Source organism: Callospermophilus lateralis, chromosome 5, assembly GCF_048772815.1.
Source record: "Callospermophilus lateralis isolate mCalLat2 chromosome 5, mCalLat2.hap1, whole genome shotgun sequence".
Classification (NCBI taxonomy): domain Eukaryota; kingdom Metazoa; phylum Chordata; class Mammalia; order Rodentia; family Sciuridae; genus Callospermophilus; species Callospermophilus lateralis.
The window spans coordinates 153935502-154512217 of NC_135309.1; the positions used below are offsets into that span (position 1 = coordinate 153935502).

The window sequence follows — 576716 nt, forward strand, 5'->3', positions numbered from 1 at the left end:
CTTGATGGTTATTTTGAGAAATTTAAGAGGGGGCTATCTTTACTTGTGATACCAAAGAATAAGAATGGAATAATTTGAAGATATAAAACAGAAAGTTTCTTTGGCCACCCTTCTTGAGATAATACCAAGGAAAGACATGGTCGGGATGAAACTGGGGGGAGCTGACTGTTCGGCACGGGGTGGGCCGGACCCGTTTCTCCTTCTGGCTGCTGAAATGGAGGGCAGGCTCCTGATGATGACTCCTAGGAGGATAGACAGGTCTTGGCTGCTTGAGTTTAACTTTGAACATCAGGTAGGGGCTACCTGGCCTGGCCAGCTGTGAGGGGCGTTCCACCCTCACTCCTGTGGGACTGCTGGGGAGAGAGGCAAGGGCCATTCAGATGAGGAAAACAGAGAGATTTCCGCACAGAACCATGCATCTGCATTTCTCACTATGCAGATGGGTGAACTTCAGCTCGTTAAGAAAAGAGGTACAGTGTTTATTACTTTTAAATGTACAAAGCAATTAGGCCCAGGATAGCAAAGATTTGCCTAGCAGGAGCCCTCAGGGAATGGGATTTGATGAATACACAAGAATGCTTTCCAATTAACTTATCAATGATTTATGAATACATCATTCTCTGGAGTGCTTACAAATATTTGAAAAATGTAATTACTTACAGAAGGATTCAACAGGCTAAATTTTTCCCCTTCAAATAAATTTTGTATACACCATTCATTTACTTAGCAAATCCCTTCTTTACAAATAAGAAAAAGACACACTTGAGCCCAGCTCTTGATTGCATTATCACAAATGTCTAGTTCTGTGGAGTCTGAATTATGGGACACTGTACATCTAGAGTCTTGAGGTGCTGTATCTCTATGTTTACTTAAACAGTGGACTTGTAGGGCCACCTCAGAAGGAAAGGGGTTTCCAGTGTCTTGTTGCATTTTCTCATCCTGGGGAGTTCAACCCAAGCAAACGAGTAATGGTTGCCTCCACAGTAATCATGGCAAGTGGTATGAGATTTATTTAAGTTTTTAAAATGACATGAGGTAAAATATTATTTTTTATTTAAGTTGCCTTTTTTTTTTTGGTAGTATGGATTGAACCCAAGAGATCACTGAGCCACATGCCCAGCCCTCCTTATTTTTTATTTTAAGGCAGAGTATATCACTAAGTTGCTTAGGGCCTTGCCAAGGTGCTGAGGCTGATTTTGAACCTGCAATCCTCCTGCCTCAGCCTTCTGAGTCACTGGGATTGCTGGTGTGCTACACCATACCCAGCTCATTTAAGTCTTTATGTACTGCTTAAGTCTCTCTCTTGACATCTATCCTTATAATTAAGTTACTTAAAAACAATTATTTTTTATCCTGTAGTCTCAGTGACTTGGGAGGGTGAGGCAGGAGGATCACAAGTTCAGCAACTTAGTGAGACCCTATCTCAAAATAAAAAAATAAAAAATAAAAAAGGACTGGGGATGTAGCTCCCAGTGGTAAAGCACACCTGGGTTCAATTCCTAGTACCCCCTCCCCCCATTTTTTTTTTTTTTCTATCCAGAGTGGCCTTTATTCTCTTAACTAAAGAATCCTGGAGATAAATAAGGTGGTGACTGATTGGCTTTCTATCTGGAGCTGATGGATCCAATAAGGAAATGGTCTGAGAGAAATTTGAAGCTTTGAAGCTTTAGTGTCTGTGGTGATAAAGGAGAAGTCATTCATTCCCTGAACTAAAATATTCTTTACTTGCTCATGAAATTCAGTGGAGTTTACAAATTCTCTTTTTTGAGAGTAAAAGGCTTTAAGGAGTATAGCCTCCAAATAGGAAGCATCCCTGTTCTCACAACCCTGGAAAGAGAGATTCCTCAGTTCACACAAAGAAGGGGAATTAAGGATGACAAAAAAGTATTAAGGAGACTAAGCAAATGTTAAGTGGCAAGTAGGCTTTACTTGTTAGGATCTGACCAGGTCTTCCTTGGGTCCCTGGCACGTGGTGGCCTCAAGTTTGGTGCACTCACGAAACATTATATATGCCTCCTCTAAAGGTGGAGCACTGGGCTTCCTTCGCTATCTATATATCATTCCCTTTAGCCAGGGGGATCCTTAAGGGCAGGGATCATGTCTCATCCATCTCTTTCCCCTTGTAGAGTGTCTGGTACTGCTTGGCTGAAGGATGAAGGGATGAATGAATGGAGAAATAAATGAAAAATTATAACACGGGGTGGAGGTTTGAAAGAATGGGGAGAAAGTTCCTCCATCCTTGAAGCAGTCCCTTTTGGCTTACAGTAGACACCTGCTATGTCTTCTTCCCCAAATTCATCTGTTAAAGCTGCACCCCGCAGTGTGACTGTATTTGGACACATGGTTTGTAAGGGGCAGTTAAGAGTAAATGCGGTCACAAGGGCAGAGCCCTCATCCCTAGACTAGGAGTGGTGGTTATGTGGGGAGGGGGAGGGGGAGGGGGAGGGGGAGGGGGAGGGGGAGGGGGAGGGGGAGGGGGAGGGGGAGGGGGAGAGGGAGAGGGAGAGGTCTCTTTCTACATGCACACACTGAGGAAAGGCCATGTGAAGACACAGCGAGGAGGCAGTCACCTGTAAGCCAGAAAAAGTCCTCACCAGACATCAACTGTGCCAGCTTCCTGATTTGGTCTTCCAGTCTCCAGGACTATGAGAAAGTCCACTTAAGTTCCCTGTCTACAGTATGTTTTTTCTGTCAGCCGGAGTGGACCAAGACAACTCCTTATTGGGTTTCTGCCTCTCCCATGTCCTTCCTTCTCTGGTGGCTTCTTCTCCAGCAGGGATGGGTCTCTCAGTCTCACTGGCTTTGAGTCAAGCTGACTGCACCACGTGAAAGCGCCACCCAAGGTTCTCTCTTTGGTAATTGGGGTTAGGACATCTTGTCAGTCCCTCTCTTCTGGTGCTTGGCCTAAGGCTTTGTAAGTTGGGCGTCACAGGGCAACGCCCTTCTGCTGTGTGTGTGTGGGTGAGTGGGGGTCTGCAGAGAGCTATGTACAGAGAAGCAGGAGCTCAAAGCAGGTGCTCCTGTCCCACCTCCAGCTTCTGCTTCCTGCCCTTCTGTGAAACGTCCTGGATCCTCCCGGTAGCTCATCCTCTTTCCTTAAGCCAGTTGGAGAGGGTTTCTGTTTCTTTTCATCAAAGCAGCTTGACAAAGATGAGGCATTTTGAATTCATTTTCCCTTACTGGCTTAAGTGCTCAGAAAGGAGAATACAGACTATCAAGCATATAGAGCATGTGACAAAGTCTCCTCTTTTTTGGCAGGAGAAAAAATTTAAAGTGCCCAATTCTAGCAATTCTCTGGCATATATTCTCCCTGATATTCCTCTCCTAGTATAATCCTGTGATAGAGTATAGTTTTTTGGTTATTTCTGTCAGTTGGTGGTAGATGGTACACACATTTTCCAATTTCAAGATGGCAACTGAGAAAGAAAACTGTCCCAAATAAGGTCTGGTACAGAAAGTTTTTGCAGATATAATTTAAAACTCCTTTTGGGAAGATATTGGCCTTCCTGAGCAGTTTTCTGGTAGTTGAAGGATGTCAAGAAATCCTTCTGGAAAGTTTGTGCCTCACCATCTACCGAACTGACCATCTACCTTTGGGAAGTCTAATGTCACCAGGCGTATTTTACACTGTATCATAACAAAGTACAGTTAAAAATTAAAAGCCAAAGTTCTCATGTAAATAGAAAACAGCATGTTTCAAAGATTTTTAACTTATTAATGAGATTCAACTTGTTTAAGGAATGCAGGAATTTCCAAAGTATTTATCATCAGTGAAAGAATGTAAAGTTAGATATCAAACTGGTTAATGTTCTTCATGACAGTAAAATATTTGTGAAGCTCTTTTGTCTCAGACAGAACTCATTTTCATTTTTACTGGACAGAAATCTGTAAGTTAACAACTGTTACTTCACAGTCTCTGCTGTAACCAATGGTAAATATTATTCCAAACAAATGTGCATTCCCCTGGAGGTGGGTAGTTTTCCTGCTGTACAGGAAGACTGAAAAATCACACAAGATTTCTCATTTACAAGTTTTGGAAAAATTTTCTTTAACAGTCAATTCTTCTTTTTCTATAAATACCTTTAACATAAGGAAATCTTTGAATTGGCTGCCTCTTGTGGAGAATTTGAAATAAAACTTTGACACATGCTTTTCTCAATTTGGCTGAGAAGTCACTTTAACATTTAAATGTTAAGAATTATTAGTAAGGTCATCCAAGTACTAGAAAGCAGCTGTTAATTGGATGGGTTATTCCATTTGTTTTTGATAATCTGAGGCTACATCTTCAAGGTCCAAACTTGTAAAGATAATTTATATTATAAAGAACTTGTACATTTATACCATTTTTACCACTAAATTTTTTCCAACCATTTAAGTAATGAATTGGTTATATTCAGATATAGGTGGAAAATATTATTTTGCTAAATGGTAGAATCATTTTATGAAGCTTTATTGTTTTTATTAGAACATCACACCTTGGCAAAAAATGAAATTTTATTATATATATTTCATGCCAGCACTTAATTCCAATTGTAATTGCATTTTTCAAATGGCTTGTTAAATTTTACTATTAGATATTGAAGTCTGAACACTGTTTTTGCTGGCAATACATTTTCTATATTTAGATAGAAATATTTTTGGTAAACTATGATTTAACTATGATTTATAAACACATAAAGCACAGTGCAAAAGTCTTTTGTGTTGTTTTTTTTACCTATAGGTACCTTTTTAGTTTCATCCTTCTGTGGCAATCTAATTTTTTCTTGGATGAATGAAATCATTCATCCTGTGTGATCAACTTTCTCCATCATTTTGTTTTTGGTGGAAAGTTTAAGTTTTAATTATAAAAATATTTTGATCAGTAAAATTTTGAAAATCATGGCACCTCAAAACCTATCTTTCTTATGTTCATTTTGGATGAGCTGGTTTTGAGAAGGAGTAATTCATAAAACAGGACTTAGGAGCAAAGCTGAGGTTTCCTGGGGGAAGAAGTGATTTTGTGGTGAACAGCAGCATCAGCTTCTGTCCAACTTCCCAGCTTGCTCTACAGATTCTGAACTTGCCTATTCCTTGAAATAGGTCTCTTTATATATATAATGTGTACAGTTTTCATATGTGCATGTGTTTGTATGCAACACATATATTCCTCTGGTAGACCCCTGACTAAAAGGACTATTAGTACACTTTTGCAACAGGTAAACAAGATTAGGAACTAGCAAACCAAGCCCCTCTCCCCAACAAGGAAAATCCCTTAGAATAAGTTAACTTTTAAAATTTAAAAACCTCTAAATCTGAGGTTCGCTGCTTCCTTAATTCCTTCCATTCATTAGTATTCCCAAACTGTAATAAAATACACTACACATATAGCAGTCTTGAGTTTGTGTTGCTAAACTGGCTTTAAAGATAGGGTAGCATCAAATATATGTCTGCCTCAAGCAGATTCTTAATTGCAAACAACAGAATGGACCATCTCTGATTGAAGGACATGTGCATACACACACTCTTACACACACACACACACACACACTTACACACACACACACAGTATTAAAGGAATAAAGCTACTGGGAAGCTCAGAAGAACGGAGAAAGTTGGATAGAGGTGTTTGGAAAATAGCCAGGAGGACACCTGCAGCTAGGAGCACAGCCAGACATCCTGCCACAAAAATGATCTTTTGAGGTCATTTCTACCATTCTGGCTGCTCCTGGACACACAGATTGGCAGGTTTCTGTTGCCACAACTACCCTAGGAAACTAAACATCACTGCTATACTGCCACTCCTGCCAGGATATATTGTCTACTATCCACGTTCTGGGGTCATCTGCTTCTGACTCAGGTCCAAGGTGGGTACATTTGGTTGAGTCTGAGTGATGTGATGAGGCCCTAGGTGTAAAGGTGCCTGGGAAGGTACTGGATACTTGCAGTTTCTATAAGGGATGGAAGGTTCCTCTTGGCAGGAAACTCTCCAAATATAAGAAGGGGTAGTCAGCCAAAGAGGACAAAGGCCCTCTCTAGTGCCTTGGCATCTCTCCTCTTTGGAAGTCAGCATGGGAGCAGCAGTTTAGGTGTGAGGAAGTACAGTCAGGAGTTCTTGGCTATAAGCAGCAGGAAAGCAGAGCTGGGAGAGACCAAGAGGAGCAAGCTGAGCAGCCAAGTGCTGGATGGAGCTGAGTATGGTGCCCATGGGCCTCGAGGACTACAATGACCAGAAGAAAGAGGACATCTGCACGGAGCGAGTGCTGTGCAGTCAGTCCACAGAGCCTACGGGAGCATTCTGAATCAGAGAAGAGGAACTAGCCCTGCTCACTGCTGCCTGACAAAAGCAACCCAAGCATGGCTCACCGTGGACATTTGTTCCTCTTCCAGCAGCGCTGACACCCGCCTCCGCCAGGGGCTTTGCTCAGCTCATCTTACACACTTCCACACTCTGTCCCCTCTGAGCCCTCTTGTCACCTAACTCCAAAAGAGGGAGGGGATTCTGGTGGTGGCAGTCAGGGCATGGAAGAGATGCCACTTGCCCAGCATCTGTACTTGGGTGGATTTGAACAGAACCAATGTGAGACTTTATTCACTGATCAGACGACTTCCTTCTTTGAGGTTGTGAAAGAGATGAAATTTATCTCTAACTGTGCAACCTGCAACTCTTGATTTATATTTGTAAAATAAAATCAACCTACAAAATATCTAAGAATAGTTGACAGTTGCTATGTTACTTAGTTTTGGGTAACAGGAAACACAATGGACAATACTTTAGACAAACAGGGGACTGATTTCCCCTGAGACAGGCAATTGTTATTCTTGGTTCAGAGATTCAAAGATATCAAGGCTATCATTTCTGTAATTCAAATGATTATGCTCTTAGGGTCAGATATGGTTGACCACAAAGGTTCTAGGTATTATGACCACATTTCAGGTGGAAGAAGGTGTGAAAGGGATAGCTGGGTCTCTTTCATTTGGAAAGCAAGAGTATTCCCTGGAGCCCAAGACTGCAATTACGGTTCACCAGCCAGAACTGTCACAAGACCACCATAGGTGCAAGAGGGAACTGGGGACTTATTCTTTCTAGTAGATATGACTGTAGTGATGGACAAGAAAAAAAAAAAATTCATGGAACACCAGGGAACTGACAGAGCGTGCAAAGCCTTGCCAGCTGACAGTCAGACCTTGAGAAGGAAATGGGTGACTGTGAAGTATTGCAATGTACTAAAAGAGCACCGAGAGGTTTGCTTTCTAGACCCATTTCAGTCAACAAATAGCTATGTGACCGCCAGTGAGTCAGACTTTATTTTCTCTTCCATAAAATGCTAATCTTTTCTATAAAATTAAATCATCATCTAGATTGTCAATTCTCGGACCTGAAATTTTACATTTCTATGTAATTAGTCTTGGTGCCCATGATGCTTTGTGAACAGACGAGGCAGAAATCACCCTGTGTGCATTCTGTTAGTCTTCCTAGATTAAAGAGGGACTTTTTTTGAGTACCTTTTGAGTCTTGGGCAATAGAGGCATCAAGTATGAATTTATTTTAGTGCGGACTTTAGATTGAGGTTTACTTTAAAATCTTTTAGGGAAAGACGCGTGTGTGTGCGCGCGTGCATGCATGCACAGTACTAGGAGTTGAACCCAGGGCCTCATAAATGCTAGGCAAGTACTCTATCATGACTCCATCTATGTCCCCAGCTCTTTGTTTATTTATTTTTTTAAAATTTTGAGACAGGGTCTTGCTAAGTTGCCCAGGCTGGACTCAAACTTGCCATCCTCCTGCCTCAGCCTCCTAGTAGCTGGGATAACAAGTGTGTGCCACTGTACTCTGTTGGAATGATTTCCTTGAAGCAGGTTATTGAGAGTCCTCAATGATGGTGAAGTTTCCAGTGAGCTTCCAGGACAGGCAAGGCCTAAGTCCTCAAGCATCTTCCTCACCAGTCTGCCATCTCCCTCAGGCTCAGATCACTGAGTTGACTCCATTTCCAGAAAGGCAAGCTTAAGAGGAAACCTGAGGGAAGTGCAAGAGAGCTTTTGGCCAAGGCACCTGTCTCATTCTGCCCCCAAATTTCTTGCAGTAGGAATTAATCTACAATATTAGTTGGGAAGGCAAAAGAGGATCCTATAGAGGTAGTGTCCATGGGAGAGGGGCATTAAGTATTCATGATGGACTGGCATAGCTGGGGAAGGTCTGGGATCCAGATTATACTTCTGCTATAGCTTGGGGTCCTCAATGACATACACTTCTCTGCCAGCAAAAGACTTACCAGAAAGGGAATATCGAGGACAAAAAAATGTCTAGTTCACAGTTTTGCCTAAGGCAGTGCAGATTAGGGAACTATAAGTTGTATTAGCCAAGCTGTAGCCCTCCACTCCTTCTGAAGTCAGCCAAGCCTGTGCAGTGTCCCAGCACCCTGGAAGGTGGCTTTCCCCCTGCCTACAGATGTTAGGCAGGAGCCACATTGCCAGGGTTCACAGATCATTCTACTCTTCTGTTTATGTGGCTGTGGGCAAGCTGCTTCATCTTTCTCTGTGTTTCTTCTGTAACAGGGGCAATAACGATCATGGCCAAGTTTAGAAGGTGTTTTAAGATAAAATGAGTTAATGCACAAAAATCACCTAGAAAAATGTGAGCTTTCATTCTTCCTTCTCAGATCTACCCTCTGTGGAGAGTCTTTTCCCCTGCAGATGCCTTCTTTTACCAAGCTGAGTTTTCATCTCTTTTAGAATAATAATTCTTTTCTTGGGGGCTGGGTTCTAAAGTCTTTGGGTGATGATTATGGCGATAATAGGATATTAACCCTGGCAAAATTGTAATGAGGGAAGACGGGCCATAACACTTTGCAGTTCCTGACAGAGCAGGGGTAAAGGGAACTCATTTACTTTGAACCCCAGGTCAGCATCTTCTTTAGGTGTACATATAAGGCATTGCATGACAAGGATGCCATTCTAAGGCAAATTTACACAAATTGCCTACAAAGCCAGATAGTTAAGAGGACATATAAAATTTTCTGTTTCTGAGATTGTTTATGTTGCTTTAAAAACATTTTTCTTTTTTTCCTGGTGAGCATCAGAACAGTTGTTTAAGAGTTAATGAGGTATTTGGTAGGCATTACGAATTAACACAGTTCTTTCCTCCTCATGGTGATTTGGGGCTGGTCTTCCTAGAGTTTAAGTCTAGTACACCTGCCCTTTCCAAGATAGTAACAAGCAGTTGCATCTGATTATCCAGCACTTGAAATGTGGCTAACCTGAACTGAGATGTGTGTCAGCATAATTTGGGGGGACCAAGTAAGATTAAAAGAATGTAAAATATTTCATGAATAATTTGTATATTGATAATACATTGAAATAATAATTTTGGATATATTAGGTTAGATGAAAAATATTATTGAAATGAATTTCACCTGAGTTTTACTTTTTGAACTGTGGCTTTTAGCAAATGCGAACCTATACAAATACCATGCATAATATTTCGATTGGACAGCGCTGGCCCAGATAAGATAGGAGAGTTTGCAGATAGAAAATATTTCTACTCAAATTCCTTTTTAAAGCCCTTTAAGGCAGAGTTGCTTGGAATTCATACATGCCACTGCAGGTATTTTTCTGGTGGGGAGACAGTATTGAGGAAATTATCTTTGTCACCTCCAGGTTAAAATTCAAGGTTAAAAATTTCCATTGAAGTCTAAGACGAAGAAGCAATTGTAAAGGTACATGGCAAGGAAACAATGAGAAAAATTCAAGTATGATTCCAGGCTTGGGAAGCTGAGCGAATTAAAACTGAAACCTCCTAAATTCTATTTGAATTATTATCTTTTTCTCCAGCTATCTTTTTCTCATTTAAGCAATTTCCAAATGAGCAGATGTGGCTATATGACACTGGAAATATTCTTCAGCTGAGACCTAACAGAAAATTGATGTGAAGAAATGGTATCTGGGGCCCAAAGCTCTGGATTTCGCCTCTCCTCTGTAGTAGCCCGCTCAGAGCCCGCTGTCCAGCAAGCTGTTGGTCACTGGAGCCGGGAAGAGCCCCGCTGCGCGAGGGGTGGGTGGACCCGGCCTGGTCCAGGCGGAGCATTGCTCGTCGCCAGGGCAACCGCAGGAGCTGCAAACAGCCCGGCAAGCCAGGCGACGCGCGGCCAGAGTGGACTCCGGGGACAGCCGCCGGCCAGGGACAGCGTGGGCAGCGGCTGCGCCGGGGTCTCTGCACTGGGCGGCGGCCACGGTGCGGCGAGTCCCTGCAGAGCGCCGCAGCGCAGCGCCATGGACAAGCTGGTACTGTGCGTGCTGGGTCTGCGTGGTGCTAGCCCAGCCCGGTCCGGCCCGGCCCGCCGCGGCGCATGCGCAGCCGGGAGGCCCAGGGCTTTCGGGCCCCGGGGTGGTGACAGTGGCCGTGGGTGGTGAGGGTGGGAACAGGCTTTTGTTCTGGGGTTAAACTTTAGCGTCTGAGGCCTGAGAGCGCTTTCATGAGCTTTTAGGGTGAGAGTTGCTGTTTCTTGAGTTTTTCAGGGTTTCTTCTTACATGATAGTTGTCAGTCACGCCCACCAGGGGGACCAATAAAATGCAAACGTGATAGGTCCGGGGGTCACCTTTCCCTTTGCGTCTTTACTCTGCCGTTTTCCTTCTTCCCCTTGGTGCTAGCGATGTGGACTCAAGCAACCCATTGTCCCATAGCGAGCATGAAAGATATCTAGGTGGGGCGAACGTAGCTTTTGCGTCAAGTTTGTTGGTTGTTACTAGCTCTCATTAGCCCTTAGGTTTGCACAAAAGCAAATGTTTAGTTCCCTTGGAGAGAGGGAGAGGGAGTGTTTGCAAAAAAGTCCCTCTGGGTGGTTTCCTTCTGTCCTCTACGCTTGCCTCGGTGCACAGCAGGTGAGATGTAGCTGGCGTGCTGTGCATTCAAATCAGCTCTCTCTTCCTTTGGTCTTGCTTTTTCTTACCAAAAAAAAAAAAAAATTTAGTGCCCTCCTTGCCGAAAATGCAGGCAATCGCTCTACCAGTGAGCTACACCCTAGCCCGGCCGCCCTCCCTTCCCCCCCTCTCTTTTTATAATGAATATTATGAAATGAAAGAAATTCGGCAAATTGCATTTGCTTTCTAGGGAGATTATATTTGTATATTTTAATCTAGCTACTCTATTGTGCTAATCAATAAGATGCACCCTGTAATGATTTAATAAATATAAATTTATACCTATTAAATTAAGAACAATGTATATATATATATGTATATATATACATATATATATAAAATATATGGCTTATCTACTTAGTGTTTTTCTCCTCTCTGTGAAATTCTTGAAAGATTTTAATTGACGAATAAAAGTTGTATGTTTACCATATACAACACATAGTTATGAAATTCATGTATAATGTGAAATGGCGAAATCAAGCTAATTATCTTATACATTTCTTCACATACTTATCCTTTTTGTGTGTGTGTGTGTGTTGAAAATACCAAATCTACTCATTGATTTTCAAGAATACAATACATTGTTACTAACTCTAGTCACTCTGCTGGTCAAGAGATCTTTTGAATTTATTACTAGAAACTGAAAATTTGTTTTATTCAATTACTATCTCCCAAACCCATGGTAACCTCCATTCTGTTCTCTGATTCCAGACTTTATTTTTTTTTTTTAATTCGACTTGTGAGATCATGCAGAAATTTCTCTGTAAATAATTACCATGCTCAGAAGTTGCTGTTTTATTCTTTCAAGGTTCTTGTTATGGGAATCACATGTTAATATTATCAATATTCTTGTTTGTATGTAATTTACTTATCATACATACATGGAGTTTCCAATAGATCCATTGTGTGACACTTAGTTCATTTTAGTCTTTATGAAGACTCTTCTTCCCATTGTCAAAGCAAATGGTGACCATAAGATGACAGATGATGGCATTGCTGCTTTGAATACCAGTAAGATCGTGACTTTTTTTGTTTGTCTTACTTTAAATTCCATAATTATATAATAATATATTTACCACACTTTACTATATAAGGATATAAAACACTACTATTAGCTTTTGATGTTCTTATGTTTTATTAATTAAGGTTGCTGTGTTTCACTGCTGTACTCTTTGCCTCCAATTTTCTCTGATCTGTTCAAGTTGAAGTTAAAATTATCAAGTCTCAGTAGTATTTCAAGAAATCAAGTTCAAATACCTCGCTTTATCTATTAAGTTTGTAAAACCCTGTCACCCTGAATGTTATTGAACAATGTTTAATAACATGTTTATAATTAATAAGCAAAAATGATTACTAAATGAATACATTTTCTATTTTATGAAAATATAAATGTTTATAAATGTGTATAAGAAACAGAATAAAAGAATATATACTAAAATATTGATACTGATTGTAATTAGTGGCATTAAAGAGGATTTTACTTTTTCTTTATTTAAAAATTTCTATTATAAATACATGTATAGATGTATTATATGTGTGTGTATATATATATATATATATATATATATATATATACATGTATACATAATAGTGAAAAAATTATAAATTATAATGCTTCTAAAATGTTTGTAACAACTTCTCCTGAGACAAAGTGAGCATCCTTTGGTAAATATTTCCTGTTTTCTGTGCCCATAGGTCACATCATTGTAAATACTTCTTTGCAACTCATGCTTTATCCCCCAGCTGAGCAAACAGCTCCTCTTTTACATAAATTGGAAGTAGGTGGTAAATGAGCATGCCCGGATCAATGTGAGGAACAGCAAAAGAAACAAAAATGTATGGCTGGGTCTTTCTTTCCCACAGAGCATCACTCTCTTGATATTCTTCCATGGCAGCTTCTTCCCCTAATCCAAGGTTGAGAGGGAAAAGATTTCAGCAGCCCTAATCATTTATCATCAGTGCTGCAGATGTGGATTTCTGTAGTTACATTATTTAGGATAAATAGACACTGAAGCCAAATTTAATGCATATAAATTGTCACATCCCTGAAATGTGACCTTCACAGAACTTTGCATTCCTCAGGGGAAGGCAGGCGTTCCTGGTTTCCCCCAGGCCTGGGTAACGCCATTTCTGAAGCTAATATCAGAATTAGAAAAAAGATGCTGTGAATGTGACTATTTCGAGGAATTGGTTCCTGCTAGCGGCATAGAAATGCCAGGAGGAAGTTTTCCTGGTACAGATTCTCCTTTCGTCATGCTTAGCTCTTCCCTGCCACTGAGCACAAAGGCTGTTTATTTATACCTCTCTACTGTTTGCACTTGGCTTTGCTTCTTATGGTCTTTAACAAACAGACCAAAAAAAAAAAAAAAAAAAAAAAGAGTATGCGCTGTTCACTCATTACTTGTCTATGGATAAAAGCAGATAGCTTTAACTACCCCACAGGGCTATTTCCCAGACTGCTGAGTCTCCTCCAAGGAAACCTGCGTGAAGACAGTGTGTGGATTGTCTGTCCTCTCTTGTCAGGAGCAGGCCCAGCCCACTGCCAGGTTCCCGTGTGCCTAGGAGGATGTCAAATTGGCTGAATGGATGCTTTCCTTTTATATTTACCCCTCTGGAGAGAAAATGCATAGAAAGGGAGGCTGGAGTAGGAAAAATGGTATTAAAGATACTTGAGCAGTTCAGTTCAATTCAGCCAAACCTTATTAAGTAACTATATGTTTAAAGTGCTGTGGGAAAGCTCTGGGGAGCAGGACCTTTCCTTCTTTCCTTCCTCCATTTTTCTTTTCCTCCCTTCCATCACCCTCCCTCCCCCTTTTTTCATTCATCTCTTCTTCCCCCTCCTTTCCCCCACTCCTGCCTTCCTCTTTCTTGCACTTTACTCCTCCTTTTCTTCTTCCTCCTTCCCTCTCTCCCCTTCCCAGCCCTCCCTTACCTCCTTTCCTGCTTTCCTAGGTACCATATGTACTCAGTGCTCTCTAACAGACCTTTTCTGAGTTCCCTTTGATGGCTCTGAAGTATCACAATTAATTACATCATTTCACAATTAATGATGTTTCTCCCCTTTTCTTGTGGGGACCAAGTAAGATGTACGATTTGTGCCCACTGCCCACTGATTTTGGGTAACTTAAAGAAAGCCATCTGGCCCAACCCTAGGTGATACACTGAGAAGAGCAGCGCCGTGCTTGACAAAGCCCTGGGAGGAACTGTCCAGCTAATGCTGCGAGTCTGCTTATCTGAGAAAGCAGACATGGTACCCACCCCAGCCGCGGTAATAGAGTCATGCTTGGATTCCCATAAGCCACCATTTCTACCCAGGGACACAGTTAGATGTCAGATGTCTTTTTTTTTTTTTTTTTGAAGCAGCCTCCAGGTGGGGTTGGCAGGGCTTGGCTGAGGGCTGCAGGCTGAGCCCATCGCCACCACCCCAGGGAGTGGTTGCGGATTTCTGTGGACCAACTGGATATTAGAAAAAAATAAAAAATCTTATTTTTGGAAAGCTGCAGGCCATGTGGGTCATTTCTGAGTATTCTTTAGCCTGTTTGGTGTAAAGAATAAAAGGGCTTGTGGTATATTAGCGTCCTTAGCTGCCTTCTTTCATTAAGAGAAGCAAAGCAAGGCCTGGCTCTGAAAGAAGTACCATTGCTGATTGTGGCGATGTGCCCCAAGAGGCTCAACCCAGTGTAAGGATCTGGGCCGGGAAGGGGGCATGTCAAGCTGATACCCTGGTGGGGAAGATGGCTGTGGAGAGGGCACAGAGGGGTCTACTCTACAGCCAGCAAGAGGCTGGGAGGGGAGGAGCCCTCCAGCTAGAAGAGGTGGCTTTGTGAAGAGCTGAGGCTTGGCACAGGCCTGGGGAGGAGCCCAGTGGGATGGAGCCCACTGATCATCCTGTAGCAATGGCCAAGGTCCAGACAGAGCTTTGATGAGCATCAGTGAGAGAGAAGGAAGAGGAGCCGGTCCTCCAGGAAACTCAGAGCTTCAATTTAATAAAAGACACCAACGTGAGCGGGGGATGTGGTGGCTCAGTGATCGAGTGCTCCAGCCCCCAACAACACACACACACCACAAAGGCTTTAATGTCGTAGCTGACAAGGCAGGTAAGCTTTGCTAAGCACAGCAGCCAAGTGCTCACTATGTGTTATGGGCAGAATCGGGGACTCCTCCAACGCATAGGTTGAAGTCCTGAGTCCTCCATCCCTCAGAAGGCAACTTGGAGGTAGGATCTTTAAGGAGGTGAGTAAAGTCCAATGAGGTCATTTGTGTAGGCCCATGACTGGTGTCTTTGTAAGAAAAGAAGATGAGAACACAGACACATACAGAGGGGCAGCCACGGTGGGGCAGAGCAAGAAGGTGGCCGCCTGAAAGCCCAGGAGAGAGGCTCAGGAGGAACCAAGCCTGTGGGCACTTGATCTGGGACTTCCAGCTCCAGAACCCTGAGGAAGCCGGTTTTCACTGTTCAGGTGTCTGCAGTGTTCTGTTACGGCAGCCCAGGCCACCTACATGCTCTGCTGAGCAGCATCCACAGGTGACCTTCACCTCTGGTGGAGCTTGTGAGCAGGTGCTGGTGTGATCTCTGGCTCATGGATGAGAAAACTGGGGCTTACAGAGGGTAGTCTCAAGGTGGCTCAAGGACACACAGCAGAGGCATGTCAGGGACCAACTCAGACTCTAGTCATTCAGAGCTAAGGCCCAGGCTGCTGTCCACTTTGTCTTTTGGGATAGCTGGTGGTAGGGACCGTGGGGGCTGGTGTGAGGAGGAGGGGGAGTGGGTTGGGACAGAGACCTAAAGGAGTCCGGACCTGGGGAATGGATGGGCTCCTTGGAGTGACCCAAGAGTCCGTTCCCTGCCTGGTCCTTGTGGTCATTCTTTCTGGATGTTGCCTGCATCCTGTCAGCACTGTCCAGCTCAGGATATGGCAGTATGCCTCCCACACTCTCTGTCCACTGTCTCCTCCTTTACTGTGCCAGAAAATTCTCCATGAGTCTCTATTCATGGAGTCTCGACTTTTAAGACACAATCGTGATCCTGAATGTGAATTTAAATGCAAACTGCAGACTCCAGGGAAGAGAGACAGAGCACTAAATTTTCATTCTTTTCAAATCAGACATTTGACTTACAAAGAAGCTGGTCATGGGCTGCGTTCTGAGGACTTTCCTCATCAGTAGATGTGACTTTTGAAGAAGTCCAAAGCCCGTTGAATCCTGAGGGACCAAGGTGGTGTGTGGATGAGTGACTAGAGGTCCAGCAATGTTCCCGGTTGCCATTTGGTCATTATTCCATGTCCAACAAACATTATTGTGAGGCAGTGATGCTGGGGTTAGAGAGAGAAGAGGGGTACGTACCTGCCCGCAGGGAGTTTAAAGTTAAAATCGAAGAGACAGAGAGGCCATTTCATTGACAATGGCCAGCTCTGTGTTGGGAGCAGTCGCTGGACTGTTTTTACATGGAGATCTGGGGACAAGACTCCTCCCAGGAGGGTCAAAGAGGGCTTCCTGGAGAGGCAAAGCTTGAGGTGAAGCTGGACAATGAAATGGAAGAGAGCAACGTGGACGAGAGGAGGGCTGGCCGTGAAGGAAGGAAGGGCTGCAGGGATTGGAGCAGCTAGGATTCCGGTCACGGAGGTGTGGCAAGCTGAGCTTGCAGAAGGAGTCCCAAGACCTACCATGAGGGGATCATGCACCAAGTTTGGACTAATCCTTGAAAACAGGAAAGAGAGGGGTCAGGTGAACAGCTGCACTTCCCAGAACAAGAGCCACCTAGGAACCATGGGCAAGATGGTTTGGGATAGATGGGACCAGAAAGGGAGATAAAAGTTGATTGCAGAAATCCAGGAAGAAAGTTATGAACAGGAATTGGGAATCACTCACTTTACCAGCTAAAAACCACTGCCGCAGGTTAATTGCAAGGTCAGAGAGGCCAAATCAGTTTTCTTAGGTCACACAGCTAATTAGCAGCAGAACTAACACTAGAAAAGAAAGATGGGAAGATGGTCATCATTGTCTGAGGGCTTGGCATGTGTGAGGCACACTACACACACATACACACACACACACACACACACACACACACACACACACAATCCCCTTTCATGTTCATGGCTCCACAAAAAAAGTGTGGTAGTTCTGTTTCACTGATGAACATGCAAAGACTCAGAGAAGTTGAGTGATTTGCCTAAGGCCAAACAGCTTATAAGTGCAGTGATGGGACCAGAGCTTCTATTCCAGGTGCTGTCCCCATTGGGTATTGATAACTTCTGCGGTAAAAGATGCATTTTTAGTAGTGTACAAAGGACTAGAAAATGATGCCTTATTGATAAACTTAGGTGAGGCTCAAACTGTTGCTTTCCAGGGCTGAAGAACCCTGGGCTGTACTGACTGCTTGCTCTAGGGTTTGGCACATTCCCTCCCCCTCCCCTGCCCTCTCTAGATTAGGCACCAAAAGCCTTTAATTAGATTGTCCACCTCAGAGGAAGGTGCTGGAACTGATCTCTTGCTTTGCACTCCTAGGTGGCCTGATGACCCACAGTGTTCTTCTCTCCTTTCTTCCACATGAACAACAGTTGGGCCAGGGTGATTCGGCTAGGGTGATTCTTGATCTAGATCTGATGTTCCTCTTTCACAATAAAAGACATTTAAACAGATACAAAGCAGCAATATTAGCAGTATTTCTGGGCTGGGGATGTGGCTTGGTGGTAGAGCCCTGGCCTGGCATGCATGAAACCCTGGATTCCCAGCACTGTAGAAGCATGTTCTTCCAAATCAAAATTGAAACTCTAGAAAGTTGGAGATTGTCCTGGGTGTCATTGCTGTGTATCGGGTCACCCCCAAACATCGCGGCTTAAAATAGCAACGATCGTCTTCCCATTTCTGTGGGCCACTTGGGTGCCTCTGGCTTGGCGTGGGTCTCCCATGTGGCTGTGGGAGGCTGGTGTGCTGTGGTTGCCCAGCATCTTCTCTCCACAGGGTCTTAGACAGCTCTGTGGGGCGTTTCCACGTGGGCTACTCTGGGCTTCCCCACAGCAAGGGGGCATCAGGTCGTGGGCTGCTCTCACCAAGGCTGAAAGCTTCACGGAGGGACTATTCCAGAGGGTGAGGTGGCAGCTACATCACTTTTGTGATATTGGAGTCACTTGGGAGTCAATTCTGCTGAGATCTATTGGTCACAGCAGCGTCAGTCTCACCTGTACAATGACACTGCACACCCAGTTGTCTCTATGCAGTGTAACTGGTGACCCAAGTTCTCTCTTGCTTCAAGTTTTACCTTACTACAGTTATCCCTTTGGGTTGTAAAGTTTCCTTTAAAATATGTTCATCTCAAGGGAAGGTAGTTGCATTAGTTTCCTAAGGCTGCAGTATGAAAAGGCCACCATCTGGGTGGCTTCAAACAACAGAAACTGGTTCTCGCCCATTTCCAGAGGCGGAGAGTCTGAGGTCAAGGTGCCATCCAGGGCCACTGATACCCAAGGCTCTTTCTGTGCCTTCGCCTGCTTCTGGTAGCACAAGGTGGCCCAGGGCTGTAGCTCTATGGCCAGTGTCCCCCTGTGTCTTCATCATCTTCTCCATTGTGCATGTCTGTCCAAATTTCCTCTTTTTTATAAGGATGTTAGTCATATTGGGTTAGAGCCCACCTTAGTGATCTCATCCTAACTTGGTTAAATCTGCAAAGGACCTTTTTCCAAATAAAAGCACATCTTGAAGCAATGAGGGCTTCCATATTCTGTGAAGGGGATACATTTCAACCTACAACAGTTTTATAAGGGCCTGAACTTAGTATCAATAATTTCCCTATTCATGTGAATTCTTCTTCTTTTCTTGAAAATATTCTATAAATTATTTTTTAATTTAAAAGCTGTAACCACAATGAGATATCACCTCACATTGACAGGATGGTTGTTTTATGCATGTGTGGTGGTGGTGGTAGGAGCAGTGATGTGAAAAAGTTGAAATCCTTGCACACTGGAAATGCAAATGGTACAGCCACTATGGAAAACAGTAGGGGGCTTCCTCAAAAACTTAAAAATAGAGCAGCTGTATTCAGCCTTAAAAAAGGAAATCCAGCAATATGGCAATATGGGTGAACCTTGAGTCTGTTATGCTAAGGGAAATAAGTCAGAGACAGACAAATATTGCATGTCTCAGCTTGGAAAATGTTATGGTTTAGATACGAGGTGCCCCCCAAAAGCTCATTTGTGAGACAATGCAAGAAACTCAGAGGGTTATGAGAGCCTTAACCTAATCAGTGAATCAGTCTCCTGATGTTGATTAACTGGGTGGTCACTGTAGGCAGGTAGGGTGTGGCTGGAGGAGGTGGGTCACCAGGGATGGGCCTTTGGGGTTTATATTTTGTCTGTGGTGAGGGGAGGCTCTCTCTCTTTTGCTGCTTCCTGGTGCCAAGTCCCAGGCCACTTTCTCCTGCCACACTCTGCCACCACGATGTTCTTTTTCACCTCGGGCCCAGAGCAATAGAGTTGGCCATCTATGGACTGAAACTTCTAAAACCGTGAGTCCAAATAAACTTTTCCTCCGATACATTGTTCTTGTTAGGTCATTTGATCACAGAGATCAAAAAAACTGACCACAACAGATGAGATATCTAAAATGACCAAACTCATGGAACCAAGGAGTGTCCTGATGGTAGCAGAGGCTGGGGTTACGGTGAAGTGAGGCATTAAATATCAATCAAGGCCATGTGGAAGATTTAAAGGAAATTAAAGACGAGAGTCTTCTTTCTCAACAAGGTTTGACCATCTCATTAGGAAGACCAGCATGCCAACTGCTGAAAATCCTCCGTGAGTTAAAGTGAAAACCAACGCAGCACAAAATACTTATGGGTGTGATTATCATGGTATGAAAAGCTCGGGGGCTGGGGAGGGGATCAGTGTGTGGTGAAGCCTCAAATTGGTCTCCATCAGCAACTCCAGGGCCTGATGCCCAGCCTGCAGCCTGGGAGCTCCTGAACATGGTTCTCCTGCCTGCGTGAGTGCCCGTCTGCTGCAGCTCATGTGAGATGGACGGCTTTGGCTGAAGATGGGTTGTGGCAATGAACCTGAGCAGCTGTCCCTTGTGAACCTAAGCACGCAAACAGCTAGCCACACAGGTGAAATTTCATAGGCAAATCAGTGATGGCAGAAAACGAATCGATCTGCGTGCAGTCACCGAGCCAAGGTAGAGTCGGTGCGGAGTCCTCAGGTGGAGGAGGCCCTTTTCCAACCACGTGCAGGATCCTCCTCAGTTTAAGCACCTGCATGGAGAAGACTGACCCACGGGGTGACGCCTCGGCAGTAACAATGCTGAAGAATTGGGTAACCCTGTTTTCCGTGTCATGGGAGGCTTTCATTATATGTATGTAGTGCTGTGTCAGGGGTTAGCTCCCTTTTCATATCTGAAATGGACAGTGATTGATTGTATCACGGGATTTGATACTTTTGTCTTTGCTCTTCATGATATGACTATTTTGCTGAAGTTTCTGATACTAACAATTTTAAAGTTCTGCATTTCTTTCATGTAGCCTACTTTTTTGTCCACCATAGAGTGATACGAAAACTTCTTGGGAAGGTCAATGCAAATGACCTTCAACCACAGAATTTGTTTTGCGAGGAAACTGTCTTTGGGGCTAGGGGAAGCTCTTGGTTACGTCACTGGAGAGGGGAGACAAGAGTCGGAGGCAGTTAAATAAGTGAAGTGAAATAAGTGAAGAACATGACTGACAGCAGCTTCACCATCTTGGTGGTGGGTGTTTGAGTGACAGGGTTAGAGGAAGGGAAGGGGGAAGCCTGGAGGTGGGGCTGCTACCTGAGAGGTGGGAGAGTCACGGGAAGATCCCCAGGTCTGAGCTGAGCAGAGGACAGCCCAAGGTGAAGGCTCATTGTACTTCTGGGGAGATCTGCTATCTTCGCAGGCTATTTTGTCATTTTGTGAAATCTGTGAAATGAGCTGTGTTGTGTACCTGGTGCCCCTAGAGAAAGAAGTCAGAGATGGAGGTGGTCTTGAGCCCTTAGCTCCGTGGGGGCTGCTGAAGTCTTGAGAAGGTCATGAAATGAGTGTTTGGGCCAGATTAATCCAGCTCATCAGATCTAAGATACCTTTTGTTATAGATTGTTGGGTGGAGCGTGATTGCAAATTAGCCAAGCAGAGCCTGGAAGCACTCACGAAGCAGATCGCTTTTTATAGTCATGCTCTTAAGCTTTTTAAAACAGATGGACTCTAGGATTCACTTTATTTACGTTCTTATGCTATTAGGGGAAACACCTATGTCTATATCCAGCCCAGTGCTGAGCATACTGAACAAACAACAATATTGATTACCCACCAGTCTCGTCATGACTTGAAATGCAACACAGTCTGTATTTGGTCACATTTACAATTGATAGTACCCTGGGTGTGATACTTGATTTTCTTTAGCTGAGAAAATTATGGGTATATAATCTTCCCAGGCTTGTGTAGACCTAGAAATTTTTAAAAGTGAGAAATCCCTCTTCAGTCATTTATCTTTAAAATATGTTCCACCTGCTTAAAGAGAAAATTTAGAGAGTAATAAAACTGCAGTATTTAACTTCTCTCAGAATGTGTGGAAGCATCTGCATCATGATTACATTTGTTCATTAACTTCATAATGACTTTGGAATCTAATTTTATCTGTATTGGAATTCTGCACCCTCCATTTAAAGCAAAGCAGGTTCACTAGGCCTTGTTTGGAAGTGAGTGGGCTTGACTCTGTGTTGGTGACTCCCTGTTTGGAAGTGAGTGGGCTCTGACCCTGTGTTGGTGACTCCCCGTTGTCCTGCCGTTGCTTGTCTCTAATAGCGGCAGAAAGTGCTCTTAGGGTGTTAATGAATAACAGAAATAGATTTACACTGCTCAAAAAAGAGCTTCGGTGTTTCTGGGACTAATTAAGCATCTGAAGAAGTAACTGGGTCACTGCCTAGCAGTCTCTGTAGTTGATTGGTTTAAGAGGGGAGAGGCTGATTAAGTTGTACCTTGGGATTTTTAATTATGTCTTGGTAACTGTATGCAAATATACGCCCAGGGAACCAATATTTTAAATCTTATTATAAAGATTTAAAAGTGGCTAATCATGTATTTTTGCCTTCATGACCTCCTTTTAGTATTGGGAAATAATAATGTTAGACAAGAGTGGAATACCAATCGCTCGGCAGTTCTTCATTTAAAGACATTCTGTAAGTACAGCTCCATTTTAAGGGAATCCTCTTGATATGAAAATGGACTCTTGCAGTGGGGTTTCTTAAAAATATTCTCTTAAAGTCAAGTTTTTAGGCCACCGGCACCAAAGGGAAGTAAAACAGGGCTCAGCACGTCAATCATAAATTAGTTGACTCCAAGGAAATCAGGCTAAAATTTTTATCCAATTTGGTCAAAGTCTAAGAGCAAAAATTAGGTGCCGACTGACCTTTTAAAAAAGTGATATAAAACTTCCGAAAAGAGAGCTAGAACATGGTCTTCCTCCCGCCTCCCTTTATGCCTGTCCTCTGAGTTTCTTAAATGTATCATGTGTGACTTTGTGGGCTACCTGGGGTTAAAGTGGATGCTTTGGTGAGGTCTGGGGAGGAGGTACCTGACGTGCTTGCGGTGAGGTCAGAGGGGCAATCTGCCGATTTAGGCTGAACCCTGGGGTTTTCTGACGCACAGACTCTTTGGCATTTGCAGTGGCATGGATACTCTTGCTTTGAAACACTCTAACCTCTGACTATTTAACAAAACCTGTTAAGTGGAAGCAGGGAGGGAGTGTGAGCTGAATGGACAAATGGGGCCTGGGTCTGGTCCTCTGGGTGTGAAGCTGCTTTGCTCTCTGGGCTTGGGTCTTCCCCTCCATGAGGCACTTTGCTTTGTTTATATGGAGATCACTTTTTAAAAGGCCTGCTCCTTCCTGCTTTGTGTACTGGAATACACTGCAGTGACAATAAAAGATTTTACTTAGTGCTTGTTAACAGATGACATTCAAACTCCCTTACCTAATTGCATCTTTTTTTTTTTTTTTAAACATTTATTTATTGATTTATTTTTTAGGTGTAGATGGACGCAACACAATGCCTTTATTTTTATGTGGTGCTGAGGATTGAACCCAGGTCCTGACTGTGCTAGACCGCTGAGCCACAATCCCAGCCCTAATTGAATCTTGATTGTGTTTTTAACAGGTAAAGACATATTTACCAGTTTTGCACATGGAGATTTTTGCCCTCTGTGCTGAGGTTTCAGGCCTGCTGAGTTTTCAAGATCCCTGTGTGACCCTTCTCGAGGTGTGGACAGCTCCCACCTCCTTTCTCTCTCCAACCCTGGCTGCCTTCCTGTCCTCCCACCAGTGTCTCCTCTAGCCTTCTTCCTCACCTTCCTCATCTTCCTGATCCTGCCGTTTCTCCACCCCCCCCCCACCTTACTCCCTTCCCTCTGGATCTACCTGAGAAGCACAGGTCTCCACAGAAGGGACCAGCCAGGCTGTCCCTGGCTCCCTCTGCCTGTGCAGAGCAGCCAGCTGGGGGCCTGCCTGGGTTTTTTTTTTTTTTTTTTTTTTTTTTTTTTGCTGCAGACTTGACTTAATCGGTTTACTTTCAGCTCTGGTCTTGAAGGAGATAAACTTTCAAAACTGCAGACTAGTATTTAAGGTCTGCCATGCTTTCTGCTTGGGCATTTCCTCTTTTCCTTTTTTTTTTATTTTAAACAATGTGTTTTGCTTTTACTTAAGAAAAAAAAAAAAATTCATAGCCTTGGTGCCAGTGAGGTTGAGTCATGCTCTGGGGAGGCTAAGTCAAGACTTGGAAGGTGTGGAGGTGGAAAGAGCCCCTCCACACCTATTGTGCTCTGAGAGGGGAAGAAGCCAGCAGGAAGTATTAAAAAAAAAAAAATAAACAAATTAACTGCCTCCTATTTCAGAGATTTTATGTGCATGCTTTTGGATCCTTGCAGTCAATTTACTTGGGGTTATATATTTTAATATTTGTTTATTGTTCAGTTTATACTTTCCCTTTAAAAAACCAATTCCTTTTAATAGTAAAATTTTGGAGGCATTAAAGATTAAAGCCTTTTTTTGTTTTTGTTTTTAAAGCAGTTATGTCTGGGTCCCTTGTGGTACACAGTACCTCCCCTCCCTTCCTTCTGTCCCTCTTTATTTTATTAGAAGAGAGCACAGAATTTGAAGCTGGACTTTCTGGGTCTGAGTCCTGGCTCTACCACTCATTAGCTGTGTGACCTTGAGAAGTTAACCTTTACTGCTCTGGGATTCAATGTCTTCATTTATAAAAATGGGGATAGTGATAGTACATCCTTCCTAGGCATCTTGTGAGGATTAAGTGAGTTGATATTTGTAGAACACTTAGAATGGAGCCCGACAGAGAGTGATGCCAGTAATTAAAAGTAAAAATAAAAAAGACAGAAGTCAACCTAGGAAATATGGCTAAGCAAAAAGAGCACTACGATATCTGTCAGCCTGTCCTTGGCCTCAGAAATAATAATCATCAATGATCTTTGTCTCCACAAATATGCACAGGCAATTAATTTATTTGATTTAAAAAACTTTTGGACAAAAATTGGATCATGCTCTTTTGGGGCTTGGATAGTCTTCATTTTACAACACGTCATAAACGGGTCTCCATTTCCTCCAAATGCTTCTTGAACACAGTTCTTAGTGGATGCACACAATTCCATCGTGCAGCTCCGCAGTAGGTGGTTTTGTGAGTCTTTTATGGCGAAGCTGCAAAGTCTTTGTGGCAAAGTATTTCCTCAAGGAGTAATTACAAAGCACTCTGTGTTCCTGTTGATATCACGACATCCCTACACTGCTGTTCCCGTCTGGCAAGCAGCCCCTACCCCACTCTTTCCACCTGCAATGGCCATCAGGGCCCTGCTTAATGCCCTGCTCTGGGTCTGCCCTGGCTTTGCTTGACGGATGCTGTTCTAGGACAGTTTGTGGTTGTCAAAACACCTTGTTTAAACAGCAAACACACAAACTCTCCAAGTTGAAGTACAACAGAACCAAAGACCTCACCAAACACGGCCACACAAATGCCTCCATCTCTAGCCCCGGAGATCCATCCAGCCTTAGCAGTGAAATTCATGTGGCTCATGGACAAGTAGAGCATTCTCTACAGTTTAAATTCATAATACTTTTATCTGTGATAAAACAGTTTTCAACTTTTTTTGAGTTGTAAGATTTATTAAATTCTCAAGAGTATGCATTCTACGTCTCAGTTTGTCAAAATGGCAAATTCATATCAACCAGAATAAGTAGACAACCTGGGAGTGAATCTTCAAATAGGCAGAATCCAAAGCATGTTGAAAGCCCACCACCTAGAGGCCTCTTTGAGTTTGGCCCTCTCTGGTTTTGGTTTCCATGCGATTGTTTTTATGGGCACAGGTTGGCGCTATGTGGGAAGTCCTATTGAAGCATCTTATTAAATTCTCCTGTATTTGGTGGATAGTGAGACATTACACTTAGTTTATTTGCTAAGATTATCTCGCTTTCATTCTCTTGTGTGAGAAAACAATTAGTGATTTAGTTGTTACAGTCACTGTCAGTGTAATTTAGCTGGAGGGGTATCTGTTATTTTAACCCTGTGCTTAGCCAGGACTTTTCCATCTTTACTGTGTTCAACTTCTAAGTTTACCACAGAACTCATTTTAAGCATCTTGGAATGAGTTCCCTAAAAAGCAGAGCTGAAGGTTAGGATTTCTATTAATTTATTAGAAATGCAACCCTAAAGAGCAGGAGAAGAGTGGAGAGAGGCAGAGGAGGGAGATTCATTGTGAGGGTAAGTTATTTTGCTGGCTGCTTCCATCTGTGGTGGGATAATCTTCCAGCAGACCCGGTGAACCTAGGGCAGACTGGGGTTGGGGAGGAAGGGAGAACACAGCCCTCCTGGGGAGGTTACTAGGGAAGGGGAGAGGAATACAGGATTCCAGCTGATACATGATCAGCACACCATTTTCCATCCCTGCCCTGAACACATGCACATACTCCTTCCAGTTCTTCCCCAGTGATTTCCCACAAGCTGCACACATGGTGGGGGTCCCCCAGGAGACTACCTGAAGTTGTGCCAACTTTGGCACTTAGTGGTGATATCTCCAGGACTGGCAGTCACTGGCATGGTTATGATCCAGACCAGGGGGTACTTCTACCCTGGGGACTAAGTGTTAAATTATTTATTTAATCATCTTCGAGACAACTGATATAACATCGTGGGTGGAGGGACCAGGAATGCTGAAATCAAAATACCCATTGGAAAAAAATGGACAGGGCAGCTGCCTCAGCAAAATCACAGGTGACTGGTCCTTTGTGCCCAGGTTTAGGTAGGTGGATGATGTTGGGGTCAAGGGTTCACATGGGCATCCTGGTGAGTTGTTGCCTGCCTGTGTCCACCACACTCTGTCCATGGGAGGGAATTCCCTTGGTAAGGACAGGGGCAGGGTCCACGAGCCATACAGCTTTAACAGTGTGTTAACTTCCTGTGGCTACTGTAACAAACGACTCCAAATTTCTGTGGTTTAAACAACAGAAGTGTTATCTTTCAGTTCTCAAGTTTAGATAGCTGACATGGGTCTCACAGGGCAAGAGTTGGGCCCTGGCAGGGCTGCATTCCTTCTGGGGGTCCTAGGGGAGAATCTGTGGCTCTGCTCTTCCAGCTCCCAGAGGCCACGGCAGTCCTTGGCTCGTGGTCTCTTCCAAGCCGGCACACTGCCACTCTCTCATCATGCTTCTTAGACCCTGGTCTTTCTCTGACCCCCTCTCCTGCCCCTTTCTTGCATTTTAAAGACCTCTGTGATTGCATGGAGCTCACCTAGATAATCCAGGGTAGTCCCTTCATTTTAGGATCAGCTGATTAGCATTTTTTTTTTTTTTTTTGGGCATTGGGGATTGAACACAGGGATGCTTAACCACTGAACCATATCCCCATCCATTTTTAATTTTTTATTTTGAGATAGGATCTCACCAAGTTACTGAGGGCCTTGTTAAGTTGCTGAGGCTGGCTTTTAGCTTGCGATCCTCCTGCTGCAATGAGATTACAGGTGTACACCACCACGCCCTGCTCTGATTGGCAACTTTATAATTCCAGCTGCGACCTTAGTTCCCCTTTGCTGTGGAATGTAACACACCCTCAGGTTCTGGAGGTTATGATGTAGACCTCTTTGTCAACCCACCCACAGGTTCTGGGGGTTATAATATAGACCTCTTTGCCTTTATTCTGCCTATACACCAGGCATTTGGGTGGCAGAATGTGCCTGAGGGATTGAGCATGGAGTAGTCCTGGTGTTCCATATTTCCACAATACCTTAGCTCCTTAAGTATTGCTTAAGGTTGATTGCTCACAGATGTCATTTTTGAGGACTTTCTTTGCTTCCACTTAAATAGGAAATAATGTCAGACAGAGGGAATCTGAATGATGACCTCAGCCTCCAGGTTTGGACAGGAACCAGCAGGTTGGGGTGTCCCCTGGAGGGCTGCACTTGCCTGCCCATAAGCTCAATTGAAGAGGAATAAACTTCACTTTGGGAGGTGTCCTTGGTCTCGCCTTCATTAGGAATTGAGAAGGGCTGAGCCCTCGCATCCACTCTGCTGGTGGTCCTCAAGCCTGGGTCCTAATGTGGGGCTCGTGCTGGGGTTTGCAGGTGCAGCAACTGAGAATCAAGAAAACCCCAGGGTCCCGGGTACTTGAGCCATGGTTCTGATCCGCTGGGATTGTTGTACGCTTCAGACTCAATATTTTTGCCAGGTGTTCCAGATAATCCAAATGCCTGCCAGTTTTAGGAATGGTGCCTAATCCTCTAGAGAGGCCCTTCTTGGGAAACCAGGAGATGAAGGTTGTGGAGGGACTCCAAGTTCACCGAGAAATGTGAGGGTGGAAAACTTCAACTGTAGCCACGGAGTCCAGAGGGCGCAGGGGTCTCCTGGCTCCAGAGGTAAGTCTCCTGCAGCTTCCTCAGGTTGGTGCAAAAGACACAAAATCACCACTCCTCTCTCATATAAAAGCACACGTGTCTGTGTGTTTACACGGATTCCAGAAGCCTGAGAAAAACCAGGTGGGATGAGGTGAATGGAGGAGACGAAGGTAACTGATTTGGGATTGAAGGACTAACAAATACTTCCCTCTGTCAAAAATAAAATCGGATCCAGCTGGAAAAATCCCATGCTTCTTGTCACACAGTGCGATGCTTCAAGCTAAGCAGTGAGAGGCTCAGCTGGCAGCAGCTCCCCACACTGTAGACTGCACACAGGAGGAAGGGTTTTGGACTTTTTCACTATGGATGTTATACGCTTGCTCGTCTTTGGGGCAAGTGGAACCGTTTAGCCGACTTGTCCGTGATGGTTTGATTTCACTAGGCCATGCTGACAAGGACATGAAGTTTGTTTTAGTTACAATCAGAGCTGGCATTTCCAAGTAACCAGAGTGACTTAAGTTAGACTGTGTGGTCATGGCTTTCAACCTCTGGGTATTTCTAAATCATACCCTTCTTTTTAATTTTTCTTTTTCCTTTCCCTTTCCTTCCCTGATTGAGAAGCATTGAGAGATCAGAGGTTGTGGGATTGACGATCAAGACCTTTACAGTTATTACTGATAGCTGATTAGAAAATAAGGCTTGGTGTGTGCAGCTGTTCACACTTCCCCACCAGCTGGACTCTGAGACTTCCTCTCAGGGCTGCTCCTTCTGGCAGGATGGAGAGCAGGCAGCCGCAGCCGCTATAGAGAGAGCCAGCATGCCCACATTTCTCTCATAGGTTCCCAAAGTGGGTTGGAAAATCCACTTAAATCACTGCTTCCAACAGGCAAGGAAAAGTAAGGTGTAGGGAAAAACTCACATTCAGTTCCATCTACTCATTAGAATGATCAGCTCTGAGCCAGGCATGGTGCTGGGTGCCAGAGCAAGTGTGAACAAGACCCAATCCTGGCCTTAGTGAGCTCACAATCAGTGCGGTTTCTTCAGAAGCAGGTTCCCTAATCTGCTGACACCCATCATCTAGCTTTTCACTTGACACAGACTTATTGAGCACCTACTATAAACCAGGTGCCATTCTAGGTATTGGGACAGGAGTAGTGAACATAGCCGACTGTTCCTCCATTCTCATGGTTAGACCAAGTCCCTGCCCTGCTAGTCCTCCCTTGATAGACTATGTCAAGTGCTAACAGGTGCTATGGAAGTAAAAAAGGATGCAAAGAGGTTGGAGAACATTCTGGAGAATTAATGGTGCTTGCTATTTTGTAGAGTGATCAGAAGTTCCCTTACTGATAAGGGGCACTTAAGCAGGGATCCAAAGGACTGGAGGTAATTACGTGGATATCTGGCAGGCAAGGTTCCAGAGCTTGGGGACATCACAAGCAAAGGTCCTAGGGTCTGAGTGTGCGTGGCTTGTTAATGAAACAGCTGAGGGAGGTATCTGTGCCTGCAGAAGAGTGAGCAAAGTGGTGGAGGCTGGAGTAAGAGGTGTGGCGGGCCTAGTAGGAGAACATGATTTGAGCTCCATCTTGAAAGGTCAGTTCTGGCTGGTTTCTGGGTGGGAAAGTGGCAGAGGAAAGGGAGAAGTGTTCAGGAGCTGTTGAAATAGTTTGGGTGAGAAATGGTGGTGGCCCAGCCCAGAGTGGTAGGTTGGGTGAGCTTAAAAGTGGAGCACCTGCAGCAGAGCTGGTGGGATTTGATGGTGGATTGGGAGGGATGGTGAGTGAGAGCAGGGGCAGATGGCTCTCACGTTTTTACCTCAGCACTGGAAGGGTGGGGAAGACTGGGAGAGCAGGTTGGGAAGGGAAGTAGGATGTGACTTGGGAAATGCTGACCTTGGTGCTTGGGTTTGAGACAACCACACAGAGGACTGGGAAATGGAGGCTCCCGTCTGGAATTGGGAGGACGGTCAGGAGACAGGAAGTGGAGGTTCAGTAGGTCATGAGAAGCGGCTGAGGTCCAAGCTTTGAGCTGACTTGACCTTCAGAGGTCTGAGAGGTGGGCAGAGGCCATCAGGTTAGAGCAGGGCCAGGAGAGGGGTGTGTCCTGGTCAGGTGAAGCGGATGTCTCAAGAAGAGGGGGATGAACTTTGCCCAGTGCAGCGGACAGGTGAGACAAAGACAGAACTTCCCATTGGACCTAGCCACGTGTGGTTCCTGATACCTGCTGTGGCTGGGAGTGTGTTCAGGAGAGAATGAGGAACGCAGTGGGAGATGGAGGGAAGGAGTCATCTTCAGAAGCGTTTTGATGGGGGAGTTGCTGGGGGTGGTAGTGGGTGGTGGTGCGGACTCAGAAGGGGTTCATTCATCCCACACACGTTTGTTGGGCACCGACTAGGTCGAGGCCATGGCTTTAGGAGTTTGGGGTATGCTCATGACCCAACCAAACCTCCCTGCCTGGAGAGGTGTGCATTCTAGCTGAGGGAGGTGACGGACAATGACACCACACAAGCACCTTTTATTTATGCCTTGACGTTGGCACATGGTGTGGAAACAAAGAGGGAGAAGGGTCCGGAGCTTCACGCGTGTGTAGTGGGAGACTGAAACTTCAAATAGGCTGGCCGAGTAGCTCTGATGACGAAGGTGACATCTGAAGAGGAGCTGGCTGGAGGCGTGGGAATTGGCCTTGTGCACCCAAGGGAGCAATGGGCACCACAGCCCGGAGCTGAGCGGGACCAGAAGGAGTGAGTGGCACAGCAGCCAGGGAAGCCCAGGAGGGGCAGGGCGGGGCAGTGTGTGAGTGTGTGGGGGGTGTCTGGGCGTCCCACAGACCTTCCTGGAGAGGGCGGATATCACTGAGTGAAACGTGGAGCCGTGGAGGGCAGAGGAGACAGGCCAGGAGCCATGGAGGAGAGGAGACAGGCCAGGTGGGGTGACAGCAGTAGGACCAGGTAGTAGGAGTCATGCTATAGTCAGGGTTCTCCAGAGACACACAGCCCGCAGGGGTGTATGTACAAATGTGTGCACACACACTCACACACACACACACATACACACACACACACACACACAGTAATTGTCCTTGCTTATCTGCAGCGTTGCTTTCTGAGGTTTTAGTTACCCATGTTCAACCTCAGTTTGAAAATCTCAAGTGGAGAATTCCGGAAATACGCCCGCAGTTCATAAGTTTTAAACTGTATGCCTTTCTCAGCAGGGTGATAAAATCTTTCACTGTCCTGCTGTGTCCTCCTGGGACATGAACATGGCGTGTAACCCCCTCCCTCACTCACTCAGTAGCCATCTCTGCTACCAGACCAGCTGCTGCGGTAGCCCAGTGCTGGCATTCAGGTAGCCCTTATTTCCTTATCTTACCAAAGATAAGCACAAGAGTAGTGATGCTGGCAACTTGGAGTTCCAAAGTGAAGCCCTGAAGTGCTTCCTTTAAGTGAAAATAGGCGGGGTTCAGTGTATCTGCAGTTTCAGGCAACTTTTGGGGTGTTGGAATGGATCCCTGGAGTTGGGGGGTGCATTTCAGCTTGAATCCAAAGACGGCCTAGAGGCAGGACTCCCTCCTCTGTGAGGACCTTTCTCTTTTGTTCTCTTAAGACCTTCAGTTGATTGGACAAGGCCCACCCACACTGTGGAGGGTTATCTTCTTACTCAGAGTCTATTGATTCAAATGTTAATCTCATTTAAAAAAATGCCTTCACTAGCATATAATCAAATATCGGAGTGTCACAGCCTGAAAAGTGATGCATATATTAACTACTGACTAGTGGCGACAGGTGTGGCGCCCCCCCCCCCCCCACCGCCCCAGGCATCTCTCTTCGTCTTAGCTGGCTGGATGTCCATGCTACTGCAAGCTGGTGGCCGCGTTGTGTGTGCATGAATGTCTCAGTGTCCTCTCCCGAGGAACCATGCCTGGTCCCATGAGCATCAAAGTTGCAGCTGCCCTTGGGCTCCTCCGTGCACCCTAACTGTGCAGCCTTTCCTCACAGGGGTCAGGCCTGGACCATGGTTTGGGGCCTGAAATGAGGGGAGAGTTGCCTCTGTCCTTCCCTCCCCAGTTCTCCCTTGTCCCCCTGTGCAAGGCTCTTTCTTCTCCAGTGGCCAAAATAAGACAAAGGCGAGAGAACCCCCCAAGCCCTTCTGTAACTCAACTCTTGACAATCTCCCTTCCAGCTTAACTCACACGTCAAGATGTGTTCAGATGGTGCTGAATCCCATCCGGCCTCCCTGGGGCCCGGATATAGTCATGAGAGCTATATGAAGACCCCTCCACTCTCAAAGGGGAACGTGGAGCTCTTGGTCTGGTGCTGAAAGAGAAGGCAAGAGTCAGAGCCAGGAAGGAGGAAGGAGGCTAAACCAAGGAGGCAGACATGTGTGGAGGGTCTCTGTGTGAGAAATCTTGGAGCAGTGCTGGGATGTGAGCAACGTGGGCCAGAAGCCAGGGGCATCTGAGAAATGGTGCCAGAGGTTGTGAATTGAATCCCCTTGAATATTCTTGGAGATAGTGCAAGCAATAGTTAGAATTTTTTAAAAAAGAACACTGGCTACAGGAGTCTGATCCTTTCTTTAAGCCTCCAGGGGTTGGTGATACAGCTCAGTGGTATAAAGTGCCTGCCAAGCACGTGCGAAGTCTGGGTTTAAATTCCAGCATGGGGGCGGGGGAGACTCTCACTGAGACTGAGTCATGTGTACCCAGCTTTTAAAATAGGAATACAGATGTCTCCTTGACCATGGAATGGTAGAGAAGGAAGAAGGGGCTTTGCAGTCAGACCCTCACATTCTGGCTGCTTCTCAAGGCTCCATCTTCTCCTCTATTAGATGGGGTACATAAGCTACTTGGCAGGGTTGTTGTGGGATCCAGTGAGATGAGGCACAGAGGTTTTCCTGGCATTCTTTACTCAAAGTTGTTAGCCTTTCCTTTTCTGCCCTGCCCTTCTTATACTAAAATAGTTCTAGAAATGTTGACTTTTTACCTTAACCTGTGATTCCTAGAATTGCAGTTAATGAGCCACCCTGTCAAGACTGCCAATGTGACACTTTGCAACGAAACGTTTCCAAAATACCTCTGCATCCCTCTTTAGCAACAGAATTGCTTGGAGAGTAGCCCCACCTTGTGGACAAGTCTGAAAATATTTCCGTGGCATAGGAGTCAAGGTTAAGGAATTGAGACACAATACACTTGACTTTTAATAGTATAATTATTTTTGAAAAACACCTCACCTTGAAGTTTCATGCAATCAGACTAGTGACTTTCATGTAAAACTTATAAATCTTTATTTTCAAAGGTGATAAAGTCATTTCATCAGGTGATACTGACTCAGTAATTCCAATTGGGAAGAAAAAGCCCACGTGGCTTACACTTAATTTCTTACACAGAGAATTATTTTCACAATGCTAATGCAATGCCGTAAGTAGTTTTAAGCAAATCTAAAAAAAGTGTGCTCATAATTATTTGGACATGAGTAAGGATTCCTGTAAACTCAGAGGCTTGGAAAGTCAAGTAGGGATAGAACAAAGAAACAGAAATAGACTGATAAGATTTTATGTTACAGAGTCAAAACTTCTTCTATTTTTTTTTTAAAATCAGTTTTCTGTTGTGAAATTCAACAGATCGATGCATCTTCTTTTTCTGTGTATGGTAAATGTTTCGGGAGGGGCTGAAGTAGGAGGTAACATCACTTCTTACCAGAGAATCTTCAGCCATCTCTTCAAATGGCTTCCCCTCGGGGTTCCAGGTACCATCCCACTTTACCAGCCACTCAAGCTGAGTTGGAAGGTCAGGGTGGCTTGCGCCAACTGGAGCTGGTTGCCTCCCTTCAAAGCTGGAAGCCTTGTGCATTGCCATGTGGATGGCAGGAGCCCCCAAGTACCGCACACGTTGCCTCCCAAACCCAAAGAGCTCAACAAGTGAAGGGATCGTGTCTAGAAGCAGGTGTAACTGGAGTCAATCCCTGATTAATTGTAGTTTATGTTACTCTGCGCTTCTCAACCTGGTGTGATTTTGTGTCCAGGGGACTTTGTCTCAATGGAGAGGATGTGGTACTGACCTCTAGTGGCTGGGGGCTAAGAATGCTCCTAAACACTCCACAGTGCAAGAATCATCCAGTCAAAGGATCAGTAGTGCCAAGACTGAGGAATTTGATTCTGAGGTCTCTTGTTTGAGACAGATAATAGTAGAACAAATTAAACAAATTTGTAGTAGAAATCACACCTGGCATCTGTCACATCTATGTCGCCAGCACTGGTTTCTAAGAGGGTCTTCCAGGAGAATACGTATTTGGACAAATTGAGGATTATGCCACTTGCCAAGGATATATATTCTTCTCTCCCCCTCCCCCTTTGTTGCTGGGGATTGAACCAGGCTGAGGTCACTGTGAGGTAGACTTGGGACCAAACACTGCTCATCACTTCTTTGCCTAATAGCCAATAGTGTCACCCTCTTCTAGTGTGGAGCTTGAGTCATTAATTTCCAAAGTCCAGGAATCCCCATAGTCTCCAATTGCTCTTTGATGTTGCTTCATTCACATTAAGTAACTAATTTGCCACTGTGTGCTACCATGGTGAGTCCCAGTGTCTGAAAGCAACAGCAACTGTACTGCCTTCAGGCATAAGCAAGTCAAGGCTAAGCTCAGATTCTACATTCCCCCGTTTCCTGGATTTTGCTTCCAGTGTCCTCTTCTTAATAATTGTTCTCAGTCACAGGTGTTAGTATTACTTTAACTGATTAAAGAAAAAAGGCATTTATCATCAGGGAGTCTGGATATTACACTGAATTATTGGGAGTTCTGCATAAAATAAACAGAAGGCTGGACTTCCAAAACCACGCTGTAGAGCTGGGACACTGAGGGACATGTGGCTTCTCCATTACTGAGCTGCTCTCTTGGGTTCTGGCTCCAGGATCACATTTCCTTTGCCATAAATTGCGCTGCAGACTGGCATATTACCCTCTCCTCCTCTCATCAAAACCTAGTTCTGGTTTAGCATCTCATCCAAGTTCATCAGACTGAATTATATGTGGGACACTAACTATAAGACAGCTTCAAAGGAGTCTGGGAAATGTATGGTTTAGCTACAAGTTACTACATTACAAAAAAAAAAAGGATGTTAGAAATGGAATAGAAGGGATATTGAATAAGCCAATCTAATATACAAAATAGAATCTAATCTAATATACAAAATCTAATCTAATATACAAAACAGAATTTTGTATAAGGCTGTATTCAGCAGGGATGTACCTCTACAGCCAAACCAATTACTGAAAGTTGACTACCGTCATTCCATTTGGTAAGCACTCTCTGCCTCGGAGCCCTCAGAGGCCCCGTTATAGCCCTGGCTGCTCTGTTGTCCCACTTGCGATTCTCCAAATTCTCCCATCTTCCAGTAATTTAAATTAAGCCTGGCTCAGAGCTCTGGGCTGGCATCTGTTGGGTTTCTTGGTCCATCATGCCCCTAAAGTTCTGCCTCCTGGGCGCTTCCTATTTGTCTCCTCCATAGACTCCAAAGCACTGGTCTCTGCTCCACTAAAACTTTCTGGCTCCTGAGAAGCCACAAGGCAGAATGCCATAGAGCTGCTGTGATCCCTACCAGGGTTTGGACCACCTAAACATGCTCTCCCGGCTTCCTGCCACCCATGAGTTTCTTCCTGATCAGATGGGCCTAGAGTTAATGTGGAAATGGTGGTGGTAGCACCGTCACCCCAACAGGCAAATGCCCATCTGGGCCCACAAAGCCATGGTTGCCCACTCTGGAAACTATGGTCTCTGTACAACTTTGAAACAGGGGAATGTAGAATTTGAGCTTAGCCTTTGACTATGGGAAAGAGGTTAAGTAGCAACAGAGGCCACCTGGGCACCAATTCAGTGTTTCACCCTTCCTACGCATCAAGGGTTCCCTGGAGGTAGAAGAGAGACAGAGGAGGAGCATATATGGAACCTATAGGGGTGGTGTGGGGCCCGGGGAATCCTCTTTTCTTATTTTATTTTAAAAGGTTTTTATTAGTATATTTTAGTCATACATAATAGTGGGGCTCATTTTGACATAATCATACATGTGTGGAATATAATTTGTTCCATTTAAGTCCCTCATACTTCCTCTTTCCTTCCTCTCCCCTCTCCTTGCTCCTCTTCCTCTATTCTACTGGTCTTCCTTCTATTTATTTATTTATTGTTTTTTAAATTACACTTTTAAGAGATACAAAGTGGAATTCACTGTGGCATATTCATATATGTACATAACATAATTTTGAAAATTTCGCTTTGTAGTTCCTCCCTTTTGCCGTCCCTCCCCTCAATCCCTTTCCTCTGCTCCCTCTGTTTCATGGGATTCCCCCCACCCTTTTCCCTTATTTTGCTCTAGTTTCTTTATATGAGAGAGAACATTTGATCCTGGATTTTGAGTCTGGCTTATTTCACTTAGCATGATGTTCTCCAGTTCCATCTATTGATCAGCAAATACTGTAATGTCATTCTTCTTTGTGGGAAAAGCCCTTTTCACCACCCCTGTTGAACCTTATTTCCATTTAGTGGGACAAGTTCGCTAAAACCCACTGAATGTTGGCCCATGATAAGTGTTAACAAATACATGTGTATTTCCGTCTCTATCTGGTTTGGTTTATCTAGAGGATAAAAGGGAATGCATTTAGAAAAACCCATGTGTATGTTGACTTCCAGGTGCAAGTGGTGATAGCAACAGTGGAAACAAGGGAGAGGGAGAAGGTTGCTGAGTCACCAAAATGGCAGAAGACTTGGACATGGGGTCCTCCCTGCTCGTGGGTCTTGAGCACCGCCATGACCAATGTACTGCCACTGTGCAGAGTGAAGGATGTATGGCACTTCTCTGCGAAGTGAATGTCAGTTCTGATGATTTTAATGATTTATTCTTAAATTCCCATTCCTGTGACAAGGACTGCTTCCTTGACCAAACTTTAAGCAGCCTCTTTTAGAGTAGGCCTGGTCTTGGCCTGCCAGCCCAGTTTTTTTTTTTTTTTTGTATTTTAAAATATTTTAATTTTTTTTTTACCCAATTTTATTTATTTATTTATTTATTTAAATTAATTTTTATTGAACTCCCATTTTTACCCCGTATACAGATTGCAGAATCACATCAGTTGCACATCCATTGATTTACGTATTGCCATACTAGTGACTGTTGTATTCTGCTGCCTTTCCTATCCTCTGCTATCCCCCCTCCCCTCCCCTCTTCTCTCTCTACCCCCTCTACTGTAATTCATTTCTCCCCCTTATATTTTCCCCCCTTTCCCCTCACTTCCTCTTGTATGTAATTTTGTATACCCCTGAGGGTCTCCTTCCATTTCCATACAATTTCCCTTCTCTCTCTCTTTCCCTCCCACCTCTCATTCCTGTTTAATGTTAATCTTCTTCTCATGCTCTTCGTCCCTACTCTGTTCTTAGTTACTCTCCTTATATCAAAGAAGACATTTGGCATTTGTTTTTAAGGGATTGGCTAGCTTCACTTAGCATAATCTGCTCTAATGCCATCCATTTCCCTGCAAATTCTATGATTTTGTCATTTTTTAATTCTGAGTAATACTCCATTGTGTATAAATGCCACATTTTTTTATCCATTCATCTATTGAAGGGCATCTAGGTTGGTTCCACAGTCTTGCTATTGTGAATTGTTGCCAGCCCAGTTTTGATAAGAATCCTGCTTAAGCAGGAGAGTCTCCCAGCCACTTTATTTCTAATCAAGTTCCTCATTTTCCCCACAACTGACATCCAATTAAATTCTTCTTTGGTATTATACATCTACATTCATATGTCATTGGCTATAAACCCCCAGCTGCCATTGCTGAATTTGGAGTTAAGCTAAATTTTACATTGAAGTCTCTCTTTTTGACTGTGGTAACTTGAATCAAACCATCTTGCCATTTTCCACAAGTGTCTGGTGCAATTTCTCTTTAACACCTGGGTTGATAGAGTGAAGAGTGAGCCTATGAATTGGGAGAAAATCTTTACCACGTGCACCCAGATCAAGTATTAATCTCTAGGATGTATAATAAACTCAAAAAAACTTAACACCAAAAACAAAAACAAAACAAATAACCCAATCAATAAATGGGCTAAGGAACTGGACAGATTCGACAGAAGAAGAAATATAATTGAACAATAAATATATGAAAAATGTTCAACATCTCTAGCAATTAGAGAAATGTAAATAAAAACTACTCTAAGATTTTATTTCACTCCAGTCAGAATGGTAATTATCAAGAATATAGGCAACAATAAATGTTGGTGAGGATGTGGGCAAAATGGTATACTCACACATTGCTGGTGGGAATAAAAATGGAACTACTATTTGACCCAGATATCCCACTACTCTGTTTATACCCACAGGACTTAAAAATCAGTATACTTCAGTGATGCAGCCACATCAATATTTATAGCAGCTTAATTCACAATAACTAAACTATGGAACCAACCTAGGTGCCCTTCAATAGATGAATAGATAAAGAAAATGTGGTATATATATTTGATGGAATATTCCTCAGCTTTAAAGAAGAATGAAATCATGGCATTTTCTGGTAAATGGATGAAGTTGGAGAATATCATGCTAAGTGAAATAAGCCAGTTCCATAAAAACAAAAGCTGAATGTTTTCTCTGATATGCAGATGCTAACGGGGTCAGGTGCTAAGGAAGTTACTTTAGGTAGAGGAAAGTGAAGGAAGGGGAGGGAATATGGGGATAGGAAGGCAAGTAAATGAAACAGACTTTATTACCTTATGTACATATATGACTGCATAACCAATATGATTCTACAACATGTACAATCAGAGAAATGTATATGTTATTATACTCCATTTATTTATAATATATAAAAGTGCATAAATGCATTCTACTGTCATGTATACCTAATACAAACAAATAAAACATATCTTTACATATAGGCACAAACTTTGAATTGAAAGTGAATAACAAACAGATACAAATAAAGTAACATAAATGAATAATAAAAGCTCTAAGGACTGAGCTTTCTGCAGAGCACAGAGACTGTGCAGATAGGGAAGTGAGCCAGTGTGTGGAGTAGCAGGGGGAGGTTGGGCTTGGTGAGAAGATGTTGGGTAGGAGGGAGCTGTGCCTGGCAAGGGATCCCTATAGTGAAGTAGGCCAGGAGGCACAGCCAAGTTGCCTGTGACCTTGCTCCAGGCCATAGTTCAGCAAAACTTTTCAGCAAGGAGTCAGATAATAAATGCTACACATCTTGCTTGGTAGCAACTGGACATCTCTCCCACTGTAGCAGGAAAACGGCCGCTGGCGATGCAGGAAGGAGTGAGTGTGGTCAAAGCCAATGAAATTCCAGAGGACAAGACAGGCATGGGCTGGAGTTTGCCCAGGAGACATAGTTTGCCCACTTGGAAAGTGGGAATTCTGAAAAGTGGTTGTGATTTAGATGGCAGCTCAACAAGATGAGGTGCTCAATTGCACCCCCCAGTGCTGGCTTCCCTCTCTGGGTCTGTCTCCTGGTTCATGGTTTCTTCACAGTAAGGCCCAACTCAGTTCCCCTCATTTCTTGCAATGGCTCATCCAGAGTTTCCTGAATCCAATAAATCTAGTCTACCGGGACAGAGAGCACGTCACAGCCTGCTACTTTACATTGTAAAGGGGGACAGAGGCTCTCCGCTCGCTGCCCAGAAGTCCTTCCTTTCCTACTCTGGTCCCATTTCAGGCTAGCATGGAGTGAGACCAGATTCGGGGACTCCTGTCCCAACTGGGTAATGAGAAACCTTGACAGAATGCCCTCAGAATTCTGACGAGGGGACTTGGGAGCAAGGGCAGGAATGAAAACGAGACTCAGGTGGCCAGGCTCTCGGGCTTGTCCTTCCCTCTGCCCTGGCTCCTTCCTCTCGAGCACCTGGGATGCTCGGCTGGTCGTGAAAGAGACTTACCCTGGGTGTCCGGCTGGTCGTGAAAGAGACCCATGTTCACAGCATCAAGAGCTGTGAATGGGGACTGGGGTGGCCCACCGGCCTGACCAGGGCAGCCCCCCTGACCCTCACCACCCAGCATTCCCTGGTCGCTGGGAATGAATCCACACTGGTCCCTCTCTAGCCTGCCCATCAGTCAGTCCTCTGGAGTCTAGTGGGATTTGTTATAGTGTTCAACGTGGTCTTTATAGTTTCTAGTTTTGCAAGGACCCAGTAGTAATTTAAAAGAAGTCTTTCTAAATGTGAAAGCAGTTGGGAGACATGAAATTCCTTCATGATTAATTTCCAACTTACAGCAGGATCCTGGGAGATGGTGACTTGTAGGATTTCTGTTCTTTAAAGTTTCCTGTGTTTTAATGAAGGACTACTTTTGTTCACTGTGGCCCTATAAAATAATAATACCTGGGGAGAATATAAGGTTTTACATATTTTTGTCCTAACGTTCTATTAGGACATCCTTTTCCTATAGTGTCTGTTAATGTGGCCTGTGTTTTTGAATTGGTTTTGCTTATTTTATTTTAATAACAACTTTCAGCACACAGCCACTATGTGCTCATAGTGGATTATGCATTTTGTAAAAATAAAGTGGCTGCCTTCAAATCTTGGTAGAGGCAGGGATGGTGGTCATGGCCGTACTCCTGTGACAGGAGACAGGTTAACAGAGGAAAAGCAGAGTGAATTTATTTAACAAGAGTTTCACATGACACTGGAGCCTTCAGAAATAGAGAACCAAAGATCCAAGGAGGACTGTCTATTTTTGTGTAGGTTTGATGAAGAATTGACAGCCGTGAAGAAATGTGATTGGGTAAAAAGGTATGAGCTAAGTAACAGACAAGGAGGGGAACCCGTTCTTCAGGGGCTTGTGCGACATTTGTTCCTCCAGGAATGGGGTAGGGCCCACGTGAGATGAGGGTCTGATGTCCCACCACAGGACAAGAATAGGTCAGAGAATTTCTTTATGGTCAGCTCCTAGACAGGAGGACACGAAATGGTTAGAGTAATAACTCAAGATTTTATGGCTGGCTTTGGGAAAAAGGGTTCTAGTTTTTATGACCCCATGGGGAAAGAGGAATTCTGGTTTCTGTGGCTCTCTTCAGGGGAGAATGAGGAGCAAGAGATAGGTGGGCAGAGAAGGGCAGAGAGACCTTGGTTCTGAGGCTGCGTCCAAGTCCTTCCTGTTACCTTAGTTCAAAATTCTCAGCATGCCTAAGTGCCTTACTTTGTTTCCTGAGCCCTAACATCTTTAAAGCTTTTGTCTTTAATTCTATTTTTATATGGTAATAAATGGCTATTCATTTTCTGAATGTATGCTGTGTCTTTACCTAGACTTACAAGTCAATAAGGCGGGGGACACTAAGGAAGAATAGCATTACCTTAGATTAGGTAGAGAGAAGTGATGGGACGTTATTACTGTCTGTATATATGTGACTACAAGACCAATATGATTCTGCAACATGTACACTCAGAAAAATTAGAAATTATGTCCCATCCATGTATGACATATCAAACTGCATAAATGCATTCTACTAATTAAAACAAATATAAAATTAAAAAAATCAAATCAACAGAAAGAAAATTATCAGCAAAAAATAGGAGGGGACATAAATAGGCCATTCACAATAAACAGAAAACAAACCATAAAACATAAATGTCCAATAAGTATTTTTTTAAAGGAGAGAGAGAGAGAGAGAGAGAGAGAGAATGAATATGAATGAATGAATCTTTTGTAGATGGACACAACACAGTGCCTTTATTATTATTTTTTATGTGGTGCTGAGAATTGAACCCAGGTCCCGCCCATGCTAGGCGAGCGCTCTACCGCTGAGCCACAACCCCAGCCCCAATAAGTATTTTAAAAATATTCAGTTTCACTCTTGTCAAAGACTAGCAAATTAAACTTACAGGGAGGACTGGAGATGTAGCTCAGTTTGTAGAGTACTTCCCTTGCATGCATAAGGCCCTGGGTTCAATCCCCAGCACCACAAAAAGAAAAACAAAAAACTTAGAGGGAGATGACGGTGGCTTGTTGCTTCTCACCTACCGTTTGACAAAGATAAATAAAATAACATCAGTTTACTCTTGAGAACCAAAGGGCATATTTTTTACGGGATAATTTTTTCTAGTAATTTATTGAAATAAATACGTGGATATCTATACAAGGATTTGTACAAGGGCATATCATTATAGTATTATTTATAATAGTGAAATATTAGAACCAATCTAAAAGTTAAAAAAAAATTGCCTAGTGTTTTCTTCGGCAGCGCATACACTAAAATTGGAACCATACAGAGAAGATTAGCATGGCCCCTGTGCAAGGTTGACACGCAAATTCGTGAAGCGTTCCATATTTTTCCCATTTGAATCAAATGTATGATATGTCAAGATCATTGTAATGTTTTGAGCAACTAATAAAAAAATTAAAAGAGAAAAAAAATTGCCTAAATAAATTAAGGCTTATATAATCACTACAGTCATTAAATTGTATTTTATAGAATATTCAGTGACATAGGAAAGTTTTATTTTTGGATAAAAATAAAGAGATATATGTATACACACGTGTGTATATAAATACACATATATGTATATGTATATGCAATTATCTTTATTATTCATTTATTTATCTTTGTGCTAAGGACTGAACCCAGAGCCTTGCACATTTATTTATTTTTTTTCTTTTTTCTGGGTGAGAATTTTTTTTATTAGTTGCTCAAGACAATACAATGATTTTGACATATCATACATTTGATTCAAATGGGGTATGAATGCTCATTTTTCCACGTGTACAGATTGCAGGATCACATTGGTTATACATCCAAGGGTATACATACAGCAATCCTAGTGTCAGTTGTATTCTGCTGCCTTCCCTATCCCCCCCTCCTCTCCCCTTCCCTCCCATCACTATTCTCTACCCATTTACTATGACACTTATCTCTCTCTTTTTTTTTCTTTCCTTCCCCCTCACACCATCGTATATGTATTTTGTGAACCCATGAGGGTCTCCTTCCGTCTTCCGTGCAATTCCCCTTCTCCCTCTCTTTCCCTCCCTCCTCTTTTCCTTGTTTCATGGTAATCTTCTTCTCATGCTCTTCCTTCCTACTCTGTTTTGAGTCACCTCCCTTATATCAGAGAAGACATTTGGCATTTGTTTTTCAGGGATTGGCTAACTTCGCTTAGCATAATCTGCTCTAGTGACATCCATTTCCCTGCAAATGCCATGATTTTGTTATTTTTTAAAGCTGAGTAATATTCCATTGTGTATAAATGCCACATTTTTTAATCCATTCATCTGTTAAAGGGCATCTGGGTTGGTTCCACAGTCTAGCTATTGTGAATTGTGCTGCTATGAACATTGATGTAGCTGTGTCCCTGTAGTATGCTCTTTTTAGGGCTTTTAGGTATAGTCCGAGAAGGGGAATAGCTGGGTCAAATGGTGGTTCCATTCCTAGAGCCTTGCACATTTCAAGTACATGCTCCACCATTGAGCTACACCCTAGACTTATTTTTAATCACTTTTTTTTTTTTTTGGGTACTGGGGTGGAACCCCAGAGCACTTTACCAATGAGCCACATTCCCAGACATTTTTATTTTTGATTTTGATACAGAGTTTTGCTGAGTTGCTTAGGCTGGCCTGGAACTTGTGGTCCTCCTGTTTTGGCCTCCAGATTTGCTGGGATCACAGGCATGTGCACCATGCCTGCACCTATTGTTAATTTTGTTAAGGAAGTGATAGGGCGTTTCTCACAGACTGCTTAGGTTATGGTGATATTCATCTTAAAAATGTCTTCCATAATAAATTTGTACCATTTTTATAATGAAAAAACAAATGATCAAATTAACTTGAATTTACCCTGTAATTATACAGTATTGGGATTATTATATGGATAGATTTGGATGCTTTTCTTCTTTAGAGATTGAAATCAAAGTTATTTTCTTCAGTGTACCACCTCCTATAAAGACAGATACATTTTAGTATTTACGATCATTTTATTCTTTAGCCTGCTTTGTATGATATAAGTAGGCAAAGTTTCTAAATGGGGAAATTTTGAGAGGAAAACCATTGGAACACACAGATGAGCTTCTTATGGCTTAGAGTTGTATGAGACCTCTGCTCCTGATCCCTTAAAGCTTTCTGTAACGTCTCCTACCATTCTCTCTTCTCGGTATGAGAGATAGTGTAAATCAAGGAAGACCTCTGAAGCATGGGCGTGGGTCTGTCTGCTTCTGCAATTTCCCTAGCAAGTGGCTCTGTTCTGGGTGTGTTTTCCTTTCAGCCACTGGATGGCAGCTCGCCTCCGCCAGTGGCCAGCTGTTCCAAACCCTTCCTCAGTACAGGCTAAGCTTCCTGCAATGTATTGTGCTTGAAAGGAAAGAAGAAAGAAACCAATGTGTGCTATCTCTGGATTAATCTCAGTTTATTAACCTCCAAACATAAGATTTTATAGGGCATGAGATTGAAATGCTGTAAATCTTGTAACTGGAATTCTGAGGATTTCTTCTTTAAAAGAAAAGAAGGAAGGCTGATAAACCAAGCCAGTCACTGGTAGGTATAGTACTCTTTTCACGTGTTTATAGATCCATTGCTAATGATAGGACTTGACCAATTTGACATTCCGGCACTATGAATGCCATTGCAACAATTCCCTGCAAGGAAAATATTTGTAAACCTAAGCTGATGGCTCCAAGCAATGGTAACTTGATGTTCAGCATATCAAAATTCACTTTTATGAATAATTCACAAATCCAACTCTGCAATTCTATCCTGTTTGATAATCACTCAGTGAAATGATAATAAAAAGAACACCTGCAAGAGAAAATGTAGGAGATGATCATGGAGTAAATCTCATGATTATTAGCCTAGACTAACCGGGAGGGCAGGAGTGCAGAATGAGGAAGGTTACATTCTCTGTAACAAGGATCACAACCCTGTAATTTGCCTTTTTTGGGGACACAGGTACTGGGGATTGAACTCAGGGGCACTTGACCACTGAGCCACACCTGCAGTCCTATTTTGTATTTTACTTAGAGACAGGGTCTCCCTGAGTGGCTTTGCACCTCACTTTTGCAGAGGCTGGCTTTGAACTCCCGATCCTCCCGCCTCCAAACCTCTGGGATTATAGGGTGTGTGCCACTGTACCCATCTGGAATCTGCCTTTGACACTTACCAGTGTTGTCTTCTACTGCTTACCCCCAGCACTGCTGTCACTATCTATATTAACAAATTAAAAAGGAAAACGAAAGTGAGAAGAATGAGAACAACAATGACATGAAAGAAGATACCTTCAGACAGATAAAGGAGGCATTTTTTTTAAACAAAAAGAGATACCACTTTTGATTTATTATACTCAGTATAGGTGATTTAAAGACGATTATTAATTATATATTTAATGAGCATCTAATTTGTCAGATGCATTGCTAATCACAGTATTCAAAGCCTCTGTTGTAAAACTTATCCTAGCACACTTTGTATTTCTAAAATGTAATTGCTATTCACTATGAAAACCATTAGAATTGAGGAAAGGACAATAGGATTTCATAGAGGGAAACATGAGATTCGGGATGAACTCTCCAGAGAGGAAGGGCCATGAAATGATTCTTGTCCCTGAAGCAGGATGGAAGGAGTGAAGGTGTTTCAGACAGATCATGAAAGTATATTTAGGGAACAGGATGTGGATCCCCCATGGGTGAGCAGGTACACTGTGATGTGGGCTGGAATAGCTTTGTAGGGAAGGACAGGAAATTCTCAAAGCCCTTTTAATTTCTTTATTATTGCCCACGGACCTCCCTTCTCTTCAGGTCTTACTTTCCCATATATAGTGAATAAAATTTTAATATTGAAATAAGAACTTTGAATTGGTTTTAATAAGGTTTAGTCTCTAAAAGAGCTGAGTAGAACTAATTAGGAAAAATAAACTCTATATAGAGTGCTTACCATTTTGAACAGTTTCTACAGGGCCAACTTTTTGATTTAAAAATGTTTTCCATTTCATTAATTTTCTTTAAAAAAAAATAAGAGAGAGAAATGTAATTCCCAAGTGGGGTTAGCAGCTTGGAGAAAAATCACCTTCGACTCTAGTTCTTTTAGCCGTAATCGTCTTGCATTTTCTCCCTGGAGACTGCTGTTTTTGGGTTTCTGTATTTTCTGGGTCACAAAAGCGATAGATTTTCTCCTATTGCTCCATGTCCCTTGGTGAATTAACCCCTTCCTTTTTATTTTGGGCACATCTGCTGTCTTCCTTTAGTGGTCTGGTGGACACCCGTTCCTTGAAGCAGTCTCCTCTGGGGCGGCCTCAGCTTGATGTGACTGTGTGATCCCAGTTGTTCCCAAACAGTGCTAAGGATGGCGAGAAAAGGGGTCTGATGTGGAAGGGGACCCGTGAGAGGTGGTGAGAGGTTGTCTTCCTTTTGCGCTTTAGGGTCAGAAAGGAAGGAGGGGGAAGCGGGTGGGAAGATGAAGAGAGGGGAGGAAGAGAAGAGGCAGGCACAGAAGGTGGAGTGGGCCTGGCTCGGGGAGTGGCAGTGAGATGCACACTGGGGTGGTTTAAAGGGGCACCTCCTTCTAGAATTTTCTGTTTGAACAGATCCAAATGTCAACTCTGTTTTGGGAAAGGGGCTGGGGAAAGAAAGTGGAAAAGCAGAGAGAAATTGTTCTTATGGGCTGCTCTAGGTCACATTCAGAACACTTACCTCAGGGACTTATTTTCCTTCATTGTTTGATGAAAGGAAATTCTTACAGGCCTTATTTCACTTTAATATTTTTCCCCATAATAATTTTTAGATGTGCGACTGATTCTACTTCATTTAGGTGATTTAGACTGATTTCCAAGCTGAATTTTGTGAAAAGCTCTTTTCTTTTAAACCTTATTATATTTTATGGTTATATTTACATATTTTGACTCATGCATTTGACAAAGCATCTTGAATTCCAATGTCTTGACAGGGCCGACAATTTAGTACTATATTGTTAACTTATTTAGATTTTTTTTTCCCTTGGTGGTGGCAGTGCTGAGAATTGAATCTAGGGCCTTGCACATGCTAGGCAAGTATTCTACCACTGAACAACACCCCCAGCCTACTTCATTTTATGTCCTTTGCTAAATTATAAGCTCTTTCAGGGAAGGACCTGTCCAATAATTTTTTAAAAATATTTTTTTTAGTTGTACATGGACACAATACCTCTATTTTATTTAGTTTTACATGGTGCTGAGGATTGAAACAGTACCTCCCACATGGGATGCAAGCGCTCTACCACTGAGCTACAACGTCAGCCCTGTCCTATACTTTTGACTAACTTCCTTAGTATAACACAGAAGCTAGATAAATATATATTTGATTGCCTTTGGTGAGATTAAGGAACTATACTAAGTGATTTTTAAAAAATATATAACATTTGTTTTAAAATTATATCTAAAATATGAAATTAATAGAATTATCACCTGAAAAAGGAATTATCCTACCAGGTTTGATCTGAAGTGTCTTTCTGTGCTATTTTTGGTTCCTATTGAAACAGGAATTATCCTACAATTTTGATTATATGGCATTTGAAAGTTAAAACAATCCAAAGAAAGTAATTGTTCAGATTAACTTCACGTCCAACATTGGGTCACCAGGTAAGGACTACAATCCTTGCCTCAACCTGGCTTTCATGTTTTCATATCTAGATACATTTATATCTCAACTTGGAATTCACTTTAATCAATAAAAATTGATTTATGTAGTTAATTGTGAATTTCATTTGGATGTTTCAATCTATGTGGTGGCTACATATATGGATCGCTGTTAACTGTTTTCAGTAGAAGAATTAATAATTGATGAAAAATCAGGGTGCCGGCAATTGTTTCAGAAGCAGGAACTGAATACTGCATTGTAAAGCAGTTGCTAAATGAAAGGAAATACATTCCCTTTAACTGGGTGTCCTTCCACTTCTGCCTGGCAGGAAGCCGACATGTTGGTTTTGGTAGGAAGTAGGCATTGAAAATTCATCCTCAAAGAAGCCCTGGAGGGAGAGTTTCTATAACTTAGCTTTGTGAGCAATAAAATAAATTTATTCCTTAAAAATGTGGTAAATGGTACTTATGTTTGGTTAGTAAAATAATATTCTAACGTTTTTGTTGTTGAGGGAAACTGCAGTGTCTGAGACTTGTCATTTGACATCCAGAGATAGTAATGACCTTTAATACAAAGGCTACTGTGCTTAAGAAAGAAATAATACAGAAAACGTCAACCAGTGAATGGTTATCTTTGTCTTCTTTGGTGATATAAATATTGTTTTGTTGGTAGCAGAGTCACTGTAATATAATTTATAACTGTAGGTAGTTTGGGATTTAGAAACCTAATTAGCTCCTGGATGAGGTTATAAATGGAACTGTTCTTCATCCCTGTAATGAACAGTGTGAAGACCCAGAAATACAGCTGTGGCTTAGTTGGATAGGCCCTTGCACTCTGAGTTTACTGTGGTGTTGGTGAAGGCTGGGGTTGCAGAAAGAACAGATCCTGGGTTGCTTCTTGAACTCTGATCTGCCACCAACTGCTCTGTTTGTGAGATGATCAAATCATTCTTTTTCTGACTGGATATATCTTTTGATGTTACCCCAAATCTATTCTTAAGCTTTTCAAAGAGAGCTAAACCCTGCTTTGCAGAAATTACTGTCTGGCTTCAGATAAATGGATTTGCTGTATCTGATCCCATTCTTGTAACTCAAAGTTTTTCTGCCTTTTGAATCAGCACATCCCGTTTTAGTGCCAAACCCCTTGGCACAAGCGTGGGTGCCAACCCACGGGTGTTTGTAAAATGTCTTAATTATTTTTGTGTATTTTTAGTTATGATAAAAATCATACTACAGGGGGTTTGTGAAGTCAAGCTATCACAAGTTGGGAAATCCCTCTAATAATATGCTTCTGGTTAATTAATGTGCTTCTGAGGGGATGATGTTAGAAGCTGGGGTAATTCTTTGCTGCTTTTAGAAGATGTCTCCTGAGTAAAACTGATATTAGGATTTTATTTTACACTAAATGACATTTGATTCCCTTTTTCTCATTAAGTTTTTCTCTCAGAAGGGAACATGATTTTGAGGTTACTATTTCCTGATCTCTTAGCAAGAAGCAGAGACCTAAATGCAAGGGTAAATGAGAAATTTTTTATTTGTTGGTGAACCTAACTCAATTTTTTTTTCTTTATCTGCTTAACAAAAATAAACAATGATGATAACAACAAAGTCCCCAAAATGTTCCCTCAGTGAAATGTGAGCCTTTGATATTGACTTCTTCAGCTGGGGTTTTGGCTTTCTGCAGGCCCTGTGTGTCTGTGGGTGGGGCTTAGCAAGGGGACGTGGATGCAGCCAGAGGACTGGCATTTCCTACGGCTCCTCAATCTGGGTGGGGGCCTGCTGTGGTGTCAATAAATGAACCCAAGCTCTCTGGGTTAACGGTTGCTCCCCAGCGTGGCACTCCTGGGCGCTGGTAGACCCTTTAGGAGGTGGGGCTTCATGGGCGGTTCATTGAGAGGGTGCCCTGGAAGGGGTTGCCAGACTCAGACCCTTCCTTGGTCCTTTTTACTTCCTGGCTATGCCATGAGCAGTCTGTTCCACCAGATGCTTCTTGCCATTGCCATACAGCTAGAGGCCCAAAGCAATGGGTGCACCTGATCTTGGACTGGAATCTGTAAGTCAAAACTGTAAGCCCAAATAGACCTTTTCTCTTTATATGTTAATTATTTCTGGTATTTCCATTATAGCAACAGAAATCTGACTAATGCAACCAGCAACATATGCAATAAAATATATTTCCTTTCTAAATAAATGCCTGATAAACTAAATGAGAATCCAGAATGAGGAAATATGAGTTGGCATTTTTTTTTTGCCACTTTATATGTGGGGAATGATTGTACTTTGGTACTTAGAATGCCCACACCTGAAGTGGAATAATATAAATTAAAAGGTAGCATAAAGGTAAGATCATTAGATCCTGCTGTTTTCAGAAAGCACATTAATTAGATCCTTTGCCTCTCTCTTTTTCTCTGATTAATACTGGGCATATATTTGTTTCAATCTAGAATTTCTGAAAGTATAAGTCATTAAGGAATGATGAAGTCAATCCCAAACTGTTGACTGACCTTTAGATTATAATTACAAATAGCGTTCTAAATTAAAAAGTGTTGTTTTTCTGAGTTATGTAGAATATAATTTTGTCATTTGGGTTCTAAACAAGGAAAATCTGGTATCACCAAGGTAGGCAATATGATCTGGAAATGTTCAACATGACAATCACAGGTCAACTGGCCCTTATCTGAAATGTTTGGGACAAGAAATGTTTCGGATTTTGGCTTTTGGAATATGTGCATATTGAGATACCTTGGGGATGAGACCCAAGTTTAAATACAAAATTCATTTGTGATTCATGTCCATCTCATACACATAGAAGGTAATTCTATAGAATATTTTTGGTGCACCAGCATTTTGACTTTGACCTGTCACATGACAGCAGGTGTGGAATTTTCTACTTGTCATGTCTCTCACATCCAAAATGCTTTTTTTTTTTTTCTTTAGGATTTTGGAGCATTTTTATTTTCATATTTTTGAATTAGGAATGCTCAACCTGTGAAACCAGGCTAAGCAGCCACAACAAAGGCAGGATGCCAGAGATACGTACTATAGGAAAGGATTTGCACCTAAAATTTGATTTTCATTTGGAGATCCTGAGCCTGTGTGGATGGTCTGGGAGAAGAATTTTATAAAGCATTTTAGCTTCGCATACAAAGAATGGGTATGGTCCAGGGAGCACCGTTTGTTCAAGATGTGGGCATATGGAATGGAAAATGCTTTCTATGGAGAAACTGCTACCATAGATGTTAACAGGCTGCCATGTTCAACTGATCAACCACATTTCAGATGAGTCAAGTGGTACAATTTCCCACATGTTCCATATGCCACATTAAAAAGATGGTGCATGTGGCATCCATGTTAAGATGATATTCAGTTAGTTTATGCATGGGGTATACTTGGGAGCTAGATTTCTTGCTTGGGTTCTTGTTTTTATGGAGCTGTACATTCTCTGCAAGATCATGCACCACCCACCTTATGTTATTCATAGGGAAAATGGGGCCAGTGTGGCTGGGGGTTTGTCACAGACCACACAATCTCCAGTATGTGCAGGAGTCAGGTCAGAAGTGCAGCTTTCTAAGCCAGGACAGCATTATTTCTACAGAGATACATGGAAGTGTCACCAGGGAATACAGGAAGGGGAGGAGGAAGGATGTTTGTTTCTGAGATTGTCTTTCCTTTAGTATCCCTCTCCATCACTAATCCTTACACTTTCTCCGTGGAAGGCTCTGTAACATCCAGAGTGGGCATTTAGCAAGCAACCAGCATCTCTCGTCCTCCAATCTAGAGCTACAGAACTGGGATGCTGTCTTCAGTGTTTGCTTTATTCTAAATGCACCAGCATTCTGTAGCCTCCTCTCGGGTTTCTCCTCCCTTCTCCTATTCCTCTCTTTTGAGTTTTAACAGATAAAGCTTCTAGAAAAACTATGCATCTTTCTTAGCTTGAATGGCACAATTTCAATTTATGAAAATGGTGGCGAACCACAAAATTTTTAGAATCATTGTTTGCATTTCTGAGTGGGCAGCACCTTGCTTTTACTGAGGCTGGCTTTGAATTCTCCATCCTCCTGTCTCAGTCTCCCAAGCTGTTGGGATTACAGGCATGCACCACTGCGCCCAGCTCATTTTCCTTTTATTATGCATTTTTCAAATTATGGTAGAATAAAGAAAAAGATACCGGATGTTTTGGGCCTTGTGGTTAATCATAGTAGGCTTCATGTTTTCAAAAAGGAAAGAGCAAAAGGTCTCTATGTAGGAGTAGCTTAGTCAAATGGCTCACTTGGCTCAGTTTGTTCGCTTGCTCATTTTTGGGGTGGTTTGCGTGGCCACTGCTCTACCCCTCGACTGACTCACTTCTTTCTCATGCCCAGCATAGAGCCTTTCTCTCTTCCCACTCCAATCCTCCTTGCACCCAGCTACCGGTGTAAACTTCTGATCAAAACTTCCATCAATTTATCCTGTGATGATTCCCTAATGCCCACAAATGCTGCTACCTTCAGTTGACACTCACATTCAACCTCCAGGTACCTTTCAGATTAATCAATCATTTCCCCTCACAAGTGCAGTATGAGACAACCTCTCTTGAATTCCAAACTCCAAGCTTGGGGCTGATTTTTCACATGGGTTATTATGCTCTACCTTTTTAAAGCTTGCCTTTCTTCAAGTCTTGCCTGAAATTCTATCTTTTAGAAGTTTTCTTTGATCACAGGGCTCATAAAACTGTATTTCATCTGACCTAAGCCATCATCAGATGAAAGATACACCACGGTGCAATTCACCACTAAGAGAAACTGCTGTTGATTAAACTAGTGTGCACTGCTTTCTTAGAATTTTATTTGACTTCAACTGAAAAAGCTCTTTTAAATTTAAACATAGATTTAAAAAATAATACATCACTCCTGTGCATCCATCCAAAGATAAATGCAATGAATTTGTTTAGAAATTTTGAAAACTTCTTTGCATTTAGGGCCTGACTCTCAGGGATTTCCTTCCAGCTCACTGATGCCATCCTGCCAGTTGCAATGCTGGAGTTTTCTGGATTTTTCTGGAAGGTGTCAGTTCAGACTTTTAGAAAACAACCAGGACACGTATTTCTTCCTCAAATGCACTTGTTGTGCTTGTTGACTGTCTAAACCAGGATGCTACAGTGGCTCTGTTGTGCCACAGGGGGTGACAGCTGGGTCTGACAAGTGCTGGCAATGACACACGTCGTGACTGTTGCCTGACTAACAGTGACGATGCTGAGGAGAAGAGGCACCCTGTTTCAATGTGGCAAAAAAATGGAAAAAAATGTATAGCACAGAATGGATGAAACATGGCAGCTTCTCCCACTTAACTTATTTGCCATTTTTATATGCAGTCTCTTGTGTCCTTGTTTACAAGGCATTAAACTGATGAATGGTTGATTCTGTTGGGCTTTAGTAAGATCTTGTTAGAGATGGAAACTCATGAAAAATGTATAGACAGGAACTGATGAAACCTGGGCCACTCTTTCCTTGGGACATAGTCAGAAATCAAGAGCAAGACTTCTGAACAGCTCTAGACTAGAATTATCATATTGTTAAAGACCGTCCCTTGGGAATTTGTACCCTACTCTGATCTTGTCTCTAATCAGAGCTCTAACTCTTTTGCAAATTAAAAATATGGTTATATCTTTTGTTTGTTAGATGCCTATAAGGATCCAGAGGCGTTAGAAATATTCATTACCAGTCTGTTAGATAGGTAGTTTTATTTCTGACATATAACTTAGGAAACAGAGGCTCTGATGTCACACAGCTAGAAGAGACAGAGCTGGGATTTAATCCAGGTCTGTCTAACCCTAAAGTTGCCCTTTTCTATTATGCCACATGGAATAGGTTGTACACACAGGGTTTCAAGGCCCAAAGCACATGACTCTACAATTTAGAGATGAGTTCACTTTGGAATATAAGCATAAAACGTCAATAATTCCAAAACGGAGGCCTAAGTAAAACTTACATCTTATTTTATTTTATAATGACACTTTCCACAATTTTAAATGATATTTTACTTACAGTCATACATTTACTTAGATGCTATTTGTTTGTTATCTATCCCCAATGAAGGTAGGAATGACCATTTTTCATGGATTCTGAGATGTACTTTTTCCATATTTCCAAACCCATGAAGTCAGAATGCATCTTAAAATTGATGTATTCAAGTAATGCAGCAGCATTTTATTTTTTTTCTGAGAGTTGCATAAAATAATTTTTCATCTTACAATTAATATTTTTAATGCCTGTTTTTATTAGCTTTTCTATCTGTAGTGTAATATACTTGGGTCCCATAAAAGGCACTCACAACCAGATCCAAATGGAGCTTCAAACTTTCCCTAAAGGAACGTGGATTTCTGGATGAAGCCTCCTGCCTGTGCAAGGTCCATTGTCCACTCTGGCTTTGCCAGCATGCCTGGGTTGTTTGTGGATTGTGCACAGCCACATACTCGCCCTGGATGGGCACGTTGATCCATGTGGCTGGGGCTGGAGAGCTCCCCAGCATACGAGCTCCTGTCACAGAGCTATGCCAACTGGAGCTGCTGCCTGGTGGAAACCACCGTGGAAAACCCTTCCTGATTTTCCTACTGAGCAATGCTTGACAATCTCCAAGCAATAGAAATGGGCTGTCTTTCCAGAAATGGAGGGTAGGTGCTCAATTGTAGATTAGAGTCACGCTTTGCTTTGTTCCTGCTGCTTAATGCAGTGAGCTGTCCTTCCTGAGAAGCCCTGTGCACTTAATGAACTTCAAGACCCCCAAGAAGATCCCTGAAGGCATCCACTGCCTCTATCTTGCCTAGAGGGATTCAGCCACAAAGGCTGGAAGATTTGCAGTCTGCTGGGAAAACCTCAAGAGAGTCATGGCTATGCCTGCCAAACATCAAATGAAATGCCATCAGCCATGTGTGGAAATCTTCCCAGAAAGTAACTCTCCCCAAGAGACACCTTGTAAATGAGCTGCTGCAGAAACGAGGATGGTACCCAACATGCTGTGGGGGAAGCAGCAACCTAAATGTAACTAATGCCAGAGAAGCACTGAGGTAATGAATTGAACGTCTGTCGAGGTCCTGGGTGGACCCAGGATTCCTGGGGCTGATCTGACATGCTGAGCAGGGAGAAGTAGATCCTTCTGCCATTCCCTGGGGCCTTTTCAGCCTGCCTAGAGGACAGGCCTAGATACTCCTTTTTACCGTTCATAATTAGAATACAGCTGCTCATCAACCCACAGAAGTTGGTTTTTTTAAAAAAAAATATCTTGGGGCTGGGGTGTATCTCAATGGTACAGCTTGAACTTAGTGTGCACAAGCCCCAGCACCAGAAAAAAATATTTTCATGTTGGGGCTCAGAAGATAATATCCCAAAATATGTACTTCAACCTGAGAGTACGTGGGGAGTGGCTAATGCAGGGGAGGTTTTCTCTAAGTTCCTTTATCTGCCTCCAGAAAATAATCAGTTGTTGTAAATGCCTTCTCTGTATCCCTTCAACCTTGGAGACTGATGCTCAGGGCCCGAAGAAAGTCTATCCCTGGTGCCACACCCAGACTCGAGAGGAATTTTGTCCCAGGCCATCATCTGTTATTTGGGTCCATTCTTCTCCCGTAAAAACCATTTATTCCCCTTCTAAAATTGTCTACATCCTCCCTTCCATCTCCCCTAAGAAGAGGGAATATAAAGTTCTAAATCTCACTGAGGTATCAGGTGCTCTGTCCTCCCTGAGCAGCCCTGTGCATGTAATGAACTTGAACGCCTTCTCTCCCTTTAATCTGTCTACAACTGCCAGTTCATTTCTTTGTTGTGAGGTCGAATAGCAGGATATTAGCAGCACAAGCCCCCAGTTTCCTTGGATGACCTGACAGGCTTTGAGTTGTTGCATCTTGAGAATTCCAAGGACTAGATCCTGGAATCAACAATCCCAGCCTTAAATGTCTTGCCTTTTCTGCATCTTGCTGAGAGAGATCTTAGGTGAGAGATCTCTTTGCAAAGTACTCGGCTATGTTTCCCCATCATATCTTTGCAAGTGAGGGTGATCAAGATGTTTAGCAACAGAGAATAAATTACCTCGGTTTAGGTGGGCGTTCAACCTGTGAGCACAAGTAATTTATGGACATCATTTGCTATTTGCATACGAGATAGGCTGCTTGTTCTTTACAGGGGAGAAAATGGCTCCTCTGGGTCACGATTAGCCTATCTGGCAATTAGTCACAATTAGTCACAATGCTGGCAGTTAATTGTGCACACAAAGTTGTTTAGACAAAGTAAGACTGAATTTCTTGAGCAATATATTGAGAGCTGTGGCTTCTTGGCTTCCTCTTTTGATATGGTTTAAAGTTTCTCACTCACTGATCAAAGAAGTTATTTCAATATCTCTGTTGACTTCCAGCTTATTGTTGGGCAGTGTATAGAATTAAACAAACATCAGGAGTTGCAGTGCAACTGAGCAGTTGCAGTGCATCGATTGGCTGATAAACATGATTAAGAGGCATGGCTAACCGGTATAGTACATAAACGGCACTACCCTGGCGACCCGAGGCTTTGGAACACAGGAGAGACCCAAGGGCAGACTCTAGAAGGAAAATCTGAACAGTATAGGTGGACTTGTAATAGTGTGAGTGTGGTCAATATGACACGTGAATGAGAAGGGCACGAGTGACGACTGACCCTCCAGGGGACTTTTCATCTGAGAGCCTGTTGGGTGATGCGTAGGTTTTCCAGGAGTTAGCAGACCATTCTGGAAGGGCTGGTTCTGGCCAGGCCGTACGCTGTACAGGTTTCTGTGATGTTTAGGATCGGTAGGAGACAGCTCTGGAGGCAGAGTGTCAGCCGTGTTTTAACGGTAAGGAACTCTATTTGTAATTTTGCATTAGCACTTCTCAAAATTGGGGAGAAAAAGACCTAAAAAAATGTCAAAGTTATACACTGATGATTTTTTTGAAAAGCATGTTTTCTTAGTGATTTCTACATGGTACATAAGGGTCCATGTTGCTATTTAAAAATTTAAAAAAAGCTTTGTGTCCATTGGCTTTTCAGCATGTTGCCATAGGGAGGTGTAGAAATTCATGGTCTTTTGGGAAGATGCTTGTCAGGGGTAAAAAGCACACTCAGGGTGGTTTGGGAACTTTACATTTTTTAAACCAGTAAATTTTATTGGTAATTAGGGGTAGTTAAGGAAGATTCTAGGCTGCAAATTTCTACTCCATGTGCCTAGAAATGAGTTCTCAGACCTGAGATGCAAGGGTGTGTGCCTTTGAAGTCACAATGCAGAAAGAGCCGCCCTAGCACAGAGCCCAGCTCCACTGCTTTCTTTCTTTTTCTTTTTCTTTCAAATTTTGTTTTAAAAATGTTTTATTTGTTCTTTTTAGTTATACATGACCATAGAATGTATTTTGATGCATTATATATACATGGAGCATAACTTTCCATTCTTGTGGTTGATGTAGAGTTATACTGGTGGTGTATTCATGTATAAACTTAGGAAAGTTATGTTTGATTCATTCTACTGTCTTTCCTCTTCCCATCCCCCATGCCTTCCCTTCATTCCCATTTTTCTGATCCAATGAGCTTCTATTCTTCCCTAACCCCCGCCCCCTTATTGTGTGTTAGCATCTGCATATCAGAGAGAACATTTGGCCTTTGTTTTTTTGGGGGATTGGCTTATTTCATTAGCATGATATTCTCCAGTTCCATCCATTGACTGGAAAATGCCATAATTTTATTTTTCTTTATAGCTGAGTAATATTCCATTGTGTATATATACCACATTTTTTTTAATCCATTAATCTGTTAAAAGGCACCTAGGTTGGTTCCATAGCTTAGCTATTGTGAGATATTTTGAGCTGCTATAAACATTTATATGGCTGCATCATTGTACTATGTTGATTTTAACTCCTTTGGGTATATACTAAGGAGCAAGATAACTTGATCAAATGATGGTTCCATTTCAAGTTTTCCGAGCAATCTCTGTACTTCTTTCCAGAGTGATTGCATCAATTCACAGTCCCACCAGGAATGTATGAGTGTACCTTTTCCCCTACATCCTTGCCAACATTTATTGTTACTTGTTGTCATCATCATCATCATCATCATCGTCTTCCTCTTCTTCTTGAAAAAAAGAAAAAGAAGATTTATTGCTTTCCTAGCAAAGGAGAAGCACAGGGGACTCCTGTCCCAGAACCTATGATTCTGCCACCAGCACAAAAAGGGGGCTTTTACAGAGGTTATTCAATGGCTACATCCCATGTGTTGTAATTCACTTGTTAATTTGGGAGACAGTCAAGTCTGAGATCTTTCAGTACCATCCCCCAAATCTGGATTACTTCATTCCTATGGTGGGTATGTACTCAAGGACAGTTAAGTCTGCCTAAAATGGAAAATAAAAGTAATCCTGTTTCCCCTGAGATTAGGGAAAGAGAGAGACTGGGGAGGAGTAAGGAGAGAGGAAGAGAAATAAACACGTTCATTTAAAAAATAAATTGTAGTGGTAGAGCAGCAAGGGATATATTCAAAGCTATATTCAAAGTGGACTGCTTTTACATTTTCCCACTGTCAATTTCTACATTCAATTTCTATGGAAAAATGGGTGATGACATCTCCAAGTTGCTTCCTACAGAAAGAGGGTGAAGTTAGGGGAAGTAAGCCAAAGTCCTTGTTCTCTGTCAGGCGGGGCATAGACAGTTAAGGGTATTCAGCATAAACAAATTCAGTATATCAGTGAAAAACAGATTGAGTTTATCAGTGTAGGAAGTTAGGAAGTTTTGTACATCTGTGAGATCAGGCTCAAATTAATTCAGGACACTTGTGAATGTTGAGTCCTTTGTGATCACTATTATTAGACACTCTCACATAAGGACCCTTTCTTTATAGCCTCCAGCTTTACTTACTTTTGGTAGGGCTGACACAAGTGCACATCTTAAGTTACATTAAAAAAACAACAACATTGTTTTCCTTAAATGTCCATGTAGGACTGGGCTCAAGGCTAGGCTCCCCTGCCAGGTACTTAAGACCAAGTTGGTAAAAACTGACCTTGTTCCTTCCTATCTACTCTTAAAAGTCAGCTGAGATTCATCAGAGATCAATCTTCAGGATATTTGTGAAGCCTGTTGGATCCTTTAGCTTTCCTCTACCAGTGGTGCCATCTGCCAGGATGGGTCAGAGTCCTGATGACCATATGTGGCTTCTCTTGGAGGCATCAGGGACATTTCCCTGTCCAATGGTCCTTCTCTGTGTAGAATGTGCACTGGTTGGTTTCTTGTTCTCTAGGGTCCTCTTGATCTCCCTGATCAGCAGACCAGGTGACTTGCCAGAGTTGCAGGGTCCAGAAAGGGGTCCCGTCATTCTCTGGGTACTGGCTGACTTTAGAGGGCAAAGCCAAAATGTTGACTGCTTTTTTCTTGGCCCTTTTACTTCCTTGACTTTGGTCTCCAGTTTTTGGTTTTAAACTCCTAACAAGTCAGTCTTAAAGAGGGAGTAACAGGTTATAACTACACTATTTATAATTTTACAGTTATCCCTGTCAGTTAATCTGGGTCAGTATTAATACTAGAAGTTAGCATTATATACTACTTGTCCTATAGGTGATAGTGATAGTTTATTATCTCAAATTAACCCAGTTTTTTTTTTTTTAAAAGAAGCACTACCTCTACAAAACAGTAACAGACAACAGTTATAAAGTTTACAAGGAAAATACAAAATGAAATTAACAGAACAAAAACATATTGGCTTTTATAATCTTGAACCTTTACTTAGTTATATATTAGATTCCCTGTTTGAGATCATAGTGATCTTTACAACAAAAATCAATATTTTGGACATAACTTTAAATAAGCTGAAGTCTAGCCTATTTTGGAGTCATTCTAACAAGGAGTATGGTGGGAAGCAGAGTCTTATCTAAGGTGAGGTGGGACTCTTCATAAATAACAATACAACATTGCATTTGAATCATGAATCAAAGAAAGGCTGAGAGATTTTAACTTTCTTTTTGTGAAAAAAGTGTCAGAATGCTTCCATATTTTATAATGTCACCTTTAAACAGATCAGGTTCTCCTTAATATCTTCCAAAAATGCACTTAAATTTCAATTTCAGTGTGAGGAATAGCACAAAATTGTATATATAACTTATTGACAACAGATTACTTTATCCAGCTGTTGAAACATCAAATGACATGCATGAATGCCAACCAAATTTGTTTTTTCTATACAAATCTGAGACTTTTTCTATACATAATTTGAGTTTGGAGAATAAGTGCTCTCCTAAGTTTTACATTTAACTAAGTTTAACTTTTAAAGTACAATTTAGAATCCAGGGTATACAGTAACAATAATCACAGGTCTTCATGGGTTAACAAAAATCAAAGGATAGCCTTAAATCTCTCATACATTTAGGAAATGGTGTTAATCATCAGAAATTGACTTAGTCAAAGCAAACAGATACAGATAGGTCTTCAAATGAGAGTGTGGCTCTTCTATTTCAGAAACAATGTATAACAGAGAGCTCTTATTGGTTATTTTACTAGAAAAATTACATATACTTTCATTTTATTAACTTTTATATAACACATAGACAAGGCTTAGACAGATATAGTTCTCATATGTATACATATACCTAGTCATATATATTTTGGGTGTCAACTATATTGTTAAAACCTAAAATAAGTTGTTTAATCAGTTATAAAATAATCTTTTAAAAGACTTTAAAACAGGTACAAGCCCTAATTTCTTTAAGACTTATTTTCCCTAAGTAATAACAACTAATAGATGGAAGAAAATTATCGTGATAGATAAGGGATGATCAATGTTTCAGACCTTGCTTCATATCAGCACTTTAAAGTTCAAATAACTTTGACTGACTGTGCTAATTATAGCCAATTTAATCACAAACTCAAACTTTTTGAGATTTATCTTCCACAAACCTTCTGTGACTTACTTAGACACAACTTGCCTGCATTCTTAGTTTTGTCCCCTTTCATCTTGGACTTTAACACAAGAGTATTGCTTTACCAGGCAACATATTTTCTCATCCGGAAATATTTCTTTTACCTTCTAATTTTCTGTACTAAAATATATTTTCATACCTATAACTTTCTTTTATCTTTTCTAGTTTTGGGCCCTTTCTTAAATTCACATTCTGGAATAGTCCTTACGGATGTTACCTGTGCATTTAATTCACACAACAGTTTCATCTCAGGAGAGGGTTGGACCATCCAGCATATACAAAAACTGTGCCTTAATCCTTTTTCTCCCAGGTTGCATCCAAGAGCTTGGAGCACAGGATACTTTTGAGCCTGACCTATCACAATGCCATCAACTTTAAGTGAGTTCCCACTGTCAGTTGTACCCAGAGGCTCTTTGGGGCCTTTTTCTTATACTAAGTATATTGACATGCCATGGGGGAGGCCCTTTCCGTCCTTTTCTTTAGGCTTCCTTGGAGATCCCTTTGCAGAGGCTGCCTGCAAAACACAGGTGGACCTTAGTTTCAGTCTTTTGCCTCTCAGGGTGCAGTTGTTTGTCCTGTCACTCTCCCCAGGTGTTTAGTTTGATGGGACACTGTTATAGCAAGGATTGCTCTGCCCCAGTGATGAAAATACCTTGGCCAAACGAGGTGTCCTGTCAGACCTTAAAAGGGGAGACGAACCCTGACCCGAACCCCAATCCTGTCCGAGGTCATAACTGACAGTGCTGGAACCTAGTGCCACAGTTTTGTGGCTAGCATCCTCCACCCACTAGGGGCAAAAGGGACGGGAAGGCAGGGCAGAGGCCAGTTTCTCTTTGGCCATTTTTCTGGAGCCCAGGCTGTATTTCTGGCATTTTTCCCTCTAGTTCAGGGTTGGTGTCCTTGACCCACCGTGAGATGATCTGCCGTTTCTTGGGGCCGGGCTGAGAAACAGTGTTGGGAGTGCCAGCACTGGGTTTAAAAGATTTATATCATTTTAATGCTTTCTTCTGGTGTTCTGCTACCCTTGAACACCCGAGGCAGCGCCTTTTGGCACCTTCAAACTAGTTCCTGTTTACCCCTCATCATGCCACTGCATAATGCTTGTATATACAGACTCTCTTTCACATGCTTCACCCTTGATAGACCAACTTCACTGTCAAGATTGTATCATAATCCAGAAAGATTATTCAAAGTCCAGATTGTGTCACAGTAAACCGTCTTTCTCTTAGACAGGCTTGTACCTATAGGTGGCCCATTCAGCCAAGATCTCTCTGCTCAAGAGACTACTGGGTAAGATCAACAAAGCTCAGCTCATGTCTAAAGGGCCAGGAACAGACAAAACAGCAGACAGACGAGAGAGGATCACTGAAACCAGGGCAGACAGATGGGAACCTTTAAAACAGATAGACCTGCACGTACAAATGTGTTCCACTTACTTTACCTTTGACAGACCAACTCCGAATACAAGATTGTATAATAATCCTGAAAGCTATCCAAAAGCCAGATCATTACAGTAAAATATTATCTTAGACAGGCTTGTACCTGTAGGTGGCCTTTCAACTTATTTCACCTCTGACAGACAACCTCCAATTGCAAGACGGTACAGAAAAGAAACAGAGAGAAAGACAACCAGAGAGGAGCCCCCAAACCATGACCATGGGAACCCTGAAACTGATCAGCAAAGATCTTTCCCAAGAGACTACCTATAGGATCAGTGCAGGACTGGCCACGTCTTAAAAGGGGCAGTAACAGATACAAACAAAACAAAAACACAGACGAACAACCAGAGGCAATTCCCAAACCCAAGGCCAGCGCAAACAGATGAGTAACCCAGAAGGGAGTAAATATCCTAGGCTCTTGAGTCCCACTTAACACCACAGATGTCCCCAGAAAGAGACACCAGATGTTCCCACTAAGAGGAACTGGGAGTGTGGAATGAAGGGTCTTGGCATGCACACCAGGGGGCTCAACAGATGTCTAAGGATGTTGTGACTTGACTGAGTTCAGTTTCCTTTTCCTCAAAATGGACCATGATAGAGCAACCTATAGTGTTCCGAGAGAGAGGGGGCGAGAGTTCCCCGAAGCAAAAGGAGGTTCAGCAGCTGCTAGGATGGTCCCTCAGGAATAGCTCCCTTTACTCACAGGAATAGCTCCTCTGGTTCCACCCGAGGCAAACTCTCCTGTCTCCTAACTCTCTTGCAGCTGGCTCGCAACAATTTTGCCAGCCCCATGAATCCGCAGCCTTGGAGAGCCAGGTCTGCCCAAGAAAGCTGGAGTGGTGGCTGCTTTCAGGTCCCATCTGGGTCACCGAATTTCTTGCTGAAAGCTGGGTCCTCATCTTCCATGCCAATCCAATAACAAGGACATGGTTTTGAGAAAAAGGAAAAAGAAGGTTTATTGCTTTGCTAACAAAGGAGAAACACAGGGGACTCCTGTCCCAGAGGCTGTGATTCTACTTGGCGTCTTAATAATTACCATTTTGACTGGAGGGAGATGAAATCTCAGTGTAGTTTTAACTTGCATCTCTCTAATTGCTAGAGATGTTAAACATTTTTTTTTCATATATTTGTTGACTGACTGTATTTCTGTGAAGTGTCTGTTCAGTTCCTTTGCCCACTAAGTGATTGGGTTATTTTTATTTTTATTTTTTTTTGGTGTTAAGTTTTTTGACTGGAGATTAATGCTCTATCTGAGGTGCAGGTGGCAAAGATTTTCTCTCATTCTGCTCTGCCGCTTTCTATTATGCAAATGCATAGAGGGGGATTTGGAACTTCCTCAAAGACACTACCAATTAATGTCAGAAGAAAAAGGAAGCTTTGGTAGGGCTTAATTCTCAACATTGATTCATGCGTCCTCCTGGGCTCGATCACTGATCTTTTTTTTCCCCCAACAGCCTAGATGATTCCATCTTACCTGTTGTTTTTCCTCAAAAGAGTAGGACTTTTGCCTCTGCATTTTCTAAGTCCTCCACTATCTGCTCACTAATGAGTGAGGGCTTATTCCTAAGCCCCAGATTGTGACGTGTCCTTCCCGTGCAAAAGACTAATGGTCACCCTGTACTTTTTTGCCAGGAGCGCTTCTATATCCTTTAAGACCAAGTGCACTCCCCCCTCCTCTGACTTTCATGAGGAGGCCAGAACTTTGTTCCCTGTACTCTCAGCACTTTGCTTCTATGTTTGATAGAGTCCTTATCATACCACTGTAAGGACATTAGTTGACACATTTTTTTTTTTCCTTGAGAGATTGTGAGTTCTAGTAGGGCAGGAATGGCATCTGTCTATTTAAAATTAATTGATATTTAATTTTAATTGAGATACAAAACAATGTTTTGATACAGGTATACACTTCAGAATGAGTAAATCAGGCTAATTAGCATATCTATCACTTCACATACTTATCATTTGTATGTGGTGATTTCCGTTTTTAAGCAGACTTCCCTTAACACAGTACACATTAATATACGCTTGTGGAATCATTGAATGAATTAAACTTTTCATATGTCTGCAGACTTTTCCTGTGTTTCACTATCAAGTTTAGAACATTATAACCAGTTGTAAAATTTTGGGTCTAATTAGTGAAATAGATTCTTTTTTGGCACAAGTTACCTTTTGAGAGCATTTTTGGAGGTTTCATTTATACTTTTAGGATACTTGTTCTTCCACTCCACTGACATATAATGGTAATAAAATTATCACAATGTACTATATCATGTAAATGCATTTTTCTACTTAGTACACTGATAATGACAATTTATTGAATAATAACTTCATGACTTGAAATAACCAATGAGAAAGATTCTAAAGCTATTTATCATGGAAACTATGGCAGTATTTATTTAAACTTGGCCTGAAACTATTATGTAATGATGCTATATTATAATTAGGTTGCAGTAATATAGTAGTGGACTTTATCCACAAACACCTACCAGTAATAACCAAATATATCTAAACTCTGTGAGCTTAGAAAAGTCAGGCTATATATTCTTTCTCTTGGATAGCAAATCCAAATGGTTTTCAATAAAAAAGGTTGAACTAATCCTGCAAATATTCACTCACTTGTTTGCAACGATACAGTTCAGATCTGATGTCTGCCCTTCCCCCCATTTTTTAAACACTTCTCATAGATAAAGGCCTCTTAGTACCAAGTGTACAATGGATATGAATTCCAGACTTGTGGATTCTCTTCCCTAATATGAAATGGAAATACATAATTTTGTTTGGTTGATTTTGTTGGCTTCAAGAAAAAGGGACAACTTGAAAGATATGTGATGATCCTCTTGCGTGTTACATTCACCTATTTGCCAAGCAAGTTTTAAAATGGAGAAAGTAATCTCGAAGCTGCAGGAGTATGGTTTGTCAATGCTGAATGTATTTAGCTAGGGCATGCTGTTGCTCCACAGCCTCTGTGAACAGTGATTCTCTTGTGGGTAGAGGCCATGGGGGAGAGATACAGCACTTCCCTGGGGGGACACACCTCTTCCCCTTGCTAAGACACTCTGCAGGAGGGCAGCCCTTGTCTCCAGGGGGGTGTATGGTGACAGCCAACCCTTTCTCTTTAATATCTTTTGAAAGCTGAAAGGCTGTCAGTTCAGCTATTCTTTGGCAAAATAGCCAAACTAGTTTCAGCATCCTCTTAATCAGGCCCAGACCTGTCTGGCCTGGTGAACACATTTCACACAAAGCTGGTCAAAACAATATTCTTGGCACTGTGGAAGGTGAATGGCTCTGGGGTTTAGTTATCTGGGAGGTGAGGGGAGAACAGGTACTTCTTGGTAATAGGCAGGTGGATACTCTTACCCTGAATGAGTTAATGACCAAAGACACCCACATCCTAATCATGCCAGGGCTACATCCTATAGAATGTGCCTCTAAGTGCAAAACCCCTCTGTCCCACTGCTCTGTTGGATGCTTCCTTGGGACCAGACACTATTCTCCACAGTGGGCAGGGAAGAGCCCTTCTTGGCTCTCTGGAGTTTAGAGCTGAACTGTTCCATCTTTCAGTGTTTGTATAACTCTAGCAAGGAGAAAAAAATAAAGAGGTCTAGAGTTAGAAAGACCCCAAAATTTCTGCCCTTGACTTTCTCTATTAAGTTCTTTCTTCAGATGAGAACCTGGTGGTGCTAATCAATCATGATTATGTCATGAAATGACTTCATTTGGAGCATGATCTCAGGCTGGGCTACACATTAGAGTCCATGGGATGCTTTTGAGAAATATCAGTGCCTGGCCCACCCCCCCCAACTCCGGACAGGTAGGACAGGATTCCTTGTGGGTGGGAGTCCCAGGCATCAGGAGGCTAATGCTTCCAGGTGATTCTCACGAGCAACCACCTTTGGGTATGAATAAGGGAAGTTTGCCCCTCTGCAATATATAATGTGAGTGCTGACATCTTATATACTTAAAGCATTTGGGAAAAAGTCACTTGAATTACAGGGCCCCTGCTGCCAGAGAGAACCCTTGAAATTCTACAAGAGAGGTGTTTCTGATTCTGGGCTAAAACCACTGTGGAGTTGGGGGAGAGTAAGTGGCCATATGGAGGTCCAGTATGTCTCATTTCAGGTGCAGAAATTTGATATGCAGAAAATAGACTCCAAATCTGGTATGTTGGGATGGGATGTTGGGGTAGAAGAGGTTGTGATAATGTGGTTACCCAGATTGTAAATTTGGGGTTGGTTTGGCTCATAGATAGTAAAGAGAAAATGTTTTATTTGCTTGGAACAAATAACAAAGAATGACAGATAAAGGAGTGGGTAACTGAGATTTAGAGGCCCTGAAAAATCCAGCAAAAATAGACAATTCCAAAGCTCAGACTTGGACACGAAGTTGATGGTTCTTTCTCTATTTAAGTGCTGTCTCTTTACAACAGAGCGGGAGTATGGCTTTCCTTAAATAAAACACCTGCTGTGAGTAGGATTAACCAGCCTGGAGTCCCCTTCTCTTCTGGAAACCACTTTGCTCAAGGGCTCTTAATTCTGGAAGGAGGAGCAGCACTTCCTCTGCAGCTACAACCCTTCACCTGGAGAAATGAAAGGAAAGTGGGGGAAGAGAAGGTGAGCTGTGAAAAGCAGTTAGGAGAAGGGAGTTTCTAAATTGTGGCTCTCCCAGCCAATTACAGAGCAGGATAGGCTGGGCTGAGAGTCAGATCACAGAGAAAGATGGAAGCCAGAGGGAGCCTTTTCTCTCTCAGAAGGCGGAGGACTAAGAACAAGGGAACTGTTTCCCTCCGTGTCTGTAATTCAGTCCATTTAAAGGGAACATCAGCTCAGCAAGGTTTGGTCATATTTGCTGTAAATTGGGGGAGAGTTATAATCCCAGTCATGGCTGGATTGCATGGAGTTGTTGATGTTTGGGTCACAACAGCATAGAAGCTGGGAGCACATGGACCAAACTCTAGTTTGCAATCACAGACTCACATGATCTGGAATAATTTGTTCCAGTCTTTTCTCAAGAATGATTTATAAAAATGAATCAAATGGTTCATTGATCCATTGATTCTATACTGTATGGAAAGAAAGGTGTGGCGTCACCTCCTTTCCTTACTCCTTGTAAGGGTCAGGGCTGAGAGTCCTACAGACAAAGAAAGGTTAACAGGAGAAACACATAGCAGATTTATTTAGTTTATGTTTTATATAACAGAGACCCTTCAGAAAAACCCACAGACCCAGGGAATGGCTTTCATGCTTAGCGTCTGATGAAGAATGCACAGTGGGTCAGGCACGTAATCGGACAAAGCTGGCAGGCTGAGTGGGGACCCAGCAGGGCCAGTCTGCTCAGGTGACTCTGCACAGCACTCCTTCCTCCTGGGTAAAGGGCAGGACCCCTCTGGGAGGAGGGTCTTTGAGGGAGAAGGAAGAAGTGGGAGAGTGACCTTTCCAGTTTTTATGGCTTGCTTTGGGGAAGAGGCATTCTGGTGTTTAGGACGCCCCTCAGGGAGAGGGATTTGGTTTTCTGTGGCTCACTTTGAGGGAAAAGAGGGGTGAAAGGCAGGAGGGGAGGAGAAGGTCAGAGAGATGCTGCTTGAAGCCTTCCAGTGTGCCTTAATTCAAATGACTTGGCATGTCAAAGGGCCATACTTAAGGGTATCATATTCTGAGCCTCAAGATTATTACCAGAGGCTTTTCTGTTCAAAATCAACATAGAAAACACCCTAATGTTTTCTGGTGTTCTTGGAAATGATGCGACTCCATTGGTTTTTATTTTTTAATTTTATTTATTTTTTTGTTTTACTGCTTAGATCCTAATCCTTCTTATCTCCTATCTATCTGTCTGTCTATCTATCTATCTATCTATCTATCTACCTGCTTATCTATTTTGCAGAGAGGTGAGCTAAACAAATGGTGGGCCATTTGGGTAGCATTAAAAAAAGAAACGCCGTTGGGCTGGGGATGTGGCTCAAGCGGTAGCGCGCTCGCCTGGCATGCACGCAGCCTGGGTTCGATCCTCAGCAACACATACAAACAAAGATGTTGTATCTGCCGAAAACTAAAAAATAAATATTAAAATTCTCTCTCTCTCTCTCTCTAAAAAAAAAAAAAAAAAAAAAGAAATGCCATGTATATTTCATCAATAAGCAAGTATCTCATTGGACATGCACTTTGAATAATTTTTCCTTTCTGTTTTTGGATTTGTCTAGATTCAGCCAATCGGGGAAAGAGGAATAAGGGGAAGTTAACTGGTCTAAGCTGACCCAGGCCAGTGTAATACTGCTGGTATAACTCAGAATATGGATTCTCATTCTCTCTAGTCTACAACCACAAGTCTTTGTATAACCCATGTAAAATACACAGGGCCTCCTTCAAGACTGCCTGAGATAACCCTGAGTACAAATTTAATTAAAAAAATTATGTAAAATCAAGTTTGAATGAATTCAAAATTCCTAGTTGCCCTTGGACGTCCTGTGTCTTGGGCACTGATATCCTTTTGAGATGAGGGCTCGATTCCCAGCTCTGCCACTCACTTAGCTGTGTGCTCTTGGGAAAGTTGTTATGTGGAGATAATAAACAACAGGGTTTTTTTGTGACAATTAAAGCAAAGCATAGTAAGCAGATAATGAGTAGCAGACCTATACCTAGTGATGCAACCAGGCCAACAGCACAAAATGTGCCTTTCAAGAGGGCTGGGACCTTGGGTGGCCCTGTTCAAGCACAGAGGAGTTCTTGGCTTTAATGGCCCCATCCTTCATCCACTTCTTCTGGCTGCCAGTGAGATCTGTGCAGTGGGTCTGGGTCAGAGGTCAGACGTGCCAAGAAGGTAAGATAAAGGTGGAGGGAGCTAAAACATTAGTAAAAATATCATTATTCAAAAGTTTGTTTCACTAAATTTTGATGTCCAGGGCCAAATCCTTGGTCATGCCATTTTGATCCATATGTTGATTGATTTAGTCTTATCTCCAGTCTATGTGCAATTTAATCTTTATGAACATCTTTCTGGTGAGGGTTTTTATCTCCATTCTTATAAAGTCTCCTGAATAGTTGGGGATTATCAACCTAAAGTGAAGCCTACATGAAAGATTGAGCATATGTGTAGTTCATGCACAGTTTGTGTATAAAAACATGCAAACTTGGACTTTGATTATGTAGGATTAAAAATTAGGATTTTTAAAATATTGAATTGGTAGATTGGTTTTGAGAAAAAGTCACAGAACTTTTGAAAGCAGAGAGCCCTGGGCTCATCTCTGGGATTCATTATTTTAAAATCTCAAGACTGTAATTTGCATTAACTTTTGGACCAATGAGAAGTAGCTCACATGTCAGAGAAGTTCCTTTAGTGGTCACCCAGTGATCTTTTGATCTTGGAGTTGAGGCAACTTCAGCAAGATCAGCTAAATATCAGTTGCAACCTCACAATTAGTGGCTAAGCTAGGACGAGAAACAATGACTCCACTTGATGTTGGCTTCTTGTGTGTGTGTGGAGGGGGTTGCTGCCATAGCTGGGAAGCTATGCTCACTCCTTGTTAACAACTATATCAGCCACTCTTCCAGTCCAAGTCATTAGGGGCACACCTTGTCACAAATTACAGACATGTTTCAATACTGTTCTAGACTTCCCTGGACACTGGATAGATTTCTGACCATCCTCCCTAACCCCTAAGTTTATGTGCTCATGTAGTGCGCAATGACTTCAATAGGTCACTTAAAAAAAGTCATTATACACTTTACCTCCTGCTTTCTTAATCCCCTTCCACCTTCACTCTGCAAGTGTCCTAGACATTCTACAGGCCAGCAGGACAAGCCAGCTTCAGACAGCTGGTCACTGGACTGCATGCAGCTGCAGGGTTAAGTTCATAGATTGACAGTGTGTTGATCTTATTACTAAATATTCGTTTGCTATGATTGACATTTTGTGGTAGTGAAAAACAAAAAAAGTCTTCTTGTGCTAGGATACCTTAGTGTCGGGCATGAAAGTTGAGACTGGTAAATGTTGTGGTCTTTCATTTCTATGGCTCCAGGGTTGACTCCGTGTCACATGTCTTTGGGAGGCAGAACAATCTGTTTAAGTAAGAACACATTCAACCAACATGCTTTTGAAAATAGCTTTTGAAAACATTTACTTTAAAAACATGCTGATCATTTTCTTTGTATACATAAAACTGCTTTGGAATTTTTTCCCACTATGACATTTAGGTAAAAATAGAGCAATCAGTGTTCTGTTTTAGGGACAGGTCTGTCTTTTTCTCCATTCCAATCCTTTTTTCTTCTTCTGGGTTCTTATAAAATCGGGTCCTGGTGTGACATGTTGCCATGGGAGAATCTTGTTTAAGTGTCCATCTTCTTTGGAAATCTTCATTTGCTTTACATCTTGGGTCTTCTGGCTTTGTGCTTTTTAAAAATTTCTCTTTTAGCTATTTAGCATTTGCCATCTCTTTGTGTGGTTGCTGCTTGACCCCTGTGTCCCCATGCTGTTAAAGACAGTTATTACAATCCTAGAGAGATCTCTTTGAGGAAAATTTTATTTCTCCCTGCCAGCAAGGCAGAAAACAGTTCAAAACAACAGGGCATCTTCCTGGTTTTAGTGACATTTTGAAAATACATTTACATTTTCTACTATTTGACATTTATGAAATGTATACTTTGTGTCACAACCTTTGTAGAAAAATACAAGAAAATTGGTAGATTATTATTATTATTATTTTTAACCACAAGCCCCATCCTTTTCCTCAACTAAGTTGTCACTCGGGCAGTCCTTCATGTTCAGAGAAATGAGTGTAAATGGCACAGGTATAGCGATGATCTTTCAATTACTCTGAAGTCCTCGACTTTTCCATAACTCTTTTTTTATCCAAAATTTCCCCCCTAACTCTACATTCCCTTTTAACTATGCCCTTTTCCTTTATAGTCAAGCTTTTGGAAAGAGTTGTCTCTAGTCAGGCATACTTTTCTCAAGTCTAGATCCGTTTGCTTTCTGTCCAACCAGTGAAAATTCTCTATCAAGTTTATCATTACCTGTTGCCGCACAGCAAACCATGCCAAAACTTAAGGGCTGGAAGCAGTGACAGCCACCCATCATCCCTCATGACTCTGTGGGGGACAGGGTGGCTCCGTTGCTCTTGGCATTGGCTGTGTTGCATCATCTGTAGGCTCAATGAGATTGGGACAGCCAGGATGGCTCACTCACCTGGCGGTGAGTTGGTGCATGTTGGTGAGGAGGGCAGTGGGGGCTGTTGACTGGATTGTCTTGGTTCTCATCCACGTAGTCTCCCCAGGTGACTTGGACTTGTTCAACATGGTGTTTGGGGAACGTTCCAAGTGCAAAGGCAAAATCTGAAGATGTCTTAAGGTCAAGCCAAGGGAGTGGTGCTACCTGGCTTTTTCCTGATTCTCTTGGTCAAAACTGGTCACAAGGCCTGCCAAATTCTAGGGAACAGGAGATCGAGTCTATCTCTTGATAGGTTAATGTAGGATTGCATTACAAAATAGCTGTGGGATGCCATAGCCATCGTGTGAGCACAGATGCTACAGATATCCTCAGCAACCCACCAATCCTCTGTAGCATTAGTGCTATTAGCCATGCTCCATCATATTGGCCATGCTCTATGGCTGAGGGGTGCTGCTGTCTCCTGGGCTTTTCTGTCTCTGCACACTCACACTCAGCTTCATCTGTTTTCATTTCTTTCCCTCATGTTCCTTACGGTTCTTCACTTTTTAGCTTTTTCATCTCCATATCTTTTTTAGAAAATCATATCTGTACTCATGGTTTTAGCTTTTATTTATTTATTTATTTGACAATCATTTAGTGAATAATTAGTAACCCTGTAACCACCTGCTGCTCACAGTTTTGCAGGTGCTGTTCTGTACAACTCCCAAAGTAAGTTTCATATTATAGTCTTTAAACCAAGAAATGTCCATAACTATGTGTGTCTATGACTACGTAACATTTTTGTTCCACAGGGGACACTTGGCAATGTCAGGAGATATTTTTTTTTTTGTTCTCACACCTTGATGGTAGAAACCACTGGCACCTCTAAGGTAGAGACTCAGTATGCTGTTGAATAACCAATAGTGCATAGCAAGAATGCTCTGCTCCACACCTTCAATTGAGCTTGATTGAGACTTTGCATTTGTATGTCTGTGATGAATTTCCCCTTGAACTTCAGATCCACATTTCCAGTGGACTTTCTGCCTCTTCTGCCTGTGCATCAGTATACCTCTGAATCCAACACAGCCAAAACTCAACTAGTGGACATGTTGCTATAACCTGCTCCTCCAGATGTGTTCCCAGAAATGGGGAATGCTGTGAGAACCACCTGACGACCTCTGGGCTTGCGTGCCTCCAATCCACTTTCCACGCTGCCGTCAGGATGGTGGAGTTTTCAGTGCTGCTTAGAGAGCTAAATATCAATCTCTACTGATCTCAAACAGAATCAGTGATTCTCTATAGATTTCCAGTAATCTTTTAGCTTTCTAATGTGGCCCACAAAATATCTTATGATTTGACTTCTTTCTGATTTCCCATTATATTTTCCTAATCCTTTTTCATTTGAGTCAGTGAGGCTACCTCCTGGTTTCCAGAATGTACTGTGCTTTCTTGTACCTCTTGCTTCTGAATGTGCAGAAATGCTCTATCCTAGGAGGGGGTTCAGTCTTCCTCCAACTCTAGGCCTCACCCACTCCTCCTGAAAGCTTTCCTGTTCTCCCTACCTCCAACCTCTTCAATCCTGGAGTGGGAGATCATTTTTTTGTTCCTTCTATAAGAATCCATAAATATCTTCTGCATTTGGGGGCCCCCAAATCTGATGCCCCACAATAAAAATTATGCCACCCTGTGGTTATTTACATTTTCTGCTCAAATCCTACCAATCAGGCAGTGAGCTTTTTTGAATTTATGGGGTAACATTTACCTTTACAGTGCTGGCATGTATTGTATTTGGGGCTTAATAAATATGTTTATTGATTGAAAGAAGGACTCAAGAGGGGCCACCTTTCTTCTCCCCAGTAGAACCTATTGTCTAGAATTGATAGTATATCCTTATTCTCAGAAATGGATTAGAAGCCAAATGTCCACCAATACATTCATATTGAAATATTTTGCAGCTGTTATACAGAATGGAATAGTCTGTATTAAACAAGAAAGAAGTCTGATGCATTCTTAAGGGAAATACATGAGAAATACATGAGAAAATATTATGGTACAGGATAAAAATTGGTGCATGCCTATGTTGGCATATATTTGTTTGAGCAAAAAATATGGAAAGAAGGACTTGGAACTGCCAGTGTTGGCTAAAGCAAACATGCTTTCTTATTGTAACTAACAATTAATGGTCATAAAAAGGAAGTGGTGTTCAGAAATTAATTTGAATACCAAATATGAACCTGTGAACAGACAATAAAAAGAAGATAATGCAGAAGCTTATTATTTTAATGGCTAAGAAAAGTGTTTACAAAAATGGGGATCTCTCTTTTGTGTATTTATTAAATGCTCACATGTGCATCGAAATAAGTCTGTAAAGATTTAGAACAAAATGTTAACAGTAATAATTTCTGGATGGCAGATGATTTCTATTTTTTCTTTTTACTTATCTATATTATGCAATTTCAAAACAATGAGCACACCTTATTTTCTGAAGAGAAGTAATGTTATTTCTAAAAACAGAAGCTAGTACATAAAAACTGGTATCATTAAGTTGTCTATTATCTGAATCTCTAAGACTTGAAAAAACAGCAATTGTGTGAAATTGTCACAAAATGAATCCATTTGAGAACAGCAGTTGCAATATAACATTTCTATTTCTTTCTTTCAGCAAAGACTGAAGGAAGAGAAAGAAGCCAAGCGGGCTCGTTTGGATGGGAGACACGACCACTTATTTGCAATCGTAGCTTCCTGCTTGGACCTGAACAAATTCGAAGTGGAAGATGCCGTTCTTGAGGGCAATCAGGTGCAGTGTGTTTGAGTTCTTACTGACTTGGTGGAGGAGGACACAGAGGGTATGTGGCACTGTCCTATGGTGGGATGCCATGGCGTACCTTGGAGGGCAGGGCCCGTTTCAACGTGGCAGGGCTCCACTCTGACTCTCTCCTGGTAGTGGCAGCAGGAGGAGGGGGCTCTGGCTCTCCACTGTGTAGGGGTACTCATGTGATCATCTGAGTTCCATGATCTGACAGCAATGCCTGTGTCTCTCTACAGCCAGTGAAGTTGGGCTCTGGTGCCATTTTGGAACCCAAGGTTAGGGAGCCAAGTCTCCCCACTGCTCCAGGTTGGGATTTTTTTTTGGTTATTTATTTTGCATTTGTAGTGGCACAACTGAATTGTGCCATGGTTTCCTGATTTGGGCTTTGGTTTGGCAGCTAAAGTTTGTGTTTTTTTATTTTTGATTCTTAACCTTGGCTTCCATTTTCTGCTACAAGTTTCCTTCAAAACCTGGGATGGGATTTGCTCAGTGACTGACCTTGATGGGGAAGCCCAGAAGTATGGCAAGACAGAGTCTCCTAGGAAGTAAGGGAGGCACACAATCATCCTATGATTCCTGAACTATAAAACAAAACTAATCAGATATAGAAAGAGATAGGAAGACGGACAGACAGAGAGAAGGGAGGGAAGGAGGACAGGAAAAAGGAAGGTTAAGTGCAGGAGTGCTGACCTGGCTATGTTGGAAGCATTGCCTTCACTATGTTCCCAGCTTGGAATGGATCCCAGGGAGTCCGTGCTGCTCATTCCTACAATATCCTCAGTCTAGGAAATGTTACAGTAGCAATGACAAAACAAGGCAACTTACTTTTCCTCATTGCTACCATTTTATCTGTAGCATGATGGAAACTGAAGGGAACTTATTTCCATACTTAAAATCCAGGCTATATTTTATTCTTTAAAAATATTACTTTATGGTAAAATACACATGCAATTTACCGTCTTGCCTATCTTAAGTGGGCACCGTGAAGTACAGTCACAGTGTTGTGCAACCAATCTTCAGAACATTTATCTTACAAAGCAGAAAACTCTATGCCCAGTAAACAATCGCTTTCCATTCTTCCTTATCTCCAGTCCCTGGCAATCACCATTTTACCCCCATCTACACATGTCACTACTCTAGGTGTCTCATATGGTGGAATTGCACAGTGCTTGACCTTTTGTGATTCTTTGTTTCACTTAGCGTGATGTTTCACCATTCAGCCATGTCCTGGCAGGGGCCAGCATTTCCCTACTTGTTAGGGCTGAGGAATATTCCCTTGTAAACACATGCCACCTTTGGTTTCCCCTTTCATCTGCGGCTTTGACCTTTTGTGGAAGCTATTGTGAGTAAAGTTGCTCTGAACACCCGTGTACAAAGGTCTTTGAGGTCCTGCTTTTGATTCTCTGGATATAAATCCAGAGTTGGAATTGCTGGGTCATGTGGTGATTCCATGTTTACCTTTTTTATTTTTCAAGGTGGGGTGCACTGGGGATTGAACTCAGGAGCACTTGACGACTGAGCCACATCCACCCCCCCCACCACTATTTTGCATTTAACTTAGAGACTTGGTATTACTCAGTTGCTTAGCGCCTTGCTTTTGCTGAGACTGGCTTTAAACTCACAATCCTCCTGTCTCGGCTTCCTGAGCTGCTGGGATTACAGGCGAGTGCCACCTTGTTTTCCACAGTGGTCTCAGCATTTCACATTCCCATCAATAGTGCAAGAGAGTTCTGATTTCTCTACATCCTGGCTAATACTTGGCATTTTTTGATAGTAGCCATCTCAATAGATGTGCAGACTTTGTCCTTTTTCTTCTCATATAAGTTCTAAACTGGGCTGTGGACTCTTTATAAGAAGTGCTTCTATTGGTGGCAGGACAGGTGTCAACCACCAGACACACAGCCAGCCTGGTGGATGGATTAAAGCCAGGCTGCTGCTGCAGGGATGGTTCCTAGTTATTCCTCCCCCTGCAGTCCCAGGTCAACCTTGATTAGCTCTAGTCTGGTAGCTGGCTTTGGAAAGGTGTGTTGTCTCTTTCTTGCAACTGACTGAAAATGAAATACTCGTCTGTATTCAGATCCACCTTCAATGGCTCCACACTTTAGGAAATGAGCAAAAACAGAGGGACAAGCCCTGGTCAGATGTGCATACACAGCAACTATTTCCATGACTAATTAAGTTACTTCTTTGAAGTGACTGTTTTTCTCTGATAAGGGGTGTATTGTTTTGTAGTTTTTTTGTGTTGGAAGGAATATCCCTTCTACATGGGCTGCCCTGGATACAGTTCGATTTGAATAAGGAAGGTGGTACAAATTCTGCTCTTGTATGCCATCAGTTCTGATTTAAATGCACTTTCTTATTTGGAACAAAGTTGTTACCTTGCCTTTTCTTTCCCCCAGATTGAAAGAGTTGATCAACTTTTTGCTGTTGGAGGTCTCCGTCACCTCATGTTTTACTATCAGGACGTGGAGGTAGCAGAAACAGGTATTAAAATTTGATGTGACATAACCCAGAAATGTCATTGTATTTATCTGAAGGTGACAGGAAGACAAAAAGTCTGGGGGAACGAGTCAGGCATCCTGGGGTGGGGGTGGTGTGGGAACCACATTGTGCAAGGGGTGGGTGGCCCTGCCAAGGAGATGTGTTCTCCAGGGCAGGGGATGGAGAAAGCAGTGTTTAGACCAGGGCTCGGACTCCTGCTTTCTCTTCCTTCTCTACTTCTGTGCTGGCCAGAGGGGAATAATAAAATCGATTTTGTTTTGAGACTTCCTGTTCTTACATGTTAGATCATTCTATGTACTTATGTTCTAGAACTTCTAATTGGCATCTGTTTCTCTTATTAACATAGAAATTATTGCCAGTAAGTATAACATGAATTTTTTTAGCTAAATATCACATTGTGTTTATTTTCTGCTGATTCTGATTGAAATGTACACTACTGAAAGACAAATTAAGCATTTTCACTTAAGAAAAATGTGCAGATTCTTGGGTGGCTTCAACTAGTATCCCCCATTATACTTTTAATTCTATTTTAAGGCCAAACTAAGGACATAAATAAATAAATTATGATTATGTTAAAGTATTATATGCATCCTTTTATGCCTCTTTCAAAAAAAGGGAAAATAGTTATTATTCTTGACATAAAACATGAATATGCTTCCTTGTTTAACAATTAAAGAAATTATGCATGCAAATTCTAAGTGATTGGCATTTCTCCAGTTATCAGTTCGATATTTTGTGCTCAGATGGTTCATTATATTTTGAGTGAAAGATAGAAGTTTTGATTGCAAAGCGTGAGTTCAAATGGATAAAGTTCACACATGAACTGTGCACAGGGTAAAGCTGGTCTTCTGGTAAATTATACATGAAAGGAGAAGGGTTTGTAGGATGTAAACATAAATGCCACTTATTTTCACAGCTTCTCAATTTCCCTTTAAACCTTTCTAGTGTTTGTTTCTGAATTTGGGTTAAGATTCAGGCAACCTCATGACTTTTCCCAGACATTTTTAAGTAGGAATATTGCCTATTGATATTTCAACTTGCAAACTCTTAATTCAAAAGTAGAATTGTTCAGAACAGAATTTAAATCATTTCCCTTTTTTGCCCTTGCACATCCGCTGCCCCGCTAGCTCCCAGCAGGACCTCTGAAGTTGATGTTCACAGTGGGAGAGAATCATGTGGTCCTCCTCTGCTTCCTCGGTTGACTCTTCTACCCCTTGCCACATTGGGTTAGCCACTGTGTTTAACTGTGTCAGGCTGAGGCAGGGCAGAGATGAGAGGGAGCTTTTTGCTGGACTAGCACCTTTGTAAGTGGCTGACCTTGTACTCCCTGGATTCTTGTGGCCCCATGGTGGTTTTCCTCTGAGAACACTGACTGCACGTCAGGTGGTGGTGTGTGGTCCTCAGCACGACTCCTGCTGCCTGCCTCTGTATTGTGGTAGCATATGTAACCCCAGCTTGCTCTCTCCAATTGTCCTTCCAACACCCCTCTGAAGCATCATTAAGATGGCTCCAGGCCATCCACGTGGTTCCATCGTCACACTAAGTGCCCCCCCCTTTTTTTGAGTGCATCAATAGTTTATTTGTTTATTTATTTTTAAATTGCGTTTTTTTAAACTACATGACAGCAGAACGCATCACAATTCTTATTATACATATAGAACACAATTTTTCATATCTCTGTATATAAAGTATGTTCACACTAATTCATGTCTTCATACATGGACTTTGGATATTGATATCCATCACATTTCACCATCATTGCTAACCCCCTGTCCACTCTCTTTTTTTCCCACCCCTCTCCCTACCCCACTATGAGTCAGTCACCTTATGTCAGAGAAAACATGCGGCATTTGTGTTTTTGGGATTGGCTAATTCAGCATTATCTTCTCCAACGTCATCCATTTACCTGCAAATGCCATGATTTTTATTCTTTTTTATTGCTGAGTAATATTCCATTATGTATATATGCCGCATTTTTTTAATCCATTCATCTACTGAAGGGCATCTAGGTTGGTTCCACAGTTTAGCTATTGTGAATTGTGTTGTTATAAACATTGATGTGGCTATGTCCCTGTAGTATGCTGTTTTTAAGTCCTTTGGGTATAGACTGAAAAGAGGGATAACTGGGTCAAATGGTGGTTCCATTCCACATTTTCCAAGGAATCTCCATACTGCTTTGCATAATGGCTGCACCAATTTGCAGCCCCACCAGCAGTGTATGAGTGTGCCTTTTCCCCACATCCTTGCCAACACTTATTGTTGTTTGTCTTCATATGGCTGCCATTCTGACTGGAGTGAGATGGTATCATAGAGTAGTTTTGATTTGAATTTCTCTAATTGCTAGAGATGAAGAACATTTTTTCACATATTTGTTGATTGATTGAATATCCTCTTCACACTCAGTGCCCTTTGTTCCTGCCACCTGTGGACACGTTGTCAGTTCTCAGTGCAGCCCCGATTCTCGGGGCCTTGTTGCATGCTGTCTTTAGATTTCCTGGGCAGGCGTCCTAGCCGATCCATCTCATTCTCAAACTCGAGGAGGTATAAACCAGGCTCGTTAGGCGGTTGAGTTGAAGATCCCATGTTTCAAGGGTGGCATCTGTCCTCCCTCACCTTGCTGGCTTCAGTACTGTGAGTTCAGCATCCTAGGAAACCTCTCAATTCTGGGGCAACTGGGATCAGCAGCTCCTTGTTGTTGACCCGGGGAATAGCGTTCCAGACCTCTCCCCTTTGCATAGCACAGTGGTCCTCGGAATCCTCTTCAATCTAGCCCCTCTCGACCATTTTGGATTCTGTTAGGGGGCAGAGGAGTCTAATCGGTACTGAAATTTATGCAGGCTTTTTTTTTTTTCTTCCTTGCGCCACGAGACACTGTTTTCTTTGACCTCTCATGTCTTGGTGCCTTGGTGGAGACTTTCTGTTTAGCATCACATCACCTGTGAGACTCTGGGAGTAGTCATGAGAGGGGGAGATCATTCTGAATGAAGGAGAGTGCTTCTGCTCTCCTTTAGGGAGTTCTTTCTCAAAGTCCTGGTCAGACTTCTCTAGCCTCACACCATGAGGAGGAGGAACCCCCAGACGTACGGCTCCAGCAGGTCTAATCCCGGGGCTCAGGACTCAACCTCCATTGCACCCTCCCCCAATTCCTCCTTTAGCACTGTCCTCCCACCTAGTAGTCTTGGCTGAGTCCTCAGGACATTTGGCATCTAAAACTTTCTTGAGCAGATAAGAACACAGTAGAACAGCTCACAGCACATTCTGTGTACTTAAATGACGCACCCCATGAGCTAAGTGCTTGAACAACCAAAAATAAAATTTCAAATCCTGACAATAGTAACACTTAATGGATATATATCTGTCTTCCTAAAACAGGGTTTACATGGATTAACTTATGTAATTCTCACAATTCCAGATGCTTCCTTCTAGAATTATTATTTCCATTTTTTTCAGATGAGAAAACAGAGGCAAAGAAAGATTGAGTAACTTTTCCAAGATCGCATGTCTTGGAAATGAGCCTGGCAGTGTCCTGGAGGACCAGCTAATTGTGTTGACTATGGCCTGGAAGGGCAGCATGGAGAGGCGACTCCTGGTTTTTGACTTTGGCTCCTTCCACCTGTTGGCTGTGCAGCCTGGGCAGGTCACCTATGCCCACAGGTTGAGAGTTTTAACAATGTAGACAGGAACCTGGTCGAGGTCAGTGACATGTCAGTAGATGCTCTCGGCTCCGTCACCGTTCTTACTGCCCCTGAAGCAATGATTTAGAAATGAATCTAGGATCTGAAATCAAGAGATCTTTAGAGACCTTTTCAGGGTTCAGGCTAGATTCCGGCTAAGTCGTAGCGAACATGTGCAAGTCAGCAAGGGCAATATTTTAACAAGGAACCTCCATCCTTAAGTATCTATGTAGACTGTAAGTGGCATTTGTGACATTACAGCTCTTTTGCATTTGCAGGACAACTTGGCTCTCCAGGAGAAGTAAATCTTGTTTCTGGAAAGATTAAAAAACCTAAGGTGTTCGTGACTGAGGGAAAAGATGTGGCCCTTACAGGAGTGTGTGTGTTCTTCATCAGGCCCGACCCATCCAGAGCCATCACTCCTGAGAACATCCACCGGGTGAGGGGCAACTGTTTACCCCAATCAACAAAAACCCCCTGAACTGTGCAAAAGTGGAGAAAAGCACTGTGTTCACTGCAGTGTTTAAAACTGCTTTCAAGGAAGTACTTTTTAATCATTTAAAGCAAGCATTCAAGAAGACATTTCCTTTAAATGTTTTGACTAAGCAGGCTTTTATTAAGAAAAATTGATATAACATTATGTCTGTGTGTAGAGTGAGGTATTAATAAGTATTTCCCATACATAATTTACTTAATGACAAGTTGCAGACATTGAAAATAAGATTTCTCTAAGTGGAAAAGTAGCAATATTTATGTTTTGTATAAAACAAAGTGCAGCAAAACAGGTGTCCCTTGTCACCAAATGGGTGCATTATCTTCTCGGAGCAAATAAATTGGCAAACATCTGGTGCTCTATTTCATGCTTTTATTGTGATAACTGCAAATTATAATGGGAGATAGCTTATTTATTAACTAGGGTATCAAGATAATAATTTACTGGGTAAATTCACTAGAATTTGATTAATTAGCAACTTTTAGAAGTGACCCAGTGGCTATGTTGCAGCTGAGGATAACTTTTACAATAAAACGTCTCCTGACTGCTTTCCAGGAGGTGAGCTTTAACATGCTGGACACCGCAGATGGGGGGCTGCTGAACAGCGTGAGGCGTTTGCTCTCCGACATCTTCATTCCTGCCCTCAGAGCTTCAAGCCATGGCTGGGGTGAGCTCGAGAGTCTTCAGGACGCAGCCAGCCTTCGCCAGGAGTTCCTGAGCTCTCTGGAAGGCTTTGTCAGTGTCTTGTCTGGTGCACAGGAGAGTTTGAAGGAGAAGGTAAGAACTAGTAAGTTGTTCTTTTAAAAATGATCAGGTGGCCAACTACACAATCTATGTGTGGGTGACGCTTCTCTTCCATGATCCGCATTCTGCCATCTTGAAAATCTTGCAAAAATTAGTAGGCGATTTTATGGTGCCCCCAAGATGCCACGGTGACTAGATTTAAGTATTTATGTGTGCATAATAATAATTAAGGCATCTGGTGCTCCATGAAAAGGCTGGCAGTGATGTAGGTTTTTACTCAGTCATTTTAGATGTTTGACAGTGATGACCAGAGCGTGAAATACTTGTAGCATTGATGTGCATCCTTGAATTAAAGGAATCTGGAGCCAGGTGTGTGTGTGTGTGTGTGTGTGTGTGTTCAGCTGGGACAGTGGTGGAAGGAGGAAAGAGGAATTGTCACGTCTGGAGGGAGTGGGTTGGGTCCTGTTGCTTAGCTAGTGACTAAAACGGTCTCTAAGGACCAGTTTAGCAAACATGGAGGCTCAGCATTGTTCTGTGGGAGATTATTTGGGGGCAGAAGTTAGCAGATGTCTATTTTTGTGTGTCTGAGGCGGGTGTCAGAGGGAGAGAGAAGAGGTGAGGGAACACTGGAAGACAACAGAGCCCAGACCAGGTACCCTCAGGAGGAGAGATGCTGCTGTGGTACTGGTGGCAGTGCAGTGGCACTCCTTCCTCTCCAGGGAACACCAGTCCTATTGGAATATTTCGAGGAGATGTGCTTATTGAGGAATTGTGGGATTGGGGAGTTGAGCAGATTTTATCCAGACGGGGGCGGGTGAATCAGCTAACATCTGAATTGTATTTGCCATGAACTAGGTTATAGGTCGGACTCAAGTGCAGGTTAAATCAAATGAAATCGTTGGCCTTGCACTCCAAAAAGCAATGCTTTCACTTCATACTATAGTAAAGGTATTAAAAGGTGGGATAGATTCCCATATGGGATGAAACATTCTCTCTGGGAAGGAGCGGCAGCTGGGCCTTGGGCTGGTTGCTGAAGGTGTGTGGGACCATGGAGAAGTGCTGGAAGGCCTCCCAGGCTGGGCGGTGCCAGCAGAGGTGCACCAGGGTGGCATGCGTGCGGGCGGGTATAACCTAGGTGAGTTTGCCAGAGCTCTGTCAGACGGTAGCAATGTGAAGAACCTCAAGTGACAAGGCCACTTCTGGGGTGACAAAGTCACTCCTCTGAGTCCAACCCATGAGGACAGGGCAGATGTGGAGCTTGGCTTTGTATGGAAGGCGGCACAAGCATCACATGTGAGCAGAGGTGGGCTTGGGAGGCAGGACTGGGGACCACCAGAAGTCAGGGCTCAGGGCTCATGACAAAGCCTGGTGAAGGGGACCAGAACCCTGAGGAGGATGAGCAGTGGCTGTGTTCCCTGTGGCAGGACCCTGTAGCTGGAACACTACCTTCCCCTGCAGGCACCCTCCCCTTCCGTCTTTCCTAGGGCAGTCTGGCATTCCAGGGGTGGGGCTTGAGCTTCATGGAGTTTGAGGATGACAAATAGTCACAGCCCTTCCTACTGCTTCTGATCCTGTTGTAGGTGAAGCTGGGTCTGAGGGCTGAATTCAGAGGTTTACACAGGTTATCAGGCACACTTTTGCCAGAGGAAAATGCCCTTTCAAGCAGAGAGGCCCATTTGGTGATTTGGTATATTATTTGTGTTTAAAAACACTTCTTTGTGAGTCCAAAATCCACCTCCCAGTCCTCTGAGTTGAATCCAAGTTTGCCCATGAACTTGCTACCTAGAAGGGCCTGGGAATCCTTTTCTCTCATTAGTTCCAAAAAGGAGTAAGTAATAAATTAGGGACTACCATCCTCCACCTCCTCCTGTATTTAATTTCCTTCCATCTGTCCGAATCATTCCCTTTGGTTTTATAACTGGGTGACAATTTTCAAGTTCCTTCTTAATTCCCAACTTTTGTGATGTATGACCTCCCTCTCTTGCCTCCCTCCCTTTTCCCTTCTCTCTGGGCTCATCTTTTAAATTTCAGAGCCAACATTTGACCCCATGCTCGATCATCTTTCATTGTTCTTGATTTGTAGGGAAGACTGGGCATTATATATCGGACACCATGCTTTTAGGGATCTCTCACTGAGGGAGCAGGGGAGTGTATAGAACAGGACTCCCTTGAGATCTAGGCTTGGGGGTGATCAAAAATATCATGTGCATGTTTATGTGTATATTTAAAAGCATCATCTTGTTATTTAACCTTCATTTTAATTAGGTGAGCCTTCAAAAGTGTGACATATTTGAACTGAAGTCCCTGAAGGAGCCTATAGACTACCTGACTGTAGCTAGTAACCCTGAGACTTTGGAAAAAGTAGAAGGTTGTGTGAAAGTATGGATCAAGCAGATGGAACAGGTAATTCCCAGTTTCAGATGTCCCATTGCTGAATTGCCTGCGGAATAGGGTCTTTCATAGCATTCCCCTTTGCTGCTGTATCTTAACCTGTCCTTAAGGAGGTGAGAGGGCCAGTGTGCCTCTCCTTTATGGTAACCAGTTAAGAACAGTGAGACCCCTAAGTGGCAAAACTAGATGACTCTGTACTTAAGTAGCCAGAAAGATGCACTTCACCAATTTCTTTGGAGAGAACCTCTGTAGAAGAACAAATTTTTACTTCATTGTGTCCTTCAAATGTCCTTCAAAAAGCTTTAGGCTTCACTGCAAAAAAAATATTTTGGGAAAAGTCCTAAATGAAGGTGGATATTACATACATAATTAAAATTTACCTGCTCAAGGCATGAGTCTCCCAAGGTTTTATTACTTCAAGATTATATAATAAATGAGCAGGCAGAGAAATTTCCTGAATCCAGGGTCACCTAAAAACTCAATCAGGCCTTGTTAAACAAGTAGTTTTCAGTTAGAACAAATCAGTTTATTTTTTGTTGCTTTTTTTTTTTTGTACCAGGGTGGAACCCAGGGCCACTTTACTACTGAGCCATGTCCTCTGTCATTTTTATTATTATTATTTTTTTTTGAGACAAGGTCTCACTAATTTGCTTAGGGTCTTACTTAGTTGCTGAGGCTGACCTTGAATTTGTGATCTTCCTGCCTCAGCCTCTTGAATCTCTGGGATTGCAGGCTTTGTCACCACACCCTGCTTTGTTGCAGTTTTGATAAAGATACATGTTAAATTAGTAAGAGACCATCATCAGAAGCAGGTAAATGAATGAGAATGTGTCATGATTCAGATCGTGTAACCTCTTTACCTTTCTTTAGCTTGTGCATCATTTCCACCCCTCCAGCCCATTCAGTGGCTCATGAATTTTTTGTGCATTTACAGGTCCTTGCTGAAAACAATCAGCTGCGCAAGGAAGCAGATGACGTGGGGCCCCGAGCAGAGTTGGAGCACTGGAAAAAGAGACTCTCTAAATTTAACTACCTTTTGGATCAACTGAAAGGCCCGGATGTGAGGGCCATGTTGGCGGTGCTTGCTGCAGCCAAGTCCAAACTCCTGAAGGTTGTCAGCCATTCCTTTGTGTCTTATGAAACGAGAATGAAAATCCACTATGCATAATATCAAAGTGATAAGAAACAGAAAAGTGCTATTTTGTATTTATGAAAACCTTTTAAGTTTGAATCATAGTGTTTTTATAGAAGTTGGATGCTATGAAAATAACTGCTGAATTAAAAAAAGATTGATTGGGGGTACTTGCATGTATTGTGCATGTAATTAAGATAGAACAATAATATAATTACACACACACAGATAAAATGAATTTAGACCTTACAGAGGTAGTGATAATAAAACCTCACCTTATCTATGTTTAGTCCTGATATATTAGTTTCATAATGCAAAACATATTACCCTCAAATTTAGCAACCAAAAACAGCAAATATTTTTATCTCACCATCTGTGGGTTGGGGTCTGGGTGCAGTTTAGTGGGTGCCTCTGTCTCCGGATCTCCCACGTGGTTGCAGCTGGGATGTTGGCTTGAAGCACGAGGATCTGCTGCTGAGGTGGCTCCTGTGGTGGCTGATGGCTCCTGTGGTGGCTGAGGATTCGGCACCTTGCTAGCCATTGGCCGCAGGCTTCCTTCAGTTCTTCACCACACAGACCTCCTGCACCCCCGCCCCCATAGGGCAGTGACAATGTGGCTTCTGGCTGCTCTTTCAGGGAGCAAGGGAAGCCCAGTAGAAGCCATAGTCTTTGTAAACCAACCTTGGGGGTGACATACCTTTGCTTTTGTCATTTTCTATTTATTAGAAGCCCATCACTTGGGAGGCTGAGACAGGAGGATCATGAGTTCAAGGCAAGGCGCTAAGTAACTCAGTGAGACCCTGACTGTAAATAAAATGCAAAATAGGGCTGGGTATGTGGCTCAGTGGCCGAGTGCCCCTGAGTTCAATCCCTGGTAGCCCCCCACCCCCCCGCCCATCACTAGATTTAGTCCATGATCAAGGGGAAGGGATGACACAGAGCATGAATATAAGGAGTTGGTGGTTCCTAGGGAAAATGGTGGATGCTTCCTAACTCACTGGGCCTTGGTGCCATAACCCCTATTAGTTGCTAGTTGCATAGATGTTTTAATCCATGTGTATAATTTGAATAATCATTTGTTTCAATAAATGTGCTTTATATTCATCTTGTATCATTAAAGAAATATGAGAGATACGGTTGAGATAAGGTTCAGAAATACTATCAGTAGGAGCTTCGTGAAGTCAACTAAATGTATTGATTCATGCTAAATCATTTCCTCCTACCTCTTTTAGAAACCTTTTCATTTTGAAGTTCATCACCAAGAGCATAGTCCTGGCATAAGGTTGTCAGCTAATAAATAATTGCTACATTAATTGATGGACAAAGGCAGAGGGATATAGGGAAAAGGGGCTCAGGTTAGAATAGAAGACAAGGGGTGAGGTATGAAGTGGGTCCAGTTGCCAGTAGAGGTGGGGGGCTGTGAGTTTAAAGGGAGATCCTGTCCTATTGGGGCTCTATGCTAGCTAGAGAATAGATTTTATAAGAGAGGGCCTGGAAGAGGAGCCTTTTGACATTTAGTCATTTAGTCAGAAATTTTAAGTTGTTCTTCAGCATAGCAATGTCCCTCACCTCCGGGATTCAGTTTCATGCAGGCTGCACAGAACAAATGGCAAGTATTACCCAAGGGATTTGTGGTGACACTTAGTAGCTCTTATATTGGAAGTTGCTCTGTAGTAATTGCATTAAGATTGCTTTCCTGTATTGTGCTTAGGCTTGGCGGGAGACGGATATTCGAATCACTGATGCAGCTAATGAAGCAAAGGACAATGTCAAGTATTTGTATACACTTGAGAAATGCTGTGACCCTTTGTACAACAGTGATCCCGTGAGTTATGGATTTCTACTCCTTTAGTCCACCGATGACCCTGTCTGCACTAGCTGAGCAGAGTGCTGCATGTTGGATTTAGATACTCTAATATGTTGAAAAAGTCCTGCTCTTTTATTCTCAAGAAAATGGTGTATCACTCCCTATCCCTATCCATTTCTATGTCCGTCTCATCTATCATCTGTACCTATCGATATACCTACCTCCTATGCCTACTATGGAAGACAAATTATGAAATGTTGCATTTGGAAAGCATATACTGCACATTTGTTTTTATTGCTACATTATAATCATATGTGATGGTGGGAATCATTATGCTGTATTTGTATACCCACATAACATAATTTGATCAATCTCATTCCCTGGTGTTTATTTTCTATTAAATATTTCAGTTGACTTCTGGATTACACCTTGAGGAACTGTGGGAAAAGTCACTGGCCTGGGTTTTTAAGACAATCTTTTGCTTTAGGAAATGCCTGATTTTATTTATTATAAAATCAACTGGTAATATAACCTCTTTAATGTTGCTTGCATTGAAATAAAATTTGATTAACTATAAATGACTAAAATAATAAAAAAATTATTGTTAAATATTCTATATTTACAGAAAACATTAGGTAGCATTTAAAATTTAAATAAAACTCTCAAATTTTATTCTAATGAAGATGAAATGATTATACAATTAGAATCTGGATGAATTTGACCTTGTTTTCCTGAAAACTTGGGTGCTATCTTCCAGATATCTATGATTGATGCTATTCCTACACTTATAAATGCAATTAAAATGATCTACAGCATCTCTCACTACTATAACACCTCTGAGAAGATCACATCTCTGTTCATAAAGGTAAGTGCATGGTACAGAGTGCCTAGTCACATATTTCTTTGCCAATGGTCATTTTTGAAAATTACAAATCACCAAATTAGTCCAATCTAATGTCTATGTGTCTTACAATTTAAAAAAGGCTTACTCTATTGATAGAAATAGAATTAAATTTGTGAGAGGTAAAGTATAGCAAATAAAGAATTATTTTCCAAAATAATAATTGTGATAGTTTGTTATTTATATAATAAAAACAAAAAAGCTCTTTTTGGAATTTCTTTCCCTGTGTTACCTAGCCCACTTTTTATTCCTATGGGCAAATTATAACTAAGAAAAGCTACAGTTAACTGGCAATCTCCCATTTCCTATTCTTTACACCACATTCATTTTATGCCACAGTTGCTCACTTGGTGTTATTAGAACAGTAATCATGGTAATAAAAGCCACTTTCAATGTTCCAGTAATCTATAAAGCAATTATAATGATTCTGTCAAAAAAACATAATGATGTTTAGACCTTATGTCCTAGCTCATGAGCGTTTATGATAAGCACTGTTGCTATTTCCCTCTTTGAAAGTCTCTAAGAAGTAAATGTCTATTTCAATATCAAGGCAAACATTTCAAATGTTGCATTAAAATAGAAAGATTTTTGACTCTTCAAGGCTGTGTTCCAAATCCCCTAGCAGCACCAGGCATAATTCTTCCTGGGAACAGAAATGGTCAGCCTTTAGAGCTACCGAGGGGATTTTCCCCCTGCTCTGGTGTGGGCAGTCCAGGCGGAGAACAGGGATGTCTGCAGGATCCTCCCCTGCTTCTTCATACTTTAAAACTGTGTGTTGGGGCCAGGGGTGATATTCTGTAGGTAAATGAGACTCAAAATCTGTTTGAATTATTAATCTAGATTTCATACATATTATTTGTAAGACTTGCAAAACTTCTGTTTGTCAAATTATCAAAAATCTTTTGTTATGGAACTTTTGAAGTAGTACAAAAGGGTAGAGGCTTGTATACTGAACCCCCATCCACATCTCACCTCAATTCAGCAATTATCATTACACATCTGATCTTGTTTTGCCTACAATTTCACTCCTACCCTGCAAACCCTGGGTATCATATTATTCTGTGCATACATGACAGTCATTTAATTTTGCTTTTGTTTTATTTGGAAAAAAAATCAAGAAAATTCTGAAGGTTTTTTTTTTGTTGTTGTTGTTGTTTTGAAGTTTGGAGGGATGAATAATATGTTAGTGTTTCATAGGCTAGCTTTCCTGGCCTTTCTGTGATCTCCTTTTGACATTTTTACTATAGGTCATGGTGGCATGAAATATCAAAGTGCTTGTAAACTGCGAGGTAGATGCTACAGCAGGCCACCTAGGGAGATCAGGGAGACTTGTCAGATGGTAAGACAAGGAGGTGAATCCTTTGGTTGGTTAAGACCTTCTCCTGCATGAACAAGATGCTGCAATTGTTGATTTTCTGCTGTGCTTCCAACTCTGTGATTTCACAGATGATTTTGACAGTATTAAAGGTTCAGAGCTTATTATAATTGTGCTGGGAGAAAAGAAATCTAAAGATAGAGTTCACAGACTGTGAGTTCTGAGAAGTAGAAGAGTAGAGGGTCCTCTACTTTGATTTGTAGTCCACAGCTATTTTATTGGAAAATTCCAGGTGACAAACCAGATGATTTCTGCATGTAAAGCCTATATTACCAACAATGGAACCACTTCCATCTGGAACCAGCCACAGGATGTTGTTATGGAAAAAATATTATCAGCAATTAAACTGAAGCAGGTAATGGCTAGCTCAGTAATACCTTTAGGTGTTTTATTATCTTTGTTATTTTTGCTGAGACTATCTTAATTTATTTAGCATTTATATTATTGGTTGCTTAAAATAACAGTAATTTTTTAAAAAATTATTTACTTATTTTAATTGTTATGCATGACAGCAGAATGCATTTCAATTCATAGTACACATATAGAGCACAATTTTTCATGTCTCTGGCTGTACACAAAGTGGTCACACCATTCGTGTCTTCTTACATGTACTTAGGGTAATGATGTCCATCTCATTCTACCATCTTTCCTACCGCTATCTCCTCCCTTCCCCCTCCTTCCCCTTTGCCCTATCTAAAGTTCCTCCATTCCTTCCATGCCCCCCCCCACCCTATCCCCATTATAGATCAGCATCCTCATATCAGAGAAAACATTTGGCATTTGTTTTTTTGGGATTGGCTTACTCCATTTAGCATAATGTTCTCCAACTCCATCCATTTACCTGCAAATGCCATGTTTATTCTCTTTTAATGCTGAGTAATATTCCATTGTGTATATATAATACAGTTTCCAGACAAAGACACATCAAGAAAAGATAACTTAAGACCAATATCTCTAATGAACACAGATACAAAAATTCTCAATAAAAATCTGGTAAATCAAATACAAAAACATATCAAAAAGATAGTGTACCACAATCAAGTGGGGTTCATCCCAGGCATCCAAGGTTGGTTCAATATATGAAAATCAATAAATGTAATTCATCTTATCAATAGACTTAAAGAACAGTAATTTTTTTTACTGTTAAGAAAATTGGTTGCTAATAAACCTTTCCAGAAAGCTGAGCTGTTGGGGTCCTCTATGTCCTGATACTATGCTAGGTTCTGGAGCTACAGGGTGAAGAAGATGATATAGTTTTCCTTCAGCATCATTCTATAGACCTATGGGGAGGTAGGAACATCTATGCTGTTACCAAAATGGTGGGGCCAGGGTAGGAAACTATACCTTTGAGTTGCACCATGAATAATTAAGAGCTTGCTAGATTGGAGGATGGGAAAAGATGATATTCCAGACTGACAGATGGCATGAAACTGTGAAAAGATGGACATTTTCTTCCTAAATTTGCTGGTACCTGCACTTAAGAAAACAAAATAATCATTGTGTGTTCTCTCTCTCTCTCTTTCTTTCTTTCTTATTTATTTGTTTATTTATTTAATGGTCTGGATCTGGAACTCAGGGTCTTGTGCATGTTGGGTGGGTGTTCTACCACTGAGCTACACTTCAGCCCCATCATACTCACTTGCTTATACTTGGCTTTTGATTTTAAGGAGTACCAGCACTGCTTTCACAAGACAAAACAAAAGCTTAAAGAAAAACCAAGTGAAAAACAATTTGAATTTAGTGAAATATATATTTTTGGAAAATTTGAAACTTTCCATCGACGCCTTGCCAAGATAATGGACATCTTTACAACCTTCAAGACATATTCAGTCCTACAAGACTCTAAGATTGAAGGGCTAGAAGACATGGTCACTAAATACCAGGTTTTATACTTTAAGACTGTATTCACTGTCATTGTCCATAACTAAACTTTAGTATTTGATACAAATAATGGTATTTAGATTGATTCAAATCATCAGTCTAAAATGTAAAATATAATCTCATGATCCCTTAATAATGAAGAAATTAGATTTGTGTATTGCATAATTGTGTTAATATGCTCTTTTCAGGTGTGTTATATGAATGACTTTCCAATACTATAAAATAAATTACCATTAGAAAAAACTTTTCCTTTAGTAGAATAAGAAAACTGTTTAAAAATAACATATTATTTCATTTACTAAGTCAAGAAACATTTAATGAAGAACATACTAAGTGTCAGGCACTAGTTGACACCAAGTTCTGAGTACCATTCAATTGTCTGTGCATTTAAGCATTCTATTTGAACACATATTAAAAGTATAAAAAGACAGATTTCGTTAGAGTTCTAATATTCCTAATTATTTTGAATTTTCTCTTTATCCTGTAAAGGGACTTGTATTCTGAATCTTAGTTTTGAAAGTGGGCACAGTGACCTACTAGTGTTTTGAAGATTTTTAAAAGACAATTTACAAACAGAATATGTTTTGAGTTTTTAATGTGGGTCTAGTCAATTTTTCCTTGTTTGGGGATATTGACTCTAGAACTTAAATTATTGTTTTTTCCTATTTGAACTTGAAAAGGATCACAAAATTTACAGCCACACATTAATTTTTGTACTCTAACTGAATTAGGGTAATATAAGGAATCTTTTTCATTTCCTGAGTACATCAGGTTTTAGGAGAGAAAATACTTTTATATAGCAGGGAACATTTAAATTGTGCTGTGTATCATCTGCAAGGTGGATAAGCTACGCTTTGAAACTGTTGTTTTTTTCAAGGCAAAGAGAATAGGCCCATTTATATTTTCAGTTTGGAATCGTATAAATTATTTTTTTTATTTTAATAAAAAAATAACTTTGGGACAAATTTAAAAGCTTATTTTGAAAGAGAAGTTGAACTGTACATCTAAAGGCAGATAAGAAGCTTCTTTTAACCCGATAAAAATACTGCACAATTGCTTTGAAATTTTAAAGTGAAATACTGATTAAAATGGATACACCAGACGGTAGTGAGATAAAACGTAGATGGTTCATGAAAGCACAAAGTGAGAGTTTCATGAATCAGGGCCAACATCAGAAGCTCAAAATGGCATCAGGGGAATGAATCTCATGCTCTCTGCCTGGCTGGTAAGACCCTGCCCAGCCCTTTGCCCCCTTCCCCTGCTTCTCGTCTCATTGCATCATCTTCAGACCCAGGGCAGGCAAGGTCAGTCCACTCAGGGCTTGCAGAGCCTTTTAATTTTTTTGTTTTTTCTGGAAGGTTCTGCCTCTGGATAATCTCATGGTTGTTTCCTCTTTGGCCTTTAGAGCTTGACTTAAATCACCCTTTCAGTGACGTTTAGCTTGACCTCTGTTTCATTACTTTAAGTGACATTACCCATGTTACCTGGTCAGAGCTGATAGTCTTTGTTTAATTGTGATCTCTATATATTCCAACTCCCTGTCTCCACCAAGTATGTGGCTAGATGAGGTCAAGGTTATTTGTGGGTTCTGTTTATTCCTGTATCTTCAGAGTTTACTGGCACAAAATGGGTGTGCAACAACTATCTATTAAGTAAATTATTAAATAGACTGAGTTTGATTAATTTAAAGGTCACATTAATTCACTTATTTAACTTAATATTCTTAAGCAATCATTAGATCTAATCATAGAGCAGGTTTTCCTCTGGTCCAAATTTTTTAAATTACTACACTAAGTAGTAATTTAAATCTTTTAAATTACTACAATAAGATATTATAACATCTTTTCCATTTTTTCATATGCAAAATTTCTAAAAGTAACTGATTTTTTAGTTACACAGGATGAAAAAGTAGGTTGTTTTAACTTGTAAACTTGATTCAAGAAATTATGTAGTTTATACACCTTTGTCTATTGAGAGATTTGAATTGATGATTAAGTAGAAATGACTTTGAAGGTGAGATTATGGAAGGAGGCCCAATATTCTTCATAAAAATTATATGCCTCTGTCAATAGTGTGGGCACCTGGGTTTGAGAATGGCTTAGTACCTGTGAAGAGCGATCACAGAGCACTATAGCTCATTATTCAGTGCAAACAAAACCTCTGATGATAGTATTTTCAAGGAGATGAATTGCTTAATTTGTACTTTCACAGTCACAGACTGTAGCCTTGCAGGGCAGTAGGAAGCAATTAATTTTAGAGAGTTTTTAAGTGGTAGGTTGTGGTTTTTATTTAAGACACTTGAAGCTTGAGTAGTAGTTATCTTATCAGTAGACATTAGAACCTAGTCAATTTATTCCTATATTGTTTGTGTTGTATAAAAACCTTATTTATATTCTGAGATGATTTAAATTATTTAACAAACAGTAATTTTGTCAATTCTACTGCGTTGTTTTTGTTATTTCAGATGTGATTAATAAGTAACTTTTAGAGAAAATATCTCTCCTAATTTTCAAATGTGTTTTTTAATTTATATTTTTTCTTCAAAAATATAAAACCTCATGAAAATGCTTTCCAAATGATTTCTTTAAATGCAGCATGACGAATTATACTGCCTATAAAACAATAAGCACTAAGCAATGTGAGTAATTACAGAAATAGGCTTCTTTTAAAGTTCCCAGGAATGATTGTGTAGATTCTGCATTTAAGGGTCATAGTTAGTTAAATAATGCAAGAATATTAAAATGTTGTCTTATTTCTTTCATAATATTCCAGGACATTGTTGCAACCATAAAGAAAAAGGAATATGATTTCTTAGACCATCGGAAAATGGATTTTGCACAGGATTATGAAGAGTTTCGCAGGCAGACTAATGACCTTCATGTAGGTTGTATAATAATATTCCTGTTGACAGTCGCATGTTTATTTTTCCCTTTCTGTGTAATGCTGCTAATCATTAGCCATTCAGAAGAGAGAGGCGTCTTCATCATAGAGGTGACCGATAGCAACCTCCGTCTGCATTTGGTGATTTCAGATGAATAATTGAGGGCTCTATTTTGTAGATTAAAGGGTCATAAATATGGCTTTGGATAATGATCTATAATCACAGACTTCTGCTTGTCTTCATCCTAGTTCTTAGAAAGTTAACTTTCATCTTCCTTTGAAACACTGTGGCTGTTAGAAAGAAGACATTTGCTTCCATTTGTTTGTTACTTTATAGCAATGATTATGCTCAGAGGAAGCCTAAGTAGACCTCCATGGTGTCTGGCAGGTCCCAAAGGCAGGGCTGCTGCTGGTCTTTGAAACCTTAGACAGGAGGATGCCAGGACCCCACTTGATCTTGAGGGTCTCGTTCCCCTCCCCACTATTCACTGTGAACAGTCATCTTGACCTACAGCCCTTGTGAGCAGCATGGCCATCATCAGCTTCTGAGAACATACCATAAGACTACTCCAGCTCCAGATTCCCGGGGCAGGGTTTGGGCTTGCTAGTTCCAGCAGAGTGCATAGACTGTGGCATCCTGTGGTAAATACAGAAGGGGAAGGACTCAGTAGGGTTCTTGGGAATGTTTGTTATGAGGAAAGGTGATAACTAGTAGGAAATGTGAGATAACCTGTAGCGTCTGCCATAGTTAATATGTAGACCTCTTTTATCTCAGTGAGGTGCAAGGGTACAGAAAGGGTACAGAGGAAAATGACCATTCTATCACTTCCTTTCAAGAATTTTTCGTTTGCACTAAAGTTGTGCATGTCAAGGGGAAAAGAGCTGGGAGGCATTGTTGGAGGAGTGAGTTCAAAGTAGAAGGAATCGTCACAAAGCTAGCTAACTGTGTGCCAGGAGCTGTCCTGAGCACTTCATGTTTGTAAATTGATGATCACAATAACCCTAGGAAGTGGGTGCTCTATAACTATCATTTTGCAGAGGAAGAAATTGGGGGCATGGTGAGGTTAAGTGACCTTCCCAAAGTCACAGATAACAAGTGGCAGGGTTGGGTCAAACCTGGGAAAGCTGGCTGTAGAATTAAAATTCTGAACCATTAGGCTCTATGACATTTCATTTAGTGAGAAGATACAGTGTTTATAATAATTTAAACAATGATATGTTTTGGAGTCTGATTCAAACATAAGGACAGTGGATCCTGATTTCTTTGTGTTGAAAGTTGATGGACAGCGTGGGTCCTGATTTTATGTTGCATAATCAGTGTTCACTTGTCCTGTCCTCATCTGTGTTTCCTCAAAGATTTCCGATCACATGGGAGGTACTTCAGTAGCTAATGGTAAGCACTTTGAGGGCAGGGATCATGTCTTAGCCCCATTGGTTAATAAAATAGATTTACTGCAAAGAAACATGTGTTTACTATATAACAATGATGTATTAGGCATCAATGCTATGGGTAGATTTGCCTCCTAAACTTACAGTCAGACAGGAAGCAGTGATATGATTGAAATGTGAGTGCATATTAAGTTAGAATAGAGGAATGAATACAGCACCCAAAAGAGGGGAGGGGATTGCAATTATAATCTAAAATGACTCATTATAAAATAACAATATTTTGATACTGTGCCAGAAAGCAAGGATTCAAAGCTAAAAAGATATGGACCAAGTCCTAGAGAAACTTGTAAGGAAGACAGGCTTACAAAACATGCATAGAGTCGGATGGTTGCTATACCAAATAAGATAGGGTATGCACCTGAGGGACATCGGTCTCATACTTCTGCTTGGCTAGGGTTAGGAAGGGTCCCAGGAAAATTCTATGCTGGATGCTAAGGAGGTGTTTGTGTTTTCTCAGCAAATGGGATAGATGTTAATTCATAAGTTACTGAAACATGTAATTTAGCTTTTTTATTATACTTTATTAACTCTTATTTTATTAATTTTTTTTTTGCAGTTCTTGGGAAAGAACCTAGAGCTTCCCACATGCTAGGCAAGAGCTCTACCACAGAGCCATACTCCTGGCTGGACTCTCATTTTATTATTACTTAAATTTTTGTAGTTGAATGTGAGAATGTGGAGTATATTGTATTAGTGTTTGGTGTTTCCTGGGATGTCCTCTGAGACATTAGGTCATTGTTAAGTTTTGCAAATGTTCTGTGTGTGCTGAAATGGGTAGTGTTCCTGTTGGGATTTGGGTTCTTTATATCTATATCAAGCTTTTAATTGTATTATTGAAATATTTTCTATTCTTATTAAGTATCTTTAAAAATATTTTTTTAAAGGAGTAATTTTAGGTTCTTAGAAAAATTGAGAGAAGCCCAGAAGTTTACCATATATCCCCTGGTCCTGCCTCTGCCCCATTGTGTGACTTCCCCCATTATTGACGTTCCTCATCAGATGAATACACTCCTTACAACTGATGACCCTGTGTTGACACATCATTGTCATCCAAGAACATCATCCACGTTAGATTCACTGTTTGGTGGTGTACATTCTATTGGTTTGGACAAACGTATACTGACACATATCCACCATTATAGAAAAATGCAAAGTATTGGCACTGCCCTAAAAATTCTCGCATCCACCCATTCATTCCTTCTTCTCTTGACAATCCCTGTCTTTTTAATGTCCTAGCTTCTGGCAAATATTGACCATTTTATTGTCTTCATGGTTTTGCCTTTTCAGGAGTTTAGTTGGAAGCATATAGCCTGTGGCCTTTTCAGATTTTCTTCTTTCACTTAGTTTCATGCATTCATGTCCCCTTCATGTGTTTTCATGGCTAGATAAGAGTCATATTTATTTCTAAGAGTCATATTCCATTACTCAGTTGTGAAGTTTCACATCACCTTTTGGAAGATGTTAGTTGCTTCCAAGTTTTGGCAACTGTGAACAAAACTGCAATAAACATCTGTGTGCAAGTTTTTGTGTGGACATAAGTTTTAAACTCCTTTGGATAAATATCAAAGAGCACAAATGTTGGATTATACAGTAAGAATATTTTTAGTTTTATAGAAATCTACTAAACCATACTTGAATGTGTCTGCACCATTTTGCATTTTCACCAGCTATGAATGATAGTAGCGTTCCTGTCACTCCAAATTCTCCCCAGCATTTTCCATTTTCAGTGTTCTGGACTTAGGCCATTCTGATAGATGCATTGTAATACCAAACAGTTTTTGATCTCCTTGAGCTATTGTGACTGCTATGTCACAGATTATTTTATATATTTTGGTTTGTGGGTTGGATCTTATAGGCTTAGACTTGGTATATCTGCCAGGGGAGTTATTCCCATTAACAGTAATGGTTGTCTCTATTTCTAGTGATGCTTTTTGTCCTATAATCTATTTTGTGTTTTATTTATATTGCTACTCCAACTTTCTTTTAATATTTGTCTAAAATATTTTTCTGTTCTTTAATTTCCTATTATTTTTTACTTACATATTTTGAGCATGTCACCTTAAAATTTCATCTGGTTGGAATATATTTTATAGCTGAGACTCCCTTCCTAGTAGTTGTGAGTTTGTTGGTTAATTCTTATTATTCCTTTTACTCCTTTTTCATTGGTTCAGGTCAATAATGTTCTACATGTATATTTAGTTGTTTCTGCATATTTTTCACAATGTTTAAAATTATTTGATATTCTATCCACCTCTTATTTCTGTGTTATTGTTGTATTGCAGTTTAGTTGTACTTTGCTTTTAAACTTTCCAAATGTCTTGTTGTTATTGTTAATAGCTATGTAGATATCCAACATGTTTGCAAATTTATTTGCTTGCTATTACATCTGGTCTTCTTTCTTCTTCTTTCTGTGGGTTCCTTATAATTGTTAAAGAAATATATCCTTTAGTGGTTACTTCATCAAGAGTTTACCAATGGCAACCTCCTCTGGTATTTGCCCCCAAACCTACAAAGTTGCCTTTGATATTTAATGTCAGTGTGGCTTCACATGTAATTTTACTTTCTAAGTTATTTTTCTTTATACCTAATCATGTTTCATTGACTTTTGGCATCTGTCTTTCTCAATCAGGTATGTCCTATAAAAATTTATTTCTTGATGAATAATTTTCTTTCCCCTAATTGTTTTTAAGTATTATTTTTCTCTTTATATTTGATACCTCTGCATTTTAAGTGTGATTTTAAAAGCCTCGAGTTTGGTGGGCCTTCTCCACTTATAATTTGTTGTTTTTGTTTTTTAATTGTAGAAAATTCTCAGTCATCATTTGAAATATTTTAGGCTCTTCTTCCGGAACTTCCAATAAATATATGTTCTTTTTTATGTTGCAATAGGTAATACCTTCTTTTTCTAACTTCCATTTCTACTGTGCCTCTTTTTTGATATTTTCTTTTTTTTTTTTTTTAAAGAGAGAGAGAGAGAGAGAGAGAGAGAGAGAGAGAGAGAGAGAGAGAGAGAGAATTTTTTAATATTTATTTTTTAGTTTTCGGCGGAAACAACATCTTTGTTTGTATATGGTGCTGAGGATCCAACCCCGGCCACACGCATGCCAGGCGAGTGTGCTACCGCTTGAGCCACATCTGCAGCCTGATATTTTCTATTTTTAATTTCTCTGTAGCATTTTGGGGCATTTATTTTAGAACTCTCTTGCAGTCCATTAATTTTATTTTCAAGTATATATTATTTACATCTGTTGTATATTGAATAGAATACTTTTATCCTTTCTATGTATAACTCTTATTTTTTAAAATTGGAGCGCCCTTATTTTCTATTATCCTAATCATTTTATGGTCTGTTTCTTCTTCTTTTTCTCCTTAATCATTTTAAACACCCTGATTTCAGAGTCCTTTCTGACTGTTCCATCATCTCTAGGTCTTGGCATGAATTCTCTTTGTGCATTCAGCTGCTTGTCTCTTAAAGATCCATTTTTTTTTTTCATGTTGTTTTCACAAAAGCTTTTGAGCTTGTCTTCTTTAGCAGTTATTTGTTTCCTCCTGTGGGAGTCCTAATGCCTCGGGCTTTGGAAGTGTTCCTGTGGAGTGGTTTTGCATTACTTATGCTAAGGTTCTAGTGGCATTACCTAGTTTCTGTGTGAATTTCTTGGGGATCCTTTTTATGCAATGTGGACCATGAATGTGGGCCCTTTATCTTCATGTGCCACAGGTGGGAGGTCAGCTGCCCCTGGCAGTGGTCAGCAAACCACACTCAAGTGCCAAGTCTTGCCCTGCCTGTTTGTTTTTAAGGCATTTCCTGTGGCTACTTTTTGACACCACTGTGGCAGAGGTGAACAGTTGTGAAATAGATTTGTGTTTCACAAAGCTGAAAATATTTACTCTCTAGCACTTGGTGAAGAAAGTTGGGGGATCCCTTTCTAGGATGACTTCTCCCTATTCATGGCTCTGGGTAAATGGCAAGCCTCATGTGCTTTCTCAATTTTTAAACATATACTTCCCTACCAAGCACTGGACAGCAGCACTTTGTGGATCCTGGCTTGCTATAGGATTTGTTGAGGGTAGTAGACCCCCAGAGTTCTCGCCCCATATTGTAAGAAGGTCCCAAGGCCTGTCCCTATGTCCAAGGTGCATGGAGCCTGCCATGTTGCCAACTCTTACCACTCTGCTTCCCAGGTCTCTTTATTTCTGGCTTCTGGGCATTTATTTTTCTTTAAAATTCATCAAATTTTCCATTATATTTTGTCCTTTATTATAGACATTTGTAGGGAATCGAAAATTCTTTTCACTTGTTACTAAACACAATTCCCTATGTTAATTTTTTTGTCCATAATCACATTTTATTCTACTTTAGAATGAATTGCAGAAGTTCATGGATGTTACATTTGAGAAGATTCAAAACACAAATCAAGCTCTAAGTATGTTAAAGAAATTTGAGAGGTAAAAATTTGAAATAATTTTCCAAGTTCCATTTTCTAAAATTGGAGTAACTTGAGCATAGTTTATCTATTATTATTATTATTACTGTTATTACTTCATATTCTAAAGGAAAGAAAAGCCTCTTTTGACAGCCCGAGTCATAAAGTCACAGTTTTAAGTTCTTTAGAGGATTAGGAGGATTAATTCTCTGAAGGATTAAGGCTTTGCTTTATTTCTGCAAATAGAGAATATGCTCAGCTTTGAAGTACCTTGTGACTGCCTGTAGTAATATGTCTAATGTTGGAGTAATTTGAAAAAATTCTTCCCAAGTTAATAGTTTTGCCTACACTGTAAGGATTGATAGTATCTCAATTCTTTTAATATGTTACACAACTGTTTTGTTCTTTCCCATTACCATATGTTTTAAAATAAATGCTAATAAATAAGATTAGTAGATATCTTCCCATTAATTCAAACTTTTACTTTTCTGCATTTTCTTCAGATTGAATATACCTAATCTTGGTATCGATGATAAATACCGACTGATCCTGGAGAGTTACGGGGCTGACATTGGTATGATTTCAGAGCTCTACACAAAGCAGAAGTATGACCCTCCTCTGGCTCGAGACCAGCCCCCCATCGCAGGGAAGATCTTGTGGGCCCGCCAACTCTTCCACAGGATCCAGCAACCCATGCAGCTCTTCCAACAGCACCCGACAGTGCTGAGGACAGCTGAGGCCAAGCCTATAATCCGCAGTTACAATAGGTTGGCCAAGGTCCTCCTGGAGTTCGAGGTCCTCTACCACAGGGCATGGATTCAACAGGTGAGCCCCTAAACTGATGCTCTTTAAGTGGTCTCTACTGGAAAGCTTCTGGAGCTTTTCTGTAGCATTGGCAGGATAGTCCTCCGGGAAGCTGGATTTGTGGGTATTTTAGACATCACTTTGATCGACTCTATTGAAAGAATATAATTGTCTGTTTGGAAAGCATCACAAACCATGCATCAGAAACCCATTTTTATTTAATTCGTAAACTCCTTTGTGAGAAAATCCTCTTTCTGAGTTTCTCTACCCTACAGGTTAGGGTTTCTTTCTTTGTAAAATGTGATAAGACCCGAATGTGTCTTATACAACAGTATGTCTGTTAGACAAAGTCTTAAATATATTTTTTGGCAATCTTAGTGGCTAATCAAATTATCCCCTACAAATATTTACCTGTAGATTGGCAGGAAGTGGTGTGTCTTAGCCATATTGATTGTATTTCTAGGTAACTGAAAACTGAGTTTAGTTGGGTTTTGTGAAACTTTCAATAGAAGGAGTAACTGAGTAGGCACGAGGGTGCCTGGTATCAGGGAGCTGAACGGCTCTTGGGAACTCACCACCATGGCATGGTCCACTTCTCTAGCAAGTGTGAGAGTCATGAAAGAAACATTTTATTGAATTGACCGTGCACCATCACCACCAAGAACCTGGAGATTATTTCTGAGAGAGAATTTAGGTAAGAGCAGGCATTCCCATTGCCTTTAAATCAGGAAGCTCAGGTCCATGCAAGAACACTTAGCAACCTGGATCCCCTGGAGTGGCTGAGTGAGATGCTCTTTGTGTTCACTGAATGTTCTGATGGTAATGATGCTGACTTCTTCCCACAGATCAGAGAAGTTCACAGAGGTCTTGAGGCTTCTTTGTTGGTGAAGGCTCCAGACACTGGGGAGTTGTTTGTGAACTTTGATCCTCAGATATTAGTCTTATTTAGGGAAACAGAGTGCATGTCACAGATGGGTCTGGAAGTGTCGCCATTTGCAGCTGCCCTCTTCCGGAAACGGTATATATACAAAAAGAACTTCAGTAACATGAAGGTATAGTATTTTTAATTTTCCCTCTTCTGGATAGTTCTTAAATACATTTAAAAAAATTGGGTGGTGTGTCATGTTGGAGGACAGAAAATGACCAGAATGGCTAGAGTGCAATGAGTGAGGGACAGTGACAGAGGATGAGCCTGCAAAGTTGGATGGCACCAGAACGTTGCAGGTCTTGTATAAATTTATGTACCAGAAAAATCATTGACAGAAGTTGAGCTGGAGAAGAGGGCATGATCTCATTTAATAAAAGTCATCTTTGCTACTGGATGGAAAGTAGACCTGGCGAGGAAGCAAGAGTGTCAGTGGGAAGACACTTTCTGGACTGTTCCACAGATCTGGCATGGATAAGATGGAGGCTTGAGCTAGAATGGCAGTAGAATTGATCAGCTATCAAGGAGTTGTGCCATCAGGCAGGATAAGAGGGAACTCAAGGATAATTGAAGTAGGGACTACCATGAATTATATAGGTTACATTCTGTCTAACTGCAGTGGCCCTCATTGTGAGTACCATTTATGAAGATGCCAAAGACTTGAGCTACTTTACTTTGGAAGGTAGGTGGGACTCAGTAGCTCCCATCCCAAGGACAAGATTGTTTTTAGACATCAAGAGGAGGTGTCGTCCATTAGATATGGAAGGTTGGAGTCCAGGGAAGCTGTCAAAGTAGAGGCATGGTTTGGAGAGGTGGAGAATATAGTTGCTATTTAATGACGTTCTCCTGGATAGAATTCTTAGGGAGAGAACATAGACAGGGAAGAGTAGAGGGCCACAGGACCAAACAGCGGCTCCAACATTAGCACATCTGGTAGAAGAGGAAAAATTAGCAAATAAGATTAAGGAGTGGACTTTGAGGTGGGATGAAAACAAGGGTCAAGGAACCAGGGGCAAGAAAAACCTCACGAAGGAGGGACAGGTCACCAGTGACAGGTGGTGCTGCCCAAAGACAAGAAAGACCAGGGCAGAGATGCAGCCCTGGTAGTGGAACATTCACATGGAAACTGTCATCAATAGATCATAATGGTTAATATCACATGAGGACCACACATTTGCTTTGCATGTTAAGCCATTTTCATGTTCACTATTTCATTTGATCATTCCCATGATCATGTTAGGTAGGTGAGATAGTATATAATTATTTTATTTTCTAAATGACCAAACTGGGATTAGCGAAGGTTTCACAGGTAAGTGGCAGAACTACTAACAGAACCCAGAACCCACAACTTCATGTTATATTCAAAAATTCAGTATCAGAAATGGGCAGACCTTCTTTGAGTGCGTACTCATGAAGTACTAGTCAGCCCGTTGGGATTTCCTTATAAATTCCTCTTGGTGTCTTGGGAAATCATTTTGCCAATCTACATATTTACAAAGAAACTATTTTTATTAAGAAACCATGTATCTTTTTTTTTCTGGAGGTACTGGGGACTAAACTCGGGGATACTTGACCACTGAGCCACATCCCCAGCCCTATTTTGTATTTTATTTAGAGACAGGGTCTCACTGGGTTGCTTAGTGACTCACTTTTGCTCAGGCTGGCTTTGAACTCATGATCCTCCTGCCCCAGCCTCCCAAGCCACTGGAAGTATAGTAGTGCACCACTGTGCCTGGCTAAGAAACCAAATTTTTATGAGTATAAAAGCACCGATGATGATTTTGTCTATGGAGGAGTTGTTTTGGTAACAGATAACCCCCAAATAGGGTACATTTCAATATCCCTTCATTTTATCTCAAGGGTTTTTGGCTAAAGAGATTGAGCAGGGTTAGGATGATTATGTGTATGACTCCATGGACTTCCAACAGGGAGGATGTGGCTAGTAGGATGTCTTGCACAATAACTTGGGGGCAAGTGCTACAGTGAATGAGGAGGAGGCAGGTGGTCTTCAGGGTGTCCTGATTCTCACAGCATCACTTCTGTTGTGTCCTGTTGGGCTCCAAAATTCCACCCAGATTCCAGGGAGGGCAGAGGCATAGACGACAACACCACCACCACCACTACTACTATTGCTGCTGCTGCTGCTGCTGCTGCTGCTACTACTACTACTACTACTAGTACTACTACTACTACTTCGGAGGAAGAGGAGGAGGAGGAGGAGGGACCAAGAATGTTTTAAAGCCAACACAGTTGTAAATGAAATTTGAATAAGCAAATTATGATCTGGTAGACATTTATTATGAAGGTTGAAAGAATTAAAGGTTCCTGCTAAACAAGAACAGATTTATTGGCATATTTTGGGCACCCTCTAAACACCCCCCACAGTTGCAGAGTTTTGGTGCTGAATACTCAACAGAGTTTTCGGGTGATATGCCAAAGTACTGAGTTTGTTTTTTGCCTCGACTTCTTGGAAGACAGTTGAAGTTAGAAGGAGATGAGCTAGTAGTGGCCGATGGTTCAGAGTAGATTCGGAAGCCAGTTTGATCTGGATCCAAATCATTATCTTTGGGTAAATTACTTTACCTTCTAAACCTCGTTTCTCAGTTGGAAAATGGATGAATAATTCCTCCTGGGTTAAAGGATTAAAGATGAGAAATGGAAGACCTGCCTGAGGCAGATTCCAAGGACTGTTTCCCAGATAGAAGGAGTGACGGACACTGAAACACAGGTAGATAAAAGTGAATAAAAGCTTTAGGAAATGTATGAGTAGCTGATAATTGAATAATCAAATCTAGGATTTCTAAAATGGCTTTCATGGAAATTGAAGGGGAATTATAGAAATTGTGGCAAGGTATTATATGAAGAAAGGCTTAGATAGCCCATTTGGGAAGTGCTGGGCTATATAACAAAATTCTCAAAGCCCCCCAGTACTTCTTATATCCCAATGGCAGGTTTCTACGGACAATTAATATTAATCATGGTTATTCAAGAGGAGGTATTGCATATAGTGTTTTTCAAACTTATTAATGCAGGGATCATTTTTACTATAGAATGTCTTGGACTTAGGACTTCAAGGAAAACATTTTAGGAAAATTGATCTAATATCAAGGTAATGCTAATCTTTACATTGCAAATGTGGGTTTAAAAATAATTCTATTTAAGAAGCACATTAAATTCACTTTCTTATTTTAATGGTTATTAATATTGACATTATCCTGAAAGCTAGGCTGAAAATATTATAAGGCTTATTTAAAAATGGAAACATAGAAAAAACATATGTCAACTAAGTTGATGTAGTTCAACCTAATACAACAGTTATTTTTCAATAAATAAGCCAAATCCACAAGAGTCAGATCACAAATGCACCTTCTAAATAGTTACCAATTGGTTAAAAGAGAAATAATGATCAATCATCTCTTATGTTCCACCTACCATTTTTTGACACATTAACAAACAAAGCAGATAAGATTCTTGTCTTGGTGTAACATACAGATACTCTTGGACTTACCGTGGGGTTATGTCTGAATAAACCCATTGTAAGTTGAAAATATCTGAAGTGGAGAATGATTGAACACACCTATTGAACATCGTAGCTGAGTTACTTTAAATGTGCTCAGCACAATTTTATTAGCTCACAGTCGGGAAAAACCACCTAATACAAAGCCTGTTTTAAACAAAGTCAAGAATGAATCAAATCTCAAGAATGAATCATAATGAACATCCTAGCCCAGGAAAAGATCAAAATTTAAAAGTCCCAAGTATGGTTTGCATTGAACATCTTTTATTTTTACACCTTTGTAAGCTGGGGACTACCTGCATTCTATTTGGCTAATGCAGAAAATCAGCAGTGAACACTATAAATTGGTAAATTATTTAGTGTATTGGTATAAAGTGATAGGTGCTGTGGGAAAAAATAGAGCAGGGCATAGAGTGTATGAGTGGCTTTTGGTGGTGGTTTGCAGTCTTAAGTAGCTTGTCAGGATAGGCCTAACTGATAAAGTGCTCTGAGAAATTATTTGAAGAAGGTGCAAAGATCCTGGGGCTAAGGATCAAGAAGGGAGACAGTAGAGTAGGATCAGGGAAGAGAGAGAGAACAGCTGAAGGCAAGGGGGAACAAGACTCTCTCCAAGACTTTGTATGAGGATGTAGAGCCCTGAATTAGGTGGGAACATCTAATCATGTCAGCAGAGGGGTAATATCATCTGACTTAGTGTTTTAAGGGTTCGCCCTTGTAGGTAAGTAGAGCCTAGATTCTCAGAGTCACGGGTGGCTGCAGGGGGAGAATGGTGGAACTTTCTAATAATTCAGCTGAGCGTCAGGGACAGCAGATATAGTAATCCAATCAGATCTCCTTTGAGTATGGTGTGACAGGAGAACTGGATGGGTTGTAAGTGACAGTGGGCAAAGAGGGGAATTAAGGCTGCCTGAATTTTGGCCCGTGGGCAGAAAGGATGGAGTTTGCTGTCATGTGACTTAGAGAATGCGGTGGGCAGAGAAGGTTTGTGGGCAAGGACTGCCTTTCAGTTTGAACCTGTTAGGTTTGAAGATGATGTTAGATATGAAGGGGGGAGACTGTGTAGGCTCTCTTCCTTCCTTCCTTCCTTCCTTCCTTCCTTCCTTCCTTCCTTCCTTCCTTCCATTCTGGGGATCAGACCCAGGGTGGTGTGCAAGCAAGGCAAGCCCTCTACCAGCTGAGCTATCTCCCCAGCCCTCTGGGTAGGCTCTTGCTGTATATGAGTCTAAACCTCGGAGTGAGATCTGCACTGGAGATGTACCTTTCTCTTTGGCATTCAGATGACATTAAAGCCCTGTATCATTTAGATGTGGTATTTCCAAAAAGCTTACATGTGAGACAATGCAAGAAGGTTTGGAGGAGAAATGATTGGTTATAACATTGACCAAATCAGTGAATTAACCCCTGATGGGGTTAACTGGGTGGTAACTGGAGGCAAGTGGGGTGAGGCTGGAGGAAGTGGTTTACTGGGGCTGTGGCTATGGTGTATATGTTTGTTTCTGGAGAGTGTTTCTGCTTCTCTCTGCCACACTCTTCTGCCATGGGCCCCAAGGAATGGACTCTTCTTTCTGTGATTGAGACCTCTGAAGCTGTGAGCCCCAAATAAATTTTTTCTCCCCTATAGTTGTTCTGCTCAGGTCTTTTAGTCACAGCAGTGAAAAAGCTGACAAAAACAAGCCATAACACTTGTTGAAATAATTCTGGTTCCTGATTCTCCTTCTGTGGTTTAGGTCTTGCATGAAATTTGGCCTATAGTCCCAGGAATGGACCCCATGACCCAGACACTTTTGATGATGAGTGTGGTCCACAGAGGAGGCTCACAGGAGTAGGATGCTCCAGTTTAGAAAAATTACTTGACTTCAAAATTTTTCTTTCCTTATAATCTGGGTAGGGACTGAAAAATTCTGCTTCTTAAATTCTTCATCCTTGGTTGTAATTTATTGAATTAGGAATTTGTGATTTATAGAGAAAGTCCACTGTTTTCTTATTTTGTTTTTACCATTCTCCCTGCCAGGCTATGAGAGCCCCCAGTTTAACCCTAAATAAAAGTAAGCATTTTATATAAAATGATAAAGGTGAGATGTTACTTGATGATTTAAACCCATTTAATTGCAGATGATGCTGTCTGAATACCAGAGAGTGAGGTCAAAAATGCCCCCCGCCATTGAGCAACTGATGGCCCCCCATTTGGCTAAAGTGGACAGAGCTCTCCAGCCAGGCTTGGCTGCGCTGACCTGGACATCGCTGAATATTGAGGCATATTTAGAAAACACATTTACAAAGATCAGTAAGTTTGTCTAAATGGTTACTATCTCTCAGATTTAAAGGCTTAGTTCTTAATATCTGTTGTGAAATTTCTTATTAATGTGGTGATATAAATGAGAATTCCTCGAAAGCTGTTCCATAAGGAATTTATTCAAGATATACACTTTCAGTAATCTACTGAAAACTGCAAATATTCAGTATTAAATTTATTCCCATAGATAACCACGATTTTTCATTTATTTTTACTGTTGAACATTTGAATTTAAAGGATCTTTAGAGTCTTTTAACTTGTGATGCTAATTGGTTAGTGTGTTTTTAGACCCTGATTTGAAAGACGTGAAGGTTTGTATGGAATAGAGAGCTGGACAACAGGGCACTGTAAAAGTTGAAGGAAACATAATTTTTCCTTAGTGAGGATATAATTTTGAAAATGTAGGTGAGGTGGTATATTCCATAGTTACAATTTCCCAGAATGTGTACAGGTTTGTTCAAAGGTGGAATCTGGCCTCAAATACATCTGGGAAGCCCACCTTAGTAGCTGGACATATTTATTCTCTGGAGGACTTTGCAGAGCCTTTAATATGCATGGCCACTGGGTCTCCAAGAAGAGTTCTTGTCTTGGTGGTTTGGGAGGCTGAGACAGGAGGATTCTTAGGTCAATGCCAGCCTCAGCAGAAGTGAGGTACTAAGCAACTCAGTGAGACCTTGTCTTTAAATAAAATAGAAAAGAGGGCTGGGGATGTGGCTCAGTGGTTCAGTGCCCCTGAGTTCAATCTCCCATACCCCCCCCCCCAAAAAAAAATAAAAGAAGAGCCCTTGTGTGGATGTTTTCTAGAGTCTTTGACTCCTAGGAGAACATCTGAACCCCTCTCTCATACTTCTATGGCAGGGAATATAGTCTGGGTCATGGTAATGACAGATTTTTCTCAAAGACTTTCCTGTTCTACCCAATGTCATCTGCCCTTACCTTTTCATGGCCCAATTCTGCCCACTTTTTATAGCCCAGAGTAAGTCTCACTCTAAGAAGCCCACTCCACCCTCCAACCCATGTGACCGCATCCTCTTGTGATCTCTGTTGCGCTGACAGTAGAGACAGGGGCTCTGTATTTCAGCTCTCTTTAGTGGTTTAGTCCAATTTCATCTTTCTCCCCAAACTGATTGCAAAGGGTTTAAAAAGCAAGCGGTCTCTTTAACGTCTGTTGTACGCTCAGTTGGGTGGAATGGACACCCATCCACTCACTCATTCCTCATTGCAGTAGGCTTAGGCAGTCCGTCTGTTTCCTTACCTCACTCACCCTGTTCTAGCTCTTCCATCCTGTCCCCTCATTTTTGGGTCATCTCTTCCTTGGTGGCCCTTCTAGATACCTCTTGTGGTGCTTCTTTTTGTTCTCTCACTCTCTCTTTCTTCCTTAGGTCTTTCTCTAGGTCTGATGCTTGGGACTGATGAGGTAGAACCTGGTTCATTTATAGCTTGTGTTGTCAAGGGCTTGTCTTACCTGTAGGTTTTCACTGTACCATCTGAATGCCTTTGGCTCAATAGTGTCTACTTGTTTAATTTACCAGGTGTGGTATGCCGCAGTCTGGCTGGGCACAATTCAGGAGCCACTTGTCAAAAGAAAAGAACTTTATTTTTAGAACACACACACCACACCACACAGCTCCTCAGGAAAAACCCTCAGAGCCCAACTGCCACCACCAGCTTCTCACAAGCCTCTCCACCTCCCCCACTCCTCTTGCTCTTGAGGCTGATTGGCTGGGTTGCATGGGCAGAGCCAAAAAAAGTCCCCCAATGAGCAGCTCCGTGGTCTGAAAGGGCAGGGAAACAGCCCAATGAGCATCACCGCAGAGGAGCCAATCAGTTGGCAGCTAGAAGTTTGCTGGGGCCGCTGTGAGCCAATCATCAGCTGGCAGCTGGAAGTTTGCTGGCAGCTGGAAGTTTGCTGGGGCCCCTTTTGGCTGTGGCTCTCAGCGTCTCCCCCTCTCTGTTTAAACAACAAGCATGTGGCTTAGGGACTGTGCCTGCCTTAGGTTGTCCAATACTACATATGGTCCATACCTGTCATTGGATGAGCTGACCTCAAGGCGTCAGCCTCCTGTCTTAGGTTGGTACCATTGCAATTGGATCTTACCCGTCATTGACTACTGGTCCAGCATACAGCGACACCCGTGGATAGGTCTTTGTACCAGCGGGGGGGTGAGGTTCTTTGCCTCACCTCTGTTGGCCCCCAAATTTTAGCTGAACGACCATCACAAACAGAAGGGAGGAAGTTACACCAAGCCAGTTGACGGCTCCTTTTGGAAAAATTGTACCACCGATGACACCATCAGCCAAAATACCCCAACACTACCACAAGTCGCTGCACCAACAGATAGTTCACAATGCATACAAGTAATTTCACAATGCATACAAGTGATACATAGTCCAGGCAAGTTCTGCAAGCAGTTCAGTGATGGCTCCTTTTGGAAAAATTGTACCACCGATGACACCATCAGCAAAAATACCCCAACATTACCACAAGTCGCTGCACCAACAGATAGTTCACTATGCATACAAGTGAGTTCACAATGCATACAAGAGATATATAGTCCAGGCAAGTTCTGCAAGCAGTTCAGTGATAGCTATTGCAGAAGCTGTAGATTGGTTTTATCTTTGTCTTCACCAGCACTGGGATGAAGATAGGAATTCTGGCCATAATGGCTAAAGAAAAAATTATGTAACTTTCTAGAAGGCACTAAAAGAAAACAATTTTCTGAACAATTTACATTATCTTGAATAGAATTATTAAATATAATGAAAAGGAAAGGTGAAAGTAAACAAACAGATCTGTTAACCTTCTTTTTTGGTCACATATTAAAACAATCCTCAACAGCAGTTTACCCAATTTAAATTAAGCCATTTAAATCACGTGAATAAAAAAAATTTGGATCCATTTTTTCATGAGCGCTCATCATATATGATGTATGGACATACGTACATATAAACATACAACATAAAACACAAGTGTGCACACATAGTATAATACATACAACACATAACATAATAGTAAAGGCCTTATAACTTTTTACAGGTGAAATCTCCATTGCAATTTTAAAAACTCTATAGTCAAAAAATAGAACTGATCAGCAAAACATTAACCTAGGTCTGTATGAGCTCAAAAAACAAAATAGAACTTCATGATGTGGGAAAGGATAATAATAAAATAGATATTGAAAAAAGCATTCTGGTTCTGTCGCAGATGTAAGGGTAGCCAAACTGGAGTTATGGATATCACCTGTTATGGATTTGAACCAAATCATCTTCTTTTTGGTCTGTAGAAATCGCTTTAGTTAATCTCTCTGGAATCCAAATCAGCTGCTGTTCTCCCTGTGGGAACACACGAACAGACCCACGACTCCAGACAATTACTGGGTCAGGACCTTTCCATTGTCCTGTTAGAATATCCTTCCAAAGTACCTTGGGCTTATGTACATTTTTTGGACATACATACCTTTCCACAGCACTAAGTCCGGATGAATCCAAATTTAAAAAGTTTAGAGTAAAAAGGGTTATTTTAAGTTTATCTTTGGGGAATATATACCCCTTCCCAATTCCCTCTTTTTGCTTTAATAAGTACATTTTAATAGTTTGATGAATTCTTTCAACTATGCCTTGTCCCTGTGGATTGTGTGGGATTCCTGTTATATGAGTAATGCCAAATGATGAACAAAATTGTTTAAAAGAGGTAGAAATATAACCAGGGGCATTATCTGTTTTTAACTGTTTTGGAACGCCCACAGTGGCAAAATTTTGTAAGCAATGAGCTATAATATCTTTAGTTTTTTCTCTGGCATGAAGGGAGCCCATCAAAAATCCTGAAGAAGTATCAACTGTAACATGCAAATATTTTAATTTTCCAAATTCTGGCAAGTGTGTGGCGTCCATCTGCCAAATATGGTTAGGTATCAGTCCTCTAGGATTGACTCCAAGATTAACTTGTGGTAAAAAGGTCACACAATTTTGACATTGTTTTATTATTTGTCTAGCTTGTTCCTTAGTTATTTTGTAAATTATTAGCATTGACATGGAATTTTTTATGAAAATTTGTAGCTTCTTCTAGTGTAGAGAAAATATGTATGTCATGTGTAGTTTTATTTGCTAAATCATTGCCCAAACTAAGGGCTCCAGGCAATCCTGTATGTGCCCTGATATGTCCTATAAAGAATGGATCTTTTCTGTCCCAGATAGACTTTGTATAGTGGAAAGCAAAGAGAAAACAGTAGAGGAAGGGGAAATCCTACCAGCATCTTCAAGTAATACTATAGCATTAACTATATACTGACTATCGGAAAATAAATTAAATACAGAATCTTTAAACATCACAAAAGCTTGTAATACTGCACTAATCTCTACCTTTTGAGCTGATTGTTTGGGTACTAAAAATGTAAAAGTTTGATCAGTTGTAACTATTGCTACTGTACCATTATTTGACCCATCAGTGAATATATTTGGAGCATTCATGATAGGTGCTTTTCTTGTCATTTTTGGAAAAATTACAGAATGCAATGACCAAAAAGACAATAAAGGATTAGATGATAAGTGATTATCAAATGAAACATTAGATTTGCACATGATTATTGCCCAAGTATTTAACTCATTGGCTAACTTGTCAATTTAATTCATAGTATATGGAGTAATTCCAAACACTCCCTTTGCTGCTTTTATTCCTTTGAGTATTAATTATCCTACAGCCTCAGGATACCTAGTAAGAATAGTGTTAGGAGAATAAGATAAATGTATTCATAATAATGAACCTTCTTGCCAAAATACTCCTGTAGGAATATTTTTTTGTTGGTAGTACAATAAATAATAAAGGCAAACTTATATCAATCTATCCAAATGCATATTTTCCATATATGTTTCAATGATTTTTAATGCCTTTCTTGCTTCAGGCGTTAACATTCGGGGTGAATTTGGATCTGAGGGACCTTTTAGGATATCAAATAAAGGTCCCAACTCTCCTGTTGGTATACCTAGATAAGGCCTTATCCAATTTATGTCTCCTAATAATTTTGAAAGTCGTTAAGTGATTTGAGTTGATCTACTCGTATTTGAATTTTTGGTGGACAGACCATGGTTGAGGATAATAGAACTCCTAAATAATTAATTGGAAAATTCAATTGTACTTTATCTTTTGCTATCTCTAGATTATAATTTTTTAATAAGGTTTTAAGTGTGGCATAACATTCTAGCAATGTGTTTTTAGCTTTGTGTGCTAATAATACATCATCCATATAGTGAAATATTTGTAGTTCAGGATTTTGATTTCTAAGTGGCTGGATTGCTTTGTTAACATAAATTTGACACATAGTTGGGCTGTTAGCCATCCCTTGAGGGAGTACTTTCCATTCATATCTCTGATCATGACCTTCATGATTTAGTGCAGGGATAGTAAATGCAAAACGTGGACTATCCTCAGGATGAATTGGAATTGAAAAAAAAAACAATCTTTAATATCTATAACTAAAACATACCAAGTTTTTGGCAAAGCAGACAATTGAGGAATCCCCAATTGAGCAGGTCCCATAATAACCATCTCATTATTAATGGCTCTTAAATCTTGCAATAATCTCCATTTACCAGATTTCTTTTTGATGACAAAAATGGGAGTATTATGGGGAGATACAGAAGGTTGTATATGTCCTTCCGCTAATTGTTGTTTGACCAGATCATGGGCTTCTTGTGTCTTTTCTTTAGTCAGGGGCCACTGAGGAACCCATACTGGTCTTTCTGATTTCCAAGTAATTTTTATTGTCTCAGTGGCCCCTTCTGAAAATCCAACCCATGTCTGTCCGTTCCTTGATCTATTTGTATTGGTGCTGCTATACCTTGTTCTTGTTTTTCTAATCTTTGTCCTTTCCTAAAACCTTGTCTAGTCATAATAGTGGATGCATTTTGATTGATGTTATTTGTTAATGTCAAACCTAATTGATTTAGGACATCTTGTCCCCATAAATTTACGGGAAGATGATCCAATACATATTGCTGTATAGTTCCTTCACATCCTTCAGGATCCTTCCAATCTAATACCATTGCACTTCTATGGGGATTAGTTGCCACTCCTAGGCCTCGAAGCGTCTGAGTGGCTTGTTGTAATGGCCAATGTTTCGGCCATTCTTGATGAGAGATGGTGCTAAGGTCTGCACCTGTATCCAGTAGTCCATTCAATTCATGTCCTTGAATATTTAGTTTTAGCATGGGGCGAGAATATAAATTTAAAGAAAGCATAGCCCAATCTACACCTGTGGAACCTAATCCCCTGGAACCTCTTTCTACAGTACGACTGGAAAATTTATCATGTAGGCTGGGTGGTATTAGTAACTGTGCTATTCTATCTCCTGGTGAAATTACTGATATACCCTTTGGAGAACTCGCTATAATTTTTATTTCACCTTCATAATTAAGATCAACTACCCCAGGACTTATCATAAGTCCTTTTAGAGTAGAAGAGCTGCGTCCCAATAATAAGTTTACTGTTCCTTTGGGAAGAGGTCCTTTTAATCCTGTGGGAATAATTTGAACTCCCATCTCTGGAGTTAGTACTGCTTTGGTGGAGGTGCAGATGTCCAACCCTGCACTCACTCTGGTTTGTCTGATGAGAGATCTAATGGACTATATGTCCTGGGCACTACCCTGATGAGGTTGCTGGGTTCCTCCAGTGCTCCGTATACTTGTGGTCTTCGGCCCCGGAGCATTGGGCCCCCCTATCCATTTTTTGGCAATGGAGCCTGATGCCTTTCTCCACGATATCGTGGATAAACACCTGGTCCTTTTTCGTTTTTTGATAATGGAGTACCCTCTATGGTGGTTTGAGAACGGTATTCATTAGCCCAATGTCTCCCTCTATGGCATCGTGGGCAAATACCCGGTATTCTACTCCTTTGATACCTAGTTTTGTTAAACCCTCCTCCTATGGGGCAATTCCTTTTAAAATGTCCTGTTTGTTCACAATTGTAGCATGTTTTTGGCCTGGCATCTAAAACTTGCTGTACTGCAGCTGCCACGACTTGGCCTTGTTCATTAATGTCTCTACATAATTTAATATATGTGTTTAAATCTTCATGTTTCCATGGTCTAATGACTTCTCTGCACCAACGATTCGCTTGCTCATAAGCCAGTTGTTTTATTAATGGCATTGCTTGTTCTGTATTCCCCAAAACTCTGGTAGCTGTTTGAATAAGCCTATCTACAAATTCAGCGTAAGGTTCATTATTGTATTATCTTAGATAATTGACCTTGTAAACTTCCATTTCTTTGTAAAGTCTTCCATGCCCTAACTGCATCTGCAGTTTGTGAGTATACACCAGGATCACATGCAATTTGTTGCAGCTGATCCTCATAAGGTCCCTTTCCTAACAACATATCTAGATTTCTCTGAGGATAACCAGCTGCTGCATTTCGCCTAGCCGTCTCCTTGCAAAATTCCTCATTGGCAACCTTCCATAACAGGTATTGTCCTCCATTTAGCACAGCTTTACACATATTAGCCCAATCTGCTGGCGTCATGTTCAAGTTGGTAATGGATTCGACCAAGCTTACAGTGAAGGGTGCTTGAGGACCATAGGTTGTTACAGCCTCTTTTAGCTGCTTCACTGTTTTAAAATTTAAAGCATTGTGAATTCGCTGCCCTCCTGCCTGAGAGGCTTGTGGGAAGCCGGTGGTGGCAGTTGGGCTCTGAGGGTTTTCCTGAGGAGCTGTGTGGTGCGGTGTGTGTGTTCTAAAAATAAAGTTCGTTTCTTTTGAAAAAAAAAAAAAGTCCCCCAATGAGCAGCTCTATGGTCTGAAAGGGTGGGGAAACAGCCCAATGAGCATCATTGCAGAGGAGCCAATCAGTTGGCAGCTAGAAGTTTGCTGGGGCTGCTGTGAGCCAATCATCAGCTGGCAGCTGGAAGTTTGCTGGCAGCTGGAAGTTTGCTGGGGCTGCTGTGAGCCAATCATCAGCTGGCAGCTGGAAGTTTGCTGGCAGCTGGAAGTTTGCTGGGGCCCCTTCGGCTGTGGCTCTCAACAGTGGTATACTCAAGAATAGTTGATGAGTACCTGGTTGGGGACAGCGAGTAGAGTGAGGAATTGTTGCTGTATCACACCTCCCTTTTGTTCTGCTTCACAGATTGAGAATTGGATTCAAGGCAAATTTGTTAAAATATTTTTATTTGTTCTTTTTAGAGATGCATGACAGTAAAATGTATTTTGGCATATTACACATACATGGATTATAACTTATTCTAATTAGGATCCTATTCTGATGGTTGTACATGATGCGAAGTTATCCTGGTGTGTTATGATTAATGTTATGTCTGATTAATTCTATTGTCCTTCCTCTTCTGCTTCCTTCTCCCTTCACTTTATTTCCTTTTATCTAATCCAACGAGCTTCTATTCTTCTCCTCCTTCCCCTCCCTTGTTGTGGGTTAGCATCCACATATCAGAGAACATTTGGCCTTTGGGTTTTGGTACTGGCTTATTTCACTTAGCAAGATATTCTCCAGTTCCATTCAGCAAATTCCTTAATTTCATTTTTTTGTATGACTGAGTAATGTCTTATTGTATGTATATTGTATATCTCTGTCTGTCTGCCTATCTATCTAACAATCACATTTCTTTGTCCATTCATCTGTTGAAGGACAACTAGGTTGCTTCCAGAGCTTGACGATTGTGAATTGAGCTTCTATAAACATTGATGTGTTAATGTTAAGTCCTTTGTGTATATGCTGAGGAGTGGGATAAGTGGATCAAATGATGGTTCCATTTCAAGTTTTCTAAGGAATCTCAATACCGCTTTCTGTAGTGGTTGTACCAATTTGCAGTCCCACCAGTAATGTATGAGTGAACCTTTCCCCCCACATCCTCGCTAACATTTTATTTTTTTAGTTTTATTGATTTTTATTTTTTTTAAATACATGACAGTGAAATGCATTATAGTTATTATTACACATATGGAGTACATTTTTTCATATCTTTGTATATAGAGTATGTTCACACCAATTTTGCCTTTATACACATACTTTTTTGCATTACAATTCTTATTACACATATATACCGCAATTTTTCATATCTGTTTATATATAAAGTATATTGACACCCAATTCGAGTCTTCATATATGTACTTTGGATAATGATGTCCATCACATTCCACCACCCTTGCTAATCCCCTGCCCCCTCCCTTTCCCTCCCATTCTTCTTCCCTATCTATAATTCATCTAATTCTCCCATGCTCCTCCTCCCTACCCCACTATGAGTCAGCCTCCTTATATCAGAGAAAACATTTGGCATCATCCTCACCAACATTTATGGTTACTTGTATTCTTCATAATTGCCATTGTGACTGGAGTAAGATGGATTCTCAGTATAGTTTTAGTTTGCATTTCTCTAATTGCTAAGATGGTGAACATTTTTTCATAGATTTGTTGACCAATTGTTTTTGTGAAGTGTGTGTTCAGTTCCTTTGCCTACTAATTGATTTTTTTTTTTGGTATTAAGTTTTTTTTGAATTCTTTGTACATCCTGGAGATTAATGCTCTATCTGAGGTGCAGGTGGTAAAGATTTTTCTCCCATCTGTAGGCTCTTTGTACATGTTCTTGATTGTTTCCTTTGCTGTGAAGAAGAGTTTTAGTTTGATACCATCCTATTTATTGATTCTTGATTTTTGTTTTTGCACTTTAGGTGTATTATTGAGGAAGTTGGTTCCTAAGCTGACATAATGGACAGTTGAATTTAATTTTTCTTCTAGTAGGTGCAGGGTCTCTGATCTAATGCCTATGTCCTTGATCCACTTTGACTTAAGTTTTGTGCAAGGTGATAGATAGGGGTTCATATTCTTCTACTTATGTATTTCCAGTTTTCCCTCTACCATTTGTTGAAGAGGGTATCTTTCCTACAATGTATGTTTATGGTGCTTTGCCTAGTATGAGATAACTGTATTTTTTGGGTACGTCTCTGTGTCTTTTATTCTGTTCCATTGGTGTTCATGACTGGTTTTTGTGCTAATACCATGCTGTTTTTCTTATTAGAGCTCTGGAGTATAATTTAAGGTATTGTGATACCTCCTGCTTCACTTTTCTTATTGAGAATTGCTTTGCCTATTCTGGGGCTCTTATTTTTCCAAATGAAAAATGACTTAAAGAAAAATTCCTGTGAAAGAACATCATTGGAATTTTAAGAGAAAATATATTAAATATGTATAGCGATTTTGGTAGTATGGTCATTTTGACAATATTAATTCTGCCTTACCCAAGAACATGAGAGATATTTCCATTTTGAGGTCTTCTTCAATTTCTTTCTTTAGTGTTCTGTAGTTTTAATTCTAAAGGTCTTTCACTTCTTTTGTTAGATTGATTCTCAAGTATTTATTTTTTTTTCTTTTGAGGCTAATGGGATAGTTTTCCTGATTTCTCTTTCAGCTGATATGTCATTGGTGTACAGAAATGCAATTTACTTATGAGTGTTGATTTTATACCCTGCTACATTGCTGAATTTGTTTATGAGTTCTAGAAGCTTTTCAGTGGCTTTTTTTTTTATCTTCTAGATATAGAATCATGTTGTTGGCAAATAGGGATAGGCCTGGGTTCTTTTCATATTTTTGTCCCTTTAATTTCTTCCTCTTGTCTAATTGTTCTGGCTAGGGTTTAAAGAACTATGTTTAAAAGGAGTGGTTTAAAAGGAGTTTTTAGAGGGAATGCTTTAAATTTTTCTCCAGTTAGAATGATGTTGGCCTTGGGTTTAGCATATATAGCATTTACAATGTTGAGGTATGTTCCTATAATTCCCAGTTTTCCTAGTGTTTTGAGCATGAATGGATGCAGAATTTTATTCAATTCTTTTTCTACATATATTGAGATGATCGTGTGATTCTTGCCCTTAAGTCTATTGATGTGAATTATGTTTATTGATTTCTATATGTTGAACCAACCTTGCGTCACTGGGATAAACCCCACTAGATCATGGTGCATTATTTTAGTCAGCTTTTTGCTGCTGTGACTAAAGGACCCGACCAGCACAATTACAGAGGAGGAAGAGTTTATTTGAGGGCTCATGGCTTCAGAAGTCTTAGTCCATAGAAGACTGGCTCCATTCCCCAGGGCTCAAGGAATCATGGTGGGAGAGAGGGAAGCAACTTACATCATCAGGAAGCAGAAAGAGACTCCACTCCCACATACGAAAATGTACCAAGCCATACCCCAATTCCCACCTTCTCCAGCCACACCCTACCACTTCAAGTACCTCTCAGTTAATACCTACCTGGAGATTAAATCACTGATTGGATCAAGACTCTTACAACCCAATCATTTCTCCTCTGAAACTTCTTGCATTGTCTCACATGTGAGCTTTGGAGAACACCTCACATCTAAAACATAACAATTTTTATTATGCTTTAATATGTTTTTTAATTGAGAATTTTTGTATCTGTGTTCATCAGGGATATTAGTCTGAAGTTTTCTTTCCTTGATGTGTCCTTGTCTGGTTTTAGTATCAGGGTGATATTGGCTTCACAGATTAAATTTAAAAGTATTCCTTCCTTTTCTATTTCATGGAATAATTTGAGGAGCATTGGTGTAAGTTCTTCTTTGAAGGTCTTGTAGATCTTGGCTGAGAATCTATCTGGTCCTGGGCTTTTCATTGTTGGTAAGCTTTTGATGGTGTCTTCAATTTCATTACTTCATTGCTTAAAATTTATCTGTTTACATTTTCTATGTCATTTTGATTAATTTTGGGTAGGTCATATATTGCTAGAAATTCATCGATGTCTGTGAATTTTCTATTTTATTGGAGTATATATTTCCAAAGTACCTTCTGATTATCATCTGTGTTTCAGTGGTACCCATGGTAGTGTTTCCTTTTTCTTCATGAATTTTAGTAATTTGAGTTTTTTTCTCTTTTTCTCTTCATTAGCTTGGATAAGGATTTATCAATTTTATTTATTTTTTTCAAAGAACCAACTTTTTTGTTTTGTCAATTTTTTTGGAATTTTTTGTTTCAATTTTATTAATTTCAGTTCTGATTTTAATTACTTTTTGTCTTCTGCTTTAGGTGTTGATTTGTTCTTCTTTTTCTAGGGCTTTGAGATGTAAAGTTAGGTTTCTTATTTAGTATTTCCTATTATTTTACTGAATTGGCTCAATGCAATGAACTTTCTTCTCAGAACTGCCTTCATAATGTCTGTGAAATTTTTATATGTTGTGTTGCTACTCTAATTTACCTATAAGTATTTTTTTTTATTTCATCTCTTTTTTTTAGCTATCCATTGATCATTCAGTAGTGTATTATTTAGTCCCCAGGTGTTACAATAGCTTATATTTTTATTTTATTGTTGATTTTTATTTTAATTCCATTATGATCTGATAAAGTGCAAGATATTAGCCCTATTTTTTTCTATTTGCTAAGAGTTGCCTTGTAGCCTAAGATATGGCCTGTTTTAGAAAATGATCCATGTGCTGCTGAGAAGAAAGTATCCTAAGTGAATGATGGATGTATTTATTCTACATATGTCTGTTAAATGTAAATTGTTAATTGTATTTTTTAGTCCTATAGCTTCTTGACTTAATTTTTGTTTTGAAGATCTATCAATTGGTGAGAGAGGCGTGTTAAAGTCACCCAGTATTATTGTGTTATGGTATATTCGACTCTCGAGATTTGAGTTTGTTTGACGTATGTAGATGTTCCATTTTGGGGGGCATAAATTTTTAAGATTGTTATGTTTTGTTGGAGCAGTATTAAATGGCCTTCTTTGTCCCTTCTAATTAATTTTAAGTTGAGGTCCACTTTATCAGGTATGAGGATAGAAACCCTTGTGAATGGCAAGTTTTTTTCCCATTCTTTATCTTCGGTCTGGGATTGTCTTTGCCTATAAAGTGAGTCTCTTGGAGACAGCATATTGTTTGGTCTTGTTTTTAAATCCAATATGCTAGTCTATTTTTTGATTGATTAGTTTAGGCCATTTACATTCAATGTTATTATTGAGAAATGATTCTTATTCCTTGTCATTTTAAATTATTTCTGTTTTTTGAGTTAGTTTCTCTTTTGATTGACTATTATTCTAGTGTAGTTCCTCTCTTCGATAATTTCCAGTTTTATTTTTTATTTCTTCTTCATGAAATATTTCATTGAGAATGTTTTGCCATGTGGGCTTTGTAGTTGTAAATTCTTTTAACTTTGTTATTATGGAAGGTTTTTATTTCATTGTCAAATCTGAAGCTTAATTTTGCAGGGTATTATAGTATTCTTGGCTGGCATCTATTTTCTTTCAGAACACAGTATGTATTATTCCAAAGCCTCCTAGCTTTAAGAGTGTGGATTTAAAAATCAGATGAGGTCCAAATTGGTTTCCCTCTAAATGTGACTTGTGGTTTTTCTCTGCAGCCTCAAAGACATATTGTAAAGGGGCCCTTTAATATGAATAAAGTGTATTTCATACTCATTATAGCTTGAAGGTAGGATAATATAAAATGTATTATCAGGCAAGCATTGCATTGTAGAGGTGGAAAAAAACAGTAGAAACAATTTTAAATAAGACCCTCAATTTAAGGGTTGGAAAACTGTGGTTCAAAGTTGTTAATTGTTTTCTAATGGCACACAGATATAAGCAGTCAGGATGAGTTTAGAACCCAGTTTCCTTGCCTCTAACCTAGTATTCTTTCAAAAATATTTCTTATAGGAGATAAAACTATATGAAATTGACTAAAAGTCTCTAAGGACACATTTATAAAATGTATAAATGTTTCCTAGTTAGAATTGTTACAATCAAATTAGAACAGGCTTCCAAGGTAGGCTTGCATGTCCTCTCTAGAGAGTGTGAGGATTAGACGGCTAGCAATTTGGATGTTTTATTAGAATGTTAGCTGGAGACAGAGATATTTTCTAAATAAAGTCTTCTTAGTTCTCATATTTCATTATGTCTTTCTTTTTGTAATTTAAATAGAGAGACTAAAGCAGAACAGGATTAAATTTCTTTAGGAGACAAACTATGTTAGACAAACTATGTTACAGTATCTCAAGAACAGCTGGATTCCTTATTGGGTTAAGTGAGCTAACCCTTCTGTTTACAGATAGTTGCCTGTATCATGTATTTCTTCTAAAAGAGTTTTGGCCATTTTCAAAATAAAAATCAGAACTTCTAAAGAATTAATTTTGTATATTCTATGCATAAATGTTGTTAGTTTTTTTTTTTTTTTGTATTGATGTCCTAACAAGTTGTCACAAACTTAGTGGCATAAAATCATTTAATTATGGAGGTCAGAAATCCAAAGTGAGTCCTATGGGGCTGAATTCAAGTGCCACCAGGGGAGACTATTTTCCTTAGCCTCTTCTAGCAGGTAGAGGCTACCTACACATGCTGTCCCAAAGCTAAGAGCATAGCATCTTCAAATCTCTCTCTCTTTCTCTGCCCCCTGCTTCCATGGTCATATTCTTTGTCTGACTCTGACCTTCCTGCCTTCCTCTTATAAGGACCCTATGACTAGGGTCCTAGACTCTAGACCTTATGACTACTTTGGCACTATCTGGATAATTCAGAACAATCTCCACGTCTCAATATCCTTAACACATCTGCAAAGGCCCTTTTGTCACAGGAGGTAACATTCCCAGGGAATTAGGGTGTGAAGATTCTCGTGGGAACTTTTTTAAACTTCATAAATGTCCTTGAAGATGCTTCAAAGAATCTGTCAGGTAGAAACAGTGAATAATTTCATTGAGTACAGTTGCTGAAATACAAACGTCAGCTCTCCTTTCGTAGTCAAAAAGACTACCAGAAAGAACTGCTTGGTGTCTTGAAGAGCTGTATATGACACTGTGTTTTCTTTGTTCAATTTCAACGTCATTTCCTAGGAGAAAGTAGTGTTGGAACAAGAGAGATTTGATTATACGGTATCTGTTGAAAAATGTATGAGCCCTTAAGTGGATGCCCATTAGCCATCCTTCCTTCTTTTGATGTGGAGTTGTTAGCTTTCCTCAGAGTTGCCCTTTAATCCTTGGAACGTGGTGTTCAATACCACTTCAGCAAAACCAAAAAAAAGTATGCCTTATGATAGTAACGTGAGAAAAATAGAGGACTTTCACTTTAAGAACACCGTTTTGAAAACCTCTCCTGGGACAGGCTCTGGGATACATGTTAAAGCTGTAGGACGAAGACATGGGTTTCAGAGGGAGTCAGCCTATGAGCGGACAATGCCACGCACTCAGATGAAAGGGTGCTCAGGCTGCGGTGTTGGCACAGGAGGAGGCAGGCCCCCCTCCATGCAGGTCCACAGGAAGCCTGCTGTGGACAGGAGCTGGGGCTAGGCAGGCTGGGAGAGCTGAAAAACTGCTCAGGAAGGACCAGGGAGAAGGCCAAGCGTGGAACTATGGAGTGTCCCAGGGACCTATGGAAACTGAAAAGTGTTGCTCCTGCCATTGCTACTGGCATGTAATTGTGTGTGTGTGTGTGTGTGTGTGTGTGTGTGTGTGTGTGTGTAACAAAATGCTTTCCTTCATCTCCTTCATTTGCTTTTGTTTTTCCAAAGAGGACCTGGAGCTGCTGCTTGACCGAATCAATGATTTGATTGAGTTCCGCATCGACGCCATTCTAGAGGAAATGAGTGGCACCCTGCTTTGTCAACTCCCCCAGGAGGAGCCGCTCACCTGTGAAGAGTTTCTCCAGATGACAAAGGTCATTAGAAAATGGATATGTTTTACTCAGAAAAGTTTTCCTGAAATTTGCTTTTCTATAAAGGGCAGTTTTTGAAGCAGACTTTGGATTTTTTAAAAATTTCTACTTGCGATTGCTTCGTGGCAGAGATAATCAAACACGGAACCTTCTGGCAATGATTTGGATGAGGAGAAATGTACCTAAGCAGCCACTTGGACACAAGGGGGAAAGTCACCTCTTTTCACATCACTGAGGGAAAGTACCATGGAGCACATTTCTAATTTTTCCATAGCTTATGAAGAGTAGAGCTATGCTGTAGAAGAGCTTCTCCTAATCTAGGGGTCACCAATAAACCAGTTGCTCTGAGCAGCTTCTGGGCAGGGTCTCTCCCTGTATGTGTCAGTGGAGCAGTATTCCCAAACTGGTGTTCCGTGGCACACAATTCTGGAGCCACTTCTGGGAAACCTGGGAGAGACGGGTTGATCCGTCCTTATCAGCTAGACAACAGAGGGAACCCTCCACAAATCTGAGCTCCCAGATGCCAGCTAGGGGCCAACCTTGAAAGCAGCCTTTCCAAGGACACCGGTCTCAGTCCTTCTGTGTAAACCCCTTTCTGCAAGTATAGAAATCTTCGGTTTAAATGAAATCATTCTTACATAACTGAAATGTAATGTCTGTGGTTCCTCATTGTCATGCTCCTCACTGTGGGTAAAATTTTTAATTTTTTTTTAACTTTGTTATAATTAGTTATAGATGACGGTAGAATGCATTTTGACATGTTGTACGTAAATGGAGCACAGCTCTCCTTCCTATGGCCGACCATGGTGCCGAGTTGCATGGGTTGTGTAATCATATATGTACGTAGGGTAGTAATGTCCATTTCATTCCGCTGTCCTTCCCGTGCCTACAGCCCTTCCCTCCCTCACTCCCCTCTGCACTATCCAAAGTCCCTTCATTCTCCCCCACTCCCATTATGGATCAGCATTCACTTATCAGAAAAAACATTCAGCCTTTGTTTTTTGGGGGGTTTGGCTTATTTTGCTTAGCATAATATTTTCCAGCTCCATCCATTTACCTGTAAATACTATAATCACACTATTCTTTAAGGCTGAGTGATATTCCATTATGCGTATGTACCACATTTTCTTTATCCATTGATCTGTTGAAAGGCATCTAGGTTGGTTCCATAGTTCAGCTATTGTGAATTGAGCTGCTATAAGCATTGATGTGGCTGCATCACTGTGTTTTGCTGACTTTAAGTCCTTTGGGTATAAACCAAGGAGCAGGATAGCCTGGTCAAATGGTTCTGTTCCACATTTTCTGAGGAAGCTCCCTACTGCTTTCCAGAGTAATTGCATCAATTTGCAGTCCCACCAGGAATGCATGAGTGTAGCCTTTTTCCCACATCCTCGCCAACAATTATTGTTTCTTGAATTCTCTTTTTTTTTTTTTTGAGAGAGAGAGAGAGAGAGAGAGAGAATTTTAATATATATATATATATATTTTTTTTAGTTTTCAGCGGACACAACATCTTTGTTTGTATGTGGTGCTGAGGATCGAACCCGGGCTGCACGCACGCCAGGCGAGCGTGCTACCGCTTGAGCCACATCCCCAGCCCTGTTTCTTGAATTCTTGATGATTGCCATTCTGACTGGAGTGGGATGAAATCTTAGAGTAGTTTTGACTTGCATTTCTCTAATTGCTAGAGATGATGAACATTTTTTCATGTTTGTTGATCAATTGTATTTCTTCTAATGTGAAGTGTCTATTCAGTTCCTTTGACCATTTATTGATTGGGTTATTTTATTTATTTATTTTTTTGGTGTTAAGTTTCTTGAGTTTTTTATATATCCTGAAGATTCATGCTGTAACTGAGGTGCCCGTGGTAAAGATTTTCTTCCATTCTGTAGGCTCTCTCTTCACACTATTGTTTCCTTTGCTGAGAAGAAGCTTTTTAGTTTGAGTCCATCCCACTTATTGGTTCTTGGTTTTACTTCTTGTGCTTTAGGAGTCTGGTTAAGGAAGTCAGATCCTAGGCTGACGTGGTGAAGATTTGGGCCTATGTTTTCTTCTATTAGGTGCAGGGTCTCTGTTGTAGTGCCTGAGTCTTTGATCCACTTTGAGTTGATTTGTGTGCAGGGTGAGACACCGAGGCTTAATTTCATTTCGCTACAGGTGGATTTCCAGTTTTCCCAGTACCATCTGTTGAACAGACTAACTGTAGGTAAATGTGACACCTGCCCGACCTTCCGACTCTTTTTTGTTCTCTTTCCATCTGAAAAAAAAAACACTTAGTTGCACTGTTTATAAAAATAAAAAGTTTAAGAAATTTTCAAAGCAAGTTTTAGAATATTTTAAAAATGGGAAGCTTGGGATCCGAATCCTGATGTTATCCATTGTTATGATTGCCGTGTGTTTTATGCCTCTCAAAGCTGTGCTCCCTACTGGATGCACAGCAGAGTTTGCATCATGCTTTGTTCTTCCCCAGTTAACGTTCCTCCAAAACTAGACTTCGTGTTGCTATCTGGCTTTCATAGGCACCATTTTAAAAATGGCTTTGGGATATTTTACTAGGTGGATGTGCTACAATTTATTTGCCAGGTTCTTATTGCTGGACGTTAAATGGCTTCTAAAGTCTTTCTATTTTTACAAGAGCTGCAATAAATATGTTTATATATCATGTTTTACCTTTTCAGAATTATTTCCTCTATCAAAATAAGATTACTGTGTCAAAGAGCACGGCTTTACTTGATAGCTCCTGATATTCACAGCCAATTGTCTTTCAAAAAGGACGTTATCAACTTAGAATGCTGCTGGCATCCAGCAGTACCAGCCTCACCACCCCCAGTGAGCACGGTTTTATTGTGTCTTCCTGATCTTAGTTTAAGTAGCAAAATCATATAACATAAATTGATTTGCATTTCCAATCACCAATGTAAATGAATGCTTTTTGTTGGACTTTTTTAGACTTTTCACAATCTATTTGTTGCATTATTTTTGGAGCACCTATGCCAACCAATGCTGGGACACAGCAGTAAAGAAAATGTGAAATCCCAGTCATGCAGGAGCCCACTTTTCAAGTGGACAATACAGAAAAGCAAACAAAAAGCCTATGAGTAAACATGTCAGCTCGTGATAAATTCAATGGATAACAATTAAAAGGGTAATGGAGAAAAGCAGTGCCTAACCCAGAGTTGTGACTTTACACTGATGGTTTGGGGTGACTTTTGTGATTACATTTGAACCAAGGAAGTGAGGAAGGGAGCCATGTGAATAGCTTGGGGAAGAGCTTTCCAGCAGAGGGGACAGCAAGGGCAAAGGCTTTGAGGTAGAAACATGTGGTTTTGGCAGCTGGAGGGAGGTGTTGAGATGAAGTACATGGAATGTGTTGATATGCTGGGGCAGAAAATCAAGCAGAGAGGGAGAAAGATGGTTGGTAGTCTTGTCCCTGGAGAAGCTGGGGAGGCTGTGACTCAGAACTTAGTGTGTGAGATTATTCTTTCCTTATTTTTTTAAAAAATATTTTTTTTCTTGTCAATGGACCTTTATTTTATTTATTTATTTATATGCAGTGCTGAGAATTGGACCCAGTGCCTCACATATGCTAGGCAAGCTCTACCACTGAGCCACCACCCCAGCCTGAGATTATCTTGAATAGGAGGAGAACCACTGAGTTCACTCCAACAGGAGGAAGTGGTGGAGGCTGGCTTGTCTTCTGGGGAGGACTTGGGCGTGGGGAGTTGGGTGAGTCTCCCTGTCATGGCTCCATCTGCTTTTGGTGGAATGTGAGGGGCAAGGGTGGTTAAAGACAGGAGGACACAGGTGTTGTGGAGCCAGGTAGAGGAAGCGGCGGTGGCCGTGTGGATCGATTCCTGGGTAGCGTTAGGGGATGGTTGAGTCTGGGGGCTGTGAGCTCCCAGCAGCGAGCCTCTGCATGGCCATGATGTGTGTGGGCAAGGAGAGAGGGTGGGTCGCCTGTAGAGGTTGGGCCTCACCTGGGAGGGTGGCCAAGGGCCGAGGGAGTGATGAGCTAAAGGATATCAGCAAAAGATTTGCTGAAGTGAGGCAGGATCTCACTAGAAGGCGTGGCCTTGGGGGGGAGAGTGAATGGAGCTGGGGAGAACTTGGGGGCCGGAGGGCTCCTGGTCTGCCAAAGCCGAAGGGGATGAGGAAATCCTGGAGCTCCACGTGGGTCCACAAGGAGCAGGCGGGTCAGGTTTGGTAAAAGATTTGGTTTCAATGTGCGGATGTCACCACAGAGGTGGGTTGTCAAGTGGGGCGAGTGGAAGCAATGGGTTTGGCTTATTTTGCTTGATACAGGGGCATTTTAATGAACCTTTTGTACTTTATCCTGGTTCTGTTTATATTCTGCTTTATTAATTTCTATGCTGTTTATATAATTTTTATATAAACATCCTCTTAGAGAGAAAGAATTAAGGGATTTACACAAGGCTGTTAGAACTACATTAGTCTTTGAGAGCTTGTTGATTCTGTCTTCCAGAACCCTCAATATCAAGGCATTTTGTGGTTTCAAATGTGTGTTTTATTACTGAGGGGTCTGGAAGGACTGTGGGAAGGTCACTGAGGATTTCCTGGAGAGCTGGCTTTGAGAGCGAGAGATCTCAGCATGGCCCACGTGTGCTTCCCTCCCCCAGGCAGTCAGAGGACTGAAGATGCAGACTTTGAAAATCATTAGCACTCTCTCAGGGAATGAGGAGCTAATTTACACAGAATGACCAGCTTGACAGGCACTTAGTTCCTGTGGATGACATTTACTGACCATTACTAATAACCAAGTCCTCCAGTACTTTGTGGCCAGCCCTGCAGTGGGCACTTAACATGTTATCTTAGGGAATGCTTGCAACCATTTAAGGTAGCTTCTTCCATTATCACCAGTTTACAGATTGGAAAACTGAGGCCAGAGAAGGATCTTCCATATCACCCAGAGCTAGGATTGGAACCCAGGAAATTTAGTACCAGGGTCTATACTTGTTACTAGATGATACTAACTTCATTCCATCCCTTATCTACTCTCAGACCTGCCTCTACTTTTTTTTTTTTTTTCTTAATAACTGCTTCTCTCTTTTTTAGTTGTCTCCAAACTCAGGGTTGAGATTGGTGGTTGGGTATAGTTCTGACTTGAGAGTGAAGTTATTTTATGCTTTGATGATAAAGAAGCTTGGTTGTATGTTTCAGTGTACATTAGAATGTTCCTGTGTTGATGGCATCCAAGTGCTGTGTGTCACAACAGTGGAGTGGAGGTGAAGGTCATGCATGAGCAGGTGACAGAGCCAGAAGGCTGATGTTTGATGTGGAAGATCCAGGAGAATATTAGAATTTCAAGGTGCATAAAAGTGAAACTTGAAATGAAGCTGGAGACTGTGGCCAGTTGACAAAAATCTCTTGCTTCATAGGCTTATTTTCCAACCAGTGGTAAATAGCTGATTTCGTATATAGTGCTACAGAATCCATCACAGCGCTCCCAATCATGTTTTAATTCATATTTATAAAATTTTATTCCTGAGAAATGCATGATTGAGTTGGACAGGAGGGAAATAGACCTGAAATCAAGCAGGAGATAGCTGTGGCTTTTTGGCAAAGATGAGGAGAAAAGAAAGGCTGGCTAGAGCAGATTATGCAATAGGACGGGAATGTCACAGAACTAGGCTACTGGTGGATCTGGGATTGCTGTCCTCCATGCTGGAAAAATAAATGTAATTTTGGCTCGTCAACATTGCTCCAGGGTTTCCCTTGTCTGCAGTGCATTCAGAGGAGGCCTGGTGTGTGTCGGGGGGGTGGTACTGGGAGGATGTGGCCAGAATCACTGCAGCCTAAGCTCTCCCCTGGAGCTGAACCTGTAGGCTCACTGCTGTTCTTCAGGAACTCTCAAGAGCCAGATAAACAATGATGACACGTGATAATCATTTTTATTTGGTAGGACCTTTGTGTAAATGGTGCTCAGATACTCCATTTTAAAAGCTCATTAGTGGAGGAAGCAGTCAATGAGCTCATCAACATGTTGTTGGACCAGCAAGTTCCACCCAAGGAGGAAAAAGTGTTCAATGAGAATCATATTGATTCAAAAAGTGAAACTTCAGGTAAGAGGTGCGGTAAAAAAAGGGTTTTGTTTTTCTAGGACATTTGTTGAAAACTACAATTTAATTTTCTACAGAGTGACTTAATTCCACAATTCTGCAAATGCTGTCTCAATTTTAGAGTGATATTTATGTCTGAAATTCTGGTTCTGAGCAAGTTGTAATGACTCCATGTTGCTAATTCCCATTTTTTTTTTTTTTTTTTTTTTTTTTTTTTTTTGTGTGTGTGTGTGTGTTGAGTTCTGCAAACATGTACTTTTCCTGGGCCCTCTTTGGCACTTAGCTCTCTTTTGATTTAAGCCAGGGGAGGTGTTTTACTTCAGTTTACCTGTAGAGGAGGGTGGATTATGGGTCATGGATTGGAATTCTCCTTGAAGTCATTGCAGACTAGAGCAAAGCTTTTGCTGCACAGTCAAGAAGGCTACAAGTGGAGAAGGAAAGTGGCTCTATAGGGGTTTAGAGCGTTGGTGGGAGAGAGAACCAGCCTGTGGGCCCAGTGGCAGCAGCACCCAGAGCTTCTGCATCTCTCATTGGCTGTCTTCTCAGGCGGAGGAAGACTGTAATGGCCTCACTTTCTAAGAAGCATGACACTTAAGTGACATCAAACTTGCATGTCATTTGTCTTAATTTCTCCATTTAGTTGTGGCCTCTCTCTCTCACCCACCTCTATTTGTGTCATATCATAACAGCAAAAAGAGAGGAAGGAACTTCTGATGCCTTGACATCGTCCCTTAACGCTGGGGCTGTCCCACTGTCTTTGACAGCAATCCCCCAAAAGAAGAAACAGCCTGAGATGGTGGAGGCGGCCTGCGAGTTGCTCTCTCATTTCAACCACCAAAACACAGATGCTCTTCTGAAAGTGACCAGGAACACTCTAGAGGCCATTCGCAAGCGCATCCATTCCTCCCACGTGATGAATTTCCGGGGTAACTATCCCACACGGTTTGCAGGGTGGCTGATCAGGTGTAGTTGTGTGTGTGTGTGTGTGCGCGCGCGCGCGCGCGCGCTTGTGTGCATGCACACCACATTCCTGATAAATTTAAAGAATTAAGAAACTCCACCATTTATTGAGTGCCTCCTTGTAAGTTTCAACATTATAAACGTTGGTCATCCCAACAGTTCTAGAAGCGGATACCCTCACCACTCATGTGGAAGTGGAGAAAACTGGAGCAGGGTGAGGTCAAATTAACTTCCTTAAGGTTACCTATACTTGTTAATGGCATAAAAATCAACATTACTTTCAATCTTTTTGTAATAAAATGAAAATATATAAAATGAATTATTTTAATCTGAGAAAGGAAAGGCACATACTTTGAAAGGAAGGCATATGGAAAAGATTGTTTAATTGTTAAATTGTTAGGTTATTGGCCCATCTTATAATGTGGAAAGAGTTTGCTAAAGTCACACTTATCTTCTTGACCTGCCTGTGCTTTCCAGGGGCTTCCCTGTGCTGAGGGCCTTTGAAATATTGGCATTTAAGAGAGGGCACTTGACATTTAATTAAAAGTGGATACATGAAGTTTGGGGTTTTGAAAGAATGTTTTGTTGGTGGCATGGTTTATAATGTTTTATTTCACTTCAAACACAGGATTATATTAGAAATTTTCAAATGTGGGTTGTGTACTAAATATTAAATCACAATTATTTGTCAACTTCATATATTATAGGTATTTCTACCTAAAGTTATGTGTGCAACATACATATATACCCATCTATATGTATCTATGTCTATAACTTATCTATACCTAACTTTAAGAGCCTGTTTATATGGATGGTGAGTTACATTTTATTTCCTTTTCATTTTTTTTAAGCTGTTCTGAGGGTAGAATATACACTGTGATAGAGAAGGCGTGTTTTATTTGAAATTACAAACTGGCTGTTTGTTTTAATTTTGGCTAGTTTCGGTAGTTATTCTCATTTTTCATTCTTTGCGTATTTATTCTTCATTTAACTAATTTATCGGCATTCAGTTATTTGGGCAATATCATCTTTAATAGTTTAGATAAAAGTTTATCCTTAAGCCTGATCCTACATAGTAGGTTTCCTTTATGGATAGTAGACCAAAAATTATAATCAACAGAAAATGACTTGGGTTCCACTGAACTGCTCTCTATTAAGCAAACCAAAAGCTTTTTAAAATTCATTCATTCAACTAATATTTGCCTGATAATATATCTACTATGTGTTGTTCTAGGTGCTTTAATTGTGGTTAGAAATGAAGTAAGTCCCGTTTTTGAATTAAAAATATCAATCCTCTACTGTTTTTGCTTTTTGTAAACTCAGACAGCAATAGTGCATCTAAAGCAAAGCAGAATAATCTACCTATTTTCCGTGCAAACATCACTCTGGCCATTCCCAACATTGCCATGGCGCCTGCCCTGGAAGACGTACAGCAGACCCTGAACAAAGCTGTGGAGTGCATTGTCAGTGTCCCCAAGGGGGTCAGACAATGGAGCAGGGAGCCCTCGTCCAAGGTGGGCCTGGGATGGGGAAGCTGTTTCATGTGGAAGCTGTTTATTTACAGATAAGACAAAGCTGAAAAATATCCCTTTACATTGTAGAAAAAGGCACATGAAAGAAAAATGGCTGCCCTGCAGAATAATGAAGAGAGTGATTCTGATGTCGAAATGGAAGACAATGAACTTCAAGGTAAATGCTCCTTGTGTTCTTTTAAAGTATTGTAAATCAACATTTATTGAGCTTCAATGTACCTTCCCCCAACCCCTATAGGATTCTCAAACCAAGCCAGAGCAGAGTATCAATCTATGAACCAGTTTTAAGTCTATAAAATGTCAAGATCTGCGTGGTCTGCTTCTAGGGGGTTGACGGCAGCTGGTAACGCAGTGCTGATTTTTGGTCCAGTCTAATAATGAGAACTGGAGGCAAGAAAGGTTTTAATTTGTCAGTTTAAAGAGCCACTCACCATCATCACAATGAACATTTCCTGGCACTAAGAGATGTTTTTAACCCACTCTGTTTCCGTTTTGCTAATATCTTGTGAGTGTCACTGTGTGTCTGGGGGCTTTCATTTGTGTTGTGTAAAATCGGGCAGCCTAAGACACCCAAGTTGCATGTGGTCTTAAATGTTGTCCTTGGTCCTCACACTTCCTTAAGTCAGCCCCACAAACCCCAGCCCCTGTGTAGTCCTGTTGGTGTTTACCTCCTCTGAAGCGATAAATCAACGAGCCAAGGAAGAAACTGAGGAAAGTTCCTTTCTAAAGAGGTGTGAGTGGGCTGGGAGTGACGTGAGAGGCCCTGGGTTCCATCCCCAGCACCACCAAATACCAAACAAAATCAAAAACAAACCAGAAAACAAAAGTGTTGTTGGAGGATAAATACAGCACAGATCAACTTTCCCTATGACTTACAAAATGATTTATTTATTGATCTAAGCTCAAAACCTCTACTATTATTTTACTAATTTCCAATCATTTATTATTTGGAAACATTGCTTTAATTTCCTGGGATAGCTTAAAATTCAGAATTTTCTAGACTAAAAATATATTCAATCATGAATAATATCTAAGTTGAGAAGAAAAATATTGATTGAAAATTATACATATTTTTTGTCATGACCAATGAATTAAGGAACTAATTGATTTTTCCTTCTGCAACTCAAATCTTTTTTTTTTTTTCCTTCCTTCAGTACAGACCTAGGGCCTTGCACCTGCTGGTCAAGCACAATTCCACTGAGCCACACCCAGACCCCAAATCTTCTACTAAGTTCTATTGATTTTCATTTAATTTGTTCTTCTTTTTGATTCTACAATTTGTATTTGGTTCTTTTCTATTTCTGTCTCATTATTGATATTTCCCATTTTCCGAGCTATCACTCTCATAAGTTCCTTTATTTCTTTAAATATGATTTCTGTACTTCTTGGAACATATTTACAAAAGCTATTTAAACTCTTGGCTTAGTAAGTCCAGCGTCTGAGTTTCCTCATGGGTAGCTTCTGTTCCTCATGTGTAGCTTTTGTTTTCCTGTGTGGGCTCCACTTTCCTGTGTCTTTGTATGTCTCACACTTCTTTTTTTCTTGGTTGAAAATTAGATATTTTAAAGAATGGCAATTCTGAAAGTTTATGACCCTTAGGTTTTGCTGCTATTATTATTTTTTTTCTTTATCAAATTTCATGGATTAATTGTGTAAAAAGTATTTTTGGATTATTAGCTACTATACTTTCTGGGCGGTTAGTGGTCAATTAATGATTGTACAACGATTTCCTTGACTATTTTGAAGCAAGAATCTTTGCCCTTTGCTTAGAGACTCTGTACCTGCGCTGGAACCCAGCAAGGCCCAGTCAGTTTAAGCCACTGCACAAGTCTTTACTCACTGATGCTGCAAGGCCTCAAATTCAGACAGAAGTGAAAGGCTGAGGCCTTTTGGGGTCTTCCCTGGGCATGCTGACATCTCTGCTCATGAACGTGGATTCCTAGAGCCCCAGGGCTACTTCAGCTTTGGGGCTTTACAGAGCCCTCTGTGGACATCGCTTTCCCCAGATCTTTTAACTTTTTTGGCTACCATCTTGTTTGCCCCAACTAATATCATCATCTCAGGTTTCCGTGAAGTTAAATAATTGTTGTTGCTAATTTAAAAAAAATATATATTTTGGCAAATGACTTGGGAGTCAGACATTCTTCCCCCCACTTAGTGAAATTGTGCATCATGTCATGTAAAGATAAATTCCTTGAACACAGCTTTTCCAGGGAGCTTCTAGGTATGTTGATTACTGATTAGAGACCCCACCCTCTGAAGAGCTCCAAATCCAGCCCTGCCCCTCAGGGCACTGCTAGGTTGAGGGTTCTCACAGCTGCATGGCACGTGAGTCTGCTGTCTTTCAAAGCTTCCACAGCCAGAGAGGAGAGAGCGGGAAGAAAGCAAGTTAAACACGTAAGACTTGGTCCTCACCTGGATCCCATATTTTTTCTTGAATTAACACTCTTTGGATTGCTGAAAGATGTGGTTAATTTCCAGAGTCCTGAAACTTTGAGAATGTCAAGAATTTTCACGATTTTTATTGCTTTTAGGAAGGAGATACTTTATGGTGTCTTTACCATTTCAGAGATCTCCCATCTGTTAATAGCACACTGCCTATGCTGTTGATTTAAACTTTTCTCTCTTTTCTGCTTTCAGAGACGATTGAGGTGGCATCTGTAACCTTACCAATTCCAGTGCAGCCCAAGAACTATTACAAGAATGTGTCCGACAATAAGGAGATTGTAAAGTTAGTCTCTGTGCTGAGCACAATCATCAGTTCTACCAAAAAGGTACATCCCGAGGCCTGTGGCCCGGCCCTGGGCCTCACAGCCGGCCTGTGTGAAGAGGAAGAGGGCAAGCTCCTACTGTGGGGAACTGGGTCACACCCAGGGGCCTCAGTGCCCGAGGAAAGGCAGCTTGTGTGCACTGAGCAAAAGCTTGTCACCTGAAGATCCCTAACTCTAGGATGACAGTGAAGACAGCTGTTGTTCCCTGTTTCGAGTTGTTTTTCTGGTGAATGCCTCTAACCTCTTCTCTTGATACAAATGAGTTAAAAACATCTAAGATATCCCAAACCACAAATCAGATTGGTGTTACAATTCCCCTTCAAAGAGTCAAACAGAATAAGGTTTACAGTCTATTTTTCACATTTACATAGGCAACCTTATAAAATATCAGGTGAAAATTTAATAATATCATATAAAATTTTATATAAACATAATGAATATACACACATACACATATTTTCTCCACATGGAAACCAGATAAAGCTGAGACTAAAAAAATAATACTGGTCCTATCAACACACACCTGGACTGGATATGGCTGTAGATTCAGGTTAAATTTTTTCCCTTCCAACTTGTTTTTTCTCTCAGCTTTCCCTTTTTTATTAAGTAAATTTACTCTTATAACAAAAAAGACTTAGCACTCTGAAATCATCTCCCGCAACCCCATCAAATTTGTTAAAGAGTTTTTAGCAAGTGATCACGCAACCAATCCTGCAAGGTCCATCCATAGGGTCCCAGATCTGTCTCTCCAGAAACCACCATGCATGTGCACTGGGCGCAGATGCTGAGCACCCTCAGGTAGGATCTAGCTTACCCGGTTAATCAGCCAAGCGGAACCAGTACCTCTTGAAACCCTTAAAACACTTTCTATTCCCATGGCGCTGGAACCTCTTGACTTCAGCAGCATTTCTCAGTGTTGTAGGAACAACTTGGTGCTCAGAGAACACATCTCTTCTGTTACTGGGTCTGGCTAGAAGGAGCTGCAGTTGTTTGAAAGCACTCTGAAAACTTCCCATTGACATAACAATTTGAGGAAATGTTACTTAGTGTTAATATCTTCCCAAGGGACCTGTAAGTCTTTGCATTTATGCAAATTTAATTTTCCTATTTTAATATACTGAAGGTTCTGAATTTAACGTCTCGGGGACAGGGTTCACATAATTCAATAAATATCTAGTGCTTAGTTTATCAGGTTCTGTACCAAATGATACAGGTAAGTAGAATAGCCTATGATAACAATAAATATTCAGATACATTTTCAAATGTCTCAGTAATCACAGAAAACATAATGTCACCATGAAGTCCATCACTTTTGTGAATGTAATTAGCCTTTATTAGCAAATCTAAGGATAAGGTGCAGTAGCTGAAACGATACTGCTGGCAACAAAATACTTACATGTGTCAATTTTGTTGCATTTCCATTTCTTTTATATGGAGGAAAGGAACAGATCTCAGTCATCTTTAAAATAGTAGGAAGAAGTGACAGTTTCCTGAAGAATTTTTTCCCCGGATTTACATAACGGACAAATTATTTCTGGGAGAAGGGATGCACAGGCAGTGACAATACTAGACACGGGCAGCCCTCCACCATGGACCCTTCTGGAGGAGTCTGCTTCTACCATAGGACATCCTGTGACCTCGCCAGGAGCCCTGTCCTCCTGCCATGGCTGATGGCTCAGAATGCAAACCCAGTCTACATTCAACCCATGCCTAAGTTGACCGTCCATTTCTAACACTGCCTGGCTTTAAACAATGAGCTGGACTAAACCACCAAACCACCTTGGTAATAGGGATAACTGAGCAGAACAGCTCTCCTGTGTAGCTCATGTAATTCCCCGTTTAAACTCTAGGATTGGTTTACCCTGAAAATTAGCTCTCTTTTAATAAGCATTGACACTTTCCTCTAACGTAAGGGCAAATCTTATTGAGTTAGGGTGTACTTCATAGTATGAACTCTTGGAGCAGAAAGAGCTTAGGATTCTGGCATTTCTACCCATAAGCAGGAGTCTTTGATATCTATACTTGTTCCTCTGAACCACAGTGCATCTGCGATCATGCTGCCTTCCTGTGTCACACGTTGATGTCTCTACATCATCCCACTCCAGGGGACCAGGTATAGTGGGATGAACCACGGCAGTTTTAGCTTTCTGCATTTCACTGGATAGGGAACTCGGCACCCAATGAAGGTGCCCAGTGAGGCTGTGAGGGATGTTAGCTGTATGTGGGGAGGCAGAGTTACGGACTCCAAGTTGGTGCAGTGTACTTAAAACAGTTGTACAATTTAGAAGGCTGTTGGTAATGCTCTGTTGTTTCAAATGGTTGCAGTTCTTATGCCTCATTTTTCTTAACATTTTTTTCTCACACAGATATGACTTTTAAGTTATGATATAATCTAATGAAAAAAAAACTCTATCCCCCAAAGGCATAAACTTTAGAAATGAAGAGTCATTTAAAAAAAATCTGTATAGATAATATGACATCTACCAAGTAAATCTAAGAGACTAATCTGAAAAAAAAAGTTGTGGGACCCAACAACAGTTAAGTTTGTTAAAAGATAAGTAATAGCATTTCTGATAAAATGCATTAAATATGTTCCTGAAAATTTTTGTTTTGAGAAGTTGTATATTTACTATTAAATAATAAGAATTTTGAGACAAATGGGATAGAGGCAGACACATAAAATCTAGGAAATTTTGTAATGAGTATATCCCAAAATGTTTTTGATCACAGTAAAATGTGAATATGTTTAATAATGCTGTAGAAATTAAAGAATTTTACTAGAAAGAGGTGAAAGAAGCTCAGGAGGTGTTCAAGGAGACGGGAGGTTACGGAGGCACAGAGCATCGATACAGCATGGAGACCAGGCTGAGCTGTGCCAAGAACTAAGACAGGTGGTGGCCCAACTGGTGTGGAGGCAAGAAGTGGTTCAGGGAGCAGGTGCACAGGGCCTGCCTCTGAGGCTTGCTGCTGTGGCATGTGTGGAGCAAAGCGCTGGGAGGAATGACATCTCATAATGGGACCCTCCCAGTACCATCACCCATTTACCAGTGTGTGTGAGCCCTTCACCTTACAGAGGCACATCTGGTAGCAAACTGAACCGATTACTAAACAAGAAAGTACTAAAACTTACATGGCATTCATGGCTAGTTATAACAATAGTGGAAACAGATCTTGTTTACCATGGCAACATCATGGAGAAATACCTAGGAAACATATTTAATAAGAAGTGTGTGGGGTCTTTATGAGGATTAGTCTAAAACTCAAGGAATTTTGGAAAAAAGATTCAAAATATGGATGAGAAGATGTATTATTATACACATGTCAATTTTATTCAGATTTTAAACGTTTATGGGATTCCATGGATCTCCTAATGGGATTTGATGCTGGCTGTTCCCTTTGTGCCACTTCCTCCAGAACTAAATTCCACTTTTCTCCACCTGACTATCTGACCTTGGCAGCACATCAGCAGGGTCCCATGGAAGTTTTCAACTGGGTTCAACCAATGAGGCATCTTGGAGCTCTGAGCAGCAGAGGGCAGTAACTTCATAGTGTTTTCCTTCCTGCCTCATACCTCCCCAGTGGCAGGACTTTGAACTCTGTTTTTTTTCTATTAAATTTTTATTTTTAAAATTTGTTCTAATTAGTTATACATGATGGTAGAATGCATTTAGACAAGTTGTACACAAATGGAGCACAACCTCTCCTTCCTCTGGATGAACATGGTGCAGAGTCACACTGGTAGTGTAATCGTGCATGTATACAGGGTAATAATGTCCATTTCATTCCACTGCCCTTCCCATCCCCACATCCCTTCCCCTTTCTCACTCCCCTCTGCACAGTCCAAAGTCCCTTCATTCTCATCCCCCAATTATAAATCAGCATCTTCTTATAAGAATAATCAGCCTTTGTTTTCTTGGGTTTAGCTTATTTTGCTTAGTATAATATTCTCCAGTTCCATCCATTTACTGACAAATACCATAATTTTATTCTTCTTTAAGGCTGAGTAATATTCCATTATGTATATGAACCACATTTTCTTTATCCATTCATCTGTTGAAGGGCATCTTGGTTGGTTCCATGGTTTAACTATTGTGAACTGAGCTGCTATAAACATTGATGTGGGTGCATCACTGTATTATGCTGATTTTAAGTCCTTTAGGTATAAACTGAGGGGTGGGATAACTGGGTCAAATGGCGGTTCCATTCCAAGTTTTCTAAGGAATCTCCATACTACTTTCCAGAGTGGTTGCACCAATTTGCAGTCCTACCAGCAGTGTATGAGTGTACATTTCTCCCCCACATCCTCACCATCACTTATTGTTATTTGTATTCTTGATAACTGCTATTCTGACTGGAGTGAGATGGAATCTTAGGCTAGTTTTGATTTGCATTTCTCTAATCACTAGAGATGATGAACATTTTTTCATATGTTTGTTGATTGTATTTTTTCTGTGAAGGGTCTGTTAAGTTCCTTAGCCCATTTATTGATTGGGTTATTATTATTATTATTTGGTGTTAAGGTTTTTTGGTTCTTTATGTATCCTGGAGATTTGTTCTCTATCTGAGGTAAAGATTTTCTTCCATTCTGTAGGCTCTCTCTTCACATTATTGTTTCCTTTGCTGATAAGAAGCTTTTTAGTTTGAGTCCATCCCACTTATTGATTTTTGTTTTTGCTTCCTTATGCTTTAGGAGTCTGGTTAAAGAAGTCAGTTCCTAAGTCAACATTGTGTAGATTTGCTCCCATTTTTTCTTCTATTAACGACAGGGTCTCTGCTTTGGTGCCTACATCTTTAATCCACTTTGAGTTGATTTTTGTGCAGGGTGAGACACAGAGGTTTAATTTCATTTTGCTACATAGGAATTTCCAGTTTTCCCAGCATCATCTGCTCAACAGGCTATCTTTTCTCCAGTGAATGTTTATGGCGTCTTTGTCTAGTATGAGATAACCCTATTTATGTGGGTTTGTTTCTGTCTTCCATTCTGTACCATTGGTCTACATGCCTATTTTGGTGCCAGTACCATGCTGTTATTATTTTTTCACTATCACTCTGTAGTATAGTTTAAGGTCTGGTATTGTGGTGCCTCCTGCTTCACTTTTCTTGCTAAGGATTGCTTTGGCTATTCAGGTCTCTTGTTTTTCCAAATGAATTTCATGACTGCCTTTCCTAGTCCCATGAAGAACAGGAGCTCTGCTTAAGAGGGTCCTGTCCACAGAACTTTCAAAGACTTTGTTTTCTTCTACTTTCTGGAAACTGCTCTCCCTTCTGGCCAGGGATGGGAACAGTGAGCCATGACCAGCCCTGCTGTACTGTCCACGCCATTCCCTGCGTCTTGGTTCTGTGGGAGCGGGGCAGTGGGTAAGTCTTCCCGTGTGTCATGATGCCGTTTCAGGTTCTGCCTTCTCCACACAGACCTGTTATTTCTATTCTAGGAAGTCATTACATCCATGGATTGCTTCAAACGCTACAATCACATTTGGCAAAAGGAGAAAGAGGAGACCATTATGACACTTATTACGCAAAACCCTTTGCTTTCTGAATTTGAGTCCCAGATTCTGTATTTCCAAAACCTGGAGCAGGAAATTAATGCTGAGCCAGAATATATCTGTGTGGGTTCCATTGCTCTGTTCACAGGTTGGTTCATTTTCTTTCAGACACTTACATAAAAGGTCTCTTTTTAAAAATCTTTTTACCTAGATTATATTCCAGAGAGTTGTAGCTATCTTAAGGATTGACTTTCCTTTCATGGGCTTCTAGCTTTAAGACCAATTTGTAGAATTGTTTTTAATTCCCTTCTGCATAATTATGTATTCTGGACTATTTGGAATATTTTGATGCCAAACCTTGGAAATAAAGGCTGGTTTAGAGAAAGAGGATACAATCTGTTGTATTTAGAATCAAGATTCATCCTTCCTTCAATAAATAACAGTAACAAACATTTGAGACTTGTCTCAGAGGGTTTTGATAGGTATCTTTTTTTCAAAGCATTTCAAAAATGCATTTTGAATTGTTGCAAAAACAGGCTTTACAAAATGAATGAGCATATAATGATTCGGAAATGTTTTCCCCAGTTTGATTTTCGTGTTTTCGAGAGTTACAGGCTGCAGAGTACTCACTGTGAGTGAACACAGGGCTACTGCACTGTGTCTTTTCACACTGATCCAGTTTTTCAAACTGAACTCTGGATATTTGGGTTGTACAGCTGACTTGAAATTTGCCCTGACCACTGAGACAAAAGCCTGGATGCTTGTCATCGGCCGCCACTGTAACAGAAAATGCAGGAGCGAGATGGAAAGCATCTTCACCCTGGTGGAAGAATTCAGTAAGAAACTGAGTCGTCCAATTAAGGACCTAGATGATATTCGGATCGCGATGGCCACCCTGAGAGAAATCAGGGAGCAGCAAATCCCCATCGACTTTCAAGTAGGACCCGTCGAGGTAACTGATCCCCGTTTGTTTAGTGCAGAAACGTTTTCACATGTAGAAGCGATCGACTGACGTATGGTCCAGGTCTGGGCTGGAGTTACAAACGGGTGCAGACCCAAGAACCACTGCGGTAATGATGATGCTTAACCTTTGTCCAGTTCCTTTCGTGGGCTAGTTCTCATCCACGACATGCCATCCAAGGTCCCCAAGAACAGGGCCTGTGATGACGGTTTCTAAGTTAAATATTTACTGATAAGCACTGACCAGAGGAGGGGAGTGAAGGAAACAGGAAAGGACAGTGGTGTCAAAGCTAAGTGACAATGTGGTTTCAGCTGTCGGCTAAATTCAGCCCGATCCCCGGGGAGCTGCCCCCAGGAACTTCACCACACTTGGTCCCACCTTGAGGCCAGGGAGACTGACCCTTTGCCCCCAGGCCAGTGGTCACTGAGGAGGCTCCCGTGCAGGAGAAGGCAGTCTTCCAGGGAGGGAGGCAGGGTGGTCCTTACAACTCTCAGGAGTTGGGAACAGGCTCAAAGAACTGTGCAGCTTGACCCGTGTTGCGCACCACTGTGGTTTTTATGCCATATCCGGCTATCTTTTCCACAGAGAAATCGTGTATCAGAAGTGGGTCATGTATGTACTTTTTACAAAAAATTCCAGACATAAAACATTGTCATTTTATCACGTTTAATTAAATGTCTGGTCTTACATTCTGATGGTCGCCATCGACTCCAGCCTCGCACTTTCCACGATACTCTTTGTATTTCTAGAGATTTCAGGATCCTGTGAGGATAGTACAGATCACTACACATTTATCCTTTGTCGTGTGGGGCCGTGGGGGTCCTGTCTTCGGTCACGTTCTTCTTGGGAATGGAAACATCAAGGCAAACGGTCTGCTCCTTGTGCAGGACCAGGGAATTCCTGGGGTTTGAAGAGGAGGTGAAGTAGCTGACAGTAGCATTTTCTCCTCCTTGGGAGTTAAGACAGAAGTGGAGTCAAGGTGTCAGGATGACAGTATAACCTTTATGCTGATAGAGCTCACTCAGAAGACGTAGCGGAATGCACCTCTCTGGTTATGGCTTTCCCTATCCCCCAAAGTGTGTGCACACACCCTGGACTTGAGAGCACTAAATCCCAGGATCAGCGCCCTTTCTTACCCATCAGAGGCAACCCTGGGATGCCGCAGGCCTCTCTGTTACCCTGATCCACATTTGTGGTGTGGAGGGACCGGTCACAGGAGTGCTTTCAAGAAGGAAGAGAGAAGAGGGAGAAAGACCCAGGGCCATGCTTGCCCAAATCGACATCCCCTGCCCCCCCAAAATCAGCAGTCAGGTCTAATTTCTCCCCTGTGGGGAGGAGTAATGGTGGGAAAAGAGGCCAGGGATATTTAGGGAAAATCATTTCTTATGGCACCAAACTCTGCTTATTTTAAATTTTCAGCTGAAAGAGTGATCCCAGGTGTTGCAGTCTGGGGGCAATGATTTGGCCCAGGTTCCGACTCAAGAACACCCACTTAGGTCTGACTACTGGAACCGCTTAGCAGCAAAGTGGCATAGGACCAAGTTCAAATTCTGATTTATTTTGTTATTCTAATATTAGAATTTAAATTGTTTTAATGCTTTCAATTTACTGGGTATGATTGTGTAGTCTTCAAGTACAATCTGGAGACCTAAGTAAAGCTATCTTTTATTTGTGTAGCAATTTATAGTTTTAAAAATGCATTTAAAATAATATTTTTAGATACTAGCAAAGATTCTGAAGCATAGCCAGGGAATTTTCTAGTTTCCAGGATGAGAAAACCGGAGCTGAGTAGCTCAGTTGCTCTTTCAAAGTTCTTAAATGTGCAAGTGCAGTAACTAGAATCCTGAGGGTGAGGTCATGATCACCCTGTCACACTGATCTATTCCCCTCTGATGCTTCAGTAAATGACCGTGTGTGGGTTTCTATATCTGTCAGAAATTAAGCCTTTCTTCTTTCACGTAGGAATCTTATGCCCTGCTTAACAAATACGGACTTCTGATAGCCAAGGAAGAGATGGACAAGGTTGACACTCTGCGCTATGCTTGGGAGAAGCTCCTGGCACGTGCCAGTGAAGTTCAGAATGAACTGGTCTCTCTACAGCCCGGTTTCAGGACAGAGCTTATTAGCACTGTGGAGGTCTTCCTCCAAGACTGTCACCAGTTTTATCTGGACTATGACTTGGTATGACTTTGGCTTTCTCTGTGTTTATTTTCAGGGAAGAGTAAAAACAACACACAACATGCTATTGTTTGAAAATGATGTGTTGAATTTCATAAAACTTTTTTAGAAATTGGGATTTTACATACATACATATATATATATATATATATATATATATATATATATGATGTAGGTGGACACAATACCTTTATTTATTTATTTATATGTGGTGCTGGGGATCAAACCCAGTGCCTCACGCATGCTAGGCAAGTGCTATACCCCTGAGCCACAACCCTGGCCCTGGGATTTTATTTTTGCAGAAGAATTTCATAAAGTATTTTCTTTCCATAATTCCTTCCCCTTAAAGTTCATTAGAAAAATTTCAAACGAAATGGGGGATTTAAAAGTGCTATTCATATTGTATGGTTGGTCTGTTACTGAGATTGCTTAATAGCTTTCTGAATTTCTAAATTCAAATATAAATACTGTTCCTCCTTTTCAAAGCATTTCTTAGTTTTACAAATGAATGAAGCATGTGCCAGGCACTGTCCTTTATGCTGAAGATACAGTGGTGGGGAAGACAGATGGAGCCCTTGTCCCATGGAGACCATATTTTAATCATATGTATGGGGTTTAGTGCAGAATCTCCTAGTGGAAATGTGGTGTGTAATGAGATCCATTTCCAGCTAATTATCATGTGCTACCCAAGAGAAATATGTATAGCATGGGGTAAATTTCAAACCTGTTAACTAGTAGCACACCAAACCACAAAGCTAATAAAGTTTGAGGTTGAACCCATGTACTCACTTCATAGATGAAGAAGCACAGAGACCCACACATTTAAGTATCGTAATGTAGGGAAAATTAATTGTAATATTGTGTATACAGTTCACTTTACAAGTAGGTATTAGAGTGTTGAAGTCTGCAAGTTAATAGCATTAGCATTTCTGCTGAAACAGAAGGATGGGCTTCTTCCAGAGGAGCCATTGAGTCTTTTTTGCCTGTCATCTAAGAAGTGAATAATACATATTTAGAATTTTCAAGGCCTCTTAACTTATGGAAATAGATTAACTTTGGTTTTTCAGACTTGAAACACAGTTCCCATTGAATCACTTTCTGAGTCTTTTTTACCCATAAAAACTATTTTCCTATTATGTATGTGACATGTATGAAAACAACTTAGGTACTCAAACACTTTGAGCTTATGAAATTTGTATGCAGACACTTCATTTCATTTTATGTTTAACTGTTTTGCCTCAGAATGGTCCGATGGCCAGTGGCTTGAAGCCTCAGGAAGCCAGTGATAGGCTTATCATGTTTCAGGTAACATTTCAATTTCTACAACTTTTCCAAATAATGAAAACCTTGTTGAGTTTAAAACTTACATATGCTTTTTAAAGACATAAAAGCTTATTGTAGAATATGAGATGCATTTACATTTTAAAAAAATATCTTTATTTTATTTATTTATTTTTACGTGGTGCTGAGGATCGAACTCAGTGCTTCACATGTGCTAGACAAGCATTCTACCACTGAGCCACAACCTCAGTCCGCATTTACCTTTTTATGTGTATATGATTTGTTGTGGTTCCCATTAGAAGGGGTTTCTGTGAATTAATTGCATTAAGTGTTCTTAGTTACGTATGTCAGAGATCATAATTCTTGTTTCTTTGCTAGTATTCTCACTTCCGTGTTTGTTCATGTGTAAATCATTTTGATAAGTTTTCACTTGGGTTGTTTTTAGAATCAGTTTGATAATATCTATCGGAAATACATCACCTACACTGGAGGAGAAGAACTGTTTGGTCTGCCTGTGACACAGTATCCCCAGCTTCTTGAAATAAAGAAACAACTAAATCTGCTACAGAAAATATACACACTGTACAACAGTGTCATAGAAACGGTGAATGGTTATCAAGATATCCTTTGGTCGGAAGTGAATATTGAAAAAATCAACAGTGAGCTCTTAGAATTCCAGAACAGGTGAGAAATGAGATGCCCGGCATGCCAGAGCTATGGCTTCAAAGGCTTGCTTCTGGGATGGACCGTTGCTTTCCACCCCGGATGCTTCAAAAGCACATGGTGCTGCCTCGTTGTCTGTTGACAGCATCCTCATGAATTGCTCTGTTAATTGCCCCTGTGTGTATGTGGTGAGAGGCGCCTCCGCTAAACCTGGATGAATCTTGTCAGACCTTTCCTGCAGTATGGAGGGAACTGGGCTTTATTTGTATTACATGTCTCAAACATTTGAAGTTAACGTTAGCTACTTTCCTGGAATCAAAGCAAGAGGCCCGTGATTTGTCGTTTCAAGTGCTGAACCCAAGGAAGATGGGCCCCCCTTGTCATGCGTGTGAGTTGATGAGCTGTGCTGTGCTTTGAATTTAGTATGTTTTTAGTATTAATATTATTATGTTTTCAGTATTAATATTTTTAGTATTCTCCCCAACTGTTTGTAGAGTTGAAATGGATTCAGAGGCACCTCTAACCTTTGGTGTAATGCTTCTACCTAAGTAATTGTTATGAGGGATGGAAAAAAAAAAACTTTGCTGACTTGGAGAAACGATTTTATGTAATACATGCCAGTGTATTAAACTAAGAGATAATGTCTAAGTCGTGAAATTTCAAAATCAGATAGGTATTTGAAAAGACTTCTTTGTGCTTTTGCAGTGTTGGGACTTGAACCTGGGGCCTTGTGCATGCTAAGCAAGCACTCAATCACTGAACTCCACACTGGTTTCTCTTCATAGGTGTCGGAAGCTGCCCCGGGCACTAAAGGACTGGCAGGCTTTTTTGGACCTGAAGAAGACCATTGATGATTTCAGCGAGTGCTGCCCCCTGCTGGAATACATGGCCAGTAAAGCCATGATGGAGAGGCACTGGGCCAGGATCGCCGCTGTCACTGGGCACAGTCTGGATGTGGGGAATGAAACCTTCAAGTTGAGAAACATCATGGAGGCACCTCTTCTGAAGTACAAAGAGGAAATAGAGGTATAGCTCATGAAGTCTGATGTGGTGGAAGATCTGAAGGTCTGATGGGATTTATTCCATAGCACTCCCATATTGTGGGGAAACCACATTAGGACAATTGGAACTCTTGGCATTCAGCCATTAACTCCTGAGGAAGTGTTTGTCCAGTGCATACCTATATGACCGGTGCTGTGGTGGGGACATAAAGATGTATTCCTGTATTCAGAGATCATTAAATAATCAGTAAAATAATCATGCGAATCGAAGTGTAGTTATAAGCTGTAGTAAATGCCACTGAAGGAAAAGAATGTATCCAATGACAGCCTGTGATAAAGGGGTTGGTCGCTTCTGGGGATGATAAAGGTAGGGCAAGCTGGGCTGGCTGGGTGAGTGAGCATGGCCATGTAGTGGAGATGAGCAGCTGTGTAAGTACAAAGAGGACCATTCTAGGAAGAGAGGAAATCATGTGTGAAGTATCTGAAATGTGTTGGAGCAAGCAAAAGATGGCTTTGGTCTTGGCTGTGGAGGAAGAGGAGAGAAGAGACAGCAGAGGCCCTGGAAGGGGAGTGAACCTAGCACATCTTTTTGGCTTTAGTTGCTAGAACAATGGGACCACCTGGGGGATGTGTCTCCAGAGAGGATGACTTAGGTTTTCATTTCTTAAAGATTATCCTGATGGTCAAGTGCAGGGGAGAATGGTAGCAAAACCAACAGGGAGCTTAGGCAAGAGATGCTGGCTTGTTGGCAAGAGAGGAGGTAGTGAGACTGGAGAGGAGAGGAGAGATCCCAGGAATTTTTAGGAGGTGAAACTGTGTAGAATTTGTTGATGGAGGGAATGTGGTAGGAGAAAGATGGGGAGGGAATCACGATGATCTGTGGCTTTCCTGTGGAGAGGTCTGGGTGGGTGATTAGCTTATGTGGAGATTGGTGATATTGTAAGGGGATTGCACTGGGTGACAAGGGCAGAAATAGCTTGCGTTTGGACAGGAGTTTGATATCTCACAGGTTGTGTTTGGGGTTCTCCTGAACATCCAAGCAGAGAAGCTCAGTAGGCAAATGGATGTGGGTCTCAGCTGGAGATACGAGAGATCACCAGACACATGGGAATGGATCAGCTCATCCAGAAGGGAATGTAGTGTGAGGAGAAATGAGGGCAGAGACGGGCTCAGCTCATGGTCTGGGAGAAGATGAAGCTGCAAGTGAGACTGGGAGAGTGACCAGAAACCAGGATTCTGCTAAATTCCTCCCCTCACTGTGTTTGTTGACTTTGGAGATAAATCAGAAACATGTTTTGAGTCTGTGATTAAGGTTCAAAATATAAAAGGTCAATATATCTTTCTTATTATATTTCTGGAACAGTTTTGTGGGAATTTTTATAATGAAGCTTCTCTTTAGTCATCTTTATCCCTGCTCCTTCCATATTTATATCTATGTGTACACAACACTATTATATGGCATTTGACATCTGGAAATATACGTATTTTAGATATGTATGAAGCAAATAGAGAAGACGACATCTCTGCTGAACCTGAGCTGTTCATGAGATGTGTCACTTTCATGTGATAAAATGAGCACTTACCATTTTGATAGGACATCTGTATCAGTGCAGTGAAGGAGAGAGACATCGAACAGAAGCTGAAGCAAGTGATTAATGAATGGGACAACAAAACATTCACATTTGGCAGTTTTAAAACCCGCGGAGAGCTTCTCCTGCGAGGAGACAGCACCTCAGAAATCATCGCCAACATGGAGGACAGTTTAATGTTGCTGAGTTCTCTCCTGAGCAACAGGTGGGAAAACCATCTACCGTTGCCCTTATATTTGAGAATCACAATAACGGACATTCCAAGGGAAGTTAAGAAAAACGCATTGCAATAATACCCTTCATACAAATAAAATACTTGCATTAAATTTAGCCTTTGGCACAGCACATGTAACAATGATTTTATTTCGTTATCCTCTATTTGTGGGATGTGTCTGAGATAGAGTGGACAAAATAATGTTACATGTAATTAACCACTTGGATCTCGCTGGACATTTCAGCTTTGCTTCACTGCACAGCTGACAGCTCTACAGGCTCTGGGTTCCAGGGGGAACATTATTCTGAATTCCAGAATAATCATTCTACTTGAAAAAAGCTTTTTGCCAACATTTATGGACTAGAATTCTTATGTACATATACTCCAATGAGACGACAGATCAAGATATGGGATGAATTTGATTCATAATGAGGAGTAACATTGCATAGTGAAAGGCCAGGCTAATAGTTCCATTTGACTATTTGATGGTAACAACAAAGCCATCACATTTTGGACATGGAAACTGTAGACTCATGAACTTAAATTTGCTTGGGATGTGTAAGCAATGAGCTTTTTGTTGCTCTTTCCAAAATATTTTTTTTGTTCACCAGGATCTTAATAAATGGTAATTGTATAATATGTGGATACCATAAAGATATGAATTTATTGTGCTATTCTAGCTTTAAAATATCACTCTCCTCCCTGGGCACATGTGTATCAATACTTCAAATATAGGAAGTGCCATCTCTTTAAACCTGTATTGATAAAAAATTCCTCTTCCATTTTCTTGGTACTCCCAAGTAACATGGGATATAAAATTAGGTTTTGGAGATTTAGACTGTTGGTGATGTCAAGTTTGGACTGCTCAGGATTTAGTTTTCTAAAACTTAGTCACTATGCAGACAGCTTAAAGAGTTCAGATTTTTAAAAGGGGTTTTAATTCAAAAAACAACATCAATACAACAGAAATGAAACATTGAGCATGTTTCTTATTTTAGGTACAATATGCCATTCAAAGCCCAGATTCAAAAGTGGGTTCAGTACCTTTCCAATTCAACAGACATCATCGAGAACTGGATGACCGTGCAAAACTTGTGGATTTATCTGGAAGCTGTCTTTGTGGGAGGAGACATTGCCAAGCAATTGCCCAAGGTTTTTGAATTTTTAAATATTTCCTTGAGTTTTTTTTTTCAATTAGAGAAAAATCCAAGAACTAATAACCTCTTAAAGAACACAGTAATATTTTAATCTCTATTGCACGCCTGCCCCCAGAATTTTTGTTTTCTGCTGTGGATGTTGTTCTTCAGAGTCAGTGACGAATTATGGAAAGCAAAAGGGCAATACAGAGAGTAAGGATGCAATGGAACCGTGATGTTTGGCTGGAAACCAAGGGTTAAAAAAACAGACTGTGAATTCCCACATAATTGATGTGCTTCTTCAGATAATGTGGAGGTAGAACTGGAGCAGTGTGGAATTATGGTATAGTTATCTTGACAATGGTTGGATAATTTGTTCTTCTACAGTTGACATTTAAAAATAATGCACAGTATACAATGTACTCAATTATCTCTGTACTGTAAGATTGAGGGGTGGAAATCGTGCAGGGAGGAAGCTCCGAAACTTGAAGGTTTTCTCAAGATGCTGAGTCTATTTTTCCAATCACATTGTCATTATCTAACTATGTATATCTGGGGTATATTTAGAGATTTTTTTAAAAAGACATTTTAACCAAATCTCAAGAACTCATTCAATTACCAAAAGTTGTTTGCAACATTATAGTTTTAACAACATATTTGAGCTTTAACAATATGTTTGAGCATGATAATGTTGACTCTTCTCTTCATGTAGGTTTTATAATCTTTTCTTTGGTTAGTTTTTAGTTATAGAAGGCAGCTGTTATCCCATTGTAAGGCAGAGCATTTGTTTCTTGGTCAACAGTGAAATGTATTCATATGCTAAAATTTTAAATATTTACTTATTATTTTTTGATTTATATTTGTGCATGTTTTTCTTATTGGGTAGGAAAAAATCTAAAATTGGACTTAATGAAAATTTTCAAATGATGTTAAAGAAGTGAGGTAAAGTTTCTTGCTCCCATACTTGATAGTATGCTCTCATTGGTAATATATAGAAAGTTTTAGGGAAAAAGTTATTTATATTCTCTAAAAATGATCTGTTTTCCACTTTTTCCTGAAAAAATGAATTTTTTTTGGTAACATAAGTTATACTAGGATTAATTTTTTATTAATATTAAGTGTTTGTCCCCCACCCCAAACATATAAAAAGTTAAATACTTAGTGTAGAAAACTTGAAAATAGAAAATTTACTCCATTTAGAGATATGCATGAAAATAATTGGGAATGTCCTTCCCTCTTAAATCCTCTTGTACAGTATTATTAATTTTATGTCAGTTTCCTGTTTATACTTAAAATAATGAAGTATCCAGGGTTGAGCTAAAGACACTTACTTAATAAAGGGAGTGATATAATGCAAAAGACCCCAGAAGTCAGAACATGTGTGACAGTCATGTGTAGCGTGGGTGTCTGGCCTCCGCTGGAGATTTGTGAGATGCTCTGCCCTTGAGATGGCAGAAGTGTCCAAATGTGCTTGTTACGTCATTCTTACAGGAAGCCAAGCGCTTTTCCAACATAGATAAATCTTGGGTGAAGATCATGACTCGGGCACATGAAATGCCAAATGTGGTTCAGTGTTGTGTTGGAGATGAGACCTTGGGGCAGCTCCTGCCACACCTGCTGGACCAGTTGGAAATATGCCAGAAATCCCTTACTGGGTAAGTCCACTGGCTCTTTGAAAGCCGCCAGATCTTAGAAAAGGGAACATGGAAAGGAGGTAGAATTAGTGGGTTGTGTTTTCTTCACTAAGACTTAATTCATGTACAAAGTTGTGTGCAGTTAAACCTTATCTTCTCTCCACTTACTCTGTTGGTCCTGATGTTGGACTCAGAACTCAGGTAACTTCCCTCACTGACGTAAGATCATGAAAATATTCTCTTATAGTCCTTGCTTTTTAAATGAATATACCTATTTTGTTTCTGATATTCTTCTGGATAAATGTCTATACAGCTAAAATATTTCATTATACTTATTATATGAAACAGTATGAGTATATAAGCAGTCAGGATTATAGAGAAATAAGACGTTGAGTTGGGATGCTTTTGTGAAAGTTGAAGAGTCCAAGTAAGACGATATCTAACATAATATACCCATGCACACATGTGTAGGCTTGGTGAATTGCAAGAGTGATAAAGTTTCTCTATTTTATGGTTCTTGGTTAATAGAAATAGAACCATTTGAATATAACCATGTTAAATTGTAATCTTCTAGGAGTACTTTGATGCTCATGGCAGACACTCAGTCTAAGCATTTAATAATGAGGTCTTGAATAATGAGGTCTCCTTGGCTAACTCTGGGAGAGAGATGATCTTTTCCCATGTGTGTGTCCTAATGTCCTCATCACCTGTAATGGGATCCTCACAGGCTAACCAGCTTGTTCTATGCACTGGGGAGCCCAGATTACCTAAGGCAGGTGCTCTCATAGACATAGGTGATGGTTAAAATACTGGACTTTGAGTGGCACTATGGAAGGATCTTAGTGAAGTAAATAGAGGAATTTACAAAACTTGAACAAAAAGTGACTAAGCTAAAAATGGAAGAAATACTATATGATAACATGTAAGTAATATGTATTTTTTATTCTTGGCTAACCAGAAGATGTTTTGAGTTGGTTACTAAAAAATAATAAAGTAATAAGATAGTTTAGGTCCAAGAAAAAGAAAGGTTTATAAACTAAGATGATAAAACTGATGCAAAAACCCTGAAAATTGACCTCAGATTCAGAGACCAAAAGTTCTTCCTAAAGATGAAAGCAAAAGGTGACAGATGATTAGGTACAACACCAATAGGTTTCATTACATAAAAGATCCTAGTTGCTCAGGAAAACATTTATTTCTTTTGTCCTTGAATTGATACCTTGGAGGCATTGTGTGTGTGTGTGTGTGTGTGTGTGTGTGTGTGTGTGTTTATGTGTATGTGTGTGTATGTATTAAAAAGGATCCATGAGCAGAATTCTCACCTACATTTTTATCATGGTGTGGGTCAAACATGAGTCATTCTAGTGGAATGACTTGAGTCCAGGAAATAGGATGGGATGACAGCATAGACTACAACAAATCCTTTGTGAATTCAATTTCTTTACTCAGTTGATGGAAGGCATTGGATATTGTAAAATGTGAGAGATTTAAGCCCTGGCAAGAATCCAGAGGATAGTTGAGCCATAGTGCTGGTTAAGGACAAATCCACGTATGACAATGGTTTGCTCAGTTGGTATCCTGCCGCAGTCTGGCTGGGCACAAAATAATCAAGCCACCACAAAAGTCTTGTAGATTCAAACAGCAACTCTTTATTCCCGAACTCTCACCGACACTCTACACGCACGTTCTGGGAAAATACACTCCCTCCCCTGGGCTCTGCGTATCAATTCTCTTAGAACCCTGCGAGAACTCAATGGGAACTCCAGGAGCGGGCACCTGAGGCAGCAGGATATGCCCTAATCCCAGCAGGATCCGCCCTAAACCTGGAGCCACCCTATTCCAGCAGGATCCACCCTAAACCCAGAGCCACCCTAATCCCTGAGCAGGGTCACCTTTCAACCCAATGCCATGCATCATTCCTACTTGGCTATGGCTCTCAACATCTCCCCGCTTCTGTTTAAATAAACAACAAGCAATGTGGCTTAGGGACCATGCCTGTTAGGTTGTCCAATTCAACATATAGTCCTTACCCGTCATCGGATGAGCTGACCTCTAGGCGTCAGCCTCCTGTCTTAGGTTGGTACCACTGCAATTGGATCATACCCGTCACTGACTACTGGTCCAGCATACAGCCATACTTGTGGATAGGCCTATGCACCAGTGTAGGGGGGTGAGGTTCTTTGTCTCACCTCTGTTGGCCCCCAAATTTGGCCTTGGTGCCAGTGGCAGGGTGAGGTTCTTTGCCTCACCTCTGTTGACCCCCAAATTTTAGACCATTACTAGCAGAAGGGAGGAGGATACAGAAATGCCACGACACCAAGCCAATTGACGGCTCCTTTGGAAAAATTGTATCACCGGTGACACCATCAGCAAAGATAGGCCAGCACTACCACAAGTCACTGCACCAACAGATAGTTCACAATGCTTACAAGTGATACATAGTCCAGGCAAGTTCTGCAAGCAGTTCAAAGTGGAGGAATCTATCAATATGTCCATTTCCTCCCAAAGTAAATCAACTCCTTGATTGAGCATTACTTGTTGAGTTATTATTCATTGATGCATCAGTTTATACAGTTTACTGTGATAGCTATCATAGAAGCTGTGGTTTGGTTTTATCTTTGTCTTCACCAGCACTGGGATGAAGATAGGAATTCTGGCAATGAAGCTAAAAAGAAATTATGTAACATTCCAACTAGTACTAAGAAAACAATTTTCTGAACAATTTACATTATCCTGAACAGAATTATTATTAATGAAAAGGAAAGGTGAAAGTAAACAAACAGATCTGTTAACCTCCTTATTTGTGCACATATTAAAACAATCCTCAACAGCTGTTTACCCAATTTAAATTAAACCATTAAAATTACGTGAAATAAAAAAAAATTCGGATCCATTTTTCATGAGCGCTCCTCATATATGATATATGGACATACGCACATACAGACATACAACACAAAACCCAAGTGTACGCACAAACGTACAACACATAAGACAATAGTAAAGGCTTTGTGGCTTTACACAGGTGAAATCTCCATTGCAATGTTTAAAAACTCCACAGTCAAAAAATAAGAACTGATCAGAAAAAACATTAACCTAGGTTTGTATGAGCTCAAAAAATAAAATAGAACTTTATGATGTGGGAAAAGGCAATAATAAAATAGATATTGAAAAAAGCATCCTGGTTAATCACTATCGCAGATGTGAGAATAGCCACGCTGGAGCTCTGGATATCAGCTGTTATGGATTTGAGTCAAATTATCTTCTTTTTGGTCTGTAGAAATCCCCGTATGGGCCACCAAATGCCGCAGTCTGGCTGGGCACAAAATAATTGAGCCACCACAAAAGCCTTGTAGATTCACATAGCAACTCTTTATTCCCGAACTCTCGCCGACACTCTACACGCACGTTCTGGGAAAATACACTCCTTCCCCGGGGCTCTGCGTACCAGTTCTCTCAGAACCCCGCAAGAACTCAACGAGAACTCCAGGAGCGGGCACCTGAGGCAGCAGGATATGCCCTAATCCCAGCAGGATCCACCCTAAACCTGGAGCCACCCTAATCCCTGAGCAGGGTCACCTTTCAACCCAATGCCATGCGTCATTCATACTTGGCTATGGCTCCATCCAATGAAGGTCGAGGGAGACAGCAATGGTCAGTCACACCCCCGCATGGATGGGCTCTCACACCTGGAAAGGGTGGGGATTAGTTCTGACACAGTTTAGCCGGAATGCCTCACACCCAGTCCGGGAGGTGCCCAATCACGTGTGAGAACGCCTTCCCACATATTCTCCCTTTTTTTCCTTAAAAATCAGGCGGTGGTTCACTCTTTCGAGTTTCTGTATTCTTGTTCTGAAGACTGTCCATCCAATTAAAACCACAATCATGTCCGGTGTGGTCGTGTATGCCTTCAGTCCTAGCTGCTAGGGAGATGGAGGCAGGTGGCTCTCATGAGATCTTAAGATCAGAGGCCAGCTGTGGCAAGCATGAAACCCTGTCTCAAAAAACAAAAACAAAACAAAACAAAAAAATCACCCCAGCCAACCCCAAACAAGGCCAAAAGCCATAATAAACAATTGAAAAAGTAAAAATGCCAAACTGTAAAAAAGAAGCCACAATAATCAGAACAAAATAAGCTAGAAAATAAGAGCTATAGATAAGAAAATGGCAGAATGAATAGATCCATAGTATGAGGAGTCACCATATCAGAGCAAATATAGAAACCAAGGTGCAGGGGAAAGGGCGTGGATCTGGGGGCTTCCCCTGCACTCCCACGGCTCCTGGAGGCAGGCACCCCTTCAGAAGTTCACCCACAGCTAGATCTGCTTCTGCTCTGATGGAGGGCTATTGGATTCTCTTTTAAGATACAACTTCTAAGACATGCAGACTTCAGGTGGCGTGGAGTCTTTTTTGCTGTGCTTGGAGACACAACAAAACCAAAAAGCAAAACCCTAAACTCTCTTTTGTGTATTTTATCCTGTTTTCTACAAAGGAAGCACAGGATCTTTCAGACCAAGCAAAATGTATGCCTTAGGTTTGTGAAAGATAAAGAAATTCTGCCACCAACTGTGAAAAAAATGTCTCCTTATCAGAATGTAGGATGCTGTTTGACAAATCCCAAAGGCACAAGCCAGACATCAAGTCACAAGGGGAAATCAGATGGTTGCATGATCTTTCTTCCCTTCCATCCAGGTTAATTTGTTCCTAAGAAAAGGTTAGCTCTGTGTGTTCATAGAAGTCTATCTTTTCGCTCCTTGCTTAGATACTTGGAGAAAAAACGCCTCTGCTTTCCTCGATTCTTCTTCGTGTCGGATCCTGCTCTTCTGGAGATTCTGGGGCAGGCCTCAGATTCCCACACTATCCAAGCCCACTTGCTGAATGTATTTGACAACATCAAATCGGTCAAGTTCCATGAGAAGGTTTGCCTAACTTCAATTGTTGGTCAACAATGACCAAACTTAGCCTATCGACTCTCTGTCTTAAGCAGCTCTCTGATGCTGTGTTTACAAAGGATGGTTCATTTACTCTTGCCTGGTGATTAAAAAGAAACTTTGGGGCCAAATTTACCTTCAGAATAATGTGTGGCTTCTTAATATCCAAGGTGCAGACTAGAAAGAAAAATAATAGTTTAATATGACCAGGAAAGCAGTGTGTGCAGCACTCAGAATTTTACATGGCAAGGTAACTACCTAGAGAGCCAACCAAAGACACTGATGGCTCATAATAAAGTGCTTTGACTAAGCAGAATTCTTGTAGGGATTTGATTATTTTAGTCAGGCTTCAGAAAGTTTTGATATGCTTTCTTAAAATGTTTTTTTTTTTTTTTTTTTTTTTTTTTTTGGTTTTGTTTTACACTCCTAATGTGTTTGTAGAATCATGGAGTTGTATGACCAAAGAGGTCATTCAACTTGAGGGACACTGCTGCCAGAAGTGTCCTAATCTATCCTTCCACCTAAAATTCTCTAGGAAAGGGATCTTCCCTTTTGACATTTAGTTAGTCCTCTGGTGTTTCATATAAATCCTTAGTAGCATTCCTTTATTCATCTTAGCACTTAATTTAATTTATTGCATAACTAACAGATGTCGTCCTTAACTATGGGAATACATCCACCCTGGGAACTGGTGCTCTGGCTGGAGTAGACAGACAGTAACAAATCCAGTCTACAGAGTGCAGTGAGCACCGTGGTGGAGTTACTTCACAGTCAGCAATTAAAAGTCAGTCATTGAGGTCAATCCCTCGCTATACCCCAGATGTGAGGCTGTTCCTGGGATTCTAATAATCAACATTGAAATGGTTTTAATGCAATGCGACACTAAAGAGAAATTTGACAATTAACCTGTTGGTGATTTTGGACTTCCATTATTAGTATCGTGCTTTTATTAAGCACAAGGAGCAGGGGCATACCTGTCAGGGAGCCCTAACTGGGTGCATGGGGTGTCAGGGAAGGTGTCCTGCAGGGGAATATCCACGTGGACTGGTTTTCTGAAGGTGAGTGGAACATAGCCAGGTAGGTGAAGAAGAGAAGCATGGTGGGGTCAGGAGGAAGGGCACCTGGCGAGGACCTGGAGGTGTGTGTAGCCCAGGATGTCAGAGCACTGGGGTGTGGGAGTGGATTAGGCCTCCATGGCTTGGGACAGCAGGAGTGTGCTCTCTGTTCTGGAGGGGAAAGTCAGAGGTAAGATGGCGGCAGTGTTGGGTCCTGCTGGAAGTTCTGAAGGAGAGGTTTTCCACGTCTCTAACGTGATTTCTCCTGGTGGTCAGCAGTCCTTGGAGGTTTTGTTGTTGTTTGTTTATTTTTAATTGTAGACAACACTTTATCACCTCAATGTCTGCTTTTGAGTTCAGATATTCTTTCTGGATATTTTTGTGTCTAAATTGCTCTCTTCTTATAACTTATTACAACACCCTGATCCAGTATGACCTCCTCTTAACTACACGTGCAGAGACTCTCTTTAAACAATGCCCCATTCACAGGTACTGAGACTTACAACTTCAACGTTTTGGGCATACACTTCCACCCAGAAGAGGGAGCGATGGGCACAGGAAGAAAGAGCAACAGGCTAGATTCCAAAGTCCAAGGGCCTGGCACTGTGGAATTTCATTTCATCCCAGTGTGACAGAAAGCCACGGGAAGCTTCTAAGTGGGACAGTGACCTGAGCTGTGTTGCGCTGCAGTGTGGGAGGTGGAATGAGAGCAGCAGGGGTGGAGAGGCAGGGGGCAGGGAAAGCAGGATGGACAGGAATGGTCAAGACCAGTGCTTCCTGTTGGCCACTAGTGTGCATGTTGAAAGGGAGCTAATCAGTCAGAACTGCTTCTTGATGTTTTGCTTAAGTCTTGCTGCTACAGCACTAGAATTTCTCACTGTCTCCAGCTGTAGATTGCAGATGATTTAGGCTTCCTCATTGGTTGATTAAAAGCCCGCAGATCCTTAGCCTCTGTTCATAGCTCTTTGCTTCTTAAGATTGCATTTCTTTTGTTTTTTTTCTTGTTCCTTCCATAAAGGATTCTACAACCAGGGCAGATCCTGGTTTTATGGGTTCTAAATATTATAACATTACAAATACAGAATTACATTCAGAAATCCAGAAAGGGTCCATGTAAATGAGGAACCAGAATCTTACGATTTATTAGATACCTGGAGCATCATTGCTGTCTACAAGTGAAGAGGACTTCATTAGTACATCCCTAAATATGAGTGCAAATGGATGCTCTTTATATTTTTATTTTTTAATTTTTTTAAGTTGTAGATGGACACAATACCCTTATTTATTTATTCATTTATTTTTTATATGGTTCTGAGTGAAGTAGGATTTCCCCCCCCTGTACTAGGCATTGAACCCAGAGGCACTTTATTAGTGAGCCACATCCTCTTTGATTTTTTTTTTTTTTTTTATTTTAAGACAGGGTCTTGCTAAGTTGTTTAGGGCCTTGCTAAGTTGTTGAAGCTAGCTTTGAACTTGTGATCCTCCTGCTTCAGCCTTTGGAGCCCCTGGCACCAAGTGTGATTTTCTTAGTGTCAGTATTGTTCTCCAGCATTGCATGTTCAGTGGATGGAAGAGGACCATTGGAACCTGTGTCTTGGAACTCCAAATGCTCTGTTCTTCTCATTATGCTTCATGGAAAACTGAAGTGCAAGACCTCAGAGGAGCTGGGTTTGATTAGAAACCGTTATGTGACAACAAGTCCCAGTAAAGAACATTGTGTTTGGCCCAGAATTGGAATCACTTTGTAATTACTTTCTGCTATTGATCATGCTGACCGGGTCACTTCTGATGTCAACTTGAGACTCACACAGTGTGGAATTACAGGCTCTTAGGGAGCCCCGTTTCATTTGGGAAACTCAAGAGATCTTTTCACCACCACATTTGTATTAAATATTTCTTTTAGAAAATAAGCTTACTCCCTTAGAGTATTAGCTATTTGGAATCAATTGAGGGTTCCTCTTTAGATTTCATGGCGAACCACTTTTATTGTTTTGAAAAAGACTTCATATCATGTTTTGTCTTATTTTTTATAATCTGTAGCTTAACTTTCTATGGGAAGGAAAACATGACAGGGAATGAAAGAAAAGGAAAAAATTATTTCTCATTTTTTTTTTTTAAGTGAACGTAACAGTAACAGTCTCTTTCCTCTTCTAACATAGGTGTATGATCGGATTCTGTCCATCTCGTCCCGGGAGGGGGAGACCATGGAGTTGCACAGACCCGTCATGGCTGAGGGCAACGTGGAGGTGTGGCTCAATTCTCTCCTGGAGGAATCACAGTCTTCATTACACCTTGTGATTCGTCAGGCAGCTGCAAATATCCAAGAAGCAGGGTTCCAACTGATCGAATTTCTTTCTTCCTTCCCTGCTCAGGTCAGTGTTTTGAAATTGGAAGGCTTTTTTTTTTTTTTTTTCTCTTTTAACAAAATAGTCATCTTAAATCTCGGCTATTGGTTATTGTAAGCCTCACCAATGCATAACACTGAACCAATATTAAATTTTCATGAAGATTTATTAAGTCTATATAAGCTTAAAAATTTTTTACTGCGGACCATTTGGCCACATAGAAGGTATAGACTTAAATATGTTCTTTGGTTGTACAGATACTGGACTTACTTTAACTTAAAAGAGTTTTGTCTTTCCCTGCTGAACCTCCATATGTAACAGTGTATATAAATCATAACAATTTACTGAGTGGACACTCAGCTAGAAAAAAGAAAAATACATTTCAACATTTAAATGCAGGAAACAAGCTAGGTGTGGAGGCACACGCCTATAATTCCAGTGGCTCCAGAGGCTGAGACAGGAGGATCAAGAAAGAGTTCAAAGCCAGCTTCAGCAACGGTGAGGCATTAAGCAACTCAGTGAGACCCTGTCTCTAAATAAAATACAAAATAGGGCTGGGTGTGGCTCAGTGGTTGAGTACCCCTGAGTTCATTCCTCGGTACCTCCCCACCACCAAAAAAAAAAAAAAAAAAAAAAAGAAAATACAGGAAACAATGTTTTCCTAGTCATTGTGATGAATAAAGAGTTCATGAGTATACAAACAACACAGTGAATCCCACCACTACCTATATCTATAAGAATAGTACTCTAATTGAAATAAGATATAGTCCATGCTTATATAATTGTATAAAAATGGAATCTGCTGTTATATATAACTCAAAAGAACCAATAAAATAAAAAAAAAAGATTTTGTGAGCATCTACTATATGTAAACACTGTGATAGTTTGGTAAAGCAAATTTAAGACACATTCTTTACCTGCAAGTAACTTAAAATCTATCTAGGAAGAAATGTGATTTAATCATAAGTGGCTTAAAATTGTAAGAAGAAAATGATAGACATATGATGGTGCTATACATACTTAGTTACCCAGTAAATTATGTAAACAGCATTTCCATGGGTTTCGAAACAAGCTGTCGATTTGATGTAATCAAAGCTTTACGTTTGTATGATAATCATAATTATTCATTATGCTGCAATTAATATTTAAATATGTAAATATGCCATATATGCTCCTAAAGCCTTTTTTATTTCTAAAAGGTTGGATTATTAGGAATTCAAATGATATGGACACGGGATTCAGAAGAGGCCCTTAGAAATGCCAAGTTTGATAAAAAAATCATGCAGAAGACCAATCAGTCCTTCCTGGACCTGCTAAACACACTGATAGACATCACTACGAAGGATCTGAGTTCCATGGAACGAGTGAAATACGAGACTTTGATTACTATTCATGTGCACCAGAGGGACATCTTTGACGACCTGGTAAATTCTTCTTAACTGCTGTGGTATATACAAGAAAGCAAGCAGTAGACACGCCTGTGTTTACTTGCTGGAATTAGATTGAACTGAAGGGAAATGTTTAATTCAGGGAGTCATCTTCTTGATCAGACCTTGTCTATCAGATTTTCTCTTCTGCCTTAAACTGAAATTTCCATCATCTTCTCAAGATCTCTACTGTTATTGAGGCAACTAGACTTTCTTTTCAAATTCTTCATGTGATTATTTTAAATGCATCCTGAAAACCTTTATTAGTTTTGCGTTCCTTTTAGTTATCAATTGAAGATCACTGGTTTCTTGCTGCAGAAATTATGACTAATATTGCTAGTAGAGCTTTTGAGGGATTCTTTTAGGGCTTCTGATAGGTCACATCCTTACTTAACAAGTTTTGGTACCTTTTATGTCATTGATGGCAACGTGATCTTGCCTAACACAGCCTGTGACATTCAGGTGTCATGCAGATTTTTGCCTTTAAAAAGAAAACAGGATGGAGAAGGAGAATTCAGTGGCTATTAAAAATGGGAAATGTGAAAAAAAAAAGAAATTTGTCCTCTACCATAAAATACAACATTAGATAAGAGGCAAGAAGCTCTCTCTTACTTTCATAATCATTTTTTGAATTGTGTCTCAACCCCATTATGTAAAAAAGATTATGAAAGATTGGTCCTGATGGAATGGAAATAAAAGGCAGCACATTCAAGCTATTTTGTACTAATCTCCTCTCCTAATAGTTAAGCGCACTGTTTGCCTCTCTGAGAAATAAAGGGCTCAGGGATAATTTTCGATTTCTTATTTGTCAAAGAAAAATGATTAAAGTGGCTTAAAATTTTGGTTGAAAAATCCAGACAAAAGCTTTGCCGGGCAATAACTTGTCATTTAGATGTTAGAAAATTTTGCCTGCTGCAAATTCCTAGGAAAAGTAATTAACGGATTAAAAAAAAAAAAAAACCCTCAATGTATTTTGACATAATCTTAAGAAATGCCTTTTTTCTAATGAGATTGTTTAGCTCTGCCTTCGTATGCCATTACATGTTTTTCACAGACTATATTTCATGGTTGGACTATGGTCTTGGACAATTAAGGGTGAAATTTAAGAAATGAATCTTATTATTAAACCATGTGTACTGTCATTTAAATCAGAGGGGCATGATTAGGGGTTCTCTTGAGTTTCCTATTCTCATGTCTTCTGAGTTTTTATTTTTTGATGAATAAATGAGTGGGTTGGGTGATGACGTCGTCCATGGCTTAGAGCTACTTGGGTCGTCTGCGAGTCCCATTTCTTTTACTTTATGTTCTATGTAAATGCCGATGTGTATGTTTAATTAGTGATCCTCATCTCGGTTTTGACATACACCTTTTGAATTTCAGTGTCACATGCACATCAAGAGCCCCACGGACTTCGAGTGGCTGAAACAGTGCAGATTTTATTTTAATGAAGATACTGACAAGATGATGATTCATATCACCGATGTGGCTTTCGTCTATCAGAATGAATTTTTAGGCTGCACTGACAGGCTTGTCATAACTCCACTCACGGACAGGTGATGGAAGAATCCTGGGATTCTGCGGCCTCCTCTCCCCGCTCCCAGGTTGCTCCGGGGACACTGGCTTCAATGCCTCTTTAGGGTTTGTGGAATCTTTCCCACCAAAGCCCTGAGGTTCAGCAGGTCTAGCTTTACACCTGTGTCTTCACGTGGGATTTAGATTGTGGCTGATAGAGACCTGATCCCTTGCCTTCAGTCTTATGGAGCCAACGTGTAAATGCTCCTGTGGACGATTGGGCAAGAAAGGGAATTATGGCTGTGTGTCGCCCGTGCAAATCCCAGCAGGCCTTGAAGGCTCAGTGAGTAAGGGTGGGACCTGTTGTCCTCCCAGAGAGGCAATTAAGATGATTGGTTAGCAGGAAAGAAATTGCGAATCAGCACAAACGAAAGCGGTGGGGAGGACACCAGCCGGGTGTGGGATGTTGTCGGAGCTGCCCTGCGTGGGTCCTTGGCTGGTCCTGTTGGCTGGAGCCTCCACAGCAGCCTCCCTGGCTCTGTCTCCTTATCAGGAAGATGAACTAGGCTGGCTCCTGCGGCCTTCTGGCACTAGTATTTAGTCTAGTGTGAAATCCCTGACATCTGCCACGTTGCATATTCTCTGTTAAGCCATGAACTCAATACTTATTGTGGCCATTTGACTGGCTTTAGTCTTCCCATGTTGTATGTGTCTTAGTCAGCTGTTTCACTGCTGTGACCAGAAGACCTGACAAGAACAATCTTAAGGAGGAAACATTTGGGGCTCACGGTTTCAGAAGTCCAGTCCATAGACAGTGCCCCTCCATTTCTCAGGGCTTGAGATGAGGCAGGACACCGTGGCAGAGGGTGGCAGAGGGAAGCAGCTCAGGAATGACACCAGGAAACAGATCTCTCTAAGACTAAGCTCAACTCACCAAATATAAACCCCAAAGGCTCACCCCAATGCCCCACCTCCTCCAGCCTCACCCCACCTGCCCTCAGTTACAACTCAGTGAATCCCATCAGGTGACCAACTGACTGACTGGGTTGAGGCTCTCCTAACCCAACCATTTCACCTCTAAACCTTCTTGCCTTGTCTCTCACATGAACTTTTGGGGGACACTTTACATCTAAACCATAACAACTGGTTCAACCATAACATCTAACAAAGTGTCACATTGTATACCATAAATGTATGCAATTATAATTGGTCTAGTAAAAAAAAATAATTTAAAAATGTGGAGCACTCCCCGGTAGGAACTTACCTCGAACGACTTGGCAGTTAGCCCATACCTCCTCTTTTTCATGTCCCACCTCTTCCTTCCTTTCCTCTCTTTCCTCTGAAGGCTGTGTTTGCCATTTTGTTGAGAAGACAGCTCTGCATGGGAGGAATAGATGACTTCTAGATAGGGAAGAGGGGAGGGAGGGAAAGGGAGGGGGCAGGGGGTTAGCAAGGATGGGGGAATGTGATGGACATCATTATCCAAAGTGCATGTATGAAGACACGAATTGGGTGCCAACCTACTTTATATACAAACAGAGAGATGAAAAATTGTGGTATATATGTGTAATGAGAATTGTAATGCCCCCACCCCCAACCACCACCACCACCAAAAAGGCAGCTCTGCTGGTGTCCCACAGTCTTACCGTGCACACTCCAGCAGGCACCTGTCCTGAGCTGTTGCTTTCTTTCCTGGTTCCTGGATGGGTCCTCTGTGCTGCCCTCCAGAGTCAGCAGCACCTTCACTGACACCAGGGTCTCCTCTCTGGAGTGTCTTCAGGGTCCACTCATCAACACACACATGCTGCAGTTGTTTCTATAAAGAAACCCATTCTGCGTGGCTCCAACTTCCTTACCGTTTCTGTGCGCCAACAAAACCCCTCCAAAGCTCGATTTCCCTCCTCCAAGGTTGCCTGAAGTTACTGCACTCGGGCTCCCAGTGTTGACTTTCTTTTGCTACAGTCCAACCCCTTAAGTTTATCAGCTTGAGCAACACACGTGCATTATGTGTACACATCTGCACACCAGGATTCTCACGTGGGTGTCATGGGTCTGCATTTGGATGTCAGCAGAGCTGTGTTCTTCCTGGAGATTCTGGGAGGAGAGTGTCCTGCTCTTCCAGGTTCTTGGTTGAACTCCTTTTTTGGTGGTTGTAGGACTAGATCCCCATGTTCTTACTGTTAGCAGAGGGTCATCAGGTTCTAAGAGCCACATTCCTTGACGTCCTTCCTCCGTCTTCAAAGCCAGGGTCCTTCATGCTTCCGTTCTCCTCTCCATCCATCCCAGGGCTGTGACCTGCTCTTCTGCATCCGTTTTTAAAGGGCTCATGAGAGTCCACAGAGTAATCCAGGATCATCTCCCCTCCTCAGGGTCCTGACATTGATGACATCTGCAAAGTCCCTTTAGCCACATAAGGGGACGTGTTTACAGGTTCCAGGGATGAGAGCATGGACGTCTTTGGGGACCATTATCCTGTTGTCTTACTTTCCACCACCACTTGGCTAATGCAGCTCTTGCGAGTCACCCACACCTTCAGGTCACCGAACGCGGTGGTCATGTCTGGATCTCGCCTTCTTGGCTCAGCGCTAGTGGCCTCCCAGCTGTCTCTCTCCTTCTGGAAGCACTTTCTTCACCCTCACCTGGCTCCTCCTCCTGGTCTGGTTGTCTCTTCCTACCTGCTCCTTCTGGGTCCTCTTCCTCTCCTGGACCTCTCCCCACCTACGCCCATTCCATAGACGATGTTGCCTGGCTTTAAATGCCATCAAGATGTTGGCCTCCATCTCTGCATCCAGCCAGGGTTCTCCCTGAACTCCAGACACAGGCATCCCCCTGCCTCCGTGACGGGCAGGGCATTTAACTTTAGCATGTTTGGTCGTCCCACCAACACCCACTTTCTTGTCACCTCCTTCTCTTCTGTAAGTGACCATTCTATTTTATCACAGTGGTGGGGAAATGAGATGGTCAGAATAGTGGTCCCCTGAAAGGTGTCCGTGTCCTAATTCCTGAAATCTGTGACTATGGTACCCTCCTGTTGCTGGACCCAAAACTCCTTGGATCTTTGGGTTCTAAATAAGTGTTTTCTGAAAGAATTGATCACTTCTAAATTTGCATCTTTATGGTTAAGCATGTAAGTTATTCAGAAGAATGGAAAGTGGAAACTATGAGAGGAAAATCTGTTTTTTCTCAAAAATACTGAGCTGCTTAGTTTTGAATCCTCCTGAATATTTGGATCTTTCAGGTCTTAAAACTTGAGAATGTAAAAAGCAAAGTAAGTATGTATAATTATATAAGGTAGAGACAGTTCTAAAGTTTATTCCATCCTGATTCCCCCGAAGTACTCGGTGTTGATTCTCCTTAAACTCACTCACTCAGTTATCTGAGAAGAGAGGCGTCATTGTGGCTGGCCACTGGGGTGCGTCTTAAGACCCGCTGCCTGTTTACAGAAAGAGAATCCTCTCTTTCCTCACTAAAGAGAATCCTCACTAAAGCCAAGTGCTGGGGGCACTGATGTTTGCCATTAGCCTGCTGCTGTGTCACCTGGGAAACCCAACCATGGTGGTAGCTCCCTGGACTCCAAGCAGCTTGGTGCCAGTGCACAGACCTGCTGGCCCCTCAGGGATCCAGTGGCCCCACAATGTGGTAACAGCACGCAGCACCTTACTCCAAATACTCACGGAGATGTCAACACGGCCTTCCTTCCACACACGGAGAAGACTCCTGTCGTCACACAGGACCAAGGGCAGAGGGAATCGAGGTGGGGTGAGGCATCTTACCTGCTCACTAAGAAGCACAGTCGGGCTGACGGCACGGGTCTGTCCCTGACGTGATCTCACAGCATCTGTGGCCTCTCCCTGTCTATTCCTGCTGCTGTGCAGGCTCGGGCCAGGCACCCACCCCTCACTTCCTTCTCTTGGAATCTGTGTGCACTAGACGTAAGGCTGGGTAGTCTCCCTCATTCTTGAAGGAATTTGTTCCAAGACCCTCCGTGAAGCCTGAAATCACAGATAACATCAAGCACCGTGTGTACTTTTTCCTATACATAAATACTTATATGATAAAGTTTGACTTACAAATTAGTCACTGTAGGAGATTAATAACGACAAAATGAAGTATATCAATATAGTGTGATAAAAGTCGCGCTCATTTCTCTTTTTCCATATATCTCAAATGTCCACTCAGTATTACTGAACCGCAGCTGACCTCATGTAGCTGAACCTGCCGAAGATCAAACTGTGGATCCGGGGTTTGGGGAGACAGAGTAACCTGTCAGTCATTATTATTTTTGCTGTGACGGCTGCTTAATCCCTGAGCCCACATCCTTTAGTCACCTTTCTTTTTGTTTCTCCTTAAGTGTGTCCTATTTCAAAGAGTCTATAACTAAACCAAGGTTTTCTCAAAGAAGTGCCTTGTTGGTGCGCATGGCCTTGTAGTCCTAGGAAACGGTCCAGCATTCTAGGACCAATAGGCATCAAAATGACTTGCGGTTTACATGTGCTGTGGATGCTCAATACTAATGACGGTGGCAGGTTCGGGTAAACCAAGTGCTAATCAGCTCCAGGTCACGAGGTGGGTTGCTGTCCGTTCCCGTCCTGGCCATATTCCACATCTCTAATTCCAGTAGGCGTTGGGGCAGAAGGAACCAGGTAGGAGTGGATGGCTGGACCAGCATAAGCTATTCTTTGGGAGAAAGTCCAGAGAGTACAAGGAGCCAGGGTGAGTCAAGTGGTCGGGGATACAAGTGTGTATTAGGGCCCCTCCTCAAAGCACAGGGTTCGCTGTAGTCTAACGGGTAGGCGGGAAACTAGACCCGGGCCGTGAACAGGTCACCAAGGGAGACATGGTTGAAAATAGCTAAGAGAAAAAGATCAGAAAGGGAAGCAGAGAACCGAGGGGGCAAAGTTCACGTGCCCATGGCATGTCCTGGGAGGAGACCCATGCTACTCCCACGGGGCTTCCTGACGGGTCCTTGCTGGCCACCGGTGGGTAGTGGGGTGGGTGCCAGGATAGAGTGGGACCGATGCTCACCGACAGCCGGGTCTCCTGGAAGCCATGCCCGTGGGATGACTTCCTCTAACGCAGGACGTGGCTACTTCTCTGGTTTGTTTGTAGGCCCAGTGTTCCCGGGGGTAAAGAGGTTTGTAGGACATGGCAGAGTGCCGGTGTTGAGGAGGTATTTCTAGGCCTGAGGGGGCTTGGCTTGTACCCTGGGCTGTCCCACTCAATCCCAAGTAGGTCACACAGTCTCTGTGGGCCTCTTGCCTCATTTGTGGAGGGGGAAAGAACAGCAGTTTCCTCGCAGGGTTCTCCGGGGATTAAGCGAGTCACTGTGTGTGAAGAACATGGTGTTGCTATTGTCATTACAGTCGCAAAACCCGAGTGAGAGCAGGTGTCCTCTGGATCCCTCAGCCAAGCTCTGGGTATTTTCAGGACTGAGCAGCTTCCTTGACTTTTCAGGGACCCATTTCTAATAAGAGCCCCCAGCGGCCTCCAGGCAGTGTCCCGTGTCTGTCTCCACCCTGAGCTGGATCATCAGTTCCTTTTCTTTGAAGTCATTTTCAAGTTCAAGTGAATCCTTGACAGTTTGACCAAGAGAAAACCCAGCGGCACCGCTGGATGGACTGTGTCCTCCGACAACCCCAGGCGTTGCCAGGGGTCAAATAATCCAACAGCACGTTTTCAGGGTAAAGCTTTTCCTTACAGGTGTTCTCGTAGTGACCCCCCAGATCTCTCCTCTGTTAATCTTGTGGAGAATGACGGGGAGAGCGGTAGATGTAGTGGATGCTCAGAGACGGCGTCCAGGTGTGACTCTCTTCAGCAAAGTGTGATTTGAATCCCATGCACCAGCTCCACGGGGAATTCATCTATTCAGTGGTTCTCAGTCCATTTCATAGAATGCTACTCTATGTTCATTTTTTAAAAAAACAAATTTTATTGTGCATATTTGAAGTTTACAACAAGATATAATAGAAAACAATGTTGTACTTTGTATTGTTGCACAATGTTGTATTCAATGAGAGTACAATCCTCATGTTGTACATTCTGTTCTTTAGAATTCATCTTACATATTATTCATTTTACATAACTGATAACTTTGTATTCTCTGACCTGCATTTCGACATTTCCTAATCCTGCTCTGCCTCTGGTAGACACTGTTTTATTGTTTGTGTATTCTCTTCATCCCCCAGCCCTTGCTAGATTCCACCTAAACGTGAGATCATGTGGTATTTACTAGCCTTTCTGTATCTGGATCACTTCACTTTACATAGTATCCATCAGATCTATCCCTGTTGTGGCAAATGGCAGGATTTTCTACTTTTTCATTTCTGAATAATATTTCATTGTGTAAATATACCACAGTTTTAAAATCCATTTTCCATTGACATAGTTGGGCCATTTATGGCTATTGTGACAAGTACTTACATGCACATGAGACTGTAGATATCTTCATGAGGTGATGATTTCATTTCCTTTGGGTATATACCCTCAGGAGGGATTTCTGGGTCATATAGTGTTTTATTTGTAAATTCTTTAGTAAATCTTGCTGTTTTCCATATGGCTACACTGAGCTGTAGTCTCACCAGTGGTGTGTAAGGATTCCCTTTCTCCACATCCTCACCATCAACTGTTATTTCTTGTCTTTTTGGTGGTAGCCATCTCACAGGATTTGGTGTGATACCATGTAGTGGTTTTAATTTGTCTTCCCCTGATGATTAGTGATGCTAAGTGAATATTGTTCTTTAGATATGAATGGATTTCCAGGAAAAAGGTGCTAAATAACTTTTGGCAATTCTATCTACTTTAGTCTCATACTTGGAGATTCTTTTTAAAAAATTTTTATTGTTTCTCTTTAGTTCTACATAAAAGTAAAAATCATTTCAATATGATCGTACAAGCATGGAATATATCTTATTCTATGATGTGTTCACATAAAATAGGAAAATTATTTAAGATTCATTCCACTATCTTTCCTTATCCTATCTACCCTCCCTTCTCTTTATTCCCCTTGTCTAATCTATTGAATATCTATTTTTCTCCTTTACCCCCTTATTGTGGGTTAGCTTCCACATATCAGTGAAAGCATTCCACCTTCAGCTTGCTGGGATTGGCTTATTTCACTTTGCATAGTAGTCTCTAGTTCCATCCATTTACTGGCAAATGTCATAAAGTCATTATTTATGGCTGTGTGATACTCCATTGTGTATATATAACATATTTCCACTGTCCATTCATCTGTTGAAGGTCATCTAGGTTGGATCCATAGCTTAGCTATTGTGAATTGAGCAGCTATGAACATTGATGTGGCTGCATCACTGTAGTATGCTGATTTTAAATCTTTTGGATATAAAACAAGGAGTGGGATAGTTGGGTCAAATGGTGATTTTATTCCTAGTTTTTTGAGGAATCTACTTGGACACTGCCTTCATAAGCAGTATCCTGGATCCTTAGGAAAAAAAAATCAGCATTCTCGAAACTTCCTTAACCTTTTTAAGGGTTTAAAACCTCTTTGACCAGAGACTCCTCTTCATTTTCCCTGACACATCCGCGAGGACAAGTTCATTTCAGGATATGGTTTTGGGGCTGTCTGTAGGGCCAAAGACCCCACCTCTGTCTTCACTCAGGTGTGTGTTCTCCTCCTCTGAGGGTTCTAGTGGTGTTCCACCCTGCAGGTGCTACATCACCTTGGCCCAAGCTCTGGGAATGAGCATGGGGGGAGCCCCGGCAGGACCCGCAGGGACAGGCAAGACGGAAACCACCAAGGACATGGGACGGTGCCTGGGGAAGTACGTCGTGGTTTTCAATTGCTCAGACCAGATGGACTTCCGAGGACTTGGACGGATATTTAAAGGTAACTTGATTAGAAATGTCAGCGAAGGTAAAATAGCTTAAGATTCATCATTTTTCAAGTCTGGTGACGTTGCTCAGTAGTAGGTAAGCATGTGTGAGGCTGGGAACCAGCCCCCAGATAAACAAACAAACAAACAAACTTAACAACTTTCAACAACTGGCTTTGTACATTTTAGTGTCAATTTTAAGAGTTATTTTCCAACTTTGCAAAATTCTTTTGGAGACTCTTGAATCTCAGCAGTGTTGTGTGGGCCCAGTGTTCCTATCGCCTGCCTATTGGAATGACCCATTATTGGTGCAGGTTGAGTATTTACAGATAATACCCAATTGGGAGCTGCTTTGGGCCTTTTGTGGTATGACCTATTAGTTCATCTTTATTTTCGAGTAAACCTATCTCTGGCTCATTTTGTTAGCTGTGTAATGTCCTTTTCCTTGTTTTCAAAATGATGCACTAACTGGATTTTCTATTTAATTTCCTCTCTAAGGACTGGCCCAGTCTGGATCCTGGGGTTGTTTCGATGAGTTTAACCGCATCGATCTGCCCGTTCTCTCCGTTGCGGCCCAGCAAATTTCCATTATTCTCACGTGTAAAAAGGAGCGTAAAAAATCTTTCATTTTTACCGATGGAGACAATGTGACCATGAACCCTGAATTTGGACTCTTTCTAACCATGGTAAGAGCCGCGGGGAAAGCTGCCGAGCAGCGGCCTGGTCTTTCCTCCTCTCGGTGGTCACGTGCGACCTGCTTGCGGTGAATGGAAGCTGGACCTGTCACTTTCTCTCCTGGTTGAAAGCCTCTGGCATTACGCCAAGCTCCTGAGAATAGCTCATGGCTTGGTCTGTGCAGGTGGAAGGGGGTGAGCTATGGAGATGAGCCTCTGGTTGTGGCTCCAGGATTTTTGTGTGTACAGAATGGATCGTCGGATGTCATGCTGCTTTGTGCTCATGGCCCCGGGAACACAGCAGTCACCCTTGGGTTTTGTTTTTGGTTTAGAATCCTGGCTATGCTGGGCGGCAGGAGCTCCCAGAAAACTTGAAGATTAACTTCCGCTCGGTGGCCATGATGGTCCCCGACCGGCAGATCATCATACGGGTGAAGCTGGCCAGCTGTGGCTTCATCGACAACATCGTTCTGGCCAGGAAGTTCTTCACACTCTACAAGCTTTGTGAGGAGCAGCTTTCGAAGCAGGTGGGTTCCCCTGAAAGGCTCCCTGGATTGTTCTATTCAGTGAAATGTTCCCGTTTTGCAAAATTGTAGTTTGGAGTTGTTGACAGAGTACCTTACTGATACCAAACATGGCGTATCACTAGAAAACGGATATTATCTGCCTAGTTTATTGTGAAGGACATTTAAAGAAATTAGAATTCCTTTAAATAAAAATAGAAATAGAGCAAATACTGTCCAGATAGATTTCAGAGCCAACATAACTTGGATATTAATATTGATGATCTATGTCACCTGTACGGTATCTGTATTGTTAGGTGTTCAGAGCCTCCCAACATTTCTGTTTTTGCCTTCTAAGCTCATCAGGTATCTGACCAAGCGTTGCTAACAATCCTGTTGTGAACTCCTGCTAGTTTCCTCTATTGCTTGGAATAACAGGATCAGGCACCATGAAATTTCAGAGCTAAGAGGCATGAAATGAATCATAGTATAGCTATTGTATTAGTTTTCTGCATTAACTAATTAATTAACTGTTTTAACTAATACTGTTCCCCTGTGTTAGTTGTCTATTGCTGAGTAATAATCATATCACAAAGAGTGGCTGAAAACAATACACATTTATTATTTCCCAGTGTCAGGGGGCCCAAGGTCACTGTGACTGGGTCCTGGGCTCAGTGTCTAACCAACAAACTGGGCAGCAGTTTTGTCTGATGCTTAGCTGGGGAGTGATCTACTCCAAGCTCGCCCAGGTTGTTGGTAGAACACTGCTCCTTGAGGTTGTAACTGAGGGGTTGTTTCTTGCTTGCTGTTGGCCTGAGTCACCTTCAGTTCCTAGAGGTTAGGAGTAAGTAGGTTGTTTCGGATGGGATTCCCCAACATGGCTCTGGCTTTCTCAAGTCAGCAAAGAAGGGGTTCAGCACAGTGAGTGCTCACGTAGTCATGGGTACGCAGTCACATGCAGCCTGTGGTCTCTGCTGTATGTCAGAATTGAATCACAGGTCATGCCCAGACTCAAGGTGATAAGGTCACACAAGGGCATGATGCAGGCAGGCATTAGGTCACATTTCTTTTTTTTTTTTTTGCACATGTAAGTAAAAATTACTAAAAATATTGTGTTGGTCAGTTTTCTGTCACTATGACCAAGATACCTGACAAGGACAACTTAGAGGAGGAAAAGTTTATTAGGGCTCATGGTTTCAGAGCGTTAGTTCATGGTGGGCCAGCTCCGTTGCTCTGGGTCCAGGGTGAGGCAGAGCAGCATAGTGGAAGCGTGTGGCAGTTGCTGTGGTGCCTGGGAAGCAGAAAGGAAGGGAGGGCAGGGCATGGGGGGATGGATCCTTACAGGGCACACTTCCCGTGACTCACTACCTCCAGCCCTGCCCCTCTGTCTGCAGTCACCCTGCAGTGAGTCCATTCAAAAGAGGGTGGACTGATCAGTCACAGCTCTCAAGTCCAATCATTCCACCTCTGAACACTCCTGCGGTACCACAGGAGCTTGGGGAGACACCCCATATCCCAACCATAACAAGCCTTGCTACTGATGCACTGGACAAACACGAGGCTGTTCCACGAACAGCGCCTTCAAACACAGGCAACTTCAGGTTACATAGATAACTTCGTAGGTAACCTCCAAAGGCTTCCGTCTCCAACTTCTTTGAATCCAGAATCTTTTTAGACTCTCAGGATGGACCAATTTACATTCAACAGATCTTTGCTGTGAGTTCTCAGCTGCACACAGAGCCTCTGACCTGGCCCAAGAACCTTCCTGGCCAGCCCGGCCCTAACTCATTGCTTTTTGCCACCGACATTCTTGGCCTCTGCGGATCACTTCCTTCACTCACTCACCCTTATCCTTCCCTCTGTCCAAGAAACACATACTGTGAGTGTTGTTCTTGCCGTGGAAAGCTGCCCACATCTCCGACTCCTGCCTTCCCCTTGCTGACTCTTCACTTCTCCCTTCACTCCTACGGTCCATGTTCACCTGTTGTAAAATGAACTGAGTCAATGTGTACACAACAGTTGGCCCCGTGCAGACATTCTGGGAATCACCCTTGGCAGTCACATATTTAACTCAGAGCCAATCCTTATGGGAAATTTTCCCTGAGGAAGTTCACGCACCAGCCCTTTCAAGTCACTGTTGCTTTTGTGAAAGTTTATTTATTTATTTTTATTGTTATTCTGAGCACACCAATTCCTTGAAGGCAGGAACCCAGGCTGAATGGCTTGATGTGCTCCGTCCTCCACACAACCCCTCCTGAGCGAGGCACAGTCCTCCACTTACCTTGATGATGTAGTTTTTATTTTTTGTTTTTTTCATAGGCAAAAAATATATATATATATATAACATATTGTGGTAAAAATATATAACATTACATCTGCCCTCTTAACCATCTTAAGTGTGCAGTTCAGTGGTTTAAAGTATAGTCCCAATGTTGTGAAAAGAATCTCCAGAACGTTTCATCTTGAAAAATGGAACCTCTATGGCTACCAACCGACAGCTTCCTCTTCCTGCCCACCCACCCCTGGTACCCACCACTGTGCTTTCTGTTTCCATGGATTTGACCAATGCCTTATGCATTGGTTAAATCCTTGTGGACTTTACTTGGCACAATGTCCTCACAGTTCATCACAGTGTGGCTTGGAGTTCTTTCTTATTGTGGCTAAATACCATCTCATCGTGTGTAGATTCCACATTTTGCTTATCCATTCATCTGCTGGTGGGCATTGGGTCGCTTCCACCATGGGGGCATTGTGACTAGTGCTTCTGTGAATACTGGTGTGTGCATATCTCTTTGAGAACATGCTTCCAAAGAGGGATGCTGGTTCATATGGTAGGGATGTTTTCAGCTTTTGGAAGAATCACCATCCTGTTTTCCACAGTGGTTGGGTAACTGGATTTTAATTATTCACTTTACATATGCTGAAATTTGGCAGGATGGAGCTTTCACGAACACATACCCAGGACAAACCTGGGGCTCGGCTTTCTGATTTACCCTCCTGCTTCCTCCTCCAGGTAATCCTGAAGTGCAGCTGCTGCTCCTCCTCCTCAGTTGCCTCATCTTCTTGCTTATTAGTAAAAAGTCATGTGTGTGTTGCGGGGGCGGAGGTGTGACATGGTCACGACTGAGGTCCAGTTTAATGCTGGTTCTGAATTTTAGCTTTAGAGACACAAATACATTTCCCCATGTCTGATTAAGAAGTTGTCAGAGGGGGACATCTGTACTTCACAAGGAAATGTGCACCTTTTTCCTGTCTCCATGTATCTGTTCTCATCTAAGGGTTAAGCTAATGATGATACATGGGAAGAATTTTTGGATTTTTGCTATTTATTTGCTCAAAAAGTATATGAATAAAGAAATTTATTGCTCTATTCTTTATATGGAGTTTTAAAAGGAAAATCAACATTTGTTCATTATTGTAAATTGGTCTTCTGTCATATTCAAGTTTCCATGGATGGTTTCATATTGAAAGTAAGCCCTGTGTCTCTCAAATTCTTCAGGTCCATTATGACTTTGGTCTGCGTAACATCCTGTCAGTTCTGCGGACTTTGGGGGCAGCAAAAAGAGCCAACCCCACAGATACAGAATCTACTATTGTCATGCGTGTGCTACGAGACATGAATCTGTCTAAATTGGTAAGGTTCACAGATGGAAATGTTCTACCTGCTTAAATATCAGTCACACTAATTAAGCACAAATGAGTTTTAGAAATATTTATTGGAAATGCCTAATTATCAGATAAAGTGCTAGAGAACATAGCTTTAAATTATGCTTTTTCAGAGGTTCTTTTTGCAATGACTCTTATCTAGTTTAAAATGTCTATTCCAAAAGATGGTGGAATGAGACGGACATTATTACCCTATGTACGGGTATGATTGCATGAAGAGTGTTACTCTACATCATGTACAACTAGAGAAATGAAAAGTTATGCTCCATTTGTGTAAAAATTAAAATAAATTTAAAAAATGAAAGTGGGTTTTAAAAAAATGCACATGTTAAGTAAGTTTCCAAATACCTTAAATCATTTTTGTCTTGTTCAACTACTTTGCCTTCCTCAGTCTATGGAGACTGGTAGAAAAATTTATTAGATACCACAAATGTGTAATAATTTTATACTCCTTTTTACCATCACACAGGTATGTTGCTTCTGTTTATCTAGAGAACCCTGACTAATATAGTACATACTCTAGTCCACGTTTCCCAATTTAAACTAAAAAAAAAAAAAAAAAAATTAAATGAGAGATAGTAGGAAATTCATGAATTGGTTCATGAATTTATTTTGAAATAAAACTTGATCATGCTGTCATCTTGTATAAAAATCCATTTTTATTGGGCATTAATTATGAGTATAAACTATTGGACTGTGTTGTGCATACTTAGGGTGAATCTCTGCCTCAGTTTGCCAACCACATGCAACTAATTTTTAGAAATCTCTTCACTGAGACACCCAGAAGTCTCTTAACCTTGGGCATCTCTCACTCCAATCAAGGTGACAATTCATGTTAACCATCACATCCACCTAACTAGGTATTTTGTGGAAAGGTTGTCATGCAGGTGGTATTTTCTTTCTACTTTCTTCTTTTCTCAGTTTTAAATTTTTAAGAAAATTATGGTAGAGATGAAAAAAATATTTCTCAACTTTGATGAAGGTGATATTTATTAATGGTAATGATAGTTCATGAATTATTAATACAGAAATAACTTGGACCATGTTGGGCATTTTTATTTATCTATATATTCTTATGTTTGTGCTCAAATAGTCTGATTTTTCTTTCTTTTTTAGATTGATGAGGATGAACCCTTATTTTTGAGTTTAATTGAAGATCTCTTCCCAAATATCCTTCTGGACAAGGCAGGTTACCCTGAACTGGAGATGGCAATCAGCAGACAGGTAATATGGCGATCAGTGGACAGGTGATATGGCGATCAGTGGACAGGTGATATGGCAATCAGTGGTCAGGCAATCAGATGGTTGCCTTGCTCATGTGTGGCGTGGCTCTGTGCTTGGCCTTGGCATTTGCCACCTTGCTATGGTCTCCAGACTCCTGTCTCTGAATGTTACTTGCAGTGGACTTATGTGGCCTCTTGGCTATTGTTCTTGAGATTTGTTCCTTAGGCTCTGGGTGGAGGGATCCACACTATGCCTGCCATTCGGGGTCTGGATTTCCCATGGTACTTGCTACTGTTTAATTTTTACAGTCTTCCCATGAATGGAAATTAAATACAAGACCTTGTGCCTCAATTTGATTTCTCATAAAGAAGGGTTTGGAAATAAAAAGTTGCTTTCTAAAAATAGGTGATTTGTTCATATGTATAAGATGCATTTTAGTTCCTTGAAAACATTTGCAATAAAAATCAAGTGCAGTAGCATTTGATGTATGTTTTGCTTAAAATTAGTATATAAAAGTCTGAGTTTCCTCATCATTTGGCTGAATTTGTAGCACTACAGAAAGAACAAAGTATCAAGTAATTTATAAGATGGCTTATATTAGGGCTGGGGTTGTGGCTCAGTGGTAGAGTGCTCACCTAGCATACATGACACACTGGGCTCAATCCTCAGCACCACATAAAAATAAAATAAAGATATTGCATCCACCTAAAACCAAAAAATAAATTAAAAAGTATGCTTATATTAGTTATTTGAGTACATGAAAAATCTGAAGAGCAAATACATGACATAAATGATACATGATTATTATTCAAAGTTATTTAAATAAAATAAAAGTCATTTATGGTGAATTTAAGCATAGCATGATGGTTAAGCCATGCATAGATATTGGAGCAGAACATTTGGGCTCAAATCTCAACTTGAGAGCTACAAGTTGAACGTCTTGGGAGATAGTTCAGTCACTCTCGGCCTCAGTTTCCTTAGCTGTACCATGAAGATTTCAATAGTAATAATCTCATCATCTTGTATTGAAGGTTAATCCTAGACTAGAGTTTGGTATGACTTTTATACTCTGCAATTTGGTAGATAGAAACTATGTAGATATAGCCACTATAGAAACTAGAAAGACAGCTTGAAATTTATATGGAATTTCACTCAATCTGGTATGTCATCCACTTTTCTATTATAAGTATCATCTTTTAAATTAAACATTCAAAATACATTTTACACTGAGTCTTTATTCTAAAGTTGTTCCTTACTTGTACATTCAAAAAATGTGAATATGTTTTCAATTCTCAAAGAGAATTGCAGATGTGTCTTATTAGTATAGGATATTTTAGTTACACTCAGCCTGATTTTTGTCTATGTCTGTGTATATTTTTTGTACAATATGTTTTTTTTTATTGTGGTGAAATATACACCATCAAATTATTACTTTAAACATTTTGAAGTGTGCAATCAGTGATATTAAGGACGTTCACATTGTTCAGATATCACTTCCATCTGCCTTCAGAAGTTTTTTTTTTTTTAATCTTTGCAGACTCTATATCCACTCAATGCCAATCTCCTGTTCCTTCTCCCTGCTCCCATGTCAATGCATCTCTAAAGCACGGTAGTAAGTCTAATCACTGTGAATGTTGGCCAATGTGGGGTTTCGTTGTTTCAGGTGGAAGAAGCTGGCTTAATCAACCATCCTCCTTGGAAACTGAAAGTCATCCAGCTGTTTGAGACGCAGAGGGTGAGGCATGGAATGATGACCCTGGGGCCTAGTGGAGCAGGGAAGACCACCTGCATCCACACCTTGATGAAGGCCATGTCAGGTACGGCCGCCAATTTCATTACACATTTAAACAGTTGTAACACACTTGAATGCCCACTGGGGACATGCAGGCAAATGCACGAACATATTTTTATAGGACGGAAGGCTGCTTTACTGATTATTAGGTGCAGTTAAGGGATAACGTATTACACTAATGGACCAGAGAGAGGAAGCATTTTTAAAGTGACATTTTCACAGTGCTATTTGTTTTACAAATGCTATGTCATTTAATTTTCATGATGATCTTGAGAGGTGCCCATTATTATCCCTATTTTATACAAATACCAAGACTCAAATTTGGAAATGCTCCAAGTCAGAATGATGGTACGCAGTGGGCCTCAGAGTTAAGGTAAAGACTCACTAACAAAAATGCAGACCTTTCCCAACACACCATGGTACTTCCCAATGAAAACATAATGCAGCATTCTACTTCCCAATAAATAAAATAAAATTTCAGTCTCAGCTCTGCAGTGTACAAATATTGGTGCATTGTTGGTAGCTGCTGGGAGATTGCCAGTATTTACTCTAGGTCCCTGTGTGTGTTGGATGTGGTCTCTGTCCCCTCAGTTGTTGGAGGATGTGAATTCTGTGCATTAGAACTCTGCCAGAATGTTCTAAGATGGAAACAGACTCTGCTCCTAGCCAGTACTTACCTCCACCAAAATAGAACTCACACCTGCCAGGTTTATCATGAGATTTTTCATGTATGCTATTAAGATTCTGTATGGGGATTTTATAGTTTTAAAAATTGTGTTTTCCCTCTGAAAAGTATGCTCAATATCTTCGTTGCAGTTGTGAAGCTGTCTTGTGCTAAGAATAAACTTGTAAATGCACCTGGTGTAATGACTTGAACGAAATTAAGTGCTAAATTTTAAACAGTATGGATACACTGTATATAATATATCTAAATTATATAGTCCCCATGGTATCATTGATTTTGGAGACGATCCTTGCAAAGGTGAATTAATTATTAGATTATTTCTTAACCAACACTTGGTTTTGGGACATAGGGAAAACATTTGTTATCCTCAGTAACACATTGTTTTTGCTGAAAATTTTAATTATCCAAAAGACAGAGGACAATGGGGTAGAATTTCTACTAAACAACCTGGGTGTTTGTTCCCTGACAAAGTTGTGATTTGATCATCACATGATTTTAATGTTCTGGACTTTGAAGTTCTGCCAGGTGTACTAGCAGTAGGAAAACAGGTATGAGAAAGCATGCCTCTGTTTTTAAGGGGAATGCAGTGTGGCTGGGGGAACAAACCTAGGCACAGATAACTATAACTCAAGAAGAAACTGCTATGAGCAAGCTTTGGACAATTATGCTGTGAACAGAGGCCAAGGAGACTGGACACTTTACTAAGGAATTTTAGAAAGTCTTACAGAGCAGGTGCTACTTCATCTGAGGCTTGAGCAGCAGCTGGATAAAGATATTTTTAGCAGAAAGAAGAGCCTACAGGTAGCAAGGACTGAAGAGAGCATGAGATATCTGGAAGTGCTTTGGTGTGGATGAAATGCCCTTTGTTCATGGGGTGGGAGTGTGGGTGATGAAGCTGGTTATGCAGGTATGGAAGGTGCGACTAACATCCAGTGGCACTCTTTGGCCCTCCCCTGCTGTAGATGCAGCTGTGTTGGAGAGCCCTGCAGATCCACACCAGCTTCAGAATGTCTCCCAGCTTTTGAGCCTTAGAACTTTGAAGCAGGGAAGTAGCCCAGCCTAGAAGTCAGGGTTGGTGGGAATTAAAGTTTCTGAGGCAGCCGTTCTGTCAACCAATGGGAGAAGACCCCATGGCAAGTGTCCCACCTCTTGTCTTTCTTTTTTATCTTCAACCAATTCAATGCACCTTTCTATTGCCTTCTCTGATTTATTGTCTTGGTCTGTCTATCCCTTCATCTGAAATTCCCAGCTTCCAAGTCCTTGTTTCAGGTCTGCTTTTAGATGGGTCTCAGGTAGGGCACTGGGTGGCATGAGGGGCTGTGTGAGTCACACTAAGCATGGAGTTTTGTTCTGTAGGTGAAGGGAAGCCACCGAGCAGGGGAGGGGCATGATCACCCTGTGGGTGGAAGGCTATCTGATGGTCATTGAAGAACAGATAAGGGGCAGCAGGGGCAATCTGGAATCCATAAGAAAGTGACAGCAATTAAGAGGTGCCTACACCAAGGTGGAGTCCAGGAAGGTCAAGAGATGCCTAGGAGAAGCAAGAGGAATTAATCTAATCAACATTGTACAAGTCAAGCACTGTTTTCCTTAGAGTGCTCTTATGAGAATGTGGTGGCATCTTAATAAGAATGATAAAAATTCTACCTGTTCCATCATGAAATAAATTTCCATAGTTTCTCTTTTTGTGTGTGTGCAACAGACCAAGTCCAATTTTTCCTTTGTGAAAGTGTCATATGCTGTAAGATTTTTTTAAAAAGAACTTTATGTATTTGTATTTTTCATGTGGTGCTGAGGATTGAACCCAGTGCCTCTTGCATGCTAGGCAAATGCTCTGCCACTGAGTCACCACCCCAGCCCCACTGTAAGATTTTGCTGTCCTTTTGTGACGTATGATGAGATTTGAAAGAAAGAAAGAATATGGTGTTGACAGAGTGTTATGGAAGTCATCAGTTGCTAAAGCTGAATGGCAGCTCAGTTGAACTTCAGCACTATGAAATATCAGAAAGAATTATCCAGGTTGTTTTTGTGATTTGCAAAAATTAGAGATATCGTCCAATTTCCTAACTGCACGCTTTAGTCAGGAAAACTTTCTCTTTTCTCCAGAGAAACAGATCACTAAGACAGACAGACAGACACAGACACGGACACACACACACACATGTGTGTATAGATTTCTAATGAGTAATTGACTCGTGTGCTGAAGGAGGCCAAGAAGTCCCCCTATCTGCCATCTACACACTAGAAGCCAGGGAAAGCCGGAGATGTAAATTGGTCCCAGAGAACACGGGGAACTAATGACTCATATCTTACTCTGAGGGCTGGAGAAGATGAGATGAACTGTCTTAGCTCAAAGGCTCAGGCAAGAAGAAAAAGGGGTGACTTCCTCTCTCCTCTGCATTTTGCTTTTTGGGGGCCCTCAACAGACCGGATGATAACCACACATATGCAGGAGGAAGATCTACCGAGGCCACAGATTCAAATGCTATTCCTATCCAGAACTGCATATTGGTTAAGGGATTAAAAGGGTACCATTTGTTCATAGATTGACCCAGAAAAAATGTTTAATCTAGACACACTGGGGTCAGTCAACGTGACCTAGAGAAATTAACCATCACAGTGGGATTTAACGTAATATCTTTTCTCATGTGCATATCTAGGTATGGTTGTATTATCTGATCTTCACACAATTATATAATATTTCAGCATCTATTTTTATGATTTTACACTTTAAATAATTTTCTTCACTCTTCTACTCATTTACTCCAGTCCCTTATGTGCAAACTTCCAGTCCATTTAAAAGTACTTTGAGGATTTGAAAGATTCAAATGCATTTCTTGAAGATGGCCACAAAAGTCCTCGATTCATACAAAATTCATTTATTTTATCTTTTCCAAGATAAGCAAGAAAAGGTATCAGAAAACTCAAGCTGATAACGGAGAGGTGGAGGCATTTTCTAGCTGATATTTCAGGCACAAGATTTAATCTAATATGCCACAAACTGAAGATACCCTGAGCTGTGAAATTTAGAGAAGGTCTAGATTATAGTAGCAACTTCATAATTCCCGAATGGTACCCTTTCAATCCCTTAAGCAATATGCAGTTTTCTTTACAGAGATTAAAATGTGCTTTAGTCAACAAAGTACAATGAGGCTAATTACGATAGCTTGGGATGCACATGACATATCTTTTCCATGTAATTTTGCATTTTTCATATTTTGAGCACTTGCTGACACTACACCACAAATTAGTGCTATGTTGCTTAATGACGGTTCATTGCACATCTGAGATGTTTAAAATTTGGATTTACTTGCTATAGATTGTGGAAAACCACACCGGGAAATGAGGATGAATCCCAAAGCAATTACCGCCCCACAGATGTTTGGTCGGCTTGATGTGGCCACAAATGACTGGACTGATGGAATATTTTCTACCCTTTGGAGGAAAACACTGAGAGCTAAGAAAGGTAGAAGATGAATTACAAGTATTATTTTTAACATTCTCTTCTAAATAAAATCCTTGGTGGCTGGATAGAATTATTAAAGCAATAGAGTCTTCCATATAATACGTTAGTCAAGACTAAGAAGTCATAAATCAGTTTGATATCTGTAAAAGTTGAAATAATGAAATTATTGATTCATATATTTAAATCTCCCATTTGAAAGAATAGTTTTTGAAACAATATTTCTGTATCCCTATGATATCTTAGAAAAAAGTAGATGGAAAAAGCTGTTAAGGAAAATTTGATAGTATTGAATAAAGTGATTCTATCCTAACTTTTCACTGAATATTTTTAAAATGTTACTTTTAGTTATGTACAGTCAATTTAAAAATACTGATTCTGCTATAAAATCACAAGAGAAAATGAGCTTCTTTGGAGAGAAAATCGTATCTGTGAAAAGTGAAGTCTATATTGAACTTGAAAATTATTCTGTTTAAGATGGACACTGGTGTTGGGTTGTTTAAACATACAGTAAGGGCAAGTGGCTCAGTCTGAACAATGTCTCGCTTGCTTATGCATGCTGCAAATTGAACCCAGTGTTCTCAGAGTGCAAACTCAGATGGATGGTGGTGTCCATTCTCCTCCCCATGTTTTCTCACTTCTGAGTGAGTAAAGGAAGGAAGCCGCAGGAGCAGGAAGAACACAGGAGAAGGATAGCTGTCGGACTCACCTCTTGAGGCTACCCTCTGCACCACAGGGTCTGTTGAAGGCAGAGCCAATGAGGTGCTCACGTGGAACGCAGCTCATTGAACTAGTATCAGTTGTCAGAAGAGAAATCAAGATGTTCCACTTCTGAAGAGTGCTTAGATTAGAGATTGTTTTTTTATTTGTTCCAAGACTCCAGTGTCAATGCAGATCTCATGACCCAAGTTCAAAAAGAAGGGCTAGGAGAGGATTTTCTCTCTCTCTTGAAAAGGCAACAGGTGCTTTTTGCTTTCAAAGTGACTTGTGCTTAGATCACTGTGGTTTTGCTCCCTTGCTAGTCCAGTGACCTTGATTAGCATTCTCAAAGCATTGTATTTGAAATAGAACATTTCAGCTTTTACTCACTTGGCCTTGGCATCCCCCATCCTGCTGGCTCTCCTCTCACTTCTGCTTTGTTGTCAGGTGACATGATGGAGAGCCCAGCAAAGGAGACGCCCACCAGGAATCTGAATGTTGCCTTGCCTCTGCCTTCAGACCTCTGGTCTCTCTCTACACTTTGCAGTTAGAAGAAATTTACCCAGTCCCATCATTATAAATGCCACCTCTAAGCTGATGGCTTCCACATTTTAACCTCAGCCATGACCCAACTCAGCAGTTCTGCTGGGCTCTGGACATTAACCTGTGCATACTAGAATTTATTCCACACCTCTGCCTGTCTGGCCCTACCTGTGTTTCCCAGAGCACTCACACACTTCTCCCTTTCTCCTCTTCTTGCCAGTCCAATTCAGTGTCTTACTGCTTGGTATATATTCACTTGTCTTCATCCTTCTGGGCTGCAATAATGTAATACCACACAATGGGTGGTTTATCACCAACCAGAGGCTTATTTCTCAGTTTTGGAGGCTGAGAGTCTGATATCAGGATACCTACAAGGCTGGACTCTCAGGGGGCTTTCTTCCAGGTTGCAGACTGCTAACTCCTTTTGTTCTCAAGTGGCAGAGGAGCAAGGGTTCCCTCTCTTTTACAAGGACACCAACCCCATTGCTAAGGGCTCCTCTTTTATGATCAACATCATCTCTCAAAGTTGTACATTCTAAGACTATTGCCTTGAGAGTTGGGATTTTGAAATATGAATATTGAGGGGACAAAAACTTTAAACTTATTCCTGCTCAGGGTCTTCACACTTTCTAGTTCCACTGTCTGGAAAATTCTACCCCTAGATCTTTCTATTCTTTATTATCCTTCTGGAATCTTCCATTGACTGTCTTATCTAAAATGGTACCCCCACTCCCTTTACCAGCTTAATTTTTCTTATATATTTTTTCTTCTACTTATTTGCTTGACAGTCTTTTCTACCCTTAGTTGAAAGCTCTTTGAAGGCAGGATGTTGTTTTATTTGCCTCAGTATCCCCAAGCCCTAGAATGGTGCAGACCCATGGAAGGTGCTTAATGAGTATGTGTCCAATGAATAGATGATTTTTTATTTGATTATGGACCTTATGTAATTGCTATATGAAAAAAAAAACTGTAGAAGTCCAATGTGCTAAAATTGTTAAAATAATCATTTGGATCAAAGCTTTATTTAAAAGTAATGAAATTATTTCAAATTGCAGTCCTTCTCCCAGCTCTATAGCTATGTATATATGCACATGTGTGTGTATGCTTTCCCCTGGTGGGGCATTCTAGGGGAGCATATCTGGATAGTTCTTGATGGTCCAGTCGACGCTATCTGGATTGAAAACCTGAATTCCGTTTTGGATGATAATAAAACACTAACCCTTGCCAATGGTGATCGGATTCCTATGGCTCCAAATTGCAAGATCATTTTTGAACCTCATAACATTGACAATGCTTCTCCAGCTACTGTCTCAAGAAATGGAATGGTTTTCATGAGTTCTTCTATCCTTGATTGGAGTCCCATTCTTGAGGTATGATTGACTCCTTCTTTTGTATAATTACAAAGGAAAACAGACCCTTTAGCATTCTTTGAATGTGTGTGCAGATTTTCCTGCAGCTGGCAGCGTAATTGCCTTTTTATGCTAATGTTGATGGGAGACCCTTGAATACACTGCGACATTCAAGCCCTGATTGCCCCTCTCAGGCTCCTTAGTGCTCTCCTAATCACTTTAGGACTGTGATTTCCAGGTAATTGCCAGGCCTACAGTGAATCAATAATCCTGCCAAACTCTGTCTGAGGACTGAATAAGTAAAATTTAATTCGACTTCATTCAGGGATTCATGATATTTTTAAAAGGTACTCATTCACATAAAGTTTGGGAACAACCATCTTAAAATATTAACTTGAGGACAATTTGTTAAAATTGCATATAAAGAATTTTAATGAGATTCAGTAGTTATAACATTAATTTTAAGTTTATATTTGGAAATGATATTTTAGATAATCTCTCTTCATTTCATGATTAGGTATATCATTTTATTATCACCAGTCTACTCTAGAATATACCAATTAGGATTAGATTAATAATAAAATGCTTGGTATAATTAGATATTTTATTAAGTTAACCCTATAATGTAAGGCAAGGTTTTTATTAGATAAACCATGCAGCAAGTCATTTTTGATGTATTATTGTTTTCATTTACACACACACACATATTTGAAGATGATTTTATTGGAAAATTCTTAAAGGAGATATTTATTTTATATTGCCGCTATATTTTTGTACTTTCATTTTTATATTTATTATTTATTTTTTATTTATTTTATTAATGTCTTTCCTAAGGTTATACAACTCTGTATTGCAAGGGGTTTAGATTTGGAGAGTATTAAGATGTGAAGGAGTGAAGTGTATGGCAAAGTGATGTTGACATGGTTGACTATGTCACTAAGGATACTCCAAGAGATTTCATATTTTACAATTAAATTACCTGTGCATGGAAGAAACTAAAGAGCAGGGGTTCTTGACTCTAGCTTTGCAAAAGTAATTAATAATGACAGATTTTTAAAATAGAGAAGATTGGGTCACATCCCCATTCTACCAAATTAGAACTCTGGGTGAGGAGACCCAGCTTCTTGTTTCTAAAAGCAAAATAGATTTATCTTTCTTTCTTCCTGTTTTTTTCTTTAATTATTTACAGTAGTTGTAAACTCTGAGTGAAAAGGTATTTATGTGCTTTTTCTCAAATACTTCAATTTCACAAGGGTTTTTTGAAAAATATTTTTAAACTACTAGGTAATAACTATTTAGAGTTTGCTGCTATAAAATAAGCTCCTATTACAGGCCTTACAGATTGGGGCTGATTAAGACCTTTACATTGATGGTATATCTACCTAATAATATTTTGCTATGCTTTTAAAGAAGGCAATTTTCTCTTGGACATGATTAGGAAGAAGTGCGATTCACCAGCATTATGCTGAAAATCTTGACAGCAGTGCAGGCTGGCTCAGAGAGAGTTACCGGCAGGCAGACCATGGAGCAGGGTCTCCTCAGCTGCAGGGAGACAGGCTGGTTACCTGTCCTAGTGAATGTCTGTTTTTGTCCCATCAACTAGAAAGTGTCATGTTTTGGTTGAGATGGAATCAAGGTAAATTCATGAATTAATGAATAATTCAGAATGGGCATTTTATTGCTTCTGTTCAGAGATCTCTGTTGTTTCTTGGAGCATTGAGCTGTTCTCTTGACTGAAGAGAACTTGCCTCATCTTAACAAAATGTTACTTGTCAAGTGGTATTTTATGAATGACATGTACTTTCTTAGCATGGGATTCCCCAAATAGCTGAATTTTTCCACTTTCTTGAATATACTTCAGTATTTTTCTGTATTGTTCATTGATTAAATTTGAAAAAAAGAAATGAGGAATTGTGGTAAATTTTTGCTTCCCATTTAAAAAATGTGGGTGAATTTCCTTTGCTCTTTTTTTAAATTTCCTTTCCCTTCTGAGTTATTTCCATGAAGATACCAGCCTCCTCATTTGCTTCTAGCATATTTTTGAATCAGTTGAAGGCTGCTTCTCCAGCTTAGCCTCAAGGCCTGGGCCGTTGTGTAGTGTAGTGCTGGTGGTGTGGATGCACACTCTGGGTCTGAGTTCTGGCCTGGCCACCTACCAACTGTGGGATGCTGAGCAATTGCTTGATCTTCCTGGGTTTCTTTCCTCTTCTGTAAGAGGGGCATAATAATAGCTCCTATCTCACAGAGTTGCATGAAGATTAAATGAATTAATAGGTGATAGAGTTTATAGCAAGACCTGGCACATCCTAAGTGCAGGATAGCCATTGGATATTATTATTGCTAATATAATTGCTATTATTATGATTATTTTATTGACATTTGTCCCCAGGTGATCATTTTCCGGTTGCTAATAGATTGAATTCATGTACTAATTTGTGAACTCCCAGGGATTTCTTAAGCAACGCCCGCCTGCAGAAGCTCAAGTGCTGCGCCAGCTGTACACGGAGTCTTTCCCAGAGCTGTACCGCTTCAGCATTCAGAACTTGGAGTACAAGATGGAGCTGCTGGAGGCCTTCGTGATCAGGCAGAGCGTGGACATGCTGCAGGGCCTGATCCCTCCGAAGGTGCGCTGCTCCACTTCTGGGAGCATTTCTTTCTACTGGCTGAGCCGCACTGTGTAGAGAATATGATATCTGAGTAGATTTGGTTACAGTGTGTGTGTGTGTTGGGGGGGGGGCTGTTTGAAATGTGGATCCGCCTATTTTGTATTTTTTTTTTTTAAATATATCTCCACCTCCCCACTCCCCACAAAAAGCAAGCCATGGATGTACAATTTTGCTGCTGGTTGATAAAAGTCATCCAGTAAACTATCCCTATTTTATTAAAAAGCAAACAACAACAACAAACACCAAACAAACAACAACAACAAAACAAAACCGGGTGTTCCTAGAGAGAAGTTCCTTATTTGTCGCCAGCTGTATTCATCTTTCCTTTGTTCTTGTCTTGGGGGAAGGAACACTGACCCTTTCCAGGTGCACTGCTTTCACTGAGCCAAGTTTTGGTTTGACAACCCAGTGACCTGCGTGCTTCTTGCCTCCCCAGGAGCAGGGCGGGGAGCTGAACCCCGAGCACCTGGGCCGGCTGTTCGTGTTCGCGCTCATGTGGAGCGTGGGAGCCGCGCTCGAGCCGAACGCGCGCCGCAGGCTGGAGCTCTGGCTGCGCGCCCGGCCGCCCGCGCTGCCGCTGCCGCCGGAGGGCCCAGGCGACGGCGACGGCATGTTCGACTACTACGTGGCGCCCGATGGTGAGCTCCAGCTTATCAAGAGCAGCATGCCAGATATTTAAAAGCAGGAATGGAAAGGTTCATGTGCAAAGAAAGCGCATTATTGTTTCTTTTAAAAAAGGTTTGCTTAGTGTTCTAAACGCACATTTCCGCGCTGAACTTTTAATAAGGAAAATTGCAAAGATCTCCAGGCAGATCCATTTCAACCATTCGCTCAGCATAATCAGCAATTTATGTCAAAAATCACAAAGGCTGAAGAATGTTTCTTACTCAATATGGGTGTTCACATTTATATATGTTTTAAGATTATTTGTACATGCCTATATGTATAGATGAAGGACATATTTTTATACAATTATGTCTTTTATATGTATGTATATACATAGCATCCTAGGATCTTTTGCCTAATAAAAGCTGGTGAGATCTGACATTTTTAAATGATTAATGATTTCAGGCACATGCACTCCCTGTTCTGTATTTCTACTACTGTATTCTTGAAAACCTATATATTTTGTAAAAGAGAATTTTAAGATAGTTCCTAACATTACCATTTTGGTATAGTTTCATGGGAGTTTTGACTAAGCTAACTATTACTTGTATGATGATATCTCTAATCTTAATGATCTTTATCTTATGGGGAATATTTGGAAGATGTCCTCATGAGAGTTCAAGGGTGTCTGCTAATTTCAGGTAGGAGTTAAATTACTATTAGAAAAATGTGACCATTCTCTGTTCATCTCAGGTACCTGGATGCACTGGAACACATGTACCCAGGAGTATGTGTATCCGTCTGATACTACCCCAGAGTATGGCTCCATCCTGGTGCCAAATGTTGACAACGTGAGGACTGACTTTCTAATTAAAACCATTGCTAAACAGGGCAAGGTATGGCTTTTCAACTTTTGTTTAAAAAAATAGTCCTAGTTCATAATTATTTTTCATGAAAATAGCATATTTTTTAAAAGGTCCCTTGAAAACTTAAAGCATCCTGCATTTACTTTTTTTTTTGGTTCCTCAGGACTGAGCTCAGGGGCACTCAACCACTGAGCCACATCCCTGCCCTATTTTGTATTTTATTTAGGGACAGGGTCTCACTGAATTGCTTAGCACCTTGCCATTGCTGAGGCTGGCTTTGAACTTGAGATCCTCCTCCCTCAGTCTCCCAACCGCTGGGATTACAGGCATGCATTACCACGCCTGGCCTGCATTTACTTTTAGAATGGTTTCTTGCAGAGGTTCTGTGTTTGGGATTGGGGTCCTGATGACTTCATGGCCGTGGCATGCTTTGTGCCAGGAAAGTTTCTGTGCAAAGGCATAGGAATGCCCTCCATGCTAGAGTCTGAGCAGCTTCGACCTTAATCTTAGGTACATAACTCCTACTACAATGTTTCACCAAGCTCTGGTGCTCCTGGAATTGCCTGCCTAACAGTAACTTCAGACAATGGACCTTCTTGAGAACCACACAAAGCTCCTGACATTGCATATTGAAACTGTGAAATGTAACTGCAGAATAAGTAACCTTCCTGATACTCTAAACAACAAGGTGGTTATGGTACTAATGACCTAATGTAACCTATTGGTATAAATAAACTTGGACAAAGGGCCACTCTGCCACCTTCCATGCCTCTGCACCTTGTCTCTCTGTCTCTTTTTTGATTATTATTTCTTTACAGTTTCTTTTACTGTTTAGAATAAATGAAAATATTGTGTAAATGAATGAACACCTTTCATTATTTCCCAGGACAATATTAGAGTTAAACAGTCCTAGTTCATAATCTTTTCTCACGGATTAGTTGAAAGAAAGTGAATTTTGACTTATTTTTTTCCAAAAGAGAAATCCTTCCAGGGGTTGCTGTAACAAAACACCAAGGCCTGGGCGTCTTAGACAACAGCAGTTTTTCTCACCTTTCTGGAGACAGGAAGTGTGGGATCAAGGTGTTGGCAGGATTGGTTTCTCAGAGACCTCTCTCCTTGGCCTGCAGATGGCACTTTCTCTGTGTACTGCCATGACTTTCTGTGAGCATGTGTCCACTGCTTTATGTCCAAATAGCCTCTTCTTGTGAGGACACTCTTTGGATTGGAGTAGGCCACTCTAACATCCTCATTTTGCCATGTCATCTGAGACACCTCTTGAGAGTTTCTATCTTCAGATATGGTCATATTCTGGGATATGGGAGATGAAGGCTTCTATATGTGAATTTTGAGGATTGGGGTGGGGGACTCCATTCAACCCATAATCATCCTTTTATTTCCTTTCATTTCTTTCTCGACTCCTTTGTTGTAGGCTGTACTATTAATTGGGGAACAAGGAACAGCCAAGACTGTCATAATCAAAGGATTTATGTCAAAATATGATCCTGAAAGTCACATGATCAAGAGTCTGAACTTTTCTTCTGCCACCACCCCACTGATGTTTCAGGTACTGGCTTTCTTGTATTACGCCTGTAATGAGTTTTGGAGGCTTAGATCTGCTCTTCTGCCTGTGCCCACTGAACCTCATCTGAATTTTCATCGCCATATATATCCCCTATATATGTCTTCCATCATCTCTATTATTCAATGCAATAAAACTATTCTCTAGCTAGATTTAATATCTAATCTTACATTGTGGAGAAATGGAGTTTATATAATTTGCTATAGTCCTCAATACTGTTTATAATATCAATGTAGAAAAGCATGTGAAAATGAAAAAGAATATGTCATTTATTCTTCCCACATAAACCTACTTCCTCTCTCTAGAATCTGCTTTTCTAGGTTTATTACTATTTTTCTAGCCTTTAGATTCATAGACATCTTTGATGAATCTTTCTTGAATCCAAGGCTGTAAGTTTACCTGAAGAAATGCTTTACACAGTTCTTCATTTTTCTTCATGTTCCCTGTTCACCTCTATAAAATCTAACTCTCCATAATCCACCCCAGGGCATCAGCATGGAGGAATCCTGAGTTGTTTTGGTTCAAGTCTAAATTCTCTTCCAATCTCCCAAACTCTGTTTCCTAAATTGATACTTTTGTTTTGTATTACCTGACTTGACATCCTACCATGGTTTCTATAGTCAATTCCAACAAGGTATTTTAGAATTTTAGCGATGAAATGTTATACATCATATTGTATATCATATCGTATAGCATATCACATATCGTATATCACAAGAGTGACAGAAACTGCTAGGACTGACCTGGGTTTGCATTGTCTGACTTTTTAAAATTTTTATCCTAGTCTAAAACTGTATAAGATTTTATTGAAACTAGGGAGGAAGTTCTGAAAGTCAGCTTTAATCATTTGCAAACTATCACACACATTTTTGTAAGAATATTAATATGTTATCACAAAGACAGACTTCACAAATTATACATAGAAAGGGAATATTTAGGGGAATCCAAACTTAAAGAACCTTGCTTTTGATGAACTTTGTTGTTCTTTAGTTACCGCAATGAAAATATCAGAGCAATGAAAATTGTTAAGGGCATGGCTAAATCATGACTTTCCATCACTTAATTCAATTGGTGACAGCAGAGTGCCAATACACTGAGACCATTGATTAAATTTCTAAATTAGACTGTCAACTTCATCATACTCTTCTGCTGGAGATGGGAGTTTCCAGTACTGGCTAGCTTTCTATCAAATGAATACCATTTATACAGTGTCTCAGTGGGAAGGTCTGTTTGAAAGGTCAACCCTGAGTTATAGACTTGGCAGTGGTATTGTTGTGTTTGGGGAGCAGCACATTAAATTATCCTAGGCTGGCAAGGTGCTACTGTGTACATATTTTATTGATATTGCTTTACATTTAAAGAACTTTTGTTAGGTTTATTTTAGGACAATACTCTGTTTAAAGGCTATAATTATAACCTTATTTAAGGATGAAGTTTTTAAAAATAAAAATGTGATCTTTTTCATCATGTAACGTAATTATCTAGCTATTAACACTTCTGAGACTGTAGTAAATCTTTAAGCCTACAAAATAAATCTGACAGCACTATCCAGAGTTAGTGCAGACCTCAGGAGTTAAGGGCATAATCTCTCACAAGACTGCTCTACTTCAGACACCAGCCACAAGCCAAGGGGCTCCCAGGCCACCCAGCCCAAGTATCTACTTGTTTGGTTGTCCCATAACACATTCAGTTTGATAATTTACTAGCATGACTTCAGAACTCAGGAAAGCACTATTCTTACAGTTTTTTTTTTTTTTTTTTTTTTTTTTTTTTTGTTGTTAAATAAAGGATATCAATAGAGTCAAAGGAAAAGGTTTATAAGGCAAAGTTTAGGAAATTCTCAAATGCAAGCCTTCCTTGTTCTCAGGATGCATTACCTTCTGGGCATATCATGGATATCATCAACCACGAAAGAAGTTCACTAGAACTTCTTTCTTGATTGAATAATTGGCCCCATAATTGAGTTCAAACTTCAAGTCCCCTTCCCTCCCAGTTCAATTGACGTGTGGCTTAAAATTCCAACCTTCTAATCCCATGGTTGGTCTGTCCAGTTCAAAATTTGAGCTGTGTGAGGAGTTTGTTTGAAGAACAAAGACGTTCCTATTATTCAGCAAATTCCAAGGTTCTCTCCAAAGTTTGAAGATTCTCTCTCAGGAGCCAGAACAGCTGAAGTCTTTATTATAGGATGAGGCCTACTCACTGTGTTTTTGTGCCAACTCTGGTGTTTACCACTATAAAGTAGGGAAGATTCGTGGTCTGTGTCTCTGAGGTATTAATTTCCTAGAAAATGCCACGTTATCCAGAGAACCTCTTTATTATTTGGCATACAAGTTGATAAACCATACAGTAAATTTCTAGGTGTGATTAGAGGGATAGTAAAGCAGGCTTTGGAAACAGAATCCATCTCATTAGGTTCCTTAGCTGCCTCAGCCATGCAAACCCTGTCCCTCCGGTCCTGGGTGTTCTGTGGAGCATTAGCACCACTCTTTCTTTTCCTGCTCAGAATCATCTCATCTGCTGTGCAGTGCCTGAGCCCATTCTGACTGCTGAGCTTCAAGCTCTCTATTAAGCGAGACTCATTAGTTTTAGAAAGCTTTCAATTAGCCAAACTGCTGTAATTAACTTTCTCTCTATAATTTTCAGTCATTCATACTAAACAGGGCTGATGGCGTAGAGAATTTGTCTCTGTCTCCCACTTATCTGGAGCTCAACCAGATGGAAATTGTAGATGAGAAAACAGATACTGTGGTCCCTCCTCGGTCACCATGGCAACTGTCCAAGCAAGGACCCCCGTGTGTCACTTGCCAGGTTGTTTTCACTCTGTTGTTACCACAGTGTCATTTTCACATCTATTTTCCATGGGAGAACTGTGTGTGCCTCTTTGTTCAATTGACTTCCACTGTCTCAGATTAATAATAGCATTCTCTGTCCTTATTAAAAGTGTCTTGTTAGGACAAAAGACAAAACAAAACAAAACAAAAATAACCAAAATACAAAACAAAGAAAAACAACAAACTATAGTCACCCTGAATTCCCTTTTGCCTAAGATAATTTATTTTTATTTTTTTTAAAGATAGAGATGACTCTCTTTTTTTTTTTTTTGTAAAACATAATTGTTTTAATTATTTGTTTTCTATTTTGGAAAGTAAGTCATATGTACCTTTAGAAATTTAAACAACACAGAAAAGTAAAATAAAGAAACTGAAAGTTACTCAAGAGAATTTCTGAGAAGATTGATGTCTTCTGAAAACTAACCTAACATCTTGAATACAACAACCAGCTTACAAATGGTTGCATAGCCATATATTTTGAGTTTTTAAAAATGAGACTCATAGAGCCTGGAAGAAAATTCCAGGTTTTTTTCCCCCTGGAATTAGAACCATTCTTTCAAAGGATATTTTATGCAAAATATTAATCTATAAGCAGGTAACCATGGATTTGCTTTGGTGACACTGGTGCTGGGCTCCTAAAGCCCCTTTCAATATCTTTGCTTCCTGCAGGGGTCCCTGTGGTTATAGGAATCCTTTTGGCTCTTCAGAGCACAATTTGAAGACTAGATTGCAGAGGAGAATCCTAACAGATAATATGTGAAGGTATTTTTTCATGGTAAAGCTCTCTTAAAACGTCAGTGTTTACTGTTCCTATTAATGCACTGCGGCAGGGAGAGTCAGCTACTCTCTGAATGCAGTCACTGACTGGTGGTGGAAACGTACCCAAAAACCAGGTCCCCATTTGCTCTGCTGTGCTTTCCCTGGGGCCTGCTCCCAGGGGCTGTTCTCTGTCCATGTTAATCTCCAAAAGGCTGTCTTGACACTTAATGTACTTATTTTAAGCTTCTGGCCATGCATTATGATATTCCTATTTTATTTTTTTAAATCAGATCTTACATTTCAAAATCACTATTGATCATTTTAAACTTTACTAATGTAGGGTTGTTTTCATTTGGTTTCAGTGAGTTACAATAAAACCAGAACTTATTATTTAGGTAGTAGATTCTTAAATAAAGAGCAGAATCTCTCCATTTTTATCCTTTAGCTAATAGTACATATATGGAAACCTAAAATTAAGTATGCTTTATATTTCACTTTAATTGTATATAATATTTATAAAAAATGACTTAGGTGGTTGTATATAGAGTTTCACATAGCAATAATAAAATGCCTTTTTTTTAATAATGTATCAAGCTCACCAAGACCTTTCTCATATATCATTTCTGTATAATGCTCTGTTGTATGTACCTGTACATGTCTGTATGATTTACATAGCTTTATATACACTGTTACTTCTGGGCTCTGATTCAGAAATATCATGAAACATGAAATCATGAAGCTAATAAGAGGGAGAAGCAGTTTAACCTTTTGATTTTCCAACTTTAAACCCAGGCAGAGCTGCTAAGAAAGGCCACCAGGCTGTGCAGGTGTTGTGCTGTGCCATGCTTGGAGACAGTGTGTGAGTGGTGAGTCCAGGAGCCTGGGCAGAGCACAGTCTCTTCAACTGTGAGAGGCTCTGCCCACACCCCTCACAGGGTTCTGCTTTCCCCAGTGTCTGGTTAGGGGAATCGACTCATGTGCAAGCTTAACTGATGGGCCATGTGCCTCCTCTTCTGAGGACCATAAAGCCCAGAGGAGAATGGTATTTATTTCTTTAGGGGATCATAGAAATGAGGCCAATGAAAGAGCTGGCTATTGTTTTATGGGAGTTTTATGAATTTTTAAGAATTATAAAGACTGAATAGTCTATTAAGAAATTAATTCAGAAAACTGAATTGGTTCTAGGTTTTGAACTCCTAGCTTTGAGCAAAAGATGGGAACTTTCCTCACTTCCATTTGTAAAGCTCCTTGGCTTTTTAACTGCCTAGTTTTTACTTCTTAAAATGCCACCATCCCAGTTGGGGGTGGTGTTGGTACCCCATGTACGTGGAGATGGACAAGGAGAGCAGAACCTCGTTTAGTCTCTAGATTGCATGAGATGATGTTGTGCTGGCCATGATTCTTCAGGCTCACAGAAGCGTATATTGACCATAGTCCAGTCTTCTGTTATAAATTTCAATTTTTAAAATATCAAAAACTGGATTGAAGGAAGTGATGGGGAAGTACGTTCATCTACGACAATATTTCACAAAGTGGGTTTGGCTGATGCTCATCCTAAGAGGTTTTTCTGATTGAGAAATGGCTACTGTAGGCGTGCATAGTGAGTTCCCAGAATGAACACAGTAAACCGCCTGGGGGGTGAGCACCATTTCATGGTGTGCATTTTATTTTTAACTGAGTAGAAATTAATTAAGACCTAGAGGGACCAGTACAGAGAGATAAGGAAGGACTCCCTAGAAACAAGACTGGAGAGGTAAGCCACTGGCATCTGGTGTTTCTTCAGAGTCAAGAATGGGAAACCCCGGGAGGGTTCCATTGCCCTTTAGGAAGTTTATTCTGGCTGCAGAGTGGAGAACAAGTTGGCAGGGAGATGGCAGAACTCAGAACTGAGAGGAATCCATTGCAGTAATACCTCAAGAGAGAGGTTGGGCTGGACCAAGACAGTAGAAGAGGGAGCACAAATAGAACATGGCTGCTATTGCTTTGGGTTAGGAAGTGGAACAGATGGGACTTGTGGTTGGTTGAGTGGATGTTGTTGGAGGAGAAGCCAGGAAAGAAAGAAAAGTCAAAGAGGACTCTGGGCTCCTTGTGTTTATTTACTATGGATCAAATATTTATGATATGCACATAGTACCAGATACCTCTAGGCCCTGCGGCTGTGAGAGAGTAAGATAGAAAAATAGTAATCAAATAAACAAATGTACTTACTTGGTTTTGTTAATTGCATATTAGTTCATACTTCCAAAACAATGCATCAAGAAGACTGGGAAGAATGTGGGTGGTAGAATACTATAAAGGTCCTCAGTAATTATTTAGATGGATTGTATTAGTCTGTGTCATTATAATGAAATACCTGAGGCAATGAAATTATTATTATTATTTTAAACTGGTGGTTCTGGAGGTTCCAGTACAAGATTGGGTGGCCCCATGCTTTGGGTTTTTGGCTATGGTATGTGGGGAAACAGACTACTTATATCATGACTTAGCAAGTAGATAGAGACTGAGAAACCAAATTCCCTTCAAGGGCCCAGTGACTATGGCATATGGGCCTCCCACTAGGCCCCACCCCTTAAGCTTCCACAGCACACCCCCACAGTATCACTGTGAGCCAAGCATTTGACATATGAAGCGTTGGGAAATACTACTCATTTTCAAATCATAACAATGATTTATTTGGGGAAGTCCATTTGGAGTTACCAGTCCAACCATACGATATTCTGAACACCTCCATTAGAACACGTAATCATTGTGTTTCAGGCCTTCAAGAGGTCTCACCAGACCTTAGAGTTCATTAGGTAACCACAACAATTCCCCCAAACAGAAAGAAGCTGCAACTTCTAGTCTCACAAGCTACTCCATTTTTCTCTTGCTTTTATTTTGTTAGGTTTTCTCTCTCTCTCTTTAATTTTTTTTTATTTTTTAGTTGTAGTTGGACACAATACCTTTATTTTATTTATTTATTATTATGTGGTGCTCAGGACTGAACCCAGGGCCTTGCACATGCTAGGCAAGTGATCTACCACTGAGCCAAAACCCCAGCCCCATCGTTAGGTTTTCTCTTTATATACAAAGAGATATCCTATGTGTGTGTGTGTGTGTGTGTGTGTGTGTGTGTGTGTATGTGTGTATATATACATGTTACTAGTCATTTCCTGTCATTTCAAAGGAATTAGGATCATAATAAAGGGGAAAAAAGTGTGCCAATATGAGGGTATTACTCTGTATTTTCCTAATTATTGCACCTGTGGCTTTTTAGCTCACAGGGGGCACCCGCAAGACAAAATCTTCACATACCAGAGAGTTCTCATTAATAGACATGGAAATGCCTGGAAGGCTCTGGTTTGCCATAGGAGGTTGTCAGGAGATTATTAATTGCCTTATGCATTTAAATTCATTGAAAAACAGAGCTAAATTTAGCTGAGTACATTAAACAGTGTGTTCCTCTGTCAGGGGAATATGAAATTCTTTTTGCTATTGTGCTATTTCATGGGAGATTTGTTTTGTAATTGAATGAGTTGTGATATATTTACATATCTTTCTATTAAAAATGATGAAAAATGTTCACAGCTTTTGCTATTATTCATTAAAATAATGGTGGAAGCTTACAATTTGCAATTACTGTGAAGATTCCCAAAGATAGATATATAGGGATTTGCTTATATCTTGGTGAATTTTGTGGTCATATCTTGTTATAAGTCATTTTTAACTGGTTTATTCTTTATCATGAAATAAAACTTTTGGATAGGAGTGGAAAAATTCACTTTCTCTCAGTATACCACTGCTTCTTCCTCTATTTCTATATCATCTCTAACCTGATTCAAAACCATGCATGAGGGCTGGGGTTGTGGCTCAGTGATAGAGCACTTGCCTAGCATGTTGAGACACTGGGTTCGATCCTCAGCACACACACATAAATAAATAAAATAAAGGCCCATTGACAATTAAAAAATATTTAAAAGAACATTAAAAATGCACGAGTAGATTTCACAGTGGTAAGAATGACATGAGGGTTTTAAGATTTTGAGCTTCTAGAGTCTGAGAACTTTGCTGTCCTTTCTGTTCGCTTTTCTGTGCTGGACTCTGATTACTCAGTTAATATATTCTGATTGATTTCCAAACTATGTTGTAGTATCATGGAAGTGAAAATATAAAAGTCTGAGGTCCTTCTCCTACAAACTAGTTACCCCTTCAAATGTCCCTTTCAATCACTTTTAATTCTTTCCCACATTGCTTCTTACAGAACACAATGCACTCTTCTTCCTACTACCTTATCTTAGATTAGCAAGGAGCGGGCTTTGTGCTCCATGTTGGGTTGGGGCATGAGAAGTGATACAATGTCATTGCCTCTGTCCCAGAGCAGTGGATCTGTGTCATTTCTGGCTACATGCAGAAGCCAATTGGCTTCCTTCTCAGTGAAGAGAGCAGGCTTCTGGCCATGACACTTCTGTTTAACAGTATCTCTGATCATGGGGAAACTTTGCAGGACTGTGGCAGGACATGAGGGTTACATGTCATTAACATAGGTATAGTAAGAGAAAAATAAATCCTTATAAATGGAAAGAAGACAGTTGGGGTTATAGCTCAGTGGTAGTGAACTTGCCCCACATGTGTGAGAGGCACTGGGTTCTCTTCTCAGCACTGCATATAAATAAATAAAGATCTATTGTCAAATAAAAAAATAAATAAATGGGTAGAAGAATCTCATCTCATTCAAAATTTATATTGATTAGTATTTACTTTTTAAACCAGGTTTCCAAAGGTTGTGAACATTATGCCAAATAATTTAGATACTTTAAGACTTGTTTGCCAATATGAACGGGGAAATTTTGACTTTTTCTAAGTAATTTCTGACATATCAAAGGTTTTCAGGTTTTGGTAATTGGTCATGTCTCAGGGAGACTCTCACAGACACTTCTACTGGCTTTCTTGTTGACAGAGGACCATAGAGAGCTATGTGGACAAACGCATGGGTACCACGTATGGCCCTCCTGCCGGAAAGAAGATGACTATTTTCATCGATGATGTGAATATGCCAATAATCAATGAGTGGGGAGATCAGGTATATGGATCCTATTGTGCATTTTGTTTCTTTAATTCAGCACTGTTCTTTATTCTTGGATGAGTAAGTGTTTTTCTTCCTTTTCAACATGCAATTCCTGAGTTCCAGTAAACTCCATCCTTTGGAAAAAGTCAAGGAGCTGAGACATTTTAATATTGAAAGTTGTCTTTTTTAGGTTACTAATGAGATAGTACGGCAGCTAATGGAACAAAATGGATTTTATAACTTAGAGAAGCCTGGGGAATTTACCAGTATTGCAGACGTCCAGTTCTTGGCAGCCATGATCCATCCTGGGGGTGGACGCAATGATATACCCCAGAGACTCAAGAGGCAGTTCTCCATATTCAACTGCACACTGCCCTCGGAGGCGTCCGTGGACAAGATCTTTGGTAAAATGAGTGTCAGTGGGTCCTGGGGAGGGAGGATTATGTTTCTATAAGAAAATATGCACCCAGGGAGGTGGCATTGGATGAATCCTTGCTATAGAGCCCAACCACTTTCCGGTCATGTTTTGTTTTTTCACATTTGTTATAGATATGTTTAAAAGTCAAGGAGCTGGGATATTTTAATATTGAAAGTTGTCTTTTTTAGGCTACTAATGAGATAGTATGACAGCTAATGGAACAAAATGGATTCTATAACTTAGAGAAGCCTTATAGATATTTACTGAACTGGATGCCCCAGGAGATCTTTTCTGTTTGGTTTATTTATTTTTTATTTTTAACTTAACTGTTGCCAACTTCTTAAGCAAGGGGTGAAACATTAAATGAACATGGAGATGAGATGGTTTCCTCCTAAAAGGTCTGGCTGTTGTAATTCCATATTAACTGTACTTGTAGCTGATACTTTAACCAATCCAGTTTGCCAAAATAAATAATGATACACAGAGCAGTAAGAGCCCTAGTCTGATCACCAGAGAAAATGGCAGAGTTATAATCAATTATTACTTAAATATGTAGTGCTTCAGAGATAATTTAATTGAGGAACCACTAGCCCAATATATATCCAAACACATTTAACTGAGTAATGAAAACACATTTGTGACTGATTTTGGAATTATTCTTTACAGAAAAAGGGTGTAAAGATCTAAACACCTCCCCATTAGGTATTAATTTACAATTTCTGAAACTGCTGTTGAGAAAAAACTCATTAAGATCATCCTAATTAATTTCTGGCAGAGTGAAATGTCATGTTAGCACCCCAGGCTATAGACTGTGGCAGTGTGCTGCCTTCATTCACAGCAGTGAGCAAGATTTGGAAACCAAAAGATATTTGAATTATCTAAATTTGGGAAAAGTAGAGTAGATTAGGAAGTATGACTGCTATCACTTTTAATTATTCTTTATTGCCTGGAAAATTTTCACAGAAAGTCAGTTGATACATTTTATAATGCAAGGGAACAATAGAATGGAGACGTCTTAGAGGGCTTATGGAGATGTTTTTATAAATCTTTTTTTTAATATTAATTAATTATTTTTTATTAGTTACACATGACAGTACAATGATCTTGACAATTTTACATTAGAATCAAATGGGGTGTAATTTCTCATTTTTCTGATTGTACAGGTTGCAGAATCACATTGGTCATGCAGTCACGTATATACATACAGCCGTAATAAAGTCTATTTTATTCTGCTGCCCTTCCTATCCCCGCTTCCTCTCCCCTCCCCTCCCATCACATCTCTCTACCCAATCTAATGTGACACACCTCTTTTTTTTTCTCCTTACAACATCATACATGTATTCTGTATAACGATGAGGGTCGCTTTCCATCTTCCTATTTATCATTGTCACTTATTTAATAATGTTGAATTAGCACAGCCAGAGGTTTCAGCAGTCCGTCTGCCTGCCTGCCTGCCTGCCTTCTCTCCTCCTTCCTTCTGTGCTGGGGATCAAGCTCAGGGTCCTGTATTTGCTTTGCAAATGCTCTACCCCTGAGCTACATCCCCAGCCCCTCAGCAGTATTTATTGATCAACTCTTCAGTATTTTGAATGCTGACTGACTTAAACCTGTATTTGTGTGTGTGTGTGTGTGTGTGTATTTGAAAAAGCAACAGATAAACAATTAACATCTTCTTTAATATACGGGCATCATTAAAGTGTATAATGATATTTGTGCAAATTCTACATTATAGTGTTTTTCATTTTAATTGGGTTTCTTTAAATGATCTGTCAAAACATTATGATTTCCCTTTCAGGAGTGATTGGGGTAGGCCACTACTGCACCCAGAGGGGTTTCTCAGAGGAAGTGAGAGATTCAGTGATGAAACTGGTGCCCCTGACACGTCGACTGTGGCAAATGACCAAGGTTAAAATGCTCCCCACTCCAGCGAAATTCCATTATGTGTTTAACCTCCGAGATCTTTCTAGGATCTGGCAAGGAATGCTGAACACCACTTCAGAGGTCATTAGAGAACCAGCTGTAAGTGACACTGAAGAAAGAAAAGCAAATAACATTGCTATTTATCATACATCCTAAATGTTTATTAATTTAATTTGTATGAAAATATTTTGGATCATTTAGCATGCATATTCATTTCTTCACTGTTTTTCAACTAACATGAATAAGGAGAAAGGTAAATATGTCAGAAAACTTCAGTTAAAAGTTCTAACTAATTAGGTTTATGTTTATGGAAATAGTATACACAATGGTTTTCTGGTGATTGAAGTAAAAGAAACAATTGAATATTTTCCCATCCTAAGACTTTTTTTTTAAACTACATAATGGAAATAATCATTATTGATTTTACCCTATAATAGTCTTCATATTTTAAGCTTGACATTTTAACTTTAAAAAGTAATTATCCTTATAAATAAACATTCAGAGTGAAAAGAAACCATTTTGTTGTTAATCACCCATGAGCTTTCCTCCTTGTAATAGATGTGCTAAAGGAACTGTGCATGTTGGTAAAATTGAAAATAGGCAGCAGAGTTGAAAATTCATTTAATACAAAAATTAGTGTGTGTACATATACTTGAATCTGATGGTTCCCAGTGCTGTAGGGCTTTCCTTTAAACTAAGAGCGCTATGTAAAAACCCGGTATGCATTTCCCCCAAAGTGAGGCCCTGTCCACAGGCAAAGGCAGGGTTGGACTCTCTTCCAGCCTTTCTGGAGCCAAGGAAGTAAGGAAGTAAGTTAAGTAAGTGGGATTTAGGGTACTCCCCTCCATAAATACAGAGTCAAATTATCGAAAATACTATCATTAAGCACTCTGTGTTGACTGTTAAAAAAACTCTCAATTCTGTCCCAGATGCTTGCAAATAGGTAATCACACTTGCTAACTCTTGAAGACTAGATATTTTTTTGGAAAAACTCACAATCCTTTCAACAAGAGAATTGAGAGTCAGTTTAGCAACAGTGAACATGTTGATTTTTTTCCCCCATAGTTATAGACAAGTTAATGGAGTTGTGGAATGCAGTTCCACAAGGACTGCTGTATCTGATAACCATTTTTGGTGCTTATTTTCAGTCAGCTAAAACAATTTCAGCAATTGGTATTGTGAACTTTTGTCTTAACTGCATCACTGAATATAATTTAATAGACTTTGTTCTGCTAACCAAATAGCATTTTATCATTATTGATAAAACCCTCTAATCTGCAAAATGTTACCAAGGTAAATAATATCCACTAGGCTTTTTTTTTTTTTTTTTTGGTACCTGGAATTGAACTCAGGGGCAGTCAACCACTGAGCCACATCCCCAGCCCTATTTTGTATTTTATTTAGAGACAGGGTCTTACTGAGTTGCTTGGTGCCTTGCCATTGCTGAGGCTGGCTTTGAACTTGAGATCCTCCTATCTCAGCCTCCTTGGCCACTGAAAGGAAAGTGACCAAAACACTCAGAGCAACCAAGAGATCTTTATTGCAGCAGTGCAACAGAGGAGAAGAGAGAAAGAGGGGGTGGGGGAAGCGCGCACAAGAGAGAGACAGAAAGCAAGAGAGATAGAGAGAGCAAGAGAGAGAGGGGCCCTGCAGGAGGGAGTTTTTATAGCCCAAATTTAATGAGGTCTCTGGGTCTGCAAGCTGCCTTGTTGGCACAAGGGGGGTTACGTGTTCGGCCTTGAGCAGGGGTTGAGTGTTCAGCCTTGAGCGGGGGCTTGGGCGTTTGGGCTTGAAGCAATCAGATGATAAAGAACCAGACAGAGGGTTTGAGAGGCCAGGTCATCCTGCAGCTAACTTTGTTTGGCATGCCCTGCAGACAACTTAACTCAGCCTGTCCTGCACCTAATATTCCACCGTGCCTGGCTCTACTAGTCTTTTAAATCAAATAATGAGCTTACACAAATATTTGTTATTTTTTGCTAGAGGCGAAAAACTTGTACAACTAATTTCTTCAACTTTCAGTTAACTTTGGGGCCCTGGATTATCTGTATTAGGTCATACCTTTGTTCAGATAACCCAGATTTTCTGCAACTATTTTCTTCACTTGTGTTAACTAAATGTGCCATTGTAATAGGTCAGTTGTACATAAGAAAATTGTTCATAAATTGTATTTTATACTGTATTTTGGCCGCATGAATGAAGGTATCTTATCCCAAAGACTAATTTATCACAAACTTAAACCCTCTTCATTGTGTATCAGTTTGTTGGTTGATCAGAGTAATTTGTAATACTTTTGTATAGGGATGTTTTCTTTTTCACTTAGTGACTACAAAAGTATAAACTCTGCATTCCATTTATCATACCTGAATGAGAGTAATTTGAAGTGAAATAGTCATATCTTCACCCTAACTTTTTAAAGTGTTGCATCTTAAATCAAGAAAAGATTTCGCTCTGCATTGTATCTCAACTTGAATTCCCTGATATGGCCTGGTAGGGACATGACGCGTCTTGATCATGCCTCAACAGGAGCTGTTCAAGCTGTGGAAGCACGAATGTAAACGTGTGATAGCGGATCGTTTCACCGTGTCTGATGATGTGACCTGGTTTGATAAGATTTTAGCAAGTTTGGTAGAGGAGGAGTTTGGCCAAGAGGAAAAACTCCTGGTGGATTATGGAATCGATGCTTACTTTGTGGATTTCTTAAGGGATGCACCGGAAGCTACAGGTAAGCTGTTGAAGCAGCGTTTGAAAATCCTCCCAAAGGTTTCTTTAGATCTTTAGGGAGATCTAAAGACAGAAGGTTCTGTTTAGGGAGGTTAATTTTCTGCCTGGCAGATTATGGAAACAAACCAGGGGCCTAGTAGGTGCTCAGTCAATATAGAGTGAATGGATAAATGCATAATTCTGGAGTTCAAAGATGAACTATTTTATGCTCTTTCTCTTGAATATTAAGGTACAGAGGGAAGGCAAGATAGGGTGGAAGAAAGTGCCCAGCACTAGTAGGAGTCTGTCTGAGGGAGATTCAAGGATGATTAAACACATAGTAACCAGGCATTTCTGAACCTCAAACCTTGTTTTCCTCATTTATAAAAATAGGAATATAAATATAGGGCTCTTGGACATTGTGGGGAACAACATACATTATCTGTAGAGTAGTGTGAGCATCTTTGGCCCATAGGTACTGTCAAATGAAAGGTAGCAAAAATGAAGATAATTATTTACTCAAGCCATCTGAATGTTGAAACTAAAAAGGAAAATCTCAAATTACGTGAGAAAGCATTGAATGTAGTTGGAAAGAGACGGTGATGTGAAGGGAAGCTTTTGAGCTTATGGTTCCATGAAAAGAGGAGACCGAGTACATTTCTCATGAAAAGAGGCTGTGCTCCGATTGATTTGCTTCAGAAATAACCAGGCTCATGAGGAATATTATTCTTTCATTAAATAAGTCTTCTAATACTGAGGATAGATTTTAAGTTAATCTGCATATTTTAAAAGGCATGTTCAAAAAGCTGCTGTTTATGCCTTCTAAACGATGGGAAACCATCGGGCAGTCCCTGTATGTGTGATCTGTCAAAAGTTTTCAAGGGATAATTGCAGAAGGTTCAGTGCTGAGCTATGCAGTTGGAAAGAAGTGAATAAATTTTATTTTAAATCAGGTCAAACACATAAAAATCCTGTAATGGGGATTTTACTAGACAGTTAACATTTATTTTGTATTTATTGTATTTATTTGTTTGAGTTACCTGATTTTCTCTAATTCAGACAGGTAAATAATTAGATTATGGTTTTCAAGGAGCAAGAGCAACTGCTGTGTCTTTGGGGTGGGGTGGAGTCCAGAGGCAAACAAAATCTTTTGTGACTTCAGAGCACTTCATTTCTCAAAGCTTGCTGATCATTTATGTGAGAATTGTCACTACTCAAATTTGGCTATTTGTAGCTCAGCCTTTTCTCTCATACCTTAAAATGCCCTTCTTTCTTTACCATTAACTGAAATTTCTAAATCATAGAAGTTCCCTGGGCAAATGCAATGACATTTTTCTTTTTATTCTTATTAAAAAAATTATGTAATTCTTGACCTCCCTTGAGATTTTGATGTTAAGTCCCTACTTTTTTCACTTTCATTTTAACCATTAAGCTCGTATCTCTGAAAGGATCTTTGAAATGCAATGTTTAATTGTGATTTCAAATTAAATTCAACGAGTACATTATTTCAAAGTGACTCTTTCTAGACAAGAAAGAATTAGGACTGCCAATGATTGTAGAAATCTTAATGCTTCCCCTATTTTTTTCCTAAAAATGCATAATATGGCATTTTAATGAAAATTAATATTATTCAGTATTATTAATAATTTTCATATTATTTAGGGCTATGAGTATATTAATAGAGGTTGAGGGAAGTAGTGAAGCCCGGCAATTTGAAGAAACTTCATTGAATCTTCTTTCCCACCAAAGGTGAAACATCTGAGGAGCCTGATGCTGAAATGCCCAAAGTGTATGAGCCAATTGAATCTTTTCATCAACTGAAAGAGCGTTTGAATCTGTTCCTGCAGCTCCATAATGAGAGTGTCCGTGGCGCTGGCATGGACCTGGTGTTCTTTGCAGATGCGATGGTGCACTTGGTCAAGGTACAGTGGCCTTGCCCAGTAGCACCTCCCGGGGGTGACACACACTGGTTTTGTTCCAGAATTTCCCCACTTTCCATTTTGGTTTCCTAGGAGACTACTGAGCTTCAAAGTAAACTCAGGGCTCTATTCCAATTTAACTTCTAAACCAAGTGCAACATGTCACACCTCATAGGCTTAAAATAAGAGCATGTGTACTTCCAGTGTGTGATGTGATAATTTTATTCAGTGTTGCTACACAGCTGCCAGCTCAGTGTTTTCACCACGTAGAATGAACGTGGTTGACATCAGAGTTCAGAGTAAAGGCAAAGTCTGCTTATTTGCATATCATGTGAAGATTATCACTACAAAGCAGTACATAAACCTTGAGGACATTATGCTAAGTGAAACAAGCCAGACACAAAGGGCAAATACTGTAGCACTCTGTTCCTATTAGGTACCCAGAATATTAAAAAACAGAGACAGGAAGGATGGATGTTGCCAAGGGCTGGGTGGAGAGGGGAGTTGGGAGTGTTAAATGGGGCACAGAGTTTCAGTTTTGCAAGATGCAAAGACCCCTGGAGATGGATGGTATTGCTAGTTGCGTACCCTTGGGACTGTGCCTGTCTCTATTAAACTGCACTTTAAATGGTTGTGGTGGTAAATTATATGTGCATTTTGCCACAATTAAAAGTAATAATTTAAAAGCATGCATATACAGTTGACTTTGAGCTTATGAAAATTCCTTCAGAATGAAATTCCCCCAGGAAAGTACAGTTTCCATTCTACTTTGTCATTTGGATCATTATGGTATCTACTTTTAGAATAATGGATCCTCAAAGGTTAGAAGAACAATATGATATTTTACTCAGAAACTTATGTGTCTTAATTTATCTGTGGTGTAAGATAATGCTGTTTAAAACTCTGTGGATATTCTCACTTTGTTGACACCCATTACCTTTTCAGTCTAAATCCTTTCAGTTTGAAGCTGTCTTCTATTGCTTAGGTTTAACCATGAGGAACAGGCTCATAAATACATGTTGTCCCTTCTAATAATTACCAGGCCTTAGATATATGGAAAGGAGTTTAGAGCTTGTCTAGTGAAAGATGATTGCCCCACGGCTTCTTTTCTCTGAAGAGGCAAGGGAAACCTTTCTATTAGTGCCTCTGGAGTAAGTCTGAGAAGAGGAAGAAGAGGGGGCTGAATCTCTCCAGCAAGAGGTCCTTAGCTTGGTGACACTGAATTCTTAGAATCAGGGACATCCAATTGTGCTGCATGACTAGCCCTGTGCTCTTCCAAAGCAATATGTCACTGTTTGAAATTAGAACTGAATTTACAGTAGGTTAAGAGTTAAGTTTTTCAGGAAGAACAGACATCTGTCATATAATAATTAAAGAAAGGGGCGGGGAGAAAAATGTCCTTTCCTAAATGGGTAATACCGAAGGCGACTTTATAGCCAAGTATCTGTTGGAGACGGTCGGGTTGGCCTGGGACTTCACATCCCCTGGAGCTACAGAGGAGGTTATTTATGTTAGTTTTGTGCTTGAGCGAGTTCACCAGAGCCAACTCTGCCCATGGTTTGCAGCACAGATCAATGCTGAGCCCCTCTTTATCCGTCTGATTGTGCACTAGAGGCATGATGTTAGCTTAGGGCCTTGAAGGTGTTTTCCCTTCTTCTCAGCCTTTAGTCGATTTGCTCTGGAATTGGCCAAAGAATCCTTGACTGGAATTTTTGAGCCCAAATTGGACATTCCACACTCTTGTTTTCTGTGCTCAGCATACTCAAGCTCTGTGTCGTGAGAGTATGAGCCTTGAAGTATGTGACCCAGTTATGAGACAGAAGCCAAAAGACAGAACTGGAGACAAAATCCGCAGCCAAATGGGATGTGATCCCAGTCAGTATATTTCTTAGCTCAATTCTTCATTAGCATAATCATCTTTAAACCCAGGCTGTGTCTCTGTGTGACGCATCTCTTTGCCTCTTGAGTGAAAGTTCGGACTATGGTGTTGGTGGTTTTCCATGATCTACCCCTTCTACCATTCAGCCTTGTGGGTCATGCCTCTGCCTTGTGCATAATCCAGGAAAATGACCTGCTTGGAGTTAGTGCATCCCGACCCAGAGCCGCTCACCAGTGCAAATCCCCGGCCCCGTGCTGCACTGTGTAGACTCTATCTGTGTGTCTGTCAGCCCTGCCAGACAGTAAGCTTTGTGAGTGCAGGCACTAAGTCAGCTCAGTCTTACTAGGACAAGTGAATGTTGAGATGGTCACACAGGGAGCTCTTGATGAATTGTCTGGAATTTCAGGAGGTCACCAGTGTGGGCCTGAACAATACTTTGCTGCCTCTTCTCCTGCACTTTCCCTGCCCCCTGCTGAAGTTCCCACCCTTAGGGGATCCCCTGGGACTTTCGCTGACTCTGAAATTTTGTCTTATTCCTTCTAAGATGTCGCCTACCTGCTGCCAGCACAGCACCTTTGTATGATAAACTTCTAGTCGTCTTCCAAGATCAGATCCAGTTCCAGCTGCACGCCTAAGTTTTGCCTGCCCTGAGCCAGGAATGTCTCCTTGGCCCGTCTTCCTCCCACTGGCCATTCCTCTCTGTTCCCGCATTCATGCTGGTTCTACCAACAGGTCTCTCTCCTGCTATCATGTGATCATCTGCAGGGCAAGATAAACATTTTTAATTTTTAAATACTTGCTAATGGGGTTCAAAAAAGAATTTCTCTATTTCACAATCCGTACCTTATAGGTCGAAATAGCCCTATTTGAGTGTCTCACTTGACTGTACTTTCCTCCTGAATTATTTAAAAACAAGAGCATGAGTTTTTAAATTCCATTTTAAAGCCTTCTGTTTGTTCATGTATGTGTTCATTTGTCAAATATGTTTTGAGGGGGTACCATGTGCCAGAGACTAGGAATGGGAAATTTTAATGTGAGACTTCAGCCCAGTTCCAGGTAAACATGTTGAATGACATTTTCTTAATGCCAGATACGCAAAATTCTTACAAACCCCTAATATATTCCCTCACATCACACGAAGGAAACAATTATGGTTGAAACGTGGCAATTGAGGAAGCACACAAGACTTCCTCAGAAGTGTGGCTTCTGGTAGTTCCTTACCTGCACTGTCTCCCTCTCACACATCTACCCTCTCACCCGCTAGGACTTGGAGAGAGTCACGGCAGGGATGTGCTCTGAGCTGGGGAAACAGCTGGCCTCAAGCTCCCCACAGAGCAGGGAAACGTGGTCTCTTTCCCCAGGATTTATGCTGCAGTGGGTGAGATAGTCCAAAACCCAAGGGTATTTCCAGCAGGGACGGAACACATTCCAACTAGAGGGGAAATCTTGGGAAAGGGTGTTTGACAAAACACTGGCAGAACAGAGAGCCCCGGTGACTCTGGGAAGCTTCCCTGACTTCTCTGGCCACAGAGAAGTCACCCCTTTTCAGTCCTAACCTCATTTGTTTTGGGTATGTGACTTTCACTGTAATACCCCAGGTTCCAACGGCAGTTAGGAAAGAAAGAGAAATAGTTACCACACAAGGGAAAAGGATTGCCAAGAATTCTACACCTAATGCTTTCCAGGTGGGACTGGAAACCTTATGGTTTAAGTAGTTCATTTATTTCTACTGTATCAAGTAGGAATAAAGCCAAATAAATATGAACTTCCACTAGAAGGGGGACTTGGCATGGTCTGGGGCAAGTGATCCTCAGGGAGCAGCCTTTTGATCATCCTTTAATCACTTCTTTGTGAATATTTTAGGTTCACTGTCTTTGCCAAAAAAATAGGAGGGTGTTTCTATTGTGTATACCCTGTTTTAGGATTTGACTTCTCTTTGATTTAAACTCCTTTTTCAAATGTGGAGGATATCTTAATCAGTTGCATGCTCTGCGTTCTGAGGATAGATATTGGTTTGAAATGTCTGTTCTCTTCCCCACTGCAGTACAATAGGCTGGGCAAACTGAAAGGACACCTCAAAGTCCCCGTCACCTCCTTGACAACACGGAGCTCTGCCCTGTCTAATGCATCCTAAACACAGTACTGTTTCAGAAATGCCCTCATTCCTTCAACCAGCATCTCTTTCTGATCTTAAGATTGCTCTGACTTCTAAAATGATATTTGGCCTTATTTTCACATTGAACAAATGGAAAAAAAAAACAGCCTGTTTACATGTTGAAAGATCTATGCCTTTTCTATTCCATATTATAGATCTCTCGAGTCATTCGTACTCCTCGGGGAAATGCCCTCCTGGTCGGGGTGGGCGGATCAGGAAAGCAGAGCCTGACGAGGTTGGCTTCATTCATTGCCGGCTATACTTCCTTCCAGATCACTCTGACAAGGTAAAAAGCTTTGAATTTAACCTAGAATGGATTTTGGAAAAAGGTTATCAGAGGCCACCTCGAGTTAAGAATGCATTTTTCTTATATACATTAAGAATCGCAACAGCTCTCCCTCTCAAACGTCGACTAAGTTTCCCCTTTCAACCTTTGTCATGGTCCGTGAACATTTCACATTAACAACCTACTTTTGAAACATTTCAGCCTCTCACTATAGTGAACGACTGCTTCCTTGTTTTGATGCCATACACAATATGAGTATTGTATTTTTTCTTTTGGTGCATTTCAGAGGAAACTTACCTCTCCTATGCATTAATGCAGATTTCAAGAATGTTAATACAATGGAAAATAGATAAAAATGTACGTTGATTTTCTCAGACCCTTCAAAGTGTCTTATTGAACACTGACTGAGTGTCTGGTACAGGCCATGGGAGCGATGCTGTGTCAGTCAACTGTCTTAGTAGGACAAAAGAGTTATTTTGTCTCATGGTTTCAGAGACTTCCTTCTATGGTCAGTTGGCTCTGTTGATTTTGGACCTGTGACAAGGCACAAGATCCTGATGGAGAGAGCTGGCCTCCTGGCAACTGGGAAGGATGGGGTGTGAGGAGGGAAGGGTCCTAATACCCTTCCAAGGTCATGCCTCCAGGTCCTAACTTCCTCCCACTAGGCTCCGCCTCCTGAAGGTTCCACCTCTCAACAGCACCACAGGTTGGAGTCCAAGCCTTCCACATAGGCCTTTGGGGGACATTCCAGAGCCAAACTATGGCAAAGATGAAGTAGCTTGTGTCATTGTGGAGCTTACAGTGACTCAAAGGGGACAGACAACGAGCCACTCATTCAATAAGGTGTGATTCCTCAGTCCTGTCTGTCTAAGATAGGGAAATGAGTGCAGAACAATTCTCCTTGACCCATAAAAGAGGTGCTCCTAAACTAGGGGGTGATCAAGGAGTCTTCCTGGAAGAAATGAGGCTTCAATTGAAAACCTGAATATGAGTAGGAATTATCGCAGAGAAGAGGAGCAGTCAGCACATGAGCCCTGGAAGAAGTTGCATATGGCTGGGTGCCCAGTGAGAGGGTACAGATGGGAAGAGAAGAGACGCAGGGTCCTGTGAAGGTCTGCTGGGGAGCTGAGACTTCCTCTGAGAGCAACAGGACACCATTGATGGGTTACCACTGGGAGGACATGTCAGGTTCGGACGTGCAGTGAGTGAATGGAAGCAACTAAACTGGAATAGCAATGAGGCTGGGTTGGAGCAACGTGTGACAGTGTCATGAGTGAGTGGTGGCAGTGAGAATGCAGAGAGGGAGAACAGACCACTGGAAGCTGGGCCTTACGGACTTGGTGCATCCTGGTTTGGGGCTTGGGAAACTAGGTAGGTGGTTTCATCAAGAGAGGGGACCCCAGAGGAGTTGTCTTCAGGTATGTGTGTGTACTACAAAGAGAAAGCACAACTAGCGGGTGAATAGAAGAGATCAGTGGAGGTGATTCAGAGCAGTTAAAGAGAGTTTCAGGATTAGCCTCGTTAAGGTTGAGAGCCAGTCTGGTACGTTTAGTTGGAATGAAGATTATTTGAGGTTAATTGATAGATGTGGAAGCAGGAAGTCTTGCTTAGTGGGCATTAATGGGCAAAACATGTCATTGACCTGTGTCTTCGGGGAGTCTCATAGACACCTGCTAGGACAAAGACTGAATCTCCAGGGTTGGAGAGTCTGTTATGCAAGCTGCCGTTGTTACAGTTTGTGTTTGGTCTGATTTAGAGGGGGGTTCTTGAAGAATAAATTTAAAGATTGCTTATATTAGATTCTTGTTGTTTTGACAAAATACCTCAGAAAAACCATTTAGGGGAGGAAGGGTTATTTCAGATGAATCCTTTGGTGAGCTTAGAACCCCCAGGATTCAATTTCTTCCCAAGATCCCACCCATACAAACACTGCTCCATTGGGGACCAAGCCTTCTTTTTTTTTTTTTTTTTTATTGATAAATATGACTGTATTAGGGGACCAAGCCTTCTGCCCATGTGCCTTTGGGGAACATTCTAGTTCCAAACCATAACACTGCTCTTTTATTGAAGTAACAGGGCTGACAGAAACACGCTGTGTTTACCTTTGTATGATTCTTCTAGTTTGTGAACAGAAACAGAGCCAAATAAAATACAACCTGCACAGGAAAAGTATTAGACTGATTTTTGTTCCTAACATTTTATATAACCTTATTGTTTTCAAAGCACTTTATTATGCATGAGCTAGTTTGATTTTTTAAACAACTCAGTGGGTTAAGAGGGCAATAGCCTATCTTGAAGTTGAAGTTCAGAGAGGCTGAGAATTGCCTGACCTCTCAGATGTAGCTGGAAATTGATTGCAGGACCTTGGTAGTCAATCCATATTCCTAATGCATTGTGGCTTCAACTGCATCTTGGGGCCTCAGTAAATGTACCCTGGGGAAATGTTCACTGAGACAAATTAGTTCCTCTGCATGTCACACAGGAATGACCCATCAACAATGAGGGAAAGGGCCAAAGTCTGCCTTGCCTTCTCACCGCCTTTGAGATAGCATCCTGCTTGTTGAGCCTTTGCACATGTGTGTGGCTGAGTCTGGAATGCAAGGGAGCCTACCATTTGGGAACCATGAACTTATAGGTTTTAAAATAGGTCAGAGTACAGAAGTTAAATATGAGCAGCTTTTAACAAGTCAGATGGCCAGTTGCTCCTGTGCTATGGGTTGCAAGTTTCTTTAATGATGGAAAGGACAAATAATAATTTACTAAGTCTCAGTCTCCAAGATTAGAATATTTTGATATATACTTCTGGCAGTAACGGACGACTCTTTATTGAGATCTCGCTAACCTTTCTTGATTCTGACTTGTAACTAACATTTACTTTTGATGGAAGATTTACAGTGGGATATTTGTAGCATTTCTGGAGATTTTGGTATAGATTGTTCAGAAAACTCTTTTATGTGGAATCCAAAGATGTGGAGGGTAATAATCATACCGGGGCGTCAGGAGGGATCATTTGTAATAGGGCAGCTTCTCCCCATAAAATTAAAGCTTGAATTGATTTAAGTTATGAGATGTCTTCTAAAATACCAGTTTAATATAGGGGGCTTTCAAAATATTCTGTCATTTCCAACAACTATTTTCAAAATGTTACACGTATTCATTCAACTGACATTTGCTTGTAGTAGAAATTATATTTCTGTTTCAGATTGGCTTTTCATTTTAGTTTTTTCTTTATGTACAAAACACTAATTATAATGTTTTATGAAATGTGGAATTTTAAAAATCAATTAGCCGGGAACATTTATATCCAATAGATACTATAAGACGGCACAAAATCTGCACTTTTTGCCTAGCTAACTGGTGTAAAGCATTATTATTACACGGATCTTTTTTTTTGCCCTGAGAACAAGTTAGCTAAACACAATGACAATATCTCTTCAGATCCTACAACACATCAAACCTGATGGAAGACCTAAAGGTTTTGTATCGGACGGCTGGTCAGCAAGGCAAAGGAATCACTTTTATTTTCACGGACAATGAGATTAAAGACGAGTCATTTTTGGAATACATGAACAATGTTTTATCATCCGGTGAGGTAGGATCTCACTTATTCTTCACACGTTTTTATCTATCTCTCCAGATTTTCTCTGCCTTAAGAACTTTCTCTATTTTCTTCCCTTGGAGTTTTGAATAAATGCTACTGGGGACTTGGTGATCAGTGTAGAGAATGGTTTTTTTTTTTCTATTGATTTTTTTTCTTTTAAACAATACTGGGGATCGAACTTGAACCCGGGGCCTCGGCAAGCACTCTACCCTTGAGCTCCATTCCGAGCCCTTTTTATTTCATTTTGCAACAGTGTCTTGCTAAACTGCCCAGGCTGGCCTTGAACCTGAAGTTCTCCTGCCTTAGCCTCCCAGGGGGAAGGGATTGCAGGCATACACCATTGCAGCTCCTGAGTTTTTCAAGCATGAAGGTCCCAATGAAAACAAGGGGCTGAGCATTTAAAACATGAGTGAGTGCCCCCAGTGACAAACGAGGAAACGGGGCAGAGGGGAGAAGAATGGCTGCATTTTGGTGTGTTTGTTTTACCCACTTTGAGGGCTGTGGCCTTGCAGTTAATCATAGAATTGTTCGTGATTTTGAGATGCGGTAGACTTCATCTTGAAAATTTCAGTTAAGTTTTAAAAGGCGAGTTGAAGACCCCAAGTGGAGGAGAGGCATAGCTCCTGAGGTGTGTGTTGAGGTTGGTTTGGATGTGTGTGTCCTGAAGGATGATGCCTGCACTTCTGTTTCAGGTCTCCAACCTGTTTGCTCGTGATGAAATTGATGAAATTAATAGCGATCTGGCCTTAGTCATGAAAAAAGAGCACCCCAGGCGCCCTCCGACCAATGAGAACCTGTGCGACTACTTCATGTGCCGCGTCCGAAGCAACCTTCATGTAGTGCTCTGCTTCTCTCCGGTGGGGGAGAAATTCCGAAATCGAGCTTTGAAGTTCCCTGCCCTTATTTCAGGGTGCACAATTGACTGGTTCAGCCGATGGCCTAAGGATGCCTTAGTTGCTGGTAAGTGTGGTGGAAATATTCATGTCAGGGTTTCTGGTTCACAGTGTTTGTTTATTCATTTATGTTCTGTGCCGTTGGCTATCTCTGTATTGGGTTGAACTAACTCACTTCATACAGCATTTGAGAATTTTTGCTATGAGACGTTGTTCTTTTTTATTAGGTAGCTGATTTTTTTCTGGAGCGAGTTTATCAGAGAATGAGACCTTCAATTTCTACCCTTTGGGTTAATTTACAGTGACTGTAGTTTTTCTTAGGGGTGTTTGCAGACTTTGCCTCCAATTGAATCCCCAGGCACTTTTTGGGATATCACAGGAAGACAGCAAGATGTTAATCTCACTAGTCTTTTTAAGTTGGTTTGTCAGCCCCAGAGTAGTTAAAACCAAGTGTCTCCTGGACATTCCCTTCCCATTGCTGCGATGCTGTAAATCAGAGAGAAAAACATTATCCCACAATCCTCTAATGGCTTCTGTCCTTGACAAAGGCTATTACCAGTTCTCCGATGGGAGTCAGCCTGTTCTGTCCAATCTTCCATCCCATGGGAGCGTAATGCCTCTTTTACTCTGTAAATGAAATTGGAACAGGAGAGTAGTGCAGAACGTGTTAGAGATTAGACATTTAATGTGCTGTTTTTTTTTTTTCCCCAGATTTGGGTGCAAAATTGTCCATGGCTATTTTTAAAGCTGCAGATAATCCTGAACCTCTGTTTCAGAACTGTAGGGGAATCCTGATTCAGAGTGGTAGTTTTCAGATTTCTCGTCTGATTTTATAGATTATTTCCTGGTAATGCCTTACACGTATCCCTAGCAGATAAAGCACTGGAAGATGAAGGGTGAGGAGGTGCTCTGGAATCTCCCCCTCTCAGCACCACCACTCTGCCCCCCGACCCTGCCCCTCCAACTCTGTGGTACCCTGTGTGAGAATGACTAATGGATGGTCTAGAAATGGAGAAACTGGGGAGAGAGAAGCTGAGGGACTCATTGGAGGTGGAAGGAGCCAGTAGGATCAGTACTGGGGCTAGAACATGTTTTCCTATCTATCATTCATCCATCTCTCCATCTCTCTTATCTATCTGTCCTATCTATTAATCAGCTATCATATTGATCATTTATCTATACCTATTAATTTATCATGTATTTATCTTTCATGAATCTGTCATCTCTCAATCATATCTATAAATCAGTCATCTCTGTTTGTCTATTTTCCTTTAAAAAAAACAACAACTCATGTCCACTGGGGAAGTTTTATTCTCGGCACACTATTCTTTACAATAATGGTTTTCCAAGATGTGACTTTTAAATAAAAAATATCTTAACATGTTTGAAGTATGACTGTACAGTGTAATTTTCTTCTTTGTTTCACAAAGCTTGAAAAAAGACTGGCAATTTAAAATTTTAAGTTCTGTAAAAATATAAATAGAACTACAGGTAAGATTTTAAAATTCCTTGAAGTAGGATATGCATGCAGAGCACAAAACAACAGTATTTGAGAGTTATACTAAAGCTTACGATAAAATATCGTAATCAGTGTGCAAGTGCTTTGTAGAATGTCACGTGAGATATTATCATTAGCAACGAAAAACACCAGGTGACATAACTGTCATGTAGCACACTTAAAATGATCCAATTTATAAATAGAGCCCTTCCTGTGAAGTCCCTGCTTCAATCATCCCTTCTTTTATAAGACAAACCATTCATCCTTCCTTTGTTAGTTTCTCACAAATCTGTCCCATTCTTTTAAATCTCATTGCATCAACCCATGCCAAGATTATGTAGAGGCAGGACAACTCCCATTTCTGTGCTTCAGTTCCTTGCAAGTGTCCTGATCTTCGTGCATGAATCTATTTGTTCATCTGTTGGAAACATGTTTGTTGAGCTTGCTGGTGCAGTGAGCCAGGCAGGTTGGAGGGTGAGGCACACATATTTCTTTGCTCCAGATTCTCTCTGCAGGAAAGCTCATCCATAGCCTCCTGTATAATATGCCCCATTGGTTTTTATCTCCTGCCTAGTCTGTCCACTGGCTTGAAAGCTGTGCTCTCAACTGCCTGTTTGATCCATTCCAATGGATGTTTCACAGGTTCCCTGAATTTAATATCTGAAACCAAATTGGTTCCCCCTCTTAGAAAGTGCCACCATCATTCCTAAGACCAGGCAATCGCAGGCCTCTGGGTCTTTCGCAGCTGCCTTTCCTTCAGCTCTCAGGTGTGATGCATTTCCACATGTGTCAGGGTTCCCTCCTAAGTCCTGGGGGAATCTGCCTCATTCTGTTTCACTGACCCCCTGCATCAAGCCGCCTTGTTGCTCACATGGAAAAACTGGTTGCTCTCTTAGGATCTCCCTTCCCTTGTCCTGCCTCCATCCATCTCAGACTGCAGACAGTAAAATGGTAAAAACACAAACCAACCACACTGCTTTCTGCTTAAATCTCTCTGTGACCTTCTATTACACTTGGGGGAGAAGGAAGCCATTGGTATTTAGCATCACCTTCATAGCTGGGAAGAGCTGGCCCCTCCCCTGAGCTCTCTTTTCCCTCTATTGCTGGTTCCCTGGATCTTTGAACATGCCATTTCTTTGTCCCATGCAACACCATCATCTTCCCATTCCCTACAGCACCTCTTCCCTTTATTTGGGTAATGCTAACTCAGCAAAATTTCCCCTCTTGGAAAATCTTCTTGTGCTTCCCCCTTTCCTGCACCGAGCAGTCTCCTGTTGTCCATCTCATAGCACACGGTGCTTGTCCTTCTTGAGACCAACCACAGTTTCCAATTCATACACCTAATTGTGTGGCTTGAGGATTATTGCTCATCCGTCCACAGGACTAGAATGTATGAGGCCAAGGACTACATCTTTTCTATTCACCACTAGGGCAGCTACTCGTGTCTGACAAGGTGTTCAATGAACAGGCTGGTCCATGTTAAAACTCATCACCCTTCCACAATTTGGCCCCAATTCCCTTTGTCTTTTCCAGCTCACCTGTGCTGGTTTTTTTTTTTTTTTTCTTTTCCAGCTCTCTGAGCCTGGGTCACCCGGAGAGGTCTTTTATGTAACCTTTCCTGTATAAAATCATCCCATTTTTATTCTCTTTGATTTGGGGGAATATAAAAAGATAACTTGCTACATAAAGAAAAAGGTTCCCATTATTGATTCTCTCTGTTCATCTATGTAAGAAAAAAATTATCACATGGCAAAACAAAGAAGTTTTCAGCAAGTGGGAGTTGTCCTGAAGATATCCTGTAATGCCAAATAAAGTGCTCAGCATTGTGCATGCTGAGTAGTGGATATTGCACTGTTGTGGTTAGCACTTAAAAAACTCCAACATAGAGCAGCTGGGTTATAGCTCATTGGTAGTGTGGGGCACTTGCATAGCACATGCAAGATGCTGGGTTCAAGCCCCAGCTACACACACACAGACACACACACAAACACATTGTCACAGATAAAAATGTTTCTATCTTTCCAGTGCCTATAATTAAACTTCCTAGAATTTAAACTGTTTTTATAGTATTTTCTAAATTCATAGAAAATATGTGTTCTGAGTGTGTCTTAATCTATTGCCTTGCAGTATGTGGTAATTTGTATGTGTAACCAAACTGATGAATGGTCCCTGTTTATTGCATGAGAACCTAGTTTAGTGATCAACTTCTAGTGATGAAAAGCTACCCTTCTGCATGTCTGTGCTAACTGTCACATGTTAGGCTTGCTCACCTGGTTTCTTTTCTTTCCCTCCAGTTTTTACTGGCTATATCTCCATTTATAATTCTTATATACATAGGCTAATTTTTCTAAAACATATAAAACATGGTTGTGCCAATTTTTAACTACATTATGCATAACCCTTGTGAATTCTTTGAGATTGAGATCAGCTTTTATATTTCTCTTTTCTATGCCACCCCTCACAGTGCTGGATATACAAGAAGCACTCAGTATGTATGTGGCAATTGATCAGCTCTTAGCTTATTCTTATAGCAGAAAATGCTGTCTTAGAATTGGTCTGCTGTCAGGTACTATGAGGAAGGTAAAGGTTCTCCAAGAAGAGATTTTTACCCAAACATTTCTAAAGGATGCTACAAATTAGATCCAGACACCAATGGCCGGCTGCTGCATTTAAGGGCAGGATAACCTGGGCATAAAAAATTTTAGTGATGAACATTTCTATGTGCCAAATGCAGTCAGAGCCTGGAGGAATTAAGGGACTGACAGATTCTGAGTTAAAAAATAAATAAATGGGATTGTTAAATATGAGTACCAGGTGGGCACTGATGTCTGAGTTATTTGTATCACTTTTGTCCTTATGTAAACCATAAAACAGGCTGGCTGCTGCCCAGATCGTGCAGCTGTGTAGAGGCGACTTCTGTGCACAAGCACCAAAAACAAAGACCGATGATAGGCTGGAAGTCTTTTATAGTTTTATGTATGAAAGGGAAAATGGAATTGTTGATGTCTTAGGCCTGGGGCCAAAAGTGCTGACATAGATCTACCTAGCTGGGGCTACAAAAATGGTATGCAGTCCTAGGAAGTATGTCAGTCCTTTAAAAATAGCCAGGCAACTTTTAAAATGGTCGTTCACATCTGTATCTTACATGCTGTCATTCCTGATTCTTTGCAGTGTCTGAACACTTCCTGTCTTCCTATGAGATTGACTGCAGTTTGGAAACCAAGAGGGAGGTGGTCCAATGCATGGGCTCCTTCCAGGACGGGGTGGCTGAGAAGTGTGTTGATTATTTCCAGAGATTCCGACGTTCTACCCACGTGACCCCCAAATCATATCTCTCCTTTATTCAGGGCTATAAGTTCATTTATGGAGAAAAGCATGTAGAGGTACAGACCTTGGCCAACAGGTAAGTTCAAATAAAAGTTCAAATAATAGTCATTTTAGAGCAGCGAATTGTGTGTTCAGGGGTTCTCTCATCGTGCAGCAAAATTCTTTCTCATGACTATTTTGCAATGACTGGAGACATTTTTGTTGGCCATCAATGGGGTTAGCAGGATTGGGGATGGGATAGAGGCCAGTGGCATCTAATGGGTAGAGGCCAGGAATGTTGCTAAACATTTTACAGTGTACAGGACAGCCTCCACAGCAAAGAATTACCCAGCCTGAAATACCAGTAGTGCTGAGGATGAGCCCATCCAGAGGATTATCCCGTGATTCCTAGAGACTTGGTTGTTGCCCAATAGTAGAAACTGTTGCCAGGTTTTATGTGCTCTGCCACCTTCTGTGATATGCAATGACATAATGATAGCAATAAGAGACCTGGGAGGCAGGGAGGATGCAGACCTTCCCTACTTCCTCAGTTCCACCCCTCTGAGTAGATTAGGTAGAATAATCTGGTGTATATGCTCACTGCATAGTGAATACTACTTACCTGAAATTTGTTCCAAACTTTAATGCTATGCCCTGTGCTTTTCTGAAGACTCACATCTTTTGCCTGAATATAGTCGGGATCAGCTGGGGCCACCATATAAGGAATCCCTGGGTTGGGGTGGTGGTGGTGGTGATTGGAATAAATGAGTCTGAGGAGTCCCATCTTTAAGAGCACACTATCTCAAGTTCAGGTAGGTGGTTAGTCTCTTCTGGGGCAGTTCTGATGGATTTAATGTTTTTTTTTCTTTGAGGTCAAATCTTTTTTCTTTAACTTCATCAGACTCTTTTGAAAAACAGTCGTTATTTATTTTCCTTCCTCTATAACAGGGCTTCAGACCTTTGAAGTTGATTGTCATGGGGTTAAATGTCATTAAGCACATTTCCTGCATGATACACATTTTAAATGCACCATCATTCCTTATGGAATAAGCATGTTTTAGTGGGATCATGCTTCTTAAGCATAGTCTAGGAAGAACTTGTGGTTGAGCTAGAACTAAACCTGGCTTTACGCCCTTTTGTGAAGCCCGTTTGGATTTTCTCTTTGCATACATACTTATTCTTCAACTGTGACAATATCTACTCACATTTGTGAACTAGTACTTGGAAAACGTGTCCAAGCACCACAAATTTTAACATTGCTTGCTTGGATTATTTTAACCCCAGAATGAATACCGGTTTGGAAAAACTGAAAGAAGCTTCAGAATCAGTTGCAGCCCTGAGCAAAGAACTGGAAGTAAAAGAAAAGGAACTACAGGTGGCCAATGAGAAAGCCGACATGGTGGGTAGATGTTGATACCTGGGCCCTGTTCCTTTGGAGCTCCTAGTGTAGAAATGTTAATGATGCAATATATTCACTACCTGATACTGTGGAATTATATTTATTTCTTTAAGAATAAAATACTGTTAATTTCACTTATGAAAAAAATTGGGTAAGTGGACAAAATCAGGGCAAAACCATGCATTTTTCTGTTGGGTCTTCACAATCTTGGATGAAGTAACTTTTGTTTTATAAATTTAATTAGGTCTTAAAAGAAGTGACAATGAAAGCACAGGCTGCCGAAACAGTCAAGGCTGAGGTACAGAAGGTGAAGGACAAAGCCCAGGCCATTGTAGACAGTATCTCTAAAGACAAAGCCATTGCTGAAGAGAAACTCGAAGCAGCAAAACCAGCTTTAGAAGAAGCAGAAGCAGCCTTGCAGGTAAGTTTTTGCGATGCAACCGATACCACTTTAAGGTCTAGGAAGAGGACTGAAGGCAAAAATAGATTCATAACGTCAAGGAGTGCTGTTCTGGATGAGACCAACGCTCTAGCCACTGGAACACTCCCAGTGACATTTTCTGCTTAGAGATTCTTTATAGATTTGGCACATGCATGTGACCTGTTTCTTACTTGTTCCTCCATTTCTCTGTACACTGGCTGAACTGTCCTCCTTAATCTTTGAAGTCTCCTCTAGGGTCTTCCATTTTCAGACTTCTGGTCACCTCAGCATCCCCCCTCCCAACTTCTTTTGCACCAACAGTCTCTGATCAACAGAGAGAAGACAACGTTAGTGCAAAGAAACTCTGAAAACTTTGTTGAGTTATGGTGCCTAATGGAAGCCTAGGACTAGAGCATGCAGCATCTCAGGTCTTTCTTAAAAGGCGATTCTGTAAGATTTAAAAGGGAAATGAGGGGAAGGGAGAGGGATGGAAACAGGAAAGACAGTAGAATGAATCAGGCATAACTTTCCTATGTTCATGTATGAACACACAACCAGGGTAACTCCACATCATGTACAACTGCAGGAATGGGATTCTAATTAGAATAGATTATACGCCATACAAAATACACTCTGCTGTCATGTATATCTAACAAGAATAAATAAAATATATATAAGAGGCTCAATAACTCTTTTGATATTGTAGATGTTTTCCAGACTCCTCCTCGTATTCTCTATCAATAAAATGGTCTACATTACATAATCATTAGTAGGGAAATATGTGGGAGCAGGGGGAAGGTGATGGGGTGTATGTCAGTCAACTTTGCCACTCTAACAAAATACCTGAGATAATCAGTTTATAAAGAGAAACAGGCTTCTTTTGGCTCACAGTTTTGAAACTTCCTTGATTGGTTGCTTCAGTAGCTTTCAGCCTGTTGTGAGGCAGCATGTTATGGTGAGAGCACGCGGCAGGGGAAAAACTGCTTCTCTTGTGGACAGGAAGTAAAAGAAGAAGAGAGAAGGGCTGGAGTCCCAATATCCCCTTTGAGGGTATGCCTCCAATACCTAATGGCCTCCCAGTGGGCCCCCTTGTAAATATTCCCTCACCTCCCAAGAGACCAAACCTTTGGAGGACATTGAACATTCAAATATAGGAGGATGTGATGGAGAGATTTTTTATAATATCCTTCCTGAGTCCTGCCTCTATCTAATTACCTCTTGATGAAATCTTAAAATACAGGTCCACCAATTTATACTAAGAAAGTTCCCAGTACATCCAAACTCTTAGCATTTTGACATCAGTTTACATTTGCATAAGAAAAAGGGTAACAGTTAAGAATGTGCCCCTTCCTCTCTTAATCTGACTTTAAATAGCTGGAAGCAAAAGTAAAAAAATACAGCCAGATGTTAAATAACTGTTGTGTTGCCATGGTTGTGCAGATTACCTACTGGTTATGTTACTTTGCCTCCAGAAGAAAGATGAATTCAATAATTCGCCCCAACCTGGTTGAACTTCAGATAAATAAAACACTCCTGCTAACTACTTATACCTGATCCCCAACATAAAAGCCCAACTCCATCTGAAAATTCTCCTTTTTAAAGATAAAGCAAGATAAGCCCGCCCAGTCCTTACATCCCACATGCTATTCATACAGCAGAGTAGGGAATCTGCTTTCCCTGCTGGCTGCTATTATCTCCATATGTCCATACTTCTCAAATGAAGGTCTGCCATCTTTAATTCTTTCCCAGAAAATTCTCCTTAACCTTGAGCTGTTGTGGCCTTTAGAAATGCAGTATATTGAAACAAACCTTCTCATGGTGCATAGTTACATTCTGAATTTCCAAGTTCTCTGTGTGTCTTAATCTTCAGAGAATAGAATATTTGCTTTGATGAGAAAGCCATTGGTTGCCTTCTTTTGACAGGAGGGACGGAAATTCAAATAAGACAAAAGGTTTCCAAGAATGATACGCATTATTTGTCCTAGGAATAGCACTGCAATGGATTCATAGTTAATGCTTTTCCAATACTTACTTCATCAAGATTTTAAGAGAGGGCACAATTATTATCAACCCAAATGGGCATGACTATTAAATAATTTATTCTATGAGAAGATGAGTATTAGAAATGGAATGGAACTTTTTTAGAGCCTTGTGAAATTCATACTGCTCAAGTTCCTTCATTTAAAGGTCAGCTCCCAGCTAAGAAACCTCTACTTATTCAATCTGTCAGCCTGAGGCTACCCTCTGGTGTCAGTCCACTGTGGCAGTCTGAGCTGCTTGAGAGACAGGCAGATTCTTGACCCACATAGCTAATGAGTGAAAAAGCAAACACTGCAAATATGGCATTTTTTTCCTGGTTTCGAACCCTGATACCTACTTAAGTGTTGAGTGTCTTTCTTTCCCCAGGATACATTTTTCGTTTTTTTTTTTTTTTTTGGCACCAAGTGGTCTGTACCTCTTCTGAGAAGTCACAACTCCTTATCTGCTGGCCAACATTTCTCTTCTCTCACTGTCAGTTAGAATTGTGAAAATTATACTTTTCTAGGATATGCATTTCTTGGGTGTAAAATACATTTCTAGACTCTGGAAATACCTCATGACTCTGGGAATAACTTAAAAATGTTCTCTGTCCTCTGTTGAAACGACACTTTTTAGACCCGAAAGGTTTGTTGGTGTGCATTTTCTTACCTGAGGTCAGATGGCCCCTCCTTTCTCCCCTAGACTATCAAGCCTTCCGACATTGCGACTGTCCGCACGCTGGGCAGACCCCCTCACCTTATCATGCGGATCATGGACTGTGTGCTGCTGCTGTTTCAAAGGAAAGTCAACGCCGTGAAAGTCGACCTGGAAAAAGCCTGCACTGTTCCTTCCTGGCAGGAATCTCTGAAACTGATGACTGCCGGGAACTTTTTACAGAACTTACAGGTTGGTAGTTCAATAATGATGGGCTATCGGGGGCTCCGTCTGCTGGAGTAGCCAAGTCCTTCAGCAGAACAAGTATCTGGAAAGAGCACACTCTACATAGGTAGTTTGAACATGTGTCCAAGTATTTTTTCCAGAGTAGAATTTTCTCTTTCAAACGTAAGTCATCATACGCCTTAGAGCTTTTCCTGACAGACTTTAGGTGTAGTAAAGCATCATCAGTGATATGCACACTTCAATAAAAGTTAAAAAGTCAATTCAAGGAGAAGATATATGTGTTTTTGTTGTTTGTGTATGAACACAAATATAGTTGTCCCTGAGAATGTTCAGGGGACTGGTTCCAGGACCCCTGTGAATACAAAAATCAGAGGAGACTCAAGTCCCTATATAAAATGACATAAAACTTGCACATAACCTGTTTGCATTCTCCTGTATACTTTAAGAGACCTCTAGACTATTTATAATCCTAATGCAATATTGTTTAGGAAATAATGACAAGAAAAAGCCATCTGTATGTATAAGCACAGACACAATTTTTTTTCTGGATATTTGACTCACAATTAGTTGCATTTGTGGATACAGAACTCATGGATATAGGCACCCTACTGTGTATGCATTTTATTTATATTTTGAAAGTCTCAGTATTAATTTTTGTGTATTAACTTGCATTTTAATTGTTATGAGTTAGACTCTTTATGTACTAAAATGCACAAACTTTAAATGTACTGCTTGATGAATATTTACACATCTATACACCTATTAATGAGCACTGAAAGCAAAATATATACCTCTACACTCCAGAAATCCCTCTTGTTTTCAAACCCAGTCAATAACCTTCTTTGGAGTAACTATTACTCTGACTTTTTATCCCAATAATAATTAGCTTTGTTTATTTTGAAATTCACATTTATGACATCATGTCAGGTGGAATATTTTGTTTTGACCTTTTTAACTTGGCATATTTGTGAGATTCATTCTTATTGTTGCAAAGGGCAATATTTCATTCTTTTTCATTTATAGATTTCCTGCATGTGAATGTGCAATGGTGTGAGTGCTGACGGGTGGTTCCTTGAAGGGAAGGAAAAAAAAAATTCTCTGATTTGTGGCCTTTGGCACAGTATCACTACTCCCAGGATGACCAGTTGTAAGCTCCCAACAGGCTGCTGCTGAGTGTAGAATTGGGGAAAGTCACGGCAGTGTGTCATTGTGCAGCGTGCCACCAGATGGCTGCCACAGGTGCAAATGACCCCAAAACACACAGATGACAGGGACCTGTCATAAAATAATAAGAAATGAGGAGTCTTTGCTTATCTTTAATTTAAATGAAGCCTACTCAATTATAAGTTCATATGCTTTAATTTTAATGTGACCGTGTTTAATAACCAGTTTGCACAAATTTCCCATATTTTGATGATAATTTCTCACAAGCCAGTCTGAATTAGCACCAGTGTGAAACACTGTAAGAGCTTCAATTTGTCCATTGGACTGTTCATAGATTTTGGGGTTTTTATTAATTTGGGGCTCTTACAAATAAAGCTGTTGCTAATATTGATCTACAGGTCATTTGGGAGCTGTCTAATACAGGAATGGAATTTCTGTGTCTTAGGTTGTATTCATTTAATCAGTTTTGGTACATAGTACTGAAGAGTTTTCAAAAATTGTTATGTCGAAGTACATACCCACTGGTGGTGTAGGATTTTCTCCACATTTTTCACCTTTAGCTGTGCTGATGAGTTTGTAGTAGCATCTTATTATTGTGGGGATAATTTGAATTTCCCTGATGACTAGTAGTGCTGAAGATATTTTCATAGGTTTATAAGCCTTTTGGGATTTTTTTTAGCTAAATACCTGCTCAAGTTTCTTATCCATTAAAAATTTTTAAATCACGCTGTGCATGGTGGCACATGCCTGTAATCACAGTGGCTTGGGAGGCTGAGGCAGGAGGATCGAAGGTTCAAAGCCAGCCTCAGCAAGTTGGTGAGGCTATAAGAAACTTAGTGAGACCCTGTCTCTAAATAAAAAATAAAAGGGCTTGGGATATGTCTCAGTGGTTAAACACCCCTGGGTTTACTCCCTTGTACAAAAAAAGTTAATCTCTGTGTAAAATGTCTTTATATATAAAACATGACTAATTTGACACTTATATATTTTCAAATATTTCTTGCCACTTCCTGACTTAGTTGTTCATTCTATTAGTGGTGTCTTCTGATAAGCATACCTTCTTAATTTTAATTTACTCCAACATATCACTATTTTTATTAATAGTACTTTCTGTGTTCTGTTTAGATCTTGGCTGTCTTATAAGAAAGAAAAAAATTCTCCTATGTTTTCTTCAGAAGTTTTATCTTTTATGCTTCAATCTAACTAATTGGGAATATCCAACACAAGCCTGTTTCCTAAGATGTAACTTTAGCACACACTTTCATTTGGTTTTCATTTCGACATTGTTCAGGTGACTGTCTATGGCTAGAATATCTTATGAGGCACCTTTAGCTGCTGTAATAATAAGTACCGTATGAAACTTGTATGCCATAGACTTTTCTCAGGTAACTATGAGACTATGTGACAATGGAATTGGATTTTAATCAGAATACTGGCAAGTGATTCCAGGTTCCTGCCTTATTTACCTTGTGGCAGATCCTCTGCTCTTGGAAGCCTTCTTACTATTGGTTTTCTTGTCATTATCATGCTTCTGTTGCTTCTAGATATTCTTCTGTTTTTTTTTTCTTCTGGTTTCACTATTTGTAAAGTCTTATAAAAGAAATTTGTCTCAAATTATTCTGAAAGAGAACGTGTTCTGTTACATGTGTTGTCTGAAGGCTATTTTACTCAGTTGTTTAGGTGCTAAATTTGTTCCTACTCAGAAAAATTTTAAGCATTCCCTTTTAGTTGAAGAAACCTCCCTACCCCCATTTTAAAAGGTCTGCTTTCATTGTTTGGTCAGTCTTTTCTTTCTGATGCAGAGAAGCATATTTAACCCATTTCTGTTGCTATTTTAAAATTATATTTTAAAGGATACTAATTTTTCTCATGTTCTTAGTAGGTCTATGATTAGAAATTAATTTATTATCCTCAAAGTTTAATGTCCAAGTTATTATTTTCACATAGGTGAGGTTGATGGAACTTCTCTCTGAATGTATTAAACATTCTGAGCTGATAAATGCTAAACCTGTAGGTCCTTAGGCTTAATATGCCTGTGTGTGTTTGGTTTTTGCTGTTAATATTTTGGGTTTGTAATTCACCTATTTAGGATTAATGACAAGAATTTTTCATTGCCTTGAAATTTCTAACAATCCTGTGAGTGTTCAACACGAAATAATTTATACTTTCCATGAATCCCAGTATATTTACTCAGGTTTGGCATTTCTTGTCTACAGTAGACAAAGTTAGTCTCACAGATTTCTTTTCAATCAATCCTTGCTGTGATTTGCTTTAGGACTTTGGCCTGATGTCCTGAGATACTGACAAAATTCCATCCATTTTTGTTCTTTTGCACTGAGAACATAATGTGAATTTGATTTCATGGAAGAAAGTGTTTTTACTTAACTTTGCTCTTTTCCTCTACAGCAATTCCCCAAAGACACAATCAATGAAGAAGTGATAGAATTTCTGAGCCCTTACTTTGACATGGCAGACTACAACATTGAAACTGCTAAACGCGTGTGTGGGAATGTTGCTGGTCTTTGTTCCTGGACCAAAGCCATGGCTTCCTTCTTTTCTATAAACAAAGAAGTTCTGCCTCTGAAGGTAAGCTTCCTGATATGACTGTGGGAGCCATGCTGGAGGAGTCTCCAGGTCACAGTAGCACAAGAGGCTTTGGTCTCAGTATTATTGTACGCAAACCCACAGGGAGATCAGGTGTTAGGTAGACAGGACAGGGTATTTCTATTTTTCTTCTCTGTAATCCCAGTTCAATCAGAATTGTGTGAGACTTTTAAGCATGGGCTGACTTTCTAAAGACACGAGGTCCATTGTGGGTTTCTGGATATTATCCCCCAACCATAGTGTCAGCTCAATGGAATCCCCAGAAAATCACAGCCAGAATTCCCCAATGGTGTCCAAAATCTCATGCCAGGGAATCCTGTGAATGGGACAGGATCAGGAGGCAGACGCTAGAAGCAGAGAATTCTTAAAGCTGGTCTTGGTTTAAAGCATACATAGTACCCCACCTCCATTGTCTTTTAGGGACTATTTGTTATTTAATGTGACTTTGAGGCTATGTATGTGTTTCCCCTTGAGTAGTTGAGCTAAGCTTCATTTCTAGATGCTTCTCTACCACTAAAAGACATTGAATCTTCAACAAATGCAGTTTTGGAAAACAAAATATTGATGTCTCAAAAGTCAGACCTTGTATCTTGGTTGATTATTTTGTTTTGTGTAAGTTTGATATTTCCCAACCATCAACTAAAATTCACTTATATTTGTAAACTACCCAAGAAACTTGGTGATCAAGGTAAACATAATCAAGAGTAGCAGTAAGTTGGTATAGGATTGCAAGTTCCATTGTACTTTCTAATGTTACCATACCAGGGCCATTTAGGAAGTAGTTGGGATCCTTGGCATTTTAGACAAAAAAAGAACACTTTTCATTTGATTTGGAGAAATTTAGAGCAAATAATTGGTGTCATATTGTCTGACGTCATGGATACTGGGGCTGTTGAGGACTCCAGCATAGCTCAGAAATGCACATTCTTATATCCTAAGAACTGAATTATGCCCACCATGGCAAATTGAAGTACAGCTCATCCTTTACACTTTTTTTTCCATGCATAAACATCCATAGTATCTAAAAGGGAATTACACTTGGATTTACAACAGGTAGTTTTTGTTTTATTATATTTAATTTTTATTCCACATTACAGTAGAATCCATTTTGGCATAATTATACAAGCACAGAATACATCTTATTCTAATTCAGAGCCTAGTACCTCTCCTTCCCTTTCCATCTTCCCACCCCTGCTTCCTTTCCTCTATTGATTTTCTGTCACTTACTCATAATTAAAAAAAATTAATTTGTTATGGATGTACATGATGGTGATATTCGCTGTGATATATTCATATGTGTACATGGAAAGTTATTCAGATTCATTCCACTGTTGCTTATTTTAAAGGATAATGAGCTAAAAATGTTGAACATGGATATTCTGAATAGACTTACACAAGAACAATGAAATCTCTTGCCCAGTGTTTAATGTTTTCCACATTTCAGCTTCTTTCCAGTTCCAGAATGGTCTAGATCACACAGCAGTCAATGAGGGGATGCCATCAGGAGGGAGGGCCTTTTGCATGCTCCTTGACTGTTTCTTATGAGAAGTCCACCCTGAGTGCCCTCCTGTAACCTTATGTGCATGCAGCACATTGGAGCTTTCAGCCTGTCAGGTCCCTCCCGTGTCAGTTAGAAAGATGCACACAGTTATGTGGATTCTGCATGCTCACTTCCCTAGGCAGAGGTAGATGAAAGGGATGCAGGTCACCATCAGGCATTTCTGCTGAACAGAAGAAGGAAGACAGACCCAGCCCCAAGCCTCACTTACTCCTGGAGGGGCTTCATTTGTAAGACCCTGCTTCATGAGTGAGGCAGAGATCAAGGGCAGCATGCCCCAAACTCTGGATTGAATGCCTCCACTCATTAGTAACAGAGTCCTTGAGGAGATTTTCTCTTTCATCTTACAATCCCTATAAACAGGCCATGTGACTTTGATTAGTGAATACATTTAAACTAATATTAATTGTGACTATTTATTTATTTTTACTTTTTTTTTGTGATGCTTCTAGACACTCAACCCAAGGCTTCATGCATGCCAGGTGGACACTCTACCATGGAGCCACATCCCCAGCCCTAACTGTAACAATTTAGATTCTATTCACTCTCATTATGATGAGATTTCCCCTTGAAAACCCCATGGACATCAGTAAATATCAACCCACACCAAGAGAAGATCTCAGAACAATAGAGCTTTAAATATTGAATATAGACAAAAATAACAATATCTATTATTTATCAGGCACTTGTTGTGTGTCAGGTACTAGACTTGGGTTTTGTAATGTCAAATTATTGAGTTGTTACAAAAAGTCTTAGGGGGTAGTTTTTCATTACTTTGAAGGAGAAACTGGCTCACAGTTGAAGTAGCCAACCCAGAGTTCTAGAGCTTTTAGTTGGATTTGAAGGGTTTTTCTTAACAACTTTTGAGCATTTTACTTAAAATAAATTTTATTAATTTTTTTTTCTGAATAAAATACTATCGAATAGTCAAGTCTTGGGCCTGTGACAGTGTGACATTGGCAGGTTGCTGTGGTAAGTGTTTTGACCTGGTGGCCTTGCTTTTCTTCCATGTTTGGTGCACAGCAGCAGTTGCAGGACATAGAAGTCAATTCTTTCTAAACCATATTTTTTAAGCCTTGCCTTGGCCTGTTCACTTGTTCTGGCCAATTATGGAACTCTGACATTCCCCTGAGGATATGTTCTGGCAAAACTTGGGAGCCTGAAGTTTTGAAGGATGAAAATAATTTACTTTAGGTATATTTAAAGAAATAATCTATACATCTCAAACTTTGGAAGGATTATGGCTTCTAGTAGTAGATATACCCATTAAAATAAATTTTAGTATTTGGTAGATTTAACAGAAAATTGAATTAAAATTATTTTTTTAAAGAATCAAAATTCCAACCAGCATGGGATATTTTCTACACCTCAGCTTTTGCTAATATTACTTTTGACTTTTGTCTTTGATTTATTTTAAAAGTTTCCTTAGAACATATTGTTACTTGGTCACAACTCAGGTATCATAAGTCCAGCACCTTGAGAGAGGATCATACTCTTTTCCCCAGCTGGGAGAAAGATCTGATTCCAAAGTCCAACTATGGTTTCTATTGGGTGAACATGTATCGCTCTTGCATCAACATGAAGTTGAAAAATCATAAGTTGAACCATTCGAAGTCAGGAACTATCCATAATCAGTTTTTTTCTTTTTCTACCATGTTCGCTGTTACAATATTTTATAACTTGCCTTTGTATATTTGTATAAGGTTCTGATCTGGGATAAGAAAACTATGGCCCATGGGCCAGATGTAGCCCACCACCTGTATTTGCTATCATTTTATTTATTTATTTTTATTGGTGTGTATTGATTATGCAGAATGGTGAATTTAATTGTGGCATATTGGTACATGCATACAACATAATCGGATCATGCCTCCCTTACTCTTCCCTCCTCCTTCCCCTTACCTACTCCTTCTATCCTAGTGGCCCCCCTTCTACTTTCATGACATCCTTCCCCTGTTTTTCTCCCTCACTAGTTTCTACAAGTGAGAGAAAATGTTCCGTACCTGTCTGACTCTATAACTTATTTCACTTAACGTGGTGCTCTGTAGTTCATGTTTTCCTGCAGATGATACGATTTTCTTCTTCCATGTGGCTGACTAAAATTCCTTTGTGTATGTATACCACATTTTCTGTATCCATTCATCTATTGGCAGACAACTAGACTGGTTTCAAAACTTGGCTTTTGCTATCACTTGTATTTGTATGGTCCATGAAAAAAAAGAAGAGTTTTTACATTTTAAAATGTTTTATGTATGAGTAATTAAATCACAGCTTTGATTTTATTCCTTAGAATAAAAAGCCTAGAATATCTACTATCACGCACTTTACAGAAAAAGAAAATTGCTGATCTCTCTTCTAGTGAACTGTAATTTTCTGTTGTAACAACCTGTTTCGATGTACAAACACAACAAATTCATATTAAGATTTGGTCTCAACATAATGCAATGCGAAAAGATTCTAGAAGTGGAACAAAGGAAAGGTGTAGATCTGTGACTTTGCTGAGTTCTTGGACTTTGGATTCAGGTTGTGAGATGGTGTCCTGCCTGTCCCTTCATGCTGTGTGTGTCCCTTGCAGGCCAACTTGGTGGTGCAGGAGAATCGCCACGTCCTGGCCATGCAGGATCTGCACAAGGCCCAGGTTGAGCTGGATGAAAAACAAGCAGAGCTTGATGTGGTGCAGGCCGAGTATGAACAGGCCATGATTGAGAAGCAGGTAGCTATTCTTGGGCACGAGGGCGACTGTCAGGCACTACTTGGATGTTGTAAGCCCTTCTTCATATACTATTTCTTTCTCCAAGGGTTTGGTCTTCTAATATGCCATTGTAAGTTAAATAATCCTTTATGTTAGACTTTATGTATGTATGTGTATTAAATTATCAAAATTAATCTGGTAAAGATTTCTATGACATATATTTATTATTATAAATGACCACTGAATGACTGACTGCTCACATAGCTAATTATTTGTTCAAACTCATTTTATTTCACAATTATAAATTTTTATACAAAAATCAGCAGCTAACTTTTAAGTGTAGACAAATGGAATCACTTGTTTTTGAGAACTAAGCCCATGGGCTGGGAATGTAGCTCAGTGGCAAAACTGGTGCTTAGCACAGGGAGGGGCTGGGTTCAAACCCCAACACCCTAAACACCAAACAAGAAGCAAACAAAATTTAGGCCTGAAGTCAAGAGGCTATGGAAGTCTGGGTTTAAGGTCTTTTATTGCCACAAAGAACAGCAGGAAAGGATCTATTAAGTCAATGTGGCTGAGATTTGTGCAGGAACCTTAGGTTCCACATCTGATGGTAATTAATCTAAATTTCATCTAAAGTACTGGAGGTGTGGCATGAGATACAGCAGCAATGATACCAGAACTTTAGCATGAGAGACTTCCTCATTCTTGACTAGGGATATGTATGTCTTTACGTTTTTTGGGGGGCTATATGATATTAGCATGTATGCTTGTATTCTGTCTCTGTTTTTTCATTAAAGGGAAATCATCAGTGATGTGAATTTCTGTAGTCACTTAGTTATTAACATCTGGGAGGGACTGGCCACTTGGTCAAGGTACCACCTGAAGGAACTCGCCCAAGTTCCTTGGACAGGCATTAGAGATGGGACTGGACTGATGCAGACACATGGAAACGGAATCTGTGAAATGAAGGGCTCACAAGTCCCAGAGGGCAGATGCTGTATGTCTTAAAGTTACATTTTTGAGCCAGAAACTATGTTTTTCTCAATAAAAGTCTTCTTCTGGTTACGACCTTTTCAGACCTTGCTTGAAGATGCAGAGCGGTGCAGACGTAAGATGCAGACAGCGTCCACACTCATCAGTGGCTTGGCAGGTGAAAAGGAAAGATGGACAGAGCAAAGTAAAGAGTTTGCAGCTCAAACCAAAAGACTCGTAGGTCTGTGGATTCTTTTATTAATGAGATCATGTTGATAGTGATAGGAAGTTAGGAAGCCTCAGCTTTAATCAAATAGGACTTGATTTCAGTTTTCTGTGTTTGTGTGTGTGTGTGTGTGTGTTTGTGTGTGTGTGTGTGTGTGTGTGTGTGTGTGTGTCTGTGTCTGTCTGTCTCCAGCCACTTCAGAGAGATGGATAATGGTCTGACATCTATGCTCTCCTGGTTAGATGGGTTGATGACTTACACCAAAGTGATCAGGTCACTTTGGAATTCTCCTGTGAGTATGTAAGAATATTGATCAAGGGCATTTTGAATGAAGGTTCTGTTTTCTGACGTGTTGTGTCTCTTAACTAGCAACAAAACTTGCATCAAAAATTGAAATAATCCAGTGTCTGACTACCAGCAGCTCTTCTTTGGTTGGTTATTTGGATGGTTTAACAATGTACAAAACTCCTGCTTATTCACACAGCATGGCAGCACAGGGTTACAATTTGATTTGTGGAATTCAGTTTTAACAAATGGTCATCAATTTAATTGTTTTGAGTTTTGATGTGCTGAAAAATTAGGAGAATGATCATAACATATTTCAGTGGTGTTTGTTTTCTGTTTTAGGTGATGTATTGTTGGCTACAGCTTTTCTGTCTTATTCTGGTCCATTTAACCAAGAATTTCGAGATTTGCTGCTAAATGATTGGAAGAAAGAAATGAAAGCCAGGAAAATTCCATTTGGGAAGGATCTAAATCTCAGTGAGCTCTTGATTGATGCCCCCACTATTAGTGAATGGAACCTCCAGGGTCTGCCCAATGATGACCTGTCCATTCAGAATGGAATCATTGTCACAAAGGCATCACGCTACCCTTTGCTAATCGATCCACAGACTCAAGGCAAGATCTGGATTAGAAACAAAGAAAGTGGCCGTGAACTCCAGGTAATTTGTATTCGAGGCTACTTATATTGCTGATAAGTTTTGCTTCCCTGGATTACTAGCAATCCAAAACAAAGAAATATTTGAAAGCCGTATGGATTCTTCTTTGATAATCCCAGATGCCAACCGTAACAGTAACAGATGGCAGCTTAAGTCTGATAACAAAAATTTCCCCCAAATCTCATATTTGCTCTTGTGTTTATCCCCAGGAATGCCCTCTTCCAATGGTGTTCTGTTGGGCCTTCGGCTCTCTTTAATAAACAGAAGGGCAGAGCTGTATTCCACTATATGCACAGCACTTCCTCATTATTCCATGTTTGTCCCCAAAGTGGTGTTGGTGAGGGGAGAGCAGTGTTGCCAGGCAGCCTTTATTTACTGCTTCAGTATAGGGAAGAGCGATTTTCCGAGCCAAGGATTTCTAGACACCTCTTTGTCCCCCCCTGAGAGAATGCTTTAGGCATCATGTGACATCGGTTGTCTATCTCTGTGCATAGCATCGTGAGGCTCGCGAGAGTAATGCTGAGATCCTGTTTCTAGATCACTTCTCTCAATCACAAGTACTTCAGAAACCACCTGGAGGACAGCCTCTCTCTTGGGAGGCCCTTGCTCATTGAAGACGTCGGGGAGGAACTAGATCCAGCTTTGGATAATATTTTGGAAAGAAACTTCATTAAAACTGGATCTACCTTTAAGGTAGGTCAATCCAGTTGATAACAGTGTGCGGAATAACAACAAGAGACCAGGTGAATTCGACGTAGGTGTAATTCTCTCAATAAGCAGCAACTCAGATCAGAGGGTGGCAAGAGGTCCTTTTCTTTTCTGCCCTTCCTGAGTCGGGCTTGAAGTGTTCAAAAGCAACACTTTCAGGCATGTATGCTTTACTTCTGTAATGAGGAGGCCGATTCCATTTGATATCTGATAGCCCCTTTCTTCCACATGTGGGAAAGCTGGTAAGAAAGCCTGGGTGCTTCTTCCCTTGGCACTGGTTGGAAATTAAAACCACACAGACTCCTGCATAGGCCCGTTTCCGCCTCTTAAACACTGTACAACCCCACACCACCTGACCTGTTCCTTCAAACCACTTTTGGTACTTGCTTGAGGGCTTTCTCTTATTTCTCCTAAAGAAATTCAACATGTGAACACTGAGCCTTTCTATAGCCTTTTGAGCCATGTTTGGCATCGTCAGTATCAATCTCTGAAACAAATTTTTCAGAGGTTGTTGGCTCCTCTGTGGGTGAGGGCTCCAGCTTGCTTCTGTAGTGTGATCACAACAATTTTGGTGCCAAATTTTGTGTTTATTCCATGGTGTATATCGGAAGGTACTGGCCAGCCTTACTTTCTTCCCTGTATCTCAGTGGGCTGAAGCCCTGAGAGTACCTAGTGACCTTTCTTTTTTAGTATACAAATTATCTCCAGTTGCAAAATGCTTTAAAGCAATATTTGACCTTATACAAAAGGGCACAGTAAGCTATATCTTTCTTTTATTACTTTTTTTAATGGAAAAGGTGAAAGTTGGTGACAAGGAAGTAGATGTCATGGATGGCTTCAGACTGTACATCACCACCAAACTGCCCAATCCAGCCTACACCCCTGAGATAAGTGCTCGAACCTCCATCATCGACTTCACGGTCACCATGAAGGGTCTGGAGGACCAGCTCCTGGGGAGGGTCATTCTCACAGAAAAGCAGGTGAGTGAAGTGTGGCTGCTTCCTCTTCTGCATTGAGCTGAACCTTCCACTGAGGAAAATAATATGAGAAAAGTTCTCACAGGACTGCGCTTTCCCACCATAATTGTGTTTTCTCCTTTAATTCACAAGTATCTTTCTTCTACCTAAAGAAAATTATTCACCATTTATCTACTCATATATTTCTTAAATCACCCTGTTATTAATTGCTTTCTCCACACTGATTATGAGGGTATCTGTTTCTTTTTTTGCATTATTATTCTGGTATTTTGTTGCTTTATTTTTCTGAAAAGTTTGTTCTGTTGTGAATTCTACTCACCTGTCGACCTTTGGTATTCTGAACATGTCTAGGTTGTACTTTCATTTGATTCCTTATTATACTTTTAGAATATTAGGTAAAAATTTTGTACTCAGACAGCAAACACTGTCAGTTCTGAATTGTTGTCTAAGAGCTCTTAGAAAACACAGTGGGTCTGGTGTGAGACTTTAGAAGTTGTGACACTGGGGTTTGATTGTGCCCCCTCTGGAGTCTGTTCACTTAACCATGCTCTAGAAACACAACTCTGTGTCTCTTTCCTTTGCTTCTTTTTTATGAGATAACTTAATGCTCAGTGAAAAATGGTTAAGGATTTATAAACTTTCTTTTTCTGAGTCAGCATTTCTTCTAGGGAACATGCAAACTTAGGCAAAGAAATGTCAAGGAGTTTTAAAAAAATATTCATTTTTTTAGATTTAGGTGGACACAATATCTTTATTTTATTTCCATGTGGTGCCGAGAATCAAACCCAGTGCCTCACGCATGCTAGTCGAGCGCGCTACCACTTGAGCCACATCCCCAGCCCCAATGTCGAGGATTTTAACGAGACTGTTGTGGCACAGCTGCCTGAATTCTTGAAGCTGCTGTGGACTTCCTCCTGGGCTCCTCAGCAGTGAGGAGCTGAGTTTTCCCTAAGGCCCCTTCTATGGGTCCTGAAGGTTTATCGGCAGGATCTTTGCATCTGCACCTCCCACTGTCTTTACCCTTCCTGTGGGTGGCTCTTGCAAGCTCTGCTATGTGTCTGTCTCATGCTTCTTCCCTTCCTTTCTCTTTCCTCCTTTCGATTTTTAGAACCATCTCTCTTTATTTTTAATTTACAGAACGTGAGTCCTGGAGACAGAAAGTTGGAAGTTGTCTTAGGAGCACTTACTCCAGCTTCATCAGTGGGTGCTGTTAGTTGACCTCAGTGTGGCAGGACCAATGCTGGGGCTCCGCCCAGACTAGCTGTTGAGGCAGTAACAGCCTTCGAAGTGCATACTTGATTATGTTGGAGTCCTGAATCAAGTCTCAGGGGAGGTAGTTAAGGAAATTTGGCAGTGCCATATAATACTTGAACAAGGACTGGGATTTTTGATCAATACCGTGGACTGTTGAGTAAGCAGGAATCCTGAGGGCCTCCTGGGCCCGCACCCATCACTGGGCTCTGGCTCAGTGACTGGGGTGAGGGAGATAAGGGACTTTGATAGCAGTTTGCATGATATCCTTGTTCTTGGTTTTCTTAAAGTCAGCTGAGATGAACACACTTTTTTGGAGAAGGTAATTTGGCCAGACAGGTGTTGGTCACAACAACAACAACACCCTCACCAGCACTGAGCCTGATTTGCTTCAGCAGAGGGAACTCTTGAAGCTCCTTCAGAGAGTTAATGAATGCCTTTCGCAGCCCGTAGGGATCCAGAGCTGAGCTTGCTTCTTGGGAAAATTGAGTGTATGAGAAAATTACGCCTTTACTATTGTCTTGTTATCAGAATCTGTTACAGGCTTACAATAAATAGTTCTTACAAAAATATAAGAATTATCCTCTTTTACAATAACTGGGGGCCATATTACCCTGAACCCCGTTATAAGATAACACGTAGCCTTTTTATTCTTTTCCAATCTAAAGTCTCATCATGCAAGAAGTCGGGTGCTGGGCTTACCTTTGATGGACTTTAACAAGTCTGCTTTCTCCAAGAGAGGTTTTCCTTTATACCCTTTCCTCTTCCCACCAGATCCCCAAATCTGCTCACATTGTTGAATCTTCTCAGCCTGGGTGGTGACGGTGGGTTTGAGTTGATCTCTGATGTCTTTGAGTCATTTTCCATAATCTAGATAACAAGAAGATGCTAAAAAGAGACCAGTATTACAGGCTCACTGGTGGTGGAGGAAAAATAAATCCCTAAGTTTTCTTGTTTAATCTTCCTATTTCCTGTGTAGGTTACAGAAGAAAAATTACCTTTGATAATGCTGGGTAATACCTTTAAAAATTGCTTCTTGCCTTATTATTATTATTATTTTTTTGGTACTAGGGATTAAACCCAGGTGTGCTTTACCACTGAACCCTTTATATTTTATTTAGGGACAGGGTCTCACTAAGTTGCTTAGGTCCTTGCTAAATTGCTGAGACTGGCTTTGAAATTGGATCCTCCTGCCTTAGCCTTCTGAGTCACTGGGAGAACAGGTGTGTGCTCTATGTACAGCAGCCTTATTCTTAATATATAGAATACTGAGCACTGACGTTGACCCCCTGTGTGTGTTACTGAATCTCTGCCTATGTATGTATCTATCTATCTTTGCTAAGAGATAATCTCTTAATGAGCAAAAGGCTTATAAATAAGATTATTTTGATTCACTTTCCCCTATCATATTAATTTGAAAAAGTAGTATCTTCTTATGAATTAGTGTAACTAAAGTAGTGGTTGAACAGAAGAAATATGTGTCAGCCAGTCAAATAAATGAAAAGTAAAATAAAACCATGCCACAAATTAGATTCTCAGCCTTTTAAACTGGAATAAAAATCAAGCAGCAAATGTTTTATTTTTTCACAGATAATCTTTTTTTTTTTTTTTTTTTTTTTTTGCTTATAGCTATGGTTCTATTGTAGTATGTGGCCACTTTGAGTTCTATTTAGCCCACAGGTTGCTTTTGTAATTCCAAATTGTACTTTAAATTGTACTACTTATAGTATTTTATTTTCATCAGTTTCAAACTTTGAAGAGATGAAATTCTTAGCCTTATTTTCAATTATTTGGGAATATAGGAAGCTAATTGACATATTTGTTTAGTGTTATTACCAGTGATATTGTTTGTTACAATCATCTCAATAGTCATTTAGTCTTTTTATTTGTTATTTTTAAAATTGAAATTGAATAATTTCCCGTTATTATATACATCACTGTTCATTTTAGTAATAGTGGTTTTCAGGAGCAACATAGAGGCATGAAGTTAGCTCAATCCCATGGTTCTTCAGTGGGACAAGTTGGAAAATAGATTATAACAGATGTTGTAAACTCTCTTGAGAATTTGGGACCTTTCAAAATTACCTGAATAACTATGAGCAGAAAAGGAAGTGAAGACCTACAAAGAAAAGGGTCAGCAGGAAGACCAGTTACGAAGAATCTTAAATCAGGGGAGTGGTTATATAATTTGGAAAAAATGCACAGAAGATAAATTATTGAGTAGGAAGAATTAGAGGACTGGTGCTATTTTTTGATTTGGGAGCCCATCTCGACCACTGTTGACACAAAGGTGAACTCAGGATTAGCTGTCTCCAGCAAGGCGTTCCTTTTCAGTAACCCACCTTATTATTTACTTTCATGATAATGTGTGACATTCTAAAATATCCATATCTTTTGTGGCAACTTTTAAAAATATGTAGTTATTTTAAATTGACACATACAATTGTCTATATTTAGAGAACATAATGTGATATTTCTATATATGAATATAATGTGTAATGATTAGACCAGGCCAATTAATGTATTCATCACCTCAAACATTGATCATTTCTTTGTGTTGGGAACATTCAAAATCCTTTCTATCTTTAGCTATTTTAAAATATACAATATAATTGTTACTCACCCTTCAAGTCTTGGTAACCAAGTCTTCTTTCTCCTCCGAGATTCGCATTTTTAGTTTCCCCGCCATGAGTGAGACGATCATTTGCCTGTGACTTGTGATTTCACCTAATATCCTCCAGCTCATGCATGTTGCTGAAAATAATAACATTTCCTTCTTTTTCATGGCTGAATACTATCCTTTTGTGACATATACCACATTTCCTTTATAAATTTACCCATTGATAGACACCTAACATGGTTCCGTATCTTTTTTTAAAATTAAAAATATTATATTAGTACCTTTTAGTTACACAAAGTAATGGGTTTCACTGTGGCATATTCATATCTGCAAATAATACTGATGATTCCATATCTTGGTTATTCCAACTAGTCTTGCAGTGAACAGGAGTGCAGAGCACTCTTCAACACACCAATTTTCTTTCCTAAACACCCAGTACTGTCTAAATCTAGTCAGTCTCTCAGCCCTGTTGTTAGTGATATCCTCACGATCACTCCACTATCTGCTGTATTTCCATTTTGCAGATGAAGGTACTGAGGCTGATGGAGTTATGTAACGTGGCCAAAGTCACACAGCCAACAATTTGCATGTCTTCCTAATGTCAAAACTGTCACTCTCTCTGCTGCTTCCCAATCCTTCCCTTACCAGTCTTCAGGTGTGGATGATCTGTACATGCCCCCCTTGGGGAACTCAGAAATGACAGTGTGAGAAGTTTACAACTTAAACATTTTCCCCATTGTTGTCTCTTTATTTCCTAGTGTAACCATAATGTAAATATTTTTATTATAACTGCTTACAGTAAAGATTTTTATAGCATCTCTTAAATGTCATTTGTTTGTACTAGTTTCTACATTTCCTGAAATTTAAAATTCTCATCTACTGAATAAATGAATTAAAATAACCACTGAGGAAGTTTTTAAATGTAGCCAGATGACAGATGGAAGCAATGTTGATAAGGGCAGGTTTTGCTTGAGTTGCTTTAGCTCAACAGTTAAGAACTGATAGAAGCTATGAACTTTTGTTTTGTCCTTGCTTAAAGATGAAATTCTTTCTTTTCTAGACTCTCCCTAGGCCTGAATCACAGGGCTAAAAATTTGGAAATGTTCTACCCATGGGAACTACTTAACCAGAGGGATTAGTTGTCTAGAACACAAAGCCGATGCCAGTGACCTTTGCTCTTTGCCTTTATCCAATTTTGTTACCATGACCTTTATTTTTAACTTCATGGTCTCAGAGAGAGAACTTTCCTGTATGTATATCTTGTAATAAGATCAGATTTTCCTGTTCACCATGCATTTCAGTTTATCAGTTCGAAAACAGATATCGCTTGTAATCATTCATTCCGTAGTGAATGCCTACTAGGCAAAGTTCTAAGAACTGAATATAACAGGGAACAAGGCAAAGCCTCCCAAACCAAACCATTCTTCAAACATGACATGCACAATAGTTGCATGTTGTGTTAGAAGGTAGCAAATGCTATTAAAAATAGATAAAAGGAGATCTGGGGAATCAGGTGGAAGGCTGTACTGGTAGGGGGTCGGAGAGGGCTTCACTGAGAAGGTGACACTTGACGAAGACTTGAAGGGAAGGGAGTGAGTCATGTGCAAAAAGAACATACCTGACTAATCAGCAGCTAGTGCACAGGCCCTGAGGCAGGAACGTACCTTGTGTGTTTGAGGCAGTGGGTCTCTAGGCATGGGGCCCAGAAGAGCACAGCACAGCACCTGGGCATATGTTAGAATTACAAATTCCTGGACCCTGCTCCAAGCCTCCTAATGCACTCAGGTTTGAAACCCACTCATTTCAGAAATGCCACTTGTGGCTAGAGCAAATGGAAGGAGGGGGAAATAGTAGGACATAAGGTTCCAGTAGTAATAGGAGAGAGGCGGCTTGGCAGAGCCTTGGAAGCCTGGGTGAGGATGCAGCTTGCCTTCTGAGTTGAATGATTGTCCAGTGGTGGGTTTGGAGGGAAGTTGTGCATTTTAGTGCATCATTCTGCTGCCGGGTGGGAAGAGACTCTGGGGTTCAGGATGGAGGCAGGGAGACCTGTTTGTGTCCTGAAATTTGAAGGAGAGGTAAGGGAGGTAGGTTGGCCCAGAGTGGTGATGTTAGCGGAAGTGAGTATGATAAGCTTCTGAATCTATTTTTGAAGTAGAGATGATAGGATTTGCTGTGGCGTTTGAGAAAAGGGTGACCCAGGAAGACTCACAGGTCTTGCCTGAGCTGCTGGGTGAATGAGGTTGCCCTTTGCTCAGGATGGGGAAGACGGGTTGAATGGCCTTGCGGCAGGATCAGAAGCTCAGTTCCGCTGCTGTTGCTAAATTGGAGACGCCTCCCTGAAGCCCCAGTGGAGAGGTTTGAAAGGGTACAAGGCACGGAGCTGATGAGAAGCTCGGGTAAAGATTTGCAAATGGTCAGCACATTGTCAGGGTTTAAGACAAGACATCATTTGTAGAGTGATTGTGGGGATAAGATTCTCACATTCATGAGGTAAGTTCTAAAATATGTATAATTTTATTAACCCTCAGGGAAAGAACTTGCATAATGGTTAACAGTGACAGTTCTGGCTTCTCCTCTCTCGTGGCATTCATGTGAGTGCTGGAAGATAACAAAAAACAAGTGACAATTAATCATGTGATTCACAAACAGTCCCATTATGTTCCATAGGATTTTATGGTTCATCATGGCATAGATTCCGGGTTCTCTCACCAGGGAGGAGAGTCTGAGCCGCCTGCTGCTCCATATCCAGAATGCCCAACTGAGCATTTTCCTTTCTGGTGCTACTGCAGGAGTTTGAGCTTGGTGCCCCATGTCCAGGTGGCAGCACCGAGTCACACACAGAGCTGCAGAAGGGCTTTCTTGTGGCATTGCTGTTCAAGTCCCCCGTGTTTAACCTTGGCTTTCTCACCTTGTAGTTATATGGAATCACACTTAATTATTGCAGTTAAATTTAGGTGCATTGTCAACAGACACTATATTTAGAAAGTTCTACAAATAAACTCTGTAATATTTTTGTTTCAGAAATTTTCAATGTGATTTACTCATTGCCCTTTCCATTTTTGATTCTTTGCTTTAGGTTCAAAGTTAGGGTCTCTCATATAACAATTTGACTTTCATGTACAACTTGGGTGCCAGAGGCACATTTTCTCTGTTGTTCCCCAGTCTCTGGGCTTCCTGCTTCCTCGGGGCTTGTTCAGTTGCGTTTCTTCCTTTCTCCTTTCTCCTTCTCCAAACTGCCGAGTGGAAGAAATAGCCCACAAGGATAGTAGCCGTCCAAGCCTCACCCTCCTACTATCTACAGGTGATTCAGAGGACACAGAACTTCACTGCTGGAGAGACCACACCTTTCCAGGCCAAGAAGACTTTTCAATTTAAACAAACCCACAGTAGCAGCTTAGGCTGCTTGCCTAAATTTTTGTGGACTTTCTCTTCACAGGAAAATTCCCTAAATCACTAAAAATGACTTGACTTACAAAATAAATAAATGATAAGGGGGATATCGGTAACATTTTTTTAGCAAATTCAATGTTGTGTTCTACCTGTTCTTCCTCTGTTGTTGTTGTTCCTCCTCCTCCTCTTCATCCTCCTTGATGTTAATACTTCTCACCAGTCGGCTCTGATTAATACAGTACAGAGCAGATGCTTGAGGGTAGCCATGCATGCTAACTTTTGATGCCCTGTAAATAGTAGCTAATTTAGGAAGGAACACATTTATATAAATTTTCAGGAATTGGAGAAAGAAAGAACTCTTCTTATGGAAGATGTAACCACGAACAAAAGGAGGATGAAGGAACTAGAAGACAATTTGCTTTGCCGCCTGACCAGTACGCAGGGGTCCCTGGTGGAAGACGAGAGTCTCATCATTGTGCTGAGTAACACCAAAAAGACAGCTGAGGAGGTGACCCAGAAGCTGGAAATTTCTGCTGAGACAGAAATTCAAATTAACTCAGCGCGGGAGGAATACAGACCTGGTGAGTCCGATAATGAAAGACAAATGTCACAGGAAAGCGCAGCAAGAAAGAAATGAGAATTACGGAAATTGAACAAAGAATGTACAAATGGCTGTGCGAAGCCAGGTGGCCAATTATGTTTTGGGGATTTCTCTCGGGAATGTCAGCAAATTTGAGATGAAAAAAAAATTATATAATGGTGTAAAGTTTCTGGATGCTTATAATTCATGTTTGTTGACAAATCCTTTAAAGTTCTCATGAACATAGGCTTAATTTAGAAAGAAAAGAAGGAGATTTATTTGAAACATCTGATTGCAAGTTAGTGACATCAGAGGAGTTAGTGTGGCATGTGGACCATTGCTTATCATTTGATAATGATATGCTAGGGTTTTGTTTAGAGGGTTTGTCTTAGGAAGATGGTTCTCTGGTGCTCATCCTCAGCCTCCTATTTGCAACAGGTGCTTATTGGTTACTCCCGGAATCCACTCTAAGTATGCAATGGGCTCTCCTTTAGTAAACTAACATTGTTCCTGGAAAAGCATTGAAGCAATATTACTTCATCTGCTGGTGGAGAGTCAGGAGCATCGTCTTTATGATGTCCTATTTGGCAAACTTGAGGCCGAGGTTAGGCACGGACTCTTCATGGGCATCAGAATAAGGTCCTAAATGGCTGCCTTACCTGCTGGGTGTTAGATATAAAACCTTTGAATCCTTTTGGTTGTCTTTTTCACCTGTGCAAAATATATTTGTAACAGATTCTAGAAGGAGAACTAGCAATTGATTAATGCAAGTAGGAAACTGCTTATCCATAGCTTGTAAGTTAGAAGTAGATGTATTTAAACCTGAGCATTGTTCTAGATCCCATTTCTAGGAGGCAGCCACTGATGAGACAGAAGGATGCGAGTTGTCGTTTTCATCAGAGTTCAGGCTGATCTGTGTGCACGGTCATTTGTTTTCCACTCTCGTAGCCCACGCATCCCCGCTCTTTGTCTTTCAGTTGCTACGCGGGGCAGCATCCTCTACTTCCTCATCACCAAGATGCGCTTGGTTAATGAGATGTATCAGACTTCGCTCCGCCAGTTTCTGGGCTTGTTTGACCTTTCCTTGGCCAGGTATGTCTGTAGCTCAGGAAGCAAGCTGAATTCTTTATCTGTAGACTAGAATAATGACATGACGTTAAGAACTTCCTTTTTCTTTGTAAGAGTCCTTTTTTTTTTTTTTTTATCTAAGATTAATTACCAGTGTGTTCACAAATCATTCTGATTTGGCAGTTTACGTCCAGAGAAAGCTATATCTACTATTCATCCGTTGACTGGACTCCTTTGGTTTCACATGTTTCTATCAAACAACAACAAAAAAATTCCCAGGACGTTGTAGTGAGTGATCAGGTCCTGCAGGTAAAATTGATTTGGACAACATGGAGGATTCTGTTATGTTGTTTCATGTCGAGAGAAGGCTTGTTATTTTAGATTCAGGAGGCTTACTCATTGTGTGAAAATGGGAATCGGTCCTCCAGAATTACTTATTCTCCATTAAAGATGCTGTTTTTATAGGCAATTGAACAAGGCAGCGGGGATAAGCCTGATTTAAATGCTGTCTTCCTCAGGTCTGTCAAGAGCCCGATTACGAGCAAGCGGATTGCTAATATCATCGAGCACATGACCTACGAGGTTTACAAGTACGCTGCCCGCGGGCTGTACGAGGAGCACAAATTCCTGTTTACCTTGTTGCTGACACTGAAGATCGACATCCAGAGGAACCGAGTGAAGCATGAAGAGTTTCTCACTCTTATTAAAGGTCAGGAGAAAGTATTGTACACAGGTGCACATGTCAGCATTAATGTGAAGGCCTTTTGCAGTATTATTATGATGACTTTGGTTGTAACAGTTTCCTTGTATTTCACTTAAGATGTATTTGTGTGAGATATTTTATTTATTCACTTATGGAATGAATGGTGAATATTTGTTGAAGACCTATTGCGTGCCAGGGCATGGAATAGGTATTTGGGACATATTAATGAATCAAACTGCTTGTTGGTGTATATATATATTTGGGGAAAATACAGAAAATATAATGGAATAATAAGTAAATTATGGCTTATGTAGGAAGATAGTATTATGCAAAAACAGCAAGAAAGGGGAGAAGGAGAGTTCTAGGGTATATAGGGTGGGGAAGATTTAAAACTTTTAATGGGTTATTTAATGGTATCTTTTAGAGGTTAGGCCTTCCTTAGAGATTGGCAGGTGATCAAAGATTGGAAAAAGCAAGGACATCGTCCATAGGGACATTTAGAGGAAGAGTGTCGAAGGCAGGGGAGACGGCTGTACACACCTCCTGTGGTAGTCAGTGATAGAGATAAAGCAAAGTGACCAGGGTCACTGGAGCAGAGTGGGTGAGGCCGTGGCAGCTCCTTCTCAGGGGTTGCTTATTCTGCATCTATTGAAGCATTGCTCACAGGCGGGTCCTTTGGGCCACTGCAGCAATGCAGCTGAATGAAAGACTGGGAGATGTAAATTCACAATCGTGTTTTTGAATTTCTGAAAAGATATTTAAAGTAACCATGTGTCTTAGTTCAGGCTGCTACGACAAATTACCACAGACGAGGTGGCTTCTAAACAACAGAGATTTATTTCTGACAGCTCTGGAGGCTGGACGTGCAAGACCACAGTGCAGCCAGGTCCGGTCTGGTGAGGGCTCTCCTCTGGGTTGCAGCTGGCCGACTTCTCACTGCAGCCTCTCATGGCAGAGGAAGTGAGCTCTCTTGTGACTCTTCCCAGAGCACGAAACTCATTAATGTCATCTAATCATAATCACCTCCATCAGACCCACCTTCTAATACCATTACTATTAGGATTTCAAGGCATCAATTTTGAGGGGGACACAAGTGTTCAGACCAGTGCACTGTCTAAATGTATTTTAAATGATTTTAAATTATTGCATAGACAGTTCACATTATCAGGTAGCTCTCGCCAAACTCTTGAAAGATTTACAACATAAACTTCCCGAAGTTTCTACCAAAACTATAAAGCAGTATACTAATAGCTTACAAATGCCAAAGGCATACAAAAACTAGTCCAACCTCTGGAAGTATCTATAGTCACCCAAATACAGTACACTGCTGAAGGTGTTACAGTAATACCTATAATTTGCAGAGCATATCATATGTGCTAGGATTCATAGGAATTTTGTGAATTCTTAACAATTCTACTATGCATATTTTATTGTCCTTATTTTATAGATGTGGGAACTGAATCTTAAGAAGGTTAAATGATGTGGCTAAGACTATGTATCAAGAAAATGGCAAAGCCAGCCTTTTAACTGGCATTGGGATTAGGTGCCTTTGGGGTTAGGTCTTGGGGGCAAAGCCCTCTTTGATGTGATTTATGTCCTCATTGAAAAACAGCTTAAGAGAAGCCTCACCCCAGTGTGAGGTTGCACTGAGAATATGGCTATGAATCAGAAAGCAAGCCCAAAGCACATACCAGATCTGCTGGTGTGTTGGTCTTGGACTTCCCGTTTTTCCATAGCTATGTTGTTTGTCAGTAGAGTCCCTCCCAGCATATCATATTCTATTATAGCAGCCCAGAGGGGCTAGGACACATAGCCACAGTGTTCTGCTGCTGGTCTCTGATTAATCTCTAAGATGGCAAAGGATAAATTTAAGTGACTTTCTAAACTTGCCTTAGCTACTATAGTGCATAATTGTGTAACTTGACTTCTGTAAGTCTTTCATTATAAATGTGTCATTTTTACAAAGTATTATGGTGAAAACCCAAAGTTACTTTTCTTCTCAGAGCATTAATTTAAGGAGTGAAGGGAACAGTACCAGTCTCAGTTAGCTCTGGTGTTCTGAATGAGTCCTCTGTCAGCTGTTTGTTCATCAAGAGTCTGTTTGATCGGGTGCTCCGCTATGCAGGACTGAATCTCCTCCTTCAAGATGCAACCAATTCCCTTGCCCCTTCGGGTGCTTGTGGGGCAGGCACGATCTTCACCACATAGTTGCCTTCTGCAAAACACTGAATAATGCTTTGGCCTGCAAGGAACAGCCTTTCAATAGGCTTTTCCTAACCTATATTATTCTTTTCAGTTTGTTGGAAAGTGGGCAGTTGCCATGGAAATCGGTGTGATATTTATTCACCACAATGCCATTGTCATTAGGTCTTAAACTGCTCCTTGGAGTTAAAACAATGTTTCATTTTATGAGTTAATGTTTCCATGGAAATGGCTTCAAGGCCACACTTATTTGTTGTAAATACACAAAAATGAATTTGGCAAAAGGTAACAATTTAGTGGTGTACATGGTACCCGGATAAAGTAGAGACTGGTTCAGTAAGTACATTAAGTATTATTTGTTTACAACCTATTCTGTCCAGAAAAGGACTTTACAGACAGTCAGTTAGATTGGTTATATTCTTGTAAGAAAAATGCTTAGAATGTATTTTCCTGAAAATACTTTCATGAATGTTATTTGTTAATCACTGTATTTTATGCTGTAGATTATTTCCTAATGCTTCGTTTAATTTAAAATATGATTGTTCATACGTTGAGTTCTTCTGAACTGGGCAACCTTAACATTTTTAAGGTTTCATTTTTCTTGTGTTGCTGTGTTAATGATAGGAGTTACATGAGCTTAGGCGTCAGTACCAAATGGAAATTTTTGTTGTGGTTCCATTGATCAAACCTTAGTGATTCAGCAGAGCCCCTGGGATGTGCTCAAAATGGACATAACTAATGAACTTGTTTATGAAAGAGAATTCTTTAAACATATGTAGTGCTACTGACATTTCTAGATAAATCCTGGATTTAAAATTAGCTTGCACTAGCACTAGGCCATTCTTGGTATTAACAAAAGGTGCTCATTTAATGACCTCTACCATGTCCTCAGTCCCAGGTATATGCTTTCCACATTTATCTCATGACACCCAGGCTTGTTATGTCCAATTTGGAAATTGAGGCCCAGACAGATGAAATGACTTACTTGTCCTGCATCCTGTCCAGGTGGAACTTGGATAGAATCTAACATCTGTCTTGTTCCAAAGCTATATTACTGACTGTTAAATGGATTTTTCTAAAATCAACTGTTCATTTATTACATTTTAAACATGTTTTTTATTATGATTTCTATTTCTGTACTTAGTAAAAGAACAATCTCTGAACTTTTTACATCTCATTTGAAGGTGGTGCCTCATTGGATCTTAAGGCATGTCCTCCTAAACCATCCAAATGGATCCTGGACATGACTTGGCTGAATTTGGTGGAACTCAGCAAGCTTAGACAGTTCTCAGACATCCTTGATCAGGTAATTTGTTCTTTGAATAGACTTAAGCTAATGTCATGGTGAACAATTTTCTGATTTATCCCTAGCTGCAATGTTTGTGGAGGAGAGAAGTTTCTTAATATTGTCAATCTCAGCTGGTATTGCACGTGCTTGACCTTCCTTGCGGCTCATCCAGACTCCGAGAAAGCAAACTGCATGTGTTGCAGACTGGTCCTGCAGGGGAAATGGGCCCAAAAAGTTCAACTATTGCTGTCTTGGGTCATGGGTTGGAATCACCAGTTGAAGTTCTACAAGTAGAAAGATGATCTATTCAATCAGACTAAATAATTACACATACTTAAAGTCTTTGTTTCTTTGTAGAGATTAAGTGAAAAGAAATATGAAGAACCTGCCACTGGATACTAAATTTTCCTTTCTTGCCTTTTTTCACTTTCCCTCTTCTTCTTCTTCCTCTCTTGAGTGTCCCGTTACTCTGCTTTGGTTTGGCATTTGGATGTGAACCTCATGCAAACACTTGGCCTTTTACCTTGAGCAGCTATTGTCCTTCCAAAATCATTTAGTTCCTGAGGTCTTGTGTGTGTGTTGGAATCATGGAAGTTGAATTGGGAGAAGCCAAGAAGCAAATTTTTGAATATCAGGTGACCACAGAGAAGTGAGATTGGCAGCAAGGTGGCTTTATTCAGCTCCAAGTTGCATTAAGGCTTTTTGTTGACCAGGAAATATCTTCAGGTTGGTTCTTGACCTTCCCAGTTCAAGTTAACCAAATGTTTAAGTTCTGGCATATTTTTATGTTTTAGCTGGTGATGCTGTTATTACTACCTTGTAGGTGGGGTGCGAACCATTCTTTTGAATTAGGGAACGTTGTGAGGTATGAATGCACTCTTGCTTTTTTCCTTTGTGGAATGACCCCCAATGACCTTTCATGGGTCATGGTCTGCCATTGAAGTTGCTGTCTCCTGGAGATTGTATCTTAGGCCTGAAATCCTTCCACATTGTATAGATTTTAATGGCTGAAAGAAGTTATTTTATATTCTAACACCATGCTTTCTAAATATAAATTTAGAATGTTATTTACCCCCTTTGATTGGGCCACAAAGGAAATATACTAAGACTCATAAGATTATGTTTATCTTTAGATGTTGTTTGTTCAATGTTTTTGATTTGCTTCCTCTGTAAAGCTTGTCTCTTTGGTTTCTGAACTCCGGGGAAAATGCAATATGTCCTTTTACTCTTTACCAAATAACCTAAAGGTAGCAGGTGTTTGATCATTCATTTGACAGTGGTATTAAATGTGACACCTCAAATTACCTAACGTTAGAAGAGTATTGACTATAAACCTATTTATTCAATAGTAAACATGTATTAAATGTGTCTGGAGTGGTTCTGGAAGTAAGGATACATCAGTGAATAAGGTGTGATTCCTGAACATGTGAGTATTTTGTGGAGCAAATCAGACTCTTTGTAATAGTGAAAATGAATCTTCATTTATTTCTTTATTCATTACAAATTTGTAACCATAAAGACATAAAAGAAATTGAGCCTCCTAGGACCCTCCCTAATTTGGAAGCTAGCTGTTGGCTGGTGTTAATATGTAGAGTGGCTTTGGAGCTAATTACATTTGATTTTTGGACTGTTTTAGACTTTTTGGCACTAAAATATAAAATAAAAAATTAGTAAAGGAATATGGTTCACACATGTCTAGAATGGTCAGAAGGTTTGATGAAAAATATCTGAACTACTTCTCAAAGATTTCTTTTGAGCGACATGACACATTTCTTATGGTATTTTCAGATATCAAGAAATGAGAAAATGTGGAAAAGTTGGTTTGATAAGGAAAACCCTGAGGAGGAACCTCTTCCTAATGCCTATGATAAATCTCTTGACTGCTTCAGACGTCTTCTCCTTATTCGGTCCTGGTGTCCGGACAGAACCATTGCCCAGGTAAAAAGTGTGTCTTAACAGAAAACAGGAGAAATGTTTTAAAGGAGAAATTCCCTTTAAACTCAAAGAAATATTTTAAATGTTATTAAATGAGAATTTCCTTGTGGCCATCTATGTAATTTTCTAGCAACACAAATGTGAAAAATGGAAGTGAACCACATACAGATGAGCCAAGGGGTATTTTTTTGGCTGAGTGATTTATTAACCTCTTTTGGTCCAAGAAGTTCAACGAAAGTAAAAGAGCAAAACCATGATTCTAAGTTTGCGTGTGGACATAAAATAAAGGGAGTGCATTATTCTTGTGGACCATTTTACTGTGACTCAAAAGCGATATGGGTGCTCTGTTCTGCTCGTGGTAAGTCAGTGTTATTTAAGCAGGAAGAATGCAGAGGCATCAAGGAGAAGGGTATCTAGAGGGAAGGACAGCACTTCCCAGCTTGTAGCACTTCCCCAGAAAAATGTCAACCTCCAAATGTTAGAAAGAAAGGTATACTAAAACTGTTCAAAGTTTACATGTGATTTAAGTGTGAATCTTGCCTCCAGGAGATACATCTTTTTCACGACCTTTGATCAGTTGGCTTAGTATCATGGTGATTGGCCACTAAAAAGACTTGGGTCTTGCTTTCACCAATAAAAGTTCAATATTGAGGATAGGTTGACCCCTGAAGGGCTTCTCGGAGAAGCCATGGAGTACTATAGACTGGAGTCTATAAGAGAACACAGGGCATTTCCCCTCCAGTCTCCAGAGGGAGTGCTGAAAAGATATGGAATGACCACCCAGGTTCACCTAGGTACCATGGGATCATGAAAACAGCTAGGTCCAATGATTTATTGAAAAAGGAAAAATGAGTTTTGCCACTCAGGGCACTGAGATCACTCATCTTTTCAGTTTTTCTTCTTCTACTTCATTACTTTTATTTTGCCCAAATGAATTGTCAAACAGTTGCCTTATTTCAGTGCAATATAGAAGAGAAGGTTAGGTATAATAGTTTTTCTCTCTCTCTCTCTCTTCCCCCTTCCCTCCCTCCCTTCCTACCTCTCTTCCTTCCTTTTTTCCTTTTATTTCTTCCTTTCTCCCTCTCCTTCTCTCTTTCTTTTCTCATAAAAACTTTATGAGGTTCTTTGTAACTTGTCATCTTTATCTTGGCTCTGTCACCCTTGGGCTGAACACAGCCATGGCCTTCTAAATGGTCAGCTTGGTCCCATCCTGTGTACTCTGGTCCAAACTATATATTCTGAAAGAAACGGAGTGAACCTGCCATTTCTCAGCCTTTCATGTCCTTCGATGACTTTCCCTGGCTCTTATGATAACACTCATGTCCTAAACAAGGTCTATAGGCCCCTCTGGAAATATGTTTTGTCCTCCTAAGATTTTATTCTCACTTTAGAGTTCTTCTTCTTCTTCTTTTTTAAAAATTTCCTACCAGATGACTTCCTGGGAAGCACATTCGAAGGTCTAAAATGTAGATACATTCAATTTCTGTCCCCTGTATGTGGCATCTGGCTTCTCATTGCTGCTTCTCTGCATTTCCACTGTGTGTGACTCGGCTCACATCAGGGTTTGCTCAGCCACCTGGTTGCAGGACTGCTGCACTTCAGAGGGTGTCTCCTGCACACACACACACTGGTGACTCAGACATACTCCACAAGGGGAGGCCCGTTCAGGTGGAGGCTCACTAGTTTACTTTCTCCCCTACTCAAAGGTGAGCCTGTTTCACTGGGAACAGATACTTGAGACAGGACGTTCTTCTGAGTTGGGTGAAGAGTAATGTTAGAGTCTATAAACAAGTCTGGATGGCGCCTGGAAAAATGCCAGAGGGAGTGGTTTGTGAAGCCATTAAGTGTGGAGATTCCTTATTGGTTAACTGCTGTATCTAGTTTATGTTAATTAGATAAGCTGTGTGGAATGTATAAATACCGCTCCTGTCCTACAATAAACGGCTCCCATTCCTGCATTCCTGCTGTATCAATCTACACAAGTTGTTTGTCCCCCCCCCCCCGCCCACCCCGGTTATTTTGCCCAGCCAGCCGGGCTCCAGCAGAGTAACCTGCAAAAATGTGGCACTCTATTTCCATTCATGCCAATGAGATGCCAGCTTTTTACAGATGGGCAGGCTGTGCAGAAGCCTGGCTGCCCATACTGAATCAGTTCTTCCACAATTTATACGGACATCCTTCTGTCCCCAGATGGTGACTTGCTCTCGTTTGCCCCCAGATTCCTGTTTATCTAACCTCTGTGTAGAATGCTCACCACTCTAACCCTCCTCGCTGTCTTCTTTGCCTAGGTGAATCTACTCATAGCAGTTTAAGTGCCCCTTTCACAAGCACACCTACCCAATGCATTTTCATATCATTCTGCAGACTGTAAATCCTCCAAACTAGCTTATTTGCTATTACTTGCTCAATGTTTGTGTAATGCTGGGGAGTGGCAGGCTTCTCAAAAGCATGGTCATTTGTCTACTGTTTTGTCCTAAAATCTGTCTCTGTGCTCTGAACAGAGGGGAGGTCATGGTTTAAAGTCTATAACTGTGTAGGAGGGATATTTGCCAGGATAGAGAGATGCAGTAATACCTATGCTGGCCCAATGAGGTAACTCAGGGTATTAAATAAAAGTTGAAATCGAACTGTGGATTCTCTTAAGCCCAAGATACAGGTTTAAACAGTCCGGCCTCCTCTTGGGTCCAGGTCTAGCTGAAACCTTTTGAATTCAAGGGAAGTTGTTCTGAGGCTGCGTGTTTCACTAGGAACAGGAGTGGGGAGATTGCATGTTTTGAGAATGGTAATGCAGGGGAATCCTATTGGGGACGGAAATCTGCATTTTGCCCACCTGAGTTGGGAGAAGATATCAGAATTGGAAAAAGAATTTCTTTGAGAGAATCCAGTTATTTCTGAAGGAAATAGAGATTAAGGGTCATATCACAATACTATTTGTTGAAAAATAAGCAGCATTTTTTACGTTGTTTGAAAAAGGACTATATTGTTATTGGAGATATTTTTATGGCAGATTATGAAGCGGATGAAGTCTGTTAATGTCATATTGTGAACATGGGTTTCATTGGAGGCAAAATTAATAAAAGGGATGAACCAAAACTGAATGATGAAAAGAAATATGATTGAATAAATCTTTAGAAAACTAATTCATGCATTCAGTACCCAATACATTTCATTCAATACATGGTCACTCAATACTTATCTATTTGATATGTATCTATTAGATACTGGACATCATGCTATTTATTTGATTATTTAAATACATACATATATTTGTCTTATAGAATCTGAAATAATAAAGTATCCTAATATTTTTATTTCTTATGTATAGCAAGAAGCAATCTGTATATTTTAATGGGCTCTGGACTAAGAGGCATTCAACTTGGGTTCTGATCTTTTAACAGATTTTGTTTGGCAAGTGACACAGCCTCTCTGCCTATAGAATGGGAATATGAACAGCAAGCAAACAAGAAAAAGAAGTTCCTGTCCTATTGCCCTGGCAGGGTTACTATGGACATCTTTGAGATACTTTGAAAGTTATACTGGGTTGTGTACAGAAAGGAGTTGAAGCAATTCTTGTTGACTTTGTACTGTTTTTGGCAGGCCCGCAAGTACATCATGGAGTCCATGGGTGAAAACTATGCCGAAGGAGTTATCTTGGACTTGGAAAAGACATGGGAGGAATCTGACCCACGGACGCCACTCATCTGTCTCCTCTCTATGGGCTCAGACCCTACAGAGTCCATCATTGCCTTGGGGAAGAGATTGAAAATAGAAACCCGTTTTGTGTCCATGGGCCAGGGCCAGGAGGTCCACGCACGAAAGCTCTTGCAGCAGACCATGGCAAATGTAAGACCACATATCCCGTTTAAAAACAATTCTCAAGATTATGATGTGGGCATTGCAGATGATTTTCTACATGTTCCATAGGTTAGATAATGAGGAAAAGATATTTCATTATCCCAAAGTTTGCCTGAATTGTTTTATACAAAGAATCTTCTTACACTCATAGTATAATTTATTCAAAAGATATGGCCTATTGTTTTCTAAGTCTTATGTTGTGAGTGGTCTGATTTCCAGGGAAGGTCCTTCCATATGGTATGTGTCTGGCTGGCGGTATTCCAAGAGCACAAGGGGGAAAGGTAGGTAGCAGGTCTTGACATTCAGGAGGAAACTTTCTTTCACCTGTTTCCAGTGTGGATATTAGACCTTCATGTGCTGATTTCTCCAGTCCAGAACCTGTTTTGCCTTCTAAATACTATAAGTGTCTCATCTTTCATTGACTTTCAATCTTCCTCTTTCAGCCCTTCTTGCCAAACTTCCAAGGGTACCTTCTGCCACCTGCTCTTGGGGGTTTGGGGAGTTATGTGACACAAATCAGCTTACACATCAGCTTTCCCCAAACACCAGGTTAGGACTAAGCTTTCTTGAGCCTGTTTTAAATAGTATTGAGATTATTCTCTTACTGCCTTTGTCCTTAGGAGTTCAGACTTTAAAAAGTGTCCCTTCATTATAGGGTTAATGGAATTTGTAAGGGAGCTGAGTTAAGTGGATGTTTTCAATCCACTGTCTTTACTTGGAAGTCCTAGATCTTTTTCTGTTTTACCTTGGTTATTGTGTGATGTTACTTGGGTCATCACTGTGATTGGCATGGTAGTATACCATAAAATGCATATGGCGACACCACCAAAGCATATCTCAGTTAAATGTTACTGTATTCTCCATATGACCTGGATTAACTTAAAGTGGTTTTTGTGCTTCTTTAGCAGATTTTAGTTATTTAACTTCTAAGTTAAATTTTTTTTAAAATTTTTTTTCAAAAAAAAATTTTTTAAAAAATTTATGGGTGGAACACAAAATAACCTAGTTTCCATTTATTGTTCTTGATTTAGGGAGGATGGGCGCTTTTACAGAACTGTCACTTGGGACTTGATTTCCTGGATGAACTCATGGACATCATTACAGAAACTGAGACAGTGCACGGCGCTTTTCGCCTGTGGATGACCACTGAGGTTCACAAGCAGTTTCCCATTACACTTCTTCAGATGTCCATTAAATTTGCCAACGAGCCTCCACAAGGCCTCCGGGCAGGACTCAAGAGAACATATGGTGGTGAGTTGAGGAAGACTTCGGATCTATAGGTTGTTTTATTTTTATTTTTTGTGCATAAAAATAAAATTATTTCTATGAAGGAATTATAAAAGCAGAATTAGCAAATAATACTCTTATTTAACTTGCTGGAGAAAAATGATCCCTTCACATCATGCTCCATGGGAAATAGGCTCTGCTGTGACCAAGCCAAGTTCACAGTTTCCCCCTTGATTTTCCTGCCATTGCTCCATGTCAGCCTATTGCTGTTCTCCACCTAGACACTGCCTTTTATGTAAACACACAGAATCAACAATTTGGCTGCTGATGGCCTTTGTGCTCCATATCTAAAGTAGTGCAGTAGCCTTTTCTAGGAGGAGTTTCTGAATTGAAAGGATGGCCTGTCTCCATCGATTAGGGCCACCTGTCACAACATCAGCCAAGTTGAAAGACGGTGGTGACAGACAGACAAGACGGCCTCCAGTCCTGCAGGGAACTGAGATTGCATTGCTTGTCTGCTCCTCTGCTTTGTAGCATCGGGTCTGGAATTCGTGGTCATGAAAAGAGCAGGAAACCTGGAGTCAGGAGTCTTGATTCTGTGTTTCCTGAAGACAACTGCTTTGCTCGAGTGCTAATCGCTCAACCAACCTGAACGTCAATTTTCTCAAATGTAAAAGAGGGACCGGAAGGTCTATCCAGGAAGATTGGAATGAATTGTAACTAAATGAATGTGTTTAATCATTATGTTTTAGTTTGAAAAATCTGCACAGATTTTTTTGGGGAAGGTTGTTAACAAGAGTCAAATTCCTGCCAATCTACAAGGAAATATGGGGATAAAATAGAGGTGGAAGGATAATGGCAGTAAAAATTAAATAATACGCAACTTAGTATATAATATAATATATGAATATGTAATAATAATAATGATTTAGGGAATGTACCTATGTTGCTGTGGGCTTCTAAATACATTATTTTAATTAATATTGAAGTATTAAGTGTATATGCTCTGACTATATGCCCCAATAATACTGATACAATAATTATTAGTAGCAGTTATAATGGTAATAATAGCATTTATTTTAACTGGTATTATCCTTCTATTCCCATTTTATTCTCACACTATTTTGATAGATTGGCAGGAGCTTGACCCATGTTAACAACCCTGCCCCCCAATATTTTTGCAGATTCTTCACAGAACACCCCAAACTTAACTTATAATTGTCATATGTATGTAATAAAAATTCAAAATAAATGCAGTTTAGTATTAGGAGTTTGTAAAAATAACTACTTATGAAAGAGATAGAAAATAAAGGCATTAGAGAGAGGATTCACATTTTCACCTGGCTGACCACACAGGTGTGAGCCAAGACCTGCTGGATGTGAGCACGGGGGCGCAGTGGAAGCCCATGCTGTACGCGGTGGCCTTCCTGCACTCCACGGTCCAGGAGAGGCGCAAGTTTGGACCCCTGGGGTGGAATATTCCCTATGAATTTAATCAGGCGGACTTCAATGCCACTGTGCAGTTCATCCAGAACCACTTAGACGACATGGATATCAAAAAGGTACCACTGTGCTTGTTGTCCCTCGTCACAGGGACTCTGGGTAGGGGTGGTCAGGCTCATGTGACTGCCTCGCTTGGGAAGACACATGTGGGCCATCATGATGTCACAGCAACTTGTCAAACCCACCTTTTAACTTCAGGGGAAAAAAATGGAGGAATTTGATTCTCATTTCATTTCTCAAAGTCAAGTTGATGTCCTATGTCCACAGCCTGTTGCAGGGGTGGAGGGTGGAGTTAGGGGAAGGGGATTGATTTTAAATCCCAAAAATTAAAAATGAGAATCTAGAATGCATTGGAAATGTGTGTTTTTTTAAGGAACTGCCTCAGTATTCTCTCAAGAAGTAAACAGTTTTCATATTAATATTAAAGTATGAAAATATATTAATGCCTCAAGAGGGTGTTTCAAATCAAAAAGGCAAGCTCAAGCAACCCCTCCTGTCTGCCTCTTTAGTCTGCTTTCTGCACTCTATCTTCACTTCCTGATAATGGATTACTGACTGGAATGAAGGACTTTGATGACAATGACCATGTGGATGTCACTTGGCAGGGGAAACAAGGATGAGACAAGAGTTAGTTCTGCATAATTGTTCTGGTTTATTTTCCCAGGGCGTCTCCTGGACCACTGTCCGGTACATGATAGGAGAGATTCAGTATGGAGGCAGAGTCACTGATGACTATGATAAGAGATTGTTGAACACGTTTGCAAAGGTTTGGTTCAGTGAAAACATGTTTGGACCAGATTTCAGCTTTTACCAAGGATATAATATTCCAAAATGCAGCACCGTGGATAACTATCTTCAATATATCCAGGTTGGTCAACCACAGAGTTTTGTTTTTTTTTTTTTTTTACCTTCTTGAGATTTATTTACATGATTTGTACAGATTTTAAAACAAACTTTAATGAGATATAGATATAAATAAAAGCTTTTGCTATAAATGCTTTCTTTATATTTTTATGTTTGCTTGATTAAATGTTTATGTGCAATCTGAGTGTGTTTTCTGTGAATTCTTTAGCCACTTCTCTTCTCTTTTAATCCCTTGGTGAGTTTCCTTTGGAGAGATGATGGATTGGGCAGAAGTTGGCCTATACCAGTCACCTGGGGCTCTCTGCCTGTGAGACTTTCAGTTACCACAGTTGCAGGGCAAGGGCAGTTTGTAGAGTCAGCCTGTTCTGTTTTCCAACTCGCTTGACTGGTCCTGTGACATTCATTCCTTAATCTTGGCCTAATGGGTGTATATGGTACAACATCCAGAAACCTGCTTTGTATAGGTGCTTCCTTTAAGCCAGGGCTCCTTAACTTTAGCCCTATGACATGTAGGGGTGCGTTATTCTCGGTCACAGGGGATTATCTTGGCATTGTAGTATAGCTGGCAGCCTCCTTGGCTTCTACCCACTAGATGCCAGCAGCACCCTCCTACCCACTGTAAGAACCAGAAAACCTCTCTAGGCATTGCCACATGACCCCTAATGGGCAAAACTTTCCCATTTACAAGGAGTACTGACCTTATAAGGTAGATTTTTGTCAGTAAATTTGGAAGGGGGGCATAAGGCAAAAATCTGATTTTCAAGGTAACTATACTTTCTATCTCTATACCTGAGTTCATTAGATCATGATTTAGAAGTCTCTTTGGCCTCTAGGATTTATCTCAGAGTAACAAGCCAAAGCACAACAGCCCCAAAGGGCTAAATTTATCAGTGTATTTACAGCTTTTTTTGATATATTAATGTAATGAGTTCATCATATATTACCACCTCTACACTTTTATTAATTCAGATCAACAAATATATTTGTCTTGCTGTACCGTATGTGTCTTTAAATCATTAGCAGTGTATGGGAAAAGTGCCTGTGAAGGTGTAAATTCAGGGATGCCCGTATGCATTCCTTTTATATATTTTATATATACCTCATTTCAGAATAAAATTGAGGTAGCTCATAAGAAGATATTATGAAAAAATGAAAAAAATACAGAATAAGGGAGGAAAAGTATGAACGAGACTAATAAAGTTAACAATAAGATTCATACCTAAAAATACACATCAAATTATAAGTAAATTTCCTTTCCCCCAAAGGTCGAGGGAGTCGGCTGCCTGATTTTTCTGCCTTGGCAGTTTCTCACTCTGCATCTCTTTGTTTTTCTGTCTCTCCTCTTCTCTCAATATTTCTCTTTTTCTAGTCTCCTTCTTTCTCCCCAGGATAGTGTGACTCCTGTGGTCTTATTCGGCCTGCTTGCTAAAGTTCTCATTTTCTGGTCTCTTATAAACACCATAGCCACTAATTGTACAACATTTATTTAAACTGGCTTGAATTAGATTTGACTATCAGAAGACAAAATACCAACCCACAGCTCCTTCTCTATCTCACATATTACATAATGAGGCAGTATCTCCACTTAAGTTTTGCCAGAGGTACAGACCTTAATGAACCATGAGTCTCTTTTGGTTTTCAATGTTAAGGTTTTACAAAGCATCTCTTGATTCTTTTCTTGAAAAATAATTGAGGTTTGTAACCTACCTGACACAGATAAGGCATATTTAAAGGCTTATCCTAGTAGAAGCATTTTTATTTCCTAACATGTTACAATTCAGCTGATGCTTATATAGGGAGTCTGTGCTCATCTGGCATGTTCACTCTTCAGAGCTTGCCGGCCTATGACAGCCCCGAGGTGTTTGGGCTGCACCCCAATGCCGACATCACCTACCAGAGCAAGCTGGCCAAGGACGTGCTGGACACCATCCTGAGCATCCAGCCCAAGGACAGCTCTGGTGGAGGGGACGAGACCCGGGAGACTGTGGTGGCACGGCTGGCTGATGATATGCTGGAGAAGCTGCCCGCAGACTACAGTCCATTTGAAGTGAGTTGACAAAATCCTGAAAGAGTGTCAGCTGAGGGTGTGTCTGGTTGGTTGGAGAGTGATGAAGAAGGAAGGAGGGCAAAAGATGAAATAATTTCTCCTGCAGACTTAAAGAGGAATGAAATCGTGGCATTTGCAGGTAAATGAATGGAGCTGGAGAATATCATGCTGAGTGAAATAAGCCAAACCCCAAAGAATAAAGGCCAAATGTTTTCTCTGATAAGCAGATGCTGAGCCATAATGGCGGGGGTAGGAAGAATGAGGGAACTTTGGATTGTGCAGAGGGAATGAGGGGAGGGGAGGGGATGTGGGGATGAGAAGGACTGTGGGGTAGATGGACATTATTTTCCTATATACACGTCTGATTACATTACTGGTGTGACTCTGCATCATGTTCAGCCAGAGCAAGGAGAAGTTGTGCTTCATTTGTGTACAATGTGTCGAAATGCATTCCACATTGGGGCTGGGGTTGTGGCTCAGTGGTAGAGCGCTTGCCTAGCATGTGCAAGGCCCTGGGTTCAATCCTCAACATCACATGAAAAAAAAATAAATAAAATAAAGGTATTGTGTCCAACTACAATAAAAAATAAATATTTTAAAAAATGCATTTCACTGTTATATATAACTAATTAGAGCAATTTTTTAAAAAATATTTTATGAATATACAACCAGTGTAACTCCACATCATATACAACCACAAGAAAGGGAAGTTATACTCCATGTATGTATGATATGTCAAAATACATTCTACTGTCATATATAACTAAACATAACAAATAAAAATTTAAAAAAATTAAAAACAAGCTTCCGAAAGAACCAGAGAAAGAAGTTTTTGAATGTATGGATATAATCATTTCAAAATATAGATAATAAATAAATAGTTGACAATGTTAACATTTATTTCTAAATTATGAGTGTTTGCTGATGATTTGGGATCACTTTTCTAGAACCTTCCCTTGTTATACTTGATAGTGTCAATTGTTAAGAGGAAATCAATTTATTATTAAGGTACCAAGTGACTATATATGTGGTATAGTTAAAGATACCCCTTAAAATTCAGGCCTTTGTCATTTCAAGGAGTCTATATGTACAATATTACCTCTATGCAACTTCTTCATCTCACTAGTTTTGAAAGTAGATATTTTAAAATATGTAAATAGCTTCAAAGAAGATTTATAATTATGAAAGTTAATTCTTTGGATGTTTTAAGGGATTTGTGGAAAGATTTACTCTGATAGCATTTTGTTTTAGATTCTTTGATAAAACCCGCAGTAAGTGGCTTACTTACTATGGAAGAGATAACCTAGAGTAACCACATCATACTTTTGACTCAGAGTCAACATGGTGATTTTTTTTTGTATATCATTCTTTTTCATCTGATTAAACACACACACACACACACACACACACACACACACACACACACACATTTTCTTAGTTGTCAATGGACTTTATTTATTTATATGTGGTGCTGAGAATTGAACCCAGTGTGTCACACATGCTAGGCAAGTGCTCTACCACTGAGCCACAACCCCAGCCCTCCATCTGATTTTTGAAGTAATCCTGCAGTGTTCTATGTCTTCAGCATCCAACAGTTTTCTGCTAAGCTGGAGATTTTGGTTGCTTGTGGTATAGGCTGAACTCAGAGACCTGTTGTCAAGGAGATAATTTCCCTGGATGAATCTCTGATCACTGGCTTGGAGAAAATCAATACCATTATCAGCTTTCATAAGTACTTTTCATTATAGGATCAGGAAAGAAGTCATTCACATTTACCAGACGTTGAAATATTTATGAGGAAATTAAAACATCTACAAATAGAATAACAATTATGATGTAACACATGGCGAGTAAATTTAGAAGAGTTTTCCTCCTCTTGCTGATTTTTTCAGTGCCATCTTGGGATAAAGCGATTCAGCCTATCTGCTGTGCAGAAGATCCTCAAAACTTGTAGAACAGAAATGAAAGAATGGATGGAAGCTTCATGGAAAAAGCAGAATGTCTTAAAAATGAAAGTCTAGTTTTGAGGGGACAGCCAAAGAATGATTGTGTGCATGTGCAAATCCACCTCTACCACCACCACCACATCCACCTCTACCACCACCACATCCTACCACCACCACCATATCCACCAAATCCATCTCCATCCACCACAACCACCTCCATCTCTACCACCACCACCACCATATCCACCTCTAACACCACCATCAAATCCACTTTCACACACCACCACCACATCCACCTCTACCACTATCACTACCACCACCACCAGTACAACATCCACCTCTAATACCACCATCACCACCACCACTACCATATCCACCTCTACCACCACCAAATCACCTCTACCACCATCACTACCACCACCATATGTATGTGTCCATGGTTGTGTTCAGATTGACAGTAAATGAACTTGTGTCAGTAAATGCATTTGCTGTCTAGGAGATCTCATGGTTATGGTGATGTCTTTTACATTTTCTTTGAATTAATGACTGCCTGCTCTTCCCTACATGCTATGAAAATTCAAGCTGGTCATCTAAGAGATGTTTTCTTTCCCATTTCTTCCTCTCCCCACCATCTACAAAATAAAACTGAAGTACTTATGGGATTGTAAAAATTTCGCCAGGGTACCAGCTCCATAAAATCTTAGTATCTGACTTATTTTTAATGAGTGCTTTGAATGCCTCTGTGGCAGGTGAAAGAGAGGCTGCAGAAGATGGGGCCATTCCAGCCGATGAACATTTTCCTCCGGCAGGAGATAGACAGAATGCAGAGGGTGCTCAGCCTTGTCCGCAGCACCCTGACTGAGCTAAAACTTGCTATTGATGGCACCATCATCATGAGCGAAAATCTGCGAGACGCATTGGATTGCATGTTTGATGCCAGAATCCCTGCTCGTTGGAAAAAAGTACGTCTAACTCTGCTCTTATTCTGCCCAGTCACTCATTAATTCTCAGGTGAAAAACACCTATGAAAAATTTACTTACGTTGGTTCTTTTGCTTAGGGACTAATCATCTTAGAACCCTGAATATTAAGATTGCAGGTAGGGAAGAAAATTATTTAGCATATCTACATATCAGGTGCTTTAGTAAACAACATACATGCACTATTTCATTTAAATTTTGCATTTTATTGTCCTCACTTTACAGTTGAGGAACATGCAGTGGGGAAAGGCTAAGTCTTTCCCCAGATCACACTTCTAAGAAGTACAAGAATCAGAATTCAAACCCAAGCTCTTAGACTACAAAGTCCAAGATGTTAGTTTTGTAGAGAGAAATGTGCGAATATTAAAAGTCATGCCAAAAAGAAAAAATACTTTCCCTGCTGTGCCTATAAATATAGTGTATAGTGGGTCTATCTCAAAGAAAAAAGGTAATAATTCAACAGCATGCTTACTGACCACCTGTTGGCAATTGTGCTGAAGACAGATGTGGTTTTGAAGAACAATTTTCCACTTGGCAAGAACAGTGAGCTCCTGAGTGTCTTTGTAAGGAGGAAGCTGAGTGTGTTTAGGAGAGGACATTTGAGGGGCTGGAGCCTAAATGCCATCCTTTTCTTGTGCTATGTTTAAGTCTCTCTCTCTTTCTCTGTTATGTGTGCCTGCCCATTTCAAGGGAACATGCAAGTGAAATTTCTAAGGTTAATAACGATTGAGAAAATACATGGGAAAAGAGTAGGTGGTGTTACAGTGTTCTATCTCATACTTCCTGGGAAAACGTGGATCTGGTGCACTGCATCCTTGGAGTGTGATCCTTGCTATCATTTGAGTTGGCCCCACTCCCACAGCATGAGCCCAGCAAGTGCTGACCAGGCAGATCCCTGGCCCAGTGTCTCCTCTCCCAAGAGTTTTAATCCTACTCCACTTCCACTTAATGTGTATGCTGCACCAACCTAAAAGTCAAAAGACCAAGTAGGGATGTGGCAGGATTCTCCTCTTTGCAGCCTCAAGTTGCCAAGTTCAGGGAAGCCCGGCACACAGTTGTGTTTCCTCCGGCTGGGATCTGCTGTCTGGGAGCAAGCCGGCAAGGGATGACTGATGTTTCTTGTTGGCCAGTCAGGCCTGTGTCTCAGACTGGGTACAGCAGAAATTTATTTTCTCAGTGCTGGGAGCTCTGTGTCTAAGATCCAGGTGTCGGTGGAGCCATGCTCCCTTCAGAAGTTCTTCAGCAAATATGTCTCTGCTTCATCTTACCTTTGGGTGGCCCCAGGAAAATTCCTTGGCTTGGGCAGCCGTAGTCCCTTCATCTTTACGTGGCATTCTCCCCCTGTATATTTACATCATCTTTCCTCGGATTATTTCTGCATTTGTGTCTGTGTTCAAATTCCTGGTGTTTTTTTTTTTTTTTCCATAAGGACAGTGATCACATTGGATCAGGGCCCGCACCAGTGATTTCATTTAAACTTGAGTACCTCTGTAATGATCCTATCTCCAAAGAAGGTCACTGTCTTAGGTACTAGGAGTTAGGATTTAAATATATATTTTTTGAGGAACAGAGCAACCCACAACAGATGGAGTGGTAGCTAGATCATGGAGCTCTTTGCACTGGGGGAGATTATAATGAAGGATGAAGAGAAGACAAAATGGGAGAAAAATGTATTGATGGGAAGCAAATGATGGAACCAGAGTCAGAGACCATGTTTAGGTTGCTCAGCTGTTCTTGAAAAAGTAAATTAGATATGGAGATTGTGGTGGGAGAGTCAAAAGTGGAGTTGGAAATCTTGGAGGTGGCCTATGTTGGGTTATTTTAGTGGACTAATAAAATAGCTCACTTCACCTGGATTCTGAAAGAAGAGGCAGACAGGGAGCAAGGAAGACTCTAGAACATTCTGTGAGAGAGCTGTATTGGAGAATACAGATTATATCTGCTTTAAGGTGAACTACCTTAAATGGAACTTAGAATTAGAAAGATTTACTGACCAGCAACACTGCACTGGGCAATGTCTCATGAACAGACCTCCCTATGAAGCTAGGAGCAGAGCAGAACACATGCTCTCTGCAGACATCTTAGTCCTAAAAGAAAAAGAGGAAGAGCTGGGCCTCCTAATATGTACTTCTACCTTTCCTCCTGCTGCGGTGGCTTTCCAACCACCTGCAGCTTCACAGCCAAGACCTTGACACACATTTTAGAAGCTGATGTTACAGCAGCTCTCCACTTCATTATGCCCCTCATTAAGTCCAGTGGGTCCTTGTCTCCACATAGTTGCTCTGGGACCCATCTGGTGGAGGTCTCACCATTGGAGAGCATGCTACCGGGAGCACATGCCTCTGAAGTCAGACAGCAGAGGGAAGAAAGACTGACAAGGCATGCTGGGTCTGAACTTCCTGGGTCAACGAGGGATCCATGCCACTTCAGTCAGCATCTATGGATCTGAACTAGAGCCATGGACCAAACCTAACGGCATGGGAGACTGGGAGGGGTAGGGAGTGCATGGGATGCAGATGGCCACAACCTGCCTCTGAAACAACCACAGTCTTGCCCGTTTCTTGACTTCCTTGGCCTGGGGATGTGGAGGAGGGAGAGCTAATTGGTGGGTTACATAAAGGGAGTTATCTCCCCATGGAAGAAAATACAGGAGTGGAGGAAACATACTCCTCCCAGTGGGGCAGTATTGATGACAAGTATGGATGTGGGAGTGGGGAATGAAACGGAATGGTTAGGAAGGTCATAAGGGTCTGAGAGATAAGAGTAGAATGTTAAGTGGATGCTAATGTTACCCAGAAGGATTAATGAAAGTAAATAAATGTAGATGTGGGTGTGAGTATGGGCTCTGGCCAGAATATCTGCATTCAAGTCATGACTCTTTTAAGCTGTATAACATGGGATAAATTAGCTGGCTTGCTGTGCCTCAGTTCTAGTATTTGTAAAATGGAAATCACAGCATTATACCATTGCTAGCAAGTTTGTACAGATTAAATGAATTGCTATGTGTAAAGTGCTCAGAATAGTGCTTGGAACATGGCCCAGTGCTTATGATTCTTATTAGCAAAACCATGCTATCTACCTTCAGCACTGTCACCATAACCAACCACAACCATTACCTCTGCCACCGTCATCACCACCTCTACCAAGACTACCACTACCACCACCACTAACACATCCACTTCCACCACCAGCACATCCACCTCTACCACCATTACTACCACCACCACTACCAGCACTACCACCAACACCACAACCATTGTCACTACCACCACCACAACATCCACCTCTGCCACCACCACCACATCCATCTCTACCACACCCACATATCCACCTTTGCCACCACCATGAAAGCCACTTCCACCCACCACAACCACATCCACCTCTACCACCATCACCCCATCCACCTCTACCACTACCACACCCACCTCTACCACCACCACATTCACTTTTACTTCCACTACCACATCCACCTTTACCACCACCACCAAACCCACCTTCACCCACCACAACCGCATCTGCCTCCACCCCACCATCACCACATCTACCTCTACCACCACCACAATATCCACCTCTACCACCATCACTGCCATCACCACCACCACCACCACATCCACCTCTACTACCACCACATCACCTCTACCACCATCAGTATCATCACCATTATCACCCCCTACCCTCAGGACCACAGTTATTTGGGGGATTGAGTGAAGCATAAACTAGAATGAATAAGAGGGTATGGTAATTAGTTGACAGAAACAAAAAGGGGTGGGGGTGGTATGTGAAGATGGCATGAGACTCAGAGGAACAGAATAATGCAAAGTGATGACCTATTGACATCATCAGAAAGGACAAGGACTTCTACTATTGCCCTGGTTCTGAAGGCTGTGGAGGGTAAGGGAAGCACCAGCCTACACTTTGAGAATGTTGCAAGGGGAGAGCCTGTCCTGGGGGAAGATTTCAGTTTAAGAGAGAAGTGGAGAAACTGTCTTAGAAAGTGATGGCGGATTTAGAGGAGTTTTCTGCTCATGTTGCTAAAGATGCTAAAATTAGAGTGGACAGGCTTCAGAGGGCAGGAGGCTGGAGATTGGGCCAGAATGGGAGATATCCAGAGGGCAGCGGATAGCTATGAAATTGGAGACTTGGCCTCCTATAGGTTATTAGGGAAAACAGAGATGAGACAAGATGGGATTAGAACTGCTAGTCTCTTTGAGAATACTTCAGGTCCAAATCTCAGATATTTTACCCAGGGCTTTGGCAGATTCTAAGGCAGCGGGTCCTGCAGGCAGCATGGAATAATTAGAACTTCTTGTTTCCTCCATCTTATTTGATTCCACCGTCCACCCCTCCAGTCATATGCTTAGAAACTCAGAATCATCTTTTTGGCAGAATCCTTCACTTTCTCCTTACTTTCCATAAATTCATTGCCAAGGACAGAGAGTGTTCTCAGTTTCCCCTTTCGTTGCCAATGACAGAAGAAGGACCTTCCAGGTCACTGCCCATTGCAAGTTAATTCTCCATTAAACCGGCTCACCCAACTCCACGAGCATAGGCTCTGGAGTCAAACAGGGATCCTTCCTAAGAGGCACCCTTTTGCTAATGGCTCCCTCTGCCCTCAGGGTAGATGTTGCATATCTCTTTTAGGTAATGACACACCTGTAAAGATAGGCTTAGAATGAGTTACTTATTTCATAAATTATGATCTATTTATTCAGTTTTTATTCTTCCCAACTTATTATCAGTCAGTAGAATCCCAGTAGTTCTTGAAATACAGGCAAATTAATTCTTGAGATGTTTGAAATTCAAGTGGTACAGCTACCCCGTTTGATTACTGCATTTATTCATATGTAAAATATTGCAGATATAAGCTATGGTTTGTAGATACCTACCAGTGCTGCTTCTGACAGCATTAAGGGTAGGTTCATGCCAACTGTCATAGTGGAAGTTCCCAGGTGAACTGATGGAGAACTAGAGGCAATACATGCAAATACTTAGTACAAAGTAAAGCAACTGAGTTTCTTTCTGCTCCTTAATGAGCAGAAGTGTAAGTGCATTCTAAAGGGACAAATGCTCCAGAAGGAAACCTGTTGTTTACCTTATTAAAAATAAGTAGAAGAAGCCTTCTATGGTTTATTGTCCACAGAATATAAAGTGTGGATGATTTATCCTGATATGCCATGAACACATTTATGTAAATAAAAATCCTATTTTTTTTACTCTTATCTAATTGAAATAGTAATCTAAAAAATGCTGAGAGCTTGCTAAATTTAATGCATAAATTGTTTTGATTCCTTGATAGCATAAATGGTGATGAAGATATTGGTATGTGGGAGCTGATTCTATTGACATCAGACATCTTGAACAGCTAGTCCTGTGAATCACATAATGATAACTGGTTAGGTTATATCTTCATGTCATCAATATCGTTAAGGACAAGCAACTTGAACACCTTCCATGTCTGAACCCGAGGGGAATGCATGACTTAGGGACATTTTCACTGTATAAGTGAAATTTGTATTTTATCTTTGGTTTCCTATGAGCCCAGTCAGTTTACACAGCAGAATTAAACATATTAATGAATTGTTTTAATGCATTTTAGGCTTCATGGGTTTCGAGTACGCTGGGTTTCTGGTTTACTGAACTTCTAGAAAGAAACTGCCAGTTTACCTCCTGGGTTTTCAATGGTCGACCCCATTGTTTTTGGATGACAGGCTTTTTCAACCCCCAAGGATTTTTAACAGCAATGCGACAGGTAATATTTATCTCTGGTTTGCACTTGTTGTGTTGTCGTAATTTTCCTCCACCAGCTTTGCTTCTTTCTTATTGTTTTAAAGAATATAATAAGACAAGAATGACTATCTCTTTTCTGTTCCTGGCAGTACATTGCCACTAACATAAACACAGCCATTTATTTTTAGGCTGTTAAACTTGAATTTTATTTATTTGTTATTTTCATATTTGTCATGATTTAACATTTCCCTTTTGAAGTATAAGTGGTTAAATTAGGCCATGGGTATTTTTTAAATATTTATTTGAGTTGTAGATGAACACAATACTTTTATTTTATTTATTTTTATTTTTATGTGGTGCTCAGGATCAAACCCAGCGCCTCACATGTGCTAGGCAAGCACTCTACCACTGACCCTTCACCCCCACCCAGGACATGGGTATTTTTTTTTTTATGAGAAAATCATCTTAACTCTTTAAATACTATTCTACTTCCTTTGGATTAGGGTAATTTGCAGCTGAAGTTTCATCATTGTTATGCTTTTTCTATTAAGACAAAGTCTAATTATTTTCTTCCTCCTTTGCTGCCTGGAATAGGAAATAACTCGGGCCAACAAAGGCTGGGCTCTGGACAATATGGTGCTTTGTAATGAGGTCACCAAATGGATGAAGGATGATATTTCTGCCCCTCCCACAGAGGGTGTCTACGTCTATGGCCTCTATCTTGAAGGTGCTGGCTGGGACAAGAGGAACATGAGACTCATTGAATCCAAACCCAAAGTGCTCTTTGAGCTGATGCCTGTCATAAGGATTTATGCAGAAAACAACAGTAAGTTATCTTGTATATTCAGCGAGGTTGGTATTGTTACAACAGATGACATTATAAACATGGGATCTCATTATTTTTTTTAACCAGGTAATAGAATTTTACTGTTTTATCCCCAACCAGCTTTATATCCATGCGTGTGTTTAGTTAATATTTATGGCCCTCCAGCTACTTTCTCAGTGCTATTAGAGAGGTAATAGTTCTAGCTAGTTATTGCCTATCTAATAAAGCAGATAGTATATGTAGAGATACTCATGAAACTTTGACATAAGAAAGAAGTATTGGGCATAGTCGATATGTGGACGAAAGGAGGGTGAGATAATGGTAGGACCAAGAGGTCTGGGACTGGGAGTCAGGCATTGGACCTGGCTGGGCCCTGAAGGATGGGTGTGAGGGAATAGGTGAGTGACAGTAAAAGGTTTTCTAGGCAGGATACAGGGGCTCACAGCTTACAGGCTTGAAGTAGGTTGTGACGTCCAGGTTGAGTTCAGGGGCAGTAGGTTTACTGCTATTGTTGATGGTAATATGCTGGATTTATATTTCAGCCAATGAATATAATACCAATTCTATGAAGCACATGTATTATTCCACTTTGACAAAATTATCCAAGTTTTATTTGATAAGTCTAAAAATATCTGAGCTATTTCCCTTTGTTGGCTTGATCCATTTTGGAGGTTTTTGTTATTGCCTTTCACTCAGTTAACCTCCCAGCACTCGCCACCTTTCCACGCATGAGGGAATCCTGTTCAGAGTAGAAGCATAAGTCAGAAGTTCTACAGTCAGTCATGTTCCTGGATCCCCAGGAAATACTGACTTCACAGTAGAAACAGAAACAATTTTTCTCTAAAGATGGTGGTATCCCCCACCCACCCCTTAATAAATAACACATTTGGAAACATCAATCAGGAAAAAGAGTTTACAGACTATAAATAGTTATTTTTAAGCAAGCATTTGCTGATTGGCTGATATATACTAGCCTTCACCTTAGGTGTTAGGACACAAAGATGATTATGAACCAGATCTTGCCCATAGGAACTGCTATCGAGTGAGCAAGACCAAAAAGTAAATAAATAATTAAAATGTACTTAGATAAATTTTATGATGCTTAGGGAACCACACCTTTGCCCAGAGGGTTAGGGAGAATGGTTTTAAGGGCAAGGATGAGTGCGATGGTAATTAGAGAAAGATTTTTCTTAGCAGGGGGAAATAGCATCTGCTCACCTGGTCAATCCCCATCCTTAAGGAGCTTAGTCTCAAATTAGGGGCAGAGGTAGATTGCCATACAAGAAGAAAATATAATCAGGTCTTGTTACTTGCAGCTTCTGGACTTGTGATTTCACCTACATGCCAGAGTTTATATAGAATCCCCAAATCACTACTCACAAACATGCACAGAGAAACAGAAAATTTGAGCTGCCCTGTCAGTGTGTTCCAAGTTTGAGGCTGAACAAGGTGATCCCCTGCCTTATTATTTCAGCTCTATATTGAAAGCTGAAAGCATCCTTTTCATGGTCTAGTTAGTGCCATATTTTTTTGCATTTTTTGGTACTTTTCCCCCCTTAAAATGGCCCCTTAACATAATGCTTATGTGTTATCTGCTATTTCTGAGTGCAGGAAGGCTATGCCTTATGGAGAAAATGTATATGTCAAACAGGCTTCCTTCAGGCAGAGAGCTCCTGCCCTTGAGTCCAATGTCGGTGAATCAGAGAAGTATATTTAACAGGTATCTTTCCTCAGCGCCAGGCACAGTGGTGCAGCCCTGCAATCCAGTGACTCAGGAGGCTCAGGCAGGAGGACTGTTCGAAGCCAGCCTCAGTAGCTCAGCAAGGGTCTAAGCAACTTAGTGAGACTTTGTCTCACAATAAATACCCCAATAAACAAACAAACAAATAAACAGACTGGGATATAGCTCAGTGGTAAAGTACTCTTGGGTTCAATCCCCAGTATAAAACAAACAAACAAAACAAATCAAACAAACAAAAAACAAACAGAAATACACCTAAAATAATGTTATGGATTGACTGGTTGATGAAAATGTGACCAGTAGGAAAACTAACCTTGTATTTCCCCCAGGAGCAGTGACACAGCACTTGTTAATTTGTGTTCATGGAGACGAGAGGACACGATTATTGTGCATAGTAGGAGTTGGCTGTAAATGAACACACTAGTTCCAAGTAGCTGTGGTTTCTCTAAGAAAAGCGCCCACAAAACTCACCTAGGCTGGAGCGTGAGCGTCTGGAGAGAACATTGCACTGAATCCTGGTGACAGAAAGGGGCTGTGCTAAGATTCCCAGGAGGAGAGGGAAGGCTGTGCAGGCACCAGGTGGTGAGGGATGTTTGAGGAGCAGAAGGGAGTGTGCAGCCGGGGAAGAGATGGAGGGCAGGAGTAGGGACTGATGAAGTCAGGGTGCGCCCAGGGCTTGACGTGTGTGGGTGTCATGGGTGTCAGTGTGGTACGGTGGACGGCAGGGCTGAGATGGCAAGGGAGAGCATGCCAAGTACAAAGAGAAGCTTGACTTTGCCAAGGATCTGGAGTTGCTGCCTGAGCGTCGTGACTAGAGTTTTATTATGGAAGATGGATTTCCACAGGAGGATGGATGAAGAAGAAAGGAGGAGGTTCTGGGAGTGGGGAGCCCAGAGAGAGGCTATTGGATATAAAGAGTTGTGGCAGCAAAGACTGGGAAAGAGGACAGGAGCCTGGTAGAAAAGAGCCATCGCCAGGACCCACAGAAGACCTGGGCATCCTCTGTAAGAGAGGAGGGAGGGGGAGGATTGAGAATGGCTTCCAGGTGCTTGGATTTCTCATTAAGTGCAGATGATTGGTTAATTGGGTAGAAGAGACCCTCCCACAGAAGGCCCAGGATCTTAAAGGCAGAAGGGCAGTGTCACAGAATGGGAGGAGTTCTAGTCCCTCTTAGTATGGCATTTCCTGTCACTTCTGTTCCCTGTCACTTCTGTTCCCAGTGGGGGGTGTGACTCACAGCAGGGGTGGGTATTCTCCCAGTAGAATTTTGCAAGAACTGAAAGGAAGCCTGATTCTTGCCACACCACCACCCATTCTGTCTAAGTTTAGGACATCATGCTGGAAGAACATAATCTGCCAATTATGTTTCTGATCAGAGAGGGGTGAGGCGAATATAATTAAGTATTTATGATTTACAGCAGACTCACTGATTTGTTCAAGGCCAGTCTTCTTAGGTCCTGGATTCCCAAGTCCATCTCGGGATGTTTTTGATGCCTACTCACCAGTGTACTTTTGAATTGGCCTTAGAAGCAAGAGTGCAGATCCACTTCTCTTCAACTGGAGAACAATAGAGGAGGAAAATGTCTGGCAGAGAGTTGTCCAGTATGCACTTGTTTTTTTTTTTTTTTTTTTTGCAGTTAGCTATCTTTTTTTTTTTGTTGTTGTTGTTCTAATCAGTTATATGTGACAGCATACAGAATGCTCTTAGATTTATTGTATACAATTACAGCACAATTTTTTCACTTCTCTGGTTGTACACAGAGTAGGGGCACACTATTCGTGCAGTCATACATGTACCTAGAGTAATGATGTCCATCTCATTCCACCATCTTTCCTATTCCAATACCCCCCCTCCCCTCCCCTTCCTTCCCTTTGCCCAATCCAAAGTTCCTGCACTCATCCCATGCCCCCCCCCCAATTATAGATTAGCATCCACGTATCAGAGAAAACATTTGGCCTTTGTTTTTGGGGGATTGACTTACTTTGCTTAGCATGATATTCTCCAACTCTATTCATTTACCTGCAAATGCCAAAACTTTATTCTCTTTTATTGCTGAGTAATATTCCATTGTGTATATATACCACAGTTTCTTTATCCATTCATCTGTTGAATGAATATCCATTCATCTGTTGAAGGGCATCTAGGTTGGTTTCACAGTTTGGCTATTGTGAATTGAGCTGCTATAAACATTGTTGTGTCTGTGTCACTGTTTATGCTATCTTTAAGTACTTTGGGTATAGAGCAAGGATTGGTATAGATTGGTCAAATAGTGATTTCATTCCAAGTTTTTAAAGAATCTCCATACTACTTTCCAGATTGGTTGCACCAATTTGCAGTCCCACCAGCAATGGATGAATGCGCCTTTTCTCCCACATCCTCATCGATACTTATTGTTTCTTGTATTCTTGATAACTGCTATTCTGACTAGAGTGAGATGAAATCATAGAGTGGTTTTTATTTTTATTTCTGTAATTGATAGACATGTTTTTTCATATATTTGTTGATCAATTATATATCTTTTTTCTGAGAAGTGTCTGTTCAGTCCCCTAGCCCATTTATTGATTGGGTTATTTGTTTTTTGGGTGTTAGTTTTTTTGAGTTCTTTGTATATCCTGGAGATTAATGCTCTATCTGAGGTGCATGTGGTAAAGATTTTTTCCTATTCTGTAGGCTCTCTCTTCACAATCTTGATTGTTTTCTTTGCTGTGAAGATTGTTTTCTTTTCAGTTTGATACCATCCCATGTATGATTCTTGATTTTACTTCTTGTGTCTTATTGAGGAGGTTGGTTCCCAGCTAACATTATGGAGAGTAGGACCTACTTTTTCTTCTAGTAGATGCATGGTCTCTGGTCCAATGCCTAGGTCCTTGATCCACTTTGAGTTAAGTTTTATGAAAAGTGAGAGATAGGGCTTCAAATTTGTTCTACTACATATAGATTTCCAGTTTTCCCAGCACCATTTGTTGAAGAGGCTATCTTCCCTCCAGTGTATGTTTATTGTCTTTTATGGCTGAGTAACATTTTATATATACCGTATTTTTATATATACCATATTTTCTTTATCCATTCATCCTTTGAAGGACACCTAAGTTGGTTCTATAGTTTAACTATTGCGTGTTGAGCTGCTATAAACATTGATATCAAAGAGTTAGGGATCAGATGTTATTACCCTATGTATATGCAACTATATGACCAGTGTGATTCTACATCATGTAGAATCATGACAGAATAATGAAAACTTATACTTCATTATATATGATGTATCAAAGTTCATTCTACTGTCATATAACTAATTAAAACAAACAAAAAATTTAAAAAAAGACTTAGGTACTGGAACAGAGACCCTGTACCTAATCGAAGAAAAAGTAAGCCCAAATCTTCTTCATTTTGGCCTAGGATCTGACTTCCTTAATGAGCCTCCTACAGAGCAAGGAGTAAAATCAAGAATCAACAAATAGGATAGATTCAAACTAAAAAGCAGCTTCTCAGGAGAGGAAACAATCAATAATGTGAAGAGAGAGCCTACAAAATGGGAGAAACCACATGAACCTCAGATAGAACATTAATCTCTAGGATATATAAAGAATTCAAAAAACTTAACACACACACACACACACACACACACACACACACACAAACCCAACAAAATAACCCTTCAATAAGTGGGCTAAGGAACTGAATAGACACTTCACAGAAGAAGAAATACATTTGATCAGCAAATATATGAAAAAATGTTCATGATCTCTAGCAATTAGAGAAATGCAAATCAAAACTACTCTAAGATTTCATCTCACTCCAGTCAGAATGGCAATTATCAAGAACACAAACAACAATAAGTGTTGGTGGAGATATGGAGAAAAGGTACACTCATACATTGCAAAGTGGTGTGACCGTTATGAAAACCAGTATGGAGATTTCTCAGAAAGCTTGGAATGGAACCACCATTTGGCCCAGCAATCCTACTCCTCAATTTATATGCAAAGGACTTAAAATTTAAGATTGAAGTTTGTGGATTTTAAGTGGCTTACATACACGGTGAAAGCTAGTAAGTAATGGGCTAGAACATCAGCCCAAGCTTTGTGTGATTGCAGATCCAGTGTCCTTCAACTATATGGCTCTTTTTTTATGGCTTTAGACCTGGGATTTAGAAGTCAGGCTCAGTCCAGGACATTTGGATATGGGCAGAGTTCAGATGCATACAAAGCTTTCACATGGGGAAGCTTGTTCAGGTAGAAGGTGGAGATGGGGAAGGGTTGGAAGAGAGAACTGACATGTATTGAGAATCTTTTATGGGTAGGTTACATACCGTGTTTCACTCAGTCTTTAAACGTCAGTTCAGAGAGGTTGTGTTCAAGGGGCTCTAGATTTCCCTGGGAAAGAACGCGTGTCTAAGGGTGAAGGGAGAACAGCTGTGCCTGTGAAGGGGAGAGCTGAACACCAGACTGGAGCATGGAGATTCTCACTGCTCGGCCCACGGTACAGCTCCATGTTCTTACCTGCATCTGGAGGAATCAATGTGCCTGCCAGGGCTCAGATGAACCTCCTGCTTGTGGCTTTGTAGTTGTTGGTTCTTAGGATACTGTGAAGTCTTGGAGCAGTGATTATTCTATAGAAATAATAGTCAAATGTTCTATAAGTAAAAAATAGTATTTTAGAAATTTCGCTATATCATATCATTGCCTCTAGTCCACGTGTTGTAAAACGTTTCCCTTATAAGATGAGAGAAAAATCTTTCTCACGTTGAGTTAGGTGTTACTTTTCTTTCCTTGTGACTGAACTATAAAAATCCATGGCCATTTGACATTGAATATCTCAGCATGGTGGTAATGCAGTAATAATTTCATAAAACAGGCAATTTTTTTTTATTATTTAAGGACAGATTGTTATAGCACTGTTGTACTGATCCTGCTGGGCATTAGTCAGTAGTGAAACTCATTTGCAGCAGGTAAGGGAGAAAATAAAATAAGCAAAGGAAAAGGGGGCTAATTTCAAAGTACTAAAAAAGAAAACTTCAATTCTTGTTCTTTTTTTTTTTTAAATTTCAATAGAAGTTTGTGGAACGTTGTTTTGCTGAATAGCTGTGCTGTTGAAGAGGTATTTGTTTAGCGATGGAAAACTAACATTTGTATTACTCTGTTCATGCTAAATATTTACTTTTCATTTGATAATTGAAGGGGGCTCTAATTGAGATAAAGAAGTTTAGCACCATTAATGACCAAAGGGAATTCCAAATGCAATATTTTAAAATTAGGATTCTTATAGTTAGTAGTTTTTACATTAATACAAAGTTATCACTTTAAAAATTCATTATTCAAGTTTGGATACAAGACTGGTTTATTTGTTTATTTAAAAACATTTTTTAGCTGTCAATGGATCTTTTGTTTTGTTTATTTATTTACATGCTGTGCTGAAGATTGAACCCAGGGTCTGACACATGCCAGGCAAGCACTTTACCACTGACCCAGAACTCCAGCCTGGTTCACTTATTTTTAAAAAGAAGATATCTGGATGTTTGTCTTAACTCTAAAAATTGAGTACTACATGCCTAAATTTTAAAATGTGCTTTTCACTATGACATCATAGAACCATCACCTAAATCATACTAAATTATCCTAGAGGGTAAGTGAAGTCACACACTAACTCTCGATCCTGTCTTGTCAGAGAACTGCAAAGAGGCAAATGCAATAAAGGCAGGTCTCTCTACAATTTCTTATATGCACAGAATGATTCTTATAAACAAACCTCAGGGCATGGCTGAGACAGCTGTGGGGGAAGAGAGTGACTGGGCGGAGGATGAGGCAAGACTTGGTGGCTCTCTGGTCCTACGCAGGGGACAAGAGGGCTCAGGGCTACTGGAGCTCATGGGTTGTTTCCTGCTAAGGGAGGCAGCATTTCTAAGAATGCCCCATGAAGGGCTCTCTAGTCCAAGACTGACAGGTGTGCTGGGGTGGGGAGAGTCACAGAGAGGGGAGGGTCCTGACTCCTTGGCTCCACAGCAGTTAATCTGCTTCCAGCTGGGAAACCTGGAACTCTGTCAAGGTCATGAGTCTGAGAATTTGTTATAGGGGAAGGCAAGTGTGTAAGTGTCTTTGCACGTGTGTGTATGCTGGGGGATAAAATGAACATATGAAATATCTTAGACATTTACCACGTCCCAGACACCATATTATACCGGACTGTCACATATATTAACTTATTTAATCTTTAAAACAACTCTAAAACATGTCATTTCCATCGTCCAGGTGGGGTTAAAGCTTAGAAACACTAGGTAATTTGCCAGTGGTTTCTGGCTACCAAGTGGTAAATTGCATTTGTCATTGTCTGAGCTCAGAGCTTTTGGAACCTGCACATGGAGGAACAGAAGGCACTTCCTTTTGGAATTGGTGATTTGCCAGGCTAGCCATCAGAGCCTGGGGGTGAGTGAGTAACAGTCATGTGTGACAGTGAGAGAGCCAGGACTGGGAACACCAGAACCATGGGCGGCAATTGCAAGGAACCCACCACCATTTCCGAGACAGCATGGATCTTTGAGATCTCAGTAGTTTCTCTCCACCCTCAGGGGCACATGGGGACATGCTATAGAGCTGATGTTATATGCACCCTCTGAGTGTGTGACTCCAAGCTTTGGGAAATTCTGCATTCTGACACCATAACATCAGCATCTACCCTGTTCTCATGTGCGTACACATAATAGCTCTGGAGAGAATTTGCTTGTAGGGAGCTCTGTACTGTGCCCTAGTTAATTCTGGTATGCAAAGAAGTTAGATAGAGGTCTTCAGCTGACACTAGCCACAAATCACTCCTGCTAATCCCCTGACTAGCACCACAAAGGAGAGAAGAGGGAAGTGAATATAGTCCTTTGGGCTGTCCACGGAGCACACAGTTGAGGAAGACACAGAAGCTCTGATCCACGTAGGCGTACAGTTTCCACCCGCTTCTGCTCCTTCATGCACCTTGGTGGAGAGGACATTTCCAGTTTTTGCCTTTATTATTGTTGCTGCTTCATGTTTGTTTCCTCTTTTTGCTCATCTTTTTAATATTCAAGTTTTCTTTTGTTTCTCTTTCTCCCTTTTCTTACTTTTCTCCGCCTACCTTTTCCTCCCTTTGATTATATTTAACTTTGTATTTTTCTCTTTTCTTTTCAGTTATTGATGGTGTTGCTGCTACTGTTGTTTTTAACTTTATTTCTGCTGTTTGTGTACTTGTTCCTATAGTTCTTCTCATTGTTGTTCTGCTCTTCCTCAGCCGCTTCTTTTCTGTTTTTGTGGTGCTGAGGATGGAGGCTGGCATGTCAATCATAGAGAGTGGGTGCTGGGCTACTGAACTGTTCCCAGCCCAGCCCGGAGGAACTGCACTTTGCTCTAGCCATGACCTAGTCCTGCTGGAACCTTGGAAGATTCTTCAAGGAATGGTGATACAAAAGCCTCCAATTGACAACCCATCCGCAAGTAAGCATGGCAAAGAGTCTCTGAAGTCCTGCTCCTGGTCACTTACCCCCACAGCAACAACAGAGAGCAGTAAACAACAGTTGTGGGCACCACACCATGGGTGGCCTTGCCATTAGTCACTTCCTATCATATCTCACGTTGCTGACAATACTGGAAGTGAGTGCCATAGAGTAGGATCTGTGACCCCAGCCCCTGTGTCTCCTTGCAAAACAAATAGAGCTGTGACAGCCTCTAAACAGAGAATAAAAGCTTCAGGACCATCACCGTGATTGGAAGAACCAGTAACAGAATTGCTTCCAAGTAGTAAACTAATATCAGCGGAGTCCAAAGGAACCCCCAACAACTGATAGGGGCTTCCATCCCACTTCAGGATTAACCAGGAGGGTGCACTCCACATACACTGAGGTCTACCCCACAGCTGCCTGAACTACCCCATGTTTGTGAGACTTACAGAGAAAGTGGAATCCCCAGGCTCTAATACAGATGCATCAAATCCACTAATCATAGCTGGAGAAGCCACCGGGGAACCTCACTATGAGGTCCAGTTGGAATTCAACTCAACACTCCACAGCAAACTGATATCTCAGAGAACAATTTCAAGAGAAGACTGCTTACTAAGAAGGCTCTCACATAAAAATAGAAGAGATATTCACCCAAAGGAATGTGTAAATGTCAACATCGAAACACAAGAAATTTGAAAAAAAGAACAATGTGACTCCTTCTAAAACTCATAATAATCTAGTAACTGATCCCAAAGATAATGAAATCTATGAAATTCAGGACCAAGGATTCCAAAGAATGATTTTTAAAAAGATCAGTGACTTCCAAGAGGATTCAAATAAGAACATAATGCAGACTATCCTTAGCAATTCAATTGCTCAACAATGAGCAATTTAATAAAGATAGAAAGTTAGAAAAAGAGCCAAACAGAAATCTTAAAACTGAAAAGTCCAGTAGTCAGATGAAAAATTTGGTTGAAAGTTTTACTAATGAACTAGAACAAGCAGAATAAATAATATCAGGGTCTGAAGACAAAGATGAGGAATTATCACATTCAGACAGTAATAAAGAAAAAATACATAAGGAAGATGAACAGAACATACCAGATATATGAGACAGCGTTAAAAGACCAAACATACACATATTCAGAGAAGACGAAGGAGAAGAGCTATAGCCAGAAGGCATAGAAAGCCTGCTCAGTGAAATAATAATGGAGCATTTCCCAAATGTGGGGACAGATGTGGACATCTAGGTATAGGAGACATTTAGAACCACAAATTGACCAGAAGAACCTCCCCTTAAGATATTAAATTGCTAAAACTACAAAACAAAGAAATAATATTGAAAGCTGGAAGAGATGAACACCAAACGAAACCTAAAAGCAAACCCTTCAGAATAACAAGATTTCTCAGCAGAAACTCTAAAGGCTGGGAGAACATGGTATAATGTATGTCAAGTCCTGAAAGAAAATAGCTACCAACCTAAATTACCATAGCTGGCAAAGATATCCTTCAGAATCAAGGAAGAAAAAGAGACTTTCCATGTATAAACTAAGGAAATTCATGACCATTAAGCAAGGGAATCTTTTATCCAGGAGAGGAAGCAAGATAAACACAAGTATGAGAGCACAGGAAAAAGTAAAACTTCTGAGAAGTGTTAGCTAAGCAAATGATGATTAAAAAGAATCAAACATTAATACAGAAAACCATCAAGCCTCTAAGATGAATAAGAGAGGAAGAAATGAACAGAATATTCAAAACAAACAGAAGAGAAACAACAAAATGACAGGCATGTGTAGACACATTTCAATAATTGCCCTGAATGTAAATGGTATTAATTCTTGAATTAAAAGATGCAGATTTGCTGACTGGATTTAAAAATAAGACCCAACATTATGCTGCCTTTAAGAAACTTACCCCACCTACATTTCCACAGACTGAAAGTAAAAGAATAGAAAATGATATGTTGAGCAAATGGAATCTTTTTAAAATTAAAATATTATTACTTTATCATTCTATTCTTATTAAAATGATTTCCTTTTAAAGAATGTAAAGGATACACTACATAACTGTCAGAAAGATGATGCATTAATCTTTGTCATCAGTTTTTAGTTTTGCAAATTTTAAAATTTTATTCCTTTTAGAAATATATGACAGAGTATATTTTGACATATTTATACAAATGTAGCCATATACATATCTAATTAAATAGACTTTCAGTCAAAATCAGAATAGACAAGGTCATTATTACATATTGATGAATGGAACAATTTATCAAGAAGATATAACAATAGTAAATTTATATGTTCTGAATGTCGGCATACCCAATTTTGTGACACAAGTACTATTAGACGTAAAGAGGGAGAAAGTTCCCGGTGCAATAATAGTGCGTGATTTCAATACCCCACTCTCAACAACAGAAGGGTCATCAAGACAAAAATAAAGAAACATCACAGTTAAATTATACAACAGATTAAATTGGCCTTGATGGACATCTTCAGACTATTCCATTTAACAACTACAGATTACACATTCTTTTCCCCAGTACATAGAACATTTTCCAAAAAAGATTGTGTATTGGGCCATAAGGAAAATCTTAACAAATTCACAAAAACTGAAGTAATTTTTTTTTTGCTTCTTATCAGATCATAATGGAATGAAGCTAATAATCAGCAGAAGAGAAACGACAAAAGTTATACAAACACAGAGTATCATAGTTTAGATGTGGTGCCCCCCACCCCAATCTCACATGTGAAACAATGTGAGGAAGTTTGGAGGAGCAATGATTGGGTTATAATCTTAATCAGCGAATTGATCCCAGATGGGATTACCTGAGTGGTATCTGGAGGCAGGTGGGGTGTGGCTGGAGGAAGTGGTTCACTGGGGGCGTGGCTATGGGGTATATACTTTGTATCTGAAGAGTGGAGTCTCTCTCTGCTTCTGATCATCATGTGAGCTGCTTCCCTCTGTCACACTCTGCTGCCAGGAGCCTGGAGGAATGGAGTCTGCTGTCTATGGGTTGAGGTTTCTGAAACTGTGAGTCCCCAAATAAACTTTTCCTCTTTTATTTTATTTCTTGTGCTTGAGGAGTCTTGTTCAGAAAGTGAGTTCCTATGCCAATATGTTGAAGTGCTGGGCCTAACTTTTCTTCTAGTAAGTGCAGGATTTCTGGTCTAATTCCTAGGTGTTTGATCCATTTAGAGTTGGTTTTTGTGCAGGGTGACAGATATGGTTTAACTTTAATTCTGTTATGTATGGATTTATGGTTTTCCTAGCACCATTTGTTGAAGAGGCGATCTTTTCTCCAGTATATGTTTATGGCTCCTTTATCTTGTATGAGGTAACTATATTGATGTGGGTTTATCTCTGGGTCTTCTATTCTGTTCTATTGGTCATCTTGCCTGTTTCGGTGCCAATACCATGCTGTTTATAATATAATTTATAGTATAATTTAAAGTCTGGTATTGTGAAATATGAAACCTCCTGATTCATATTTCTCACATGATTATCTCAATAGATGTAAAAAAAGCATTTGACAAACTGCAATATCCATTCATGTTTAGAATACTGGAAAACTAGAATAGTAGGGATATACTTCAACATTGTAAAGGCTACATATTCTAAACCCAAGGCCAAAATCATTCTAAATGGAGAAAAGCTGAAAGCATTCCTCCTAAAAACAGACAATGATGCCCACTTTTACCACTTCTATTTGAGATAGTCCTTGGAATTCTAGCCAGAGCAATTAGGCAAAATAAAGAAACTAAAGGGTTATAAATAGGAAAAGAAGAGTTCAAACCATCTCTGTTTGCCAATGACATGATTCTATATTTAGAAGAATTAAAAATCTCCACCAGAAAAACTTCTAGAATTCATAAATAAATAGCAAAGTAGCAGGATACAAGAACAACACCCATAAATCAATTGCATTTCTATACTCCAATGATGAATCAGAAAATGATGAATAAGAAAACCATCTTATTCATAATAGTTTGCAAAAAAATCAAATCCTTAGGAATCAATCTAACAAAAGAGGCAAAGGGTCTCTACAATGAAAACCACACGACATTAAAGAAAGAAATTAAGGAACACCTCAGAAGCTGGAAAGACCTCTCATGTTCTTGGATAGGCAAAATCAATATTATCAAAATGGCCATATTACCAAAAGCTCTGTACAGATTCAATGCAATTCCCATCTAAATTCCCATGATATTCTTCACAGAAATAGAAAAAGCCGACATGAAATTTATTTGACAAAATAAGAGGCCCAGAATAGTTCCTAGTAATTTTAATTTTGATTAAACTAATAGGGCTATTAATACTATTAATTCTAAAAACCTGATAACAATTTTTATTCTTTATGGTACATTTGTTAATTTCAATAATTCCAAACCCTCTTTTATACTTTGAGTCTTTTTTTCTTGTGCTGGGGAATCAAACCCAGGGCTTTGCACATGTCAGGCAGGCATTCTACCACCGAGCTATGCTTCCAGTCTCAAATCTTCAAACAACAACAACAACAACTGTGGAGAGTGCTCAGCTTAAGACTGTACGGAGAGAGCCCTCTTAGAATCCATTGCAGCTTGAAAATAGAGTCTGCCCTCCACAGGAGGACTTCTTCCTTGCATGTTGAAGGTTGGGTCATGTTCTTTTTAGACACCCAGTGAAGCACACTGTCAGCACCGGGAGGCACAGATGGAGGGAGCCCTGCCCCCAAGCCTCCTTCCCTTGGCCTCTCCTTGTCCTCCCTCTTGCTGAAGGCTCAAGGCTCACACCCCTGTTCTTTGGTGGAGGAATGTGAAGTAGGGGCTGGGATGTTAGAGCTGTTCTCCTGCCTACAGAACCTAGTAATTAGTCACGTGACTTTGGAGGAATCTCATACGTGCCACAGGTTGAACTCGGGTATCAGTTATCTCCACTTCATTTTCACATCTGTCTGGAAAGACCCAGAGGTTCACCAGTGCAGGCTGTGGATCCCTTCTGGCCATGCTCGATTCCTGGACAAGTCACTCACCCTCCTTGTGTTTTGCTTTTCTAATCTGTAAAATGATTTTTTTTTTTGGGGGGGGGTAACCAAGGATGAACTCAGGGGCACTCAACCATTGAGCCACATCCCCAGTCCTATTTTGTACTTTATTTAGAAACAGGGTCTCACTGAGTTGTTTATGCCTCGCTTTTTGCTGAGCCTGGCGTTGAACTTGTGATCCTCCTTTCTCAGCCTCCAGAGCCACTGGGATTATAGGCGGGTGCCACTGTGCCTAGTTGTAAAAAGATTTAATAACAGTACCCACCACATAGAGCTGTTGAAAAAGTGAAAGTATGCTGTCAAGCACATAGTAGGCACAGAATAAATAATTCTAACATTGTTATTATTATTAACATTTTAACTGACGTGATTTTTTTCCTCATGGGTTAGTATGCATGCTTTTATTTCCAGGCTCTGTCCCTTGGGAGGACCTAGAAGCAATGACAGCCCAACAGCAATGAACACACTCAGCGCCCAAATCCTGTTTTCCTTTTTTTTTAAGTTTTAAAATATTTTTTTATTCATTATTATTATTAGAGCTTCATAGTTATACACAGTAGCTGGGTTCATCCTCACAAATTCATACATGCATGGAAATCAGTTTTGCTAAATGATATGATTTTTTCTTAATTAATTTTTAAATTTGCTTTAATTAGGTGTACATAACAGTAGAATGCATTTATGCACTTTGATATGTAGTCATATATATACATACAGTAGCATTGTCTGTTTCATTCTACTATCTTTCCTATCCCCACATCCCTCCCTTTCCCTCCCACCATCACTTCTCTCTACCTAATCTAAGGTAATGCTATTCTTCTCTAGTGACCCCTGCCTTATTGTGAATTAGTATCCGCATATTAGAGTAAACATTCAGCCTTTGGTTTTGTGGGATTGGCTTCTTTTGCTTATATGATATTCTCCAACTCCATCCATTTACTGGTGAATGCCATAATTTCACTCTTCTTTAAAGCTGAGTAATATTCCATTGAGTATATATACCACATTTTATTTATCCATTCATCTATTGAGGGACACCTAGGTTGGTTCCATAGTTTAGGTATTGTGAATTGAACTGCTATAAACATGGATGTGGCTGCATTACTGTAGTATGTTGATTTTAAGTCCTTTGGGTATAAACTGAGGAGTGGGATAGCTGGGTCACATGGTGATTCCTTTCCCAGTATTCTGAGGAATCTCCATACTGCTTTCAATAGTGGATGCACAAATTTGCAGTCCCACCAGCAATGTATGAGTGTAACCTTTTTCTTCACATCCTCGCCAGCATTTATTGTTGCCTGTATTCTTGATGATTGCCATTCTGACAGGAGTGAGATGAATTCTTAGTGTAGTTTTAATTTGCATTTCTCTAATTGCTAGAGATTTTGAATACTTTTACATATATTTGTTGATCAATTGTATTTCTTCTGTGAAGTATCTGTTAAGTTCCTTAGCCCATTTATTGATTGGGTTATTTGTTTCTGTGGTGGTGTTTTGTGAGTTCTTTACATAACCTAGAGATTAATGCTTTATCAGAGGTGCATTTGGTAAAGCTTTTTCCCAAATCTGTAGACTCTCTCCTCACTTCATTAATTTTTTCCTTTGCTGAGAAGAAGCTTTTTAACTTGAATCCATCCCATTTATCAATTCTTGATTTTACTTCTTGTGCTTTAGAAGTCTTGTTAAGGAAGTCAGATCCTAGGCTGATGTAGTGATTTGGGCCTATGTTTTCTTCTCATTAGGCTCAGGGTCACTATTCTAGTGCCTAAGTCTTTGATCCACTTTGAGTTGACTTTTGTGCAAGATGAGAGAGAGAAGTTTAATTTCATTTTGCTACATATGGATTTCCAGTTTTGCCAGCACCATTTGTTGAACAGACTCTTTTCTCCAGTGAATGTTTTTGGCACCCTTGTCTAGTATGACATAACTGTATGTATGTGGGTTTGTCTCTGTGTCCTCTATTCTGCACCATTGGTCTACAAGTCTATTTTGGTGCCAATACCATGGTATTTTTATTACTATAGCTCTGTAGTATAGTTTAAAGTCTGGTATTGTGATGCTTCCTGCTTCACTTTTCTTGCTAAGGATTGCCTTAGCTATTCTGGGTCATTTATTTTTCCAAATAAATTTCATTCTATTTCTATGAAGAATATCATTGGGATTTTAATAGGAATTTCATTAAATCTGCATAATGCTTTTGGTAATATGACCATTTTGACAATAATAATTCTGCCTATCCAGGAGCATGGGAGATCTTTCCATCTTCTGAGTTTTTCTTCAATTTCTTTCTTTAGTGTTCTGGTAGTTTTTATTGTAGAGGTCTTTCACCTCTTTTGTTAGATTGAATCCCAGGTATTTTATTTATTTATTTTTTTGAGGCTATTGTGAATGGGGTAGTTTTCCTAATTTCTCTTTCAGTGGATCCATCGCTGATATATATGAATGTGTTTGATTTGTGGGTATTGATTTTGTATCCTTCTTCTTTGCTAAATTCATTTATTAGTTCTGGAAGTTTTCTGGTAAAATTTTTTGGATCTTCTGGATATAGAATCATGTCATCAGCAAATAGTGATAGTTTGAATTCTTATGTGTATCCCTTTAATTTCTTTCTTTTGTCTAATTGCTCTGGCTAAAGTTTCAAGGATGATGTTGAATAGAAGAGGTGGAAGAGGACATCTTGTCTTGCTCCAGTTTTTAGAAGGAATGCTTTTATTATTTTTTTTTCCATTTAGAATGATGCTGGCCTTGGGTTTAGCATATGTAGCTTTTAAAATGTTGAGGTATTAAAATTAAAATTTAAAATTAAAAAACTATCTCTAGTTTTTCTAGTGTTTTAAACATGAAAGTGTGCTGCATTTTCTCAAGTGCTTTTTCTGCATCTATTGAGATGATCATAGGATTCTTGTTTTTAAGTCTATTAATATGAATAATTATGTTCATTGATTTCCATGTGTTGAACTAACCCTGCATCATGGTGCATTATCTTTTTAATATGTCTTTGTATGCAATTTGCCAGAATTTTATTGAGAATTTTTGCATCTATGTTCATCAGGAATATCGGCCTGAAGTTCTGTTTCCTTGATGTATCTTTGTCTGGTTTTGGTATCAGTGTGATGTTGACCTGATAGAATGAGTTCAGAAGGGTTCCCCCCTTTTCTATTTCATGGAATACCTTGAGGAGTGTTAGTGTTAATTCTTCTTTGAGACTCTTGTAGAACTCTGCTGAGAATACAGGTGGTCCTGGGCTTTTCTTGGTTGGTAGGTTTTGATGGCCTTTTCTATTTCATTACTTGAAATTAATCTGTTTAAATCATGTATGACCTCCTCATTCAGTTTGGGTAGGTCATATGTCTCTACAAATTTGTTGATATCTTCATTATTTTCTATTTTATTGGAGTATTAATTTTCAAAATAGTTTCTAATTATCCTCTGTATTTCAGACATGTCCATTGTGATATTTCCTTCTGAATCTTGTATTTTAATAATTTGAGTTTTCTCTCTTTTTCCTTGATTAGCATGGCCAGGGGTTTACTATTTTATTTATTTATTTTTTCAAAGAACCAATTTTTTGTTTTGTCAATTTTTTAGTTGTTTCTTTTGTTTTGATTTCATTGGTTTCAGATCTGATTTTAATTATTTCCTGTCTTCTGCTTTTGGTGTTGATTTGTTCTTCTTTTTCTAGGACTTTGAGGTAGTGTTAGGTCATTTATTTGGTGATTTTTTTTATTCCTTTAATGCATTCTTGATTTCTTCTACTATCAATTTGTCATTCACTTGTATATTATTTAGTCTCTATTTGTTACAGTTGCTTCTATTTTTTATTTTATTGTTGATTTCTAATTTTATCCCACTGTGATCTGATAGTATTATCTCTATTTTTTTGTATTAACTAAGAGTTGCTTTGTGGCATAAAATATGGTCTGTTTTTGAGAAGGAACCATGTGCTGCTGAGAAAAAAGTATATTTGCTCATTGATGGATGAAATATTCTATAAATGTCTGTTAAGTCTGAATTATTGATTGTATTATTTAGATCTATAGTTTCCTTATTTAGTCTGTGTTTGGAAGATCTGTCTAGCAGTGAGAGAGGTGTGTTAAAGTCACCCAGTGTTATTGTGTTGTGCTCTATTTGACTCTTGAAATTGAGAAGGGTCTGTTTGATGTACACAGATGCTCCATTGTTTGGGGCATAAATATTTATAATTGTTATGTCATAAAATTAATACTCCAATAAAATAGAAATACTTATATACACTTCCCTTACAAAGTATGAAATGTCCTTCTTTGTCTCTTCTGGGTAACTTTGGGTTGAAGTCTACTTTATCTGAGATGAGAATGGAAACCCCTGCTTATTTACACAGTCCATAGGAGTGATAAGATTTTTCCCATCCTTTCACCTTCAGCCTGTGGATGTCTTTGCCCATGAGGTGAGTCTCCTGAAGACAGCATATTGGTGGGTCTTGCTTTTTAATCCAATCGGCCAATCTATGTCTTTTGATTGATGAGTCTAGGCCATTAACATTCAAGGTTATTATTGAGATATGATTTGTGTTTCCTGTCATTTTGATTTACTTCTGGTTTTTGATTTGTCTTACTTTCTCATTTGGTTGAATGTCCCTTTAGTGTAGATCCTCCTTTTGCTGGTTTTCCCTTTTTTTCCTTTTTCACTTCATTCTCATGGAATATTTTGTTGAGAATGCTCTGTAGTGTAGGCTTTCTAGCTGTGAATTCCTTCAGTTTTTGTTTATCGTAGAAGATTTTGATTTCATCTTCAAGTCTGAAACTAGATATCAATGCTGCTTCTATTGCAGAGAGATCACTAGGGGTACACTCATGCAAAGGAGCAACCCCGGGATGTAGCAGCAAGACAAGGGCCACCAGCACTCTCAGCAGGAAGACCCCAGGCCTGCAGGTCCCAGCTGGAGTTCCCAGACAGAGGCTCTTGTGGTGGTCAACCTGCTGGCACCTGGGCCCCAGGCCATGGCTGGTGACCCCAAATGGGTGCAGTCACATGCAACCAAACCTGGAATCCTCCCCCAAAGCAGTCTTCTAGGCCATGGTAGCAGTGGTAGTCAGTGGTTGTTGGCAGCAGGCAGTGGGTCAGCAGCAGGGTTGGCTGTAGCGGCAGTTGCAACTGCAGCTGTGGGGGCAGCATCACCAAGTGATCTCTGGGGGTCAGCAGCAGTGTCAGCTTTGGTTGCATTCAGGGCACCTTCTGTGGCAGTAGCACTCAGAAAGAAGACCTCCAGGCAACCTCAGGCTGCCAGCATCGGAGTCAAAGGTGGCAGTAATGGCGGTAGTGGTGCATGCAGCAGTTGATTGACAGATTTTTTGATTCACTGTCAGGGACCACGGAGGTATTGTGAGAAGTAGCATTGTAGGTAACCGAGGCAACCGAGGCAGTGCCCAGAGAAGAAACCTCCAGGCACGGCAGTGGCATCTGCGGCAGCAGTGTGTGCCAAATGATGTGATTTTTAAAAGGATTAAAAGAAATACCAGGCTGAAGAGTGAACTGCCTAGTCATTTAAATGTTATTAACAAAAGGGAGGTTAACTAAGGGAATGATTCCAAGGTTACTCAGAGATGCTGTGTAACTTGTTCACCTGGGCTATGGGCAGGAATATATGCAATGCACATTACTGTGTGGATAAAGATTTAGGGTTGGTAAGGAACTTATGTAGTCAGAAAATGAAATTCTCTCAAGGTGTTTTACTGAAACCTTTAGGCTAAGTGTAGAGCTCACCAGTTTTCACATCTCCTTCTCTCGGTGTCTCTTTCTGGAACCCTAAGGCTTGGAACATATGTACTGATTTGTTCTACCTAGCTAGCATGCTTATTTTTATCTTCAGAGTTATTTGTTAAGCAGGGGAATGGCTGCAGATCACCTGTTCACCTGATTGTTTAGCGTCTGTCAGCATTTTTACTCTGGAATTATTTTTTTCAGTGACTTCTAATCCTGGTGCAGAAGTTTTCTGCATGCTGTGAGTTGGCATGGACACCTTTAGGTCTGAAACAATTAAAAATAAATAAAATTGGACAAGTATTTTAAAGAAATACCTTTTTAATCTATTTATTACAAAGAATTTTTAAAAAATAATTCCAAATTTCTTTTGGGATTAAAGTCCAAGTAGCCAAATATTTAACAAGGCATAATTATTGGAATTATCCTTAGGACTCTGATAGCTTACTTCAAGATTTATGAAATGGTTGTTAATCAAGTTTTCAGCAAGAAGAACAATTAGTTATATGTTTATTGCATATTTATAGATCCTAGGATTAAAGGATTTAAATGTATCAATATAATTAGCATTCCATGCTTCACTGGCATTCATTTGCTTGATCAGAAAACTATATTTATACATATGTATGTTTATCTAATTAGGATTACCAGTGATATCCTCATAGTAATTGAAAAAATAAGACTAAACTTAAGAATTAGGTTTTATATTATTTTAGGTTGTTTCTAATGATTAATTTTATGGGATTCAGTAAGCACACTTTTAAAATACTAAAAAAGTCTATGATTTTTCTTGCTTTAGAGCAGTTTCTCAGTCTTGTTAGTATGAATATTTTGGTCTGGATAACTGCCTGCTATGGGGAGCTATCCTGTTTGTTATAAGGTGTCAGTAACGTGTCTGCTTCTACCCATTAGATGCATGTAGCAAGCCCATGGTTATGATAACCAAAAATATCTCTAGATATTGACAGACTTCCTCTGAGGGTAGAATCACTATTTTAGAATATTTATTTTATAGTGAAATTTATGTATAATATTATTATACTCAAATATTTTTAACTTCTTATAAAAGTGACTTAATTTATAGTGGGTGATTAAAAACACATGGTGTAGCAGGTTGAAGATTTTATTGGGTCAAATAATAAGGCTTTAACTTCTGATATTGCTTTGCTTTTTTCATTTGTTACAAAAAAGATAAATTATTCAGCACATTAATTCTGGGAAGAAAATTCAGTGACTCTGTCATATCAACAGTGCATTTACACTTACTGTTTCCATGTTTTAGTGCCTGTGTTTGTTATACTAATTCACCAGAGCTGAGTTATTCCCCTGGTCAGACATGACTTCACCCCAATATTACAAGAGAAACCTTTATAATGTTGCACCGGCTTTCCACAGGTATGGGAGGATAAGTGCAGACACAACTTTTGTCCTAAAATAATTTATAATCTGGAAGAGAACATAAAATAATCTACTCCCTGAGATGGATGATAGGAGAAGGTACAGATAAAAGACCTTGGGCAGAGTGTTCTTATTTTACCAGAAGCTAATGAAGCTTAAACCTCCAGGCTGCTCACGGGCAGAGGTTTCTTCCAAAGCCCAATTTTGTATTTGTGATTTTTTCCCCTGTTTTTCTTAAAGTGGGCCTGCATGAATTATGCACGTTAATGCACCACAGACCAAATCTGTCCCTGAACATGGCGTTACCAAGGCTGGACAGAAAAAGTCCATGGTTAGGCACAAATGCATTAGAGATCTTTGAAGGATGGACATCCGTGGATTGTCTTCATTGCATGCATAATTTTAGAAACTATTTTTTCTTTTACTTCCCAAAGGGAGAATCAAATCTCTGGGAGCTGGACTGTATTATTTCTATGTATAAAGGGATTCCACAATACCCAATTTGGCCAGGGCACACCTGTCTAGTGGTTTAAATGTGATATGGACTATGGTACAGATTGTTGAAGAAGAGATTTTTAAATAATAATGATGGTGAAGTGTTGTTCACTGGTGCTGGATGGCTGAGTGGTGTGTGCACAAGATTTGGTGTGGAGGTTAAAGAGAGTGCCTGGAGGGTACTGTTGACTTGGCAGGTGGAAATGAGAGGACCCATGTGGGCAGGGGTTACTGACAAGGTCATGAGGCAGGGAACCAGCAGGGTCCATCTAAGCTTGGCTGGATATCTTGCCACACCCAGGGTGACAGAATCTGCTTCACAAACCAGAGTTGTATGACCTCTGGAGGGATTTCCCCCATCCTATCAAACCCATCTCTCTTTGGAATGCCCTTCCGTGTGCATGCTGCAACTCTCTGAGATGCTCAGATCAGAAATTCACCAAGTTCCTTTCTCTTACAAACGTTTTGTAGGTGTAAGAGATCCTCGGTTTTACTCCTGCCCCATCTACAAGAAGCCAGTTCGAACAGATTTAAACTACATTGCAGCAGTGGATCTCAGGACTGCCCAGGCCCCGGAACACTGGGTACTCCGAGGAGTCGCCCTCCTCTGTGATGTCAAGTAACGTGGGAGTGTCCTGATGAAAACCCGCATCATCCTTACTTTTATTCCCTGAAACGCTGGACAGTGTATGAATCAGGTTTCTCCTGCCATTAATGGATGCAGAGCCTCCCCCCACTCCTTGGATGTTTAGGTTAATCTACCTATTCATTGGTACATTTAGGTACATTTACCTATGCATTGTTAGTGACCAAACTCTGTATTTGTTTAAAAATTTTTTTAGTCATTTTAAAGCAAAACCTACAACCTCCTAATGAAATTGGCCCTCAGATCTACACTAGATTAATTCACTATATTAAGCATAAGGTATTCAGGATCTGTAAGGTAGCACAGTAAGTTTCTGCAGATTTTGCTTCTATTGCTGTTTACATTGGGGTCAGGTTAAGAGATTTATTTTCAGGGCTTTAAGCAGCTAATTAAAAAGGACTTTTGAAAATGGAAGGAAATAGAATGGGTTAAGAATGTCAATAGATTATTCATGTAAACCTATAAAATAAATATGTGAAAGACTGTTTAATCCCATTTATAATTAGTAATTAGTAATTAATTGATGTCTCATAACTAAAAAAAAAAATTAGTTGAAAGTGAATCACAGTGTGGTGTCTGTAAAACTGACACACTCTGAAATTTCTAGAGCCATGTAAATTGACCCAACCATTTTATAAAATAAACAGAGAATGAACCATTAACATGTTCACATTTTTTGATTCTTATTTTCTCTCCAGCAAGGAAACAATTTAAATAACTGAAAGCAAACGACTTATAGAGTTATATTTAACAATAGAAAAAAATTGGAGTGCCCTAAATACTCGATGGTAAAGCTATGCTTTATTGAAAATTTCATAATGTGGAGATGGCAAACACATGATTAAGTGAAAGATATAGATCAAAAAATATGTAGCACACACACTATTATTATAACTGTAGCAAAAATCAGGCAATAACATGGAAAAATAAAATCAGGTGAGATGGCACAATTAAGAAAACAATTGACTTAAAAAAATATAATAATTAGAAGAAAATATAGGAAGAAGATAAATGTCGTATAGTCTGTGGGTATTTCACAAGGGCTTTTATTAAGTAGGAAAAACATTATGTAAAGATTTTTTTCATTAATTATATTTTAAATTTGTTGCAAATTATGAACTGCTTCATCTATAAACTATTGTCTAGAAAAATTGGTCAGTATTAAGTTAGAATTGTGGTTTTCAGATATTTGGTTAGCTCTAGATCTGCTAACTGCAGGTTTCTCTGTGATAACAGATTTCATGGATGTGGGCCTGCCAGGAGACAGGTGCTGGTCCCCTTCATTAGGCTATGATCTGTGACCAATCCCATTATTTTATGCTAATTATGATGAGATTTAGGCTTGAGTAGTTGATATGACTTCTCTTTTTGGGTGATACTGTTCTCATTTAAACAGATTCTTTTGGTATGGATTAATGTATTAGTTGATTCTTGTGAATTGTGATAAATCAATCATTTTATTTTTAAGAGCAAATAATGAAAACATGAGCAGGATTCAAATTAATAAAAGATTGTTAATAAATGCCTGAGTTGAATTGTTTATTAGAAAGGGGGGTAATTGCCATCAAGTATCTAGAAATAAGCTTTCAAAAGTGTATTTTGGTTAAATAATTGGAAAATGTACAATTCATATAATTTTGTGATATGTAGCTCTTGGCCTGGATGTGCAAATCTTGGAGACCCAACATAGAGAAGGACCCCAGGAAGCAACTCAATCAAACATCTTAGGTATGAGTTTAACAGGGAATGTCTCCGAGGCCCCTTACATCTTTGGTTCTACCCCAGCTGCTCAGGTGGGCAGGACAGGGCCACTGGTTGACTCTGCCAGATGATGGAGGGTCCCTGACTGTCTCCAATGTGGGGCAAACCACTGCAAGGGAGCTGGTGCCATTGATAGTGATGGAGCAGCCTGTTTCACCTTCCTCAACACGGATTGAGTCAGAAGTTTATTTCACGCCTCCCTTGTATCAGGCACACTGCTGGAGCACTGGTGAAGAAACCATTTCACTATGCCTAACCTCACAGAATGCACCCAACAGGAGCAGTTACAGAAAACAAGCAATTATTCCGGTACACAGTTATACATGACCTCAATTTATAAGTGTATAGCACTACATCTGTAGGCTATAGGAAGGAAAATACTGGATGCACATAACAGGAGAGGCTGCAGCATTTTAGTCATGTCATGGATGAACTGGAAGAAGCCAAGCTCTCATGCCCCCCCCACCTTTATTTTTAACTAAGGGCACAAAGCTTAATAGTAATGGGGTGTTCTCCTGAGTTGGAGCAGCTGCCGCTCATCCTGGCTTGGTTTCCCATGTATCACCTGCAGCTGCTGTGACCCTTTTATGAAAGTAAGATCCTTCCAGAATTAAGGAAAAAAAGGTAAAATCTTACCTCATGATGAACTGCCCTTTAATGCATGGGGCATACATGAATGTTCCTCAGGAACTTACCCCGGCCTTCATTGAATGTCCTCTACAGGGAATGTTGGCAAATGTCGTACCAACTCAGCATTACAGAGGCTGTGCCCCATCAGGGGACCCAGCAGAACCATGGTCCAGGTGTTCTGGAGCAGCATCTCTACTCTGGATGCTGTTTTCCTGCAGAGACTTAATTTGATTGGGCCATAAGGAAAGACAGCTTTGAGGAGGTGACATCTAAATTTAGACCTGAAGGAGAAAGCGAGACATCTAGACACACAGGTCTGGGCACTGGCTGACAGTTTCTAAAGGGAGAAGGTAAGCACAGGGTTTGCAGAAAGAGTGACGGGAAACACTGGCTCGGAGTGGAGGGCAGGCGGGTGGGGTTCTGCTTTCTCAAGGACATGTTACACCTGTTATGAAGGCTGCCAGGACAGAGTAGTGGCTGATGACATTTGTGTTTCTAAGTCATTGGAATGAGGAGTGTTAAATGCTATTTGCAATAAAAATGTCTCACAATAAAGAACTCAATCTCAAGAGACATGATGAGACAACCACAAATTTTATAGTTAAATATCATGTAAAGATTTTTATATTATGACAAAATATACAACACACAACACCAACATTGCCATTCTCAATACTTCTTTTGGTTTTTGTTTTTGATACTGGGATTGAACTCGGGCACTAGACCACTGAGCCACATCCCCAGCTCTATTTTGTATTTTATTTAGAGACAGGTCTCACTGGGTTACTTAGTACTTCGCTTTCACTGAGTCTTGCTTTGAATTCACGATCCTTCTGCCTCAGCTGCTGGGCTTACAGGTGTGTACCATAGTGCACTGGTATTTTTTTTTACCAGGCACTACATTACTGCTCCTTACCATATGTCTTGCTGATAGAGCCAAGACATAATACATTTTTGTTTGAAGATGCATTATATAAAACAAAATATGTGAAGATAGTGTACTGTAGTTTCTGAAATTTTTGTAATATAAATGTTTTATTATTTACAAAATAATAAATTATATGTATGAAAAAATTTCTCTTAAAGAAAATACCCCCCAAAAATAATCTGCAATGTGTGTTTTTTTCTGAAATGGACTTCCTTTTATAGTTTTAATATTTTTCTCATGCAAACATTAGAAATGATATTTTAAAATTTTAGTGTGCAGTTGATTGTGGTTGATTAATAGCACATCAAAATAATGCCTCATAATGGTAAAAAAAATTGAACTTTTATATGCACAATATGGTCCTCCAGATTGGGCAAATGCTTTGGAAAATCAATAAACAAATTAGGTTTTGAAAATATGAGGGAATCTGATAGTATTTTTGGAGTTTATGCATTTTATATTGGCATCTCCTGTGTCCAATAGGTGTTTATCCATAAGTATTTCCAATAACAGAGAATAGGAAAGAATTCAAGGTCAGCTTTAGAACTAGGCACACAATTGGACTAAGAACAGTGAATCACAAATATGTTCCTAGCAATTTTCAAGGGTGAGAGACTTATTCTATGTTGCACATAAAGGAAAACCCTCTCACTTGATGCAGAAATAGACTGTTGCTTGGCTAACATGCACCTTGAGAGGTGTTTCCTGTTCTGGTCTTCAGCCTGGGCAACTGTCAGTTGGAGCATCCAGGTGGACAGTAATTAGAGCCAGAATCCTGCTCTCTCCCTTGCATAAAAAAAAAGAAAAAGAAAATATAGAGACTCTGTGGGGAAAAAGGAGCATGAGCTGTGAATGGAAGCATCCTGAGTGGGGTGCCACAGTGGATAAGAAGTAGTTTCAGGTTTCCTTTCCTCAAAAACATAGCATTTGCTTATTACCCATAATCTGGCACATGAACATAAAGAGTTCATCTTAAAACTCCTCAAATGGCCTTGTCAAAATGGCTTCCTTATCCACTGGATTTCAGATTTTTCATTATGAAATGATAACAATGTTATCACTTGTTATCATTTCAACGATCTGAAGGATTAATCTGGAGTCTTATAAAGTCTTATCAGAGCCTTCTTAGAAGCACCCAGGAAGACACTGTGGATTTGGTTAATGAGTGTGCTTTCTATTCTGTCTTTGTGCCTTTTCTAATTTAGGTCTCCGTTTAGTTCTCCAAGCCTCTGGATTTATAGGCCTGTTTAATTGTTTCCAAGCTTGAGTTTATGTTGGGTGGGTGCAGAGCAAAGATTGGGAGCTTTGTCCCCTCTTTAATTTGAATGCATAACGACGGTATTTTTTTACTGGGCACTACATTATTGCTCCTTGCCGTACTTCTTGCTGGTAGAGCCAAGACATAATGTGTAGCATGATGCTTTGCCCTGTTCTCATTATGTTTTATGATAACCATAATACCTTTCTTCATTTATTTTTTTGACTTAGGCTAATATGCTCAGCATTCATATCGAGTGTAGTCACAAACAGACTCACCTGGGAAGCCAATTAAATTTTCCTAGTACTTTGTGCAGGAGTCAATTTTAATAAGGCCACTTAGAGTGCTCATTCTGAGTAGCTGAGGAGGGAGACAGATTAAGTGCGATGAAGGACACTGTAGGCACTACCTGGAATTAATGAAACAGAGTGACCAGTGAAGGATTACGAATGAAACCTGTGCTTGTAGGTGATATTGCATATTCCTTACTGCCCAGCGCAGTTTAAAATTCACTGCCAAACTTTGCCTTGTTCAATGCAGTCAGCTGTAATGTGTCCATTTATAATCTGTTTATGCAAATACATAGAGAAAAATAGCTTATAAAACATCTTAGTATGCTATCATTTAAAAAAGTATTTGCATGCACCAGTTAAATATTTTGCTATTCTAGCAAATAGTGAAAATGTTTTTGGTGTTTCAGAAATGTAATAAATTGCTGTTGTTCAAATTTTATATCTCCTGATACATTATACCACAAATACCAAAGATTTATAAATGATACAAATAAGGGGCTATAAAAAATATGATCATTGTAAGTTGAATCATATTCTTGGAAAACATAAAATAATTTTTGATATTTTGGTGGTATTCGAAATAAAAAAAATGGTACATTAGCTATAGAAAATATCTATTTTTAGTTTATAGACTGCCCTGGCTAATTTTTACTTGTTTTTTTTTTTCCATTTATTTCCCCAATGTTGAAAGTCTACCAATAATCTTCTATGGAAAAAAAAATAGAATATATTATTTGAATCATTGATACCACACAACTATGAGTAAATCAGTGCTAAATTTGGGATGAATGTGGATTAGTAAGAAATCTAAATTTATGTTAGAGGTGTGGATTTTCAGGTTAAAAAATAATCAGATTCTACATGTACATAGTAAACTATGAGCATAATGTATTCAAAGAGGTTGAATAAAGGGGATGTTTTCAAAGGCAAAATGAGGAGAGTTTACATAAGTTATTCTGGAATATTAATCCTTGGTCACAGTAACAGCAAGGGTGATGTCAGGCAGAGATTAAACAGACAATTGCTGGGCAGGTCTTTGCAGCAGTAATTTTTGTATAGGGTTAAGGTGACCTTGTGGAAGGTTAGGGTTCTGTCATATCTTTTGTAATAGTTTCTATCAGGCAATCAGGAATAAGTACCCCTTTTTCCTAACTTTTTGAATTTATTTATAGTTGGGATGGACATAGGCAATTTCAATTTGATTGCAGAATTATTGCCAATTTGCTTTTTAAAAAATCTCTGCTAGTGCTTACACATTTGCATTTAGATATAAGCAGTATATTGCTAATAGAAAACATGGAGATCAATGGCTTGTTTATGCACACAAATCAATTACTTAATTTAGGAAAATTTAAATTCCTCTTTTATAAAATATGAGGTCTTTAGGTGAATGGTAAATGAGAATGGGGCATCAGCTGGCAATTAAATAAACCTTAGCAATATGATTTCATGCCAGCCTCTACAGAATTTATAACCACATATTTCATAGAAGAAACATTACATCAGAGCTCTGTGTGTAGCCTGTAGTGTATATCTGTGACTTGCTGTGTTGGGGGCCACAACCAAGTTAAGATGGCACCTGGCACTTTGCCAGGAGGAGTGGTTTGTGAAGATAATGAGCAAGTCATTAAGATAATGAGGATTCCTTAATGACTGACTGCTGTATCTAGATGATGTTAATTAAGTTAAGCTGTGTGTAATTAGTTAAGTATATATACCTCTGCTGTCCTGTAATAAAGCGGCTCCCACTGTTTCAATCTTCACAAGTTGCTTGTCACTTGCCCCCCCCCCCCCCCCCCCCTGGTTATTTTGCCCAACCAGACTGCGGCAGATGGTGGCCCATATGGGGAAGCCCTGGGACACTTGGGGGTAAGTGACAAGGAAAGCTGCCCGTCCCTAGAAATAGATAGGACAGGAGCAAAGCTGTTCGTCCCTAGAAGCAGATAGGGCGAGAGGAAGGATGGTCATTTTAAGAAAATGGAGAAGATTGATACAGTATATTTTTGTCTTGGTGTGTTGTATTGTCTTTGTTATGGAAATATGGGATCAGAAATTGGTGGGAACCAAACTGAAAGGGTGTTAAGTAAATTGCTGAAGGAAGGAGGCACCCCAGTAAAACCAGGAACAGTTAGGGCATACGTTGATAAAAGCCCAGGAACTCTAGTCAGAAAGAGGAAGAAAGTTCAGAGGAGGAAGGACTATCAGGGAAGGAGTTGCAACAAAAGGCTACTACTAAATACTTTTCATTACCGGAGGGTGCTTGAAGCAGCACAGCGGCTGCCGCGTGCGCGAGCTGGTCACAGCGCAGCAGGGACTTTCCAAGTGTTGGCGGAGGTGGCCACCAACCCTTCCCCGCCCCCTGCCTCGAGCCCAAACCCAGACCTAACCTGGAGGCACAGTCTCTCGGGCTCTTGCTCCCTGTGCACGTGGCAGTTTGAGTCCGGGACATGCCCTGGGGCCATCTGGGGCTGCCCAGGGATGCTACAGCTGGTGGCAGAAGACGCGCCCGGCGTCCCTGAAGTTTGATCATTTCCACTGCCAATAACTAATGAGTCGTCAGTTTTTTTCCTATTTGCTGCAGGTGCTGCCACAGGACTCCTCGCTATTCCTGTGGATAAATGCAGGGTTAGCAATATCTCAAATCCATAACAGCTGAACTCCAGTTTTCAATTGTGGTGATAGCATTTACAGATTTCACCACAGCTGCATCAGCTTACAGTTATTATCATGAAAGGTCCTGACCCAGTGATTGTCTGGAGCTGGGGGTCTGTTTGTGTGTTTCCACAGGGAGAACAGCAGCCGATTTGGATTCCAGAGAGACTAACTAAAGCGATTACTATAGACCAAAAAGATCCTTACATCTGTGATAATGGTTCTCCCACATCTGGAGGCTAATGAATAATGAGTACCATTAAGGCCTATTTCAAATGTAAAAAACCTTGAGATATTGTACTAAATTTTTCAGAAGGTTGTTTTCTTGGTGCCTGCTGGAATGCTACACGATTTTCTTTAGCCACCATTGCCAGAGTTCCTGCCTTCGTCAGTGCTGGTGGAGGGATTTCCAGTGTTGCTAAGAACCAAACGAGACTTCGGAATTACAGTTACCATCATCACAGCTGTTGCTGTTTCTGCTGCTGCTACTACAGCTTCTGCGACAGCTATCACACAAACTGTACAGACTGTTGTGTTAATTATTTACTTCAAGAAGAAATAGACATATTAATGGATTCCTCTGCCTTAAGCTGCTTGTGGAACTTACCTGGACTGTGTATCATTTATATGCATTATGAACTGATACAACAAAATGTAATTAGTACCAGGGTATCTTTGCTGTCATCTGTGGTACAGTTTTTCCAGGGGTTTCTCACTTGGAGCAGTCAACGGCTTGATATCGTGGCATTTTGTATCCTCCTCCCTTCTGCTTGTAGCAGGTTGTTTATGGTGTTTGTGTATCCACAAGTATGGCTGAGTGTGTTGGGCTGGTAGACAAAGACAGGTAAGATCCAATTATAATGGTACCAACCTAAGACAGGAGGCTGACAATTTGAGGTCAGACCATCCAATGACGGGTAAGAACCATATGTAGTATTGAACAATGTAAAACAGGCACAGTCCCTAAGCCACATACTTGTTGTTTAATTAAACAAAAGTGGGGAGATGTTGAGGGCCACAACCAAGTTAAGATGGTGCCTGGCACTTTGCCAGGAGGAGTGGTTTGTGAAGTAACGCCAGCGAGCCATTAAGATGATGAGGATTCCTTAATGACTGACTGCTGTATCGAGATGATATTAATTAAGTTAAGCTATGTGTAATTAGTTAAGTATATATACCTCTGCTGTCCTGCAATAAAGCAGCTCCTGCTGTTTCAACCTTCACAAGTTTCTTGTCACCCCCCGGTTATTTTGCCCAGCCAGACTGTGGCATTGCTGGACTTGTGTCCATGTGATTCTACTGGTTTGTAGTCCCTGGGTCCCTGCTACAGGAGAGAAATTTATGGTGAGCCTTGGAATTAGAGGAACTGCAGTCTTTCAATAAACCCCAGGGTGGTTTGTAAGACTTTACAGACTGGAGTGTTTACAAAGTTGTAACATTCTTGCTTTGCATCTTTGCATCAAGACCCTTTCTTCTACATCCTTGCCATCTTCAGCCACATCCTGGGCTGAGACAGATTGAATTGCTAATAGTTGAACATGAGAGCTTCCAGCAGGAATCCTTGGATTTAGGTAGAGAAGTGGAGTCAAAGAGACCTCCGCTTGGTACGTGTTGATGACCTAGACTTTTCCTTTGCTCTCAGGGAACACAGTGAAGCATGCTTGTAATGTTGATCTAGAGTCTCATGTTATTCTTTAAATTTAACCACATTTTAAAAGGAGAATACTACATCTTGTGCATGAGACCTTGAAAGAAGCTGTTGTTCAAATGCATCCTGCCCCAAGAGAACAATTATTAACATTATTTTGCTACAAATGCAAAGTGCAGGCATGCCCAAATTGGGTGGCATCCCAGGACAAGTGCTATCAACCAGGAATCTTCTGGTTTAATCAGTCACTCTGCTTAGTTTCATGAGGTAGTTTCCAAACTGGCTCACTAAGGCTCTGTAAAGTATAAGCACTTTCATACGTAATGATGATGCTGATCATCTGTGCAGAGGCTGCTCTGTAACTGTAGATGCATAGGGAAAAAACATTCCGACTTCTTGGTTAGGATGCTAATACCCTGTCACCAATCATGCCCCTGTCTCCAGTCTTTCCTTCTGGCCCTGCTCTGCAGGGGTTCTACTCTTCCCTCTACTTGCCCAGCTCAAGTGGCCTGGAGGTGTCATCTCTACAGAGCACAGAAAAAGGACTAGGAGTGACTTTAGGCTTCAGAGCATTCCACCTGGATAACCTCCTCCTTTAATTGACACTAATTATCAACCAGCTTTTCTTCTCTACTGTGATGTCTGGGAAGTAGCAGAGCTATCAGAGAAAAATCATTTGGACTCTATAACTGGGTGAATTTCAGAAAGTCAATGAGCTTTTCTTGGGTACCATTTTCATATCTGCAACACAGGTATACAACACCTTCCTTGTGACATTGTGTTGAACAACACAATCAAGCAAGGGGAGGCCCGGGACAAAGGAGTGTTCAACCACTATCCCCCTACCTGTTACAGGTGTTTGTGTATGGAGGAGAGAGATGATGACTTGTCTTTGGGAGGTACCCTCAGTGATGTCCTGTGATCTAATGTATGTTTCTACCTGAAATTTACTTGTAAAGACCTAATCTCTAAAGCCATGGTATTTGTAGTTGGGGTCCTTGGAAGGTGATTAGACCAGGAGATTGATAAGTTTGTAAAAAGAGGTCCCAGAGAGATCCCGTGTCCCTTCCACCACGTGAGGACAAAGAGGGACTTGTTATTTATGAACCAGAAAAGGAAACCTCACCAGACACTGAATTTGTGGCTCCTTGATCTTGGACTTTCAGCCTCCAGAACCTGAGAAGTAAATGCTACGTTGTTGAAGCCTCCTGTCCGGTACTTGGTGCAGCAGCCTGAGCACTAAGACAAGTAGGTGCAGCCCATCTTTCCACTCCTTGTTTGTGTGCTCAGCCCAGATTTCTCTCCATCAGATGCCATTGCCTCCTTTTGATCTAGAAGTGAACTGATTCCCTAGAGGTCCTCTTGTCTTTGTTGTTCCAATGGGAGTAAATTTCTAAGTCAATTCCAAAGTAAAGTCTATAACCTCTACAATTTCTCTCAGCAGGACTGGCATAGTAACAAGGTATGTAAAAAACTTGCTTTTTTGGTATTTTTTTCTTTCTTTTTTTAATTAGTTATACATTTTTTTTATTGGTTGTTCAAAATATTACAAAGCTCTTGACATCTCATATTACATATATTAGATTCAAGTGGATTATGAACTCCCATTTTTACCCCAAATACAGATTGCAGAATCACATCGGTTACACATCCACATTTTTACATAATGCCCTATTAGTAACTGTTGTATTCTGCTACCTTTCCTATCCTCTACTATCCTCCCTCCCCTCCCCTCCCCTCCCATCTTCTCTCTCTACCCCATCTACTGTAATTAATTTCCCTCCTTGTTTATTTTCCCCTTCCCCTCACAACTTCTTATATGTAATTTTGTATAACATTGAGGGTCTCCCTCCATTTCCATGCAATTTCCCTTTTCTCTCCCTTTCCCTCCCACCTCATGTCTCTGATTAATGTTAATCTTTTCTTCCTGCTCTTCCTCCCTGCTCTGTTCTTAGTTGCTCTCATTATATCAAAGAAGACATTTGGTATTTGTTTTTTAGGGATTGGCTAGCTTCACTAAGCATAATCTGCTTAATTAGTTATACATGACCGTACAATGATCTTGACATTTCATACATTTGAATCAAATGGGGTATAATTTCTCAAGTTTTCTGATTGTACAGGTTGCAGAATCACATTGGTCATACAGTCACGTATATACATACAGCAATAATAACTTGCTTTTTGATGATGTCTAATGTTGATACACCAGAGGCCAGGAAATGAAACCCCTTCTCCTTTGTGCTCCTTTTGACTAGCAAAGTTGATTATTTATTTCATTCACAAACCAGTGACCATCAGCAGGAGATGACAAAAGGGAGATAAGCAACAGATACTATACCATTAACAGCAGATTCTGTGGCCGCCAAAGCTGTTCCCTTTGCTTATTATGAAAATTCTTAATTTTTTAACAATAATGGTTCTTAACCTTTAGAGGCAGGGTCTTACTGATTATGTTTAAAATAATTGTTACTTAACCCTAGAATATTTGGAGAGCTTTTAAGAATGCTCCAACAAGGCCCTGCACAGTGTAGTTAAGGGGGAGTGTCTGGGGAGGGGGCTAGGACATCCTGTTAATTACCAGGGTTGAGAGTTACTACTGTGACATAGGGACTAGAGGGTAGTATTAAAACACACCCACCAGTAAAATCATTGGAAGACATCAATTTTTGGTTCAAAACCTTATAGCAGTTATATAACAAAAGAGAGTTGATGTAGTAAAAAGCACTTTTTAGGAAACAACATTGGAATGCTTCTCAAATATTTTATGTATTCCCCATACATAAAATTCAAATCTTTTTTTATCCAATATTGTTGTTGATTTCTGTTGCTTTATGAAAGCATAAAACTGATGGTTTCTTTTAAACTGCTCTGTAAACATACCATGAGAGTGCTTGCACTTTATTGGAAATGGGGCATAAGGTGCTAAATCAGTATCAGATTTTAGCATGCACTTGACTTAGGTGGGGGTCTTGTTATAAATGTGGATTCTCAGTTCATCTGACTTTACTCTTAAGGTCAGGCACGGGGCCTGAGATTCTGCCTTCTTTAAAAGTCTGCAGATGTGCCTGGGCTGCGGAGAAGTTGAATATACCTCATGGACCTGGTGGCTGTTGTGAGGTAGGCACACACGCACACTGGGGACTTTCAGCCTCCAGAACCTGAGAAGTAAATGCTACATTGTTGAAGCCTCCTGTCTGGTACTTGGTGCAGCAGCCTGAGGACTAAGACACATCAACAACTCTGATCCTGGCTTCATGGTGAGTTGACCCCTTGGTATCCTGGGCAGTATTCTTTCTTCTGATGTTTCTTGTTTGGGTATTAATTTGGTCACTCTGGATTTCTCTGTTTTACATTTTCATCATTTTACTGTCTATCTTTCTAACTCATCTATGCCTTTGGGTCTTTCATGTAGTTTGGTCTTGCTTTTTAATTTTATCAGGCAACCTCTGATTAATGGGCATGCACACCCCATTTATATTTCACGTGATTGTCAATAGTTTGATTTAAATCAAGCATCTAACTAGTTGTTTTTGATTGGCCTCTTTTCTTCTTTTTTTTTTTTCCCTTTCTCTCCTCTTTTTCTGCCTGCTTTTGAATTGTTAGCAATGGTTCCATTTTCTTCACTATTGACTGAATAATTAAAATAAGCTTACTTTACTTTTCATTCATTCTTTTTTTTTTTTTTTTTTTGTACCAGGGATTGAACCCAGGGTGCTTAACAAATGAGCCCTCATCCCCAGTCTTTTTTAAAATTTTATTTAGAGACAGGGTCTCACTAAGTTGCTTAGGGCCCCACTAAGTTGCTGAGCCTGGCTTTGAACTCTTGATCCTCCTGCCTCAGGCTCCCTTGCCTCTGGGATTACAGGCAAGCACCACAGCGCCTGGCCTTTTATTTCTTTTTGATGGCTGCTCTAGGTTGACCAAAACGGCCTAAAGGTCCCCCTCAAGGAGACTGAATTTTAGTCTCCTTGACCACAGGCTCCCTTATTTCTTCTTGGAATATTTCCTTCAGAAAAGTTGCAACAGTGAATTCTTTGTCAGCCCCCTTGAGTTGTTAATTGTTTTAATGAACAGGGGGCCATTCTTTTGAAATGTAATTATCAAGAAGGATGGGCCTCTATCTCCCAGAGTCTGTGGAGGATGGGAGCCTAACTCTCCTGATTGCCAACTCGTAAACAGCTGGCCCGTTGCAGCCACCCACTTATCCCTGAGTGCCCATTTCTTGTCCCTGCACTGTCCCCAGCACTCGAAAGTCCTCCTGCCTTTTGCTTCTGTAGTAAATTTTGATCTCTTTCTCTTATTAGAAGTCTTGAGTAGTCGTCCTTGTTGTTTTAAAGAAGCATCTGGTATAATTTTTGCTTCCCAAGGGTTTACAATACCCCTCTTTCCTTATTAGTTTTTCTCCTGGGATTGCTTCATACACAAGACCTTAAGATTTCTTCCCCTATCTTTTCCACTGCTATTGCAATACATTTCATTTTATATGTGTTATAAACTCCAAAGTATGTCATACCTGTTCTTCTGATAGCCAGTTATCTTTAGTGTGATAAAAAGTAAGAGAAATAACTTTGATGTTTGCCTTATCCTTTCCATTTCTTCGCTCTTCATTTCTTGCTATGAGTCTCTGCTATTATCCCAATTTTGCTTTAATAACATCTCTAAACATTACATGAAGAACTGCTGGGGTTTTTGCAGGCAATGCTTTATACCACTTTCATTTTTGAAAGGCATTTTTGATGGATATAGAATTCTGAATGGTCATTTTTTTTCTGTTTAAAACTTCTTTTAACATATGGTGAAATTTAAATGATAATCTGTGATAACCCCTAAAGTCATTCTTTCCCAGTTCTTTTATGAACAGCAGGCAAGGTGCTTGCTGATAAAACTAGGTGCCTTCAGTGATGAGAGGCTGAAGACACCTGAATCCCGGCTGTTCCAAGACCCAGCGGACGGCTGGGCAGGGCGGGCAATGAACTCTCTCTTGAGATCACCCTCCCCACCCCCAGCTCTGCAAAGACCTTCAGTGAAAATTCTGCAGTATTTCCTGAGGGTGAAAGAATAGTGTAGGCCAGTGAGAAAAAAAACCCAAAGACTTATTAAATTTCACATCTCTAGCTAATTATAATGTATAGTTTTTCTGGCTTTTTCTCACTTTTGGAATGGGGAAAACTTTCTTTGAAACTTTATACATTTTATTAGAAAGAATAATAACACAATTTTCTAATTTCCTAAAGTAAGAATTCATTGTTTTTATACTACCAGTCTCTGTTTTTCATGAGGGTCAGAATCTTTATTTAAACAAAGGGAGAATAATTTTCTCTGTAAAATGTATAATTTTCAAGATATTAGTAATTCAGCATATGTGTGTGTATGTTTTAATTGAACCAATTGTATTTATTTCCTATGAGTACTATAATAAATTACCACAAACCTGTTGTCTTAAAACAGTAGAAATATATTCTCTTATAGTTCTAAAGCTAGAAGTCCACAAGCAAGTGTCAGTAGGGCTGTGCTATCTCCATTAGGTCCTTCCAGCAGCTGCTAGTGTCCACTGACAGGTGGTGGGTGACCTGACTCTAGTCTCTATATTTTCTGTCATCTTCTTTTCTGTATATGCTTCTAATCTCTGTTTTTGTCTGAAGAGGATACTTGTGATGACATTCTGGAACTACCCAAATAACCCTGGATAATCTTATTTCAAAACTCCAAATTTAATCATATCTCTGAAGACTTGTTACAGAGATTGCATTGTGTTCTTGGCGCTTATGCTTTTGCAAGAGAAAATTCCAAGCAAGACACAAAACTTAGTAAAAGCATAGCAAAGTTTATTAGAAGGGAAAGGATAAAGTGGGTCCTCTCAGAGGGGAGTGACCATGTGCTCCCTTTGTTCCCTAGTTTTATTGGTGGTGGTAGGGAAGTTTCTAGAAGTCCAGCTCTCAACTCTTGATTGACAGTGAGATTGCATCAAGATTTTAGGTCCCTACTATGCATGGTCTTATGCAAAATACTCAAACAAAACCCCATGGGAGTGAGAGAGGGGTGGGATTTTTACTATTACAATGGCATCCTGAAGATCTAACGGCCATTCTAGGTCAGCTTGGCCCACCCTGACCAGTAGTTATAATTGAACCTTGTTCATATAGATTTCATGGTTGGTGATCTTTGTTGTTAACTATCCTGTCTTCCTGGAATCTCTGGTCTATAAAAAGGTCATAAAAGTCCTCCTTTGGGGTAACTAGTGTTCTTATTGGCAGGGAGTCTTATATTCCCTGGGTCTAATAGAACAGCCCTGAGGACCCTACTTAGGCCAGTGCAAGGACAAAGTGACCTGAGGTGAACTGCTCTTCAAGAGAAAGCATGTGTGGGGCCAGCACAGTAGGCCTGGTCTATAGGATTATCTTCTTGTTCCTACCTGCTCATGTCTACCTGCTACCTCTCAGACCCTGTCTCTGGCAAAGTAACATTTACAGTTTCAGGGATGAGACCTGATGTCCTTGGGTGGTCATTCCTCAGAGTACCACACTAATAGGATTGTAGTTTTAGTGTAAGCAAACTTTTCTGGAAAAACACTGTTGCTTGTGGGTTACTAGAGAGTTACCGTTACCCAGGCATAATATAGCTAAAAGGAAGCCTGCAGGCACCGTTCTTTGATTCTGGGCCTTTAACCAATCACCATCATAATAAAGCGAGTATTTTCTGGATATTTACAATGTGTCAGAACTGAGCTAACTAACGCCTTTGAACCTTTGCTGTTGAAAGGATGGTTAAAAGACCAGCAGTATCGAAATTACCTGGGAGGGGCTGGGGATGTGGCTCAAGCGGTGGTGTGCTCGCCTGGCGTGCCTGCGGCCCGGGATCGATCCTCAGCACCACATACAAAGATGTTGTGTCTGCTGAAAACTAAAAAATAAATATTAAAATTCTCTCTCTCTCTCTCTCTCTTTAAAAAAAAAAAAAGAAAAAAGAAATTACCTGGGAGCCTGTTGGAATTGCATAACCCTGGGTCCCACGTGGTGCCTGTTCAATCAGTGCATTTTACCAGAGGACAATCCCTGCTGCTTTGCCTGAATGTTGAAGTTTGGGAAAACTCTTTTGCACTATTAACTTAATGACCAGAGTGTTCTACCATGTGGATATTACTGTCAGCATCTGTTTTAGAGATGAGGACCACGAGGCTTGGGGAGTTTGGGTAACTTGCTCAAAATCCTCAGTTACCAGGGGTTAGATCCACCAGAATCCAGCTCAGATCAGCCTGTTCTCCCAATGTGCATTTGCCATCTAGGAGACCTGACCCTCACTTGCCAAGAACTGAGGGAGAGCCGCTCATCAGGAAGCACAGGGAGTGTACTTTCCAGCCCTTGTCTAGTTTGTTTCTCCCAACAATTCAGTTGTTGAGTATCAGTCCTGTGGGGCTCCCTCAAACACCATTTCTACCTAATGCCATCCTTAGCAAATTCTATAGACTTGCTAAAGGGATCTGTTAGTCAATTGCTTGAAAGTGTGTTAAAGAAATTATTTTTACTTTGCATCACAATTTTGGAAAGTGCTAATTAGAACACAAGTAAAATCCTTGCTATCTGCTTTCTGTTTACCCATGTAGATAAAATAAACCCCAAGACCTAACAAGTAGACTCCGTATTACAAGAGGGTGGAGAACTACTTACTATCTATGAAAGGGCTACATAGGCTCTGTGATTTTCTGCCTCTTAATAACACTAAGGTTCCTGATTTAAATTAATGATTTTTCAGGATGTGCTATTAGGTGTGATATGTCTATGTGAAATTGGCATTCTCATCATTCTCCTTTATCTGAATATCCAAAATCGTTTTTTGCTCTAACCTCTCCCCCTTCTAAATTATGGTCATGGATTTTCCCACATTGTGTTTATTAGAAACAAAAGTGTAGTTCTTTTTAGAAGTTCATAAAGATTGTCCCTATATTTACCATTCCCTATTTGTAAACATTTATTTTAGGCCTTATTTTGTGAGTTGAGGATTGCAGTAGGAAAAAGAGTCAACATTCACTAAATTAGGTGTTATATCCCAAGTGTCTCATTTAGGCCTCACAGCAAACTCCTGTGTTAAAAATTATGCTCATTTTACATATGAGAAAACTGAGTTGCAAACCAGCTAAGTTGGCCTAGGGCCAAAATTACAGAGCAAGAAGTGGTGTGAGGTGCCTGGGCAGAGCTTGTGTTCAATCCTGAAAATGTCCAAGGTTCAGTTCAGTATCCCTTGCATTAATCTTAACTAGCTTTCATCAGCTCACCCTGAAGCTCGGCTTGGAGACAAACATTTTCAGTTACTCCTTGACCTTCAGGTGGACTCAAGGTCACAGAGCCCGTGCTGCTCGTTTCTCACCTCTGCATTGGCTTTGCTGTTCTCAGGCACTGGTTGCTCATTAGCTCTATGAAAAATAATGTTCTATTCAGAGAGCAAAGATGATGTTACAGCTAGTGTTTCTCCTTTAAGATAAAGGCTGCTCTTCTAGGGAGAAGGAGGACAAGAGGACAGCGGCAATGGTACGTGCCATTAAGATTATAAACCTCCCGATGATGACATTCTCTTCAATCAAAGAAAAAGACTTCTGTTTGTTCCTCTCTTATCTTCATCCACTTGTATTTATTTTGCTCACAGGTTGGCTCAGACCTAAGATTTACAGAATCTGAATTAAAGAGTTTTTATCTTTTACACATAATGGTGCATCCTGAACAAAGCAGCAGCACAATTTTTAAAGAGGTTTAAGAGAGTGGAATAGGCAGGTTCCCTCTGCTTGGATGTGACTGAGGTTCTGATGTGCCGTGAAGTGAGCCCGCAGCCAAGCCGTTTGGAACTCTTGTGCTCTGAAAGGGGGGGAAATGACCTTCTGGAAGAAATCTCTACAGGTTTACTCCTATTTCCTGAGGTTTGCAAAAATGTGATGTAAATTAGATCACCTTTAGACAGAAAAGAGCACACATTTATAGGTGGCAAGGAAGTCACCTGCTTTGCTAGGTGTTTAGGCACATTTTGAAGCCAAATAGTAGTTCAAGAAAAGCCACTAAGACCAAATCCTTCTTCTACAACAGCTTTGGCACCAATGGGACAATTATTATTTTCTCCATTTTTGACCTTAGAACAGCTATAATAAAAATCAAGTGTGACTGGTTTTTCCTTGTTCTTTCAGATTCAGTTAAAACTGGTTCAAACTTCATCTAAGGGCACGTGGAACCCCAAATTTCTAGTCTCTTGTCAGAAGATTCCTGGCTGCATCAGTGAGCCTGGTTTTGATTGCTTGATCTTTCTTCCATTTTACTACTTGTGGACATTGCTTTCTTCTCCACCTTAGTGGTTTCTTTCTTTAATTTTCCCCAACATTAATCACACATGGCTGTTGAGTGTGGTAGACTTTTGTCGAAGAGTTGGGTGATATAGATATGAATTACCACCATGCAGCAGGTAACAGAAATTAAAATTGAACAGATATTGCTGTTGTAAAACATTTTAGCTGTTTTTCTACTTCATTTACTTTCCTACCTTTTATCTAATTTCTTGCATCCTGACCTTCCAACTCCAAAAGTTTCAGCCATTACTTTTTTGAAGGTGTTTCTCTCTCCTTCTCTGGTTCCCATTAAGTATATGTAGTGGACTAAATGATTCTCATGTTTCATTGAGGCTTTGTTTATTTTTTTCAATTATGTTTTCCTCTCTGTTCTCCAGATTCGTAATCTCTGTTGATCAACTTTCAGGTTTATCTTCTATGTTCTGTGTGATCTATCTTCCACAATGATCTACTCTCCATTTTATCTGTTGCTTCAGACTTAGTAATATACATTGTCCTATCTTTGAGTTTGCTGGTGCTTCCTTCTCAAACCACATCTACCATTTTTGCTCTGTTATGGGTTGAACTTTGTCTTCCTGAATTCATATATTCAAGTCTTAATGCAAACTACCATAGAATGTGACCTTGTCTGGATGGATATTGGGCTGTTGCTGATGAAATTGGCTAAGATGAGGTCATACTGGGGTAAGGGGTCCCAATGTTCTTGACTTGCCTTTCCTGGTATTTTAGTCAGCTTTTTTGTTGCTGTGACTCAAAGATCTGACCACAACAATTTTAAAGAAGGAATAGTTTATTTGGGGGCTCTTGATTTCAGAGGTCTAAGTCTAGGGACACCTGACTTCATTCCTCAGGGCTCATGGTGGAGCAGCATGGCAGAGGGCAGCAGCTTACATGATGAGCAGGAAGCGGAGAGACTCCACTGACCAGATACAAATATATACCCCACAGCCACGCCCCAATTCCCACCTCTTCCAGCCACACCCCACCACTTCAGTTACCACTCAGTTAATCCTTATCAGGGAATTAAGTCACTGATTGGGTTAAGACCCTTACAACCCAATCATTTCTCCTGTGAACCTTCTTGTGATGTCTTGCATGTGAACTTTTAAGGGACACCTCACATTAAAACCATAACACCTGGGATGGAGTTTTTTTCCTTGAATTGGGAAGGAAACTTCAATCCCCACATTGTGCTTTCTGGGAACAAGGCTTCTGCAGTTCAGAACCGGGGCGTTGGGTACTAGCCTCCAGATCCTTCGGGGGTGCAACCCTGTGACTCCTGATCTGGACGCTGGCTGGGGAGGGGGAAAACCCCATCTTCTTGGTACAGAAATTCCTTAACATAGGACAGGGGGTTGTGTAGGGGCAGATAGGGTTCACATGCCACAGAGTCTCACTATCCTTGCTGAAATTTAGTAGATTTTAAGAATGCATGTTTTGCCCTGGCTACATACACATTTATGACATTTCCAGAGAATTTCATGATTTAAAAAAGTAATTTGCACCAGTTAAATTGTGGTTGTGCTGGGTACACTAGGCCTACCATGTAGCTATCCCAGGGGATCTGCCTGCCCTTTCATTTTTCTGGTTGTCTCCTGCTCACTCTCCAGCTTCTCACAATGCCATCCATTCTCTTTCTTGACCTCTGTCTCTTCTTCCTTGCTTTTTTTGCCCCTTTTCAAACAATTCCTTTTATAAAAGCAGAGTAATAGAGTTATTTCATTTTATTTTCCCTAATTCTTCTCTCTAAACAAAAATGGTTCATTGTGATATTTACTAAACAAAGTTACTTCTACTCTCCCAGGACAATTTAACAAAAGTGTGTCTTGTGACATATTATCTTGTATGGCTCAAACCCTAAGTGGTAGTAAGGAGTCAGGCACTGAGTCAGGGTAATGCTTTCAGAGGTTTTGCTTCCAAGAGGCTTTTAGTCTTCTGGGGTCAGAAGGACACAGGGAAAGTCCCAGGCAGCTATGTTTTGAAGTTAAAACAGGGGTGCATGCAGAGGTCTCGGGGGCCACTTGCTCTCTGGGAGGTTTCTGAATAAAAGAAAAGGGCATTCCATGCAGAAGAACTACAGGGAGGTAGAGAGATGTGCAATAGTTCAGTTCGAGCAATTACACTGTTCAGTGAGAACAGAGGAGATGAGTACAGGGATGCTCACATGAGAGACTAGAAAGGCAGACAGAGACCTGGTGCCTGAGCCAACTAGATGCTTCAGATTCTCTTCCCTCATTAAATGTGGCTGAGCCTGGGATGGCTTATATTGCTTGAGGCCACCTGTTATTCAGTCACTGTGCTGGACTCTGCTGGATGTAATGGTTTTTTTCCATTAATAATAATTAACTCTTGACTGCAGTATCTGCCACGCGCCTAAATTGGCCATTATATCTCACCTCAGAGAGTAGCTAGATGGGCTCATCTCAGACTTGCAAAGAGATGCTAAGCTAGTTCTTTCAAGTTCATGCATTGACAATTCATCCTGTAAAAGGTGAAGAGTAGGCCCTTAAGAGGGTTGTTGGGGCATCCCTGAGAGAGGCTAAATGTTTGCCCAGGAATGGTGCACATCTGCTTCTGACTCTGGGCAAGGGAGGGGCAGCATGAGAAACCACTGGAAAGATTGGAAGTAGCTCCAACAAGGGGACTTGGTGTCTTAGTCTTTGCCTAACACTTAAACAACACCTACTGTGCTGCAGACACTAAACACGTTAATTTAGCTCATTTAGTCCTCACAGCAACCATATGATATTGGTGCTTTACCTTTTTCACTTTATATATGGGGCACTGGGACTTGCACAAGGTCATGAGAATGGTAAATGGAAGAAGACTCGGGTTTAAATAGTATGAGTCTGGCTTCCTAGTGGTGCAAGGCTGGGCTCAAGCCATCCTGGAAGGACCCCCCCCCCCCCCAGAGGGTGGCTTGCTGGGATGAGGGAGCCCAGGGCTCTGGGGAAGGAAAGCTGAGCTGGGCCATAGGAGTAGGAGGAGAAGGAGCCGCTGGGGAAGCGGGGAGGTACACTGACAATGGGTTGAGCCTGTGCCAAGGAAGAGGAGAAGTTTGAACTAACTGTAGAAATAGTTCACAGCTGTAATGATTGAAAGTGCACCGATTATCATTCAGATGCAAGGAGCCAGTGCATGATATCCCTCTTCCTTCTGAATAGACCAATAGATATGAACTTTGGACAGAGGGAAATTTAAACTTCAGCATTGTTTAAATTCCTTAGGGAGGAGGCTGTTTGCAGAATGAGACTTTGCTAAAACCTGGCCTGCCCAGTCACAGGTGGTGCTGATCAACTGCTGTTCCAGAAACAGGGAGGGAGACAGCAGAGGGAGGGACAAGGGCTTCCTCTAACAGACACTCTTGCCCTCGGATACCTGAGGTGTGGAGAAAAGACACTTGAAAGCCATGAAATCTGAAATCAGCCAGAATCTGAAATTAACTGGAAAATGATGGGATCCTCCACCAACACTCACAAAGTCAGGGGCCAAACCGCCCGTCACAGTGTCTTTGAAGGCAGTGGCTGGTTGGTATGAAATAGTCATTTTCTGGCCCGGGGGAGTTTAGCAATTCCGAGACATTTGCACAAGAGATCATTTGTGCTCATCCTCCACAGGGGAGAGCACACACAGCCCAGGCTTGTTTCTAAGTGTGAGTGATGATCCCTCTTCATTTATTTATTTCACCTCATTGCTTATTTATGCTTCTTACGCTTTCAACTCATCCCAGTTCTCCCACTGATTGCAATGTTTTTCAAGTTAATTTTCATAAATAAATTATTCCAACAATGAATTAAGTATAAATTAGTTGACATAATTGTGCATCCATTTTGGTAAATACAGACGCCTTTGGTTTCTCTGATCATTAAGACTTTCTGAATAATGACAAATCTCATCCTCCTCATTATCCTTAGGTTCCTTTAAACTCCATGAATTTCAATAGATTGATGAAGAAAATATAGGGATCCTTAGGTGGAATCCACATAGGATGTAACAACATAGAGAAAATGCACACTGGTGGCTTCCTTTTTTAATGAAAGCAATTTTTGTTCTCATCAGTAGATCATTTTTCTGCCTTAATTTTGAGGGACTTCCCCAATCAGTGAGAATTTGAACCCTCAAAAATTAATGACCTTTTCCCATTCCGTAATCCAAGTAATTTTGAGCCCAAAGATAACCCCCAGGGTAAAACAACTTATTTTGAAGATCTGTAGCACAGGGGACGTTTCTGGTCATTGTCTTCTCCCTTTCCGCTTTCATCTTTCATTTCCCCTTATCTTTCTCCCTGTTCCCTTTCTCTCTCCAACCTTCCTTCCTCCTTCTCCTTCAGCAGATTCAGACTTACAGGATTTTCAGTTCCCAAGATCTTGAAGAGATGACTTTTTTTTTTTTTTTCTGAAAATTTCAACAAAGTCCTTGTGAGCTTTCCTGGCCTGGCTCTGGCCACATCCCTGTGTACATGAAGTGTCCGGAAAAGGTGACTCTAACAAGCCAGGACTCGTCACGCTTTAATGTAAACTGGAGGGCTAGAATGTTGAGTTGTGGGGACTGAGCAACAGGAATGGTAGGTGATCCCCAAAGCATAGGAAGTATTATTCTCTTGCTAAAGAAGGAAAAAGACATAGGAAAGAAAAGGGAAAGCTGCTGTTGTGTGATTGGCCACCAGTGGCTTCTGGGGTCTTGGACGGACTGTAGGGCTCATGGATATGGTGAGGGCCAGGACCAGGGTGGCCACACAGAGGCCCAATCATGCTTTGATCCACACAGTGCAACAAAGGAGGAGTGCTCTCTGCAGAGGTGCCAGAGGGTGTCTCTGCAGCTTTTATAGGTGACGCCTCAGTTTGGTTCTCACAGTCCCCATACTGTGGGGTCTTGACAGCCATGAACTCAAGTCCTCCCCTCTCTGCAGACCATTGTCATGCTGCATTTGGATAGCCAGGGACGTTTTGATTTTATATATTTATTTTTTTACCCACTTCAAACCACCTTAAAGTAGACATATGTATAGATATTTTGCCAACTCTAGCAAATAATAAAATTTGGGAGCAAAGATATTTTGTTGAGGCATTTTAAGACTTAAGAAATTAAAATAAGAACATTAGGTAGCTATTCCATTGATGGAAATACCATTAAATAGGAATCAGACAACTCATATTTATTATTTGCTTGACCTTGATCTTGGGGTGGTTCCCCAACTTCTAACCATCAGTTTCCTGATCTGTAAAGTAGGGGTAATACCGTGACATGTAAGGTTATTTTGAAGATTAAATGGGAATTATTGAGTATCCATCATCAATTTGGCAGTATGCTAACGTCAGTGAGTTAATGCTCATTATTTATAACTCATCTTTAAATACACAAAATGACTCTCACATAGTACCATACCCAAACTCTCTAAATATAGGAAATTATTTAGCAATGCTTATTTATGTTGCGAAAACATTCCCAACATCTGTTCTGTCACTATGTATAGTGCTACTCAAAATCCATGCCCATGAACTCCAAGAATTAATGGAGGCAAGTAGGTTGATGAGAGTATAAATGCTTGGATCATCATGGAAACTTCTCAAACAGGTACTATTTTATAATACCCATCGGAATGGATATTGAAAAGTGTGGTCTACTATCAGTGATAAATATTTTGTCTGTACTCTCTATGGAAGAATTAATTTTGAAATTTTAAATAATCATGTGGCTATAAGACTTGTATAAACGAGCTTACTAAATTCTTTTTGTCTTTTTTTTTTTTTTTGTAGCCGTCTGAAGCTAGCTTTCCTCTGTCACTTCTATCTTCTCCCCCTGTGATGGGCATTCACAACCCAAGACATATGGATATTTTTCAGTTTCTTTCTTTTTTCAGTACTGGGGATAGAAGCCAGGGCTTCCTGCAAGTGAGGCAAGTGCTCAACACTGATCCACATGCCTGGCCCCCCTTATAGCTTTTGAAGAAGACAGGTCAGACAGTCTCAGGGCCTTTATTAGAGCTGCCTCGTTTGTTCAAAGGCACTAGCAGCACTTAGATATTGTCACATTAATTTAAATTTGCACAAAGTAGCATTTTTCAAGGCAAAATTACATATGTGGGCACCTTTATATATTTTTAATGCAAACTGATCATAAATTTGATCTGGTCAGTTTAGATTTCCTTGTGGAGGATAGATTTGAGGTGGTTCCCAAGATAATGGCCACTGGTGTTTAGACTTTCAAGGGAGTGTGAATGTTATCTGTAGCTTGTTTCTAGCCAGAGCTCATACCAGAGGTAACAGGATCTATGTGGTCACATACATGAGATTCTGCAGGTAGATTACATAAAACTGTGGCACTATCTAGCACTGTCTTCCTTGCTGGCTTCGAAGAAGCCACCTTCCCTGCAAAGAGTGGCCATGCTGGGGAAGCCAGATGGCCAGGAATCCCAGGTGGTTGCTAATTGCTGAGGGCAATCTCTGACCTACAAACAGCAAGGAAAGGAGGCCCTTTTCTTAAGAACTATAAGAAAGTAAATTCTGCCTTCAATCTGAGCCTGGAAACAGACCTTTCCCAGTTGGGCCTCTGATGAGACCATAGCCCTAGCCAGCGTTCTAGTGTAGTAAGACCCTGAAGCAGAGTCCCAGTTGGCCACACCTGGACATCTGACCCACAGGAGCTAAAGGTTATGCATCAATGGCTAACCAACACCCCCCACCCCCAAATTTGTCAGTGAACCATGTGTTCCGTCATTTGTGTCTGATAAACCAATAAGTTGAAACAAGGAAAGAGCTTAATCCTTAATGTAATGTAAATAGTTGTTGTAAAGTTATAAATAATAAGTAAACATTTAAGGGATAAGGATCAGTAGAAACTGTATAAAGCTCTGATCTAGGATTTAGGTTCTGGATTCCAACCTTAACTCTGAAATTTTATGTCATTCCTATTCTTGGACCCTCTATGTGCACAAATTAAAATGAAAATTTTGAACCAGATAAGATTTTTTTTTTAACCCAGGGACACTCTACCACTGAGCTATATCTCCAGCCCTTTATTATTATTATTATTTTATTTGGGACAGGGTCTTACTAATATGCCCAGCCTAGCCTTGAACTTGCAATCCTTCTATCCTAGTCTCCTGTCACTGAGATTACAGGTAGGTTATCACCATGCCCAGCTAAGATACATATTAAGTTCCAGTAAGTATAAATTTTCTTATAGGCTTTAGAATTGCAGGTCTAAGAGCTATTATCTGTTACCTCTAGTTAACTATGAAATAAACTTCTTACTTATTTAGGACTTCCTGATGCTCATAAGTGCCTGGTTGGGATTAAAAGGGTCTTACTTAATGGCTGAAGAGAGCATGTTAACTTCTCAGTGGAAACCAGCTGATTAATTTACATAATATTTAAAAAATCTCCTCTGCTTTGTTAAGCCAGGAGACCTACCAGCAGGAAGATGACAGTTTAGATACAGCCTGTTAAGTATAAATAGGTTTTCCCATTCATTACTGTAATCAAGAAAAATGCTTCTTTTTCCTTTCCAAGACAAAAATTGAAATGTTTGACCTCTATATGTTTCCTGATCACAAAAATAGAGTGAGAAAAAGAGAGAAAAGAAAAGGAAGGAAGGAGAAAAGAATAAAAGGAAGAAAGAAAAAGGGAAAAATAGTCTGTTTGGCTCACACAAGGAAAGATCTACTTACACATTTTATTTTATTTTGTATTTTTAATTCATGCATCACAGAACAGGGGATTCCTACTGCCTTACCTGTGCTGTGTATTTGTGTAAAAGATCCTGTCCAGTAGATGTCAGCAAAGCAATCTTAAAATCAATCACAGGGGGCTTCCTCTATTAGCTTCATATCCACTTTTAGTAAATAATGTATTTTTAAATTTTTACAGTATAAGATGTTAGGAAAGAAAGAAAGAAACTTTCCAACCCCCCTCCATTGCTCCAAAAAAAAAAAAATCTCATGTAAGAAAAAGTCTATTCTGGAATAGCAGAGAGGGCAATCACCCAGTCTCATAGTTTCAAACACCACAATGCAGCAGGGGTGGAGTGTACCCTTATAGCACAAATGAGATACGGTGTCCTGTGAAGGTCTTAAGACAAATGGAGGGTATGTGAGTATCTGTCTCCCACAGTCTGAGAAGCCCAGATGGTAAAATCTTAGCTGGAAAGTATCTGAAATAAATAGAGCAGCCACACAGATAACAACACTGTTTTGAAATATATGAGTTTAAGAGAAAAGAAGAACTGGTAAGTGGGAAGCTAACCTGAGGTGAACAGGGTGTCCGTTCCCCACCTCCCTGTGGTCAGGAACTGTGGGAAGTCCCAGCACAACCAGGTTTCCTGGGGAAGTGGGAGGAATCTGAGGGGAAGGAGGGAGAGCATGTTTCTCTTGGAAGGCTGTGGACTCAGAGGCAGCCTCCCCGCAATGAGAGCTGGTTTACAGGACTAGGAAGGGACAGCTCCACAGTGGGAGAAGTGGACCAGTGACAGAGAAGATGAAGAGGGGAGAAGTAAATGAGAAATGGTGAAATTAATTACAATTTTTCTTATTAATTTTTTTTTATTGAAGTAATAATGTAGGTCAAGAAAGTTCATATACCATTTGAAATAAAACTCAAAATATGTAAATATTACTAAGTAGTATATACTACACAGAAATAAAGATATAACTTGTCCCACTGGCAGCTGGATCGGGAAAAGGGAATGAATCAGAAAAATTGGGGGGTTGCGCTATACCTTGGAAACTTGGACCAAATGACCAAACCATGGAACCCATCACAGACCAAGTTCCACCTCCTTTAACTCTGGCCATTCAGATTGATGGGTTCCAAGATAATGCCACAGGTAATGGACCCAACCCGAACTCTGAAGGGACCCTGTGCTCTAAAGCTGAGATGTGCAATTGTTCCTGAAACTCCTGTTAATACATTTTGACCACTTCCTGGCTATTTCATCCAGTGACTAATTTCAACCTCAAAACCTGACCCCACATGCCCTTTGCCTAACTCTTCCCTCTTTGAGACACCCAGCAGTTTCCCTTGGTGTTGGATTCCTCTTGCTGCAACGTGTAGAAGTCACTGTTCTCTGCAGGTGTGCTCCTGGCAGTCTTTGGATTTTGGGCACCAGACACCTTAACACCTCCGTGTCAAAACTGCTCAGATGAAGAAATGTGGCCAGCGCCCCTGAGACCACTTTTTGTGCCCCTGTCATTTCTTACCACTGACTCTGATAACCATTATTCTGACTTCTATCATCATTGATTTATGTTTGCCTGTTTTAATCTCCATGAAGATAAATTAAACAGATATAATGTGTTTTTGTATCACATTTTGAAAATCTTGATGTGTATGTGTAGCAGTATCTTTACGTGGATATACCACCACCTATTTAACCATCGTTTAGGCCATCTGCATTGCTTCCTCCCTGGTGCTGTTGCAAGTAATGTGGCTGGGCATGTTCTTGCGCAGGGCTCTTGGTACACAGGCAAGTGCAACTTCAGCTGTAGACCTAGGAGTGGAATCATATCATCTGCTTTTGTTCAGTTTTTTGTGGAACTGAAAAATAGTTTTTCCAGGTATTTATATTCTTTTATACTTCCATGATTCTACGCACTGTATAAGGCAGTGATTCTTACCACTCTCTGTATATTAAGTTAAAATTTCAGCTCTCGGGGGTCTTTCCCAGAACAATCAAATTAGAATCTTTGTGGGCAGGGCTCGGGGACTCTTATTTCGTAAATGATTTCTAGATAAGGCTAATGTGCAAATCAAGTTTATAATCATTGCTTTGAAGAGGATCTGGGATAGGCATAATAAGCCCCAGGAGTGATAAAGTATGGGACTAAAACCTGGCCTCTTGAGTCCAAGGGTAGCAGACAAAACAGGCAATTAACTGTGCTGCCTCTTGAAATAGCCCCAAGGTTTGAGTAAGAAAAAGGTGTTGCTGAGCTCAGTTTGAAATGCATTTAGATCTTTAAAATGCCTTCTGTGGCTTCAATCTTTGTACCAAGTCCTGCCTGTGTCTTGAATCCTATATAATAATAGATAATGTCTTGCATTATAAACCCACCTAGCAATTCTACCTACATATTTGTTGGGCACCTACTATGGGTATGATGAGTTTAGTGGTGAACAAGACAGACACAGTTCCTGCCCACGTGGAGCACAGAAAGACGGAAAAATAGATATTTATCTGTGTTTGCTTTTTTTGCACGATTACAAAACCAAGGACTATTGGGTTTAGGGTCCTATCCTTAAATCTTCAGAAGACTTACTTGATTTACTGTTTCAAATTTTCTTCTATCCACTGACAGTTTTTCAGCTCTACTTAAATACCCAAGTCTGTCCCCTTTTGAAAACAAGATAATACAGAAGAGAATATCTCCTTCCTTGGCCCTGCCCCCTCCCCTGCTCCTTCCTCCACCACTCCTTCCGTTTACAGCCAAACCTCTGGAAAGCACACCCTTCTGCTCCTCGCCTTCCCTCCTACCTGGTGTGCTCAGTCTGCCTTTGCTACAGACTTAAGGAAACATCTACAGTGGTTCTGCCTTTGAAGGGTGCTTCCCAGGCTTCACTTTTCTCATTTCTTAGCATGACATGATTCAGCTGACGATTCCTCTATTTTTCTTGCTAGTTTTTTTTCTCTGACTCTTTTTATGACTTCTTTCTTGATATCCTTAGGGATTCTTAGTATTTGGTCTTTAGGAAACTGTCCTAAGAATTCTCTCTCAACATTCTGCATAGGCACCATCTATCTCCAAGAGGACACCACCCAAGTCTCAATCTCCAGCATCAACAGCTGACAACTGAGGTTCAGAGCCACACAACCAACTGCCCCTTGGGCATCTCATGAAGCTGTCTGACAAGACTCCTCGGGCTGGAAGGACAGTTCACCATCTTCATGCTTTGTTCTGCTTCTCTGTGCTCTAACCCAGTGAGTGGTACCCACATCTAAAATCCTGGGGCATCTTTGAGTCCTTCTTTGCCTTCACGCTGCACCTAACCTCATTACAGATTTCACTTCCTGAATTTCTCCACCATCATCTCTTGGCTCTTTTGCCAACAGAGACTCACAAATGTTCTTCTGGCCACCGTTAGATACTTCTCTAAACCAAAATTATTATTATTATTATTATTTTTTGTAGCAGGTGTTACTTCTCTAAAGGGCAAACTGAGCATGTTGCTGCTGTCTGAGGCACTTTGGTGACTCCACACCATCCTTGGGAGAAGTGGCAGATCCTTGTGAGATCATTTCTTTCCTACCCCGTCTCTCACGCTCCTTGGCACTCTGCACTGAGAGCACAGCACACCTACTTCTGGTTCTCAGATCCTCCCTTGCTCATGGTCTTGGCTTTTTTCTCCTGTGACACTTGCCTCTTCCTCTTGCACCCCATGGCCTTGCCAATTCCTGTTCATCTCCAGGGCTCAGCTCAGCACCCTGGAGGCATTGCCCCTCACCCCCTGAGCCAGGTTAAGTGCCTCATTCATGGGGTGTTCTCACAGCTCCCAGCCTCCCATTCTCCACAAAGCTGTGAATTGAAATTTGCAATGCAGTCACCTGTGAGGGGAGGGATGAGGCTTCATTTGCAAGACTCACCATCTCCACCCAGTAACTAGTCTTGTAGAAAAATGTTCAAGAACTCACGTTAAATGCAGTCAAATGTTTTTATATGAACTGTGTTTTAAAAGAAAAGTGTAAGACTTCCTAATCAGAGAGAACGTATTTCTCTACAGGGGTGTGCCCAGGACAGTGCCACTTTCTAGCGACTGTTGTTTCATTCCTTGAGGTCCCTCTTTGCTCTCTTTCTTTCCCAATTCAATGTGGGAAGCACAGGATAAACTGTAGGACAAACAAGAAAGCCAGTGTGGTTTTGCATTCAATGTAAGAAGTAGAGTAAAATTCTCTCCCCTTGTGATCTCACATAAGCAGCCTGGAGGTCCCAGCAGGCTACAGAACTCTGCTGGGTTTTATATCTTTCTTATTGTGCGGATTTGAAGGCTCTCGGGCTTCTCTGGAAATGTCATTCCATCCAAGGATAAGATACCCCAAATGCCACAGGATTTTGTCTCTGGTAGTGACATCAAGCACTGCTTTGTAGACAAGCTGTAAGCTCTGTGTGTGTGTGTGTGTGTGTGTGCGCGCGCCCAATTGCCTGTGCACACACATGTATTGTGTCACGTGGTAGCATAAGTGAGATTTCATGCAAACTTCCAAGAATTCAATCTTAAATATTTAGGAACGTAGTTAATATCTTTAATTTTTACTTTCATCTAATTGTTTCCTTCTAATATCTTCTTGTGAATATCCATGACTTTTATCCAGATTGGAATTTATCAATGGATTTCCTATAAAATCTAGTCCCTGAAAAGACTCATCTCCATGAAGGTCCTGCATTTGATAACTTGGGAGCTGCATATTCTATGCCTCTTGGTGGGTCACAGTGCAAACCAGTCTAATGCAGTCTCTGTGATATATACAGTAGCTTGTGTAACCCTCCATTTCCCATATACATGTAGCTACAGAACCCCTTTTCTTTAAATTTATTACTTTGCTGCAGAATGCACTTTGGAAAATGATGATTAAATTCCTTTGGGATTTTCACTTGTGATTTGCAGTTCGCCTTTTACTCATCAGATCCCTACCTTTCTTAGTAATTGTATAAAATAATAATTAATAATAACTAGCACTTATTGAGCATTATTGTATCCATTGTTCTTAGTACTTCATAGACATTATATACTTAATCTTCCCACCAATCCTCTGAAATAGATATCTCCATCATCCGCATGGTATAGACAAGAAAACTGAAGCACAGAGAGGTTAAGCATCTTGTCCAAGGTGACCAAGCTGGTGAGCAGAAAAAATGAGATTTGAACCCAGGCAGTTAGGCTTAAGAATCTAGTCTCAGTATCATTCTTGTAGCTCCCTTTTTACTAACTATATCCCTAACCACATTTGTGGGGTTCTCTACTTTATATTCTTTTTGTACATCTGAGCCTTGGTTATGCACAGTGCCTGGCAAATGGTAGGATTTTATAAATGTCTGATGCTACACGAAACCTGAAGCAGTCTGTCTTTGATAAGCAAATCAATTTTCACCCAATCTATGCAATTCCTAACAATGTAGTTGCCTAGAGTTGGCTAAGCCCAACAGCCTACCCTTTTCCTATCCTCTCCCAAGGCTAACTCTGCAGGTTCGTTAAGGCAACAGCAGGAATTGTATGGTGGAACCAAGTCAGCACATGCTGGGGCCTCTTCAAATCATCTGCCAGAACACAGCTTGAAGAACATGCTATAGTCATGGGTCACAAAGCAGACACAGACATCACCCAACAGACGGCCAGAGAATGACAAACATTTGAATATAAATTAAAAGAAGCTTTGCAGACACAGCATAACAAAAAGCCCAATTAACAAAACTAACCATATGTTACCACCAGAATGGTTGGACACAGTAGGGAACACACGCACATTAAATGCAAAGAAATTTCAAATGAAACAGCTTCATCAGAGAGACAGCAACCAGAGCCAAACCAAGAGCTGCCGCCATAAAAGATTCTCCCGAAAGTCACTTTAAATGTCCCTCAATAAAATTGCTATTAAAGGTGTGCCCACCCTGAAGCACTGAACAAATTGCTGTAGAAAATAAAGCAAAACAGTGAGCTTTTGGCTCTGTTTTATTACTTTCTTCCACATTGCATTACCAAAGACACTGATTTATTTGGTAACATTTTAAAAGGTGTTACAGTCTGTTGGTGAAGAGCAAGAACTTTAGGTTGAGGGGCTTAAAATCCTACCTGTGCAATTTTTCTTTAAAAAAAAAAAAGATATTCAGTTTAAGTATTAGTTACTGGGGATGGAAATGAGAATGACACTTATATCCTCATGCTTTCAACAGAATCAAACCGACGATGTTCCTCAGGGACATAACACAGTGACTGGCACAGAATAACATCTATTCTGTAAATTTAAAAATTGCTGTTTATTTTTAAATTTTTATATTTCAGGAAGTAATTAGAATCTATGTTTTGAACTGTTAGCTTTGGTGTAACTGAATAGAAGAGGATTCTTTCTTGGAGAATTCTCTCTCTGACATTTTGTTATTATAATTTTAGGGATAGTATGGGTCACACAACATACTTTTGTTTTTTCATTTGCTTGTCTGTTCATTTACACATCTATTATGCATCCACCAGTACATTCAATAAACAGTTTCTGAGTGCCCTTTGGATTCTGGTTCACTGTCCTGGGGGCCGAGGACACCAGGCTGGTGGCTGGGTGCACTGTCCTGGGGGCCAAGGATGCCAGGCTGGTGGCTGGGTGCACCGTTTGGGGCCCGAGGACACAAAGCTGATTGAGATGCAACATTCATATTCAAGATGCTGTAGACTGGTATTTGTGACATCCAGAAAGTGAAACAATTCTAATTAATATTGTAAGTACTAAAGTAGAGGTGAGTTTTGAGCATTTTTAGAGGGTTCTGTTTCTTCTTTTGGGGGAGTTCAATGAAGATTATTTCTGTAGATTTTGAAGGATTAATAGTAATTTCAGGGAAAAAAGATAAATATTTGGAAATGTGTCAATGTCTGTTTCCTAGCTATTGAAGCTTATATTGTGCGAAGGATAGATCCTTGTTCTCTGGGACCATTCAACTGACTTCTCACTGCTTCCTGCAGGAAGGAAAAGTTTTCTTCTTGTTCCTCCTCTTGTGCTCCAGTCCTTGAGGGAGCTCCACATTTCTGCGATATTTAAAACCTACTAAACGGAGGTGCAGCCAATGGTAGAACTATTGCTTAGCACACATGAGACCCTGGGTTCCATCACCAGCTTGCAAAAATTAAAATAAAACACAGATATTAAGAAAGAACGTAGGCATTGGTGTTTTCTAGACTGGAGTATAAATTTCCCTGATCCTACCTTGATTTGTGATTCAGGAAAGTTATTTGACTTCTTTGTGCTTCAATTGTCATCTCTAAAATGAGAACTTATTTATACCTTTATTAGATATAGGCAGTGATTTTAATAAGATTATCCTCAAGAAATTGGGAAATAAGATGGTAAAATTATTCTCATAGAGTTATGAAATTAATATAAAAAACACTTCAGAATACTATTTTATTAAAGGGCTAAAAAAGAAAAGAAGAGAGTAGTTCCAGTTGGGATAAATTTCAGAATTATATAGTGGCAGTGGTGAGTTTTCTTTAAGGCCCTATACTTCCAATCCTCTTATTAAAAAGCCTTTTCGTCCTTTTCAAATGATTGCTAGAAATATCTTAGGAAAATAAGGTAAAAATTTCTGAGCTAAGGAAAAAATGTGTCTATTATTAGGGAAGGTGGTCAGTCATGGAGACTGAGAAAAATGGCAGTCCTTAGATTAAAAAAAAAAATGTGAAAGCTTATTCTAGACCTGTCCAGGGGAATGTGCTTACCATATTTGCATATATGTCCCATTTGCCTCAGAGGGACACCCTCCATAGTGAATTAATATGTTCTTTAAATTTTTTTTTTTTTAGTTGTTGATGGACTTTTATTTTATTTGCTTATTTATACATGGTGCTGGAAATCAAACACAGTGCCTCACATGTACAAGGCAAGCGCTCTACCTCTGAGCTACATCTCCAGCCCCAAATTAATGTGTTCTTTTAGTGCTTTACTCCCCTGTGATCCAGTAGACTGGGTCTCATTACCTTTAGAGGCATCATGGAAGGCATGGAACCTGTAATGTAGCTATTCACTCAAGCAAGTGCCACATGGTAGCTTCTGCCTAAATGATTGTGAAACCTTCCCAGCTAATCTGTTACTTGGATGTCTTCACTGGGAGGTCAAAAAGAGACCCCAAACATGGTAAGTCTGAATCAAAATCTTGATTCTTCACTCCCATGCTAAACTTTCTTCTCCCCTATCTTCTTTATTTGAGTAGGTGGTAGTTAAATTCTCTCAACTGCTTGGGCAAAAAACCACGGAGTCATCCAGATGTCCTCTTTCTGAGGAATATGTCCTAGGTGCTCCCTTTGAATCTTGTCCCATAGTGTCCATTCCCTTCTGTAATCCCCCCTGTGCGGTATGAGAGGAGTAGATGATGTTCTTCTGAGCTATAGATTATGGTGTGGTTAATGGGGTATCATTCCTGTGATTGTTATGTTATATGGTAAAAGTAGACAGATAAGGTCAATAATCAAAAAGGGATTATCCAAGGAGGACCTGACCTAGTCAGATGAACCTGTTATTAGAAGACCTAGACATTCTCTAAAGTTATCTACCACACACAACTCAACACTAAGTAGCTTCTTTGTGTTGATTCTGACTTCCAAAAGGAACATTTATCAGGAGACACACATGCACACACACACATACACACATGCGCACACATATGTATACATGCGTTTTAAAGCATTTTTGTTAAGATGTTTTCCACTGGCTTAAAGAAACAGCCAATAAACAAGCACCACAAACTGGATATTAGAACTTAAATATAATGAGCCTGGGATAAACAAGGCATGGGCAGTTAGAGCTGGCGTGTAACTCAGTGCTGAAGTACTTTCCTAGCATGTGCCCTGGGTTTAATCCCCAGGACACAAAACCTAAATAAAAGGAAACAACAAAGCAAAACAAAAATGTGAAGACATACCTACAGATTTAAGAAAATTGAGAAAAGTAACGTTGAATGAGGAATTTTGAGAAGAGGGGGCATTTAGAAGTTTGTTTTCACTTTTTGTATAATGAGTCAACCTGGATAAGCTATAGCCCTAACTACTCAATCAAACACGAATCCAGAAGCTTCTGTGGTTGGGTTGGATTTTTTTCAGATAAAATCAAAGTCCCTAATAAGTTGACTTTTAGTAAATAAATAAATAAATAAATAAATAAATAAATAAATAAATTGTTCTAATAGTCCGAATGGGTCTGATTGAGTTGGAAGGCCTTAAAAATCAAGGCTGAAGTTTCAAAGAGAGAGACAGACTGACAGAGACAGAGAGATGACATTCTTCTTGGGGACAAATGGACAACACCTTTGGGCCATGCTGTGAGTTCCCTCTTGGTCTCAATTCTTCCCTTCCTGATGGCCTGTTTTATGGATTCCATAAAATTCCGCTTGGCTTGCCCACAATTACTGTTCTAGTTTGCTCAAGCTGTTATTTCAGAATACTCTAGAATGGCTCATAAATAAGAGGAGATTATTTCTCACCGTCTGGTGGCTGGATAGTCCATGATGGAGGTGCTTGCATCTTTGGTGTCTGGAAAAGGCCCTCTTCCAGTGCAGGGCTGTCGTCTTACCATGTCTGCGTGTGATACCAGGGGCATGGGATCTCTGTGGGGCCCCTTTCCTAAGAACACCAATCCCATCCTCAAACCTGCATCACATTGGTGATCAGGTTTTATCATGAATTTTGGGGGAGACCCAAGCATTCAGGTGATAGTGATAAGAGGAGCCAATTCCTCATAACAAATGATATAAAAGAATCAAGGTGAGCTTTTAGAAATGAAAGGAAATATTTAAGCAGTAATTTTCAAAGAAACTCTGGGTCAGCTTTATCTTGTGGGATATTGAGAGTAACACTGAGAAAGGGAGAGTAGGAGAAAGGGGGACAGAGAGAAAGAGTGGGGGAGAGAGATCAGTGGAGACAGAGACAGAGACATATAGAGACAGAGACAGAGAGACAGAATGAAGGAGCAGGAGAATAGGAACCAGGAAACAAAAGAGGAAGAACGTTCTTTTGACTGTAGGAATGAGGTAAAAATTTGAATGAGACCATCAACTCTGAAGTCAAATGCCTGGTTTGAGTTTTAGCTTCGTCATATAGTTTTGCCACGTTGGGCTGATTAACTTAGATTTCTGTTCCTTCAGTTTTTTTAGCACACAGAAATAATTATAAAACTGACTGAGTTGTGTGGTAAATTTAAAGATGTAATTCCTACAGAGTGCTCAGGCCAATGTCTAATATAAGGTGGGTATGAAAATCCATCCACATTAGCTCCTCAAATTACCAGCAATTAGAGTTTTAAGGTATTCATCAGGAAAACAGTGCCTCTCAGTATTGCAGTGAGAGGCTTGTGTAGCAATTAGAGCACCTACAGTAGGAAGGGCCAGGGAGGCAAAGTCAGGCAGACGGAAGCTGTAGAACCAGAGGATCACCAGCCCCGACTTAGTGATTGGTGTTAGCCTTGGAGCTGTTGGTGGACTGGAAGTTGTACATCAGAGGCTGATGCCTGCTGGCATATCTGCATGGGTCTGCCACCATGCTGGATGCCTTGGCCTCTGAGTAAGAGCATCTGTTCACTTCCATATTCCAGATCTCCAACCTGGAATCAGACAGGAAAGGGGGCCCTACGGAAATAGCCTTGGATATGTTCAGTAACTCTAAATTGACAAAGCACCACCCAGCACACAGGTCTTGTTTTGGCTTGAGTTCTCTTAGAGCAGATAGGGATTTGAGTTCAGGTAGTATTTTAGAGGGTATCTTGCTTTGATTGTTGGCATTGCTGCTTGTATGGAAACCCTCGAGAGAGAGATGTAAGAAAAAGTGGAGGTAAGCGTGAAGGTTCATTTTATGAGTCAATTTGATGGCATTAAGAGATACCCAGATAGCTCATATAGAACTATTGTTTTTAAATGTGTGTTTGTTTGGGGGAGAGATTAGAATTTGAATCAGTGGACTGAATAAAGAAGATCTACCACCACCAATGTGAGTGGGAAGCATTAAATCCTTTGAGGGCCTCATAGCACAAAAAGCAAATTCACTCTCTACTTTAGTAGGGACATTTACCATTTGCTATCAAACATAGGAGCTTCGGGTTTTCTGGCCTTTGAACTCAGGTTGAATTACTCCGCCTGCTTTCCTGGTTCTTCAGCATATGAACAGTACATTTTGGGACTTTTCAGAGACAAAAAAAGTCTCTGTAACGGTGTAAGCCAATTCCCATAATAAACCATATATGTATATCTATCAACATATGTCACACTGGTTCCACTTCTCTGGGAACCTCTGATCAATGCAGTCACAACCCTGGTACTCTGTGCAAGTTGTGCTAATTTCTGGAAACCTTGGGCAACCTTCTGCCAGAAACACCCTCTGTCCTTGCTCATTTGCTCCTGAGGATGGGCCCTGCTGAAGGGACTGACACAGGCACTCAGCTCCAAGGACCAGGGTATTTCTTCTGTCCCACTGTGTGATCTTTAGGTTGACCTGAGTTCTCCATTTCAGGGTCTCTCCCACCATCTCTCGTACTACAGACTGGCTCTTCTATTGCCTTATCCTTTGAATATTTGTTCATTCCATCACCTCAAAATTTCTATTTATCTGCCTTTTCCCAGATATGTGTGATTTAGTGACTACTCTAGCCACCATTAGGGTCTCTTTCTTTCTCTCCTTGTTCTTTTCCAAGAGGTGTATCTTATTTGCTTATTCACTTGTAGTCATAATTATACAGGATTTGGGATTAGGCCACCATGGGTCTCTTAGCCTGTAGCTTGGCTGTCTTTATACCATGTTCCCTTTACTGGTTGAATATTCCTTGGCCTGAGATTGAATCATGGCACCTGTGTACAAGTTACATGTACTTCAGAAAGTGGCCTGGGTGAGTGGCAGCAGCCAGGCCTACCACAGGACAAGAGGTCCAGTTGGTAATTTCCATATTATACAAATAAAGCATGTTTATAAAAAATGCCAAGTGCCTGAGTGATGGTTAATGTTTTCTTTCAACCTGACTGAGTTAAGGGATGCTTAGGTAACTGGTACAACATTATTTCACGTGCATTTCTGAGGATGTTTGTAGAAAAGGATAGCAGTTGGATTGGTAGCAAAAGTAAAGATCTGTTCTTACCAGTGTGGGTGGGAATCCTCTAATATGTTGAGGGTCTGAACAGATCAAAAAGACAGGCAAGTGCCAACTTTCTGTCTCCTCTGGAACTGGGTCATCCATCTCCTACTGTCTGTGGCTGTCAGTGATCTTGGTGCTGAAGACTTGGACTTACACCATCGGCTCCTCTAGATCTCAGCCTTTGACCTTGGACTAGAATACCACCACCAGTATTCCTGGGCCTCCAGCTTATAGACAGGAGACTTTGGGACTTCTTAGCCACCATAATCACATAAGCCACTCCTTCAGTACATTTTTTTTCTGTGGATCTATAAATTCTATTGGTTCTGTTTCTCTAGAGAACCCTGACTAAAATATCCAGGTATTCTACAAAACACCTTTCATGCATTGTTTAATATGATCCTCAAAACAACCTTAAGATGTAGATTTTGTTAAATTATTTAACTTTCTTCTCAGGAGCACTGAGGATTGTAGAGACTAAATAGGTTGGCCAAGGGCACATACCTGGTACAGGTGAACCGGGATTTGAAGGACAGAAGTTGGCCTCTGAAGCACACTCTGCTAATGTCAACACACCTGTTAGATGTCAGATTTGAATTGTCTTTTAAATTTTATTTCATCAAATACCTAAGATGGTTATGTTGTATTTGGAGCAGCTGAAAGTCAACAAGGGGAAATTACATCAAATTCTTCACTGGTACAAACAAAACATTTGGGACTCTTGATAAACCATTCTAGCATAACAATCCATGGACCCTAAAAGAATGCACTAACTTGAACCACAGATTCTAAGTAAGTATCTTCACTTCCTATTCTTCATTCTAATTTTATTTTTTAAAAAACATTTAGTATAACTTCTCAGAAATCTCTTTCCTTAAGAAATTAATAACTATTTGAACTGCTCTTCATGCAGAAATAGAAGGTCTTCTCAGAAACTGTGCCTGAAATGTATATTTTTATATATCCTTGGTCATTCCTACTTACAACAGGGGTTCCAAAGAGGCATTGAATTTTAGCCAAATAGAGGGCCACCTCTTCAGATCATGAGCTAATTTGGTAGGGGTGGGGGAATTTAAATCAGGTGAGCAACTAGCCGCTTTGGATGATCTAGCTAATTTGAAATGATCTAGCTAATTTGCCAGTTCAAATGCATATCATAGTACATATTCCAGTGGGTAGCACACTGTAACAATTTTGTGCTAGGAAGTGTTGGTGGTCTAATGAAAATATGGACAATCTTGTCCTAGTCATCATGTATGTGAATCCCATTTGTTTTATTATCTTTAAAAAAACATTTTTTTATGATCTTTCTTCATTTACTCTCTGTCCTCCAGGCTTACACTATTTATCCCTAACTTGAATTATTCTATCTACTGAAATGGGCTTTATCACTTTAAGAAGACCAATTGTTAGAAAAGAAGTTCCCTGGCTATTTGGATATGCTTATCATTCAATAAGTAGTCAACCCTCCAGACAAGGAATTCAAAAGGGGAGTTATGATTTGCCAGGGTGTGTCACAGCTCCAGCCATCAGTGTTTGCCCAGTTGAAACTACAAGACTAAAAATAATCCAATTAAGTAACAACAGTATATATTGAATTAGTGCTGAACAGATGGTAAAGTATCCTCCATTCATCATTAATTAATGTTCATTTGGCTCCCACAGAGAAGGACTGTGTGCCTCAGCTCCCTAAAGATACAGATGAGACTTCTCTATATAAAAGAAGAAGGCTATAGGATTTGGTAAACAACAACAACAACAAAAACCCCAAACAAAAATAAACACCTTAAAGGTGCTGGAATTGGTTCATAGAATAAATCATTCCTAGAAATGTAGATTTTGTTAAATTATTTAACAAAATAGGCCTTGAAGATTGTATGACCTCAAGATAGGACTTTGGGAATAAGCAGACTAGAAACTATGACTTTCCTGGTTTAATAAGAATTTAAAATTGTACATATATCTTTTCTCCCTCTTCTCCTTCACATGCCAGAAAAGACACTCTATGATTATGTAATTTTCTCTTGATAGTGCCCTTTCCTTTTTATTTTATGGGTGCTTAGTTTATATCTCTTTTTGTAGTTTAAATTTATAAATACATTTATATTTGTGTAGATACCTAGTTTATATCTATTGCTTTTCCCTCTTGACCACACATATATCTGTGGTCAACATACATAGTTGTGTGTGTGTGTGTATATATATATATGGTGGGTTAACTACTTATTGAGTGATAAGCACATCACTTTATCAACATTTATAGTTACTAAAGTGAGACTCAAACCTAATAATCTTCCCTGAGCTTTGTGGACAGTGGTGTTTCCGAGGATATCAGGTTGTTACATATTTTGTGGAACTGATGTCATAATTGCCATATTTTTCCCTGACAAAATAAATACAGAGTAGACTCTCTAGATTGTCTCTTTTCTTATAACTCTTTTTGGGAGTCATGTTTTTTTTTTTTTTTTGTAGTATCCCATATTAAAAGCAAAAGAGCTTTACAAGTTAAAAAAAAGTTCACCCAATGATGGAACACTTATTGAAGTTGTTTCAAAAATTGATTCATTTTCAATATCATTTTTCTTGTAATAGTTTATTTTGTGGATAAAGTGACCAATTAATTAAGGAATTCACTTTTATATTTATTCAACTTCTTCATTTTGGGTTTACATTTATAAAATCTCTAATCATCCAAAGCAGCTAGTTGCTCACCTGATTTCAATTCCCCCACCCCTACCAAATTAGCTCATGATCTGAAGAGGTGGCCCTCTATTTGGCTGAAATTCAATGCCTCTTTGGAACCCCTGTTGTAAGTAGGAATGACCAAGGATATATAAAAATATACATTTCAGGCACAGTTTCTGAGAAGACCTTCTAAAGGAGCTCGATTGGCTTGACCTTGACTGAAATGCCGTCACCCTCTCCGTCACTTCAGACTCCCGTGTCTGCCTTCCCAATTTAATCTTGCCCTTGAATGGTCTAACATATAGAATTTTAACTCTTTCATGCATTTTATTGCCTGGTTCCCCCATAGGATATAAGCCTCATGAGACAAGTAATTTTATAGATTTTTATTTACTAGAATGGGGCCAGATATATTTGTGAAGTGAATGAATTGTGATTGGGAATTGGTTGACTAAAGGTGTGGAGGAAAATTACCAAGGCTTATGTTTGGAAAGCTGGAAGTCTGAAAGTCATTGTTATGGTTTGGATGTGAGATGTCTCGTAAAAGCTCATGTGTAAGAATGTGCAAGAAGGTTCAGAGGAGAAATAACTGGGTTATAGAGTCTCAACCCAATCTGTTAATTAATCCTATGATGGGATTAATTGAGTGGTAACTAGAGGCAGATGGTCTGTGGCTAGAGGAGGTAGGTCACTGGAGGCAATGCTCTGGGGCACATCTTTGTATCTGGCAAGTGGAGTCTCTCTGCTGTCTGATCATCATGTAGCTGCTTCCCTCTGCCACATTCATCTGCCATGACATTATGTCTCACCGTGAGCCCCGAGGAATGGAGTCGACTGTGTATGGACTGAGACCTCTGAAACTGTGAGCCCCCAAATAAACTCTTCCTCCCCTACAATTGTTCTGGTGTGTCTTCTAGTCACAGCAGTGAAAAAGCTGACTACAGCAGCCACGTAGAAAATAAATAGCAGAAAATTGTGTCCAGGTTTCAAAGCATAAATAAAAAAGCCAGAGAACTCTTACTTCCAAGAGCAAAAGGATCAGGAACGAAGCAAGGAAATACAGGAAGAGGAGACACAAAGAGTTTAATGAGAAAGAACTGCAGAAATGAAGAGGAGGGACGTGTTTTTCTTGAGTGGGAACAAGAATACCCAGAGATGGGAGAACAGAGAGTTGGAGATGGCGATGATGGAAATGAAGGAGACCCAAACCCAACATCTCAGTCTTCTAAGAGGAACGGGATGCAGGCAGTCTGCCCTCCATAAGGAAGGGGCGGAGATGGGGGAATGGAGTGAGGGGAAAAGGTTTTGTGATATCAGCCACTATGGGGAATGGGGACTGTGCAGACTGATTAAGAATAGCTGCTGATGAATGTGAAAACCCCAGTTAAAGTAGTAATGAGAATTTATAGTCAGGCCAACTGCCATGGCTTTATTGTAATTTTTTCTTATAATTACTCAGAAGTAGAAATGAGAAATAAATGAGAACAGACGATCAACTTTCCTAGGTTTGGTAAATGATAAAGTGGATCTGAGGTGGTCATGGTTGAGTAGGTTGTGGAAATGATTAAAACTGGCATCCAAATTGGAGACTTAGAGATAGAAGGACGGGATAAAACTTCAGTTGTAAGGTAGGGCATGCGCCTATAAATACCAATGGTCTCCCTGACCATAATTCCACTTCAATTCTCAACTGAAAATAGATTAGACTTTTCATTCCAAGTCTTCCTGTACCATACAAAATGTTTATGTTCAAGGATTCAATTCATTCTTTAACCCATGTGCCATTTGGCTTGATACATAAAAATAACCCAGCAGAAAACCTCTAGGATAGGGTCTATGCTGCACATTCTCAGGTACTCATGCCAGGAAAGACAAATAAACCCCAACTCCAGCGTGCAGTGGCAGAGAACTGCTCCTCGGTTCTGCTTGGTTCCAAATGCATGATTTTCACATTAGCTCTCATGATTCCCAACTCTCCCTTTTATTCATGAACTTCAGAGAATAACAAAACAGACAGGGAGTTGAGAACTCAAGCTACAGAGTCTGTCATCTGGAATCAAAGCTTGGTTTCTGTGTCTTTTAACTATGTGATCTAAAAGAAAAAGATACTTAACCTCTCTGTTGTTCAGGTTTCTCATCTTGAAATGGGATTATTGCTGGCATATACCAATGGGATTATTATGAGACTTTTGTGAGATACAGGTAAAGTAGATTGGATTACATTCAGTATGTGCACACTTGATTACCTATGATGATGATAATGCACTGAGCAAAGATTCAATTGATGATGATTCATGCAAAAACTTCCAAGAATTCAGTGGAACGTGCGTAAGGAATACACCTGTTGTTCCCTTAAGCTGGGGTGAGTGAAACTTGTATTCTCTGAATATAAAATCAGGGTGCAAAGAACAATTGTAATTATAAATTGTACAATCACATCATGAGTATTACACCAATTAAATGTCTGGTCTAGAGCTTTCCACATAGTATATTCAGATAAGACAGACATAAATTTCTAAGAGACATCTAAATTGTGTATTGAATTTTAAAAATAGTCACATAAAGTATTGATTCTCAATTAAAATCACTACAATTTCATTAGGAAATACATTAATTAAAATGGAAAAACAAGAGAGAGAGAGAGAGAGAGAGAGAGAGAGAGAATGAGAGAGAGAATCCCACCTATGTATAATCACAAATACCAACATCTAACCAAGGATATCTTGACAGTGGTACATTTTTCCTGTTATCATACATTTCTATTCCATGAATGTTACCTTATGTCATTTTATGCAGGTGTGACATATCTCTGCACCTTTGGCTGGTAATCTTTGGTATTAGTGACTGAGTATGCTTCCCTGAATAACCGAACACTTCTTTCCTCCCTTCTCTCAGTGTGCTTCACTGTATTCGTCATGAGGGGCACAGGGGAAATCCAGAAATTGAGGGAGAAATCAAAGTTCTGTTAGCTTTTCATCATGAGCTCTGGGCTCCAGCTTCACTAGGAATTTTGCTTTGGGAGTGTCTCACTATTAGTGTCTTTCATTTTCATCCTGTTAATGTTCATAAGCCTGAAAGGAAAAAGCCAAAATAGGAGCATTCTTTGCTTCTAGGAGCTACCCTAATATTCATCAAATACCCTAGTAAACTTTAATCTGGATTGCTAATAATCCTCCTCATCCCTTGTTTCAACATCAATATTCTGTATATAAAGTTGACAGTATTCTCTCTAATTATAATATGCACAAAACCTTGGTGCACTACCCAACTCACAGTTTTCACTTCATCCACTTTTAAATAACTATCACTTTATCCTTAAATAAAATAAATATTAGAATATTTCTTAGCTCTTGAAACAATTATTACATGCCATATCCCTTTAAATCGTCAGTGTTTTAGGAGTTTGAGCTCTTTGGCTTCTTAGATATTTTTAATTTTGCAGAGATCACCCATGGGAGAGAGAAAGCACTTAGACAAGCACTACCCTAGAGAGGGTTTAGGACTGTGCACCTGTATGATTCTTCTCAGTGTTGCCCCATCTCATTTGATTTTATACCATTAGGCACTCACAGCTTTCCCCATAAAGTTCTTGCTGATTAAATTTATGATTAAACTCACCATATGAAGTAAGTTTAAAGAAAAATTGTATAGTCTGAGTTTATATGACAACACTAACAAAACAGGTCATAGTTACATACATCATCTAATCAATAAGCAAAACGGTCAAGAATCTCAGACTCTTAGGACTATTTTACTCATGGTGAGACATGTTGTCAGCAATAATATCTTACAGCACTATGAAACATGCAAAGCCATTCTTTGTTCTCTCTGTTAATTATCTGACATGCCAAATCAGGCAATTTTCTATTGAAGGTCTTGGGTAAGAAATCACTAGTACTATTAACCTAGGATATTTTGTTTAATCCCAGGACCATCGAATAAAGATGTTGACTTACTTTGTATGATTCCTTAAAAAAAAAAAAAAAAGTTTAAATGCTTCCCTTAGTTTCTCTTGCTTCATCTGCAGAAGGATCCAGAAGATAGTTCCCTTGTCATGTTTATAAAAGACAGTACAGCGTCGTGTTTAGAGGTTCAGACTTTGGTGTCCAGTGTCTGGGTTTGCACCCTCACTTTGGCCACACTAGCTACCTGGCCACCTGACTGTGGACAGTAGCCCAACCTCCATTTCCTCACCTGTTGCAGAGTATGGCCACCTCCTGATGGTGAAGGTCAAGTGCATTGCTTGCTGTGAGGTGCTTGTGAGGCGCATTCTGCCCCGACCAAGCCCTGTGGCCTTTTTTTGCAGGTGAAGAATCATGCTCAGAGAGGTTATGTTGCTTTTCCAAAGTGTGTTTTCCCCCATTCCTTTTTGGAAGGTTGTTTTTATTGTGAAATAAAGAAAAGGGGCTACTTAATGCAACAAAGAACAATGTCAAACTAAGGAACTGGGTTTAAGATGAAACGTATTTTGGGGCTGGTGTTGTGACTCAGTGGTAGAACGCTTGCCTTGCATGTATGAGGCACTGGGTTGGATCCTCAGCACCACATAAAAACAAATAAAATAAAGGTACTGTGTCCATCTACAACTAAAAAAATTTTTTTAAAAATTAAATATATTTTCAAGAATCATTTGTTTTAGAAAAACTTTTTACTGGGTTAACCTCTATGATAATTTGGCTTGTTATAGTCTTGGTGTGGAGGATGCACAATGACTATAGAGCTAGTATTTATATATGCTAGCAAAAATGCGAGTGCATTTTCATTTTCTACCTATGAGATCAAAAGATTTTTGCTAACAGTGGATCTTGCTATAATGACAGGAGCATTCCAAAGAGATAGGTACACTTTGATATTTTGTGCTTTACTGCTAGCTGCTAAGCTAGCATAGAATCTACTCACACACATTTTTCCCCTTCATTTCAATTCAGGTGTATACACAGCAACGAGAGTTACTCCCTGTTAGGGTTAATTTAAAATTAAACAACATGTTTTAGAAGATTTGAGCTGATACCAACATTTCTATACAGCTTTGAAACTAACTTGGGTCACAGGTTGGGCACAGCTTATAAGAGTAAATCATATATTTTTTTTCTAAAGTATAAAAACACTGCTGGGTAGGGGTGTAAGTCAACGGCAGTGTGTTTATATGGTGATTTACCCAGTTTCATTTAAACTCTTTTCTTAATTCTCAATTCCCTAAAGGTGACTCAACTTCTTACTTAATCACAACTTATGAGTCTGGTTTGACAAAATTTTTTAGTATTTTTGTGTTTTATGTACCAATTAAGAGGTAATATGTACGTGTTACATACATTTATATACACATACACGTGGTATAAGCCATATATCTAGATATCTACATTTAAGCAAGACTCCCATCCATGTTGAATCTTTACCAGTTCTCTAACTTGAATGACTGAACTCCTACTATTCGCTCTAGGATCTTTCTTCTCTCTATGCTGATATTTACTTTGAGGTAAACATTTTTCTCTCCCTTCCTCCTTTCCTTTTTTCCAGCCCTATGAATCAAGCCCTTGGTCTTCTCCTTTAGACACTTGTATCAGTTTCTGCCTCAGTTCTCATTTTGGCTTTGAGTTATCTAGGGCTTTCTATTTAAGTGTTCCAAGAACATCCATCTTGCACCTTCATTTAGACTAGCATGCAGGTCAGTAAAGACTTATCCTAGAGTCCCAGGCTTAGTTAGTAATGGTTACTTGAAAAAATGAATTCCATCTAGGCACTCTCAAATCATAGTACAAAGGAACCAACTGTCAACCACGACAGTTTTAAATTGCAATTGACATGCTAACCACAATCATTGACCACAACCTATGTGTTTTAAAAATTGATTATTTTTAATTGCCAAATTTGTGTATATTATCATGTGCAATATGATGTTTTGAAATATATACACACTGTAGAAAGGCTAAATTGAGCTAAATAACATGTACATCACCTCACATACTTATCTTTTTGTGTATGGTGAAAACACTTAAAATCTACTTTCTTAGCAGTTTTTAAGAATACAATACATTTTTACTAACTATAGTCACCATGTTTTACAATATATCTCTTGAACTTATCCCTCCTGTCTAACCAAAAATCTGTATCCTTTAACACTTCAATCAAAGTGTCCCTAAACCCACTTCTCTCTAACTACTGGAGCCTCATGTAACCACTGTAACTCTTTCAATCTCTATAAGATCAGTTCCACAGATAAGTGAGATTAAGCAGTACTTGTCTTTCTGTGCTTTGCTATTTCACATAATAAATGTCCTTTAGGTTCATCATTGTTGACACAAATGGCAGGATATCTTTATTTTTTAACTTATTTTAAAAATTCTGATTTGTTATATATGACAGCAGGATGCATTGCAATTCATATTATACATATGTATACATATAATACATATAAAGACATTTTTTTTTCATGTCTCTGGTTGTACACACAGAGAATCACACCATTTGTGTCTTCATACATCTACTTAGGGCAATGATGTCCATCTCATTCCATCATCTTTCCTACCCCCATGTCCCCTCCTTTCCCCTCCTACCCCTTTGTCCTATCTAGAATCCATGTAATCTTCCCATGCTCCCCCCACTCCATTGTGGATCACCATCCTTAAATCAGAGAAAACATTTGACCTTTGGTTTTGGGGATTGGCTTACTTCATTTTAGGATTGTATTTCCCAGCTCCATCCATTTACCTGCAAATGCCATAATTCTATTCTCTTTTAATGCTGAATAATATTCCACTGTGTATATATACCACAGTTTCTTTATCCATTCATCAACTGGAGGGCATCTAGGTTAGTTCCACAGTTTAGCTATTGTGAATTGTGCCGCAATAAACATTGATGTGGCTGTGTCCCTGTAGTATGCTGTTTTTAAGCCTTTTGGGTATAGACTAAGGACAGGGATAGCAGGGTCAAATGGTGGTTCCTATCCACGTTTTCTGAGGAATCTCCATACTGCTTTCCATGTTGCCTATACCAATTTGCAGTCCCACCAGCAATGTATGAGTGTGCCTTTCCCTCCATTCCTTGCCAACGTTTATTGTTGTTTGTATTCTTAATAGCTACCTTTCTGACTGTAGTGAGATGAAATCTTAGAGTAGTTTTGATTTGTATTTATCTAATTGCTAGAGATGTTGAACATTTTTTCATATATTGGTTGATTGATTGTCTATCATCTTCTGAGAAGTGTGTTTAATTCCTTGGCCCGTTTATTGACTCGGTTATTTATTTTTTGGGTGTTAAGGTTTTTGAGTGCTTCATATAGCCTAGAGATTAGTTGTCTATCTGATGGGCTTGTGGTAAAGTGCTGGGAGCCATCAGCCAAGTAGGTATGACAAATTCCTTGCCAGCTTACTCCCATGCTGTCTAGTGGAAGGACTTCTGAAAGGTGACCTTGCTCAAGGACCAGGGCAGGATCCGTGTTTAGGGTGTTCCCCCTTTAGAATAGGGCGGTTTAGCATAATAGGAGATTAGGGTGTTCCCCCTTTAGAATAGGGCGGTTTAGCATAATAGGAGATTAGGGTGTTCCCCCTTTAGAATAGGGCAGTTTAGCATAATAGGAGATTAGGGTGTTCCTCTTTTGGAATAGGGCGTATCCTGCTGCTGAGTTCCTCTTGAGTGCTTAGGGTCAGACAGTATATTTTGGGAGACAGAAGCCCATGCGGAGTGGATTTGGGCAGAGTAGTGGATTTGGGAGTGGATTTGGGCAGAGAACGTGGATTCCCCCAGAGCGTGTTTGTAGACGGCCGGTGTGAGTTCGGGAATAAAGAATTGCTGTTTGAATCTACAAGCTGTGTGGAGACTCGTGATTTGTGCCCAGCCAGAGACTGCGGCATTTGGTGGCCCGTACGCGGAACGCCTGAAGCTTGGGGGTAAGTGAAATTGCTCGCCCCTGAGGGAAGGCGAGAGAATGGGTGACCATTTCAAAAAACAATGTGTTCTCCTTTTGATTTATTTTGTTTTTGTTTCAAGCTGCCTATCCCTAGAAATTTCTCAGGCAAACTGGAAAAAATGGTTGACTAAAGGCTTGAAGTTTGTCGGCCCTGAGGAAGAGAAAATTGATACAACGATTTTTTATTCTGTTTTTGCTTCATTCAGTTTCGGTTTTGTTTTGTGTTATCTTATTGGGTTGTGTTATCTTTATAGTAGATTAAAACAAACTGAAAAGATGTTAAGTAAATTGTTAGAGGTTCAGAACATGGTGAAAGACATTTTAGATCAAGCAAAAGAGAAGGTCTCTCGAGCTAGTCAGACAGAGGAAGAAAATTTAAAGGAAAAGGGGTTGTTAGGAAAAAGGCCACAACAGGAGGCTGTTACTAACTCCGTTTTATCACAAGAGTGTTTAATTCAACCAACAGCCCCACCGATAGAGACAGCTGAGTGGCCCTCAAACCCCGTAGTTGATAAATGGAATCCTGAGACAGGACCTCAAAGATTAGCATGCCCTGTACTTGAGCAGGCAGGAGGGCAGCGAATTCACCGTGCTTTAGATTTTAAAACAGTGAAGCAGTTAAAGGAGGCTGTAACAACCTATGGTCCCCAAGCTCCCTTCACGGTGAGCATGGTCGAGTCCATTACTAACTTGGACATGACGCCAGCAGATTGGGCTAGCATGTGTAAATCTGTGCTAAATGGAGGACAATATTTGTTATGGAAGGTTGCCAATGAGGAATTTTGCGCAGAGACAGCTAGGCGAAATGCAGCAGCCGGTTACCCTCAAAGAAATCTAGAAATGTTACTAGGGAAAGGACCTTATGAGGGTCAGCGGCAACAAATTGAATATGATCCTGCTATATATGCACAAATTGCTGCAGACGCAGTTAGGGCATGGAAGACTTTACAAGGACATGGAGATTTACAAGGTCAGCTATCTAAGGTAATACAGAGAGCTAATGAACCTTACGCTGACTTTGTAGATAGGCTAATTCAAACGGCTGCCAAAATATTTGGGGATACGGAACAAGCAATGCCCTTAATAAAACAACTGGCTTATGACCAAGCAAATCATTGCTGCAGAGAGGTTATTAGACCATGGAGACATGAAGATTTAAACACATATATTAAATTATGTAGAGATATTAATGAACAAAACATGCTATGATTGTGAACAAACAGGACATTTTAAAAGGAGTTGCCCCATAGGAGGAGGATTTAACAAAACTAGGTATCAAAGAAATAGAATACCGGGTATTTGCCCACGATGCCGTAGAAGGAGACATTGGGCTAATGAATGCCGTTCTCAAACCACCATAGAGGGTACTCCCTTATCAAAAAACGGACAAGGACCAGGTATTTACCCACGATATCGTGGAGAAAGGCATCAGGCTCCATTGCCAAAAAACGGACAGCCGGGCCCAATGCTCCGGGGCCCACAACCACAAATATACGGGGCAGTGGAGGAACCCAGCAACACCATCAGAGTAGTGCCCAGGACACATTGTCCATTAAATCCCTCATCAGACAAACCCGAGGGAGCGCAGGGTTGGACATCTGCACCTCTGCCAGAGCAGTACTAACTCCAGAGATGGGAGTTCAAATCATTCCCACAGGAATAAAAGGACCTCTTCCCCAAGGGACAGTAGGCTTATTATTGGGACGTAGTTCATCTACATTAAAAGGACTTATGATAAGTCCCGGGGTAATTGATCCCGATTATGTAGGTGAAATAAAAATTATAGCTAGTTCTCCAAGAGGTATATCAGTAATTTCACCTGGAGATAGAATAGCACAGTTGTTAATAATACCCAGCCTACATAATAAATTTCCTAGTCATAGTGTAAAAAGAGGTTCCAGGGGATTAGGCTCCACAGGTGTAGATTGGGCTATGTTGTCTTTAAATTTAGATTCTCGCCCAATGTTAAAACTAAATATTCAAGGACACGACTTTAATGGGCTACTGGACACAGGTGCAGACCTTAGCATCATATCTAGTAAGGAATGGCCAAAACATTGGCCATTACAACAAGCCACTCAAACGCTTCCAGGCCTAGGAGTGGCTACTAATCCCCATAGAAGTGCAATGATATTAGATTGGAAGGATCCTGAAGGATGTGAGGGAACTATACAGCCCTATGTATTGAATCATCTTCCTATAAATTTATGGGGACGAGATGTCCTAGATCAATTAGGTTTGACGTTAACAAATAACATCAATCCTAATGCGCCCACTACTAGGGATAGACAAGGTTTTAGGAAAGAAAAAAGATTAGGAAAACAAGGGCAAGGTATAGCAGCACCAATTCAAATAGATCAAGGAACAGACAGACATGGGTTGGATTTTCAGAAAGGGCCACTGAGACAATAAAAATTACTTGGAAATCAGAAAGACCAGTGTGGGTTCCTCAGTGGCCCCTGACTAAAGAAAAGATACAAGTAGCCCATGATCTGGTCAAACAACAATTAGCGGAAGGACATATACAACCTTCCATATCTCCCCATAATACTCCCATTTTTGTCATTAAAAAGAAATCTGGTAAATGGAGATTATTGCAAGATTTAAGAGCCATTAATAATGAAATGGTTATTATGGGACCTGCTCAATCAGGGATTCCTCAATTGTCTGCTTTGCCAAAAACCTGGCATGTTTTAGCCATAGATATTAAAGATTGTTTTTTTTCAATTCCAATTCATCCCAAGGATAGTCCACGTTTTGCATTTACTATCCCTGCATTAAATCATGAAGGTCCTGATCAGAGATATGAATGGAAAGTACTCCCTCAAGGGATGGCTAACAGTCCAACTATGTGTCAAATTTATGTTAACAAAGCAATCCAGCCACTTAGAAATCAAAATCCTGAACTACAAATATTTCACTATATGGATGATGTATTATTGGCACATAAAGATAAAAACATATTGCTGGAATGTTATGCCACACTTACAAACTTATTAAAAAATTATAATCTAGAGATAGCAATAGATAAAGTACAATTAAATTTTCCAATTAATTATTTAGGAGTTCTATTATCCTCAACCATGGTCCGTCCACCAAAAATTCAAATACGAGTAGATCAACTCAAGTCACTTAACGACTTTCAGAAGTTATTGGGAGACATAAATTGGATAAGGCCTTATCTAGGCATACCAACAGGAGAGTTGGGACCTTTATTTGATATTCTAAAAGGTCCATCAGATCCAAACTCACCCCGCATGTTAACGCCTGAAGCAAGAAAGGCATTGAAAATTATTGAAACATATATGGAAAATATACATTTGGATAGAATTGATATAAGTTTGCCTTTATTATTTATTGTACTACCAACAAAAAATATTCCTACAGGAGTATTTTGGCAAGGAATTTGTCATACCTACTTGGCTGATGGCTCCCAGCAGTAAAGATTTGCTCTCATTCTGTCGGCTCTCTATTCACCTCACTGATTGTTTCTTTTGCTGAGAAGAAGATTTTTAGTTTGAGACCCATCCCTTTTATTGATTCTTGATTTTAATTCTTGGGTTATAGGAGTCTTATTAAGGAAGTTGGGGTCTAATCTGACATGTAGAGATTTGGGCCTAATTTTTCTTCTAATAGATGCAGTGTCTCTGGTTTATCCTAGGTCCTTGATCCACTTTGAGTTGAGTTTTGTGCATGGTGAGAGATAGGGGTTTAATTTCATTTTGTTGCGTATGGATTTCCACTTTCCCCAGCACCATTTATTGAAGAGGCTATCTTTTCTTCAATGTATATTTTTGGCACCTTTGTCTAATATAACGTAACTGCAGTTATGTGGGTTTGTCTCTATGTCCTCTATACTATACCATTGGTCTACCAGTCTATTTTGGTGCCAATACTATGTTGTTTCTGTTACTATTGCTCTGTAGTATAGTTTAAGGTCTGGTATAGTAATGCCACCTACTTCACTCTTCTTCTAAGGATTGCTTTAGCTATTCTGGATCTCCTTTTTTTCCAGATCAATTTCAGGACTGCTTTTTCTATTTCTATGAGGAATGCCATTGGGATTTTGATTGTAATTGCATTAAATATGCATAGTTAGTGCTTTTGGTAGGATAATCATTTTGACACTATTAATTCTGCCTATCCAAGAACAAGGTAGATCTTTACATATTCTAAGCTCTTCTTTAATTTATTTCTTTAGCATTCTGTAGTTTTCATTGTAAAGGTCTTTCACCTCTTTCATTAAGTTGACTCAGGGTATCTTTATTTTTTTATGAATAAATAATATTCTGTTGTGCATACATACCACATTTTCTTAATCATTTATGGTTGATGGACATTTAGATTGACTCCCTATCTTAGCAATTGTGAATAATGCTCGCAGTAATCATGAGAGTGCAGACATCTCCTTGATACTCTGTACACCCAGTAGTATGAGCTGGGTCATGTAGTATTTTTAATTCTTTTGAGCAAACTTCATACTGTTTTCCAGAATGGCTTCACTGATTTTCCTTCTCACCAACAGTGTGCAACACTCCAACTTTTTACGTTAATCATAGTTAAAGCCAATAACCTAGCTAACATTTCAGGTGTTCAAAAGGCATTGGAGTCTGTCATTGGATCCTCTCTCAGATTCCTCATCAGATGCGCTCACATTTTTATCTCCTTTAAAATGTCACACTTATTTGTGTAATTATTTAATATGTGATTATCTCCTTGAACTACAACTCTAGGAGGGCAGAGAATATGACTCTTTTGTTCCTGAGTGTGCCCTCCATATCGATTAGAAGGGGTGAAGGAAGGAGTAGAAGGAGGAAGAAAGGGAAGCAAGCAAAAGAAAAAGAATGAGACATCTCCAGTTTGTTGCTAAAGCTTCAAAGCCTATTAGTCCCCTCAGCTGTACAACTTGATGTTTCTTTGCAGACTGTGCTAATATTTCCAAACAAAATTGCTTTTAAAATTCAACACCAAGAGCAATTTCCATTTCAAAAATTGTGCCAGTTATTGAAAATGTCTTCAGTGGTGTTACAAATGGTCTTGAAGCTTCCCCAAATATGCTAGGCATTTAGTAATGGGTGTCTGTGACGGTCTCCTAAAAATTTCTTATCTAGTTATCTCTAAGGGGGAAAAAAAAGGAAAAGAAAAAAGCCTTGAGAAGTAATCATCCTGCTGTGTATAAAATAACTGCAGCAAATAGCTCTATAAAATAATATTTTTAAAAAAGACTTTTTTGTTTTGTTTTGTTTAATGTTCCAGAACCTTCCAACTGAGAATTAAGAGAAACTGCTATAGTGAATACGGTTGGTTAAAATTACTTCAGGACAGAACCACAAAGGCAGAAAAAAGGCATCAGGGGAGATTCAGATGTACATTTATATCCTCAACAATAAAGCATGCATAGAAATAAGGATCTCTTTCTGGTCCAGGTTGAGACACGATTCTCCCAAGATAATGATCCTCTAACATAAGGCTTCCCCAGGCCTGTTGGAAGCACCTGTCCATTGCCATGTCTGCAGTACCCCAAAGTATTTATGGTGAAATGTTTCTTCTTGGGATCTTAAACATGAGGCAAATACCGTCATTTTCCTGAGCCTCCAACTGTGGATGGATACCAGGTCGTCCAGCTATGTTAGTGTTGAACTACACACAATGATTTGCAGGTGCAGCCAGGGTTCTCAAATTCTGAGTGGGGAGCTCTTCAGAAATTAGATTTCAAGGTCTCATCCACTAGAGGCTGTGTTTCAACAATTCTAGAGTGAAAGGCCCAGGAATTTGTTTAAAATTTCATTTAATTTTCAAGACATCATAAGTCTTGATGTTAGGTGAACCTAATGAAGAGAACTTGGCACTGTGGTGCTTAGCCCTTTTTTTTTTCGTTCAATTACGCTAACAGAGACTTAAATATTTAGTGTCTTGTTTCCCTTAGATTTAAATCACCTTCATTTGCTGGCACACTTCTTTCTGTCTCTTCTCTTTCCCTTCCCTTGACCCCTGAATTTCCTCCCTGCACAGATCTCAGAAACTTATTTCACTAAGCAGCTACCACCTTACTTCTTCTGACTTTTACTGCACATAATCCTATGCATCTCATCTTCATATTTCTTTCCTTTGTAACATGTCTCGACTCCTAATATTCTTCCTTTTTCTTCAAACTGTTTTCCCCCCTTCAGTCCCCAGTATACATTGTGTGAGGGCACAAACTCCAACAGTGTTTCTATTCTTCAGTGCCTTTGTTTGCCCTCGTATCCTTGTTTTCCTGCTTTTTAGTGTATGGTAATTTTTCGATTAGTTAAAGCTCTGTCACTTTTGATTGAGGGTAGGGTAGAGAAGTCTCATTCATAATATATACAATCTCCCCCCAGTCTTTGTTAAAAAAGCCTCCTGGATTGGACTATTATAGTTTCTCTGTTGTGGTGCAGTCATAGGAGAGAAACCACTCTAGGTCTTTCAACAGAAGATGTTGTTTCATCCAGGGAATTTGTCCTTGGGAATGGAAAACCTGAGAGGTCAAACAGGGGTGGTTGATGCGCCCAGGAGAACACCAGCAGCAGAGAGATGCTCTCACCCACAATACTGAAGAAATGGGAAACAGTAGTGTTGATGGTGCTACCAGGACCCAGGAACTGGGCCACCCACTCACATGGAATGGAAACCAGAAGACTCGCCATTGCTTCATATGCTGCCTGAAGCCCAGCAAGAGAGGAATAGATTCCCAGATCCTCCACAACAGCTGGCGTCTTTACTCCTGCCTTCCAGAATTTTTCTACTTCAGTCTTTTTCACACTGGTTGAACATCCATTAAATCCAGCTGATCAAGGGCCTTGAAAGTGTAGTTCCTCAGAGGAAGAGCAGAACATGGGTCTGAGAGCAAAAGACAAATACCTGCCTGGCACAGTTTACAGGAATAAGTTCACACAAAGGAAGAGGACTGTCAGTAGTCATTCTCTACATCAAAGTACCTGGGATGTGCTATTACCTGGGAAGCGAGGCACGAGAGAACAATGAAACTGAACAACTTGAGATGAAGCCAAAGAATAAAGATCTGTATTTGTGTTGTTCCTTCCTCCTGTGTTCTGCTCAACAAAGACTTACAACTGTCCCCTTATCTTGTAGTTACCCTTTGGTCTTGTCTGTGACCCTCTCACCATCCTGCAGTAAGACTGGTGGCAGGGGGAGAATGCAATGATGGCTATTCTTTTTATCTCCGGAGGGGGCACCCAGGGAATGCCAGGAAGAGGAGGAAGTAGCAGCCAACTCTCTTAGGAAACTGAAGGCAGAAAGTGTGGGTAGGAGTTAAGTTTGTAAATCCCAGTTAGCCACAGAGCCCAGAATGGTCCCCTGAAGATTCTGAAGCTGGATTCAACAATTGGCACCACAGAACTTCGAACTGCAGATCGGACCAGACCTATTTGGATGGCACAGACCCTGGAAGAGCTTCAGTAGACTGTCCCCAGCAATTGTGTTTTCTGTGATTTGCTTGTTTAGACCCTGTGATAATCCAATGACCATGTTGCACACTGGTCCTCAGCCATTTCAATTGGCATTTGTCAATCTGTCCTTTAAAATATGCTCTCAACTTGTCCTGCTAACTGCCATGTCCAGTGGTCACTTTCTGTGGTTATTTTACTTGGCTATGCTGTTAGTTGCATGGAACACTGCTGAGCACCTTCTTCTTCTTTGAGGCTTTCCATCCTTCATATGAGATAATATTTTTATTGTTTTTTTCCTACCATTTTTTTTTTTTTTGGTACTTGGATTTGAACCCAGGGTCACTTAACCACTGAGACATATCCCCAGTCCTTTTCATATTATTGTAATTTTTAAGACAGAATCTCACTAAGTTGCTTAGGGCCTCACTAAGTTGCTGAGGCTGGCTTTGAGCTTGCAATCTTCCTGCCTCAGCCTCCTGAGCTGCTAGGATTGCAGGCATGTGCCACTGTGCCATGCTGATTTTCCCAATTAATTTTTGACTGCTCTTTCTCATTTTCTTTCTCTCACTCTCTTTTCATCATAAAAATTTGTGCCATCATGTATCCCAAATTGGGCTTCTTGTCTCCTTCCAACCTATACCCCTGTTTTATTGATATGTGTCCCCTGGAATTCCTCATGCTATGAATTTAACTACAATCTGTATCTGCCTAAATCTCCTAGCTTCTTCTTTAGATTGGGGTAGTACCTGAACTTTAGGTGTGAATTTCCATTGTCCATGGGTCAGTCTTCACCTGGATGTTTTAACTCAAATTCAGCATCTGGTTTCTCTCTCACATTAACTAGAAAATGTTCTAGTATCTGTGACCTCTCCAATGTGATCAGCAACTGGCATCTGTGCTTTGGTAACCTGAGATTGATTGCTCTCTGCTGTGGGCGGAATGTTTTTATCCCCGTCCGAATTGATGTGTTGAATCCTAATAGCCAGTGTGGTGCCATTAGGAGGTGGGGCCCCGGTAAGATTAGGAAATTGGTTTATGAGGGTGAAACCCTCATGAATGGAATCAGTGCCCTCATAAAAAAGAGGCATTGGAGAGTTCTTGGATCCTTCTCCCATGAGGACACAACCAGCAGACGCCTTTCAAGAACCAGGAAACCAGGTCCTCATCAGACTCCAAATCTGCCTGCACCTTGATCTTGGACTTCACATCCTCTAGAACCGTGAGAAATAAATTTCTGTGGTTTATAAACCAAGCAGTTACTGGTAAAATGGAGCTGATTATATTAAGCTCCTTATTATAGGAGCTTAAATGGGCTAAGACACTTTTTTTTTTTTTTTTTTTTTTAGTACTAGGGATTGAACTCAGGGGCACACCACTGAGCCACATCCCAAGCCCTATTTTGTATTTTATTTGAGTTGTTTAGCACATCGCCATTTGAACTTGCGATCCTCCTGCCTCAGACTCCAGAGCTGCTATGATTACAGGTGTGGGTCACTGTACCTGGCTAATTATTTATTCTTTCATCAGATTGTGACTTGGTCAAGGGTGAGAACTGCCTTTAGTCCTCATTGAATTCCCCGAACCTAACTCACTTCATGTCTTGTTCTCATCATCCTCTTCCTCTTCAAATCTACTGATCACCTTTCAAAGGAAAATGACACAACTTACACAAAGATTTACACCTTTGGAGCATTCTCTGTATGTTTTGTTTTCTTACCTGTGTTCAGAATAGTTTATATTTGCTAATTCATTTTAGAGAGTTTGGATGTTAGCCATTTCATTTCTGGTGCTCTGAGAATGAGAATTCCATCCATTTGAAAAATATGAAGTATTAAGCTACAAGAATTTAACCCATCAACTATACTACATTTATTTTTATAATTTGGATAAAAGGATAAATAAGAATTTTTGACAATTTTCTGATTGCTCACTTTAGAGTTTCATAGACCTTTGACTATAGCCATATCTATTTTTGAATAAAATTTAATTTTTTAATACTATTTGGTGTACTTGAAGAAGAAAATTTACTTATTAAAATTTCCAAGGAAAATTCCCTAATTTAAAATTGGTGAGTTAAGTGCATTTCAATATTTTCCCAAGGATCTGACAAAACTAACTTATACTTACTTCTAGTTATATATTAAATCTAGCATTTGGATGAATTAGAATAACTCAAAAATCAAGTTCAGGTGAAACTTATTAAATTCAGTCTTTTCATTGTGGTGACCAAAATACATGACTAGAGCAATGTAGAGGAGGAAAAGCTATTTTGGCTCATAGATTCAGAGGATCAGTCCCTGGCTGGATGATCAACCAACTCCACTGTTACGGGCCTGAGGCAGAACATCATGGTGGAGGGTATGACAGTCAGGAAGAAGGAGGAGGAGGAGGAGGAGGAGAAAGAAGACAAGAGGAAGAAAAAGAAGAGGAAGAAAAAGAAGTAGGAGGAGGAGGGGGAGGAGGAGGAAGAGGAAGAGGAGGAGGAGGAGATAAAAGAAGGAGGAGGATGAGGATGAAGAGGAGGAGAGAGAGAGTACACAAGAGTTCAGGGATAAAGTCATGCCCCCAGTAACCTCTTTCCTCTAGTTACACCTCCCCTGCCCATAGTTACCACCCAGTATAGTCCATTCAAATTGTCAGTTCATCAAATCATGAAGCTCTCATATTTGGATCCTTTCACTGCTGAACATTACTACATTTTCTAACACGAGTTTTTAGGAGGACATTCTAGATCCAAATCATAACACCTTGTTTTTTCTTTCTTTAAAAAAAAAACAAAAACAAAAACAAACAAAACAAACAACAACAACAAAACCCCCAGAAGAATCTGACACAGACTTACAGGATTGATGTTTTCCTTGGAAGTGTAATCCCAGGGTAGAAGATAAAGAATGAGGGAAAAGTGAAGAAAAGAGGGAAAGATGTGAAGAGCTGAATTGCCCAAACAGCTACTACCCCATCAGGAACTGTGAAAAGATCAGGTGAGCCCCACACAGCCTCTTCTTGGCACACGTGTTGACCTACAAGGAACCAGGGGAATTCAACCTGGCAGTCCTGTAGGGGAAAAGCTGTGGCCTTGGAGAAGAGCATGGCTCTGGTGGGGTTTGGCTCCTATTTCCTCTTAAGCATTGACCAAATTCACCCCACGGGGATTATACTCCCTGCACTTTTAGGCTGCCTCACTTAACTCTGCCGGTGACCATTAAGAATGTCAAATTCCATCCTGCAGGCGGGCTTTTTATTTTCCTGTTTGGACAGCTATAAATCACCAGAGGCCCAAGCCACATGGCTTGAATTCTGGAAGCAGAGGCAGGGGCCATGTAACTCAACCCCACGGCTATGGGTCTGGCTGTAGCAGTTTGGAGGAAGAGATTTGTTAGTCCCAAGCAGGACCATAAGGCAAAAGAGTCATATATGACTCCAAGTAGTGCATACATTGGGTGTAAAGTAGATGTACCAATTTAAGCTCTCCTCTTCCAGATTTTACAGAGAGTCAGGGGAGCAGAATGCTTCAGCCTGGAAGTTGCATCTGTCATAACAATTCCAATGAATGTCAAGATACTTTGAATTGGTTAAAAAAAAAAAAGAAGAAGAAACATTGAAGGCTTAAATGCACTCACAATCCTTTTTTGACTCTGTGTGGCACATTTAGAGGACTTGGGGCTCTCGACTAGGCTGGGGGATGACTGCCTGAAGCTCCCCTTTTTGACTTCTGAGGAGGCAGTCTGGTCTGCTTTCCTTTGTCCAAGGTGTTTTCAGGGAACCTAGCTGTCTTGTTCCTTACTTCTACTTTATTAAATACAGAAAGCTGGAAAAATTAATAGCCTGTAGCATCCTAGTGATGAGCTACCCATGGTGGGAAACATTATTCTGAGGACTTGCGACTCTGCTCCTTTGTGGAACTTGACACATAATTTTCAGAGAAATGTATGTCCTGGCACCAGTGCATTTCAGATTTGCTTTTTTTTTTTTTTAAAAAAAAATGGGACTATAGGTGTTTTCACTGGATATTTTAGGACCCAGACATAACATGCAAAACTTTCCACATGACCACAAATTCAGCTGGTTCCTACTGTGCCTTCAGAAATGAACACTCAAAGCTTTGAATGTTGGGGCTTGGAAAATAATACCCCAGATTATACTTCTTTGGCCTGTTAAGCACTTTGACCTGAAGGGAATAGAGAGGCCTCAGGAGCATCCTGAGAGCCAAGGACTTTCTGATTCCCTCCTGTTCCCACCCTCCCCAGGACAGGGTGTAATTCTCTCTGACCTCTGTCTCTCTGTCTCTAGCTCCTTTATCAGAATATCTTCTAGAAGGAACACACTTGCCTTTGGCTCCCTTCTGAAATATTATTAGTCAGGAAAGATCAAATTCATGTCCAGGAAGGAGGACTGAGGAACCAAAGCATACCTGGATAGAATGTATCATAAGATCTTTCCAAAGAGAATAATCTGCAAACTATTGTGTTTTAGAGGCCTATTAAACTTCTCTAAAATTCATAGACCTCCCTTCAAGATGGCAACATCCCCAGCTCCCTCTCTTCCAGGAAAGAGGGGTAGGTACGTTACTGTATCTGTTTGGGATGTTGGGTGATCACTCTCCGTGATCCTCTTGTGTACATAATAAATTTGTATGCCCTTTTCTCCTGTTAGTCCATTTCCAGATTATTTCAACATGGTTGAACTTCAGAAATGGAAGGAAAGTTTTTCTTTGCTTCTATGTTCTAGAAACACATGTCCAGGTCAGCTCTCCATTCAGGGTGTGGACATTGTCTCCAGCCCTGACAGGGTCCCTTACAGGGTCTCTTACAATGAGGTGGCATTCCTTACAACGCCAGCTGACTTTGTGTGGTCATCTGGTCAGGCGGGAGCTACTGAGGATGTTTTATACCATTTCCTGGAGTAATCTCCATTTTAATATGATTTACTAAATCCTCAAAGCATTATAATAAGCACAGTGTAGCAGTTTATTATCTTTGAGTTGTCCTCTCTGAATCGCACTCCTTCTACTCTTTGAAAGAGGTGGTACGAAGACCAAGGCTATAAAGTCATGCCCAGTCCTCTGTTCTGCAGGGTGGCCTGTGTCCTTCTCATGGCTTCTCCTTCTTAGTCATTGCTCTGCTGCAGCCCTTCAGTTATTGGAAAACTCCCACCTGGAGTGCCGGAAGGCTTTCTGTAAACTGGAACGATTCCCTGGGGTTGTTTAGTGGACAGACTTCGGCATCCCAAACTACTTGGAAATCGCTTTTTATTTCCCTGTTCTGCAAAAAGCCATGGATCACCAGTGACCTGTTCCATGTGGTTTGAATTCTGGGATCCACATTTTATCATTTTTAGAAGTCAATGTGGAGTCATTTTTCCCCCCTGATGTCTTGCTGACAAAGGAGATGATTTGACGCAGCAGCTTTCTTTCCTTCCTTCCTGAAAGAATACACCGACTCCACAAATCTTTGTCCAACTTGACAGAAATCAATAAAATTTACCACTAGAAATTCACATTTCACCCCAAAGTGTGAAAGGCAAATAAATAAAAGTCTATTCAATTCTGCAATTGCTTTGTAAGCTCTGCCTTGAAAGAGAAATAAAAAATAAGATGACTTCACTGATTTAAAATTCATTAGGATGTTTCAAGCCAAGTTAGTTCATGGTTTTATCATGGGGATTTTAGTTCCTTCTCTCCTGAATAGCTGAAAATTGTGCCAAGCTCTTAACCTTTGTAAAAGAGTATAAGTAGTTTGTATTCAGTGGGCATCCCTTTTATTAATTAGTCTACTTTTGAACAAGCGCTTTGCTAGGGATAGTGCATGGAAACAGGAATTCCTTTTTGCCTTAAAAGGATTATATTCCAGGGTGGGAGGGAAAATGTGCATGATGCAGATTATTTATGCTACTAGGCTTATACTCCATAGTAATCACTGGTAGATATTGCATTCCTGTAATTCAAATCTAGAAGGTTTTCCACTGATTGTCATTTTGTGGCTAAAATTGTACCATAAAACAGGAACCACTGTTTTGATCAGAAGGTAAGTAGAAATTTGTTAGAGTTAATCATGTGTTGGAAAATAATAGGACTTTATAATGAATGACTCTGCAAGTAAATAATTCATATTTTCCATGGAAATCCAGAACTCTACAGCACCTTTAGATCTTGAATATTGGAAGCCCCTGTTTAGGTCAGTTTCTTTTGGTCAGTTCTGAAAAAAAAAAAAAACACTACTAGTGTGTTCGCAAGCAATAAAGAGTGATGGTTTGCAATTCATTTGGGTTTGTTGGCTTTTCCCCCCTCTCTCTGTAGGATTTAGTGATTGTGGGGGATTATTTAGGGTTTTCTGTCAGCACACAACATTCAAAGCACAGATTGGGATGAATTCCAGATCAACCTTATCATTTTCTACTTTGCTTGTATTCTTGGCTCCATTGACAGCTTCTATACAGATCATCTCTGCATTTTTCTCCTTTTGTGGTTATTGGATCCGTGGTAGAAAGCTTTCTGTTCATCTCTTGTGGAAAAACAAACCTGAGGATTCTTGTTTTTTCCCAAGAGTATTTGCTATTAGGAATCACATTGAAATTCATAAAGGGTGAAAAGAACTAATTTAATAAAGTTTAAAATTTCCTAGAGAAAAAGCAGCTATGGCTATAGCGATGAACTCGCATCTCTGAGCCAGGAGCTGGTTGAATCTTCTGCCAGCTGTATGAACTGGGAAGCCAGGTCCCTTGGACTGAAATCAGAACTGGTGGGTGCTTCCAGGGATAACATGAAATTGCATTGAAGAGGAAGTCAGAAGATAATCCATCAATTCAATTGATAAATTGTTTATGGTGTTCACTAAGTTTAAATGTTGAGGGCTCCAGGTGACACAGTAATTTTTTTATTTTTTATTTTGCTAGAAACAATTATTGGGATGTAAAAACATTACTGGATATTAGTAGATGCCTCTAAATGGCTGGGGTCATCGATGCTTTTTATTTTCTTTTTGTTAATTGTGTTATTCTGAAATGACAGTGCATTGGTTTTATAGTAAGCAAAAATAAACACAGAAATTTTAATTAAAAATATTTTGCCAACTATACCTGATGTGTTTGACAAAGTTAGTATAGGTTTTTTTAATGACAAAAAGTGGGAGGAAAATTAAATGCTGTCAATTGATAGCTTGTGTGTGTATATGTGTTTTTTTTCTAAAATTTTATGTTTATTTTAGCTTACATTTTTATTAAAATAAATTATTTTTAATAAGAATCTCACAGAAAAGGAATAAAGAAATTATTAGATTGTGGGAGGATGACACGCCATGTGACCAGCATTTTTCCTTTCCTGATTTTTTGAGGCTCTGTGGGTCACTTCTAGTGATCTGGCCACATCAAAGTGGCTGTAGACAGTGGCCCATATCTTGAGAGTTGTAAAAATGTTGCCAAATGTGTTTTCACGTATAGGCTTGCCTTCCTGCAGCCCCATGGGTTCAACAATGTTCACCTGTTCCTTTGTGATATTACCCCTTGCCCTGTTTGGGATAGAATGTTCCATGGAAACACCCTTTGTGTGTCTGTCCCCTTCTCTTACAGTGCCCTTGGGTGTGGCCTTCCTAGATGTCAGTCAACCTGCTGACCACAGACATCATGAAGCTAGACTCAGCCCCTTGAAACCTGACCCCTTGCCTCATTTGAATGGCTTCTCCTCAACAAAAGGGGTCAGCATGCTCTCGCTCTCTTTCTGAGGACCCTTAAGGTCAGAGGAACTGTCACAGGACCCCCAAAGAAAAAGAGATCTCTGTCTCTTTTGTGGTTATTTTGCACAGCCCAGTTCCCCTGGAGTGACCCTGAGTGTTTTTGCCATTGGAAATGCAACATTAGATGTTGATATAAAACAAATAATAAAACCTTAAATTCTGAAAATGACGTGAAGAACCTTAGAACGTCCCTATCATCTCTAAAATTTATTGATGTATGGAGAACAACTTCTTAGGAACTATAAATGTTTTGTAAAAATATCACTTAAACGACTACTTTGGTCTAATTTTGACCAAATAAAATACTGCCTGTAGAGCTATCTCCAATTCCCTTTTATTTCAAGTCCCACCAATCTGACATCTTTAATTCTTACATTAAAAGAAAAATTAAGTCTTATTAATCCTTGTGCATCTCTCTAATTGAAGGGTTGGTGCTTTTTGTGCTATTCTTTCTTCAGTAAGGAGACCTCTCCTCCGGGTTCTATTTCCCACTTCTCTCCCTTCTCTGTCCCCCTCTCCTCTGGCCTGCCTCCCCCTCTTTCCTCCTCGCTTTTCTTCTCTTTTGCTCTCCAAGTTCTGTCTGCATCCTTCCCCTTCTCATTTCCCTCTTCTTGCCTCTTGTTTTCACTTCTTTACTTGCTCCTCTAATTGTACCTCCCTTTCTCTGCCCCAGTATTAAAAAAAAATGAACAAATAAAGGGACAGGAACACAGCTACTAATTATACGGTGCTTTTCTATTCCTTGGGAATGAAGGGAAAGATTCAGTTACATGCTCAGGGAAAATCTAAACCACTTAACTCTGTTCTGAATTCCATCCTTTTAATAGAGACTCGATCTTCCCCAGTCAGCTCATTGTCTTTGTTTTTGACCAGGTCATGAGTTAATTGAGTATTATGTTACAAAGTCAAATATGACTTTAATTGTACTTAATCATGTATTAATGATTAATGGACTTTTAAGTTAAAAACTTGATAGTTTTTATACCTTCATAGATCTTGTAGCATAATGGGAAAAGAATAGGGTGAAGAGGTTAACATAGGTTAATTAGTATAGTCAAGTATATTTTGTTTTGTTTAATCTAGAAATAATCTTAAAACAAGTGAATTTGTGTTGTGGACCTTATTTTTTATATCAGAATTATTTTAAAGAAATGAAATCTTGTAAACACAAAGCGTGTTTGACAGTTTCCAGTCCCTTTCTTCTCTCTATCCCAGAAGAAGTAACTCTGAGAAGGTTTTGTTTATTTTTCCTAAGTATGTTTTCATGTTTTATTATGTGCATATCTTCTTATGGCCAGTACATGTAAGTATTCTGACTTCTTCTAAACTGTATATAAATGGCATAATATTGTCTACAACTTGTGGTTTTCATAATATATTACATTTTTTGCTATCTCACCATGTAAATACATTGGTGCTAACACTTTGAAAACTTGTTTTCCTTGAAAATTCATGTTGAAACTTAATGTTAGGAGGTGGGGCGTTAGGGGGTTCACTATCATAATGGGATTTGTACCCTATGAAAGGGCCTGAGGGACTCTGTTAGTGCCTTTTGCTCTTCTACCCTTCCTTCCTTTTGCCGTCTGTGGATGCCATGAGGTGCCATCTTGAAACAAGAGAGAAGCTTTCAGCCCTGAGCTGACACCTTGATCTTAAACTTGGCAGACTATGAGCAGAGGAATTCTTGGTATTTATAAATTACCTAGTCTAAGATATTTGTTACAGCATCCTGAACAGACTGAGATCAGAGGGATCTACTACTTTCATTTAAAGTTTCTAAAGTACTCTGTGATCGAGTGAGTTTGAAAGACAACATTCACTTTAATCATTGATAGATTTCTATTCACTCTAACCTTTTCAGTTCAACATTTTTCTTTCCTTATTTCTTATCATAAATTAGATGATTAAGTTTTCTTTTCTATTTTATTCTTCACTGGATAGCTTACAGTTGTTAAATTGAAAATATTTTTTAAAATAAATTTTATTCTTTGAATACTTTTAGATGATTGTCAGAAAAATTGCAAAAGTAATATAGTTTGTGTGTATTCCGTACTGTTTCTCCTCTTAACATTTTGCATTATCACAATACATTTGCTATAATTTATAGACCAATATTTATGCATGATAAGTTAATGCACTGTATGCAGAGTTCCTTGGTGTTGACCTAACATCATTCTCCTGTTCCAGGATCCCACCCAGATACCACATCACACTTACTATCATGTCTTTTTAGGCTCCTCTTGGCTGTGACAGATCCTCAGCCTTTTCTTGTTTTTAATGACCTTGATATTGGTAAAGAGTATCAGTCAGATTTTTTTTTTTTGTACAATGTAGCATTATTGAAATTTTTCTTGTGACTGGACTGGAGTTGTAGGTTTTTAAAACTAAGACTGCAGGGTAAAGTTATCTCACATGTACCAAGTGTAGTATGTGCACTTAAATCTTACCCATTATCTCTTTCATGGAAAGAATCTCTCCTCTGATAATAAAGGTTTTTTACTTTCTTATTCTCATTTAAGAAGTGGAGATTTTTATCTGTATCTATAGAAGCCATTACCTTCTACGTGTAGCCTGTTTAACAATCAAAGAAATAAAAAAAACTTCAATGAGTTCAGAGTAGTTAGGAAGCAGGGTATTGCAGATCATGCAATAGAAATGACACTGGTATCTAAATAATCATTAAAAAGCATATTTTGACCCACCTGTTTGTGTTACTCTAGCTATCACAATAAGTAGCCTAATCAGAAAATGTTACTATTAACTAGGCAAATATTTGAAAGACTGGAAACAAATATGTAAACAAATCCTGAAAAATAAAACCTGCAATAGAGTATTATTTTTTTAACTAAACAAGGTGCAGTATTGATATGTCAAACTGAGCATAAATGAAGGTTTGGATCTTCAGCTTCATTTTTCAGTACACCTAGGGGAATTATCCATAGAGCAAAATGCATATTTTTGGATATTTTTGCATAAAAATGGAGAGACCTCATATAGTATGAAATCAAACAAGTATTGCCTTTAGTCTTTTTTTCGTACCTGGTCTAAAGAAAGCAGCATATTATTAATAATGCAAAGCTCAGTGGAAATATAGATGATATTTTAAAACTTCAATGAATCTCATCACTGAGAATGTAATTTCTCAAAACAAACCTGCTATCCCTTGATATTTTTTTTATTCCTCTGGACTTCTGGAAAAACACTCCAAATGTCAAGTGCAAGAGATGAAGACATGTTATAGGAAGCCGAATCCCAAATCTTCATTTTGGTTTTACCATCAGCAAGTTGGACTAGTCATCCACTTCTGTGGGCCTTGCTTCCCCACAGTAAGTCAAAATCCCTCATAGATGGTTTCTAATGGATATAGCAATTAGGATAATCCATGAAATAACACAAACAGAATTGCTGAACCCCTGCTAAGCCAATTGATAACCATGTTGGGTGAGGCTCTATTTTGCCTATTTGCTACCAAGAATCTGATTGTGTTAATGTTTTATGGGCATGAGAAGCTTCCCTGCAGATTATCAATCTTGTAGGTCTACTAGAAACTCAAAATACTTAAATGTCAACTTTATTTAGGCCAGCTTTAAAAAAATTGAAAATGCCCTGAATATTTGTCCATCTCTGAAGTGCCATGCTGGAAGACCTTGTGCTCATTACAAGGACGCTTTGAGGTCCCCTCTGTGGCTGCAGTGCTCCTTCTGCATGGCCCTATAGGGAAAAAGACTTGTTTATGGTCTCCAGATCCAGATTTGAATAGTTCTTTACCCATGTGTCAGAAGGGACATTTCAACTATTGAGTGAGACCAGATATTCCCAGATAGTGACAGAGGTTTTCACAGGAAATATATGGGAATCCATATCACAAATTCTTGCCTGAACACATCACCTGTAAGGAGGATAGAAAAAGTTTCAAAGAGGATGGAGGGAGGTTTGAGAGAAGGCCATCTTACAAGAGCTTGTTGAGTTTTGTGAGTCTCGTGCCCCCTCTCCAAACTATCAATGAGATTGTTTGGGGTTTAACAAGTCCCCTAGATAGCATGGGGCTCTTCAAAGGTTAATCCTGAGCCCTAGAGTGTGTGGCTGCTGAGGAGCTCTGGGGCTGCAGTGAGGCAAGGGGGATTTCCCTGGGTCCTGCCTGGATATTTCCTGTGGGCCAAGTGTGTCAAAGAGCCGATCTGAAGTCACTGCACACCTTTCCTGAGAAAATCTCATTGAAAGTGGACAGACTTCAGTGGAGAGAAAGTTTTATGGAGTGGCCCACGGATATCCAGAGGAACAGATTGAGGGGACACTCGGAGAGCTGTGTATCTCTTGGATCAGGGTGATTGTAAGAATCCGTGAAGGTACCCACCAGAGAGGAGGCTTTCCATCTGCCAGGTCTGTGGTAGGCAGCTGTGGGGATCCGCAGGCAGAGGCTGGTGCCCTCCCCTGCTTTCTTGCTCCATGTGCTCAGGAGGAAACCCAGGGGAGCCTGTGATGAGACGGTGAACCAGTAACCCAGAACGGAGAAGACTGAGGTTCCCTTCTGTGCTTCTGGATGGGAACATAGTTATGAGAGTTCCATGGGCTCCAAGGCTCTAATTTCCTTATAACGGCCCAAAGACTCTCAAGTCTGCCTGCCTTTTCATCTAACTAATCACATTTTAAAGGACCAGAGGGAGACAAAAATAAAGTTACCTTCTGAATACATCACAGGCACAATTGTTCCATGTCCTGGTTACTCGGTGCCATCTAAGGCAATTCAGTTGACCTCATGATCTTCTGTTTCATTCTCTCCGAATTAGTGTTAATAATATTGTCTTTGTGCAGAATAAGAGTAACAATGACGGCCAAGTGTTTCTCTCTTGATAAGGGTCTGATCAATGATATCTTCTTCCAAAACTTCTTACTTGAATTATTTTGTAAAATAATAGTTTTGATCTGATGGCAACTTGTTAGAAAGAGGAAGAAATCTAGACTATAAAGCATGTTCCAATGCCTCAATTTTATTCTGATGAAAGGATCTCTTTCCCATATTCAGGGCAGCTTTTCAACCCTTGGCCAAGGCGGGCAGGTAGAGTGCCACTTTCTCCCTCTTTGTTCTGACAGCCAGCAATCAGAGCAGGGCACTTTCCATCTCTGTTTCCCGAGAGATGGGAGGGTGGGACCAAGCTTCTCCCTAATGAGACTACCTGACAAACAACGCTCGTTTTTAATATCCACAGTAGCTATATGCTTTCTCAGAGGGTATTTAGAGCAAGAATAAAAGGACATTCTGCTCCAATTATGCCTGAGAAATTGTTATTTCCTCTTCCAGCGGCTATTGGGGTGACAGACCTTTCAAAAGAGCCATAAACAGATCCCAAAGAGGTTTGAATATCCTTGGTCCTCTGCCTTCACCTCTTCACAAGGTAAAGAAACTCAGAGACTCAAATGAACAAACTGCTCAATTGCAACACAACTCCTGTTACCTTCTTATCCCTTAGCTAGTACGGTCTTTGACTGCCTCTGTGTGGAGTGCAGACATACAGGTGGCACCCACCTGGGGATTTCAGGGGGCTCCAAATCCGCTGCCCATGTCACTGGGTAAAGGCGGACTGTATCGACTCCTCAGGGGGTATGAGTGGCAATTCAGCAGAAGATGATTTTAAGGAATAGAGCTGATATTTCTGCTGCTCTCGTGCTGTGCTGGGCAGAGGCCTGTCACCATGGATCAAAATAAAGATGACACAAAGGCCCATCTGTATCAGAAAATGGAATGGCATAGGCCTGGGGGCCCCATTTAGAGTGGCTGAAAAGATCCTGCTTTCGTTCTCAGCAGAGACTATTTTCTGTGGCACAAATACTCAGAAACCCAGAAACAGCAGATCATGGTGTGTGTCTGAACTGTTTGGGGAGGAATTTAGTTATACATTGAAAACTTAATTTCATCAGCTATTTAGTAAAATTGTTTAAAAAGTATGTTTTGGGTGATAACAAACAGAAAATTTATCTGTCAGTCTTTATCTTCTTTTGATTAAAAAAGATTCTGGGTGGCATATGAGTAGTCAGGCAGTACTGACGAGGATTTAGTAAACAGTTATGCCCTGTTCTAATCCTTCTACATTCAGAGTTTCACTCCAAAGAGACAACCTTTGTTCTCCCTGGCATTTATTTCTGTTCTAAAGAAATTGCACATGCTGCCATTTCTTGTTTATCCATTTTAGACGTTACCTGTTGTCTTCCTATTGTGAAAGCTGCCAATGCCAAGATGGAGTCACTTAACGTCAGACCCAAAGCAACGTGGAGCTGGAATCAGCATGTTGGATGCCTCGTGGATGACGGTGATCATGATGACTCCTGGGTGCATGGGGTAGGACAAGATATTGTTCTTGTCTTCAGAAAGCTCACACTAATTGACCAGTTGAAAGATGTGCTCTGCTTGGCCAAGATCAATGTTCTCTCTCACAGTGTGAAGATGTTTCTTGGCCTGATACTACATCTTCCACTTCTTGCATATAGATAAGACCATATGCTAGTTCTTACCAATGCAATGTGACCAGAAGGGATTGTTTCCTGGACAGCAGGGCTGAGAAGCAGGCATGCTTCCTTTACTCTCTCCACCCTGCCTCCTGTCTAGAGCAATGGTTGCTTGTTCTAGAGCAACACATTAACAATGGTGGAGTCTCCCTCAATCTAAATCCTAAGTGACTGTATGCAGCAGAGGTTTCCCACCTCCCACTTAAAAGGACACCAACATTGACTGTCATTGTCCTTTCAGTAAACACAGCAGTTAAAGTTTTTCTTCTAATACTGGGTGGAGTTACACTAAGTAAATAGATTGGTAATTTGAAAATGTGTAAGAACTGAGCCAGGCTTGGAGGGCAAAGGAAGTATTCTCAGATGATGATTATGTTAAGTATGATTATGTGGAGTCTATGGTTTGATTTAAGGATCTGGAACTCAAGGAATGGTCTAGGCGAGAGGCATAGGATAGGAAGACCTAAATGGAGTCTTTGGCAATACACACATCATTTTATTTATTTGTCCCTAAAGAGTATGTCCTTGGAATTTCAGGCATTTTACAATTTTTTAGAAAGTACAGCTCAAATCTTTTTATGAAGAACATCAGATATATTAAATAATAGTGTTCATTGTAATGTAAATTTTAAGCTGGTATATCTGACTTAGAATTTCCATTGCTTTAAATACTGTCTGCATGCTGATGATGGGTACATTTTTATCTCCAGTCTTGACCTCTTGTTGAATTTCAGACTCTTCATCCATTTGTCTGCCTCCACAGCATTTCCATTTGAATGTCTAAAAGGCATAGCAAATGTACAATGGCCAAATGGAAATTTAGATTTTTACCATTTTCCAAAATCTCTATTCCTATCTCAAATAATTACAGGAGCTTCTTGCAATTATTCAACCTCAATCTGTGGGTAATTCTGTAGGCTTTTCTTTGCTCCTCCTTACTTTTAACCCTCAACTTGGACAAGTTCTATTTTCAAAATAAATCCCTCTCTGTCCAATAGTTTCCTCTCCATGGCATCACCTGGTCCAGGCTTCCCGGGTCGCTTTCCTGGTTCTTGTGGAAGCCTTGCCATCTGTCTCTCTGCGTCCTTCCACACTTCATTTCACATGCAGCAGTGCATCTGTCACCCTTACAGCTTGAGTCAGATGACTCCACTCCCCTCTCTGCTATGCCCTCCCACCCTCAGGCTACAAGACCCTGCACTTCTGGATTCCATTGTTCTTTCCCCAGGACCAGTGGCCTCACCCTGCTGTCTCTCATGGTACCAGTCTGCTCACCACGTGGGGCCCCTGCACCCATCCTTCACTCTGCCTCCACATCTTTTCAAATGGCTCTTCTGTGTGGTTCAAATCTCAGCTCAGAAGCAATCTGTGCCTTCTTGGGTCTACTTCCTATCCCTTCCTCTAGAGGGGCCTCCCTTCCAGACACACTAGACCCCAAGGCTCTGCAGCACTAATCTCTACTTGGATTATCTTGTTCATTACTTTATCAACTTACTTTTGGTTTGTTGAACTTCATGTTTCTCAATCCAAAAACTATTGACATTCATTTTTGGGGGAAAGGATTTCTTGAGTGTACGGTAAAATTTCCTCCCTGGCCTCAGCCAACAAGATGACAGCAAGAACCTTCTCTGCTCGGCCCAGTTTTGACAACCCAAAATGAACGTCTCGAGTCGTTGTCAGATGGCACCTGGGGGCAAAAGTTCTACCCTCTTTTTGACTATGAGAACCTCTGCTCTAACCTATGGACCAGCTAGGTTTATAATGAGGCTGCCATATCCAAAGGCCCTGCCTGAGAGGGGGCCCCAGAGTGGGAAACATTCAAAAGCAACAATTAACTGTGATTTCCTTTCATGTTCCTATTTGAAAGGTTGTGTTGGATTAGCCATGGAGTATTGCAGATGTAAAGAAAAAGGATTTAAATATTTGGAGAGATTTTAAAGGAAAAAAATAAGTTTAGAGAAAAAAAATAAATAATTTAAAGAAAAAAATAATTTTCTTACATAAGTCATTGTGTAAGACAGAGGGCAATCAAAATGAAGCAAAAACATAATCTAGGTATGCATTAAACCAACCATCAATTAAAATGTTATTTTTATGCAGATATTTTGTTTGTTTGTTTGTTTTACTACTGAGAATTTAAAGCAGGGGCAATTTACAATGGAACCACAACCTTAGCTCTTCATTATTTTTTATTTTGAGATAGGGGCCTCACTAAGTTGCTTAGGTCCTTGCTAAGTTGCTGAGACTGGCCTTGAATTCACGTTACTCCTGCCTCAGCCTCCTGGGCTGCTGGTATTTATAGGAATGCATTACTACACCTGGTTGAAGTTTTGATGTTTTAGTATGCGTCAGGTTTTAAGTTATTTGTTGCAAATATTTTTTTTCTTACTAAATTAATATTCACTTTTATACCTAATTTTATACTAACATCCTTTAATATTATTTTTTCCTCCATATTTTTTGTATATATTTGCTTTAGTAATACCTTTCTTTTATTTATTTGGACATAATACCTTTGTTGGACACAATACCTTTATTTTATGTATTTTTATGTGGTGCTGAGGGTTGAACCCAGTGCCTTGCATGTGCTAGGTGGGTGCTGTACTGCTGAGCCACAACCCCAGCCCCTCCTCCACATTTTTATCCATGTATTATACCTGTACATAAGGTGGGATTTGTTGTTACATGTTTGATATGCACACAATATTACAATATAATTTGGACAATACCACTTTCCAGCACGCTCCCTCCCTACTCTTCCCTCCTCTTACCCTCTGGTCCCTTCCTCTACTCCACTGACCTCCCTTTTCTTCTTATGTGACCACCACCCCCAACCTCTTTCTTTTCCTTTTTATTCTCTAGCTTCCACATATGGGAGAAAGCATGATCTTGACCTTCTGAGTTTGGGTTCTTTTGCTTAACATAATAATATGATATAATTTCATTTTTCTTTATGGGTGAATAAAATGTCATTGTGTATATATATCACATTTTCTTCATGCATTCTACTGTTGATGGACACCTAGGCTGGCTCCATAGTTTGGCTATTGTGAAGTGTGCAGCTATAAACATGGCTATGCAGGTATCACTATTCTTTAGGATAAATATCAAGGAATGAAATAGCCGGGCCATTTGGTGGTTCCATGCCTAGTATTTTGAGGAACCTCCATACTGATTTCCACAGTGGTTGTACTAATTTGCAATCCCAACTGTGTAAAAGTGTTTTTTTTTTTTTCTCCACACCCTCTCCAGCATTTATTCTTATTTGTACGCTTGACTTGATGATTGCCATTCTGACTGGTATGAAGTGAAATCTCAGTGTAGTTTTTTTTAATATTTATTTTTTAGTTGGACACAATATCTTTATTTATTTACTTTTATGTGGTGCTGAGAATCGAACCCAGGGCCTTACACATGCTAGACAAGTGCTCTGCTGCTGAGCCACAACCCCAGACCCTCAGTGTAGTTTTGACTTGCATTTCCCTAATTGCTAATAATGTTGAACTTTTTTTCATATGTAAATGAACACTTGTATTTCTTTGAGAAGTGTCTTTTTTATTTTCCCATTAATTTCTTTAGCATCCTTATTTTAAATGATTCCTCCCAAATTGGATAAACCAAACAAACAAACAAAAAAAAACCCACCTAACCTAGACTAACTGATGGCCTAACCTCCCTAGAGAGTAGGTGAATTGGGTAGAGATTTTTTTGACCTTATTTACTGTAGTGTTGCTGGTGCTTAGTAGAGCACAGGGCTCATATCTAATTCTCAATGAGTAAGTGCATGCATGCTTTTCAGCCTCTGGCCAGGCAATGAACGCTGAGTCTCTCCCAGAAACCAGGGCCTCCTAGGTGACAAGCCTGTTAGATTGAAACCACCTCCCTCTGAGCCAGGTGGACCCTGGCAGTTTTCAGGAATTGGTCAGGAAATACTATAAACACCAGTTCTGCATTCTTCTTTCCTTAATTACATAGCTGTTCAAAGTGTCAGTTTTCCTAATTTATTTTTTTGTGCCTTGCTTTCTTCATTGGTAAGTCATGGATTCAAAAGTATCTCCTGTATAGGACTTTTGAGGTGGTTAAATAGGATAAAGAAAGTGACATGCTCAGCGCAGTAGCTGGTGAATGGTAGGTGTGATTAAGTTTTAGCTACTGTTATTCTGCTCTCATTAGTAGAGCATTTGCCTCCATAAGGTCTTGGTTATTCATAGAATTGGTACAAAGATGGTTTTTAATATTTCCACAAGCTCATAAGAGTCCTAATAAGAGGGTAGTCCTAGGTGGAGGGGGACGCTTAAGAACATGGTCACATTCTTCTGCTTGAGGTCTCCCTGCTGCAGGAAGAGTCTCTGAACACCGGGAATCTTCAGGTAACACATTTGTATCTTCAACAATAATGCTTAAATCTCTGAGTGGGCTAACCTTTCCAGGTGTATATTGAAGTTAATTGTACTTAAAAATAGATTTAACATATTGTCCAGCTTGGTACCAAGAATTGAACCCAAGGGGCCATATCATCCTCTTTTTATTTATTTATTTATTTTTTTGTTTTGAGATAGGGTTTTGCTCTGTTGCTTAGGACCTCTCTAAGTTATTAAGTACTGGCTTTGAATTTGTGATCCTCCTGCTTTAGATTTCTGAGTTGCTGGGATTGTAGGTTAGGTCCATAAGACCCAGCCTGTGTTCTTTTCACTCAAACTCCATTTTGTTAGGATATGTTCAGTGAGGGCAAAAAGAGGCATAATATGAGAGTCTTTTGTAAATAATTATTTAATAAACCAATACCACGGGGTGTAATTCACTACAAATTTCTCCATCAAAGAACAACAGAATCTGAAACAGGTTAGATACACTAGCTTCAAACACTATACTTTCAAAATTTCATTTTAGGTTGAAATACCCGAGAGCTGACCTTTAAAACTATAATACAAATTGCAAAAGATCAACACTGCCATAAAGACAAGAAATAGAAGCACAGTAATTTGATAGGAATTAGGTAGGTGGAAGTTTGATTTTATAGCTCTGATTCTTTTCCCCAGCAACTTATTGAACATCAAACAGTGCATCATTTCACAATGTCAAGTTTTTACCTAATTTTTGGTGGAAATTAGAGTCTTTATTCTAACATGTAAAGACTTTTGGAAGAAAATTGGCCTTTGTAAATTTTTTCTCTTCAGTCAATTAAACAAGATTTAATTCTGTGTTTGCTGATAACATCTAGAAGAAGTAATTAAATATGAAATTCATTAGCTCCACAAAAATTTACTGTATGACTTGATAATGCCAGATGCTGTGAAATACACTAGGGATCCCATTGCAAAAACCAATTCATTCTCCAAGGAGCTTGCAGCCTTGCTGGTGGTGGGATAAGACTTTGCAATGCTGAGTTCCACTGAATAGTACCACTGGGTATGAACAGCACAGTGGTAGGGAATGGTGTAGTAGGCAGGTGTTTAAGACGAGGCTTAACAGGAGTTTTGTGTCCTTCAGTGTCTGGGTACTAGGTGGGCAAAGGAAGGTGCTTGGTGAAGTAGAGGTTAAGAGTAGGGTCATAGAGGTGCTTTCCATCCGTCATCGTTCTATAAGTAGTGGGATGCTGAGAAATTTTAAGTACCAGAGACACATGGTTATATTTGTCCTGAAGAAAGGTATTGTGGCCATGGATAAAAACAAGAAATAATGATCCAAGTTGGAATATCTCATCTCCTACTGTCTCCTGGGATAGGTATTTGTACAATTGTGTACAACATGAAAAAATAAACTGACAGATAGAAATAAATCACCATAAATTACAATGAAGTCATTATCTATACATAAAGATCTTACTCTCTTGATTTGTTTAAATCAGGAATTACATCCAAGTAGCTAAAAAGAATTCAATCACTTTACTCACATTCTTAGAACATCTTTCTCTCTTTCTCTGAAGTTAGGTGCGTTGAGGTTCATAAACTATCAGCAATTACTTTAGAAAGAACCCTAAGGGAAAAATTGAGGAAGAGCTTCCTGCAATGACCATGCTTAAATTATTTCAGTGATTCTACAGTTATTCTTCTTTAAATAAAATAATCTTCATGGCAATCATTTATTGCTTTCCTTATTTAGCAATTTCCCTACTCAGACTCTCAAAGGAATGTGCCCAACTCAGAGACCCCTCCTCTGGGTCCCCTACTTCTAGTTATATACTGCACTTTATTCAAGTTTTACTCAGGGTTTTCATTTTCCTTGTCCTTGGCCTTTATGAAATACTCTTAATAAGGGAGAAGTAAGAGGCTGACAGGCTGAAAGCCACCAGGTGTGCTGTCTTCCCTCTGCATCATGAACATGGCCTCCAGCTCATCCATTTCCCCTGGGAGATAGAGCAAGGACCAAAGAGAGGAATGAGTTTCAGGCTTAGCAGAAGCTCAGATCTGAATGGCAAGTGAAACAAATCTACTCTCTTTGCAGTAACTATGCTCCCAGAGGGGCCAATCCATCAAAATAGAATTTGTTAGGGAGGTGAAGGCCACTAAGCAATTTCCCTGGAGACAGAGTTATGAGTCTGCAGAGAAAACCTTGGATACAATAGAAGGGAAATGTACTTGGCTTCCTGCGAAATAACAAAGACAGTCACTTGGTGTGGCTTGGACTCTGCATCACTGCCTCAATGTCCCAACAGTGTTTGCAAAGCCTGTCACCATTTATGTTTCCACAGCTTCTCTGCTCTCACTGTCATTTTGAGCAATGTGGCTCTTTTTGAGTCTCACTGTTGTTGCTCTCAGGAGCAAGAAGCAGACAGAATTCACTCCTCTGCTCTTCTTTTATACCATCTTCCAGTGGCCACCTCTTAGTAACTTTCTGGTTCCTAACTGGCTTTCTGTTTAGCAAAGATCCCTTAGTGGCCCTTTATCTATGCCCCATGCCCTCCTCCTGTGGGCATGCCTCTTCATTCTCCTTCTCCCCAAAGTTGTCCTCATGTCTGAAGCCAGGATTTCGACAAGTTGAGCTGGAGATCCAAAGCATGCAGTGTATTGTTGGAGGGATCTCTACAGAAAGGAAGCAAGGAAGCAGAGAGAAGAGAAGGTGTTTGTGGCTGGAGGTTTTGTTTTGTTTTTTTGGAGACAACTGCTGTCCTGATCCCATTGGGTACTACTTGAGTACAACCTGCCTTGCAGAGGCAGCTCACCTGGAGGTACAGAATCCAGTACTTTGTACCCCATGACAGTCTGTGATTGGCTGTGGGCCAGCTACCCAAGGGGAAGGTAAGTGTTGCCTGACCTCCCAGGCATGACAATGCCGTTAGGTTGAGGACCACTGTCTGCAGAAGTGGTAGGTATAAGCCAATATCAGACAACACGCAGAGCCGCTAGGGTGGTAGCAACCAGGATGATAAATTAATCGGGGTGCACTGCCCACAAACATTTAGGCAGGGCATCAACAGCATTAATTACACATACTGTCTGACTTTAGCCTGGGGTTTTATACTAACATTTAAGAGATGACAAATACCTCCCCTGTCCACTTTCCAAGGAGAGTTTGCACTGTGTCTTGGGCTGGAGAGGAGTTCTGTGCTGGTGGAGCCACAGATGTGATAAGTGACTTCCGTGGAGAAGGCTTACAGGCAGTGGGTGGGACCATTATGGTATATTTTTGTTCCTTACATTTACAAAACCAGAGTCCAGGCAGCAAGTCTGGTGTGTCTGGGAACTACAAATATTGTCTGGTAAATATCAGGGCAACACAGTTTGATTTTGCTTTATAGCCATCCTCAGAGAGCTGATTCTCCAACCCTCCAGCATGCACACATCCATCTCAGACATGCGGCCTGAAAAACTGCGGTACATGGCAGCTGAGATGAATGTCGGATTCACGCAATTCCTCCTACATTTCTAGTATTTGGTGGCCGCTGAGCATCTAAACTACATTTACCAAGTGCACTTGCAGCTATATGGAGCCATATAACTAGTTTTCACCAATACAATGCGTCACTTGGGGGCCCATGTGCATAAGATGCAAGATTGCCTTCTCCACTGTCTTTATTGTTCCCTTTGCTGGGTCAATGTCAGTGTCCAGTTGATAGTAGGGAGTGAAGATCCAGGGTGCTTGAATCAACAGGTGGAAAACTGTTTTAAACTCCTGCATTTAACGGTTATGTGAGCAGGAATTCATTTCAAATGTATTAAGCCACTGGGATTTTGGTTCTTTAGAGCAGTTGATGTTAATGTAATTAATGAAGGTCTGGAGCCCATAACTATTTGCAGGGAATGCTGACTCACAGGTGGTACTTGTGAGTTAAACCTGTTACATGCTGAAGACCTGGTCAGTTATGTTAATGAAGCCTGATCAGAGACAGTTCTGGCACTGCATAGCAGCAGGAAATACAAAAGAGAGTTGATAACCTTAGAAATGAATGCTGTGGGAACTGACAATTTATTTTTCTGGCTATGTGGCTTCCAGGTGCATACTTATCATTCTCTTATATTTTTGGAGCATCTGAAAGTTCTCTTTAAAATCCCTTAGATATCACATTGCATGATGTAATTCCCATTTTTTATGTTTCCATGGAGAGATACTAAGTGAAGTCTTAGAATACTAATGTTAGCTTTGCCTAAATATAGATGAGGATTCCTTATTGTTTGGATTGAATTGGTCAGCCTGAGTTGTTTATCAGTATAAAAGGGAGATATTTTAATTTCATAACGACTTGTCCCCACCATGCCTTATAAAATCAAATTAGCAGGGAAGAAATTGGTCTGTTGTTATAAAATCTATTTCAAGTTCACTGCTAAAGGCAACTATTAGTAATGATATACAGAAAGGCAGTGGCGCTAACCATGCTCTGCAAACACAGGAGCAAGTCAAATGTGCCAGGAAAGCAACTGTATAATTCATAGTTCTTCAGGCAGTCAAACCAAGGTCCAGAAGAAAGAACTGTTATTTTGAAATCCTTACAACATTGTTTAGTTTGGACTGTGAAAGCTGAGAGTTCTTTCTTCAAACCCCACATCCCTCCAACACACACACCACACAGACTAGATATTGGCCAAGTAGTTGATGAAAATTTAGAAACTAAATGTTATTCTCCATTCTAGTTTGTTTAAAAACTATAAAAGAGGTGTCCATTTCTTCACTGAAAATATTCAAGCAAAACAGCAAATTTAGCAAAAACTAAGTTTTCCCTGACTACCTTCTTATTTATCAGGACCATCACTGTGTATATCCTTCTAAGTATAGAATATATAATGTACTATATGTTATAATAAACACAGTATTACAGTATATGTTATATATTATATATTACATAATATGCCATGTACAGTATATATTATGTGTGATGTGCAAATAAAATATACCTTTAATTGCACTTGTTTCTAAAAATAAACACTATATTTTACACACATATAAACAATTTTTTTTTTTCATTTGAGAATGCCCTGGACAAATGAAAAGCAAGGTGAATACTTATGCTTTGTGTCACAGAAATGTGATAATATCTCAAAATAACTATAAATTCTTGTAAAAATATGTCAACAACCATTTTAAAAAATGAGCAAGAAACATGAACTTACATTTTACAAAAAAAAAAAAGAACAAGTGGCCATTAAACATGAAAATGTGCTCATCTTCACTCACTTTGAAGTGGATAGAAGTATAAATCTACATTGTGACACCGTTTCTCAATTATCAGATTGACCAAACACTGTACGTTAGATACATCCTCTTGGTGAAAAAGTGAGAATCAGGCATTTTTACACATTTCCAGTGGGAATGAAACAACAAGAAATCTTATGGAGACCAATTTGGTGATGTCTGTTTTTATTTTATGTAAGCAAATGTACATGTGCATTTATCTTTTGACCCAACAATTTCATGTCTATGAAATTCACTTTGGTGTTTTGAAATGTGCACTGGCAATAATACAAATTTACATCTGGAAAAAAAAAACTAGTTACTGCAGCAATATTTGTAAAAAACAAACAAACAAACAAAAAACCAAAAATAAAAACCCCCAAATGACCCCAATCTCTATCAACAGGGAAGTAGGTGAATAAAATATAAAATAAAGGAATGAGGGACATCTCATGTACTGATAGATATAGCTTGCAGTCGCTGTACTTCAGTGAGGAAATAAAACCAATGTGCCTAAAAGACTATATAGGGTATATTGCTTCAGAAAGAAAGTGGGTATGTGTGCACATAGACTAAGATCCATGTGACTGAAGGTTACCTTCTGGAGGAGAAGGAGAGAATTAAAGGAACAGTGAGGGAAGCTGGATTTCTCTGAATGTTATCACTATCCTGTTTATAGTTTTGACTTTGGGGCCATGAAAATATCTTACATAACTGCAAATAAAACATAAGAACAAGTTTAGAAGCCCATCCCTAAAATATGGATCAAATATATAAATATTGTATTGTCATTTAAAAAAATTAAAATGTATGTAATGATAGAGCAAATGTATAATTAATGTCATTAGCAATCAATTGTTTCAGTGTAAGAGAAAAGAGAATAATAACAAAAATTCCTTTGAACTCTTGGATTGTTTTCCTCTGTCAATGTATATGAACAGAAGTAGACTTTGTGAACAACCCACTAGCGATGAGCACCTCTAGCACCTAGACTGCATTTTCTATGTTTTTGTTTGTTTGTTTTTTGTAGTACTGGGGATTGAACCCAGGATCTTGTTCATGCAAGGCAAGCACTTTACCAACCAAGCTATATCCCCAGCCCAAGACGGCATTTTCTAAATTACCATGTCATATGAAATTAACCAGGACTCCTTGGAAGGTAGAATGTATACTGAAGATCTGGGGCACAAGAGATGTACAAAACATGCTCAAATGACGTGTTGCATTCAAAAGCAAGAAAGTTATCAAAGATCACAGGGTTTTGTTAAAAGGATAAAGGATAAAGGAGTGTCTTGAAGTCTGGCTACCAGACTCCTGGTAGCCAGAAGTTGGACAATTTGAACATAAAAAAGAATGACGGCTACAATGGATTGAAAGACAATCAGCTTAATGGATTCAAACGGGTTCAAAAACCTATGGCATCAAAGAGATGCCACTCACTCTCTTCCCCCAAACCCTCATTGGTCAGCATTTCAGGTTATTGAGGCACTCACTTATTATATTAAGGCTAGTAATAAATAGGGATAAACAAAGCATTCATTGACTTTTACTAAAACACAGTAATTCAGGGGGAACAAAATAGTTGATGAGAGAACAAACTTTTGGGAAAAGAATTTTATTTGACTTATGAGAGGAAATTACACAATTCAAATATCACTGAGGGTCGCATTAAAAGAAACAAAGAAAAAAAAAAACAGCAGAGAAGTTAGTTCAGAGGAGGTAGAACAGCCACTTGAGAATCAGATGAGAGCCAAGAAGAGGAAAACCTGAAGTCTTGAAAGAAAAAATAAGGGATTCTTGAAAATCTGGTTCCAGCTAATATGGGATAAGTATATCCTATCTCGTCTCCCTCACTAACAGCATCTGATAACTGCAAACTAAAACACAAAAATCAGGAACAATCCTAAGACAGGGGAAGTGGGAAAACAGAGGTTTACTGGGTGGCTCCAGACCCAGGGAATGACCCAGCAGTGAGAGCCCTGCCCTCTTCTCTTTCCCTACCATTTATCTCCACCTGATGCCCAAACAGCCTAAAACCCAGAACTGCCAACAAAGAAGATCCTGAATGCCCCAGGAAACACCTGCTCTTGCAGGCAAAGGCCCAGACCAAGGAGAGGAAGTCCTATGGACCAGAACGTTTCTGGTTTTATGTGCCCTACTAGAAGTAAATGGCAGCCAGGAAGGGCCAGGTCCGCATCTAGACCACACCCCAGCTTCAGCATGGGACCTAAGGACTGGCCCCCTCCCCAGGTAGTGGCTGTCAGGGAGGAGTGTCTCTCCCCCTGCCATGGGCTCTGTGGAGCTTGCAGCACAGGGCCCAGCGACTCTCTCCACCCTACACATATCACTTTAGAAGATGTGAAGCATGAATAGGATGCTACAAAAACCACACTCAGGGAACGTGGCTCAACAACTTCTCCTGTTTTCTGTTCTTCCTTTTTTTTCCCTCTCTGTTTTTGTTCACTGGCCAAGATGATTAATTTCTGGTTTATTCTTCCAGAAATGAATGGATATGGATAGATTTCTCGTTTTTCCCTTTCTATCTCACTGTTGATGAAGACTTTTTTGATGAGAATACAAGTGCACTAATCCAGTAGGATAGGTACTAGTCATTGATTATTTTAGTGAAAAAAATCATTTAGTGAAAATGATAATTGATGGACATATTTAAACAGTATACATACACACAATTTATTTATATTTCCTGTGATGACAAACCTTTATTTGAGCATACATCAACCATTTGGATTTCCAAATTAGCTGTTTTTTTTTTTTTTCATATAAATTATGAGATGACTAGAGGGAGCTGTGATTAGTTTCATGGGTCAGATAAGTGAAGATCACAGGTAAGAGGTGTATATCTTTCAAAAGTATTCAAAAGCACAAGTTTTTGGTTCAATTGATCAGGTTCACAATTTCCCCCCTTTCACTAATTAACACATTTATCCTATTAATGCTGCTTATATTTTATCTTGGTTTAGCGTAGGAATGGAGTTTTCCAAGGGACCTTACCTGAAGCTTATAATTTAGGCTAATTACTGAATCTGAGATGGGGAATCTTGTGCAGGGAAGTGTGTTCATAAGAACCTGCAAAGTGTACAGTAGTGAAGTCGGGGAAGGGGATAAGTTGAACCCCCACCCGTTGCTCTGGAGCATAAGTTGCTCTGCTTACCGTTACAAGGAAGGGGAAATTTGGGTCCTATAGGTCAGCCATTGGCTGCAGCCACCAGAGGTCATGACAGGGACAGCATGACTCCCACACACTGTATCTGGATGAGATCTCTGGAGATGCGTGCTGGAGGTGGCCATGGGCAGGAGCACCCGCCACAGCTGGTAAAGGATCTCTGGGCAGGGACTCCACAGAATCTGCTGAAGTTTATGTTCTGCGTGTGCATCTTCCTTTTTTCTTGAGTAATAAAGGCATTTAAAATAATTCCTTTTTTTCCTATTTAGTATTAATTTTTGGCTATCTGCCTAAGTTTTGATATTTGATTTTTATTGATTTCTAATTGCCTGAGCACTTCCCGTGAGCCCCACAATCTACCAAGCACGTTAGATTCATTACCTTATGCAGTTTTTGTAAGTATTCATTCATGAGGTTGATGCTATTAATATTTTCATACTTCAGTTTAAAAGAGGACAGGCAGGAAGTAGGGATCCAGGTTTGAATTCAGGCATTCCTACCGACTTTGGGGTCCTTCCCTGCTCTCAGGCCTCACTGCAGGGTTTTCTCAGGTTCTCTGGAAATGTCCTTTGTCTTAGTCCAATCACATGTTTGCATTTTGGGTTCTCTTTGTTGGATTTTCTCATCAGTTTAATTACATCATTGTATATCCTTGAAAGATCCTCCTTGGTCTTGGATTACTTGTAAAGTCCCTGTTTTAGTTACCTTTTACACCGATGTGTTTAAAAGATCTGACCAGAACAATTGTAGAGGAGGAAAAGTTTATTTAGAGGCTTAAAGATTCAGACGTCTCAGTCCATAGACAGCTAAGTCCATTCTTTGGGGCTCAAGGTGAGGCTGAATTTCATGGTGAAAGAGTGTGGCAAAAGGAAGCAGCTCATGGTGACCAGGAAGCAGAGAGAGAGAGAGAGAGGTCTTCATTTGCTAGATACAAATATATATATATAAAGCCACACTCCCAATTCCCACCTCCTCCAGCTACATCCTACCACTTCAATTAATTTCTATCAGGGATTAATTTACTGATTGGGTTAAGACTCTCACAACCCAGTCATTTCTCCTCTGAACCTTCTTACATTGTCTCGACCCATGAGCTTTTGGAGGACATCTCACACCCAAATCATAATAGCTATTTTCCAATTCTGCTTTCATTTATCCTCTTTTATATTTGACTTTAGTTAGAACAGTAGGATATTAGTTTCAAAGAGAGGAGAAAGTATGAGATCTTTTAGTTTTTTAAATGGGTGGTTTTTCTTCCTTTTTCCCAAATATCTGAATCAAATGCTCTTTCTACTTTCAACCTAGTCATACCCAACATAGTATAAAAATTTCTCCTCGTGGTGTTTTGAAATGTATTTTCACCAAAATTTTAATCAAATTCCAGAAACACCTACATATTATTTCTAATTTCTCACTACTGGTTGTGACTCATGAAAGTTTAGTTTCGGTTTCTGTCTTATTAACATTCACCTCAAGCCCAGAGCTCATCTTCAATGTGATCAGTGACGTAGAAAATGCTCCTGTGCCTTCGCACTCTCATGAGCAAAATGGGAACCAGTGCACCCTGAAAAGTGGCAAGTCCTTCTGCAGTGGAGGAATACGTCTCTGATTAAACTGTCTTACAAATCTTTTAATCAGTCTGGATTTTTCTTTTTTGTTTGTTTGTGTTTTTATTTTTTATTTTAAATAAGGAACACTTGTCCAACACTGAGATCTTGTTTTCTGCTTGTAAGATACAAACTAGACACCAACAGAGAAGATAATTTCCCTCCTGTTCTGTATGTGTTCCAACTTTAACAGATTGTGTTAGTCAGCTTTTCCTTGCTGTGACCAAAACACCTGACATGAACCACTTAAAGGAGCAAAGATTTGTTTTGGCTCGTGGTTTCTGAGGTCTCATCCACAGGTTTCATTGCACGGGGCCTGAGGAGAGGCATGGAGGAAGGATGTGGGGAGGAAGGCTGCAGAGCTCATGGAGGTAACCATGATTGATGAGATAGACAGAAATGTGGTTAGGAAGTAGAATGGGCCCAAGATAAGATATAGTCCCCAAAGGCGTAACCCCAGTGACCTACCTCCTCGATCGAGGTACCTCCTCAGTTTCTACCATCTCCCGGTAGTCCATTTAGCTACCAGTGGATTAATCCTTTGATGAGGCCAGAACCCTCAGGATCCAACCACTTCCCAAATGCCCCACCTCTGAACAGTGCTGCATTAGCCCAAGCAACACATGACCTTTCAGAGACATCCCATATCCAAGTCATAACACAGACTTCATTACTAACTCCTTTTCCACATTTTTCATCCTCAAATATTAGTAATTTTACTTCTCATCCCTGTACATCTTTTCTCATGAAGCAGCTTTAATCTAGAAGAAGGACTTATGTGCAATCCTCTCATTTTCAGTAGGAACATTTGCTCTGTAAAATGTTCTCTTACTCTAAGATTTGGCTAAAATATTTTGGCAAATAAGGTGAATCTCTATTGAATTTATTAGCTTTTAAATGCTTTAGGGATTCTGTTGCCCCCCCCTGCCCCTTTTCCCTAAACAAAACAAAACAGAATTTGTTCTTGCTGTAAAAGCCTAGAACAAAATTTATAGAATAACATTTTCCCAAGATACTTAGCAAAGTATGGGTGTACTACTTTGGTGAAAGATTCTTAACTTTTTAGTGTTCTGACTGCAGGGTGTTTGACTCTGCAAATTTCTTCAACTATGAGTTCTCCTTCTGCAATATTAATAGCTAAAACAGATTGCAGTCTTCCCACAACAGGGACTTTGGCACCAAAAAGAGCTATGATGGCAGATGTACTGTCACCTCTCCCACATGTAGAATCATTGCACTTATTTCACAAGAAAAGTTTGAGGATTTGAGATTGAAGAAGCAATGGGTTTTGAAGAATAAACCCCATACCAGATGCTTAGCAACAACCTACCATTCCTTATAATATTAATGAAAAAGAATTAATGCCCCATTTAATATGGCTGTTAGTAAGCAATGTTGCTTTTGATTTGGGTAGCACATTTTTTCGAATGGTTTCATGAGAAACGTGCTTTTGGCATGTCATTCTTCAGTATTTGCATCTTCTCTATAAAATTTTGTCACTGACCCTTTAGCAGCTGAGTGAATCAGATGGAGTGTGGTCAGGAAATAGAAATCTGTTCTGGAGAGATTTTCTGAGAAACTCTAGAGCTGTGGCAAGATTACGGGAGCCACAGAGCATGCTGATATACCCTGGGCCTTGCAGAGTGGGGAACCTGAAAACGCAGGGAAGAAAGGGTATTCTTGGAGCTCTGTGAGAACTGCAGCTGTGGATAAGCTTTGTCCTAAGGGATGCAGCCAACCAGAACCACGGCTTCGCAGCAGGGAGAGATCAGGGAAGAAAGTCCCGAAAGCCTCGCTCTTCTCCACCTCCTTTCCCTGGCTCTTGCCTCCATTGGCTATGAGTCAGAAAGCAAGATGATGAGTAAAATCCAGTCTTTAAGGCTCAGGTTTCTGGGGTACAGAATAATTAGAAAAGATAGAGATGGATGGAAGATGAGAGGAGGAGGGCAAGCAGGGAATGAGCAGGGCACGGGGTGTTAGATCAGATGCTCTATGTGGATTCCCTTGGTCGTCTATCCTCATACCCTGGCAGGCGGGTCGCCATTTGCAAATGAAGACAATAGTTTGGACTCCTTAAATGTGTCTGAGGTCACACTGGAAAATGCATTGGGAATACACCTTAGATCTGTCTGTCTTCAAAGATGGTGTTCCTGTACTCTGTATACACCACCTTGGGTAAGTTTTAAGACAGGATCATGCTAGTTTTCTGCTGTAAAATGCAGCAATTATTTGTTGTTTTTGAAGTAAAGCCAGATTTGGGGGCTTGTTGTGAGGGCTCTTCGTCTTCTCTCTGCTCTCTCCTTTCCCAGCCTCATCTTTTCCTTCACTCCAGCGCACACACTGAGCTCCCGATATTTGGACTCCTTCACCTTTCCCTGCTCCCTGCACATTTAGTTTTCATATTTTCACTGGTCTGTAAATGTCATAGGTTTTCCGGGTATATTTTCTGCCAATTCTGCTTCCCTTCCTGGCCCTTTGATTTCAGTCTTTCAAAAGGTGGTCCATTTTTTGGTGCCTCCTCCATCTCATCTGGGTAAGCTGCTTTTTTCCCAGTTCCTATGATGCCACCTCATAGTCCCCATCACAACACTAGTCACCTTGCGCTGTGTGTATCCCTCACTGAACTGTGCTCAGGACTAGGGATGCATTTTACTTACCTTCCTATCCCCTGTGTTTGGCTCTAATCTGCTGTTGGAGGGCTCTGTACATGCTTATACAAATGAATGAAAGTTCTGCATGTTTGAGTCTTTATCTTTTTTGCACCTTATAATAATTTCTGAAGGGGAGAAGGAGCACTAAACCCTTCTCAGTGCTCTAGATGTAGGTAATTTATACAAATACCTGTGTGACATTCTTTTAGGGGACATGCTGAAAGGCTAGCTTCCCAAAGAGAAATAACTTCTTTGATACAGAATAAAAGAGAAGGGGAATTATTTTAAAATGCATTTGAGTGTAAAGGTGACGAATGGCCAACTCTTCTGAACCACATCTGATTTAGCATAATAACTCAATCTGCTAGAAAAAGAGTAAAGGGTGATCTTCAGGGATGAGAGAGGTACGTTTTAGCTGTGTTGATAGACGGCTGGGTTGAGCTGGGAAGCTACCCTGGAGATATTTGAGAAAACCTAAGGAAGAAAATGTGCAATAAAAAAGTCAATGAAACTTTAGATAGTAGCTCAAGGCCAGGCACTTGGCTTTTTGCCCTTTAGTTCTGTGTGTCTCTGTGTTTGTGTCTCCATTTGAAAAGAAGAAAAAAAAAGTGTGAGAGAATTTGAAGCTAAGAAGGAAAAGGTGAACTAGAACAGTGAGTTAGAAAGATAGAAATGGAGAAATGAGAAAAAACAAGAACAGACAACAACAACAACAAACACAACGACCAAAAAGTGGTGAGATCATGATAAAAGTACTCAGAGAGGGGCAGGAAGGCACGCTGAAGATTGTAGGGCAGAAAGAAAGAGGGATTCCATTCAAACATGGCTCCTGTTCCTGCATCTTGCCTTAGCTTTACAGTTTTAACTGAACAGTGGGAGGTAAATGGATGGAATAAAAGATGTTGCCAGTTACATTCACGGAGCCAGAAGACACACGTGCCCAATGACAAGGCAGAAGCATTTCTTGGAATAGGAGATGAATGCAAGGGTGAACTGAGATGGAATAAAGATGGGTCCTGTGGACTCTCACTTTAGGGTCTAGTGGGTGTTTAGAAGCTGAGGTCTGTGGATTTTCTCAAAGAAATGAAGAATTAACATTGTGTGGTTCAGGAAAAAAATAGAATTCAAGAATAAGATGAATTTTCCAAGTGTCCTCAAGTGTAGGGAACATTCTTGTTATGTAGAATTAGTGAAGAACTTTACTGGACTAATAATGTGAGGAACAGTAGCAGCATATTGGCATACACAGATTTAACAATATTATTCGTAGGTAGCATACGTCATGGGATTTCAGAAGATGAGGTCAGGAAACAGTATTTTAAGATTGTTGCAGAATTTTAGGGAATTAAGAATTTCATTTAAACATGTAAAAAGCCCCCCGCCTCTTTTTCCCTAGTTACAATATAAGGAGATTTGGTGTAATCACAGTTTTGTGGTGTTTTAGAAGAAAAAAAATTAGTATTTTTTTTCCCTGTGAAGTGAAGGAAGCATCAAGGAAGGTTTTGAGCTACTTTATGTGTCAGACATAATAACATATGTAAGTTTAAGTACAGTATTGAAAGCTACTGTTGCCCTTTGGCGATGGAGTATTTTGCTGTGCATTTTGATAAGGTACTTAGCTTTCCATTTGGCGGTGGGCAGAAAGTCTCTCTTCTCTAAACTGTAGGAGGCTTTGGCGGCTGTTCTTTCAGGGCTGCCTTGTAGATTAGAAATTAAGGTCTAGGGAATATGAAGGGGGCCATACTCTAAGAACCTAAATCCCAGAGACCACATTTTGAATACATTGACAGCGGACTTGGAGTCAGCACTTAAACTTGGTTTGAAAGAGTGGTAAAAATCAAGTTTATACCCACCTCATTTCTCCCCTCATCTGCAGAAAGGGAGTCCTGGGAAGTTGCCTTGTTTTTTCCACCCTTACTATATTATTAACAGTGTTCATAAAAATAAGAAAGTAAGTGGTGACACAAAGCTGTCTGCTTTAAGTGATTATGTGATCGTGTGTATGTGTGTGTTTCCTTAATGTGGAGGTTAATTGGACTGGATTAAGGACTATCTGGAGAGTTGGTAAAGTGCTGCTTTTGGGTGTTTCTGTGAAGGTGCTTCCAGAAGAGAATGGCACGTGAATCTAGGTGGACTAAGTTTAACCTGCCAGGGACCCAGAAAGAAGAAAAACAGAGAAAAGGCATATTTGTGTCTCTGTCTTCTGAGGCTGGGGTACACTTTTGTACTGCTCTTGGACGCCTGTCTAAGCTCTTTGGACTTTGGACTCCAAGACTCACACCAAATATACACCCTATGAGTTCAGTCTCTCTGAAGAAACTGAATAAAGTATGTGGGATTCTGACCGTGGAAATATACAGGGAAGCGTTCCCCTGGTGAGCAAACTCCGGGGGGTAACAGGCACCCTGTTTCCCACCTTAGAACGCCTTGCAATCTCTCTTAGCATCTAGTAATATAGCTAATAAATGTGCAAAGTCTAGCTGGTAGGGCAATGCCCTGAGAAGCCTCTATGTTTGAGCTTCGTCAAGCCTCGACCTTGATTGCAGGCACATAGCTCCTGGGAATAAAGGAAGTTGCTTGCTAAATAACTACAATGTTTCATCAAGCTCCTGGATCTGTCCGCCTAACAGTACTTCCAACAGTAGGCTTCCTTGAGAACTGCACAAAGTTCCTAACATTGCATATTGTAACTGTGGAATGTAACTGCAGAATAAGCAACCTTACTGGTACTCTAAACAATAATGTAGTTATGGTACTAATGACCTAATGTAACTTATTGGTATAAATGAAAAGTGGCCTCTCAGCCACTCTGCCACTCTTCTGCCCCTGCACCTTGTCTCTGTGTCTCCCTTTGTTATTATTATTCCTTACAAAAGTATCTATGTAATATTTAATGTGTGTGAAAACAAAGGGATTATTTTAGAATGGAAATGCTTAAAATGTCCAAATATTTCCCCTGTTCCTTTGGGAAGCTCCTGACTGCTGGGTAAGCTGATAGAAAAGTAAGTTTTAGCTAAATAGCTGGGTTTTCTTCTCTTCACTAACAAAGCCCAAGTCTAGATTCAAGTCTAGGGCTGGACTTCAAAGATGAGAAGGATGGATGTTTATAGTAGCTCATTTCACAAGAGCTAAGATATATAACCAACCTAGGTACCCTTCAACAAATGAATGGATAAAAAAGTGTGGTATATATACATAATGGAATATTACTCATCCTTAAAGAAGAATGAAATCATGACATTTGCTGGTAAATGGATAGAATTGAAGACTATTATACTAAGTAAAATAAGCCAATCCCAAATAACCAACCAAAGGCCAAATGTTCTCTCTGATATGTGGATGGTAACACATAATGAAGGTGGGGGAGGAAGAATAGAAGTTCAATGGGTTACCCAAAGGGGACTGAAGGGAAAAGGGGATGGGAATAAGAAAGACAGGAGAATGAATTGAATGTAAGTTCCCTATGTTCATATATGAATACATGACCAGTGAAACTCCACACCATGTACAACCACAACAATGGGAATTTATACTCCATGTATGTATGATATGTCAAAAAATATTCTACTGTCATGTGTAACTAAAAAGAAGAAATAAAAAAATGTAAGAAAAGAACATTGTCATTTTCAATATGGTAAGAGGCAGTGGTGAAGAACATTTAGGGAACCTCTTCAAACAATGGTCAAGAAGTGCTTAGGCAATTTGGTCTATTTCTTTACTGTGTTTCTTTTTTAAAACACAGATCACCTTTATTACATATGAGCTTTTGAAAGTCATGCAGTATCTTCTTTAGTTTTGCATAAGCAGTGCTTACCACAATCTTTGCCCGTGTGCATACTTAAGACAACTATTAGATACAACTCATGCCCAGTCCTAAAAAGAGGAAGTTGGAGACAGACCTGAATGCTTCACAATTTGTTCTTCATCACACAGAAGACCTCAGCCTCTTGGAAAGCCAATCTCACCTCCACCCTACACACCTCAAGAGAGGAACAGTCTCTCCACTAAGCCTCACACAAAGCATGCACAGTTGCTTTCCAGGGACACTGGTAAACCTGGATCAGTCCTGGAGGGAAGTGGCCGACAGAAGCCCACAAAGGCAGATGGAGAAATATTAGAGATCCCATGTCACCAGGTGGCCTTATGTCTCCATGTGTGAGACTTGATATTCCAGAAATTCTTGGAGATTGTATTAGTCGGTTTTTCATTACCACACTAAACATCTGAGACAATCAACTTAGAAAGAGAAAAGTTTTACTTTGGCCCACAGTTTTGGAGGCTTAGTCCATGGTTAGCTGGACCCATCAGTTTTAGACCTGCAGTGTGTGTGTGTGTGTGTGTGTGTGTGTGTGTGTGTGTGTGTGTTGAGGCAGGAGGAGCAGCATATCATGGTGGAGCACCTGGTATAGCAAAACCATTGACCTCACAACCAAATGCAAACAGAGAGAGACAAGGGAACAGGGTCCTATAATCCCTGCTGAGGGCACCCCCAATAACTTAAAATCTGCTAGACCCCTCTTCTTCAAGGTTCTATCACCTCCCAATAGCACTAAGCTGGGTACCAAGCCTTTAAAACATTGCGCCTTTGGGGACCTTAAACATCCAAACTTAAGTAGAGGTGGATGAAGTTTTAATGAGGTTGATGTTTATAAGAGCAGGAACCTGAGATAAATGGATTATGCTATTAACATAATTGCTTTTACTTGTGAATTTTGAGGTCTAGGGAAACTTTTTGATACTCTCTAATCTACTTTTACTTGGACTTCCTTGGTGTTAAACCTGCCTTATAGCATAAAGTCAGAGAAACTTTCAAAGGACACATAAGGTTAAGCCTGGGTTATAAAAAGATTAATACTGGTACCACATATTGATACTAACTGGATTATCTTCTCCTAATTATAGTATCTTGGCTTCTGATTTACTTGGCCTCATTGACCTGGGTCAAATAGCCTTGTTAATGAGGAAGGTTCTTGTTATTAAATCCCTTATGTTCTTGCTTAGCATCTGCTTTTTTTTAATAGTTGCTGTTTTCTGATACACTAATACCACTAATTATAATATTGAATGTTAATAGCATTAAAACAAGTTAATCGATTCACATACATTGATTTGTGTGCAAACTGTTGATAGAAGACATTAACAGAAGAGTATGGAATTTTATATTTAGGGAAATTTGATCTTATGTACATCTAGTTTATAAAATAAATGGCTGCTAAATAATTGTTTGCTTATAAGAAATTTCTTCGTAGTATTTTAAATGTTGATTACCAAATATATTAAAAATTTAATTCAAAAGTGTTTATTTTATAGAGTCCTCTATGATAAAATAACCTCTAATTCTTATGTAATCAGTCAGAGATAGAACAAAAGCAATCTTAAACATTTTTAAACAATTTATATTTTGAAAATACATTAGGAAATGTTACTTTCTGTACTGTAAAAGCATGAAATTTTTGACTCTGAAGTGTGGTTTATGACTATTATTTTAATTATGGCAGTTTGAAAAAAAATCACCACAAACATATACATTGCTTATACATTCAAAAACAGTAATATATTTAAATATATGCCTATTAATATCTAGCACTTATAAATCAATTTCACAAATTGTAGAAAATCTAAACAAATAAATAAATATGCTCTAGCCCGATTAAAAAGTCTAAATGTAATAATAATTTCAATTTTTTTGAAATTAATCTCAAAAAGAAATGGTATGAAATAAAGACTACACAACTTTTCATCAAGTATGATAAGTTATTGTTAAAATTTATTGCAAACAACAACTAAGAACATTTGAAAATTTGGAAAAAAAATCCTGGTGGGATGGGAGAGGGTGCCTATAAATAAAGATTTATTTTAACTAAAAAATCAGTGGAGGGCTGTGATGTAGCTCAGTGGCAGAGTGCTTGCTGAACAGTGTGAGATTAGATTCCCAGTACTACAAATAAAGAGAAAAGAAAAAGTAAACAATGGGTAGTCACACAGATCAATGAACCAGAAGAAAGTATAAAATCATTATAGATGTACATAGAATGAGAGAATTTTGTATATGATGAAATTTGCATTACAAGTAAGTCTATAAAAGTCAGATTATTGAATAAGTGGTAATAAGATAGCTAGGCACATACTTGAGAAAAATTATTATACCATAGCATATTTTAAAATTAATTTAAAGTGAGTTACATAAATGATTGCTAAAAATAAAGATAGTCATTCTAAAATGAAATATGGAAAGATAAATATATAGTTGTAGAATGTGGAAGTTCTTCCTAAGCATCAACTGAACATGAAAAACCAAAATGAAAAGGTCTAACTAACTTATTCCTACACACACACACACACACACACACACACACGAGTGTAAAAAAGCCAGCAAGGTTAAAATAATAAAACTGGAATGAGTGAAATACGAATAATATATACCAGAGATAAAGACTAATATCATTAATAGAGTTCTTAAGTGTAAGAAAAGTAAGAATGGAATACAAACGATAGATAAAAAAATTTCAAATAGGTAATAAATAAAAAGCCCATCAAACTCATTAATCAGAGAATTATAAATTAAAGCAATTGAATTTTATCTATATTCTTGCTTTTGTGGTATTGGGTTGTAAAAAAATACTATCACCTAATTGACAAGTGTGAGGAAAATGGGCCTTTATACTGCTCTTCAGTGTTATAAATGTATAAAGCCTTCTATTTGCCACATTCAAAAATATCTACCTTGAGAACTACATCCCACAGAAAAACTTACTATTCACCTGAGGTGGAATGAGATTGAATGTCCGGCCAAATTTTGTTCAGATACTTGGAGGGATGCTGAATGCACCAAAGGAGTGGTGGGGTGGGGGTGGGGGAGACTACTCACATAAGGAGATTTTCTGGGGAGCCAGGGCAGGCTCCCAGGCAGGTGTGATGTGGCTTAAGAGAGCAAAGAGGAGAGAGTGTGGTTTTCATTGTGGTTAACAGGTGGGACTGGGGGCATCAGGGAGTGGAGATTGGGCCTTCCCATCAGCTTCAGATATGAGGCAAGAGTGGAGGGGGTGGAGGTGGGAGGCTGGAGGCTGTCAGGACTCAAACATGAGATATAAATACAGACGGTTTGTTATACTGGCCTATCAGCCGGAGGCACATTTAATAGGTCAGCCACAAGAGTATTGTTTGAAACGGAAGGAAACATGGAAACAATGTAAAAAATTCCATGTGCAATATTATACAGAAGAAGCAATATAATGGTTCCAGTTTTCTCACAGACAGCAAAATCTATGAGTGCTCAAGTCCTTGATTAACAAAAGATGTGCAGCATTTGCATACAACATATTGTATGTTTTGATGTGAGATGATTTTCATGATAGGTTATTGAGTTCATGCACCACACACACACACACACACACACACACACACACACAGCTGGATCTCCTTATGGGTCTTCAGAAAAAACCAACTGTGTATAGAAATTATTTGAAAAATTTATGTTTGTTCTGAGTATGTGCAGACTCTTCTTGTTATTCCTTGGACAATACAGGAGAACAGCTATTTACACTGTAGTAGGTAATGTAAATAAAAATCTCCAGATGAGCAGAGGTAGGTGGGAGGGTGTGTGTAGGTAATATGCAAATGCTGCACGTCTTTTGTTAATCGAGGACTTGAGCACTCATAGATTTTGCTGTCTGTGAGGGAACTGGAACCAATCCCTCGTGGGCATCGAGGGAGCATTGTCTATGCATATGTGAAGGTAGGATCCTATTTACACAAAAAATAAAAATGCAATTGTTCTATGACTTTTTGTTGTGTGACTCATAAAAGATCAGAATCACTTAGCTTTACTTGGAGATGGTATGTGATTTAATGAAACACAAAACCTAGCATACAAAATCATGAAGGAATGGTTTCTATCTTCACCACAGCTGTTGAAGGAAACAGCAAAGTGCAGTGGAGAAGAGGAGATGTGAGCTGTGTTCACAGCAGGCAGCAAACAGAGTAAAGTTAGGGAATCCCAGTGATCTTAACCCGCTTTTCTCCTGACAGAGCAGTCACATGCTGACTCTGCTCTCCTTTGCCTACTCCTTCAGAGTCCCCCCAAACAATCAACAAATGGGCGAAAGACCTGAACAGACACTTCTCAAAAGAGGACATACAATCAATCAACAAATATATGAAAAAATGCTCATCATCTCCAGCAATCAGAGAAATGCAACTCAAAAGTACTCTAAGATATCATCTCACTCCAGTCAGAATGGCAGCTATTATAAAGACAAACAACAATAAGTGTTGGCTAGGATGTGGGAAAAAAGGTACACTCATACATTGCTGGTGGGACTGCAAATTGGTGCAGCCAATATGGAAAGCAGTATGGAGATTCCTTGGAAATCTGGGAATGGAACCACCATTTGACCCAGCTATTCCTCTCCTTGGACTATTCCCAAAGGACTTAAAAACAGCATACCATAGGGACACAGCCACATCAATGTTTATAGCAGCACAATTCACAATAGCTAAACTGTGGAGCCAACCTAGATGCCCTTCAGTGGATCAATGGATTAAAAAAATGTGCATATATACACAATGGAATATTACTCAGCAATAAAAGAGAATAAAATTATGGCATTTGCAGGTAAATGGATGTCACTGGAGAAGATAATGCTAAGTGAAGTTGACCAATCCCAAAAAACACAAATGCCAAATGTTTTCTCTGATATAAGGAGGCTGACTCATAGTGGGGTAGGGAGGGGGAGCATGGGAGGAATAGATGAATTCTAGATAGGGAAGAGGAGTGGGAGGGAAAGGGAGGGGGCAGGGGATTAGCAAGGATGGTGGAATGTGATGGACCTCTTTATCCAAAGTACATGTATGAAGACACGAATTGGGTGTCAACCAACTTTATATACAAACAGAGATATGAAAAGTTGTATATATGTGTAAAAAGAATGGTAATGCAAAAAACAAAACAAAGTGCCTGTATAAAGACATGAATTGATGTGAACATACTTTATATACAAAAATATGAAAAACTGTGTTCTATATGTGTAATAAGGATTATAATGCCTTCCGCTGTCATGTATTTAAAAAAATAAAATCAATTGAATAAAAAAAACCTCTGAGGTTCAGCCACCAGTCCTTTGTACATCTCTGGGAGCTTCTCCTTTTCTCTGTGTATTTTTTTTTTCCTTTTCCCATTCAGAAGTTTCTTTCTCTTCTCCACGTTAAAAGTCCGCTGCCTCCCTGACATCTCTCTCCTTCTTTCATGACTCCCACCACCCACATTTAGCTGCCATAATTTTTTGTCCCTTTTTAGATATTTTAAAGAAGTTCATAAGCAGAGTATATATACATATTTTTGCTTGAAATCTGCTTTACATTTTGTTTTTTTTTTTTGCAACTGTCTCATTAACTAGTCATGTCACATATGAAAACATATACTGCCATAAGGACAAGTCCAGAACCCTGTGAAATGCTCTCCAGTGGGAGCACGCTGCTCTTGAGAAAACTCCCCTCCATTTGTGTTTTAGAATTAGTTTAGGGGGGTTTGGAGAGTTCTTCAAGATATTTCTGTTACTTGGGGAAACCCTCAGTGGGAGGGCATCCCTGTCTATGGGCTCCATTCGGCAGTGAGCTTTGGCCCCTCTCCCTGGGCCGTTATGGTCTGGTGTGGTGGGTCACCATCTGGCTGAGTTGTGGAGGACTCTGCAACAGTATGAAAATTCCTTCAGGTCGACATACAGAAGTGGAGCAGTAATCCCAGGTATGTGCACTTCCGATGAGGATTTGTTGCTGTCATTGTTATTTTGTTTTTGATTTACCTATATAACATTGTCTTACTATTTTTTTTTTTCTAGCTCAACAGGGACAGGTCATTATTTGGAAAACATAAAATGCTATAAAATACTTGCATCAAACTTTGTTCTTTTCCCCTTAGGTATGTGTTTGAGATATAGTCTTATGGGATAGTGTTTACATTAAATTTGCACATTTAGGAGAAGAAGCCCCTTTTGAGGATTGACACTATGTACATATAGATATGTTTTGTTCCCCAAATTAACTGAAAATATGCACATGTAATTTTTCACTCCTAGTTATCATAATTGTTTATGTTATACACTATAGTTAGAGCTAACAACTTACCAAACTTTCCATTATAACACTGTTTTTCTAAGAATATAATTCAGTTTGGCATATTTTCCTCCAAGGCTGAAATGTAACTTATTGTACAAGCTATTAAGCCCAAGAGCAATCTTTGGGGAGAAAAATTAGTTTGACCATTTTTTTTTAACACCAAAAGGGAAAAATAAACATGAAAGACTTTTTTTTTTATTGCTATTCTTTTGCGACTTTAAAGAATGGCTTTGTTATAGTGTATGATTTATATATCCATATAGAAGACAAAAATAAAAAGGTTTTTTTAAACAAACATTGTCCTTTCTGAAATCAAATACTATAGAAGAAATTCATCCATAGTTGATAGCTGAAATCCTTCATCTGGATGCAGGAATAAAATGCTGATTTTATCATAAAATTAAACAGTTTGTGCAAATTTCAGGCAGTTCAAGGGTTGTTAATAATTACTTATAACCTGTATAAATTACCATATTAAACATCAGTAGGACCTTTGAAGTAAGTTTTGAATGTAGCTAAAAAATGACTATGTTCCAATATGATTTATTGTTAGCTTACCAGCCTTTTTTTTTTTTTTTTCGCTTTGTTTTTTAACCTGGTAGTGCTCTAACAGAAATTGCTTAGCTGAAATGGACTCAAGAAGATGTTCCATTCTTTTCTCAAGTTAAACATTCAGATCATTTAGTGACTGCTTAATACTTTGTGGGTTTTATTCTATCAACTACTACCCTTAAACATAATTAATAAATATTATTAATTTAAGGAATAAACTCATAAGCATAAAAATTGAAGCTATGAATAGCTGTTTTCCTGATTTAATCAACACCATGGAGATGTGGTTTTGAACTCGGGGTTATTTCAGTCTGAAGATGGTGAGCTTTCCTTTTTCTTTTACTTTAATCTTTCATTTACACTAATGTTCAATCTTGACTGGCTTTGTCAGAACTGGTGGGGAAACGAAGCCAGGCGGTCTGAGAAGAAACGGGGGCGCAGGGTTCCTTTTTCTTCTCTTCTGCACCTTCCACAATCTTTTCTTTTTTCCTTTCCAGAAACAGTATGCTTTTTGTTGTAGGAGAAAGCAGGGAACAATTTTGAATGCTCAGCAACAGAAACGGAGTAGGTGACTATTCTGGGACTCTTACTTTTGTTGATGTTATTTGTATCTTACACTTGCCTAAAATGATTAAAGGGATTTTTTCAGATTTCTCTTTCTGAATATATTCTGTGAGTAGAAACTATGATATAAAATGATGTTTCTAAGTTTTAAGGACACCTTGGTTTGAGAATAGAGGAACACTTTTCAATAGTGAATAAATTGACTTTGGGTATTCATTTATCCCCCCGGAGTCATTAATTCATTCACAAACATCTACTAAGTGCTTACTGGGTACCAGCCACTGTTCTGGGTTCTGGAGATTTGGCAGTGGAGCATTTCCATGGTCTCATTGGGCAATATAATGGGATCTATTGCGGTTAGGCATTCTTTGATTAAAGAGCTGTCTAAGAAAAATAGCCTTTCTTATTAGATTATAAACAGGATAGAAGTGAAGTCTTAGTTTTATAAAATTTTAAGTTGTAAAGATAGAATGAGAGGGATTAGCTTTGCGAATATTTACCTGACAAAAATTACACAAATAAAGAAGATGAGTAAAATGTTCCATTTCTTGTACCAGGCCCAGGTGGGCCTACAGAACAGTTTACTCACATTGGGACATCATCTGGAATTTAAAAAAAATTGTTTATTATCCTTTTAATATTTAAAAAAAAGAAGAACAAAAAGACTTAGAAAATGGTACCGTGAACAAGTTTTATCGTTTTTGTATTTTCTACTTGTCTTTATTTCTTATATTACTAAACTTCTGTGTTTTTGAGAAGTGGTGATCAGTGAATATATTGACCATCCTTTAAAAACAAGCTTTCTTCTTCACTTTGTCATGAGTTCATATTTACGTGAAATTGGTCTGTGTATTTTATTATTTTCATGAGAATATTATTCCAAAGGGGAGTAAAAAAAAAAAATCTATAAAGTACATGGAATTATCAGTCATAGTATCTGAGAAGTTTCTGCTAACTATGAAAATGAAATAGCTATCTGAATTGACACAGTATTAATTTTCTCCTATTTTAGAGCCTTTCTGAAGTTAATATATCTTTAAAAAAATATTTTTAGTTGTAGATGGACATTTCATTTTATTTATTTATTTTTATAAATAAATAAAATTAAACCCAGTGCCTCACACATCCTATGCAAGCGCTCTCCTACTGAGCTACAGCCCCAGTCCCTGAAGTTAATATATATTAATCTAAGTTATAGAATCTATTCAACTTGTGGAGAGTTTGTCTCCCTTTCGAGCCTCTTTGTACCTTTTTTTATGCAAATTTTTTAAAAATACTGAGTGTAAAATTAAATAAATTGATTTCATTAAAAAGAAAAAAAAGAAAAACAGTCTCATTCCTGGTGAAGTGACTGAGCAGGACTGAGCTGTGCATCTTCTGAGGCTTTCTGTGGCAGTACAGGAAGCCAGCATGTTCCAAAACCCAAGCATGAGAACTGGATGTCTCAGCCAAATAGCAGCTGGAACTGAATCCAAGACAGTGCTGCAGACACAAGCTGCTAGTCTTCCCTAATCTCCACCTCTGTGTGCCACCGTTCATGTCTATTCATCTTCTCTCTGTTTTGCACTTTTATCTTCCTACGGATTTTATCTGTCATCAGCATATTCTCTAATTCCCCCGCCCCCAAATACTCCAAGTCATTGCAACTTCTCTTTTTTTGACTAGTGGCTTTAAACTATAGCTCTGGCTGCTAATCTGTACTGCCAATTAAATTTCCATAAGATAAAAAGGATTGGTTCAATGAATTAGATCTTCATTCTGCTTAGGAAGGGCTATAAGGAATATTTTCTGCCTCAAGTCTACCCACCAGCCCACCCCTTTGATGCTTTGGCATCTTTCTAATGGTGGCCCACTCATGTGTTTATCTCTGGGGCACGGAAGTGAGAGATCCTGCTACAATACAGAAGGTCATTCTTCAGAAAATTTGGGAAGGGCCTTGGGCTTGTTTGTGACCATGATTGTTTGGTATATAAGAAAAGGGTTTTTTTTCTAGATTTTAATGGAGGGAAGATTTAAAAATTTAGTCAAATATTTGGTCAGTCCTGTGAAAAAATCATCATCGTCGTCTTGTGCTGTAAGGTAGAGGTCATTGAAATTTGTTCTTTTGTTTCTGATAACCTGTTCAATACACTGCAGCATCTAGTTTTTTTGTACACATTCATATGCATATGTCTAAGTTTTTTTTTTCTCAAAATTTTCTTATGACAGTTTTGAATTTGACTATTTCAAAACTGTCATTTGAGTGATTCTGGGAAGGTACCTAAGTATTTCTAGAGAACTGTTCAACCTTTTGAAATTCTATGATTATGATGATATGGAGAAATAGTCCTGATTTCCCTTCTAATAAAAATAGGTAAGGAAGGATAGGGCCCAACTTTAGGAATACCATTATCAGTCTGGAACGTTCTTCATCAGGCTCACTGAATGGGAGATTCATTCTGAAGAGCAGCTGTTTCTGGTCACCCCATCTTATTGTATTTTCATTTATCTTTTTCCTTGCTTTTGTAGTTTGTAGTTTCCTTTTTATTTATCAGTTTGCACGCTCATTTATGTACCTACCATTAGAGTGTGAACAATGACGACTGGACTCTCAATGGTCCAGTGAGTCAGTCCAGCCCCAGCTGAGTACCTGGCATAGAAAAGCTCGTAGTGAATATTAGTTGGGTGAATGAATTGAAGGACCAATGCTAAATGAAAAGAAGATTGATTCAGACACATATTCCCAGGGATTCAGGAGCAACCGGAGGTGGAAACAGACAATTGAGTGAGAGACAAAAGCCATGATGTTGTCTCTTCTTGTACCTGCTCCTCACCAAAAGCCCCCACCATTTTTCACATTTCTTCTAAGCCATTGGAAAGTACCTCTCATGACATAGGTGCCAAAATTTATCAGCTGCTTTTAGGACATGAAGTCAGATTTCCTGGCAATGATTACAAAGCCCTACATAGGCAAAATTTTTGGTTAAATTCCCTTTCAAGGACAAGGAAGAACTCCTGCCTCACCTTTTACATTCTGTAAGGAGATGTTTTTGTAGGATTTTAATATACAAGAAGAGAACATCCTCTGCCAAGCTCTCCCCAGTCATGCAATACAGCTAATGATCTTTTAAAGTAATATTTAGAATTTATATTTTCTTTTATTTGATTTATTAAACACTAAATGCCTAGTGCATGCTTAGAACTGTGCACAAAATTTATTGTTATTTCTTATTAAAATCAGTCAAATCATTTCAGTATTATTTAGGAGAATAGAGAATTAAGTCTCAAATGGATGGTATGTGGATTAAAAAAAAAAAAAATCAGAGGTCCACATGGGTTTGGTGTCACATGCCTACAATCTCAGTTATCTAGGAGGTTAAAGTATTTGCAAGTTCCAGGCCAGCCTCAGGAATTTAAGGAGACCCTCAGGAACTTAGCAAGACAGTTTCAAAGTAAAAAATAAATAAATAAAAAAAGACTGGAGATGTAGCTCAGTGATAAAATGCCCCTGGGTTCAATCCCTAGAGCCAAAAGAAAAAAGGGAAAAAGAGAGGGAGGGAGAAAGGGAGGGAGGGAGGGAGGGAGGGAGAGAGAGAGAGAGAGAAAAAGAGACAGAGAGAGAGAGAGAGAGAGAGAGACCCCAAAGGGTCGATATAGATTACAGTTGTTAGTTGTTACAATAGGATTTATTTAGACTGAAGCTCCCTCTATTCCTTAGTTAGGAGGAGTGAAGCAGAGGATGGATTCCTCCTGTAATGTGGATGTGAGGATCTTCATTGAATCCTACAGCTACTCCTGACTCCAGCCACGTAGTCCTAGAAAGACCCAAGGGGCTGATCTCTCTTGGTTTACCTGGCAGCTCAGATTGGCTAAATTTATGGCAATTTACCTTAATTTCCCTTTGCCCTCCCCCCTCATGCCCTAAAAATCCTTTGTCACTCCATCCTTGTCTCTGCTAGAAGCAAGGAAAAGGAGGTTGACCTGTACAATGTAAAGTGGGGAGAAGCCCCCCAACTGTGCTCAACATGAAACACAACCAGAGAGCAATCCCCAGGGGAGCACAATGCTCAGGTTTGATTCAGTGGCCAGACTCTGGCTGTCCTTCCCCACCAGGGATTCTGTGTTTTGTCAGTGTTAAAGAAGTCACTGACACCTACGGCTTCTTCCTGTAACCAATCCTGTTCCTTTGCTTACTCTTCTGCTGTCATTTAACCAGCACTGTTTTGTTTCTTTACTGTCACACATCAGATTCCATATCCCACTTCCAATCTGGCTGCATTCTTCAGCTACAAGGTTCTTGGGTCCCATGTCCTTCCTTCCAGCTGGAGTTACTAGGATCTGGTACATCCACTTCCAGAAAATGGTTCCTAAGCCATCTACTTTCAAGCAGGAGAATGTTGATCGTGTGAGAAGGTGACATCTCTTGGGTACCTCACTATATTACTAGGCAACTAGTTGTATTTTTAAATTATCATTTTATATCAATTATTTTATTATTATTTATTTATTTTCTAGAATAAATCTTCTAAATTAATTTCACTTTGTTTAAGAAACTTGGACAACAGGACATGTGGGGAAAGTCATCTACGAGGGCGTGTATCTGTACATTCAATATACATGCACACACATACTTTCACCCATATAAGGATTCTGACATTGTGATAACTTGAAAAAAATTAGATAAATTATATAGCTTTAAAAGAGTTCTGTGCACTTAAATTCTTCAACGGTAAAATATTTTCTGGTGTTTTCATTATACACTCTTTGAAAGTGATTTGGTTCTCTTGGAAATTCTTTGGCCTATTTGTTTATCAGTTTGACAAGAAGTAGATGACTTTTTTTTATAATCATAAACAAATTTGAAACTGTATATGAACAATGGTAAGTCATAAGAAAGACCCACTGCTCATTTCTCCTTTCCTCAAGAAGGAATTAAGTCAATAAATTCCACACTATTGATTTGAGCAGGATGGTATTTTAAAGCTGTGTGTATACGATGTGCATGACCATGTTCATATATTTGCCTTCAGGTTATTGAACAACCAAAGTGACAGTTTAATGTTTCTGCTTGAAAGATAGAGTTATAAAATATTGCACTAATTCACAAAGAGTAGAAGAATTTAACTCATTTTTTCCCCCAAGTCAATAAAAGCATACTTGACAAAAAAGAACTTGAAATGACTTTAAACACTTAGTTGACTAGGTAACTTAATTAAATCATCTTTTTTTACATAGACCCGGTTTATTTATTTGTAATAATGATCATAGCAAACCCTTGACTGATTGCAAGTTGATTATTGTAACTAACACTTTCTAACATTTGCTTTAGTGACCAATTTGAGATGACCGTTGGGTAGTAATATAATGAAGATAATGATCCAAAAACATGTGATCAGAAAATATCTGTTTTAGTGGTCATGAGACTTTGTCCCATATGAAGTTCCAATTTATGTACTCCTTCATAAATCTCTGGGTGCCTTTCTCATTGACAATCCTTTTATTCTTTCGTAAATCATCTGCATCTTGGTTAGTAAAACCAGAAATGGTTCTAAGAAATCTCAAAAGAGAACAAATTTGTAAAAAAAAAAATCACATCTGTCAAATATTAAAGACAAATATGAGTGTTTTGACAAATTCCATTCACTATTACTCCAAATTTATCTAAACTAATTTGGATCTGGACAAAATCTAAATCTAAATTTACTTTGTCATTTCTGATTTTTTGGCATGTTGGGGTTCATTGTCCGAAACAAAATGTATGCATTTTGAACAAAGATGGAGGCTTCTATGTGCCTTTAACAAAGTCGAAAAGTAAAGCCAATCTAAATTTTATTTTTACACATTGCTTTGAAAGTGTGTTTAAATTTATGGAAATAGAAACAATCTTATGAATTGATTCCATTGTGTTAATAGTTTAAAGTGTCAATACTATCAAATGGTATAGTCAATTATCAACCAGGAAGGCATAAAATTCCTATGAAGGCGATTTAGCTAGGAAGCCAGAGAAACCTAGTTGATACCCATGGCATGATCTGACCTTGAACTCCTGTTCCCCAAGGCTCTGTTCCACTGAGGCTGCCCTGAGTTGTCAAATGCACCCAGCATGAGAAAGGACTGCCTTACTATCTTTTCCTTAGATAATTTTAAGGATAAATCTGTAACCAAACCTTGTATGAACCTTGTTTTAAAATTTCTACTTAAACTTTTAATTCATCGTCATGACCAGCTTGGCTTTGTACTTCAGAATAACTTCTATTTTGAGAGTTGAAATTTCAAGACCTCTACTGACACTTTTAGCACCGTCCCCCACCACCGTAGCCTTGGCAAAATCTTATCCTTAGTCATGGGGAGTCTTGGTGGGCCTTGTTTCAGTAGCTTGATGTCTCTATCCTTACGTGATGCTTTCGTTTGGCTAAAGGATCACCTCTTCTTTCTCTGACCATGTTCCCTCATTGTAACCCCCTGTTCCAATCATGAAGTCTTCATACTTCAGAAAGATTCCATGACTCAAGTCCTACATCTCTGGAACAGCATAGGACCCTTAACAGAATCTTCCCACCACAGTGCTTTAGCAGTCAAACATCTGTTTCTGTTTTCTAGAATATTCCTGATTTCAACTATGCCTGAGAGTCAGTTATTACTCTCAACATTCTTTCTAGGGGAAGGGTAAATGATATGATAGCAGTGAATTTATTTCAGTGTCTCAGTGCACATCTTTTCTCTTCCTTATGTCTTATCCAGCACAAGTTGCTGTTGGTGGTCAGAGACCCAGGATTACAGAGGCGCTACCATTTTGTGATACCAGCAATTTAAAAAGTGGATCACTGTGATGGGAGGAGAGAGTGTGGACAACCCACATCATCATATGTGCCTCAAACTAGAAGTGGCACACTTCACTCCCACACATAGGACATTGTCCAGAATGGTCTTGTACCTCCTGCTAACTGCAAGAGGACTGGGACATGTTACCATGGATATTGGTGACTAATGAATGCTTCTGCCCTTTCACCCTGACTCTGTGCTTCCCACGGGAGGGTGATCTTCCAGTATCCTGCCATTCGTAGTTGTTGCTTCTACTGTGCTTTTATTTGGCTAAAGGATCACCCTTCTAAAGGGCTGCTACTTTTTGTTTGTTATCTCTTTGGGGCTCCAGCTCATCATGGACAAAAGCCTGTGCCATGCCTGTCTGTATTTGTTCTGTAATTATCAGTTACCTATGAAAATAATTTACATTTATAGATTTGTATCTGAGCCCAGTATTTAAACCTTAAGAATCCTAAACACTAATTTCAATAATCATTTATATTTGCTAACGGTAAAAAAGAAGTCAGCACTGACTGCATCCATCCTTAAGGTCCTTACTGGTGAGACAGATGTGTCACCTGGTCCTGTGGCTCACTTAGGACGTTTTCATTATTCCGCACTCCTAGGCTGGCAGGCTCTTCAGCACTTACACCAGCAGACTTACAGGTTAAATAGTTTCTAATGGGGAGTGCCAAGTTTTGATGTTTGTCAGTGTGGCAGTGATGGATTCGACATGAGGGAGACTCATTAAAATGGAGCCGTGGTCTTCAATCAGCTGTCAGGTCTGCAGCATGCGTGGCAAAACCTGAAATGTCATCTGGGCTTGGCTGAGTTTCTGATGGATTGGATTGCCCCACAGTGGAGCCAAGGTACCTGGTTTTCACATGGCCCTGGAAGCCATCGATCATTCCAAATGAATGCTGTATATACTACTCAACAAAATTTGGGGATAGAATCACTGCTAGCAAAGTTATGGCCAATTTGGTCAGTTAGAGACATGATCCGATAAAGACAGCAGTGACCATGAGGATGAATATCTTCATCATCAAAGCCACAAACATTTTGGAATGATGCCCAACTCATCAAACTTCAGATTGGCTAACAAGAACTACACAGGAAGGCAGTAATAGCAATATTTACTAGCTCTAAATCTTAAATACAGTTTTTTTCAAGACATGAAAATAGTTGCTTAAATTTTCCCAAAGACTATTCCAGTATTCCTGTTGGAGCTGCTGGTCTAGGAATTTGTGTGTCTTCCATCTGTCTAGCACCTGCGTCTAATTATTCTTTGTGGTATATCAGCATTGCTTTAGTGTCTGAGGTTATATCGTAACATCTGATTTAGAGATCTTTGTTGACAATTCTAGGGCTATTAATAAAAACAAAGGTGATATTTTTTATACCCTTTGTCATAAAATTTTATTTTCCTCTCTTTATGTTTATTTCTCATCGTACATATCCTTTCTTGGATGCCAAGAGGAAGTAAATACAGCTTTCTTCCAGATTTCAGAGATGGTAGCTTATAGAAAGCAAAAAGAAAGCATATAACTGGCAGTATTTATTGGAAATGTTATTTCTACATGGCAAAAAAATGATGTCAAATGGAGAGCAGTGAGAAAATCAAATGAAAAGATTCATTTTGAGCTTTAGAAAGACTTTATGTTTTTATTAAATCTCAAGGCTAGTACTAATTTATTTGTTTATTGTATTCTTAAAATAGGTTACATTCAATTATCTAAAACGTAAATTCTGACATTTGCTGTGGCTCCTTTATTTCAAAATAGTCAAGAAAGTAAGCAAGAAAATATTAAATTTATTAGATAAAAATTTATAAATTCACTTTTAACTTTCACACAGTGATTCAAGTTGACTAAAGAGAAAATAAATTGGTTTAATAAGCTCAACGAAATAAATATTTACTAAAAACTTTTAAACAGGAAAAACAGCAGCTAAACAAATTAAGGGCAAAAGAATTAATTTATGGATATCCACTGCTTTATGATGAATATAATTGTTTTCATTGTCTAAGATTATTTACAGTTCTCTGAAATTTAGAGCTTAAGTGGAATTTAATATAATTTTAGTAACTAAATGCAATTCTGTGTAGGTGTTTTACCTATGCATGAGATGAGGGTTATCATCGTTATTACTGAATTAGTTGTGCCAGAAAAAAAGACCATTTAAGATGTAGCATGCAATGCAGTCATCCACTGTACGCTCATTATTTAGCAAGTTCCTTATGAATTTATCAGTCTACTATCCAGGGACCTTTTATTTTATGTTCTTGAGTGAAATGCACAAGGTTGGAGAACAGGGTGTCATTTTTCAAAGAAGTGTGTGAGATTAATCGTATCATTTATGAAAGATTGATAAAAATGATTGTTGTCTGTTGTTATTTAGTTTAATTTTTACTTTTGAAGGGAAAAAATTGGTGCTTATTTTTTCCTTTTTTGGAGGTGCATTAGTTACCATGGTAACAATTGCATTGTCAGAAACAGAATTTCCAAAGACTCAAATGTATAATACAAACTTAATTTAAGCATTGGGTTAGAATGTATACCTTCTTAGTTAGAAATAAATACAATCATGTAGAAGCTGTTCTCTCATATGGAGCTGGGGCACTGGCCAGTGTAATCATCGCATCCTTATATATCTACGAATTCAAATCAAGGACCTAATTGGGACTTACAACAAGGGAATTTTATTTTAAGTTGCAAAAACTTTTCTTTAATGTACTACGACAAATTTAAATTCCTATTTTTTAAGCTGGCAAACATCAATATTTTCTTCTGACCGAAAATATGGCCAATTTCATTCATCCTCAGACATTTTTCTAAACCAAAAACCACTCTAGAATTGTAAGTGTCTGCATTGGCAAACTTCCCTTAGCTAGTGGAATTGAATCTAATTTATTCTTCATAGCTTGATTAGATATTTTGCTTTGTCAATAGTTGGGTGTTCATTAGTGAACTAAATAATTATGACCCTAGATTTAGCTTATGAAATATATGGAGTGGGTCTAAAAACAAACACGGATTTTTAAGTGAGATTCTTTTTTTTTTTTTTTCTTCAGATTCAGCTCATAAGCCAAAGTGTCCAGATGTCAGGAGGTTTCAGTAAACTATGATTTCTCAGATACATCAGTACAAAATTCACTTATTTCTCCTCCCTCCAGTGGCAGATGGACAGTAAAATGATTGATAACAACAAGTTGGAACATGTAACTTAGTGTGACAGTCAAAGAGAGCAGCACCCTAGAACTGGTTACAATTATCTGCCCGGTTGCAGCTGTATCCTATACCCATCCGTGGAATAGCAGCAGAGTTGATGTATTTCCTAGGGGGAGCTAGCACCAAGAGGGACAGGGGAGACGGCGATTTAAACACTATTAGTTTTTCCTTCCCCATTCATCAATCAAAAGAGTCTCATTACCTCCTTTGGGCCAGAGAGAATAAATATATGGTAGGACCATCTGGAGGAATATACCTCAAGTTGCATTCCCCTTAACAGCAGCTACATGTAATAAGTAAATCCAGCTTTGTCTGGTCTCTGTGATTTGTTTGATAACTTTCAACTTCCTATTCCACCAGCTCTCTATCCCACCACTGGGGAATCCTGACACCTTCTATTATGGTTTGGATCTGACAATGGAGCCATGCTTGGAGATGAAATGATCACATCCAGAGGGCTATAACCTCATCAGTAAATAGACTCCTGGGTAACTGGTAGGCAGGTGGGGCATGGCTGAAAGAAGCAGGTTACTGGGGGCACAGCCTTGTGTATTGTGTCTTGCCTCCGTCCTCCCCTCCCGACTCTCTCTCACTCTGTGCTTATTCACTGCCCAAAGCTGAGCAGCTCTCCTCCGCCACACCCTTCCACCATGACGTTCTGTCTCACCTCAGGCTCCGAGCAATGGAGCTAACCAACCATGGTCTGAGACCTCTGAAACCACGAACCCAAATAAACTTCATCCTCCAGTTGTTCTTGTCAGGTATTATGGTCCTAATGACAAAACGCTGATCAACACACCTTCCTCCAGGATTCTGCTTCCTAGTTCTTACCTGTCACCCTTCTATCACCATCTGATGTCTCTGTGGACTGAACTCCTTACCCTCTCTCACACTTCTCATTGTCTGTTCACATGACCAGCAGTCAGATGGCCACTTAGAGTTTTCTCTCTCTTCTCCCTGGACTCCCTCCACCTTGCCCTCCTCCGGAACAACTTTGTCAAGGACCTGTCTGGGATAACGCTCTATCTACAGTTTCTGCTCCTCTACTTGTAATGGGAAACACTCATGGAGAAGTCATTACCTATTGCCAATCAGTTAACTTGAATATAAATATTAACATTAATAATGGAACTAGTGATGAGGAATAAAATGCTGGTCTTCATTGAACCTTCATTATTTATCAGAAATCCCTTAGAGTATCTGGTTGGTTTCCCAATTTTAAAATTTTCATCTTACACAGTGAAGGTTGCACAACATTTTCCACTGTGCAAGAAACCACCCCCTACTCTTCACATTCCCCTAAATAATGACACCTTCTACTTTATGGAAAGCCTAAGACCCACCAATTTGGATGCTCGAATCTGCTCCCCTGTCTCTCAAGCTTTTCCTAGTGTTCTGGGAAGACTGTCTGTCACCTTGAGGCCAGCCCATCTCCCTGTGCCTGTCCTTTTGTCCTGTTCCATGTTTCCCTGGTGGCATCTTTCTTCTTGCTTTTCTGAATGGTGTCCCGTTCACTGGTTCTTCCCTCTGCCTGCAAACATGTTCAAAGATTCTGGTTTTACAAAGTTCCTTAGACTCTCTTGTTTTTCAAGAGACCTCTTTGTTCACTGACACATTGCCCAAGATTATTATTTTATACTTATTACCTCCCAACAGCTCACTCAGCCTCTGACCCTTAAAATTTGGACTTGGTTCAACCACTCCTTTAAAACACTTCTGGTTACAGGTAAATTCTAGATGCCACATTCAGTAGTTCCTTTCTTAACGCACCTTGAGCTTTTGAACCTAAGGATTACCTGTCATTAAAACCTTATTTTTTCCTGGGTTTCTACTTTTCTAGTGTTCTTGTCATCTCAATGAGGGAAATTTCCACCTTTTTCTCAGTCATTTTCTACTGTTACATACTTTCTAAAGTTAATCTTATGACTACTATGGGCTCAATAATAATCTTTTTAGATGTAGATCCTGAAGCCTGTTTTCTAATTCCCCAGTGGTCATTGGCACTTGATATTCTAACAATGTCTAAAGATCCACAAGTCTGGTTATTTCATCTCCTCTGCATGCATTTCTTCTGAATTCTGAGTTTATTACTGACTAGACTTTTCTTCCAGGTTTCCAGACCCTGTTTCTATTCACATTTATTCAGTTCCTATTGATCGACTTCCACCATGACTCTTGAGACCATCTTCTGTACTTATTCCCATTATGATTGCCCTTCTTCATGCCTCACTTTTCTGTAGCTTAGATTATTCAATATCTGCTTATCATGTCTCTTCAGTGCCTTCAAACTTCAATACACCTGTGAACACTGGATAAATCCCCCAAAGCAAAACTCTGCTTGTGCAGCAACTTGATGTTAAAATTGAAGCTTCGCCAAGGTGCTAGACCATAAGCAAATTTTCAAAGGAAATAGAGAATCAGTTTCATTTCACAACTCTGAAATTCTCTACCCATAAGGAAGATTTTGATGAGTTGAGAGATAAATACAGCTTGGAGATGTTGTTGAGCATGATATTATCGAAGAAAGCTGGGCTGTGAGTCCACCTTCCTGCAGGAGTAAAGATGGGGGCACCATCACTTCTAAAGAGCAGGGCTGTCTCGGGGCTATTCAGAGTGCTCCGTGACCCCTGCATCTGAAGAATTCTGCAGAATAGTGCCTGGTTCCTCAGAGAGAAAGCTAAATACCTGTTATAGCAGAGGAGAAGGCTGCACCCTGGATACCAGCACATGCCCATCCTGACAGTAATACCAATCAGGCATGGCTTGAAAAGGGGGTTCCACTCAGAGAGTTAATTGTTAGGGCTGGGGGGGGGTAGGGTAATGTGGTGGATACTGCTAGATAGAGACTGACCAGAGATGGGGAAAGACTAGTTGGAGTTTATTTGAGGCTACTTTAGACTTGTTGAAGGCAAAGTCTAGCTGCTATCAGATATGTTGTGGGCCCATGGGAGATTCTGGAGAAAAAAAGTCAAATATAAGTAGCTGCTAGTTCCAGAACTCACAAAGCCATTTCACAATTAGTGAACAAGGATAAATTCTGCCAGCCACCAAGTGTTAGATGCTTTAAAACACCAAGATCATTCTTTCTACTCCTTCCCTCTTTAACCTTAGCAGGATCAGAAATATCAGCCAGTAAATGGGGCTGAGGTCAATAGAATGGAAAGAAATGTCAGGCACGTGCTGCCTCAGAGACTAGGAAGCCCATCTGCAGCTGGGGAGGAGGGCAAGGGAATGTGGGAGGAAGGAGGTGGGAAGATAGAGGTGGGAGGATGATCAGTGTATTAAACTGGGTACTTTTGATCAGTGATTTAAGATTGCATGTGGGACAACACAGCCATTTCTATTACCTAAACATGACTAAAAGAGTTATGAGACTTGGTTGAGTTTTCTTTCCCAGGCACAAGGATAGACCCAATGAACCCATTTAAAGAGATGGTTGAAAGAACTCTTTAAAAAAAATAAAGCTGTTTTGGGGGATGGGGTTATAGTTCAGCAGTAGAGTGCTTGCCTTGCACATGTGAGGCACTGGGTTCGATCCTCAGCACCACATAAAGATAAATAAATAAAGTAAAGATATTGTGTTCATCTTAAAAAAAATTTTAAATAAAACTGCTTTTATGATGACGTAGCCTGGGCCCTGCTGTACAGTTAACTGTCCAGCATCACTGAAGGTTTCCCAGGGTCTGACAAAACAGAAAAGACCTGGAAAAATGGCTCCCAGAACAATGCCTTTCTTTAGTCTCCTCTGAGTTCATGCTTTGTGGTAACTGGAGGAGTAAGCATTTGAATGTCACTTTTGCTGCTCACTAACTGCATTTTTGGACAGATTGATCATTTGAGCCTTATGTCCTTATCAGTATCTTTGTCAGTAATGGGTGCTCTTTAAGTGTACTGTGAGAATCAGATGAGAAAATGTATCTAAGACACCTAATATGATATTTTATTTACCTACTTCAGTGTAACAAGTTACCTCAAAATTAGCAGCTCAAAACAACACACATTCATTGTCTCACGGTTTCCTGAGCCAGAAATCCAACCACTGCTTGGCTGGGTGCCTCTGGCTCAGGGTTTCTCACAGGGCTGCCATGGAGGTCTCAGCCGAAGCTGCCATCCTGTCAAGGCTGGACTGGGAATGATGCACTTCTGGATTCCTTCCTGTGACTGACATGTAGCCTCGGGTTCTTGTCGGGTGTTGGCAGGAGATAGCAGTACTATGCCCTGAGGCCTTTTCATAAGACATCTCCAGTGTGTTCCAGCTGGCTTCTCTCTGAGTGATGGACAGAGTGAACCATCTAGAAGCCACAGTATTTTTATTATCGCATCTTAGAAGAGACTGCTCACCACATTTGGAGTATTTTACTCATTGACGGTGAGTCCTTATGCTTACTTAGCCAACAAGCAAGAGGAGGGATTGCACAGGGCATAAACACCATGCACAGACGGTGTGAGAGGCTGCCTAACTCCCAGGGTTGGGAAGGAGTGCTATTTCCACTTTCACACACCCTGCCTCAAGACAGCTCCTCCACACCTCTCGTCCTTTCTTCCAGTTGCAGGCATTCTCTATGTCTTCTGAGTTCACAGAGCATGCTGTTCTTCCCACGTGCATTTTTCTCAACTCTTTCTTCTTTACACTTATTTATTCATTGAATAATGGCACCCTGCTACCTGTAAGTTCACAAAAATGAGATATTTTTCCTGTTCCCAGGAAGGGTCACCATGTTGCTCCATTCCAAGAAACTGATCACATTGTCTACAGCGTGTCCTTATTTGGGTGACAAGTATGACCTTTTCCCAAGGAGCCCATTTTTTTAGCAAGAATGTTAAATTTGAAAATTGTTATAATTGTTCAGGGCAAAATACAGAAAATTGTGTGGTAAAATTGAGGATGATTTTATGGGAAAAGGAAGAATAAGCTTGTGTAGAAAAATGGAAGGAGGTTTTCCAGGGAGACACAGAAGCAAAGAACATTCTAGACCTCATAGGGTGAGAAGCACTTGCCATTTCAATTCTTCCCCAATCATCTTGTTCCATGACAGGGTTGTCAAACTAGAGCCTCGGGGGCTGGACTGACCTGATAGCTTATTTGAAAGTAAAATTTTACTGGAACACAATCACATTTACTGATTTACATCTTGAGTAATCGCCATAGATTCTTAGGGCACACACAGTTTAAAATGCTTGTTTTCTGATTCTTTACCAAAGAAGGTTGCTCACTCTTGCTCTCTGATATGGAGTATGTACACGGTACAGAAGTAGGTGTCCAGGTATTTGCTGAACTAGATGGCTGAATAATCACCACTAGGCTGTGCTCTCTCTGTGTACACTAGGTAACAAATGAGTCCACACTCAGTCAGTGGCTTAAAGGACACCTTATCAGTGATTCTTGACAAAGCATGTAACTGGCGGGGCTGTATACTGTAATGAGGGACTTTTAAAGCAAGAAGTAAACTGCAACTGTGCTATTCTGAGAGAAAATGGTTCAGTCTTTCTAGTTTGGCATACATGTCATTTAAGTACATTTTAAATGGATTTTTCTTCTTCCCAGAAATGAGTCAAGCAAATCAAAACAAACGAATTTTTGTAAAGGGTGTTATAAGTTTAACAACATCATAAAAAATATCCAGGGGAATTTTAAAAGAATTTACTCTCCACTGAGGTCAATGAACATCTTTCATGTCATTGATAGTTATAAAACAACCCCAAATCACTGACCAGAAATCCAGCATCAAGTGACTCACATGATTTTTGCCACTGTGCATGTATTATTATTCATAAATATGAAATAGTATCACAGGATTTATGCAATACAAGAAAATTCACATATTTAAATGAATTCAGATAATATAAACTTGTTGTATCATTTCTTTTTAAAACCTTAAATGACCATTAAATAAGACACAATGCCATAAATGTTTGTGTTGTGCCAACACTGACAGGTGATTAAATTGTGGCTTTTGTGGCTTTTTAGTCCTTTCAAATGAAATACGAGTTTTAAAAACAAAAACGTTTTAGAGAAACAAAAGAACTTTATGATCTTTATTGACCTGAATCTTCCTTTTTGTATATTCCATTTTAATTAATAGTGCTTGATAAACAAATATTAATCCTCTATTCTAACTGGCTGAAAAATGCAAATTGTGTCATAATTTTTGCCAAGAAAGCAGGTTTGCTCTCCTAAACTCTAGAAAGCAACACTGGAACAGCCACACCTCAGATACCCATCATCATAAGACGCCACACCTTCAATCATGGCTGCACAAGATGGCCAGGCTGCACCGTGGAGACCAGTGTTGGGGCTTACTGGAGGAGGAGGTAAATAATAGAACCAACTGAGAAAGATTACAATAGGATGGAGAGTAAAATGTATTTATATTAATTTTTTTTAAAAAGATTTTTTTTTTTGGATGTTGATGGACTTGATTTTATTCATTTACTTATGTATGGTGCTGAGAATTGAACCCAGTGCCTCACATAGGCCATGCAACTGTTCTACCACTAAGCCACAACCTCAGCCCTATATCAATTTTTAATGTTGAAACTTAAAATAAATATTAAATTTTAGACCAATTTTAACTTTACTGAAAAATGTGAAGAGCATATTAAGAGTTCCCATATACTCTTCACCAGTTTCTCTTGTTCCTAACATTTTACCTAAGTATAGTATATTGGTTATAATTAATAACCCAGTATATATATATTATATTGGTTATAATTAATTAATACATTATTGTTAGCTAAAGTCTTAATCAGATTTTCATAGTTTTTACCTAGAGTCCGTCTTTTGAACAGGGCTCTCAGACAAGATATATTACATTTAGTTGTTATGTCTTCCTGAGATTTTCTTAGCTGTAACAGTTTCTCAGATTTCTCCTGATCTTGATGACCTTGGCAGGTTTGAAGACAATGAGCCAGGTAATTTAGAATGTTCCATTATTCTGCCCTGGTTGGATTATTATTAATGATCCTAACATTAGTTATTGGCAATTATCTGACGTCTTCCTTATAATTAGCCTTCAGTGATGTGTTTGAGGAAGACCATAGAGGTCAAATGCCGTTGTCACTACATCCCGCCCAGGGTATACACCCAACCTTGCCTCCCAACATGAGTGTTAATGTGGGGCTCTGACCAAGTCAGTCTTGTCCAGTTTTCTCCAATGTTAAGTTGCTTCTTCTCCCCTTTACATAATAGATGATGTGTTTCTTGAGAGGAAGTCACACGTGTAGCCCACACCCCCAGTGTGGACAATTATGTTCCACTTCCTTGAGGATGAACTATCTCCATAAATTACTCAAAAATTTGCTGCTTGAAATTATATTCCATGCTTTTATAATTATGTCAAAATGAATTTTAATGTTATACATAAATAAACAGAACTAATTTTTAAAACCAGAAAGAGGCTATCACAAAAAAATTGCTCGGTGGGGAATTTGTTTATTCTCTCCACTTTAATTATTTGTTCAATAATGTACTTGTGTTAGTATGGACTCATGGGTGTTTATTGTTTTCTGTGTGATAAACTAATACTGTTTTATTTCCAAATTGTTCTAGTTTTGGCCTGTGTGTGTGTGTACATTGCCCCACTTCTAACATTATAAGATACTTCAGGCTCATCTTGCATAATTCCTCACTAGGAATAGAATCAGCCGTTTCCCCCCATGGTGCTTTTTACTGGACAATGGCATTAAAAATCAAGGCTGAGGCAGGAGGATTGAGAGTTCAAATCCAGCCTCAGCAACTTAGAGAGGCCCTAAGAAAATCAGTAAGACACTATCTCTAAATAAAATATTAAAAAGGGGAGGGCTGGGGATATGGCTCAGTGATTAAGTGTCCCTGGATTCAATCCCTGGTATATATATATATATATATATATATAAAATACAAAAATCTGTTATCTGGTGTTTTTGTTAATGCTGGGGTGCCATTGCTTTTAGTTCCTATCAGGACAAGAAAATATGTGTGCATACTAACTCGTGTGTACCCACATACCTATAAACACCTGTGTGTGTGACAATCTATCTTTATTAAGCTAAACTGATGTCTCTGGCCCCAGTCTTTTACCACACGGACGGCGTGGTCTCTTTCCCTTGTCTATCTGTAGTCTCTCACTCACGATGAGAAGCAGAATGCACCCTTTGTAACAGCTTCTTTAATTTTACAGACTTGATCCTTTTGCCCCCACATCAATCAGTGTGGCTGTTTTATATATTTACTTGACTGCTTTGTGACATCCTTCTTTCCATCCTGAGAACCCTCAACTTTCTAAATGATGTTTAAAGTGTTAACACTTGTTGTGGGTTAACACTTGTTCGTGGGTTTTGACAAACTCTAGTGCCCTACATTCATCACTGTACTGTTGCACTATTTCACTTCCCTAATAAACCCCCCTGCTTCACCCATCCAGCCTTTCCCATCCTTCTGAAACCCTGGAACTCTCTGTTGTCTTTGCTTTTCCCAAAGGGTCATGTGACTGGAATCACACAGTAGGGTGTGTGATTAGTGTAGGATTCACCTGTGTCTTTTCACAGTGTCATAGCTCACTTCTTTGTGTCATTGAATAATCGTCCACTGCACTGCATTCATTCATTGTACTGAGTTCATTGTATGGATGCGTCAGAGATCATTGATTCATACACAGATTAATTGATATTTTATTTCTTTCCATTGCTTGATGATCATGAACAAAGCTAATATAAACATTCATGTGGAAGTCTTTTTCTTTTTGTGGATGTAAGTTTGGGTATAAATCTAGTGGTGACACTGCTGCCTTCTATGGTAAGAGTATGCCTGTCTGTGTAAGAAACTGCCAAACTCTCTTCTAAAATGTCTATACTATTTAGCATTCCCAAAAGCAATAAATGAGAATAATTTTTATGGGTGCATATTAGTTGTATCTAACGGTGAGTTTCTTTGTGGCATGTTGTTGGTACATGAATATAACATAATTTGATCAATTTCACCCCCAGTGCCTCTTCTTAATCACCCTTCTTTTCTCCCCTGTCCCTCTCTTTCTACCCTACTGGTTGCTTTTCTACTTTAATGGCGCATCTGTTTTAGTCAGTTTATGGTTTAGATATTAGGTGTCCCCAAAAGCTCATGTATGAGACAATGCAAGAACATTCAGGGGTGAAATGATTGGGTTAGGAAGCCTTAACTCAATCGGTGAATTAATCACCTGCTAGGAATTAGCTGAGTGGTAACTGAGGGCAGGTAGAGTGTGTGGCTGGAGGAGGTGACATGCCTCTGGTGTGTGTGACCTGCTGAGAGGAGTTTCTCTCTCTCTCTCTCTCTCTCTCTCTCTCTCTCTCTCTCTCTGCTTTCTGATCTTGCGAGCTGCTTCCCTCCACCACACTCTTCTGCCAAGATGTTCAGCCTCACCTTGTGCCCTGAGGAATGGAGTTGGCTGTCTATGGACTGAGACTTCTGAAACCATGAGCCCCCAAATAAACATGTCCTGCACTAATTGTTCTTGTCAGGCCTTTTGGTCGCAGCAATGAAACAGTTGCTGACAATCAGCTTTTTTGCTGCTGCAAACAAAAGATCTGACAAGAGCAATAAAGAGCCTGCTCTGGTGCCCTGGGCCTCAGGTGTGGTAGAATATCATGACAGAAGGTTATGGCAAAGCAGCTCAGGACAAGGAACCAGGAAGGAGAGAGAGAGAGAGAGAGAGAGAGAGAGAGAGAGAGAGAGAGAGAGAGAGAGAGAGAGAGAGAGAGAGAGATTCTCCCCACCACAGACAAAATATAAACCCCAAAGTCATGTCACAATGATCCACCTCCTCCAGCCACACCCTACCTGCCTATTGATTATATTAAGGCTCTCATAACCCAATTATTTCACCTTTAAACTTTCTTGCATTGTCTCCTACATGAGCTTTTGGGGGACACTTCATGCAAACATTTTTTTTTCTCCCTCCCTTTTCCAGTAGCTTCCAATGGGACAGAACACATACAGTACTTGCCTGTCTGTATTCAGCATAATTTGCTTAACATGATGCTCTTCAGTTCCATCCATTTTCCTGCAAATGACATAATTTTGTTCTTCTTTATGGCTGGTAAAACACTCCATTGTGTATATATACCCCATTTGCTTTATCTATCCATCTGTGACAGACACCTAGGTTGATTCTATAACTTGGCTATTGTGAATTGTGTAGCAACAAACGTGAGTATGTGTGTATCTCTAAAGCCTGCTAACTTTAATTCTTTTGGTTAAATACCCAGGAATGGTATTGCTGGATCCTATAGTGGTTCTCTATACTGATTTTCATGGTGGCTATACTCGTTTACATTCCTTCCAACTGTGTAAGAATCTTCTTACTAGGGGCCCCATCCTCCCTGCATTTATTGTTGTTTGTGTTCCTAACTATTGCCAAGAACGGAGTTCTGCCTGGAGAAAGTTGGAATTCCAGTGAGATCTTGATTTACATAATGAATGAGAATTCTTTTGCCTACATTCTTGTGAGCAATCCATAATGGCATTTAAAAATGGTGTTGGGAAAACTGGAAATCCTTATGCAACAAAATGAAACTGAATCCCCTCCTCCATGCACAAAAGTTAACTCAAAGTGGATCAAGGAGCTAGATATCAAATCAGAGACTCTGCGTCTGATAGAAGAAAAAGTTGACTCCGATCTACATATTGTGGGGTTGGGCTCCAAATTCCTCAGTAGGACACCCATAGCACAAGAGTTAATAACAAGAATAAACAAATGGGACTTACTTAAACTGAAAAGTTTTTTCTCAGCAAGAGAAACAATAAGAGAGGTAAATAGGGAGCCTACATCATGGAACAAATTCTCAGAGGAGGACATACAATCAATCAACAAGTACATGAAAAAATGCTCACCATCTCTAGCAGTCAGAGAAATGCAAATCAAAACCACCCTAAGATACCATCTCACGCCAGTAAGATTGGCAGCCATTCTGAAGTCAAACAACAAGTGCTGGCGAGGATGTGGGGAAAAGGGTACTTTTGTACATTGCTGGTGGGACTGCAAATTGGTGCGGCCAATTTGGAAAGCAGTATGGAGATTCCTGGGAAAGCTGGGAATGGAACCACCTTTTGACCCAGCTATTGCCCTTCTTGGACTATTCCCTGAAGACCTTAAAAGAGCGTGCTACAGGGATACTGCCACATTGATGTTCATAGCTGCACAATTCACAATTGCTAGACTGTGGAACCAACCCAGATGCCCTTCAATAGATGAATGGATAAAAAAAAAATGTGGCATTTATACACCATGGAGTATTATGCAGCACTAAAAAATGACAAAATCATGGAATTTGCAGGGAAATGGATGGCACTAGAACAGATTATGCTTAGTGAAGCTAGCCAATCCCTAAAAAATAAGTACCAAATGTCTTCTTTGATATAATGAGAGCAACTAAGAACAGAGCAGGGAGGAAGAGCAGGAAGAAAAAATTAACATTAATCAGAGACATGAGGTGGGAGGGAAAGGGAGAGAAAAGGGAAATTGCATGGAAATGGAGGGAGACTCTCAATGTTATACAAAATTACATATAAGAGGTTGTGAGGGGAAGGGGAAAATAAACAAGGAGGGAAATGAATTACAGTATATGGGGTAGAGAGAGAAGATGGGAGGGGAGGGGAGGGGAGGGAGGATAGTAGAGAATAGGAAAGGTAGCAGAATACAACAGTTACTAATAGGGCATTATGTAAAAATGTGGATGTGTAACCAATGTGATTCTGCAATCTGTATTTGGGGTAAAAATGAGAGTTCATAATCCACTTGAATATAATGTATGAAATATGATATGTCAAGAGCTGTGTAATGTTTTGAACAACCAATAAAAAAATAAAAGAAAAAAAAATCCATAATAATAGGTGTTAATTTTATCTGAGTTTTGTTTTAATTTTTGATTTCCTCCTTACAAAAGATGTTGAGCATCATTTCACACGTTTGTCACCTTCATGTCTTTTTTGATGAGGTGTCTGTTCAAATTTTTCTCATTATTTTATTGGGTTGTTCGTTTTCTAATTTTGGATTTAAGCATTGCTTTATATCTTGGATAAATGTCCTGCTGCAAATGTGTTTTACAATATTGTTTTACGCTGTATGGCTTGTCTTTCCAGTTTCTTAAGAACTGTTAAGTGTCTTTTCAGAGCAGAATTTTTAAATTTTCATTAAAAAATTTAATGATTTAAATTATCAAAAAATATATTATATTTTTGATTTTTTTAATCTACAAAGTTTTCATCAAACCTAGATTACTCAGATTTTTTTTCTTGTTTTTTTTTTTTAAAAAAAGTTTTATAGTTTTTCTTTTTTCTTTCTTACTTTTTTTTTTTTTTTTTTTTTTTTTTTTGATATTGGGAAATTAACCCAGGGGCACTTAACCACTAAGTTACATCTCTAGTCCTATTTTTAAATTTTATTTAGAGACAGGTTCTTGCCGAGTTGCTTAGGGCCTTGCTAAGTTGCTGAGGCTGGCTTTGAACTCATGATCCTCCTGTCTTAGCATCCAGAGGCACTGAGATTACAGGCGTGCACCACCGCACCTGGCAATTTTTATAGTTTTTCATTTTTCATTCAGGTTTGCAATCCTTTTGAAATATTTTTTTTGTTAAAGATATAACTTTTTTGTTTTTTGGGGGTTCACTTTTTAAATAAAAATAATCACTGTTTCAATAACATTTACCAAAAAGACTATCTTTTCTTCATTGAATTACCTTTGCTCATTTGTCAGTTAATTAAATTTTCATAGATATTTATTTGGTCTCTTTGTTCTTTTCCAATGATCTATGTATCTGTCCTTTTGCAAAAATCATGCTGCCTTGAATACTATAGCTTTTTATGAAGATTCAAATCGGAGTAATGTCAGCCTAACTTTGTTCATCTTTGGTGCTGGGTTAGCTATTCTCTTTTTTATCTTTCCATTTAAACTTTAGAACCACTTTGTTAATATCTATACCATAGCTCTCTGGACTTTTTTTTTTTTTTTTTTTTTTTAGAGAGAGAGAGAGAGAGAGAGAGAGAGAGAGAGAGAGAGAGAGAGAGAGAATTTTTTAAAAAATATTTATTCTTTTAGTTTTTCGGCGGACACAACATCTTTGTTTGTATGTGGTGCTGAGGATCGAACCCGGGCCACACGCATGCCAGGCAAGTGCGCTACCACTTGAGCCACATCCCCAGCCCGCTCTCTGGAATTTTGAGAGGGATTTTATTGAATCTATACATCCATTTAAAATAACTCACATATTGACAATATGGAATTTTCTGTTCCTTGAACATTAACTGTCTTTACATTTACTTAAATCTTCTTTGATTTCTTTCATCAGGGTTTTATAGTTTTCTGCCTTATACAGAAAACTATGGTTTGTTAGATTTGCACCTCAGTATTCCTTTGCCTTTAAAAAAATCATATATACATATTTGTGATGTAAATTAAAAATCACATGGATATCATATAAATAAAATTATATATGTGTGTGTACATATACATATACATATACTTGCAGTCTACTGCATCAGCCTCTTGAGTAGCTGGGATTACAAGCATGTGCCAAGATGCCCAGCAATACTATTTTTAATTTCAAATTCCAATCACTCACTTTTGGTATATAGGAAAGCAATTGGCTTCTGGACGTTAGGCTTATATCCTATGACCTTGCTGTATTTAGTTCTTAGTTTCAGAAATATTTTGGGGAGTCTATTTAACATTTTCTATATAAAGAATGATGTCACTTGTAAAAAATAGATTTCTGTCCAACAGTATACCTCCTGTCTCTTTTTCCTGTCAGTCCACCAGTTCAGACTTCTAGTGTAACATCAAGGGGGGGACACTTACCTTGCTCTCTATCGTGGGAGAGAGCATTACTTGCTTACCACTGAGTACCAGGTTAGCTCTAGGTATTTTGTAAATGTTCTTTAAGGGGAAAAAATGGATGGAATCCCATGAAAATGAAGAGAGGTAAGTGGTCCGAGGAAGGGTGTTGAGAGGGAGGGAGGAGGGATGGAAAAAGGGAGTTTGGTGGAATGACTGTGACCTAACTTGCCTATGTACATAGGTGAATGTACCATAGTGGATCTCACATTTATGTATATCCACAATGCATTGCTTAAAAAAAACCTATAACTAAATAGAAGATCATCAGAGTAGAGGAAAGCGAACAGGGTGAGGAAGGAGGGGAGAGCAAGGAGAAGTATGAAGGAATGAATTGGGGCAGATTATATTCCATGCTTATATAGTTATGTCAAAATGAACTCCAATAATATGCATAACTATAATGAACTAATAAATAATAAATAAAATTAGGGAAATTTCCTTTTATTATTTATTTACTGAGAGAATTTAATCATGAAAGGTACTGGATTCAAAATCGCCAAAATTTATCAAATGTCATTTTAGCCTTAATTCCTATTTTTCTAGTGGATTGTATCATCTGATTTTTAAATGTTGTACTTGCCTCGTATTAAGACATATTAAGACTAAATTGCACATAGTCATGATCTAAGTTAAGGTAGAAACGAAAGGAAGGATATCAAATTATACACTAAATAATAAATACATACCAAGATGCACTAACATGACAAAGACCTCAAGGCAATTTTAATCATCTTGGTTGGTGTTGAACAGTTTCTGTCTGAAATTTGATTTCACAACCTGGAGGCCGCTGAGCTGTCCAGCCTCTGGTCAAGGCAATCTCTCTTTCTCTTATCAAAAGAAGACTCTCGGGTAAACAGTCCTCAGCCCTGTGAACAATATGCTCTGTTTTGGGTTTATTAAGTCAGAGTAAGGTCAGGGTGACTCAGCTTAAGTTGTTGCTTTGAAAAGGGGTTGGGAGTTAGTTAGAATGAAGGCTGTCTGTAGAACTGACCCTTTAGTCTCTATGTTCCTACCACCCATGACTTGCCGTTCCCTCTCAGTGTGACAGAGTTGGTCCAAGTAAAAGGAGAACTCAGGGACGGTGACCGGACCTCTCACATGCCCTTCAGCTGCAGGCCTCAGACAGCTGTGACTCCACGGCACCTCCAGATCCACCTGTGCTCCAAGAGTCGAGCAGTGAGTCTGCCATGTGGGAACACAGCCCCAAGACGGGATGAGGCATGAACTTGGAACAGGGCGGCCGAGCGTGCACATTAAGGGAACTCCCCGGTGCAGTCCTCAGGGCTGGGGCAGCTCCGCACCTTCCATGGTTTCAAGGTGGATTTTCCTGGATCTTCTTTCCTAGGCAGCACTTGGAACTTCATCATAACACATGGAACCAAGAAGTAACTTTCAGCCTCAGATGATGTGTTTCTGTTTATTTGACCAAGAGCCTTGAAACATCATTACATAAGATACTGAAAGTTAGAGAGCAAACTGGTTTCTTTGATATTTAGAAAAATAGAGTGAACTCCGGATAAATGACATTTAATTGTAAAATAATTGGACTGTGAGTCACACTGTTCTTGTTAAGTTTAGCCTGGCATTTGGGGAAAAGTTACAGAACTATTGAGGTTTTAGATTGATGGCCAAAGGACTACAGAACTAAAATATGTTTATGCATTTCTGTGATTGGTACAAACATAGATTTGGACATTATCACTAAAAAAATGAATAAATCAAAGTTGTTCTCCTTGCAGAGCTCACAAAGTGAGAGCCAGACTAGGGGTTGGGTACCAGAGTGACGAAATGCAGAAAGATAAGCAAGTGAAGACAGAAAGCCCCGAATCCACACAAGACCTGAATACATCCATTATAAGAGGGTTCTTAAGGGCCAAGGGGTTGTAGTAGGAAGAATCACCCCCCCCCAAAAAAAACCTGTCCACAACCTAATCCTTGGAACCTGTGACTCTGTAACTTCATATGGCAAAAAGGACTTGGCAAACATAATGAAGTCAAGGATATGAGAAGGGGAGATGATTCAAGTTGGTTCAATGTAGTCACGAGGATCCTCATAGGTGAACATGGAGGTAGGAGGGTCCTGGAAGAAAAATGTAATGAAGGAAACAGGAAAAATGATGCTACTGCTGAATATGCAAGCTGAAGGAGGCCGAAAGAAAGCAGGCAACCTCCAGAAGCTGCAAAAGGCAAGGAAGAGATCCAACCTCAGAGCCTCTAGAGAGAAGTCAGCCCTATGCCACCTTGGTTTGAGCCCCATAACTTATGGAACTTCTGCCACCAGTTGTAAGAGTGTACATTTGTATCAGTACATTATGGAGGTATGAGATTCACTCTTGTATAGTCGTATATGTACACAGGAAAGCTGTCAGATTCATTCCCCCATTCCTCCTCTTTCCCTCCTCCCTCTCTCTCAATCCCCTTCCTCTACTCCACAAATCTTTCTTATATTTTCATAGGATTTCCACCCCCACTATTTTTTCCTTCCTTCCTTCCTTCCTTCCTTCCCTCCCTCCTTCCTTCCTTCCTTCCTTCCTTCCTTCCTTCCTTCCTTCCTTCCTTCCTTTCTTCCTTCCTTCCTTCCTCTTTCTCTTTTATTTTCCTCCTTATTTGGTCAAGCTTCACCTATGACAGAAAACATTCAACCTTTGACTTTATGCTCTGGCTTATTTCATTTAGCACGATGTTGTCCTGTTCCATCCATTTATCAGCAAATGCCTTAATTTCATTCTTATTTATGGCTGAGTAAAATCTCCATTGTGTATTGTTTTGGTCTAACTTTGTGGTAATTTATCACACCACAAATAACTAAGGCAATGGGAATTGTCTTGTTTCCACTCAATATTGGAAAGATAAAAACATTGTATAAATGGAAACATATTTATTTCAGATGTATTACTTTATAGGTAGGAAGGACAAATTCTTAAGTATTGACCATAGTAACCTGAGGGTGTCCTGAGTGAGAAGAGAGACTTGAGATCAGAAGCTGAAGAAGGCCAGAACTCCCTAGTCAGGTTGAGTGAGAGAAAACAACCAAAGATAAGGACAAGTAATTAATGAGGACTAAACCTAAAATGGTAAATTTAGAAAAACGGAGAAGTAAAGTAAGCAGGAAAGACTTGAACGTGATTTATCAAAATATGAGTTGGTACTGATTGCCTTTTGAATTGGAGATATGAATACTTTCCTTTCTTTTTATTTTCTACTTTTTCCCAGTTTCTATAAATACAATTTAAAATAGAACATAGATTTTACTTAAAGATAAATCACTTCAAAATGTCTTTCATGGAGTTTTCTTCAATAGAGGAAAATAACTGGTGAAGAATTTCCAGTCATTTGAAGAAGGGGTGCAAATATCAAAATAAAATAGGACCCATGATGAAAAGCTTTAAGTATCTGAGTCTAAGAAAGCAACAATTAAAGGAAAATTTCCATTTGAAATTTTTAAATGACTGAATATTCAAACAACTTTGGTGCTAGGTTTTCAGTTTTTAAACAGCATATTTTAAAGATGCACACAATAAAACATTATGCATAATCCAAATACATAAAAAGGGAAAAAATTATCTCACCGAGTGGATTTCTTAAGCAGTTCCAACAGTCATTATTTTGTAAAAAAAAAAAAAAAAAAAAAAAAAATCTATTATTTTGGGAGTACCTAAGCTCTTCTGAAGAATAACAGTTTGAAAATTACTGATCTCAACTTCTCAAATGACTTTTCAATTTTGAAAATTCCACTGTATTTATAACTATATGCAATACTAAGTATGACAGAAGAAATTCTATGAAAAAAAAAATCTATAATAGAAAAAACAGAGGCAGCAATATACAGAGATCAAAAGAGAGCTTTACCTGGGAAAAGACTTCAGAATAAATGGTATTTTTTAAAAGATGGTACTTGATTTAAATATATCTCCAAAAGTCAACTTCTCTCTCTCTCTCTGACTTTAGACAGGTGTGTTGCCATTATCTTTGCACCTTTAGGTAAAATGACTATGTTTCCCCTTTAAATATTGGAAGAGGTGGACAGTAATTAGTATACAGAGCTTGTTGAGGAACCTCTGAGCTCTTGGGAATGTGGATCTTTGCGCAGCTCAGCAAACCCACCACAGTGGACAAAACACAGGCTGTTTTCTATTGTCTTCCCCTTAGTAGATGAGCTTTCTAGGATATTTTCCATAGGTAGTGTTGGTATACTACAGCTGAATTAAATTAACAAACTGATCTCCCAGCGCACTTCATTTGCCTATTTCTAACCTTGGCTCTACTGCCCAGGCCACGCCGTGTTCATCTCAAGGAATCCACTGAGGCCGCTGGCAGCAGGAGCCTTGGTGCTGCCCTGAAGTTAGCACTGGCCCTGCTGCTGGCCCTGCTGCTGGCTCTGCTGCTGACTGGCTGTGGCCCTGTTGCTGCCCTGGGACTGGAGCTGGTGATGGCTGGAGCAGGTGCTGGCCCTGGTGCTGGTTCACCCTGGTGCTGTCCTGGCCCAGTCTTAACACTATCTCCAGAGCTGTCTACTATCAGGTGGAGCTGTCACTGCATGCTACCAACAGCAAGCATGAGAAAGATAAACTGATCCACACCCCAGTGTGCTTGCAGTCCAGAAAGGAGCTGTAGGCAAGTGGAGCCCCTTGCAATGTTTTGACTAAAAAAAGATTCCAGCAGGGATAAGGCCAGGAGGTCCTGGGATCCTGCTGAAGTCACTCATGGCACTCTGGGTATCTAGGCTGAAGAACTGGAGTCATCAGAATGATCTCCACCAACGTGTGCAAAACAAATATCCTGCTGTTGATTACATGACCCAAAGAATTCTCAGTGATGACAGTGGCCCCGGCTTGGATTTGAAGCCTGAATACCAGCTCCATTCAGTCACAAAAGATGAATTTTGCTGCTCTCTTTGTAGTATCAGGTTTTTGATAGACTAGGGCAGAGGGACATTCAGGTGCTAAATATTCTCCTGCAATATAGGCTGCTGAAAGCCTTTGAATCACCTGGAGCTGAATTCAATGACATCTGACCTGGAAAAGTAAAAATAAGTGATATAAAACTCTCTTTTTGGGTCAGTCATAATGGCATGTGGCTATAATTCCAGCAACTAGGGAGTTGAGGCAGGAGGATTGCAGGTTCAAGACTACTCTCTGAGACTTAGTGAGCACTTGTCCCCAAAATTAAAAAAAAAAAAAAATGGCTGGGGGTGTAGCTTAGGGGTAGAGCACTGCTGGGTTTAATCCCCAGTCCTTCAAAACAACAACAAGAAAAACAAACAAAATATTCCCCCGCCTCCTCAAAAATGTGTTTTTCAAGATGTTATGATTTGGATCTTAAATGTTTCCCAAAGGTCCCTATGTTGAAAGCTTGGTGACAGCCTATGGCACTTTGGGAGGTGGTGGAACCTTTAAGAGGTGGGGTCTATTGGAAGGAAGTTAGGTCTTTAGGTGTGCGTCCCTGAAGAGGCCACTGGGACTGTACCCCGCCCCCCCCCCCTTACTTTTTTTCCTCTCCCTTTCCTTCCTGGCTGCCCTGTGTATTCCCACTCCCACTATCATGACCTACATGCCTCTTCAGGCCCAAAGCAACTGGTCAAGTGACCTTGGGCTAAAAACCTTTGATGCTGTGACCCCAAATTAGTCCCTTCTCCTTTTAAGTTTCTCAGCAACAGATAGTTGACCAACACAAAATTTTTAGATCTCTTAAGTTTAATCAGTGAACTCATTTTAATCTACTGAACAATGACAATGATATAAATACTTAGAAATAAGTCTGGAATGCTAATATTTTGAAACATTTTCTGTTTACTTTTACCTTTGAAAATTTCCTCTTGCTCTACAACCTGTCCTTTAACTCTCATAATTAAAAATAAAGTTAGGAATCTGATCAGTTTTTGTAGTAGGAGACTGATGATTTAAATATCTAAGGCAGCAGGATCCAGGATATAAACAATGTGTGGAGTAAATAGTAAACAATTTTTATTAATAATAATGTTTTCCCCTAATTAGTCAATCCTTTAGTGACAAATAGATTGTTCCAATTTTTTATGGTTCTGACTCTTATGAATGTCAGCCTAACTAACAATCAGGGAAAGATTCCTTAAGGAACAATAACATTTACTGTGGATAGGATAACACTGCAGTGGGAATATGTGTACCCTAGTAAGTGGGGAGTGTATTCAAGAAGGTTGAGGCAAAGAAAAAGTTTTAAAGGCAAAAATGAAGAGGATGAAATGAGATAGTTTGAAATAATAAATCTTGACCACAGTGATCAAGAACAAGGGCTAAGGCTGGGGATGTGGCTCAAGCCATAGCATGCTCGCCTGGCATGTACGGGGCGCTGGGTTCGATCCTCAGCACCACATAAAAATAAAATAAAGATGTTGTGTCTGCTGAGAACTAAAAAATAAATAAATTCTCTCTCTCTCTCTCTTAAAAAAAAAAAAAAACAAGGCCTACCTTAGTTTGGGGTTTGAACAGAAGATGTCCTTGAAGAAGTGCTTTCTGTATGAGTTGTGGTGGCCTTTGTGTAAGGTGGTGGTTCTGACAGTCTTTTGTGATGGTTACTATCAGGAGGTCATGCATGAGAACCCTTCCTTTCTAACCCCCTAGCTTCCTTGCTTTATTTATTTATTTATTTTCATTAAATAATTTATTTTAATTAGGTATATATAACAGCAGGAGGAAATTTTGATTCATTATACACAATTGCAGCACAACTTTTCATTTCTCTGGTTGTGCACATATGTGCAGTCATACATGTACCTAGGGTAATGATGTCCATCTTATTCCACTATCTTTCCTGTCCTTATACTCCTCCCTCCACTTGCCCCATCAAAGTTCCTTAATTTTTCCCATGTGCCCTCCCATTATGGATCAACATCCACTTATCAGAGAGAACATTTAGCCTTTTTTGGGGGGGGGGTTAGTTTGGCTTACTTCATTTAGCATGATATGATATTCTCCAACTCCATCCATTACCTGCAAATGCCATAATTTTATTTTCTTTGATGCTGAGTAACATTCCATTGTGTATATATACCACAGTTTCTTTCTCCATTCATCTATTGCTTCCACAATTCACAATTTATTGTGAATTGAGCTGCTATGAACATTGATATGGCTGTGTTACTATAGTATGCTGATTTTAAGTCATTTGCATATAGAGGAGTGGGATAGCTAGGTCAAATGGTAGTTCCATTCCAAGGTTTCTAAGGAATCTCCATACTGCTTTCCAGATTGGTTGCACCAATTTTCAGTCCCACCAGCAATGTATGAGTGAACTTTTTCCCCCCACATCCTCACCAACATTTATTGTTGTCTATATTATCAAGTAGTTGTGAGATGAAATCTTAGAGTAGTTTTGATTTGCATTTCTCTAATTACTAGAGATGTTGAACATTTTTTCATTTATTTGTTGATCGAATGTATATCATCTTCTGGGAAGTGTCTGTTCAGCTCCTTAGTCCATTTATTGATTGGGTTGTTTGTTTTTTAGGTGTTAAGTTTTTGATTTACTTATTTATTTTGTTAAGGCTGACACAAGCAACTTTTCATAGTAAGAGAAAATTCAACTTATAGTGGCTTCAAGCTAGTAAGCCATATGCAAATAACATTCTGAAGTAAAGTACTGTAGGGTTCGTTAACTCAGTGACTAACTTGATTCTTCCTAACCCTTCAAGTGGCTACATTTGCCCATTCTTTTAATCTGTCTCTCCATAAGATAAATGATAAATTTCTAGACGTCACATAAAGTTAACACAGTTCAGAAGAGCAAAGGCAGGAAGTCTGCTTGTATTTCTGAGATTTCATCAGGGAAAATCTTTCTAAAATCAGCAGATTTGCCCTCCCTTCTTGGTGTTCAGAATGCTATCAAAAGCCTCCATCTAAACAAATCACTCACTGGGTAGAGAAATGATTGGAACGTTTCTCAGATTGGAGACCCCTGGCTAGTGCATCATTGTCACCTGGGAAGTTGTTAGAAATGAACATTCTCAAATCTATGAGTCTCAAACCTACTGTGTTAGAAATTTTGGGAGCTGGTCTCTGCAAACTGTATTTAACAAGTCCTTCAGGAGATGCTGATGAGAGATCAAGCCTGACAATTGCTAGCGTGAATTGATTGCAGTTCACCCTCTGGCGATGGGGACATGTGCCACTAACTCAGAAATGCACAGACAAAAGTCACAGGCATGTTAGAGGAGAGGTCTCAATATTTAATTTGATATTTTGTATGCAATACCATACCTGCTTACAAGAAGACTCTTGAGGCTTTCCTGATTTGTTATTCCTTTCCAGTCTAATGGTTACAGGTAGTGTAAGGATGAAGCTGATATTGAATCTTGGTCAAAAGCTCATCAAATGACACTCAAATTACTTGGCGGCGTCTTAATTTTTTTTTTTTTTAAATTTAATGTATGGTCAGATCTCATGAACTTTACTTAAAATAATTCTCCTAATAGGATCACAAATTTTGCAATAATTAGCTGAAGGATAAATTTGTGAATGACTTTTATTTGTTGCTGTATTGATGGTTCACTCACTAACACTGAAATCATTTCAGTGAAGTTTAGTTTTAAGATAGTTTAATGAAGAATCATTTCCGTGATTCTAAGTAGCTATCTATAATACGGACAGTTGTATTGTTCCTTTGGGGGATGTGGTGATTTTGTACATGTAAAAACAAATCCGTCTGTTTTGAAGTTTTTATTGGTATGTTTTCAGGTAGCAGGTGGAGTAATGGAAACAGATTTATCACAGCCAGCGACCAGAGCCCTCACTGTGCCTAAGCATTGCTCACTGCACGCCTTATTTGACTTTTTCAACGAATTAGAAGAAATCATTTGGAATCCTGTGATGTTGCCATAGCAACATTCATCATTGTAAAATAAAAAAAAAAAAATGCCATGAGGGCAAAAAGAGTGAGATACTAACCCGTTTCCAGATCCCCGGGCATGTTCCTCCTGACCCAGGCTGCATTAAGTCTGTCAGATGGGGAATTTTAAAGAAGAGCAGAAGAGAAGGCAATCCTCCTGTGTCGACTGAGGTCTCCTCCTCTCGGCTCTTGGACCTTTCCCTCTATTATGCCCTTCTATTATGTTGCCCATTGCTGCATAAGTAATGGACCATAAACTGAACAGCTTCAAGGAACACACATTGATTATTTCTCAGTCGCGAGGAGTCAGGAGGTCACAATCACATATTAGCAGGATCTTCAGCTCAGGGTTTTCCAGGTCAGAATTAAGGTGTCAGCAGGGGGTTGACTATGACCTGAAGCTCAAGCTTCTTCTCCAGGATCATAGTTGTTGGCAGAATTCACTTCCTGGCAGTTCACCATGCATTTCTGACTGGCCATCAGCTGGGGTCCATTTTCAGTTCCCAGAGATTGTTCTTCATGTCCAGCCATGGGAATTTCTCAGTCCTTCTGCACAATAGGGAAGCTGCTCCTTCAATACCAGCTGCAGAATCTCTTGCTTTCTGGCTCAGGGAGGGCTCAGTTTCTTTTAAGAGCTTACCTTACTGGATCAGGGCATCCAGAAAAAATCTCCCCTTTGGTTTGCTCAAAGCCTTACTTGTATCATCAGGAATTCCTTGACTTTTGCCATATAGAATAACCTAATCATGGACGTACATATAGCTGGTCCCACCCACCCTCATGGAAGGGGGTTGCATAGGGTGCATACACCAATAATAGGCATCCTGTGTGCTTTCTTGGAATTTTGCCCATCACACTTTCCATTCTTGTCATTTCTTTTTATGGTTGTGGTCCATGTGCCCACAGGTACAAGTGTACCTGCATCTCTACAGCAGTGAAAGCCAAAATCACAAAACAGCAACAGAATTGCCAAAGACATCAAGAAGAAATAAAGTTGTGATTTTTCTCTTACAATTTACAGCTTATGAAAAGGTTTAAATAACCGCAGCTTTCAAGGATGCAATTTCATTCAGACAACTTTAAAAATAAACAGTCTTTGTAATATCTGATCACGAAGTATGACTTTGTGTTGGCACTGGCAGGCAATCCTGACACGAACGAAGGAAGGTACATTAGGGGTCTGGATTTTAGTTAGAGCAGGAAGTGTAAGCAAAATGTAGTGCATTGCTCCCAGCTGAAAGGTGCTATCTGTGCCACTCAGAAGAGAGATCCTAGGACTGCTCTAAACCCTGGGGTGGCAGGAAAAGGGATCTTTAGCTATAATAGAGTATTCATTCAGTTGTTCATATAATAAGGAAGGAAAAAGAGATGCTGTTTAAGGTTGGGAGAGCACCAGTGAAGCTGACTGCATCATGCCAATATTGTGTGTCTGAAAAGAAAGTAAAAAGGCCTTTTTAGACAGATGCTATCTATCCAGATCCAAGAATAAAATTAGAACTCCTTGCAAATCCATTTTTTTGTTGTTATTAAATAATTGCTGAGCTAAAGACAGCAGAAGGACCTTGGATTTTAAAAAGCAACATAGCATTGCCCTCAATTTGACTATTTGTTATAAAAAGAAAAATAAATTCAGCATGCTAACTAAAAGAAACACCTTTTATCATAGACTATGTTGAATTAATAATGGTCATCAAATATGTCCTATAGATGATAAAACTAATAATTAAAAATAGCCTATTGCTCCAAAGCATTTTAGGGGATTTGTTGATTTTGTATATCATAAAACCTGATAAAGACAAAGTGCTAGTTGTGTAATACTGAACTTTTAAAATAGGTATAGGACCTAATTCTCAGTGCCTGTAAATGTGATCTTATTTAGAAATAGGTTTTGCTGAGAGTCAAATTAAGATGAAGTCATTAGAGCAGACTAATCCAATGTGTCTATGTTGTTATCAGAAAGGGAAGTTTGGGCAAGGGGTGGGGACACACAGAGAGGAAAACAATGTGAAGATGCAGAGAGACTGTGACTACAAACCAGGAAACAGGTAAGGTGACCAGATGTCAGGGAGGCATCGGGCAGCTTCCAGCTTCTCCTCATGCTCTTAGAAAGAACCAGTGCTGCCAACATGCTGGGTTGGGGCTGAGCGCCTTCAGAGCTCTGCCACCATACATTTTGTTGTTTAAGCCACAGAGTGTGTGGTATTTCTTTGTAGTAACTCCAGGAAACTAAAGCACTTGGGGGTTTTAATATTTTTTTTAATCTTTGTGACTAAATGCTCTACCACAATTATTTCATTAACCTTTTGCATTGTAATCACTAAAGATTTGATTTTGATACTGTTTTCCTTTGTGGATTTTAACTGGTTTTCAGTCACTCCTCCCATGTGTGGTTTTCTGTATAATAGAGAGCTCTTAAGTTACTCCTAAAGAGTTTTCTTTCTGTTTCTCTTGAGATACTAGATACCACCCACCATAGTTTGAGGTATTTGACAGGGTGCATTTTCTCTTTCTCTAAGCATTTATTATTGTTAGAAGGCATCATTTTTTTTTTTTTTCTGTTTATCAGTGCAGAACCTGAAAACAGGCAGAATTGTGCTGGAAAGTTTTCTTTCTTACACAATTATTTTGAAAAATGTCTGGGGAGAGAATATAAACATGTATTTTTAGGTGAATCCATAGGGGATGATATCTGGTAGTTTTCCATGGGGAGAAAGGCCTGAGAAATTGACCTCACCCAGCATGACGCTGGGCCTGAAGATACAACATTTTTATTGCCAGGATTTTTAGAGAAAGGAAAGCCCTCAACTACACAGTATGAGCTCTGCAATGCCAGTTTTGCTGGTGGCACACACAGTGGTTCTGGAAAGTAGTTTTTTTCCTCTTATAATAATTGCAAATCATCTGCTAAGGTGATTTTTGAAGAGCACCTAATTGTGACTTAAAAGTGTATGTCACAGTGTGAAAAGTTGCATGTACTCTAGAGTTAAGATCTGAACAAAACGTGGTGCCATTAATGTTGAAAAATTTATCTTTCTTTTATTTTCTAAATTATCTGATATACACTATAGTCATGTCAGAATGAGTACCCAGCTTAAAATATAACATGCCTGATAAGCATCAGTGCTGTGCATAATTGACAAACTGTCTTCTGTTTTTGGCTTGAGTGATTACACATGTTTGAAACTTCATCACAAGAGTCAAACCCAGCACACCTATGAAAATCGTCTTTGCGGGAGGCCCTTGATTGCCTGGCATGATATAAACTGAGGAAGGACGGATGAGACAGTGTCCACTTTTACTGCTACTTCATGGGGCTGCATTTTCCGGGTTCAAAATAGACTTAACAAAAAATGATTTGAAAGCAGTATTCTATATATGCTAATGGGCATATGCTGCAAGAGAAATTTATGATTTATTCAAGTTTAAAACTCAGAAGTATATTTCCTGGACATTTATTCCCTTAAAATAACCTAAGAACTTATGTTTTTTAACAGTTTTCTGACAAAATTAGTTATTTTGGTTGAAATGTCTAAGATGGATGGATGCAGTTATATAGCAATCAAGACCAAGGTGAAGAATATTTAGTTGTACAATTTTGTGTTTGTGTGTGTGTGGGTGTTAATGCCTAGGCTGAAATATCGTGTAATGGCAATGTGTTAGTCATCTTTGTGTCACTGTGACCAAAATACCTGAAAGGAGGACAAATTTATTCTGGGTTACAGTTGTAGAAGTCCATGGTCAGCCAAGTCCATTGCTCTGGGCCCACGGTGAAGCAAAATATCATGGTGGAAAGGCATGGGAGATTGGGGGATGGGGGAGAGAGGGGGGGAGAGAGAGAGAGAGAAAGAGAGAGAGAGAGAGAGAGAGAGAGAGAGAGAGAGAGAGAGAGAGAGAGACCACAGGGAAGATAGGGAAGATATTCCCTTCCAGGGCCCAACTCATCCACCCATGCCCCACCTGCCTACAGTTATCACTCAGTCCATTCAAACTAGGATGGACTGATTAGGTTTCATCGCCCATAATTTAATTATTCCACATCTGGACACTCCAGCATTCATACAGGACCTTTTGAGGGGCGTCTTATATCCAAACCATACCAGGTGATAATGAGAGGGAAACTAAAAGAGAGTAACTAAGTGCTAACCTTCCAGTATTGACTTTCTATCTTTCTTCTCTAGCTTTTAAATCAGGTCCATGGCAGTTGTAAACACCATTGGCTGAAAAGTCAGACTGGTGTGCTTTTGTTGTCTGTGTAGTGTGTGGGAGGGCTGAGTCGATTGCAGCCTGTTATATAAACATTTCCTTTTAATGTCCAACAAAAAAAATAATCAATCACAGGAATTAAGCACAGTTATTAATTGACAAAATAATTGTCACCCTTTTTTACTGAATTACTATTAAAACTAGATGGGAGGAGTGATGGAAAGGACATGTAATTATTCTTTATCGAGCATCTCTTGTATGCTAGTAACTGGACGGCCTGCTTAGATGTACCATCTCAGTTATTCTCACAGTATTACTATGAGGTGGGTTTTACTCTTTTTGTAGCACTGGTGAGAAAATTGAGGCTAGACATTGTGTTCACTGTTTTAATCTATTAGGGTTAACAACAGCCTCTGCAACAAACTCAGCTTCAGATTTCAGGGGCCAAGCACAGTAGAAATTGACCTTTCCAAGTGCAATGGTGACCGGTGCTCCTGGTCAGCTTATCTCCTTGCACCGATTCAGTGATTGCAGTGATTCTCTAAAGCCTTGGGGTGCTGTGTGTTCATCTGGGATAGAGGGGAAGAGAGGCTGGAGGAGGCAAAACTGCTTTTTAATTTTTTTTTTAATCTTTTTTTTTATTGGTTGTTCAAAACATTACAAAGCTCTTGACATATCATATTTCATACATTAGATTCAAGTGGGTTTTTAAAACTTCTTGTCCAGGAGTGATGCATAGTTCTTGGTTTGTGTTTCATAGATGAGAGCAACTTGCAGGCCATCTGGGTGGAAGAGAGGGCATCAAAACCAAATGCCCACTCAGTAGGCATAGCACAGTGGCAACTTCACAATGTGTGAGCGGAACCATACATTTCCATGGATAGAAAGTTGTCTCTGTGTCCCCTGTTCACGAATACTGCCCATACACCCAGTATGTGCTTGTGGTTTTCTTAGCACTATAATTTCATCTAAAAATTATAGTGTGTTTTTTTTTTCATAAAAATTGCATATGCAATTTCTACTGGAGAAAAAAATTCAGATATTGATAGCAGGATTCTGCATCATAATAACAAAATGCCTTTAATTAATTACCTGGTACCTTAAAGTAATGTTGAAGTGAAAGCATAAATGAAAGATAAGTGGCAAGCAAAGAATTATTTCAACAGAGGAAGTTGTCACAATTATGGGGTATGCTTTCCTAGAGTAACTGGTTATGTTTTTATTGGCTAGTTAGAGGATTTCTTGTAGAGTTTCTCATGATGTTGGCAAATTGATCTCTGTAAGGAGGAAGTTTTGGGGCAGCATAATGTACCCGGTTCACCCTTTAGAAGACAGCAAGTTGGGCATCAGTGTCTCCCCTTAGAGAGGAAGGGACTCTGGGTGACTCAGTTTGCAGTTTAAGGTGATACAAGTGTGTGCATGGGGCAGGGGGATGCCCATAGTAGCCATTTTTGCCACATGACTTTGAAGTACGGTTGTGGAATTTGAATGTTTTTAGTTGAGGATCACTTTCAGTGGTTGGTTTCATTCAAATTTTAACCAAAACTCAAATGTAGTAATCACAGTTGGGTGGGTAAGTACTGAAAGAGAGATTAAGGGATGTTATGATGTTAAGGGAAGCTAACACAAAGTCCCTGACCTTGCTTGGAATACCTCTGGTTAGAACTCAAGTCTCCTGTGTCCCTGAGCATCCCACGTTTCATCAACTTGTTTTCCTCTTAAATTCACACAACTCAACAAAGTGCATTGAGTGGTACCAAACATCAATGGATGTGATGGAGTCCAAGGTAAATAGTGTTCCATGCGATTTTTTTAAGGAATTAATTCTGATGGCCAAGGCTCTCACTTATTTTAGATTATAATCAGGATTTTGGCTTCCTTTTGATTGAACCCTTGGCACAAAGTTATCACATTTCCTGATTTATGGAGGTCAAGATAATTTTTGTTTTCTAATCTGGTACCGTTGGCCTGGCACTGAGGTTATGAGTACAATGGAAATACATGTTTATTCAACCAAAATAAACCATCATTTCATCGGTCACCACCACCTTTCTTCTATAGACTCATATTTCAAGCACCATTGTGATTTCCACTGCTGTTTCAGACTCCAAGTTGAGCTGGTAGCAGCTAAACTGCCCTAAATATGTGTGGAGAAGTCTGTGCAGTTGGTCAGTGGCAGTCTGAAGTGATGATGGGCACCAGGGTACACAAGTTTGCCAAGTTGCCCTAAATAATAACCACTCCAGGAGATGGGGTATGGTTATTAGAAAATAAAACTTTTCTGTCTCGGGCTGGACTCCCAATAAAGTTTCACAGTGGTTATCCTTTGGGCTGGTTAATAAGCATCTGCTATTTTTAAAAATTGAAAAAATGAAATTTTACTCAATTTCTGATTTTGCTACAAATATCCCTGGAAATCAGGATGTCAGGTTATATGTTTCATGTATCCCAAGGTTTGTTTCAGAATGCATTTACTCAAGAAACATCTTACTCATCTTGGGTAGGTTTTTGATTTAGTCCATAAATATCCTTTTTCAAGCTACCATGAAGGCAGGAACTGTAACCAACCATCATATTTATACCAGGGCTGCAGTATAATATCATATGGCTTGGTTAAAGATTGTAGGTTGGAAGCCATGCTCATCTACCATTATTTATATTGGTGAACAATTTTGAAACATGGGTTTTTTTTTTGTTCATTTTATCGTAAGTTTTAAAATTTTCTGAATTTTATTATTATTATTTTTTAAATTTTATTTATTTATTTTTTTTAGTTACACATGACAGTACAATGATCTTGACAATTCATACATTTGAATCAAATGGGGTATAATTTCTCATTTTTCTAATTGTACAAGTTGCAGAATCATATTGGTTATACAGTCACCTATATACATGGTTTTGATTTACCATCTTTCCATATGTTGAGTCATATAATGATAGCAAAAATAATAACAAAACAGATGAGGAAAGAGGGAAAGTAAGTTACTTTTTTAGAGGAGGGAAAGATTATTTGGAGATCTTGGTTTCAGAGGTCTCAGTCCATCCATGGCCAAGCCCATTCCTTTCAGGGCCTGAGGTGAGGCAGAATATCATGGTGGAAGAGTGTGAGGAGGCAAGTAGTTCAGGTGAGAAAAATTCTTTCATAAAACTTCTCAGTATTAGAGAAATTCTTTAATTATTTAGGTTCAACTGCTTCATTTTACAGATAAGAAAACCAAATCCATAGACCATGGTTACATAAAATATGGGAGAATGAGTCTTTGACTTAGGATAAATCTAGTTTACTTGCTATCAGTCTCATGGCCATTCAAGGGTTCTGGAGATGCAGAATTTGGAGGTAGGGACCACAAGGGATTTCATTGTCTTTGGATCCAGGGCCATTCTGAAAAGGAGTCCAAATACAACTGAAGCAATATTAACACAGAGATTGCATTTCAACAAATTCTTGTGGAATGACTACCATTCACTTCTTTCAGGTAATACTTGTCTTTAATCCTCACTCTTACGTGCTAGGCACTCTCTTTTCTATTAACACATACAGACTGAATTATTTTGATGTTGGTTGTTTAAAAACCACTGTAACTTGATAGTGTGTTCAGCTAATATGAATTACTCAGTCAGTGAAAATAATCAAACAGGCTATGTAGATTCAATGACCAGTCAGGTTTCTGGGAGTTTTCAAGGGGCTTATGTGTTTGCTCTACTGGTAATACACATAGAACTCTGTGGTTTGGGGCATGCATTTTTACAATTATGATAATGGAAAATTAATATGGGGAAATAGTTGTGAACAGTGAATTTATTCTAAAATGTGGTAACAAATTCCTTGACACTCCTTCCATTGTGCATCCCCTTAAATTCTGGTGGTCTTACAAATTAATGTAGTGCAGAGAAGATGGTGCAGCGTCACCTCCGAGATTGTACAGCTTGCACCTGGTTGGCTAGAATGCGCTCTCTTTAGGCCTCCAGATGCCAATTAAGCAACCAAATGTATTGAAGGGGCTACACCAAAGAACTCCAAGCCATATGGAGATGCCACGTTTCCCATGTGGCCCCAGTCTTCAACTTATTCCAGCTCAGGTGCCAAAGAGAGGAGTGTACAAGCTTCCAGATGACTCCATCCCGTAGAGGCTGGAGATACCCCCTGTCCTTTGGGTTCTGACAATGGAGTTCTTAGCAACAGACAAGCCATCACTGCCACACATTCTCTGTGTTTCTGACCCATACAGCACACCAGCATAACAAAGGCTCCTTTCTTACGTAACCAAGCTTTGTGGGGGCTTTTTATGAAGCTAAGCATAACTAGCTGATGCTGGAGTCTGAAGAGCTGGGAGCCAGTTGATTGGAGTTCTTCCTTTTCCGAAGAAGTTAGAGAATGATTCATTGACAACAGTCTCCTCTCTCACTGCAAAGGTGAGCGTTTAGACTTTCCGTATATTAGCATGTTAATCTGGAAAAGATAGATTTCAGGCAAATATTGGTAATGTCGGCTTTCTATGGCAATCGAGATGGAGTCCTGTTTTCAAAAGTTAATACTGAAAGTAAAGCAATCTCTGGCTGATTCTTATGATCCTGAATTGATTTGCACATTGCTTCCTTACTTTAAACCAAACTTTCCCTCCTGCTATAAATACATTCTTCATGAATTTAATGTTTATGAATGTTGATTCCCTTGGTTTTTGAAAAATAACTGAATAGCCATAGCAAAATTCTGAAAGGTATTTTATATAGAGAAGCATTTCATTGATAAATATATGTAGAAATAATCTTCTTATAATATTTCAGTCTCCTTAGTGGCTTTATACTAGATTATCTTTTAAAAACAAAAAAAAAAATCTTTAATTAAATTATAAAACACCTTTAAACACTTGAAGTATGTTGGGTGCATTCTAAATCCTGAAATAAATATTAATAAAAGGTGTTTGATATTAGATATATGAGCTAGATTACTACATAAAAATAAAATAACTATGATTTCTTTTGTCTGATATACATATATTAGAAAAGAGATGTAAGAATTTTAGTGGATACTCAATGCATTGATTAATCCTTGAATTTAGACTTTATTAAAATAAAGACTCCCATTTATGTTTACTGTCTAAATTTGTTTCTTAAACAGCACTAATTTTACAAGAACTTACCTCTCTGTTCAGTTTCTACTTTGTGAGGCATAATGGATTCTTGTTTATATGATACACATACATTCCCCATAATAGAACACTTTTTACAACTCCCAAAATATTTATTTTTCCAAAAAAAGGGGATTAGATTTTAGTATCTGAATATTTTAAATATTCTATGATCATGAAAATTTCCTCTTGCATGTTTCTAGCTGAATGTTTGCTGCTACCATAATCCTCGCGAGAAAGCCATTTAGGTGAGAAGGAAATTTTGGGTTGAAGAAAGAGTGATGTTAGCTTTAGAAATGAAATTATCCTTGAAGATCTCATGTCTGTGAAGCTTTCCTGCCCTCTGATATTCTATCATTTTTATTTATGGACTCATTATCTTATTCAGCTACAAATCTTGTGCTGAAAATCCATTTCTAGTAGGAAGATTGCATTTTGAGATTCAGAAATGAAATATAAACAGTCAAAAAGGGAAAAGAACTGCATCCTGATGTATGCATACATGTATGTGTAGAATCTGAACTTGTTTTTCTGCTGTATCCACATGGATGTTGAGGTAGGCCGAGTTCTAAGATGGTCCTCACAAAATTTCCAGGATGATGAACTTCATCAGTTAATTATCCCCCAATAGTTTGTTATATGGTTCAGTTGATGAAGAAAGGGTTAATATCTGGGTAGAGCTGGTTTGGGAGCAATTCAGGAATGAAGCTTCCTCCAGCAATGGAGACTCTCAGCTCATGCTCTGCAAGGAAAGGAAGACCTCAGTCTTCCACCTGAGAATGCAGAGTTCTGCCAACAAGAAGAAAGAGCTGGGGAGCAGATCCCTCCTTGCACCTGTGCTCTGGGACTCAGTCCTGATATTGCTGGTAAGTAGAGATTTGAGCCTGAAACTATTACCATGAACACTTTGTCACTGTCTTCCTGATATTGAAGGGTTTAGAATAACTGTTGGAAAGTACTTCTGAGATTCTTGAAATAAAATATAATTTTGAGTGCAAGAAAATCTGGGTTAAGAATGCACCTGTGATGAGAAGCATCTTGAGAGTATTTAAGGGAGATGTGAACCTAGAAGATACACATTTGTGGTTCAAATTCTTCTGTAATTGAATTGTATACCCCATTTCCTGATAATTTCATCTATAAGATTGGTAAACATCAAGGAGATCATAACTGAAACAGAAAGCATGTGCATTACATGTGCCGATAAATTGGATTGTGATTATGAAAAGCGTGAATTTTTGTTTCTTTAAGGGAATTAGGAAAGCATTTTGTAAATGGACAAAACTGTGTATCATTTAACACATAAAACCACCATTTACTTGTGACATAGAATAAGTAAATAAATAAAGAATTCTATTCAGATATTTTTTCTTCCTTTGAATTTCAGAAGAAAGATTATCTAACATCATGTAAAATAAGCAAACAAATAGACCATTCCCCACAGACTCCATTTATAATTCCAGCAACTTTTCAAATCTCAATGCAAGTATGAAGGAAATTTTGTGTTTCAAAATTCATTTAACTATGCAATTTCAGAGCTTCTACCCAACATTCAATTGGGAATGATTAATCTGAAACTTCAATAACATGATAAAAAGGCAAATAGGAAGGATATATTAGAATTTATGAATGTTTGGTTCTAAGATAAACATGTCCAAATAAAATCATATGCTCATAGTTTATATCAGTATTTGTGACATCTATATATGTAAAAAGACATTTTTGAAGATGTAATACATAAAGTCTAATTAATTTAGTCATAGGAACATTAACTTGGAAGCCCTGTTAAACAATATATTTCCCACAAAGCATTATATTCTTCCCATGACTAGATTTGCATTTCAAAAATCATTGTACTACTTTTGCTAATGTTATATCTTAATTGCTGTCCATAAGTGTTTGAATTTATTTAGTAAATATATAAGAATCTGTGTAACATTCTTGATTTTGACACATGGCCTACGATGCCTAAAATATTTAACATGTGACCTTTTACAGAAAGAGAATCCAGACTCCATGCAGAGGATTGGCCTTGATGTGGCCCTCTCCCTGCACCAGTTGTGTCTGACACCATCTGCACCTCGCTCATTCCTCTCTAGTCTTCCTTCAGCTGATCAAAACTCTTTCTTGCTTCAGGGCCATGGCAAATGCTTGAGCTTCACCTTCCTCACATCTGTGCATCTAGTGATCTCCACATAAATGTCCTTTCCTCAGAGAAGTCTCATGGGACCTATCCCACTCCATTCCAGTTAAGGCAGTTCATCTCAGGTAATTGCTTTTCAAATTCTGCACTCATTCTTTCTAGCATGCAGAAAAATTCAAGCAAGCATTTATTTTTGTACTAATATTTGTTTTGCTTCTGGCTTACCCAATGGATTGTAAGTTCTGTTATAGCTTGAACTGCATCTATGATGTTAATGGATATGTCCCCATTGGTACATAATTAGCAGTTCTATTTGTGTGCACAGCTTGGCACATGGCTCTTGATGAAAATCTCTTGAATGAAAGTTGTGAGAATCTGTGGCTGAAAACTGAACACTGACTCTTATAATAGTAGCTATCAGGAATATTTCACCAGGACACCTTGCAAGGGTGGTCACTGGCAAAGCTTGTGAGGCTTGCATACTAATCATAATGATTTATATTTAACTTCAGCTGATGGTTGAATTGGAAACAATGAAAGAAAGAATAAATTACAAATGTCTTCATGCTTGATGCATATTCTATTGCTGAACATCTTTGGGATTGGAAAGTATTGTGCTAGTTCTGATGGGCTACTGTAAGGGCCACTGATTTCAACAAACAAGAAACTAACTGGAAGGTTAGCTTAAACCGCATTTTTTCCTAAGCCTTTTTCATATCAATTGGTTCGAGAGAACATCTATAGATTAACAGATTCTCATTCTAGTGTCAAATGTGTTCCAATGTTGCTGGCGCTCAGTTTCTATAAACACCAATCATAAAGACGTAAGGCAAGCAAATAACATGACTCCTGCCTTATAGAAAAGGGTAGAAATGCAATTCTCTCAGGCCAGAGTTGGCCAGGTTATGATTACTATAAAACTTCTATGTAGGAGTATTTGGGCTGTATGTATTACTGAGTGAAACTTCCAATCTCATTAATCTATAGAAAATGGAAATTGGAAGTCTACCAGAATCTCTCCTTAATGTAGGCCCCTTAACCCTTATAGGATCAGAGCTGAAGTCCAATGGGGACCCACGTCCCTTGTGTCTGTACATTTATAGTTGTCCATCACCCTAAAACACATAAAATAAAAGGCTGACCTTGAAATCTTCATAACATTCAAGGAAAGCAGGTTCAAATTTAGAATTTTTGGACTCTTCAAGTTTCTCCTTGGAACGTGACAACATGGGGAGCCATTCCTCATTCCATCTTCCAGTGGACAGTGTGTGTGTGTTTTGGGGAGGGGCACAATTTTGCCTCTGTGTATGAACACAGCAGTTTGCAAGTCCACACTCCAGCAACTTACCAATCCTTAACCTCTCCTGCCAAGAAGGGTACATACATGTGAACATCGGAGGCACAATTTGTCCCTGAAACAATGAATTTAAAAAAGGGACTCATGTGGCCCCTGGAAGGAGGCACTGAGCCATTTGTACACAGAATTCCATAATTTCAGATTTCCTAAAACAGGGTGCAACATTTTCTGTAAATGTCCAGATGATAGTTTTGGCTGGATGTGGGGGTATATGCCTGTAATCCCAGCTACTTGGAAGACTGAAGCAGGAAGATCACATCTTTGAGGCCATCCTGGGAAACTTAGGGAGATTGTCTCAAAATAAAATGTGAAAATGGACAGGGGATGTAACTCAGTGATACAGTACCACCATAAATAAATAAATAAGAGTTTTACCTTTGTGGTCCACTAGATCTCTGTTGCAGCGGTTGCAGCTACTAGCTCTGCTGTTGAAGCCTAAAATAGCTCCAGACAAAAGACAGCTTGTAAACAGATGCACATGGTGATGTTCCAGTAAAACTTTTAAGAACAAAAGTTGTAGTTGGGCATGGTGGTACACTCTTGTAATCCTAGGACATGGGTTGGGGGCTGAGACAGAAGGATCACAAGTTTGAAACTAGTCTCAGCAACTTAGTAAGACTCTGTCTCAAAATAAATAAAATAAATAAGGACTGGGGATGTAGCTCTGTGGTAGAGTACCCCTGGGTTCAACCCCAGTGCATCAGGGAAAAAAAAAAATAAAAGGACAAGGGTTTCAAACAGGAGCTCCAGCTTGTGTGAACAGCTTGTTGCGCAATCTCTTGGAGTCTCAGCACTGGCTGAGGCACAGTAGATAAAAGCCAGATGGGCCTGGAGTTCCCCTGAAACATCCCCTCAGCTTGCATTTCTGTACCCTCGTTTGTCAATCCCTGGTTGAGAACAAAGAGATGCAAGTGCCAAGGACAGGAAAACATGTCTGTACTGAATAGTTACAGGTAAGGAAGAAGATAAAGGATGGGTAGGAAAGGGGAACATGACTTGCATTTGCAATAAGTAATAGTGCAGCCAGCCTAGTACCTGCCCTAGTACCCAGCCCAGGGTCTAGCCTAGTACCTCCCCTTGGTAGAGAAACATATCAGTGTTGAAGCTAGAGATGATCAACAGTGGGCTGAACTGGAGAACTGGAGTTGAAGTTAGTGAAAATGGTGAGATTCTGGATGTAGTATGTAGGTAAAGTTAAGGACGTTTGCTGGTGGAGTGTGTGAGGGTGTAAAAAGCAGAGATACGGCCTTGCTGCTTTGTTAGGATTTCTTACCAAGGGGTCTGTATTAGCTTCCCCATGATGTTATTAAAATGTACCACAAATGAGGAGGAATAAAACCACAGAAATCTATTGTCTCACTTCTGGAGGCCAGAAGTCTGAAATCAAGGGATTGTCAGGGTCATGGCTCTCCTAGACGTCCCTAGGGGAAGGTTTTTCTTCTTCTTCTGGGTTCTGGTGGTTTCTAGCAGGACCTGGCATTTCTTGGCTTGTAAGTACATCAATCCAATCTCTTCCTCCATCATCTCGTGCGTGCCATTCCTCCTGCATGCGTCTCTTCTCCTAGTTTTATAAAGGACTGTATTTAGGATGCCCCTCCCTTCCTTTCTTCAAGTTGACTTCATTTTAACTAAATTATATCAGCAAAGACTTTATTTCCAAATAAGATCACATTTTCAGGTCCTGTGGTTAGGACTTAAACCTATTTGCCGAGCACAATTCAACTCATAATGGGATCATAACTGTACTGCAGGGACTCATGAAGTTTCTGGAAAATGCATTCTATACATGGTGTTTGTTTTGAGGCTACAGCCCAACACTTTCATTATATTCTTGGACTTCAGCAAATCAAAATTCTAATTTAATTCCTCCTTTTAGGAAAGTTTGAGCTCTAAAAACATCAAGTGACTTGAAAAAACTCTGGACTAAATCATCAGTGGACCCAGGGCAAAGATCACCAAACCCTTTTTCAGGATCATCTCTTGATGTCTTTTTTGGTTGACAGCATGAAAAGGATAATAATACAAAGAGAAGCTTTCCTACCTCATGGGAGAGCACACATGTTTCATGTTTCAGTTTGCCTCTAATGTTTAAGATGTGACTTCACTTCAAGGGTGGCACTGAATTATAATTCATGGTGACAACTATAGAGAGTTTTGTATTATGCCAGGCACATATCAGCATGTGACCCATGTACTTCATCATGCTGACACATGTAGTTTGGAAACGTACGCAGAACAGCTCTCAAACTCAGTCCAGCCTTAGGGCAATAGAAGACACCCCTGTGCTATCAGGGTGATGTCAGTATCGAGAGCAGTGGCAGGAAAGAAAGAAAAGGGACTGTTCAATTAAGTATGCTTGGCTTTTATAAAGACAGGTCAAGGTGCCTCCTAACCCGTCTTCTGTGCTCTTGCATGTCTTCAGCTATGATTTTATTCTGGTCAGTTCCCAGGCTTCCTGATAAGGCTGGCTGCTCTGTGGGCAGGAAGCCCTCTCTGTGCTTCACCGCCTCCCAGCTCCTGCCTATTGATTTGTCTACCAGACACTTCCACAGCAGGCTGAGCAGCTCAGATTCCAGAATAGGACTGGACCCTGGCTGTGGAAGACACCGTACCCCTGAGCTTGGCTAGAAACACATAGGAAATAAATGAAGAGGAGATAAGGAAAATATGACCTTTATTGCCCATGAGTAACGGTATAAGCTAGTATGGATTGAAGTGGCAAAGTAGTGTTCAGTGGTTTTTCTTTCTTGACTGTGTAGTTGAAAATATGTCCTTCTCTCCCCCCGCCCCAAAATAAATAGTAGCAATTGGCTGAAGATACTTAGGAGATGGCAGAGATGTAATTAACTTTTTAAAAACCAGCAAAGCACGGCCATTTTACTAATGTTCCTTAATATTTCAAAGGAAGAGAAGAAGTACTTTTTCAAAATAACAGGAATACCTAGAGAGGCAAGTATTTAAGATATTGTTATTTCCATTTATTATAATTATTGATCAAAGAATCATTCTTTAATTATATTTGTTCAATAAAACAGTCCTAGGCTATCTTAAAAACACTTACATTTCCTTCCCTGTACTGGTGGAAAATTACTCTGCCTCTAACCTACTGAGAAAATCCCCAAATCACCATGGGAGCACTCTGTTGATTGGCCCCCCACCACTAAAAGCATGTTTCTCCTCTCTGCCTTCCTCCTGCTTTGTGATCTTGTCTTCAGGGAGCAGCCCATTCCTGGCCAAGGCTAATCCCATGGTAATTGGAGTCCTGTGGTCTCCTGGAGAACTTTGAGGTCAATCATTCCTGCTTTGAAGTTATTCACCTCTTTTTGTCTGAAGACTTTCTTCATTGTATAAACATATTGAAAACCCTTCCTTCCTGTGTAACATGCATCCTGTTACTTTCCTAGGCCTGTCTTTCACAGCCAAGTTTCACAAAACCAAACAACAAAGGAGACAAACCACCTTATCTTCAGCATCTACTCTTTATGTGTTTTTAATTGGTGCATTATAATAATGCATAATAGTGGGATTCACTGTGACTCATTCATACATGCACATGACATAATTTGACAATCTCATTCTCTAGTTTCTTACCTTCCCCTCCCTCCTCTTTCCTCCCATTCCCTTCCTTTACTCTAATTGTCTCCCTTCTATTTTTTTTTTCAGATCTCTTTCTTTTTTTTTCTCTAACTTCCACAGCTGAGAGAAGACATTTGATACTTGACTTTCTGATCTGGCTTATTTCACTTAACACGATGTTCTCCAGGTCCATCCATTTACCAGCCAAGGATGTAATTCCAGTCTTTGTGGCTGAGTAAAACTCCACCATGTATGTGCACCACATTTTCTTTATTCATTCCTCTGTTGTGGGCACCTGGGCTGCTTCCGTAACTTGGCTACAGGGAATTGTGGACATACATTCATTTAAACTCACAGCACCCTCCCCCACACCCTCACCTTCCCATCACTTTCTCACTAAAGTCATCAGGGCTTCCAAATCAAAGGGAGCAGAAACTTTGCCCCTACTTTCCAAAGAAACTTTTTCACATAGCTAAAGTGCAAACTGTAGTGACCATTTTTTAATAAACATAATCAGAATTTTAACTATTGAATTTCTATAAGGATTATAACTTTAAAAATATAACTATTTCTGGATGTGGTGGGGTCCTCCTATAATCCCAGGGACTTGGGAGGCTGAGGCAGGAAGACTGCAAGTTCAAGGCCAGGCTCAGCAACTTAGTGAAACCCTAAGCAACTTAGCAAAACCCTGTCTCAAAATAAAAGAATAGAAGACATTAAAGAAAAAAGGGCTGGGAATATAACCTAGTGGTAAAGTACCCCTAGGTTCAATCCCCAGTACCAAAAGAAAAAAAAAAAAAAAGAGAGAGAAAAATAAAATTATTTAATTTAAATTTAATTTTCTTTCCCTTTCTTTTCCTTCCCCTCCCTCCCTCCCTCCCTCCCTTCCTTCCTCCCTCTCTCTCTCTCTCTCTCTCTCTCTCTCTCTTTCTTTCTTTCTTTCCTCTTCTTCCCTGTAACTCAGGTTTCTCATTAGTCTTCTTTTTATCTGTAGTGGAAGAGGTCTTTTTTTTTTTTTTTTTTTCTTTTTCTTTTTCTTTTTGGTAACAGGGATTGAACCCAGGGACACTTAACCACAGAGCCACATCCCCAGCCCTTTTACTTTTTATTTTGACACGGGATATCACCAAGCTGCTTAGGACCTCGCTAAATTGCTAAGGCTGACTTTGAACTTTCAATCCACCGGTGTCGGCCTCCCAGGCTGCTGGGACTAGAGGCCTGTGCCAACATCCCCTTTGAGGTTGTGGAGAGGGCTTCTGCTGGCTGTGATTGGGAATATTGGCTCCATGTGGTCATCTCTGACACACAGTGGACCTGGGCTCCTTACCCCTGTGAAGATGAAAACCCTAACTCCTCTCTAGGTCTCCTTTGAAACATCCTGCTGATGCAAGGGGAGCAGGGGGTGTGCCTCCTGACGGCCAGGTGAGAGTGGAAGGCCAGGTGACCTGGGAACTGCTGGGGCTTGAGCCAGGGGCTGGCAGGATGAAAGTCCCTGGGGCTTTTAACTTTGTTTTTCTGCTACCTAGACCCTTGCTCAGATTACTCACTCTACTTATATGAGTTGGAGGAATAAATTAAAGTTTTAATCTCTGTGTTAGTCTTTTTTTTCTTTTTTAAAAAATTTATTCTAATTTGTTTTATATGAAAGCAGAATGCATTTCAATTCATAGTACACATACAGAGCACAATTTTTCATGTCTCTGGTTGTACACAAAGTAGAGTCACACCATTCATGTCTTCATGCATGTAATTGGGATAACGATGTTCACTTCATTCCACCATCTTTCCTACTCCCCTGCCCTCTCCCTTCCTCTCTCTTCCCTTTGCCCTACCTAAAATTCCTCCATTCTTCCCAGGACCCCCCACACCAGATCCCCATTATGGATCAGTATCTTCAAATCAGAGAAAACATTTGGTATTTGGTTTTGGAGGATTGGCTTACTTCACTTAGCATAATATTCTCCAACTCCATTCATTTACTTGCAAATGCCATAATTTTATTTTTTTTAATGCTGAATAATATTCCATTGTGTATATATACCACAGCTTCTTAAACCATTCATCTACTGAAGGGCATCTAGGTTGGTACCATAATTTAGGTATTGTGAATTGTGTTGCTATAAACATTGATGTGGCTGTGTCACTGTAGTATGCTATTTTTAAGTCCTTTGGGTATAGATCAAGGAGTGGGATATTTGGGTCAAATGGTGGTTTCATTCCAAGTTTTCTAAGGAATCTCCATACTGCTTTCCAGATTGGCTGCACCAATTTGTAGTTCCACCAGCAGTGTATGAGTGTGCCTTTCTCCCCACATCATTGCCAACACTTACTGTTGTTTTTATTCTTAATAGCTGCCATCTGACTGGAGTGAGATGAAATCTTAGAGTAGTTTTGATTTGCATTTGTATAATTACTAGAGATGATGAACATTTTTTCATATATTGGTTGATTGTATATTGTCTTCTGAGAAGTGTCTGTTTAGTTCCTTGGCCTATTTATTTATTTGATTGGATTATTTGTGGGTTTTTTTTGTGTTAAGTTTTTTGAGTTCATTATGTATCCTAGAGATTAGTGCTCTATCTGATGTGCATGTGGTAAAAATTTGTTCTCATTCTTTAGTCTTTCTATTTATCTCACTGATCTTTCTTTTGATGAGAAGATGCTTTTTAGTTTGAATCCATCCCATTTATTAATTCCTGATTTTATTTTTTGCTATAGGAGTCCTATTAAAGAAGTCGGAGCCTAATCCAACATGATGAAGATTTGGACCTACTTTTTCTTCTATTAGGCACAGGGTCTCTGGTTCACTTCCTAGGTCCTTGACCCACTTTGAGTTGAGTTTTGTGCATGGTGAAAGATAGGGGCTTAATTTAATTTTGTGGCATATGAATTTCCAGTTTTCCCAGCACCATTTGGGAGGCTATCCTTTAATATATGTTCTGTGTTAGTTTTTAACCACTGTCGTAACAAACACAGTGACTTCAAAGCAACACAAATGTCTAATCTCCTGATTATGGACGTAAGTCCAGAAACACCATGGCTCAGCTTGGTCCTTTTTTACAGTCTTATAAGGTCAACACCAAAGTTTTCCCAGGGTTGAGACTCTGGGGAAGGACCTACTTTCAACCTCAAGCAAGTGGGCTTGGCTCAGTTCAGTTCCTTGCAGTTATAGGTCTGAGGTTTGCACATCCTGACTGGATCAGCCAGAGCTGGTCCTCACTAATACACCCTCACTAACCCAATGATCTCAAACCCAGACATAAAATAAGCATGATTTCTATTGAGCAGGAGAAATAATCAATGTTTTATTCTAAACGATATTTATTGAACAAATCAGAAGGTGTCTCTTCTAATTTTTTTAAAAGTCTCAAATCAAAAAATTAAAATTTAAAGATTGAGAAATTTAGTTTTTTTTTTCTTGAGAGAAAATTCTCATGAAAATGAGATACTGCTTATTTTTTCTAGAGCAAAGAGAAAGATACATCATTTCTTTGGACCTAAGTGTATAAAAATGTCACATGGAAAGAGCAGAAGAAACAGGGAATAGATTCTAAGAAGGTAGAGCAAAGGCACAAGGTTCAGTGAGGGCAACAGGTGATGCTGCGTGTCATTGGTCAGACCCTAAAGGTGGTGCTTATTTAATAATATAAGAAAACAATTCCCCACCTTCCTTTGTATCTATGAAGCACCAACTAAACATGAATAAATGAGTGAACAAAGACCAACAGAATAGAGAAGGAAAAGGGGAGGGAGGAAGGGAGGAAAATGGGGCATCAGAGGCTGTAATGGAGTGAGTCAAGTTCGATGCATGTATGATTTTTTTAAAAAAATTAAACCAACTACTGTGTACAACTATAATGCTCTAATAGAAAATAGTAAAAAAATTAAAAAGTAAAATTGTATAAAATACCCAGTTATATTTGCTCCTTTTTTAAGTTTTGTTTTTTCACTGTATAGGCATATATGAGTTTCTCATATTTAGATATAAAGAAAATATCTCTGCAACATCAATTATCTTCTAAAAGATGTCTGTAAGCTATGACATCCTTTGATAATTTTGCATTTAGAAACCCCAAGATTCCAGCTGCCTCAAAAATTTTTTTTTCTATATGAAATATTCTCTTTTCATTGTGTGTTTTCTATCTCCTGGTTTTATATCATTTTGGAAAACAAGTTCTTTGGAAATTCATTGAATAATAGTTTCCTGATGGGTCAGACTTATTGTTACAGTCCACAATTATGGGGAAATTTTTAAAAAATTTTGTTAGGGAATGCCAATACAGATTTTGTCACATCCTTATATAAGCCTTAAGAAATGAGTAAGTCTAGGCATGGGATTCTCCCCAAGTGAAAAATCAACAGTTGTTCTTATCTGTTTAAATTATTGTTAGCATATTTCTCAAAATAGTAGCATCTTGAAATCAACTGTGATGATAAGAACAAATGAAGTGACATAGCTATTTGGAGAATAAAATTTGGTTCACTCTCCAGCTGATTCTTACCAGTTGGAGATTCTGAAACTCGGAGCCTACAGAGAGGCCTTATACCAATTAATGTTGAGCAAGGAATGAGTGTCCTCGGCTTTCCAAGCTGTATTGGCCAAGTCCTGCTGACACTTGACTTTACATGTAATAGAACATGATCAGGCAAAGAAAGATCCTCCTTAACTACAGATTCCTGGCCCCAGCAGCGTCTGTCACTGTCAAGAAGCCAAGGGTGGTGGTGTTTACCCTGGAGGGAGTTAGTGACTTACGCATAAGGGAGCTTCCTAATTTCTATCCTGAAGCCAATCCTGGAAATAATTGAGGGAGGGACTACTTGACTTGTGGCAGATATTTCTGATCTCATCCTAATGGAACTCTTGCCACTTAAACTATAGTCCCCAGAGCAGCATCATCCGAATCACCTGAGAACTTGATAGAAATGCAGTATTTCAGGACTTCTATGAGACCACTCAAATTAAAATCTGCAATGTAACAGGTGCCAGAAAAGTCTGGTAATGCGCTACAGGTCCATACCCACCGCCACGAGTACACACACACACACACACACACACACACACACACCACACATGAACATTCACACACTCAGAATTTTGAAAGCCTAAGCAGTGCTGACTCCACTGAGGTAAGAAATGGTACAGCTAAGAGGACCGTGGGTGGGTCCTATTATCTCCTTGCAGGCGTCATCTACCCGCCATGGTCGATGCTGAGACATTAGGTAGTGCCTGACTCCCAGGTCACCTGCAGAGATAAAAAGCAGAGGGTCTGGCTGAAGGGCTTTCCAAGAGCTGCAGGAGCAGCTGTCAGTCTGAGGGCACGCTGGAGGCTGGGGACACACTCGTTCTCATTGCTTTTCTCTTTACTTTTGTCTGGATAAACAGAGGATTTGGGTCTCTTAGGCTGTCAATCCAACTTCCTCAACAAGGACCAAATTTTTAAAAAAGAGTAAGAAAGAGAGGACAGGAATGAAGTGGATAAGAGTCAAAGCAAATATCAGACAAAGTAAACTGAGTGGTATATACACTGCAATAAAAGGGGAAAACACCCGAGGAGGAAAATGGATTTTACAGGTTTAAAATGTAGAGTCCCTGAATGGTGGTGCTTGTGACCTAAGCTGTCAAAAGAAAAGTGGTATTTTTCAGCTGTGGGTTTCTGAGACTTAACCCTTTTTTTATTAGATAGCTATTTAAGTGGCAGGTGATCCTTTTTTATTTTTATTTTATTATAGTTCCATTAACATTATTTTTTACATCCTGATATTAAGTTTTATGATGAGGGTAGGTAGAATAGTGGGTTTCTAAAATTCATTCATCAATTAATTTTGGCTTTTTTGATATACAGTAAAATAAAATGACTTTTTTTAAAAATCAAATCAGTAGAAATAGATAGTATTCCAGGACTAGGACTCAGTGATTTTCATGTTTCCTTCTGCTCCAAGCTGCTTTATTGAATGTTACTTCTCTCCTTTTTTCCAATCCCTTCAACTACTGGTTCACATGACATCCCTGTGGCTTGTCCTCTGGACACAGCTGAAGAGTTACTGTAATGTCATGCCTGGTGTTTGCATGAACACTTTTGTCAGTGAACTGGAGAAATATGGATTCCGACAATGGCAAACTGGGATCTTGTCTGAAGAGATTCCTATGTTACAAATCATTCTGGATAAACAGCTACCTAATGGTTCCTCAGCATTAAAGTTCTATAATCCCATGCAGTTTAAGTTGTTTAATTCTTCAGAACTCTAGTTCTCCACGGGTAAAAGGAGCAGATGCATTTTTTAACAACTTTTCTAAGAAGACCTGTTTTCCTATGGGGGGTGGGAGGTTTTGAATTTTTACCTAACAAATGTACGGATTTCATTCAGGAGAACATTAGAGATCAATGGCATTTTGTCTATGAGGTTGCCTAAGACTAAGCTCCAGGGAGATCTTTCATTGTGCTTCTGAGCAAGTGTTATTTCCCTCTACCACCCCTCTTTCCCTCTGCTTTTCTCTCCAGATTACCGCCCCCCCCCCACCCCGCACAAGACTGCAGAATTTACAACCAAAAGGGACCAATGTTTCAAGGTTAATGCAGTCAGTCTTGACATTCTCCTTGAAAAATTATCCATCTCTCTACATAGGAACAGTGAGTGCTGGCCAGATGTCAAATATTCCTGTGGCCACGGAGCCTGCTTATTTTTTATTTCTTCTTTTTTTCCCCATGAAAATGGAATTTTTTTTTTCTAGAGGCCATTTATCATTGTTGGCTCAGAAATACAATAAGGAATGTAAACTATATAAGGATGCTGCAGGAAATAAATGTTCACTTTCTTCTTTACCAAATACGTGTGGAAATCTCCTAAATACAGAGACCCAGAACTATTGAGGAGCACACAAAAGGCAAATAAAGAAGAGCTCATATTATTAATGAAAGAAATTAGAAATTTGTAAAACCAGGATTCTCAGATTATTTTTTTATCAATGCATCCAAGGGTCATGTTAAAATGCAGATTCTAACTTAGAAGTCTTCTGTGGGGACTGGAGATTGTGCATTTCAAAAAAGTCTCCTAGATGGTGCTGCTGCTGTAGGTCAGGAAACCACAGTGAGTAGCCAGGCCTCAGACACAGAGGAGCATCCTGGGGAGGAAAGCTCTCTGCAGGGAGAGTCAAGGTAGCTTTGCTGCTCCCAGTGTGATCTGAACAGAGACAGTGGTACCCTGCAAGCCAGATTGGAGTCTTAGCTCAACTTATCCTCCATATTTTAAACAAGGTGAGAAATATTATTAAAATCTCTACAATTAACAAATTATGACTTATAAAATCTCAGCCATGCTCTCTGTTCCGCTCTCCTGTCCCTCACAAACCTGTGTGGCGGTTTCTGCAGGGAAGCACAGCACAGGTTTGAATTTTCAGCTAATGGAAACAAGCATTCCTGTTATGTGACAAGAAGGGTGCTAAAACATACAACCGTCCCGTCTGCATTATATATTTTTTGATATTTTTATATCAGGTATGTTTTTGCTTTCATTTTTTATTTTTTAAAATGTTGCATTAGAATATTATTTATTTTTATTATTAAGTATTTTGGTATATCCTTAACTTGCTCCTTGCAAGTGCCTCACTGACCTCACCCTGATCCCAGCTCTGATCAGCCACATTAGCATAACACATCACCAGGGATCTCCTCCCAAAGACAGGGACCTCCATCCAATCCAGGCTCATTGAATCAGAATCCACATCGTGACAGGATCTGGGATGATTTCTGTGCACATTGAAGGTGGAGAAGTGTTCTTAAGAGACCAGGCTTTTCAAACTGGGGTTGTCTCAGTCTGTCTCACGGTATCCTGGAAGACTTTTGTTTGACACTACGTGATCAAGCCTCAGATTCTATGAGTTTCTAAAGTGAAGGTGGTCCTAGGTTTCCTCTAGATCTGCAAAGCACATATGAAATATATGTATATGTCAACTATCTTTTAAGATCAGCCACAGAACCACATCTCCTTTTAAAAATTACACATGTGCACAAATAGATTTCAATAAATAAGGATGGCTTTTATTATAAGCAAGCTAGTCCCAGAAAAAAAAAATCATTAGGTAACTAGAATAGTTTTCATTTGGATTCTCTTTCCATATTTAATGTAGCTCATTCTAAGGGATGAAAAACAACCAAAATATGCCCCCATTCTGTGATGCACTCTCCCTCTTTTGATTGTGTCTTTGAGGAGAGTTCTGAAAGGCATCAAATGAATCCATTTCCATTGCAGTCCTGGAATGTAATGAAAATGGAAAGTGACACAATTATCTCTTCTTGTATCAATGATTGTAAGGACAGTTTGTGAAGACATTAAATTAAGTCTATCCTTTGGGGAGTTCAAACCTTTCTCTACCAGTTGTGCTGCCCTGACGGGAGAGGAAGCAAATGCTTTAGTTGCAAAAAAGTCAAGTAGGAGTTTACAGAGTCTTTTCACCAGAAACACGGTGGGTCTAGGTTTGAGGGGGCAAAAATGAGTTGCATTTTTTGACTCCACTCTCTTTTATGTTTCATTTTTCATGAAAAAAATGTTTTTCACAATGAGATAGGCAGTGTCTTTTTAGACTGAATTTTATTTAAATGTCTTCCTTACAAGGAAGTTTACTTAATGCAACATGCAGCTGGGCAGATGGGTCGTACTGTTGACTATGAGGTGCTGTTTGGAGCATAAGAAGATGAACAACCATTTTCTAGTTTGTTATGGATCACATACACAGAGCAGGAAAAGGAATGAAAATTCAGCAATTTTGTGGTCAATTTGATAACCAGTGGCTGAAGAGATTCTCAGTGGAAGCAATCCTGGATGTAACATACATTTGAAAATATATAGGGACAGTTTTGTTTGTCACCATGGGAGGCCCTGTAACTTTCAGAATGTAGGGTCAGGGAAGGTGAAAGCCTGTGTGTAGGGAGCCGCGGTACTGAAGGCAGAGCTCTCCCTCCCTATATCAGACAGACCTTAAGGTGGCTCCCAAACCTCTTGCCTTTTGTGTGATCCCTGCCCCTTGAGTGTGGGAGGGGCACGTGATGTGCCTTCAACCAGAATCATACAGCAAAAATGGCAGAATGCATGTGATTAGTGTAAAAGACTGCAGTATCTGTTTTTGCTAGGGATTCTTCCTTACTAGCTTGGAGGGAGCTAGTACCCTTATTAAAAAAAGACAAAGGGAGCTTGTTTGTCCTTCTGCTATGTGAGGACACAGTAAGGAGACAGCATGTTAGAACCAGGAGGTTGTCTTTACCAGACTTTGAACCTTCCAGCAAGCACCTTGATCTTGGAAGCCCAGTCTCTAGAACTGTGAGAAATGAACTTCTGTTGTTTATAAGCCATCTACTTTATGATCTAGTTTATGATACTTTGTTTAGGAATCTAAGCAGATGCTGGCAGACTACGCTTCCCTGCTCCCTTCCCATTGACTGGCAAATGGCAAGACCTGGGGCAGCTTCCTTGAGCACAGAGACGGAGGCACAGTAGGCTGTGTGGGCTCATGAGGTGCAATGAGCAATGAGTATCCTGTCCCTTTCTGGCTTTTCATCCACTGAAGTCTTATTGTCCACCTGAAGCGTGTGCTCACCTAAGGTGGACTCCTAGCCCCACCTGAAACTGGAAGATGGGAATTTTATCTTCTCTGCTAACTTTTGTAGGGATGGCTCCTAGGTCGCAAGAAAGGTACTCCTGGGTCTGTTTAAAAGATTTTTTATTGTTAAAAAGAGAGAAAGGGCTTAAAATTACAAGTTTTCAAATGCTCTAAGAGGAACAAGGAGAAGTTTTCTCTCTAATTTTCAACAGGGAGAATAAAGCCCTTTATTTTTTATTTATAAAAATGGCCTCATATTTTTTATATTTTAGGAGGGCAGAGACAACCCTCCTTCTTCATAGAAGACTTCCTTTAAAGATGTCACCTGTTGACTAAGTATCCTGATTATCTTGGGGGGACCAGTCTGTTCTCTTTCTGGAAAGGGCTTGGAGAACCTGGAGATAAGTCACCGATGGGGTTTGCATGGATGGATGTAGGATTGGGGTGGGATTGAGAACGTTAAGAGGGGCTGAAATAGCATGAAGAGTACAGTGAGGGAGATTTCCAACCAAAGTAAAGAGATTTGAAAGGGAAAACAGATTGTTTACTTTAGTTGAAATTTCTTCATTTTAGAATATGTGGCAGGCATTATTTATATGATAAACAACTTTATTATTGCAACTTCAGGTAAATAGTTGAGGAGTATCTGGGTGTTATGGTTGAGATGTGGAAAGTCCCCCCAAAAGTTCATGTGTTGGAAGCATGGCCAGGCAATGGAGTAGCCTCAGAGGTGAAATGACTGGAATTAATTCCTTTTCTGGATTCATAATCTGAATGGGCTTACTGGGAGGTGGTGCAAAGAAGCAGCAGATGGACAACGTCTGGAACGAGTAGGCTGCGGAAGGCATGGCCCTGGGGGCTATCTCTGTCCCTCACCCTTCTCCTGTACTTCCTGGCCACCATGAGCTGAGCGGTTCTCCTCTGCTGTGGACTTTCACCATGATGTCCCTGCCTTGGAGCCAGGCAGCCACTGGACCGCACCCCAGAAACCATAAGCCAAGATCAATCTTTAAGTAGTGCTTGTCGGTTATTTTGGTTACAGTGATGAAAACCACGAGGGGTCTGACAAGCTCTCAGCACTGCACAGCCCAAGGCACCCTCACAACACAGCCAGTGGCATCCATGGGGACTAGGCCCAAAGGTGCACCAAAGACTCACCAGTTCTCAAGACCTCTACTGCGGAGTCTTCACAGTGCTCCCCCCCCCTGGAAGATGCCCCAGGCCTCGATAAGAGTACTTTTCCCCTGAGTCTTTGATGATTATATATTTGGATGAGATGTGACTTGTATTATTTAATATACTCCTGACATCAGGTCTTATTTAGAGATAAAAACCCTGAAGCTCAGAAAGTTGAGTTTCTAGCTCAAAACCACACAGTTAAGACAGACTCAGGAAAAACAAAACAAAACAAAACAAAAACAATCAGGCAGATAGACAGGATTAAAGTTTCTGGTGACTCTGACATCTTCTTAAATCCCCTGGTGACTCTGAGCATCTATCCCAGCCCTACCTAGAAGCCTCATGAGTGAGCTGGAGACTCTCTTAGGCACCAGCTAGCTCTAATAGTTTTTATTTTTTAATTATTTATTTTAATTTGTTATATATGACAGCCGAGTGCATTACAATTCATAGTACACATATAGAGCACAATTTTTCATATTTCTGTTTGTACACAAAATACAGTCACACCATTCATGTCCTCATACAGGTACTTAGGGTAATGATGTCCATCTCATCCACCGTCATTTCTATCCCATGCCCCCTCCCTTCCCCTCCCTCCTCTTTGCCCTGTCTTGAGTTCATCTAATCCTCCCATGCTGCCTTCAATAATTTTTAGACAACGATGTCTTAATGGCTCAGTAAACCAATTGTACAGGCTCTCAAACCACACGGGTCACAATTTTTAAAAAAATTGATATGGAATAAAATGCAAAATATAATTATATATGAATATAATCACTCCAAAAATCAATCAGACTCAAGTATGAGTCTGCAGAGGTAATACATTAATTAGCTTGATCTAGCACAATATATACATTTTTGTTTGATCATAGCACAATATATACACTTTGTCAATTTAAAAAGTGAAAAATATTTTAGAAATTTAAACAAATATCAGAGTAAGCACATGTAGAAAATGTAAATATTGTTTAGAGAAAATTTAATCCAGTGATGTGTGTATAAAACAAAATTGTTCATTGAAGAATTTATCTTCTAAATCTGGAAAGGCCCTAATCCCCACATTTACATCTTACAGATGAAGAGACTGAAGCCCACAGGGAGTGACAGGGTGCTTTGAGGTCAGAGAGCTAATTAAGAGCAAATCTCTGAATAGAACCCCAGCACTTTCTCTTTTACCGAGTGTGTGCCTTCTGTCTTTCGGCCCTCCCTTTCCTTCCCTTCTTAATGCAGCACAGGGAGCTTAAAATTTCATCTTCGGTCAGCCTTTGGTAGTGGCTTAATAGGGCTTAGCTCTTCAGAACAGAAATGAATCCTGTTTGTTTTGAAAAGAAGGCCAAACCTAACAGGTGAGTGGATATTAAATAAAGGTCTTTGAGGATCAGGGCAAACACAGGGAGCTTGTTTGTGAAGCTCCTTGGGGGAGGTGGGAATTCAGAACACCAGATGGCCCTGAGAAGCAGCTGAAATTTCCTTTCTTCAGGGCCCTACATGCAGGAGGGGGCTCTACCCAGGGGAAGAAGTGCAGAACATCAGCCACCCTTTGCAGGGGAACTCCAGCCTTGGCAAAGGGCACCATGGACACCTTGTTGATTGCCAGGCCCAGAAGGGGGAGGCAGACCATCATTCTGCAGGAGGGAGTTTCCTCATGTGGCGGGCACAGCCTGGGGGCATGTCACAGAGATGTTCTGTGTCTTGGTTCATCATCTCTAAAATAGAGATAAACCTACTTCATCATCTTGCCAAACTGCATGTGAGGATTAGTTGTGATATGAAGGTGAGTTAGGAAAGCAGTGGGAAGGGGATACATACAAAAGAATAGAAAGTCACACATTGTTGATTAAGATCAGGTGCTAAGCATCTAAATTACTTAGTGTATGTTATTTTCTCCAGTTGTAAAATCCAAGATTGTATCCGTCAATGATGTTTTTGTTTTCATAGAAAACTATTTTATGTGAATATAAAACTTCAAATAAAAGAGCTTCTTTTGATCAAAGCAGGAAGAATTTGAACAAGAATATAACCCAAAGTATAAAATAAATATCCATGAGTCCCTGTTTACATAAATGAAAGCTCAAATAAATGATTGAATAAATTAATAAATCAATAAACAAACAAGGATAAAAAAAAAACCCAAATCTGTGCAGAATTCCAAATCACATGTGCTATGTTCTTCCTTCAAGGAGAGAGTTAACTTTTCCTCTTTACTGTGGGCAACTCAGAGACACTTTATTCCAAAGAGTACAGTGTAGAGGAGAGAGAGATTACAACTTCATAGTGGAAACTGAGTCATAGCTTCACCAGTGACCAAGATTGACAGGGATGACTAGCATGCACCCTTGGCAGCATGTGACAAGGAATTCATTTTTACTTCTTCAGTCTTCCTCTCCAAACCCACAGGTACAGCCTGGTCACAGGAGAAACTTCAGACAACTCCAAATGGAGGGACGTTTTACAAGACACCTGACCAGTGCTCTCTAAACCTGTCAAGGTCAACACACTGTCAGAAACTGTCACATCCAAGAGCAGCCTACCCAGACATGGAGAGTAAATGCAACATCAATCCAAGATTAGACAAAAGGGCATTAGATGAGGCCTTAGGAACTCTGAATACAGTATAGACTTTAGTTAATAACAAACAACATTTGTTCATTAATTGTAACAAATGTACCATATGCATGTCACAGAGCGGGGGCCTTTTGGGAAACTGAGGCAGCATGAAAACCCCCCTCAAACCCTGATTCAAGTCTGAAAACCTCCCTTCAAACCTATCAAGTCGGGAAGATTTCAGACAGGTCGCTCAGAGTGACAGGCAAGGGCTTACTGAAGGGTTAGGAAAAGGGAAAGGGGATACTCTCAAGGGAGAGAGTGGGTCCCCTCAGAGAAGAGGGACAGGGTGCCTCTCCTGCACTCATTCTATTTGGGGCTCTCAGAGAAGTTTCTAGAGAGTCCCACCCAGGTCTACCTCTTGACTTTTTACTCTCAGCAAAATGATGTCTGACTTCCAAGTCCCAACTGCCATGACAACCTCAGTTGACCATGCTGACAGATTCTAATTGGATTCTTAATGATACATTCTTACAGATTTTAGAGTTATGGGGAATTATTCTTATCATCCTGAGTTTCAGGATGTGGTCTGTGAAAAAGGGTCACAAAAGTCTCCCCTTTCAGGGTAACTTGAGTTCCTCTTATTGACATTATCTTGGGCCTGCATTTCTCCTGCAGCTAATAGGTACTTTGCTGAGGATTATGACATTTCCTGTCCACTGAGGCCAGGCAGGGATGCAGATAAATTACTTCTTGGAAAAGAAAGCATGTGGAGGTCAGCCCAGTAGGCCCATTTTATAGAATAATTCCTAACCTCGTGTTCCCATCATTCACATCTGTCTTTCCTCTATCACTAATACACAATGTTAATAATGCGGGAAATTGGAGGCATATGGGAGAGTCTCTCTCTTACTTTTTCCATAATCTAAAACTATTTTTAAATTACAGATAAATCTCAGCAAACATACATGGCATGCCAATCAAGCTGTTGCTCTTGAAATCTTTGAAATGTTGAGGAGCACTCAAAGCATAAATACAACCTAGAGTGAGAGGAGATGCATATAGAAAGATGTAAATTCTCATGGTTTAAATGCTACAATTAGTAAATGCTCAGACAATAGAGAGACACTGAGGGAAAGAACTGCTAGGTCGAGAAGTTCCCTCCAACAATTTCCTTGCACACTGTCTCTCTTCTTCAAGTAGGTGAGTAGTGGTACTATGAGCAGGTGCTTGTTGCAAGGTATGTCAAGTTTTGAACCTGCTGAATTCAAAGTACTTGTGAGATACAGCCAAGTGTATGAAATCTAGTCTGGGTTTGGTCCCATCAGGGACATGGCACTATCAGGTTTTCAAGGGTAAATGAGAATGCAAATGATGCAAAAGCATGTGGTAGCTCTCATTCGAAGAGGAGAGTGTAAATAAGTGAGACATAACGTACTCTGCACAGAACAAGAGTCTTAGGGGTGACAATGACAAACTCCCTGAAACAGAAACAAATTGTGCTGATTTCCTGAGCTTCAATTTCCTCGTTAATGAAGTGGGGATGGCAATATTTCCAGTCCTCTCTATTTTTCAGGTTGGATGGGGGGATTAGAGGATGTAATACATGTATTTTCTAATCCATAAAAAACTACAGAATTTAAGATAGCCATTGCTTAGAGTGGCTGAAGAAATTGATTTCAAAACAGATACCTCTAAGAGCTTAGTTCTCTTAAGGCTTTGGTTTAACTGGATGTCATTTTTTTTTTTTTTTAGTTGAAGATGCAAGTTCTAAATATCACAGTGATTTGCGTACCCTAGGGAGCTTTTTGAAGGCCTTGGCTCTTGGCTCAAGAACAGTTTTCTTTCTTTCTTAGTTCTGTTGACAAGATTGTGTTTTCTATCATCCGTTAATACCATTGCTAGAGAAATCTAGACACAATTTTTAAAATTTTTTTGCCAGTTCATTCATATTTCTTGTCAGAGGTAAGGTTTTCACTTGTAAAATTTTCTAATGAGCTGCCTCCTCAAAATCTGTTTTATTAGAATGATATGACACAATATAGAGCAACTGATGGAGAAACTGCTGCAATTCCAATTACGGAAGTCATGCAATTTGAATATTTTCACATTGGGAGATGATTAAGGCAACATAGAAGAATAGGTCATAGCAGGGTTTTGAGTCCTCACTTTCACACTGTGGCTTGGCAGGGCTTCCTCATCCCTTCCCTCCTACCTTCCGTCTGTGAAATGAACTCGGGGCCTATCACACAAAGGACATGCTCAGCCATTGAGCTCTACCCAACCCCTGCGGAGCTTTCTTCTCAGTTACATAACTGCACATGCTCTGCAGGTATGAACTGCCTCTTGACCGTGGATTTTCCCCTTCACTATTAACCTTTCCAAAGTTTCCAGCATTGGAATTAAGTGCTGCTCTCTGAGCTTTCGTTAAGAGGCAGTGCAGTCTTTGACCTACTCATGTTAAATATTCTCTTCCTTTTGCCCGAAGCCTGTGGACTGCCCTGCTACCTCACAAATTCCAACAAAGGTCATGGAGAAAGCAGAGCATAGAGCTGTAATGAAGAGTGGGCCTTCCCTCCTCTGCAGCATACAGATCATATGCTTTCTCAATTAATAACCCCCCGTGGGCCGCTTAGCCCTTTGAGTGACTGGCAGCATCAAGCTCTCTCTGAAGCACCGTTAGAGCAGCCCCCTGTGTGGCAATGATAATCTGCCTTTTGAAATTTCTTTTGATTTTTTTTTAAAGGAAGAAATTTGAATAAGAAGAGAATGAAAGTGAATAAAATGGAATTAAGTTTGAGGCCAGATCTTCTAGGGTTGTTCAATGCAGGAAAATATTGATCATAGCATGTCTCTCTCAGGAAAGAAAGGTTTATCGGTTTTAGAATAAGGAGGGTGGTCAGCTCCGGAAGAGGTGATTTCTCAGCTCATCTGAAGGGAGTTCAGTGTAACAGAAAGGGATAATATTGGTGAGAATTTTATCTCGTAATGGGTGGGATCACATTCTAGTATTTCCTCGATCTTCATCATGACCATCTTTGCCAAACTCAAGTAATCTCAAGTGACAGATGATCCTGAGCCACGAAATTAGATAAAACAGTTCCAACTTGTATTTGAATCCACACCTGCCACTGACCACCATGCTCTGTGATCTCAGCGTGGGGAGTAATGTTTTTGAATCTAATTGTCTTTATAAATGAGGGTATTAATTTGTGTCTCATAGAGTTTTTGAGAAGAAAAAACATGATATACTTATAGGGAGGCTTTTATAAAATAAGACAAAGACATGCTTGTTGTTGCTACGTTACCCTCTCACTTTCAGACGTGACTGAACAACAGTTGTAAGTGCTCAAAGAAGCTGCAATTTAAGGCAAACCTAAATCCACCCTGCTAAGGGGCTGAATCATGTCCCCCACCCTGTCAAGAGGCTGATGTTTTACCCCCTCTTTTTATTAATGTGACTTTTGTTTTTAATTAGGCTCTTTGCAAATGATCGAGTAAAGATGATGTTATTAGAGTGACTCTAGTCTGGTATAAACAGCATCCTTATAGGAAGGGGAAGTTTGGCTGCATAGAAGACACAGGCAGAGGGAAGATGATGTGCAGACTCCGGGAGAATGCCAAGAGGTACCTGAGAGGCCTGCAGAAGGAGCCAATCCTGCCAACACCTTTATTTCAAACTTCTGGTTTCCAGAAATGTGAGACTGTGAATTTCTGTTGCTAAGGTCACCCAGCGTGAGGTACTTTGTTACAGCAGCCCCAGGAAACTAATACCCACCCTTTGCCTGAGAGGTAAATACTGCTATTTGTCGACTTCACTGAAATGTGAGTTATGTATGAACAGAGACTTCATCCATTGCAGTGTCTACAACAGTGTCTTGGAGGCAGTGGCTGCAACACAATTAAAATTCACAGAATGAACTGTTACTGTTGGGCCCAGCATGGCAAGCAGCAAATGCAGGAGTGACTGTGTCCTGTTTTGATTGAATCAAATGACAGGCACATCATTGCTGTGTGTAGTCTATCATCTTAATCGTAATCACAGATTTGCTTTGGAAAATTACCTCCAGTCAACAAATAATGCAGGCCCAGATAATAGATGCACTTTGCTCTGATCTGCATTGTGTATCTGATGATTGGGATGGTCTTGCTGTTCTCATGTTGGATTATGAACACTTGAAACAGAACTGTCTTGCAATCATATGAATAATAAGCACTTATATTTAGATATTATGTTTCTTCTCAAGCAAGCATATAACTTACCTTTAAAAACCAACAATTTGTAAGACCCGTCAAATTATCCTGGTGAGGTGTATCAGTTCACTATTTCTCCTATAAGAAACACCCCAAAAATTAATGACTTAAATCAACAAGGACTTATTTACCTGTAGTTCTCAAGATCAGGAATCTGAAAGGGTCTCACTGTACTAAAATTAAAGGGGTGAGAAGGCTGAGGTCCTTCTGGAGGCTGAGAAAAGAATTTTCTGTCTTCTCCAGCCTTTGGGGAAATTTGTGGCTCCTGGCTTGCTTCTGTCATCAAAGCCAGCAACAGCCAGTCCAGCCCCCTCCGGTTGTCACCTCTCTGGCTCTGGCACTTCTACTTGCTTCTTTCCCATCAGAGGGGTATTGTGATTACATTGAGATCCCTGAGTCATCCAGGAAAATCTCTTCATTCTAAAGCCAGGTGATTGGCAAATTGAATTCCATTAGAAAACTTAATTTTGCTCTTGCTTATACAAAAACCTATTTGCAATTTCCTGAAACGGGGAGGTGGACATCTTCCCTGGAAGGACATTACTCCACTTCCAATAGGATAAGAGAGAACACCATTACCTTAATTTGCTGCCATGGTTTTTGTATGTTAGCCCTCTCAGCATGCAAAATTATTGTCGGGTGTTACAGGTTGTCTTCTGTCCTGCTGATGCCACATTCAAAAGCTACTCCGGGGGTTGATTGAGGCCAGAACATGAGTTTCAAAGTAGGTCTAAGAAGAACTTTTTACAAAAAAAAACTATTTTGCAAGATATTAACAAACATTATATGGAAAACAGTGTTTCATGGTTAAATCACATGGGGAATGCAGATTAAGCAAAATACTGACGGAGACTCCTAAAAGCCTTTGCCTATTTGGATTGTGGTTCTCTAGGAGAGAAACCATAGTCTGTAAGGTTCCTCAAATTTCTTTGGCCACAGAAAGCTTGTTATTGCAAAGCATTTTGGGGCACTAATGATCTGTGGAATACTCAGACATGCTGGTATAAATTATTGCAGAAAATTAGAAGCCTCTCTAGCATGAAGGGTCCATAGAAAATTTGCTTCTAGGACTCCCAACATTATATTGCAATGGCAGTTGCTTTTAAAAGTGAATCATCCTTTGAGGACTGAAAAAATAAATTTGCTACTTAGAAACCTTCACAGCAAGAGATTATTGCAAACTGGCTTGACATCCTCCTAATTCAATATGCTTAAACTGAATTTATCATCTTCTGCCTCCTTCTCCCCAATCTACCTTGCTATTGGGACTGAGTTATGTCTTCTCCAATTTATATGTTGAAGTTCTAAGTACTAGTACCTCAGAGAATGGCTGCGTTTGGAGACAAGGTCTGTAAAGTGGTCATTAAGTTAAAATGAGGTCACCAGGATGCTTCCCAACTCCACAGGACTGCCATTTTTATAAGAAGTGGAAATGCAGACACAAACGTGTATGGAGGGAAGGCCATGGGAAGACATAAGGGGACAATTGCATCCAAGAGGCAGGCAGAGATGCCTCAGGAGAAACTACCTGGTCAGTACCTTGATGTCAAAAAACTGTAAGTTACACAGTCCATGGTACTCTGTTACACCAGTCCTAGGAAATTGATTTACTTACCTTACCTTTTGCAAAGACACCACCATTTTTCTGCTGTCCTCCTGATTTCTAAGCTTTAGCATTTTTCTTTCTATGTATTTCTTTGGCTCATCTCTCTTTCACTCTATCCTGTATCTCCCATGTTTGCCTGGGTGGTCTTTACCCCTCCTAACAGAATCACCCCCTGCCAGTGTTTTCCCCTGAGATGGGTCATTATTCTAATCAGTGCTGTCTTTTCTGTCAATCCTACTTGCCTTCCCAGGGTGAATGTCATGGCCTTGTTTCACTGCTTCACCAGAGAAAGGTACCATCCCGCCACATCCCATTAGTATAAGTTCACAGTCCTAACTGGTCCCTCCTTGGATCCCACTCCAGTCAGCCCATGAGCTTCTAGGGACGTGATGGGGTTCATTTCTGCTGCCTCCCTCTATTCATAGGATCTCTCTGCCCAGGGTGCCCTATTTCCTTCTTTTTTACCCATTTAAACTATTACACCTTGCTGTGGTTGAAATGCCCCCTCCAAATTCATATTGAAGTTTCATGGCCACTATGACCATATTGGGAGGGTATCTGCAAGAGGTGATTAGATCAGGGGACCCTCACTCTCATGAATAGATCAGTGCCATATGGGCTGGTTATTTGGGAGTAGCTTTGGCATAAAATTGGACTCTGTCTCTTTCAAGCATTCTCTTGCCTCTGAACCCTCCCTTCTCTCCTTCTTCTTTCCCCTCCCTCTTCTGGTGCGGTCTTGCCATGTGATACCTTCTACCATACTGTAATGAGGCAAGAAGGCCTTCACCGCATGAAGCCCCAATTATCCAGTCTATGGTAGTATGTAATAGTAACAGAAAATAGACTAGGATATTCCTCTGAAGCCTTGGCTCATAGCCCCCTGCTTTCTTTAAATTTCCCAGCCCATGTTGATTGTGGTTCCTGCTCTCCCACCCCACTTGGGCTTCCACAGAATGCTGCTTTTCTCAATAAAAACAAAGCTGGATCCCCCAAGTTCTCAGAGGAAAGAAAATGAACTGGTGGAACTGAGCACCAGTCTCCTGCCTGGACTGGATTCCAGGAAATCACCTTGTCCTTGGGATTTTTCTCTAATTCCCCTTTGCAGTCATGCTGGCGTTTTTTGGCCCCAAAGTGGAAGGATATATAAATATCATGTAAATATATTATATAATGCCTGCACAAGTATCTTACAGATTCCTTGAAAGAATGAAATATGCTTGGCAAAAGGTGTAGGCAAATGCAGTTATAAAATATATACAGTTGGTGCCCCAGGGTTACAGACCCCTATGACAGCATGGGTCCTGGGGAAATCACAGACACCCAAGATCCTTCTTCTGCTGGCAACTGGTATGACTCTACAGGAGGAATCTTGCTTTGATCCCTCTGATCAGTCACCTCAAAGCCCAGATCAAGGATGACATACTGGGTGTCCCTTCTTGCCCTCAGGACTTTGGAGACCAGCTTCCATCCACATGATTGACACCGCAGTGATTTCTGTTCTCAGGAAATATCATGTGTTCTGTTTTTTGTTTGTTTGTTTGTTTTGTTTTGTTTTGTTTTGTTTTTGCAACACAGCCTAACACTTGCAGAACCACAGAAGGATGAAGCTACCACATAAAGCAATGACCCCAGTGGTCACAAGACAACAGCATACAGCACTAGTCATCAGTAGGTACTGTAGATGGCCTCCCACCCTCAGATGAGCACTTCAAAGAAAAAGATTTTTCCAGCAAAGTAAGCAGGTGCTATATTTACCAGTGTTATGGAAGTAGTTGAGCATTTCTGTTACAATTTCATATAATAATCTATTATTTTATATATATAAATATATGATGTATACACATTTCTTACCCACAAATTACCTACACCTATACCTACACACACAATAGATTGTTGATATACTCTCATACAGTTATAGTGAATTTTAAAAAATCCAACAAAATACAGTTGGGAAAGAAGATTCCCCAGTCCATTTCTTTTAGCTGCCTTTGACTAGAAAATGTTAAATAAATGAAGAACAGTAAAGAAGACCACTGAGTTCATGTACCCAATGGTGTTTCCTGGGGATGGGGAGAAGGTGTCTTGGAAGTTTAGGTATTTGAAATACATGAAGTGGATTTTTTCTTTATTATTTTTAAATGAGCACATTTACATCAGGGAGTATTATTTTCAGGATCTTAGAGTTCCACTCTGAACTGCACATGAAAAGAAACAGTAAGCACAGAAGTTAAAAGATGATTAGAAAGCAGCATGGTGGGATTTAAACCTGCAGATTAAAGATGAAAAGTTTGCCAGAAAGATTATCAGGTGAGGCATCTGCTGCTGTACATGAAATATGCTGCCGAGTACAGGGTATTTTTTAGAAAGCACTTGTTCTGGATAAGGATTTTGATATTCGCTTAGTAAACAGAATAATTAGTAAAGATTAAGGAAATGTTCCCTGAAGTTTCTTGATTGATAACATTTACTTAGCATGAAGTTGTGTGGAAATAAAAGCTTATCAATATAACCATGCACGATTTTTGAATTAGGCACTGTTATTTGATCTTACTCAATCAAACTGAATTGACAGCTTGTCTGAGTCTCAAAATCCACCTAAGTTAATTATAATAAAATTTATTGGTCTTAGATCTTGTGACTTCAGGGTAGCTTTATCTTTACTCAAGCAAGTCAGGGGAAAATGAGATCAATGCTTTGTGGACACTTACATGGTCTTGCTTTGTTCCAAGAAGACTTGTTTATGTTCTTTTCAATCCATTGTTCAGTGGTGTGCCTCGAAAAAGCATGGGGTGATGTGAATTAAAAAAAAAAAAAATCTGGTGTCACAAGTATTTGGAGTAAAAATTGGGCTTTTCACAGTACAAATTGGGTAACTGAATACATTTGTCAGACCTTCCAAGTCTAATTTACCTTTTTATAGAAAACATTAAACCCTTTTCAAAGTTATTAGGAGAATTTCCTAAGATAACTTAGCAAGACGGGTTCTCAGTACAGGTAATTATTATTGGCACTGAATGGGAAGTTTTGTATTTCTGAACAGGGCACTATCTCACAATAGCTCATAAAATATTTGAAAGCATTCCTATCTGGGACCCCCTTTCTGCTCACCTTTCCCGTGTTAAAGTCTCACAGCTCAAGAGGGCTATCCGCTAAATTCAGGGAAAGAGGCCAACTACTGTGTAGACCAGGTGGGGATCAGCCGGCATCCTATGTGCACAGGATCCCCAGTGACAGTCTTTTTTCCCTTGGATATCCAGGGCAGCCGGAAGACATGAGATAAGCTTGTCTGGCTAAAAAAGAAAATAACTTGTAAAATGAAACTGGCAAGGGGGTAGCCTACTTCTGCCAGGCAGCCCGAAATAAATTACACTGTACGAATTGGCTTTTGAGGTGCGTACCTTGTCCACTGATAGGACTCGAAGGACAGGGTGAGGCTGAACCCTTTCGTTTGGTCAATCTCTTCTCTGTTTTGGATCCTGCAATAAAAAAATATACAAAGCCTGTTTTTAGTAACAAGAGGGAAACCAAGATCAAAATTGCATCTGTGCTCGCTGTTTTCATCCTACCCATATATGAGTTTTAAAATGTCATTTCCTCCCATAAAATCCTCAGGGGAGCCTTAGAATCTTTTTGCCATAGCATCCTATTGAAGTATTGGCAGAGCAGAATGCAAAAGGCTTCAATTGTTTTATTTTTTAAAGTCCCATTATTTTATCTATTCATTAATTTGGTATCCTGTAAATATTCATTGAGCATCTCTCCTGTGCCACTGTAGTTCCAGGTAGGATGCAGCCAGGTGTGAAAAGGCCTACCTTGTCCTGTTCTCTCACTGTGCTCCTGTGCCCTGTTTCTGTGCCCTCTGGTGCTCACTGACCTCTCAGATGATGGACGATCCCGTGGCCCAGTCCTTGGACCTCTTGTGCTCTATTCTTTATCTCTACTCATACCTAGGTCAGGAGTTAGTTGGCATTTTTTTTTTTTCCTGTAAAGGGTCAGATTCCTCCATAGCTTCTCCCATGTCTTCTTTCCTTTACTTTTATCCCAATAAAAAAAATCTACAAGTGCTTCCCACCACCATCAATGCAAGGCCTAATATCCTCATTGAGGTTCCTGAAGGGTCCATGTGGTCTGGCTCTTGGTCTCCTCTTGATTTTATTTCCTGCACAGTGGCCTTACTGTGCCTACAATCCATGGAGTCTGCCTGGTCTTAGCCCCACGTTGGATGCTTGCTTTTCTCCATGCCTGGAATGTTCTTCCTGCAGACAATGACACACTTCTGCCCTTACTTCCTCAACAAGGTCTTCCCTTTATTCTACTTTAGACTGCTTAAGAGACTGATATGCAAATATATTTATTTCCTATTTGCCTCCTCTATTAGAATGGAAGCTTTGCAACTTGGGGACATTACCATTTGTTCACTGTGGTGTCTCTATTCTTAAAACAGAATGTGGTCCATAGAAGGTACTCAATATCCGGTGACTGTCCAGATAAATAAATGAACGGGCAAGGAAACAGAGACATGTCCTCATTCCTTGTAAAGCTCATAGTCCAGTGGGATTATTCAAAGGGGTAAGTAGTTGGACACCTTTGATAAGAAGAGACAGGGGAACCTGGAGCTCCATTCCTCTCCTAGACGTCAGAGTGATCTTCTCAGAGACAGTAGAATCTTATTTGAGATCTTGATGATGAATAGTAGTTAGTCATCTCATACAAGGCATGTACCTCTGGGTGTGTTGGAGTGAAAAGAAGCTAGGGAAGGTTAAACACTGAACGTGGTTTTTGGTGTTGCCTTTCTTATCTGAGTTGATATTTAGTGCTTGAGTTTTTACTAATTTTAAGCTAAGCAAATTGTTTGACTGACTTTGTAAAGTCTGATCTTTGGGTTGCAATTGTCCCTGCCATGGCAGTAGCTATGAGGCAGAATTTACTGTTGGTAACACACTGGGCATTCCTGTCCTGAAGGGACAAGTCATGGTGCCCTGGGGTTGAGATTCAGAGATGAAGAGGACTGTCACTCCTTGCCCTCACTTAATGAGTGATTTTTTTTTTTCCTGGGGATTTAATCATTTTGGATCATCATGACAACTTTTCAATGATGGGAAGAAAAGCCTAAACTTTAGTAAAAGCAAGATTAACAAGATTAGCCATCATTATCTCCCCCGATTTTCCAGAAATGTGATTTAATCACATTTTTACTTGAAAATATACAACCCAAGAATTTTCTTGAATTTAAATTTGCCAATGCTTTTAGCATGTCCACATTTTCATTTCAAGCTTTGTGAAACCAGCAGGGATGAGAATTATCCCCATTTTATGTGGGATAAGTTGTTTTCCTCTTCCTTGCCAGAGGTATTCCTTATCACCTGTTTGAAAACTCAAGAAGAATTAATTAATGAGACACCTCAAATTGACAAAGTACCACATAATGGCTCTTGAAGTAGAGCTGCAATCATAATAATGCATTTCTCACAGTAGACGGTGGTTTCAATAATTTCAGGAACTGTTTGAAACAGGTATTCACAGCTAGACCAGACAAGTCCACGCTATTCACTTTGAATACGTGGTATGAGGATTGTAAATTACATCAAGCCATTAGATTTTACCTCTGACTTGTGAAAAGAGCACGGAAAATACTTCATGTTCAGTCTTTGGAAAATTGTATCATTCTTCCAATAAGTGATGTCAACTCATGTGTCAGAGAGATGGATCCCAAACTAATCTCTGGAGAAAAAAATTATTTGGTATGAAATTGGGAAGGAGTCTATGTCTAATATATTGAAGGTAATAAAAATAAACTATGTTTTAAAAATAAGAGTTTTTCCTATTCATTTCTTGTCTACTAATTCAAAAATAGATTCCACAGAGTTTTAGATAACACTTCTACCCTACTTCTCCAGTGCACTTATGGTCAGGTTATAGACTAAATAATATTTCTCAAAATTATAAATGTTGAAGAATTAACCCTCAATATGACAGTGGACAGAATGTTTAAAGAGATTAAATGAGGGCACAAAGGAATGGCCCTAACCAATAGGACTGGTTCTCTTGTCAGAAGAGGAGGAGACTCTAGCATCTCCCCCTCCCACATTGTGGCTTTCTGCAGGCCAGGAAGAGACAGAGATCACCAGTCACCAACTCTGTCATGATCTCCACCTTGGACTTCTAATCTCCAGAACTATGAGAAAATCAATTCCAGAATTGTGAGAAAATGAATTTCTGTTGTTTAAGCCACTCCATCTGATATTTTGTTATGACAGTCCTAGTAAATGAATACAGTCAAATTTGGGATACAGATCGAATACAAAATACAGGTCTTACTCTCCAGGATCCTACATCACAGTCTGAATACACACAGTGGATATCCTTGAATATCCTTCACCTGAAATGCTGTTTCGTAGGTCAGAGTTTTCCACATCTTTAAATCTATGTGCAGAGTTTATTGGTCAATCATCTTATTATAAGTTTGGGGGCATCCCCCAAAGCTCATGTGTTAATTTAGGAATGTTTAGAAGTGAAATGATTAGATCATGAAAGTTGTGACCTAATTGGGAAATTACCCATCTGATGGATTCATAATTCAGTAGGTCACTAGGTGGTAACTGTGGACAAGTAGGGCATGGCAGAGGAGGTGAGTCACTGTGTGTGTGCCTTTGGGAGTTGTATTTTGTCCCTGGTCCTCACTCTTGCTCTTTGCTTCCTGGCTGCCATGAACTGAACAGCTGTCCTCCACTATGCCCTCTGCCTTGCTGGTCAGCCTCACCTCAGGTCCAGAGCTATGGAGTCAGAAACTATGACCTCACAATAAACCTTTCCTCCTCCGAGTTGTTCTTGTCATGTTACAGCAATGACAATCTGACTTTCACACATCCCTAATCTGCAAATCCAATATCTGTAATGCTCTGAAATTCAAAACTTTTTAAGCCTTGGCTCAATGCTCAAAAAGTTTCAGATCCTAGAGCATTTCAGATATTGAGTGTTTGGATTAGGGTTTTAAATTAATACCATGTTTCAAAAGTAATATGTATGGCTTAGCATGTGCAAGGCCATGGATTCAATCCCCCATATAGCAAAAGAAACAAAAAAGTGATAGGTATATTTTTAAGCACTAAAAAAATTATGCCAGCTTCTATTTCTATTTGTATTTCTAATTAAAAGGACTAAATGTGAAACCATTGGATTGCTCTCAGAGTATTTTGAGATATGCTGATGGGTGGAACATGGGCCACAGATAGGGTGATCCCTCATCTGGTTTTCCTAGGGCTGAAAAGATTCTGGGATGTGGAACTTCTGGGGTTAAAACCAGGAATTTCCCTGGGGGGACATATTGCACTCTATAAAACAGGCCTGTGATCCTGCTGTCAGGAACGCTGTGCAAGTGAGTGTTGGCTCTTCCTTGGAGAGGGGGGGCGTGCAATAATTAACTTTTCATCCAGGGTCTCTCAAGGCTGAGGAATCACACCAGTAATTTTAGCAGATTTTTTTTTTAGCACAAAGAATTGCTAATTAGGTATAAGAAATTATGGAGTAGAAAACTGAAAAAACAAAAATAAGAAAGAATAGAATGAAAAAAGAAAAGAAACATGAATATCTCGTAAAGTAGCAACTAGCAGGCAACAGGCACAGTTACCAAAGGAAGAGGTTGGAGTTACTAAAACTTGGATGTTGAAGGTGCTTAAAGGAAACACCATTGGCCTGGGACCTAGACTATTGATCAGGGAGTGTGGCTGGATGGCTGCTACTCGCTCTGGGGATGACAGTGTGGCTAGTTGTACAACTGTTGGAGAGACGGCAAACTGCACCCAATTGCCACTATCAGAATGAAGTGCCCCTGCCAGGGTGAAGAAGTCCTGCTGATAGGTTCTTAAGGAGTCTACCCCTAAGAAAAATGTCTCTTTTCACCCTTTAAACCTGACAGTGTCCTTCAAGATTCTGCTTTGGAAAAATTCAACTGAGCAGCCAGCAAAGCAGGTATAGGTTCACATGTCTCCAGTCCAACAGTGCAAAGCAGAATAGTGATGGTTTAGTTTGTCATTGAGATACTGGGTTAGTAGTAACTGGTTCCAGGGCTTGGGGGTGGGGGATTCATTAAGAGGATGAGTGTGCAAAAGGTGTTGCATAGCAGTAGTTCTGACAAACATTCACAGCAAAGAAAACACCTGTCACAAAAACCTGTGCACCTTACCCCAAGAGGGGGGAGCCAAGGCACCCTCAGCAATAAGTCAAAACCACTCTGTGTAGTGAAGCTAGTTGGAAATTGAAGGGACACAGCAGAAGCAAGACAACTGGCAACAGCTGGCGACCAAGCAGACAAATTTTAAAAACCTAGTGCTATGGAGAAGGTTTTGTGCAGGAAGAGACAGCCTGTTTATTTCAATAACCATTAAAAGTATCAGGTGCCAAGTACTATACTAATTTCTGGGTGACTCCTGTTATTTAAGTCATCAGGCCAGTGCTAGGATGGATGTATTATTTGCCATTTTATTAAAGCAGAAACAAAGGCTTAATGAAATGAACTAACCAGATCTCAGTCTCATCATTAAGTCATTTGTGGAGCAAGCACTTCAATCCTGATTTGTCTACCTAATTCCAGACATAATTGATGGTTAATAACAACAGTCTTGGAATATCAAGGCTGTATCTCTGTAACTTCCACTTCTTCTCCAAAAGAGGGCAAGGATTCTGGCAGGTGACATGGGCAAAAATGGGGCCATCATACATACAGAAATCAGAAAGAGAAAGAAGACTGTACCAACCATGGTACAGGGAAAGTGCTTGATATATATATATATATATATATATATATATATATATATATATATAATTATATATAGAATTATTTATTTATATTTATATTTATTTATTTCTTGGTCTGTGGTTATGAGATTCTTGACTGGGGGAGTGAAGTAATATGGATCCAGTAGTCCCAGCAGAATTAATTTTACTGAGAATATCCTTCTAGAGGGGGAGAAGCACCATATTTTTAATTTTTTGCTCTCCTGATAATTGACAAGATTAGGAAGGAGCCCAATTTTGGACTGCAAAGGAAGTAGAAACTAGAAAAGTCAGAGCAGATTAGCATAACCTAGAGGAGTGGGTCCCCTCTAACTCAATGACGACTAAGTTTCTCCATGGGCTGGTCCAGTACAACAAGGTGGACTAGTCTTCCACTCGTGGTAGGACAGTCTTGTGGCTGGAGTATACAGGAGGCTGGATGTGCAGGAGAAGCTGAGGGGAGCTTGGATTCAGATTGGGAGAGTTCATCATGAGGCTTGGTGACTCCGTTAAGAAAACAGAAAAGGCCAATCTCCCAGCCATGATATGTGGGTTATTAAGCAAGATTTAGCTAGATGAAACACTGCTGGAAGATTACATATTAGGTCAAAAAGTAGTTTTAACAAAGTGAGGAAAAATGAAGTCATATCAAGTGTATTTACAAATATAAAGTTGTGATATTTAAAATCAATAATAGGAAAGGGTTTGAAAGATTCATAAACATATGGAAAATTCATAAATATGTGCCTCCAATCAACCAATAGGTCAAAGGAAAAATTAAAGCGGGGATTTAAAAATGTATCAAGAGAAATGAAAATGGACACACAACATATCCAAACTTATGGGATACAGCAAAAGCAACTAAGAAGGAGGTCTCTAGCAGTAAACACCAACATCAAAAAAGAAGAATGATTCCAATAAACAATGTAATGTTATGCCTCAAGAAACCAGAAGGGGAGGAACAAACTAAGCCCAAAGTTAATAGAGCAAGGAAATAATACAGATCAGAGCATGAATGAATGAAATACAGACACGAAAAACAACTGAAAATATCAGCAAGATTGGGCATTGCCTTTTTAAAATGGGATAAACAAAACAAAAAAATTTTTAGCACCTAGTAGTCTAAGAAAGAAAGAGAGAATACTCAAAATCAAATCAGAAATGAAAGAGGAAACTGCATAGAAATGCAAAGGATCATGAGAGATGACGTGAACACTTGTACAACAGTCAGTGGACAACCTAGAATAAATGTGTGTTCCTGGACACATACAACCTACCAAGCCAAGTCATGAAGAAACGGAGAATCTCAACAGACTAATAAAACATTACCCATCGAAGAAAAGTGTAGGACCTGATAGCTTCACTGCTGAATTCTACCAAACATTTGAATAACTTATACCAATCCCTCTTAAACTTCCATAAAATTGAAGAGGAAGGAACATTTCCAAACTCAATTATGAGGCCAGCAGTACCTTAACACCAAAACCAGACAAGGATACCACAAGGCAGAATTACAGGCCAATATTCCCAATGAACACAGGTATAAAATCCTCAACAAAATACAAGCAAATTAAATTTAATGGTGCTTTAAAAAGATCATTCACCATAATCAAGTGGGGTATACCCCTAGAACACAAGGATAGTTCAATACATACAGACCAAAAAAATGCTGATACACCACATCCACAGAATTAAGGGTCAAAATCATACAAATTCTCATCTCATGCATGCATCAGAGATATTTGACAAAATTCAAGATCCTGAAAAATTTATGAATAGGTATAGAATAAATATACTGCAATACAATAAAGACCATATAAGAAAATTTCATTGCTAACATAATGCTCAATGGTGAAAATTTGACAGCTTTTCCCACAATATCAACAACAGGATAATGATGCCTACTCTTTCCACTTTTAGCCAACAGAACACTGGAAGTCCTAGCTGGAGCAATTAGGCAAGAGAAAGAAACAAAATGCATCCAAATTAGAAAGGAAATTAGATTGTCCTTGTTTAAAAATGACAAGATCAGATACATAGAAAAACCTGAAGTCTACCCTGAAACTGTTAGAATTAATAAACAAATTCAGTAAAGTATACAAAGGATACAAATCAACATAACAAAAATGGGTAGCAATTCTTCACATGTTATAACAATGAACTATCAAAACAAATCAAGAAAACAATCCTATTCAGAACAACCACATAATAAAATACTTAGGGATAAATTTAATTAAGAAAACAAAAGGTCTCTATGTTGAAAAATATAAACATTTGTGAAAGCAACTGGAAAAGACAAAAACAAGTGGAAAGTTACCTTGTGTTCATGGATTGGAAGAATTAATATTGGTAAGCTATCCATATTACCCAAAAACATCTGCAGGTTTAATGAGATCTCTCTCAAAATTTGATTGACTTTCTTTATAGAAAAAAGGGAAAAAATGTAGATTTCACAGAATAGCACAACTCCTGAATAGCCAAAGCAATCATGAGCCAAGGGTGAAAGTAGAAATCCTCACACTTCCCGATTTCAAAATATGCTCTAACATTATAGTGATCAAAACAGCATGGTACTGGCATCAGATTAGACACATAGAGTCATGCAACAGGATGTGGAACTCAGAAATACATCCACCAAATTACAATCCATTGTTGACCATATGCCAAGAATTCACAATGGGAAAGATAATCTCTTAAATTGGGCCAGGAAAACTGTCCATGTGCAAAAGAATATTAACACCACATCTCACCCACATGCACTGAAATCAACTAAAATGAGTAGGAGGCTTACACGTAAGATCTGAAACTATAACACTACTCTAAGCAATAGGGAAAATATCCCAGGACATATGTCTGGGCAATGACATCTTGTTATGATCCCTAAACACAGGCAGCAGAAGTGAAAATAGACCAATAGGACTGCATCAAACTGAAGAGCTTCTGCACAGCAAAGGAATCAATCAACAGAGAACAGAGACCTACAGAATGAGAGGATAAGTTTGCAAGCAATACATAAAATAAGGGTTCATATCCAAAATAGATAGGGAATCCAAACAGCTAAATAACAAGACAACATCAAATTTTAGTCAGACAGTATAAATTCAGGAGATCTCTTTGATACCATGATGACTACTGTTAATAAAAATATGGTATATACTTGAAGATAAGACTTCAAATATTCTTAATCTGGAAAACGGTAAGCATGTGAAGTAAAGCATATGGTAAATAGCTTGATTTAGCCCTTCCACAATGAATACACACATTGAAACTTCATGTTCTATACTATAAATAGGTACACTTTTTACTTGTCTGTTGAAAAAATGGAAAAATACCACAAAAAGAAAGAAAAATAAGATTAAAATACAGATGTAGAATATTTTAATCACTAGTGGTGACTGAGTATTGAAAGAAGGCACTTATCAGTCCCCATTGTTATCTCACGTGCAATATACTTGCCCTCTAGAGGTGGCTGACTGTTTAGTGCAAGGAGGCTTATGTATACCTGGCTCTGTTGTTTCCCGCTGAGGGCTGGCCTGCCCACTGACATTAACCCTTGCTTTAGTCCATTCAATCTGCTGTTGAAGCAAAGCACCAGTTGTCTTTCCACCATGTAAGGACACAATGAGAAGTCAGTATCTGTGAGCTGGGTAAGAGTTCTCACTATGCTGGCACCCTGACCTGGAACACCCAGCCTTGGGACAGCAAGAGATAAGTCCCTGTTACTTATAAGCCACCTTGTCTATGTGGCCAGTACATTTTTGTTGTGCTTTTTAGATCTACATGACAGTAGAGTGTCTTTCTTTCTTTCTTCCTTTTTTTTTTTTTTTTTTTTTTTCTTTTTTGGCACTGGGCTTGAATCCAGGGGAGCTTAACCATTGAGCCACCTCCCCAGCCATTTTTATTTTTTATTTTGAGACAGTGTCTCACTAGGTTGCTTATAGCCACACTGAAGCTGGCTTCAAACCTGCGATCCTCCTGCCTCAGACTTCCAAGCTTCTGGGAGGTAGAGGGTATTTTTGACATATTATGCATACTTGGGGTATAACTTTCCACTCGTGTGGTTATACATGATGTGGAGTTACATTGGTTGTGTATTCACATGCGAACATAGGAATGTTATATTCAATTCATTCTTCTGTCTTTCCTATTCCCATTTTCCCTCCCTTCCCTTCATTCCCCATTTGTCTAATCCAATGAACTTCTTTTATTCCCTCTCAGCTTCCCTTGTGGTGTGTTAGCATCTGCATATCAGAGAGAACATTCAACTTTTGGTTTTGGGGGATTGGCTTATTTCACTTAGGTCCATCCTTTTACCAGCAAAAGTCATAAATAAAGTCATTCTTCTTTATGGCTGACAATGTTCCGGTGTGTAGATGTACCACATTTTCTTATCCATTCATCTGTTGAAGGACATCTAGGTGCTTCCATAACTTAGTTATCATGAATTGATGTGGCTGCATTACTATAATATGCTGATTTTAAGTCCTTTGGGTATATACCGAGGAGTGGGATAACTGGGTCAAATGGTGGTTCCATTCTAAGTTTTCTGAAGAACCTCCATACTGCTTTCATAGTGGTTGCACCAATTTGCAGTCCCACCAGCAATATCTGAATATATTTTTCTCCACTACATCCTTGCCAATATTTATTGTTACTTGTATTCTTGATAATTGCCATTCTGAGTGAGATGAAATCTCAGTGTAGTTTTAATTTGCATTTCTCTAATTGCTAGTGCTGTTGAACATTTGTTTTTCATATATTTGTTGTTCAATTGTATATCTTCTTCTGAGAAGTGTCTGTTCAGTTCCTTTGTCCATTTATGGATTGAGTTATTTGGTTTTTTGGTGTTAAGTTTTTTGAGTTCTGTGTATATCCTGGAAATTAATGCTCTATCTGAGGTGCAGGGAGCAACGATTTTCTCCTATTCTGTAGGCTCTCTCTTCACATTGTTGATTGTTTCCTTTGCTATGAAGAAACTTTTTCATTTGTTACTTTCCCATTTATTGATTCTTGATTTTGGTACTTGCACTTTAGGTCTTTTTTTTTTTTTTTTTTTTTTTTTAGGAATTTGGTTCCTAAGCCAATATAATGGAAAGTTGGGCCTATATTTTCTTCTAGCAGGCACATGGTCTCTGCTCTAATGCCTTGATCTACTTTGAGTTGAGTTTTGCGCAGGGGGAGAAATAGGGGGTAAATTTCTTTTTGCAATGTATGGATTTCCAGTTTTCCCAGCACCATTTGTTGAAGAGGCTATCCTTTCTCCAATGTATGTTTAAGACACCTTTGTCTAGTATGAGATAACTGTATTTTTATGGATTTGTCTCTGTCATCTATTCTGTTCCACTTCATGTCTGTTTGGTTGCCAGTACCATACTGTTTTTGTTACTAGAGGCCTGTAGCATAATTTAATGTCTGCTACTATGATGCCTCCTGCTTCACTTTGCTCACTGAGGATTGCTTTGGTTATTTAAATTATTTTTCCAAATAAATTTAATGAGTGGCTTTTCTATTTCTATGAAGAACATCATTGAAATTTTAATAGAAATTGAATTAAATCTGTATAGCACTTTTAGTAGTATGGTCATTTTGATAATATTGATTCTGCCTATTCAATCCAAGAACATAGGAGGTCTTTCTATCTTCTAAGGTCTTCAGTAATATCTTTCTTTATTGTTCTATGGTTTTTATTGTAGATGTCTTTCATATCTTTTTTTTTTCAGATTGATTTCCAAGTTTTTTTTTTTTTGAGGCCATTGTGAATGGGATAGTTAATCATAATTTTTAAAATCTCAGACTAACCTTCATAAGTTTTTACTTTTTAATTTAATACTTAGAACTCTCACCTGCACATGTAGAAACTAATTCATAACCATAATTATAAAATTGAATTGTTCATAGGTAGTGAAATTTTGCACATGCTATAATTATACAAAGCTCATAGACTTTTGAAAGTTATTAGACAGATCAGTGTCATTGCTTTACTTATGAATACATTTAATACTTGGCAAATACTTAAAGGGTCTGTTATCTAGGATAGATCAAATGAAGTTAGAGTTTTTTTTTTTTAATTTTTTATCATTTAGTTCCTTAGGGGTTGTCAATGGACTAAATTAACCCTGTCATTTCCAATGAGGGATAAATATCAGGACTTTCACATGTACTTCAGAAATGGCTCAAGATTTTTTTTCCCTCTAAAACCCTCTAAATATTGAATTGACATTAACTACTGAGCAAGTACGAATGGCAGGTCTGCTGTGAAGAGGTGTTCTCTAAGACCCTCAGTCAATGGTTGACACCATACGTAGGCAGAGGACTTGGCCAAGGCTCCTGGAAAGCCAGGTGAGTCTCACCAGGACTAACATCACCAGATCGACGCTCCACAACACAGCTAACCATACAAACTTCAAAGGTGCTATCGTTTCTCAAAAGAACAAAGGAAACCCGGACCCAATTGGATCAGTTGGGGGTTATATCTTAAATGTCATCTGATAGAGAATTTCATTTGGAAAAGTACTGTCACCAGATGTAGAATTACTTTATCATTTCTATCGTTCAGTGGGATGAGGACACAGAATAAGGTCACTGTGAGCCTGGTCATCACTGCTGAAAGCTGACAGGTGCACCCAGCACGGCTCTTCAAGTTCATGGCTCTACTCCACTGAGGGCTGGCTTTCCAAAGGACTCTGACTCTGACCTTCCAGGTGAACACGAAGAAACATGACATGTCAAATTCCAATTATGGGGCTGGGGTTGTGGCTCAGTGGTAGAGCACTTGCCTAGCACATGTGGGGCTCTGGGTTCAATCGTCAGCACCACATAAAAATAAATAAATAAAATAAAGGTATTGTGTTCATCTACAACTAAGCAAATGTATTTTTTAAAAAAATTTAACTATGTTTGGCATTTTTATCCTAAAGGATTCTATCTGCTTTTCAAATCTTGAAATTTATAAGTTTTTTCCCATCTATTAAAAGATTTTTATCTACAAACTAATTTGAAATAGGCAATGTTCCAAAAGTATTTTAGATATTAATGATGGTGAGGATGTGTTGTGCTATCTAAGAAAATACACATGCACATGTACTCATAAATAAGCATGTAAAAATAGGCTTATAGTCCATTCTCTTAATAACTTTTTAACTTAGTCTCTATTCATACCATCAAATACTATTTTAAGACATAAACTTTTATAGATGACAGATATTCCTTTCTGTGGATGTTACATCATATTTAAGTGTTTTAATCGTTTCTCTCTTTCTGTCCCTGCTTTATAAATAGCTTTGTGGTTAACATCTTTATTAATAAATAATTTTCATATAGTTGTATTTTTTCTCACAAGAAATTCTTAGAAGCAGAATTAGTAAGGCAAACATCATAGAGATTTTTAAGGTTTTAATGGGTATTTGAAGTGTACTTATTAAAAAGGATATTGCTGATAACCTTCTCCCCTTCTCCCTAGAACTGAATGTTATCATAAAAATAATTGCTTATATGACAAGCCAAAATGGGACTGGTATTCACAATCCTGTTTTTTCATTTGTACATAAGTTGAACTCTAAAAAATATTTTCATTGTCCATGTATATATATATTTTTTTACATCAATTCTTCATGGTTTGCCCATTTTCTACTAGTGTAGTTATCTCTATCTTGTGTGAAAGAACATTTGTGTATTAGGAATAATGACCTGTTGTCTGTTACTTATGGTGAACCAACGTCTTCCTAGTGTGTGCTTTTCAGATTTTGCTTTAGGAAACTATTGTTGCATGAACATTTAAAATTTTTATGTGTTCAAACCCATCCATCTTTTACTTTATGTTCTCTTTTCTTTATTTCTATGCTGAGAAGTGCTTTCCCTACTTTGAGACAGATATTATCCTGAAACAACAGAAAAAAAACATTGTTTTACGGCTGCTGCTTTTTTAATGGTGCTCTTCTGAAGGGTGTGCCCTGGGAACCAGATGAAAGGTGGAGGGTATGAGAGGCTCCTTGGGAGCTTCCGCACTGTGCAGTAGACACTGGCCACACGTGCTTCCTGATTAGGCCCTGATGGCTTCTCTTCTCTTCTCTTTCTTCTTGGAACTACAAGCAGCAGACTGATGAGAGCCCAAACCAGCACACTGAATGTTTTTCCTTTGCAAGGGCTTCGAGGACTGCAGCCTCTTTCCAAATTGTGGCCCTAAGGGGAGGCAGCCTCTTGCATGCCAAGCCTCCCAGAGATCCGGTGGTTTCTGATGGCCCTCGTGTTTCTTTCCTACCTGTGCAGACATGGGGGCGGGGGGAGAGGGGCAAGAGGGGCGAGGAGGTGGAGCTTGAGCTGTGTGGTTTTGAGAGGAGGGGAGTTCTTCCATGTTTTCTATCTTTACTGACTGGAGAATGGAACTGAAGAGATCAACCTGCGGTGCTCTGGAATCTGAACCCTGAGTCTTGTCTATGCCTTCCTGTGACGCCAGCCTCCTCTCCCTGGCCAGTCCCTGCAGGCATCCTCGAGGAAGTAACCTTGAACCTGTAGTCATGATCTGAATTCTTTGTGTTATGGGAGTTACCCTCAGGATGGTATACCCAGTAGAAAAAAACGAGACTTGGAAAATAGCTTGATGCTTGAGAGTAAATATGTCCTTTTAAATTCCCTTCATATAGGGGGAGCCTTTACAAATCATTTAGCTGAATTCTGCTCCACTATGAGATCGAGTGAGGGCTTTGCAAGCTCAAAGGAGACTGTCCTTCCTCTCATTCAGATGTGCTGATTGGCTTAAGGGTTAGGCCCAAACTTAAGACTGGCTAGGGTCACAGGAAAGGGAAATGGAAGGATCCATCTAAAAATGTTCTTTATATACTTATGCCAGACCATTTATCTGATTCAGCAGAGGAGAGATCTTTATTGTAATTGAAGAGTAGGTTGTAGTAGTCTCACTCAGAAACTCGTCTTTTTGGAGAGTGAAGACTTCCCCTTGGGCGTTCCTACCAGGGCCTCTGAGAGCAAGGCCAGTTGTCCCTTGTGGCTGCTGCTGGGGCCGCTCCCTGTAGCAGCTGGGCTCCTGGGTGAGTAGGGCAGCCGTCCCGGAGTGTGGGTCAGTGGGGAGTCACTGGGGTGCTTCGTGATGCTTCACATGACATCTCCTTCTAATCCCTGCTGTGGTTGAACCCGACACCCCATAAATGGAAAGGACTGGAACAGCCGGTGAAGGAGCAGCAGGTGCTGGGCACCCGAGTAGCAGGTGCCTTTTGCGTCTTAGAAGTGGTGACTGAAGGAGGGCGATTTGTGAACCTGCATAATTTATGACGTATATTGACTTGACCTGAGACAGTGGGGGAGCCACAGGTCAGCAGAACACACAAGCTCTCCAAGAACACACACTCCTTAACACTTGCTGCATAATTTATATCCTTCCTTTGTATTTCTTCCTTCTTTTCTGCATCTCAAAACCTCCATTGTCCTCTCTGACCTTTCTTTAAGGTGGAGCTGACTAGGTTCCTGGAGCTCTGTCTCTACTTATTGTGTATTTTTAAAAATGTGTTTTAATTAGTCTTACGTGACCGTGGAATGCATTTAGACACACTGTACACAAATGGAGGGCAACTTTTCCTTCTCTGGCTGTACATGGTGTAGAGTCACACTGGTCTTGTTATCATACATGCATATAGGGTAATAATTTCCATCTCATTCCACTGTCCTTCCTGCCCCCACAACCCTTTCTCTCCCCTCACTCTCTTCTGCCTAATCCAAAGTTTCTCCATTCTTCCCTAGAATACCCCCCATTATGGATCAGAATCTGCTTATCAGAGAAAATATCCACCTTTGTTTCTTTGGGATTAGCTTATTTAACTCATCATGGTATTCTCAAGCTTCATCCATTTACCAGCCCAGGCCATAATTTCATTCTTCTTTAAAGAAATGCTCCATTGTGTATCTATACCCCATTTTCTTTATCCATTCATCTGTTGAAGGACACCTAGGTTGATTCCATAGTTCAGCTACTATAAATTGAGCTTCTATCAACATTGATGTGGCTGCATCTCTGTAGTATCCTGATTTTAAGTCCTTTGGGTATAAACCGAGGAGTGGGATATCTGGAGTGATTCCAATCCAAGTTTTCCGAGGACTCTCCATACTGCTTTCCAGAGTGGTTCCACGGGTCTGAAGTCCCACCAGCAATGTTATGAGGGTGCCTTTCCCCCCACATCCTTGCCAAAACTTATTATTGCTTATATTCTTGGTAATTGACATTCTGACTGAAGTGAGATGAAATCTTAGGGTAGTTTTGCATTTCTCTAATTGCTAGAGATGTTGAATATTTTTTTTCATATATTTGTTGGTTTATTGAATTTCTTCTTGTGTGACATATCTGTTCAGTTCCTTAGCCCATTTACGGATTGGATTATTTGTTTTCTTGGTGTTAAGTTTTTTGAATTCCTTACATATCCTGTATTTTATCTACGTGCTGGTTGCTTGTTAACATCCCTGTCATAAGGTAAGAGTCCTAATACCTGGGAAACTGGATGGAGCAACTTTAAACTGGCCAGACCTGTAACCTGACCTAGTGTTGGCCCACTGCTCTTGGCTCACCTTACCTGCTTCTGTGATCCTGGAATGGGAACCATTCTCCAACTCTGCATGTTCTCTTCCTCTCACATGTGGCCCATCTGTTTGATTTCCCCTGCAATTCCTTTCTGATCTCCTTATTCCTCATGTCTTCTGCTCTCTACCTGGGGACAGTGGATGATATTTCTGAGACTTCCCTGCATCCTGGTCTCATCTGTCTTAGTGAGTAGGGATTATATCAAACTCCCTAGGAAAGAACCCCAAGTTCTGGTGTTATTTTTCTAATCTCAGTCTTCCCCTATGGTTCCACTGTGTCTTGCAAAATGCAAAACTTGCATTTTGACAAAACCATCATTTGATGTGTATGCACATTGAAGTTTAAAAAGACAAAAGATCTTCTGTGATAAATACACCCTAATCATCAGCGTCTCCTTTCCTGTCATCATTAGCCAAAGACCTCCAGGAACACACCTGAGTGAAATGCAGGTTTACTTAGCTTTCTCTAATGTGGGAGGATGGACATCAGAGGAACTGAGCCTACCGGGTTGGGGAGAGGTAGAGGCACACTGCAGGACCAGAGCTTGTGCTGTGTGGTTTGGGAGAGGAGAGCTAGAGCTCTCTCTAATTCTCCCCATTGGTAGAGGAAAGTTCCTTCCCAGCAGCATCCCATCCAGATCTATCTCTGCTTTCTTAAACTATTTCTATGTGCAGAGCTATTGACCTGGTCAAGGAGCCCAGGTGCCCAGATGACAATAAACAGATCTGAATTTTACAGCATATAACTAATGGATAGCCACATCACACTGCAAGCATACAGTAAGCACGTGTAGCATGGTGTCTCAAGGGGTATTTATTTATTTATTTATTTATTTATATTTTTAGTTATATCTAACATTAGGATTCATTCTGACATAATTATAGAAGCATAGAATATCATTTGCTCTAATACAGTGCCCAGGACATCCTCTTTCCTCCCTCTTCTCCCTCTTCCCTTCCTTTCCTGTTCCCTTCTCTCTACTCTAATGGTCTTTCTGTTCTTTACTTACAGTTTTTGAAATCAGTGTCTTGTGGGTGTACATGATGTGAGAATAAAGTAACCCAGGCAGTGAGGACTGCCTCCAGTCTCGCCCCGACTGAGAATGTCGGCTTTCAGGAGCCAGCTGAAGGAGTTCGCGTCCTTCCTGCTGGTCCCCACCTCTAAGGAGGTGGCTGTGCAGAGACCAGGAATGAAGAGGAGAGGTCCTCCAGGGGAGAGCACATTGGAAGGTGCTCAGAAAGCGCTGGAGTTTGGGGACACATCCCTTTCCTCTTGTCACTGCACATAGGGACATATTTCCTCAAGTATGGACCTATTTCCCCACCACTAGTGTTTCTGATTATGGGGACTGAGGCTCCTGCTCACCTGGTGATTATTAGTGGGAGTTACTGTTAACGGGTTTCAGTGACTCTAGGGAAGTTTTGTAAAAAATGACAAAGTGGCAGAGCTGGTGAGAGAGGGTGGTGGCCTCTCCCAGCACTCAGCTCCTGCCTATTTCCAAAGGGGACTAGAGGATGGGCAAGAAAATCCCATCCATGACAACGTAGATGCAGCTGGGCGGGTCTGGGTCCTCAGACAGCCCCCTGGAGTCTCCCCAAACCCAGAAGGACTCCACAGAAAGACTTTGGAACAGGCCCTTTGCCAGGAGTGAGGTGCTGACCATATCACACAAATCCTGTGGACACCCCAAATTGAAAGGTTTCATAGACTGTGTTTGGTTGACTGTATTGGGCTCAGACAACGATATCCCAAAGCGTGACACTTTGGCATGCTGACTACTTGGAAGAGAAGGACATTGTAGTCTCTCTGACCTCCCCCTACCCTTCTTTTTCCGTGCTCTCTGTTCTCCCCCAAGTCAGGCCATAAACCATAGAATTATCTTTTCCACTATGGTGAGTGACACCCTCTCCCTAGAATCACTCTCCCTCAAAGATAGCCATAAAACCCACAGCTATTTCTACAGAACTCCCCATCTTTAGAGCCAGCCATTAAGAAATCCTGAGACCTACCTCATCTGATAGGAGCTCACACCATTCATTTCAGAAGGTGTCCTGCACCACACTCAGGGGAAAGGAATGTCACACAGGGAGGCCAAAAAGAATCTGAATGGTCAGGCCTGCCTGGGTTTCCCAAATATTCTATTATCCTTAGTTTCTCCATGGCTGTCCGTTCTTCATGGAACCTAAGAATAAAAAGAGAAAGTTTTCCAGGGTCTTTACTTCTGAAGGCTTCTGTGACTCATAACATTTTAATTAAATGAAACTGTTATGCTTTTCTCTTGTTAACCTGTCTTTTGTTACAAGCATTTGGGAATGATGCTTAAATAGAGTAAGGAGGAGGATTACACATTTTTGTTCCTTTAGTAGCCTGGGGACAAGCTGGCAAATTAAATGCATCATTATTACAGCCAACAGAGCCAGCTCTGACCCTTGGGGTCTGCAGCTGGGCATCATCAGAGAGCAGCTGTGATCCAGACACACAATTTGCTTCTGATATAGGGGCGGACACTCCTTCCCTTTCTTCCAGTAGCAAAAGAAATGTAGACATAAACCCAGGAGTTGGGGCTGGGGATTGTTCAGAGCAAGAAACTACTGATGACAGACAGGGAGAACCACTTCCTCATCAGGAACCACACAGCCTCACCCTGACTGTGGCCTGCCACTTCAGTCCCAGGTGAGACTCAGTGCTGGCTGCCATCAGATACAATCCAAAGTGCTCAGGCAGCTTTGTTGAATCAGTTCAGACTAAGACCATACAATGAGGCACATATTTCTTTGTAATGCCATAAAAATATTCATACAATTTTTGCAATCCCCCGCCCCCGGCAAAAAAAAAAAATCATGCTGAAATCAAGATCCACCACCCCAAGAGAAAGCTATATGGCTGACACCTTTTAGTCCATCATTTCCTGGGCCTCCTCCCTTCTTTGGGTAAAATCTCATAACACACTGAAAAGCTGTCTTATCAGTGATGGTCACAGAAGCATAAATGGAATTTGGCCAGAATCTGGACACCATGGCTCAGCACTCTACTAATCCCGTGCTATTTACTGTCAGGCCTCTAGGTGGGGACAGAGTCCCAGAAACTCTGGGAGGCTCTTAAGCCAAGCTAGAGGCACAGAGTCAGAAGCTGGGCTCTAGGACCTAGTGGAAGTTAGAGTGTGAGGCAAAATGTTCTAACAGTGGCCAGTATTTCCATCAAGCTTCCTATTCTGGGCTCACCAGAGGATCACCTTGTGTCTCTGCCTCCTTTTTGGTTTATTTCACTGCAATTTTGGTTTCTTCCTCACTAGGATAATTGTGATGATAGAAATGTGGTTTCATTTTCAAATGTCTCCCATGATCTTTCAGCTGTGTTTCCTTTTAGCATCTTTGCAATGGACCAATTTGCTCTACTTGAATTTTGTCAAATCTATTTTTACCCCAGTCTATGGAACATCTGATGATATTCAGTATTGCCTTTATCTGATTTTCCCCCTTTGAATTAAAAACCCCTCGTTTCTCGTCTGAGTGACTCCAAATCACACAGAATCACAAGATCACGGTTATTATTATATGTGATTAGATGTTCTAGCTTTGCAAAGAAGATTCTCTATGCAAATGATATTCCAGTGAGGCTGAGAAATCTGACAAAGATGTGGAGTTTGAGAGTGTGGAATGTGGGGGCTAGTTGCATGGCTTCAGCGAGTAGGTTTCCCTGTGCCAGATGAGACTTTCAGGGAAACTTCTGTGACTAAGTTCTGCACTTGCAGGATGGGGAGCAAAACATGGCATCAAACTCATGGCTGGCTGGGAGGAGTGAATCTCATCTCCGCGGAGCATTTAACACAGTGATTGGTGAAAGTCAGTGACACAACCACGCATCCATACATGAGTGTTGGATGCCTGTCAGGTCCCAGTCACTGTCTGGATGTTACTCAAAGCAGACAAGGGCTTGAGTACGGGGGCAGTGCTGAGGTGTTCAGGTAGGATGAGGAAGCAGAGACAGGGAGGAGGGCAGAGGAGATGTCAGCCAGGGTTCTGCCGAGAGGCGCAGCCAACGGGAGATGTGTGCACAGGGGCGCGCCCTGAGTGCCTCATCAGGACCTGGAGCTCACCCTGTGGAATGGGGGGGTTGACAAATCTGGAATCTGTGGACTAGGCTGCAAACTCAGGTAGAAGTTTCAGTTTTGAGTTCAAAATTTCTAGGGCAAGTCAGAAGCTAGAAACTAAAATGAAATTGACTAATTATTTTTTAAATTTTACCTAAACTGTGTGTGTGTGTGTGTGTGTGTGTGTGTGTGTGTAGAGTGAGAGAGAGATTTTAAGGAATTGATCCATGTGATTATGATTGTGGAGCCATACTATGTCAGGTAGACCAGATCAGGTAGACTGAAAAGGGACTTCTGTGTGCATTCTTGAGGCAGACATTCATTAGGGAATCTCAACTTTGCTTTTTGAAATCTTCCGCTGATTAGATGAAGCCCATCCACATTATTGTGGTACTCTTTTTTTCCTAAAAGTCAACTGAATATTTTAGTTGCAGCTACAGGATACTTTCTCAGTAATACTTAAGAGTACTGTTTGACCATGGGACCGGGCAACTGATCTGAGTCAGGTTGACACATGAAACTAAGCATGCCAAGATAGGCGTGCTCTCTTATTGGAGAGTCATGGGTGAACCTCTGAGGAGTTGGCATATGAGCAGAAGTCCAAATAAAGTAGGAAAGGGAGCTTATAGATATTGTGTCTGGATAGCCAGAGAGGAATGTGTCCTGGATGAGGACCATGACATTGTGCACCTAAAGGCAAGGGTTGCCTTCCTAAGCCTTGACAGCATTTCTACACTTTACCATGAGTCATAATATTTCCTTTATTTCTCCTAAAGTTTTTAGATTCATACCTTAAAGCATTCAGTTGCTTCAAATATCTTCTGAAAGGTGCCACCTAAATGGATAAAATGATGACAAATGCTCACTGATGAAGCCAGCTTCTCAGCATCACCCTGATCCCCATGCACTGAGCTGTTTCTGTGGTTCTCAAAAAGTTCTCTGGCACCCTGGAATCTGGTTCAGCGCATCTTAATTTTTTACATGATGAACAAAGAAGCCCCCTCTGAGGCATAATGGAGTGTGAGAAGCAGGGAGGAACTCTCACCTGCACACAGCAGCACAGATACACACGTGTGCACCAACATTGCCTCTCTCTTCCTGAGACAGCCTTTGCTGTGTTCCTGGGTAACACTGTGTGTTCTGAAAAGAGAGCCCAGCTGCCTCTTTGCTGATTAGCTCAGCATAGCACCTAGCTTCAGACCATGCAAATGTGTTCCCAGATAGTGCAGAGGATGGGGCAGATCAGTGAACGTTCACTTCAGCCTGACAGTGAGGACTTGTGGCTCTGATACCGCAGGTGAACTGCTTCTTCACGTGTTGAAGGATAACATAGAAAAGCACGCCAAGGCAAGCGTATAAAGCAGGGTTTATTTAAAAAGGGGTAACATAGACTTCTCCTGGGAGGAAGAAGGGGGCTATAGCTGGTATCCTGGTATTCCAAGAAATTATACATATATCTTAGGCTTCCTTTGTTCTCCTGCTCTTTCTCTTATCTCTCTCCTTCCTGCATAGTGACTAGGCCCAGGAGATGCTCAGTGGGATGGCCAAAAGGTGAGAAGCAGAAGGGGTGGAGGAGCCAAGTTGGAGTGATCTGGGCAGGAAGGGGGCATGTAATCAATAACTCCCTGTAGGGAGGGACAATCCCTGAGACAGGTTATTTTAACAACAGGTTGCAGCAAGGGCAGGTCATCTTGATAGGGTGGAGGAAGGGCTCTGAAAGAATTAACATTTCAGTCCCTCCATTCTCTGCGTCTGACCCTTGCCTATCTGCCTAATTCTGGCTTCAGCTCCAGGGTTCTGATGGACAGCCTTGCACACTGGGAACTTAAAAGAGAGTGGTAAAGGCAGCTGAGGCTCCTCTTATTCCGTGTGGTGCGGACGCTTGCACATTATTCTAATGAAAATGACATTTATGATTGCAGCCTTCTGTGAACTTTCAAAAGGCAGTGGTAATAAAATTGCTGCCTGGATTTTAGATAGGGTCTTTAACTTTGAATTGTGTAACAATATTGCAGGGCCAAAGAGAAACTAAAGCAAATTTTCTTTCCAGTCTAAGAACTCAACTTTGACATTGATTTTTTATGTCCTCATTGAATTAAAGTCTGTAAAGTTCTAGGAGCCTCTACAAGGCTTCAAAAAACCAAAGATATGTCATATCACGGGACGTTTTTTCTTCGATTGAGGGATGCAGGCTGGTTTCATTCCTCCAAGGGGATCGAGAGAGAAGGTGCCCACCGCAGCTAATCTGAGCAAACTCTGAATCTTTTGAAATGAGCCCTTTAAAAGGATCTTCCACCTCAGTTGCCTGGAAGCTGATGCTTCCCCCAAACCAGCAGGATAAGTTAAAGTTTTAAAGCAGAAGCTCCTCTTATCGTTGAACATGCATGACCTCTTAAGGGTCCTCTTTGCTAACTTTTCTCAGACGTGGTGTCTGTCCATCAGATCGTAAGCACTTGCTGATGTTGAACACCATTGGATCAGCTGCCTTATAAATACCTTAAGAGTAGCGCCCAACTCACCTTTGCCTTCTCTCTTTGGTCAGGTTGATACTGGCACACTTCATTTTCCAACAAGATCAATTGATCTGCCTCTGAGATTTGATCCCATCAAGGATGACCTCCTGAGATTCCCAGCTGCTTCCTGAATGGCCACACAGGAATGCAGCTGACACAGTCCCCCTCAAAGTGCTGAGAAGGAAGTCATTGCCGAGGCCTTGAGCACTAAAGACACTTGGCATTCTATGAAGCACAAAGTACTTTTGTGTTATTTCTCTAATTCACTTGGGAGTGCCCAGAGGATTTCCTCGAGTGCTCTCGGTAAATATTGAGATGGTGTTTTCCTTCCAAGTCCGGCTCCTTAAGTGAAAACTCTCAAGTAGAGTGAGACCCTCAAGCCTGAATCATGGCCTCTAATTTAGTATTTCCAGGGAAAGTGCTGCCTCTTCATTTAAAAATGGACTCGCAAATCCATATTTCTTTTCTCTCTTTTCTCCTAAGTTTGACAAGAATGGCTCTTTCCAAACTCAGGCAGTAGCAAGCCAAACCTCCTAAAGGAAATTATAGTGAGAGTGGGGAGGAGTGGTGTGACAGTTATCAGCACTCAATGTGACAAGAGCATCCATCATGTCTGCATTTAGGCTTCGAGTCTGGGAGAGGAAAAAAAGCAATGAAATAAACGCAGGTGCGGAGTCTTGCTTGGCATAGCGGTAAACACAGTCCTAGTTAACCTCCTGGGAACACAGCTTCCAGACTCGCCCTCCTTACCTACCCCCAGCGAGATCTCCAAGACCTTCCTGGACCCAAGGAAGTGCAAAGTTCTGCTCCATCCACACCTCCTCTGGGAGCTCGTTTTAATATTTTCCTTAATAAGAGAATTTTATGGTTCTGTTTGTTAAGTTGGGTAATCATCAAATATTTTGTTCAAGGACATACTGTTATAATTAAAGATTTTTCCTCTTTCGATTTTTATGATTTTTAATTGTGGAAAAAATCTTATTATAAAATTTAGCATATTAATCATTATTAATTTTGTTATTGGGGTCAAGTAAAATCACGTTGTTGTGGAACAGATTTCTAGAACTCTCAGATGTTGCAAAACTGCAACACAAGCCCCCTTCCCTCATCCCTAGCAACACGGCTTCTACTTTCTGCATCTAGCAATTAGAGACCTCGTGTTAGTGGAATCATATAATATTTGTCTTTTTGTGGCTAGCATATTCTCAAGGTCATCTATTTCTTTTCACCTTTAAGGCTAAAAATTATTTCAATATACATATATTCCATATTTTCTTTATCCATCCATCCATCCATGGACCTGTGGGCTTCTTGCACCTCTTAGCTACTGTGAATAATGATGTAGTGAGCAAGGATATGTCCTTTGGGTTCTTTTTTGCACAATTATGTTTCAATCATTCAGGGGACATAGGAAACAGAGGTTGCTAGTCTCTATTATAATATTTAGGAATTTATGCAAAATATCTTGCAATAGAAATGCTCAAAGTGAAGGGGGCATGGAGATTAAACAAACAAACAAAAAACAAAAACATAGTTGAAAGGTATCTTGCTTTTAAAGAAAAAAAAAGACAGTTGTGGAGAAATGGCATGCACTTTGGTGCTGCATCTTTGGGGTGCCTCTTCCATCAGCCCCTGTAGGATAAAGAGAACTAGTGAGTCAGGGGGAGGTGTCAGGATCCATCCATGGGTTGCATGTGGGTCTCTGTGCTTTGGAGCCTCATGGATAGAGCCAGCTGGTGTCTGGGAATGAGCAGTGGACATCTTCTCTGGTCGATTGCCCAGGGACAACATTAATCTCTATCCAGAACTGGCCCACGCAGCACCTGAGATGGGTGTGACCTGCCAAGATGTCAATCAACCTGCTGACTACAAGACATCACAAGCAAGACTCCGCCTGTGAAACCTTATCCCTGACTTTGAGGTGCCTCCTTAAATAAACCACCTGAGCCATCTTGTCATTGTCTAGTTCCAGAACTCACGTGGACTGGATCTATCAAGGGCTTCGCTTTCTGTAAATATATTTCTGAGTATTTGTGTTTTGTTATTTACTAATAATATGAGATTGTAAATTTTAGGGTTGTTTGGATTATCCTGGGCAAGAAGAAGAACCCCTTAATGAAACGCTGGCTATCATCCTGCGGTAGGGAGGAGACCAGTGGTGGGCACTGAGATTTCAACAAAGTCCTCCCTTAAGGACCCTCATCTCACCCCCAGCTCATCACCTTGCTCTCCACCAGATCCACACCCCTTCAGCAGCACTTCTGAAACACAATGGCTCTGGGGCCCCTTTGCCCACAGAATAGAATTCACTGTCTTTATTTGGAAAGAAGGGTCTTGGTCATGTGACCCAGGTTTGTTTTCTGGTTTTACCCTCCACTCTTCATTTCGTGGAGGCTGGATGAGGTGGATTCACGAACTTAACCTGGGTTTTATCTCCAGCCTGACAACCTCTACTTAGTAGGATCTTGAGATAGCTATTAGGCACCTTGGAATGTCTCATATGCAATTCAGAAATGATATTTTCTAACTTAGTTATACAGATTAAATAAAGCTAAAGAGGATAATGTTTGTTTAAAAAAAAAGATCATGTAGAAAACTAACAAAAAATGTTTGTGTTCTGAATCTTATCTCTTGGTCATGTGTCCCTCCTATCTGATAACACAATGATTACTAAATTCCCCACTTTGTGAATTTTCTCATATCTTTTCCTGTCCTTATAAAACACACATCTGTTCCCACCCATTCAAAACTTCCACATTTCCCAAGGCCCAGATCAAGTGCTAATTACTAGATGTAAACTTTCCAAATGCATCTTGAAGGTGACGTTGTCAAAGAAATAATCTTGTGATGCATGTAAATCTATCCAGCACTATCCTAATTTCTATCCTAATTTCTGATTCTCTGTGCCACACGACAAAGTCAATCTAATACAGCTCAAGTTTTATTCAAGGAGTGTAAAAAGATTTACTTAAAGACAAGATTCTGAAATTCAAAGGTTTACCTAAATTCTCCCTAGTGTGTGTCTGAGATATTATGACCAACTGTTGGTTTGTTTATTTATTTATTTTAAGAAAAGGGAATATTTGGGGGCATTGTGGATCAACCAGGAAGAGACAGGAGGCACAGCAGGTGCTCACTTTTGCATTTCCTACTCCTGGGTCAAGGTAAGCTAGCGTGGGGTTCAAGAGTGCTCTCTTAGAACTCATGTGGCTGGAGATGGGTGTGGTATTAACAGCCTGTGACACCATGACTTGGGTACAGTGTTTGGTTCTGTATCTCTTGTTTAAAGTCATGAAGTTTAAATTGGAACCTGAATTATCATCTGAACAAGTGTGTCTAGCTGGAGACCTTCCTCTCCCCTCTGTAACTCATTGTGATCCTCTCCCCCATCCTCCAAACTATCCATTCTAAGCAAGGCTTCACCCTGACTGTTCCTCACCTAAGCCTGCTTTACCCAGGGCAGTTATTTTTCCTCATTGGCATGTACTCCCCAAGCCCAGTATCACCCTCTAATTATTATTGGCTAAGCTATTTTATTGTGATTGAAGGGAATCACAGCAGAGTGTGGCTAGGTTCTTCTAACCAGCATGAAGTTACCTCTGATTTCTTGTGCAATTATAACTTTCAATTCTTCAATGCTGAACCTAAACTTTTATCAGTGTTAAACATTTTTCCTTATAAGGAAAGGGTAGTATCAAAATTCTTGGAAAAGTTTCCCCATACTTAGGTTAACACTTCAATTTTTCTTTTAAACTTATGCCCCTCAATAAGATAAGCATTAAAAAAGTTTAAAGAGATTTTTCTTCATATTCAGTAAAAGAAAAAAGTAGAAATGGGTTTAGTGATCTTCCTGTTTCCATCTCTTCAGGTTTTCTGCATGACTTGGCCATCTCTGGATCTAGGTACCTCTTCATGGTGGGAGAGTTGGGTCCTCAGGGAAGATGTTGGGATGAAGAGATCAAATGTAAGAAATCAAGTGGGGGGAAGTAAATGGAGGAGGAGCAGAGGAAGGAGCTTGTAACTCAGGTGTTACACCTGAGAAAGGAGGGTTGGAAGGGAGTAGATTAGCAGAGGGGCCTCAGCCTGCAGGGCAGCTCTCAGGAGTCTTGGCAGCCCACAGGGAGCCTTGCAATGGCTGCCTGCAGAGGGGTCTAGCCCTGGCCTGTGGTTCAGGGATCACCGGTAGCCCCACTTTCTGCAGTTGGTCTCAAGGTTGAGACTGGTACTCATTTCTTCCCTCCTATACTAAATCTACTTCAGAAATCCTCCTTCTCTCAGTTTGGACCTCTGCTGTCTCAGTGGCTTTCATGGCAATGGGGTGCAAATTCTTATTTCTAAGCCACCATACCCTCTAGTAACCGTCACGTCTCATGTTTGGGTCACTGCATTTGTTTACTTCCGTCACAACTGGGCAAGAGTATTCAGGGGACACCTAAATGCAATCACAGAGGTTCAACACATAGTTCTTGCTTCTCCTCTGTATGGTATCAGTTCTAGCTCTTCTTATTCTTCAGGGTTATTTATCATTGAATGATAGTAAATCTAGTCTGGCATGATGGTACATAGCTGTAATCCCAGTGGCTCTGGAGGCTGAGACAGGAGGATCACAAGTTTGAAGTCAGCCTCAGAAACTTAGTGAGACCCTAAGCAACTTACCAAGACCCTGTCTGAAAATAAAAAAAAAATGATAATAAAAAATAGGCCGAGGATATGGTTTAGTGGTTAAGCGCCCCTTGGTTCATTCTCTGTTAGTAGGGGCAAAAATGATAGTGAATCAACATCTTTCTGGCTAACCCTCGGACATAAAGAGTAGAACGTGCCTTATCAGCACCCATAGGTTATAATTCACTCTTCCCGAGGCCTCCATCAGTGAACAGCATCCCTACCTACGTGAGATCAAGGTTCTGTAATCAGGCAGGTATGGAGTTGTAAGAATGGGAAGCACACAATTCCCGTAGATCATTGGAGAGTGAGACCATTCCTGTTTCCCTCCCTTGGCCCCTGTACCCACACATTTGTCCTCCCGGGTGCATGACACCAGAGAGAGGGCTCTGATTCAATGTGCACGTTGTCTTGGAGGAAGACACTCTCGATCCTCGCAGTGTCCTGCCACTCAGATGGCACTGCAGCAACACCTTCAATAGGGCATTCCAACGTCTTATCTGACCATCTGCTTCTGGATGTTGTTTCAGAGGTGTCTGATTAACTGTCCCTGATATGAAAGATTTGATTCCAGAGACCAACAATCCAACGTGTGAACGACTCTAACTCCCAATTATGTCAAGACCAATCAGGCATATAAAGGCAGGGTATCGACCAGCCTGCGTTCATGGACTCAACAGACAAACTCTATGACAGAATTTGGTAAGGTTCCATTGACAACATTGTCCCTAGATCCCCACACCCAGAGAGAGAGAGAGAGTTGCCATGATGATGTTTTCAAAAATCCAGGAATTCTGTCTTCAATATTTTTGAGAGTCCGGGTATTCTATTCACTCGGATCTTGCATCCACCAACCATAAGAATGCCTGGGTCTTCATCTTTCCTCAGTGCAGTTTTCTGAGTGACAGCTGCAGAAGTCATGGAAGGTATGGGGAAATCTTGTTACAGGGCGGGGGCCTGTCATGGAGCTGAGGCAGCCCTGGCAGTCTCTCTCACCAGTTCTGGTGATCACATCAGAAGATTTCAGACATGATGCTCAGAGTGGCAGGCATGGGTATGTTCAAAGGGACAGTGAAAGGGAAAACAGGACACACTCAAGGGAGAAAGTGGGTCCTCCCAGAGAGGAGAAGGACAATGCACTGCACCTGCCCTCTAGGGGGTGTCCTTGGGAAGTTTCCAGAGAGTGTCACTCTTTTGACTGACAGCAGGATTCCATCAGACTTCCCAGCCTCCACTACGTATGTCAAAGTTTCGGGGAACTCTAGGTCATTTTGGCCGGTGCTGACTGGTGCTAATTCAAATTTGTCCTTATGGATTATATGGTTGGAGAGAATTATCCTGATTTCCCTGAGTTCTGGTATCTGGTCTGTGTGAACTTCAAAAGCCACCACGCCCCTTCAGAGTAACTGTGTTCCTATTGATATTTTGGGCCTGCATTTCAATCCTGCAGATAACAGGTTGTTTGTTGAGGAATGTAACATCCTATTGATATAGGCCAGACAGGGTTGCAGGTAAATTGCTTTTTAAAAGGCTGCATGTGGGGGTCAGCACTGTGTGCCCAGTTTATAGGATTATCCCCTTAACCTCATGTCCCCACTGCTCACATCTGTCTATTATCTATCCATTATGGATGATACATGCTGTGATGTGGCAGGGTCTTCTTCCTGGGGACTCCACAACACTTTTAAGTAAAGGCTTCTGGGTGTTACTGATTCTGTGACTCAGATTATCTGGAAATGCCTGAATTTCTCTTTTGGTTTTGAAGAATACTTTTGCTTGATAAAGAATTCTTTGATTATGATATCTCACTATAATCTCTCCTCCATGATTCCTGGTGAGAAGTTGAGGATCCCTTTTATTTGATGAGTTACTTCTCTTTCTGCTTTTGAAACCTTCTTGTTATCTTCTGTTATTATAATATAATGTATCTAATATGGGTTTCTTTGAGTTTATATTATTTGAAATTGATTATGCTTTTTGAATATAGAACACTGTTTTTCTTTTTTCTTTTTTTCTTTGTTTTCAAATGTGGGAAATCAAATTTTCTTCTTTGCCTTTCTCTGTGGCCTCTCATTCTGGACCCCCATCATGTGCTTCTTGGTATGCTGCTGGTGTCCCACAGCTCAGGGCCCTGCCTGTTGTCCTTCATAGCTTTCCTTTTCATTCCTCAACTTTGAAGCCTCCACTGACTTGTTTCCAGTTGGCTGATTCTTCTGTCAGTCAAATCTGCTGTTGTGTCCACTCTAGTGCATTTTTTATTTCAGTAATCATACTTTTTAGCTCTAAATTATCCATCATTTTGTATTTCATATCTCTATAACATTCTGTTTGTTGAGACATGATTCTCATAGTCTTTTAATTTTTTAAGACACAATTTTTTGTTTTTTAAACATGTTAAAAATAACTGATTTAAAGTATGTAACTTTTATAACTCCAAAGCCTGAGATTCCTCTGTTTCCATTAACTGCTTTTGTTCTGTATATAGACAATTGTTTTCTTATTGTATTATCTCTTGAATCTTAAAATTTTGCTTAAGCCTGCATACTGAAATATAACATTTATCAGTAAATAGATGGACTTGGAGAATATAAGATAAGTGAAATTAGCCATTCCCCCAAAACCAAAGGTAGACTATTTTTACTGATATTTGAAGGCTAAACAACAATAGTGAGAGAGGGTAAGAGGAGAAGTTCAGAATGAAAGTACAGGAGGGGAGGAAGATAGGAGTAGAAAAGACAGTAGAATAAACCTAACATAATTTTCCTATGAACACATAGGAATCAACTAAGCGCTCCTCACCATAATGTCCATCCACAAGAACGGAGTCCCAGTTAGAATAAAATTTATTTTATGCTTGTATAATTTTATCAAAATGGATTCTACTGTTGTAACTAAGAAGAATCAATAAAATAAAATTTTAAAAATGGTATGAAATAGCAACTCTGGAAATCAGATTTTCTCCCCTCTCCCAGGGTTTACTACTGTTGTACCAACTCCAATTCCAGTACTGGGGATTGAACCCAGGAATGTTCTACCACAGAGCTACATCCTCAGACCTTTTTATCTTTTGTTTTGAGACAGGGTCCAGCTACATTGCCCAGGCTGGCTTCAGACCTCTGATCCTTCCTCTCCTCCTCTCAAGTCACTGTGAGTACAGGCATGCACTACCATGCCAGGTGCAGTTTGTTTTGCTTTGTTATTTTGCTGGCATTGTTCTGTTTAATCACTTTCCTAAACTAATTCATTAAAGTCTCTTTCCTTAGTCATGTGTGGGCACAAAGTCTTTGCTTGGTTAGCTTAGCGATGGCTCATGATTTGACAAAGCTTTTCCTACATTTCTGGAAACTGTAAATCTTCCAGCCTTTGCAAAGGGGTTCTCTGTGTGTTCAGGCATGCTTCTGGCAGTAAATGTACAACTTTATCTTAAACCTTTACTTCCTGCTTTCACAGAACCTGAAGATCTGCCAGGGGTGAGGTTTTCAGGCCATCTCAGGTGTTTTCGAGGCATGCATGTAAACCTATTCAGGTACATGTCTTTTCAAATTCCCTGGTATATATTGCAGTTTTCAAAGCTTGTATAGGCAACCAATTCCTAAAGATTTTTAAAAGTTTATTTTATTGAATTATTATTACTGTTTTAGTCAGCTGCTTGTTTACTGTTATCTCTGCCACCAGCAACTGTGATATTAAACATTTTTGCTAATTAATTAAATCTTTTCTTTCTTTCTTTTTTAAGACTCCCCCCGCCCCCCAGGAAATGGCTGTTTGCATTAAGTGAGTTCTGACTCAGGTCAAATAAAGACAAACCTTGAAGACTGAGGTTCCTATGAAACTGTCCAAGAGGTTGAATAATGACAGTTCTCTGGCAGAATGGGATGTAAGACAACCCAAACACACCCCACCCTGCCCAGTGGTTGCTACTCTTCTGGTTTTCACTGTGACTATGGAGATGCTGGTTTTCAAGGTTCCCACCAAGTTGGGGAATGGAAACAGGGTCAGCTAAAATTCCACAGGACTTCTTTTTCTTACCAAAATTCAGTAACTTTGTAAGGAAGTATTCCCTAGGTGATTGCAAATCTCTGATTAATTTTAAGAGTTCTAAAAAAAATTTGCTAAGTATATAGAATTACATAATTCTTGTAAAGGTAACAAAGTCATTGACAACTAAAGTTACTTTCTACCTTAAGTCATTCATTTGTATAACTTTAAATTACATGATATGTAATTTTAAAGAAGGAATGAATTCATACCATTCCAAAATAAACACTAAAGCATAGACATTAAAAGTGCCCCTTCGATTCTTGTCCCAAACCCAAGTCCCACCACCATCTTGTGTCATCACAGATAATTGTTATTTGCAGTCTCTTCAATGTTGTGCCAAGATTCTTTTTGCATTTTCTCTCTTAATAAATGCTTCCATTCCTAAAAAGCTGGTGAAAACTGCATAAAGAAAATCTAAACAGAAAAGAAATGTGTAATGTTATTTTCTCAGCTAGCTGTGGTGTTTCACAAGGATGTTAATTAATTAGAGGATGAGACCTTAGCAGGCCAGAAAAGCCCTTTGAGAAAAGCCCTCTAGTAACTGAGACTGCATTTGCAGAAGAGGTAAAAGATTAACTAATAATTATCAGCCCAACTGATATTGGGAGTAGAATTGCCATAAAAATGATTTCATACTTCACTGTCAGAAAAAATTTTGGTGTCATGATTTGATGTCCCATACTTGTTTTATCATTACTGCTATAATTTGGATCTTCGATATTCCCCAAAGATCCATATGTTTAAAAGGTTTGGTCCTCAGGGGCACTACTGAGAGATGGTGGTCTCTCTGAGAGGTGGGGCATAATGAGATATCTGTAGGTCACTGGGGACACGTCTTTTAAGTGGATACTGTGAGCTCAGCTCCCTCTTGGCTTTCTTCTGTTTCTTGGGGTGAGGTGAGTGGATTTGTTCCACCACTACCCCTTCCATACAAAATGTGCTGCTTCATCATGGACTGGATCCTCCAAAATCCTGAGCTGAATTCAAGCTTTCCTCTGTTTTACCTTAGGTGTTTTTATAGTGATGGAATACTGACTAGCATACCCACCCTTCAAATAATGTCCCTGAGTTCTGAAGAGTTACAGTCTCATTACAGTGAAAACCTAGGACCAGTACAGACGTCTCATAACAACTTGTCAAAATAAAAATGCGTCATAAGAACTCAATTTGTGGTTGCATTAGTCAGCTATTGCTGAAATAACTGTATGTACCCAAACACAACCACATTTGGTAGTTTAAAATAACAAACATATATTTTTCTCCCTTATATTTTTGAAGATTGGCTACAATGGCTCCTTTCAGGTTATGGATTTGCTGAGCTTGGGTCTAAGCTGCAGATTGTATTTAGGTATGTGGATTTTTTTTATCCAATAAACCTGCAGCATAGCCATCTTTTGGTAAATACAAAAGCACAAGAAAGCAAGACAAGATAACATCAGCCTATTTAACCCATCATCTGTGTCACATTTCATTGCATAATGCAAGTCACATGTCCAAAGTCAATACCAGAGTGAGAGGGCACTGCCAAGCTTAAGGGCAAAGGTGCATACCTTATAACAAAACATTAGGGCAATGTGTTGACGTACCAGTGTTTCTTTACCAGTGGTAAAGCATTAGTTTCAAAGTTTAGAGTCTTTGGATAAACTTTGGCACAACTTGACCATCTAGCTGTAGAAAAATACCAAGAATTTCAAATTGGAAACAAGAAGATGGGTTAAATGCTAGCTTTAGCCTGAAGATTTATTTGTACATTCATTCAGGCATTCGCTCTTCCAAAATCTACCAATGATTTCTAATTTCCAAAGGTATTGTCTAAAGATAACAAAGGGGACATATGTTTAAGCCAGAGTTGTTCCTTTGCCAACAGATGTCACATCTAGTAGAAAGATACACAAAATGTGTAGGTACTAATGTGTTGAATGTTAGAAATCAAGTATTATAGCCAAATTAGGAATTCATAGGAGTAGCTTAAGAGATAAATATTGATGGTTTGGGCTAAGATGATTACAAGCAGAAGGAAAAAGGGGGATCACTAGGAAACAGATTCAGCAGGAGATTTTAGGATATGGCAGTGGGAGAATGTGAGGCAGTCAAATACCTGCAGGCTTCTCACTTAGGTATTTAAATAGGTAATAGCCTATCTTGTTTAGATGCAAACACTGATGAAAAAAGAAACGACAGAGATCTTAAGTTTGGTATACTATGGTACTTTTGAGGTACAGTTGGGAAACCCAATGGAAGATACATAGTGCACAGTTGAATATGTGTGTCTCAAGTTCAGAAGAGAGGTTTGTTCTGGATATACGTGTAAAGATGATTATTGAAGGTTTGGTGGTAAAGAGATCCCCTGACCCTAGGTATGAAGAAAAGAGGGTCTTGAAATAAATACTGAGGGATACCAATATTCAGTGGTCCAGCAAAGGAAGTCAAACCTGAAAACCCACCTTGAAAGAGAACTCACAGAGAAGTAAATTTAGAAAAATTTGAACCAACTAGAAAATTGTTCCTATAAGAAGGCCATCAACAGAAGCATCTTGTGCTGCTGAGAAGGTACAATTGTCAGGTAAGAAGCATCCATTGGCTTATTGATGTGGAATCATTTCCCACCTATTTAGAAGTCTGCATAGAGAGGAGTGGCTCCTAAGGTACCAGATGATGTAAATAAGGAGAAAGGGAGGAAAATAAATGCCAAGTGTAGAAATACATTGTGTGAGTGAGATCAGAGCACAGATCTAGAGTCCATGTGAAGTTAGAGAAGGCTTTTCACAAAGAGAAGATATTCAGCATCCTGAAACTCTGATGGAAGAGCTTACGAGGCAGAGTTTGCAGATAAGAAGAAAAGGTGCATCTTCAATAAAGCAGAACCTTGAGAATGCTCTTGAATGAGGTCCAGACTACAAGGAGAGGTGTGGTCTCACCAGAAAAAGAGGATCGTGACCTCCATTGCATCAGAACAAGCAGATGCATGTGATGCAAGGAAGTTTGTACATGTGGTGTCGAGAAGATCTCCTTCTTTTCTAAAGTCTAATAGTCATAGCAGATCAAGGCAGGTGCTGAAACTGAAGGATGACACTCATAACCACAGTTGCTACCTGCTGAGAATTTACTCTCATCACTAAGAGAAATTAATCAGCAGAAGATTCAAGCCCTCAACTGCCATGATTGTCATAGAATCTAGGGGCAGCCAGGGGCCTAATTGATGGTGAAAACATGCCAAGGGGCAAAAAGAGTGTACAGACACTCAGAAAAAGGCCAAATAAACAATGCTGTGTGATATCAGTAGTAATGGTGAAATAAAAACTTTGGAAAATCCATTATGTATCAAAAAAAATGAGGATATTGGAGGAAAAGAGCATAATAGCTAGTATCTTATGATAGTCAGTAAAATATTATCTGAAGTAATAATGTGTAGGTGAGGTGAAATCTTGACCTTCAAACCCACACCTGATGTATATCTGTTTTTCCTTTGTTATTTATAGCTTTTCCTTCTTCTAAGGTGATGATGCAGTTGATATTTAAATGCTGTGTGTTATTGGGGAAGATAACTAGCAAGGACAGAGAGGGTTTGTATACTTGGTTGCATTGACAAGTAGCCATCTTGTTCCTGTTTCCAAAGGAGGCATAACAGATATAATTCTATTGGAACTCTATGCTCAGTGGAATCCTTCAAGTCATTGTTAAATGGCTTCTTTCCTGGTGGCTTGAGGACATCTCCGTTTATATCCATTTTTGCCGCTTTGTAAAAGCAAACTTTGAGAAAGCCCAATTTCAGATAACATTCTAAAGCAGAAATTTGATTTTCCAATAAGCGGAGAGAAACACACATATTTACTTCAGTTTCTAGCTCTTAGCATTTTTGTACTGAACACCTACATTTATTTGTACATGAGCAAGTGGAGAGGGTTGGGGTAGTAGTCTCTGGGAAAGCGATAATTAGCTGAGTTATAGAAAGTGCTCCAAGGGTTAACTGCCTTTGACAGAATATGAGCTGGGGTTATAAGAAAACCCCTTTATAAGTATGTATTTTGCTGCCTCTGGCACACTGCCCTTCATTTCTTTCATATGATCTTGAGAACCTCTCTCCCTCATCCTTATCCAATTAATTTCATCATTATGTTGGAGGTCTGCTTGCATGAAATTTATTTATTTAATGACCTGGTAGATTAATTTGGAAGAACAGAATATATTACTTTTCCTGTTGAGTAGGTAGAAAATGAGGTCAGCAATAGAAGTCTTAACTGGCTTAGTTCTGTACTCTGTGAACCCAGGAGGTTCTCTTCTCAACTAAGGGTCAGAATCTGGCCCCTGTTCTGGAGAAGAAGGAGGGCATACCTTACCACTTCCATGGCTCTAGAGCATTGGCTAAAATGTTCTAGCCAAAGTGACAGAGCAGCTTGAAGGTCTGCAGCTCATTTTCATTGCAACGGCCTCAATTTCCTCAGGCACTCAATTACTTAAATTACAGAGTTAGCAGTGACTTTTCAATTTTAGAAAGCTAATTGAATGTAGTCTTGTGAGATGCAAGACCTGGTATGCTCTAGGGAATTCCTCCAATTCCATTGAGATTTTGTAATCAACATGCTGAGACATAGCCTTAGTGCATTTTCCAGGGAGTTTGGAATTGTCATCCTTGAAATTTCTGCTTTTGGTCAATGGTGAATCAGGTCTGCAAGTACACTACAGGATCCTTCTTGTTGATAAATCTGGATTACAGTATTTATGATCAGACTGATGATAATATTGATAATAATACTGCCTGTAAATGGAGTAGCATTAGAGTGCATAGCAGCATTTTTGCAAGTTTGGACTGTCATAACAAAACATCCTAATCTGGATGGCATAAACAGCAAACCTTTATTTCTTCATCTTCCTGAGGCTGGGAAGTCTGAGATCTGGATGCCAACGTGGTTGATTTCTAGGGAGAGTCCAATTCTCAGCTGCAGATCAGGGACTTCTCGTACATTTTCATGTGGCTGAAAAACAGCTAGCTAGCTGTCTGACTTCTTTATGTAAGGGCAATAATATTCATGCTGATTCCATTATCATAATCACATATCCCCCAAAGACTCCACTTCCAACTACTATCAGATTGTGATCGGGATTTTGACACGTGAATATTGGGGGAATGTAAACATTTAGTCCATTGCAAGCAAGAGAAACAACAATTACCTTTTGTTATGGTCTGGATGTGAGGTGTCTCCCCAAAAATCACATGTAAGACATTGCAAGAGGGTTCAGAGAGGAAATGACTGGGTTAGGAGAGCCTTAACACAATCAGTGATGTGTTTGAGTAGTAACTGAAGGCAGGTGGGGTGTGGCTGGAGTGGGTGGAGCATTAGGGTTTTGGGGTTTATATTTTGTATCTGGCGAGAAGAGTCTCTCTCTCTGCTTCCTGATCATCCTGTGAACTACTTCCCTGTGCTACATTTTTTCACCATGTTGTTCTGCCTCATCTGAAGCCTATGGACTACTAACTACTTCTGAAACCATGAGCTCTCAAATAATCTTTTCCTCCTCTACAGTTGTTTTGGTAGGGTCTTTTAGTCGCAGCAGTGAAAAATCTGACTAAAACACCTTTTACAGTTCCATGGGACTTTATGAAGTCAAGCATGTGCACATGTACATGCACACGCGCGCGCACGCGCACACACACACACACACACACACACACACACACACATTATAAGAGAAGATTTCATGCAAATGGAAATGAGAATTCAACAAAGGAGTTTTCCTGGCCCAAACTGTAAAGGCTGAAATTTGTGCATCTAAGCTGTTCTAACGATGCAGTTTTGATCAAGTCAGTCTTAATGTTCCCCTCAAGTTGGATAAAATTTAAACAGTGTCTTCCCTCCTATAGGCCCTGACTTCCCTTTTCTTACAGCGTTTATTTTATAAAACTTGCAGCTGTAAGTCATCTTTTCTGTCCCTTTGAAGTGTAAATTCTCTTCCAGCTTTTTGCCAATTTTATGACCCAGATTTTTTTTTTCTTAAGGACTTAGGAACCATCTGTGAAAGGTAAAAATGAAGGAAGAAGGCATCCCTAAATCCTAGTCTCCACTCTTTGTGGGAAGGTAGGAGTCTAACTTCAATGGACTCGAGTTAGCAAACTTAAATGGCCTAACCACTGAGAAGAACTGTGCTCGACACATCACTGGCCAATTCCACCTAGTGGCTCCCTGGTACTTTCCCACTAGCTCACACCAGCCCTGAAAAACCCTCCTGTTCCTTCTTTCAGTGGAGCTGAGTCTAGTTAGTTTCTCTGCCCTATTGTAATAGCTCAAATCAAGTTTTCCTCGCAGTCTTAGTTCTTCTTGTGGAATTTTTCCTTCAACATTCTACATGCTCTGGAATTGAAGAAACAATATCCATAGTGATAAAAAGATACAGGTTAGACAAAGAAGACCAAGGGAAGCTTCAAGGTCAGAGCTGGGGAGTGGCATCATGTGTACAGGACGCTGAGAGAGGTTGGCAGTCACACTTCAAACGTAATTCTGGTTAGGAAATAAGTTCAAGTTTACTACCCAGAATATAAGAATTTATAGAAAATATACATTCATTTTCATGCGTGGATAATATATTTCTTCTTTCCCTTAAAGTTTTTCAGAAAATATTATGTGTTTAAAGGTGATTTCAAAAGGATGATTTATTACAAATTTAAAAGAACAAGGGATTATCGATATTATAGAACATATAACTAATAAACAAATAAATAAAATCAGTTGAACATCCATAGAGAGAATGTCATGAGGTGAGAAAATTAATCTTTTAAAATTTTATCAAAATATTGTTTGAGCTGGGCATAGTGGCACATGCTTGTAATCCCAGGGCTCAGGAGGCTGAACTAGGAGGATCACACATTCAAAGCCAGCCTCAGCAACCTAGCAAGGCTCTAAGCATCTTAGCAAAACCCCATATCAAAGTAAAATATAAAGGACTGGAGATGTGATTCAGTAGTTAAGTGCTCCCAGGTTCAATCCGCAGTACCAAAAAAAAAAAAAAAAAAGTATTATTTGAAAAAGTTTCTAAATAGGCATTTTTATTGAGTGTAGCTATTGGATTTATTCTGCTATTCATATTGCATAATAAAATGTCCAACACTTTTTTTATTTACTACAAACATTTATTAGCTAACCACTATGATTCAGGCATAGGACTAAGTTTTGTGGGAAACAGGAAGAAAAAAAAAGTTGTAATTCTTCTTAGGACACATATGAGTTAGTAAGGAAAGAAATATCTAAACAAATAATTGAATTCCATGGAAGAGATGATCTAGAAGCCTATGGGAAAAACAGATTTTTACCAGTCTACCATATCCCTCCTCACTATTCTTGAAAATAGCTCAGCTCACTAATGCAAATGTCCTTAAAGCTCTTTTAAGTAGCTCCATACACCCACTCATTTGGAAAGTATTTATTTAGCACCTATTATGTGCCAACATTGTTGAGATATTGGAGATGCTGCAGAGAATAAAGAATACTAAGTCGTGTGTTACATAGTGTGGAAGATAAACGATAAGCAAATACAAAAGAGACCAACAATATATAAAACAACTTATGCAGGACAAGAGAGGTGAGTGAAGAAGGGAAGGGGAGACATTGTGGGTGGATTGATTATATCAGGCCTCTCTGGTAAGGGGCCACTTTAAGAGAGAACTGAAGGACAAGAAGGAATAAATTGATCAAAACCTGGAGAGAGAATACAAATCCTGGGCCAGGAAAACTAGAAGGCCCATATTATGGTTTGGATAGGAGGCATCCTCAAAGGCCCTGAAAATGCACGACTATGCAGAGGTGAGATGATTAGTAGGAGAGCTGTGACCTGGTCAGTCTGTCCTGGTCTGAATGGGCTGATGGGTGTTAACTAAGGCAGGTGGGATATGGTTGGAGGAGGTGGGTCACTGGGGGCATGTCCTGGAAAGGTGGTTCTTCCTGCAGCCCCTCCCACTTTCTCTCTCTGCTTCCTGATCGCACCATGAGTGAAGCAGGTTTCTCTACGGGACTCTGTTGTCATGATGTGGCTAAGCTCCTTTACCTTGGACCGAGAGCAAGGGAGTTGGTCGTCTAAGGATCAATACCTCTGAAACCGTGAGCCCCAAATAAACTTTCCTTCCACTAAGTTGTTCTGTGGGATATGTTGGTCACAGCGATGAAAAGCTGCCTCAAATAACCTCTGAGACTGGGAATCATCATTCAGAAAACACAGGAGAATTCAAAGGAGTCAGAGCAGTAGCCAGGGGCCAATCCCAATAGGCCTGGTGATCAAAGAAGAGTTTTGAATTTTATTCTAAACATAATGGAAAACCTTGTACAGTAGAGAAAGAACCATTTAGCATTTTCAAGGATGATTCTGGATGACGAGGGCACAGAGAAGTTGGGAGGAAGGTGTTGGAATCATCTGGGTAACGGATGATAGTAGTTCAGATGTGCATCTCTCAGCTGCAGCCCCCCCGACCCCCCGCCGTGGGCCTTTGAGGGAAGAGAGCTCTTGCTATGTGTTATGGTTTAGATATGAAATATTTCCCTAAAGCTCATATGTGAGACGATGTAAGAAAGTTTAGTGGTGAAATAATTAGGTTATGAGAGCCTTAACCTCATCCATGCATTAATCCCCTGGTAGGTATTCACTGGTAAATGTAAGCAGGGAGTGTGTGGCTGGAGGAGGGTATGAGAGCCTTAACCTCATCCATGCATTAATCCCCTGGTAGGTATTCACTGGCAAATGTAAGCAGGGAGTGTGTGGCTGGAGGAGGTGGGTCATTGGGAGTTTCCCTTGGGGGTATATGTTTTGTTCTTGTTGAATTGGTGTGTTCTGTCTGCTTCCTAGTGCCATGTCCTGAACTGTTTTTCTTTGCTACATTCATCCGCCATGATGTTCTGCCTTATACCTAAAGCAATGGAGACCTCTGAAACTCTCAGTGCCCAAAACAACAACAACAACAACAACAACAAAAACACCTCTCTTTTAAAATTGTTCTTCTCAGATCTATTGATCTCAGCAGCAAAACACCTGACTAAAACATTGTGGGGGACAATTCTATGTCTTTTAGGATGTTAAGTAATATCATGAGCCTCTACTTATAATGCCAGTAGTATCCCAATAATTTTGACCATGAAAAATGTCTCCAGATGTACTAAGTATCCCTCAGAAGGGGACATCTCTCCCAGTTGAGAACTAATGGCTTGGACTAATATGGCAACAGTAAGGGGAATGTGTAGAGGGTTACAGGCAGAGTTAACTGTGTGCATCAATAGAGCATGGGCATCTTGGCCAGAAAGGAGTTAAGCAAGAGTCCAAGGTTCCTCAGCTGAGGGAGCTCTTTGCTTCTGAGAAAGGACTGAAGTTGCTGCTAGCTAAGGCTTGTCTGCAAGTAGAATGCAAAAGTTCTTCCTGAGAGGAATCTGCATTCCCATGTCCATCTCAACACCATCTCTAGGACTCAACCCAACCATCTCCAGTGGCCAGTGAGTGATCTGTCTTTTCAGCTCTGTGGTTCTCACCACTGCCTTCATTCATTTTATTCCTTCTGTGGCTTATTTATATAGTCGTATTTGGCTATTTAAATCTATTATTTATGTAGAAGTAGATAATAGATTTAAATTGCCAAATACAACTATATGAATGTATATGTATGTAGAAGTAGATTAGATTACCCAGATTTAAATTTCATGCTCATTTAGAGATGATATGTTTTAGTATTTCCCCTTTGGTCTAGCATAAAGTCCAACGGCAAGAAATATTTAACTCTGTTTCCATCCTCAAACTCTGAGTCGGTTATACAGGTCCATAGAGTAGGGGGGAAAATCAGGTGCAGCCCAAGGCTGCAGTTACAGAAGAAAAAACACAGTATGGATTTCATCAGGTCAAGGAATGATCTTTTCTGGGAACTTTCAACAGAATTAAAAGTACAAGTGAAGGTACAGGTATGAATGACATGCCTAATTGGGAGTTCTGATCAATAAGGAGATGTTAGTGTCTTTGATTTGATGGTAAATGGCAAGAGATTAACCTGGCCTAACATGACTTCTGAATGTCCTCAGATCCTCTTCTAGAGTTTCAATTACTTCTGCAGAACCAGAGAATATCTTTGTACTGTGGAGTATACTTCTGCATTTCAAGGAGATAACTTCCATGAACATGTAGGGATTTTGCTGGGAGCAGGAGAATGCATTGACAGTTTACGTTTTGTTTGTTTGTTTGTTTCCACTTGGCAAAAGGGAGGGGGTAAATAATGTTGGATCATACTAATGGCGTATGATGGGGTTAGGCTCAACTTCTTCAAATGGATTCCTTTCTGTACCTTCTTCCATCTTTGGTCCCTGTCAAAACACATGTCAAAGAAAATTCAGTGAAGCATAAAGCAAAATGACATGCATTGGATGGATGGTCACTTAGTGTTCAATTTCTTGCCCAAACCTAAGGAAAGTCAATTGTGAACTTAAGATTTCAAAATACTTTTATTGCTATAGGGGCAGGAAAAAAAACATAAATATGCATTTTAGCTATAGCTTTTAGATATTACATTGCAATTTTGGAGCAGCATATTTAACATTTTTTCACGTGAATTCACATGTGCTGTTTATGACACCATCTAACTTGCTAGCTAAGAGTGATGATATGTTCAATAATAATATTTAAATTTTATTAAATATTTAATAAGTGTCAAATAGGTATGTATGTTATTTCGGTTTGTGATCATAACATTGTCAAGTGGGCTTTATTTTTGTCATTTTTCAGATGAGGACATTAAGACTTAGAAAAGAGGTCACTTTTCAAGGTCATATGCAGGTTACTAAGCAGACCAAGATGGAAACCCTCATCTTCAGAAACCAGAAACATCAACTTTTAACTTCCTTGCTGCTCTGCCCCCTGGATCAACTTTATCTTCATCTTATCTGGAGATGAGGCTTTGAAAAGGAATGGAAAGGAAGGAGACCTCTATTGGGGGTTGAAAGGGTGTATGAAGAAGGGAAATTCAGCAATGCTAAAGGTCACCTGAGTTAATTAGATTAATGCTTAAACCATTCATAGAGAAAGGATATGTAGAGATGTTGAATGCATGTGCTTATTAAACTGAAATTGCTATTTGGTTGTCTATCCCTTAGCCCCTGAAAGTGGTTATTCAACATTTTTATTTTATGCATCTAAATAACATAGCCTCTAAGAGCATATTTAACATTTAGTTTTTATTAAAAGGAACAAAGTTTAAAACTTTTTAGGGAACTTTGTTCCTTTAGTATAGCATCTGATTTCTATGGCAATGGCATTTTTCAAGAAGTTATGTTTCTGACCTATGCTCATCCAAACTCAAATTATTCCATAATGGTTTCTTGTTCTTGCTAAGGAGTCCATATTTCTCCCTAAAGCACTTGATAGTTATGCTCTTTCCTGATTGATGTCTTGCCTTTTATCAACCAGACAAAGTGGGAGACAAGATGGATTGGAGCAGAGTTCATTCTCTAACTAGCTGGAGCTCTGTGAGATATAAACTTTCAGTGCTAAACATAGTTCCCCATTCAGTAAGTTTACTCCCTTTGGAGAAACACATTGTTAGTACTTGCATGAAATGTCTTTGAACACACATCAAAATATTTCAACAACTTTAAGATAAAATCCAAACACCTATGTGTATGAAAACCTTATATCTGATATATTTAAACTGAGCTTAAACACTGAAAATAGTTTCACTGAATGGTTTATCTTTTCTGTAGTCATGCATTTTTTAGATGTTTGTGCTTAGAACTCATCACCATTCTAAACATACACATATGTACATACACACACATGAAATTGGGATGTTTTTCTCTGACTTCCTGGTGAAGAAGTTATTCTTCAAGCTCCAAAAGGACCATCCTCTGTGTCATTTTCTTTCTCTTGTCCTTATCAGATTATATTTCTCCATTTATGCTATGAACAGATTCTATATAATTCTTATTATGTTACTCCCTTGTTTTATAATTATTTTGTAATTGTATGTAAATATGTACCTTTAACTCTTTCATTGGACTGTGAAACATCAAAGATGGGTCTGTTATGGAAATCAGTAAGGAGATTCCTCAAAGGACTAGGGATGGAACTACCATATGACTCAGCTGTGTCATTTTTTGGTATTTACTGAAGCAAACTAGTCATCATAATACAGTGATACATGTATTCCCATGTTTATAGCATCACAATAGCCAAACCGTGAACCAGCCTAGGTGTCTGTCAACAGATGAATAGATTATGAAAATGTGCTATGTACACACACACACACACACACACACACACACAAACACACAATGGAGTTTTACTCAGCCATAAAAAAGAAATCATGTCATTTGCAAGGAAATGGATGGAATTGGAGAACATCATGTTAAGTGGAATAAGCCAGATTTAGAGAGACTAGGGCAATGTTTTCACTCATATTAGGGAGAAAAAAGAAAATAAATAATTGGGGAAGGATTTCATAAAATAGAAGGGAGATCAGTAAAGTAGAGAATAAGGCTTAAAGGATGAAGGAAGGGAGAGAAAGAGGAGGTACTGGGGAATGAGACTGATTAAATTATATTATGTGCATGTAAGAATATGTCACAGTGAATGGCCTATCATGTATAATTATAATTCAGAAATGATTTTTAGAAGAATGGGTCTGAATCTTGACTTTACAGTTAGCACCTCTCACAAAGCACAGCATAAAAATAAGCTGTCTGATGAATCTGGTGCTATTTGCTTGTCTGTTCCTTAGCCCCTGAAAGTGGTTACTCAAACATTAAGAGAAATTCATCATATGACTTTCTTCACTGGACTTATTGGATGTTATGGTTTTGTAGTTAGTCTTGAAAATGAGACCCATAAGCAAGATTAAGATTCCAGGTTCCATTAGACATCATCTTCTATACTTGCCTTGGTAATTTCATGTATGACCCAAAGCAGTCATTTCTAGGGTCACCCTGCAGTGTCATTTGAGCCTTACAATGTTAGGCACAGAAGGAAACTTCAAATTACTGATTGAATGATGCTTTAGGGTACCCACCAAGAAGTGGGCACATCAGGTGTAGTTCTGCTTGCTAGGAAGAACACAGATGGAGAAACATTAAAAGTTTGCAGAATCTTGGAGCCCTGCAACCTACTGGTCTTATACCCTAAGTCGTCTGGTACTTCATTAGGAGGATTAGCCTTCAGCAAGACTAATTCTCCCTAGGACATTGTGCTTTTTCCTCCTCCTAATTACCATGTAACTGGAGTAGATGTAACTGGACTTCCAGGAATATTTATAAGTAAACTCAAACATTGTTTTCTAAATGTTCAATGAATTATATGAGTATAAACCAAACAAATGTTTCAACTGGCCCCCTATACTACCTGTTTCTATGTCCTGGGGGCCTGAAGAAGGAACATAAAAGAACCGTTTAACTGTCCCTTCATGACATCCAGTCTAGGAAAATTCTTGTAGGTTGATTTAGCTCCGCGTTTCATTATTATCATGCTTTCTCTTTTCTTCTTTGACTGTTTCCCCCGTCTTTCAACTCCTCCAGTTGTATTTGTAAGTCTAGATCCAAATGCTCATTTCTCTTTTAGTTGCACATTTTCCCTTAGTGTTTAGTTCATCCCCAGATCTGTCCATTGACCCATCATTGATGAGCTTGCCCCATGAATTTCACTCTTCAGGAAGTTTACTTAGTGTTATGGTTTGGATGTTGAATGTCACCAACATTTTTGGATGTTGAGGGCCATGTATTAAAGAGATTTGCCTTCTGGATCTCAAAGGGTGGGACCTAGGGAAAGGCACTTAGGTCCTTGGCAGCATGCCCTCAAAAGGCATTGTGGACCTGGTCAGGATATCAGGGGTTTTACTTTGTCCCATGCCCCTGCCATGATGTGGCTGCGTTGCCATAGGCCCAGAACAGTGGAGCTAATTGACCACGGACTGGAACCATAAAAGCCTGAGCCAACAAGGACCTTTGCTCTTTCTAAGTTTGTTTTATTAGCTATTTTGTTATAGTAACAGAAATCTGGTTAATACAAAAAATTGAAAGAAAGGAGTGGGGTGATCTTTATGTTTACTATATACCTCAAAATTGGAGAAGCTTTTGATTTACCGGTGGAATTTCAAAAAGTTTGGAGAGCAGCAGAGGAGAAAAAGCCTAGAATGTTGTTGAGCCTATCAACTCAATAGGTAATATGTCCTGGGAGCTTGATGAAGGAACATAAAAGAACTATGTCTCTGTCTCTTCATGACTGATGGGGCTCAGAAGACCAGAATGCTGATAGGAATGTGGACAGTAAATATGATACTGATGAGTTTTCAAGAGGAAATTAGGATTCTTCTGGGAATTAGACTACAGTCCACCTTTGTTATACAGTGGGTGGAGAATTGTCATGAATTTTGTCAATGTCGTGATACTCTTTGAGAGATCAAGCTTAAGGATGAAGAGCTAGTTTATTTGGTAGAAAAAATTTCAAGGCAATATTGCACAGTGTTAAGTGAAAATTGTTATTATAGTGAGAATCAGGAGTGAAAGGCAGAGTGGAGAGAGATGGAAAAACATTTTTAACCAGAAAAGGAGTGCATGTAAAGATGGAGCCCAAAAGGGTGTGGTTGCCGGTCCTGACAAGAAGAAGCTGAGTGCTCCTAGCTACTCAGGAGGCCAAGACAAGAAGATCACATGTTTGAGGCCTGCTTGAGCAAGTCAGGGAGGCCTGTCTCAATAAGTAAAAAAGGGTGGGGATGTAGTTCAGTGGAGGAACACCACTGTGTTCAATTCCCAGGGTGGTTGGTGGGCCGGGTACAGCTTACATCAACCAGAGACCTCGGCGTTGTCTGTGCGATGATGGTTTTTAAGGTGTGCAGCATGTAAGAGTTATGGTGTCATGGTGATTTCCACCAAGATTTCCACATGAGGTCTAAAGGGCCGGGCAGTGTGTGGCGGGGTTGGAGTCCCTGCAAGCAGCCCCTGACAGGCAATGTGTGTAGTTGTAAGAATCAACCTGAGACTGCAATGAAGACCCCCAGGAAGGCAGAGGTGGCCGCAATGCACAATGCCTGCCGAGGGAAGCTGCAAGCAGTGTGCAAGCTTCTATCCAAGGTAGAGGCCGTGTGTCGGCTGCAATGATCCAAGCCTTTGGGAATCCATTGCTCACCACGGCATTCCCTTGGGGCTGGCATGGAGATTTGGGATTTAATATTCACCCTGCTGGGTTTTAGTCATGCTTTGGTCTGATTCCTCCTATTTTCCTAGTCCTCTCTTTTGAAATAGTACCATGCACCCTGTGCCTGACACACCTCTGTACTTTCGAAATACGCAACTTTCTTTTTGACTTTTACAGGTGCTCACAGCTGAGTTTACCTTGAGTCTCGAGGAGTCTGTAGACTTGGACTTTGGAGCAGTGCTGGAACAGTTATGATTGTGAGATTCTCGGGGATGGGCTAAATGCACTTCCCATTGTGAGCTGGACTTGAACTTTGGGAGCCAGGTGCAGAATTTTGTGGCTTGAACCTGGAATGTCACCCACAGGCCCATGTAAAGTCTTGGTCCCCAAGGTGATGATCCTGGGAGGGGAGGTGATGGGGCCCTTAGCAGATGGGCCCAGTGAGAAGCACTTAGGTCCTTAGGGACTTTCCATCAGAGAGATATGGAACCACAATTCCTTCCTCATTTCTTGCTTTCTGGCCATGCGTTAAGTGATTTTGACCTGCCATGTGCTCTCTGATGATGTGCCAGAACAGCAGGGCAGATATGTCATGAAGCGGGACCTCCCAAACTCTGGGCTCCATCACAACTCTATTATCTCAAGTGCTTTGTTTTAGCCACAGAGAACTGAGTAATGTTTTTGGCTACACCAATGAAGTTGTCAACCTTTCTAACTCTTGACAACACTTGCTCGTATCTAATCTTTTTTAGAAATGTTCGTCTTCTAACTCACTATGCAGTTAGATCACCTGTTGTGTTTACATTTCATGAAAAAGACTCATAAACTAGATTTTTGCCTATTTTGTTTAGTAATGCACCCCATCTGGAACATAGTAGATATGGAAAAACTGAGCAAAAGAACAAATACATTTCATTTATAGCTATTCATAGCATGGTCTGGGGCTTAGCTCACTGACCACGATTCTTATTAAATGAATTCTGTCTTTTTGTTTCATAAAAAATCATCTAGATTATCTTCAAAGGGCAAAAATCAATCTTTCTGGATGCTGGCTTTAATTGAGCAAAAAATTGGTGGATTAAAAGAATGCTTATGGAACACTCAGGAAATTTTTTTTCAAACTCATCTTCCTGGTGAGAGATTGTTCTTGTAAAAAATAATATAATTCTTTCATATTTGATATGATCTGTTTTCTAAATATTGGACTTCATTATATTAAGAAATTTGCCATATTTATTTTTTTTAATTCAAAAAGGCAACCTGATCTGTAATGTAGCATGCATGTCAACAGAACAAATTTATGGATCACTTACTGCATTCCAGGCCCTGAAGCAAATTCTGGGGTTCCAGGATAAATAGAATATTAATTGTGTTTTGTGTAGGTCAATGGCTGGGCAAGTCTCAGTTATAAATATCCTATGTATCTATATGTGTAAGAATATTTTTATATGCAAGTTCATGTTTAAGTATATAAATATGTTTGCATATATTCAACATAATAAACAAACTTGATTAGGTTTCCTTCTCTCTTTGAACATTGTCTTTGGGCAATAACTTTATCTTTTGAGTCCAGGAAGCATAATTTCCTACATCAACCAGCTTTCCTACAAAGCAATTTTGAAACCTGTTACTAATTGCTTCCTGTAAATCCTTGTTTTAGGAAGTGAATTTTAGGGTTAGCTGTAACTTTAATACAGTGCTTTTGTCACTTAAAATGACATCTTGAAAGTTTAGTCACACTCATGGTGCTTTATCCAAAACAAAATTGCAAGATTTCTTTCCCACAACACTAGTAGCTCATGTCATCAGGGGGCTGGGCTCTTGAATCCTATGGGAGAAATGCTTTATTTTGTGAGGGATTTCAGTGATCCTTAACGTGTTGTTGTGCAACTTCCTTCTCTTCTGAGCTGGTGGAGAAGTCTGCCTTAGTTCTCTTCTACTCCCAGCCATGCAATTTTATATAATTATAAATACCGCCTACACCTCTATTACTGTGACATGAAATCTCAAGCTTGAAGACAAGATGCATTTATATCAGCATGTTAACATTATTATTGGAAGAAAAAGCAGCTCTGATGTGATTCTTCTTATAGACAAGGAAATAACTCCTTCCCCTTTTCATCCTACTTCATGCTCTGAGCTAGGGTTATTCAGTTTCTTTTTCATCTCCCCAGAATTCTGCACAGTTCTATAAGACTGTTTAGCCATTATGAGGAAAATAAATACAGAAAACACTATGAAGGCCCTTGGAGGGTTTATTTTCTTCACTCCATGCTAAGCTGATAGCTTAAAAAGGCACATCCTGTTTATGGCTCCTACTCCCTTAGGATTATTTTTTTCCCCAGTACTGGGGATTGAACCCAGGGGAGCTCTACTGGTGAACTACACCTCAGCCCTTTTAATATTTTATTTTAAAACAATGGTTGAGGCTGGCCTTGAACTTGTGATCCTCCTGCCTCAGTCTCCCACGTTGCTGGGATTACAGGTATGCCATGCCATACCTGGTAAATTCATAACACTCCCATGTAGAACTCTACAAGGAGAGCTAAGAAGGGCTGCTCATGCCCAGGTCATCTCTGGTGCAGCTGGTGAGTGCTTTGGCATGAAGCTGTTGGATAGAGGAGTTGGCCTGTAGCCTCACCAGCAGGTAACTTTATTCCAACAGGCCCTTTCTGACTTCTTTATAAAGCTTTATACCTTTTAAGGTTTTAAGCCAATTACAAGAACTAAAGGATAGAGTTCACTTCTATTGGGACATCTGATTTTTTGCATAGACGGTGGCAGACAGGGTGGTCATGCTCTTATATTTCAAGGCACAAAAGGAGAAAGCAGAAGTAAATGCAAAAGAATTATAGAGCAGAACTTTGAGGGTTTTGTAGCCCAGGCATGGTTTATGAGATTTACACCCCTCACCCCCAGGAGGAGTGCACTTTTTTCCTTTCTTTTTTTTTTTTTTTATTTTTAACTCATTAAAACAAGGTCAAGAATGATAGTGCTGGAAGAGCTCCTCTCTCTACTGGCACAAGCTCTGGGAGGGGGTTGGGATTTTTCCAGAGGAAAGAAGAAGTTTTATTTGTTTGTTTTTGTCTTCCAGTGTCTTCTTAGAAGCCAGCAGGTTTCCTGTAATTTTTTTCCCCAAGGTTTTAGCTATCTTTGCAATGAACTTCTAACAGTAGAGCATCTGTTAACAGAATTCTTCTCTTGATGTTTTACAAGTCAGAGAGCAAATAGTTCTCTACAAAGACAGAGTCTGCTCTCTGTTAAGAAAAGGAGATTTGGAGGAGTGAGAGAAACTTTGGGGATTAAATAATCCAGTCTGCACTTTACCTCTCTTGCAACTCTGTTGGAACTTTCTTTAAAAGTTGTCTAGAAAAGTTAATTTGCTTGTCATGGCCACAGTTAGTCAATTCTAGGCAGATGATGGTCACTTAGCTCAAGATGAGAGACAAGTTTGAAGTTAGATCTTGCACAAGGAAAGTGTAATCTAGCCTCTTTTCCTGCCACTTCCTCAATTCCCAATTCTCCCTACCTCTACAATCTTCAGAGACACCGCTGGCCTTCATATTTGCTAACAAAATTTAGCAGCTCCTGGAGAAAAAGGGTGGGGAATTTGAAATAGTTATGCACCAAAGAAAATTATCATTTATCCTGTCAATTTATGATTCAGGTGTCATATGACTTTATTCTATTTAAAGAAGAAAAAAAAAAAAAAAGAAGAAGCAAGAGTGGCAAAATAATGAGTCTCTGCTTCTCCGTACAGGTTGCCTGAGGTCAAGAAGGTTACCTAACATCTCTAAGATTCAGTATCAGCTTTCTTCCTTCATAGAACTGGTAATCATTAAATGATGGATGATATTTGGGAGTCTAGTAGAGGAAATGCTATTCCTTTCTGACACAAACATACATATTTTAACAACATTTTATTGTACCTTGTTGGCTCATCTTATTGATCCTAAAGGATGGAAAATTCATGGAGAACAACTCATGTCTTATTATCCTTGGTGTCTCATGGGAACCTGGGATACTATTGATGAACTTCCAGAGATGATAAGTTCAAACAAAAGCAGAAGAACAGAAGAACACCTCAGAATTGGCCCTACAACTCTTGTGACCACATTCCTTCTGTGGATTCCTAGGAGATGACTGGCAGATGTGACACTGTTATTTGTATGTCTCAAGGGAAACTTGAGAGAATTTGGAGAATTGTAGTCTTCATCAGCCCAGGCTAATGGCGTCAGCTCCTGCAGCAGTAACCTAAAGAAATCAGGTGGGAGTAAACATCGCAAAGAGGATAAAATTAAACCTCAGAGATGCCGAGTAACCTCGCTGACCTCAGTCAGGTAGTAAGGGGAAAAGCAGGGACAACCCATCACTGTGTGTGACTCCAAACTCGTTCTTTCTCTAGGAGAAGTAAAATTACTGGTAAAATCTCTGCATTTCTTTCTCAGTGGTAACACTAACAAACTCCTGAGGTGTTGCTGACAACTGGAGAGTTCCATCCCATGGAGACATGATTCTGTTCAAGGGACTTAATTTTCAGAATAATAAAAAATTAATAGAATCTTTTGAGTCTCCAGCATCAATAACCAGTTCTTTAGTTTTTCAGGTCATGGTGCCTGGAATTAGTTAAGTCTCAACTGCATTCTAAAACATTTATGTGCTTTGGAATAGAGAGTTGTAGGCAGCACCCAAGCACACAGACAGACGAGAACTCTTCTGAGGACACAGAGTTACAGCCTCCTCTGTAAACAAAGAGTTCCTCTCCTGGAGAAGTTGAATGAGCTCTCAGAACTGAGAAAGCTCATGGCTCTATGGAGGATGCAGAGCTGAAGGTAAAAGCAGGGGTCAAGAGATCAGAGGAGCTTCGCGTGCTCAACGATGGAGGGGAGAGCCTTGAAGCCTGGACTGCGTTGACTTTCACGGAACAGTGATACCAAGAGACAGAAGTAGAGGCAGAGAAGTGCTTGATGTGGGACCTACAGGAATGTACCTGATTTCACCTTGTACGCCCTCAGGGGAAACAAGGAACAACTGATCCATCTTCAGAAGCATGGACACCTTCCTAATTTCACCAAATCCAGGGAAGTTTTCTATATCTGTAAACCAAGCATATGTAGACATGGACTGTTGTGACTACTAATTTGAATTTGTAAGGTACTTCCTGTCTCACAGTAAATGTTACTTCTTATGATAAAATATTTCCTATGAGTAATTTAAAAGTTATTGGATATTTAACTAGGTGTAGACATACATCTCTCCTGACTTGACCTTGAGATTCTTTAGCTCTCAGCAAAGTTAAATGCTCTGGGTGAAGCAATAGGCACCTCCTGAGGCCATAAGTGCTCTGTGTCCCGGGGCTCTTAGGTATTGCACAGACTTAGGTATTGCACAGACTGGGGCTCTGAGGTATTGCATATAGACATTTTTAATGGTAGAACAGGACTTGATTTATATAGTGTTTGTTGCTTCTTGAGAGTCTCGTATTTGAATAATTTGTACCTTGAGGCAGTTGAATGCCACTCTGGGTGTTTCATGAAGAGCTTGCCATCAAGAAGTAGATAGTATATTTTTTAACCACAGTGTTCTAGAAAAGCAACCACACTCCCACCATAACTCCAACGAAAAACATAATTAATTGTTAAATTATGGTTTGTGAAACATATCATAATTATTTATTTAAGAATCAAGAGAGTATTAAATACTGCAATTATACAAGAAGTGAAAGTCGCAGAAAATTGCACAGAAAGTCCCCCACACTTAAAAACATTACCGCTGCAAATCGTACTTCACCTGCTGCTTCACGGCACTTAATTTTCTCCGTTTTCCTCCCAGTCATGAAAGCTGCATCTCACTTTGACATTCCGTATTCCTCCTTACAGCCTTTGCATGCTCAGGTAATACTTCAGTGTACTCATTCCTTCCGTTCATGGAGAAAAATATGGAAAATTTCTGATCATGTTACTCCTAGAAAGGGTTTTATTTTTTCTTCACATTCCTTATTCACAACACCTTCCCTTCTTGCCAATTCACAGAACAAAGTTAAACAAAATTCTACCAAATAAGGCCCATTTTTTTCATGTGAATGACACATGGTTAGTCTTTTTCACTAGTATTTGTCTCTTTCATTTAATCATTGCTTTTGTTTTTACTATTTTCTTCATAGATAGATGCCTCACAAATGAGAACTTCAAGACCCTTTGAACCAGAATTTTGATAAACTAACATAAGTTTTTCAGGCAGGCTCAGTGACCCCTGTTCTGAACAGACCACTACTCTTTTTCCCCTCAAGCCATCACCTCTAAATCCTTATTTGAATAAAGTATTACAAAAATAACAGTCTTTAAATCATATAAAAAGTTTGTTTTTGTTTTTACTATAAAACCCAAATCTCAAGTCAAAAGTTCAAATGCAACCTATCTTTGGCTAAGACAACATTTTATAGATCAGGCAGAAAATGTGTCCCTCTGAGAATGAAAACAGTAAAAACAAATTGGGAGAGATCTCTAGAAAGGAAAAGGAAAAAAATAAAGGAAGGGAGAGAGGGAGGCAGGGGGGAAAGAAGGAAGGAAGGAAGGAAAGAAAGAAATAGAAGGAAAGGAGAAAGAAAAAATTCTTTAGTGCTTGAAACCCTGGAAAGCATACTTAGCTAATGTGAAGCTTCATTAGTGGTTTTTCTTAAAACGAATAATTCAGAGGTATAAAAGTGCAGTAAGCAATGATAGACGCGAGTTGTGAATTCAAATGAAACACTCTGGGGTGAACACATTACACAGGGCATGTGAAAAGGGCTTTACAGGAGGAGAAGAGGGTGGACTCTGTCCTGAGTACAGGAGGCTGATTCTATGGTCCAACTGTCAGATGAGACATTGTCAAGTAAATGTCAACAAATGTGTCACCAGGATCTCTTGTGTCCTTGTTTTCCCTTGTCAGAGTGATCCATACACAAAATGATCCGTGGGTTTCTTAATTAAGTTACTTAATAGTTTTTGAGCATCTTTTTCCTTATCTTTTTTTTGGTGTGTGTGTGGTATTGGGGATCAAAGGAGTACTCTACCACTGAGTTACACCCCAGCTCTCATTGTCCTTGTCTTTAAATTATCATGAAAATACTTAACCTTGTAGTAGTGGGTAGTGCTCACAATGGCTATACCGCCCTGCAATCTACTATGCTGTACTTCATTTGATGAAGACTTTTGGATGTAAAGAAGATTCCTGAAAAATACATTGTTATCTATTAGTTCTGTTCCTAGACAGAGCTGGTACTTTGAAATGTTTTTTTTTTTTTTTTTTTTTTTACTGGTTGTTCAAAACATTACAAAGCTCTTGACATATCATATTTCATACATTTGATTCAAGTGGGTTATGAACTCCCATTTTTACCCCGTATACAGATTGCAGAATCACATCAGTTACACATCCACGTTTTTACATATTGCCATACTAGTAACTGTTGTATTCTGCTATCTTTCCTGTCCTCTAGTATCCCCCCTCCTCTCCCCTCCTATCTTCTCTCTCTACCCCATCTACTGTAATTCATTTCTCTCCCTTGATTTTTATTCCCTTTCCCCTCACATCCTCTTATATGTAATTTTGTATAACAATGAGGGTCTCCTTCCATTTCCATGCAATGTCCCTTCTCTCTCCCTTTCGCTCCCACCTCTCGTCCCTGTTTAATGTTAATCTTTTTCTCATGCTCTTCCTCCCTGCTCTGTTTTTAGTTGCTCTCCTTATATCAAAGAAGACATTTGGCATTTGTTTTTTAGAGTTTGGCTAGCTTCACTTAGCATAATCTGCTCTAATGCTATCCATTTCCCTGCAAATTCCATGATTTTGTCATTTTTTAGTGCTGAGTAATACTCCATTGTGTAAAAATGCCACATTTTTTTAATCCATTCATCTATTGAAGGGCATCTAAGTTGGTTCCACAGTCTAGCTATTGTGAATTGTGCTGCTATGAACATCAATGTAGCAGTATTCCTACAGTGTACTCTTTTAAGGTCTTCAGGGAATAGTCCGAGAAGGGCAATAGCTGAGTCAAATGGTGGTTCTATTCCCAGCTTTCCCAGGAATTTCCATAGTGCTTTCCAAATTGGCCGCACCAATTTGCAGTCCCACCAGCAATGTACAAGAGAACCCTTTTCCCCACATCCTCGGCGGCACTTGTTGTTGTTTGACTTCATAATGGCTGCCAATCTTACTGGAGTGAGATGGTATCGTAGGGTGGTTTTGATTTGCATTTCTCTGACTGCTAGAGATGGTGAGCATTTTTTCATGTACTTGTTGATTGATTGTATGTCCTCCTCTGAGAAGTGTCTGTTCAGGTCCTTGGCCCATTTGTTGATTGGGTGATTTGTTTTCTTATTGTTTAATTTTTTGAGTTCTTTGTATACTCTGGATATTAGGGCTCTATCTGAAGTGTGAGGAGTAAAGATTTGTTCCCAGGATGTAGGCTCCCTATTTACCTCTCTTATTGTTTCTCTTGCTGAGAAAAAACTTTTTAGTTTGAGTAAGTCCCATTTGTTGATTCTTGTTTTTAACTCTTGTGCTATGGGTGTCCTATTAAGAAATTTGGAGCCCGACCCCACAATATGTGGATCGGAGCCAACATTTTCTTCTATCAGATGCAGAGTCTCTAATTTGATATCAAGCTCCTTGATCCATTTTGAGTTAACTTTTGTGCATGGTGAGAGAAAGGGATTCAGTTTCATTTTGTTGCATATGGATTTCCAGTTTTCCCAGCACCATTTGTTGAAGATACTATCCTTCCTCCATTGCATGCTTTTAGCCCCTTTATCGAATATAAGATAGTTGTAATTTTGTGGATTGGTTTCCATGTCCTCTATTCTGTACCATTGGTCTACCCGCCTGTTTTGGTACCAGTACCATGCTGTTTTTGTTACTATTGCTCTGTAGTACAGTTTGAAATCTGGTATCGCTATACCGCCTGATTCACACTTTCTGCTTAGAATTGCTTTTGCTATTCTAGGTCTTTTATTTTTCCATATGAATTTCATGATTGCTTTATCTATTTCTACAAGAAATGCCATTAGGATTTTGATTGGCATTGCATTGAACCTATAGAGAACTTTTGGTAATATCGCCATTTTGATGATGTTAGCTCTGCCTATGCATGAACAGGGTATATTTTTCCATCTTCTAAGATCTTCTTCTATTTCTGTCTTTAGGGTTCTGTAGTATTCATTGTATAAATCTTTCACCTCTTTTGTTAGGTTGGTTCCCAAATATTTTATTTTTTTTGAGGATATTGTGAATGGGGTGGTTTTCCTCATTTCCAGTTCCGAAGATTTGTCGCTGATATACAGGAATGCCTTTGATTTATGCATGTTGATTTTATATCCTGCCACTTTGCTGAATTCATTTATTAGTTCTAGTAGTTTCTTTGTAGACCCTTTTGTGTCTTCTAGGTATAGGATCATACCATCCGCAAATAGTGATAATTTAAGTTCTTCTTTTCCTAGCTTAATGCCTTTAATTTCTTTTGTCTGTCTAATTGCTCTGGCCAGTATTTCGAGAACTATATTGATTAGAAGTGGTGAGAGAAGGCATCCCTGTCTTGTTCCCAATTTTAGAGGGAATGCCTTCAGTTTTTCTCCATTTAGAATGATGCTAGCCTGAGGCTTAGCATATATAGCTTTTACAATATTGAGGTAAGTTCTTGTTATCCCTAGTTTTTCCAGTGTTTTGAACATAAAGGGATGCTGCACTTTGTTGAATGGTCTTTCTGCGTCTATCGAGATGATCATATGGTTCTTATCTTTAAGTCTATTGATGTGGTGAATAACATTTATTGATTTCCATATATTGAACCAGCCTTGCATCCCAGGGATGAATCCTACTTGATCATGGTGCACAATCTTTTTGATATGTTTTTGTATCCAATTTGCCAGAATTTTATTGAGGATTTTTGCATCTAAATTCATTAGGGATATTGGTCTGTAGTTTTCTTTCTTTGAGGTGTCTTTATCTGGTTTGGGAATCAGGGTTTTATAGGCCTCATAGAATGAATTTGGAAGTTCTCTCTCTTTTTCTATCTCCTGAAATAGATTGTAGAGTATTGGTATTAGTTCTTCTTTAAAGTTCTTGTAAAACTCTGCTGTATATCCATCCGGTCCTGGGCTTTTCTTCGTTGGTAATCTTTTGATGGCTTCCTCTATTTCCTCACTTGATATTGGTCTGTTTAGGTTGTTTATATCATCCTGACTCAATCTGGGTAGTTCATATATCTTAAGGAATTTATAGATGCCTTCACTATCTTCTATTTTATTAGAGTATAGGGTTTCAAAATAATTTCCTATCAGATGAGTCTCCTGTAGGCAGCATGTTGTTGGATCTTTTTTTTAATCCATTTTACTAGCCTATGTCTTTTGATTGGTGCATTTAAGCCATTAACATTTAGGGTTACTATTGAGATATGGTTTGTATTTCCAGTCATATTTGATTATGTATGTTACTTAATATGATTTGTTTTTCCTCTATGATTAGTTTTTCCTTTACTGTACTACCTCCCACTGTTGGTTTTCATTGTTATTTTTCATTTCCTCTTCCTGTAATGTTTTGCCAAGGATGTTTTGAAGAGCTGGTTTTCTAGCTGCAAATTCTTTTAACTTTTGTTTATTGTGGAAGATTTTTATTTCATCTTCAATCCTGAAGCTTAATTTCGCTGGATACATGATTCTTGGTTGGAACCCTTTTTCTTTCAGCATTTGAAATATGTTGTTCCAGGATCTTCTAGCTTTCAGAGTCTGTGTTGAAAGATCAGCAGTTATCCTGATTGGTTTACGCCTAAATGTAATCTGCTTCCTCTCTCTTGTGGCTTTTAAGATTCTCTCCTTATTCTGTATGTTGGGCATCTTCTTATTATGTGTCTTGGTGTGGATCTCTTATGATTTTGTACATTCTGTGTCCTGTAGGCTTCTAGTATTTGAATTTCTTTTTCATTCTTTACGTCTGGGAAGTTTTCTCGTATTATTTCATTGAATAGATTGCTCATTCCCTTGGTTTGGACCTCTATACCCTTTTGTATCCCAAAAACTCTTAGGTTTGGTTTCTTTATGTTATCCCATAATTCTTGGATGTTCTGCTCATGATTCCTTAACATTCTCGCTGAGCTGTCTATGTTCTTTTCAAGTTGAAAAACTTTGTCTTCGTTGTCTGAAGTTCTATTTTCTAAGTGTTCTACTGCTGGTAATACTCTCATTTGAGTTTTTAATTTGGTTTATTGTTTCCTGCATTTCCAGGATTTCTGTTTGTTTGTTTTTTATATCCTCTATCTCCCTATAGAGTTGATCTTTTGTTTCTTGGATTTGTTTATGTAATTCTTTGTCAAAGTGATCTTTCATTGTCTGAATTTGCTGTATAATGTCTTCCTTGAGACTCCAGATCATCTGAAGCATGTATATCCTGAACTCTTTGTCTGACATTCCATAAGCTGCAGATATTACCTCATCTAATGTTGAGTTGACCTGTATTGTTTGTGGTCCTTTCTTTCCTTGTCTTTTCATACTGCTCATGATTCTTTCTAGCTTTGTGAAACTGTTGTGTTAATGTTTTCCCCTTATATATTTGTATTGTTCTTGTATAGCTCCAAAATCCTTCTTTTGTGGAGAAAGACAATGTTAACAGTTCCCAATATCAACAGTACATCATCTAAGCACAAGTTTTCATTATTAATACATTTATAGTAAGATTCTAAGTCTATAGATATTGGTTTTAATTATTACTTAAGAATATATTAATTAGTTTCATAAAAGGCATACCAAATCTGGTGGCATATAGAAAACTTAATTTCAGATGAAGGATGCTATACTTAGAGGGAAAGGAGTGAGGGTATGAGGTTAAACTAACTTAGCACCTTTGGAGAACTCTAACCATTAGACTGGTAATTTATGGAAGAATGTATAGACTCAACCTCCTATCTGTATTTAGATAGTTTCCCTATGTATAGATAGCAAAAGTTAGGAGATTGAAAGTGGGATAGAGAGAATACAAATGAAAAAAAAAATTAAAAAAAAAACAAGGAAGAAAAGAGAAATAAGAGAGAAGGAAAAGGAAATAAGATAGAAATAAAGAAAAAAAATGGGGGAAGGTGGGGTATATGCAATTCCTCTATATTATATTACTTCAGTAATTCGGTTGTTCATGCATAGTTCTTGGTTTCACATATGTTGAAGTTGTGGAAGAGAGAGAAGAGAGAAAGAAAGAGAAAAAAAAAAGTCTCTCAGAACACTGTTTTCCTTGCTTCCAGTAGGTGGCGTTGTCTATTTCTAGCTTGAGCCTCTGTATTCAGGGTGGTGGGTATAGCCAGTGTGAAGGGAAATGAGCTTCCACCTGTATCTTCCCTACTCTAGTCTCTGAGGTAGAAACCAGGTGCCTCTACAGTTTTTGTTTTGCGTTGATAGCTACAACCCCCAAAAGCTTGTGGGAAATATTTTGAGTTATTGCAGCTAAGGGTGGGGGAGTTGGAAACCAGATACCTGGATCAGCAGCAGAACCATGCTGGTAGCCACACCCCCTTTGAAGGGCTTCCTCCGGACTAGCACTCGGGGCGGGGCCGGGCTTCCTCCTCCGGTCTGGCTTGGCTGGTGCCGGGCTGCTTCCTCCTCCAGTCTGGCTTGGCTGGTGCTGGGCTGCTTCCTGAAATGTTTTTTTGGTTAAAAATAAATTCTATCCATTTCGTAATATAAAAATAACATCTAAGAATGTTCTGGAATTTTCAGCTTTTCTCATGCCTACCTGTCCTTTCTACCATGTACCATAGTGTTTGTATATGAACACCAGTGAGATGATTCAATGTGCCCGCTGAGCATGCATGCTTAGAGTTTGTAAGTACAACTTTTTACTTGTCATTTAATACATATATTTTTATATATTAGAATTCCAGCTTTCACTTTTCATTGAAGGTCAAAAGATCAGGTTCAGTTGTCCTAAGAGAAAGTCACTTACCTGGGCCTACAAAAGATCTAGTTGCCCTGGCGACTAGAAACTCTCCCATCCCATTTTTCCTAGGATGTCTTCCATTCAGCTTGCAGTCTTCAAGTTTTTCTTCTTTTATTTGATTTTTATTTCAAATGGGAATGGTGTTTTATAATAATGGTTGCCAAAAGTGTATAATAGCATGAGTCAGAAGTCCATTTACATAAGCAATTGGGATGTTATTACATTTTCTATTCCCTGTTCTCAAATAGTCTATTTGAATACTTAAGGGTTAATTCGCACTTATCTCTAATTATTTTTAGTAACTTTGTGAATTTTGAAAAAAGAAACCCTATGCACATCTGGAATTTCATTAATTAGCAAGATAGCATTATTTTCTGATCAATAAAATAACTATTGTCACAATTCAAAACAACATGATTATCTGTGTGCATAAAAATATGTACAACATTAATGTAACATGAAATGTTCACGAACATTTTTGTAAGCATTTAAAAGTGACTCATGTCTGGACAAATTTGGAGACAAGCCTAGGTGGTGATGGAATATTGAGCTAAAACTACAACAAATTTGGAATGCCTCTGTTTATGGTAGGCATCAAGATTTATACCTAAGGTTATGAAAAATCAGCCTCTGACTTACTGAGTATTACTATAAGCCTTGGTGCTTGGCTAGCGCCTTGACTTTGGTAGAGATAGTCAAACACTGAAGTACTAGATTAGAACTAGGACATACTTAGTGAAGCACACAGGAGGACAGAGACCCTAGAGATGGTTTGCAGCAACTGTCCTCTTTTGCCCTTCTTTTGCCCTACATTGTCTTTTATTCTTCTCTTATCCTTCCTTGCCAGATCCCAGAGACCCAGATCCAAGGGGCTGGGTAAGAAGTACCCCAGTGTCATACCATACAGAGGTTACTAAACAAAAGCTAGTTATCCTGAGGATGTTATGATATAAACATTCCATGGTCAAATTTCTACACTTTGCTCAAGTGTATTTTCAAAACCCATGAGTTCAATCAATGACCCAAAAGCAAGAAACCCCTATCTCTCAACTTGCACAAAGTGGATCCAGGACCTAGGCATTAGAACAGAGACCCTGCATCGACTAGAAAGACAAAGTAGGTCCATCATGTCTAATTAGGAACTGACCTCCTTAAAGACTCCTAAAGTATAGGAAGTAAAATCAAGAATCAATAAATGGGAGGGTATCAAACTAAAAAACTTCTTCACAGCAAAGGAAACAATCAAGACTGTGAAGAGAGAGCCTACAGAATGGGAGGAAATCTTTGCCACTTGCATCTCAGAGCATTAATCTCCAGGATATGTAAAGAACTCAAAAATACTTAACACCAACCCCCCCCCAAATAACCCAATCAATAAATGGGCCAAGGAACTGAACAGACACTTCACAGAAGAAGAAATAAGAATGCTCAACAAATGTATGAAAAAATGTTAAACATATCTAGCAATTAGAGAAATACAAATTACCACCACACTGAGATTTCATGTCACTCCAGCCCGAATGGCAATTTTCAAGAATAAAAGTAACAGTAAATGTTGGCTAGGATGTGGGTAAAAAGGTTCACTCACACATTGCTGGTGGTATTGCAAATTGGCGCAACCACTCTGGAAAGCAGTATGGAGATTCTTCAGAAAACTGGGAATGGAACCACCATTTGACCCAGCTACCCACTTCTCTGTATATACCCAAAGTACTTAAAGTCAGCATATTGCAGTTTGTAGCCACATCAATATTCATAGCATCTCAATTCACAATAACTAAGCTATGGAAGCAACCTAGGTGTCCTTCAACAGATGGATGGATAAAAACTTTGTGGTATATGTCATAAAGAAGAATGACTATGATATTTGCCAGTAAATGGATGGAAGTGGGAAATATCATGCTAAATGATATCAAGCCAAACTTGAAAAAGCAAAGAAAGGCAGAATGTTCTCTCTACCATGTGAATGCTAACATACAATAGGGTGGGGGAGAATAGAAGTTCAATGGATTAAACAAAGGGGATGAATGGAAAGGGAGATGGGAATAGGGAAGAGGATAGAATGAATCAGACACCACTTTCCTGTGTTCATATATGAATAAACCACCAGTGAAATGCTACATCATGTACAATGATAAGAGTGGGATCCTAATTAGAACAAGTTATACTCCATATGTGTAGAATATTACAAAATACACTCTATTGTCATGTATATCTGAAAAGAACAAATTTTTTAAAAAGAAAGAAACTTGCATCACATGTAGGTAGCAAGGGACCACAAAAACAGAAGGCACCCAGAGTTGAAGCTTTTTCCTCAGCCAAAACATTTTTATAAGATGAGAACCTGAATATTAATACCAGAAATTTCTCTTTTTCTGTGTTGTTTGCCGTGTCAGATCTTCATGGCTTGAGTTATTTTAAATTTGTTTTTGTTATTTCATAGATACCTGGCTTCAGGACCTTTTAGTTGTTACTTTGTGCAAATTGAAGGGACACAGAGTGGGCAAATGATTAATGAGCCGCATGCCTTATTATGGATATATAGTAGGGAGTTCCTTGTGTGAATCTAGTTGTAAAAGATTGCTTTTTCTTTGGATGTTCTGACACAGGTGTGCTACAAATAGGCATGGTAGCATTTGAAAGAATAAACTGAAATGTGGGAATCAATATGCATAGTTAAGGCAGGAATCAGGAGTAAATTAGTCGACAATGTGAAGACCTGTTCATATTTACTTCTCTGAATTCCATCTGAGCTACATGGATAGCATTTCAAGGACTGTGATATTGACCTTGACCAAAGAAATAAACTGAATTGTAACAGATAAATCTAAAAATGAGTATGCCCTCAGCTGATGATTTCACAAAATTTATAGTCACATCAGATGGTAGTATTCATTATCTTTACAAGTGAATTGTCTTTTTAGTTATCTGAAACATTAAAATATTGAGTTTTCTCTTTGAAGATTAATGAGGAAAAAATAGCATAAACAGTCCTGAGCAATTCTAAATATGTGAAGAGTCCCCATTAGGAAAGTGTCTTATGTGTGTAAAGCCACCTGTGTATATATGTCGGATTGTATAGCCTGATCTTAATTCTGACCTCTTTGTATCTCTGTTCCAAATTCATGGAGGAGGAGCTGTAATTTCTGATAAAGCATTTGGAATACTGTTCCTGAACTCAAAGGTTGGAGGAAGAATTTGGTATGAAAATTCATGCAGCTCCATACTTAAAGTTGAATTTTATACATAATTTAAGTTTCCCCTTAGTTGTCTAGAATATATTACAGCTCTTGGAGCATTTTAATGACTTTTGTACTGATTCCTCAGCTTGTGCTTTGATGGTTCCTTGGGGACATCATACGCTTTGACTAAGTCCCTTTAAAATGCCTGTGCCTTTGCCAGCCTGTCCCAGTCCCTCACTAACGTGGTCTCTCTGTATATTGAGATCTGGTGTGTTTTTCAAGTCATAGCTCCAATACCACATTTTTCGTGTGTTCATTTCATCAACCAAGCTGGGTATTTGTTCACTGTACTTCTTCAACATTGATGTTCCAATGCTCTGGAATGGTGCTTTAAATACTTATTATAGAGCTGTACAGGTACAGTCTACCTGTCACACTTTGTAAGCTCCCTGACTACAAGGAGCAGAGACTACAATGTATCTCCAACATAGTTCAGTTTTGCATACTGACCAGGTAGGTGCTCAATGCTGAGTCAATTCCTTTGGTGAGAGTTATTGGACCAAACCCTTTATCCCCTCAAATCTATATGTTGAAGTCCTAACCCTAAGTATCTCAGAATGTGACTTTATTTGGAGACGGGGCAAGTGGAGATGTTTTAAGAGATCTTGAAGACTCAATGGAGTCATTAGCAGGCCCAAATCCAACATGACTGGCGTCCTTATAAGAAGAAGAGATTAGGGAACAGACACAGAGGGAAGTCCATGTATGGCCCCAGGAGGAAGAGGGCCATCTGCAATCTAATGACAGAGCTCTCAGAAGGAAACCAATCCTGTTGACACCTTGACCTCAGACTCCTGGCCTCCAGAACTGTGAGAAAATAAAGTTCTGTTGTTTAAGCCACTCAGTCTGCAGTTCTTTATATGGCAACTCTAGCAAATGAATATGGCGCTCAATTATACCACTTCTCCACTTTTGCAATATCAGTACATTCTCAAAAGCATTCAAGGGATCCGCATTTCAGAACCCTTTTTCCCCCCAAGTTTTCTGTTCTCTGTGAGATACACACTATCACATCAAACCTGCAAGCACCCTTAGTCTGGCCCTGTCCCTCCCTGGCCATCTCTTCAGTGTTTTGCATTAAAAAATGGTCAAGCTGGAAGTGGCTTCTTTCAAGGTGAAACTTTTCCAAAAAGGCTCCACTGTAATCTCCCACTTTCCATGTTTATCAAGCCGCCATCTCTGGACTGTTGTTAAATTTCTCCTTGCCCTGAGCATCTCATGACTATGGATATCTTTTAAAAAATATAATATTGTTCTTAATAGCTAACAGATTAAGAACAACATTGTAAATGCAGCCTGTGTGTCTCATCATGTGGACCCTGTGCCAGACTTTTGTTTCTGCTTGTCTTTGAATGCTCAGTGACACTGGCATTTTAAGGAACCGTTACAAGCCTTTTCCAACTGTCTTCCTGCTATTAAACATACAGTGCACAACGAGGAGAACATTCCACCAATGTGTTCTCCAAAAAGGAGCTTTAAGCATGGAACATCAAAAACAAAATGAGTTTGGCAATCTTAACACAACATCTGTTCAGGGATTTTTTTTTCCCCCTACACCATGAGGGGGGGAAGAAGAGAAATAAATGTATACCACAAGGCACATAAAAAAAAAAAAAAAACACAAAAACCAAAAACAAAACGAAGAAAGTTGTTGTGTGAAAAAGGAATAAAATAATCCCCAAGACGAAATAGTACATGAAATTATATACTGCCCCAAAGACAAATCCACATTTTATTATGTTCTGACTGTTGCGTGGTTATACAGGTGGCAACAGAAATATGGGGTGATTCGGGATACTTTCCTTGTGTTCCCTTGTCCTCAATAAACATCAATTACCATTGGGCAAATGACTTTCTCCATAAACATCTGAGCAGTCATACATTTTCATTATTCTGCTCTTTGTTCCGATGACCTGACTGTAGATACGATGCCATGTGTGCCTGCTGGGATATTCATTGCTGCAACTGCACCTGTTAGGAGAACGTTTCTGCTTATTACGAACATTTGGTGAACATTGAGGCCGTGTCCACAGAAGGCAATTGTTTTTAAATTAATACTGGATCATTTGCCTTCAAATACTGTTTTTTTTTAGTCTTTCATAGTCCTCACATGCACACAAAGTAAAACCAAGAGAAAGGAGGAGTGCTCTTCAGGCAGCACAAGCCCACAGGGAGGCTGGTTCTGAAGCAGGGTGGGTGCCGAGCCAGTGGCCTGGGGAAGTTGCAGGTTCCCTCCTGATCTTCCGCGTTATTTCACTGTCTCTTGTTGACTGACTCCTGAACCTTGAGCCTATGCAACTGGTCTTGCCTTAGGGATCTTCTAAGGCCTCTTAGTGGATCACTTCCCTTCCCTCCCCATCCACCTCTTAATCTGATGGCTGGGGAGAAGGCAAAAAGGGAAGGGAGAGAGAAAGGATGCTAACATCTCTCTTCTACAAGAGTCCCTAGAAGGGCAGAAGTGAGAGGACATGGCAGAGAGGAAATGGTTAGGTAGATGCTGGGTCTGTCTGTCTACCTACTGAGTCTGCAATGGCTGATCTGTACCCTCACCATTGTCTTGCTTGTCAAGCACCTTGCCAACCTCAGTGCTCTCAAAATTGGTTGCTAGTTCTTTTCCTTGTTCCTCCAATTTATATGAATTTTTATCAAAATGGTTTCCCTGAAACAGGACTCTTCACCTGCTTTCCTGGAGTCAAGAGAGCTTATCGCTTCTCACGGCTGAAAGAAGAGTGGGAGCGTTTGAGTCAGACTCGAACTTGGTCTTGAATCCCAGTTCTGCTAGTTGCTGGTTGTGGTCGCTTTGAGAAAGCTGCTTCATGTCCCTTGATCTCATTGCAAATGGAAAATAATCATACCTTACTCCTGACTTGTAAGAATTCAAACAATATTCATTAGGCATCTACCGCAGCACTGCAAGGCTTAGTAACTACAACGGAAATACCAAGGCTTCTCCTAATTACTTCCCACTTTGAACTGTACACTCCAAACATAGCCTTCTTAGAACTGTACAATTCTATTTTAAAAAAACAAGTGCTATAGTTTGGATGTGAAATGTCCCCCAGAGGCACCTGTGTTAAATACACAATTCCCAGCTTAGTGTCCATAGCGGGTGGTTGAAATTTTAAGGAGCAGGGTTTCCTGGGAGGTTTTCAGGTCTGTAGAGGGCTTGCCCTTGAGGGTTTTTGGAGTCTGGTCTCTTCTTCCTCTCTTTCCTTCTGTGACATGAGGGAAGCGGTTGGAGGGGCCATGACTCCCTACATGAGGTGGTGCTTTGCCTAAGCAGCGGGGCCAGATATGGACTGAAACCACTAGAATCTCTGAGCCAAATTAAACCATTTCTCTATTGGAGTTGGTTATATCACCTAATATAACAAATACAATCATATTGACACAATCTCTGCATATTTATGGGGTAAGATGTGGTAAGCTGATACATGTGCACCAAGTACAATGATCCAACAGGGGAATTCACACCTCTTTCTTAACTTTGGCTTCAGTAAAGCTGCCCTTGTACTGGTCACTAAAAGAACTCAGCATTACAAAATCCGATCAGCCTTTCTGTCTTTGTTGCTAACATTTTAGAAGCCCTAATACAGCCCTTTGAAATGTTCTCCTGTTTCCATGACACCAAGCTGTCTTAGATTTCTTTTGTTATTCTGCTTAGGTATTTTTATTTCAAATGACAAATAATAATTTCATACATTTATGTATATAATGTAATGTTTTGATATACATATGCATTGTTGAATGATCAACTTAGGGTAACTTATCTGCTACCTCATGCTTTTTAGTGGTGAAAATATTTAAAATATATACTTTTAGTACTATCAAAATATATCATACATTATTACTAATTACTATTTACTGTTCTGTAGTAAGTCACTAAAGCTTATTCTTCTTTTGCACCTAAATACCCTTTGACCCAGTGTTTTACAATTTCTATCTATCCACGTAGTGGTTCTTTCCCTTGATCCTTTGATTTTCTTTTCACTTATTCTATTCTATCAGATAATGTCAGGTGGGAGGTCCTCTTGTCACAGGGTTTTGTTCCTTATTTTTTTCTGAATATAGTGTCTTCATTTATTCCTATGGCTTTTCATATCAGATTACTATGGCTTCCAAATATATATGGTTTAAATATCTCTTGTTCAAATCTAGCCTCTGATTTTTCTTATACCTAATTGCCTATCTAATTGTCTATTAAAAACATAATGGGAATCCCCAACTTAATAACTCCCAATGGAGCTCTTAAATCTCACTGTCCTCCCCACGATCCCCGTTCCTTTCCTCGCTTAGGCCAAAGTCATCACCAGCCACAGTACTTTATCCAGTTAAAAAATCCAGGCATCATTCACTCTTTTTTCCTATCAGTCCATCTCTGTGTCCAGTTAACTGCTAAGTTCTGTCATCCCAGAACAGATGCACACTCATATAGACCTGCCCACCTGCACCACAGCCAAGCTGGCCCTGTCTCCATCCTCATTTGCCTTCACTGCTGGCTTGCAGCAGTTACTCTTCTTGTGCTTGTTCCTCCCTCATAATGAATGAAATACTTTAAAAATATAAATTGAAGACCAGGTTCTTCCCTTGCTTGAAAGCAGTCACTGATTCCCCTTTATCTTCAGAAGAAAACTCACTTCACCTCCAAGACTTTCAAAAGCCATAATGATCCATCCCGCGCTTCTCTCTCCAGGCTACTTACTCCATGCTCTCTCCCTCCTTAAATCACTCCAGATGCAGATCTCTGGAGCTCCTTTCAGTTGTTACTCTTGCAAACCACCTTCCTCTAATAGAGATATGGCTTTGTTGTGTTGTTCTAGGGAGCAATGTACTTCCCTGTGCTTTCCCCTTGGATTTTTTCCTCATCTTGTATAATTTAGTTCAAATGTCATTTTCTCACAGTGACATGTTCTAATCACTTTATCTAAAATTGCTCCTATTCCAAATCATCATCATATCTCTCTCCATATTTACTTCATAGCATTTAGCAAATATGAATTTATCTTATGTGATTTCTAATTTCCATATAGTCTGCCTCTTCCTACTAAAATGTAACCTCTTAAGGACAGAACAATGACAATTTCATTTATTCCTGGACTCCATTTCTTAGAATTGTTTCTCAACAAAGCCCTTGGCATCTGTGATGTGCTGAATAGTGGCCCTCCAGGGTGGTCCATGGTCTTTTTCCCGGCATCTGTGAATATGTTAGAACACATGACAGAAGGGACTTTGCAAATGTGGTTAAGGTAATGGACCTTGAAACCTTGAAACGTAGGGATTATCCTGGCCTTGCTGGGTGTGCCCAGTGTAAACACTAAGGTCCTCATGAGCAGGAGGCAGGAAGTTCAGAGGAGGAAGGTGTTGTAAAAACAAGAGGAGTAATAGAGTAGCAACAATGAAACCAGAGGTGGAAGAGATGTGGAGCCAGGAGCCAAGGAATGCAGGAAGCCTCTAGAAGCTGGAAAAAGCAAGGGCATGAACTCTGCTCTAGAACCTCCAGAGGAAATGCAGCCCACATCCGACTTCAGCTCCCTGAAATTGAAGTTGGACCACTGTTCTCCAGAACTGTAGGTTAAGGATGCTGTGCTGTTTTAAGCCATTAAGTTTTGTTGGATTGTTGTGGTAGTAATAGAAAATCAACATGGCATAAGTCTGGATTTAGTCTTTTACCCAGTCCCATAAACACTCACTGAATGAATGGGATTGCTGTTGGATATGGAAAGAGGGCTTACTTGGTTTCAAGGAAATATGAATTTATCTTATGTGATTTCTAATTTCCATGTCTTCATTATTTTTTTTTTTATGATTCAGGACAAAGAATTATGACGGTTCTTAAAACTATTTAGAAAACATTTCAATTAGGGTGTGAATTTTATTAGTTTTCTACTCACACATTTATATTTTCCCTTCTTTAAAAAAATTTGTTTTATTTAAAAAATATTTTTATTGATTCACATAGTTATATACATTTTGGGGTTCATTTTGACATAGTCAGACACACATGGATTATAAATTGCTCCATTTCAGATCCTTATGTATCTTCTTTCTCAACCCTACACCCTGTTCCTACTCTTCTTTGTCTACTCTACCGGCCCTCCTTCTATTTATTGATTGATTTTAATTGGTATTTTATAAATATATGTATAAAGCTGAAACTCACCGTATATGACATTTACAGTCATAGATATACACAGCATAAATTGTCAAATTCATTCTGCAGTTCCTTCCTGTTCCCATCTTTCATAGCTCTCCCACATCCCTTTCCTCTATTCCACTTTTCTTCTTTTGATTTTCATGCACCCAACACTTTTTCTCTTATTTTTCTCTAAGTTCTACATATGAGAAAAAATATTTGACCCTTGACTTTGTGAGTTTCATTTTATCTCATTTAACACGATGCTATCTACTTCCATTCATTTACCAGAAAGTGCCATAATTTTATTCTTACTTATGGCTGAATAAAACTCCACTGTCTCTATACACATTATTTCTTTATCCATCCATCTGTTGTTGGGCACCTGGGTGGGTTCCATAATTTGGCTATTGTGGATTGTGCTGCTATGATCAAGGTGTTTCACTATAGCATGAAGATTTTAGTTCTCTGTTTGTTGATGACCTGAACCTATATTTGGAAGATTCCAAAAATCCACTAGATGACTTCTCAGAGTGATAGACACTTCCACAAAAGTAGCAGAACACAGACAAAAATCAGTAACTTTCCTACTCCAATAAAGAATCTGCTGAAAAGTAAATCAGGAAAACCATCCCATTCACAAAAACCTAAAAAAAAGAAACTTGGGAATAGAATAAATCTAAATAAGGAGGTGAAAGACCTCTACGATGAAACCTATAGAACATTGAAGAAGGAAATTGAAAATTTTAAAAGATGGAAATTCTTTCCATTTTTTTGGATGGGCAGAATTAATATTGTCAAAATGGCCATACTACTAAAAGCATTGTATAGATTGAATGCAATACCCATGAAAATACTAGGACATTCTTCACAAAACCAGAAATAAAAAACAGTCCAAAAATTGATTTAGAAGAATAAAAGACCTGGAATAACCTGAGCAATCCTGAGCAAGAAGAGAGATGCTGGAATGATCACAATATCTGATCTGAAATTATTCTACAGAGTTATAGGGGGGAAAATAGTATGATGTTTTATTCAAATTTTATTTTTATTTTTTTATTTTTTTGCCATGTAATCAAGAGACCTGACAAGAAAAATTTTAGAGGAGGAAAAGTTTATTTCGAACTCATGTTTTCAGAGGTCTCAGACCAAAACTCCAATTGGAGCCCAGAGAGGGAGAGAGTAAGAGAGGGTGTCTCCTCTCACCAGGAACCCCGCCCCCCAGCCTCTCCAGTCACACCCTTCAGCCTACAGTTACCTTCCAATTAATCCATTCAAGTAGATGAATGCACTGATTAGGTCAAGGCTTTTGTTACCCAATCATTTAACTTTCAAACTTTCTTACATTGTTTTATACATTGACTTTATGGGAATAGCTCATATTTAAACCATAACACATAGCACTAGCATCAAAACAGACATGAAGAACAAAGAAATAGAATAGAAGACATGGAGACAAAACCACATAGATATACTTATCTGATACTAAACAAAGCTGCCAACAACATATGTTGGAGAAAATATAGCCTTTTTAACAAGTGATGCTGAAAAACTCGATAACTATATGTAAAAATGTGAAACCAGATTGTTTTCAATCTTCACACACACACACACACACACACACACACACACACACACTCCAAAAGTGGATTGAAGACCCAGGAACTATACCAGAAACTGCAACTGCTAGAAGAAAACATAGGGTCAACACTACAACACTTTGGTGTAGGTGCTGACTTTCTTAACAAGACCACTGAAGCTTAAGAACTAAAACCAAGAATCAATAAGTGGAACGATATCAAGTTAAAATCTTCTGCACAGCAAAAGAAACAAGAACATGAAAAGACAGCCTACAGGAAGGGAGAAGATCTCTGCCAGCTACTTTTCTGACTAGGTATAAATATCCAGAATATAGAAATAATTCAAAAATCATAAAACCAAAAAGAAGAAAAAAAAACCTTAATAGATGGGTAAAAACTAAGCAGACTTTTCTCAAAAATAAATTAAAATGGTCAAAAATATTTAAAAAATATTCAATATCTCTAGCAATCAGGGGAATGCAATCAAAACTACATTGATATTTCTTCTCACTTCAGTTAGAATGATAATCATCAAGAGTAAAATAATAAATGCTGAAAAGGATGTAGGGTAAAGACTGACTCATGCATTTTTGATGGGACTGCAAATTAATACAACCACTTTGGAAAGAATTGTAGAGATTCCTCAAAAGACTCGAAATGAAACTATCATATGATGCAGCTATCTCACTCCTTGGTATTTATTTTTAAACTGGCACATAAAAACACAAAAAATATAGATTAATGGGGTATCGTGTAATTTTATTTATATATTTTTTGGCACTGGGGATTGAACTCTGGGGTACTTTATTACTGACTGTATCCCCACCCCTTTTTAGTTTTTATTTTGAGATTGGGTCCCTCTAAGTTGCAGAGGTTGACCTAAAACTTGTGATCATCCTGTTCCAGCCTTCTGAATAGCTGGAATTCCAGGGTTGTACCTCTGTGCCCTGTCTGTGTAGTATTTTGATATATGTATACATTGTGTAAAGTTAAAATGAAGTTAAGCATGTTTATATCCTCAAAATATTTTTTTTTCTTTTGTGGTATTGGGGATTGAACCCAGGTCCTTGTTAGATAAGGGCTGTACCACTGAGCTACACATAGTAGCTCTTATCATTTCTTTATGGTGAAAACCTTCAAAATACATTCTTCTAGCTTTTTGAAATGTAAGTACATCATTGCTACTGTGCTTCAGCATATCACAATACCTTGCCTTACCTGGCTGTGATACAATGTCCATTGATCAACCTTTCCCATCCCTCCCTCTCCCCCCAACTCTCCACCACCTCTGGAAACCACCATTCTACTCTCAACTACCATAAGATCAACATTGTAAATTCCCACATATGAGTGAGATCATTTAACATCATTTCCATGTTCCTATTAGTGAGAAACTCTGTGATGGAGGTATGGGTGAAGAGATGAACATCAAGGGGCACATAATGTAGGTCTATGCTGCCCAGTACTTAGGTACTGAGGTACTGATGACTTGTAGCTATTTACATTTACATTGTTCAACTCAGTTCATTGTCACAGTAGACACATTTCAACTGGTTAGTAGCCACAGGTGGTCGGTGGCTGCCAAGCAGATGATGTAGACACAGTATACTTTCATCATCACAAAAAATTCTTTCATCAATGGTCTAGAGGGAGGACATGAATGGTAGAGAGCCACTTCTCCATGGGTTTCTCATGTTTCTGCACATCTTGAGATTAAAAAGTGTCTCCTATCTTCTCAAGGATGTTTGCTTAGCAAAAGTCTCAAGAGGTAGACAGAATGTCTCCCTCCCTGGCAAAATTAGTATGTTTATTTACTTTCAATTACAACAAAAGTAATCTAGTTTTCTTTGGTGAAAGTCCGGAAAGATCCTCGTAGCCCACTGTAAAATATTTGTGCTCTCGGACATGTATAATGTCCAGCTGTGTTCCTCCTCAATGCCTTCAAGGTACTTTAGCATGAGCTAATGCTGCTTGTAGTGTCATGAATAATAAAATCTTGTATTTCTGACCCAAGACACTTGGGTCTTCTGCTAGTATACATGAACTCTGGCAGAATAGCCTGGTAGCTCTCAAATAAGGCAATTTCCAGAATCGTCAGTTTGTCAAATGAGTTTTGACAGACAATTCCAAAAAATTATGGTAACTTTATTTGCTTTGCTAAAATATTCATTTTAAGTCAATTTTCAATAAAGCATTTAAATTAATTATAATGTGTGATTTGCAAATCTCCCCAGTATTCTTCCTCTTCCCTCCAAACCTCACATGCTTTCTTTCCAGGAATGCATGTCAAGTTCTATATTCATATATTTAGGAATATATGTCAGAGATGATAAAAATATACTTTGAAAAAATTGCTGCCATCTGCAAATAAGTAATTATAAATAGAGTGAAAATAGTTTCTATTGGTTTTGCATTGATTTCCTCAGATGACCCTGCACCACAGCTTTTTATACATTTAGTATGAGGAAAAAATAAGGTCCTCTGGCATCAAGTTAATGGCATCAAGTAGATCATTTTCGTGTATACATAAAAATATAAAAATATACAATTTTCTATTTTCCAAATTAATTGTTTGGAAAAATGATTGTCTTTTTGTATATTTTAAGTGTTTTATCTAAAATTATAACTGCTTTATATTGTCTTAAGTAAATAAATCATGGTTTTCCTTTAGGGGGTTCAAAGAAAATTTTTCCTTATGACACTAGCAGTCTGGAATGGCTTTAACCAACATAGCTTTCATTGCTGACTACTCCCTTGGAATAAATCAATTATCTTATTATCACACAAATATTTCTACATGTATCTTTTGTTTTTAAGGATGAAAGTTGATGTTAAAAATCTGCTCATTGTCTTAGGTATAGTCTAAAGAATCATTCTGCCTTTATTTGTAAGAATAAGTGAGTGCTTTTTCACTCATGTTGGTATTTACTTGATGTAAGATTGCGCTTATTTCATAAAGCATGCAAACAAATATAAACAGGATGAACTGGCTTCAGCGAGGTAGAAGTTTCTTTCTTTTGATGTTTAGTATGGTTGCTCCGTGATCCTCAGAGACTCAGGCCACTCACCACTTATTTCTCTCTGCATGGGTCTCTCTTTCTTAAAGTTACCTGCTGTTCCACAACAGTTCCTGGAACTCTGGCCATCATGTTCCTATTCTAAGGTCAGCAGAGGAGAAGTAACAACTCCTTCAAAGAGACCTTCTTGAAATCCTCAAAGAACACTTTGTTCCCTTCCATCTATAGGAGATTGGTCCATGAACAGTTCAGGTGCAGAAGAGGCCAGACAGCCATCATTCTGAGGGTTACGTATTTAGCTAAATGTTGGTTCTGCTACTCAAGGAGAGGAAAAAGGTATCTTATCCTTATACTTCTACATAGTACTTACATTAATTAACATTCCGGAGCATAATTTGTTTTCTCATAAGTGCTATCATTACTAAAAAAAACTCTAAGTTTCTTGTAGGAAGAAATGTTGTGTTATTAATCCTACTTCAGAGCACTTAGCGTGACATCATCCTGTCATGCAATATATCCCTAATCATTATATGATGGTTGTAATAATATTAATTGAATAACCTTTTCTTTTAGAAAAAGAAATTTACATTGTATTTAGTAAACTACAAATTCCAATAACCAAAGTCTATGAAAGTGCTTTTAATGTCCAAGGCTTGATCTAAAATATGTCTCAGTCAACCTCAGACAAACAATTTATTATATATTTGAAATTAATTTTGAGAATAGGCATATAAATTATATTAATTTATTTCTTAATTTATTAATTTGTCATAAAAATTTTATCAAACATTTTCTCTTGGAAAGAACTGTGGCAGGTACTTGATATATAAAGATGAACAATTTGTGATTCCTATTCTCCAAGAATTCACTATCTACAGTCATCCAGTGTGTGTACGGGTGTCATTTCCTCTTATGTACATATGGCGAAGAATTTTTTTTAATACCTCCCATTCTTCTGTTATTTTCTTTTATGGCATTTTCCGCTGATCACTCTTGACCCTCTGTGAGCAAAGAGAATGAGATGACTAATTTTTCCTTTAAAAACAATCTGCTCCACAGTAGAACTGAGATAAAAGTATATTAATCATAAAATAAAATTTTTGAAAGTTTCTCATCCTGTAATTTCTTCTGTTGATTTTCTCTTTATTAACATGTAAAATTTCTCCCAACAGTATTTCTTTAATATCTAATATGGTCTGTTTCAACATCTTACAAAACATTGGAGAAGCCTATTATCTATTTTATCAGGTTAATATTGCCATTGCCACTCCTCAGATTTCTTTCATGAGTTTCTCTGTTGGAAACAGATTTACTCATTCTCTTGCAGAGTTAAATTAACTTAGTCTCATTGTCCACGTGTATTTACTGACACCCTTGGGCAGTGGATGCTATGGTGAGCCACCAGGGAATTTGTTCCTCCAGCTGCTAATAATTTTGCTTGTGCTTGGTTCCTCGCTGAATCCTTCCTACTCAGGAGGACCTGAAGCTGAAGTGAGAATCATTATGGAGAGTATATTCACCCCTAAGGGGAAGTTCTCAGGCGTGATATGAGGGGTCCAGAGGCTAACCATGTTTCTTAAATTAGGACATATATCTAAACTTCAGAGCTTTTCACAAAATGGGCTGAATCTGCTACTGTAATTGCCAAGAAACAAATGGTAGAACTTCAAACAGTACTGAATTGAAATAGGATGTAAATGAAGGGAATGTAGTAGTTGAGGCTACATTCTAGCCATTTTGGAAACTTAGAATAATTAGTAGTATACAACTATTGAATTGAATGGGTTTATGTTGAGTGCTACTGATGTATTAGGAAAAAAATACTGAAACATTTAGAATAACTTACCAGTTAGCTGGAGTGAAATTCAGATAGCCTCCTTGAAATCATAGAAAAATCTCAATTCCTAGAATTGAAAGGCAAAAAAGTTGAAGAACTTTTCATTTATGAGGGTTCCAGGGGTCTTGAGAAGGTTAAATTCTCAACCTTACAAAATCTACACACAGCACATAAGAAAAATACGGTACCCTGAGACCTGAAACAGGAGATATCTGGCTGGATTAGTGCATTTGACAGTCTTGACTCCAGTTTTCACTGAATGCTCTGGGTTTGCAATAGTTTACTCCTCCTTGTTAAGGATTAGTACTATCACATTGACTGAAGATGATGCAAAGACATAGATTCCTTAAAAGACAACAAAAATCCTTCCCACTCTTTTTCTGTATACAATTCCAAATGTCTTCTAGCCACCAGGCAAATAGCAAAGGATAAGTCAGTATATACCAACAGGGAAGATGCTGGACCTGCTAAAGGAAGAAAAAAAATAGACTATACCTTGCACAGTTCTGTAAGGCCTAGAAAACAGAATAGCCAGGATAATATACATGGGGCTGGATATTGAGGAATCAGGGAAGGGAAGAGCAGAATATAAATTTGGACCAGAGATGGCTTATTGATCATATAGAAAACTTCCATGATATAGAACTTAATTCCCTGGTAAAGATACCAGGAGATGGTGCCAGCATGTTTTCTAGATTTGCTGTCAAAAGCTTGAAGGGAGCTATAGCCCATAGTAATAAGAAATGTAGATTTCTGGAAAGACGGTGGGAGTAAGGAACAAAGTTCTCAGATAAATGGGCCTTCTAGAATGCATATGTTATGAGAAAATGGAAAACCCATCAGTTATCTATCCTCCACGAGATGGAAGACATGCCAATCCATCAAGCAACGAAGAGGAATGTGCTAGAGGGAGAGAGACCAACGGTGTGAAGGAACCTCAACATGACTGTACTTGAACACTGGGACCAAAGGAAGAGTCATTCTTACAGAACTGGGATCCTTAATAAAAATGCAGGTGATAGGATGGTAGGAATTTAAGAGTAGACAGATGAAAGATTGTCAACCTTTGTAGACACAATTATCAAAAGGGCAATATCAAGGGACCTTGGCCAACAGCTGGCAAAGAAGATGGCTATTAGAACAGAGCAACTATAAGGGTCAGAGAAAGGACCAGTGGTCTCACCACCTCACTGATCTTTTTAAGGGGTCCAATTGTCTAGGGAACACTGAAATAACTACTATGAAGTAAAAGACAAGTTGATATATCTCCTGCCTTCAACTGTAAGAAAAAAAGTACAATGACTACCAATTATATTTGAAATACCATATTCCACAATTTAGAAATATTGCTCTGACCAATTTACCCAATGACATGTGAGGCTAACATCTTAGAGTGCAGTCTACAATAAAATACAGGGTTCTGCAGCAAGTCTAGTTTGCAGGACCAGTAAACTTTCCACTGGAGGAAGACAGTCTGTGACATTAGATATATCTATGATGGAAAATATATCACATGGAATTTACACCCAACCCCCAAAGGAGGATTACCTTATAAGTCATAGATTCTGGAGGTAAGACTCTATATTTCTCAATAAAGAATTATGCATATTTAAAAAAAAGAATTATGCATATTTCAAAGCTTCTGACTGGCTACTAGATCCTGGAAGAAATGAATCAGTCGATTATGTGATAGCTAGGGAACGTGTATCCAGACGTACCAACAGGAGCTGAGCTCTCTCAGAACCACCAAGTCATAAGATCATGCAGGTCTAAAAGTAAATCACAGTAAGGTGGAAGTGATATATCCCAGATCTTGCCAATACTAGCTAGAAGGCACAACTTTTGCGCATAATCAGAGATTCCAGTCCCTCATGTCATCTGCCTCTTCTCTGTGGGTTCTTTTCCTTAGCTCACCTCTGTAGTTACCAGAATGGTTTCTGATGACTAGACAACTAGGAAGAAAAAGGCCAAATATTGCTCATGGATAGGTGAGAGTTATAATTTGGTGAGCTTTATGTCACTGTGAAAAACAATATGAGATACAATCAACTTAAACAAAGAGAGAATTACTTTGGTTCATGGTTTCAGAAGTTGCAGGCCATGGTCATTTGGCTCCCTTGTTTCTGAGATTATGATGAGGCCGTCTGTCATGGTAGAGAGGGTGCTGGTGCTGAAAAGCTGTTCATCCAATGGCAACTAGAAACGGAGGCTGGGAGATGAAAGGATGAGGACTAGAGTCAGAATAAACCTTTCAAAGTCCTGCCCCCTGCAACCTACTTCTTCTACTAGGCTCTATGTCCTAATAAAGCCACACACAGGCAAATGAACCTTCATCACATGGTCTTTGGTAGACATTTCAGATCCAATGATAAACACCCTATTTATAGGCTACAGGGTCTCTATAGATTAAAGGATCTTTATTCTGTGGGTGAAATCTCCTACTAGTTGACAGAATAGGTCCCATTAAACTTTATTTTTATTTATTTATTTATTTATTTTTTTCAATTTTTTTAAAATTTTTTTTTAATTTTTTTCATCTTTCATACATTTGATTCATGTGAGTAAATGGTGATAGTTGCTCATCTCCTTGACTTCCTTCTGCCAAGGGACAAACAGAAAAGGAAAAGAATTATAATCCTTTAGAAGGCTGTAATTCTGATTGTTAAAAATAGATAGGAATTCTATCATGTGGTGTGGGCAGAAAGAATAGATTTGGCAACCAGATACACTGAACCTTCCCTTGGGAATCCCCTTCCCAATGGAGAAGGCTTCTGTCTTGGTTAGAATGTGGGTGACCAGTGGACTCTTGGAAATAAAGATCTGGGTACAAACACAGGTGAGCTGCGTAGACAAGGAATATCGGTCATCAAGGATGAGGGTAAACCTAGAATGGAAAACAGTGGAGAAGGGTTATGAGCATTAATCTCCATGCTACAATTAGCAGTAGCAGATTCTGTGACTTATTCCACTTTCCTATCTCTTATAATTTCCCTAGGAGAAGAGACACGTCTGGATCTTGGAGAGATATTCCCTGACAATGTGAACATATGTGTAAAGCAAGTAGCAACTGTCAATGTAAGGGGTGGATCACAGTGAGGGAAATAGTGCACTACCAAGCTCACCCACTCATTGCCTCAGTGCTGAGAGCCATGTCTGCTCAAGATTCAAAGGTGAGTCCCTGTAGGACAGAATGCTCTCAGCTCCAAGGAGTTGCCTCTTCTAATTTTAAGTACCCTCATCAAAAGGCCACATCCAGCGAGTAGTCTATCAGAGGATCAAAACTCTTGAGCATTTTCCCATTGGTAAAAAGGTCTAAAGGACCATTGTATACCCACATTTACCCATTGGATCAGCTGAGGGCTTTGTTGTAACTTAATCAGAACTGAATCCCTCTATCTGCCTATTCTTTTCTCTCTCCCTTTCCCATATATGTTACTCTCGAGAACACTATTTAATAAAAATTTTGTCCATGCAAATCTTCATTTCAGAATCCATCCCTGGGGAATCCTTTGATAACAATTTGCTGTCTCTGGGTTTTTGTTTTGTTTTGTTTTTCTTTAGCACTTTTTTTTTATATTTACTCTCATAGCTAATACTTCATTATTCTGCTTTAAAATTCGTATCTTTGTTGCAAATTAAGCCTGAAAAATGTATATTCTTCTAAAATTTATTTCTTTTACTGCATTGTATATTTTTTGTTCAATACTGCTGCTTAGCTCACTCACTAATCTTCTGGGAAACATTTTATCTGATTTGTGCTTTTCTGAAGAACCCTAATTTATTATAGTACCATTATATTATCTATTAGGATTATCTATCATTTTCTAATAAATGCAGGATTTGAGTTTCTTCAATTTTATCCTATGAAGCAGATTTCTAAAATTCATGCAGAGATGTTACTCTTCTGCTTCAGTGCTGGTTTCATTAAACACATAAATCAAGAATGTCTTTTTGCAGGATAGTACAAATCAAGATTCAAGTAAGTAACTCAAATATTACTTTTGGCAAGACTGACAGGTTTTCCATCCATTGTCTTCCATATGTCAGAATGCCTGCATCTATTTTCCAGTCATGCACATTACCTTTTAATATGTCTATCTATCTTTCCAATTAGGATCTATTGAGCATTATGCTGTGTAGATGCAAGATTACCATGACCCCCAAAGACATGATACTGGTAACACTCAAGTTTATTAGTTATGGTGACTTACAAAGATATAAGATCTCTCATGGCTGCCACCCAGGGGCATGTGTGTGCCAGCAGCCTGAACATGTAGCAGAGACCACTACAAACAGCAGGACACACGCCCCCATCTGAGGTTCACACTTGTGTGTGAATTTGAAAGGGTTGTGGGAGTTTATGAGGACTTTCCTAATAAAAGTATCACATACTGCCATACTAGTGTCTGTTGTATGTAAAAAGGTGGATGTGGAACCGAAGTGAATCTGCAATATGTATACAGGGTAAAAATGTGAGTTCATAATCTGCTTGAATCAAATGTATGAAATATGATATGTCAAGAGCTTTGTAATGTTTTGAACAACTAATAATAAAAAAAAGAATCAAAAAAAAAACAACAAAGAGCTTTCTGCTGTCATGTATAACTGATTAGAACTAATAAAAAAATTTAAATTTTTAAAAAAAGCATCACAGATGGGGTGTTCAAAACAACGGAGTTTTATTTTCTCATATTTCTGGATGATAAGTGCCTAAGATCAAGGTTTTTTTCAGAGTTGGTTCCTTATGGGGATGGAAGGGGATAAAATCCAGTCCATAATGAGGGTACAGAGGATGCCTACCTTCTCTAAGTAACCAAAAAATGGTTAAAGAAAACAATAACAAGAAAAATAACCTGCAAACCTCCAGACTCTGCACAGTGCTGAGAGCTTATTAAAGACCAAGATCTGTATACCAAGAGGTCTGCGATCAGTCTTGATGCCCTCTAAAGCCTATTGTCTTTCTGTAAAATGAGCTGTTGGTGGTGAAGGGTCTTACTGCTGGGCACCAGGTAATGAGAAGGAGAAAGCACCGTAGGCAGTTAAGACTGGGTGGGGTTTATTCCCCTTCACATCTGCCGCATAACAGGACTGTTTCAGTCATTAGCAATGAATCAACAGAGAAGGCCCTTGTTCTTATGAAGCTTATATTCTAGCAAGGAAACAGCTATGGGGAAATGAGAAAAGGACTATTTTATATAGTAATACATGCTATGGGAATGTAACAGAGAGTATTTGTATAGAATCTACATTGGTACCAGAGGGTCAGGGAAGGGTTTTCTGAGAACTGCACAAAAAAGAGCCATTCATGAAAAGGAGCTATGTACTTACCTATGTTCAGTGTAACTAAGATTTCCCCACACATTAAAAATGATTTCAGATAGTTTTAAAAGTACAGGATGTGGCGTGTACATGTACATATGTCCAGTATAAATCATGCATCATACATGTATATATGACATGCATACACATATATGTGTATTATACATATGTGTGTGGATATATGCATATATCCAAGTTTTATAATCTCTTTGCATCTACTTTCTTTGTGATGTGATATTATATTATTCTTTAAGAGCTGGAGACTAATTTCTCTACCCTTGTATTTGAGCTGGTCTTATGATTTATTTGGTCAATAAACTGCTGCAAAACTTACAAAGCAGTTCCAAGCCTATGCCTCAAAAGATTGCACAATTCTGCATTTTCTCTGGGACCAGCCACTATAATGTGAGTAAACTTGGCCAGTTACCTCAGCAACCAGCCAAGTGTTAGATTGTGTGTACAGTACCCTGAGGGCTTTGTTGTAACTTAATCAGAACTTAATCAGAACTACTAGCCAGTTGATCTTAGATGCAGGTGCAAACTTAGTTGAGATCACCCAATTTTATCGTAAGACCAAAGAATCAGCAGGTGACCTATATATATACAAATATTAAATGCTTATTGTTTTAAGCAGCTGAATTTTTGATAGTTTGGTATGCTGTAACAACTAAATGTTACATATGATAAAACTATTTTTAATCAATAGACACGTATGCACAGATTAAATTCTTGCTCAGAATTAATTTTCAAATGTGTAACATTTTTCTCTCATGTGATTTCATTGCTAACTTTATGAATGGTGAATTTTTTGTGTCAGAGTTTATAGAAGCAATGTATAACATTTTAGTATGGTGATAAAAAAATTAGAAGACAGTAAATCTGATAATTAAGGAAAACATTAAATAATCAACACTATTTTTTTAACTCCAACATTTTTGGTATGGAAATGCTAATTTAAATAATAATTTCTCATTAAAACTGTGACTTTTAGAATCATTCTTTGGAAGTCACACACAACAAAGATGATAAAAACTCACTTCCTCAATTCCTGACTTCTAAGTGCAATTTTCAAGCCAAGAAAAATATGGAAACATCAAATTTTAAGGATACTAGAGTAAGCAAATATGTGTGAGAAGAACTAAAGTCATATGTATGAATCAGAGATTTATCATCCACAAATAATTAAACTCTCTATGTAGAATATGATAAGAATGTTCTGTCACAAGGGTTTTATGCATTTAATGCTATTCTTGGAACCATAGAGTATTTGTGTATATGAATGTATTGTTTATGTTTTAATAAATGGATCGATAATCAAAGAATTTAAAAAATGATAGTGGCTGTAGATGTAAATATGGTAAATTTAGGGTGAAATTTAAAACACAAAATGTGTACAATGTGCATTTGTTAAAGTGGGCTGAGTATTTCTTTTTGAGCTTTAGAGTAATCAATGGGAAGAGAACTAGGCCACCTACTATGTTCAAAATATAAAAATAAGCCAAATATAACTGTGCCTTTTTTGTTCCCAATAAAGATCTGAGTGAAATTATGCTACATGGGAAACTGAGGAACAAAGGAAGCAACGTGCAGTTCTCCTGAGTTTTATTTTTTCCCCAGAGATATTTAGATAACTCTCGTGACATTTGCTATCTCCTATACTCCCCTTTATTTATCTGTCTACATCTTTGCTACACATAATTTTTTTTTTGCCTTTTCAAATTTTATTCGTTTTTCACTAGCAAAGAACTAAAGAGATTAGATATGTGAAACCAGTACTGAAAAATATTTGGTCAGAATTATTAGGGGAGAGATCCTAATTGCAATGCTTCCCTTCTCCAAATTATCTTTAGACATGTGATATTTTATGCCATTCATATCTAAGATGATTTGGTAGCTCATGTATTTTCCTATTTCACGAGGTTATCTGATACCATGCTAATTAGAATTTATAGACAATTGATTTATCAGTGGATACATATACCATAAGGAGTTTTTGTGCCATAAACAACAATCATTGCCTACCAAGTTTAGAAATATATCCCCAGTGTGTCTCTAAAAAATCTTTGAATATGTGCTAACAGGTGTTTCTTTGCTTTCTTGGCCTCCCAACAAATTATCAAATTTTACCTGTAACCACTTACTGAATTTTAGCTTCTCCAGTTACATCTTCATTATAAATTACTTTCTAAAAATATATGCTTACAAAATGCCAATACTGGTCACCACCAGACAAGGAAACAGTGGCCAGAGCAGTAGTTGATAGAACATGAAGACAAATGAGCTATTCCAGGGCCAATAATGTACCTTGCTACTGGCCATGTTGATGCCTGTATCCCAGTGAACCTGAGCGTGGGGCGGGGAGGTGTTAAGGACACTCTCAGGACTGAGAGGAGACAACTGGTCAAAAAACCTGAACAGACTAACTTAAGATAAATTTTAGTGACAGAATATTCTCAGAGGTGCACTGTTGAATAAGACTTTAGTACACTAGTTAAAAAGTATAAAACTGCACCTTGTTTTTCTGAGGCACGTTTTAAAGCAGTTCATTATCTTCCATAGTCTGTAAAAGTAGTGAAACAGTCTTTGGTTGAAAACCTGGAAGGAACTGTATAAACCCTCAGCCCCTTTCCTGCCCTATTGTTTGGAATGGCAGTTTTAGCACAGGCCTGTGGAAGGAATGCTATGGTCAATGGTAGTCAGTGAAGAGGCCTGGGAAGGGTTCACCATATGATTTTTTTTTTATTGCTAAGGATGTTGGAAAAAGTCAAGTTGTTAGAATTTAAAGTGCAGATGGTTGGACGAGAACGGGACCTAAGGGAACCTCAGATGGCTGGTGTTTACAACCTTAAAGGATCCCTTACACAAATGTTCTGCACTGGGTGATTTGCTTCCCCTGGAGGCTATGGCAGAAGTGATGAAAAGTCATTTCTGAGGTTAGGTTACAAAGAAAAAGTCACGTGGCTTCTGTCTTGGTCACTCTTTCTTCTCTTTCTCTCCCAGAGACCTCACTCTGGGAGGAACGAGCTGCCATGTGGTGTGTGTACTCTGGTAAGAAACAAGCCTGTGGCAGTAACCAGGGAGACCCAAGGCCTGTCAACAGCTATGCCAGCGAGCTTGGAGAAGGACTTGCCCTGATCAAGCTGAGGTGACTCCTGTCCCCTCTGGCACCTTCCTTATTTCAGACCCATGAGAGACCCTGCTCCAGAGGCATCGGTCAATCTCACCTGGATTTCTGGCCCACAGAATCTGGGAGCAAACAAAGCTTTGTTGTTTGAAGTCGATTTTCTGGGGATATGCGCAGCAGTAGAAAACGAATATATAGAGAGAAGTGGTTTCAGCCTCCCTAGCCTGTGTCTTGGTTTCTACTTTCTAAGTCTGTTTTCTGTGCTTTCCTATCTGTACTCTTCTTTGAGTCTGAGATGGCTTGGGCTCATTTTTCCTTGGTAGTTATATCCTGAGGGCCCTGGTGAGAATCTGAGGCAAGAGGCAAGAGCAGTATAACATCCCTGGTCTTCTATCTGCCTGGCACTTATGGTAAGACCAACCACATTAGATGAGGCCTTCATCAAATGTTGGGGAAGTGCTGTTCCACCCTTTCTCTTTGATGGACTTAATGTAAAAATATACGTGGGCCAGTAGGTTGTGCTAGGAATTCATTTGCTTTTATTATAGCAATCAGTCATGTTGCATTTAATTTTTTGGCATCTAGAATGGTGAATACCCATGGTATTTTGGCTTGTTCTTTTAAGTTCCAATTTTCTGGAGCCAATGCAGCTGGGCATTAGATCTTAGTCTTTTTTAAAGGTCACTTTCTCAACAAAGCCTCTCCTGGCCGCCCATTATCCTATTATCACCTTTCTACCCCTCTTACCTTCATCTATTTTTTTTTTCTTCCAAAGCACTTTATCACCAGCTAACACAGCATGTAGGGAAATGTGATTTTCTTACATATTATGTTCATCGTTTAATACTCATGCCCACTAACTACAATTAAAAACAAACAAACTACAATTAAAAACAAACAAACCCATGAAGCATTTGTTTTGCTCATTGCCGAATTTTAATTGCCCCAAATTACTGAAAACACGTTTGCTGAATTAATTAATTAATTCATTAATTAGTAGTTTTCTGGAAAATTAATGTATGGTGGTAAATTAGAGATTAGTTTTCTCCCTCTTGATCTAAAGAACAAGGAAACAGCTGTGAGTAAATTAATCGTATCAAGATTGCATATGATGTAGAGTAAGGACTGGATATTAGGCTTCAAATTTTTCCCCTATCATACTTTCATATGTCCCTATTTCCTGGACAAATTTTTGAAAAAAAAAGACCCTTAAGAATATATATGGAATCTAAACTTCAAATATTTTTCTTGTTTAATCTTAATTTTCATGTACATTAATACCTGAAGAGTTTTGAATGTTTCTAGATTTTCTCCAGTTAGTATATTTTAATAGATATTTAATTTTAATTTATAAAATTCTTCTTAATTTTCAAAATCTGCCAAAATTCATACTGAATGTCAAACTGACTAAAGTATTAGAAACTCACAATGTTTTTGAAAGTAATGATTATTTTTTTGTTAGAAAACTACTCTCAATCATTTTTTTTTGGCAATCAACAGTGTGTTTGTGATAAAGGGTAACTGTTAATTTTGAGAAAATACCTACATTTTATCTATAAAGCTACGTGTTATATTTTCAGGCTTTTTAGAACCAGTGCCTATATCCTGGAGGTTCAATTATGTGCTGCCCACAGCTTTTAGAAATGACATCCTCCCCATGACTCTGCCATCCAACCTTAATCCTGTCAACAAAGCTCATCACTCAACAGAGCCTTGATCTTATGGCCTGCCACCATCTTTGTGTCTTTGATGCCACATGGATGGCCACCAAATGTCCTAGATGTTGCATTTCTTGACCTATTTGTCTACAGAGAGCTCAGGACCACCACTGCTCAGACATCCTCTTCCCAATCCCCAGCGTCACACCCTGGACCTGATGATTGTGGCACCTGTGAAGTGGTGGGAGCACCCCTGCTCTGATCGTGACCGCCTCTCCACTGCCCTTGTGACCATTTATCAGCTTCGACAACTCCGCTTCTTGGACTGTTGGCTTTCTGCCAACCCATGAGTCTTCTGTAGCTGTCTCTCTTCTTAGCTGTCATGGGCCAGCAGTTCAGAATCTTTACCAATGCTATTAACATTCCTCTTGCCTCTGGTTTTTAATTTCATCTGTTTACTAAAAGCCTTATCCTGGACAAAACTGTTCACATTTTTACATTTTGCCTTCAAGTCGTGTGGGACTTGTGAAGAGAGTCTCAGGGCGGGAAAGATGTGGTTGACTCTGAATGCACAAGCCTCGGCCCCTGCTGTCATGGTGCCCTCTGATCCCCTCTCACATGACTTTTTCAGGTGCTTCTTTAACTTCTCTGTGCCCTCCTCTTCACATTCACATACACTTGGTATCTGACTTTTTCTTGAACATCATAAAATAGTTGGGAGACTTAAGGCCTCAATATCCCATTATCTTGGTATCAATACCCATTACTTCCATTCTCCTGGGCCAATCCTCCCAACCCCATTTTGGATCACTAACTTCATTTTCATGACACATTTTTCTCTCATATATTCAAATTATTTATTCTAACTGAATCTTTCCCAAACTTGCTTATATCACTGTCATTTAATAAAAGTAAACACAGCTCTTCTGGTGTCACATGTCTTTCTAATAGACGTGAGTGGCAGGTTGTGTTTTCCATAACTAGCTGCCAGAACATCTCCTCTCCCACATTAATTCCTTAAAAGATGACCTTGACTATCCCCACTAAAATGGGGGGAACTGTGTTTCCTCCTGAATCAGGGCAGAACTTTCCAACTGCTTCAGCTCATGGGGCGCATGTCACTCTCCATGTGGGCTCTTGCTATGGACTAGTTGAACTTTCTCACAGCATCATGGTTCAACTCCAGGAGAACACCTCAATAATGCAGAGGTGGAGATGCAGAGCCTATTTACGATCAAAGCTTGGTAGACCCATTGGGTTGCTTCTCATCCCAGCCTGTAATAGTGCCTGTTATCAAACGACTTACTGATGTGTAATCCAGATCACCTGGCTGAGGCAAACTGTGTTGTTAAGGTCTGTAAACAAGTCAGATTGGCACCTGTTATTTTGCCAGAGAAATGTTAGAGTCTGTAAACAAGTCTGCATGGTGCCTGGCAAAATGCCAGAGGGAGTGGTTTGTGAAGTAACAAAAGCGAGCCATTAAATGTGGAGATTCCTTATTGGTTGACTGCTGTATCTATTTTATGCTAATTAGATAAGCTGTGTAAAATGTATAAATACCGCTCCTGTCCTACAATAAAAGGCTTCCATTCCTGCTGTATCAACGTACACAAGTCATTCGTCACCCCCCGGATATTTTGCTGCAGCCAGACTACGGCACTGTGTTGAGTCTATACATTGCACAGATAGCATTTTTAATCTATTTCCATACTGTATTCTTTGAAAGGTATTTACTATGCATTTCCCCCAGCCCCAAACCTTAGAGTAGGGATTTATATGCTCTGCTTCATGGAGATTGGAGTACCTCTATTATTTATTGGGAATTCTTCTGCATGAGTAATCTACTGTCCCCTAGAAGTTTATTTTTTGATTGCTTATTTGTATTAGTATGAACTCATGGCCATTTATCGTATTATTTTGGTTATAATGCAACACTATATTGTTGTAGTTATTATCTGTATTGTGATTGAACCCTTCACACTGAGTTACATTCCCAGTTCTTTTTTCATTTTTTTTTTTTCCTTTTGAGACAAGGCCTTGCTAGGTCGAAGAGTTTGACCTTGACCTCTGCAATCCTCCTGCTTCAGCCTTCCAAGTCCCTGGGATTACAGTGTGTGCCACCACACCCAGATCAAGAGTTTTATTGTTGTTTATGTATCTCCTCTTCTTCTTCCTCCTACCCTTTCTCTCCTTTTGATTCTCTTTCTCCTCCTCATTTCCAATTATTTTTGCTCAAACAGCAGCTTTAGCATTGGGAGTTCTTTTTGTTACATCCTGTGCCCCTTTGGTATACCCAATCAATATGGCATTATTTCTAGCACTTCTTTACTTTCTGGAAGTACAAGATAATAATCTTATATCTCCTTCACCAGCCCATGAATCAGTCCTTTCTCTAAGGAGCATAATATTATTATTTTTTTTCTTTATGAGAAGAATATTAGAAACTGAGTTCAGGCAGAGGTCTGCTCTTTTCTCCTGGGCTGCCATTGCTCTTTGGCCCTCTCAGCTAACAGAGCAAGGGAACATTGTGGGTAACATACCACCCACTTACTCAGATACATGTGAGCTGAGCGCCTGTAGCAGTTTTACAATTTAGGGTTTTATGGTTAATTTACAATTTATACTTAAGAGACACAGTCTTGTTTTGGGAGTGGGTGGGTACCAAGGATTGAACTCAGGGGCACTCAACCACTGAGCCACATCCCCAGCCCTATTTTGTATTTTATTTAGAGACAGGGTCTCACTGAGTTGCTTAGAGCCTTGCTTTTGCTAAGGCTGGCCTTGAGCTTGCAATCCTCCTGCCTTAGCCTCCCAAACTGCTATGATTACAAGTGTGCGCCACCGCACCAGGCCAAGAGACACAATCTTAATTTTCTTGTTAAATATCATGAAATATCAATCATTTTCCCTTGAGCTCCCTTTGAAATTACCTAATTATTAAACTAAGGGCAAACCACTCAGCCTGTGGAAACCTTACTTTTTCATGTGTAAAGTGAGGAGAGGTTCCTGAATGACTTGAAGTTTTAACCAATTCCAAAGTCCTTATGTAGCTGTAAGCACCGTATCTGTGCAGATTCTTTGGAGGCAACTTGATCTTGACCTGTGAAGTATGTAATAAATGTCATTGTCACAATCCCTTAAGTTTGCCCCTGTACAGGCACGTCTTTGTGTGGGGTGAATATGTTCTCACCCCCATCGACCACAAGAACACTCAGAATATTCATTTAAGCTACTGTCTTTTCTGCCTCTATTAAGTCGCATCCGCCCTCTGCCTTTCCTGTTCCATTAAGAAGAGATCTGCAGTGTTTTACTTTTTCTACCCACTTGAAAACTAGCTCTCCGTGGTAGAAAGCTCAACTTTTGGAAAAGCATAAGGAGCTGGTATGTCTCTGACATTTATTTGGATAATATGTGTCATCATTGTGTCTCAAAAGCATGACATAGACTTCTTTCAGTGTGCTGGACCATGAAAAGAGGAAACAAGAATAGATTTTCACATATTTTTAAGTGAAATAACAACCAAGCAAATCTATGGTTCACTGCTTTAGGTTACTTCACAGATGAAAACAGGCTTTTTATGACAAACCACTTTCTCTATTCTGTCCTTCATGGTGAGATCATGGTTTCTGCGAAATAAAGGGATTTTTTCAAAGTTAAGGGATTCTCTGGGTCTAGTCTTCTCAATCATTTTAGTGCATGTTCAAATCAAGCCATTCACCTAATTCTGAATACTCTGTGAGAGGATCTGTCAAATAATTAAGTGAAAAATAATTTAAGTCTGGCCACCACAGTATCTAGGTATTAGGAATGGAATTTTCATTGGCAGCTGTACATTGCATAATACTAACTCTGAGCTTAATCTCAACCGTTGACTACAAAAGGATTCAGGAGTTTAAACACCAGTATCAGGATTTTCTTAGTTTTTCCCCCCTTGGCAATCACTTTTACTTTAATGCCCTTTTAGAGTCTGGGTGACATTGGTTTCCTGAGACAAGGTATGTCAATTAAATAGAAGCCAGTTTTTTTTTTTTTTTTTTTTGCTTTATTTATTTGTTTTCCTTTCTTGAAACAGAAAATTCTTGACAGCATTAAATGCAACATCTTCAAGGAAGCATCTGGACTATGGTTATAGATGAGCATTTCTCATTTCAGTGTCTGAGAACAAAGCCATTTATAGGGCAACTTATCACATAAACACCCCTTGGCATCTTATAATAGAAATCAATAACAACAGAAAAAGAAGACAGATGCAATTTAACCATATGCTACATAAAAGATACCCTATGAATGCCTTAAAATATTGGTGTATACTATATTTACCTTGCATAAATGACTAACATATACAGTCAATTTTTGTTAATATTTGGCAAAAGGAAAGAGGAATATTCATTTCAGTAGGAAAATTTCAAAAGTACCACTTTTAGATTCAAATTAAATGTTTTCTAATTTCTCCCTGTTTTCAAGTGTGCTACCATTTGTGGACACACAGAGAGCAGGTTTTGAAGGGGTAGAGTAGGGACTATCTGTCAAATGGAGAAGTTTGAGACAGAGGTGACCAGGAGCTGGGAATATCAAAATGTCTCATGGACCAGAGCAGCATGCTGGTACTGAAAAGAGTGGTGCTCACCCAGTTCAGGCGAGGCGATGTCACTTTTTTGCTCAGAGTGGCTCCGCCAGATGGGGTTTGAGGTGGCAACAGTGGCCTGGAATGTCAACAGCCTTCATTCACAAAAGGACATGCTTGGCGTGGAAGGCAGGCGTTCAGAGCAGTGTGATGTGAAGAAGGCCCACCAAGGCACCCAGAGACCTAGCAGGAGTTCACTCAGGGAGGCTGAGGCAGAAGAGGGACGTGGCGGAGCTGGGTCCCCGACTGGGTCATGGTCGTGGGCTCACTGCAGAGATGGTGGTTTTTGTTTGTTTGTTTGTTTTGCCAATTATCCCTCTCAGATTGGGGGCTGGGAAGTATCTCTGTCACATGGGCTCTGCATGTTTATGTGTTCATTGAGTCTGGACCTTGAGGAAAAGGTAAGGATGCTGGAAGCCATGTCAACCTCTCCTGACAGACTCCAAAGCCCCCAACACAGACAAGGCAGATTCCTGATCTCTGCTTTAATGTGGAAGGAGGCCTCCCATCACCTCTGGCAATGGTAACTGACTGATATCCTGTTAGCTTTTATAGTTTCTCTTTCACCCCAAATATATAACTCCTTCGATTCAGTTTAGTATTTAGTATTACCTTTGCAGGAAGTAAAGTTGTTTTTTTTTTTTTAATTTATTTTTTAGTACATTCAGCATTTGTTCTTATAGTTTACATTTTCTTTGGGGGGGGTCACAGTGATTGATTTATTTGATAGGGACATAGGAAAACTCAACAAGGATTAAATTTTAGTAAATCCTATTGCTATGAAAAGTGAGAGATTGATAGTTATACTTCTACCTACAACCTGTCCTTGACATTGGCATTTACTTTTATGATTTTATTAAAAGACAGACGAAACATTTTATCAAATTATTTGAAATCCATTTTTAGAAAGCCATCTCGTCTAGAGTGTGTTACAGTTTGGCTTATTACTGCCAAAAGTTATAGTGAATTGTTTTTTCCTCTCCTTTAGCTCTTGCTTTTGAAGGAGCTATCCTCTTTCTGGATTAAGTATTAAGAAGCCAGCAAAGCCAGAATTAGTCAGGAGGTCAGTATAGGTAGGTAAACTGAGTCAGGCATAACCAAGGAGGCTAATCTGAGTGGGTCTGGGAAGTTGAAGAAGGCCGCTGAGGGCCTGAAATGCCTTCAGAGCCCTTCCTCCACCCTGCTCCCACCTGTGGCTACGGTCACCTGTCCCAGGAATTGTCCCTCCTACAGGGAGTTAGAAAAGTTGTTAATTAATGTGTCCTGGGCTGCTGCATCCAGCCCTTCCTCCATCCATCTGCTCTCACCTTTTGGCCATTCCACCCAACATCTCCTGGGTCTAGTCCCATACACAGGAAGAAGAGAGATAAGGGAAGAGAGCAGGAGAACAAAGGAGGCTTAGGACATATAAAAAGAAACAGAACGCTCCCACTTCTTGGGATACCAGGATACCAGCTATGGCCCCCTTCTCCCTCCCAGGAGAAGTCTATGTTACCCCTTTCTAAATAAACCCTGCTTTATATGCTTGCCTGGGCGTGCTTCTCTAATGTTAGATTTCAACATGTGAGGAAGCAGGACATGAGAGCTTACATGTCATTTCAGTAGTGTCTAGTAGGTATCACAAAGTTGTGCAAAGATCACAACTATGTTTTCTTTCTTTTTGTCTTTTTTTATTTGCTCTTTTTAGTTATACATGAAAGTTGCATCAGATTCATCCCACTGTCTTTTGTATTCCTATTCCCCCCTCTTTCCTTCATTCCCCTTTGTCTAATCTACTGAACTTCTATTCTCTACTTCCCCCCTTATTGTGGGTTAGCATTCACATATTAGACAGAACATTTGATGTTTGGTTTTTTTAAGACTGGTTTATTGCACTGAGCATGATAGTCTCCAGATCCTTCCATTTACTGACATGTTTCATAAAGTCATTCTTCTTTTATGGTTGAGTAATATTCCATTATGTACATGCATCACATATTCTTTATTCATTCATCTGTGAAGGGCAGCTAGGTAGGCTCCATAGTTTAGCTATTGTGAATTAAGCTGCTTTGAACATTGATGTGGCTGTGTCAATTTAGTATGCTGATTTTTAACTCCTTTGGATATATACCAAGGAGTGGCAAAACTGGGTCAAATGGTGATGCCATTCTTACTTTGTGAGGAATCTCCACATTGCTTTCTAGAGTGGTTGCACCAGTTTGCAGTTCTACCAATAATGTATGAAAATGATCACAACTATTTAATTCAAAAACATTAATCACCCCTGAAATAGATCCTCATACTACTAACTGCTACTCTCTATTTCTCTCTTCCCTGGCTCCTGACAGCCACTAATCTTCTTTCTGTTTCTGTGTGTTTGCCTATTCTGAACACTTGACAGAGATGGAATCATTTACAATATGACTTTTGTTTTGTTTTGCTTCTTTCTTTGCATTTTACAAACATTTTTTTTTAACCAGGGATTGAACTCAGGGGCACTTTCCCATTGAGCCACATCCCCAGCCTATTTTGTATTTTATTTAGAGACAGGGTCTCACTCAAAAACGCCTTGCTTTTGCTGAAGCTGGCTTTGAGCTTGCGATCCTCCTCCTGTTCCTCCCTAATTGCTGGGATTGCAGGCATGCACCACCATGCCTGGGTTAGCATACTATTTTAAAAGTTCATTTATATTATTTCATGTGTCACTGATACATTGGTTCAATTTAAATCTGACTAACATTTCATTGCATGGATTATACCACATTTTTTTGTTCATTTGTGAGTTGATAGATAATTGGGTTGGCTACTATGGATAAAGCTCCTATAAACATCTATGGGTGGACATACATGTTCATTTATGTTGCGTGTATATTATTTGACTTTGCTAGAGCCACCATAATAAACTGTCACGATTAAAGAAGAGAAAGGTCTTTTATCATGGCTGTGGATGCTGAAAGTTGGTGTTGGTGAGTCAGTTTCTCCTGAGTTCTGTCTCCTTGTCTTGCAGATGGCTGACCTCTCCTTACATCTTTACATGGTTCTTCCTCTGGGTGCCTACATCCCTGGTGTCTCTGTGTGTCTAAATATTTTTATTTATGGACATCATTCATACTGGATTGGAACCCAAAGATCTTGTTTTCAAATGTAATTAGACTCTCTGTTGCTGAGGGTTAGCATTTCAGCATATGAATTTGAGAGTGTACAAAATTCATTCCACAGCATATTCATTGGAAGGGGGTTGTCTGGTCAGAGGTAACTCTAGATTTAGACTTTTCAACCCAGCTGCACCATTTTAGATTCCCATCAGCAATTCAGGAGTGTTCCAATTTTTTGATATTCTCACCAATACTTTTAAAAGAGCTGTATGTTTGATTGTAGTCCTTCACAAGAGGAACTTTAGTGAGTTTTCTATTTCTGCATACTCCTGTTTCTTCTCTCTCACATTGTCCTTCTGAACTGAGATGCTAGCATCATATCTAATTTGATGCTAACATGTTATACATGCTCTGAGGGCTTAAGTATTTGGTCACAAGTCTGGTAATATTAAAAACTAAAATTAACGGAGAGAGCTGATACATTGTATAGTTTATTATCAATAAAAAAACTGAACAAATTATATTCAAAACCTAATTACTGAGAAACAATCTGGATGTGTGATCAAAGAGTTTGTTTTATGTGTTGTTCAACCTAACTTTGAAAATGTTCAACATTATTGATTTCTAGAAGACCTATGATGCACTTACTCCTTTGCTTTCAATTAATACCTCTTTGCTTATTGAAAATCACCACAACCAGAATGAAAACACTGCTCCAGTCAAAATCTATGTTGGGAAGTGGGTACTCTATTACAATCACTCCTTCTGTAGAAGGGAACTTATCAGAGATGGAACTGTTTACATGAATTGGAAGTTCCCTATGCACACCTATCTGCATTCCAATGCAGAATTTTTAAATGCAGTTTCTATGTTAATTTAGAATTTTTCTGGAAGATCATAATTTTTTTCTGGAAGATCATAATTTCTTTATTCAATTGCATTTAAAAATATTCATCTTTCTAAATAGTTAACAAGAAAAGCATTAGAACTCAAGGTATTCTACAAAGAGCCATAAGTAGAAATGATCCTTCTCTTTGCCAGGTGTCTGGGAAAGGAGTTTGCGTTTTGCCTGAGGCCAATACTTTCCTAATGTCCTCTTAATATCTTTGAAACTTACATCAATACAAAACAAATAAGCTGGTAATGTTGTTCTAAACGCAGCTATGTTTCCAGCTGGGCTTCCCCCACCCCCTCTTGGCAACTTGACTCAGTCTCAGCTTCTTACCTGGATGTCTCCCTGTTGGGTTAGTAACACACAGAAATTCAGATGGAACTTCCTCTTCGCAAAACTCTGATGGACACTCTGGGTGTGATTCCCTCCATCTCCCTCTCCCTCCTCCTTCTCTCCCCAATCCAGGCCCCTTTTGTGCTTTCCTGTGGCATTATTCTTATGATCAGCTAAATAATTCTGTATGCGACCATCTCTTCCTCCAGGTCAGGTTCCTCAAGTGGGAGATGCAGCACAGCTTTCTGAAAAACTTAAAATACTGATTCCTTGGGGCTGGGGATTGTGGCTCAGCCGTAGAGCACTTGCCTAGCATGTGCGGGACCCTGTGTTTGATCCTCAGCACCACATGAAAGTAAATGAACGGAATAAAGGTATTGTGGCCAACTACAACTAAAAAAAATGTATGTATATATATTTTTAAAAATACCGATTCCTCACCAGAATCTTAACAGAAAATGAGCTACATTATATTTTGAATTGAGCTGACTCCTTCTAGTTTCTAGATGTGGTAGGTTCAGCCCTTGATCAGTTCATCAGAATCTGGGAAGGGGCAGGAAGCCGCTGTTCACCATGACTGTAAGATGGAGCTGAGTGTCCTTTCCTTATTCTTCTCTTTCTTTTAGCCTGTCATGTATTCTGACCTTGCCACTTGGAGACAGTGAATGTTGGTAAATAAAAAACTTACCTGTTATATAGTTCATATTCATATTTAAAGAGATGGATATGGGGTGAGGTTTTTAAAGATATCTTGACATTCTATGAGAAGAATTGATTAAAGAATGGAGATACGTTCTATTGAATGCATTTTTATATGTGAAACAGTTTGTGAAACACACTCTAATAATCCAACTCTCCCCACAACCCCAGGAAGTCTGTATTTATTCTTATTCTCACTTGACAGTTGGAGACATACTCTAGAGAAACTGTACAAATTGCTGGGGATCATACACAATGCGGGGATGGAACTGGGACAAGACCAAAGGTCCTTCACCTCCTGCACAGCCTCTGGGTTAAAGATGGATATGTTTACATCCAGTTAGGTAAACACTCTGATACTTACTCTAATGCACAATGACAATGTCCAAATGCAAGTGTGAAGTTTTATTGTCCTTGTCATATACTCAGGCCAGAGCTGAGCCTGCTGGTTGAACCCAAGTCAATTAGATCAGTTTGAACACAGCAGTTTGTGCACGTCTCTCTGCACGTGTGTCTGTGTACATGGGTGTGCACTGGATCTAATGGGCATGGTCACAGTGTTTGGCTCTTCCTTGGTGCTGAGCATGGTTGTCACTCACAGTCTGACCTGAGCAGCAGGCTCCCAAGGGTCCTCCAGAGATTAATCCCAATTGTTTCCTCAGATTATTCCCATTAGTTTAGAGCAATGATAGTACAATTGTGTTAACTTCGCAATTTAGGGGTACTTCATATTTGTACGTGAAGCACCCATTAGAGCTTTGTTACAGTCAGCATGGCTTACTCATGAAGGGGTGGCCTGGAGTGGGCACTAGATTTGCATTCATCGGTATCAGAGACATGCATGCAGTGTTGTTTAAAACTCTACTGGAGCTGGAAGACCCATTTCCACACAAAAACATCATCAAAAGCATCGTGCTGGATATCTTTGTTCTTGTAACTTCTATTTATGACATAGATTTACATTTACAAATATTAATTTCCTAGAAGTTTCTTAGCAGAACATGGATTTTTAAGGAACAGGGAGCTTGGGTCAACATACAGGATAAAACATACTTGAAAAAGAGACAGAGGATGCTCTGGATGAGTTTTCTAAACTATTTGTGGTGAAGAACTGGCTAGTTTTCCCCAACTTGTTGCAATCTGATATTGTATTAGTTCACACCAAAGGTGACACATCACTCGAGTTAGATAAGGTCAATCTGGCCTGCACCTGTTTAGCAAGATGTGTCTACTGATTATGCACCTAGGTATCAGGCAAAGCCCAATTGATGTAGAAGTATCTAAATGCTTCTTGTTATTTTTGCACTCATCTCTTTGAGAGATGGATGGAAGTTAGCAGACAGGTGCTGATCTCTGGTCCCCAGTTTACTTCATTCCTGCAGACAAACCTATATACCAGTTTCTCTCAAGACCAACATAGCCAGTCCATGTAAGGAGCCTGTAGAAACTTTGTTATGCCTTAGATGATGCTTATTTATGGACAAGGTATCTCAAATCCAGGTTTATCCTTGTATAGCACTGAAATGTTTGGGATAAGTTTCTCTTCACCATTTTATTTCTTGATCACATTCAAGACGAGGGTGGTGGCTTTTCTGGCCTGGAGTGTTACTACCTCATGTAGAAATGGCACGAGAGTAAATATGGTGGCAAAAGCAAGGTGGCGGGGGAGAGGGGGGCAGACAATATTACACTCTACTATTGTAGCAGCTTAAAAAATGAGAAGACCACCCAGTTACATCAGGAGGCGGGGTGGGGGGGGGACCATAGTTGGCAAGAAAGAAGAGGGGAGATACGTTGTTTAGGTAGAAAATTCAACTGACACTAGCCATGGCATTTGTACATGATGATGATTTCTTTTCATCTACTCATTGATTTTTCCATCCTACAAAGCAGTCATGAATGTTGTGTTTATGGGCTCTATTACAAAAACATTCCTGTACACAAGTAGTGAGAGCTGTCACTCACAGGCCCCTACCTTGAAAAAAATACATATCCCCCTTCCTCATTCCCATTTTCCCTTCCAAGGATGGGTCACAGTGGAAAGATTGCTTCACCAGTTTTATAAAATACACTAGAGCAATCCCACTTCCTGCAGGAACCACACCCTTATAGTCAGCAAAAGAGAATACTGAGGACACACAAAAATAAGATGGTATAGGTGAACCTACCCAGTCTTCCCTTGAATGTCAGTCTCCTTGGGGTAGGAAATATTCCTTCTTGATGTTCCTTAAGGTACCAGGTACAGCTTTATAAACAAGTGGATTCATAAAAAAGCCAACAATGAAACCCAAGAGGCTTTTCTTTCTGTTTTGTCTCCTTTATTTTTAATGTCTTTCTGTAAAATTATACCCTAAAAAAAAATAAAGATAAAGAAGTAAGGGAAAAAAAAAGAAAAGAAAATTCAGGGAAAGAATAGAAATGTTAAAAAGTATTCAATAAAATTGTTTTTTCCCCTTTCATTTTCCTACAAAGTTGTGTTCTTCCTCTTGAAAGCTTTTTGGAATCAGGCTTATTTTTAGACATTTTCAAATGGCTTTTTCTCTTAGACTCACTTCAAGAGGTGTTGATGGAGCAGAGAGGCTATTCAAATAGAAGGAGTGAGAAGGAAAGAATATATTTACTTGACTAGAGCATTTAGTTTCATCAACATAAACATCAGCAAGGATACCTTTAAAAAAAAAGAAACTATAAAAAGAAACTGCAGTTGATTAACCATGGGCTGTGTTGCAATTCAGGGTTTTGATGTGTAGGTCATGATGAAGAAGGGGGTTTCGAGGTCTCTCTTCCCCTGGCTACTTTTCTGTTTGTGGAATGTGTAATTTAGAGGTGACTGAGCTCTTTGTTTTCAGCAATTTGTATCAGAAGTAAATATCTGTAGAGTGGTGGGTTTGAGTGGATTGAATGGAGATTAAGTTCTGGTGCAGAAAACCTTCAGGTTGAGGCAGCATTTCCTGTTGTGAAGGGAAACATTTGATTCTCAGTGTGATGCAGTGATAGACCCAAAGCTAGATCTACAGCCAAGCCAAGTGTTTGATTGCTAAGCAAATTCCCTCCCTTGATTCCCAAGCAAAGAGTGCATATAGCATGTTGGATTTTTCTGCCTCTTCCTTCTCCCAGCCCAGTAATTTTAACACCTGTGTGCACTTTGTAAGACAAGCCTGAAAGCAAGATAAGGAAAAAATTAGAAATGGCAAAACTGTTCTTTTTTGGAAATAGGCATAGTTTTGGGCAATGGGTACCCAAATTGCAATTTTTAGCTGATGATGTGGAATTTCATGAAAGATGAAAACCCTCATGCTTCAAGAAGCTATGATTTGGGAGAATGAAATGGTGCAGATCGTATTCCATACATATATGATTATGTCAAAATGAAACTCCCTATTATGTTTAACTATAATGCATAATAAAAACATTTTTTTTTTAAAAAAAGAAACTATACTTTGATTAACCATGGATTGTGAAGCTAAGGAAAAAGAAAAAGGAAATCTAAAATTATCTAAAATACAGTGAATTCTCAAAATTAAGACCATCAGTTGAAAGTTAATATCCTTTTCTTTCTCCTGATGAAAGCATTATAAAACCATATAATTTTAGTGTGTCACCTACAGAATCACAGGAGTTGGAAAGAGATGGAAGTTTTACATTTGTGGCTCTGTGTTTTGTGTCTGTGAGCACAACTTGTTTCAGCCAGTGCCCTGGTAAGTGGGTGTGAGCATGAGGATGAATAGTGAGTACACATCACGGAGACTCACAGAGCACCCCATGAAGGCCAGCAGGGATCAGAGACAGCAGAATTGAGGAAACAGAGAGAAGAATATTTGTGGAGCATTCAGCAGGCTGAATTTTGAGGCATTGTGGTGAACCCACTATGTCCATTACCTTTCTAGAGTGCTCCACAGCCCCAAAGGGAGTTAGAAAAAGGGTGCTAGTCTTAAAATATTTCCTTGGATTTCTCTGATTGAAGTCACTGTATTTCATTGAATCTGACTTACCATCAATTATAACAGAGAGACTATTTAATTTCTACTTAGAAAAAAAGAATAGAACATTTCCAATTAAACTATGGCACATGGTGCCTTCTCATTGAGACTTATGCTATTGATTTTGTAAGTACATTTTTATGCTTGAGTAATTGGTCATGCCAGCCTCTCAATATTTGAAAAAGCCTTTTTTTTTTGTTCTTTTTCTAGAGATGGAACCCTTTATCCCATGTTCACCTGTACTGGTTGGTGTGTGTTGGGCAGAACTTTGTTACATACCTCAGCAACACAATTTTAACAACACAATTTTAATGCTCCCTTAAGGTCTGTCTTTCTTTCTTCCTTCTGTACTTTTTCTTTATTTCCTCTCTCTCTCTTTTAATAAAATATAGATTTGTTCAGATTCCTTCAAAGGTAAGTTTCACTGAATTCATGCCCCATCATTCTATGTCCATGCTTTTCTGCCCAAAGAGTAGATTTTTGATTCAATGCTGAATTATAACATTTTAAATCTATATCTTAAATGGATATGAAACTCACTCTAGTGATAACAAAAGTGAGGATTACCCAATTAAATTGACAATTGAACCGAATGACCAAGTTTAAGCATTCACAGGCAATACCAACTACTGGGAAATTGGGAGGAACTGCTGTAAGGCACATTCAGGTGTCACAAATGTTAAAATATAACAAAAGGCATACCTTATAATTGACAAAATTGAGTAACGTTGTTGTGAGTTTAATAGATGATCTAGAGGAGTTGGTGTAAGATTAATGCATCCATTGCATACACCTAATACATGTTTAACTACCTTCATCTGTATTTTAGGTAACTTTTCAAATGCTGCATTCTGTAACTGGTATAGATTGAAGGTTCATGCTCCCTCAAAATTCCTATGCTGAAATTTGGCTGGGAGGTGAAGCCTCTGGGAGGTAATTAGGCCATGAAGATTGAGATCTCATAAGTGGGAACGAACATACCCTTGCTGGGAGACTCCAGAGTCTGATCTCTGCCCCTTACCATGTGAGGACACAGTGAAAAGCTGACCATCAGTAGTGTAGGGAGCCAGCTCTCACCAGACCCCAGATTCCAGACTTCTCAGCCTTCAGAGATATGAGAAATGATGCTTGCTATTGAAGTCTCACAGTCTATGGCAGTTTGCTACAGCAGCTGGAACTGGCTAAAATGTAACTTAAGGGTATAAGTATCCAAACAAAGTAAGTCAGATGGCCTCAAGAGGATGGCTGACATGATCTGCCAGCTGCCACTTCTCAGCTGCTCATGAAAAATAAACTATTCAAAAGGGCCCTGTTGCTTTGCCTCTGCTAAAACACATGGGGTAACCATCATCCCATTTAAGTTGCAGAACAGAACAAGTTTTGAATTATTATATTTGTATAATAAGATAAATACACGTTTATGCAAATGATAGAAATAGAGGGAAACACAGAAATTAAATTTTAAAAATGACTTTTAATGCTACCACCCACTGATAGAGGCAGTCTCTACCACCAATAATAAAGGACATTCTGCACATACATTGCATACATTCCATAGGGGCTCTTCAGAAAATGAAGCCTCATTCCTGCCCCTAATGCAAGTCCTTTTTCAGGTAAGAATGACCTAAAAAGCAGCAGGGGAAGACAACCTTCACAGAATATCATGAGAGATGCACTAAGCACAAAGAAGTTTCTAGAAGACAAGGAGTCACGGGTTAGATATTAGGATTAGGTGTCACCAAAAGATCATGTTGAGAGAATGCTGGGAAGTTCAGAAGTGGAATAATTAGTTTATGAATGCCTTAACCTGATCAGTGCATTAATCCACTGATAGGAATTACCTGCAGCTAACTGGAGGGACGTAGGGTGTGGCTGGAGGAGATAATCATTGGGAGCATGACTCTGGGGTTTATATTCTGTCCCTGGTGAGCGGAACAGTTTCTCTCTGCTTCCCAGTGGCCATGAGCTGCTTTCCTCCAGCACACCTTCTACAGTGATGCTGGCTTCACCTTGGGCCCAGAGCAATGGTCGTTTTTCTATGGACTGAGACCTCTGAAACTGAGTGACAATTAAATTTTCATCCTCTAAAATTATTCTTGTTAAGTCTTTTGGTCACTGCAATGAAAAGGCTGACAAAAACACAAGGTTACACACCGATGGCTCAAGTAAAGAAATACCTTTTGACTGAAACCTAGTAATAGAGTGCTTGCCTGGCATGCAGGAAGCTGTGGTTTGGATCCACAGTGCTGCAAATGACATAAAACACAGAACTCCAAAACAATCAGTGGAGAAAGGGAATTTGATAAGAATCTTCATGGGTTGGATGTTTAGGTCTATATGGAGGAAGCAGGCATTTCAGAAGGAGGAAAATGTTTAAGAAACACCCAAGTAAAAAGTACGGTTGGGATGCTGGAAGGAGTCATTAATTCTGATTATAGTTCTCTGGATTTTTCTGGGAATGTGGTAGGATTACACCTCTTGCGGATGTTAGGTGTGGTCAAGTGAAAGATAAATGCAGTTGTGTGATTCTCCACATTCTCCCCTAAAATGCTTGCAAACATACTGTTCTTATGGCTGGGGTTCCTGGGTGACATTGATGAGCAAAGTTCCAAATGACGGTGAACATCAAATGAGGAAGAAAAATAAGGTTTATGTGACTTAATCCCCTGAGATTTGTCACTGCAACAGAGCCTAACTTATCCTGATCATTACAGCTGCAGATAGGACAGGTGAAGACAAAGAGAGAAGTCCAAAAGGTTAGGGCCAAATCTTTTGCAGTGCTCTGTGGGGTGAATTGTAGAAGTGCAGGATATTGAACAGGGGACACTACGGTAGCCACAGTGTGGGTATGAATTAAATTTGCAATCTTGGGAAGAAAGAGTAAAGTTCTTGCAGAAATAATATGGAGGTGAAGCTGAAGGGTTTTGCAGACAGAATGATTATCATATGGCATTGTCGTTAAGAGTTGAACTGTTTGCCCCAAAATAGATGCTTTGGTGTAATAACCCCTAGTATTTAAGAATGCAACCTTATTTGGATATAGGGCCTTTACAGACTCAATAAAGTAAAAATGAGTTTATTAGGGGAGCCTGTCATCTTCTCATAAAAAAGGGAAATGGGGATTGAGAGACAGACCTGCATTAGAAGGAGGATGATGTAAAGAGCCACAGAGACAAGATGGCCATCCACAAACCAGGAGAAGCCAGGAACAGACCTTTCCTTCAGAAGGAGCCTCTCTGCCAACATCTCAGCTCCAGACTTCTGGTCTCCAGAATGGGGAGAAAAAGTTACTGTTTTAAAGACATTAAGTTTATGGTATTTATTATAGCAGGCTTAGCAATCACATGTTATGATAAAAGTGTTTTTAAATGCTATTCTATTAATTCTTAAGGATTTCAGGTTTCCACTTTCCCATAAATGCAGCCATGATTGTCTACATTAAACCAGGAGCAAAGGAGTAACTTCCTGTTGCATAGTGCAGAGACCCAGCCTGTCCTTCCAACTAGCTGACCTTGGTTCACATTTGCATTTTGGCCTTAACCTCTCGCCTCCATGCTCACATTAGAGAGGTAACAGGTCGTATTTCTGCAAACACAACCTTACCTTGAAAGATGGAATAAGAAGGTTACATTTTAAAGAATTCAGACAGCCCTGAATTCTGCTTAATTGAGAAAAGCTCTTTGGTGTGATGAATGTAGTCATTAATTTAATATCTGGCTCCATTGAAACCTTTTACAGTCAGCTTGTGAGTTAAATGCATCAAGGTAAAAGCCTTCACAGCTTTCCTATCTAATAGGAATGAGCTATGTGCTGGAGTTTTATTTGTGACTTACCAAATTCTAACCCTAAGTGCAGAAGGTGATATGAGAAATTCTTTAATGAATACAGGGCCCCAGTTAATACTGTTTATTAACTCTTATGCATCATATTTCAAAGCTATCAGTTGGAAGACTGTGGCCTTATGAAATAATATTTGCCACTTACACACACTTTCAGAGCCTCACACCAGGAACATATAAGTTATTTTCTAAATAATCTTAATTTAGCCTTGAAAAATTCAGTCTCATTTATTTTGCAATACAGTGATTGAATCATAGCTCAATATGAAATGGAAAAGTTAACCCAGTAAATTCTGAAATTGAGATTATATCTAGCTTTGCATTCCTAACACAGTCATTTCCCTCATCTCCAATACTTGATCTAATGTTACATGCATATATGAATCTCCTACAATGAAACTCATTATTCTGTTTAATAAATGTGCTAATACCTTAGATTTAAAATGTCTATCTGGATTCTCACCATGAGATTTTTAGATATTTACTAGTTTTATTCAAATAAACTGAAAGTCTTGAGAGAATGCAAATTTACATAATGAGCTCTGTTTTGATTTCTCAATCTATTCTATTGGCAATGTTTAAAATAATCCTCAAATAAAGATATTCCTAAATATTAGGTACACTGAAAGCTTATTCTAATATTTCTCAATATTTAAATAAGAATTAGTAAAACAGATTTCTAAAATCACACTCACATAATACTTAATCTTGATGTATTTGTGCACCTGCAGGCTTGTTATGAGAGTATTTCACATGAGTTGAACTTAAGGATAGCATCTTTCACTTATCAGACATTTGTGGGATCTTATGCATAAGAAAACACTGTAGTGAATAGAGATTCAAAGATGAGCAAGGTGATTTCACCAACACAGTGTTGGAGGAGGTATATATGTAAATGAATGAAACAACACACACAATTTTACTAAACTGGATCTTGTGTCTTAGAATAGACCAAGGTTTATAGTGATACATTTTTTAAGAGCTAGTAGACTATTTTTAATCAGAAAATTAAGATTAATATTCTAAGCATTGGAAGCAGCATAAAATAAGTTTCAGCATATATACTGTCTGGGGCCCAGCACAGTCTTGGATAAGAAATGTGCTTGCAAGGGGTAAATTAAAGAGCTGAACATAGGGTTGGGAAGGAACTCTAATCCAAGGAACACTAACCCTGGGGTACTTTGGAATTTAAGAGCTGGTAAAAGTGGAAATAGAAACAAATTGATTGGTTTTGGGGGATTGGATAACTTCACTTAGCATTATCTTCTCTAACTTCATCCATTAACCTGCAAATGCCATGATTTTATTCTCTTTTAATGCTGAGTAAAATTCCATTGTGAATATATGCCACATTTTTAATCTATTCATCTATTGAAGGGTATCTAGGTTGACTCCATAGTTTAGCTATTGTGAATTGTGCTGCTATAAACATTGATGTGGCTGTGTCCCTGTAGTATGCTGTTTTTACATGGGAGGAATAGATGGACTCTAGATAGGGCAGAGGGGTTGGAGGGGAAGAGAGGGGGCATGGGGTTAGAAATGAAGGTGGAATGTGATGATTATTATTATCCAAAGTATGTGTATAAAGACATGAATTGGGGTGAATATACTTTGTATACAATCAGACATATGAAAAATTGTGCTCTATAGGTGTAATAAGAATTGTAATGCATAAAGAAAGAATATGTAACAACAAGCCCCATTATTATGTATTATTATGATGCAACAATAAAAAAAATGGGAAGAAAAGTAAGGGAGAAAAAGACCTTCTCAGACAAACAAAAATTGAGAGAATTTGTTGCTAGTAGAGACCTGCCTTATAAGAAGTATTAAAGGAAATTCATTAGAGAAGAAAAATGATACAGGTTAGAAACTCACTTTTCAGAAATTCACATCTACTTAAAAAGCATCAGAGAAGAAATAAATGAAGTTTATATTAAAAAAAAAGAAAAGAAACAATAGATTGATTCAACTAGCACATGACTCTGAAAAGAAAAGGTGAATGTCCAGCTGGGTCTTCATTACTGACTTGACATTAACAGTTCTGCCACCAACAATTTGGGAGATATTTGCCAATTCATTCATCTCCATGCATGTGTCAACGGTGTCGTTGGGTCGGACGCTCTCCAGGCCTTGTTACAGCTTTAAAGGCCAGAGCTCTGAGATGACCAGTGTGGTTGATCTAGATAGTGGAATCTGTGTACATTTCATCACAAGTATGCACAATGTCCTCACTGAGAGACCAACTAGTAAGTGATGACGGGTATAGACTTGATGAACAATTCAGTTTTTTCTAGCATTTATAGAACCTGAGGTTTTATTAAATGTTCCCCTGATGTCATAAATATATTTAGCATATATTTCCTACAAATATATGCTAAATATATTTAGCATATATTTGTAGGAACCTAGGACCTTTTGAGCATCTATTCTATGTGAGAATTTTCTCTTATAAATCCCATGTCCTCAAAGTATGAGTTAGGAACTTTACTTTCCATTTTCTGGACAGACAAGGCTTAGCACATGACCTTGGCTCCAGGATCCACATGCATTTGGCCAAAATTTCATTTTTAAAGACAGTGAGCTGCAGGAGGAACCCAAGTGGTAGAAATACCTCTCCTTCTATTCTTCCTTTCTTCTTTCCTTCATTCCTTTCTTCCTTCCATTCCCTTTCCTTTCTCCTTCCTTCCTTCCTTCCTTCTATCCTTCCTTCCTTCCTTCCTTCCTTCCTTCCTTCCTTCCTTCCTTCCTTATACTGGGGACTGAATTCAAGGACTTGAGCGTGCTAGGCAAGTATTTTACCACTGAATGACAAACCACCTTATTTTTTCAAGTTTTGTTTTTGAACAGAATCTTACTGGTTATAGACCAACATCTGTCAATGTTTTGTTTTTTAATCACTGCATTAGAATAATTATAATATTATACATTATAGTTATAATAGGTCTATTTTGACATATTAATAAATGCACATAATATCTGTGCCTTCAAGCAGTTGGAGAAATCCCATCTGAGGAATCTCCAACTCAGCATTAATGACCCAAGCTCCTGTGGCTCTGCCACTGACCGCAGCAACAGACTCCACTGCAGTGGTGTGGCGGGTGATTTGGGTATTGAACTTGACTGTGCAGCATCCAACTGTGAATTTTGGACTTCCTAGAAAGTCTGTGTACTATCTTCATTATTTAATACATTTCTTTCTGCTTAAACTGGTGAGAGGTGATTATAGTATTTACCTCTAAGAAGCTTTCTGATGTGGTAATACGATTTCCTTCTTGCCCATCTGGTCAATCCCCAGCATCAGTTTGCCAAACTGTTTGTCTGCTATCCAGGTAGAGTTTTGCATCATGAGGCATGAGCAATGCCAGCATGCTTTTTCTCATTGGATAAATAAAAATGTATTCCTTTCTGATAACCTTTCTGTGGTGAAAAAAGTGACCACTCTCCAAATAAACCATTTCAGGACTCAGCTATGAATCAGTCTGGTGTTATTGGGGTTCTCTTCTGCCTGCCATGTCACTCCAGAAATGGATGCAGGAAATTGGTCTTAAGAAATAGCTGCTAAAATCTAACATCATTTGAAAGACAGATTGAGTGATAGAAATAAATGGTAAGAACAAGTGGAATCAAAAAGAATAGGGAGAAAGTGGATCTGTGGGAACACCGAAACCCAAAAACAACAGGAAGGGAAGATGTAAGAAGAAGGTATAACGGTGGTTGGTATTTGTCTGGGACTTTCACCCTGGGACTTAAATACATCTGAGCTGCCACTGTGCCTTAAATGGTACTACTCAAGTATGCTTTGTTATAATTAATTACTGATTTCTCTGGATGTCACTTTCACAATGGACAAGTCAAGCGCAGGTAACCCGCAGAGCCATGGACGACTCTGAACAGTGAGCCAGAGAGCATCCTGGCTTAACATCTTTCTCTCTTGACCCCCACCTTCCTAACTGCACCCTACTTTCCTTTGCAGTCCTGTCCTGCTGTTCTCCTTTACTGAAGCATGGCCCTACCTATTATCTTCCTTCCTTTCCCACAGGCACTCCCAGGAGGTATAACGGGGCACCTTCTCCATGTAACTGCAGTGGAGTTTTGCCTCACCAGGGACACAACACCTTTGAACTGGGCAGACTTTGTCCTCTTCTTTTCCTGGCTTCCTGTCTTTCCCAGTTTGGAACGTTCTATGGAGAGGCATCTTTAGTTTTTACTTTAACCAAATTTTCTTCCAGTGCATGGTGTCAGAGGATCCCAAGAAGCTCCAAAGTGACCCTCCACTTAACGTGTTCTTGTCCTACCTGTTCCATTTGGGCCATGGAGCTTAGCGCTGGATCCGCCTAAGGTCTGCATTTCACTCCTCTTGTACTCTGTCTCCTTAGACACCTTGATTCTGTCTTCTCTCAGCCCCTACCCCATTGACATAAAACATGGATTTTAGTGGGTTATGTGGGTATACCAGGGTATAGAACTTGTGCACAGGTTGATATAACCAGTTAATGTACCTAGAGTTCTACATACATTAAAAACTCTGGTTTTAAATAAGAGGAAAAAAAAATAGTCTGGTGGCCCCCAGCCAGGAAATGTCCCTTAAAACATTCTTTCCTCAGATGCATGTCCAAGGGACAATCCCCTATTGGCAAATTTTGGTAACTCTATTTTTCTTCTCTTCAACAGCATAACCAACAGCTCTTCCCATTACAGGGATTCTAGGGATTCACTGGGGACTGCTCTCAATTTAAACTTTAAGCCATTCACAGAGTTTGCCTAGCGTTGGTCACACATGCTCATAAGAGACTTCTCCAGGGGCTCATCTGGCAAGAAGGCTCACACTGGTAGGAAGGGGCCCCTCAGCCGAGGCTTCTGACCCATTTCTTGCCTGTCTCGCCATTGTCTCTGCACTTGCTATTGTAACTCCACCTTGGTTAGCCCTTCATCTTCTGATCTCACCCATGCCATTGCTTCCTCCTTGGGTGTATTTCTCACAACAATATAAAAGCTATTTACTGTTAGTAATGTTATCTTTCCAAAACTCTTTAAAGTACTCCCTCCTTATCTGTAGGGACATTCTAAGTGTCCCAGTAGATGCCTGAAGCCTCAGATAGTTTTGAATCTTATACATGTTTTTTTTTTTTTTTTGCAATACTTGTAATGAAGTTTGTTTCATTAGGTAGGACACGAAGAGGTTAACAATAACTAATAAAAGAAAATAATTGTAACAATTTAATATAATGAAATTATGTGAATGTGGTCTCTGTCTTTCTCACAATATCGTTCTTTATTCGCCTTTTTTTTTTTCCTATTGGCAATGGATGACTGAAACTATGGATAGAGCAATTGTGGATGATGTAGGGTATGACTATAACACAGCAGTTTTTAATCTCATCTCAACTTAATCCATCCATTAATACTCAGACTCACCACGTAGCACTTATCCAATCAGGTTTTTGGAAACAGATGACCAAAACACTATCTAGAATTTTTATTTGATTCTTTGCTTTCAGCAAAAAACTGAGTTTATGCTCTTGTACAACTGACCTTCAGCAGATAGCAAACACCATCACTTTGTAAATATTGAAAAAAGACCTAGCTGAGCACCTGTCACTCCAGTGGCACAGCTGAGCTACAAAGCTCACCCCAACAAATCTGTGCAACACATCTCTACTTGCCACCTCTGGGCCATGAGGGATGCAGGAATCATTAGATGAATAGGTAGGCTGACTTCTTTCCCTGTCAGTTCACCACCTCAGTGAAAATCAGAAATACTCTTCAGGAAGACTGACAGCCTTTGTATCTTTAAAACATTATAGAGCCACACTGACTTTCAGTTTTCAGATGAAACATTACATTAAGTGGATTTACACAAATATTTATATACTGAGGGATGGGGGAGAAAATTTACAAAGAAAAGGAATTCTGATTTTTGTTTCAATTATTTTATAATTTAGAGAAAAGGTGTATTATTTTAACTGAAGACATAGTTTAACCCAAATGAAGACTTCCAGAATCTTCTCTTAATGATACAACATCTCTATAGCTTTATGTGTGGTTTAAGTTTGCTATGTATGAATTTCTATATATAAAATTATTAATTTGATTTTAATAATGAGAATCTAAAGTAAATGTACTTGTTTTAACTGGTTGTTTTATTAATGTTTTAGAAAATATTTTAAGAATATTGATTTTCACATTCATTTTAAAAATATTTCCAATGATGTTAGTTTCAAGTGCAGCTTATTTACTTGTGTATGTAACTCTTCAATGGTGCAATTTTTCTTTCTCAAACTATTATAAATGAGAACGTGCTTTGGTTTTAGTTGTTGCCACTTTATATGACTGAAAGGGGTGAGTCATTGCAGAATCTAAGTGGAGAGAGATTCGTAAATTGAGGCTCATTGGAAAGGTCCATCTATTATTTCTGCATCTGATTAAATATGATAAATCTATTTTAAGATAAGCTTTATCAGGTAATGTGCAATATCTCCCTCACTGTAATTGACTGCAGCACCCTTCGTTGCCATCTTTGTGCACAGAGAACACAAAAGCAATGCACTCAGTTCCAATGACCTTCAAGTTCTCCTTTGGCGAGGGTGGGGGTGGAGGGTCTGGTAAAGAGCGTTTGTTTGGGTGACCAAGGAGAAAAGGATGGACCAGGATCATGCTTTTTTGTGTGGCATGGTTGGTTCCTGTCTCACTACGATGTCTGTGCTGAGATGCTAGTGTCATGATTGGGAGCATTTTTATAAGGTAATAGTCTCTGCCTTGAGGACAGTTGAGTTTCATGGGACTTGAGCAATTGGTTTCCAGGTATGGCATTGACTTCCCACCCTGGCACTCGGAGAGTGTCTGGCTGACACTGTGGGCTGCTGCTACTCCCTGACTCAACGGAGTCTGCTCTGCTTTTCTGATGGGACCAGCATGCCCAAGGACACATTCATTTCGGGGAAAACACAATTGTACAGCCTCATGATACTGAAACCTCACTGTCGTCACCAAGGCAACACTCATCTCGAAGTTACTGGCTATCACTATGTGCCCCGCACTGTGTGCCAGTAACTGGCATATGTACACAATTGTGTGTCTTTAGGTGCACACACATGTACATGTGTTTGTGTGCATATTATGTAGCATAACACCTAATACAGATGATCAAATTTTCTATAATTATTAAAATTTCAAATGTCTACATATAAAAGATAATTATGAAAAAGAAACCTATAAAAGGGCCGCAGCTACGGTTCAGGGATAGGGCACTTGCCTAGCACATGTGAGGCTCTGGGTTCAATCCTCAGCACCATATAAAAAGTAAAATAAAATAAAGGTTGTTGTGTCCATCTATGACTACAACTATTTTTTTTAAAGAAGCCTATATAAGCATTCTTTAAAAATTATATTAATTTTGTAGTTTTATTACATTTGTATGTATGTCTAAACTTTATAATATATCCTTGTTTCTGTTTTTTTTTTTTTAATTTTACACACAAAAATGTCTGTCTTCTTTAGTGATTTTTGCTTCTGAATTTTGTGGAGACATTCATGATTGTGTGTATGATTGTGTGTACTTTCACTTAGGGTGCTGTGTAACACTGGTGAATCCGCATGGATGCACATTTGAATCAACTGGGAAGATTTTCAAAGCTGTCAGTGCCTAAGTCTCACCACATACCTGACGGATGCATACTTCCTGGGGTTGGGACAAAGCATCAGTGTTTTTAAAATCCTCCCCTCACTGCCATGTGTAACCAGAGTTGATGCCCAGTGATCACTGACACTCCATTGGGTAATTATGCCACATTTGTTTCTCTCTTTTCTTGTTACAGGGAATCTAGGTTGGTTCCACAGTTTAGCTATTGTGAATTGTGCTGCTATAAACATTGATGTGGCTGTGTCCCTGTAGTATGCTGTTTTTAAGTCCTTTGGGTATAGACCCAGGAGAGGGATAGCTGGGTCAAATGGTGGTTCTATTCCCAACTTTTCAAGAAATCTCCATACTACTTTCCATATTGGCTGCACCAATTTGCAGCCCCACCAGCAGTGTATGAGTGTACCTTTTTCTCCACATCCTCACCAACACTTATTGTTATTTGTAGGCATAATAGCTGCCATTCTGACTGGAGTGAGATGAAATCCGACATGATGAAGATTAGGACATACTTTTTCTAATTCTTGGGCAGATTTTGGCAACACATTTTTTTTTAGGAATTTGTAAAATTATCTTTAAGTTTAAATTTATAAGTGGCATAAGTTTTAACACTTCTTTAAAAAATATCTCTGCTGTATCTCCAGTAAATCCCTGTAAAAGTTGATTTTAGGTGTCAACTTGATCAGGTTTAGGGATACTCAGATATTAGTAAATAATCATTTTTGCCTGTCAATCTGTTCTGGAAAGGTGTTTCTAGAAGAGATTGTGAGTTTAAACAGCAGAATGACAAGCAGTCTTCTGACAAGTGATATGTTGACTAACTTTAGCAAGCATGAGCCAATTTATTGAGAGTCTTTGTAAAACAAAAAGGCAGAAGACAAGGAAATTCACTGCCTCTTCTGGAGCTGGGGCATCTCATGCCCTGAACATCAAAGCTACCAGCAATCAGGCTTTCAGACCCTGTGAATTATGCCAGCTCTTCCCCTGATTCTCTGGCCTTTGTACTCACACTGAATGTGACATCAGTTTCCCTGATTCAACAGCAGCTTACAGATGACGCACCTAGGAACTGATCAGCCTTGATAATTACATGAGCCTATTCTCTTTATAAATTCTCTCTCTCTCTCTCTCTCTCTCTCTCACACACACACACACACACACACACACACACACACACACCTATCATCTATCAGCTTTATAATCTGTTATGTTTGTTCTTTTTCCCAGAACCCTAATATAGTCCTCATTCTTATTTCCAAAGTTTAATTATGATTTTTCACCTTTTTTTTCTCTTGAGAAATATTGCTAAAGATTGTCAATATAATTAGTCTTTTGTAGAATTTTCTTTTAACTGTCATAATTGTCTTTTGAATTATGCCTGTAAGTTCATTACTTTCTGCAATTACTTCGTTTTATTTTTTTTTCCTTTGTTGAATTTTATGGTTCATTTCCTCACCTCTTAAACTCATACCTTGAATACTCATTTTCTGTCTTTCTTTTAAAATATTCTTTAGAGAGAATTCTCCTCTGAACCCTGATTTTTCTTTATGTAGTAAGTCTGATGTGTAATATTTTGCATCGTTCATGTGTTTTCAATGTTATATTTTTCTTGAGAAGATTTTTATATTATTCTGTGTTTTACAGATGTTTTCTTCTTGACTTCTTCATACTGTATAATATTTCAGTATAATGATGCTCTTGTTAGTCTCTCCTTGTGATACTCCTAGTTTTGCTTTAAAATTTTTGAATCTCTAGTGGAATGACCTGGTGAATTGAGACCTTTGTTGATAAGGCATGATCTTATTTCCAGTAACATGCTACTTTTCTTCTGGTGCACTGATAGACTCAACCTGATCTTTTATTAAAATTGGGAGCCATCTTGCCACAAAGCCATGAAAAGATAATTTCGGCTTTACTATAAATTACTGCAAATTCTGAACCTGCTTGGAATGCCTGCCTGTGCCTTGAACTCACCCATGCCTGGCTCTCTGACCAGATTGCAGCCCTCTCTGAAACTTTAGTGACACCTCATAAATATTGGCCTTCCCTGGCCAGACAACGACCCTCTCTGAGGCTCTAATGGTCCTCATAAATTCTGATGTTGAGGCCAGCAAAAAATGTAAACTACCATTAGTGTGATGCTTGTCAGAGTTCTATTACCTGTAACCTCCCTTTGTGTAACTTTCTGGGCTATAAAGTTGAGCTGCAGGAAAGCTGCTGTGCTGTCTTGTTCCCGCCGTTTTGGGAGGGAGAGGCAGCCCAGCTGGTCGAAATAATAAGCTTGCTTTAATTTGATTTTAATTGGAGTCAGTGGTCTTTTCTTGCGTCCTGGTCTAACATGCACATTATCTGACAGACCTGTAGTCATCAATCTCCTTTTCTTTCCGCTCATTTAAATTAAACTTTCCTTATTTTTTTTTCCTTTGATTTTCATGCATAACTTGAAATTTAAATCCAGGCCCTAAGTTTGGCAAATTCTAGTCTAGTGTTTAGGAATTCTCATGGAAGATTTTTTATTTGCTTATCCCACCTACCTCAGCCAAAACAGCAATATTTCCTACAATTAGGTAATATGTTAGGCTTCCCTATCAGAAAAATGCATTTCAAAGGCTGCGTTATCTTCTAACTTCATGACCTTTCAGCAACTCTGGGTTCCTGCAGGTGAGAAGCTTTCCGTTCAATGTTGCACCTTGCTGGGATCCTAGACTTTGTAGCCTTTTTTCTGTGTTCTTTCTCAAATGATACTTATGTCACCAGGGATAACAATTAATACTGTCATCAACATTGACTTCTGATGATCCACTGGCTATAGATTTGTTTATTGTTGCTTCCAACAGACAAATCTCCTTGTACTTATGCTCTCCTGTGGGTGGTTTCTACCAATAGTGCTCCATACTTAAACCTGTCATATTGATTTCAGTTGCTGGCAACCAAAGGTCTTAAACAAACCTGTTCTCTGTTTGGATTATGGAGAAGATAGGACATTACAGTTCCTATATTAACATACATCAATTACTGAATTTGAATCATTATTTGTCATTATGATTTTTCTTATGATTATATCATATAAACTCGGAAACAATTGCATTTTTTTAAAAATTTATTTTTTAGTTTTCAGTGGACACAACATCTTTGTTTTAATTTTTATGTGGTGCTGAGGATTGAACCCAGCACCCCACGCATGCCAGGCGAGCGTGCTACTGCTTGAGCCACATCCCCAGCCCCAACAATTGCATTTTTTAAAAGAGCATAGTACCTGGAGTACAATACTCAACTCAAAGACTTCTTTCTTTTGGACAAAGTCAGGCATGAATAGAACAGGATTTGGGGAGGTATGGATAAGAAGGGTCCTATCACCTCATGCGTTATGGTTATGACCATAACACAAGTAAAATTTTCTGGGTACGCCACCTACTCATCTGCAGGATTTATTTTAAGTTGGAAAATATTTTGGTAGAGATCAGAGAAATGCATCCAGTGTTTGTTTCAACTTGTGGAACAACATCAGAATAATGAGAGAAAGACTGGTAATTTCACTTTTGGAATATTGATAAGTGTCAAACTACTAGCACAAATTCATTGCCAGATTGTGTTCCTTCAGGCAGGAGTTGGTAAATAAGGAAGAGCTTGTTCAATTCTATATGTTCTCAATTTCTCTTCAAACCATGAACTTTTCTGGAAGCAGTTTATGCATATGCACAGAGAGTGATTAGCAGTGTTACATTTGAATTTCATGTGCTTCTGTTTGAATTATACCTCTAATCCTTAGTATTTTATTATAATTTGCAATTTCCCTTTTATTTTCAAAATTAAAATTCCCCAATAAGTATAAATTTTAAAATATAATATACCTTATGTTCATTCTAGAAATTTTAATTTTTGCCAGTAGGGTTTAGTGCCATAATTTATGCTATAGATCAGATGATCTCTAGCAATTTTTAGGTACTTTAATTTTTTTTCTTATGTATTGAGAGAGTTTCACACAAACCCCATCTTGTAGTCTGTCTCCCTGCAACTGAAAATTCATTAATGGGATTTTAAAGTCTTTTTGAAAAAAATAATTCAGTTTTGGGGAGCTATTGTTCTCAAGCAAGTCACACACACACACACACACACACACACAAATACCAAACCAAAACAACCTTATGACTTTTTAAAGAAAAATAAATTTCTTGCTGGCCC

The 576716-nt window shown here is 39.8% G+C and overlaps 1 protein-coding gene and 1 non-coding gene across 2 annotated transcripts; both read left to right on the forward strand.

Annotated features, from left to right (window-relative positions):
• The first annotated feature begins 9909 nt into the window (after positions 1 to 9909).
• Dnah5 (dynein axonemal heavy chain 5) lies at positions 9910 to 291645 on the forward strand. The gene is made up of 79 exons (XM_077109537.1): positions 9910 to 10257; positions 73493 to 73627; positions 76039 to 76123; positions 80094 to 80254; positions 80864 to 81085; positions 83318 to 83455; positions 84378 to 84554; positions 86287 to 86400; positions 87140 to 87247; positions 88891 to 89013; positions 90326 to 90541; positions 93312 to 93419; positions 99229 to 99314; positions 99796 to 100117; positions 100942 to 101148; positions 106651 to 106822; positions 122329 to 122474; positions 128392 to 128551; positions 129238 to 129474; positions 130832 to 131022; positions 131110 to 131197; positions 133681 to 133814; positions 139244 to 139445; positions 140014 to 140249; positions 142221 to 142439; positions 143679 to 143741; positions 144163 to 144401; positions 145166 to 145406; positions 146976 to 147175; positions 148183 to 148336; positions 149812 to 149975; positions 154714 to 154870; positions 158097 to 158309; positions 159482 to 159706; positions 161090 to 161262; positions 168889 to 169067; positions 169552 to 169739; positions 170060 to 170254; positions 173730 to 173864; positions 175013 to 175120; positions 176784 to 176937; positions 180917 to 181063; positions 183431 to 183672; positions 186099 to 186275; positions 186754 to 186955; positions 187677 to 187819; positions 189219 to 189353; positions 197895 to 198017; positions 198193 to 198406; positions 200216 to 200439; positions 202867 to 203065; positions 204793 to 204965; positions 209152 to 209282; positions 212721 to 212874; positions 213576 to 213843; positions 218446 to 218677; positions 219865 to 219979; positions 220224 to 220400; positions 223122 to 223325; positions 226890 to 227069; positions 231221 to 231358; positions 232418 to 232553; positions 233166 to 233482; positions 234017 to 234172; positions 234985 to 235167; positions 242763 to 243006; positions 243983 to 244097; positions 244592 to 244782; positions 248163 to 248284; positions 250055 to 250204; positions 253799 to 254044; positions 255088 to 255307; positions 256640 to 256845; positions 257451 to 257654; positions 259482 to 259697; positions 262393 to 262605; positions 268219 to 268371; positions 268944 to 269175; positions 291494 to 291645. Exons 1-79 carry the CDS (start codon positions 9910 to 9912, stop codon positions 291643 to 291645), a joined length of 14157 nt encoding a protein of 4718 aa, XP_076965652.1.
• LOC143400617 (U6 spliceosomal RNA) lies at positions 41968 to 42074 on the forward strand. Its single transcript, XR_013091517.1, has one exon. It is a non-coding gene; the product is annotated as a U6 spliceosomal RNA (small nuclear RNA).
• Positions 291646 to 576716: the final 285071 nt, after the last annotated feature.

Bases quoted from the DNA above. Each gene is read 5' to 3' on its own strand.
- Dnah5 (XM_077109537.1), top strand. From the start codon at position 9,910: ATGGTATCTGGGGCCCAAAGCTCTGGATTTCGCCTCTCCTCTGTAGTA. The intron at 10,258-73,492 runs GTACTGTGCGTG...TCTTTCTTTCAG, and splicing joins GCAGCGCCATGGACAAGCTG to CAAAGACTGAAGGAAGAGAA. The intron at 259,698-262,392 runs GTGAGTTGACAA...CCTCTGTGGCAG, and splicing joins CAGACTACAGTCCATTTGAA to GTGAAAGAGAGGCTGCAGAA.